A 534,619-nucleotide genomic window follows, 5' to 3' on the forward strand; every position below is an offset into this window, starting at 1 on the left:
AATTTCATTGTTCCATTTCAGGACGTATGACAATAAAACACTCTTGAAGTTGTCATCCAATTTGTTAATATTTATTTATAATTTGTAACTTTTTCACACAAAGGGTGTATGGAACAAGCTGCCAGAGGAGGTAGTTGAGGCTGGGACTATCCCATCGTTTAAGAAACAGTTAGACAGCTACATGGATATGACAGGTTTGGAGGGATATGGACCAAGCGCAGGCAGGTGGGACTAGTGTAGCTGGGACATTGTTGGCCGATGTGGGCAAGTTGGGCTGAAGGGTGTGGAGGACCACGCCCGGTCCACGCGAAAGTTCGAGCCCGACAAACGACGGTTCGATACCAAAGTGGCTCAGCCCGCCACAAGGGCCTGTTTCCACATTGTATCACTCTGTGACTCTATGACTCTATTTGCATCATCTTTAGCCACAGGTGATGTTCTGGAGCACTGCAGAGTAGCTAATGTTGTACCGTCATTTAAGAAGGGCCTCAAGGCCAAGCCAAATAGCTCCAGGCAGATGAGTCTAGTTTCAGTGTTGGATAAGCTGTGGGAGGGGATTCCAAGGGACAGAATCTACCAGCTTTTGAATTGGCCCAGACAGATTAGGGATAGTCACCTGTAACTCATTCTCACCGAGCACACAGCCAACAATGGCCTGTTTCCTTTATCATTGTTAATTTGTTTGCATTTCTTTCATTCATTTGTTCAATATCTCTCTACATCACCGTTTTTATCTCTCGTTTCCCTTTCCCCTGACTTTCAATCTGAAGAAAGGTCTCGACCCGAAACGTCGCCTACTCCTTTTCTCCAGAGATGCTCTCTGACCCACTGAGTTACTCCAGCTTTTTGTGTTTATCTTGAGTTCTTCCAGCAGTTTATTTTCTGCACCAGATTCCAGCATCTCCACTCTCTCGTGTGCAGCTTTACATTCCTGATTGTTTATTTCTATTGGAATTGATTACAGGCCTGCTTCCTCTAAAACCATCTCTATACTAAAACTCTTGTTTGTTCCTTTGTTCCTGAACTACAGCCAAAATGGTACACGATAGCGCGACAATTTTAGGCCCACCTTACTCACCGTCGTCCCTTTGGTGCTAATGGAAGAAGTTTCATTGAAATCGGTGTTATATTTTTTAAGTTATTCACATTTAAAAGTTTAAATCTATCTCCTAGGGAGGGAAGGGAGGATAAGGGGGGTTGAGGGGGGTGGAGTGGGAGAGGGAGGGGAGGTGGAGGGAGGGGAGAGGGAAGGGGGAGGGGGGAGGGGGGAGGGGGGAGGGGCGAGGAGAGGGTGCTACACCAATGCAGGAGAGGTTTGAGCCCTATGGGTCCACTTGGTCTAGTATTATTTAAAGGACCGACATTCATATTGTTTTAATATTCTTTCTGGATAAAGGCCTGGAATGTGCAGACATCGCCAAACTATATCCCCTGTTGGAGTGGGTTATTATTGTCCTGGGTCTGTAGTAAAGTATTAAATGTCTCATTTCCTGAGGTAACTTGAAACTGATTTAATGTTGCTGCACTCTAAGCCAAATTTCAATGGAACAACAGTATTTATTTTGAAATTGTGCAGTGAAACTTTCTGAACTTCACCACTGTGAAAGTAAGCAGTCTAATGGTCCGAATTAAGCTGTGCTTCATTGAGGACATAACTGGGAAAACTTCACTGAAAGTTAAGAAATCAATGCGCAAGAGGAATGATGTCGTGTTGAGATCACAAGCGGAAGCTATTGTTATATTTTTGGGTCACACTGTTAATGATTTGGCAGTGAGATCTTATTTCCATAATGGAAAAACCATCAAACTGTTCACAGACTGTCTGAGGTCAGTGAACCCAAAATAACTGACTTTAATTCATAACAAAAGGGAATCAACTCCCTTCCGCATTCAGATTCTTCACCACTGAGAGCCGGTGGATGTGGTGTACCTCGACTTTCAGAAAGCCTTTGACAAGGTTCCACATAGGAAATTAGTGGGCAAAAGTAGAGCACATGGTATTGGAGGTAGGGTACTGACATGGATAGAAAATTGGTTGACAGACAGACACTCCAAAGACGTACAGGTATGTAGGTTAATTGGCTGGGTAAATGTAAAAATTGTCCCTAGTGGGTGTAGGATAGTGTTAATGTACGGGGATCGCTGGGCGGCACGGACTTGGAGGGCCGAAAAGGCCTGTTTCCGGCTGTATATATATGATATGATATGATAAAGCAAAGAGTGGGGATAAATGGGTCCCTTTCAGAATGGCAGGCAGCAACTAGTGGGGTACCGCAAGGCTCGGTGCTGGGACCGCAGCTATTTACAATATACATTAATGACTTGGATGAAGGGATTAAAAGTACCATTAGCAAATTTGCAGATGATACAAAACTGGGTGGTAGTGTGAACTGTGAGGAAGATGCTATGAGGTTACAAGGTGACTTGGACAGGTTGTGTGAGTGGGCGGATGCATGGCAGATGCAGTTTAATGTGGATAAGTGTGAGGTTATCCACTTTGGTGATAAGAATAGGAAGGAACACTACCTTCTGCACTAGGCAACACTGTTAAAACTTTTGTACTTAATATAATTGTATTTATTTGTTTTTGCATTTATTGCATATATGTTTTTACGCACCGTCAGGATTGGCTATTTTTTAATTTCGTTGCACTCGTTGCAATGACAATAAATGAATATTATTATTATTATTATTATTATTATTATTATCTGAATGATGTCAAGTTAGGAACAGGGGACATACAACGAGATCTGGGTGTCCTTGTGCAGCAGTCACTGAAAGGAAGCATGCAGGTACAGCAGGCAGTGAAGAAAGCCAATGGAATGTTGGCCTTCATAACAAGAGAAGTTGAGTATAGGAGCAAAGATGTCCTTCTGCAGTTGTATGGGGCCCTAGTGAGACCACACCTGGAGTACTGTGTGCAGTTTTGGTCTCCAAATTTGAGGAAGGATACTCTTGCTATTGAGGGCGTGCAGCGTAGGTTTACTAGGTTAATTCCCGGAATAGTGGGACTGTCAAATGTTGAAAGACTGGAGCGACGAGGCTTGTATACACTGGAATTTAGAAGGATGAGAGGAGATCTTATCGAAACGTATAAGATTATTAAGGGGTTGGACACGTTAGAGGCAGGAAACATGTTCCCAATGTTAGGGGAGGTCAGAACAAGGGGCCACAGTTTAAGAATAAGGGGTAGGCCATTTAGAACTGGCTGACAGTTGAATCTTGTATTCAGCATTGTTGCCAATAATGTGTCCTCCTGACCTATTCGACACTTAAAGCAGAGTTTTCTGTAAATTCGCTTTGTACTTTGAGGAAAAACTTTTCCAGTCAGAGAGTTGTGAATCTGTGGAATTCTCTGCCTCAGAAGGCATTGGAGGCCAATTCTCTGAATGCATTCAAGAGAGAGCTGGATAGAGCTCTTAAGGATAGCGGAGTCAGGGGGTATGGGGAGAAGGCAGGAACGGGGTACTGATTGAGAATGATCAGCCATGATCACATTGAATGGCGGTGCTGGCTCGCAGGGCCGAATGGCCTCCACCTGCACCTATTGTCTATTGTCTATTGTCTATTGATCGAGCTGTTTTATTTTGTGCCTGCACCTATCTGAGTAAAGTCAGATATAAGGTATGGGTAAAGTTCAAGATTCCCTCATACAAACTCCAATTCGTAACAAAAGGGAATCAACACCTTTCTCCATTCAGATTCTTTATGAAAGATAACCGATCATCTATTAAATTATTGGTATTTTGGTATATTAACTAATTATTCTGCCACTTGGAGACTTGCCAGAGATTTAACTTCCAAATTTAATGGAGCAGTGGCTGTGAATGTGAATAGAAGGCCAACCTACAGTGGGATTTTCAGCTGTGTTCGTTGGCAATTTACTAGCCAGAATGATTGCAAGTAGGAGATGGAGGCTTATGTTTAAGTGGAGAATCTGGTTAACATAAATTCTGCAGGACCTTTAACAGTTTGATGTATGATGTGGAATACATCTCAATATCTCTCATTCCCCCAGTGCAAAGATGCATTCTCATCAGTGACAGACGAAACAACTAAACCGATGTTTCTCCATAATGACCCCCAGATACCTCAACGGAAAGGGAGTGTTTTGGCAATAAAAGATGTAGCTGAGTTATGTGCCTTTCTCAGCTATGCTCATGAAAATAATTACAGAGCATTTGTATTACCAGATCTTGCTGAAGCCTGCTATTATCTCACAGTTACAGCCAATCAAATAGACATCGGTCACAGCTTCTCACCCTGGGATCGGCCTTTTAATCTGCAACTGAAATGTTCATTATAAACAAATCAATAGCAAGCAAATCTCACCCAGGGCTTATTTCACCTGACCTTTATCAGACTGCTGACATGCTGTTTCTCTAAGCCCATGTTTAATGAGGGAAATCTCTGCAGATTTATTGTCCAAACACAGAAAAAAAGCTTGCACAAAGGCCTTCCTTGGGACAGATTGAGTGCTGAATTGAATGTCCGTAGAACATGGGCAGGAGAATCATCCCACCACAACCAGAGAGCAGTGCTGAACTACTACCTACCTCTTTGGTCACCCTTGGACTATCCTTGATCAGAGTTTGCTGGCTTTACCTTGCACTAAACGTTATTCCCTTATCATGTATCTATACACCGTAAATGGCTCGATTGCAATCATGTATTGTCTTTCTGCTGACTGGATCGCACGCAACAAAAGCTTTTCACTGTACCTCGTTACATGTGACAATAAACTAAACTGAATTAAACTGAAGTGCATTGCACAATTAACCAGTGGCAGCTGATGGTATTGCATGCAAGTGCTACCTTGGTACTGTCTGCTCCGTATACATATTCGGCATCAGACAGTACCAACTGCATTGTTTCCCTTTGTTTCTTAGGATGTAGATGACACTGGCAACGCCAGCATTTATTATCCATCCCCAACTACTCTTGGGAAGATGATGGGGAGACACCTTCTTGAACTGATGCAGCCCATTTGATGAAGCTATTTTAACACATTTATACCAAACGCTTAGACAATAAACAATAGACAATAGACAATAGGTGCAAACATAGAAACATAGAAACATAGAAACATAGAAAATAGGTGCAGGAGTAGGCCATTCGGCCCTTCGAGCCTGCACCGCCATTCAATATGATCATGGCTGATCATCCAACTCAGTATCCCATACCTGCCTTCTCTCCATACCCCCTGATCCCTTTAGCCACAAGGGCCACATCTAACTCCCTCTTAAATATAGCCAATGAACTGGCCTCAACTACCTTCTGTGGCAGAGAATTCCACAGATTCACCACTCTCTGTGTGAAAAAAAACTTTCTCATCTCGGTCCTAAAAGACTTCCCCCTTATCCTTAAACTGTGACCCCTTGTTCTGGACATCCCCAACATCGGGAACAATCTTCCTGCATCTAGCCTGTCCAACCCCTTAAGAATTTTGTAAGTTTCTATAAGATCCCCCCTCAATCTTCTAAATTAGAGGAGTGCAGGAGGAGGCCATTCGGCCATTCGGCCCTTCGAGCCAGCACCGCCATTCAATGTGATCATGGCTGATCATTCTCAATCAGTGCCCCGTTCCTGCCTTCTCCCCATACCCCCTGACTCCACTATCCTTAAGAGCTTCACTTGGTCAAACGTTGGGTTGATCAGCCTCCCTCCCCAGCAAGGTGTAATTGGGGAGGTTGGTTCAACAGGAATAACATAATGTTTTGTCAGCACCAGTTTATGCTGGTCCACGCATATCATGTTCATCAGTGATAGGAGAAGAATTAGGCCATTCGGCCCATCATATCTACTCCACCATTAAATCATGAATGATCTATTTCTCTTAACCCCCTTCTCCTGTCTTCTGCCCATAACACCGGACACCTGTACCAATGAAGAATCTATCTTTGCCTTAAAAATATCCATTGCCTTGGCCTCCACAACCTTCTGTGGCAATGAATTCCACAGATTCGCCATCCTATGACCAAATGAATTCCTCCTCATCTCCTTCCTAAAGGATCGTCCTTTAATTCTGAGGCTATGTCCTAGACTCTTCCAGTGGTCGAAACATCCTCTCCATATCCACTCTATCCAGGCCTTCTCAACGGAGATTAAAAAAAGAAGTGCAGATGCTATAAATCTAAAAGAGAAACACAAAATGATGGAAATAACCTGCAGGTCAGGCAGCACCTGTGGAAAGAGAAACAGAATTTGTGTTTCAGGTCTTGGACACTTTATCAGAACTGGGAAACAGTCTGTCTCATCCTTTTCCTTCTTTGATGTTTTATAGTATTTGTTAAATGTATGTTTTAGTGTTCTTTAGCTTGTTTTACATGGGGGTAGGGTGGGGGGGGTTGGGGGAAACTTAAAAAAAATCTCTTACCTCAACGGAGATGCGACCTTTTCCCTATGGTATCTCTGTCTGCACTGCGGCCTAACATCGAGGAGCTGGCAGCCTCTTGCTGGGGACAGACTTCGGGAGTTCCAACTGCGGGAGCCTGCAGGACCTAACATCGAGGAGCTGGTGGTCCCGGGTTAGGGACTGACTTCGGGAGCTCCAACCACGGGAGCCTGCAGGAATTAACATCGAGGAGATGGCAGTCCCTGATTAGGGACCGACTTCGGGAGCTCCAAGCCGCAGGACCTTCGACCGTCCCGATCGCGGGAGCTTCGATCGCCCCGACGAGGGTGCTTCGATTACACCAGCACGGGGGCTTCGATAGCCGGCTACGGGAACTTTGACTGTTCGACTCGGGAAGAAGAGGGAAGGAGATTAGACTTTATTGCCTTCCATCACAGTGAGGAATGTGGGGAATCCACTGTAGTGGATGTTTATGGTAACTTTTATGTTGTTGTGTGTCCTATTGCTTTTTTTCGTATGGTAATTCGAGTTTCACTGTACCTTATTTGGTACACGTGGCAATAAACAGACCTTGGAAACCTTTGGAAGAGAAAAACATTTTTTTTAAAGTTTCAGAGCAGGATGGTTAGGATAAAGGGAAAATCAGGTGTTGTCAGCTTACTCTTTGCAGATGATCTTTCTGGTTGATATGTAAATAGAGGGAGATTAATTAGAACAGAATAGACTGAAAAGGAGACAATCCTGGAATGATGTGATATTAAACATAGAGGTGCGGGAAGCACAAAATAAAAAAGAATGATGGAAATATTCAGCTGATCAGACAACATTGGTGCAAAGTGAATTTACAGAAAACTCTGATTTAAGTGTCGAATGGGTCAGGAGGACACATTATTGGCAACCATGCTGAATACAAGATACAATTGTCAGCTCCTTATGCCAGTTTACCCACTAAATAAAAATCAGATTCATTTCTGGTTTCTGGAGGGAGAGACAGATTGCATTGTGCAACAATCTTGCAATCTGTCCAGTGTGTGGGGACAGCTCTCCCAAATCTTTTCAATTTGTTTCTCTCTTCCAATCTCACCAGCCCCCAGATTTTTGTAAGGAGGATCTTTCAAGGTTGACTGGGCTCAGTTTTTAGCCAGCGATCCCCGTACATTAACACTATCCTATACCCACTAGGGATAATTTTTTTAAAACATCTACCAAGCCAATTAACCTTCAAGCCTGTACGTCTTTGGAATCTGGGTGGAAACCAAAGATCTCGGAGAAAACCAAAGATGTCGGAGAAAACCCACGCAGGTCACGGGGAGAACGTACAAACTCCGCACTGACAGCACCTGTAGTCGGGATCGAACCCTGGGCTCCAGCACTGTATGCACTGTAAGACAGCAACTCTACCGCTGCGCCATCGTGACCGATTTTCCCTTAAACTAATTCAGGTTGATGTTGCTGTCATCGATTCAGTTTTATTCTTTTCCTGTTTATATTTAATACTAATGGTGCTTGTGGCTTACTAGGTTGACTGAGAGAAATGCAGAATTGTGGTTGCAGTCACTTCAACCATGATTTTATTGAACAATGAGCAGGCTTGAGGGGTGAGGTGGCCCACTCCTGCTCCCAATCTGCATCTAAAAGAGAGACATAGACAGTCAGAACCTTTTTTCCCCACGGCATTGACATGTCTAAGATGAGAGGGAATAACTTTAAGCTAAGAGGGGCAAAGTTTAAAGAAGATATGCAGGGCAAGATTTATGGGGTGGATGTCTGGAACATGCTGCCAGAGGGGATGGTGGAGGCAGATATGATAGTAGTGTTAAAGGTGCTTTTAGATAGGCACAAAGATATGAAGGGAATGGGGGGGATATGAATCCAATGCGGGCAAATGAGATTGGTTTATCTTGGCACTATGTTCAGCACAGACAGTGTGGGCCGAAGGGCCGATCCCTATGCTATGTTTTATCAACTAATATTACAGGTTACGGGGCAGCACGGTGGCGTAGGGGTAGAGTTGCTGCCTTACAGCGCTTACAACGCCAAAGACCCAGGTTCGATCCTGACTATGGGTGCTATCTTTACGGAGTTTGTACATTTTCCCCGTGATTGCGTGAGATATTCGGTCTCCTCCCACACTCCAGACATACAGGTTTGTAGGTTCATTGGCTTGGTATAAATGCAAATTCTCACTGGTGTGTGTAGGATAGTGTTAATGTTATTGGGATCGCTGGTCGGTGAGGACTCGATGGGTCGAAGGGCCTGTTTCCGTGCAGTATCTCTAAACTAAACTAAACTAAACTAAACTAAACTAAACTAAACTAAACTAAACTAAACTAAACTCAGGTTACCATTATTTAATTAGAACTGACCAGTTCTCACACAAACTGGAAGGACGGATAGTCTGATGCGATTGTTGTTCATTATCTCAAGTATTTAGACCTGGGCAACATAACATGCCCTGACAGAGGATGAAATGTTGCTTCCTGTGATTCAATAGTTCAATAGTGCTTTATTAGTCACGTGTGCAACTGCACAGTGAAATGCTTTTTGCACATATTACACCTGTGGGAACCACCATTTCCGGCACCATTATTCAAAGTCCAAAGTCCGTTCGGCCCGGAGACATTGAGCTTCATGAAAACAATATGGTGGGCAGACAAGGAGGTCAGACCAAGAGTGGAATGAATGGAGGATTAAAATGGCAAGCGACTGGACCTCAGGAATCAGCCTTGTGGACCGATGATAGGTCTCCATCTGAAACATTGTCTCTGTTTCTCGCTGTACATGCTGCCTGATGTGTTGACTATCGTCAGTACTTCAATGTTTTCATTTCTGATTTAGAGCATCTCCAGTTTATCACTTTGTGAGCCTCAGATAAAGGGCGTGAGATTTATTCTGGTAAATAACAAGGCACACCAGCATGCAGTGCTTACATCATATATCTACGGCACTCTATAACTGCATTATTTACTTACACATTATAGATAAAACTGGTATATAAACTTTCTTTATATGGATAAAGTCATCACAGATAATTGAAGATAAACACAAAAAGCTGGAATAACTCGACGGGTCAGGCAGCATCTCTGGAGAAAAGGGAAAGATGACGTTTCGGGTCGAGACGTTTCTTCAGACTGAGGGTCAGGGGAAAGGGAAAAGAGAAATATAGACGGTGGTATAGAGAGATACATGGAACAAATGAATGAATGGTATGCAAAAAAGTAACAATGATAAAGGAAACAAGCTGTGGGCTAGGTGAAAGTGAGTTACAGACAATGAAACTCACCAGGACGACAGTGAAACTAGTGCAATGACTAGGGTGGGGGATGGACGGAGGGAAGGGGAAAGCAAGGGTTACTTGAAGTTAGAGAGGTCAATATTCATACCGTTGGGTTGCAAGCTGCCCAAGCAAAATATGACGTGCTGTTCTTCCAATTTGCCTTTGTTTTCATTGATTTGTTAAAGTTGAGTTTAGTGTCACACGCACAAGTAACGTACAGGTAGAATGAAAATGTTGCTTGCAGCAGCAACGCAGGAAGATAGACTCAGACACATAAAAACATAAATTATACATAAATAAGACAATCCTGCAAGATAATAGAAAGAAAAAAAGAATGTGCAAAATAAAATGTAACTTTAATGCAAAACAGAATTAGAAAAAAACAGAGGTGGTCTGTGGTTTTCCATTGTCGAGGTAGGATGAGGGTTGTGTGGGTTATTTCAAGAACCTGATAGCTCTAGGATAGTACCTTTTCCTGAACCTGACAGTGTGCAGCGTAAATCTTCTGCACCTCCTGCCCGATAGTGCCAGTGTGATGAAGGCTGAACTCGGATGGTGGACGATAAATCAAGTATCTCCACTGTTTTGAGGCATCACCATCGTGGATTCCCACTACCTGAGGCAGTGCCAAATATAGATGCTGTCGATGGTGGGGTGGGTTGTGTATGTGCCAGTGATGGACCGGGCCGAGTCCACCAGCCTCTTCCATTTCAAGACGTGGGAATTGCCGTACCAGGCCGTGATGCAGTCGGTCAAGATACCTTCTACAGCAGTCAACACCTTCTCAGACTGCTCACCAGGACAATTTCACTGAAGCCCTATTTCTAAATCTCCATGGTCTGGCCACTCATGTGGCAATTGAGTATAGGAATGGAGTCCTCTGTATGAATTGATGGTGAAATACATCCGACTGTCCTTGGCTATGTCCAGCTGTGTGTAAGCGTGGAACAAATACATTTTCATGAAAACATTCTGCACACTGTTTACCACTGTCCCAGTGGGTGTAAATGGACACTGGCCAAAGTGTCATATGACACAGAATAAGACCCTTCAGCCTATCCTGTTCATGCCAATATTACTAGTCATTGACTGATTGAAAATTACCTTGTAATTATTACACGTTCTTGCATTTGATAGCAGCATACAGGATGGGGCCAGGACCTTCATACACTAGGCTGTCCAAGGAACTAGGAATTAGCCATGGTTTGCAGTAGACACGTTTAACAATGTAATGTATCTGGTGATTCCTGTGTCGGTTGTTTTGAAGAGGGCATTGTATCTATATCCACATTGTTGCACCTGTCTGAAACCTGAATGTCTCTCAGTTTCACTTCTCATCGAGTCTCATCCAGTTTCACTTCTGCAGCCAGATCTTGCCTCACACACATTCACCATGTTCAATCTAGCCACAACTACTGGCGACTCTGGGCCATTGAATCTGTCCCAGAACCTTCAAAACTCCTGAACAAGTATTGAAGCAGAACACCACTCATTTCTAAGGGAAGGTGACTGAAGTACACGTCATTGGCTTCGCTCCCCACAATGGAACTACCTGCATCAATAGACAATAGGTGCAGGAGAAGGCCATTCGGCCCTTCGAGCCAGCACCGCCATTCAATGTGATCATGGCTGATCATTCTCAATCAGTACCCCGTTCCTGCCTTCTCCCCATACCCCCTGACTCCGCTATCCTTAAGAGCTCTATCTAGCTCTCTCTTGAATGCATTCAGAGAATTGGCCTCCACTGCCTTCTGAGGCAGAGAATTCCACAGATTCACAACTCTCTGACTGAAAAAGTTTTTCCTCATCTCAGTTCTAAATGGCCTACCCCTTATTCTTAAACTGTGGCTCCTTGTTCTGGACTCCCCCAACATTGGGAACATGTTTCCTGCCTCTAACGTGTCCAACCCCTTAATAATCTTATACGTTTCGATAAGATCCCCTCTCATCCTTCTAAATTTCAGTGTGTACAAGCCTAGTCGCTCCAGTCTTTCAACATATGACTGTCCCGCCATTCCGGGAATTAACCTAGTAAACCTACGCTGCACGCCCTCAATAACAAGAATATCCTTCCTCAAATTTGGAGACCAAAACTGCACACAGTACTCCAGGTGCGGTCTCACTAGGGCCCTGTACAACTGCATCCTTGTGCATTCACATCACCAATACATCAGGATCACAATCTTTGAAGCCTATTTAGCCAATTTTTGGATTAGATAATACAGAAAACAAACTATGTGGCATCTTTAGTGAGTGGGGTATTGTGTGGATTCTATCTTTGTGAGCTCTGTGTCGCTGTTGCATTAGGAATCAGAACTATTACCCGATTTACAAGCCATGTCAATGTGCCCTATCTTCCGATGTGAACAGCACTTGAACTATTTCAAAGAATAACTAAATGGTGAATGATATCCATTATGTCTATAACCCTGACTTATGACTCAGTCTGAAGAAGGGTCTCGACCCGAAACGTCACCCATTCCTTCTCTCCTGAGATGCTGCCTGACCTGCTGAGTTACTCCAGCATTTTGTGAATAAATACCTTTGATTTGTACCAGCATCTGCAGTTATTTTCTTACAATGACTTATGAAATGTGCAGTGGTATGATGCTCACCTTAACTTTGTGATTAAAACTTGTGAGAGTTATCATTTGATTCAAGACTATCATTACACTTGCGGCTGGCTAAGGATATTTTCTGCCATTATTGGCTTCCATGAGCATGGAAACCAAGATGCCAAATTGAATGTGAGACATGTTGTGCATAGCCACTTAGAATCGATTCTTTCACCCCTTAGATCTCATCTAATCTGTCTCTCACTGTGCAGAGATTGTCTAACATTGCAGTCCCCAGATACGTTTTTAACAGGATAACATAATCAATAATTTTGTTTTCATTTTTAGTTTAGTTTAGATCAGAGATACATAGTGCAGAAATGGGCCCTTTGGCTCAACGAGTCCGCGCCGACCGGCGATCCCCGCACACTAACACTATCCTACACACACTAGGGACAATTTACAATTATACCAAGTCAGTTAACCTACAAACCTGTACGTCTTTCGAGTGTGGGAGAAAACTGGAATTCCTGGAGAAAACCCACGCAGGGAGAACATACAAACTCTGTCCAGCCAAGCACCCGTAGTCAGGATCAAACCCGAGACTCTGGCGCTGTAAGGCGGTAACTTTACCAAGTCTATTTTTTAATTGTATGTTGTAAATTTATTGAACTCTGCTATCAAAAAACAACTTTATGCTTGAACTCTTCTGCCTTCTGAACAACTGCTACAAATGAGATCTTCTCAGCTGACTTTTGGTGTTCTTAAAGTGTTGAGCGTGGGTGAAGGTTTTGGGCTGACTTCTGTGAGTCGTTCATTCATTGCCTCTTTCATTCGGTTGCTGCAGCATTCAGTGTCTACATAGTCTTGGTGCTGCCACCTTATCTCATGGTTATCATGCAACACATTTTCATTCTCCCCACGGGGGCTGTAAAACGCTCACAAGCCTCGAAGTGTATTCCCAGTTGTCTATGAAGCCCATTTGTGCATGAGCCGCAATTTGCTTCCTTTTCCACACACCAACAGTGTCACTTCCACGGGCACCCTGGGGGGTTTCCAGGAACGTTGGGCACCGCGAGGGGATTGGACGCATCCTGGATAGGGATTGTAATACAGTTGCATTATAGTTCCATTTGGTATATTTGTTTGTATTGTATTCTGGTAGTGGGTTCTGTTTTGATTTATTGCATTGTAAATATTGTTTTTAAATAAATGAAAAAAAACCCCAGTATCACTGGACTCAAGGGTTCTGTGCATTTAGACAATAGACAATAGACAATAGGTGCAGGAGGAGGCCATTCGACCCTTCGAGCCAGCACCACCATTCAATGTGATCATGGCTGATCATTCTCAATCAGTACCCCGTTCCTGCCTTCTCCCCATACCCCCTGACTCCGCTATCCTTAAGAGCTCTATCTAGCTCTCTCTTGAATGTATTCAGAGACTTGGCCTCCACTGCCTTCTGAGGCAGTGAATTCCACAGATTTACAACCCTCTGACTGAAAAAGTTTTTCCTCATCTCCGTTCTAAATGGCCTAACCCTTAATGTTAAACTGTGGCCCCTTGTTCTGGACTCCCCCAACATTGGGAACATGTTTCCTGCCTCTAAAGTGTCCAACCCCTTAAAAATCTTATATGTTTCGATAAGATCCCCTCTCATCCTTCTAAATTCCAGTGTATACAAGCCTAGCCGCTCCAGTCTTTCAACATACGACAGTCCCGCCATTCCGGGAATTAACCTTGTGAACCTACGCTGCACGCCCTCAATAGCAAGAATATCCTTCCTCAAATTTGGAGACTAAAACTGCACACAGTACTCCAGGGTGCGATGTACTTGCGCCTTGTATGCCCCAAACGTGTTGCTGAGCAACAGTATGCAACTTGCTTTAATGTTATTTTCAATTCAGTAGGTTCAACTTTAAGAGTGACTCCTCCTGTGCCAGCACAATTGATGCAGCATTGATTTCTGCTCTGTTTCTCTCTGAGCTGATCCTTCAGTTTGTGGGCAAAGACACTCACAGAACTGACACTTGGGTCTTAACATTCAGCAGCACTTTCTGCCACTTCCAATCTCCCAACATTGGAGCAATCTTTTACAAATGCAAGACCAATCTTTTTATTCTCAACAACTTTTCCTTCCCATGGCGATGTGCTTTGGAATTTAGGTTCATACCGGACCCCACTTAAAGAGTTTAAGTTGAGTATTTTATTGATTATTTTAGGTGGGACATGGAACACGGAACTGCAGGCCCCTTGGCCCACAGTGATTGTGCAGAACAGACTGAAGAGGGTCTCCACGGGAAATGTCACCTATTCCTTTTCTCCAGAAATGCTGTCTGACCCGCTGAGTTACTCCAGCCTTTTGTGTCTATCCTCCACGTACATAGCTATGCTGACAGTCCACAATGAATTAATTCTCCACCAAATGGGTGTAAATCCTAACCTGGAAAATCCTTTCCAATGGCTTCTCTACCACTGGCGTGATGCTCGCTGCCCTCCCGGCAGGCTGCAGTGGCAGACGCCTCCCAGCAGGTGGCGGAGAAGCCAAGGCTGGAGCCTCGCGGGTCGACGGAGTCCACGGAACCTGGGTCAATGGAGCTCGCGGCCGCCCCCTGGGTCGACGGAGCCCGTGGCTGGGTCCTGGGCCGACTGTCACTGTGGCGTCAGGACAGGGCCTGGGGGCGATAGTGGAGAGGTCGGTGCGGCGGTCGACGATGGTGCAGACAGAAGGACGATGACGGACATGTGGAAGAGAGGACGCCGCTGCCGGGGAAGAAACAAAGGAGGACCTGGCGTGGGGGGGGGCACTGTGAGGGAGGGGGAGGAGGGTGGGGGAGGGAGGGGACAGAACAAAGGGGCGACCTGCTGCCAAAGATGTAGGTTAATTGGCTTAGGTTTGTATAATTGGAATCAATGTAAATTGTCCCGAGTGTGTGTGGAATAGTGTTAGTGTACGGGGATCGCTGGTCGGCGTGGACTCGGTGGGCCGAAGGGCCTGTGGCGACTATTTACATACCTTGGGGATGCAAGCCAAGAATCTCACTGTGACTTGGCCCCTGGGGAAATAAAGCATTAATTAATCCATTCATTAATTCATTCTTTCATTCATTCTATTTTCTCTACTTCCCACCTTAAACAAAAAGACAACATTAGCAACTCTCCTGCTTCTGACATTCACAAATTCGATTTTGCAAAGAGGAAGTCCGATAGTTATTTTGACAGTCATTTTTCAAGTGGTAATTATTTGCTTTTCTCAACTGTGTGGGTTTGCAATATTACCTCCCATGTGCCTCATTTCTGATGACACAGAAGAAGGCCATTCGGCCCATCAATCCAGTCTGTCTCCTGGACACCTTCCAATGATTTGCACTGTTCACTCTTTATTTTATTGCACCCTTGCAACCTATTCCCTCACACACACACAAGCCCATTAATCTCCTTTCATGCTTTTGCCACATCTACATGAGGGGCAATTTATAGCAGCCAATCAACCTACCAGCTCATCTTTGGGAAACCAGAGCACCTGAAGGAATTTGTAAGGGGTTTACAGAGAGCATTGAGTTTAGAGTTGAACCTGCTGCCAAGAGCCTCGAGTCAAGTGTTGAGAGTCAAGAGTGTTTAGTTAACGGCAGCGGCTGACTAGCAGTCTGTCCGTCTTTTTTTTCCCTTTTTTTGTTGTGTGTCGGTGTTGGGATGGTTTTTATATATATTTTTTGGTTGTGTATGTGTGGGAGGGGGTGGTGGTGTGGGTGTGTTGGGGGGGGGGGGGGGGAACTTTTCTCTTCCTCACGGCACGGGGTGCGGCTCGGCTGCGGGGCCTAACATCGCCCGGTGCGGCTTGGCCGCTGGACATTACATCCCGGTGCGGCTTGGCCGCTGGACTTTACATCCCGGTGCGGCTTGGCCGCTGGACTTAACAGTGCCCGGTGCAGCTCGGCTGCGGGGCTTAACATCGCCCGGTGCAGCTCGGCTGCGGGCTTTTCATCGCTGGTGCGGCTCGGCTGCGGACTTGACATCGCCCGGTGTGGCTCGACCACGGGACCTAGCTGCGCAAGGCTTGGTCGCGGGCCTTTCATCGCCCAGTTCGGGGACTGTGCGGGTCGGTCGGGGACGAGCTGTCTGTCCGTGGGCGTGGGGAAGAGAGTGGAAGTTTGTTGCCTCCATCACAGTGAGGGGGTGTTTGGAGTCACTGTGATGGACGTTTGTGTTGGGGTCATGTGTCTTGTGTTCTTTTTTTTTTTCTATGACTGCTATGTAGTTTCGTTCGGTACTTCGGTACCGAACGACAAATAAAGCTCTGTTATACCTGTTATATGTAATGAAAACAGAACAAATTAATTCTTACTTGCGGCAGCTTAACAGGCCTGTAAACACAATATTCACAGATAAAATATAATAATCAAGAAAACAATTTGATGGCTCAATAAATGGATACTAAGAAGCCATTAAAGTGCGTAAACTAAGGTGCATTGTGCAACAAGCGACACAGTCCGTACACGGTAGCGCAGCGGTAGAGTTGCTGCTTTACAGCGAATGCAGCGCCGGAGACACAGGTTCGATCCTGACTACGGGTGCTGCACTGTAAGGAGTTTGTACGTTCTCCCCGTGACCTGCGTGGGTTTTCTCCGAGATCTTCGGTTTCCTCCCACACTCCAAAGACGTACAGGTATGTAGGTTAATTGGCTGGGTAAATGTAAAAATTGTCCCTAGTGGGTGTAGGATAGTGTTAATGTACGGGGATCACTGGGCGGCACGGACTTGGAGGGCCGAAAAGGCCTGTTTCCGGCTGTAGATATATGATATGATATGATAAGTGCATTATTGCTGAGGTTGTATAAGAAAATAACTGCAGATGCTGGTACAAATCGAAGGTATTTATTCACAAAATGCTGGAGTAACTCAGCGGGTCAGGCAGCATCTCAGGAGAGAAGGAATGGGTGACGTTTCGGGTCGAGACCCTTCTTCAGTCTGAAGAAGGGTCTCGACCCGAAACGTCACCCATTCCGGCGGGACTGTCATATGTTGAAAGACTGGAGCGACTAGGCTTGTATACACTGGCATTTAGAAGGATGAGAGGACATCTTATCGAAACGTATAGGATTATTAAGGGGTTGGACACGTTAGAGGCAGGAAACATGTTCCCAATGTTGGGGGAGTCCAGAACAAGGGGCCACAGTTTAAGAATAAGGGGTAGGCCATTTAGTACTGAGATGAAGAAAAACGTTTTCAGTCATAGAGTTGTGAATCTGTCGAATTCTCTGCCTCAGAAGGCAGTGGAGGCCAATTCTCCGAATGCATTCAAGAGAGAGCTAGATGGAGCTCTTAAGGATAGCGGAGTCAGGGGGTATGGGGAAAAGGCAGGAACGGGGTACTGATTGAGAATGATCAGCCATGATCACATTGAATGGCGGTGCTGGCTCGAAGGGCCAAATGGCCTCCTCCTGCACCTATTGTCTATTGTCTATTGTTTGATGGACCTTGGAGGGGTATGGACTATGTGCATTCAGATGAGGGTTGGCATCATCTGTTCAGTTTAGTTTGGTTTATTGTCACGTGTACTGAGGTACAGTGAAAAGCTTTTTTTTTATCGCCATGCTAACCAATCAGTGGAAAGACTGCACATGATTACAATCGAGCTGTCCACAGTGTGCAGATACAGGATAAAGGGAATAACGTTTAGTGCAAGATAAACTCTGATTAATGATAGTCCACGGGTCTCCATTGAGGTATTTGGGAGGCCAGGACAGCTCTCCTGTTGGTGATAGGATGGTTAGGGAGCTGGAGGAGAGGTGGGGGTGATAGATGATGAAACAGCGGGAGGATACAGGTGGGGAGGGGGTGATTGGCCGATGGGGGGATAAAGTTCAGATCAGTTCAGTTTCGTTTATTGTCACGTGTACCGAGGAACAGTGAAAAGCTTTGTTGCATGCTATCCATTCAGCAGAAAGACAATACATGATTACGATCGAGCCATTTACAGCGTATAGACACATGAGAAGGGAATAACGCTTCGTGCAAGGTAAGGCAAGCAAAGTCCGATTAAGGATTGTCTATAGATAATACCTATAATCCTACCACATTATAGGTAGATAATGTGCTAGGATGATACAGTTGCCTGATAATAGCTGGTAAGAAACTGGGAGAGGGGAGAAGAGGGAGTGGCCAGGGTGCGACTTGTCCTTGATCGTGCTGCTGGCCTTGCCGAGGCAGCGTGAGGTACAAATGGAGTCAATGGAAGGGATGTTGGTTTGTGTGATGGTCTGGGCTGCGTCCACAATTTGTTGCAATTTCTTGCGGTCTTGGATGGAGCTGTTCCCGAACCAAGCAGTGATGCATCCTGACAAAATGCTTTCTGTGGCGCATCTGTAGAAGTTGGTGAATGTTGTAGAGGACACGCCAAACTTCCTAAGCCTACTAAGGAAGTTAAGACGTCGGTGTACTTTCTTGATCGTTGCTTCAATATGTGTGGTCCAGGAGAAGTTGCTGGTGACATTAGGTGACATTAGGTATTTGAAGCTTTCAACCATCTCTACTTTGGTATCGTCAATGCAAGCATTGCAATGCATGTTACAGCTTCACTTCCCAAAGTCCATCACTATCTCCTTTGTCTTGCTGACATTGAGAAAAAGGTTGTTGTCTCCACACCGGAACACGAGGTTCTCAATCTCCTTCCTATACTCCGTCTCCGTCTCATATCCGGCCCACATTGGTGGTGCTGTCTGTGAATTTGAAAACTGAATGCGATTTGTACATGGATGCACAGTCGTGGGTGTACGAGGAGTGAAGAAGGGGGCTGAGAACGCATCCTTGCGGAGCACCCTTTGTTGAGGATAATCGCAGAGGATGATTTTTCCCCTATCCTCACTGATTGGGGTCTGTTGGTCAGGAAGTCAAGGATCCAGTTGTAGGGATGAGTGCTGACACCAAGTCCCGCTGGTTTGGTTATAAGCTTGGATGGTTATAATGGTATTAAAGGCAGAGCTGTAATCTATGGACAGGAGTCTGACGTAGGTGTCTCTCTTCTCCAGGTGTTCTAGGGATGAGTGTCGGGCTAGGGCGAAGGCATCGTCCGTGGACCTGTGGTGGCGGTAGGTGAACTGCAGTGCGTCAAAGCTGCTGGGTAGACTGGATTTAATGTGTTCCATAACTAGCCTCTCAAAACATTTCATGATAGTGGATGTCAAGACCACTGGCCGGTAGTTATTTAGGCTCATCTTCAGCACAGACAATGTGGGCTGATGTGCCTGTCCCAATGCTGTACTATACTATGTTCTATACTAAACATACATATATAATCAGCGTCAAGAAACACTGAGGCGATTCACTCTTGGCCTGAATTTAAAATGACAGAGACAGAAGGAACAATTTAAACACCAACCAAGACTCATTGAAACAAATATAAATGGCATCAAGTTGAGGAGGGGACAATGGTCCTGCTAAAGTGGCTTTGCAGAGCCTGGGGTGCATTCCACATGGAAACTGTCACGTGCAGAATCTTTGCATCTACCTGTGTGATACTCTGAAGGAGGAAATGTGTTCAGCTGGTTCATGTGGTCTTCTGGAACTTGATTTAGAATTACGGGCAATGGGCGGCCACGGTGGCGCAGCGGTAGAGTTGCTGCCTTACAGCACCTGCCGCGCCGGAGACCCGGGTTCGATCCCGATTACGGGTGCTGTCTGTACGGAGTTTGTACGTTCTCCCCGTGACCGCGCGGGTTTTCTCCGAGATCGTCGGATTCCTCCCACACTCCAAAGATGTACAGGTTTGTGTGGTGTTAATAATAATAATAATAATAATAATAATAATAATATTCATTTATTGTCATTGCAACGAGTACAACGAAATTAAAAAATAGCCAATCCTGACGGTGCGTACAAACATATATGCAATAAATGCAAAAACAAATAAATACATAAATACAATTAAATACAATTATATTAAGTACAAGATTTTTTAACAGTGTTGCCTAGTGCAAAGGTAGTGTTCAGTTCTCATATGGCCCTGGGGTAAAAACTGTTCTTAAGTCTGTTTGTTCGGGATTTGATCGACCTGAAACGTCGATCAGAGGGCAGATGAACAAACAGACGGTGGCCGGGGTGGGATGGATCTTTTATTATTTTGCCTGCTCTACTGAGGCAGCGTAGTCTGAACAGGTGCTCCAGGGAGGGCAGTGAGCAGCCGATGATCTTCTGGGCCGTCGTGATGACCCTCTGAAGGGCCTTCCTGTCCTTTTCTGAGCAGCTGGCATACCATGTGGTTATACAGTATGCCAGCACACTCTCGATGGAGCAGCGATAGAAGGACAACATGAGCTTCTCCTGCAGGTTGGTTTTCCTGAGGATCCTCAGGAAGTGGAGTCTCTGCTGTGCCTTCTTTACTGTGGTGATGGTGTTGGTAGACCAGGTAAGATCCTCTGCGATGTGCGTACCCAGGAACCTGAAAGCTGGTACCCTTTCCACACAGACCCCATTGATGTAGAGTGGGTCGTAATCTCCACTGGTTTTTCTAAAGTCAATTATAAGTTCCTTTGTTTTGGAGGAGTTCAGGACCAGATTGTTCACTGAACACCATGCTGCCAGCCTTTGGATTTCATCCCTATAGGCTGTCTCATCTCCTTCTGAGATGAGTCCAACCACAGTCGTGTCATCCGCGAATGTGTGGGGATCGCTGGTCGATGCGGAATCTGTGGGCCGAAAGGCCTGTTTCCGTGCTGTATCTTTAAACTAAACTAAACTAAACTAAACCAGTACAGAGTAAAGCGCAATTCAGCCCATGAGGTTTACCTCTTCTCCACAACTTTGATGGTGAGCTGAGTCTTTCAAACATTCGTGCAAGGAAAATATTGATGGCTTAATTTTAACCGTCATTCTCAGTGACAAGTGAACTGACAGTGGCCAGGTTTATTATCTACTTAAAACTCAACCCCTGTATGTTACTTCCAGCATGAGGTAATCAGATGCTGTGGAAGGAACTGCAGATGCTGGTTTTACACCGAAGATGGACATAAAATGTTGGCGTAACTCAGCGGGGCAGGCAGCATCTCTGGATAGAAGGCATGCGTAACTTTTCGGGCCGAGACCCTTCTTCAGGCCTATCTTCAGTGAGGTAATCAGATACTGCAGTGAACCAGGGCAGTGGTATTTGGGTTTATTTGGGTTTCTCAGCCTCAACAGGGAGCCTGGGCAGTAAAACCCTGATGACACTTGATTGATGCAAGGAGACGGCTCAATCAAATGAGAAGAGCAAAATCACAATAAAATCGCCTTTGGTTTTCAATTATAAAAGGTTAGCAGCCTATTGGCCAAGGGCTATGGATTAACCATTGCATGTTGAGTGATGACATTTATGCTGATTCACTGTGCTTATTTCTTCTGAATCTTTTCTGGCCGTAAGCAGAGAGGTCAAGGAGCACATCAGTAAACTAATGCATTGTTTTTGCCCTACCTCTTGGATTGAATTACTGAGCGATCCTGGAGAGACCGGTAGAACCTCACAGTAACGAGTACAAAATCCAAGTTTTGAGTGTCCTGTGTCAGATCCATTTAGTTTAATTTAGTTTCGTTTAGAGGTACAGCGCAGAAACAGGCCCTTTAGCCCAGCGAGTCAGCACCAACCAGCGATCCCTGCACATTAACACCACCCTACACACGCTAGGGACAGTTTTACACTCATACTAAGCCAATTAGCCTGGACGTCTTTGGAGTGTGGGAGGAAACCGAAGATCTTGGAGAAAACCAGGCAGGTCACGGGGAGAACGTACAAACTCCGTACGGACAGCCCCCGTAGTCGGGATCAAACCTGCGTCTCTGGCGCTGTAAGGCAGTAGCTCGACCGCTACAGCACCGTGCCACCCCACTTAGAGTGGGAACACAATCTAAGTGTTTATGATGATGGGATAATAATTAGCTCAATGTCCCCCTATCTGGGGAAACTCTTCCTTCTCCCCCCTTCCACAAGTAGTCACCACAGACGTCACTCTCACCTAAAGCCCAGCTGTTTCAGTTTCAGTTCAGTTTACTTTATTGTCACGTGTACCAATGTACAATGAAAAGCTTTTGTTGTGTGCTATCCAGTCAACGGAAAGACATTTACAGCGTATCGAGCCATTTACAGCGTATCGAGCCATTTACAGCGTATCGAGCCATTTACAGCGTATCGAGCCATTTACATTGTGTAGATACATGATAAGGCAATGACGTTTTGGAAACAAAGAAACATAGAAAATAGGTGCAGGAGTAGGCCATTCGACCCTTTGAGCCAGCACCGCCATTCAATATGATCATGGCTGATCATCCGAAATCAGTACCCTGTTCCTGCTTATTCCCCATATCCCTTGATTCCGCTAGCACAAAGAGCTAAATCTAACTCTCTCAAGATCGCGGGTGTATAAGGAGTGAAGAAGGGGGCCGAGAACGCATCATTGTTGAGGATTATCACTGAGGATGATTTGTCATATTGCCTCACTGTTTGGGGGTCTCTTGGTCAGTACGTTGTGGATCCAGTTGCAGAGATTAGTGCTGACGCCATGTTCCACACGGTTGGTGATAAGCCTAGATGGTACAATGATATTAAAGGCATGGAGGTTGTCTATGAATAGGATTCTGGTGTAGGTGTCTCTCTTATCCAGGTGTTCCAGGACTGAGTATAGGGCCATCATCCGTGAACCTGGCGGGCAAACTGCACTGGGTAGACTGGACTTGTCATGTGACGGTGATCAATAATCAATGATCCAACAACGTTATGGTGCTGTCAGATTGGAAATTATTCACATTAATGTCAGACATGGTTTGACAGAATCAGTCTGACAAGGCAGCATCACAAGTCAGGTCCCTAGTGCGAGAAAGGAGAAAGGGGGAAAGATTGGGCATCCAATGTTTTTAAAGTAAAGTGGCATGTACAATTTAGAGAGAAAGACAGTCATAAGGTCATAAGGTCATGAATAGGAGTAGAATTAGGCCATTCGGCCCATCAAGTCTAATCTGCCATTCATTCATGGCTGATCTATCTCTCCCTCCTAACCCCATTCTCCTGCCTTCTCCCCATAACCTCTGACACCTGTGCTAATCAAGAATCTATCTATCTCTGCCTTCAAAAATATCCACTGACTTGGCCTCCACAGCAAAGAATTCCACAGATTCACCACCCTCTGACGAAATAAATGTCTCCTCATCTCCTTCCTAAAAGAACGTCCTTTAATTCTGAGGCAATGACCTCTAGTCATAGACTCTCCCACTAGTGGAAACATACTCTCCACATCCACTCTATCCAAGCCTTTCACTATTCAGTATGTTTCAATGAGGTCCCCTCTCATTCTTCTAAACTCCAGGGAGCACAGGCCTAGTGCCGACAAACGCTCATCACAGGTTAACCTACTCATTCCTGGGAATCATTCTCCCAAGGATTGATTACTTGAAGCAGTGCACACGTGGAAAGCAATTCTCCAAAGCGATTCAATTCTTTATTAATTATCCTGGACAAGCAATTAACGCTTACTTATTTTCACACTTGACTGAGGCATCTCAATTGACTCGGAACAGCCAGATGATCAAGGCCGGTAGGTAATCATTGATCAGCTTCAACCTTGTCTTTCGACAGACCTTCACTGTTTGAGGGAGCAGTGATGACAAGCTTGCTTGTGAACCGTTATGTGGAACTGACAATACGCAGGTTCAATTAACAACATGGTTTGACGTTTCACTTGCACATCTGGCAGTCTTTCATCAGTTCCTGACCTGATTATGTATTCCTTCAGTGTTGGTTGAAACAAAACAGATAGCTGGCCATTGCCATAAACCAGTGATACATATTTCAGGACCTCAGGCAACTCCAGGTGCACTTTGTGCTGTAAGCTTGAGGAGTACAAATGTAGAGTCATAGATGTATGTTCCACAGCATAGAAACAGGTCAACTAACCCATGCCGACCAATGTATCGTCCTGAGCATATTTCTGCATTTGAGTCTGAAGAAGGGTCCCGACCTGGTATGTCACCTATCCATGTCCCGCGGTGATGTTGCTTGGCCTACTGGGTTACTCCAGAACATTGTGTTTTCTTTTGTAAACCAGCATCTGCAGTTCTTTGTGTCTCCATTTTCTTGCATTTGTCCCCTATCCTTCCAAAATCAAGTCAAGTCAAATTGAATTTATTGTCATATGTATAAATATGGTACATATATGGACAAAGAAAAATCTTGCTTGCAAAGCAGAGCAGGTACAGGGATGCAGGCAAACACATAAAATAAATTATATGTACATTACACGTAAAATTTCTAAAAGATAGAAAACTGTGCAAAAAGCAAGACATTAGTGCAAAAACACAATTAGAAAAATAAACAAGTTCATGGTAGTGCAAGATGTGAACTGTAGTCTACTATTGTCAATGTAGGAATAAGGTTGTGCATGTTGGTTCAACAACCCGAAGCTGTTTTTGAACCTGGTTGTGTTGGACTTCTATATCTCCTTCCCAATAGAAGCAATGAGAACATAGAACACACGGGCGGCACGGTCGTGCAGCGGTAGAGTTGCCGCCTTACAGCGAATGCAGCGCCGTAGACTCAGGTTCGATCCTGACTATGGGCGCCGTCTGTACGGAGTTTGTACGTTCTCCCCGTGACCTGCGTGGGTTTTCTACGAGATCTTCGGTTTCCTCCCACACTCCAAAGGCGTACAGGTATGTAGGTTAATTGACTGGGTAAATGTAAAAAAACTGTCCCTAGTGTGTGTGGGATAGTGTTAATGTGCGGGGATCGCTGGGCGGCGAGGACTCTGTGGGCCGAAGGGCCTGCTTCCGCGCTTTTTCTCTAAAGAAAAAACTGAAAAAAAACACAGGAACAGGCCCTTCGGCCCACAGATCCTTGCAGAAAACTACTGGATACAGACCTCCAGCCTGAATGTTGTCCTCCCACCACAATCCTCTGCTCTTCCACCGGTAAGCCAATTCTGAATCTATATGGTCAGGTCACTATTAATCCCGTGCATCTTAATCTTCTGGATCAGCCCACCATGGGGCCTTACTAAAATCCATAGAGACCCCGATCTCCTGCCCTACCCTCATCAATTACCTTCATCACTTGCTTGAAAAACGTGATCAAGTTAGCAAGACACAACTGGCCACGTGCTGACCTAATTCATACATTCTCTTCCAAATGGGAGTAAATCCTATTCCTTTACAAAACCTATCCTGTCATTGACAGGAGGCTCACTGACCTGTAATTCCCTGGATTCAACTTTCCTTTTTAAGAAGAGGGCATTAGTTGGGATCCTTGATGATAGGTACCACTGTCTTGAGGCTGCACCTCATGTAGATGCTTTTGATGGAGGGGAGGGCTGTGCCTGTTATGTGGCGAGCTGAATGCCCTATCCATGTACCTGTCTAAATGTTGATAATAAAACACCTCTTCATATCATATCATTCCAGAACCAGGGGCCACATTTTAAGAATAAGGGGTAGGCCATATAGAACAGAGACGAGGAAAAACTTTTTCAGTCAGAGAGTTGTAAATCTGTGGAACTCTCTGCCTCAGAAGGCAGTGGAGGCCAATTTTCTGAATGCATTCAGGAGAGAGCTAGATAGAGCTCTTAAGGATAGCGGAGTCAGGGGGTATGGGGAGAAGGCAAGAACGGGGTACTGATTGAGAATGATCAGCCATGATCTCATTGAATGGTGGTCCTGGCTCGAAGGGCTGAATGGCCTACTCCTGCACCTATTGCCTATTGTCTATTGTCTATCAATAATGGACTTACACATTTGAAATTGTTTTTTCAATTGATTTCACAAATGCCATTCAGCTAAATGATGCAAATTGAAGAGAACAGATGGAAGTTCTTGAAGAACGGTTAGGATGGGTGTAAAATAGCTGGGATTGGAGCTGGGGGTATGTGTGGGGTTGTATATAAGTCTATAAGCCTATGCTTATAGAATCATACACAAAGTGCTGGAGTAACTCAGCGGGTCAGGCAACTTCAATGGTGAACATAGAAAGGCAATGCTTTGATTCGAGACCCTTTTTCAGACTGACCTAGTCATAAGGTTATAGGAATAGGAGTAGAATTAGGCCATTCGACCCATCAAGTCTACTCCGCCATTCAATTTTGGCTGATCTATCTCTCCCTCCTAACCCCATTCTCCTGCCTTCTCCCCATATCCTCTGACACCTGTCCAAATCAAGAATCTATCTCTGCCTTAAAAATATCCACTGACTTGGCCTTCACAGCCCTCTGTGGCAAAGAATTCCACAGATTCACCACCCACTGACCAAAGAAATTTAGAAACATAGAAACATAGAAAATAGGTGCAGGAGTAGGCCATTCGGCCCTTTGAGCCAGCACCGCCATTCAATATGATCATGGCTGATCACCCAGAATCAGTACCCCGTTCCTACTTGCTCCCCATACCCCTTGATTCCATTATCCCAAAGAATTATATCCAACTCTTTCTTGAAAATATCCAATGAATTGGCCTCCACTGCCCACAGATTTGCAACTTTCTGGCTGAAAAAGTTTTTCCTCATCATGGTCCTAAATGGCCTACCCCTTATTCTTAAACTGTGACCCCTGGTTCAGGACCCTCCCATGGGGAGCATTTTTCCTGCATCTAGCCTGTCCAATCCCTTAAGAATTTTATATGTTTCTGTAAGATCCCCTCTCATCCTTCTAAATTCCAGGGAATACAAGCCCGGTCGACCCATTCTTTCATCATCTGTCAGTCCCGCCATCCCGGGAATTGACCTGGTGAACCCATGCTGCACTCCCTCAAAAGCAAGAATGGCCTTCCTCAAATTAGGAGACCAAAACTGCACACAATACTCCAGGTGCGGTCTCACCAGGGCCCTGTACAACTGCAGTAGGACCTCCTTGCTCCTTGCTCCTCTACTCAAATCCTCTCGCTATGAAGGCCAACATGCCATTAGCTTTCTTCATTGCCTGCTGTACCTGCGGGCTTACTTTCAGTGACTGATGTACAAGGACACCCAGGTCTCGCTGCACCTCCCCTTTTCCTAATCTAACGCCATTCAGATAATAATCTGCCTTTTTGGTAATAAATCTAACTTCCAGTCAGAAGTAAGTTTGGATGAGGTCACACAATGAGACCCCAACCCTCCCCCTCATTCCTTCACCCCTCCACCTGTTACCCCTGCACTCGGATCTCAGGCGCAATTTTACACAAATAATCCCTCTTCACATGTAAGACATATAATGGCCGCCCTTCAGGCAGGTTTGACGATGATGGGGTGAGGATAAGTGGGACAGGAGGTATTGACTTTGTGAGAGAGATATTGGGAGCCTTGGGTGGTGTCTGCTTTGTTCAATAACATCCAGCTGTGGAACTTATCCTTGCCTTTCGTATTATACTGAATAACAAGCCACGCTTTCTCTTCAATAAACCAATGGAAGATTTTTTTCATTCACTGGAAATCAACATTCATTTCCATTCACTATAGATTTCTTTTCATCATGTAATAATTCAGTTCCACTCATTAATAAATATATATGTTTATTCCAGTTCTCGGGTAAACAAATATGACTTTCATATATATTTGTTTGTGCGTCAGTAAATATTAATTTCTGTCCATTAATCAATCTGTTTGTGTTCACTTCCATATATCAATGAATAATTATACATTCATTTCCATTCATTACTGAATCCATTAGCATTTACTACATCCACTAATAAGTCAGACCCTGTAATGAATGATGACTTCCAAATGAGAAGAAAGTGTTGAAGAGACCATGGGATAAATGTGAACTGTTTCCAATCTCTGCTCTGCATTAATGAGCTAGTTTGCATTCACTTCTATTTTCAGCAACTTGAATACTGTGTCTAAGGTTGGGTCTTGGGAATTCACTATTTACAATTCAAAAGCAATGTAATGAAGAAGCACGCCACAGAATATTTTAATTGAGCTTGGTCATGGGAGGATGGAAGGACACGCTGAACTTTTAATTGTTTACAGTGAATTAATTGCAAAGTGGAAGAGTAAAAGTGGGAAGATGCTTTATACAGGATTATAGAAACATAGAAACATAGAAACATAGAAAATAGGTGCAGGAGTAGGCCATTCGGCCCTTCGAGCCTGCACCACCATTCAATATGATCATGGCTGATCATCCAGCTCAGTAACCTGTACCTGCCTTCTCTCCATACCCCCTGATCCCTTTAGCCACAAGGGCCACATCTAACTCCTCTTAAATATAGCCAATGAACTGGCCTCAACTACCTTCTGTGGCAGAGAATTCCACAGACTCACCACTCTCTGTGTGAAGAAATGTTTTCTCATCTCGGTCCTAAAAGACTTCCCCCTTATCCTTAAGCTGTGACCCCTGGTTCTGGACTTCCCCAACATCGGGAACAATCTTCCCGCATCTAGCCTCTCCAACCCCTTAAGAATTTTATATGTTTCAATAAGATCCCCCCTCAGTCTTCTAAATTCCAGCGAGTACAAGCCCAGTCTATCCAGTCTTTCTTCATATGAAAGTCCTGCCATCCCAGGGATCAATCTGGTGAACCTTCTCTGTACTCCCTCTAAGGCTAGAATGTCTTTCCTCAGATTAGGAGACCAAAACTATACACAATACTCCAGGTGCGGTCTCACCAAGGCCCTGTACAACTGCAGCAGAACCTCCCTGCTCCTATACTCAAATCCTCTTGCTATGAATACTAACATACCATTCGCTAACATACAATATTATCTTGGAACTTGCTGTGGAGAGACGCAAAGTTTCTTTTACTTGAGGTTGTTAAGATTGCTGTCTGATTGGCATATTTTACAATGTTGCTAAAAAGAGTACCGTGTCTGTTTCAGCAGTTAATAAGCTGGAAAATTGACACATATGATGAATGGGGGTAATTAGGTTTAGTTATCCTACCTTCAGAAAATCCTTCGGACACCGAGCACTGATTAAATGGACGAGTTTACTTCCAATGTTGGTTCTAAGCAGTTGATAATAACGGACAATCCATTTTACCCTTCAGATGTGTCCTTTGCTGTAAATTGTAAGTTATCATGGATACGTGACTGTATTTCTTAACATTTCCTGGGGGCTAAATTAGGAGTATTATCCACCCATATCTCCAGTTTCCCCTCTCCCCTGACTCTCAGTCTGAAGAAGGGTCTCGACCCGAAACGTCACCCATTCCTTCTCTCCAGGTATGCTGCCCGTCCCGCTGAGTTACTCCGGCATTTTGTGTCTATCTTCGGTGTAAACCAGCATCTGCAGTTCCTTCCTACTCAGGATCAACTAGTCTCCAGGTGTCACAGTGCTACACTGGGCTTAAATTCTGGGCTCTGGATGCACATGGACTGTTCAAATAGGAAGTGTTTGCAGGATGTCATGTTGAAAAGAGTGTTTATATACCAATTTATATTGATGAATGGTTTCCGACCTAAAATGTTACAGACTTTTTTTCTTCCACATCTTCCACTCGACCTTCTGGGTGTTTCCAATATTTTCTATTTTTATTAACAATTCAGAAGTTCATATTCAAGACATCTCTCTGCCTTAACCTGACTGAGTGAGATAGAAGATAAACAGAGTGAGGAACCTGTACTTCCTTCCACTCCACTATCTTGCGGAGTGGTACAAGTCATATTTCAAATTACTTTTTTTTTTAGTTTGCCTTGACAACTGCTTGTACATTTAAAGCTATCTTATAATTGGCTATCTGCTCTGCAGGAGGTTGACTAATTGGTTTTGAAACACTTCTTCCATCATCTTTCATCAGACATGGATTAAATGGCATTGCAATAACAAAGGTTTAAAACTGGCTGGGAGACTGCATAGAGACTGTACACAACGTGACAAGTTGCTAGAAGTTAGTGGGGAAGGGAGAGTAGGAAGAGGCACAATATTGACTTGGTCACTCTTTGGAGACAACATCGGAAGAAAAATTACAAGCCAACAAACTACCCTGGCACGTGGCGGCAGGGTGGAGCAGCGCTAGAGTTGCTGCCTTACAGCGCCAGAGATCCGGGTTCGATCCTGACTACAGGTACTTGTCTGTACGGAGTTTGTACGTTCTCCCCTTGACCTGCATGGGTTTTATCATATCATAACATATATCTACAGCCGGAAACAGGCCTTTTCGGCCCTCCAAGTCCGTGCCGCCCAGTGATCCCCGTACATTAACACTATCCTACACCCACTAGGGACAATTTTTACATTTACCCAGCCAATTAACCTACATACCTGTACGTCTTTGGAGTGTGGGAGGAAACCGAAGATCTCGGAGAAAACCCACGCAGGTCACGGGGAGAACGTACAAACTCCTTACAGTGCAGCACCCGTAGTCAGGATCGAACCTGTGTCTCTGAGATCTTTGGTTTCCTCCCACACTCCAAAGACGTACAGGTTTGTAGGTTAATTGGCTTGGTATAAATGTAAATTGTCCCTAGTGTGTGCAGGATAGTGTTATTGTGCAGGGATTGCTGGTCGGTGCAGATTCAGTGGACCAAAGGGCCTGTTTCTGCGCTGTATCCCTAAACTAATAAACTAAACTAAACTTACAATGTCTTTAGTAATCAGATATTTTAAGTGCTGATCATCTGATTAACTCCTCTTGATGGGTAATTCCATGTATTCACTTCCTTTACTAGGATGGCATCTTGGGCTGAGAATGGAATAAATGTCATGGCAAAAATCTTGCTTCTTTACTGTATACAATATTTACCATAAATCATAAACAACTTTATAAAATGTCATAAGATAGACACAGAAAGCTGAAGTAACTCAGCGGGACAGGCAGCATCTCTGGAGAGAAGGAATGGGTGACGTTTCAGGTCGAGACCCTTGTTAAAATGTCATATTCTGCTGATTGAAACATGCAGGAAGATGCAAAGCACATCTGGGAAAGTAAGCTTGGCATTTACAGGGAGGCGTTGGGCTTCATTGGCACTTAGCATGAGCTCCACCACAACATGGAACCCCTTAGCTCAGAACATTCCTCACACTAGACCAACTCTGGTTCAGTAGGAAAGAAGGGCATGCCAAGAGCAGAGCCAAATAATTCTAAATGCAACACCGACGTGTCAAAACTAAACACAAGGAACATACTAAACCTCAGAACTGTAGGCAAAGCCCACATTCAATTGGTCACAGCTGTGCTGTTCCTTTACTCTCAGTTGAGCACAGTCATCAGCAATCAGGGCGGCACCGTGGCACAGCAGTAGAGCCACTGCCTTACAGCGCCAGAGACCCGGGTTCGATCCTGACCATGGGTGCTGCCTGTACGGAGTTTACATGTTCTAACCGTGATCTGCGTGTTTTCTCTGAGATCTTCGGTTTCCTCCCACACTCCAGAGATGTACTGGTTTGTAGGTTAGTTGGCTTGGTGTAAGTGTAAACGGTCCCTAGTGTGTCAGACAGTGTAAGTGTGCGGGGATCTCTGGTCGGCATGGACCCGGTGGGCCGAAGGGCCTGCTTCCGCGCTGCATTTATAAACTAAACAAAACGAAACTAAATAGCTCATGAGAAAAAGAGACTTCACGACCATTACCATCTTTAATAATGGCAAGCTCCATGTGTGGATGCAGAGGGTAAGGCCCAAGTTTTTAACAACCATATTTAGTTAGAAGAGCTTACAATTGAAAACAACCTCCAGTCAGTTTCATTCAGTCCATGCGCTTTTAGGAAACATTTGTTGGAAGCAGCATCTATTGAGCCCAGTATCAGTCTGGTTGAAGTGATGAAGAGCTGTTTTCCTGGATCCATCATAACTTTAGCCAAATTACTTCAGTACAACTGTTGCTCTAGCATTTACCCAGTAAAGTGGAAAATTGTTTTGCACATCTTAGCCAAAAACTTAGCAAATCCAGTAGTGTGTTTCCCTATCAGACTGTTCTCATTCATCAACCGAATGACACCAACCAACAAATTGTGTGTCAATATATGTCAGTTTTGTGGATGAATTGGCCTGTGTACATTGCCTCTAGTGTGTAGCAAGTGGGTGAGAAAATAGGATAACAGAACTAGTGTGAACAGGTGATCGATGGTCAGCATGGACATGGTGGACTGAAGGGTCTCAACCCGAAACGTCACACATTCCTTCTTTCCAGAGGTGCTGCCTGTCCCGCTGAGTTGCTCCAGCTTTTTGTGTCTATCTTTGGTGGACTGACGGGGCTGTTTCCATGTTGCATCTCTAAACTAAACTAATGTTCCCTCGGTTTATATCAGGGCTACTTTGCATCACAGCCTTGGCGTGAGGAGCTATGTTATGGGAGTTAAATGAGTGTCAGGCATAGGCAGCAATATCCTTGCAGTTCGGGAATGTAAGCAGAATTTTAAAAATGGGATCAAAGTCAGATCGTTATAAACAGGTAGTTGGTGGGCAGTGTGGACTCAGTGGGCTGTAGATGCTATTGAGGGCGTGCAGCGTAGGTTTACTAGGTTAATTCCCGGAATGGCGGGACTATCATATGTTGAAAGACTGGAGCGACTAGGCTTGTATACACTGGAATTTAGAAGGATGAGAGGAGATCTTATCAAAACGTATAAGATTATTAAGGGGTTGGATAGGTTAGAGGCAGGAAACATGTTCCCAATGTTGGGGGAAGTCCAGAACAAGGGGCCACAGTTTAAGAATAAGGGGTAGGCCATTTATAACTGAGATGAGGAAACACTTTTTCAGTCAGAGAGTTGTGAATCTGTGGAATTCTCTGCCTCAGAAGGCAGTGGAGGCCAATTCTCTGAATGCATTCAAGAGAGAGCTCTTAAGGATAGCGGAGTCAGGGGGTATGGGGAGAAGGCAGGAACGGGGTACTGATTGAGAATGATCAGCCATGATCACATTGAATGGTGGTGCTGGCTCGAAGGGCCGAATGGCCTCCTCCTGCACCTATTGTCTATTGTCTATTGTCTATTACTCTCCATGACTCTGTAGCTCTAATTTAAACTGTGAGTACTGAGTAACAGGACAGCTTGGTAGATGGGTGATAGCAGTGTGATGATTTGGACAGTGAATGGATGCTGCTGGAGGTGCAGTGGTATTGTGGCATTTATCTCACTGATCTTTCCGAGTTCAGTCGGATCTTCCCGTATTCATTAAAGCAACATTCCTGGTATTAACTTCTGTTGCTTCCTCTGCCGGTGACCTCCTGATTATATGTTTGAAGTGGCTCCTGACATATGGATATAAGGTATCTCTCTTCTCTCTGCTTGGCATCAAGACATCTAATGCACTGTCAGAAAACCTTTGTGTGTGCTCTCTTCGATGTTCATCAAAGCCAGTTTGTGGCTTTTGCCAAAATGCTCCAGGCACCAAAGAAACAAAGGTCTGAGCAAGTGGTGGGTAAGAAAGCAAATTAATTCATACTCAGTGCAAGCCAGCATCCGAGGAAATGAAATCAGCCTTAGGAGTTGCTGATCAAAGGCTTTCTCATTTGACAGATTCACCTTTGAAATGTCTATCACTGATGATGGCAGTCACAATGAGACATGGGTGATAAAGTTATACAGCACTGAAAAACAGCTCTTTGGCCCAGAACATCCATGTAAATCAAGATGGCTTCCTGAGCTTACCCTATTTACCCACAATGGGCCCATATCCCTCTTAATCTTTCCTATCCATTAACCTATCCAAATGTCTTTTAAACATTGCAATTATACCCTCCTCTACCATTTGTTTTGGCAGCTTGTTCTACTAACACACCACCCTCTGTTCTACTAACTCACCACCCTCTGTGTGAGAAACATGCTTCTCAGGTCCCCTTTAAATCTTTCACCTATCACCTCAAACCTCTACCTGTAGTTTTGGACTCGCCTATTCTGAGATAAAGACTGCCTGCCCACCTCCCGGTCGGTCTTTATGTCACTCATAATTTTATATAATTTAGTTTATAATTTTATAAACCTTTATAAGTTTGTTCACCAGCCTCCTATACTCCAGAGAAAACAATCCCATCCCATCTAGTTTCACTTTACCACTCAAGCCCCCCCTGCAACATGGCTTTCCCCACTTTCCCAGTTGATCCTTCTTCTTCTTGCGTTTGAGGCAGCAGAAATGACGTAACGCCCTCCAGGCGCTGTAGCCAGTGCAATGTGCTGTTGTCGAGGGCCGTGAGGTCTACCCCTCCACCAGGGGGACGGAGGACAGTGCAGTCGAACATGCCGTGCTGCACTGTTTGCTGGTCTGCTCCACACACGCAGGCTGCTGATGGACGCAACCCCCAACGATGCATGTTGGCGTTGAGCCGGCCGACCCCTGTGCGGAGCCGGTTCAGGGCGGCCCACTCTTTGCGGGGCGTGTCCAAGCCGGGTGGGGCTGTGGTGTTCGGTGCGACAGTGATCCCAGTTGATCCAGATCACTGTCAATATCATGCCGCCAACATCCAAATCATTAGTATATGCATCAGTATATAAACACAACATGCTGCTGAGACATTAACCCTACATGGACCACCACTGCTGCGTTCAGCTACTGGCTAAAGGGCAACTGGCTAAGCATAGGTTGCACTGGCTCCACTCCCAATTATGTTTAGATGCTGTATGCAATGCTTTGTACTACTGTGGGCTAAATATATACACAACTACCCTCAATTAGAGGTTATCTAATTGAATAAACCCATTCTTAAAACGATTGACTCACTAACAATTTTTTTTAGATTTAGAGATACAGCGCAGAAACAGGCCCTTCGGCCCACCGGGTCCGCGCCGCCCAGCGATCCCCGCACACTAACACTATCCTACACCCACTAGGGACAATTTTTACATTTTGCCCAGCCAATTAACCTACATACCTGCACGTCTTTGGAGTGTGGGAGGAAACCAAAGATCTCGGAGAAAACCCACGCAGGTCACGGGGAGAACGTACAAACTCCGTACAGACGGCCGGCGCCCGTAGTCAGGATCGAACCTGAGTCTCCGGCGCTGCATTCGCTGTAAGGCAGCAACTCTACCGCTGCGCCACCGTGCCGCAAATATGAGACTCGAGCTATCTGAGATATGGTCCAAATCACTGAAAATGATTGATTTTGTGGGATTATGATATATTTTTTTTAAGTACCTGACAAGATTTTATTTATTGGTTCTTCAATGCTTCTTCATTGTCACATATGTACAGCACGGTGACATTATTTTGCACAACCCTCGAATACACAGTCACCATATTTTGGTGGCTTTTACAAAAAAAAGAAAAAGTTCAAAGTCCAATGTGCTGGTCGTACTGGTGCGCCCCGATGCAGGTGAACCCAGGTAAAGCCTTGGGCTGTGGCAGGTCCCAGTTCGGAATTTCAAGTCATTCCAATCAATCTTCAAAACAGAACCTTATTTTTCTAAAGGTTGATGCCGAACTATATACATACATAGAAGGTTCTGGACACAAAACGTCACCCATTCTTTCTCTCCAGAGATGCCCCCTGTCCTGCTGAGTTACTCCAGCGTTTTGTGTCTCTCTTCAGTTTAAACCAGCACCTGCAGCTCCTTCCTGTACATATGTGTAAGCCATTCTTATTCTTTATTGACGTGGCAAATTTACTGCTGCGATATTCCCTGTCCTCTGTGAGCCTCTTGTTGAATGGCCAGTAGAATGTGAGAAGGTATCACAAAATGCTGGAGTAACTCAGCAGGTCAGGCAGCATCTAAGAGAGAAGGAATGGGTGACGTTTCGGGTCGAGACCCTTTTTCAGACTGGAGTCACCCATTCCTTCTCTCCTAGATGCTGCCTGACCTGCTGAGTTACTCCAGCATTTTGTGATACCTTCCATTTGTACCAGCATCTGCAGTTATTTTCCTACTAGTGGAATGTGAGAGTTCAGCCTAGCCTGTTAGGAACTTGCTGTCTAGGTGGGACATTGGAAGGCCTATCCATTTCAAACACATGGGCTTCATTGCGAAAGAGTGGAGGGGGCTGGTGTGGGAGGGGTAAGACCAGGGGAAGGTGGGTGCCTAAAGCTTCATTGCAATATGGGGGGGTGGGGGGCAGATTAGTAGAAGGTGATCAGGAACGACAGCTCACGGGTTTGGGATGAACAATCAAGTTCCACCAATTCCATGGAAACAATAGCAATCTCTGCTTCACCATGAATTCATATTGTCAATGTCATATCCAATTTATGATATATTTTTTAACCACAGAAACTTTATTTTATGAATCATCTTCTGAAATAACCTTTAAAAATCAATAAAGATAATATTCAGTTCATTACCTTAAATGGCCAGTTCTGCAAATCCATTGTTATGTTCAGCAAAAACTGGAATAATGTGTCGCAGGCCCTTATTGATTTGGGATTATTGTTCATAAATAAACTCCTTTGAATACTTCTTAATGCAATTTTGATTGTAAATGTCAAGTTAATGGATTGATCAATTCCTAGATCACATTATATTATCCTTGCATCAGCATCCTTTTATTTTCCAATCAGCCAGCAATACTTTTACATGTAACGAACTGGGAAATAAGTCCTTGGTAGTCCCCTCATTTTTGCTCTCATTGCCTTAGGTATTCCTGGTTTGATATGTGCCCCTGGCTCTACCCACCCCACCCCCCCCCACCACACCCCCCACACCCCCTCACCCCCCACGCCTCCATCCACCCAACCAAAGAATAGTCCTCACGTTTCATTGGCCTCCTGCCCACTTTAATCACTAATTTCCTACTCTAACCTTAATTGTTAGCGTTCCAAATGTAATTCCTGTGTTTTTCCGTTCCAACAATATAATGATTAAAGAACATTTAAAAGACTTTGAGGCATTAAATATCTTGATGCTTCGGCAACTTTTATGCTGTTGCAAGCAGTAATTTCATTGTTGTGTTGTCTGTACAGGTGACTCTTGACGCCAGACTCTTGAACTGATAATTAGTTAAATGTTTGCTTTCACAAGAATTGGCAAGGCGCTAACTATGAAAATAAGAAATGGATCTTCTTGATATGTTTCTCTGTCTTAAGGGGGATTTAGATCCATTTTCAAGTTATAATTTTTTTCTTCCACAAAGCTTGGACAATCATTTTACAGGAGAAATAGCACACATAGAACATAGAACACTACGGCATAGGAACAGGTTCTTCGGCCCACAATATCCCCTGAACATGATGTCAAGCTAAACTAATCACCTTTGCCTGTACCTGATGCATATCCTCCACTCCTTGCATATCCATGTGCTTACCTACAAGGCTCTTAAATCCCCCGATAATATCTGCCTCTACCACCACCCACATACGGGTGGCGCTGTTTCTGCTTCTCAGCTCCAATGACCTTGGTTCATTCCTGACCTTTGGTGTTGCCTATGTCTAGTCTTCACATCCTCCGTGTGACCACGTGGGTTTCTCTCGGTGCTCCGGATTCTTCCGATATCTCGAAGGCATGCGGCTTTGCTGGTTATGTAGCTATTCTGTGACTCGATGATCTAATTTACCCCCCATTGTGAAGGCGACTGGTGGAATTGTGCGTATATGGGGAGAGCAGGTCACAGGGTAAATTGGCGGAACGATGGGATTGCTCGGTGTGTAAGCATCAACTTAATGGGATGAGTGGTCTCCTTTTGTGTCATTAGGAAATATGGAGTACAGGAAATTGGACGTTTCCGGGGGCTATCTGCATACGAACATCCCATAAGTTAGTTTGCACTCTCCATATCTTAACGCCAACATAGTTCACCAGTAATCAGTTGAAAGGACCTAGACAATTACAGGAGAATGAATTAAAATTACAGAATAATGAAAGGCATCGATAGAAAGGATGTTTCCACTGCTGGGAGAGTCTAGGACCAGAGGTCACAGCCTCAGAATTAAAGGGATCTCTTTTCGAAAGGGAGGAATAATTTCTTTAGTCAGAGGGTAGTTAATCCGTGGAACTCATTTGCCACACTGTGAATATTTTTAAGGCAGAGATAGACAAATTCTTGATTAGAACGGGTGTCAAGGGTTGTGGGGAGAAGGCAGGAAAATGGGATTAGGAGGCGGAGATCAGCCATGATTGAATGGCGGAATGGATTCGATGGATCCAATGGCCTAATTCTACTCCTATAACTTGTGAACAATTAATAATCTCTCACTTCCTCTTTTGTGAGACTACGAGCACTATTTGTAACACGGCACTGAAATGGTTTGCTTTCACCGCTTTCACTGGTCTGAGGCTCTCTTTGGTATGTCTTGCGAAAACATGAATTTTAACATTGGCGTTGAACAAATGAGTGATGTTTCTCAAACCCGCTGACGACTGGAGCCATCCCACCCCAGGCCCTTCTAATAGTGGGAAAGAACTGCAGATGCTGGGTTAAATCGAAGGCAGACATAAAATGCTGGAGTGACTCAACGGGACAGGCAGCATCTTTGGAGACGAGGAATGGGTGACGTTTTGGGTTGAGGCCCTTCTTCAGACTGATCAGGCTGCCCGTCCCGCTGAGTTACTCCAGTATTTTTTGTGTCTACCTACTTATGGTGGTCTTCCTGATAAATAGGAATAGGGGGCCGCTTTCTCCCCACATCATACTCCACCTCATGCCAACGCAAGGATCGAAGGTCGACTTGCATTTTATAGTCTGTCACTGTACCAGGAAAAGGTTGGCCCTCATCAGCAACACCAAAACCAATTTATGTTCCAGACCACCCATCGTCAGCAAACGTATTAACAGATTCCACAAGGAGTCGAGGCAGCAGCAGCGAACCGAGGCAATTAATTAGCAGTCTTCCCTCATTGTTGTCATCTGTCTCCTTTCAAGGGCGTTCTTGTATCCATTTACAGGTTGATTCCTCTCTGAGACGAACACACAATAAATTGTCCAAAGCTGAGTTCAAATAAATGTAGCCCTATGAAGAACTGCGCAGAGCCATTTTAGCAGCAGTTTCTGGATATAAACCATCGTTCAAATGACCAATCTCACAATGCCGTTGTTGGCAGACACAAGAGGCACTAGTGCTATCTGCCATCCAATGTAATGCATCGAAAAAGGATGGAAGTCCATTTTCTAGGGTTCACATTCGGTGAATGTAATCCGGTCTAGCATTTCCTGGCTTGGGAAGTCAATCCTTAACCATACTCCCAAATGAGAAGTTTCCCATCGGGAAAACACGTCCCGGTAAATGCAATTTCAATGTAAATGCTTCTTTACCGAAGGAAATTGCAAAGGAAATGTTCAACGCGTTTGTAAAACGAGCAGCAGAAAAACATTTTGGGGAATCATAAGGGGTTGGAGAGGCTAGATGCGGGAAGATTTTTCCCGATGTTGGGGGAGTCCAGAACCAGGGGTCACAGCTTAAGGATAAGGGGGAAGTCTTTTAGGACCGAGATGAGAAAACATTTCTTCACACAGAGAGTGGTGAGTCTGTGGAATTCTCTGCCACAGAAGGTAGTTGAGGCCAGTTCATTGGCTATATTTAAGAGGGAGTTAGATGTGGCCCTTTTTGCTAAAGGGATCAGGGGGTATGGAGAGAAGGCAGGTACAGGCTACTGAGCTGAATGATCAGCCATGATCATATTGAATGGCGGTGCAGGCTCGAAGGGCCGAATGGCCTACTCCTGCACCTATTTTCTATGTTTCTATGTTTCTATGAATCGAGTATCTCTCGGAGAATGGAAATAGTAGGTTCTGACTGCCGGGAGTCCCACTGCAAAGTCATCTCCAATTATATTCAGCAGAATAACTGGTGCAACCTGGTGCCGGTGCTGTTCTTCACTTTGTGCGGACTGTTAGTGTGCTTGCTGACAACGGAAGGACTGGACAATAAATCCGTTTCTGCACTGCTAATGAGGCCCAGCCTTTTCCTAGCACCGAGGGAGAAGGTAACTCTTCACAAAATGAATGTTGCCTTCCAAACAACTGCGCAAACACACAAACACTCAGCTTCTTCACGATCCATCTCCACCACTAATAACTTCCATGGATTATTGCTTATACTGTGAGAACTGCTCTCACCATTCTTTATTGCCACAACTCTCAAATACAGAGACATTGATTTTTTTTTTAAAGGCAATCCATATGGTCTATCTCTGACTTTTCCCTTTATTTGTTCAATTTCAGGACATAGTTTAATGAAAAATATTCACTTAAATGCACCTGGAGTCTCACCGTGATCTTGATCACAGGAATCCTGCTTCCTGTAAGGATGTCCTAGTTATCTGATCTCTTTCACACCTCTTCTAATTGATGCTAGATAGCACCAGGAAACCACAGAAGATTGATAACGCATGTAGAAAGGAACTGAAATGATGGTGTAGAAGATGCAGAGAAATAGAAAGTATGATCCCCCCCCACCCCCCATGCCAGTTCTCCGACTGGTTCTCCTGTCCTCCTGATTAAATCTTATTGATTGTATGCCACTTGGCCACCTTCCCCTCAGTTAACAATGAGCCGTTCTACATTTCCTTAACACCATCTGCTTTGATCTGTTGTTTTCACACCTTACCCTTCTTTATCTCTAGACTCCCTCTCCCCTGACTCTCAGTCTGAAGAAGGATCACGACCCGAAACGTCACCCATTCCTTGTGGATTTGCCAAGAGAGTCTGGAGAGGTTTGCAGGGGTCCCTGTCACGATTTATTCTGAGCAGCTCCGTCACAGAGGACTCTGTGATCTACGGACTGTTCCCAGGGACGCATTTGGAGACCGACATCGAATGCTGCTGGAAGGTCATTGACTCGGTGAAAGACGCTCTTTGGTCTGCCCGAGCTTTGTTGACCTCCCAGCGGAGCGAGACGTCCGTTGGGGAATGTTGCCGACTGGCCCGCTGCAGACTGCAGGAGTACGTGCTGAGGGACACACTGAAGCTCAGTGCAGCCAATGCCAAGGCTCTGTGGGGGAGGACCACAGTCTAGGGTCCTTCTGCTGCTGGACATGGGGGGCTGGGTTTGGTGGAGACACCCCTCAAACAAGGGATTCTGTGTAAAATTGGAAATGAATATCTGCATTGAATGTGTAACCTCCGGAAATGTCGGATGGAGTTGTTGAAAAGAAGATGTTTTGTAAATATTTATTACTTATATAAAGTATTTTTTGATATTTAAAAAATTCCTTCTCTCCAGAGATGCTGCCTGTCCTGCTGAGTTACTCCAGCATTTTGTGCTTATCTTAAATTGATAATACAGCTGGCCATTTGTCCCACTGTACCTGTGCTGTTTGAGAAAGATTTACCTGGCCTAATCCATCGGTCCTGCAGGTCACATGTCTTCAGGTACTATTTAAATGGAAAGAAGCTCGCTACCTCAACCCTCTTTCAAGATTCAAGATTCAAGAGATTCAAGATAGCTTTATTGTCATCCAAATTGGACGAAATTCAGTCACCCACAGTCCAACAACAAAAGCATCAAAATAGGCATTAAAATTACACAACCCCCAAAACACACAAAAGAAACATCCATCAAGAAAACATCCATCACAGTGAGTCTCCTCCAGTCCTCTCCTCACTGTGGTGGAAGGCCACAATGTCTTTTCCCTTCTCCTGCTGTCTTTTCCTGCAGTCAGGTTGTTGTGGTTGCAGGCCGCGCCGGACGGTCCGCAGCGGGCCGAGCCTAAGGCGAGTCGCAGCCGCTCCCGCAGCCTCCGAAGACGGCCGGCTCCGCCGATGATAAGTCCGATCCGGGGCGGGCGAACACGCTGCTGCTGCACGTCGGGGCGGTCGTGGATCCCCGTGACTGCCAGATCCTACCACTCTTTGGGTGAAAAATCATTCATCATCTCTCTAATCCTTCTGTAGGTTACTTTAACTTTATTTTCACTCATTCTAGATCCCTCTTATAGGTCCCTCTTATTTACTCTGTCCGAGCCTCTCGGTTATATCTCACCTCATCCTCTGTTGTTGCAAAGTAAACAACAATAATTTATCTAATCTTTCCCCTTTGTTACAAGCTTTCAGTGCTGGCAACATCTTTGTAAACCTCTGCTCTCCCTACAGTGTAATGTGGTGATGGCAGGGAAATCATATGAACGACAACGTATACTTTTGGAAAGTCAACTAGGCACAAATTGGAAAAGCCTGTTTGTGTCATCAGTTACAAACAGAAGCTGCACTGTGCCAGTGCACACTGTGATTGATCTCTTGATGAATGCATGTTTGTAGCCCAACAGCAGCGGTTGGTGCAGTATCAACAAGACAAGATGACCCTCTCATCCTTCATAAACCTGGAAAGAATTGCATGGCATTTATAGCACTAAAGTAGGCCGTTCATTTGGACAATATGCACTGTTGTTAAGCCCCACCTCGGTCATGGCTGACCACGGGTGATGCATCCTGGTTGTTGGCTGCTTGCTCCAAACCTCGGCTGGAGCAGCGTCGATGTGTGGGTCAGATGCAAGCCTGGGCGATGTCATATGAAGGACAGGCTGTTGCCCGTGCAGCACGTCCCCCCTCTCCACGTTGCTGATCGATCCAAAGGAACAGCAGAGCCGTTACAGTTTGGCACCAGCGCCATCGCAGGAGCTTCCAGAACGAGGTTGTAGACAATGACAAACTGTTTGAGGGACTCCGACTCCGGATTGTTCTTGAGGTTTACTCCTGGTGCCTTTTCCGTGACTGGATATGGCCACAAGGCAGTGGAGGTTCTAGATCAGAGTTTTCCCTCTCCTAGATGGACTGTCTGACGAGCCTCATCTGCCTGAGACTCGTGTGGGCGGGAGCGTCTACCTTCCTATCTATAGCACCTGCCCACTGCAGCTCTCATCCATCCGCCTTCCCAGCCGCTGCGACGCTCCACTAAAGTCAGCCATCATCCTCAGCCTGTTTCAGACGTTGAGGTCTTGGTTGGATCGCTCTTTGTCAGGGACCTCCCCCTCGACCTTACCGCCATGGGTGACCCTACCAGGAGCGTAGCTCCAGACGGCATCGCTCTCAGGATCTCAGGACCACACAAGCTTCTCCACCACGACAAGGCGACAATCCGCGGAGAAGACTGTTGCTTACACAAAAAGACACAAAGTACTGGAGTCTCTGGCAATGTAAGCACTGTAAGCACTGTACGCACTGTACGCACTGTAAGGCAGCACCTCTACCACTGGACCACTGTGCCACGGTTGTTGGTTTCGGGTGAATATTCGTTAACAATCTCCCGGTGGCCGAGCACTTCAACACCCCCTCCCATTCCCAGTCTGACCTTTCTGTCATGTGCCTCCTCCAGTGCCATAGTGAGGCCCACTGGAAATTGGAGGAGCAGCACCTCATATTTTGCCTGGGCAGTTTGCAGCCCAGTGGTATGAACATCGACTTCTCCAACTTTAGATAGTTCCTCTGTCCCTCTCTTCCCCTCCTCCTTCCCAGATCTCCCTCTATCTTCCTGTCTCCACCTTTATCCTTCCTTTGTCCCGCCCCCCCTGACATCAGTCTGAAGAAGGGTCTCGACCCGAAACGTCACCCATTCCTTCTCTCCCGAGATGCTGCCTGACCTGCTGAGTTACTCCAGCATTTTGTGAATAAATACCTTCGATTTGTACCAGCATCTGCAGTTATTTTCTTATACTATAAGTACTGACAGATGTTGATCTGGAAGAACTAGGCCAAATGAAATGAAGCAAAGAGGCTTGGTTAATCTTGAACAATGACCAAAATATTTCTTTCACATTACAATTGAAACAAAGAGCTGTGGAATAGAGAAGCCCCTTGAAAAGAACAGATGCACAAAGTATGCACCAAGAATAGCAACGATGGCAGAGTTGTATTCAATTAACTGAAGCACTGGAGGGGCATTGCAACCATCCATCCCACAATTGAATTGTCTTGACTTTGCGTTTGGTTCTAACTAGGTTAAATCTCATAAGGCAGTCGGCCGTTTTCAGCTGTGGCATTCCATATATCACCGTATTATGAAGAAAAATGAGCCAACACAACAAAGAAAGAAAGTAACGGCACTTTAGGTGGGAGATTGCAGGGCCATGCATTTGCAATGTATATTTTATACACAATCAGGCAGACACACATAGCTGACTTATATTTTTTATCAAATAATGCTACTTTTACTGTACTTTTCTGTTTGTGAGTCCTTTATCTCCCTCTCTTTCACACAAAAACACACACACACATGCTCACATACGTACATGCACATGCCCACACACATTCACACATGTACATGTACACACATGCACACACACACACTCACACACGTACACGCACATGCACACACATGCACACACATGCTCACAAACGTACATGCACATGCCCACACACATTCACACATGTACACGCACATACACACACATGCACACACATACATGCTCACACATGCCCACACACACACTCACACACATACACGCACATGCACACATGTGCACACATACATTCACACACGTACATGCACATGCCCACACACATTCACACACACACACACACATGTACACGCACATGCACACACACTCCCACACATACATGCACATGCACACACATGCACACACATGCGCTCACACATACACGCAGATGCACACACATGCTCATGTACAGGCACATACACACACACACACACTCACACGCATACATGCATATGCACACACACACACATGCTCCCACACATACGTGCACATGCACACACATAAGCTCACACACGTTTACGCACATACACACACATGCACATTCACATACACACGCATTGCACAGACATTCTATAGATATTTTGGAACTGTCGATTAGTCCTTTTTCTTTCACACAAAAACACACACATGCTCACACACATACACGTACCTGCACATACACGCACATGCTCACACACGTACATCACATGCACACGCATGCTCATACACACATGCTCACACACGTACATACACACACGTACATACACACACACACATACACACACACACACACACACACACACACACACACACACACACACACACACACACACACACACACACACACACACACACACACACACACACATTGCACAGATATTCTATGGATATTTTGGAACTGTTGATTTTTACTTATTTCGCTGGGTGGCACTTGATCAAAGTGGCAAGTCCTGAACAAGCTCAGCCAATGCCTGATCCTAAGACTCCATGTGCAAGTCTACAAGTCCATAGGTTTCAAAGAGATTGTCTTTCAGACATTCAAAAACTATCAATCCTTAATGTAAAGAATAAAAAACTGAAAGTGCTAGAAATCTGAAATTAAAACAAAAAATACTGGAAGCACCCAGCAGGTCAGGTAGCATCTGTGGAAATAAAGTAATGTCACAGATCTGAGCACCCATCCTATGCTCAGCATTGATGGGTAGTAAAACTGTGGTGGTTGGTCATTGGCTTTCAATTCAACCCAAGGAGTTGAGCCTGTTAGTTCAAGATGGAGCTATCCTTCTTTGAGTGGGACTTAGGTGTTCAGCCTGGATCCACTCTTGGAGTTGAAGCCTCTGGCTGCGGGACTCTCCAAGGAAGAGCAGGTTGTGAGGTCAGGCTGCAAGTCAACTTCACAAAAAGAAAAATAGACTTGAAGAAATATTATCTTGTTTGACACAAAGGTGGGTGGTATTGTAGACAATGAAGATGGTTGTCAAAAATTGCAGCAGGATCTTGATCGGTTGGGCAGGTGGGCTGAGGAGTGGTTGATAAATTTAACGCAGAGAAGTGCGTGATGTTGCATTTTAGGAAATCGAACAAGGGCGGGACCCACACAGTAATGAGTTGTAGAGCAGAGGGATCTAGGAGTGCAGGTACATAGTCCCTTGAAAGTAGTGTCATAGGTAGACAGGGTGGTCAAGAAGACTTTCGGCACGTTGGCCGTCGGTATAGAAGTTGGGAGGTCATGTTCCAGTTGTATAAGACTTTGGGGAGGCCACATTCAGAGTATTGCGTTGTTGGTGACTGTGTTATGGGAGAGATGTTGACAGGCTGGAACAGGTACAATACAATACAATACAATACAATACAATACAATACAATACAACATATCTTTATTGTCATTGTACAGGGGTACAACGAGATTGGGAATGCGCCTTCCATACGATGCAATAAATGAATTAGCTAGTCAGTATTAATTTAAACAACCCAATGAAACAAATTGTAACAGTTTTAAAACAGAATAAAGTGCAAGTAGATCTGTGCCGGATCACTGTGCGTTGTGGCCATCCGGCTCAGCAGGACCGGTTCATAGCAGCTATGACCCTGGGGATGAAGCTGTTCCTGAGTCTGGAGGTGCGGGCGTAGAAGGCCTTGTATCGTCTGCCCGATGGTAGAAGTTCGAACAGACTGTTGCAGGGGTGTGAAGAGTCTTTGTGGATGCTGGTGGCTTTTCTGAGACATCGTGTGTTGTAGATGCCCTCCAAGGCTGGTAGCTGTGTTCCGATGGTCCTCTGAGCTCTATGGACTACCCGCTGAAGAGCTTTCCTCTCTGCCTCCGTGCAGCTGAGGTACCACACAGGGATGCCATGTGTTAGGATGCTCTCTATGGTGCAGCGGTAGAAGGTCGTCAGCAGCTGTTGGGGTAGACCAGACTTCTTCAGTGTTCTCAGGTAGAACAGTCGTTGCTGTGCCTTCTTGACCAGCGCAGCAATGTTATTGGACCATGTTAGGTCCTCCGAAATGTGAGTGCCCAGAAACTTGAAGCTGGACAATGTTTGCGAGGATGTTGCTAGGACTCGAGGGCCGGAACTATAGGGAGAGGTTGAAAAACTTAGGACTTTATTCCTTGGAGCGGAGGAGGATGAGGGGTGATTTTATAGAGGTGTACAAGATCATGAGAGGAATAGATAGCATAAATGCACCGTCTTTTGCCCAGAGTCGGGGAATCGAGAACCAGAGGACATAGGTTTAAGGTGAGAGAGGAAAGATTTAATAGTTACCTGAGGGGTAATTGTTTTTCACAAAGGGTGGTGGGTGTGTAGAACGAGCTGCTGGAGGACGTAGTTGAGGCAGGTACTATCACAATGTTTAAGAGACATTTGGACAGGTACAGGGATAGGATAGTTTTAGAGAGATATGGGCCAAGTGCGGGCAGGTGGGACTAGTGTAGATGGGGCATGTTGGTCGGCATGAGCAAGTTGGGCTGAAGGAACTGTTTCCACGCTCTATGACTACGACTCTACCTCCATTACAACACTCAGAGTGCTGCACACAAATTTATAGTGCTTTGGTTTACACTGAAGTCATAAAACTGTGACAAAGCTATTGTGAAGCTCTCATGAAGCTTTTGCTTTAAATTATAAATGGGTTGGAGTCGAAGAAGGTAATAGACAGAATAAACAATGTAATTAAGGATAGCATGACAGAAAATCTTGAGAATTTTTTAGCTGACCTGCAAAACCTCCTTGGATTGGCCTTGGTTAGGCCATCTCTGATAAACCTGAAGGGAGTTTTTGGAAGGTGTGATGTTGACAGGGGAATATTACTGTCAATTACTTACGTGAATTGATTTGATAACATTTCCACAGGCCATTGGGTAAAATTGAATCTCGGGGAATTAATATCAACTTATTGATCTGGCTGGCAAATTGAGTCAAAAGTCGAAATTGTGTGCAGGCATGAACGGCAGGTCCATGATTGATGATGTTGCAAGGGGGAGCTGTGAGGGGGGGCATAACCACTCACCTGTGAACGACTATAAAGGGCATGACTATATATACCTGTCATCAGAAGCAGTGTTGGTGGAAGCACCAGCTCACAATGTGACAAGGGGTTGGGCAAAATGGTTGGACATGGATGACTTCAGGTGTAAAATGTCCACAAATCAACCATTGGTGGAAAATGAGAGGCTGCAGGGTTCCAAATAGATTTGGGAGTTTAAGCACATATAGTTCTAATGTCACGTCAAGTTCACAATCAAAAGGGCTAATTCTGATCTGGAATCTGAGGCATAAATCCTGCAGATATACAAAGGGCAGGTGTCATCCCGCCTGGAATAGTGTCTGAGTTTAGTTTAGTTTAGCTTAGAAATACAGCATGGAAACAGGCCCTTCAGCCCCACCGAATCCGCACCGACCAGCGATCCCCGCATTTGCATTTCACCGCGGGACATAGTTTTAAGAATTAGCACTATCCTTCGCAGAAACAATGTCATGATGTTGAAGGGCATCGACATGCAAAGAATTGTAAAAATGTGAAACTTCTGCAAATGATAATTCATGCACGTCAAATGTTACTTTTAGAATTAGGCTTGGTAGACTTCTAAGTTAGTCATCTGGATTAAGGGAGACCTACCCAGTCCATGCCGATCATCAATCACCCGTTAACACCAGCTCTATGACATCCCATTTTTGCATCCACTGCCTAAACACAAGGGACAATGTACAGAGACTAATTAACCTCCAAACCCTTCTTTGGAATGTGGGAGGGAACCGGAGCGCCTGGTGGAACCCATGTGACCACAGGGAGAATGTGCAAACTCTATACATATAGAGAGCATCCAAGATCAAAGATGAACCAGGGTCTCTGACACCGTGAAGCAGCAGCAGCTCTACCAGCTGCACCATTGTGCCACTCTGAATGTAATGTGACTCTTAATTGTATGGCAACACCTACTTTTGATCTTATGCCCTGTTTGATAACGAGCCATTTTTCTTCCTGGAAACCCTGGAAGGGTCACCATTGACCAGAAGTTTATCTCTCAGTTGTAACAAGTCAGAAGGAGGCCATTTGGGCCATCAGTTCAAGGTCTCTGCACCTCACAGGGGAGCACCCCATTAGTTCCATTTCCCTTATTTCCCTGTACTTCTGCAAATTGATTTCTCTTACACATGTGGCGGCTTGTTGGCACAGCTGTCGATCTACTGCCTGACAGCGCCAGAGACCCGGGTTTGATCCTGACTACAGGTGCTGTCTGTACGGAGTTTGTAAGTTCCCCCCGTGACCTGCATGAGTTTTCTCCGAGATCTTCCGTTTCCTCCCACACTCCAAAGACGTACAGGTTTTAGGTTGATTGGCTTGGTGTAAATATAAATTTGTCCCTAGCGCGTGTAGGATAGTGTTAATTTGTGGGGATCGCTGGTCAGCGTGGACTCGATGGGCCAAAGGGCCTGTGTCCACGATCTTTTGGAAGAAAAATGGCTCATTATTAAACAGGGTATAATATCAACAATAAGTGAAGCCGTATAATATCTATCAATTCCCCTTTGATTCCTTTTGTCTTCAGCATACACTAATGGGTAATCTACCACCAACAATCGACCATCAGGACACTTGTGAGGTTTGGGAGGAAACCTACACAGTCGTTGTGAAAATGCACAAACTCTCAACAAACAGCATCTCAGGCGAGGATCGAACCAGGGTCCCTGGAGCAGTGAGGCAGCCACAATAATTACTGCTCCATTGTTCTGTAACTTAAATGAATCAGATCCGCATGGCCTATTGTCATCTGACAACTAAAGATCAGTCTGAAGAAGGGTCTCGACCTGAAACGTCACCCATTCCTTCTCTCCAGAGGTGCTGCCTGTCCCGCTGAGTTACTCCAGCATTTTGTGTCCATCTTCGATTTAAACCAGCATCTGCAGTTCCTTCACACACAACGTCATCTAACAACTTGTTTGCTTTCTGCATCTGACAGCAAATGGCATCAGAATTGGACATGCAGGCTTTTATCTGCACATTAATTCAGTGACTAATGATTTGATAATATTGTAATAAAAATGATTAGGTTTTTAGCCAGACAACTAATTTCGTGTCTTTATGAACCAGACATACAATTGTTATTCAGGACATGCATTTGGGTGAAGCTAATCTTTAGAGCATACCTATAGACTTACTATGGAATAAGTTACTGCCATTTCTTAATTAGTTCCTGTTTATAAAGCATGAGTGATTTGCAGCTTAAATATGCACAAGCTGTGCATTCGACTATGGACTTCTACTTCACAGAGCTTCTGCTTGGGTTATTTTGGGGAGAGTGAAAATCAAGATAATGACACCTAGATCCAAATCATGATCAAACTAATCAGATGAGAGTCTCTCTGTTAGCTGTCTTTTACATCAAAAGACTTAGAGACCCCTGAATTTAGCACTAAAGAGTGAATTACTACATCATGGAACATACCTAATTCAATACTTACAGGGGCTTGAGTTGAATGTCAGAGGTGCTTCTTTGAGGTTATGATTAGGCATATGTTTGGTAGAATATTTTACTCAACGTCTGTAATATTTTGTTGAGCCTGAGGAATGTGGCTGAGATGTCAGGTGCCGAAAGCAAAGCAGAGTGTGAGGAATGGGAGCTGTGGAGTTCCTCCAGCACTTTGTGCTTTGCTCAAGATTCCAGCATCTGCAGTTTCTTGTGCCTCTCAAAACAATCTGATCTTGGCCATAGACACAATTGCTTATTAGTTTTTAAAAACTCTTCACATCCCCTATGCACAAAATGATCTGCGTCAACCTTGATAATATTCATTGACAGCATTTTCACAGCAATCTGGAGCAGAGAATTCCAAAGATTTACAAGCCTCTGAGGGAAGAAATTCTTCAGTTTAGTTTGGTTTAGGGATACAGCGCGGAAACAGGCCCTTTGGCCCACTGAGTCCGCACCGACCAGCGATCCCCGCACATTAACACTAACCTACACACACTGGGACAAATTTACATTTATACCAAACCAATTGACCTACAAACACAGGTCAGGGGGAGAACATACAATCTCCGTGCAGACAGCAACCGTAGTCAGCATCGAACCCAGGTCTCTGGCGCTGTAAAGCAGTAGCTCTTCTGCTACGCCACCATGCCACCCCATCTCACCATCTTTATTTTTGAAACTATGCCCAGTTTCAGACTCCCCAACGAGGGGAAATCATCGCCTCATTATTTGCACTGTCTACCCCTCTCGGAATTTCATATCTTCAATGAGATCACCTCTCATTCTTTAAACTTCAAAGAACAGAGGTCCAATCAACTCGTCATTTATAAAACAACCCCTGCATCCTAGGAATCAGCCTTATGAATCTTCTCTTAATTGTCTCCAAGGCAAATGTACCCATCCTTACAAAAGGAGTCCAAATTGTAGCCTGGCTAACACAATGTATTGTTGAAACAAGACATCCTTAATTTTGTACAAAACACAATGAGCTCGAGGAACTAAATGGACCAGGCAGCATTTGTGGAGGAAATAGACAGACAACATTTTGGGTCAGAATCCTTCTTCAGACATGAATTCACCCTTATCTCCCCTAATTTTGTACACAATTTCCTTTGGAATATATTGGCAACATCCCATATGCCTTCCCAATTATATTTTGGACCTGCATGTTACATTTAGGTTAACTCCGTACTCTAGAGTTCTGTTGTGTCTGACTCTCTGAAAACATTCTGATTTACCCTTCTTCCTATCAAAGTAGATCAGCTCACTTTAGACTTTTAACTTTAGAGATACAGCATGGAAACAGGCCCTTTGGCCCATTGAGTCCGTGTCGACCAGCAATCACCCCGTACACTTGCATTATCCTACACAAAAGGGACAATTTACAATTTTACCAAAGCCAATTAACCTCCAAACCTGTACTTGTGAGAGGAAGCAGGAGCACCCGGAGAAAACCCACGTGGTCTCAGGGACAACGTACAAACTCCATACAGCGGCGGTAGAGTTGCTGCCTCACAGAGTCAGAGACCCAGGTTCGATCCTGACTGTGGGTGCTGTCTGTATGGAGTTTGTACGTTCTCCCCATGACCTGCATGAGTTTCTCTGGGAAGCTCCAGTTTCTTCCCACACTCCAAATACGTACAGGCTTGCAGGTTAATTGGCCTGGTATGAATGTAAAATTGTCCCTGGTGTGTGTAGGATAGATAGTGTTAGTGGTCGCTGGTCGACGCGGACTTGGTAGGCTGAAAGGCCTATTTCTGCGCTGTATCCCTAAACTAAACAAAACTATAAAAGCACCTGTAGTCAGGATGGGACCCCAGGTCTCCACCCCCTGTCCCACTGTGCCACCCCGCTCACACCTCTCGTGTTTTGCCCGCTTAGTAAGCCTATCTGTCTCTCATTACAAACTCTTTGCATCTTCGTCACAACTGGTTTGTCCACTTAACTTTCTTTTTTTCTACAAAGTTAGCTGCAATACATCACGATTATGGATGGTTGATTTCCCAGCACTGATGTCTTTAGTTTACCACTAACTCGAGTCCCAATGTGAAAACTATCTATTTATCCCAAATCTTTGTTTTCTATTACTAAGCTGATCCTTTATTCATGTTAACATATTACCTTAATTGTTATGAGCTCTTGTGTTATGCATTCATATTTGATATGACACCTTACTAATTGCTTCTGGAAATCCAAATAATTACATCTATTGTTCCTTCTTTATCCACCAGCTTCTCTGTCCAGGAGAGAAACCAAATAAATTTGTCAAATGCAATTTCCCATTCATAAAACCTGACTTGCCCTAATTGTATTGTGATTTTCTCAATGCCTGTTATTACTCCCGGAATAATGGGTGGCAGCAATTTGCCAGTGATACATTTCAAGCTAGCTGGCCTCCAGTTTTCAGCTTTCTGTCCTCAGTCCATTCTTAAATAGAGGCTTTCAAATCGACCAAAACCTTTGAAATAACGTAGGAAAAAAATAGGTGCAGAAGTAGGCCATTCGGCCCTTCGAGCCAGCACTGGCATTCAATGTGATCATGGCGATCATCCAAAATCAGTACCCCCATTCCTGCTTTTTCCCCATAACCCTTGATTCCGTTAGCCCTAAATATATTGTAATCTTGGGTAGACAATAGACAATAGACAATAGAAAATAGACAATAGGTGCAGGAGGAGGCCATTCGGCCCTTCGAGCCAGCACTGCCATTCAATGTGATCATGGCTGATCATTCTCAATCAGTACCCCGTTCCTGCCTTCTCCCCATACCCACTGACTCCACTATCCTTAAGAGCTCTATCTAGCTCTCTCTTGAATGCATTCAGAGAATTGGCCTCCACTGCCTTCTGAGGCAGAGAATTCCACAGATTCACAACTCTTTGACTGAAAAAGTTTTTCCTCATCTCAGTTCAAAATGGCCTATCCCTTTTTCTTAAACTGTGGCCCCTTGTTCTGGACTCCCCCAGCATTGGGAACATGTTTCCTGCCTCTAACGTGTCCAACCCCTTAATAATCTTATACGTTTCGATAAGATCTCCTCTCATCCTTCTAAATTCCAGTGTATACAAGCCTAATCGCTCCAGTCTTTCAACATATGACAGTCCCGCCATTCCGGGAATTAACGTAGTAAACCTACGCTGCACGCCCTCAATAGCAAGAATATCCTTCCTCAAATTTGGAGACCAAAACTGCACACAGTACTCCAGGTGCGGTCTCACTAGGGCCCTGTACAACTGCAGAAGAACCTCTTTGCTCCTATACTCAACTCCTCTTGTTATGAAGGCCAACATTCCATTGGCTTTCTTCACTGCCTGCTGTACCTGCATGCTTCCTTTCAGTGACTGATGCACTAGGACACCCAGATCTCTTTGTACATCCCCTGTTCCTAACTTGACACCATTCAGATAATACTCTGCCTTCCTGTTCTTACCACCAAAGTGGATAACCTCACACTTTTCCACATTAAACTGAATCTGCCATGCATCCGCCCACTCACACAACCTGTCCAAGTCACCCTGCAACCTCATAGCATCTTCCTCACAGTTCACACTACCACCCAGCTTTGTGTCATCTGCAAATTTGCTAATGGTACTTTTAATCCCTTCATCCAAGTCATTAATGTATATTGTAAATAGCTGCGGTCCCAGCACCGAGCCTTGCGGTGCCCAACTAGTTACTGCCTGCCATTCTCAAAGGGACCCATTTATCCCCACTCTTTGCTTTCTGTCTGTCAACCAATTTTCTATCCATGTCAGTACCCTACCTCCAATACCATGTGCTCTAATTTTACCCACTAATCTCATATGTGGAACCTTGTCAAAGGCTTTCTGAAAGTCAAGGTACACCACATCCACTGGCTCTCCCCAGTCAATTTTCCTAGTTACATCCTCAAAGAATTCCAGAAGATTAGTCAAGCATGATTTCCGCTTCGTAAATCCATGCAGACTTGGAACAATCCTGTTACTACTATCCAAATGCTCCGCAATTTCGTCGTTTATAATTGACTCCAGCATCTTCCCCACCACTGATGTCAGACTAACTGGTCTATAATTTCCCGTTTTCTCTCTCCCTCCTTTCTTAAAAAGTGGGACAACATTAGCCACCCTCCAATCCACAGGAACTGATCCTGAATCTATAGAACATTGGAAAATGATCACCAATGTGTCCACAATTTCTAGTGCCACCTCCTTAAGTACTCTGGGATGCAGACCATCAGGCCCTGGGGATTTATCAGCCTTCAGTCCCATCAGTCTACCCAACACCATTTCCTGCCTAATGTGGATTTCCTTCAGTTCCTCCGTCACCCTAGGATCTCTGGCCACTAGAACATCTGGGAGATTGCTTGTATCTTCCTTAGTGAAGACAGATCCAAAGTACTGGTTCAACTCGTCTGCCATTTCCATGTTCCCCATAATAAATTCCCCCGCTTCTGTCTTCAAGGGACCCACATTTGCCTTGACTATTTTCTTCCTCTTTACATACCTAAAAAAGCTTTGTACTTTGGGAGATCACAACGATTAATTCCCAATCTTTGTAGGTGACTTCTCTTGAGAACTGAGAATGCAGATGATCAGGTCTAGGGGACTTGGCAGCTTTTAGTCCCATTAGTTTGCCCAGTACCCGCCCTCTAGAGTCATGTGCTCAGTGCGAGATCTTTAGGGGCCTTTAGGGGGGAAGGTAGGGAGATGGCAGATGGTTGGAAATCTTTTTCCTCATGGTCACTTGAAGCTGAATTAATTCATTTGATATCGATAGATTCTAGTTAACCAGGAATATTGAGGGATTATGAGGAAAAAAAAAACTGGTATTTATGTACTTATAACAGTATAACAGAGCTTTATTTGTCATTCGGTACCGAAGTACCGAACGAAACTACATAGCAGTCATAGAAAAAAAGAACACAAGACACATGACCCCAACACAAACGTCCATCACAGTGACTCCAAACACCCCCGCACTGTGATGGAGGCAACAAAACTTCCACTCTCTTCCCCACGCCCACGGACAGACAGCTCGTCCCCGACCGACCCGCACAGTCCCCGCAAGGGGATGGAAGTCCCCGCGGCCGAATCGCACCGGGCGCTGAAACGTCTCGCGGCCGAACCGGGCGATTGAAGGCCCCGCGACCAAGCCTTGCGCAGCTAAGTCCCGTGGCCGAGCCGCATCAGCAATGTAAAGTCCCGTGGCCGAGCCGCACCGGGCGATGTTAAGTCCCGCGGGCGAGCCGCACCAGCGATGAAAAGTCCCGCGGCTGAGCTGCACCGGGCGATGTAAAGTCCCGCGGCCGAGCCGCACCGGGCGATGTTAAGTCCCGTGGCCGAGCTGCACCGGGCACCGTTAAGTCCAGCGGCCAAGCCGCACCAGCGATGTAAAGTCCCGCGGTCGAACCGCACCGGGCGATGAAAATTCCCGCGGCCGAGCCGCACCGGGCACCGTTAAGTCCAGCGGCCAAGCCGCACAGGGCGATGTATTGTCCAGCGGCCGAGCCGCACCGGGCACTGTTAAGTCCAGCGGCCAAGCCGCACCGGGCGATGTAAAGTCCAGTGGCCGAGCCGCACCGGGTGATGTTAGGCCCCGCAGCCGAGCCGCACCCCGTGCCGTGAGGAAGAGAAAAGTTTCCCCCAACCCCCCACTACCCCCCCACCCACACCACCACCCCCCACACCTACACAACCAAAAAAAAATACAAAAACCATCCCAACACCTACCATCTGGAAGACCAGGACCTTCCTGGACCTGTGGTTTTCGCTGGAAATGACCGAGTGGACGCGCCACTCAAAAACGCGAAAAATACACTCATTTAATGGGTTGCCTCCCACACAACAAAAAAAAGGAAAAAAGACGAACAGACTGCATGCGAGCTGCAGCCGTTAGGCGCCGCCACTTCCGCCAACATTCTGCCATAATGTCTGAGCTGCAGACAAGTTTGTTCCCATTGCCTTTATGATAAGTACCGAAATGCTTCCAAATCAAGCGGCACTTAAAATAAACAATTTGGAAAAATTAAAACGAGCTCAGAGACTATGCTTTCCCTTTATAATTTGTTGAGTAAGCAAGCTGTGATTTTTCCCCATTTAATGACTTATTCCAGCAGGTCTCTGGAAATTATCTAAATTGCAGAAACGATGAAGGCTTTGCATCATTATGCCTTCAGCTGCACAAAATATTTCCACAGGGACAATGAGACCAGCCTTCGTGAACATTTGAACATTTTATTCAAATAAATACATTAGACATCAGTGATAAAGCCATTTAGACGACGGCTTTTAGTTTTGGGACAAATAGATTGAGTCCAGAATGGATTAGTGTACACGAGGCAATTTTGTGTTTGTGCTGCAGTATGACTTGTACAACTGGCAACTCTTGCTCCCTTAATACATCTAGGAGCTAATGAAAGCTAAAGAGTCAGAAACGTCTGGTAATCTGCTGTAAGAACCTGATTGGAAATGAATGTGTGCCATCTAAACAACAATATCTTGAATTTAAACAGCACCTTTGATGCAAAATATAAGAGGTTTTACAAATATAACTTGAAAGACATATGGGTGACCAAACGATTGTCCCATGAAGGAGGATCCTGGAGAAGGAGAGAGACAAAAAACTTGAAGAAGGGAATTTCGGACTTTGTTCCTGTGAAACTAGGCAGAACTGCAGGGGTACCAGGATTGAAGTTACACGAATACCTTGAAATTGGGGGTTGCAGAAATTTTAGATGGTGGCCAGCGAGACCATAGAGGGTGGGCAGCAGCAAAATAAGACATTTTGTGTAAAGTTCTTAAAATTGGAGCACTGGTATACAGGGATATAACATAGCTGATGGCCGATGTGGCCTTTATGTGAGTTTGAGTATATTAAGCAAGAGTTTGTTCACAGTGGGAACAACGGAGTCAGGGGCTATGGGGAGAAGGCAGGAACGGGGTACTGATTGAGAATGATCAGCCATAATCACATTGAATGGTGGTGCTGGCTCGAAGGGCCGAATGGCCTATTCCTGCACCTATTGTCTATTGTCTATTGTCTAACGTGAAAGAGTGACTAAACCATCCTAACAAATTACTGACAGGTTTGAGTTTGTACTACCAAACTGAATTTGTGAGCAATCACAGACACAGGCCACAAGAATTCAGATCGAAGGGAATGGATCTGATAGACAATAGACAATAGACAATAGGTGCAGGAGGAGGCCATTCGGCCCTTCGAGCCAGCACCGTTCCAGAAAGGGACAGGGCATACCAGTGGAACAATGTTATACAGGTTGAAGATAGACGCAAAAATCTGGAGTCATTCAACAGGTCAGACAGCATCTCTGGAGAAAAGGAATAGGTGACATTTCGGGTCGAGAACCGTCTTCAGACCGATTGAATCTGAAGAAAGGTCTAGACCTGAAACGTCACCACTTCTTTTTCTCCAGAGATGTTGTCTGACCTGCTGAGTTACTCCAGCTTTTTGTGTCCATCCTCCTCGGTTTAAACCTGCATCTGCAGTTCCTTACTACACAATGTTATTCAGTTTACTTGGCTCCTTAGCTATGCTGCAGTATGTTTGTCCACACTGCAGTGAGCCTGAATAATTCTAGGTCCAAGATTCTGTTCATTTTTCACCCTTAATTGAGTTTATTTTTATTTGTCTTTATTTTGCCGATGTCCAAATTGTTTTCCCTGCTGAAGTTTATTAACCATGACTGTACTTGGCATTTCAACAGTGATTATAAAATCTGAATAAGTGCACCGACTGAAGTGGTATAAAATGGTAAGGGAGCTTGCAATGTTTGCAGTTTATGCAAAATTCAATTTCTTATGGATTTTCCACCTGGAAACTAGGGTTTCCAATTAAAATGATGTAATTAACAGGCAAAGGCAAGTCACAATTTGATACTACGTTTAACTCAGAAAGTTACCTTTAGGGATGTAACAAGACTAATTGATGAGTTTGGTTCGCTTTTAACTCTGGGATAATACAGAAGAGGTGGCAACCCATGAACAGTTTGGCTGTGTGGGACATGGGATTAAGGTTGGGGTACGGTCACTGGAGGGACTGACTGTGATTAACAATTGAAACGCTGTTAGAATGGATCTCACTGCCTTAAAACAAAGTCAACAAATCAACTAGATCCTGGGAAATGGTGGGATCTTTGCAATCTTTACAGGGTACAATCTTTACCTCAATACCGTTAAAACGGGTAATGGCGAACACTCTGAGGGTTCAACTCCTCATGAGCTTTTAATACTCTAACTTCATTTCCTGTTATGCTTTTAATACTCTAACTTCAGTTCCTGTTATAAGCCTTTAATACTCTAACTTCAGTTCCTGTTATACTTTTAATACTCTAACTTCAGTTCCTGTTATAAGCCTTTAATACTCTAACTTCAGTTCCCGTTATACGCCTTTAATACTCTAACTTCAGTTCCTGTTATATGCTTTTAATACTCTAACTTCAGTTCCTGTTATGCTTTTAATACTCTAACTTCAGTTCCTGTTATGCTTTTAATACTCCAACTTCAGTTCCTGTTATAAGCTTTTAATACTAACTTCAGTTCCTGTTATGCTTTTAATACTCTAACTTCAGTTCCTGTTATAAGCTTTTAATACTCTAACCAGTTCCTGTTATGCTTTTAATACTCTAACTTCAGTTCCTGTTATAAGCCTTTAATACTCTAACTTCAGTTCCTGTTATAAGCCTTTAATACTCTAACTTCAGTTCCTGTTATATGCTTTTAATACTCTAACTTCAGTTCCTGTTAAGCTTTTAATACTCTAACTTCAGTTCCTGTTATAAGCTTTTAATACTCTAACTTCAGTTCCTGTTATAAGCCTTTAATATTCTAACTTCTCATCGCAGTCAAACCCAATCTACTTTGTGGTTTGAACTGATCTCATTCACCAGCAAAATTATTTTCTGTGTCAGGGTGTTCAACTTCAGCTGCACGGTAAATATTCCGAGATGTTTCTTCGTTTAGCGCACATATGTACTTCAAATGATAAAATATTCATCCTTAAACCTTACATTGAGATCTCACAGGTCAAAATGTTTCAGCACCAACCCCCACTTTGTCTGATCTAGACTGTTTCTCATGGATGGAGCTGGCTGGTGGCTGCCAAACAAAACACTTGTTGATTTAATGCAAGGAGAGTAGATATGTATTATGTGTCAAAACACATGTGTAAACATGTATTGCCTATCTGCTGACTGCTTAGCACGCAACAAAAAGCTTTTCACTATACCTCGAAATGTGACAATAACCTAAACTGATATACTAGAACGTGAATTATTCTTAAGGTAGACACAAAATGCTGGGACAAGCAGCATTTCTGGAGAGAAGGAATGGATGACGTTTCGGGTCGAGGCCCTTCTTCAGACTGAGAGTCTGGGGAGAGAGAAAATGATCGTGACCCTTCTTCAGACTGATTCTTGATTTTCACTATGAGCAAGATTTGCAAAACATTTTAAAGATGCTTTATTTCTTGAAGCACGTCTCCTGAAATGCTGCCAAGCATAGCTCTATCAAGAAGATTGTTCAACAAAGCAACTATCTTTTTACATTCAGAGACAACCTGAATTACTGAGGACATGAATTTTATGTTACCTACCATCTTCTGGCACCCAAATCCTTCTGACAAAGGTGCTGCATTCAAGACCCCTTTCAGTTAGTTACGGCATAAAGTCCCTTTGCAGAAGCTTCACTGTGAAACTTTAGCTGTGAAGCTACTGCAGTACTTAAGATGCACTGCAATGTTGAAGTGCCGTCTCGTGGGTACGATATTGGTACTGATATTGGTTCATTATAGTCACCTGTAGCAAGATACAGTGAAAACCTTTGTGAGCTATTCAGCCAAACGATGTTATACATGGGTATAATCAAGCTGTACACACATTCAGCAGGTAGTGCAAAGAGAACAATAGCAGACTGCAGAATAAAATGTAACAGCGTCATAGCTTAAAGCTACAAGAAGCTGCAGATAAAACAAATTACAAGGGCCACAATGAGGTAGGTTGAGAACTTGGGACAACACTCTTAGCTGATGTGAGGACTGTTCATGAGTCTGATATCAGTGGGGAAGAAGCTGATCCCGAGTCTGGTGGTGCGTGGTTACAAGCCTTTGTATTTTCTGCCCTACGGGAGAGGGAAGAAGTTGGAATGGCTGGGCTGCCCGAGCAGCTGCGGCTCACCTGCCGTCCGTTTGTCTGTTGAGTTTTTTGTTTTTTGTCTTAATTGTAGTGTTTAGATGTGATGTTGTGGCGGCTCCCAAGGGTCGGGCCCCACCCAGGGGCCTGCGAGCTTCCGATAACCAGGCGGCCCGCGGCCGGAGCCTCTGAAGGTGAGTCTTTATGCCTCTATCGACGCGCCACAATGTAGTGTTTTTTGTGGTTGTGTACTATGTGTGTGGGGGGAGGGGGGGAGACTGTAAAATTGTCTATTCCGAACGGAGACGTGACCTTTTTTTCTGGGTGGTGTCTCCGTTCACGCTGCGGCCTACCATCGGCCAAACACCTGGAGTTGGCGGCCTCCACCTGGGACCACCTGGGCTCTGGTTCACAGAGCTCGCGGACCGGACTTACCATCTGCGGAGCTAGCTGCCTTCGGAGGCTGTGGTGGCGCCGCGGGAGCGGCTGCGACTCGCCTTCAGAGGCTTCGGCCGCGGGCCGCGTGGATATCGGAAGCTCGCAGGCCCCTGGGTGGGGGCCGACATCGGGAGCTCCGGCAGTGGCAGCATCTTTGCCCGCCCCGAATCGCGGGGCTTGGGTCGGCCTGCCGCGGACCTTTCATCGTCCGGCGCGGCCTGAATAGGCCGCGGGATTTCACTCTGCCCGGCGAGGGCTTCAATGTCGGGAGCCATGACCGCCCCGATGTACAGCGGCAGCATCTTCGCCCGCCCCAAGTCGCGGGGCTTGGGTCGGCCCGCTGCGGACCTTTCACCGTCTGGCGCGGCCTGGAACGTGGCAACTTCAACAGCCTGACCGTGGGAGAAGACGGCAGGGGAAGAGAAAAGACATTCTGGCCTTCCATCACAGTGAGGAGGGGACTGGAGGAGATTCACTGTGATGGATGTTTCTTTTTGTTTGGTGTTGGTTTATGATTGTGTGTGTTATTGCTTATTTTTATTGCTTATTTTTATTGCTCTTATTGTTGGACTGTGGGTAATCTTTCATTTCACTGCGCATTTATGTGTATGTGACAAATAAAATTGACTATTGACTATTGAAATGATAAATAGACATTGATAAGTCTAAAGCAAATGTTACTGATCCACTGGCAATATTTCACGGAAACGTTAAGAAATAATCCCTTATTCAACATCCTATAATAAAATTAATGCTACAGTTTGGATGCTGCCAACGTCTGAGTATGCACTTTATAACATTGTTCATCATCCCGAGTTCATGAAAGTTTTCGTATAAATGCAAGTATTTTTATCACTGGAAGAAACAGTTTTAATGTTTCAGGAGGATGACCTATTTTCAGGTCCAGGGGAAGTATAAAGACAAGCATGCTTTAAGTTGAAGGGAAGAGGTGGAAAGAACAAAAGTACTTTAATTCCCTCTGTAACCACTAATCCTCCCTCCCCTTTTGTTATCTTACTCCTCCAGTTCTGATAAAATATCGTTTTGATATTTAATTTACAGAGTTGAGTATAGGAGCAAAGAGGTCCTTCTACAGTTGTACCGGGCCCTGGTGAGACCGCACCTGGAGTACTGTGTGCAGTTTTGGTCTCCAAATTTGAGGAAGGATATTCTTGCTATTGAGGGCGTGCAGCGTAGGTTCACTAGGTTAATTCCCGGAATGGCGGGACTGTCGTATGTTGAAAGGCTGAAGCAATTAGGCTTGTATACACTGGAATTTAGAAGGATGAGGGGGGATCTTATTGAAACATATAAGATAATTAGGGGATTGGACACATTAGAGGCAGGAAACATGTTCCCAATGTTGGGGGAGTCCAGAACAAGGGGCCACAGTTTAAGAATAAGGGGTAGGCCACTTAGAACGGAGATGAGGAAGAACTTTTTCAGTCAGAGAGTGGGGAAGGTGTGGAATTCTCTGCCTCAGAAGGCAGTGGAGGCCAGTTCGTTGGATGCTTTCAAGAGAGAGCTGGATAGAGCTCTTAAGGATAGCGGAGTGAGGGGGTAAGGGGAGAAGGCAGGAACGGGGTACTGATTGAGAATGATCAGTCATGATCGCATTGAATGGCGGTGCTGGCTCGAAGGGCTGAATGGCCTCCTCCTGCACCTATTGTCTATTGTGTATTGAGTGTGGGAAAGGCCTGGATGCACTGGCTATTCTCTGCAGTCTTTGAGGAAGTGCAGCTGTTGGCTGGACCCACTGTTCTGTGTTCAACACTACCATGAGCAGAGTCATAGAGTCATAGATTCATAACGTCATAGAGACAGTCATACAGCACGGAAACAGATCTTCGGCACAACTTGCCCATGCAAGTTGCATGGTGCAACTTGCCCATGCAAGTAGGCGGCACGGTGGCGCAGCAGTAGAGTTGCTGCCTTACAGCGAATGCAGCGCCTGAGACTCAGGTTCGATCCTGACTACGGGCGCCGTCTGTACGGAGTTTGTACGTTCTCCCCGTGACCTGCGTGGGTTTTCTCCGAGATCTTCGGTTTCCTCCCACACTCCAAAGCCGTACAGGTATGTAGGTTAATTGACTAGGTAAAATGTAAAAATTGTCCCTAGTGTGTGTAGGATAGTGTTAACGTGCGGGGATCGCTGGGTGGCGCGGACTCGGTGGGCCGAAGGGCCTGTTTCCACGCTGTATCTCTAAATCTAAATCTAAATATCTAAATCATGCCAACCAAGGTGCCCCATCTACACTAGTCCCACCCATCAACATTTGTCACGTATCCCTCTAAACCTTTCCTATCCATGTACCTGTCCAAATTTATTTTAAATGGTGTTATAATACCAGCCTCAGCACCCTTTCTAGCAGCTCATTCCATATACCCACTACCCTCTGTGTGATAAAGTTACCCTCATGTTCCTATTGAATGTTTCCCCTCTCACCTTAAACCTATGTCCCCTGGATCTTGATTCTCCTACTCTGGGTAAAATACATTTACCAGATCTATTCCACTCATGGTCTTCCACACCCCCTCACCCTCCTCCTAGCAAAGTGTGGAGTCATGCATTCTGGTAGCAGGAATAAAGGTGTAGACTATTTTCTAAATGGGGTGAGAATCCAGAAATCGGAGGTGCAAAGGGACTTGGGAGTGCTGGTGCAGGATTCCCAAAAAGTTAATCTACAAGTCGAATTAGTAGTAATCAAAGCAAACTCAATGCTGGCATTTATTTCAAAGGGCTTGTGTACAAAAACAGGGATGTAAGGCCACATTTGGAATATTGTGAGCAATTTTAGGCACTATATCTGAGGAAGGATGTGCTGGTTCTGGAGAGGGTCCAGAGGAGGTTTACAAGAATGATCCCAGGAATGAGTGGGTTAACCGATGATGTCGGTTTCTCAGCACTGGGCCTGTACTCGCTGGAGTTTAGAAGAATGAGGGGGGACCTCATTGAAACATACAGAATAGTGAAAGCTTTGGATAGAGTGGATGTGGAGAGGATGTTTCCACTAGTGGGAGAGTCTATGACTAGAGGTCATTGCCTCAGAATTAAAGGACGTTCTTTTAGGAAGGAAGTGAGGAGAAATTTCTTTAGTCAGAGGGTGGAGAATCTGTGGAATTCGTTGCCACAGAAGGCTGTGGAGGCCAAGTCAGTGGATATTTTAAAGGCAGAGATAGATAGATTCTTGATTAGTACAGGTGTCAGGGGTTATGGAGAGAAGGCAGGAGAATGGGATTGGGAGGGAGAGATAGATGAGCCATGATTGAACGGCGTAGACTTGATGGGCCGAATGGCCTAATTCTACTCCTATCCCTTATAGCCTTATGACCTTATGGCCTACACTCCAAGGAATAGACAATAGACAATAGGTGCAGGAGGAGTCCATTTGGCCCTTCGAGCCAGCACCGCCATTCAATGTGATCATGCCTGATCATTCTCAATCAGTACCCCGTTCCTGCCTTCTCCCCATACCCCCTGACTCCGCTATCCTTAAGAGCTCTATCTAGCTCTCTCTTGAATGCATTCAGAGAATTGGCCTCCACTGCCTTCTGAGGCAGAGAATTCCACAGATTCACAATTCTCTGACTGAAAAAGTTTTTCCTCACCTCAGTTCTAAATGGACTACCTCTTATTCTTAAACCGTGGCCCCTTGTTCTGGACTCCCCCAACATTGGGAACATGTTTCCTGCCTCTAACGTGTCCAACCCCTTAATAATCTTATACGTTTCGAATAAGATTAAAGAATAAGAATAAAGTGGTAGCCTGCTCAACCTCTCCCATACCCTGGAGTCCTGGCAACATTCTCCCAGGACTTTGACCCAGAAATGACTGGCGGTCTATTTCCCAGTCAGGATGGTGTTCAACCTGGATGGAACCTGCAGGTGGTGGCACTTCCATGCATCTGTTGCTCTTTTTCCTCTGGGTGGTGGATTCATGAGCTTGTTGAAGAAGCCTCATGAGTTTCTGACGTTTACTTTGGTACCTAATGCAAGAATGGATCGCCTGTATCAGAGGGAGTGCAGATTGTTCAGGGTGCTGGATGAAATGTCATTCAAGCCATTGTTATTTCATCTGTGCATCATTACACTCAATGACCGAGGAATTCAATCACCTAGCATATGATTGTTTACGGGATTGAATTGGAGTGTAAAATTGATCGCCAATGTGACTTTTGGTCGATGATGGAGGAGATGCCCATCGCACACATTACAGCACCTTTTGTCTTCATGCAATATATGGTTGGTACTTTCCCTCTGAAAATGATTTGCATGCAGACGAATACCTTACAAAGTGTGCCATGCACAGGCAAACAGGTCTGTTGACAGTAACATTACTGCTGTCAAAAGCTGAGCAGGTTGGTATTTCTTATGTACCAGAGAGAAGAAGAGGTTTGAGAATCAAACGTAATTCGTCAGTGACATACAAGGTGGAAGGTGACCAAGGATATTTACAAATACACAATGAACTTTGGCAGGGGCTAGATTTTCCCTTATGAAGCAGTTTGTATTTTTTTTCTGTGGAATGTGTCATTAGTTTAGTTTAGTTTCGAGATACAGCGCGGAAACAGGCCCTTCCGCCCACCGAGTCCGCACCGACCAGCGATCCCCGCACATTAACACCATCCTACGCACACTAGAGCCAATTTACACAAGTACCAAGCCAATTAATCTACAAACCTGTACGTCTTTGAAGTGGGAGGGGAAACCGAAGATCTCACAGTAAACCCACGTGGTCTTGGGGAGAATGAACAAACTCTGTACAGACAGCACCCGTAGACAGGATCGAACTGTCGTCTCAAGTGCTGCAAGCGCTGTAAGGCAGCAACTCTATCGCTGCGCCACCTTCTACTTCACATACTGTTTTATTTTCATGGTGGAGACAGGTATGGCAGCCATGTTGTAAATGTGAAGCAAAGGTACTTTGGTGATTGGGACCAAGTGGAGATTTTACCTGAGATGGTGAGCGAACTCTCTGTTTTTCAAATAGTGTTGAGGGCCCTTCCCCTGGACCGCTGTTATTGTTCACTTTCCCCAGTGCAGAGATAGACAGGTGAAGCATGAGTGGGAAAGTGAAATATTGAACTCTGTGATTTTGCTCTGTCGTGGAAGAGTTGAAAGGTACAATGGATCTGTTGATAAAGTCTACACTCCAGAATTTAGATCATTTGGAAGGTGCGGCACGGTGGCGCAGCGGTAGAGTGCTATCTTACAGCGCCAGAGACCCGGGTTCGATCCTGACCACGGGTCCTGTCTGTTCTCAGTGTGACCGTGTGGGTTTTCTCTGGGTGCTCCGGTTTCCTCCCATATTCCAAACACGTGCAGGTTTGTAGATTAATAGGCTTCTGTAAATTGCCCCTAGTGTGCAGTTTAGTTTAGGGCTACAGCCCAGAGCAGGTCCTTCAGCCCACCGAGTCCACATGACCAGTGATCCCCACCCATTAACACGATCCTGTTTCCACACTGCATCTCCAAAAGCTAAAGAACACTGTGTTTAAATAAGGCCTTTTACTATTTCAAACATGTCGTTGTTTTAGAGGTTTACTAGACCAAGTGGACCCATTGGGCCCAAACCTCTCCTACATTGGTGCAGCACCCTCTCCTCCCTCCCCCACTCCCCACTCCCTCCTCCCCTCTTCCCCCCTCCTCCCTCCTCCCTCTCCCTCTCCCCCCAGCTCCCCCCTCCCTTCCCCCCTTCCTCCCCCCTCCTTCCTTCCCCCTTCTCTCTCTCTCCTCCCTCCCCCTTCCCTCCCCCCAGCTCCCTCCCTCCCCACAGCTCCCTACCCTCCCCCTTTCCCCATTCCTCCCTTCCCCCCCCACTCCATCCCCCTCAAGACCCCTTATCTTCCCTCTTCCCCCCTCCCTCCAACCCCGTCCCTCCCTCCCTCCCCCCTCCCTCCCTAGGAGATAGATTTAAACTTTAAAATGTGAATAACTTTAAAAATATAACACCGATTTCAATGAAACTTCTTTCATTAGCACCAAAGGGACGACGGTGAGTAAGGTGGGCCTAACATTGTCGCGCTATCGTGTACTGTTTAGGCTGTAGTTCAGGAACAAACAAACAAACAAACGAGAGTTTTAGTATGTAGATGGCTGTGAGTTGTAATCTATCATCATATCATATCTATACAGCCGGAAACAGGCCTATTCGGCCCTCCAAGTCCGTGCCGCCCAGCGATCCCCGTACATTAACACTATCCTACACCCACTAGGGCCAATTTTTACATTTACCCAGCCAATTAACCTACATACCTGTACGTCTTTGGAGTGTGGGAGGAAACCGAAGATCTCGGAGAAAACCCACGCAGGTCACGGGGAGAACGTACAAACTCCTTACAGTGCAGCACCCGTAGTCAGGATCGAACCTGAGTCTCCGGCGCTGCATTCGCTGTAAAGCAGCAACTCTACCGCTGCGCTTCATTCCACTGAACTGAATTGAATGGGATAAAAGCAAATGTGGATGTGGAAAATGGAACTCCTGATCCCAGCGAGAGAAAGGATATATTGTGGCGGATCAGGCCACTCCTTGGGTCAGCCCCCTCATTACGTGACGGACAGGCGTAAAGGGTTAAAAGCCAGCCCACGGGGAGGCGTGGCTCATCCCTAGGTGGACTACGCTGTGGGCAGGAGCTCACAGCCTAATAAAGAACCTTACTGAAAACTGCCTGGCGTCTTGCCTTTTCTCTGGCCTCCGCCAGGCCACTACATTATTAATTTAGTTTAGCTTATTGTCACGTGTACTGAGGTACAGTGATAAGCTTTTGTTGTCTGCTATTCTGGTCAGCGGAAAGACAATACATGATTACAAGCGAGTCATTTACAGCGTCTAGATACATGATAGGGGAATAACGATTAGTGTGAGGTAAAGCCAGCAAAGTCCAATCAAGAATAGTCTGAGGGTCACCAATGAGGTAGATAGTAGTTCAGCTCTGCTCTCCGGTTGTGGTAGGATGGTTCAGTTGCCTGATAACAGCTGGGAAGAAACTGTCCCTGAATCTGGAGGTGTGATTTTTCACACTTCTTTCTGTACCTTTTCCCTGTTGGGAGAGGGGAGAATAGGGAGTGGCCAGGGTGCGACTCATCCTGGTCCTGCCAGCATCCACGAAGAACATCCATGACACCACCTCTGACTTCCCATTGAGAGCCTGCAGGTGTGGTAGTGCACATTGTCATTCTCCTGAAGTACAGCCATTGCCATATTTACACCTTAGTAATTGTTCAAAAAGCATCAGAATTTTTCCTGATTTGCAGAAGTAAAGGCGGCATGCAGAACTAATTCTCCGAGGGGATAAATACTTCCTTGATGCTATCAGCTTTGTAGTGTATCCTACTCATTAGCGAAGGTGGCAGATACCAAACAGATTAAGTGCTGTTTGTAAATTCCAGTCAAGAACACACATTGAGAGTACTAACTAAATTTGAAGAATCCGCTCTTAATAATGCTTAGCTGAATATGTTCTTACAGAACATATGTCTGTATAATATATACCAAACTTCTCCAATCTATCACAATCCTTATTATCTCATTAGTTCCTCTGTGCAGAGAGAAAATATTAAGCATGATAAATACCCAGCTCAGGACAAAGGCCATGTTAAGATACTTGTTGCTTAGATACCGCCAAGATTGGCATGCATACTTACAGATTTATAATAATCCTTCTGGAGCAGAGACAAAGGCTAATAACAATTAAATGGAGCAAACATCTAAGAAATGTTATCCGTATAATTGGTACAATCAGACTAAAGTGATGTTAAAGTTTAAGTAGAAGGTAGGCACAAAATGCTGGAGTAACTCAGCGGGTCAGGCAGCATCTCGGGAGAGAAGGAATGGGTGATGTTTCTGGTCGAGACCCGCCTTGTGTCTACCTTCGATTTAAACCAGCATCTGCAGTTTTTTTCCTACACATTATAGTTTAAGAATGCGCTCTTGCGAAGGGAGGAGGGGGGAGGGGGGAAGCAGAGGGGGGAAAGGGGAGTGAGGGAAAGGGGGGAGGGGGGAAACGGGAGGCGGGAGGGAGGAGGGGAGAGGGGAGGCAGAGTGGGGGTGGAGAGGGTGCTGCACCAATGCCCAACGGGTCCACTTGGTCTAGTCTCCTTTCTAAAAACGCTTCCTCCAATAGGCTTGGAGAAAATATGATAACAATATTTATTACCTCCATTGCAATAAGTCTGTTGGAAATAAATTAATATGTGCCTAGTCCCAAAGATAACACATTTGCAAGGGCCTTGGGCTGCATTAGATATGGGCAAGGTGCACATTCAGTTTAGTTTAGTTTAGTTTAATGAGGTACATGCTCACCAGTCAGTGGAAAAACAATACATGATTACAATTGAGCCATTTACAGGGTGTAGATACATGATAAGAGAATAGCGTTTAGTGCAAGGTAAAGCTAATAAAGTCTGATCAAAGATAGTCCGAGAGTCACCAATGAGGTAGATAGTAGTTCAGGACTGCTCTCCAGTTGTGATGAGATGATTCAGTTACCTGATAACAGCTGGGAGGAAACTGTCCCTGAATCTGGAGGTGTGCGTTTTCACACTTCTCTACCTTTTGCCTGATGGGAGAGGGGAGAAGAGGGAGTGGCCGGGGTGCGACTGGTCCTTGATGATGCTGCTGGCCTTGCCTAGACAACGTGAGGTATAAATGGAGTCAATGGAAGGGAGGTTGGTTTGTGCGATGGTCTGGGCTGTGTCCACAATTCGCGGCAACTGTTTGCAGAGTTGGAAATTTCAGGGGTGAATGTCAAAGTCTGATCTCCCGGTGGCCGAGCACTTCAACTCCCCCTCCCATTCCCAGTCTGACCTTTCTGTCATGGGCCTCCTCCAGTGCCATAGTGAGGCCCACTGGAAATTGGAGGAACAGCACCTCATATTTCGCCTGGGCAGTTTGCAGCCCAGCGGTATGAACATCGACTTCTCCAACTTTAGATAGTTCCTCTGTCCCTCTCTTCCCCTCCTCCTTCCCAGATCTCCCTCTATCTTCCTGTCTCCACCTATATCCTTCCTTTGTCCCGCCCTTCCTGACATCAGTCTGAAGAAGGGTCTCGACCCGAAACGTCACCCATTCCTTCTCTCCCGAGATGCTGCCTGACCTGCTGAGTTACTCCAGCATTTTGTGAATAAATCGATTTGTACCAGCATCTGCAGTTAGGTCTGTGACTGGCAAGCAAGTGTCAAGTTATAGGCAGATGCGTAACACTCATCTCACATTGTGCCTCACCCCACAGTGAGGATCTCACCCCACATTGTTTCATTAGATTTGTAGAATGATAGAGTCTCACAGAGTGTGTGCCATCACTGCTGGCAACATACTAACCCTACGCTAACCTTGTTTGATTTTCTCCACCTTCCCATCAGTTCCCTGAAGGTCCAACCACCCGCCTTCACACTGCGGGCACTGGAGAGTGGAGAATGAGCCGACTGACTGCAGGGGGTGTGGGGCGAAGCAAGAGAGTCCCGGAGGAAATCCTTGCGATCACAGGGAGAGTGCACAAACCGCACACAGTCAACACTGGAGACCGGGATCATTCCCGTCCACTGGCACTATCACTGGGGCGGCACGCTGGCGCAGCGGTAGAGTTGCTGCCTTACAGCGAATGCAGCGCTGGAGACTCAGGTTCGATCCTGACTACGGGCGCCGTCTGTACGGAGTTTGTACGTTCTCCCCGTGACCTGCGTGGGTTTTCTCCGAGATCTTCGGTTTCCTCCCACACTCCAAAGACGTACAGGTATGTAGGTTAATTGGCTGGGCAAATGTAAAAAAATGTCCCTAGTGGGTGTAGGACAGTGTTAATGTGCGGGGATCGCTGGGCGGCGCGGACCCGGTGGGCCGAAGGGGCTGTTTCTGCGCTGTATCTCTAAAATCTAAAAAAAAATCAAACAGCAGCTCCATTAACTGAGTAATTGTGCTGCCCTCTGCAACTGTGACATTTACTAACGTATAACATAACATAACATAATAGAACTTTATTGTCATTCGGTATAAATACCGAACGAAATTTCAGCAGTCACAAGACACAGCAAAAAAGAAAAGAACACAGGACACACGACCCCAACACCAACATCCATCACAGTGACTCCAAACACCCCCTCACTGTGATGGATGTTGGTGTTGGGGTCGTGTGTCCTGTGTTCGTGTTGGGGTCGTGTGTCCACTCTCTTCCCCCCCGCGCCCACGGACAGGCAGCTCGACCCCTACCGAGGCAACCGACACGCACAGCCCCCGTAAGGGGATGGAAGGCCCCGCGGCCGAGCCACACCGGGCACTGAAACGTCCCGCGGCCGAGCCGCGCCGGCGATGTTAAGTCCAGCGGCCGAGCCGCACCGGGCACTGAAACGTCCCGCAGCCGAGCCGCGCCGGCGATGTTAAGTCCAGCGGCCGAGCCGCACCGGGAACCGAAACGTCCCGCAGCCGAGCCGCGCCGGCGATGTTAACTCCAGCGGCCGAGCCGCACCGGGCACCGAAACGTCCCGCAGCCGAGCCGCGCCGGCGATGTTAAGTCCAGCGGCCGAGCCGCACCGGGCGATGGAAGGCCCCGCGGCCGAGCCGCACCGAGTACTGAACCGTCCCGCGGCCATACCGGGCGATGGAAGGCCCCGCGGCCGAGCCGCGCCGGGCACTGTTAGGTCCCGCGGCCGAGCCACGCCGGCGATGTTAAGTCCAGCGGTCGAGCTGGAAGGCCCCGCGGGCGATGGAAGGCCCCGCGGCCGAGCTGCGCCCCGGGGAAGAGACCCAATAAAAGAAAGGTTTCCCCCACCCCACCCCACCCCACCCCCCACACCTCCCCACACCCCCCACACATACACAGCCAAAAACAGAAACAAAAACCATCCCAACACCGACACACACAAAAAAAAGACAAACAGACTGCCAGAGAGCCGCAACCGTTAGGCACAGCCACACATGACACGTATCAAATAATACTTTAATTCCCAAACCCCTCCCATGTTATTTCTACTAAATGATCGGTTATTAGAGAGAGGACCCGCAGTAATTTACAAATTCAGATGCTCCCTTCCACTCGATTGCGGCAACAAGTCTCAGCTGAAGCCTCCTGAAGAATCTCATCTGCTTGCACCGTCCAACCCCACTAACTCAGAAAGAAGGTATCACAAAATGCTGGAGTAACTCAGCGGGTCAGGCGGCATCTCAGGAGAGAAGGAATGGGTGACGTTTCGGGTCGAGACCCTTCTTCAAACGGAGTTATTTTCTTCAGACAATTATTTTCCTACACAACTCAGAAAGATGTCACCTTTTTATTGCAACTCCACCTTCTGCATTTGCATTGACTTGCATCAGTAATTCCAGAGGATTTTGTGGGGCTGATATTTTTTTCCAGACCAAGACTGAAGTTATCACTTCAATAGTCTTGGAGTTCCTCCAGCCCATGTAATTGATTGCACTCTACCGTCAAGAAAGCAACTGTTCGTATAAATCAAGTCTTACTACAGTTCCCAGAAGTGTGGATTGGTGGGATAGCAAAATAGCACTTAGCTGCTTGTGTGCAGTTTTTCCCCCATACCTGTACAAATGTAGAGTTGAGGAAAGAGCTGAGTAGTATTAAACTCACACTTGTTGGGAACAATAGTATCTTAATGGGTTAGTGTAAAGGTGCGGCTAGTTCAAGGGGCAAAATGGCTGACTCCTACTTTTTTTAAATTTTGATAAAAGACTTTTCATATTGCAAATTAGAGTTAGCACCATTGAACTCAATGGACAATCCAATTTGGCATATTTCTAAATTACAAATAAAGGCCTCCATAATTATCGCACCCTCTAATCAAGGCAACATCCTCGTAAATCTTCCCTGTACCCTTTCCAGCTTGACAATATTTTTCTGATAAGACGGTGCCCAGAACTGAACACGATACATAGCGTGATGTAGTGAGGAGGTTTGGGTTGAGAAGCACGAGGATCTGGGGGTGCGACACAGGACCGGGAAGATGCACGCCTTCTCCATGCCCACATGCACCTTCTTGCCTCCCTTTACCTGGCACGTTTACTGATCAGGGAAACCTAACCAGCAGCATTTAAAATAGAGACACAGTAAATTAAAGGTGTACAGTCTCTTTCAAAGGTTCTGCTGTCAGATCCACTGCTCGCTTGGATCTGCCCCACATGCTGTGATCAAACCAGAGGTGGGTTTTCAGGCAGAGGTGGTTTTCTGTTTGGTTCTGTATCCATCTCAGACATACTTAGTTTAGTTTAGTTTAGAGATACAGTGCGGAAACAGGCCCTTCGGCCCACCGGGTCCGCGCCGACCAGCGATCCCCGCACATTGGCACTATTCAACACACACCAGGGACAATTTTTACATTTACCAAGCCAATTAACCTACAAACCTGCACGTCTTTGGAGTGTGGGAGGAAACCGAAGATCTCGGAGAAAACCCACGCAGATCACGGGGAGAACGTACAAACTCCGTACAGACGGCAACCGAGGTCGGGATCGAACCCGGGTCTCCGGCGCTGTATTCGCTGTAAGGCAGCAACTCGACTGCTGTGCCACCGTGACCGCCCTACCTCCTAATACCATTCCTAATTTCTATCTTATCATTTCATGTCCTTATAAATTGAAGACTTTTCTCTCCATTGTTTCCACTCCCTCTTCTGAAGCATCGTTCCCAGGTGGTGGGATCACTTCAAGCTTCGTGCACTAAATGACAAGTATGCTCAGACATAGGAAGCAAGTCTTGATCATGGATAGTCAGAACATGCCACTTTTGAGCACTATTTGAATTCTGGGGGATCAATTCAGCATGTTCACATTTCATAACGACATAAAAGGAGGCTGTTTGGCCCATTGAGTCAATGTTGGCTTTTAAAGCAATTGCATCCATTTCACCCCCCCCCCGTGACTTATTTCCTCTCCCCCAGATTGTCCTACCATATAACTACTTAGGGTTTAACTTACAAATGGTCACCAAACCCAACAACATGTCTTTGGGGTGTGGGGGGTCGGAAATCAGAGCACCCTGGGGAAATCCTTGTGGTCACGATGAGAACGTGCAAACTCTATACAGACAGCACCGGTCAGGATCAAGCCAGGGCTACCTGAGCTGTGGGACAGCAGTACTACCTGATGCAAGTCGCTCGAATCGGCAAAGGGCAGCAGGCTGGCGTTGTCCTTGGGAGGTTTAGTCAACTGGGACAATTGTTGCCTGGTGGAGAGGGTGCAGCCACAGGAGGTGGTAATGGTGGGCTATTGCTAGGTCAGATTACCCTGGTGGTCTCCACTGGAATGCACTATCTCCCAAGACCTGGGATCCACAATACTAATTCAAGGTGTACATTTGCTGAGGCTTTCTCTTTTCATCATCCACGAAGGCTTGACAAGGCAAAAGCTATTCTACACTATCTCCTGCCCCCCTCCAACAGGGGCACCTTTGATCGATTGCTAGAACGGGCGACTACAAATGCACGGAGTTATCTGTTCGCTGTGAGATAACTGGATTAATGTGAGCTGCTTTTACCCGAAGCAGTACTGCGAAATTCTGATAAAGAAAAGATGCATTTCCAAACGATATAAATGTTTTATGAGGCTGTATCAGCAGCCAGTGTGTAAAGTAATTATCACCAAGACAACAGAACACAGAGGCCTTGTTCCATCAATCAGGACAGGCTTGCTGGTGAGCAAGCTGAAGGCCACTTCTCTCTTGCCTGCGGCAACCTCAAACCTTAATAAAGTCATGTAATTTTAGATTCAGAAGCTTTGAGGCATGCTCCAAGAAATAAAGTGCAGGTTCTTCTAGGCTCAGAGTGGATACTTAAAATGAGTGCAAAGCTAGGACAAACCACTGAAGCTGGCTCAGTTTGCATCTCAGATCCTTCCAGCATGTTGAATTCATAGAAACATAGAAAAATAAGTGCAGGAATAGGCCATTCGACCCTTTGAGCCAGCACCACCATTCAACATGATCATGGCCGATCATCTAAAATCAGTATCTCATTCCTGCTTTTTCCCCATATCCCTTGATTCCTTTGGACCTAAGAGCTAAATCTAACTCTCTCTTGAAAACATCCAGTGAATTGGCCTCCACTGCCTTCTGTGGCAGAGAATTCCACAGGTTCACAACTCCCTAGTGAAGAAGTTTTTCCTCATTGAATGCAGCGCCGGAGACTCAGGTTCGATCCTGACTATGGGCACCGTCTGTACGGAGTTTGTACGTTCTCCCCATGACCTGCGTGGGTTTTCTCCGAGATCTTCGGTTTCCTCCCACACTCCAAAGATGTACAGGTATGTAGGTTAATTGACTGGGTAAATGTAAAAATTGTCCCTAGTGTGTGTAGGATAGTGTTAATGTGCGGGGATCGCTGGGCGGCACGGACTCGGTGGGCCGAAGGGCCTGTTTCTGCGCTGTGTCTCTAAATCTGAATCTAAAAATCTAAAAATCTCAGTCCTAAATGGCCTACCCCTTATTCTTAAACTGTGACCCCTGGTTCTGGACTCCCCCAACAACGGGAACATTTTTTCCTGCGTCTAGCCTGTCTAATTCTTTAAGAACTTTATATGTTTCTATAAGATCTCCTCTCATCCTTCTTAATTCCAGTGAATACAAGCCCAGTTAACCCATTCTTTCATCATATGTCAGTCCCGCCATCCCAGGAATTAATCTGGAAACCCTATGCTGCTCTCCCTAAATAGCAATAATGTCCTTCCTCAAATTAGGAGACCAAAATTGCACACAATATTCCAGGTGCAGTCTCACCAGGGCCCTGTACAACTGCAGTAGGGCCTCCTTGCTCCTAAACTCAAATCCTCTCGCAATGAAGGCCAACATGCCATTGGCTTTCTTCACTGCCTGCTGTACCTGCATGCTTACTTTCAGTGACTGATGTACAAGCACACCCAGGTCTCGTTGCACCTCCCCTTTTCCTAGTCTGACACCATTGAGATAATAATCTGCCTTCCTGTTCTTGCCACCAAAGTGAATAACCTCATATTTATCCACATTATACTGCATCTGCCCACTCATCCACCTATCCACCCTGCAACCTCGTAGCATCCTCATCGCAGCTCACACTGTCACATTTAATTCCCACAGCTAAATCGTAAATATATATTGTAAATAACTGGGGTCCCAGCACCGAACCTTGAAGCACCCCACTAGTCACTGCCTGCCATTCTGGAAAGGACTCGTTAATTCCAACTCTTTGCTTCCTGTCTGCCAACCAGTTCTCTATCCATGTCAATACCCTACCCCCAATACCACGTGCTCTAATTTTGCACACTAAACTCTTGTGTGGGACCTAGTCAAATTCTTTGGCCTTTTGCAATAAGCCAGATTTTCAGCGCTCTCTGCACCATGGCCGGTTCACCCCTTTGGCGGCGCTGCCGTAGCAGCTGCGGCTTACCTGCGGTCCATTTGTCTTTGTGTTTTTGTTGTTTTTTTGTCTTAATTGTAGTTGTGATGTGGTGTTTTTGTGTTTGTGTACTGTGTGTGTATGTGGGGAGGGAGGGGGGGAACTGTAAAATTGTAAATATGTGTCCCTTCCGAACGGAGACCCGACCTTTGTTTTCTGGGTGTTGTCTCCGTTCCTGCTTCGGCCTACCATCGGCCCAACTCCTGGAGCTGGCGGCTTCCAGGGCTCCGGTTCGCTGAGCCCGCGGACCGGACTTACCATCAGCGGAGCCGGCCGTCTTCGGAGGCTGCGGGAGCGGCTGCGACTCGCCTTAGGCTCGGGCCGCGTGGATGCCGACATCGGGAGCTCCGGCAGCGGCAGCGGGTTCGCCCGCCCCGGGTCGCGGGGCTTGGGTCGCGGACATTTCACCGTCCGGCGCGGCCTAAGATATGCCGCGGGATATTTCTCTGCTGGGCGGGGGCTTCAATGTCGGGAGCCACGACCGCCCCGACGTGCAGCAACAGCGGCAGCAGCAGCGTGTTCGCCCGCCCCGGATCGGACTTATCATCGGCGGAGCCGGCCGTCTTCGGAGGCTGCGGGAGCGGCTGCGACTCGCCTTAGGCTCGGGCCGCTGCGGACCGTCCGGCGCGGCCTGCAACCACAACAACCTGACTGCGGGAGAAGACGGCAGGAGAAGGGAAAGACATTGTGGCCTTCCATCACAGTGAGGAGAGGACTGGAGGAGACTCACTGTGATGGATGTTTCTTTGATGGATGTTTCTTTTTTTGTGTGTTTTTGGGGTTGTGTAATTTTAATGCCTATTTAATGCTTTTATTGTTGGACTGTGTTTTTGGGGTTTTTGGGGTTGTGTAATTTTAGTGCCTATTTAATGCTTTTATTGTTGGACTGTGGGTGACTGAATTTCGTCCAATATTGGATGACAAATAAAGCTATCTTGAATCTTGAATCTTGAATCTTGATCATTACTGCCTCCACAGTGATGCAGAATGGAAAGCTGAGCGAAGCAATGCCCAGCATTCAATGTGTAGGAAAGAACTGCGGATGCTGGTTTAAATCAAAGATGGACACAAAATGCTGGAGTAACCTAGCGGGACAGGCAGCACCTCTGGAGAGAAGGAATGGATGACATTTTGGGTCGAGACACTTCTTCAGACTCTGTTTGAACCCTTTCCCCCATCATGTTGTTGATCATGCTGACCTACTGTTGTGTTATCAATACTTAAGCTGATAAGGTGAAATTTTGTCGCTGATATCTAAATAAATCTTGAGCAAAACACCAAATTCTGTTGGAACTCAACGGGTCGTGCAGCATCCGTGAGGGAAGTGACAAGCAACGTTTCAGGTCGGGAACCTTCCTCAGACCTGTTCATTCCCTACACAGATGCCGACTGACACATGGTGTTCCTCCAATACTGTGTAGCGTTGCTCAAGATTGTAGCATCTGTAGTTCCTTGTGTCTCTGTAAATAAATCCTATTAATTTCCATTCGTCTTGCTGCTTTAACAATGGGCAGATAAGAAACGAAAGAGAAGCTGGAGTAATGGTTAGCATAAGTGTTGGGCATGAGGCATCAGAGAACAGGAGAATGGCCTGGTTTTGCCAATGGACCATGGATTTGTGGAGCTGAAGTCTGCAGGGTGATTTTGGATGGATACATGTGCATGCAATTGGGAAATAGGATTTACTGTGTTAATAAAACCTGGCTATTCCAAGGTGAGATAGGACCCTCCAGGACACCAGAATCCTAGTTCACCTGCAAAATTCCATCAGAAGGGTTGCATGGAAGGAGCCATCTAATGTCACGCATGATTGACAAAAAATGCTGGAGTAACTCAGCGGGACAGGCAACATCTCTGGATAGAAGACCCCTGTCATCTTCTCCTAAGTAACTATGATCTATTCTACATTTTCCTTGACCTCCATCTCCTTTGCTGTCTCCTTTACACACCTTGCACTTCCTTGTCTCTGAGTCTCCCTCTCCCCTGACTCTCAGTCTGAAGAAGGGTCTCGACCCGAAATGTCACCCATTCCTTCTCTCCACAGATGCTGCCAGTCCGGCTGAGTTACTCCAGCATTTTGTGCCTTTCTTCGGTGTAAACCTGCCTCTGCAGTTCCTTCCTGCACATAGTACGACTCATGGGTCACTGGTCGTAGGTGTTGTTTGGTCCAAATTCCCAAGCAAATAAAAAGCAACCCAAGAGTGATTGTTATCACTGTTCACTCACAGGGACATTGATTTTCAATTGTTTCACGCCAACAAAAATTGAGTTAAACAATTGAGTTCCTCTGCAGGCATTGTTTTCAGTCGGGATTGGTGATAACGATCGGTAGGTGTTAGAGGGAACAACTCTTGGCTTTTCCGGTGAGAGGCGTTAACTGCTGACAGACTTGAAGAAGAAGTCGCTGAGAATTTATTTTGTAAAGCTCATTAGTTGTTGCTGAAAGCCACACAATAAAACCATTTGCTGTCAATCCCAGCCTCCTGCCAATGGTAGACCCTGTGTAAACCCTTCAGATCTGCAGCACATCACTGGACTGCAGTCCTAGTCTGAGGTTGCCACGGCAATGGTGACCCGGCCCCCGATCCTGCACGTCGGCATTAGACCCACAATATACAGGCAGGTGCTGCCATTGCTTAGAACGCCATCCAATTGCTGGCCCTGTCAATAAACACACGTATGAACACAAAGGGCTGAGATGAAGTTAACAACACACTGACAAAAAGCAACCCCTGCAGATAAAACTTAAAGGTCGACCGAGCTTCAGCGGGTCAGAGAAACATTAATTATGAGAAGTCATGCTTGGCTTCTGTCAATACAGTTTTGCCAATGGATACATGCTCACCTTGTAAAATAGATGAGTTCTCGGTCGAAGGATCTATAAATGACTAAAATCTGAGCAATTACATTAATGTCTTCTGACTTCTGCCACTATCGCAGTTTTCCTTGAGGATTTGGCATTCACAGACTATTCCTTCCTTAACTCCCCAGCGATTTCTTACAAGTAACTGCTCATGACAATCTTGATATCATGTAGACCCTCTATTGACGCATCTTGTACTGTGTTATAAAACCCAACAACAGATTATTAAATCCACTCATCACTTCCTAATTGCATCATTAAGTTCTTGATCTTTGCCTATTGTGTCTCACTTTGCCATTTTAGTTAGTGCTTTAAAATACCTTTCCTGTGTGTCCTACCATTATTCTTTTAGCTGTTAGCTACATTGTTAACCTATCCTTATTATGAATAACTCATATTCTGCAGAGCCTTCCCGATGCTGCTGCCTGACCTGTTGAGTATTCCCAACATTTTCCGTGTGCTATTCGACTGGAAGTGTGAACCCATTATAAATATTGAAATTGAGCACTTGGAATATAATTCAAAATCATGAGATTTTAACTTTAAAAGTGGCATCAGGCAGTTGATACAGATTCCAGATCAGGGAGGGGGGAGGGAGATGAAGTCCTTTTTACTCAGGGTCGGGAAGGAAGGGGGACTGCAAAGCTTTAAAGGAACAGTTGCACATAACAGTTGTCAATAGATAGTGGGCACGGTGGAGCAGCGGTACAGTTGCTGCCTTACAGTGAATGCAGCGCCGGAGACCTGGGTTCGATCATGACTACGGGCGCCGTCTGTACGGAGTTTGTACGTTCTCCCCGTGACCTGCGTGTGTTTTCTCTGAGATCTTCGGATTCCTCCCACACTCCAGGTTTGTAGGTTAATTGGCTTGGTAAATGTAAAAATTGTCCCTAGTGGGTGTAGGATAGTGTTAATGTGTAGGGATCGCTGGTAGGCCGAAGGGCCTGTTTCCGCGCTGTATCTCTAAACTAAACTTAACGAAATTTTAAATATTGAGATCACTCAACCATGAAGATACTGCAACAGTCTGTTCGAACTCCTTCCATCGGACAGACGATACAAGGCCTTCTACGCCCGCACCTCCAGACTCAGGAACAGCTTCATCCCCAGGGCCATAGCTGCTATGAACCGGTCCTGCTGAGCCGGATGGCCACAACGCATAGATCAACTTGCACTTTACCCTGTCTAAAAACTGTTACAATTGTTTCGTTTCGTTGGGTTGCTGTTAATTACTTAAATTATTGCATCGTATGGGAGGCGCATTCCCAATCTCGTTGTACCCCTGGGTACAATGACAATAAAGATATATTGTATTGTATTGTATTGTATTGTACATGGGGTATGAATATTGATTTCTCAAACTTCATGTAACCCCTGCATTCCCTCTCTCTCCATCCCTCCTCCACCCGTCACACCAGCTTTTTGTTCTCACCTGGCAAACAGTTACCATTGGCTTGTTTCCTTTATCATTATTACTTTTTTTGCATATCTTTCATTCATTTCTTCTATATCTCTCTACATCATCGTCTATAACCCTCATTTCCCTTTCCCGTGACTTTCAGTCTGAAGAAAGGTCTCAACCTGAAACGTCACCCATTCCTTCTCTACAAAGATGCTGCCTGTCCCCCTGAGTCACTCCAGCATTTTGTGTCCATCTTCTAGTATCCCCCTTCCTGACCCTGAGTCTGAAGGAGGGTCTCGACCCGTAACGTCACCCATTCCTTCTCCGACCCGCTGAGTTACTCCAGCGTTCGATGTCTATCTTCCACCCACATGGCCTGCAGATGCATGTGTATTCTTTTAGAGAGAGAAACAGGGCAATATTGAGAGATTTCAAACTCTTTTAGATGGTGTTAGGGAATATGTCTCAAATGCAGAGACCTTCTTGATCAATTCCCTCAGTGGTTAAATTTCTAGCTTCTGAGAAAAGTGCTCCATTTTCAGTGACTAATGACCATGTTCATTTTAAATTCTTGCTTGAGCAATTGAACACACTTGTTTCTGACAGGCTCTGGCCAGTTAAAATTACATTGACAGGTGATTAAATTGTAGTTTGTGCACAGTAAAATTGCAAACAAGATATTAAACGCTCTGCTTCACTCTGACAAGATGAGAGAAGCAGCTTGTCTTTAACTCCTTTATAAAAAACCATTGAAACATCTCTGAACTCGAGCAACATCAAGTACTTTGTATCTGTCTTCACCAAGGAGTAGGACAGGGAGGAGAGTGAGATCAGTGTGGGGAATACAGATATCAGACTCCAGGAGACTGCGAAGAAGCCGGGCAGTGGCGGCGGAGCGCGCAGTCAGTGCCTGGATCACTGGGGTCCGCAGTCAAACTCTGGGTCGGCGCCGCGGAGGTCGAGGATGAGCCATGAGGGGGCCAGAGGATGTTCCACCGGGAGCAAAGGAGGACCCGTTGTGGGGGGGGGGTAAAGAACAAAGGAGGACCTGGACATGGGGAACAGCCCTGGTGTGGAGGGAGGGTGGGGAGAACAAAGGAGTACCTGAAGCGGGATACTTTGTAACTTCGTCAGCGCCCTTTATGTGGCGACTCTTTGCATACCTTGGGCATGGAAAATAAAGAATTTCACTGAGACTTGTCACGTGACAATAAAGTATTCATTCATTCATTCATTCATTCATTCATTCATTCATTCATTCAAATATGCATGGCAGTTTGAGATTAGTAAGGAGAAGGTATTGGGAGGTCTTGAAGAGCTTGAAGGTAGATAAATCCCCAGGACCTGATGGGATTTATCCCAGGTTATCGAGAGAGGCAGGAGGGGAGATTGCAGGAACCTTGACAAAGATCTTTGCCTCTTCTCCAGCCATAGGTGAGGTCCTTAGAGGAGTGGCGAGCAGCTAATGTTGTTCCTTTACAATGTTGTACCAGGGAATTGCAGGCTGGTAAAGCTCACGTCAGTGGTGGGGAAACTATTGGAGAGAATTCTTTGGGATTCTTTGGGAGTGAAAAACTTTTTCACTCAGAGAGTTGTAAATCTGTGGAATTCTCTGCCTCAGAAGGCAGTGGAGGCCAATTCTCTGAATGCATTCAAGAGAGAGCTGGATAGGGCTCTTAAGGATAGCAGAGTCAGGGGGTATGGGGAGAAGGCAGGAACGGGGTACTGATTGAGAATGATCAGCCTTGATCACATTGAATGGCTGGCTAGAAAGGCCGAATGGCCTACTCCTGCACCTATTGTCTATTGTCTATTGGGATAGGATTTACTTGCATTTGGAGGAGAATGGGATAATTAGGAGCGGTCTGCATGCCATGGCTTTGTGCATGGCCGCACAACAGCTCATGTCTTACATGACTGAGCTTTTTGAGGAGATGACTAAGGTGATCGATGAGGGCAGGGTGGCGGAAGTTGTCTAATGGATTTTAGTGAGAAATTTGGAAAAGTACCCCATGATAGGCTGATCCAGAAGATAAAGAAGCACAGGATTAATAGTGACTTGGTCGTATGGATTCGGAACGGCCTTACTGTTCGAAATCAGAGTTTTGTGGTGGAAGGACAATATTTAGACTGGAGGTCTGTGACCAGTGGAGTTCCTCAGGGATCTGTGCTGGGACCGCTGCTGATTTTGATATATATTGATTTGGACGTAAACAGGTTGGTTTGTAAGAGTTGCAGATGACACCAAGATTACTGGGATAGTGAACTGCCAGGAAGGCTGTCAAAGTGTACAGAGGGATATAGATAAGCTGCAGAAGTGGGTGGAGAAACGGCAGATGCATTTTAATCTGAGCAAGCGTGCACTTTGGGGATTTAAATATAAGGGGGAAAAAATGCAATTATTAGCATGTCCCTTAACAACATTGATGTACAGAGCGATCTTGAGGTTCAAGTCCATAACTCCCCCAAAGTAGCAACACAAGTAGATAGGGTGGTGAAGAAGGCAGATGGTATGTTTGCTTTCATAGGTCGGGTCATAGTGAGGCCCACCGGGAATTGGAGGAACAGCACCTCATATTTCGCTTGGGCAGCTTGCAGCCCAGCGGTATGAACATTGACTTCTCCAACTTTAGATAGTTCCTCTGTCCCTCTCTTCCCCTCCCCTTCCCAGTTCTCCCTCTATCTTCCTGTCTCCACCTATATCCTTCCTTTGTCCCGCTCCCCTCTGACATCAGTCTGAAGAAGGGTCTCGACCCGAAACGTCACCCATTCCTTCTCTCCTGAGATGCTGCCTGACCTTCTGAGTTACTCCAGCATTTTGTGAATAAACACCATCGATTTGTACCAGCATCTGCAGTTATTTTCTAACACTTCTCTGAAGATAAGGCTGGCATTCCAGTGCAGACAACCAGAGGTGTTATATTTCGATCTGTCCTCTCAGCAAGTGTATCTCTCTGCAGGCATTGTGTTAAGGAAGGACAATAGAGTTGTCCTCACGGGCTGGTCAGCATTTCTCCCTCGAGCAACATTGTAAAATCAGATTACCTAGTTATCTTCACAGTGACTGTTGTGTGAGTCTACAGAGTACAAATGCCTGCTATGTTTCTTACTTAACAACAGTGACTATAATTCTAAAACACTTAGGCGATGGTGAAGCGGTTTTACAGTGTTCCAAGGTTTTGAATTGGCTATTAAATGTAACCTTTCCTTTCCTTATTGAAGTGGAGACATATTTACAAAGAGGTGTACCTTGTAGTATACATCAGTGGCCTGCACTCTGAGTTGTGAAATGACATCAATAGATAACATTAGCAGAAAATGATAGAAAACATGATTTGTCTTTTTTGAAATCTGATTTAATTTAATGTCAAGTGACACTGATTTTTTTGTTTTCAGGCTTCTGGAAAAAAGAAAGAATTGCAGTCAGCGAAGCTGAATACACCAGAGCAGACCAGATGTGATAGAAATAGATCTTAACTTGTTCACTGACTGAGGATATTTTGCCTCTCAAGTAACACTGTATTTCTCCAGTTACTAACGACCGAGACACATCTCCCCCAATGTGTTATGTGTAGGAAGGAACTGCAGATGCTGGTTTAAACTGAAGATGGGCACAAAGTGCTGGAGTAACTCAGCGGGCCAGGCAGCGTCTCCAGAGAGAAGGAATGGGAGATGTTTCAGGGTCGAGACGCCAAGGTATTGGTCCCCATTAAAATGGTCTAGCTCTCTTATTCTCCTGTTGCAATGAAGAAAAACCAATCGAGGTGACTGGAATTGATATGGTTAATACCTGGCTTAGCCATTCGCTACTAAATCTGGATGGCTCTTATAAAGTTACTAATGGTCTCGCTCCCATTTGGCAAATTGTTCTCCATGGCAGAATCATGTTGCAGTACATAAATAATTCCAAGGCCCTCTTCTTTAAGGACACCATCTTATTAATTCCCTTTCTCTGTTGCCATTCAAAAAAATGTGACGAGTTCATTGATATTTTTGTTTGAGATGACTGAGGGTTAGTTAGACCCTTTTATCTAGCTGGCTTCCAGCTTGAGCCCGCCAGACCAGGTCCTCTCAGCATCCACCTCACTCTAGCCTATAAGTTCATAAACTCATGTTAACGTCTAATTTCTCTCTTGTTCCTCCTCATCCTTCATCCTAGCACAGTTTGTTCACGCATTACATCTGCTATCCACTGACCCTAGTCCAACTAAAAGGCAGATGACCCAATTGTGGCGCCACCTAGGGGTCAAGCCACTTACTGATCGAACCTTCGTCACCCAGAACTGGATGATCACATGACAGGGAGATGACAGTTGACAGTTGGAGATGAGAAGGTCTGCTCGAGCCCTCGAGTAAACAGACGTGTGGTGCTCCTCTCAACAGCAACTAGCACCTAACTGTTCTCCTAACTAAGCGCGCGTGTGTTCAACCACTGTTTTGTTAATAAAACCCGTTTGATTCTCAACTCTTGGTTTACTACATAATGTTCCTTCTTGGCTCCCACATAAGCTGAGACTGTTAATGATATCTCTCCATGGACCAGCCTCCATCACATTCACATCTGCTGTCATCATCCCTCTCCTAAGCATTTATTATTGCTATTGTTATTATCTACGTATTACTAAACCTCTCATGTTTGTTTGTTCCCGAAAGACAGGCAAAACTGTACATGATAGTGCAACAACTTTAGGCCCACCTTACTCACCATTGGCCTGCGGTTCAAATGGTTGTTATATATCTGGTTATTCACTTTTTAAACTTTAATAAATCACTTTAAAAACTTTAATAAATCCCTTTCCCACTTGCCTATCCCGTGAGCCGTGCCTACACAGTAATTCCTCCATGTTCGACGTCGCAATGGGAACCCAACGGATCCACGCCTGTGCAGTTGGTCAAATACTTACGTCACAATGGTAAGATGGCCGCCAGATCCATGCGTACGCAGTTGGGGGAGGGTTGCCATTTTGCGATCGCCATTTGATTGGCTCTACCATCTCCCCCCCACGTGGGATCTGGCGTGTCCTGATTGGCTCCTGCCGCTCCCCCCCACGTGGGGTCGATTGATTGGCTCCGACCTCCCCCTTGACGTCCGATTGGTCGCTGTTCCGGGTCCCACGTGGGGGGAGCGCCGCCGCCGCTCTGATTGGTCACCGGCTCTTCCCGCTCAAAGCGCGCTGGTTGTCCGCCGGGTCTTCTTCCAGCTCATAGCAACGGCCGTCGCCATCGAGCTGCCGCTGCAGGAGAGGTTTGCACCCAACGGGTCCACCGGCCGCTCTGACTGCCACGATGGCCACCTGGGGCCAGGGTGAGTGGCTCCCTCTCCCCTTTCCTCTCCCTCCTTGCCCGCCCCCAGCCCCGGGGGAAACTCCCCGGCCAGCAACGGGTCCACGGGTCATCGGTTGGGGGAGGTTTGCCGGGCCCGCAGGAGAGGTTTGGACCCAATGGGTTCATGGTCTTCTAGTCATTATTATTATTAAGCAACTACTGCCTGTGTACAACCCAATTTCCATGTCTTTGAATATCCTGATACTGTATTTACCAAGCCCATGCCCATCATAAGAAATACTGATGAGTCCATTGCAAGTAACTGCAGAACTACCATGTCATTATAAAAACCCACCTGGTCACTAATGTCCTTCGAGGGGGATATATGCCACCCTTATCTGCTCAAGTCCGTGTGCGACTGCTACTGTGGTTACCTCTGGCTGCCTATTCGGTTGGGAAGCAAAGAAGAATGGATGGACATACTGCCATGGCTGCTGATGACCACATTATCTGAAGGGTCAGTCTAAAGAAGAGTCTTGACCTGAAACGTCACCCATTCCTCTCTCTCCTAGATGCTGCCTGACCTGCTGAGTTACTCCAGCATTTTGTGATACCTTCACATTATCTGAAGGAGTAAATGCTTGAAGTTTCTCCAATGAGCTTACAGGTGACTGAGATAATTCCTGCTGATGTCCCAAATGTTATCGTATGTGCAGAGGACACCTGCCGACTACACCTTTCTCCCTCGATACCTGTCCACCGATATCCAGCTGGACACGGCTACATTAATTGGATTTAATTTTTATTCCCTTGCAACGAGCATTACGGGGGATGCTCGCAATGACTCACCTTCTCACAGCCATCGTGTCACTTCAGCTGTCGCTGGCATTTGATCTTAGCTCCTTCCTGGTCCCCATTGCCAGCAATCTCCTTGGAACACGCTCTGCAGTTACTACACGCACTCTGAAGACTGTCATTAATAGTCCTGTTAATGTATCCTCTGTTTCTATCGAAGAAAGACACAAAACGCTTGAGTAACTTGGCGGGACAGGCAGCATCTCTGGAGAGGAGAAATGGGTGACGTTTCAGGTCGAGACCCTTCCTCAGATATTGTGCTTCTGGTATTCAGTAGCAGACGAACAGAATTTTCTTGTTATGAAACACTAGAAAGGTTTAGCCATGATCCATACTGTAACCAAATTCCCTCTCTATCAACTCTATATCTTTCTCTGGCCTGAAGCTAAACTAGACTGTTTACATAACAGGTACCACATTTAATGCTGAGAGACGCTCGAGCCCCATATCTGCATGTCTAAAGCACAAGATTACCATGTTGCAAATCTCCAATAAAATAAAACGTTTTGGAGATACTCAGGTAGCATCTGTGGAGAAAGAAATTGAGTTATCATTTCATTATCTGTTTCCCTGTGTGAAGCAAAACACTTTTTTATTTTTTATTTTATGTGTTTGCGTCTTTCCCACAACAGCCGATTTCTTCTCATCTCAGCTCAACTGTGTCACCTCTTTTCTACATCTATCTTCCTTCTCTTTCCACCTACTGCCTTCAATAAGTGAAGAGGAATGAACATCAGGAAAAGAAAATAGTCTGAGGCAACGCATTTGCAAAGTTCACCCTTCTGCAAAGTGTATGATTCAGCAACAAAATCAATACATTCTGTTCAGGTCGCCATAGATGCTTGCAAATACCATTTTTTATTAGATTCAGCAAATATCTGCAGCAAAATGTACTTCAATTAGAGCTGAGGGGGCAGAGGTCTTATGTACCTGGGACTCATCCATATTGACAGCATGTTCAGAAAAAGTTGGTGGTTGTCGGAGAAATGAACGAATGGAATTTGATAAATCATGTACTGTAAGTGTAGATGGGGGAAAATGCTTCAAGGCAAATCCTTATGTCTGTATTGAGATTTATCTCTTGGAAATCTGTTGGTGATTACTCACAATTATTTTGCCAAGAAAATGTGCGCATTGCTGAGAATGTCAGACTGCACAGAAGAAGGCCGTTTGGTCCATCAAACCGGTAGTGTTGAGGAAGGAACTGCAGATGCTGGTTTACAACGAAGATAGACACAAAATGCTGGAGTAACTCAGCAGGTCAGGCAGCATCTCTGGATAAGAAGGAGTGGGTAGCGTTTCGGGTCGAGACCTGTCTTTAGTCAGGCGAAGACTGAAGAAGGGTCTCGACCCATAAATGTCACCAATTCCTTCTATCCAGAGATGCTGCCTATTCCGCTGAGTTACTCCAGCATTTTGTGTCCATCTTCCGTCAAACCAGTCAGTGCTGGCTAACCAATTAGTCCTGGTTCCCTTTTCTGTCTCCGTGTCGTGGAAATACTCACTTTTCAAATGTATATCCAAACATAAATTATTACAATGAATGATATCAAAGTATCACCCATTGATCTTGTCACAATGGCACTGTAGTTGAAGACATCAAAGGCCCCTTGTGCCCTGTAAAGGGGCTTAAAGCGCTTGGCATTTAACATGTTGCAAACCCTAATGCCAAAAGTGAACGTTTTCCTCTCACATGAAACTGGGTTGTGTAGGAAAATAACTGCAGGAGCTTGTACAAATCGAAGGTATCACAAAATGCTGGAGTAAATGCTGGAGTCTGAAGAAGGGTCTCGACCCGAAACGTCACCCATTCCTTCTCTCCTGAGATGCTGCCTGACCCGCTGAGTTACTCCAGCATTTTGTGAATAAATACCTTAATTATTTCCCAAATGAGTTTCAAAGTTGCTGCAGGGTGAGGAGAAATCCGCAGATTTACAAATCTTGGTGGTACAAGCTGACAAAGGGCTCAAAAGTCAGATGGTTTACATCCTTTGTTTACATCTTACTTGATGAATGTGAAAAGAGAAACAGTTTCCAGGGACAGGGGGAATGGTAACTAACCGACACAGATTTAAGATACGTGGCAAAAGAATCAGAGGGCAATGCGACAATGTTGTAATCGGGTGTTGACTCTGTTACCTGTATAGGGTATCAACTGACATGCCGAAATAAAGACTTAAACCCATGTTTAGAACAACTGAAACATTATTAACACTCGAGGTACATGTGTGCAAACTATTGATTTCTACTCCTTTGCTTTACTATTCCAACTTATCAGTTCTTAAACTAAATCACAAGCCCATGACTTGGACTCAGATATTACCCGTATGAATGAATTGACCAGATTCACTTCGTCGATAGTGGGTAGCCCTCTCTGACTTTCAATCGCAGGTTCCTCCTCCTTACTATCATTGTTCCCAGAGATGTCAATGCCGAAATCTTGGACCGCCCGTCTTTTTATACAAATTTTCCCTTCAATCTCCTAAAGGAAGCCTTTGTTCTAACCCAAGGCTCTCACAAGTCTGAAGTCAATCATTTCAATTTGTCACTCATCCAAGTATTGAATAAACAAAACACATCTTCATTCCGTAACAGGCTAGAGTTCTTAATTATGTTGCCTGTCATTTTCATCATACAGTTCCTTTGCAAAATGGTGTTCCCAGTCACCTTATCTTCTCAAGGCCACACTACATGACCATGAGGTTACCTTCAACTCTTCTTTCACCACATATCAATCACGTGACCATTTCCAGTGCTTCTTTGTTCTCCTGGACCCAGCGTTTCTCTCTATCTCTCCCTAGCTGGTAACATACTTCCTGTGGTGTAATTAAAGTAAAGGGGGAGATGTGATGTATATGTAATGTAAATGCCAGTGCCCCCTTGAGGCCAAGAGCAGAAGCTGGCCAATGGGCTTGTGCCTTGTGACTGAGGTCAGGTGACCTTCTAGGGCCAATGGGCTTGTGCCTTGTGACTGAGGTTAGAGGACCTTCTAGAAGTTTCCTGGTGAAGGATCAGTAATAAAATCTTCTTACAAGATGTCGGGCGTATATTCATTGTGCTAGCCACAACAGGGTCTTACAGAGGACATTACACTTCCCAAGCTTGTCAGGATACTTCACATCCAGTCTCTGGCTACACGGGGGAGAAAATTCAGTGACAATTAGTAAAATGTAGTTGGATGTGCACTTGCAAAGAGACCTCCACATGTGTTTGAAAATACATTATAATTGAAGTTTATACTCCCAAGACTACATTATGAAATATGGACATTTAGAAATGTTCTTTTTACATGTTTCTGAGACAGATTTTGCAGTAAAGGTAGTGGTGCATGTATGATTCACCTATTATACATTTTAAAAATGGCTAAAGATGTATTGAGGAATAGATGTGCTGTGACTTGTGAATAGCCAGCACATTTAAGGCACTCTGAATTAGTTTGCAAAAATGGCGACTTGCTCTTAACCTCCTAATTTCCATGCAAACGTCACATTTGCATTTTAATTGCTCATTAAACCCACCGCAGAATGTTCAGTCTACCAGTGTTAGTACTGTTAAACAATATAATATTTGTTAATGACTGCCAATCAACCATTCCAACAAAAAGTTAGGTTAATGTTTCAAATTGGCTTGGATGCGTATGGTTCCTTTAACAGTCAGTATCCAACAGCTTGCCAGTTAGAATAAAGGTTTGTTATGGAGATTGTGATTCATGGAATTATTGGCTGAGCTTTTATCAGAAGAGGTGCTGCTGTTGGTTCGATCGTAATCAGGCATTATCTTTCCATTGACTGGTTAGTATGCAACAAAAGCTTTTCACTGTACCTCAGTACACATAACAATTAACTAAACTAAACTAAACTAAACTAAACTAAACTAAACTAAACTAAACTAAATTAAATTGTTGTTGGAAAAATATAATAGATGTTCCCTTGTTATCAGTCTTCAACATTGGTCTTCAATCTTGAAAATGGGTACAACATGAGTTGTCCTTTGTGCTTCAAATCACAAGGTGAATATGGGAGGTGGTTGCCCATGTTCTCTTTCCCCGATCTCAGAGTATTCTCTCCTAATACAGGCTTTGTGGTCGACACAACAAAAAATAAGTGGATGAAAAGCTGCTGATGTGAGAGATGGTTGCTTGGACCAGGATCTTCAGGTCATTCCAGTAAGGATTGGAGATGCAAATGTTATTTCACCGCACTAGTTTCGAGGATTAATCTGTTTGACAGTAGAGACGTTTAGGGGCACTTTCTAATTGCAACCCAAAGCTGCTAATAATGTTTCAGAGGCAATCGAAGCCCTCAATCAGCTGTTCACACTATTGGTAACTACAGATGTGAACTTTCTCTGCAGCATGGATAGACACAAAATGCTGGAGTAACTCAGAGGGACAGGCAGCATCTGTGGAGAGAAGAAATGGGTGACGTTTTGGGTCGAGACCCTTCTTCAGACCCTTTCTTGTTTCTCTGCAGCATATTATCTACCATGAACAGCAAGCATGTTCTATTAGCATTAGCATGCATGATATATGGAGTGGATTCTCCACCTTATAAATACTATATGGTTGTGATATGGATGATGGATTAGTGTTTGTGCTACTCTTTCAGTTGGTCACAGATACGGGAATTACAGTCGTGGTAATAATGGGAATTTATAACAAACTATATGCTTCACCATTACAATAAGCCATTGACGCAAATAGAGAGCTATTGAGGGTTAGGATCGCAGATCATATCTGAATGATTCAAAGCCAGGGAAATATCACCTACAATAATCTGCAAAGAAGTGGCATTGGTCAGTTTTTCAAATGTTCAATGCGTTTGCAAATGACTGACTCGGTAATTAGAGAGATTACTACTAATCATTGAGAAATGAACACTCAATGCAAGAATTATCTGATGACTTTTCCAATTATTTATTTGTTAAATGGAATAGCTCTTCCCCAAAGGAGATTTTATTTGCATTACCTTAAAATTATCTCAGTTATGTACAAAGTTACCCTTTCAAAACGTTGGATATTTTTGGCTCATTTCATTTAACCATGCATCACAAACAAATTACAAACTGTTTATAAGGCTGGCGGCAGGAATACTTTGCATCGGTGATAGACACACAAAAGGTGGAGTAACTCAGCGGAACGAACAGGCAGCATCTGTGGAGAGAAGGAATGGATGACACTTCAGGTCGAGGCCATTTCTTGTCTAAGGAAGTGTCTCGACCCGAAATGTCACCCATTCCTTCTCTCCAGCCTGCCCCTGAGTTACTCCAGCATTTTGTGTCTATCTTTGGTTTAAACCAGCACCTGCAGTTCCTTGCTACACATACTTTGTATCGGTGCTTTAGAGACAACTCACTGAAAGGAAAATCAGGAAATAATTGGAGAAAACATTTTGTTGCTGTTTAACATATCAGGCAGTGTGTGAAAGTGTGGTGATGATTTAACTCAGAATTTTGCCCCAGTACCATGAATACAGAAAAGACCCTGGGCTTTTAACATGAAATGGGAGGTGGGTTCACAACGTGCCAAGCATCTGTGTCTTTCTGAAGTTGGTACAGGAAACATGGAAAATGTGTTATCTGTTTATTGTCATGGCTTCATCGTTCTATCCGCACTGATTATCCCACTGCTTACCCAAACACTTACCCGTCACCTCCAACGGGACCCCACCACTGGCCACATCTTCCCATCTCCTCCCCTTTCTGCTTTCCGCAGAGACCATTCCTTCTGTAACTCCCTGGTCAACTCGTCCCTTCCTACCCAAACCACCCCATCCCCGGGCACTTTCCCCAGCAACCGCAGGAGATGCAACACCTGCCCATTTACCTCCCCCCTCAACTCCATCCAAGGACCCAAACAGTCTTTCCAGGTGAGACAGAGGTTCACCTGCACCTCCTCCTACCTCATCTATTGTATCTGCTGCTCTAGATGTCAACTTCTCTACATCGGTGAGACCAAATGCAGGCTTGGCGATCGTTTTGCTCAACACCTTCGCTCAGTCAGCCTTAACCAACCTGATCTCCTGGTGGCTGAGCACTTCAACTCCCCCTCCCACTCCCAGTCTGACCTTTCTGTCATGGGCCTCCTCCAGTGCCATAGTGAGGCCCACTGGAAATTGGAGGAACAGCACCTCATATTTCGCTTGGGCAGCTTGCAGCCCAGTGGTATGAACATTGACTTCTGACATCAGTCTGAAGAAGGGTCTCGACCCGAAACATCACCCATTCCCTCTCTCCTAGATGCTGCCTGATCTGCTGAGTTACTCCAGCATTTTGGGTTACATGGGATCCAGTTCGGTGAGTGGCACCTCCTGACGTCTTGCCCAAGTATCATAAGGTGATAAGTGATAGGAGCAGAAATAGGCCATTCTGCCAATCAAGTCTACCCCACCATTCAATCTTTGCTGATTTATCACTCCCGCCTAACCCCATTCTCCTGCCTTGAATTGAATTGAATATCTTTATTTGTCATTCAAAACAAGTTTGAACGAAATTTAGTTACCATGCAGTCACAACACCTCTTCCCATAACCCCTGACACCTGTACTTATCAAGAATCTATCTATCTCTGTCTTGAAAATATTCATGAAATTGGCCTCCACAGTCGTCTGTGGCAAAGAATTCCACAGATTCACCACCCTCACACTAAAGAAATTCCTCCTCATCTCCTTCCTAAAGGAACGTCCTTTAATTCTGAGGCTATGACCTCTAGTCCTAGACTCCCCCACTAGTGGAAACATCCTCACATCCACTCTATCCATGCCTTTCACTATAATTTTGAGCTGCCTGATGCCTTGCCCAGGTGTCTATTTTGGTGAACTGATCCTTGAGGTAATGGAAGTGATTCCAGTGGTGACTGCAGTTTCACACAACAGGAAAAAATGTAGTTTTCTGAGTCTTTGCTGTTTAGATGGATAAGTCCAGGCCAGGCTGTGAGCAAGAGAATTAAAAAAAGCCACACACTTCACATGTGAGTTTTGCTGCTGACGTCTGTGATGTAGACTTTCCCATATATCCATGATGAGATTTGAGCCTATTTTTTCTGCATTAATCCATAACACAAACAAAACACGCTGGAAAAACATAGTAGACAGCAGAACAGACAGCGTCTGTGGAAAAATGAGTGCATTATTTCAGTTTTCATCAAAATCATTTTGATTAAGATAAGTTCCATTTTGAGTGTTATTTTCAAAAGTCAACTTTCCCTCCATCGAGGCTGTCTGACGGACATCACCAGCAGTTTCTGCTTAAGTTTCAGATTTCCAATTTTTTTTTTTTAACTGAGGTGAGAAAAAACTTTTTCATCCAGAGAGATGTGGATTTGTGGAATTCTCTGCCAGTGGAGGCCAATTCACTGGATGAATTTAAAAGAGAGTTAGATAGAGCTCTAGGGGCTAGTGGAATCAAGGGATATGGGGAGAAGGCAGGCACGGGTTACTGATTGTGGATGATCAGCCATGATCACAATGAATGGCGGTGTTGGCTTGAAGGGTCTAATGGCCTCCTCCTGCACCTATTTTCTATGTCTATGTTTCTATGTAATGGTTAGGTGCTGGATTCCTTGTCTGGTAACATCAGTATACAGATAACCTGCCCACAATGTGGGATTTTTTACTACAAGAGGCTATGTCATTTGTTATTGTTTTTTTCTGAACATGGATGCAGCACTTTATTACACGTAAAGTATTTAATTTGTCACAGCATTATTTGGGTATCCTGAGGTTGAGAAAGGTTCTTCATAGTATTTTCTCTTCCTATTTAAGAAAGTTAAATGATTTTGGGTATGAAGGAACTGCAGATGCTGGTTTAAACTGAAGATAGACACAAAATACTGGAGTAACTCAGCGGGTCAGGTAGTGTAAAATGACGTCCCTTGTACGCAGAGTCTTTTACTGAATATCTTTATTAATTGCACTACACACATTACGCCCTAGCTGTCCGTGGTCATCACCGGAACTAGAGAGCGAGCTGGAGGTGGGGAAGCTACAATTATACAAGAGACCATGGGGAGTGGTTAGTAGTGGTGAGGTCACTATGTTAAAGGAACATGCACTGATCTACATCCTTCCTCTTGGAAACAAGAGCGACCACGGCTCATACGCTAGACTTAAACTATAAGCAGGGAGCAGATAGAATGCAGCACAACACAGACTACTCGTACCCACCGTACCGGACAGGCGGCTTGACCAGTCGCCCAGAGCGGGTGCGCAACCCCCCATCCCCTTCGGCCGAAGGAAGAGCAGGGACGGGTGCGGGTACCGAGGCAGGGGAACCAGGGGAAGGAGGAGAACGGGGCGGCGATACCCGCAAACGCGCAGGCGAAGGAGGTGAAGGGGGCTGGGGCGTGCCGGGCACAGACAGCCGAGACGGCGAAGGTTGGGGCACGCGAGGATGGACGGGAGCAGGAGGCACATCAGGCACCGGGGACTGGACGGGAGGTGAATACGGGACCGCGGGAGGCGGTGCAGGCTCGTTGACCAGCATCAGGTGCTGGCGGGTACGACGGTACACGGTGCCCTCGTAATTAACCAGGTACGACCGTGGAGAGTCAGCATTGCCGACGACCACGGCCAGCCGGTGGTGACCCGAGGCGGACTCCATCCGGACAACCTGGCCAGCGAACAGAGGGGGAAGGGGACGGGACGATTTGTCAAAGGAGCGCTTCTGAATGACTTGCTTTTCGATGATGCGCTCCTTGACAGCGGCAGGGCTGCGAGCCGTTGGTTTCAGGGATTGCTGGGAGACGGGGATGGGGGGTCTAGTGGTGCGGGACATGAGGCGCTGGGCAGGGGAACCGAGCGCGGGGTCCCGGGAGATGTTGCGGAGGTTGAGGAGGGCAAGGTACAAATCAGAACTGGCAAGCCGACAACGTTCCATCAGTTCCTTCGCGCTGCGGACAGCGCGCTCTGCAAGTCCATTGCTTTGCGGGTACTCGGGGCTGCTGGTGATGTGGCGAAAGTTCCACAGGGTGGCGAAAGCGGCAAACTCCGCGCTGGTAAACTGGCTCCCGTTGTCGGACTGGAGAGATACCGGGGAACCAAAGGTAGAGAAGTGGCGGCGAAGCTTCCCGATGACGGCAGCAGACGTGAGGGACGGCAGCAGGTCCACCTCGAACCAGCTGGAGTAGGAGTCCACCAGGACCAGGTAGTGTTTGCCACGCCACTCGAAAATGTCGGCGGCAACAGCCATCCACGGCAACTCGGGAGCCGGCTGCTGCAGGAGAGGCTGGCGCTGCTGATGAGGTAGTAGGCGGTTGCAGGCAGCGCAGGCGGATACCCTGTCCCGGATGTCCTGAACCATGCCAGGCCAGTAAAATTGTGCTTGGGCCTGGGATAAAGTGGCCTCCACCCCGGGGTGTCCGTTGTGGGCAGTCTGAAAGTAGTGATCTCGCAGCGCGGCCGGCACCACGACCTTGTGACCCTTCACCACCACGCCCGCGTGCAGCACCAGTTCATCCCGAACCAGGAAGTAGGGCACGGCACCAGCCGGCAGGGAAGACCGTCGGTCAGGCCAGCCACGGCGGATGACGCTCTCAAGCTGTTGAAGGTTCGGATCAGCGGCAGTGTGTGTGACCAGGGACTGCATCTGCCAAGATGGAACGATGTTGACGTTCAACACCATCAGGTCAGCCGATTCGTACGGATGGCGGGAAATGGAAGGTAGTGGGGCACGGGACAAAGTGTCTGCCACGAACATCTCCTTGCCCTTGCGGTACACGATATCGAAGGTAAAGCGCTGAAGCTGCAGCATCATCCGCTGCAAACGGGACGAGGCTGCGTGGATGGGCTTTTTCAAAATAGAGACCAGCGGTTGGTGGTCAGTTTCGATGGTGAAGGTGTTGCCCAGAACGTAGTCTTTGAATTTGGAGCACGCGAATACCACGGCAAGGAGCTCTTTTTCAATCTGGGCGTAGCCCTGTTCAGCAGGGGTCATTGTGCGAGAGGCATAGGAGACGGGCAGCTGCCGGTCGTCATAGAGCTGCAGGCAGGCAGCACCAAGGCCGAACCGAGATGCATCGCAGGTGAGGACGATTGGCCTGTTCAGGTCGAAAAACTGCAAAGTGGGGGTCCGTGCGAGTCTGGACTTCAGGGCCACGAAGGTCGACTGGTGGTGCGGGAGCCAGACCCAGGCATTGTCCTTCTTGATCAGCTCCCTCAGGGGGGCACTCAGTTCGCTGAGGTCGGGTATGAACTTGCCTAAGTAGTTGACCATGCCCAGAAAGCGCTGCAGGCCGGGCACGTCAGTGGGGGCGGGCATTTCGGTGATCGCCGCCGTCTTCTCGGGGTCTGGTTTCAGGCCCCCCGCCGTGAAAACATGGCCAACGTAGGTGACTTCCTCAACGCGGAATCGACACTTCCGTTGATTAAGTTTGAGATTGATCTCACGAGCCCTGTCCAGGACTTGGCGGAGGTGTCGGTCGTGCTCAGCGACGTCCCTCCCGTACACCAGGATGTCATCCACAATGATGGCGCACGGCAACCCGGCAAACAGCTGCTCCATTGTACGCTGGAAAACCTCGCTTGCTGAGTTGATCCCAAAAGGCATGCGGAGGAAACGGAACCTGCCAAAAGGTGTGCTGAAGGTGGTGAGGAAGGAGGACCGTGCATCCAAAGGGATCTGCCAAAAGGAGCTCTTGGCATCTAGGACCGAGAAAACTGTGGCTGGACCGACCTGTGCCGCGACGTCCTCCACCGTCCGCATGGGGTAGTGCGGGCGCTTGATAGCCAGGTTCAGGTCTTTTGGGTTGATGCAGATCCTGATCTCGCTCGCATCTTTCTTGGCAGCGACCACCATGGTGCAGACCCACTGGGTGGGGGCACTCACCTCCTTGAGGATGCCCATGTCCACCATGCCACGTAGTGTGGACTCCACGCGGCCCTTCATGGCAAAAGACACACGGTGGGCCGGTCTAACCACCGGGTTGACTCCCGGGTCAACAACGATCTTGTAGGCACAGGGCAGTTTCCCCAGGACGTCATCAAATCGGTCGGGATACTCGATCAGGGGGTCCATGGGGGCCTGCACCAGGTGGATGTCGCGGTGGAATGAAACCAAGCCAAAGTCCTGGCATGCACGGGCGCCCAGCAGGGTGACATTGTCAGATGCTAGCAGGAGGAACGTGAGGGGCCGAGAGGTCTCCAGAACAGTACAGATAACCGTTGCCTTCCCCACGGCAACCAGAACACCTCCCCCATAGGCATGAAGGCGGGAGTTGTCAGGAGTAATCCTCTCCCCCGAGCTTATCTGCTCGAAGAGGCCAACAGACATAACATTTGCAAAAGCACCAGTATCGACCTTCGCAGGGAAGGAGTGTCCATTGACAGTAACATGCACGGAAGGATCCGTTATCAACGCAGGTGCACCCAAAAGCGAAAACACTGTATCTGGATCGGGGAGTTCCTCGTGTTGGTACAGGGAACCGGTTGCGCTATCACTGTTCGCAAGGTTGTTTAGACTCCTTCTAGGAGCAGGGACAGGTCTCCCACGAGAACGACAAGCTGCAGAAAAGTGGTTCAGTTTCCCGCAGGAATTACAAGTTTTGCCCTGCGCTGGGCAAACGTTAAACTGGTGTGACGAGAAGTTGCAGTTTGGGCATCGGCGAGGGGTGACCGTAGTGGGCGCGGAGGGGGCGACCCTGGCCTGCGGGGCATTTAGCCGCCGGCGGCCGGCGAAATTTATGTCATGGGACGCCGGCCGAGATACTGAGGCAACAGCAGAGGCCATGCGTGCGGCATGCACGGCGTCCTTTAGCGACAGGTCAGGCTTCATCAGGAGCTCGTCACGCAGCTTTGAGTTTAGGAGGCCGTTGACCAGGACGTCCCTGATCATCTCGTCGGGTGTGATCGCCTCAAGGCGGCACCGCCGAGCCATATGCCTCAAAGAAGCAATGAAGGCGTCAACGTGCTCCCCTGGAGTCTGACGACGCGTGAAAAAGTTAAAACGCTCAAGAATGTTATTGGTGGGTATATCACACAGGGCAGTGAACTTGGCCATGAGACATACCGGGTCGTTGCGGTCCTCCGGAGGGACGAAATCGAACGAAGCATAGCGTTCCATTGCCTCCGGACCAGCCAGATTGAGGAGCAGGTGAGCCCGTACTGCAGAAGTTGCATCAGGATGGGCAATCGCGATATAGTGTTCGTAGTCCCGCTGGAAGACAGTCCAGCGGTGCACTATGTCCCCATCAAAAACGAGCGTGTCCGGACGACGACACGAGGGAGCCATAGCAAAGTGGAAGGAGGGGACACAACTGGGAGGAACAAATAATAAAATAAAAACCGATAAACAGGAGACGCAAGTCTACCGCTCTGACACCATGTAAAATGACGTCCCTCGTACGCAGTCTTTTACTGAATATCTTTATTAATTGCACTACACACATTACGCCCTAGCTGTCCGTGGTCATCACCGGAACTAGAGAGCGAGCTGGAGGTGGGGAAGCTACAATTATACAAGAGACCATGGGGAGTGGTTAGTAGTGGTGAGGTCACTATGTTAAAGGAACATGCACTGATCTACAGGTAGCATCTCTGGAGAGAAGGAATGGGTGTCGTTTCGGGTTGAGACCCTTCTTCAAACTAACATCAGGGGGAGGGAGATACATAGATGAGGAAGCGTGAAGGTGTGTAAACAGGGCAAAGGGAATGAAGGTCAAGGCTGTTAGCTGGGAGAAGGTAACAACCTGTTTTTCCAGCGTGTTTTGTTTGTGTTATGCAGATTAATGCAGAGAAGCTGGATAGAGCTCTTAAGGATAGCGGAGTGAGGGGGTATGGGGAGAAGGCAGGAACGGGGTACTGATTGAGAGTGATCAGCCATGATCGCATTGAATGGCGGTGCTGGCTCGAAGGGCTGAATGGCCTACTCCTGCACCTATTGTCTATTGTCTATTGTCTATTGTCTAACAAAGCAAACAGAGATAAAATGTAGCAGAAGACAGTAAGACTGGTCGGATAACTGGGAAGAGGGAGGGATGGAGAGAGAGGGAAAGCCAGAGTTACTTGAAGTTAGAGAAGTAGATGATTTTGGGTGTGAGTGTATAACACTGAGGTGTACAAGACTTATCATATCATATCATATATATACAGCCGGAAACAGGCCTTTTCGGCCCTCCAAGTCCGTGCCGCCCAGCGATCCCCGTACATTAACACTATCCTACACCCACTAGGGACAATTTTTACATTTACCCAGCCAATTAACCTACAAACCTGTACGTCTTTGGAGTGTGGGAGGAAACCGAAGATCTCGGAGAAAACCCACGCAGGTCACGGGGAGAACGTACAAACTCCTTACAGTGCAGCACCCGTAGTCAGGATCGAACCTGAGTCTCCGGCGCTGCATTCGCTGTAAAGCAGCAACTCTACCGCTGCGCTACCGTGCCGCCCTTATCACCTGTATGAGACAAGGTGGACTTAATAAGTCAGTGCATTGTTTGCTGTTTGTCCTATATTTATCTCACATTAAACCCAAGATGTTACGGACCCACAAGCAGATTGCCATTGGTCTATCACTATTGTCCCAGTATTCATAAGACAACAGGATGCACAAAATTGTGTAGGAAGGAACCGCAAATGCTGGTTTACACTGAAGATAGAATTAAAACACTGGAGTAACTCAGCGGGACAGGCAGCATCTCTGGATAGAAGGAATGGATGACGTTTCGGGTTGAGAACAAAATTGCCAGTTTCCAAATCTGGGCTCGTCAGTGGTCTATATTAAGCAAGATTAGCTCTTTTAAGTTGGATCCAAATTGGTTTGCACAAAATAATAAGCATTGAATCCTTTGAGAAAAAAAACAATTGCGATAAAGCTGTTGTAATCTGTTGCATACGGATTGAATGTAGAAACACCTTAATGTTTGAAATATAGTTTCATTACGCTCATAGATTTCCACACTAATTCCCAACAATCTGCCACAGTTTGCCCAATCAAACTTAGATTCACTGGCAGATAAACGTATGCCTGGGAATAATTTTTCCTATTCTCAGGTGAATTTATTCAAATAACTGGGAGTCAAATGGTGGGGAGGCTCACATTTAATTGAGGCGTGATCGCTTCCCCTTCACAGGCGATGGCAAACTAATTTCCTGCACAAATCTCCAAGTACAAAAGAATCATTTATGCAGTCACTTACAACAATCCTTTCACAGCGCCGGCCCCGTGGCTGTTTGCTTAATGAAGTACCTGGGGAACAACTTAGATTGTATTGAAAATGCATGGTAATTTCAGAATTTCAGTACGGTAGTGTGTTTGTCGACAAGTGAATCTCAAAGTGGTGCATATCCCTCGTTGTTACCTCAGCACAGCAGTAGCAATCTTAAATGTGTTGGAAAATCACAAGTTTAAACTAGTCAAGGTTTCAGGTTCACTGTATAAGCTCAAACTGCAAGCTCACTTCGTTTTTAGTTCAGTTTAGTTTAGAGATACAGCCCGGAAACAAAGCCCTTCGGCCCACCGAGTCCGCGCCGCCCAGCGATCCCCGCACATTAACACTATCCCACACACACTGGGGACAATTTCCAATTTTACCAAGCCAATTAGCCTACAAACCTGTATGTCTTTGGATTGTGGGATGAAACCGGAACACCCGGAGAAAGCCCACGCAGGTCACGGGGAGGACATACACAAAGTCAGCACCTATAGTCAGGATCGAACCCGGGTACTGGCGCTGTACGGCAGCAACTCTATCGCTGCGCCATCGAGCTGCCCGTAAATATTTTCTCATTTCTAACTTCTAATTTCCTTTTCCTCTCTACTTCCTGAAACTCAGACTTTGGTTTAACATCATACCCAAATGGAACGGTTTCCCAGATCGAGTTTGACCCAGTACAGATTACACACATAACTCTTTTCCTATCTATTCTTCCCTTCTTCTTCCAAGGTTGGCCCAAGGGGCTGAAGATATCTTGTTTCTGTGGGCTTTAGACTATTACTTTTAGAATTTAGACATACAGCGTGGAAACAAGACCTTCGGCCCACCGAGTCTGTGCAGGTCAGCGATCACCCCGCACACTAGTCCTATGTTACACACTTTACAATTTACACGGGACAATTTACAGAAGCGAATTAACCTACAAACCTGCACGTCTTTGGAATCAGGGAGGAGACTGGAGCACCCAGAAAAAAGACCCATGTGGTCACAGGGAGAACATACAAACTCCGTTCAGACAGCAACCTTGGGCAGGATTGAACCCGGGTCTCTAGCGCTGTGAAGCAGCAACTATACTGCGTGCCGCCTCAGTGGGCTCAGATGAGGTCAGATCTAAGATCTATAGTCTTCAGGTGGCATTCTCCTTCTATCTATATACTAAAAATCTCATTTGTTTGTTTGTTTGTTCCTAAACTCCAGCCAAAACGGTACACGACAGCGCACCAATTTTAGGCCCACCTTACTCACCGTCGTCCCTTTGGTGCTAATGGAAGACGTTTCATTGAAATCGGTGTTATATTTTTATACGTTATTCACATTTTCAAGTTTAAATCTACACAGGAGAATGGATGGGAATGGAGTGTGGGGGAGGGGAAGGGGGGAGGGGAAGGGGGAGGGGAAGGGGGAGGGGAAGGGGGGAGGGGAAGGGGAGGGGAAGGGGGAGGGGAAGGGGGGAGGGGAAGAGGAGGGGATGTTTCCAAAGACGGTGTAATCTCTTAGCCAGGCGCTAGTTTCACAAAAAAAGTCGCAGCTGCGGCTTGCCTGCAGTCCGTCTGTCTTTTGAGTTTTTTGTTGTTTTTGTCTGAATTGTAGTTTTAATATGGTGTAGTGTTTGTATGTTATGTGGGGGGGAGGGGGTGGGAGGGAACGGGAACTGTAAAATTCTCTCTCCCGAACGGAGACGCGACCTTTGTTTCTGTGTCGTGTCTCCGTTCCCGTTCCCACCTACCACCGGCCATGCACCTGGGACCACCTGGGGCTCTGGTTCGCAGAGCCCGCGGCCCGGACTCACCACCTGCGGCGCTGGCTGCCTGCGGATGCTGCGGGAGCAGCTGCGACTCGTCTCCGGAGGCTCCGGCGTGGGCCACGTGGACGTCTGAAGCCCGCAGGCCCCTGGATGGGGGCCGACATCGGGAGCTCCGACAGCGGCAGCGACAGCGTCTTCGCCCGCCCCGAATCGCGTGGCTTGGGTCGGCCCGCCGCGGACCTTTCACCGTCCGGCGCGGCCTGGAATAGGCCGTGGACCTTTCACCGTCCAGCGGGGGCTTCAATGTCAGGAGCCCCGACCGCCCCGACGTGGCAACTCCAACAGCCTGACCGCGGGAGAAGATGGCAGGGAAGAGAAAAATACATTTTTGGCCTTCCATCACAGTGAGGAGGGACTGGAGGAGACTCACTGTGATGGATGTTTCTTTTTGTTTGGTGTTAGTTGTGATTGTATGTGTTATTACATTTTTATTGATTATTCTTATTGGTCTTATTGTTCAACTGCTGGTAATGTTTCATTTCACTACACATTTATGTGTATGTGACAAATAAACGACTATTGACTATTGACTGTATCGACCTGACTCGGCATTGTCGTGGTCATTGTCGTGGTCATTGTCGTGGTCATTGTCGTGGTCATTGTCGTGGTCATTGTCGTAGGGTAAAAGAAAATTTTGGTGATCTGCTACGACTTTGACAGTCGCCTTAAAAATATGGTAACTCGGACAAGCCCTTTGCATGAGTCACTGAGTCACTCAGATTGGGAAAGTGCAGGATCAATATCTGCTATTTAAAAGTTATTCCCCTGTTCACTTGCATGTGATCCTTGAACCAATGGTGATGATATGAAGATGTGGGTAATTTGAAACATAGTCGGTGGACAGTCAGACTACAAAAAGCTTGTGTCTTTTCATAGGAACTCCAAATTGTCATTTTTGTCTGCAAACGTGGGATGTTTTGTTGGAAGTTGAACCCAGTGCTCGCAGATCTGTTATAGCCACTATCAGAGACTAAGTTTCAGACTACAAGAGTTGAGAATAGAACCATCTGAAGGCCAGCATTGTCAATCACTGCATGTTTATGCCTTGACGTCGATGGTAGAATAATGTTAATAAAAGGAAAGGGCTTGCCTTTCTGTGGAGTCTATTCTGATTTCAGAATATCCCAAATCCTAATGCAGACAATGAAGGTTATTAAAATATAGTAATATGGGAATGCAGCTGTTATTTTGTACACACTGCAAAGTCCCACAGACACCAATGTGTGTTAATGTGATAGTCTGTTTTATTAACACTAATTTCAGATTAACGTAGACCGTTGCAAAAGGCAGGGCTCTCCTGCTCTTCATCAAACTTCCAGCTGAGATGGCAGATTTGTCCTCCGCTTAATAGGCAGAACTGCACTCTCTCAGTTACACCCCAGCGGTATGAACATTGGCTTCTCTAACATCAAGTAGCCCTTGCTTTCCCTCACACTCCACCCCTCCCCTTCCCAGTTCTCCGACCAGTCTGACTGTCTACGACTACATTTTATGTCTGAAGAAGGGTCTCGACCCGAAACGTCACCCATTCCTTCTCTCCAGAGATGCTGCCTGACCCGCTGAGTTACTCCAGCACTTTGTGTCTACCTTCGATTTAAACCAGCATTTGGAGTTTTTTTTCCTACGCATTTTATCTCTGTACCGCCCACTCCCCTGACATCAGTCTGAAGAAGGGTCTCGGCCCGAAACATCACCCATTCCTTTTCTCCAGAGATGCTACCTATCCCGTTGAGTTATTCCAGCATTTTGTGTCTACCTCAAAAGACTCAGCCTGGAGTTGTGTACATGCAACTGGAGTGGGTTCAACCCACAGCCACTCTGTCTCAGGTGAAGAGTGCTACCCACTGAACAATAATTGGATGTTCATTTTTTTCTCCCAAATTTTCATAAAAGCATCTCATTTAGAATCCTTCAGCCATTTCACTTACTATAGAATACAGCACCAAACTTTAAAAATGCAGGAGGAAATTATTTGCCATTGCTAGGTTGAGACACTTGAGGTCTCCCAGACATAGAAACCCACACAACTTGCAATACTGAAACCATTTCAACAGCCATTGCAATTACCTTAAACGTAGCCTCTGGAAACGCTCTCATTTCACTCCTGCCATCAGGAAGAAGGTGTAGGAGTCCGAAAACAGTAACGTCTAGGTTCAGGAATAGCATCTTTCCACCAACCATCAGGCTATTAAACACTACGAACTTCAACTAAACTCCAAACTATGTACTACCTGGGTGGCATCAGGGACTTTGGGCTTTGTTTTGTTTCTGCACGATATTGGATTTTCTATTTTATTGAACTTTATTTATCTTTTGTTTGTTTGTTGTGTTCCTGGTGCAGCAAATAATAATTTATTTGTTCCATCTTGGGACATATGACAATAAAACACTCTTGACTCTTGACTCAACTAAGGCAGACCTGAGATTCACTCTATACTTCTTGCAGCAGTGGACACCAGTCAAAACCATAAGCATTAAAGTCTACTGTCACACCTCACCTGGGATTGAGGATGTGTTTTTTTAGATTTTTAGAGTCCGCGCCGCCCAGCGGTCCCCGCACATTAACACTATCCTACACACACTAGGGACAATTTTTTCATTTACCCAGTGAATTAACCTACATACCCGTACGTCTTTGGAGTGTGGGAGGAAACCGAAGATCTCGGAGAAAACCCACACAGGTCACGGGGAGAACGTACAAAACTCCGTACAGACGGCGCCCGTAGTCAGGATCGAACCTGAGTCTCCGGAACCTGAGTCTCCAGCATTCGCTGTAAGGCAGCAACTCTACTGCTGCGCCACCGTGCCGGTATTTATTCTGGATCCATCTCCCACTATATGGTACATGCTCCCATGATTTTGGTCTGGGGTTGGGTGGGAGGTGGGATTGTTGGTAGCAGTGGAGGGTGATGAGGGGAAGATGGCTTTCTGGGCAACTCATAAATCCACTGCCAACAACATCCACTCAAAATCCTTTCCCCTTCCCAGGAGAGTCACAAATATCAGGATAATATTCCAGTTTTAGAGCATTGACACGAAAACAACAAGATTGGTCAAATGCATTTTGATAATTTAACATTAAACATGGATAGCCCGTGTTCAAAGAAACTCAGGAACCATGAGCTAAAGATCATCAAGTTCCACTTTGTTCACTCTCCATCGTTTCACTGCACAATGCCAAGAGTCTAAGAAGAGTAATGACCCTTCCAGTGAGTCTGTGAAAGACACAATCATAAGATGGTAACACCACCACAGAGGTAGAGAAGGACACAAAGTGCTGGAGTTACTCAGCAGACCCTCAGACCCAGTCTGAAGATAGGTCTCGAACTGAAACATCGTTCCACGATATTTCACTCAATACTTCTCAACCCATCCACGTTCTCCAGGGATACTGTCTGATCTGCCGCTTTACTCCAGCACTTTGTGCCCTTTTGTGTATTCACCAGCATCAGCAGTTCCTTGTTTCTACAGGGACGGTGATCTGTAGGCCAACGGTTGCCATTAGCTCTCAAATCTATCACATGGCTGCCTGGAAATTTCATATACTTGTTTTATCAGGGAAATTCAATATTGATTTTGTTCCAGGGTGAAATATGATAATGATCATTTCCAAGGTGTTAGAAACATAGACATAGAAACATAGAAAATAGGTGCAGGAGTAGGCCATTCGGCCCTTCGAGCCTGCACCGCCATTCAATATGATCATGGCTGATCATCCAACTCAGTATCCCGTACCTGCCTTCTCTCCATACCCCCTGATCCCTTTAGCCACAAGGGCCACATCTAACTCCCTCTTAAATATAGCCAATGAACTGGCCTCAACTACCTTCTGTGGCAGAGAATTCCACAGATTCACCACTCTCTGTGTGAAAAAAACGTACTCATCTCGGTTCTAAAAGACTCCCCCCTTATCCTTAAACTGTGACCCCTTGTTCTGGACTTCCCCAACATCGGGAACAATCTTCCTGCATCTAGCCTGTCCAACCCCTTAAGAATTTTGTACGTTTCTATAAGATCCCCCCTCAGTCTTCTAAATTCCAGCGAGTACAAGCCGAGTCTATCCAGTCTTTCTTCATATGAAAGTCCTGCCATCCCAGCAATCAATCTGGTGAACCTTCTCTGTACTCCCTCTATGGCAAGAATGTCTTTCCTCAGATTAGGAGACCAAAACTGTACGCAATACTCCAGGTGTGGTCTCACCAATGCCCTGTACAACTGCAGCAGAACCTCCCTGCTCCTATACTGCACCGTTTGGGAAATTCAACCTCACACTTCCAGTTGTTTGTTGCCTTTGTGAACCCAATATGGTTTTTGCATCGGTGAGCTAACAAGCCCCAATGGGTCCATTCAAATGTTATTCATTGCATGAATGTTATTCAATGCATGAAATTAATCTAATCTACATTTGAATGAATCAATGATGACAATTTCAACTATCTCCCATGGGAGTCTGCTTCAAGGATAATCAGTAATTAAAATATTGCTTTTGCATGAAGAGGGACTAAGCACTGTTGGTGATGGGAAACATACTGGGGAAAACCAGGGGCTCTGAAAATATACCTGCTGTGCAGGGAGATATAGGTAGAGAGACAGAGGAATGGGTGTGCTGAGCTTAACCATGCCTTTTCTTTGTTGACTCCACTCCCTTGGTGTTTGACTACCTCCAATATAATATTCACAATACATTTGAGTTTTGTCCACAAAGGCTTTGGTGATATTCAGAGACTGTTGATTAAAACAAAATCAAGAGCAAAGATCCAAGATTACAGATATCCATATAAACAAATCAAAGGTATTTATTCACAAAATGCTGGAGTAACTCAGCGGGTCAGGCAGCATCTCAGGAGAGAAGGAATGGGTGACGGCTCGGGTCGAGACCCTTCTGCAGACACGAAACGTCACCCATTCCTTCTCTCCAGAGATGCTGCCTGTCCCGCTGAGTTACTCCAGCATTTTGTGTCTACCTTCAATTTAAACCAGCATCTGCAGTTCTTTCCCACAAATGGTTGAAGTGAAACCTCATTATGAGTACATCCTCATTCTAACCCCTGTTACTGTGTTTAACCATCTGGAATGCAATTGAAACATGTCTTTGCAACTTATTGAAATTGTATCAAATAGTTAACAAGGATGCCGGTCAGGATGAGGGTAACTTCATTTCAACCCGACTTTGAACAGATCAATGAAGGGATCTATTATATTATGTGTAAACTTCTTTCTATACTGGAATTAAATTAAGGTCCTAATTCCTCAGGTGAGGTATGGAGAGGGAAGTGGAGAGTTGTAAATCTGTGGAATTCACTGCCTCAGAAGGCAGTGGAGGCCAATTCTCTGAATGCATTCAAGAGAGAGCTAGATAGAGCTCTTAAGGATAGCGGAGTCAGGGGAGAAGGCAGGAACGGGGTACTGATTGAGAATGATCAGCCATGATCACATTGAATGGTGGTGCTGGCTCGAAGGGCCGAATGGCCTACTCCTGCACCTGTTGTCTATTGTCTATTGTCTATGGTCTACCTCAACATTGGATCAATGAGGAAATGCAATTTGAGCTGTAAATGAGTGTGGGTTGAGAGTTCACATTCGAATTAAATCCTCTCAGGCATGAGGTCATCGTGGTCAGGAAAAGTTCACCTGATCACTTGACAGATATCATACTTCAGTGGCTCAATCCCCAAGAGTGAACTGATTAGTCAACAGAAGTTGTATCTCATTGAATCAATAGTGGGTTGAATTCCTAAATCACCTTGAATATGTAAGAATTGTTATGGCTGTTATCAGGCAACTGAACCATCATACCACAACCAGAGAGCAGTCCTGACCTTCTATCTACCTCATTGGTGACCCTCGGACTATTGTGGCACGGTGGCGCAGCGGTAGAGTTGCTGCCTTACAGCAAATGCAGCGCCGGAGACTCAGGTTCGATCCTGACTACGGGCGCCGTCTGTACGGAGTTTGTACGTTCTCCCCGTGACCTGCGTGGGTTTTCTCCGAGATCTTCGGTTTCCTCCCACAATCCAAAGACGTACAGGTATGTAGGTTAATTGGCTGGGCAAATGTAAAAATTGTCCCTAGTGGGTGTAGGATAGTGTTAGTGTGCGGGGATCGCTGGGCGGCGCGGACCTGGTGGGCCTGTTTCTGCGCTGTATCTCTAAATCTAAAAAATCTAAAATCTTTGATTGGACTTTGCTAGCTTTACCTTGGCCTGAACGTTAGTCCCTTATCATGTATCTATACACTGTAAATGGCCCGATTGTAGTCATGTATTGTCTCTCCGCTGACTGGATAGCACGTAAAAAAAGATTTTCACTGTACCACAGTACACATGACAATAAACTAAACTGAACTGAACTAAAGAAACAAAAATTATGCAGTCAAAGGGAAAGGTGTTTGAGCATTGGTTTTCATAATAAGGGGACTGTAATCTGTTGACCTCAAGAATAGGTATGTTATGGAAGAATAAGGAAGTCATCATTTATTAATTCCTTAGCAGAACATTTGCACGACTGTTAATAATTCAATTACTGGCCCATTGAAGTGTAGGTCGGCAGGGAACACACCAGTTTTATGCGACACTATCTTATTTCCTTGTAATAACTGCAATATCCTCTCTGTCTTTTGTTACCGGCCGCTGTCTATTGAATTCCGAATGTGGTCGCTGTGGTCATTTTTAAAGTGCTGCGATGACCTTATTTGTCAGTGATGCCCGCATCCCACAGACGAATGAAAGAATATGAAATGTATCAGCTGTGCCTCACACAGAGTAGAACTCCTGCCTCGGAGCCCAAAGCTTGCGGATTCAGGCTCCAGCTCAGAGACTCGAGCACGCAACCTGAGCTGACAGTGCAGTCTCGTGGAGATGGAGCATAGTGACGTTTCACACTGGAGATGTAGGTTAATTTGACTGGGTAAATGTAAAAAAAAAAAAAATTGTCCCTAGTGTGTGTAGGATAGTGTTAATGTGCGGGGATCGCTGGGCGGCGCGGACTTGGTGGGCCGAAAAGGCCTGTTTCCACGCTGTATATATATGATATGATATGATTATGAACCAGGCCATCTCTTGCGAATGTAAGAGACCTAACAGTACTTATTCTGACGAGTCGAAGGAGACAACAATGATCCCAGGAATGACTGGGTTAACCTATGATGAGCGTTTGTCGGCATGGGGCCTGTACTCACTGGAGTTTAGAAGAATGAGGGGGGACCTCATTGAAACATACAGAATAGTGAAAGCTTTGGATAGAGTGGATGTGGAGAGGATGTTTCCACTAGTGGGAGAGTCTAGGACTAGAGGCCACAGCCTCAGAATTAAAGGATGTTATTTTAGGAAGGAGATGAGGAGACATTTCTTTAGTCAGAGAGTGGTGAATCTTTGCCACAGAAGCTGGGGAGGCTGTCAGTGGATACTTTTAAGGCAGAGATAGATAGATTCTTAATTAGTGCGGGTGTCAGAGGTTATGGGGAGAAGGCAGGAGAATGGGGTTAGGAGGGAGAGATAGATCAGCCATGATTGAATGGCAGAGTAGACTTGATGGGCCGAGTGGCCTAATTCTGCTCCTATTCCTTATGACTTCTACTCACGTCTCGGGCCACCATTCAGCTTTCAACCAACACCACCAAAATTATTAATTGCTGTTTGTCAAAGTGGTGTTTAGAGGACCTGACAATTCACAAATCTGATGTGCCCACAGTAATTATTACAATTTGAAAAGCTGCTTAATTGTGTGGAATAAAATTGGAGCCTTAAATCACAGCTTTCAAGATGCAGCTATGACATCAGAAATTCAGGTAATCAGTAATTCAGGATTTTGCTGGGAATGAAGGGCCATGGATCATGTGCAGGCAGATGAGATTAGTTCAGCTTGTTGTCATGTTCAGCACACTGTGGGCCAATCCCTCTGCTGGGCAGTTCTATGATCACAGTGAATGGAGGTGCTGGCACGAAGGGCCGAATGGCCTATTGTCCATTGTCTATTGTCTATTGTCTATGTTCTATGATTTTTAAGTGCTCTGTTTGCCTCTCATATTTCCAGCACCAACAGTTGCTTTTGTCTGAAGAAGGGTCTTGACCCGAAACGTCACCTATTCCTTTTTTCCAGAGATGCTGCCTGAGTTACTTCCAGCATTTTGTGTCTATCCTCGGTTTAAACCATCATCTGCAGTTCCTTCCCACACATTTCGTCTGCTTTTTCCTTAATTTTCTTTCAATTGTTTCTGTTACTTTCACATTGGTTCACCTTCGTGATTTATTTCACTGTCAAGTATCGTTTGATTTCACCAACTTCTTTGACCATTTTGTCCCAAATAGCTCCTGCTCTTCGTCATATCACAGTCAAAGACTGTCGTTTTTATTTTCTTCCCACCAACTCACCCCAGTCCCAACACTCCACGGCGACACGGTGGCGCAGCGGTAGAGTTGCTGCCTTACAGCGATTGCAGCGCCGGAGACTCAGGTTCGATCCTGACCAAGGGCGCCGTCTGTATGGAGTTTGTACGTTCTCCCCGTGACCTGCGTGGGTTTTCTCCGAGATCTTCGGTTTCCTCCCACACTCCAAAGACGTACGGGCTTGTAGGTTAATTGGCTGGGCAAATGTAAAAATTGTCCCAAGTTTGTGTAGGATAGTGTTAGTGTGCGGGGATCGCTGGGCGGCGCGGACCCGGTGGGACGAAGGGCCTGCTTCCGCGCTGTATATCTGAATCTAAATCTAGAACTGACCTTATAATGAGAAGGCAGCAACAGGTTTTCAGTTCAGTTTAGTTTAGTATCTCGTGTACCCGGGTACAGTGATAAGCTTTTATTGCGTGCTAACCAGCCAGCGGAAAGGCAATAGTTGATTACAATCGAGCCGTCCACAGGGTACGGTTACATGATGAGTGAATAAGGGAACTGTTCAAGACTCTATGCTGAGGAATCTGGTGGCCAGGACAAAGAGTCACCAACAACCGCCTCGGAAGGTAAAGACCTCGGCAGGAACGAGGTCCTTTTTCACGATGCAACTATTTTTAGCTAGTTTTATATCCTAGGTTTGTAAATTTTGGATTCCACTAACCCCCTCTTTGCAACTGGTTTTAAACATCGGTTAGTGGTTCCTCCGATTTCATCTCCTCCTGCGCATTTGAAACAGTGAACATTGCATACTGCCTTGGCTTCTTGAACTGACCTTTGAACTAACTCACCAACGATTTAGGTAAAAAACGGGATGAGGTCCTACAAGGTGAATTTAGAGAGCTAGGAAATAAACTAAAAAGTAGGACCTCAAAGGTAATAATCTCTGGATTACTACCAGTGCCACGTGCTAGTCAGAGTAGGAATAGGAGGATATTTCATATTAATACGTGGCTTGAAAAATGGTGCAAGGGGGAGGGATTCAAATTTTTAGGACATTGGAACCAGTTCTGGGAGAGGTGGGACCAGTACAAACAGGACGGTCTGCACCTGAGCTGGAATGGAACCAATGTCCTAGGGGGAGTGTTTGCTAGTGCTGTCGGGGAGGATTTAAACTAATGTGGCAGGGGGATGGGAGCTGGAGCAGAGAGACAGAGGGGTGTAAAATGAGGGTAGAAGCAACAGGTAGCAAGGTGAAAAGTAAAAGTGGCAGGCAGACAAATCCAGGGCAAAAATCAAAAAGGGCCACTTTTCAACATAATCGTACAAGGGGTAAGAGAGTTGTAAAAACAAGCCTGAAGGCTTTGTGTCTCAATGCAAGGAGTATACGTAATAAGGTGGATGAATTAAATGTGGAGATAGTTATTAATGATTATGATATAGTTGGGATTATGGAGACATGGCTCCAGGGTGACCAAGGCTGGGAGCTCAACATCCAGGGATATTCTATATTCAGGCGGGATAGACAGAAAGGAAAAGGAGGTGGGGTAGCGTTACTGGTTAGAGAGGAGATTAAAGCAGTGGAAAGGAAGGACATTAGCTTGGAGGAAGTAGAATCGATATGGGTAGAGCTACGAAACACTAAGGGGCAGAAAACGCTAGTGGGAGTTGTGTACAGGCCACCTAACAGCAGTAGGGAGGTTGGGGATGGCATCAAGCAGGAAATTAGAAATGCATGCACTAAAGGCGCAGCAGTTATAATGGGTGACTTCAATCTACATATAGATTGGGTGAACCAAACTGGCAGGGGTGCTGAGGAAGAGGATTTCTTGGAATGTTTGAGAGATGGTTTTCTAAACCAACATGTCGAGGAACCAACGAGAGAACAGGCCATTCTAGACTGGGTATTGAGTAATGAGGAAGGGTTAGTTAGCAGTCTTGTTGTGCGAGGCCCCTTGGGCAAGAGTGATCATAATATGGTAGAGTTCTTCATTAGGATGGAGAGTGACAAAGTCGATACAGAAACAAGTGTTCTGAACTTAAAGAAAGGTAACTTTGAGGGTATGAGGCGTGAATTGTCCAAGATAGACTGGCGATTGATGCTGAAAGGGTTGACGGTGGACATGCAATGGAAGGCATTTAAAGGTCGCATGGATGAACTACAACTAGTGTTCATCCCAGTTTGGCAAAAGAACAAACCAGGAAAGGTAGTGCATCCGTGGCTAACAAGGGAAATCAAGGATAGTATTAAAACAAAAGATGAAGCATACAGATTAGCCAGAAAAAGTAGCATACCAGAGGACTGGGAGAAATTCAGAGTCCAGCAGAGGAGGACAAAGGGCTTAATTAGGAAAGGGAAAATAGATTATGAGGGAAAACTGGCAAGGAACATAAAAACAGACTGCAAAAGCTTTTATAGATATGTCAAGAGAAAAAGATTAGTTAAGGCAAATGTAGGTCCCTTGCAGTCGGAAACAGGTGAATTGATCATAGGGAACAAGGAGATGGCAGACCAATTGAACAAATACTTTGGTTCTGTCTTCACTAAGGAAGACATAAACCGTCTGCCGGAAATAGCGGGGGACCGGGGGTCTAAAGAGATGGAGGAACTGAGGGAAATCCAGGTTAGTCGGGAAGTGCGGTTAGGTAAATTAAATGGATTAAAGGCAGATAAATCCCCAGGGCCAGATAGGCTGCATCCCAGAGTGCTTAAGGAAGTAGCCTCAGAAATAGTGGATGCATTAGTGATAATTTTTCAAAACTCTTTAGATTCTGGAGTAGTTCCTGAGGACTGGAGGGTAGCAAATGTAATCCCACTTTTTAAAAAGGGAGGGAGAGAGAAAACGGGGAATTATAGACCAGTTAGCCTAACATCGGTAGTGGGGAAAATGCTAGAGTCAGTTATTAAAGATTTGATAGCATTACATTTGGAAAGTGGAGAAATCATCGGACAAAGTCAGCATGGATTTACCAAAGGCAAATCATGTCTGACGAATCTTATAGAATTTTTCGAGGATGTAACTAGTAGAGTGGATAAGGGAGAACCAGTCGATGTGTTATATCTGGACTTTCAGAAGGCCTTCGACAAGGTTCCACATAGGAGATTGGTGTACAAACTTAAAGCACACGGTATTGAGGGTTCAGTGTTGAGGTGGATAGAAAATTGGTTGGCGGACAGGAAGCAAAGAGTAGGAATAAACGGGTCCTTTTCGGAATGGCAGGCAGTGACTAGTGGGGTACCGCAAGGCTCAGTGCTGGGACCCCAGTTATTTACAGTGTATATTAATGATTTGGACGAGGGAATTGAATGCAACATCTCTAAGTTTGCGGATGACACGAAGCTGGGTGGCAGTGTTAGCTGCAAGGAGGATGCTAGGAGGCTGCAGAGTGACTTGGATAGATTAGGCGAGTGGGCAAATGCATGGCAGATGCAATATAATGTGGATAAATGTGAGGTTATCCACTTTGGCGGCAAGAACAGGAAAGCAGAGTATTACCTGAATGGTGACCGATTGGGAGAAGGGGAGATGCAACGTGACCTGGGTGTCATGGTGCACCAGTCATTGAAAGCAAGCATGCAGGTGCAGCAGGCAGTGAAGAAAGCGAATGGTATGTTGGCATTCATAGCAAGAGGATTTGAGTTTAGGAGCAGGGAGGTTCTGCTGCAGTTGTACAGGGCCTTGGTGAGACCGCACCTGGAGTATTGTGTGCAGTTTTGGTCTCCTAACCTGAGGAAAGATGTTCTTGCCTTAGAGGGAGTACAGAGAAGGTTCACCAGATTGATCCCTGGGATGGCGGGACTTACATATGAGGAAAGACTAGATAGACTGGGCTTGTACTCGCTGGAATTTAGAAGACTGAGGGGGGATCTTATAGAAACATATAAAATTCTTAAGGGGTTGGAGAGGCTAGATGCGGGAAAATTGTTCCCGATGTTGGGGGAGTCCAGAACCAGGGGTCACAGCTTAAGGATAAGGGGGAAGTCTTTTAGGACCGAGATGAGAAAACATTTCTTCACACAGAGAGTGGTGAGTCTGTGGAATTCTCTGCCACAGAAGGTAGTTGAGGCCAGTTCATTGGCTATATTTAAGAGGGAGTTAGATGTGGCCCTTGTGGCTAAAGGGATCAGGGGGTATGGAGAGAAGGCAGGTACAGGCTACTGAGCTGAATGATCAGCCATGATCATATTGAATGGCGGTGCAGGCTCGAAGGGCCGAATGGCCTACTCCTGCACCTATTTTCTATGTTTCTATGTTTCTATGTTTTACACCTGACATTGCCCAAGGGCATGGAAACACACGCCATGGGGATAGATGCAACTGACTTAGGCGTGCTGGCTTGTTAAACCTTGGGCTGCAAGCCAAACCTGGGCTGAGAACTAATGTTATTGATCAATGGGAGATGCAAGTTGCAAGAGCTCACACACTGGAACTGCTCCTGGTACAGTTTCTCGATTCACTATTCTGCGCTGTTGTTGCCCAAATCCTACGGGGTTGGTAAACCAGCAGGACGAAGCAAAGATCAGGCAGAAGAGAGAAGAAAGCAACTGGCATGTGGGATGTAATATATACAGTAAATAAATGCATATGATGTACCTCCTCCATATCTCCGCTGCACATGCCCGTCCCAACTTATGTTCAGACAATACCCTTGGGCTCACTGTATGGGCGTTTCCATTCAATAATGTTTTTATATTTTTAAGACATGATTCTTGCTCCCAAAGCCCACTGAGGCTGCCCTCTCACCAGCCAACGTGTGAGAGGAAACAACAGTGCAGCACACGGAAAGGACACTTCGATTGTCCCAGTCCCAGGCTTGTGTGGGATTAAGCCTGGGTTGGCTTAGCCCAGGGTTGTGTCTGACACCAAGATGGTGCCAGGGACAAATACCCTGGGATGTGGGCGAGTGGCCGGTGACTCTAAAAGGCCTTGGCACTGAACAGTAGGAAGGGGGTTGGCAAGGGTTTGGAGAGGAGCCGCGATGTTGTTCGCCTATCAGTAGTGAAGGGGAAAAGTCAGGAGTCGTGCGCTCTGAAACGAAACGATGGAATTCTTACTGGCAGCAGCACAACAGATATGTAAACATTGTACTGTGTAAACACCACAATAAACACCAAAGTCCAGTATATGCATACATACCAGTGTATATTACATATACATATTGTGTGTGTGTGTCTGTGTGTGTGTGTGATATATGGTTGAGGTTGCAGAGGGATGTGCAAAGACCCAGTTCCGTGAGTTTGGTAACTGGCTTTAAAAAAAATAAAAAAATTTAATCAAAAATATTTATTCAAATATTAAAATAATATATACAATACAATAAAACCAAAACAGAACCCACCACCAGAATACTATACAAACAAATATACCAATTGAAACTATTATACAATTATATTACAATCCCCATCCAGGATACATCCAATCCCTCGTGGTGCCCAGCGGTTGGTAACTGGCTTGGAGGGGATGATGGTGTTGAATGCTGAGCTGTAGTCTGTAAAGAACAGCCTGATGCATGTGTTTCTATTATCCAAGTGGTGCAGTGCAGAGTGGAGAGCCAGTGAGATCGTATTCTTTATTGATCTGTTGTGTAGAAGGCAAATTGTCGTGGGTGGAGGCTCTTCATATCATATCATATCATATATATACAGCCGGAAACAGGCCTTTTCGGCCCTCCATGTCCGTGCCGCCCAGTGATCCCCGCACATTAACACTATCCTACACCCACTAGGGACAATTTTTTTAAATTAAAAAAAAATATATATATATATTTTTATTTTTATTTTATTATTTTATTTTTTTAAAAACATTTTACCCAGCCAATTAACCTACATACCTGTACGTCTTTGGAGTGTGGGAGGAAACCGAAGATCTCGGAGAAAACCCACGCAGGTCACGGGGAGAACATACAAACTCCATACAGTGCAGCACCCGTAGTCAGGATCGAACCTGAGTCTCTGGTGCTGCATTCGCTGTAAAGCAGCAACTCTACCACTGCGCTACCGTGCCGTACTTGTTGAGGAGGAGTTGATATGCGCCATAACCAACATGTCACAACAGTTCATCACCACAGACGTTAGTCGGTTGTCATTGAGGCACGTCACCTTACCCTTCTTGGGGTATCACAAAATGCTGGAGTAACTCAGCGGGTCAGGCAGCATCTCTGGAGAGAAGGAATGACCGAAGAAGGGTCTCGACCCCAAACGTCACCCACTCCTTCTCCCCAGAAAAGCTGCCTGACCCGTTGAGTTACTCCAGCATTTTGTGATACCTTCGATTTGTACCAGCATCTGCTGTTATTTTCTTACTCTCCTTGGGCACCGGTAATGGTGATGCCCTTTTAAAGCAGTTTTGAATCTCAGATCTCAGTAATGAGAGATTGAAGACATCTGCAAAAGCTCCAGCCAGTTGGTCTGAACAGGATTCAAGATGCGATCAGGTATACCATCAGGTACAGACGCTTTCCGAGGGTTCACCTCCCTGAAGGATCTTCTGACTCTGTGACTGAGATTGTGATACCATCGGGAGCTATGGGGGCTGAGGAAGGCACATCAGTGTTCTCCCGATCCAAGTGTGTGTAGAATGCATTGAGTTTGTCTGAGAGTAATGCTAGGCTGACCCCTGTTTTTTGTCTTGTATGAGGTGATGGTTTGCAACAGTGGCCACAGCTGCTGAACGTCTGTCTCATCCTCCAGTTTAGAGTTAAGATTAGAATTGGACATCAGGACTATGGGGTGGTTGGTATAGATGGTGCTACTCATTGGGTAGTCGACACTTCCTGGGAAGGTGTGGAGAAGGACTATATAAGAAGCAAATGCAGATACTGGTTTAAACCGAAGATGGACAAAAAAAGCTGGAGTAACTCAGCGGGACAGGCAGCATCTCTGGAGAAAAAGAATGGGTGGCTTTTCGGGTCAAGACCCTTCTCATGTCTGAAATAGGGTCTCGACCCGACAAATCACCCATTCCTCTCCAGAGAGGCTGCCTGTCCCGCTGAGTTACTCCAGCTTTTTGTGTCTATCTTAGAGAAGGGGTGGTGGGAAGTGAGCCAGAAAGACAGCTGGTTGAATATACAGGATGAATATATTACTTAAAGGGACCCCTCAAAGTTAGGTTCACAATGCAAGATGCCGGGACCTGCTTAGTGAGGTACCCTTTAATGAACACTGAAACAGGTCTCATCAGCATTGTGGATACCTGTTTCTGCTTGAAAGACTCACATCATTCCATAGAGCATGCAAGCATAATCTAAAGTAACAGGTGGGTTCAGGATATGTATTATTTGGCAATGGCTGCCTCCACACATATCTGAGCTCTTGTAAACTGAAGGAAAACTGTGGACTAACGATGATTTGGTATCTGGATAATATGAATTATTTAACTAGTTTTCAAGTGGGAACATGGTTGTGATGAATGATTCTACTCCAGGCTGAGCGATCTACAGATTGCTACAGGGTCTGGTCACTTAACTATTGAGCGAAGGTATGAACATCGACTTCTCCAACTTTAGATAGTTCCTCTGTCCCTCTCTTCCCCTCCTCCTTCCCAGATCTCCCTCTATCTTCCTGTCTCCACCTATATCCTTCCTTTGTCCCGCCCCCCTGACATCAGTCTGAAGAAGGGTCTCGACCTGAAACGTCACCCATTCCTTCTCTCCCGAGATGCTGCCTGACCTGCTGAGTTACTCCAGCATTTAGTGAAATAAATACCTTCGATTTGTACCAGCATCTGCAGTTATTTTCTTATACTACTTAAGTACTGAGCATGCACTTGCCTTGTAGTGCATTATTTGACAAAAACACAGAGTGAATGCTCTGGGCTAGTTTTGCCCAGTTGTAAAGCTGTTCCATGGCACCAACCAAAATTCCACCAATCTTCACTGAATGAAATGAATCATTTGGCCGGGTAGGCTGTATGGAGGAGCCCTATAAAACAAAGTTTCTGTTTAGTTTAGTTTTTAGTTTAGTTTAGATTTAGAGATACAGCACAGAAACAAGCCCTTCGGCCCACCGAGTCCCCGCATTCCAGCGATCACCGCATATTAACACTATCCTGCACACGCTAGGGATAATTGTTTTTACATTTATACAGAATTTAATCAGAATCAGAATTACCTTTATTGTCATCCAAAAGACTTGTTTTTTTTTGGATGCCTGTAAAGGTAATTCTGATTCTGATTCTGATTAACCTACACACCTGTACGTCTTTGGAGTGTGGGAGGAAACCGAAGATCTCGGAGAAAACCCACGCAGGTCACGGGGAGAACGTACAAACTCCGTACAGACAAGCACCCGTAGTCGGGATCGATCCCGGGTCTCTGGCGCTGTGAAGCAGCAGCTCTACCGTTATGTTACCACACCATCCTTGTTCTTGGCAAGTATTACCTCTGATCATGTCAAGGTGACAATGGGAGCTTCAAAACATGGGGAGGTACTGTACTGCAAAATGCAGAGATTAATAAATCTGCCCTTTCCTATGCATACGACTACATATTTTCAGACTGATGAAGGGCCCCGACCCAAAGTGCCATCTGTCCATATCCTCCACAGATGCTGTCTGGTCCAGTGCGTTCCGCCAGCTGTTAGCTTTTGCTCAAGGTGGCAGCCTATGCAGTCTTTTGCTCTGCCAGGTTAATTACTTAATCACTCCTGTGTGGCTCACTATCATATCGTCACTGCACATCATCGTCTGCACAATAAAACATTCCAAGGTTCTTTCATGGAGTTATCACGTAATGAGCAAAAGTAAATAGTCAAGAATATAAATTATACTACAGCCTGAAATATCCAAGTTAAAGTGATGTGGAGAAACACCACCATTAACCCACCCCGCCACCACACTCTGATGTCCTGGATTGCCTTTCGTACTTGCATCAAAATATTGATCTTAAGTAAAGTCAAGTCAATTTTATTTGTCACATACACATACACGATGTGCAGTGAAATGAAAGTGGCAATGCCTGCGAATTGTGCAAAAAAAGAATTACAGTTACAGCATATATATTAAAGTTAATACAGAAAAGACAAAATTTAGTCCCTGGAGTTATAATAGTTAAAACTCCAGGGTTTTGGTTATAGTTAGAGACCCTTCCCACAGAAGTGATTAGCTGATCTAACCAGCGAACATCCTCATGATGATGTCAAAATAGGAAGAGACGAGACAATTATGTGGCACAGTGCACAAAGGTAAAGTTCCTACCTTAGAGCGCCAGAGATCAGAGTTCGATCCTGACTACGGGTGCTGTCTGTCCGGAGTTTATACATTCTCACCGTGACCACGTGGGTTTTCTCCAGTTGCCCCGGTTTCCTCCCACATTCCAAATACGTGCAGGTTTGAAGGTTAATTGGCTCTGTAAATTGTCTCTAGTGTGTAGGATAGAATTAGTGTTCACGATAGAACTAGTTAGTGTGCTGGTGATCACCGGTCGGTGTGGACTCGGTGGGCCAAAGGGCCTATTTCCACACTGTATTGCTAAACTAAACTAAACCGACTAAATGAATTGGAGCTAATTGACTGCAAAAGCAGATAAGTAGGAAGGAAAATTCAATTGAACGGAACAAAGTTGGAAGGAAAATAATAGTACTTAGATATCACATTTGTAACTATGGCCAAGATACAAATAAGCCATGATATGTCGATGGAAAATTGAGAGTGGAGGAGGAAAATTGATTTGAAATTTTGTAAGCCGGTAAAAGACTACGATGAAAAGATGTGTTAACTTGGATAAAATAAAGATCAAAAGAAATGAGATAGCTTTAAACAGTAACCAAAAATCCATAAAATTCATTTATTACAGTGCTGATGATGTGGGAAATAAACTGGAAACGTAAGAGGAATTCTATAAGCCACCAGCATCTACAAGGACTACACACACCCATGCCACTATCTGTTTGAACTACTTCCATCTGGCAGATGTTACAAAGCCTTCAACGCCCGCACCTCCAGACTAAGAAACAGCTTTATTCCTAGAGCTGTAGCTGCTCTGAATCGGACCTGCTGAGAGCCCGCCATCATCTGTCTCTGCCCCCAGGGTCATCTGGCACAACTGACCCTGTATGAACCTTTTTTGCACTTTACCTTGTTTCCTTTTTTTCCCTTCCTTTTAATAGATAGACAATAGACAATAGGTGTAGGAGGAGGCCATTTGGCCCTTCGAGCCAGCACCGCCATTCAATGCGATCATGGCTGATCATTCTCAATCAGTACCTCGTTCCTGCCTTCTCCCCATACCCCCTGACTCCGCTATCCTTAAGAGCTCTATCCAGCTCTCTCTTGAATGCATTCAGGGAATTGGCCTCCACTGCCTTCTGAGGCAGAGAATGCCACAGATTCACAACTCTGACTGAAAAAGTTTTTCCTCATCTTAGTTTTAAATGGCCTACCCCTTATTCTTAAACTGTGGCCCCTTGTTCTGGACTCCCCCAACATTGGGAACATGTTTCCTGCCTCAAACGTGTCCAACCCCTTAATAATCTTATACGTTTCGATAAGATCTCCTCTCATCCTTCTAAATTCCAGTTTGTTTTCGCTGTGTTTTATTTATTTTATAGCATCGAAATGGAAGTGGCATTCTTAATCTTGTTGTACTTGTACAATGACAATAAAGATATTGTATTGTATTGTATTGTATTGTATCGATGTTCAGAGCAGTAACAAAACCCTGTCTGCTAACTGGGGCAGGAGGGGGAGTTATCAGGTTCTGTTATTTATAGGGAGAACTGAACTTGTACAAATGGAGGAGGGGTGAACATAGGAAAGCGCGTGGAGTGGACAAAACAAAAGCCAAGATTGGATCAATATTGTTGGAGATCAAAGATAAACAGCGCTGTAACATTAGCAAGGCAGAACAATGTGCCTCCGATATTGTGAGGAAACTGGAAGAGGTTAGAGATGTGGAAAGGAGATTTCAATTATCTCTTCATTGATCGGGACAGGAAGCAAGTAAATAAATGCAAGGGAATTCTAACGAAGGGTGGGGCACATATTCTTAATGTGTGTTACCAAGTGAGATGAACCCCCTGAGCGAGAATTATGCAGGAGAGGCAGAAATGTCAAGAGTCGAGAGTGTTTCATTGTTCTATATGCGACCTTTGTGGGAACATTGCTTCACTGTTTACAAAAGGGAAGCGAAGGTCCGACATTGCTTTAAGGTGAATGAGAGGTGGGGGATGAGGGGGAGGGGGTCGGTTCACAGGTTCACAGGAAGACGCTGGCTGAAGGGCCACAGCAGCCTGGGGCTTGCCTGGAACGGGCACCGCTCACAAGACCAAAAACATGGGCTGGACTTTGAAAATGGGGCGAAAACATGCCGCCACTTGCTTGCGAGATCAGGAGACTATTTCTGTACAATTTGCCCATCGGAGATGTGCTTAGGTCTGGCAATACTCTACTGGACTGTAAGGAAATAATTTCTCTTCGTGTTTGCATTTTGCACTTGTGACAATAAAAGCACCAATTGAACCGTTGTAGACATGATCTCCCATGTACAAAACCATGTTGACTATACATAATCCCCATGCCTATCCAAATGCATATATATCCTATTCGTGAGGGTCTGAAGAAGGGTCTCAACCCGAAACGTCATCCATTCCTTCTCTCCAGAGATGCTGCCTGTCTCACTGAGTTACTCCAGTATTTTGTGTCTTTCTTCGGTGTAAACCATCATCTGCAGTTTCTTCCTACACGAAGTACATCATATGATATGATACGATAAGATAAAACTTTATTCATCCCCTGAGGGAAATTGGTCTGCCGACAGTCACAACACACAAAGTACACAAAAACTTGAAATTAAAAGTGAAAACAAAAATAAAAAGGCAAGCGACTGTTGGCTGGCTGCCGTGTGGACAGCAAACACACAAACAAACAGACACAGACTTATCCACTGGACAGAGGATTCTAAACTAGAGTGCCCCCCCCCCCCCCCCCCCCCCCCCGCACACCGGGTCACCCTTTGTTCTCCCACCGTCCCTCACTGTGGTCTCCCCACGCTGGGTCCCCATTGTGTTCCCCTCCCCCCTCATGCTCATTGACCGCGAGGCCCCACCACCACCGAGACTCCCGAAGGGCCTGTTTTACATGGTGTCTCTCTAAAAGAAAATGTTTGCATTCTAAGGACCTGAGATTTCAGTGTTGTAATCCTTGTCTCCTCCTTTGCGTTCAAGGGCAACAGTCATGAAGGGGAACAATCTGCATTCCTCAACCCCTGAACTATCTTCTTAATTACATTGAAGAACATACACATGGTAAATGTCAGACAAACTTCCTGGCAACCATTGTTTCTCATGCATGATGTATTAGTGACCGTAGTGTAATAGAAATAGTAGATGGGAAGGTGGAATGATCTCTTCTAGAATGTGGGATGCCAAGGAGACTTCCAATATCCCCGAGCACAATATCTGGCATTCTCTGCCACAGAAGTCTGCGGAGGCCAATTCACTGGATGTATTCAAGAGAGAGTTAGATAGATGCTCTTAGAGCTAATGAAATTAAGGGACTATGGGGAGAAAGCAGGAACAGGGTACAGAATTTGGAGGATCAGCCATGATCATATTGAATGGCGGTGCTGGCTTGAAGGGCCGAATGGCTTACTCCTGCACCTATTTTCTGTTTCAATGTTCCTACCTGTGGGAGGTTGTTGGAGCTGCAGTTACCTACACACCACATTAGGGAACTGGAGTGGCAGCTAGATGACCTTGGGGTCACCCAAGGACGAGAGAGTGTCATAGGTAGGTGGTAGAGTGAGGTACAGTGAAGAGGTCACTGAAGGTGCAGGCAGAGAGTAGATGGGTGACCATTGAAAAAAGGGCATAGGCAGAGAGTGCAAGAATCCCCTGCTTCCATTTCCCTTGAAAACAGGTATTACCGTTTGGATATGGTTTTTTTATTCTTTATTTTTTTTTAAATTATGAATCAAAAATATTTATTCAAATATTAAATTACTATATACAATACAATAAAACCCAAAACAGAGCCCACTACCGTAATACAAGGCAAACAATAAACTATTATACAACTGTCTTACACTCCTTGTCAAGGATGCATTCAAGGTGCCCAGCGATCCCGGAAATCCCCCAGGATGCCCGTGGACAGCACGTAGTCCCTCTCTAACCCCACCCGGGAGCGGACGTAACCCCGGAAAAGGGGCAGTCAGCCGGCTCGGGCAGAGCCCTCTTCCGCCTGGTGCCGTGACTCGCGGATGGCCAGCTTGGCCAGGCCCAGGAGCAAACCCAACCAGGACATCTTCAGCCCCCCGTTTGGATATGTTGGGGGGGAGGGGGACGACCGGTCAGGGTAGAGCAGCAGCAGCAGACAGGCCAATGGTGCCGAGCCTGGTTCTGAGGCACGGCAGCAAAGGGTGAAGTCAGGCACAGGCAGGAGATTGTGTAGCAGCAAACAAGACTCCAGGATGTGTAGGAAGGAACCGAAGATGCAGGTTTAAACTGAAGACAGCCACAAAATGTTGGAGTAACTCAGCGGGACAGGCAGCATCTCTGGAGAGGAGGAATAGGTGATGTTTTGGGTCCTGACAACTTCTTCAGACTCCAGGATGGTGTGTTATCTCCCTGGGTCCTTGGGTCCGGAATATCTCTGAACAGCTGCAGCACATTCTCAAGGGAGAGGAGGTGCAGCATGATAAATGTCAGATGGAATGTAATCCGAGCAAGTGTGAGGGTTGCACTTTGTGAGGTCGAATGTTAGGAAAAGGTATATGGTTGACACCAAGACCCTTCAGTTAGAATAGGATCTCGGGGAACAGGTCCATAGCTCTTTGAACATGGCAGTGCACAAGCAGATAGAGTGGTTATAAAGGCGTATGGTAGGCTCACCTTCGTTGGTCAGGGTATTGAGTATAAGAGTCAGGAAGTCATGATGCAGCTTTATCAACCCGGGTCTCTGGCGCTGTCAGGCAGCAACCCTACCACTGCGCCACCATGCCACCATTCTTATCAGGTTTTGGTCCATGAGGCTTCCAACGACTGCACCAGAAACATACTCTATGGGCTGAGAGTACATTGATGAAGGTATTATAGGAATTTTAATTTATTATTCCTTTTATTATTATTATGTTCATGACGTGGGGAGGGTTCCTAGGAATGGATGAAGTGCCCTTTGGATCTGAGTAGATGCGAATGTACAGCTCAAGTCACAAAACTACTGCAGTGGTGCATGGCAGTGGTCCATGTGAACCACAACACTAATGCCACCTGCCAATCTCATGCATCACACACGCCATGGAAGTCACTGCATCCGTTCCAATACTCAGCTTGATCAGACATTACTTCTCAGTGCAGAGCAGCTAACGGCTTCTAGCTGCATTTGAAGAATTCATCTTAGGACTTCTGCAACCAAACGTTAATTTATGGCGGTGCTGGCTCGAAGGGCCAAATGGCTTCCTCCTGCGCCTATTTTCTATGTTTCTATGTTTCTATGGGTATTCTGTTTCTATGTTTCTATGGCGGCACGGTGGCGCAGCGGTAGAGTTGCTGCCTTACAGAGAATGCAGCGCCGGAGACTCAGGTTCGATCCTGACTACGGGCGCCGTCTGTATGGAGTTTGTACGTTCTCCCCGTGACCTGCGTGGGTTTTCTCCGAGATCTTCGGTTTCTTCCCACACTCCAAAGACGTACAGGTTTGTAGATTAATTGACTGGGTAAATGTAAAAATTGTCCCTAGTGTGTGTAGGATAGTGTTAATGTGCGGGGATCGCTGGGCGGCACGGACTCGGTGGGCCGAAGGGCCTGTTTTCGCGCTGTATCTCTAAATCTAAATTTGCAGGGAGCCCACATGGTCTATTGAGCCAAGTCTCTTGCGTTAATACTGAATCTGACATGCCTATGGAGAGTGATAATAATCTGATTATAGAGCAATATATCACAATGCCAGCTGTGAAATACATTTGCCTGACACACCCAAAACCCAAGGTCTTACTGTGAAATCAGCTGCAAAGATTGGAATGGGAAGAAATCATTCAAATAGCCTGAATGAGCTGTGTTATATTCATTCTCCAAGCTTCCGACATTTCAGCTTTATTCACCAGCTGTTCAATCTGAATCTTTCCACCTGTAATTGATATATTTGATCAGACGTTTCGACATCTTGTTCTCTCCATTCCTCTTCATTCTCAGCATTTGTATGAAGAGGTCCTTTCAGCTTCCTTCATTAATCCAACATAATGAATCCAACAAAACCCAGTGGGTTTTCTCCGAGACGTACAGGTATGTAGGTTAATTGGCTGGGTGTAAATGTAAAAATTGTCCCTAGTGTGTGTAAGATAGTGTTAATGTGCGGGGATCGCTGGGCGGTGCGGACTTGGTGGGCCGAAAAGGCCTGTTTCCACGCTGTATATATATGATATGATATGATATGATCTTCGGTTTCCTCCCACACTCCAAAGACGTGCAGGTATGTAGGTAAATTTGCCTGTTAAAAGTCACCTAGTGGGAGTAGGATAGTATTAATATGCAGATGTCACTGATTGGCGCAGACCCATTAGGGCTGAAGGGCCTGTTTCCGCGCTGTATCTCTAAATTAAATCATTTTATACACTAAATGTCGTGTGATAGATAGTCTCTTTTACATTTCCCTTCGCGTCTGAAGGAAGTGATGGCACGGGAGTAAACTGTTGCGCCCCAAAAATGATGCCATCCAGGGCCACCCGTGATTATAGACTTTATTCTATGAGGGTCTTCCTTGGTTTGGTGAGCATTGATCTCCAAGACTCTTCCGTATATTTAATCTCCTTCAATGGGTGCGACTCTTATTTGGGTATAAATCAAACTGTATCCAAACTGTGGGGACACAAGAGCCTGCAGATGCTGGAGCAACCAGCCATCCGTTGAAGGAACTCTGTGGGCCGAGCAGCAGGGCGGCACGGTGGCGCAGCGGTAGAGTCTTACAGCGAATGCAGCGCCGGAGACTCAGGTTCGATCCTGAGAATGGGTGCTGTACTGTACGGAGTTTGCACGTTCTCCCCGTGACCTGCGTGGGTTTTCTCCGAGATCTTCGGTTTCCTCCCACACTCCAAAGACGTACAGGTTTTGTAGGTTAATTGGCTGGGCAAATGTAAAAAATTGTCCCTAGTGGGTGTAGGATAGCGTTAATGTGCGTGGATCGCTGGGCGGCGCGGACTCGGTGGGCCGAAGGGCCTGTTTCAAATGTAAAACAGTGCAACACCAATCTAGATTTGGCAGGGTATAAAAGGCTAAATGCAAGTCACAGTGGTGCAGTGGTAGAGTTGCTGCCTTACAGCACCAGCGACCTTGGTTCGATGCTGACTACGGGTGCGTTCTGTATGGAGTGTACGTTCTCCCTGTGACCACGTGGGTTTTCCCTGGGTGCTCTGGTTTCCTCCCACACTCCTAAGAAGTGCAGGTGTGTAGGTTAATTAACTTCTGTAAATTGTCGCTAGTGTGTAGGATAGCACTGGTGAAGGGTGATCGCTGGTCGGTGTGAGCTCGATGGGCCGAAGGGCTTTTTCCCATGCTGTATCCCTGAACTAAACAAAACTAATAGTAAATTACAACTATTGATGGTCAGCATGGATAGGGCAGGCTGAAGGGCCTTTTTATACACTGCTTGATTCTATGATTCTGCCAGGTTTGAGAAATCTGCCAATATGTTTTCACATTGCCCCTAGTTTTCATTTAATATTGCACATCCTACATAGTCACTGAAGGTCAAACTGAACCTTCACCTTCAATAATTCCTTGTGTGCAGAATAGATGCTTAAAGTGAACATTTGACAGTCTGGAGTTAATAAAGCTCTTCACCCATTAAAAACACACCTGAGAAAGGTATACCACTTGTTGAGAGTCATACCATCAACAATTCATTAACCTAGAGGGTCCTAGGGTAAATAAGAATATATTATGCTGTCCAAAACTAGCAGGAAGAGGAGTTTATTTATTCAACGTAAAGTCAATCACTTCCTGAAAAATATTTTATTATTCATTGCTCCTGGCCTCATTTTTATCAGCAAGTTTTATTAGTACTTTTTGACTGTCAGTCTTTCATTCCATCTCATGCAGTCACTTAAGATCTGCTATTTTAAGTGTCAATCTAAAATGGCAATGAACTATGACATACTTAAATTAAGTGCTTTTGGAAAAGGTGATGCAGGAACCAAATATTGTATTAGTGTCAGTCTCATGCCACTGCAGAGCACGAAAACAACTTCAGAACTTGCAGAATCCTGTGAATTTCAATAATATTTTCCCACGAGAATTTGCCCATGAAGTTGTCAATTTTTGGAAGCTCTTTATGGCAGCTTTTCATAATGCCCAAATATTACTTAGAGAATTTGATCATAAATCTGAATATAAGACTGTAAACACAGTGGGTCATTAATCCCAAGGCAGAGGCTAACTGGACTGAAACCGACAAGGCCATCATTAACGAATATAATTGTATGGATGATTCCTTCCATTTTGGGCTTTGATGTCTATTAAGTTCTGACAGATAAAACAGGGAATATTATTCATGCCTTGGAAATTCAAAAGCACAACAAAGAGAAAAATCGCTGCAGTCAAACATGCAAATATCAAAGTCAGGGCTTGCATAAGCGGCATTTATATTTCTCTGTTGATTCAGATTCTGAAAGCTGATTTTTAAAATTGTTGCTACCAAACTTTGTTTTCAACTAATGTTGCAAGAGCAGAATTATCAGCCTGGGTGGTAAATAGACATAGACATGGACTTGGAGAGACCCAGCATGCAAACAGGCTCTTCAGTCTGCTAAGTCCACACGTATTATCTATCTATATACTAAAACTCTCGTTTGTTTGTTTGTTTGTTCCTGAACTACAGCCAAAACGGTACACGATAGCGCAACAATTTTAGGCCCACCATCGTCCCTTTGGTGCTAATGGAAAACGTTTCATTGAAATTGGTGTTATATTTTTAAAGTTATTCACATTTTAAAGTTTAAATCTATCTCCTAGGGAGGGGGGGGGAGGATAAGGGGGTTGACGGGGATGGAGTGGGGGGGAGGGGGGAGGAGGGGGAGGGAGGAGGGAGGAAGGAGGAGGGAGGAGGGAGGAGGGAGGAGGGAGGAGGGAGGGAGGAGGGAGGAGGGAGGAGGGAGGAGGGAGGAAGGAGGAGGGAGGAGGAGGGAGGAGGAAGGAGGAGGGAGGAGGGAGGAGGGAGGAGGGAGGAGGGAGGAGGGAGGAGGGAGGGGGGAGGGGGAGGGAGGGGGAGGGAGGAGGGAAGAGGGAGTGAGGGAGGAGGGAGGAGGGAGGAGGGAGGAGGGAGGAGGGAGGAGGGAGGAGGGAGGAGGGAGGGGGAGGGGGAGGGAGGGAGGGTGGAGGGGGGAGAGAGGGGAGGGGGGGGAGGCGAGGGGGGGGGGGGAAGGAGAGGGTGCAGTACCAATGCAGGAGAGGTTTGGGCCCAACGGGTCCACTTGGTCTAGTTCACACTCATCCTACATGAAACCTCACCTTCTTGTCAACTCCTCTCAATTTATACCCCACACCTGCACACCTGTGTAGTTTAGTTTAGTTTAGAGACACAAAGCGGAAACAGGCCCTTCGGCCCACTGAATCCACACCGACCAGCATTCCCCCCATGCTAACAGTTACCTACACACACTAAGGACAATTAAAAATGTTAACCAAACCAATTAGGCTACAAACCTGTTCGTTTCTGGTGTATGGGTTGGAAACTGGAGATCCCAGAGGAAACTCATGCAGGTCACGGGGAGAATGCACAAACCCCTTACAGAGAGCACACATAGTCAGCATCGAACCCAGGTCTCTAGTGCTGTGAGGCAGCAACTCTACTGTTGCACCACCATGACTCTTCAATGTCATTTCCAGTGACCAATTAACCTACTAACCTGCACGTCTTTGGGATGTGGGATGAAATCGCAACACACAGGGAAAACCAGTGTAGTCACGGGAAAAAACGTGCAAACTCCACACAGACGGATGTCAGGGTTGAACCACTGGGATCTCTGGCGCTTTGAGGTTTAGCATTACGCTGCAATTGAATACGTGGCCAGATTGTACCGCTAGCTCATAGCCTCAACTCTCTGGTGGCACAAACCTGTTCCAGAAATGGAGGGTTGGCTGAGCGCTGGCCCTCCAATGGTGTATTCGGGAGGCAGAACAGATTCCATGCATCACAAAGTATCTGATCTTGAGACCATGCCCCACAGAGTGTTCCATGGCCTATCTTTGGAGCTGCTTACAAAAAGATGCCAATAATGATGTTTAAAATCGCCACCATTTTACCACCAGCACAGGTCCAACTTTTATGTTTTGGACACTGAGTAGGAATTGTTTACTGTTCTCACACCACCACTGACAAAACGCAAGGATGATTCAGTTCAGGACATCATTAATCATGATACCTGTTGCCAGGCTTCCACTGGTCACAGTGTAATCGTCTATTAAGCTTCATCTTTCTTGGAAAGAGTTTGCAATTTCCATATTTCAAAATTTTCCTCTGCCACAGACACATTCAACCAGTCTCTGCCGGCTTCGTTCAGCAATCCCATCAAATCCATTCTCCGACTTATTTCCCCATAGCCTTTCCTTTGACAAATATCCATTAATTCCTCTCAATTCCCTCAGCAGCCACCTGCACGAGTGGCCTATTCCTGCACCTATTTTTCTATGTTTCTCCGCTTCTATGTAATTTTCACTAGCTCATTAACTTAGCAATGAGCAGACCTTTGGGGGTGTGGGAGGAATCGGGGGGGAATGCACACCAGCACACATGGAGAACGTGCACACTCTGCACAGTCAGCATTAGAGGTCAGAAATGAACTTGTGTTATTGGACTTGTGGGACATCTCACTTCCTGATCTGATGTGCGTTGGAAACCAACTAAGTATATGCATGGGATTTCTCCGAGATCTTTGGTTTCCTCCCACACTCCAAGGACCTACAGGTCTGTAGGTTAATTGGCTTGATATAAAATGTGAAATTATCCCTCGTGTGTGTAGGGTCATGTTAGTGTGCGGGGATCCCTGGTCGGTACGGTCTTGTCGAGTTCGCGTTCGCGGTCAGTTGGTTGACAATAATCAGAGACGGCACAGACTTTACCTGTTAGTTTATTAGAGATCTCGTAGACAGGTTTCTAAAAGCACACACAGAGTTGCGGACTCCGGGGCCAGTGGAAACGTGTCAGACCAGCCCCTAGAATTAAGCCCCTTTATTCCCCAAAACCGCAGAATTCACAGTTATTTACAAGTATCACAACCAATCAATATTGGAATTAAGTCAGTTTTCCCTTATACGGCCGAGTGTTGGAACAAAGTCAGTTTTCCCTTATAAGGTCCTAACATGCTATTGTTCAAGGTTTAGTCGGCGTCTGTTTACTGTTTGTGTTCTTTATACATTGTGTTTTTCTCCTCTGAAGATGAGCTGGAACATTCTGCGGTTTGGGCTACTGATTACTACTAGCTTTAGCAAGTTCAGCATTTTTGTGATTACGTAGCCTCAAGCAGGTGAGAGAGAGAGAGAGACAGAGAGAGAGAGAGAGAGACCCTCAAGCATGTGCTTTAACCTAGCACACAATGCTGCAAAGCCCATGCGGAGTCCAGTGGCCGAAGCAAACAAAAAGGACAGATCTGGCTCTGCGTTCCTCATCTCCACAGTCTCGGTGGGCCGATGGGCCTGTTTCCGCACTGCATCTCTAAACTAAACTAAACTAAACTAATTTTGGAGATGTGGGAATGGATGCTTGCATCTATCCTCAGCACCAATTTAATTTGATGTTTCTCACCATATCACATCCCCCACCCCACTTCCACCAAGGTTGTGCTCTTTGTTTTAACTCTTGATCGATCATGTAAAAAGTTATGTGTTTTTCAGGATTCATGCATCAGATCATGGAATTAAACCAATCTTGTATTTGGTAAATGTTGCTTGCTTACTTTAATATCCATGCACATGCACATGGGAACGGGGTTCCAATTTAAAAATCCATTAAAGTTGGAAATAGTCAGTAGGTCAGTGGTTACTGACGTGGTGTGAGTAATGAGATCTTGCCAGGATGCGGCAGAAGTGCCCCTGTGACATTTGGCTGGGGATTGTATAATTTGATCCAGTTGAGTTATAACCTCCCAGCGTAACTATGAAGCTCTCCACATGGAGAATTTCAATGTGTAAGATGATTCATGCTCAGCCAAAGCACAATACTATCAGTGGCAAACCCAGAAGATATCCAGGGTTTTGAATCCCAAGTTGGAACGAAGCACAGTTGTATCAACCCCAAGCTGAGAAATGCTGAGTTGGCACAATGCAGACGCCATTATTCTCTATTATTCAAGCCTTACATTTCATATTACACAAATGACAACACAAAGTGAATGAAAGGATGAGCAGTTGTCCCAGTGAATGACTTGCTCACTAAACCGGTCATGAAGCAAGTCTGGCTCAAAGCTCTGCTGTAATGCCAAAGTATATCTTCAGTTCTAGCACTGACAGGGGCTCATGGAATTGATGGCTTTGCAGTAGCTTTGTGGTACTGCAGACTATAGTTACTTGAAATTATTAGCCTTGTGAGTCTGGGATGCTTTTACGATCTACAGTGCATCGGGATACTAGAGAAAATCTATTCCATTGATTATAATGTAACAAGTGTAATTTCATAGTCCAGGTTTTAACAGTGCAACGAGTCCACCTATACAGGAATAAACTGATAGATGTTTCCAATCCTTATTGAGCTGTCTGCTTTACAATCGGAAGAGACAATTAATCACAGTTTCCTGACTGGATTGCTTTCCAGGGGGCTTGATAGCAATTTGAGCAAAAACAAGGTTCCACTCTGTTACAATACAGCCTTGGTCAAACTATCTAATGACATTCCTTGTCAAAGTTGATGGATGAAAGTAACTAGGATAGGGGAAAGTAAGGAAAATGGGCATTTCACTAACTCAGAACAACTCACAGAAAAGTTTTTTTTGAAGTGTAGTCACTGTGGAAAAAGAGGAATTCAGTAGTAGCAGCAGAACGTTTGATTCAACATGTGTAGGAAGGATCTGAAGATGCTGGTTTCCCCAATGTGGACTCCTATATCGGCAAGACCAAGCGCAGACTGGGCGATTGTTTCGCTGAACACCTTTGGATTACGCAATCTCCCATTGCTAAACACTTTAACTCCCTTTCCCATTTCCATACTGACCTTTCTGCCCTGGGCCTCCTCTGCTGTCAGAATGAGGCCAAACGTAAATTGGAGAAGAGTACCTCATATTTTGCTTGGGCAGCTTACATCCCAGTGGTATGAATATTGATTTCTCTAACTTCAAGTAACCCTTACATTCGCTCTCTCACCGTTCCTCCCCCATCCTAGTCATTCTACTAGTTTCACTGTCGTGCTGCTTACTAGGTTAATTCCCGGGATGGCGGGACTATCATATGTTGAAAGACTGGAGCGACTAGGCTTGTATACACTGGAATTTAGAAGGATGAGAGGGGATCTTATCGAAAGGTATAAGATTATTAAGGGGTTGGACACGTTAGAGGCAGGAAACATGTTCCCAATGTTAGGGGAGTCCAGAACAAGGGGCCACAGTTTAAGAATAAGGGGTAGGCCATTTAGAACTGAGATGCGGAAAAACTTTTTCAGTCAGAGAGTTGTGAATCTGTGGAATTCTCTGCCTCAGAAGGCAGTGGAGGCCAATTCTCTGAATGCATTCAAGAGAGAGCTAGATAGAGCTCTTAAGGATAGCGGAGTCAGGGGGTATGGGGAGAAGGCAGGAATGGGGTACTGATTGAGAATGATCAGCCATGATCACATTGAATGGCGGTGCTGGCTCGAAGGGCCGAATGGCCTCCTCCTGCACCTATTGTCTATTGTCTATTGTCTATTGTCTATTGCTTAGATTCACTGTTTGTATCCACTCGTTATCATCTTCTCTACAGACACCAATGGACCATTGTGGGCTCCACCTTTCCTTGATCATCTGGCTGGCGTTGATTCGTTCCTTTCATGTCTTCCATTCATTTGTTCTTTGTGCCTTTTCAAATCTCTGGTTTCCCTCTCCCCCGACTCTCAGTCTAAAGAAGAGTCTCGACCCGAAACGCCATATATTCCTTTTCTCCAGGGATGCCGCCTGACCCGCTGAGTTACTCCAGCAATTTGTGCCTTTCGATTCGGTGTGAATGATGGCGTGAAATTAGCAGATGTTGCCTGCTGTACAACAAGCGAACATTTTTTGTTAATTGGATCTGTCTGTTCGGAGCGGTTCTCTAAAACGTTTCTGTCATCTGAGCAGTGAAATGCCGTAATCATGTTCCTGGCCTGACATTATCCAGGTGAGTGAGGGGGTGTGAAATGCACCAGTTTTACGATGAACTCATGCTATGGAAAAAAAGGATGGGCTTTATCACAAGCTGACATCTGCACCGTTAACACATCTGCTCTCTCAATTATTCCACTTTCACTCTCCCCTCATATATTTTGTGGATAAACACCACTGCCGTATGTTTTACATTCCGTTGCAAGATATGGGCGTCGCGTGGTTTTTTGCACAAATTCAATGACTCTTCTGCAGGAGATGTTGAACCGTCACTTATCTACACCGAAGGAGTGACACAGTAGCTCAGTGATATGAGTTAAGTGCAGACCTCCTCCGCTGCTTGTGCAGAATTATGTGAGCTCTTCCTGTGACAAGGTATCACAAAACGCTGGAGTAACTCAGCGGGTCAGGCAGCATCTCAAGAGAGAAGGAATGGGTGACGTTTCGGATGGAGACCCTTCTTCAGACTTTCTTCCTGTGACAAAGTAGATTTCCCACAGATGCTCTGATCCTCCCACGTTTTAAATGTGGACTTTGGTAGGTTCATAAATTCATAAGTTATGATGAGCAGGATTAGGCCATTTGGCCCATCAAGTCTACTCCGCCATTCCATCATGGCTGATCGTTCTTCCTCTCTCAACCCCATTCTCCTGCCTTCTCCCCATAACCCCTGACACCCGTACTAATCTAGAATCTGTCTCTGCCTTAAAAATATCCATTGACTTGGCCATCCACAGCTTTCCATGGCAATGAATTCCACAGTTTCACCACCCTCTGACTAAAGGTCAATTCCTCACTGTTAGTTAGTTCTAGTGTCTAGATGAGTGGTAGGATATAGGGAGAATTGTTTGGAGAACATCATGTGTTAGGGTGAGATTGGTGTAAATATAGGTGCTTGATGGTAGGTGCAGACTTGATTGGTCAAAGGGTCTGTTTAGGTGCTACTTTGCTCTGTAATTCTATGGTGGTTCATGTATTGGAAATAATCCATGGTGATGCTGGGTATGGATTTTCATGGTTCTGATTGTGCACCAGTGAACAGATGGTGATCCTTTCCAAGGTGGGATGGTGTGGCACCATCCAAGGAGGTAAACCTTGATGTGGTGGAGCTGCCATCATCTGCCTATCCTTCCTGATAGCAGAGATTGCCAATTTGGTTGATGTTCCCCATGGAGCGTTGTTAAGTTGCTACAGTGCAGCGTGTAAATGGTCCACACTTCAATGATGGCGGACTGATCATGGAGAGAGTGAATGAATGAAATGGAGTTGGCGTGCCAGAAAAGTGGGTTACCTTGCCCTGGGTAATGTCAAACTTGAACATTTATGCATCTGCACTTATCTGGGCAAGTGGACATCATCCTGTTGATCAGCTGAGTTATGTTTTATGCTCGTAGATAGTCTTTGAGGTTTAGGTTTTACTTTAGTTTAGAGATACAGCATGGTGGCACAGCGGTAGAGTTGCTGCCTTACAGCGAATGCAGCGCCGGAGACTCAGGTTCGATCCTGACTACGGGTGCTGCCTGTACGGAGTTTGTACATTCTCACTGTGACTTGCGTGGGTTTTCTCCAAGATCTTCGGTTGCCTCCCACACTCCAAAGACGTACAGGTTTGTAGGTTAATTGGCTTGGCAAATGTAAAAATTGTCCCTAGTGGGTGTAGGATAGTGTTAATGTGCGGGGATCGCTGGACGGCGCGACCCGGTGGGCCGAAGGGCCTGTTTCCGCGCTGTATCTTTAAATCTAAAAAAATCTAAATCTACAGCGCGGAAACAGGCCCTTCGACCCACCGTGTCCACACCGACCAGCGATCCCCGCACATTAACACTACCCTACAAAACACGAGGGACAATTTTTACACTATATCAAGCCAATTAACCCACAAACCTGTACGTCTTTGGAGTGTGGGAGGAAACCGAAGATCTCGGAGGAAACCCATGCAGTCATGGGGAGAAAGTACAAACTCCGTACAGACAGCACCCGTAGTCGGGATGGAACCCGGGTCTCAGATGCTGCAAGTGTGGTAAGGCAGCAACTCTACCGCTGTGCCACCGTGCGGCCCCTGGTGTTTGAGGTCTCATTGCTCATCATAGAATACGCCTTCTCTTGTATCCCTGTAATTGCGTACAGTATCTGCTTTAGTTGTGTTTTTGTTCAAGTAAGCTTAGTCACGTTTGTCCTGTAGTTAAATGTGGAAAAGGATCTCACAAAAATAGGATCAATAAAGAATGTCTTCATCCACTGTTTTACGTAGCATATAAAATTTAAAATAAGAATTGTGAATGTTTTTCTTTTATGGAATGGGATTACAGGAAGGGGGCATGGCTTTTATGGAAATTAAAAATGACTTGTTACTTAGGTGTAAGAACGACTCTGGAAAGAGAGAACATTTTGATGATAAATGGATGTCTGGCAGGAGTTACGTGACTCAGCCCAATCCTGTCCTGCTGGAGGAAAGATTTCTTTGTTGATTCTTTGAAGGCTCCAAAAGTCCATTATTTATTGATCTGAGACCCTAACGCTGTCCGGGCAAAACAATCCACATACAGCACTAGTTGAAAACTGTGCAAATAGTGAGATCATGTTCAACCAATGTCCACGAGAGAAAATGATAGGTTTTTGGTATTAAGGGAATTACAGGTAATGAGGCCATTGTAGAAAGAGGTGCTGAGATACAGACAAATCATTATCTTATTAAATTCAGGCGTGTGGGCATTAATGGTCTAATCCATCCTCTGTTTTTTTAATGTTCTTATGCTGATTATAAAATGAGTGTCAGTCTGGGGTGTAAGGGGTTTCTGCGCCGAGCTTTCGCCCGACCTAAGGTCCCCGTGCCTTGCTCTGATCCCTTGACCAGGCCGCGCACACTGGTTCCCCGTGAGTGGTTCGACCCACTCACCCCCTACGGTTCTAGACACTGGACTTAGATGCAGGAGCGTTTATAGTGCAGAAAATTCAACCAGACCAGATTTGAAGACCAGGGTTTAAATGGAAAAGGCTTTTATTGAGCGCTTGGGACTATTGTCCATGAATACATACAGTTCTATAAGACATATCTATAAGACACATACCGAATTACATGAATACTTTTGACTATGAATTCTAAAACGCACGGTTCTACAAGACATATACACGACTGACACGGGGAACGTACGACACATCGCAAAATTGACCAACACATATTCCTTTACACACCCACGTTTATTCAAACCACCCTCCCCTCTACACTAAACTATGTCCAGGATATGCAGGATCGGGGTACATGCTCACCATGGGGCTATTACTGGGGTTACTGGCTGTTCGTGCTGCTTCTCCGCTGCTTTCCGTGAGGGTCGTGCTTGTCCCCTGAGTTTCTTCCTTCCGTTTCTTGCGTTCCTTGCAGGTTTTCTTGCAGTATTTCTTCTCGAGTTGCGTGCCGGTTCCTCTCTCTTGCACTTCGCTTCTTCTTGCCTGTCTTTTCTTCCTCCTGCATCCGTTTGACTTCTTTCTTGCATGAGTTTAAAACCCAAAAGTCGTGGCCAGTTATACTATTCTGACCCGTCCTATCTCCCGCCAGATCTTGGGATCTCTTTGTTTAAAAGATATGTATTGAGTTTTCTCTCTGATCTGCGCTTATGTCCGGGGGTACCGGGGATGGCCAGACGGTGTTAATTGGTATTTCGTTGCGAGGTGATGGGTTTAACTGGTTTCCCATCACCTACCAGGTAGTGTTCTATGGGCTATTGTGCCCCCTTAACGAGATTAACTGTGTAGGTCGGCTTGGGGCATTGTGAGTATGCTGATGTCAGCGCCACAGTGTCTGGACTTCGACCTGGTTTCGCAGGTTTCTGCATGGCCAATACCCATCCATTGTTCTGGCCGTGGCTTTGCAGAAACCTAGAGACTGGGCTGTAAGGTTTTTACTTTTGTGGCTGGTCACGAGGTCCCGCGGCCATCTTAGGACCCACGGATTGTGACACCCCTTGGTAAGCTGACCGCAGCCTTTCTCCGCTATCAGCCCCAGTCTCCCGTTTAAAATGTCCAAACTGCAGCTCTTTGGTTTGGTGTTGATTGCAGAATGAAGGAAAACTTCTCAAATCTTACAGGCGATGAGATGTACTGTGTGGCAGTGCAGGAGGTGCTGATTGGAGATAGTTGCCTCTCAGTTGGTGTAATTGCTTCAGATGAGTTCAGCAAGTAATGAGGTAATTAGATTTCTGCATTTGTAAAAATAGGACACCATTTGCCCAGCAGCTTCAGGACTTCTTACAGGTACAAGACTGACAACTGGGCCAAATGGTCCTGCTTTGCTCCTTGACTCCTAAAGCTCAAAGTGCAGCACAATGGCATGCCTAACTCCCAGTAGAGTTGGCGAAATGTGGAGGAAGGAACTACAGATGCTGGAATTCTCTGCCACAGAAGGTAGTTGAGGCCAGTTCATTGGCTATATTTAAGAGGGAGTTAGATGTGGCCCTTGTGGCTAAAGGGATCAGGGGGTATGGAGAGAAGGCAGGTACGGGATACTGAGTTGGATGATCATATTGAATGGCGGTGCAGGCTCGAAGGGCCGAATGGCCTACTCCTGCACCTATTTTCTATGTTTCTATGTTTACGCCAAAGACAGACACAAGATGCTGGAGTAACTCAGCGGGACAGGCAGCATCTCTGGATAGAAGGAATGGGTGACCTTTTGGGTCGAGACCCTTCTTCAGACTCTTGTGTGTATCTTCGGTCTAGCCCAGTAGAGCTGCTGCCACGTACTTCTAGTGACCCAGGTTCAGCCCCGACCACTGGCATTTGCTCCGTAGAGTTTGTACATTCTTACTGTGACCATGTGGGTTTCCCCCTGGTGCTCTGGTTTCCCTTCGCATACCCAAGAAGGGCTAGTTGGTCAGTTAATCGGCCATTGCAAATTGTCATATTTAGGTGAGTGGTAGAATTTGGGCATTGTTGTTGGAACGGTGGGGAGAATAAAGTGGGATTAGTTCACGATTAATGCAAAGAGGTGCTTGATGGTCAACACAGACTCAGCAGACTGAAGTACCTATTTCTGTGCTGCATTGTACCCTGACTCTGTGGCCTTTGAAAATAATAAGGTCACAAAGTCATACGGTCACAAGTCATAGGGGCAGAATTAGGCTATTCGGCCCATCTAGTCAGGCATTCAATTATGGCTGATCTATCTCTCCGTCCTAACCCCATTCTCCTGCCTTCTCTCCATAACCCTTAGGAATAAAAAAGATTATCAACCTTAAAGAGACATGGAATATCCACGTTATCCCAGAGGAAGTAGTAATAATGTCTTTCGAAAGGGATTAGGATAGGAATTTGGATGAAAAAAAGAACAAAGTGAAGTGCAAATGTTAGTAGACTTATCTACCCACCCCAGGGGCCATAACAAATCAATATGAAGGGCAGCAAAACTCTTTTCCATGTCACTTTGCATCCAATAATACATTGCTGTTAGCGCAAGCATTAACGGAATGATTTCTGTAATTTTATATATTTATACAAAGATTCCAGTGAAAGAACCATTAAAGCTTCATATAATTTGCCTTCAGTGCATGATCTCAGTTCTGAGTGTTTGCCTTACCACCAGTCTTATTTGTCTCGAAAGGAACTGCAGATGCTGGTTTAAACCGAAGATAGGCACAAAATGCTGGAGTAACTCAGCGGGACAGGCAGCATCTCCGGAGAGAAGGAATGGGTGACGTTTTGGGTCGAGACCTTTCTTCAGACTAGGGAGTCTGAACTAGTCTGCAGAAGGGTCTCGACCCGAAACGACACCCATTCCTTCTCTCCAGATATGCTGCCTGACCTGCTGAGTTACTCCAACATTTTGTGTCTATCACCGGTCTTATTTAGTTTGTTAGTTTCTGAGTGCCGTATGAAGTGATTACATTCATCGCATACAATGTCTTCATTAGTTTGTTTTTGATTTCCATTTTATAACCCTGGTTTCTCCCTAGTGAAATTATTAATATCCATTCAACAGTAATAACTCAATGGCTAAATGGACTGGGATTTAGTTTGAACTAAACAAGACCTGTTGTGCCTTTTTTTCAATAATTAAGTTTCACTCTGCATTTATAATTTGGAATATAGGACATTAACTTATTTTTTTGCCTACGTAAGCTGCAATCTTGGTGCAAGAAGAATCAGGGTTAAAGATTTAACTGGACAAATGTTCTAAGCACGTATCAGGATCCATTCAAGGAGCCGTAACAGGCCATTGAGAGAAAGCCGCATTTCTGCACCAGATAACACAGATCAATGTACAACACAACCAGCAATCAGAGCAGTGCCCATCGGAATTCACAGATTTGTCTTCAATGCCTCTTGTTAACAAAATCAATTAGTTACAAGAATAACATCAGAGAGAATGTAAAATTCTATCTTTAACAGATCGTCCACATTATTAGAAACATAGAAACGTAAAGAATAGGTGCCGGAGTAGGCCATTCGGCCCTTCGAGTCGGCACCGCCATTCAATATGACCATGGGTGATCATTCAAAATCAGTAGCCCGTTCCTGCTTTCTCCCCATATCCCTTGATTCCGTTAGGGATATTAGTATTAGGTGGAGGTCCATCGTCTCAGCAATGCACTCAGATCAATGATTTAAAGCATTGGTATATTCTCAGGAATATAGATCGTCAGATTTATAAAAATCCCCATCTAAATGATCGATTTTTAACTATTTAAAACATGCATGCTTATTTTACCTTGTAAACATAACATGATATTCTGTTTTCACATCCAGCCCTCCAGATGTAAACAGCAGAGATACAATTTCTTGTCTTTCTAGTCTAGTCACTGTGTTACCTTTCTGAGAACAGGAGCTTTTTCTCTGAAAATCAGCACCTGCTTTCACTCCAGATAATCCTTTAAGGCAGCACCTAGGGATTTTATTCTACATTAATAAGAAGAACGAACTAAATGAAGGTTTGCGTTTAAGTCAGAGGGAACAATTGTAAGAGATCAGAAAAAACTTAGAAAAGTGACATGTTAACTGACATGACCCATTGACGTCAGTATGCTGTTCTCAAAGCATGTATAATTAACGTTGAAAGATGTGAAGGAAGGAGCTGCAGATGCTGGTTTAAACCAAAGATAGACACAAAATGCTGGAGTAACTCAGCGGGACAGGCAGCATCTCTGGGGAGAAGGAATGGGTGATGTTTCAGGTCGAGACCTTTCTTTAGATAAAGATGTGATATTTACTTCATGTATGGGAAGATTCTTGCTAATGTGGGCGTGCAGCGTAGGTTTACTAGGTTCATTCCCGGAATGGCGGGACTGTCGTATGTTATCATATCATATCATATATATACAGCCGGAAACAGGCCTTTTCGGCCCTCCAAGTCCGTGCCGCCCAGCGATCCCCGTACATTAACACTATCCTACACCCACTAGGGACAATTTTTACATTTACCCAGCCAATTAACCTACATACCTGTACGTCTTTGGAGTGTGGGAGCAAACCGAAGATCTCGGAGAAAGCCCACGCAGGTCACGGGGAGAACGTACAAACTCCTTACAGTGCAGCACCCGTAGTCAGGATCGAACCTGAGTCTCCGGCGCTGCATTCGCTGTAAAGCAGCAACTCTACCGACTGGAGCGGCTAGGCTTGTATACACTGGAATTTAGAAGGATGAGAAGGGATTTTATCGAAACGTATAAGATTATTAAGGGGTTGGACACGTTAGAGGCAGGAAACATGTTCCCAATGTTGGGGGAGTCCAGAACCAGGGGCCACAGTTTAAGAATAAGGGGTAGGCCATTTAGAACGGAGATGAGGAAAAACTTCTTCAGTCAGAGAGTTGTAAATCTGTGGAATTCACTGCCTCAGAAGGCAGTGGAGGCCAATTCTCTGAATGCATTCAAGAGAAAACTAGATGGAGCTCTTAATGTTAGCGGAGTCAGGGGGTATGGGGAGAAGGCAGGAACAGGGTACTGATTGAGAATGATCAGCCATGATCACATTGAATGGTGGTGCTGGCTCGAAGGGCTGAATGGCCTACTCCTGCACCTATTGTCTATTGTCTATTGTCTAAGAACTGGTCTGTTCTTCCATTTGGTCTTTCAACGTAGGCAGCACTTCACTCTGTGGGAATCAAACTTTGCTCCAGTGAATGTACCCTCTGACCTCGGCTAAATATGCCTGGTGTCGGTGACCCATAGAGTCAAGAAAATAAGTTTTGTGAAGAGCTTGTGAATGCAAGGCTACACCTAAACAGGTACTTTTGATTAGAACGGATGTCAGGAGTTATGGGGGGAAGGCAGGAGAATGGGATTAGGAGGGAGAGATAGATCAGCAATGATTGAATAGTGGAACAGACTTGATGGGCCGAATAGCCTAAATCTGCTCCTATCACTTATGAATTTACGAAAATCTTTGGTAGATTAGGCATCAGCTGTGAAAAGAGAAAGGAATGTGGACTTTCCATGTTGACGACATTTTATCACATCTAGCTAGTTCTGACAAAAACTGTAAAGGCTGGTTTTCTAAAATGGTTGAATTTGCTGTTGACTGCTGAGGCCTGGCAAATACCTAATGGAAAATGACACATTGCTCAATAAACTTACGTTGAATCCTCATTTTCTCTTAAAGGTCGCTGCTATTCTTTTTCATTATGTTGGACTGTGGCTGATAATAAAAATTGCATGCCCCCATTATTTTTGACTGATTTTGTTTTGATTTTCGTTTTGAATATGCTGTCCATTAAACAGAAAGAAACAGCTGATTTGCATTCACCTCCCATTTTTCACGGCAGCAAGATGCCCAAATATTTTAATATTAAATCGTATTTTTCCTAAGATTTGTTGTATTTATTGTAAAGAAATGCTAATACAATAGCGAATGCAGACAGAGCCATCCCTGAGAGACAATGACCTGAAATGCCATCTGCCCATTCCCTCCACAGATGCTATCTGATCTTTTGAGTCCTTCAAGTATTTTGATGTTTGCTCAAGGTTCCAGCATCTGCAGTCCCTTGTGTCTCCAGTTATGGTCATTTAGAACGGAGATGAGGAAGAACTTTTTCAGTCAGAGAGTGGTGAAGGTGTGGAATTCTCTGCCTCAGAAGGCAGTGGAGGCCAGTTCGTTGGATGCTTTCAAGAGAGAGCTGGATAGAGCTCTTAAGGATAGCGGAGTGAGGGGGTATGGGGAGAAGGCAGGAACGGGGTACTGATTGAGAGTGATCAGCCATGATCGCATTGAATGGCGGTGCTGGCTCGAAGGGCTGAATGGCCTACTCCTGCACCTATTGTCTATTGTCTATTGTCTATAGATGTCCAGGAAAAATATTGGACAGAAGGGGCAGTGTGGTGGTACAGCGGCAGAGTTGCTGCCTCACGGCACCAGAGACCCGGGTTCAATCCTGACTACAGGTGGTGTCTGTGTAGAGTTTGCACGTTCTTGTGACAGGGTGGGTTTTCTTTGGGTGCTCCAGTTTCCTCCCGCACTCCAAGGACACACAGGTTTGTAGGTTAATTGACTTCTGTAAATTGTAAATTATCCCTGGTGTGTAGGAAAGTACTAGTGTACCGGTGGATCGCTGTTCAGTGGGGACCCGACGGGCCCGTTTCACACTGTGTCTCTGTTGTCTAAAGTCTAAAAGAAGGATTTCCCTGCTGGGATTTGTGAAACTGGATAAACGCAGAACCAATTAATGCAGAAACAAGATTGAAACCAACTCAACCATGGCAAAACGATGTGAAGAAGGGTCTCGACCCGAAACCGTCACCCATTCCTTCTCTCCAGAGATGCTGCCTGTCCTGGTGAGTTACTCCAGCTTTTTTGTGTCTACCTTCAGCATAAAAAGAATGTAAGCCAAGCCTTTTGTGGACATAATAATAATAATAATAATAATAATAATAATAAACATTTTTTTTATATAGCACTTTTCCAAGTGCTCAAAGCCGCTTTATAAAACGGTCAAGACATAAAAACAAACAGACGAACTGTCCTGACGGAGAAGCGGCGAACAAATAGCGCCAGCGTCCTCTCACGTCAGGGTCCGGCAGTAGACAATAAAGAACACAAGACACACAATTACAATTTTAACACAAACAGCCATCACAGTGATTGCTCCAGGCACACCCTCACTGTGATGGAAGGCAAAGAAAAAGTCTTATCTCCTCCTCATTCTTCTCCCGTGGTGCCACGAGGCGATCGAGGCTCCCGACTTTTGAAGCCCCCACCGGGCGATGGAAAGTCCCAGGGCCGAGCTGAGCCGAGCAGGCCGATGAAGCAGGCCGACATCTCCTGGTTGCTATTTTTAGAGAGCTTTCAGTGCAAGCTTGACAATGTACAGGGGTTGGTTATAATAGCTATTTAACGAGATTAAACTAGAAAATTAAGAAAGCCTTTCAGAACATCTTCCTCCATAAAAAAGAACACAGTTTTTGTGAGATGCTGGCTGCTACTAACTCTCTCCAGTCTAACGGTTTATACAGTGAAGTTCGTGAGATCACAACATGATGGAAAAAAGGGTCAGAGACACGTCATTGTTTAGTCTTTGGATAAATTAGAGACTTTATTCAGTGGTTTTTTTAAACTTTATAATTGCCATCATGAGCCTTGGATGTGGGGCAGGATTTGTAGTGTATAATTGGTCGCGTGTTGAACCAGCAAGAGTGTTAGTAACAAAAGGACATGGATTAAAAATAATTGGCAGAAAGGCCAGCAACAAGTATTTTTTTCTTAATTAATGACATTGTTATAGTATGGGATTTATTGATGGGTGGTAGAAACAGATTTAAAATGAAAGTTAATCCCTACTTAAAGGATAGGCATTTGCAACGCCATGGGATCAGGGCAGGAAGCACAACCAATAAACTCATTTAGCAAAACAACACAGACATGATTTTAGATTTAGAGATACAGCGCGGAAACAGGCCCTTCGGCCCACCGGGTCCGCACCGCCCAGCGATCCCCGCACATTAACACTATCCTACACACCCTAGGGGGAATTTTTACATTTGCCCAGCCAATTAACCTACATACCTGTACGTCTTTGGAGTGTGGGAGGAAACCGAAGATCTCGGAGAAAACCCACGCAGGTCACGGGGAGAACGTACAAACTCCGTACAGACGGCGCCTGTAGTCAGGATCGAACCTGAGTCTCCGGCGCTGCATTCGCTGTAAGGCAGCAACTCTACCGCTGCGCCACCGTGCCGCAAAATGATGAACCAAATAGTCCCTTCCTTCTTTACAAGATTTAAGATTTTATGATTCTATGACCGATATGGTTCCTAGTTAGTTATCTGAGACTCTTCGGTGCTCGTAACAGGAGCTGGTATCTGATTATCACACTGAAAGCATGTTGGATAAGACCTAGGTGCAGGTTGATGGAGATTGTTCGGCTGAGTATCAAGTTGAGTCCGAGGGCTCTACCTTCTGAAGAACCTTCACCTCGGTGACTGAGGTTAGAATGCCCTCAGTAGCTGTGAGGGCACGAGAGCAGATTAATGTTCTCCTTTCAGAAGTGAGCGTAGAATGCTCGTCCCAGACCGTTGGGGGAGTCCAGAACAAGGGGCCACAGTTTAAGAATAAGGGGTAGGCCATTTAGAACTGAGATGAGGAAAAACCTTTTCAGTCAGAGAGTTGTGAATCTGTGGAATTCTCTGCCTCAGAAGGCAGTGGAGGCCAATTCTCTGGATGTTTTCAAGAGAGAGCTAGATACAGCTCTTAAGGATAGCGGAGTCAGGGGGTATGGGGAGAAGGCAGGAACGGGGTACTGATTGAGAATGTCCAGCCATGATCACATTGAATGGCGGTGCTGGCTCGAAGGGCCGAATGGCCTACTCCTGCATCTATTGTCTATTGTCTATTGTCTATTGTCTATTGTCTATTGTCTATTGTCTATTGTCTATTGTCTATTGTCTATTGTCTATTGTTTGATGGACCTTGACGGTCGACTGAGCTGCCACTTGGTTTCAACTTGTGGGAAGTGTTGGCATACTATCTCTGCCACAGCTGCCACTCATCCACCTCAGCCTCAAGTTTAAAGCAAAAGTGGGTGTTGACTGTTGGGTTTGTTCTCATTACTGTGAGAAGTTTGTGTGTATGAAATGCTGCTAGACTAACCGAGGAGATTAGCAAATTGGGGTAAATGATACATGCTGTAGCCGTAATGCACTGGGCGGAAGAAAGACTGAACGACCAGGGGGACAGGGTGTCAATCGAATGGATGTTTTATCCTGAAGATGTCACATTTCCTGAACGCTGCACGTAGCCACGATGAGGATGATGATGATACATTCTTGTCACTTGTACCTGGCGAGGTGCAGTGAAATTCTTTGTTGTTTGCATACAAAGTGCACAAAAGTGTCGCCTCAACGATGCCGTCAAAGTTACAAACAGTACTCATCCCTTCTTCGCCCCCTTCCCCCCCAACTCCAGGTCCCCCTTTGTTTCTCAATGACCCCCCACGGTCGGGTTCCCCATTGTTCTTGGCGACCCCCCACTCCAGGTCGCCCTTTGTTTCTCGGTGGCCCCCCCACTCCGGGTCCCCCTTTGTTCTCGGTGCCCCCCCACGCTGAGTCCCCCTTTGCTCTTGGAGACCCCCCCAGGCCAGGTCCCCCTTTGTTCTCCGTGGCCCCCCCTGTCTGGTCCCCCTTTGTTCTCGGTGCCCCCCCTTGTCGGGTCCCCCATTGTTCTCGGTGCCCCCCCACTCCGGGTCCCCATTGTTCTCGGTGGCCCCCCCTGTCTGGTCCCCATTGTTCTCGGTGACCCCCCACTCCGGGTCCCCCATTGTTCTCGGTGGCCCCCCCACGTCGGGTCCCCCATTGTTCTCGGTGCCCCCCCACTCCGGGTCCCCCATTGTTCTCGGTGCCCCCCCCGTTTGGTTCCCCTTTGTTCTCGGTGCCCCCCCCCCCGTCGGGTCCCCCTTTGTTCTCGGTGCCCCGCCCACGCTGGGTCCCCAATTGTTCTCAGTGCCCCGCCCATGTCGGGCCCCCCTTTGTTCTCAGTGCCCCCCCCCGTCTGGTCCCCCATTGTTCTCGGTGCCCCGCCCACGCTGGGTCCCCCATTGTTCTCGGTGCCTCCCCCCGTCTGGTCCCCCTTTGTTCTCGGTGCCCCCCCACGCCAGGTTCCCCTCTGTTTCTCGGTGCCCCCCCCCCACTCCGGGTCCCCCTCTGTTTCTCGGTGCCCCCCCCACGTCGGGTCCGCCTTTGTTCTTGGCAACGCGGCCCCATCCATCTTGGCCCAACCTCATCCTCGAGCCAACCCAACCTTGCTATCTATTGTTAGTGGGATCACTTCGCTCCGTCTTTTCCAAGATGGCTTTACTATTTATCATCCACAGAATCCTATTTTGCTGATGGGGACCTTATTCTTAAATGTGCTTCATTCTCAAAACGCCCAAGCACATGTGTATTCCCAGCACTGTCATCCCATGTTCTTTTCCATGGTGAATACAAATGCAAAGTACTCGTTTAGTCCCTAGCTTCCATCCACTGACTCCAAGCATAAATCCCCTCCCTTATCTTTGAATAGTCCCCCGATTACCCTCTTCATGCACATACGAAACATCCTGACCTTTGTTACTTTTAGTGCTTTGCCAAGTGGTTCTCAGCATGCAGCAACACTGATTATCAGTGGAGGGAGCACAGTCGCAGTTAACCAGCAAGAGGTTCCCTTGTCTGTAACCCACCTTATTGCCGTCTTTGGTGGGTGTATCAGTGGCTGGGGCAGGATGATCCAATGTTAGCCAATTTGTTTTATTTAATTTGATTTCTAAAACCTCTCACTGAAAAAATGTTTTTTTGTTTTCTCTCTTGGTGCTCACAAATTGATGGCCTTGTCATTTCTCTCTATCTTGCTCTCAGGAGAACAAATAAATAGCTCAACAATCTATATAATCCCATGATGGCCCCTCAGGCAGCTTCACGAAGACCTAATACACTCTCTGATTTCAGATAACTTATCAATTCTGACCACTTAATCTTATTGCAAAGGCTAAACTACTGTGCTACCGCGTTGGTGACCCTCGGAGTATCCTTGATCGGACTCTGCGGGCTTTAACTTGCACTAAATGTTACTCCCTTAACATGTATCTATGAATGGAAGTGGCGGTGCTGCCCTGCAGCTGTGGCTCGCCGGCAGTCTGTTTGTCTTTCTTCTTTCTTTGTATATTTGTTGGCGTTAGATGTATGTAATAGCCTATTTTTAGCTGTGTATATGTGGGGGGTGGGGGGTGGGGTGGGGTGGGGGAAACCTTTATTAAAATCTCTTTCTCAATGGAGATGCGACCCTTTTCCATTCACGCTACGGCCTAACACCGTGGAGTTGGCGGCCTCCAGCTGGGATCGACCTTGAAGGCTCCGGTCGCAGGCCCTGGTCTGACCATCTCCGAGCTGGCCGACTTTCGGAGGCTGTGGTGGCGCTGTGATTTGGCTGAGACTCTACCTTTGGAGGCTTCGGCCGCGGGCTCTGTGGACCGCAACGTCGGGAGCTCGCTGGTCCCTGGCTGGCGACCGGCTTTCGGGAGCTCCAGCCGTAGCAGCTTCGACCGCCCCGAATTTGGCCAGGGAAAATCGGAAGTGTCGGTATTACAGTATAGCAAAGGGGATTACAGAGGCATGAGGCGGGAGCTGGCCAAAATTGACTGGAAGGAGGCCCTAGCAGGGAAGACGGTAGAACAGCAATGGCAGGTATTCCTGGGAATAATGCAGAGGTTGCAGGATCAATTTATTCCAAAGAGGTGGAAAGACTCTAAGGGGAGTAAGAGACACCTGTGGCTGACAAGGGAAGTCAGGGACAGCATAAAAATTAAGGAGAGGAAGTATAACATGGCAAAGAAGAGTGGGAAGGCAGAGGATTGGGACTCTTTTAAAGAGCAACAAAAGTTAACTAAAAAGGCAATACGGGGAGAAAAGATGAGGTACGAGGGTAAACTAGCCAATAATATAAAGGAGGATAGCAAAAGTTTTTTTAGGTACGTGAAGAGGAAAAAAATAGTCAAGGCAAATGTGGGTCCCTTGAAGACAGAAGCAGGGGAATTTATTATGGGGAACAAAGAAATGGCAGACGAATTAAACCGTTACTTTGGATCTGTCTTCACTGAGGAAGATACACACAATCTCTCAAATGTTCTAGGGGCCGGAGAACCTAGGGTGATGGAGGAACTGAAGGAAATCCACATTAGGCAGGAAATGGTTTTGGGTAGACTGATGGGACTGAAGGCTGATAAATCCCCAGGGCCTGATGGTCTGCATCCCAGAGTACTTAAGGAGGCGGCTCTAGAAATAGTGGAAGCATTGGAGATCATTTTTCAATGTTCTATAGATTCAGGATCAGTTCCTGTGGATTGGAGGATAGCAAATGTTATCCCACTTTTTAAGAAAGGAGGGAGAGAGAAAACGGGTAATTATAGACCAGTTAGTCTGACATCAGTGGTGGGGAAGATGCTGGAGTCAATTATAAAAGACGAAATTGCTGAGCATTTGGATAGCAGTAACGGGATCATTCCGAGTCAGCATGGATTTACGAAGGGGAAATCATGCTTGACAAATCTACTGGAATTTTTTGAGGATGTAACTAGGAAAATTGACAAGGGAGAGTCAGTGGATGTGGTGTACCTCGACTTTCAGAAAGCCTTCGACAAGGTCCCACATAGGAGATTAGTGGGCAAAATTAGGGCACATGGTATTGGGGGTAGGGTACTGACATGGATAGAAAATTGGTTGACAGACAGAAAGCAAAGAGTGGGGATAAATGGGTCCCTTTCGGAATGGCAGGCAGTGACCAGTGGGGTACCGCAAGGTTCGGTGCTGGGACCCCAGCTATTTACGATATACATTAATGACTTAGACGAAGGGATTAAAAGTACCATTAGCAAATTTGCAGATGATACTAAGTTGGGGGGTAGTGTGAATTGTGAGGAAGATGCAATAAGGCTGCAGGGTGACTTGGACAGGTTGTGTGAGTGGGCGGATACATGGCAGATGCAGTTTAATGTAGATAAGTGTGAGGTTATTCACTTTGGAAGTAAGAATAGAAAGGCAGATTATTATCTGAATGGTGTCAAGTTAGGAGGAGGGGGAGTTCAACGAGCTCTGGGTGTCCTAGTGCATCAGTCAATGAAAGGAAGCATGCAGGTACAGCAGGCAGTGAAGAAAGCCAATGGAATGTTGGCCTTCGTAACAAGAGGAGTTGAGTATAGGAGCAAAGAGGTCCTTCTACAGTTGTACCGGGCCCTGGTGAGACCGCACCTGGAGTACTGTGTGCAGTTTTGGTCTCCAAATTTGAGGAAGGATATTCTTGATATGGAGGGCGTGCAGCGTAGGATCACTAGGTTAATTCCCGGAATGGCGGGACTGTCGTATGTTGAAAGGCTGGAGCGATTGGGCTTGTATACACTGGAATTTAGAAGGATGAGGGGGGATCTTATTGAAACATATAAGATAATTAGGGGATTGGACACATTAGAGGCAGATAACATGTTCCCAATGTTGGGGGAGTCCAGAACAAGGGGCCACAGTTTAAGAATAAGGGGTAGGCCATTTAGAACGGAGATGAGGAAGAACTTTTTCAGTCAGAGGGTGGTGAAGGTGTGGAATTCTCTGCCTCAGAAGGCAGTGGAGGCCAGTTCGTTGGATGCTTTCAAGAGAGAGCTGGATAGAGCTCTTAAGGATAGCGGAGTGAGGGGTATGGGGAGAAGGCAGGAACGGGGTACTGATTGAGAGTGATCAGCCATGATCGCATTGAATGGTGGTGCTGGCTCGAAGGGCTGAATGGCCTACTCCTGCACCTATTGTCTATTGTCTATTGTCTATTGAATCGCGAGGTTCGATCGACCCGTTGGCAGGACCCTCATTGCCCTTCCATCGCCCGGTGGAGGCTCAAGATTTCCATCGCCCTGAGGCTCGGACACGGGATTTACATCGCCTGGCGCAGCTCGGACACAGGACCTTCATCGCCCTGCGAGTCTCGGCCATGGGACCTTCATCGCCCTGTGGCTCAGCCATAGGATCTTCCTCGCCCGGCGGGGGCTTCAAAAATCGGGAGCCTCGATCGCCTCGATCGCCTCGATCGCCTCGAAGCAGCAGTTTGACTGTCTGAACGCGGGGAGAAGAACAGAGGAGGAGATAAGACATTGTTTGCCTCCCATTACAGTGAGGGGTGCCTGGTGGAATCACTGTCTATGTTAAACTTATGTAATTGTGTTTCTTGTGCTCTTTACTGTCATGACTGCATGGCAACGACATTTCATTCAAATTTATTTTTGAATGACAATGAAGGCAATTTGTATTTGTATTTGTATACACTGTAAACAGCTCGGTTGTGATCATGTTTTGTCTTTCTGCTGACTGGATAACAGGGAACAAAAAAAATTCACTGTACCTCGTTAAGCGTGACAATAACTAAACTAAACTGAACCGTTTTAATACAATGGCCCGATTTTGTGTTCATCGTTCCATTAAATATCAATTTACATATAATTTTATTTGGTTATATTTGTTGCTTAAGAGATCCTTCATAAACTAATTGTGCACCTGCACTCTGCCAGTACCAAGTTTCAAGTCCATTGCTTTGTCCATGTTTTGGCTCCAGGGTGAATCAGGCCTACTAAAGTGCAAGAATAACAGCCCTGTATCATGAAGCTCACCATCCCACTGCATCCTATAAATGACAGGTGACGAAGGAATTAATTTGTCAGCTGAGAGGGCAGAAAGACAATGCAGTTCCTCTGAACTTTCCCAGCGTGCTTGATGACTGGAGTGATGTGACAGGGCAATAACTTCTCACTGCTGACAATGCAGCTCACTGGGTTCTGACTGTATAGTTTAGATACACAGATACAGCATGGAAACAGGCCCTGCAGCCCACCGAGTCCACACTGACCAATGATCGCCTGTACACTAAGATGTGCAGGAAGGAACTGCAGATGCTAGTTTAAACCGAAGATGGACACAAAATGGTGGAGTAACTCAGCGGGTCAGACAGCATCTCTGGAGAAAAGGAATAGGTGACGTTTTGGGTCTGAAGAAAGGTTTCATCCCGAAAAGTCACCTATTCCTTTTCTCCAGAAATGCTGTCCGACCCGCTGAGTTACTCCAGTTTTTAGTGTCTATCACTTGTACACCAGTTCTGTCTTACACACTAGGAACAATTTGCAGAAGCCAATTAACCTACAAACCTGCGCGCCTTTGGAACGGGTGAACGAGTGATCAATGGTCGACGTGAACTTGGTGGGCTGAAGGGCCTGTTTCCATACTGTCCCACTAAACTAAACTAAACTAAACAAACTAAACTAAACTAAACATCACTGGAATTACCATATAGTATAAGAAAATAACTGCAGATGCTGATACAAATCGAAAGTATTTATTCACAAAATGCTGGAGTAACTCAACAGGTCAGGCAGCATCTCAGGAGAGAAGGAATGGGTGACGTTTCGGGTCGAGACCCTTCTTCAGACTGAAGAAGAGTCTCGACCCGAAACGTCACCCATTCCTTCTCTCCTGAGATGCTGCCTGACCTGCTGAGTTACTCCAGCATTTTGTGAATAAATCCCTACTGGAATTACCATTCGTGCACCAGTTCTTTCAGGACAAGAGGCCTTTGTCCAGCCCCTCTGCTCAACAGTGAATCCAGCAACAGAGAGGGAGATCAGATGAGAAGGCGTCTGAACTCTGACATGGTCTCCGACCTCTGCATTGCTCGGTCATTCATTGAGGTGAGCTGAACAACGAATGATTGCTAACCTTTGGCTCCCCAATGAGATGATGACTGTCAGTTTTGCTCGATCCAGCCCAATGATGCAAATGCTGATAATTTTTAACGCAATAATAATAATCAATGGCGTTGAAAAGTGTTAATGCACACAGATTACACTACTCTAAGGTTAAGCTGCATAAAATCTTTCCTGATCTCTCACCTTTGTGTAATAGATGCAAGACCGCTGAGGGTACACTCGCTCACCACTTTTGGACTTGTCCAAAACTTCACAACTTTTGGTGTCTTTTATTTCAATGGTACTCCACTGTTTTAAACGTCACTTTAACTCCGGACCCTGAAACTGCTCTATTCGGGTATTCCACAACGCTTGAGAAGCTAGACCATAATGCTCGCACAATCTTGGTTTATGGTATGGTAATTGCCAACAGATGTATTTTGAAACTATGGAAATCAGACTCTGCTCCTCAGTTTGAGACTTGGTTAAGAGAATTAATGGGCATATTACACGTAGAGAGGTTGAGATATGAATTGTCTGGCAACCCTCAAAAGTTCTTCAACATATGGAACCCAGTGCTGCAGCATATTAAGGACAAGTAAAACTATCCCCTCAATGCCACAGGCTTTTGTACCTTCTTTGAATCCAGCAGTGAAAATACTGAAATATTTGACTTGTGAAAATTACCTTGCCTCATGTTTTTGTGCTTTTGTCTTTTTTTGTTACATTGTAGTTATGTTTTTTTAAAATGTATTTTTATTTATTTATTTGTTTGTTTTTGTTTGTTTGTTTTCATGATTATGTAGGGAAGGGGAGGGATGGGGTTTACTGTTGTTGTTATATGCATTGTAATCAATTATAAAATTAAAAAAATTAAGAGAAAAGTGTTAATGCACACAGGTCCAGTGGGAGACAGGTGTGGAAGGAATAAAACTGTCATTAATATATTGGATTTTTCATGATTTACAGGTAGCTGGAACATTTGGTCTGATTCCATGTGCACTTTATTAGGCCAGAATTAAGGATTGCAATGAATTTAAAGGCAGGGGTCCCAAAAGATTAGAAAATAATGAATGTTTCTTCATTGCTCAAAAGGAAAGGTCGGAAAAATGATCCCGGAAATTGCTTTTCTGTAAGATTGATAGCAGGAGGATGGGACATGTTGGAATCTATTATGAACGATACGCAGAAAAGTAGCTATTTAGGTTTCACGGCCAACAAATTAATTGGCCTTTTTGAGAAGGTACAAGTCCACGACTGCATTCTACCTCTGTACCGCCCTCTCCCCTGACATCAGCCTGAAGAAGGGTCTCGACCCGAAACGTCACCCATTCCTTCTCTCCCGAGATGCTGCCTGACCCGCTGAGTTACTCCAGCATTTTGTGTCTACCTTACGTATTTAGGCTTCTCGTGTCCGCTACTGCCTCCCATGCTCTCCTGAAGCTCCAGGCTCTGCCGCATTGCCTTGCCATGGCTACAGACACAATCGGATTGAGTAGAAAAATGCCAGTTGCTCACTTGTGAATCTCAATCCGATGAATATTTTTGAACAATTGAAAATGTGTGGGCGTGCATGTGTGGGCGTGCATGTGTGGTCATGCATGTGTGTACGTGCATGTGTAGGTGTGCATGTGTGGTCGTGCATGTGTGGGCATACATGTGTGGGTGCATGTGTGGGCATGCATGTGTGGGCATGCATGTGTGGGCATGCATGTGTGGGCGTGCATGTGTGGGCATGCATGTGTGGGCGTGCATGTCTGGGCGTGCACATGTGGGTGTGCACGTGTGGGTGTGCACGTGTGGGTGTGCATATGTGGGCGTGCATGTGTGGGTGTGCACGTGTGGGTGTGCAAGCATGTGTCCAAGCATGTGTCCCCAAAATTGGAGCAGGTACGCAGTTGGCATGCCATGTTGGCAAAGATGCCAGTGTGTGCACGATGATGCAAACTGAAAGAGGGCAAATAGGTAGCGATACCAATGATGTTGACTGACGTTATCTTGAAACTCGACAATTGAATTCATCTCTCCTATTTCTCCTATTTTTCTCATGTACATTTCTCATGGCAAATGAAGCCATTCGGCCCATCGAGTCTATATGTTAGTTTTCAGATCAATCCCATTCCCTTCATTTATTTCTCTGTGAGCTGTTACCTTCTGCGTGCTCTCCCCCACCTGATGCTCCTGCCACCCACTCATACCTGATTCTCCTGCCACCCACTCATGCCAGGGCAGTTACAGTCACCAATTAATACATCGGCACACCTTTGGCACGTCTGAGGAAACATCAATTCAAGTTCAGGTTCAAGTTCAAAACACTTTATTTGTCCCCTTGGGGCAATTTACAAAGGCACGTAGAGTTCTACAAAAACTACTGGGGTGGGGGGGGATTAGCAGGGTGCACAGTGGGACAGGGGTGGTTGGGAGTTAAGGAGCTGAACAGCCTTGGGGACAAAGGTTGCCTTTCTCCTCCGTGTCCCACAGCCTGGGCAGCGAAGCCGGAATCCTGAGGGGAGCCACTCAAACGCAGAGAACAGGACGTGTGAGGGGTTGCGTAAAACCCTGCCAGCTGACCTTAACATCTGCTGGTCGCAGAGGGTGGAGAGAGAGGGCTCTGACAGGGGGTCCAATAATTTTGGAACAGACTGTGACTGTGCTCTGCAGGCGGTTTCTGTCCTGGAGGCTGACGAAGTGGAACCAGCAGGTGAAGGAGAACGTGATGACGCTCTCAATGAAGGAGGAGTAAAACGTCATGAGGATGTCCTTGCCGACCCCTAAGGAGTTGAGCTTCCTCAGGAGATACTGCCGCTGCTGGCATTTCCTGAGGACACCCTCTGTGTTGGAGGCAAATTTCAGCCGGTTGTGGAAGACTGCGCCCAGGTACTTGTATTCCTCAACAATCTCCACAGGCTTCCCGTGGATAATGGTGATGACTGCCGCAAGCCAGTTCCCTCCGCTTGTCGGAGAAGGTCACTACCATCTCCTTGGACTTGTTTGCGTTTAGTGCCAGACAGGAGCTGTCGCACCAATCACATCAATGGGAACCCCTCGCAATTAGATGGAGAAAATCTAGTCTCCATGCAAACCCCCAATGTCAGCATCAAACCTGGATTCCTGGAGAAATACAAGAAGAGTGGCATGGGAATAAATGGCTCTTTTCTGGGGTGGCAGGCACCAAGTGATGGGGTCTCACAAGAATCAATGTTGCCCTCTCAGCCGTTCGAAGTCTTGGATAAGGAAATCAAACGGAAAGGTAGAGGAGCAAAGATGCCCTTCTGCAGTTGTACAGGGCTCTCTCTCTCTTGACTGCTCTCAAGTCAGAGGAGAACAGTTATTGTGGACCTTGCCCATCTCCTGTGGCTCCGCACAGAGTTGACCACTTTGATTCCTGAGGGGTCCCACTCTCTCTCTCTTTGGTTGCCCGTTTTCCCTTTAGGTACTTACAAAGTCTCTTGGGATTATTCTTAATGCTATCTGCCAGAGCGATCTCCTGTCCTCTTTTCGCTAGTCTGATTTCCTTTTTTAGTTTTTTCCTTAGTTCCTGAAACTCCTCCGGGGATACACTTGATCCCAGCTGCCCTACACCTGTCCCATGCCTCCTCCTTACTCTTGATCAAAGCCTCCATTTCCCTCGTTATCCAAGCTGTCTATACCTGTGCACAATGTGCAAATTGTACTTCAATTCAATGTTGAAGTGCTTCAGAATGGATATATTTCTGTCTTTTGAATCTATAAACATGTTTAGATTAGGTTTATTTGCAAAGATAGACACAAAATGCAGGTCAGGCAACATCTCTGGAGAAAATGGATGGTTGACACTTTGGGTCTGGACCCTTCTTTATCTCTGGAACAACCAGCATCGAGCTGACATTATGAAAAGCATTGAATTTTGAGATTAAGGCCAACAATTTTTAGAGATTGTCCTTTTACCTGTTAATTCTCAAAGCAAAACTATTTCAGTTTCAGTTTAGTTTATTGTCACGTGTAGCGAGGTACAGTGAAAAGCTTTTATTGCGTGCTAACCAGTCACAGAAAGACAATACATGATTACAATCAAGTCATTCATAGTGTACAGATACATGATAAGGGAAAAACGTTTAGGGCAAGATAAAGCCAGTAAAGTCTGATCAAAGATAGTACGAGGGTCGTCAATGAGGTAGATAGTAGTTCAGGACTGCTCTCTGGTTGTGGTAGGATGATGCAGTTGCCTGATAACAGCTGGGAGGAAACTGTCCCTGAATCTGGAGGTTTTCATACCTCTATAGAGGGAGTGGCCATGGTGTGACTCGTCCTTGGTTATGCTGCTGGCCTTGCTGAGGCAGCGTGAGGTATAAATGGAGTCAATGGATGGGAGGTTGGTTTGTGTGATGGTCTGGGCTGCGTCCACAATTGACTGCATCCACAAAGTCAAGGAAATTCCGAAGTTGCCTTGTATGTATACAAATATGTAAACATACAAGGCAAATTCCTTGTATGTATACATATTTGGCTAATAAAATCAATTCAATTCAATTCAATTCAATTCAAAGTTGAATAGGGAAGTGAAGTCTCTGGAATAGGATCAGTAGATCAGAGGGATAATTGGTGTCCAAAGGATGAAGACCCCCCCCCCCCAACATTATTGGAGCCTTGATTACACATTGTAGTAGTTTTTGAATTGATAATCATGTACTGTTGCATAGTGCTACTGGATCAAAATTCAGAAGTAGCATCTTTGGAGCTCCTTCTTTCAGTTCAAGATCGTGTGGTGACACAGCAGGTGGTGAAAGAGAGTTCAAAAATTCTGCAGTGAAAAATACAACCTCATCCATGTCTGTCACACTGCCAATAGAGTTGTATTGTGCAGGTTGTCAGAGATGCCATGAAAGGAGGTCTTTATTCTTGGCCTGGAGTACATCAAAGAGTTTTGAGTGGCTTTTTGGAAAAACAGCTTACACAGATCATGAAATGATGTAACAATCCAGTCCCAGTTTTCCCTCAAAATCATTCCTATTGCGTTTTCTTGTTTAATTTCTCCATTTCCTAATTTGAGTAAATTTGGTGCAAACTCTCACACAGATGTATCTGTCCAATGCCCTTGCATATTGGATTTCAAGTGTAATTGTTGATAATTTCCCCAAGTATATACTGCCTTAATCCAGGCTTTTCAATTCATCTGCTTTAGTACCTCATGGAATTACTGGTCGCATTTGTCGAAAATCTCCAGCTGGCACCAAAGTAACACAATAACACCTCTCACTAATGGATTGCTGCATCTAAGATCTTGCAACATTGCAATCTAGGGCTTCAATGCCTGCTTTGTGAGTCATCCTACATTCACCCCAAACAATAAGTTTATAATCTTTTATAATTTTTTTCTTTGCAGTTCTCCGACCAATATTATCTTGTTGGAGTCTTCACAATGATCAAATTTGAAAAGAATTTAAAAGTCAAATGTTTCCTGGCAACAAAAATGTTATGTTTGAATATGAGCTGAAAGTAAATCAATAAGGAAAGTTTTTCTTGTTCTACCGGAGACTAAAAAAAGACTGATTCCTATGTCACTGCAAATGGTCTCTGTATTCGTATCTGAGGCTTTTCTTTGATATCTCACTCAACTTCATTCTTCCTTTTAGAGATATTCTTTTAATTGGTTTAAGCCATAGCTGGTTTCCTCAACACACAAATTCTCAGTTTTTCTTTGTGGTTCAAGTAGAGTAAATCATTTAGTATTTAAATCAGGTCCACTCTGATAGCGGTCCTAAAGTTGACATATACTTGATCATTCCTGTTGTGTCTTCATGTTTGCTTCAAAGCGACTCAAGTTAGGAAATCTCTGCGTTTCGAAATTTGTGTGCGTTTGTAGCAAACTCTCTTGCCCAATCTCTTGGATCATCTTGTGAATCAAAGGCAAAATCACAAGTTTCCACATATTTATTCTCATCAAAAGAAATGTAATTCTGTCTTCTTTTGGTGTACTTAGTATTTTTAAAACACAAATGTCCTATTTGTGAAATTGGCCAAATGCATGTTACAGAATCTTGCATTACAATGAGACCTGTGGAGTTTGTAAGCAGAGAGACGTGAAGATCTGGCAGCTCTTTGTCACTGCTGCACTGATTGCTGGAAAAGTGGATCAGATCTTCAATGAACTCAGCCTCAACAATGTCAGAGCAGCTTCATATAAGCTTGCCATGGCGGTGAGGAAAAAGACCCGAAACGTCACCTATTCCTTTTCTCCAGAGATGAATCCTGACCCGAAGACAGACACAAAAAACTGGAGTAACTCAACGGGTCGGACAGCATTCTCTGGAGAAAAGGAACAGGTGACGTTTCGGGTTGAGACCCTTCTTCAGACTCGTAGATGACGTTTCGGGTCGAGACCCTTCTTCAGAGACACTGAGTTACTCCAGGTTTTTATGTCTATCTTTGGTGTTAACCAGCATCTGCAGTTCCTTCCTTTAACACAATGACACATTGTGGCAGACAAGCGTATCAGTAAAATCTCAGATTTATATAATAATTATATATTTTTAAGTTTCAAAACAAAAATTCGGACTCGACTCAAAACATTTTTTAAAGTATCTCCAGATTAGAAACTTCATAACAAAGACGCAAAACTCTCTAGGTCTGCCAACTCAAAAAAATGACACATTGTGATGTCATTAGATGCATGAGTGAGGCCAGGTGATCATTAGCCAAACGTAGGTGTATTGTCCACAGAACAGCCTGGTGGGCTAGATGCTTGATGAATATGATTTGACCCCAAAAAATGATTGCTGGCACAATTTCTCCTGGGTAAAAATCTTTACAGGGTGAAATGAACAGATAAATGAATCCAATTCCAAAGCTATCCTGTACCTTTCATGAGGAAAGAACAATTTCGTGAGGCTCTTATAGGAGAGTGTACTTTGCTGTGCATATGTATCTCAGAGATAGCTGGATCATGGTGATTCTCTGATTAGTTGTGCATATGTATCTCAGAGATAGCTGGATCATGGTGATTCTCTGATCAGTTCCCTGTGGTGAGAAGGCTCCAAGCTAGTAGAAGGACTGTGTGCAGTTTTGGTCTCCCAATTTGAGGAAGGATATTCTTGCTATTGAGGGCGTGCAGCGTAGGTTCACTAGGTTAATTCCCGGAATGGCGGGACTGTCGTATGTTGAAAGGCTGGAGCAATTAGGCTTGTATACACTGGAATATAGAAGGATGAGGGGGGATCTTATTGAAACATATAAGATAATTAGGGGATTGGACACATTAGAGGCAGGAAACATGTTCCCAATGTTGGGGGAGTCGAGAACAAGGGGCCACAGTTTAAGAATAAGGGGTCGGCCATTTAGAACGGAAATGAGGAAGAACTTTTTCAGTCAGAGAGTGGTGAAGGTGTGGAATTCTCTGCCTCAGAAGGCAGTGGAGGCCAGTTCGTTGGATGCTTTCAAGAGAGAGCTGGATAGAGCTCTTAAGGATAGCGGAGTGAGGGGGTATGGGGAGAAGGCAGGAACGGGGTACTGATTGAGAGTGATCAGCCATGATCGCATTGAATGGCGGTGCTGGCTCGAAGGGCTGAATGGCCTACTCCTACACCTATTGTCTATTGTCTATTGTCTATTGTCATTAGATGCATGAGTGAGGCCAGGTGATCATTAGCCAAACGTAGGTGTATTGTCCACAGAACTGCCTGGTGGGCTAGATGCTTGATGAATATGATTCGACCCCAAAAAATTATTGCTGGCACAATTTCTCCTGGGTAAAATCTTTACAGGGTGAAAACAGATAAAGGAATCCAATTCCAAAGCTATCCTGTACCTTTCATGAGGAAATAACAATTTCGTGAGGCTCTTATAGGAGAGTGTACTTTGCTGTGCATATGTATCTGAGAGATAGCTGGATCATGGTGATTCTCTGATCAGTTCCCTCTGGTGAGAAGGCTCCAAGCTAGTAGAAGGACCATCAAAGATTGCTCTTTGCATGTCATTGCCGCAGAACTAGAAAAATAAATTGATGTCATTTGTCAATCCTCCAATACGATATTTATAGAACCTTATTTATTCCAGGTGGGAAATTGGTCTGCCAACAGTCATAAAACACAACAAGACACATGAAACATGAAATTAAAGTGATGAGTGGAAAGTCCAGGATTGGGGATGTTCAATGATTAGGGGGAAGGGAGGGGGGGGTACGGGGGGGGGGGGGGGGGGGGTGAAGGGGAGTCACTCTACCCCATGACAGAAGGGGGAGGAGTTTTACAGTTTGACAGCCACAGGGAAAAAGGATTTCCTGTGGCGTTCTGTCCTGCATCTTGGTGGAACCAGTCTGTTGCTGAAGGTGCTCCTCAGGTTGACCAGTGTGTCATGGAGGGGGTGAGCTGTATTGTCCAAGATGCTCCGCAGTTTAAGGAGCATCCTCCCCTCCAAGACCACCTCCCATGAATCCACCTCCACCCCCAGGGTGTTCTCCAGCCTTCCTGATGAGCTTGTTCATTCCGTTGCCGTCCGCGGCCTTCATCCTGCTACCCTAGCACAAGACAGCGAAGAAGATACCACTGGCCACCATCGATTCAGAAGTAACATGTTGTGTAAGAAAATAACTGCAGATGCTGGTACAAATCGAAGGTATTTATTCACAAAATGCTGGAGTAACTCAGCAGGTCGGGCAGCATCTCAGGAAAGAAGGAATGGGCGACGTTTCGGGTCGAGACCCTTCTTCAGTCTGAAGAAGGGTCTCGATCCGAAAAGTCGCCCATTCCAACTAACCTACAGCTAAACATTCATCATGTTGATGAAGTTGTAACCCGAGCTCCATACAGGACTATCGTGGAGCTCCTTGCTGATATATCGCTGGGTTTTGCCAGGATCACAGAGCTCTAGACCTCATTCTTGGTCCAAGAATGGACAAATTATCTGACTGAATTTCAAATGCACGATGAAAGCAACAGTCTTTGACATCGAGAGGAGACGGACAAGACTGCAGATTATGGAACCTGGAGAGAAAGAAAAATTCAACTGTTGGATGAACTCAGTGGGTTAGGCAGCATCTGTGAAGGAAAATGGACGGTCAATGTATCAGTCCAAGGCAAGGGTCTTGACCAGAACCGCCGAATGTACATTTCCCACCATGAGATAGACGATAGACAATAGACAATAGAGATGCTGCCTGACCTGCTGAGTTCATCCAACAGTTTGTTTTATTGTTTTGATATCAAGGCATCTTTTGAACAAAAGTGCCTTGAAGAAAGGTAGCCAAAACTGATCGACGGAAATCAAAAGGAAAACTGTTCACTCCCTGCAGTCACACCTCACAGAATGGAAGGTAGCTGTGTGTGTGTGGGAGGGTGAAGGTCAATCACCCCAGCCATAGGGAATCTGAATAGGAATTCCTCAGATGAGTGTCCAAGACCCTGGCCTCCTTCTACTTGGTGGGTGACATCCCTTCCCTCGTAGGGTCAGAGGTGGGACTGCTCACTGATGTTTGCAATCTTCAATTGCTTTCAGAATTCCTCAGGAAGACCGAGACTGAATCGTGAAGGGATTCGAGCAAGGGGATTCTGGGATTGATGAGCAGGCTGGCTTTTCGGAGGATCGATGAACTATGAATCAATTGGCGAAATGGGAGGTTCAGAAGGACAAGAGTTATAAAATAAAAACAGAAAATGCTGCGAAAACTCAGCTGATGAGGTAGCAACTGGAAGGAGAAATAGAGGCGACTAGACCAAGTGGACCTGTTGAGCCCAAACCTCTCCTGCAGGGGTGCAGCACCCTCTCCTCTCCCCTCCCCTCCCCTCTCCCCTCCCCTCCCCTCCCCTCCCCTCACCTCCCCTCCCCTCCTCCCTCCCGTCCCACTCCCTCCTCGCCCCTCCCCTCCACCCCCTCCATCCCCCTCCCTCCTCCCCCTCCCTTGAACCCCCTCAACTCCCCTCTTCCCCTCCCCCTTCCACTCCCCCTCCCCCTCTCTTGACCGCCCTCAACTCCCCCCCTTCCCCCCCTTCCCCTCCCCCTCCCCTTCCCTACCCCCCTCCTTCCCCTCCCCCATTCCCCTCCCCACTCCAACGCCCTCATCCTCCCTCTCCCTCCCTCCCTCCCTCCCCCCCTCCCTCCCTAGGAGATAGATTTAAAGTTTAAAATGTGAATAACAAAAAATATAACACCGATTTCAATGAAACGTCTTCCATTAGCACCAAAGGGACGATGGTGAGTAAGGTGGGCCTAAAATTGTCGCGCTATCGTGTACCGTTTTGGCTGTAGTTCAGGAACAAACAAACAAACGAACGAGAGTTTTAGTATATAGATGTTTCAGGCCATAGGTCCTTCGCTCACATTGGAAATGCTACAAAAAAGTAAGTTCGTTTTAAATCGCAGAGAGGGTGTGGATTGACGGATGTGACAAGGAAATATCTCTGATATGATGAAGGTTGTTGTGATGAGAAGCTAGCTCGCCAGGCATCTGGTTAATAGGATAATGTGGGAAGCTTACATGTGAACACTTCACTTTTGTATCCGGTACAGCTTAATCAGGAAAAAGTCTCAGTACAATTTGCTCTGCGTGAAGTCAGAATTGGACTTCATTGTGCTCAAAACTGGGTGCCTTGCGATCCATATTTTAGATGACTTGAATGATTTCCTCAAAACATTATAGAATTAATTCCAGAAGTATGCATAAAATTATGTTGTGCATATGCCCACATTGTAAATCCTTGCCTTATTTAATTGCAATTATTATACCATAGCAGTTCTATATTAAACCCCAGGGACCTTGCGGCATTATTAGTCTTCGTTGATGTTGATGTTGATGTTGTTTTGATCTGATTTTTAATGAATTGAAATGTCCAGAATTTGTACTGAATTCTAATAACCCAGCGAACTCAGACAATTAAAACAAAAAGCAAATCTTTCTCATTAACTATGAGGCCAGGTGAAATGTTTGCCATTTCATTTTCTCCAGTGAACATGAGCATGTATATTTTGCAAGTAAAAGTTATGCTCATTTGTGGCTGGTGCTGTGTTGGGCTGATGCTCTCCAGGGCATTGAAATTGTTGCCTGCTTCCCTCAACACCGTTACGCAATGTCATTCAAACATGTCGACATTATCAAACAGGACAGAATGCCAGTTTACATCAGTGTAATGACAGGCCACCGCGGTGTGCTGTGTGCATTTTCGTAGCTTTGAGCGATCGGTTTAAGCTAACGGAACACAGATTCCAAACTAATCTCTGTGTTACGGGCAATGGAATGCATAGTTACCCGGGAGGGTCTTAAAGTGCTGAAAGGAAGAGAGAATTTCCAATCCCTGAAGTTGACGTTGTTGATTCGTATCAGGCTGAGGGCAGAGAACTCGTTGGAGTTTGAGCCAGCATTTCCACAGAGCCATGATACTCACTGAGGCAGTGGCTGGGAACAAGAGGATCCCCATTTCTGAAGCTCTTCTCATTGACCTGAATGGCGATGCTATCAAGGTCTGTGGGCCAAGCATTTCCCAGCCAATAGTTCTTGCAATCTACATTTCTCAGTGGGTGCACCATGATGAAATGAACTATTACGTACAAAATCCCATCACCAAATGTACTGATTCATTGCCGTAATAAGGAGAAGGACTCAACCCGAAATCCAGGTAGTAAACATTGTGAAGAATTTAATATCATTTGAGAATTTTATGTCACGAACTTACAAAGGTGTACTGATTCATGAACTGCTTGAGATCAATTACAACTTTGGCTCCAGAATTTGTTTTCCTTAACTATCGACCCACCATTGAAAGTCATCCAGCCTTCCTACCTGCCGAACAAATTCATTTGTTTTCCATTTTGAGTTGCCTTATTACATACGGCAACATGTAAATACAGTGGATTCACGGACGTGTGCTTCGTTTCAGTGTGTGGTGTGATCCGGGTACTCGCTGGAATTTAGAAGATTGAGGGGGGATCTTATAGAAACTTACAAAATTCTTAAGGGGTTGGACAAACTAGATGCAGGAAGATTGTTCCCGATGTTGGGGAAGTCCAGAACAAGGGGTCACAGTTTAAGGATAAGGGGGAAGTATTTTAGGACCGAGATGAGAAAGTTTTTTTTCACACAGAGTGGTGAATCTGTGGAATTCTCTGCCACAGAAGGTAGTTGAGACCAGTTCATTGGCTATATTTAAGAGGTAGTTAGATGTGGCCCTTGTGGCTAAAGGGATCAGGGGGTATGGAGAGAAGGCAGGTACGGGATACCGAGTTGGATGATCAGCCATGATCATATTGAATGGCGTTGCAGGCTCGAAGGGCCGAATGGCCTACTCCTGCACCTATTTTCTATGTTTCTATGATCCACAATGTGTGATTGATTGAATTCTAGTCAGCCCGTTCGTTCAAGCAAAGCCACTGAATGATGGGCAGGAGGGTGAACCTCACCTCTGCTAGCCCTGGGTTGAGGTTGCACTGAGAGACGTAGCTGACACCCAGTTGGAATATCAACTAGATTCTGATATCCGGAACGAAGCGTTTGATGGCATTGGGTTTGTACTCACTGGAGTTTAGAAGGATGAGGGGGGACCTCATTGAAACTTACCGAATAGTGAAAGGCTTGGATAGAGTGGATGTGGGATATTTCCACTAGTGGGAGAATCTAGGACTGGAGGCCATAGCTTCAGAATTAAAGAACCCTTTAGGAAGGAGATGAGGAGAAATTTCTTTAGTCAGATGGTGGTGGTGAATCTGTGGAATTCATTTCCAGAAGGCTGTGGAGGCCATCAATGGATATATTTAAGGCAGAGATAGTTAGATTCTTGATTATTACAGGGGTTACATGGATAGGACAGGTTTGGAGGGATATGGACCAAATGTGGGCAGGTGGGTCTAGTGTAGCTAGGACATGTTGGCTGGTGTGGGCAAGTTGGGTGGAAGTGCCTGTTACCACACTGTATCACTCTATGACTCTACGACTCTATGAAACCGTGGCAGCTCAAGCAACCGTGAGGCACAGTCCTGGATGAACTTAATGCGTTCCATGCTCGCTTCTAAATGGAGAACATTCATCGGCACTCTTGTGCTCTCATAGCTCCTGAAGACATTTTAACCTCAGTCACCAAGGCTAACGTCAGAAGGTTAGCACAGTTGTCAGGGATTATGGGGAGAAGGCAAAAGAATGGAGTTGAGAGGGAGAGATAGATCAGCCGTGCTTGAATGGTGGTGTAGACTTGATGGGCTGAATGGCCTAATTCTGCTCCTATCACTAACGACCTTGCGACCTTAGGCTATCCAATGAGAAAAATAATCTGTACTTCCTCATGCAACACTAAAATATTATACCAAAGTCAAAGACTGTGAGTTCCAAGGAAAACAAAAATATAGAGAGAATCCTCTTTTGGAAAGAAGATCATCTTTAACTAGTTTCTTGGAATTTTTTCTTTTTTCGAGCTATTTACCAGAATCCCATTGATATAATTATATTCTTTTCTTAACGTGTCTTATGTTGTAGTTTAAAGAAAAATATTTGTTAAATCTTTTTCTTTCGTGGTTCTTTAGAACAAATCAGAATATGAGTTATCGTAACCACTAATTAAATACAACATTTATATTGTTTTTGCAAATGGCCTGTCATTATAGTGTCAGACTACACTACAACTAGGAAACAGGTTACTACGAGTAAAGTCATTCCAGGGCCAAGCAGTGTGGTGTAGTCAACGAAAACTTGCATGCATGTGAAAGGTAGAACATCGTAGATCTTGCAGTGTGAAGCCGCTGCTCATAGAGCCGGCATGCTTGCTGGACTACGCTGTTCCAAACAGAGCACAAACGGGGGCGGCACGGTGGCGCAGCGGTAGAATTGCTGCCTTACAGCGAATGCAGCGCCGGAGACTCAGGTTCGATCCTGACTACGGGCGCCGTCTGTACGGAGTTTGTACGTTCTCCCCGTGACCTGCGTGGGTTTTCTCCGAGATCTTCGGTTTCCTCCCACACTCCAAAGACGTACAGGTTTGTAGGTTAATTGACTGGGTAAATGTAAAAATTGTCCCTAGTGGGTGTAGGATAGTGTTAATGTGTGGGGATCGCTGGGCGGCGTGGACTCGGTGGGCCGAAGGGCCTGTTTCCGCGCTGTATCTCTAAATCTAAAAAAAATCTAAATCTAAAATCATTCGGAGAACCCAATATCAAATCATTGTGACCTCCAAATAGTTGGATACCTCATCATCAGAATTTTAATGTATATCATCAATAGTTAACAATGAGATTTTCTCCAAAATGTTACAATGTATGTGAAATGATAATAGATATTAAGATACGACAACATTTAAAGCTATCTTTAATATGCAATTAAAAATGCGGGCATAATTTATCTAATTTCCTTTATAATTGTATCGAACCGAGAGATAATTTTCATAAGGTACTAGACCAAGTGGACCCGTTGGGCCCAAACCTGCATTGGTGCAGCACCCTCTCCTCCCCCATTGCCCCTCCCCCTCCCCCTCCCCCTCCCCCTCCCCCTCCCCCCTACCTCCTCCCCCCTCCCTTCCCCCTCCCTCCTCCCCTCCCCCTCCCCCTCCCCTCCCCATTTCCCTCGCCCCCACTCCATCCCCCTCAAACCCCCTTATCCTCCCACTTCCCCCCCTCCCTCCACCCTCCTCCCTCCCTCCCTCCCCTGGAGATAGATTTAAACTTTAAAATGTGAATATCTTTAAAAAATATAACACCGATTTCAATTAAACTTCTTCCATTAGCACCAAAGGGACGACGGTGAGTAAGGTGGGCCTAACATTGTCGCGCTATCGTGTACCGCTTTGGCTGTAGTTCAGGAACAAACAAACAAACAAATGAGAGTTTTAGTATATAGATGTTTTCTATAGCACCGTTGTTAATCTGAAATGCCATGTTTCTTCCTCTTTTAATACCCCAGAGATACCCCTCTAATGGCTCTATGATAAATTTTGTTACATCAAAGGGTGTGGTAATGGCTTGATATGTTAAAATGCTATCTCACATTGCTGAATCAACTCTTGTTCAATGTCCAACATGTCCAACACTTGTCCTCTGTGTAATTCATGAGGTCCACCTCAGGTGAGTGAAGATAAAACCAATTACCTTTGTTTACATGTCAGTATTTCAGCATCAGGTCATGCTTGTCTCCCAACGTAATCGATCCCTCTGATCCTCGGAGTTCATACTGAAGGATGACTGAGACTGCCTTATCTTGCCTTCTTGGTCCTAATGCATCAGGAGTGGATGGGTTGTCAGCTGCATTTCTTTTAAAGTGAAACTAATCTTTGCGAGTGCACAGTTTCCAAGATAAAGTTGTCAATTAGTATTCTTAATTACGTTCTCCTCATGTTCTTCACAAGCAGTTTGTGCATTCACCCACGCATCTTCCAATCAGCCAGATAATGATCCTTGACAAGAGTTGCACAAATTGAAAAGGCGGCCATGACTCAAAAGTGCACGGGAGATGTCAGGTCAAGTTACAGCGCAATGCGCAGGGATTCATCCGTGGCAGTAACAGTGGGCCCATGTGGTTTTACTCACCTTTCTGACAATGATCCGTTCTACATTTGCCTTGATCTCCATCCCCCTGGTCCTGTTTTCACACCTTACACTTCCTTATCTATGTACCGCCCACTCCCCCGACATCAGACTGAAGAAGGGTCTCGACCCAAGACGTCACCCATTCCATCTCTCCAGAGACGCTGCCTGTCCCGCTGAGTTACTCCAGCATATTGTGTCTATCTTTGGTTTTACACACCTCTCGACATTCCACTCCAGTCGATCTTTTCCACGCTAGTTATAAGGACAGTTCTTTAGGTATTTTTAACCTGCTGTTACGTTCATTGTGGGATGAACGTCTGGATAGACACAACAGATAAGCCCCCCTACAGTGTTTACATCAGACTGATATCGCGCTTTCTATCGCAATAAGTTAAACTTACAAAGCAGAGGCAGGGCTTTTCATTGCTTCAAATATACCTTGCTGCTGTGAATAATTGGCAGGATTTGACCAATGGTTCCACAGAGAACTCTCAGTCCATCCTTGCCAGCAGCGCAGCTCTGATTTCTCCACCGCCTGTTCAAATGCGGAAACCAAAGATGTGCTGGAGGTCATATATTTGTTCACTGGACCTTGAGAAACCCACTGAGCCCAGCAACATAAGGAAGGTTGGCTCGCTGCACTTAGCATTGGGCACCATCAAACAGTGTGGTGGCAGAGTCTGAATAGTTTTAAGTGAGACGCAGATAGATTCTTGGCCAGTGCAGGGGCAAAATATTTCCATGGATAGGCTGGATTGCAGAGATGAGCTTAAAATCGGATTTGGCTGAATGTTCGAGCAGTTTCGAAAGGCCGAATGGTCTATTTCTGCTCCTAATTAGTACATTATTGTCTATTCGCTCCTGAATGGGGTCAACAAACCTTGAGTTAAAGGGAAATTGCAGGCTAGAGTTTTAATAATTTTGCTATATTTTGTTTAAGTATCTATTAAGTCTATGACTTTGTTTATTTCAATCACAAAGAGCATTTTAAGTGTCTATCAGAGAAATTAAAAGTTGTTCAAAGGTTTGTGATAAATTTGAAAGGCCATTTAGATATTGTGGAGGCAGGGTATTTTAGAAAATAGACAATAGGTGCAGGAGGAGGCCATTCGGCCCTTCGAGCCAGCACCGCCATTCAATGTGATCATGGCTGATCATTCTCAATCAGTACCCCGTTCCTGTCTTCTCCCCATACCTCCTGACTCCACTATCCTTAAGAGCTCTATCTAGCTCTCTCTTGAATGCATTCAGAGAATTGGCCTCCACTGCCTTCTGAGGCAGAGAATTCCACAGATTCACAACTCTCTGACTGAAAAAGTTTTTCCTCATCTCAGTTCTAAATGGCCTACCCCTTATTCTTAAACTGTGACCCCTTGTTCTGGACTCCCCCAACATAGGGAACATGTTTCCTGCCTCTAACATGTCCAACCCCTTAATAATCTTATACGTTTCGATAAGATCCCCTCTCATCCTTCTAAATTCCAGTGTATACAAGCCTAGTCGCTTCAGTCTTTCAACATATGACAGTCCCGCCATTCTGGGAATTAACCTAGTAAACCTACGCTGCACGCCCTCAATAGGAAGAATATCCTTCCTCAAATTTGGAGACCAAAACTGCACACAGTACTCCAGGTGCCGTCTCACTAGGGCCCTGTACAACTGCAGAAGGACCTCTTGGCTCCTATACTCAACTCCTCTTGTTGTGAAGGCCAACATTCCATTGGCTTTCTTCACTGCCTGCTGTACCTGCATGCTTCCTTTCAGTGACTGATGCACTAGGACACCTAGATCTCGTTGTACGTCCCCTTTTCCTAACTTGATCAGGATTTGTTACCTGAGACTTAGTGATCACTCAAGAGTCATTTGTTTGCCTTTGTTGGTTCAGAAGGTCAGCCCAGTTGGCTCTCCTTGTTAAGTTTAGTTTAGAAATACAGCGCGGAAACAAGCCCTTCGGCCCACTGAGTCTGCACCGATCAGCAAACCCCGCACGTTAACATTATCCTGCACACGCAGTAGGGACAATTTTTACACATACCAAACAAACCAATTAACCGACAAATCTGTGTGTCTTTGGAGTGTGGGAGGAAAACAAAGATCTCAGAGAAAACCCTCGCGGTCACGGGGAGAACGTGCAAACTCCGCACAAAACAGCAGATGTGGTCGGGATTGAACCCGGGCCTCCGGCGCTACAAGCGCTGTAAGGCAGCACCTCTACCGCTGCGCCACCGCGGTTATTCCTGCTTTTTGATTTCTGGGACAAGAAAAAGGAATAGCGTTCTTTATGCACACTGTGGAACGTTGCAAGGATCTGTGGCTTCAGCTACTTTATAGTCATTCACAAAATGCTGGTGTATCTCAGCAAGTCAGGCAGCATCTACGGGAGAGATGTTGCCTGACCTGCTGAGTTACTCCAGCATTTTGTGAATAAATACCTTCGATTTGTACCAGCATCTGCAGTTATTTTCTTATACTACTTTATAGTCATTATCACCTTCACAGCTATTTTCACTTAAGTACATACACCATACTTCGTTAAGTTCAGGACGATGAATTGCTCTGTTAGAAGGCCAGCAGAGCCCTTTTCCCTTGTCCCCCTTCTCTTCACATGGCTTGTCTCTGCTTGGTCTCGCAGTCATGCTTCACCCTAATGACAGACAAAAGCTTTCACATCAGTAGCCAGCTCTGGTCCGCTGCTTCCTGGAATTTGAATCTGCATTGGAAAGCAGCGGACACTTGTAAACTTGTGACCACAGCCGTACGAAATCATCCAGCAACTAATCTGTGAGAAGATCTAATCGACCTGACATGTTCGCTTACACTGAATCTGGTCTGTTGTTCTGAGTCTATTCTATTTAGCCTGATTGTCCTGCCACACAACATGGCAGAAGGGTGTCCTTGATGTGAAAATAGATCTTCACATCGGCTCCAGTGGGATTTGAAGGCTTGTCTCTGGAATCTAGGTATGGATAACCTCTCCAGTAATTTAACCACTGCTTTACCAGTTTAGTTTTGGGATGCACAACTGCAACAGCTCCATAAATCCTGTGAAGTGTTGAGAATTTGGTTCTAGTTGTCACAGCTGAAATGTTTCTTTCCCTGAACGGTGTCAAGATTCCTCAATGGAAATTAGGTGTGATGTGTGAGGCAGCCGAGCGTCCCATGTTCACCGGCTTGTGGTTGTCAAAGCTGGCTTCACAGCTCACTGAATGCCAGTGAATTATAACGGGACAGAGCAGGAGACTACTGACCCTACTGCAATGATCCCTTTACTCTGGTGTCCAGAAAGAGTGGTTCTTGCACATTCAACACCCCAGTGCTGTGGGAAGGTGTTGACACAGATCGCACTGCCTGCTGAGAATGTTGGCCTTCGTAACAACAGGAGTTGAGTATAGGAGCAAAGAGGTCCTTCTGCAGTTGTACAGGGCCCTAGTGAGACCGCACCTGGAGTACTGTGTGCAGTTGTGGTCTCCAAATTTGAGGAAGGATATTCTTGCTATTGAGGGTGTGCAGCGTAGGTTTACTAGGTTAATTCCCAGAATGGCGGGACTGTCATATGTTGAAAGACTGGAGCGACTAGGCTTGTATACATTGGAATTTAGAAGGATGAGAGGAGATCTTATCGAAACATATAAGATAATTAGGGGATTGGACACATTAGAGGCAGATAACATGTTCCCAATGTTGGGGGAGTCCAGAACAAGGGGCCACAGTTTGAGAATAAGGGGTAGGCCATTTAGAACGGAGATGAGGAAGAACTTTTTCAGTCAGAGGGTGGTGAAGGTGTGGAATTCTCTGCCTCAGAAGGCAGTGGAGGCCAGTTCGTTGGATGCTTTCAAGAGAGAGCTGGATAGAGCTCTTAAGGATAGCGGAGTGAGGGGGTATGGGGAGAAGGCAGGAACGGGGTACTGATTGATAGTGATCAGCCATGATCGCATTGAATGGCGGTGCTGGCTCGAAGGGCTGAATGGCCTACTCCTGCACCTATTGTCTATTGTCTATTGTCTATTGTCTATTGTCTATTGTCAGAAGGCAGTGGAGGCCAATTCTCTGAATGCATTCAAGAGAGAGCTAGATAGAGCTCTTAAGGATAGCGGAGTCAGGGGGTATGGGGAGAAGGCAGGAACGGGGTACTGATTGAGAATGATCAGCCATGATCACATTGAATGGTGGTGCTGCCTCGAAGGGCCGAATGGCCTCCTCCTGCACTTATCTTCTATGTTTCTATGTTTCTATGTTTCTATGAGACTGATGAAATTCGATGTCTCCAATGACACTCACAAACCTCTACGGATGCGCCACAGAGATCATCCTGTTGCATTGCTTCACTGCTGGGTTTGGGAACAGTTCTCCCCAAGATCGTAAGAAATAGCAGGGAGTTGTAGATGTTGCTCAGTCCATCACGCAGACCAGACTTCCCACCATTGATTCCATCTACGCTTCACGCTGCCTCAGGAAAGCAGCCAACATAATCAAAGACTTGTCACGTTCCGGCTGTGCTAGTCTTCACTGCCGTCTGGCAGAGGGTTCAGAAGCTTGAAAGTGTGCGCAACCCAACTTAGAAACAGCGTTATTTTTTCCCCTCTGTCTTCGGGCGTCTGAATGGTCTTTTCATAAGCTAGGGTACTGTCCAATTCACCCCTACCCCATTGTGGACATTGGACTTTGTCTGTGGTACTGATGGTCAACAAAGCTGAGAACTATATTCTGAACTATGTCTCTTCCCCTTTGCTCTATTCATTGAACTTGACTTGATTGTACTTACGTACGGTATATCTGATCCATGTGGATAGCATGCAAAACAAAGCTTGTCACTGTACCTCAGTACATGTGACAATAATAAACCTAAACTAAATAAAGGCATTTAATGAAACATTCTTAATGCTGATTATTGTAAAATGAATCATGGCGAGTAGTGAATGATCATTTGGTCTACTGAAGCCAGATCAGCTTCTTTGTTTCAATGAGTCCCGTTTCCTACTCTTTCCCTGTAATCATTTTGTTGAAAACATTTACATAATTCTCTTTTGAAGAAAACAGCCAAGGCTGATTAGGAAGATGCAATTGAAGAACAAACACTTGTATTCATTTTATTTAAAATACAGACCAAAACATTCATATTACAAATACAATCGTTGCTTCAGTACAAAATTCTCAATTTCTTTCATAAATGGCCATAAATGGATTGGCTTCTAAAAGTGTCAGCACACAAGATTCACACAAGCCAAGTGGTTCAGAGATGAAAATGCAATAACGCTACATTACTCTAGAACTAAATCAACAACAGAAATGCTAATTTAAATGGCAGATCAAAACAGCAATAGAAACAGTGCACAATTTACAGTTTGGAAAACACTTCTCACTCTTCTATATAATCTCCCAGGTGTCCGGATTGGGAGACTCATCCATTCATTCGCACACGTACTCATTCTGCACCTACACCAGAGAGACATTTCTGTGGACTAGATATCATAGAAAGACCTTTATTACTGAGCAGGAACATATTTAGTGAAAGCAACAGGTGGATTCTCAAGAGCAATGTCTGGAATAACACTGGAAGCAGATTCGTACCGTACACTACAGCTTCCAACCAAGTATAACGTCTAATTAGAAACCAGGGAAAGCTAAAGAAGGCTACTACATGAGTGAGAGTATGTGATGCAGATCAACTTAACTCATTTACCCAATCTATTATTAAAGATATATGTTTGGAAGCGTTTTTTTAAATGTGATTACAGTGATATGTGTAGTCAAAGAACCTCAGCTTCTAATACCAATTAATCCAAAAACAATGAAGATATTAATGCTCATATTTCTTATACTACTTTTCACAATATTTATGTTTTCATTTATTACAGCAACCTTAAGATTTGCAGCTCATTATAACTTGCTACCAATGAGTCTGATGTTGAAGAAGGGTCTCAACCCGAAACGTCACCCATTCCTTCTCTCCCGAGATGCTGCCTGACCTGCTGAGTTACTCCAGCATTTTGTGAATAAATACCTTCGATTTGTACCAGCATCTGCAGTTATTTTCTTATACTAGTCTGATGTTCAGTTTGGCCTTAATAATGTTGAATGGTGCCATTTTGAGTTTAATTATGGTCCATTTAACTCACCGGCCTTGTAGGTTGGTGACGCAACTTACTAATGCAGTGTGGGGCCTTACGGAAATTGAAATCTGGGTGCAATTGCTGAACCCTGACTGATTTTGAACTGGGATCTTCTGACAACTTTAAATGTCGCCTGTTTATGAAAAACCTGCCAAACCACTCCTACAAGCACTCCAAAGAAAGTTAAGGCCTCCGCTGTTGGGAACTCCAACCTTTTCCTCTTTAAACCCATTCCTTGCCATGCATCTGGAAATGGCGGGCACAAATTTGGGCTCCCTCCTCCCTCCACACCATGTTCGACTATTGTGAGTAGGAATTAGACCAGCAGCATTGAAATAAAGTACCTCAGGTCTTTCTCCTTGCATGTTATTCATCTTGTATTTTGTACTAGCCCATTCAAAATCAGTCCTGGCTTGAAAACAACTCCAGATAAGTTACAATTGTTGGCTGGCAGTGATTGGAACTTTTGACCACAAGCTCTCCTCATTCATTCAAAACAATGTGTGTTTTCTTTTACATTCACTATTTTTGAATTTGAAATTTCTACTGTTCGTACAAGGAATTTAAATGAATAATAATAAAAAATAAAAAATGTTCTTGGCAAAATAATTCAGTATATTCACTGAATTATCTTTTTTCTTAGTCTTTACCTTGCTTAAAAATGATTAGATAATCAACTAGTACATGTAAGAAATCTGGTTGGCTTTAAATGAGCTTGTCCTAAAACATAAAAGTCAGCTTGATTGCGTAAAGTTTCTTTTATTACAGTTAATGTCGGAGGGATTTGTCGATGTTGGAGAGGGTCCAGAGGAGGTTTATGAGAGGTTTATGATCGGGTTAATGTATGATGAGCGTTTGAGGCCTGTACTTGGGCCTGTAATTGGGCCTGGAGTTTAGAGGAATGAGGGGGAACCTCATTGAAACTTACCAAATAGTGAAAGGCCTGGATAGAGTGGATGTGGAGAGAATGTTTCCACTAGTGGGAGAGTCTAGGCATAGCCTTCGACTAAAATAACGTACCTTTAGAAAGTAGATGAGGAGGAATATCTTTACTCAGAGATGAAATTCTTGGCCACAGATGTCTGTGGAGGCTAAGTGATTGAGTATTTTTAAGTTGGCAGATTGGCAGATTCTTCGTTAATAAGGGTGTCAAGGGAGAAGGCAGAAGAACGGGGCTCAGAGTATCTTATGAACTTATGAACATTTGCAGATGAGTGAAGCCAGCTTACAATGAATTAATACCTGGGCCATATGTATCAGTGCTGTGAGAATGGTGGGCACCAGTATGTAAATGAAATGGCAGATTTGTTGTATTAACCGGCATTAGGCGATATTTCTGTGCACTTGCAGCAAGATACTAATTACATGACGCATTGGTTTCTTAGTGTAGTGCTGTTTGCAGCAGGGTGCGATGCACTGTGTATTGTGACACATTCCTCCCGTGACCACCATTAAAATTTTCTGTGACTTGTGCCACAGTCGACCTTCTGTCGGTTCGGACCAGATGGGATAGCCTTCGTTGCCCTCGCGCATCGATGAGCCTTGGGCGCCCAACGCCCTGTCGCCGGTTTGTGGTTTGTCCCTCCTTGGACCACTGTCGGTAGGTACTCACCACTGCTGACCGGGAGCACCCCACAAGCCTTGCCGTTTCAGAGATGATCTAACCCAGTCGTCTGACCAAAGTCGCTCAGGTCTTTACTCCTGCCCATTTCTCTTGCATCCAACACATCAACTTCAAGAACTGACTGTTCACTTGCTGCCTAATATATCGCACCCCTTGACAGGTGCCATTGTAACAAGAGAATCAATGTTATTCACTTCGCCTGTCAGTGGTCATAATGTTTTGGCAGATCGGCGTATGAAAATGAGTGACTTGTGAGGTGCGACTCTTCGAGTCACCGTGCATTGAGAGCACTGCATCCTCAGCATATAACACACTGAAAGGCCCCATTACCTAATTCCTCTCATTCAGCAAGTTCCACCATGTTGTTGACCCAACCCTTGTCAGCAACAACCCTTAATCACTCTCCAACCATGCTTCCACCTGCTCCTCCCACTCCTTCATCCCTTCAGGAGAGAAATCACTGTATCCTCTTCTCAAAATCACTTGCTATCTCTGTTATCAATTGAGACCCTGACTCAATGAATGCTCGACCAATGTCCACTCCTACTCTGAATGGAATGCATGACATGAAGCTGCAATCCAACGCCCAACCCTGACTGAATCCCTGCCTTGATTCCCAACCTTTAACCATCAGGCTTCTCTTTTGAATGATCTTCCGGCCCTTTGCCTGTTCTTGTGTAAGACCTTTCCTCGCAAGGTCTATGTGCCCCCCAACAATAGACCTTGGGCACTGCTGAATACTCTGCAGTTGCCCCACAAACAAACTAATCGTTGCTTCACTGATCGACCAGCTTTTAACAATCCTCCCCCAGTACCATAACATTGTTATTGTCTTAAGAATGAATGAGCATTTGTGCCCACTCTGCCATAAGTGATCTGCTGTCAGTACACGGAAATATCGCCAAAGCTGGTTAATGCAACAAACCTGCCATTTCATTCTGAGCATAATGTCTTGCCGACCTCTGCCGTTTCTGGCCTTGGTTTACCATCTACTATCAAGGCCTTGAAATATCTTCTTCCTCAGCTGGTTGGAAGAGTTGGTTGGGACAGCTTGATGGGTTCTGAAATATCTCCAACTTTTTCAAAAGGCTAGCACGAGAGGCTGATTGGACTTCTTCTGTTGTATTTTGTTATATTATTATGTAATAATTTAGTGGTAATAATTCAGGGGCACAATGTTCATTGATGGTCTTAGGTATGCACTGGCCCACCATCGTTTAACAGGCAACCAGTTTAAACTAACCACTCAGAGGGCACTTGAAATTAAATATTATTTTCAATCACACTTCAGTGGGCTTTCCCTTCCACTTGCATCTTGCCCCTAAAGTATATGTTTGGACATTAAGTGAATCTATGGACATGGGGTTGATGCAATAAAATGGCACGGAGATAAAATATCAGCCATGTTATTTATTATTGAACGATAGAGCGATCTTAAAATGACTAATTTTTCCTACAAAGGTTCATATCTGTGTTATGGGTGCAGTTAATTTTCTCGTTCAGTTATAGGTTCATTAGTTCATAAATGATAGAGCAGGATTAAGTTATTCATCCCATCAGGTCTACACAGCCATTCAATAATGGCTGATCTATCTCTCCCTCCCAACCCCATTCTCCTGCCTTCTCCTCATAATCCCTGACACCCGTATTAATCAAGACTCTATCTATCTCTGCCTTAAAAATATCCACTGATTTGGCCTCCACAGCCTTCTGTGGCAAAGAATTCCACAGATTCACCACCCTCTGACTAAAGAAATTCCTCCTTATTTCCTTTCTAAAGGAATGTCCTTTAATTCCGAGACTGTGATCTCTGTCACAGTTACTAATATTTTAAATTTTAGATTTAGAGATACAGCGCAGAAACAGGCCCTTCGGCCCACCGGGTCCACGCCGCCCAGCGATCCCCGCACATTAACACTATCCTACACCCACTAGGGACAATTTTTACATTTGCCCAGTCAATTAACCTACAAACCTGTACGTCTTTGGAGTGTGGGAGGAAACCGAAGATCTCGGAGAAAACCCACGCAGGTCACGGGGAGAACGTACAAACTCCATACAGACGGCGCCCGTAGTCAAGATCGAACCTGAGTCTCCGGCGCTGCATTCGCTGTAAGGCAGCAACTCTACCGCTGCGCCACCGTGCCGCTCTCAAGCGGTGCATTGCATTGCTGTGCATTGTGTTTTTTATTCCCTTTGTTACAGTTTTGCTCATTTTGAACTCAACCGATTAAACCTGGCTTATGTTTATTTTAGATGCACACTTGTTAGAAGACCCTTTTCAATTGGGGGGCTGAAGTGAACACTAGGGGCTGAAGTGAAGTGAAAATAGCTCAGGCCCTGCCTGAGTAGAGGTTGTTTACCAAAATGGAACAAATACATTAATAAAAATTTAGGGCGGCACAGTGGTGCGAATAGCAGAGTCACTCCCTCTTTGCAACAGGGACTCGGTTCAATTGTGGCTTTGGGTGTTGTCCGTGTAGAGTTTGTACATTCTCGCTGTAGCCACAGATGGTTTCCTCTGGGTTCCCCGGTTTCCTCCCACATTCCAAAGACAGACAGGTTGGTAGGTTAATTGGCCACCTTAAAATGCCCTGCGTAGATGAATGGTAGAATCTGCGGGTAATTGGTGACAATGCGGGGAGAATAAAAATGAGACTGTAGACAATAGACAATAGGTGCAGGAGGAGGCCATTCGGCCCTTCGAGCCAGCACCGCCATTCAATGTGATCATGGCTGATCATTCTCAATCAGTACCCCGTTCCTGCCTTCTCCCCATACCCCCTGACTCCGCTATCCTTAAGAGCTCTATCTAGCTCTCTCTTGAATGCATTCAGAGAATTGGCCTCCACTGCCTTCTGAGGCAGAGAATTCCACAGATTCACAACTCTCTGACTGAAAAGGTTTTTCCTCATCTCCGTTCTAAATGGCCTACCCCTTATTCTTAAACTGTGGCCCCTTGTTCTGAACTCCCCCAACATTGGGAACATGTTTCCTGCCTCTAACGTGTCCAACCCCTTAATAATGGGGTTGTAAATGGGTGGTGTTTGGTTGGGGATGGAGTCAGTGGCCGAAGGACCCATCTCTGTGCTGCATCTCTCTACGAACCAAAGCTATATTATTTGAAAAAAGTTGGTGGAACCTGAAGTTATATTTGCTGTTAATTCTGTTAATGAGAAGTTGTTATCAAATGCTGCTGGAATCTTTGGACAGGTTTGTCGAAACATGATTATTCCCCTTAGAGTACGTTTAATACATTTAATATGGGTGTTCAGATTCTGAGAGGTTAGTTGGTGAGAAGATGGTTCCACTGGCAGAAAAGCAAGTAACAAATGTAAAGGATTTACAAGATTTAAAAAGCAGGATTGGATGTTAATTTATTCCTACCAGTGAACTTCTATAAGCTGGAATGTACGTATTGAAAGGATGGTAAAATATAATTTCATTTCAATGTTCAAAAGAAAAATAGATAATCACAAGAATAAAAGGCTGGGAATTATGACTAACTTGATGTTGGTTTAAAAGAGAAAACACAGGCAGAGAGGATCAAGAACTTCTTCTGTGCTGCATAATTCAGTGATTAAAGGACTAGTTCTAATACTTACAGTAAGACAAAGGCAGTGCAAGTGAAGTAGTCAGGCAGTCCTAGGGATACTCCCAATCCATAATCTTCTTCATAGAGTCAGAGAGTCATAGTGTGGAAACAAGCCCTTTGACCCCACTTGCCCACGCCGACAAACATGGCGCATCAACACTAGTCCCACATTCCTGTGTTTGGTCCATTTGCCTCTAAATCTATCCTATCCATGTAGCTGCCTCAATTACCTCCTCTCTACTCGTTCCATACACCCACCACCCTTTGAGTGAAAACATTACCCCTCATTTCTTTCCCCCCTCACCTTAAACCTATGCCCTCTGTTTCTCGATTCCTCTCCACCGGGTAAAAGACTTTGTGCAATTTACCTGATCTATTCCTCTCATGATTTTATACACCTCGATACGATGATCCCTCATCCTCCTGTGAACCAAGGAATAATGGCCAATCCTGCTCAAATTATTGCTCAGGCCCTCAAGTCCTGCCAACATCCTCACCCTTTCCAGCTTGACACTATCATTCATAACATGGTGATCAAAACTGAACAGAATACTCAAAATATTGCCTCACCAATGTGTTATATAACTGTGACATGACTTCCCAATTTCTATACTCAATACTCTGACTGATGAAGGCCAATGTGCCAAAAGCCTTTTTGGCCTTGTTCTCACCTTCCACCCTATAATCCCCCTCGTTCTCACCTTCCATCCCATAATCCCCCTCGTTCTCACCTTCCACCCCATCATCCCCCTCGTTCTCACCTTCCACCCCATCAGCCAGCGTATCCAACAAATCATCCGCCAACATTTCCATCACCTCCAACGGGACCCCACCACTGGCCACATCTTCCCATCCCCTCCCCTTTCTGCGTTCCGCAGAGACCGTTCCCTCCGTAACTCCCTGGTCCACTCGTCCCTTCCTACCCAAACCACCCCAACCCCGGGCACTTTCCCCTGCAACCGCAGGAGATGCAACACCTGTCCCTTTACCTACCCCCTCAACTCCATCCAAAGACCCAAACAGTCTTTCCAGGTGAGACAGAGGTTCATCTGCACCTCCTCCAACCTCATCTATTGTATCTGCTGCTCCAGATGTCAACTTCTTTATATCGACGAAACCAAACGCAGGCTCGGCGATCATTTCGCTCAACACATTCACTCAGTCCGCCTTAACCAACCTGATCTCCCGGTGGCTGAGCATTTCAACTCCCCCTCCCACTCCCAGCCTGACCTTTCTGTCATGGGCCTCCTCCAGTGCCATAGTGAGGCCCAGTGGAAATTGGAGGAACAGCACCTCATATTTCGCTTGGGCAACTTGCAGCCCAGCATTATGACCATTGACTTCTCCAACTTTCGATAATTCCTCTGTCGCTCTCTTCCCCTCCCCCTTCCCAGTTCTCCCTCTATCTTCCTGTCTCTACCTATATCCTTCCTTTGTCCTGCCCCCCTGACATCAGTCTGAAGAAGGGTCTCGATCCGAAACATCACCCATTCCTTCTCTCCTGAGATGCTGCCTGACCTGCTGAGTTACTCCAACATTTTGTGAAATAAATACCTTCGATTTGTACCAGCATCTGCAGTTATTTTCTTACCCGATCCACCTGTGTCGCCACTTTCATGGAAATATGTATCTGCAGTCCCTCTGCTCTACAACAACCCCCCAGAGCCCGACCCTTCACTGTGTAGGTCCTGCCCATGTCAGAATTCCCAAGATGCAACATCTCACATTTACCAGTATTAAATTCCATTAACCATTCCTCACCTCACCTGCCCAACCGATTAACAATTAATAGACAATAGACAATAGGTGCAGGAGGAGGCCATTCGGCCCTTCGAGCCAGCACCGCCATTCAATGTGATCATGGCTGATCATTCTCAATCAGTACCCCGTTCCTGCCCTCTCCCCATACCCCGACTGCGCTATCCTTAAGAGCTCTAACTAGCTCTCTTGAATACATTCAGATAATTGGCCTACACTGCCTTCTGAGGCAGAGAATTCCACAGATTCACAACTCTCTGACTGAAAAAGTTTTTCCTCATCTCAGTTCTAAATGGCCTACCCCTTATTCTTAAACTGTGGCCCCTTGTTCTGGACTCCCCCAACATTGGGAACATGTTTCCTGCCTCTAACGTGTCCAACCCCTTAATAATCTTAATGCTGCAATTTATGACATCATCTTCACTATCTACAATACCACCTGCTTTTGTGTCATCAAACTCGCTATCATGCCATGCACATTCTCATCCAAACTATTGATATAGATGACAAACAGCAATGGGCCCAGCACTGAACCCTAAGGCACACCACCACTCTCAGGCCTCTAAAGTGAAAAACCGCCTTCCACCGCCACTCTCTGCTTCTTTCCATTAAACCAATTTTCTATTCATTCAGTTAGCTCTCTTTGGATCCTGTGTAATCTTCATGGCAACTACTTAAATGGCAACTACTTAAACATAAACAAACTCAAGGGCATCAATATGGTTAATGACAAAAGCCTTCTAAAATGTGTCCAAGGTAAATGTTAAAAGTTCCATAGATAGACACAAAAAGCTGGAGGAACTCAGCGGAACAGGCAGCATCTCTGGGGAGAAGGAATGGGTCAGAAGAAGGGTCTTAACCCGAAACGTCACCCATTCCTTCTCTCCAGGGATGCTGCCTGTCCTGTTGAGTTGCTCCAGCTTTTTGTATCCATCTTCGGTTTAAACCAGCATCTGCAGTTCCTTCCGACACATTAAAAATTCCATACCTTGTTTAGTTTAGTTTAGTTTAGTTCAGTTTAAACCTACACTAGGGAAACAAGCCCTTTGGCCCATTGAGTCCATGCTGACCATCCATCCCCATACACTCGTTCTATCCTAGACACGAGGGAAAAATTACACAATCTAATTGACCTTCAAATCTGCACATCTTTGAAATGTGGAAGGAAACCGGAACACCTGGAGGAAAATCCAGTCACAGGGAGAACGTGCAAACTCCGTACAGACAACACCCGTAGTCAGGATGGAACCCGGGTCTCTGGCGCTGTAAGGTGGCAACTCTACCGCTGCGCCACCGTGCCGCACAGTAATACAATTATTGTGAGCTGAGTGTGATAGAGATATAAAACATAAATAAATAATTTAAGAATAAGCTATCCCACCCACTGACCATGATCTGTTATTCAATATAATCATGGCTGATCCATTATCTCAATTCCAGATTTCCACTCTCAATGCGTTGCTCATGAATCCTTTTACGTCCAGATGTCTATCTCCTTCTCAAAAGTATTCAGTGATTTGGCCTTCACACAGCTGTGCTGTAGAGAATTCCACCACCCTCATAGACTCATAGAGTCATACATTACAAGTCATAGAGTCAGAGTCATACAGCACAAGTCTTATCGAAACGTATAAGATTATTAATGGGTTGGACACGTTGGAGGCAGGAAACGTTCCCAATGTTGGGGGAGTCCAGAAATAGGGGCCACAGTTTAAGAATAAGGGGTAGGCCATTTAGAACTGAGATGAGGAAAAACTTTTTCAGTCAGAGAGTTGTGAATCTGTGGAATTCTCTGCCTCAGAAGGCAGTGGAGGCCAATTCTCTGAATGCATTCAAGAGAGAGCTAGATAGAGCTCTTAAGGATAGCGGAGTCAGGGGGTATGGGGAGAAGGCAGAAACGGGGTACTGATTGAGAATGAACAGCCATGATCTCATTGAATGGCGGTGCTGGCTCGAAGGGCCTCCTGCACATATTGTCTATTGTCTATTGTCTATAACACAAGTCATAGAGTCATACAGCACAAGTCATAGTCAGAGTCATACAGCACAGAAACAAATCCTTCAGTCATGCCTGTCCATGTCGACCTAGGTGTCCCATCTACACTTGTCCCACCTGCCTGTGTTCGGCCCATATCCCTGTAAACCTATCCTATCCATGTGCCTGTCCAAATGTCTTTTAAATTTTGCTATAGTTGTGACTCAACTACCTCCTCCGGCAGCTCATTCCATATACCAACCACCTTCTGTGTGGAAAAAGTTGCCCCTCAGATTCCTATTAAATCTTTTCCCTCCTATTAAACGTTTCTCCTGGTCTCAATCCTAACCATGCAACTCTGTATCCTGAGATCATCACCTTCCTTTCTACATTCCCCAGCCAAGGAAACACCTGTATGTTTTAGTGGGACCTCCTCACGTTGTTATTATTCTGGTGAAAACATATCTAATAATGCATTTTTTTCCCGTCTATTCACAGCAAATACAAAATAAATCTATGTCCTTGTCTCAATGCTGATTTAGTCATGGCCAGGAGAGTTTGAAGATGCAAACGCAATGGGAATTTTTAAAATGTGTAATGAAATAAAGGAAATTTAAAGCCCCATTGACATTTCACATTACCTCCCCTTGATTAAATTAAACCTTTTAACAATTATGATAAAAAGCTAGAAAGAAAGGTGCATTATTGCCATTTTCATTTGTAATTTGTACATCCTTTAATCATTAAGAGCATGTCATTTGGGTTCAGATGTGCAATGAAATATACTTTTAATTAAGGACTGTCCCAGGATCTTAATGAACAAAGAGCTCTGTTGTGATGGAGATGATATAATCTTTACCAGTCTAATTACGCTTGTAACCATAGATGGGCAAGTAAGGTGACCTGTGACAAATGAGTCATTTAACAATGATGATAGACACAGAATGGTGGAGTAACTCAGCAGGACAGGCAGCATCTCTGGAGAGAAGGGATGGGTGATGTTTTGGGTCGAGACCCTTCTTCAGACCCTTCTTTCAGTCTCGACCTGAAATGTCACCCACTCCTTCTCCCCAGAGATGCTGCCTGTCCCGCTGAGTTACTCCAGCATTTTGTGTCTATCTTTGGTGTAAACCAGCACCTGCAGTTCCTCTCTAATCATTCAACAATGACTTTCACATATCTGACTGAGTGTTGTTCTCCATGCAGTAGCACCTGTAGGAAGAGTGGCTAACCGCGTCCATGCTAACAGCGCTGAGTGCCTTCTCTGATGCCTGTATCACAATGCTGAACAATAAGAATAACAACAAGAAGTAACCCCACATCTGTACTGAACTAGTCATATAGAGAGGTTGCCTCAGTGCGGTACCCACAATCCCAGCCACCAAATCATAACATTCAAGCCATTGATAAAGTGCTAAAAGTAAAGTCCATCCCAATCTTAATGGTTGGAACAAGTATTTTTTTTAACCTTTTCCACTTAAGTATAGATTCATAACCAAACATAGACAAAAACTTCTTGTATTATTACAATGCGGAGATTAACCGTAACATCATAATATTCTATTGGAGGAACATTGACAATTATCCAAAGGAAACCATCTCATGAAGAAGAAATGTGGAGTGGAGGGGGCAGGGATCCCAATGACAGACCGGAAGCTTAATGGTTACATTGTTAGTTTAGCCAGCTCACTGAGTAACTAAACTAACTTTCATTGTGGTATTTGTTTGCAATAACAACCTGGAAATGGTTTGAAGGATGGAGAGTGGGTGCATCTTTATAACGGTACAGGTCTGAGTCCCAGTGGAACCGACACAAGAGAGCACAAGTTCAAGGCAATGTATCAGAATGATATGGTTAACAACACATCCTTCACATCATTGCCCACTGTTATTGTTTGTTACTTTTGGCTATAAAAGATATGAGTCCATACTGAGTAACGTTTAGCCAGTAGATCAGTAGATAGACATCCTGCGGTATTGAGGATTTCAATGAGGTGTCTCAAGAATCAGCCTTTGGTCTAGAAACTCAAATCTTCATGGAAAGCTATGATTGCAATCTGGGAGAAAACTGAACACTAAATGGTGAGAATCCAGTAAAATTCCAAATGCTCAAATCTCTTCAGTGAATATTGGATTTCTCAATTTTTTTCAACAGTTTCATTTGTTGAAATAGCAATTAATGCAAAAGTAGTTGAACGTTAGGATCTTGAAGGAATGGCTTGGTTGGTAGAAGAAACATAAAAGACCACAAACTATTAAAGCTTTCTCTCTTTGGTTCTGTCCCACTGCGCTCATTATCCTGAAATTCGAGTTCACGGTTCGACGGCTTCTTTGGGCACACTTCCCCTCGCATGGACCACTTTTGTTGGTTGTTCAGAGTCTATTACCAAAGCAATATCTATGTGGCAGCATGCACCAATTTTAAGATAGCTCAGTGTGAAAGAAAGCAATGGACAAGGCAACTTTCATACCACTATTGATAAAGTGTAAATTTAGAATTTCCGCATCTGACAAGATTAATAAATTAATCCTGCAAGGACTAACTCAGCCGTCCTTACTGTTTGGTGTATCTTAAAAACATCTTCTGAATATTATAAGGATGAATCCTTAATGGGAATACTTGTTCAATTAACACCCAGTAGGATATTTGAAAGCACGGTAGCGCAGCGGTAGAGTTGCTGCTTTACAGCGAATGCAGCGCCGGAGACTCAGGTTCGATCCTGACTACGGGTGCTGCACTGTAAGGAGTTTGTACGTTCTCCCCGTGACCTGCGTGGGTTTTCTCCGAGATCTTCGGTTTCCTCCCACACTCCAAAGACGTACAGGTATGTAGGTTAATTGGCTGGGTAAATGTAAAAATTGTCCCTAGTGGGTGTAGGATAGTGTTAATGTACGGGGATCACTGGGCGGCACGGACTTGGAGGGCCGAAAAGGCCTGTTTCCGGCTGTATATATATGATATGATATGATTAAAGTACCATTAGCATCAATTTTCCTTTTTAAATTATTGATTGTGCTAAGTCCTAAAATATTGATATTGTGCACTTTACTTCAACAATTAGAACATGAATGAATTAGTGGAAGACATAATCAAACTAAGCAGCTTGTTTATAGTCTTTGTACTCATGTAAATTTAACAAACAGAATGTATGTGCAAGTCTGGAATCAGTATTTATGCCTTCTATTTGTTTCAGATGGATTAGCTGTCAATATGATTTGGCTTTGAAAGGTAAAGATGAAAAGCTGTTTAATTATTTACTTTAAACATATTTTGAACGTGGCCATTTTTTTAATCAAGGAGAGTGATATTTTTTGACAGAGAATAGACCATACTGACCTAGATACTCTTCAATGGTCACAAAAGAACATGAAAGCAATATTGTGAAAGGGGACCTTCGCTAGTTTACTGCAATGCCCCACAGGGGCAAGGCCTGAAACATTGTACGTGACAGATTACATTATACACTCGCAAAAATGATCAAAGGCCAAAGGAAGCCAACTGGGGAATGGATCACAGGGAGGGGCAGGGCAAATAGTTTGGATGGAGAAGGAGGCGAGGGCAGAAATGACACGCAAAGAGGGAGCGGAGACAAGGAATTTAACCTTCAGATTGAATTCCTTGAGAACCTCGCTGACAGAAGATGGATGCTTCTGATTCTCTGGCTGTTGTTCAGCTGAGACTTGTCCCTTTTGGAGTCAAGCCTCATCTCTTCAGTTAGAGTGACCTGGTCCTCACAGGGACCAGGGAAGCACAGGCCGATACTGAACAAATGACACCATTCCATGTCGCTAACTCTGCTGTCGAGCCCCATCATGTACACAGAGAGAACTATGAAAACATCCTTCAAACCATAAGATCGGCACTCAAATTTTGATAAACTAGCTTTAGACTAAATTATTTTAGGTAACACATAAAAATAATGAACTATATGAAGGAAGTGCTTGCTCTGTTGAATCCTGTATTTTATATCAATAATTAGTACTCTATCTTAAGTGCGTAACAATTCCATGCGATGTGACTGATTATAATGCAGACATTTGTATTCGGCCCATTCCATTGGCCTCTGAGCAAGAAGAGTTGAGTTAACCTCACTTTTACCACTCTGGGCACAGCTGCAATTGCTTGCCAAATGTATGAACTGAGACAAACTTACAACATGTCCGCATGGAGTTTGCACGTTCTCCCTGAGACCACATGGGTTACCTCCAGGTGCTCCAGTTTCCTCGCACAACCTGAAGATGTGCAGGCTAGTGGGTTAATTGGCCTCTATAAAATTGCCCCTAGTGTGTCGGGAGTGGATGTGAACGGAGGACAACATAGAACGAGTGCAAACTCGATGGTCAGCATGGGCCGAAGGACTTGTTTCCACCCTGCATCTTTCAATCTATGAATCAATGTGGTAATAATGTGTAGGCTCACTGAAGATTCATCAATTAATGCAAGATGATGAGGACCAATAATTAAAACCCAATTAAACACCACAGTACACTTCATTCATGGTTGCCAATAATTTGTATAAGGTGCCTATTTTGGATTAGGTTTCTATTCTAATTTACTACATCTCATTGCATGTAGTACGATCCAATTTACAGCAATTAATTCTCAGGCAAATATAAAAGAAGCTTCACCATGTTGAAGCAGGTTTTACAAAAGCACTTAATCAGTACACGGAAAATACTTTTAATCCAGCTCGGTCGATTCAGACCGTAATAGTGCACACAAATGCAAAACCAATACCCCCTTCCTGCTCTTTGCACTTCCCATTGATCCTGTTTTCCAGTGGCAGTTTATCCACAAGACTTAAAACTCAGCTGTCTCAAGGCATGATCTCGGTCAATGCTACCAGGCGTTCCTCCTCATTGAAGATAGACACAAAAAGCTGGCGTAACTCAGCGGGACAGGCAGCATCTCAGGAGCGAAGGAATGGGTGACGTTTCAGCCTGAAGGAGGGTCTCGACCCGAAACGTCACCCATTCCTTCTCTCCAAGAGATGCTGCCTGTCCTGCTGAGTTACTCCAGCTTTCTGTGTCTATCCTCAGTTTAAACCAGCATCTGCGTTGCAGTTCCTTCCTACAAATTCCTCCTCATTGACCAGTCTCATCCATTGAATGATGCACAGCAGGGTTTCCCACCTTATTTAGAGACAGTGGGGGGGGGGGGGGGGGGGGGGGGGCAAAGGTGAGGAGGACCATACAAACCCTGAAGAAGCTCTCCTTCAATTACGTACAGGTATGTAGGTTAATTGGCTGGGTAAAGGTAAAAAATGTCCCTAGTGGGTGTAGGATAGTGTTAATGTGCGGGGATCGCTGGGCGGCACGGACTTGGTGGGCCGAAAAGGCCTGTTTCCGGCTGTATATATATGATATGATATGATATGATATTAACTGATGTGACAATTATTTCAGGACATGTCGCCATGTCTTATTCAATGGTGGCCAATTCTTCATCAATATCAGTAGAGTGAGTCTTTTCTGCTTTCTTTGATTCTGTATGGAAAGCATCATCTTTTAAGCATGTCTTTGCTTAAGGTGCAGTGATTATTTCTTAAATCCCAGATGTTTTTTTCCAGAAAGGAAAAACAATAAAACTTAAATCGCATGACCAATATTTTGATAGCCTGAGGTTGCTGAACTATTTTTGAGTTTTGATCTCGTGACAAGTCTTTTGCTTAGTCTCTTTTAGAACTGAGAAACTGTAATGGATGCAGAAGAAGAAGAAAAAAAACATTAATGCAAGTTTTAACCCAGGCCAGCATCATATTAGAGGCAGCTAACTCTTATTTGTGAATTAGTTTCGGCTGCTGATACAGATGAGCTTAATTTCCATTTGCGACCATTTGGTTCAAATTCCTCCCTCTGGCTTAGAACACAGTGTCCCTTGAGCCTCCTCCTTATTTACACCACTATGATAACCCTGTCTCCTTCATACACAACTTCTGAAAGTCCCCCAAATTTTGGAATTGCCTGCTATCCAAGTAGGGGCAATTTATTTCCATGAAACTTGTGTCATTTTGCTGGGTACACTGCAGTTTTCCAGTGAGGAAAGAGACTGAACTACTAACATTACATTATGTTCAGAACATCAAAGGATCCACAGAATCTCCCTGCACTGGAATTCATGGTGTCGATGGAGGTTTAGGAGATGGACAAGAGCTTTGGCTGTCAAAGCTGGCGGTGCGGCCTTGCCACTGAAAGGAAAAGATAGAAGATGCTCGTGTTACACTCTCGCCGAACAACAAACTGCATTTCATATCAAGAATTTAACAGAGAAAATTATCTCAATTCAAAATGTCAAAGATGAATGGAAAACGGATGTTGAAACAGGACTGAGATTAACAGAAGTAGCTAAAGACATATTGATTTCAAAGGAAGAGGAACATTTCAAGGAAGCAATGTAAGACAGGGGGGGTGCTGGTTTACGTGATAGTGAAGCAAAATGAGGTAAATTAGGTAATTAGATGAAGTGAGACTGGAAGGTGGGATGTGGGACTGCAAGTCACTCATGAGCTAGCGATGAGTGGCCAATAGGGACTTAAAGTTAAGGACATATTGGAGGGCTGATTGCCTAGTGCTTGCTAAAGATGTGATGGGAAATCAGGAGCACTTGAGGCTAAGGACAGCAGTCTCCAGGTCTAAATTGATTCTGCAAAAGGTGGGTCTGACACTGGAAGGATGTGTGTGGGGTAGCTGATTCTGTGGTGGAGTTGATGATATGTTTGGGGCTTCAGCTGTGAAATGCCTGAGGGGGTGTAATGGAGGTGTAATGGAAGGGTAATTGGGTTTTGTTATCGATGCTCAGTGGTGGAGTTGCTGCCTTACAGTGCCAGCTGGCCCGGGTTCGATCCTGACTACGGGCGCTGTCCGTACAAAGTCTGCACGTTCTCTCCGTAACCTGCGTGGGTTTTCTCCGCGATCTTCTGTATCCTCCCACACTCCAAAGACGTACAGGTTTGTAGGTTAATTGGCTTGGTATAAGTGGAAATTGCCCCCAGTGGGTGTAGGGTAGTGTTAATGTGCAGGGATGGCTGGTCGGTGCAGACTCGGTGGGCCGGGGGGCCTGTTTCCGCGCTGTATCTCTAAACTAAACTAAAGGAAAATGTATGGAATCACAAACACGGCTCAAGGATTTAAGGTTCCAAACTACGTAGCCATTGGTGAAATAAGGATGGAGTCATCGTTGATAAATCATAATTTGAAGTTTGATCTCAATATTTTACAAATCATTGATGGACAAGCAATTTGAATACAAACAATGGTGTAATTCAAAATAAGACATTTTCATGACAATAATGGACAAATATCAAGAACATACGTATCTGTCTTCATTTTGTGGCATTCATCTTAAATTGACACTCAACACTCTGGCACTAAACACCACAGTCAAGTAGACAGTGAGAGCCCATGTCGTCTGAACTCCCACCATTCGTGAGTAAGAGGGTCAGTGTCAGAATGCTCGTGGCAATGAGACAAGGAATACACACATGTTCCCGCTGCTGTACCTCAGATAATGCAGAACACAGATCGCTGTCACCCGCACATCCCCAGCCCTCTAGAACCTCTTAAATAGCCCAAAACTGCAAATTAGATGAACATATCTTTATTTCCTAATGTCATCCCAGGGTCATAGTCCCCAATTTTCCTTCCAGTGGTCATTGTCATTCAATTAAGACTGGAGTTTCTATTTCACTGAGCTCCCCTGACAGATTCATTTGGGCCCGGGACTTCCACTCCCTGACCCATTCTAGATCTGGCTTGGCTGACTGTTGTGACGGCGGATTTGTTAGCGAAACAAGGGGCGATCTCCTACATTCTCCACACCGCGGAGCAGGGTCTGAAGCTGCCGCAGCATTCGAGTAAAGTGACCGAAAAGCTTAAAGGAGCAAAGAAAACGTTAAAGATTTTGAAGCAAGTGTCGAAAGGATAAGGTGTAAAGAAGGGAGTCTCCCGAAGTGTTTCAGGTGAGTGCAAGAGCTCTCTGGAACACAGAGTCAGGGAAGGAAAGGTACCAACAGAGTTGGAGGAGACAGTTTTGGCAGCTCGTGCCACCTCCACAGAGCCCCGTAGGTTAACACTACGATGGACCATTTTACCATGGTATCCATGATAACTGTAATGTCCAGGTTCAGGAATAGCTTCTTCCCTACAGCCATTTAGCTATTGAACACTACAACCTCAAATCAGCTCTGAACTGCATAGACTATTATTGTTATTATTGCACTTTTATTGTTTTTTGTGCGTATATATATATATATATATATATACGCACGCATAAATGAGAGAGAAAATGTTCAGTGTGTGTATATATAAACATACTCACAGATACACACACACACACATATATATATATATATATATATATATATATATATATGTGTGTATCTGTGAGTATGTGTATATGTACACACACTGAACTTTTTCTCTCTCGTTTATTATATTATTTACAGTGCACTGTGTTTACATATTCTGCTGTGCTGCTGCAAGTAACAATTTCATTGTTCTATCTGGGACATGTGACAATAAAACACTCTGGACTCTCTTGATGCACAAAGGCTGTCACTGTGTCAACACATTTCTTAATTCCGCCCGTCTTGCCTTCACAGTGTTGAGCACCACCTCCAACTTACCATCAGTGGGCAGGAGGGACCACTATAACCTTCACAACCGCTTCCTTCCCCTGAGAGTGTGCCTTCACCCACAGCCTAAGACAAAGGGAAGTGGTAAAAGCCTCATGATATACACTTGCTCAATTCCTGTGCTGATTACCATTAAGGAATGCCTCCTGGCACCTGGCTAACAATACACACAGCAAAGGGCTGCCACAATGTCTACAAGGTAGAACCAATGTCAGAGAACACTGCAAATGTGCCCACAGATTTCACTTCATACAAGAAGGGAAGCAGAGAACTCTCGGGTGGGTAAACAGAAGGAATGTAAGACACAGAGGAAGGAAGGGTGGCAACAGGCAGAAGGTGATAATTCATTTATCTTATTCTCATCGCTTCTGAAGGACAAACACAATTTTCCATTGCTAAACAGTTTGAATGAACATCTGGATGTGGTCACATTCCTCTCTATGAAGGAACCCCTCTCAATATAGCCCTCATATCAATGCACAGAGCACCGGCTCTGTAATCTACTGGATTATTCACATTTAGTAAATTTGGGGGACACTACCTCTTTTTTCACAGAGGTTCATGTTATGCAAATGATGGATTAAGAAACTATCAATACTAATACAGCAGGCAGTGAAGAAAGTAATGGCATGTTGGCCTTCATAACAAGAGGAGTTGAGTATAGGAGCAAAGAGGTCCTTCTGCAGTTGTACAGGGCCCTAGTGAGACTGCACCTGGAGTACTGTGTGCAGTTTTGGTCTCCAAATTTGAGGAAGGCTATTGAGGGAGTGCAGCGTAGGTTCACAAGGTTAATTCACGGGATAGTGGGACTGACGTATGTTGATAGAATGGAGTGACTGGGCATGTATACACTGGAACTTAGGAGGGGATCTTATTGAAACGTATAAGATTATTAAGAGATTGGACAGGCTAGAAGCAGGAAACATGTTCTCGATGTTGGGGGACATGTCCAGAACCAGGGGCCACAGTTTAAGAATAAGGGTTAGGCCATTTAGAACGGAGATGAGGAATAACTTTTTCACTCAGAGAGTTGTGAATCTGTGGAATTCTCTGCCTCAGAAGGCAGTGGAGGCCAATTCTCTGGATGCTTTCAAGAGAGAGGTAGATAGAGCTCTTAAGGATAGCGGAGTCAAGGGATATGAGGAGAAGTCAAGAACGGGGTACTGATTGTGGATAATCAGCCATGATCACAGTGAATGGCGGTGCTGTGCCAAATGGCCTATTCCTGCATCTATTGTCTATTGTCTATTGTCTAACTAAATATTTAGGTTCCTGCTGGATGTGAAATAGCCACCTTGCAGTTTAAATCCCCCCTTTACCATCTTCTGTGGTGAGTCTTCAAACGTGATTAGCATGAGGATCTTGGCCTTCTATTCGAGTCTCATAATCAACTCCTTACAACTGCCACCAATTGTCCTCCTCCCCCTTTAGCAGCGGCAACAAGGAAATCCTCAGGTGGTGGGTTGTGGAGTTCACAAGTCTCAGAAGAGAGGACAGGGTCAATTCTGAAGCTTGACCTGCTACGAGGAGCTGGAAGTGAAAGGTCAGATGTTGTGCTTCCCAGGAGGTGTGCTCCATCAATGATTTCTCTGATCAGGTGTTTCTACGCGGCACGGTAGTGCAGCGGTAGAGTTGCTGCTTTACAGCGAATGCAGCGCCGGAGACTCAGTTTCGATCCTGACTACCGGTGCTGCACTATAAGGAGTTTGTACGTTCTCCCCGTGACCTGCGTGGGTTTTCTCCGAGATCTTCGGTTTCCTCCCACACTCCAAAGACGTACAGGTATGTAGGTTAATTGGCTGGGTAAATGTAAAAATTGTCCCTAGTGGGTGTAGGATAGTGTTAATGTACGGGGACCGCTGGGCGGCACGGACTTGGTGGGCCGAAAAGGCCTGTTTCCGGCTGTATATATATGATATGATATGATAATATGATGTTTGTGAATAAACCTGCCACTCCACAGATGGGTTATTCAGAGTAATTCGTTCAGTATGTCTACTTCGATGCCAACCACGTGTTTATTCTGCAGTATCCAAAGAAGAATTGAAGAGTCAGATTATCCAGCATAGCACCCGAAGTACGGGAGTGGAGAGCACTGTCATGTGTTCATTCCAAGCATCGAGCACGCATGTACCTGTACATCAGTGTGTGTGTGTGTGTGTGTGTGTGCGTTCACATCTCTGTTTGTGGATATGCACAGGCACATGTGCATTTGTATGCACATGTAAGAGTGCGTGCAGGTGTATATGTGTGTGTTTACATGTGTGTGTGTGTGTGTGTGTGCATTTTAGCACGCATGTGTGTGGGTGTGTGTGTGTGAGTTTTAATGGCCTCCCAACAATCAATAGCCAGCATGCCAGGCACGGGGTTTCCTTAAAGATGGCAAGGTCACATTTGAACCCAAACAGCAATGAGAGAAGGACAACAGTCCCAAGAGGCTCAAGGTCACGTGTCTTCATTCAGGTAAACGTCCGGTAACCTTGAATTGATGTCTTATCACATTTGATTTCAGACTGGCTTTATTGAAGCAGGATTTGCAGCATCCAAAAGCAAACTGGATATACAGACACTCCCCAACTTACATACGGGTTATGTCCTGTGGACCCTTGCTTGTCGGATATTATGTAAAACAGGAAGGGAAATGCTACTTTGCATGGGTAAATTTACTATTCGACACAGAGACCATGTGGGAGCTCCAGCGTGGAGACCACGTGGGAGCTCCAGCGTGGAGACCACGTGGGAGCTCCAGCATGGAGACCATGTGGGAGCTCCAGCGTGGAGACCACGTGGGATCTCCAGCGTGGAGACCACGTGGGAGCTGCAATGTGGAGACCACGTGGGAACTCCAACTTGAAGACTGTGTGAGACTAATGTGAAGACTACATGGGAGCTCTGACGCGGAGACACATGAGAGCTCTGACGTGGAGACCACACAAGAGCTCTGACATGGAGACCACATGGAGCTCTGACATGGAGACACATGAAGCTCTGATGTCGAAATCAATCGGGAGCTCCCATGCCGACACTATGTGGGCGTCAATAGGTTGAAAGAATTTCTTACGTGAGGGTGAGTTTACCTAAGACTTCCATTACGTAAGTCTGCCTGTATTGTTGAATATGATGAAGGAGCAGGTGAAATGGAACTAATACAAATGTTCTTTCAGCCAACTGAGATAGATACGATGGCCTGAATCACCTCACTCCGTGGTTTTATTATCCCAGTAAAGAGCTGTTAAGGGCAAGCTGTCGAGGAGACCCACTCCAGATTCACTCAAATATCTTACCAGGAATATCCTACAGTGACCTATAAGACCACAGACATAGTTCAGGATTGAACAGGTCTTGTAAACATGAAGATGTATGAAGGCCTTTCATCCACAAGGCACGACCACTACTTAACGCACAGAGCAGGTGCATTGGGCAGCAGGGGGTTGTTGGGGTGATCGGTGAGGTAGCAAGAATGGGAGAATGTTGCTGGAGGTTCAGTAAGGATGGATAATGAATGGGGAGGAGTGGTAGTGAGAGGGGAATGATCACAGGAGGACAGTTGTAGTGCAATTTAGCACGATTTGTGAGACCATTGGCTACTGGGGCTGAAGTAAAGGTCCAATGTCAGTCCTAGGTTGTCAGGACGCTCTGTGGGCATTAGCAGAATATAGAACGTAGAAGTGTACTGCAGAGGAACAAGCCCTTTGTTCCACAATGTCAGTGCTGAACATGATGCCCAGTTAATCTAATCTCCTCTACATCCAGGTTATCCAATGCCTCCCATTCTCCGCATATACATGTATAAGCACTATACATGTGCTTATCCAAAACTCTCTTAAACGCCTCCACCACCACCCCTGACTGCACATCGCACTTTGCACTTCTTATCTTAATGCCCTCTAATCTGTAAGTTTTCCATCCTAAGATAAAGGTTCTGACTGCCTACTCTATCTTGGCCAGATAAGGGGATATTAAAAGGTAAGGTCTCCTTCAACAGAAGCAGTCCACGACCATCAAGTTGAGGTAATGCGCAAGGTTTGCATTATTTGTGGGCTTTCTGTGAAGAGAACAAATTTGCACAAGGGACACCATGTGGCACAATGGTGGTTCTCACTTCATGGCCTTGCATGTACATTCATTACATGGAGTAATTGGAAAGAAGTCCAGAAATGCACAAAAGGCTTACAGTGCATAATGGAAATTCGGCATCATGAATGTTAGTCATGACATCTTTACACTTTAAATGTTCAAGTATATAAAAGGTGATTGCAAACTCTTTCCAACTAAACAAATGGGGAGAAGAGGTAGGCTCTTATTGATTGGCGTGATGGGTGATACATTTCTACTTTGTTTTAATACAAATAAGATGTTGCAGTTGTAGCAGCAGAGTGGGCCTGAACAGTATCATTAGAGATCAGGGTGCATATTTAAAGTGGAGCTGCTGATTTGAAGGGAGTCCTTTCCATCAGAAAGGTGGCTGGATCAGGGTAGAAGTAAGTTTTCTCCACTGCCTGGGTTTCTATCAAGTGGCACGGTGGCACAGCGGTAGAGTTGCTGCCTTACAGCGAATGCAACGCCGGAGACCCGGGTTCAATCCCGACCACGGGTGCTGTCTGTATGGAGTTTGTACGTTCTCCCCGTGACCTGCGAGATCTTCGGTTTCCTCCCACACTCCAAAGACGTAGGTTAATTGGCTTGGAAAATGTAAAAATTGTCCCTAGTGGGTGTAGGATAGTGTTGATGTGCGCGGACCAGGTGAGCCGAAAGGGCCTGTTTTCACGTTGTATCTCTAAAACTAATACTAAAAAAACTGAAAACTAAATGTGGGATAGCAGATTAAATTTAAACCCTAAAAGAAGACTTGACTGAGAGCAAATCCAATTAATGTCTGGATACACTGTACAGAATTTCCTAAGTAATGTAGATGTGCTTAGTTGTAGTTAAACATTTAAAAAAACTTTGTAGAGGCTTAAAATGTTGCTGATGCTGGAAACTTGAGCAAAATACAAAATGGTGGAGGACCTCAGTGGGTCAGGCAGCATCTGTAGAGGGAAATGAACAGACGATTCTTCAGGGCAGGACAGTTCATCAGAAGTGTCCCAACCCCACGTCACCTATTCATTCCCTCCACAGATGCTGCCTGACCTACTGAGTTCCTCCAGCAGTTTGTTTAATAGATTTTATGGACAGTCTTGTGTGCTTTGTGTTTATTGGAAGGGTTTATTCCACTTTAAAATAATCAGTTGAAAATTAGAGTTTTAGATTTCATAGAGTCATACAGTGTGAAAATAGGCCCTTCGGCCCAACTTACCCATGCCAACCAACATGTCCCGCCTACATTAGTCCCATCCACCTACGTTTGGCCCAACTCCTGTTAAACCTGTCCTATCCATGTACCTGTCTAAATGTTCTTAAACATCCCGATAGTACCTGCTCCAACTACCTCCTCTGGCAGCTCGTTCCATACACCCACCACCCTTTGTGTGAAAAGGTTACCTCTCGGGTTCCTATTAAATCATTCTCCCCTCACCTTAAACCTATGTCCTTTAGTTCTTAATTCCTCTACTCTGGGTAAGAGACTTTGTACATTTACCCGATCTATTTCCCTCATGATTTTGTACGCCTCTATAAAATCACCCCTCATCCGCCTGTTCTCCAAGGAATAAACCCCTAGCCTGCTCAACCTCTCCCTATAGCTCTGGCCCTCGATTTTTTGCAAAATCTTCTCTGCACTCTTTCCAGCTTGACAATTGATTTCCTATAACACTGTGTTCAAAACCGAACACAATACTCCAATTGTGGCCTCACCAATGTCTTAGATAACTGCAACTTGACCTCCTAAATCAGCACTACTCTGACTGATGAAGGCCAATGTGTCGAACGCCTTTTTGACTACCCTATCCACCTTTGATGCCATGCTGAAGGAATCACGGCACTTTCAAGGAATTCATGTCTATTTTAAAATAAAGAACCATTGCATTTGTCTTAATTATGGCCAGATTAACAGAAATAAAATGGATTCATTATTTCATATTTTGCGAATAGCGATTAGGCATTAATACTCTAATTAATTTAGAAGATTACCTTTGCTAATACCTTTGCTAATGAAACGCAAACGTATATCAAAAATAATGCAGTTAACTTCCATTTTTGCAATGAATGCCTGAAGGTTCCATGGGAATTATACAGAATTAACAGCATCCTCACCCCACCCCATCTGTCCCACATCTTGTTATTATTTACCATCAAATGAGTCTGAATATGCTCACTCTTCTCCCAGATCTACGTGTTCCTTTTAACTTTTGGACAACTACCAAAACAATTCTTCAATGCTGACATGATCTCTTCTCTAATGATGAATTTGAATAGTGAATTCCATAATCTCACAATCAATTTTGAAAGGGAAACGTTTCTCCTGGTTCTCTCTTAGATTATTCCCAGTTAATAAGGCAGCTACTTCCCTTCATTTTAGCCTCTTAAGTAATTGAATATAGGAATCCACTGGAAAGGAATGAACTCAGAAATATATTATATCGCAGTATTTGACGGGGTAATATTGTTGAACCATCTACCGATGCTGAATCAGATTTATATTTCCCTTCTGGAAATGGAATGAATCCAAAGTCATGTTGCAAGGTCCACAAAAAGCGATGCTCCCCACTTCCAACCAATGTCAGGTGTGAATTTGTCTTAAGATGGAATATCTATTCATACCCAGCCATTTCTTTCTATACAATTGAGGTGGTGTTTTACAGCAGAATGAGTCACATTGCCTTTCACAGTTCACGTTTGCTACAACCAACTTTACTGAGGAGTGAAGATAACTCCTTCCTCCACTGTCAGAGTGAGGCCCAACGCCAATTGGAGGAACAGCACTTCGTATTTCTTGGGCAGCCTACAACACAGCAGTATGAATATTGATTTCTCTAAGCTCAAGTAACCCTTGCATTTCCTCTATCCCGCCCCTCCCCCAACCTACTCATCTGACTAGTTTCACTGTCGGTCTCATTAGTTTTACCGTTTGTATCCACTCATTATCCACTTGCTTTCCCCCTTTCTCTGTCACTCCCCATCCTGGTTCTCCAACTAGTTCTACTGCCCTCTTGATTAAATATTACTGATTGTATGCTGCTTTGTCCCTATTGCCTCAGCTAACAATTAACCATTCTAAATGTCCTTGTCACCCGCGTTGATCTGGCATTTTCACACCTTACCTTTCTATATCTCTGGACTTCCTCTCCCCTGACTCTCAGTCTGAAGAAGGGTCACGACTTGTAACGTCACCCGTTCCTTCTCTCCAGAGATGCTAACTGTCCCACTGAGTCACTCCAGCATTTTGTGTCTATCTCCGGTGTAAACCAGCATCTGCAGTTCCTTCAGAAAATGCTGGAGTAACTCAGCAGGTCAGGCAGCATCTCGGGAGAGAAGGAATGGGTGACGTTTCGGGTCGAGACCCTTCTTCAGACTGATGTCAGGGGGGGCGGGACAAAGGAAGGATATAGGTGGAGACAGGAAGATAGAGGGAGATCTGGGAAGGAGGAGGGGAAGAGAGGGTCAGAGGAACTATCTAAAGTTCCTCTGCAGTTCCTTCCTATACATAGATAATGACCTAATTCTTCTAAAATATGACGGTTTAAAATAAGCAGGAAGGAAGACAGGTTGAAGCAGAATGTAGCAGATGCTGGACATGCTTTTCACAACTGAAGAGAATCAATCAGATGATAAGGAGCTTGATAATTTTGAGGTCACAAGGATAAAGAGATAATTGGAAGTGGAGAAGAATCTCAACTTAGTAGGAAATGGGTCACCTTGTGCAACAGGATACATGTGCCTCAGTCAGATGAAAGTACATCTCAGTGGTAAATCAAGTAACATCGGGAGAAGGGCGTTTATGACGTGGTGCGAATTTGGAAACTAAAAGAGGGTGAGAAGTGGATCATGTTCCCTGTTCGGTAGTGACGGCAGGTCAAAAAATGAAGCCTCAAGATATGGAAATAGACATGAAAGAATTATAGCTGATCGAACAGAATACTAATTATTACCTTCCACACTGCAGCAGGTCACTGGCAGAGATCAAGCAAACAGTTATAAAATGGAACGTTTTCAACAGGCAGCTTCCAGCCTCAGTGGTGAATGTGAGGATTAAACCCAACTACACTGATTTGGAACTTACACGGAATTGCTCCCTTTGCCTGGTGGGCTTATTAAAACTCAATAGAATTCACTAGCACTCCACCATTAGGATCAACAATAAACATAGAAACATTTACAGTAAGGCTGCATAAAGGCTAGTGACTGAGTATTGCAGAAGCACCAACTATCATTGGCATGCATGTATTATCCATTAACTACGAAGAAGCCTAATGTTCCTTTACCTCCACCAGTGGGTGCCAATGGGCAATTGGTTTGCGTGGGTAAGCCAACATCTCATTCCAGTGGTCCCTCCCCAGGCCTTCAGCGTTGATGCCCACACGACAAATTCCGATGATCTCATTATGTCCAACGCTGACCAAAGTGAAGAGAAAACAATGCCCATTAACAAATGTCCCTTTACACACTCTCCATAACCCCCAATAGCAAGAATAGAATGGAGATAACTCATGGCAGAAAGGCAATGCCTGCCATATAGAAACATAGAAACATAGAAAATAGGTGCAGGAGCAGGCCATTCGGCCCTTCGAGCCAGCACCGCCGTTCATTGTGATCATGGCTGATCATCTACAATCAATAACCCATGCCTGCCTTCTCTCCATATCCCTTGATTCCACTAGTCCCCTAGAGCTCTATCTAACTCTCTTTTAAATTCATCCAGTGAATTTGCCTCCATTGCCTTGTGTGGCAGAGAATTCCACAAATTCACAACTCTCTGTGTGAAAAAGTTTTTTTCTCATCTCAGTTTTAAATGGCCTCCCCTTTATTCTTAGACTGTGGCCCCTGGTTCTGGACATAATATCTGACAACAATCTAGACATTATGTTCCGATTGCTTCCCAATGTGAAATTAGTCTCCCAATGTTAAAACCTAGGAAGGACAATGGTTCACTCAGATTCAACTTCTTTGTAATATTTAGTTCTCAGTCTCTGTCCCCTTGCGACCACATCCCAATAATGACAATTATTTCAAATATGTTTGTTGCTCTTTGAACAATTAACTTTCCTATCTTTATTTGAATGTTTTGGGAATTTAGATATAAACATAGCACAAAAAGTAAGGAAATTTGTGTTTGGTAGATTATTTCTTTGTTGTAACAATGCTTCTTGGCAATAAATCTTATACCGTTGGAAAGCCTGTTTATTTCCCTTTTAAATGGTGCCACATTTGTAAGGAACATGCATTTGTGGGATGAGCAGCAGAGCTGAGTATATGGGTTGCGCCCATGAAAAATTTGCCAAATCTTCTCTGCCAATGCCAAACAGCTTATTCTGCCATTGACTCTTGTTCGGTGTTGTTTGGTGGATTGGATGATTGAAGTCTGAAGAAACAAGACATATTGGCAATTTAACAATTTATTCATTTAATAAACAGGAGCCACAGTAGCGTGTGGAAGAACCATACACAGCCATAACAGCCTGGCACCTCCTCCTCATGCTGGTCACCAGCCTGGTCACACACTGTTGTGGGATGGCATCCCATTCTTGTCAGCACCTGGGGGTACCAGAAGCTCAAAACAAGAGTCAATAGCAACAGCAGAATAAGCTGTTTGGCATTGGCAGAGAAGATTTGGCAAATTTTTCATGGGCGCAACCCATATACTCAGCTCTGCTGCTCATCCCACAAATGCATGTTCCTTACAAATGTGGCACCATTTAAAAGGGAAATAAACAGGCTTTCCAACGGTATAAGATTTATTGCCAAGAAGCATTGTTACAACAAAGAAATAATCTACCAAACACAAATTTCCTTACTTTTTGTGCTATGTTTATATATAACATATAATTTTATTTTTTACTGTTTTCCACTGTCCTATTTGGTTGTGAACATTCTATCAGCGTTACTAACGCTGTGACCATCTGTCATGTTACCAAAGGATGATCTTTAATACTGTTGAAGTTCTGGCAGGTTGTGGTTACAATAACCGGTACGGACAATCGATGGTCAAACAAGGGTGTCCACTCTGGTGAAACAGCATGGATCCAATTACACGTGGTACATCAACATGTCCTTTGACTATTAATTGATTATAAAGATAGCTATATCATAAAAACACTATACTATCGAAATGAGGTTCGCCACATTGCCACTCTGCTCAAAGCCTTCACTTTTATCTTTGGACATCTTCCTCCCTCGTAGTAGTTTAATCTGTGGCCACGGATTCTGTAATTCCCCAAACCTTTTACTCCTGATAACGTCCATCCTAGCAATCCCAGTGCCCTAAAGAATTGAATTCTTTACCACCACGCGATCTTTCACCTGGTCGTTTAGGCCTTTACTCTTTTTGGCCCTATGCTATTTTGGGCATGGGAAGGGGTATGATCCACAGGTAATAATCTTAAAATTCTACATTTATTATTTAATTATTTGAATGCATGGTGCATTTTCAACAAAATAGATGAGCTGATTGCACAGTCAGCAAGTTATAAATGTAATGCAACTGCCCATTGTTACTTTCACTGTAAAATAATCATTCCAAACTAAGATTGGTACTTCTGCTCCAGAGTACCCCTCTCGTGCCAAACATGACAGAATAAAAGCTTACGTAGGTGATTTTCAGTTCGATATCGCCTCAGAATTGCCTCTGGGGCTTTGCAGTGGAATCCCACATGCAGTGGAGCCAGTGAGCACTGGGAAGGCTCCATTACTCCATTATTTGAGGGCAGTATGATGGCACAGCGGTAGAGTTGCTGCCTTACAGTGCCAGAGAACCGGGTTCGATACTGACGACAGGAGCTGTCTGTATGGAGTTTGAGGATGTAACAAGTAGAATGGATAAGAGAGAGCCAGTGGATGTGGTGCATCTGGACTTTCAAAAAGCCTTTGACAAGGTCCCACACAAGAGATTAGTGTGCAAAATTAGAGCACATGGTATTGGGGGTAGGGTATTGACATGGATAGAGAACTGGTTGGCAGACAGGAAGCAAAGAGTAAGAATTAACGGGTCCTTTTCAGAATGGCAGGCAGTGACTAGTGGGGTGCTGCCAGACTCGGTGCTGGGACCCCAGTTATTTACAATATACGTATATTAACGATTTAGACGAAGGAATTAAATGTGATATCTCCAAGTTCGCAGATGACACAAAGCTGGGTGGCAGTGTGAGCTGTGATGAGGATGCTATGAGGCTGGAGGGTGATTTGAATAGGTTAGGTGAGTGGGTGGATGCATGGCAGATGCAGTATAATGTGGATAAATGTGAGGTTATCCACTTTTGTGGCAATAACAGGAAGGCAGATTATTATCTGAATGGTGTCAGATTAGGAAAAGGGGAGGTGCAACGAGACCTGGGTGGGCTTGTACACCAATCACTGAAAATAACCATGCAGGTACAGCAGGCAGTGAAGAAAGCTAATGGCACGTTGGCCTTCATTGTGAGAGGATTTGAGATTAGGAGCAAGGAGGTCCTATTGCAGTTGTACAGGGCCCTGGTGAGACCACACCTGGAGTATTGTGTGCAATTTTGGTCTCCTAATTTGAGGAAGAACATTATTGCTATTGAGGGAGTGCAGCATAGGTTCACCAGGTTAATTCCCAGGATGGCGGGACTGACATATGATGAAAGAATGGGTCGACTGGGCTTGTATTCATTGGAATTTAGATGAGAGGGAATCTTATAGAAACATATAAAATTCCTAAAGGATTGGACAGGATGGATGCAGAAAAAATGTTCCCGCTGTTGGGGGAGACCAGAACCAGGGGTCGCAGTTTAAGAATAAGGGGTAGGCCATTTAGGACTGAGATGAGGAAAAACCTCTTCACCCAGAGAGTTGTGAATCTGTGGAATTCTCTGATTCAGAAGGCAGTGGAGGCCAATTAACGAGATGTTTTCAAGAGAGTTAGATTTAGCTCTTTGGGCTAAAGGAATCAAGGGATATGGGGTAAAGGCAGGAACGGAGTATTGATTTTAGATGATCAGCCATGATCATAATGAATGGCGGTGCTGGCTCGAAAGGCCGAATGGCCTACTCCTGCACCTATTTTGCTATGTTTCTTGGTTTCCCCTTGACCTGCGCGGGTTTTCCCCGAGATCTTTTGGTTTCCTCCCACTCTCCAAAGACGTACGGATTTGTAGGTTAATAGTCTTGGTATATATGTAAATTGTCCCTAGAGTGTGTCGGGTAGTGTTAATGTGCGGGGATTGGTGGTCGGTGCGGACTCGGTGGGCAGAAGGGCCTGTTTCCGCGTTGCATGGCTAAAGAGGTAGTTTAAACTAAACGTACTCACCGGTCGTAGTCCATGACGGAGATCAGCAAGCTGACCTGGTCCATGTTCTCAGGAGGAATGTCGAAGATAATCGCCTCATTGTAAGTAGGGTTCAGCGTGTTTTTCTTTATGGTTGTTTTCTTCTTTTTTAGTCGTCGTCCTTCACATAGCAAAGAAACTTTAACGTATGGATCTAGAAAAGAAAGCACAGATTTTATATAAGGTGCCTGCATTATAGATGGAGGGGGGAAAAAAACTGCAGATGCTGGTTTAAATCGAAGGTAGACACAAAATGCTGGAGTAACTCAGCGGGTCAGGCAGCATCTCGGGAGAGAAGGAATGGGTGACGTTTCGGGTCGAGACCCTTCTTCAGACTGATGTCAGGGGAGGGGGTGTTACAAAGATAGTGTCCCTGGATGGAGGGAGATGGATTGTAAAGAACCGAATCAAAATTGTTGATTCTTCCTGCAACTCAGTACAAAGATAATAATTTTATTTCCATTTTGGTATTGAGAAGAAGCACAGTTTCTTTATTAGACACATTTGCTCTCTCTGCAACAGGGATATTTTATCTGTTTCAGTAGCAAATTGTACTCCCTGTGATAAGAGGAATTAGCAGAGTCAGCTTGTTGTCTCCCCCAGTTTTCAGGTCAATCCAATTATTTGCCAGAAATCTGCAGCAAAGCATGTGGTGAACTCCACACTCTTTAGACCATAGACACTGGAGATTCAGTGCGGACACAGGTCCTTTGGACAACCAAGTCCGCGCAAACCAGCGTTCACCCTGCAAACTAACACTATCCTACACACTAGGGACAATATTACCAATTAACAATAGACAATAGACAATAGGTGCAGGAGGAGGCCATTCGGCCTTTCGGGTTGTCGAGTTCGCGTTCGCGGTCAGTTGGATGACAATAATCAGAGACGGCACAGACTTTACCTCTTAGTTTATTAGAGATCTCGTAGACAGGTTTCTAAAAGCACACACAGAGTTGCGGACTCCGGGGCCAGTGGAAACGTGTCAGACCAGCCCCTAGAATTAAGCCCCCTTTATTCCCCAAAACCGCAGAATTCACAGTTATTTACAAGTATCACAACCAATCAATATTGGAATTAAGTCAGTTTTCCCTTATACGGGCGAGTGTTGGAACAAAGTTAATTTTCCCTTATAAGGTCCTAACATGCTATTGTTCAAGGTTTAGTCGGCGTCTGTTTACTGTTTGTGTTCTTTATACATTGTGTTTTTCTCCTCTGAAGACGAGCTGGAACATTCTGCGGTTTGGGCTACTGATTACTACTAGCTTTAGCAAGTTCAGCATTTTTGTGATTACGTAGCCTCAAGCAGGTGTGAGAGAGAGAGAGAGAGCCTCAAGCATGTGCTTTAACCTAGCACACAATGCTGCAAAGCCCATGCGGAGTCCAGTGGCCGAAGCAAACAAAAGGGACAGATCTGGCTCTGCGTTCCTCATCTCCACAGGGTCAGCACCGCCATTCAATGTGATCATGGCTGATCATTCACAATCAGTACCCCGTTCCTGCCTTCTCCCCATACCCCCTGACTCCGCTACCTTTAAGAGCTCTATCTAGCTCTCTCTACAACCTGTACGTCTTTGGAGAGTGGGAGCACCCAGAGAAGACACACGCGATCACAGAGAGAACGTACAAACTCCGTACAGACAGCAGCCCTAGTCAGGATCGAACCCAGGTCTCTGGCGCTGTAAGGCAGCAACTCTACTGCTGGGCCACTGTGCTGCCCATTTCTGCCTGGAAGCAAAGCTCTGCGCTGTGAGTCTTGTAACATTGCTCAGGAGAGCAACTTGATACGATGAACCCTGTGAGTCTTCACTGATAGCATGTGTCACACAAGAATCTAATGGGAAGGAGACTCTGCTAGTTTCAGTAACCTTCTCGTGGTACAGGAGCTGAGGGGTGGTCTTGCAGAGGTGTGTACAAGATGATGAGGGGAATAAATAGGGTAAATGCGCAGTCTTTTATCCAGAGTTGGGGAATCAAGAACCAGAGAACATAGGCTTAAAGTGATAGGAGAAAGATGCCCCTTCTAAGCTAGTTGCCCTCGATTGACCCACATGCCTCTAAACTTTTCCTATCCATGTTCCCGTCCAAGTGTCTTTTAAATACTGTCATAGTACCTGCCTCAACTACTGCCTCTGGCTGCTCATTCCATATTCCCGCCACCTCTATGCTACTCCTCAGGTTTCTATTAAATCTTTCTCCTCTCCATTTATTGAATTTTTAGAAAAGTAAATGGGTTTGACACAGGACTAAAATAAAAATTTTAAATTAAAAGTTAAAACTTGAGTTTAGGGTTAAAACTGTGGTTATTGTCTCCCGGATCTACCCCCTTTAATTTTTATAGTTATAACTCTTTTTTTTAATCTCTCTTCCCAATAGTTTATAGTTTTTTTTTTTCCATTTTTTTTTCATTCTTCTTTATTTTTATTTTCTTTAAAAATTAAAAAATTGAAGCTATGTAAGAACTTTGTAGCAAATTTGTCTTTTATTTCTATCTGTACATATGCTTTTCAAAAAAAAAAAAAAAAAAAAAATCTTTCTCCTCTCATTTTAAACCTATGTCCTCTGATTCTTGATTCCCCCTCCCTTGGTAAAATACTTTGTGCATTTATCCTATATATTCCCCTCATGAATATATGCTTATATATGAATATATGAATATATATGAATATATGAATATATGAATATATATATATATATATATATATATATATATATTCATATATAAAATCACCCTCAGCCTCCTGGTCTCCAAAAGAATAAAGTCCTGGCCTGGGTAATGTTCCCCTCAAGGTCAGGTCCTGGAATCCTTGAAAAGTCCTTGTAACATTTTTCGGCACCCTTTCTAGCTTAATGGCATCCTTCCTAAGTGTAACATAATGTCCCAAATGCTAAACTCAATATCCTGACTAATGAAGGCCAATGTGCCAACGGCCTTCTTTACCACCCCATCTACCTTTTACACCACCTTCAGAAATATATGTATCTCTACTCCTCGGTATCTCTACTCCTAGATCCCTCTGCTCTGCAACACATCCCAGGACCCTCCCATTTACTGCAATGGTACTGCCCTGGTTTGACTTCCCAAAATACAACTCCTCATTTGTACTAAACTCCATTAGCCATTCCACTGCCCTCTTGTCCAGCTGATCGAGATCCTGCTATAATTTCCAATAACCATCTTCACCGCCTACGATACCACCTACTTTAGTGTTGTCTGCAAACTTGCCTTCCATGTTGACATCCAAATCATTCATATAAACCACATACAGCAATGGGCCTAGCACTGATCCCTGAGGTCCCTTGTACGACACGGTGGTGTAGCGGTAGAGCTACTGCCTTACAGCTCCAAAGACCTGGGTTTGGTCCTGTCTACAGGTGGTTGTCTGTACGGAGTTTGTACGCTTTCCCCGTGACTTGCGTGGGTTTTCTCCATTTTTTTTTTAGATTTAGAGATACAGCGCAGAAACAGGCCCTTAGGCCCACTGGGTCCGCGCCGCCCAGCAATCCCCACACATTAACACTATCCTACACCCACTAGGGGCAATTAACCTACATACCTGTGCGTCTTTGGAGTGTGGGAGGAAACCGAAGATCTCGGAGAAAACCCTCGCAGGTCACGGGGAGAACGTACAAACTCCGTACAGACGGCGCCCGTAGTCAGGATAGAACCTGAGTCTCCGGCGCCTAATTCGCTGTAAGGCAGCAACTCTACCGCTGCGCCACCGTGCCGCCCCTTCGGTTTCCTCCCACACTCCAAAGATGTACAGGTTTGTAGGTTAATTGGCTTGGTATAAATGTCAATTGTCCCTAGTGTGTGTAGGGTAGTGTTAAAGTGCGGGGATCGCTGGTCGGTGCGGACTCGGTGAGCAGAAGGGACTGTTTCCACGCTGTATCGCTAAACTAAAAAAAGGTACACCACTCGTATCAGGCCTCCAGTCTGACAAACAACTTTCCACCACAACCCACTGCTTCCTTTCATGAATAGAAGCCAAGCTTCTCTCCAAGATCAATTTTTACAAGCTTTATTTCTGAGGCACAAAAGGAAAAGCAAGCTATTTTTATTATCTGTCTGATGAGACCAAAACGTAATTCCAATTCTCGTCCCGCAGCTACATATTTTGGGGCTAATAGCTCTTTAACAAACACAGTTAATGACAGTATAAACAATTCACGGTCATTATCTCTAACCTACCCACCGAATAGTCATTACTCATGTGTGCCCTTTCCATCCTGTCAAGTTAATTTCCCCAGACAAAACTGCAAGTTAATTTAATGTTTTGTAACAACAATAGAAATTACACCAGACAAAGCTGTCAAAGCATGGTGGATGTGGGGAATTTTTGATATTGTTATTTTAATCAAATTTGATCTCATCAGGAAGGCTGGCTCCGTGTTGGGGGTGGAGGTGGACTCATGGGAGGTGGTCTTGGAGGGGAGGATGCTCCTCAAACTGCAGAGTATCCTGGACAATACAACTCGCCCCCTCCATGACACACTGGTCAACCTGAGTACCTTCAGCAACAGACTGGTTCCACCAAGATGCAGCACAGAACGCCACAGGAGATCCTTCTTCCCTGTGGCTATCAAACTGTACAACTCCTCCCTCTTCGGTCGTGGGGTAGACTGACTCCCCCCTCCTCCCCAAATCTTTGCACATCCCCAATCCTTTCCACTCATCACATTAATTTCATGTTTCATGTATCTTGTGTTTTATGACTGTTGGCAGATCAATTTCCCTCCTGGGATAGATAAAGTTCTATCGTATCGTATCATATCATATCATATCATATCATATCATATCATATCATATCATATCATATCATATCATATCATATCATATCATATCATATCATATCATATGCACGGTAGCGCAGTGGTAGAGTTGCTGCTTTACAGCGAATGCAGCGCCGGAGACTCAGGTTCGATCCCGACTACGGGTGCTGCACTGTAAGGAGTTTGTACGTTCTCCCCGTGACCTGCGTGGGTTTTCTCCGAGATCTTCGGTTTCCTCCCACACTCCAAAGACGTACAGGTATGTAGGTTAATTGACTGGGTAAATGTAAAAAAATCGTCCCTAGTGGGTGTAGGATAGTGTTAATGTGCGGGGATCGCTGGACGGCGCGGACTTGGTGGGCTGAAAAGGCCTGTTTCCGCGCTGTATATATATGATATGATATGATATGATATGATATGATATCATATCGTATCGTATCATATCATATCATATCATATCGTATCATATCATATCGTATCGTATCGTATCGTATCGTATCGTATCGTATCGTACTGTATCGTATCGTATCGTATCGTTATCTTATTGAGGTGCAGTGGGGAGGATAAACCTTTTGTCCACTTTTGCCACCCAATGCTAAATTTAACACTGTTTTAATAATGATAAATTGTAGTTGTTGAACTTTTAACCGCATTTGCTTACAGTTGAAACTTGTTGCTCTTGGGAAATGCAAATAGGTTCAATTATTTTAGATTTTTTTAAACATATTCCACTTTTGCTACCACCAACACACTGTCTTTCCTGATGGAGCTGTTGTCTCACGGTTCCAAAAACCTAGGTTCAATCTTGGCCTTCAGTGTTGGATGCACAAGATTTGTTCTTCCTTTGCCGAGGTGGATTTTCCACAGCGGCTCATTCCATCTCACAACCTGGAGGTTGCTAGGTTAATCATCCACGATCAGTTGGGTGTGTGAATGGTAGAATCTGGGGGGATTTATATAGAACATAGAACAGTGTATCATGGGAACAGGCCCTGTGGCCCATAATATCCATGCGAACATGATGCCAAATTAACTCAATTTCTGTGCCTGCACGTTTCATATCACTCCTTTCTACGCATTTGTCTATTGAGTGAGTGGGCAGATGCATGGCAGATGCAGTATAATGTAGATGAATGTGAGGTTATCCACTTTGGCGACAAAAATAAGGAGGCAGATTATTATCTCAATGGTGTCAGATTAGGTAAAGGGGAAGTGCAGCGAGACCTTGGTGTCCTTGTACACCAGTCACTGAAAGTAAGCGTGCAGGTACAGCAGGCAGTGAAGAAAGTTAATGGCATGTTGGCCTTCATAACGAGAGGATTTGAGTACAGGAGCATCGAAGTCCTTCTGCAGTTGTATAGGGCCCTGGTGAGACTACATCTGGAGTATTGTGTGCAGTTTTGGTCTCCAAATTTGAGGAAGGACGTCCTTGCCATTGAGGCAGTGCAGCGTAGGTTCACGAGGTTAATCCCTGGGATGGAGGGACTGTCATATGAGGAAAAATTGGAAAGACTGGGCTTGTATTCACTGGAGTTTAGAAGAATGAAAGGAGATCTCATAGAGACGTATAAAATTATAAAAGGACTAGACAAGCTAGATGCAGGAAAAATGTTCCCAATGTTGGGGGAGTCCAGAACCAGGGGCCACAGTTTAAGAATAAAGGGGAGGCCATTTAAAACTTAAGTGAGAAGAAACTTTTTCACCCAGAGAGTTGTGAATTTGTGGAATTCTCTACCACAGAAGTCAGTGGAGGCCAATTCACCGGATGAATTTAAAAGAGAGTTAGATAGAGCTCTAGGGGCTAGTGGAATCAAGGGATATGGGGAGAAGGCAGGCATGGGTTACTGATTGTGGATGATCAGCCATGATCACAATGAATGGCGGTGCTGGCACGAAGGGCTGAATGGCCTCCTCCTGCACTTATTTTTTCTGTTTCGATGTTTCTATGTTTCTATTTAAAAGCATCTTAAATGCCGCTGTCACATCTGCCTCCACGACCACATCTGGCAGGGCGTTCCAAGCATCCACCACTCTCCGTGAGCTAAGCTTGTCCTGCACATCTCCTTTAAACTTTGCCCCACTCGCCTTAAAGCTATGCCCTCGAGTTTTTGACATTTTTTGCGCTGGGAGAAAAGTTCTGACTGTCTACCATTTCTACCACGTTGCCTGCCTCTATAATTTTATATACTTTGTGCAGGACCCTCCCTTGACCTCCGACGCTCCAGAGAAAGCAATCCAAGTTTGTCCTAAAAGTTGATTGGAAAGTTGTATGAAGAGAAACCAGAGAGAATGAGTGGAGTAATGGGATCGCTCTATGAACTGGCATAGACTTGATGGGTCGAAATAGCCTCTTACTGTGATGTAAGGAAAGAAAGAAAGAAATATATAAAGATGTATTTGCATTTAGTTCATGCCATTTGCTGTCTCAAAATGTGTCCTGTGTTGTTATCCAGGGTTATACACTCATCAATATGCTGAATCATTGACTCATTCTATCAACCTTCTGACTGCCACTGACTCATGCCTGACACCCATGCATTACAATGCGATACAATATGATAGAACTTTATTTATCCCAGAAGGGAAATTGATCTGCCAACAGTCATAAAACACTAAATACATGAAACATAAAATTAATTTATTTCACAAAATGCTGGGGTAACTCAGGCTGAAGAAGGGTCTCGACCCGAAACGTCACCCATTCCTTCTCTCCTGAGATGCTGCCTGACCTGCTGAGTTACTCCAGCATTTTGTGAAATAAATACCTTCGATTTGTACCAGCATCTGCAGTTATTTTCTTAAACATAAAATTAAAGTGACTCGTGGAAAGGATTGGGGATGTGCAAAGATTGGGGGGTGGGGGGTGGGGTGAATTGGAGACAGTGTACCGCACGACAGAAGAGGGAGGAGTCGTACAGTTTGATAGCCACAGGGAAGAAGGATCTCCTGTGGCGTTCTGTGCTGCATCTTGGTGGAACCAGTCTGTTGCTGAAGGTGCTCCTCAGGTTGACCAGTGTGTCATGGAGGGGGTGAGCTGTATTGTCCAGGATGCCCCACGGTTTGAGGAGCACCCCTCCCCCTCCAAGACCAGCCTTCCAGTGTAATAATAACACTGGTATTTGCACTGAGTAAGTTCACGATAAAGCACATTCTTTATTTGTTTCCTGGCATGTCACACGTGATTCCCCAATTTCAACTTACGACTGCAACCATCAGTCAATGGTTGAGTGGCACTGAACGCCCCCTAATCTGCTCATAGTCAGGAGATCATCTCTTGTGTCCAGGCTGATGATAACAGAGCTCTTTTTCTTCCAAAGACTCTGTGTGTGTGTGTGTGTGAGTGTGTGTGTGTGTGTGTGTGTGTGTGTGTGTGTGTGTGTGTGTGTGTGTGTGTGCGTGTGCGCGTGTGTGTGTGTGTGTGTGTGTGTGTGTGTGTGTGTGTCTGCATGGTCTGTGTGCATGCACATGTGTCCATGCAGTTGCGTGTATGTGCACGCACGTCCATGTGCGTGTGAGTGTGAGCGTGTGTGTGTCTATGTGAGTGTGCATGGTCAGTGTGTGTGCATATGTGTGGATTTGTGCAAATGCAGGTGCGTGTATGTGCACAAGTGTCCACGTGCATGTGTGTGTGTGTGTGCAAGTGTGCATGTGTAAAGACAAAAAGACAATAGACTGGGAGATGAGGAATTAAGGAGAGAAGAGTTGTGAAATGTGAAGCCTGAGGAAGGGATATAGATGGAAGGAATGGGGGGGGGGCGGGATCTCATCTATGACCAATGTATATGGCCAAGCCCCATATACATCCATCCACTCTTAATCTACTTCTCATCTGTCTCCCAGTTTAAAAGGTCTTGGTTCAAATACGTACAAGAATATAGATATCGTTCATACCCACATCAGGGAAAAAAATAATCCTAAAGAAATGCATTTTGAGTGAAAAGCAGTAGAAATCACCACAACGTTCTTTGAAAAGGTCTAATGTTGGTGGGTGAAGGGATGATAGGTCTAACAGCTGGGGAGGGAGGTGGTTAGATTCTGCATGTAAGAATTTCATTGCTCTGTTTCGGGACATATGACTATATGACTCTTGGTTAGTGAGATCTGATGATGGCAGACCCAGCAACCAGGCTGATTTGTCCTGGTTGCTAACTATTTTAACCCACCTTCCCTTTCCAATCCTGACCTTTCTGTCCCGGGCCCCCTCCATTGCCAGAGTGAGGGCCCACACAACCTGGAGGACCAGCACCTTGTATACAGCTTACAACCCAGTGCGATGAACATTGGATTTTCCAATTTTAGGCACTTAACCAACACCCCACCACCCCCCCTCCCCCACCCCGCCACCCCACCAGCTCTCCCCACCCCTCTCTTTTCCGGATGCGGACCCATTTCTCCAATAGACAATAGACAATAGGTGCAGGAGGAGGCCATTCGGCCCTTCGAGCCAGTACCGCCATTCAATGTGATCATGGCTGATCATTCTCAATCAGTATCCCGTTCCTGCCTTCTCCCCATACCCCCTGACTCCGCTATCCTTAAGAGCTCTATCTAGCTCTCTCTTGAATGCATTTAGAGAATTGGCCTCCACTGCCTTCTGAGGCAGAGAATTCCACAGATTCACAACTCTCTGACTGAAAAAAGTTTTTCCTCATCTCTGTTCTAAATGGCCTACCCCTTATTCTTAAACTGTGGCCCCTGGTTCTGGACTCCCCCAACATTGGGAACATGTTTCCTGCCTCTAACGTGTCCAACCCCTTAATAATCTTATACGTTTTGATAAGATCCCCTCTCATCCTTCTAAATTCCAGTGTATACAAGCCTGGTCACTCCAGTCTTTCAACATATGACAGTCCCGCCATTCCGGAAAATAAACCTAGTAAACCTTCGCTGCACGCCAACAATCCCATCCCTCTTTTCCCTTCCCCCCCAAACATCACCTCTCCGTGTTATCTTCTTCTGCCTGACCTGTTGAGTTACTCCAGTACTTTGTGCATTTTTTACTTGGGCTGTCTATTGTTTCAAGTTGCTTCCTCTATTCAAAGCTGTATGATGTGATATTTAAACCTTCATATCCAGCTACCTACTGGACCTCATTGGCCCATCTATCTACCTACTGTAGGTAGCTGGGCCAATGTGGAATAATTTATTTGGGGAGAGGAATGTCCAAAAGATTCTGATTGAAATGTGGTTTAGTTTAGTTTAGTTTAGTTTAGAGATACAGCACGGAAAAAGGCCCTTTGGCCCACTGAGTCCGCGCCGACCAGCGATCCCCGTACACTAACACCATCCTACACATTCTAGGGACAATTTACATGTATACTCAGCCAATTAACCTACAAACCTGTACGTCTTTGGAGTGTGGGAGGAAACCAAAGATCACAGGGAGAATGTGTAAGCTCCATACAGGCAGCACCCATAGTCGGGATCGAACCCGGGTCTCCGGTGCTGCAAGTGCTGTAAGGCAGCAACTCTACCACTGTGCCACCGTGCCACACCGTGGTGCAGAGAAGAGGAACAGAGAGCAGCAGGAAAATTGTTCTGGGACTGACGTCAATGAGTGATTCACTCGGCAAAGTCTGAATTTACAGCAGGGCGGGTTTCCACAACTGACAAACGCCTGCACAGATGCTTTCCAACATGTCCCACGCCAACTAAATTGGGAGTGAAGTGTCAGCTTTTATCCCCATTGCATGAGACAGGATTCAACCAGTGACACACTGTATGTACGCAGGGCGGAGGTGTTGAAGATGCGCGCCTGATTGTGTGACGCATCTACCCAGAGGAAATGCATGGCTTCCCACCCCCCTGCTGAGAGGACTTGAGCTTGATTTGTTCCAACCCGTGTCGTTTGTGAAATTAAAGCCTCAGGCTTGTGCATATAAATAAAGCAGCAGGCAAGGCAAAAAGGGACACCACTAAACTCCGGAAAAAAGCTCAATGCCAACCAGTTGTTGAGTGGATGTTGCAGGAATGGCCTTGACCCTGGACCACTTGGCTTTCTTTACCCATGTTGCACACCTCCATTCCAGGACAATTGCAGATGCTAATTGCCACCCCAACAATTTCTACCGTTTGGAGAGCAATTCATCAGGGCATCTTGAGAAGTAGTTTAGTAAAGCAAGTTAAAGCAAGTACCACAAAATGCTGGAGTAATTCAGCAGGTCAGGCAGCATGTCAGGAGAGAAGGAATGGGTTTATTCACAAAATGCTGGAGTAACTCAGCAGGTCAGGTAGCATCTCGGGAGAGAAGGAATGGGTGACGTTTCGGGTCGAGACCCTTCTTCAGACTGATGTCAGGAGGGCGGGACAAAGGAAGGATATAGGTGGAGACAGGAAGATAGAGGGAGATCTGGGAAGGAGGAGGGGAAGGGAGGGACAGAGGAACTATCTAAAGTTGGAGAAGGCGATGTTCATACCACTGGGCTGCAAACTGCCCAGGCGAAATATGAGGTGCTGTTCCTCCAATTTCCGGTGGGCCTCACTATGGCACTGGAGGAGGCCCATGGCAGAAAGGTCAGACTGGGAATGGGAGGGGGAGTTGAAGTGCTCGGCCACCGGGAGATCAGTTTGGTTAATGCGGACCGAGCGCAGTGCTGGAGTAACTCAGCAGGTCAGGCAGCATCTCGGGAGAGAAGGAATGGGTGATGTTTCGGGTCGGGACCCTTTTTCAGTCTGAAGAAGGGTCTCGACACGAAACGTCGCCCATTCCTTCTCTCCTGAGATGCTGCCTGATCTGCTGAGTTACTCCAGCGTTTTGTGATACCTTCGATTTGTACCAGCATGTGCAGTTATTTTCCTACACTATAAAGCAAGTTATGTGGCAAGCTGGTGCCACATTAGTTTAGTTTAGCTTATTGTCACGTGCACTGAGGTACAGCGAAAAGCTTTTGTTGCGTGCTCTCCAGGCAGCGGAAAGACAATCCATGATTACAATCGAGCCGTTTACAATGATTGGACACATGATAAGGGAATAAAGTATGAGGAAAAGCCTCAACCCCTAACAGCTGGAAAAATAAGGCCAGCAATGACTTGGGTACAGTCATCTGCATTGGAATGCATTATACATGTCGTTTACTGTTATTATATTCTAATATGTTCACCAATCAAAGGATGCTTTTGTAATAATAAAGTTAATATTTAGCAAGTAAAATGACTATCTTCAGAGCCATTCAGTTCATGATCGATTAATCGGAGAAATACTGAAAGTAAGTGGTGAATGTTTGGAATAAACCAGAAAGAATGGCATACATAATCACCGAATCCCTCAGTATCTGTAAAGGGAAAGGAAAGGTCCTGTCATTGTTAGATTTATAACCAGTCCTCGAAAGGACGGAGAGATCTTGGAATACCACCTGATCTTCCCATTTCTATGTGTAGGAAAAACTGCAGATGCTGGTTTCAATCGAAGATAGACACAAAATGCTGGAGTAACTCAGCAGGACAGGTAGCATCTCTGGGTGATGTTTCAGGTCGAGACCCTTCTTCAATCTGAAATGCATTCATTCAAGGAGTCTGAAGAAGGGTCTCGATCCGAAACGTCTCCTATTCCTTCTCTCCAGAGATGCTGCCTGTCCCGCTGAGTTACTCCAGCATTTTGTGTCCATCTTCTCTTTCCATTTTCTCACCTGATGCACCATTAACTTTTTTCTTCCTCTCTACAGACGATTTCAATTGAGCTGTTCGATGTTTTCACTATTTTCTGTTTTTATTCGAATCGGGTTCTAACTTTTTCTTTCAGATTGTGTGCTGATAGATGCAGAGTTAGTGGGAAGCAACTCACCAGAGTATCCAGTAATGTCCATAGCTTTGAGATTCCTGCATTTGATGACGGTCTGTGTCAGACGGCCAGCAGTGGGCAGGTAGCAGAGAGAGAACATGATTTCCCCCAGGTCCACACTTTCCTTTAAATAACAGAGGAAAATCACATCAGGTCATGCATTTATAAAACCAGGACCAGAGAGCCCACACAGAGAAAGCAAGCCATGTCACGCAAGCAAAGCATACGACTGACCGATTGATTGTCACAATGTATGTCTCCTCGAAATAATGGTCAGTCCAGGCACAATGGATGTTTTAACTTTTGTACCTTCAGGTAATGACCTATTGACTAGCTGCAACTAAACATACTCAAGCAACATGTTCACATGCCATTGTGTGTGTGTGTGTGTGTGTGAGGGGGGGAGGGAGGGGGCGGTGGGGGGGGTTGCACAGTGGCATAGTGGTAGAGTTGCTGCCTTACTGTGCCAGACACCCGGGTTCGATCCTGACTATGGTTGCTGTCTGTACGGAGTTTGTACGTTCTCCCTGTGTCACTGCGCGAGTTTTCTTTGGGTGCTCCGGTTTCCTCCCACACTCCAAAGACGTACAGGTTTGTAGGCTAATTTTAGATTTTTTTAGATTTTAGGGATACAGCGCGGAAACAGGCCCTTCGGCCCACCGAGTCCGTGCCGCCCAGCGATCCCCGCACACTAACACTATCCTATACACACTAGGGACAATTTTTACATTTACCCAGTCAATTAACCTACATACCTGTACGTCTTTGGAGTGTGGGAGGAAACCGAAGATCTCGGAGAAAACCCACGCAGTTCACGGGGAGAAAGTACAAACTCCGTACAGACGGCGCCCGTAGTTAGGATCGAACCTGAGTTTCAGGCGCTGCATTCGCTGTAAGGCAGCAACTCTACCACTGTGCCACCGTGCCGCCCGATTGGCTTCAGTACAATTGTAAATTGTCCCTAGTGTGGAGGATAGTGCTAGTATATGGAGTAATCGCTGGTCAGGGTAGGCCAAAGGGCCTGTTTGCGCGCTGTATCTCTAAAGTTTAAAGTAAAGTCTAACGTCTAAAGTGTACCAAAATGTCAGCTCTGGGTAAGTCCCGGGGAAGAGCTTAAGTTGTGAGTCAGTCATGGGAACATGGAACCGAACCAAACGCAAGATGGTTAAAGCCAATCAAGTTGAATGAAAGGCTATCTTTTCTTTAGCCTTCTCCACTCTTTTTCCTTAATGCCCCACTGTTATTTACATGCTCCACCTTCTCCACCACTATCTACCTCTTTGGTGACCCTCAGTTTATCCATGACCAGACTTTGCTGGCTTTACCTTGCACTAAACGTTATTCCCTTATCATGTATCTATACTCTGTAAATGGCCCAATTGTAATCGTGTATTGTCTTTCTGCTGACTGGATCGCACGCCACAAAAGCTTTTCACTGTACCTCGGTACACGTGACAATAAACTAAACTGATATAACCAAACGGAATTGTCCAGCCAACAGGATACGAGGTGAATGCTGGGTGGTCACCCATCTTAATATTACTGAAAAGCAAAAATACTATGGAAATAAATATCACACAAGAGTTCACACTAGTAGGTGATAAGTAAATCTGTAGAGTTTACAGATTTAATTGAATTATTATTGAAGGGTAAATGTAACTCGGCTCATTAGCTCAAAACATCCCAGATTATTTGGCAGCTAATGGTGTAACGTTGAATTATGTGATGTTGGCAAAAAGGTCCTTAATTGTGTGCACAGCAAGATCACACTAAGACCAATGTGATCAATGACAACTTCTTCTGCTCCAGAGCTGGAATGATTAAAAAAAAAGAGACAAAGTGCTGGAGCACCTTAGCGGGTCAGTCAGCATTGCTGGAGAACGTGGGTAGGTGGCGTTTGACTGATTGTGTGGTGGGGGGGGGGGGGGGGGGGGATATGGGGATAGAAAGGTGGGGCAGAACAAAGCATGGTAGGTAATCAACGAACACAGGTGGGAGGGTAGGGGGGGGGGGGGAGGGGTTATAGGCAGAAGGATAGACAAAGGCCAGAGATAAAAACAGAAGGTGTGAGACAGAGAGTGAAGAGTTGCGAACTGTGAAGCAAGAGGAAGGAATGCAGCTGCAGGGTTGGTGGGGGGGGGGAGAGAAATAGATGCCAGTCCAATTAGGGCCCGGGGGGAGGGGGGAGGGGGGAGTGAAGGGTTGTGGGGGAGAAAGTGGAGGGGAAGGGTTGTTCGACGCTACTTAAAATTGGAGAATTGGGTGTTGATACGTTGGGCTGTAAGCTACCCAAGCAGAGAATGGTAAAAGTTGGCTAGGACACAAACTGAATACACTTGCTCAGCTAAACATGTTGGCGCAGTAGTCTCTAGACTCATGACCAGGGACAGGTTGATGTAAGAAAATAACTGCAGATGCCGGTACAAATCGAAGGTATTTATTTCACAAAATGCTGGAGTAACTCAGCAGGTAAGGCAGCATCTCAGGAGAGAAGGAATGGGTGACGTTTCGGGTCGAGACCCTTCTTCAGGGACAGGTTGATGGTCGGAATAGGAGAAATATGATTTTGATATGTTGGTTCACCAGCAGTGGGCTGTGTGGAGTTCTCTCTCCCCTCAGCATGCCAGTTTCACCCACATCTCAAGGACGTGTGGGTTGGTAGATTCATTGGATTGGCTTCGTTCTGTGGATGACTGGCAGAATCAGAGGGAAGTTTGATGGGAATGGGGAGAGAATAGGTTTCAGAGAAAAGTTATTAGGGTAATGGGATTGCTCTGTAAGCCAGCATGGATGTGATGGGTCGAAGTGGCCTCCTCTGTGTCATAAGCAGAGTCATAGAAAGTGGAACCAGGCCCTTCAGTGCCCCAGCTACACCAGTCCCACCTGCCTGCATTTCCCACTAACACTGTCCTATCCATGTACCTGTCCAAATGTTTCTTAAACGTTGCGATACTATCTACCTCAACTACCTCTTCCGGCAGCTCGTTCCATACATACACCACCCTCTGTGTGAAAAAGTTATCTCTCGGGTTCCTACTGAATCTTTCCCCCCTCAAATCCTCTGGTTTTCGGTATCCCTGCTCTGGGCCAGAAACTCTGTGCGTCTATCCGATCTATTCCTCTCATGATTATGTACACCTTTATAAAATCATTCCATATCCTCCTGCGCTCCAAGGAATAGAGTCCTAGCCGGCTCGACCTCTCACTATAGCTCAGGCCCTCGAGTCCTGGCAACATCCTCGTAAGCCTTCTCTGTATCCTTTCCAGTTTGACAACATCTTTCCTATAACATGGTGCCCAGAACTGAACACAATACTCTAAATGCAGCCACGCCAATGCCTTATATAACTGCAACATGATCTCCCAAGTTCTATATTCAATAGACACAAAATGCTGCAGTAACTCAGCGGGACAGGCAGCATCTCTGGAGAGAAGGATTGGGTGACATTTCGGGTCGAGACCCTTCTTCAGATTGAATTCTATACTCAATACTCTGACTGATGAAGGCCAATGTGCCAAAAGCCCAGAGGACATAGGTTCAAGGTGAAGGGGAAAAGATTTAACAGGAATCTGAGGGGTAGCTTTTTCACAAAAAGGGTGGTGGATGTATGGAACAAGCAGCCAGAGGAGGTAGTTGAGGCAGGGACTATCCCAACATTTAAGAAGTAGTTAGACAGGCACATGGATAGGACAGGTTTGGAGCAACATGGGCGAAATGTGGGCAGGTGGGACTAGTGTGGCTGGGACATGTTGGCCGGTGTGGGCAAGTTGGGCCGTAGGGCCTGTTTCTACATTGTATCACTCTATGACTCTATGACCATGCTATATACCTGTGGTGCCACTTTCAACTAACTATGTACCTGCACTCTTGAATCCCTCTGCTCTACAACATTCCCCAGAGCCGCACCATTTACCATGTTGGTCCTGCCCATGATAGTCTTCCCAAAATACAACACCTCACATTTCTCTGTTTTAAATTCCATCAACCATTCCTCAGCCCACCTGCCCAAACAATCCAGATCCTGCTGCAAATGTTGACAACCATCTTCGCTATCTACCACACCCCCCCACTAGAGTGCCATCTGCAAACTTGGGTAGCTGCAGTACTGTTGTGTAGTATCAGCCAAGACTGTTTGCTCAGATATATGCTTTACAATCTTGCACTCATTCCATTCTGACCCAGAGACCAGAGTTCTTCACCACTCGATCTGAATACAGAGTGCCAGGGGGTTAGTGGGGAAGTAGATTCAGCTGCAGGTGAGCTGGCTGTGCTGAAGGGGTAAGCAGATGACTGTGACATCACAGGCAGACGTGTAGCCCAGTTACCCGCGTCATCAGCTTCCATCATCACCATCACCTCTGACCTAGACGCCACCTCAACAATTTCTCAGCTCAAGTTAAACAGTCCCATGTAGGGCTCAGTCCATGACTGTTAAAGGCATTTGCTCTACTCACTGCGCTACTGAGCTACTAAGACAGTTTCTCTCCCTGCTGTCGATGTCTCAACAAGTAGTTCGGCGCTGGAAATAGTAAAAAAAGGGAAGGGATCTACTCAAGAGCAACCACCTTCGTCAAGTGACACTGCCACCAGGGATACCTCGTGCTTCAACGTTGAGTCCAGCCAGCTCTGGAGCAGCACACACTGGATCTCAAATGTCAAGCACCTGCTGATACTCACACAGTCAGCTGCAGAAGATGTGCGGCCTGCCTAGGTAACTATAACTGCTACTGCAGCATCGCCCGAAGTGCAAGGAAACAAGCTGATCTCCACCATGTAAAGAATGGACACACAATGCTGGAGTAACTCAGCGGGACAGGCAGCATCTCTGGATGGAAGGAATGGGTGACGTTTCGGGTCAGACTGAAGAAGGGTCTCGATCCGAAACGTCTCCCTTTCGGAGATTCTGCCTGTTCCGCTGAGTTACTCCAGCATTCTGTGTCTATCTTCGGTGTAAACCAGCACCTGTAGTCCTTCGTACACATGTAAAAATGGAGACTCTTCCAAGCCATCTGCATGTGATTAGTTAATATTTGTGTGGTAACATATGCAGTTTTATCACTCTGCACCAGAGATTCTTTGGGCTCAGCCTTAGGACAATTTTAAACACGATCAAGTGATTGGGCGGAACATTGTGTTCAGCTGGTAGAGCTGCTGCCTCAGGTTGCCAGAGACCCCAGTTCAGGTGCTGCCTGTGTGGAGTTTGCACGTTCTCCGTATGACCGCGTGGGTCTTTTGTGCGTCCCGGATTCCCCCCACATCCCAAAGATGTGCGGGTTTGTCGGTTAATTGGCCTCTGTAAATCGCCCCTAATGTGTGTGGAGTGGATGTGAAAGTGGGATAACGCGAGCGATGGTGTGACAGGGGTGATCAATGGTCGACGTGGGGATTCAGTTGGCAGATGTGCCTGTTTCCATGTTGTATCTTTTAATCAATCAGTCAAGAGGTTTAAAGATAGAGAATAGAGGGAAGGATGGTTGCAAATAATAGTTCAAAACAAATTAAAGGAAAGGATATAGTAATAATCATATCTGTAAATGTGAATGAAACACTAAAAGATGAAAAGCCATTACATCAGGAGTGACAACTAAAAGTAGTGTGAATAAAACGTTGGGACAGGAGACATTTTGGAAAGGGTGCCAAATATGCCAGGGTAAATTCAATTAGAAGGGTAAAACCATATAATGTACTAGTTTAGTTTAGTTTAGTTTAGAGATGCAGCGCGGAAACAGGCCCTTCAGCCCACCGAATCCGCATCAATAGACAATAGACAATAGGTGCAGGAGGAGGCCATTCGGCCCTTCGAGCCAGCATCGTCATTCAATGTGATCATGGCTGATTATTCTCAATCAGTACCCCGTTCCTGCCTTCTCCCCATACCCCCTGACTCCGCTATCCTTAAGAGCTCTATCCAGCTCTCTCTTGAATGCATTCAGAGAATTGGCCTCTGAGGCAGAGAATTCCACAGATTCACAACTCTCTGACTGAAAAAGTTTTTCCTCATCTCAGTTCTAAATGGCCTACCCCTTATTCTTAAACTGTGGCCCCTCGACCAGCGATCCCAGCGCAGTAACACTATCACACACACACCAGGGACAATTTCACATTTATACCAAGCCAATTAACCTACAAACCTGTACGTCTTTGGAGTGTGGGAAGAAACCGAAGATCTTGGAGAGAGCCCATGTGGGTCACGGGGAGAACAGCACCCGTGGTCGGGATCGTACCCGGGTCCCTGGCGCTGAAAGCGTTGTAAGGCAGCAACTCTACCGCTGCGCCACCGTGCCGCCCATATTAGTTTGTCCATGACTGGGATACTGGGTGCAATTCGGGTGACCACACAATGGGAAGGATGTGATTACACTGGAGCGAAGGTAGAGACACTGGAGGGAATGTCATGTGGAATGAAACACCTCAGCTATATGAATATCCTTTGTTGGAACAGAAAAAGACTGATCCTGGATGATGCATTCAAAACTATGCAGGACATAGATGATGAGAAACATTACTCCTTACCAGACGTGTCTTTTATCAGTGGACATAGATTTCAGGGAAGAACTGCAACACTTTTCTATACACAATTTGGCGGCTGCATTATTTTATGCCACTAAAATTGACGGTGCTTCAAGGACTTGATAGCGGTTTTTAAATTTTTAAGAGGGACGGACAGAGTTGACATGGATAGGCTTTTCCCTTTGAGAGTGGGGAAGATTCCAACAAGGGGACATAACTTCAGAATGAAGGGACAAAAGTTTAGGGGTAACATGAGGGGTAACTTCTTTACTCAGAGGGTGGTGGCTGTGTGGAATGAGCTTCCGGTGGAAGTGGTGGAGGCTGGCTCGATTTTATTATTTAAGAGTAAATTGGATAGGTATATGGATGGGAGGGGATTGGAGGGTTATGGTCTGAGAGCAGGTAGATGAGACTAGGTCAGAGAAAGTGGTCGGCGTGGACTGGTAGGGGCGAACGGGCCTGTTTCCGTGCTGTAATTGTTATATGGTTATATGGTTCTATGATTCTTCATTAGCCATAGTCCAGTTTTGGATTGTGAAGTATAGCGTATAAATGTAATGTTTTCTTTGAGAATATTGTATGCTCTTGAGGATTCGCTCTTGTACAACGAGAGTGAATTATTTCACTGTGTAACTGTGCAGTGACCCTCTGTCGAAGACCTATCGATACCACTGGGAAGTGAAGAGAGTCTTCCTCTGTTTGATCACCATCAGATCATCGGCTCCTTGTGTCTCTCATGCCTCTTATTTTCTAGTCTGAATGGAAATGAGTCATTCAGTCATAGACACACAGCAAGGAAGCAAACCCGTCAGCCCATCTCCCGTTCTCACTTGTTCTATCACCCTGCATGCCTTCTGGATGTGGGAGAGTGCCCAGAGGAGCCCCACACAGTCACAGGTAGAACATACAAGCTCACCACAGCCTGCATCGCAGATTGGTATTTTGCACATTTTTGCACATCCCCAATCCTGGACTTTCCATTCGTCACTTTAATTTCATGTTTCATAGAAACATAGAAACATAGAAAATAGGTGCAGGAGTAGGCCATTCGGCCCTTCGAGCCTGCACCGCCATTCAATATGATCATGGCTGATCATTCAGCTCAGTAGCCTGTACCTGCCTTCTCTCCATACCCCCTGATCCCTTTAGCAAAAAGGGCCACATCTAACTCCCTCTTAAATATAGCCAATGAACTGGCCTCAACTACCTTCTGTGGCAGAGAATTCCACAGACTCACCACTCTCTGTGAAGAAATGTTTTCTCATTCTTGTGTTTTATGACTGTTGGCAGACCAATTTATTTCCTGGGATGAATAAAGTTCTATCGTATCGTATCGCATCGCATCGTATCGCGTCGTATCGTATCGTATCGCATCGTATGGTATGGTATGGTATGGTATGGTATGGTATGGTATGGTATGGTATGGTATGGTATGGTATGGTATGGTATGGTATGGTATCGTATCGTATCGTAGTGTTAAACCCAGGCTCTGGGAGCTATAAAGCAGCAACTCTACTTGCGGCACCACTCTATCACTGGAAGGAGGTTGAGGTCTGCCTTTTGGGCAACTCTACAGTTTAGATCATCTCACCAACATTCCAGTCGCAAAGAAACAAAAACATATTTCCAAACCATTTAAATTTAATGAAAAAAAAAGTGGAATCGTTTAAAATGCAATTGCCAAAGACTCCTTTCTGACTAATGTTACCTCTGGTTAGAGGGCGAGTGCTTATTTTGACAGTGAGATTGTTTGAATTAGGAACCTGACAGAGTTTGGGCCAAAACATCCGATCCAAATTCTGGCTGCTCAACCTGATGTCCACTCACAAATTGGAATAGTGCAAGCCAACGTGCCAATTCTTATTGCCCAGTTTTGTTCCACTATTTTTCCCAGTTAGCTCGACATGGATGGTACTCACATTAATATTGCCCCGTTGGATTTGTCTGACTTTATTCTCTGTAAACCGTGCTTTTCAAGATAAGGAATGGAATATTCCTAAGAAAAAAGTGCTGGGGTAAATCAGTGGTCCGGTAGCATCTCTGGAAAACATGGGCTGGTGACGTTTCGGGTCAGGGCCCTCCTTCAGACTAATTGTAGTTGTGGGATGCGAAAGTGGTGAAAAGAGGCGGTGGTTTGAGAAAGCCTTGCATGTGATAGCTGGATATAGGTGAGAGGGGAGGGGGGTGGGGGGGGGGGGGCATTGGCATAAGGCTATAAGATAAGGAGTAAATAGTGAAGCCGGAGGAAGGAATATTGGTGGAAGGGGATGGGGAGAGGGGAATGTGGGGACGGGAGAAATGGATGCACATTTACGGTAAGGCACAGGGATAAGAAGGGGCAAAGGGGAGTGGGGGAGGGGTGGGCTGTTACGCCAAACTGGAGAACTCAACATTCCTTCTGCAGATAGACACAAAATGCAGGAGTAACTCAATTTGACAGGCAGCATCTCTGGAGAGAAGGAATGGGTGACGTTTCGGGTCGAGACCCTTCTGCTACGTGACCCACTGATTTATTCCAGCACTTTTTCTCCTCAGGAAGTTCTATTCCTTCTCTTGAAAACCCCCAGTTTGCAGAGAATAAAGTCAGACTGGGCAATATTAATCTCATTACCATTCAAGTCCAGCTAACTTGGACCAGTCTGAAGAACATCACCCTTTCCTTCTCTCCAGAGATGCTGCCTGTCCCGCTGACTCACCCCAGCATTTTGTGTCTATCTTTGGTGTAAACCAGCATCTGCAGTTCCTTCCTACACATTCCTTATGCAGACATGTCGTACCAGCTAATGATGTTTGTCATCATTCAGTCATCTCGCCCTAAGCTTTCCTCACAACACTCATGCCTGCACAACTTGTGTCTGCTATTCTGCCTTCCACATGTCAATTGTATGCCCACACAAAAAAACAGTCCTACTGATGATTAGAAGATAGTGATATAGCTGTTGCTTCTAGGGGTGCCAACTATCTCACTCCCAAATACGGGACAAAGTGACGTCACGCGCCCCACGTGACCTCACCTAGTCAGCGGCCATGCGCTCCCGCTTCACCAATGGCGGCCGCCCGGGCCAGGAGGTGGGTTGCTACGCAACCTCCGTTAGGCGACGCCCAGGCCTCCGGACCTAGACTGTCCGGAGGCGAAATGTCGGAACCCTACAGCGTCGGGGCCTACAGTGTCGGGGCCTACAGTGTCGGGGCCTACAGCGTCCGGGCCTACAAGGCCTAATACGGGACAAGGGCGCTCCCGTACAGGACGAACCAATTTAGTCCAAAATACGGGATGTCCCGACTAATATGGGACAGTTGGCAACCCTAGTGGTGGAGAGAGGGTCTGTTGAATGATTACTGCATGGCAACAAGCTGTTAAAGCGCTTGGTAAATATTTCCAGAATGTTTAATGCCATTTTATCCTCAGAGTCCCAGGGTGGGGTGTGGAGAACTGCAAACAAATGCCCACAAATCTGCTAACCGCTCCAATGCACTGAACAAAACAAAGAGATTACTTATATAATTAAGGGTAGATTCAACGGGCCAGAAGACATGGTGCAATGATGAGTAAATTCAGCTGGAGGATCACTGGCTGGAGGATCACTGGCTGGAGGATCACTGGCTGGAGGATCACTGGCTGGAGGATCACTGGCTGGAGGATCACTGGCTGGAGGATCACTGGCTGGAGGATCACTGGCTGGAGGATCACTGGCTGGAGGATCACTGGCTGGAGGATCACTGGCTGGAGGATCACTGGCTGGAGGATCACTGGCTGGAGGATCACTGGCTGGAGGATCACTGGCTGGAGGATCACTGGCTGGAGGATCACTGGCTGGAGGATCACTGGCTGGAGGATCACTGGCTGGAGGATCACTGGCTGGAGGATCACTGGCTGGAGGATCACTGGCTGGAGGATCACTGGCTGGAGGATCACTGGCTGGAGGATCACTGGCTGGAGGATCACTGGCTGGAGGATCACTGGCTGGAGGATCACTGGCTGGAGGATCACTGGCTGGAGGATCACTGGCTGGAGGATCACTGGCTGGAGGATCACTGGCTGGAGGATCACTGGCTGGAGGATCACTGGCTGGAGGATCACTGGCTGGAGGATCACTGGCTTATATAAAGGTGATAGATATGTGCTCAATAAAAGCTGACAGATCACGTTAACTAACAGTAATTTGCTGACTAAACCAGGTGATTTAGCCTCATAATCCTGGCAGCTAATTTTGCTCCTATTCCCACACACAGCGGACCATTACGGTAGCATTTTCTTTCTGTAATCTCTCCCACTTGCTCAATCGCATCTTCGTAGTTGATAAACATTAGCTTCTGGGTAAATATTTAAAGCCTGGGATTTTAACCTCATGGTGGGATTCTGCACGGTGATGTGTGTGTGCTTGCGTGCATGAGAGCTTGTGTGTGCTTGCATGCATGAGAGCGTGTGTATGTGTGTGTGCCTGCGTGCATGTTAGCGTATGTGTGTGTGTGTGTGTGTGTGTATGTGTGTGCTTGCATGCATGAGAGCGTGTGTATGTGTGTGTGCCTGCGTGCATGTGAGCGTGTGTGCGTGTGTGTGTGTGTACTTGCGTGCATGTGAGCGTGTGTGTGTGTGTGCGTGCATGTGAGCGTGTGTGTGTGTACTTGTGTGCATGTGAGCGCGTGCGTGTGTGTGTGTATGTACTTGCATGCATGTGGGCATGTGTGTGTGTGTGCACGTGCATGTGCGTGTGTGTGTGTGTACATGCGTGCATGTGAGGGTGTGTGTGTACTTGCGTGCATGTGAGTGCACGTGTGTACTTGCGTGCATGTGAGCGTGTGTGTGTGTGTGTGTATGTACTTGCATGCATGTGGGCATGTGTGTGTATGTACTTGCGTGCATGTGAGTGTGTGTGTGCGCATGTACTTGCGTGCATGAGGGCGTGTGTGGATGTGTACTTGCCTGCATGTGAGCCTGTGTGTGTGTACGTGTGCATGTGAGCATGTGTGTGTGTGTGTGTGTACGTGTGCATGTGAGCCTGTGTGTGTGTACGTGTGCATGTGAGCATGTGTGTGTGTGTGTGTGTACGTGTGCATGTGAGCATGTGTGTGTGTGTGTGTGTACGTGTGCATGTGAGCATGTGTGTGTGTGTGTGTGTACGTGTGCATGTGAGCCTGTGTGTGTGTACGTGTGCATGTGAGCATGTGTGTGTGTGTGTGTGTACGTGTGCATGTGAGCATGTGTGTGTGTGTGTGTGTACGTGTGCATGTGAGCATGTGTGTGTGTGTGTGTGTACGTGTGCATGTGAGCATGTGTGTGTGTGTGTGTGTGTGTACGTGAGCCTGTGTGTGTGTGTGTGTACGTGTGCATGTGAGCATGTGTGTGTGTGTGTGTGTACGTGTGCATGTGAGCATGTGTGTGTGTGTGTGTGTGTACGTGTGCATGTGAGCATGTGTGTGTGTACGTGTGCATGTGAGCATGTGTGTGTGTGTGTGTGTACGTGTGCATGTGAGCATGTGTGTGTGTACGTGTGCATGTGAGCCTGTGTGTGTGTGTGTGTGTGTACGTGTGCATGTGAGCATGTGTGTGTGTGTGTGTGTACGTGTGCATGTGAGCATGTGTGTGTGTGTGTGTACGTGTGCATGTGAGCATGTGTGTGTGGATAAGGGGAAGGGAGAGATGAGTGGGGATAGACAAACCAAACCGGTCATGAATTATTCTTAGTCCGTGAGGCACTAATTAGGCAGGAAATGGTGTTGGGTAGACTGATGGGACTGAAGGCTGATAAATCCCCAGGGCCTGATGGTCTGCATCCCAGGGTACTTAAGGAAGTGGCTCTAGAAATCGTGGACACATTGGTGATCATTTTTCAATGTTCTATAGATTCAGGATCAGTTCCTGTGGATTGGAGGGTAGCCAATGTTATTCCCCTTTTTAAGAAAGGAGGGAGGGAGAAAACAGGAAATTATAGACCAGTTAGTCTGACATCAGTGGTGGGGAAGATGCTAGAGTCAATTATAAAAGACGAAATTGCGGAGCATTTGGATAGCAGTAACAGGATTGTTCCGAGTCAGCATGGATTTACGAAGGGGAAATCATGCTTGACTAATCCTCTGGAATTTTTTGAGGATGTACTAGGAAAATGGACAGAGGAGAGCCAGTGGATGTAGTGTACCTTGACGTTCAGAAAGCCTTCGACAAGTTCCCTCATAGGAGATTAGTGAGCAAAATTAGAGCACAAGGTTTTGGGGGTAGGGTACTGACATGGATAGAAAATTGGTTGGCAGACAGAAAGCAAAGAGTGGGGATAAATGGGTCCCTTTCAGAATGGCAGGCAGTGACTAGTGGGGTACCGCAAGACTCGGTGCTGGGACCGCAGCTATTTACAATATACATTAATGACTTGGATGAAGGGATTAAAAGTAACATTAGAAAATTTGCAGATGATACAAAGCTGGGTGGCAGTGTGAACTGTGAGGAAGATGTTATGAGGTTGCAGGGTGACTTGGACAGGTTGTGTGAGTGGGCGGATGCATGGCAGATGCAGTTTAATGTGGATAAGTATGAGGTTATCCACTTTGGTGGTAAAAATAGGAAGGCAGATTATTATCTGACTGTTGTCAAGTTAGGAAAAGTCCCGTACAACGAGATCTGGGTGTCCTAGTGCGTCAGTCACTGAAAGGAAGCATGCAGGTACAGCAGGCAGTGAAGAAAGCCAATGGAATGTTGGCCTTCATAACAAGAGGAGTTTATAGGAGCAAAGAGGTCCTTCTGCAGTTGTACAGAGCCCTAGTGAGACCGCACTTGGAGTACTGTGTGCAGTTTTGGTCTCCAAATTTGAGGAAGGATATTCTTGCTATTGAGGGCGTGCAGCGTAGGTTTACTAGGTTAATTTCCGGAATGGCGGGACTGTCATATGTTGAAAGACTGGAGCGACTAGGCTTGTATACCTTGGAATTTAGAAGGATGAGAGGGGATCTTATCGAAACATATAAGATTATTAACGGGTTGGACACGTTAGAGGCAGGAAACATGTTCCCAATGTGGGGGGAGTCCAGAACCAGGGGCCACAGTTTAAGAATAAGGGGTAGGCCATTTAGAACGGAGATGAGGAAAAACTTTTTCAGTCGGAGAGTTGTAAATCTGTGGAATTCTCTGCCTCAGAAGGCAGTGGAGGCCAATTCTCTGAATGCATTCAAGAGAGAGCTAGATAGAGCTCTTAAGGATAGCGGAGTCAGGGGGTATGGGGAGAAGGCAGGAACGGGGTACTGATTGAGAATGATCAGCCATGATCATATTGAATGGCGATGCTGGCTCGAAGGGCTGAATGGCCTCTTCCTGCACCTATTGTCTATTGTCTATTGTCTAAATGCACCTTCCAAGGATTACAAGGATGATTTACTTTGCATGTCCTATTCCTACCATGCAGAGATATGTTCCAGGATTACGTATCATTCTTAGTGTGCTGGAACTGAAGACCAGCCATCCCTCCAGGTGATTCTTCCTGAATAAGTCAACTCCACTTTGGGTGGTGCAGCTGTAAAGATGCTGCCTTACAGCGCCAGAGACCCGTGTTCGATTCTGACTACGAGTGCTGTCTTTATGGGGTTTGTACGTTCTCCCCGTGACTTGCGTGGGTTTTCTCCGGGATCCCCACATTCCAAAACGTACAGGTTGAGGCTAATTGGCTTGGTAAAATTGTAAATTGTCTCGAGTGTGTGTAGGATAGTGTTGATGTGCGGGGATCGCTGGTCAAGGCAGACTCTGTGGGCTGAAGAGTCTGTTCCTGTGCTGTATCTCTAAACTAAACTAAACTAAACACAACAGCCAAGAATTTCAACACCCAAAAGTCCAGAGTTGTACAAACAAAAATCATGTAAACCAATTTTTCATGATAGTGAGAGTGGCAATGGTAGCCAAAATAGCAGTTGCCATCAACAAGGTTGGCCATCAGTAAGAATGTATGTAGGGAGTATTGATGAAAGGGCTGAACGCTGGATCAGAGCAAGTGGGTCACACATGGTCAGTGTGGTCTTGTGTGATGGAGGACCTGTCTCCCCGCTGTATCTCTCTGTGTCTCATTCCTTCCGAACACTCCCAAAACGAGTTTGCGTATGATTGTAGTGCGATGACTTAGATCATCGCACTACAATGACCTAAGGACTTAGGACTACAATGACCTTAGGACTTACTTCCTGGTCAGAACCTTTTTAAAAAATGAAGCAACCTATCCAGGAAATTCAATCCGCTCACACCAGCTATTGCTGAAGCAAAGTGGAGATGGAGCCAGCTAACACTATTTAGGACTGGGAGCAAATTGCATACTTTCTTTGTTTAGGGCTCATCAAAGATTGAAAAAGATTTGGTGACATTACTAACGCAATATTAATGTAAGAAAATAACTGCAGATGCTGGTACAAATCGACGGTATATATTCACAAAATACTGGAGTAACTCAGCAGGTCAGGCAGCATCTCGGGAGAGAAGGAATGGGTGACGTTTCGGGTCTCGACCCTGAAGAAGAGTCGAGACCCGAAACGTCACCCATTCCTTCTCTCCTGAGATGCTGCCTGACCTGCTGAGTTACTCCAGCATTTTGTGAATGCAATATTAATGGATCAATGGTGCAGATGATTCTCAACACCTCCGACTCCTGGTTAAATCGGCAGTGGGTAAACGGTCTCCATCTAAAGTGATGCAGGAGAGGAAAATGAAATGGGATCTTTCCTAATCTTTCTCTTCAACTCTCGGTGAGTTTATGTGAGAAGCCTGTGGAATCTGAAGCATTCGGACGAATTGGAAGTTGGGAATGATGTCCCAGACTGCTCTGGGTGCTGGTTTGCTGCAATGCTGAGTCCTCAGACCTGCAGTTTTTATGATGTAAAAGATTATTCTTCGACAACTAAAATATAAATTCATGGTGGTCATCTTAATTGAATATTGATGTCACCTGACAATGGGCATGTGAGCACAATCTAAACAAACAACATTCTCGCTGTCAAGTCCTGGGCAAAACTTTCTGCATAAGGAAAGCATAATGCAATGTGGTTTTAAAAGATTGTTGCCTGTTACTTTAGAGGCAATGTTTAGTTTCGTTTTAGTTTAGAGATACAGCGCAGAAACAGGCCCTTCGGCCCACCGAGTCTTCATCGACCAGACCAGCAACCCCTGCACATTAACACTCATTACACCTACAGCAGGGACAATTATTTTTTCATTTACACCAAGCCAAGTAACCTACACACCTGTACGTCTTTGGAGTGTGGGAGGAAACCGAAGATCTCGGAGAAAACCCACGCAGGTCACGGGGAGAACGTACAAACTCTGTACAGACAGCACCCGTAGTCGGGATCGAACCCAGGTCTCTGGCGCTGCAAGCTCTGTCAGGCAGCAATTCTACCGCTGCGCCATCGAGCCACCCAATGCTCCAGAGAAATTGAGAAAATAAATTATACAAAAGATGCGGAAAAATAAGGCTGAATTTATTCACGCAATTTCAATAGAACCTTGGTGCTTTGCTGTCGAAAATTGGGGTCACCCAGAGCAGAAGAAGTTTGCACCGATTTTTCTGTTCATAAGTTGGGAAATTTGCTTCCTCATTTTCTCATGGGCTCTTTGTTTCCCCTAAACCTATCAATCCAAAGTAAATCTCCCCCTGTTGATGTCGCCATCTGAGTTTCGAACTGACTGCTCTATAAAATGACTTCTTAGTTAAAGGCAGTGCACTGTGACCTCATTTTCCTGAAAGCGTGCTCTTTAAAGGGCCAATGTCAAACTTCATTCTTTGTTCTCAATGAGATCGGCAATCTCTCCTGCTGTTTCCGACACAGCCTGCGATTGCTTTGTCGCTGGAGGTCAGTGCCACTGTTTATCTCACGTCCTGTCCTTGGCAACATGTCCTCTGTGCCACATCTCACGGGGCTGTTGCTTACAGCCGCTTCAGAGATGTCATTAAAACCCCCATTACCAAGGGTGGAGGGGAAGACTTCATCTATTTTTTTCTTCCTCCCACAGTAGTGGGATGAGCAGATCGTCCTACGTGTGTCGCAGTCAATCAGAGACCATGCCCATGTCTTACAGAGACTTGAAATACAAACAGTAAATGCCAGCAATACTCAGCAGGCCAGGCCACACCCGTGGGAAGTGAAACAGAGTTAATGGTTCATTTTTGAAGCCTGTGGTTCTGGAGGTCCCTGGGGCGTTTTTTGCACTAAGAAAAATGTCCTTTGCAAGCGCTGTTCTTCACCAGTCTGTCCAGGTGCCTCTAACTCCTGGGAACACCCTCCCATCCACCTCCCCCCACTGCAGCATCCATCCACTCTGCAGCAACTCTCGACGATGGCTGGAAGAGTGCTGCTGGAGTCGTGGAATGCCCCTTGAAAAGCTGGCTGCAAAGGTTCACGAGATTGATCCCTGGGATGGCGGGACTGCCATATGAGGAAAGATTGAAAAGACAAGGCTTGTATTCACTGGAGTTTAGAAGGATGAAAGGGGATCTTATAGAGACGTATAAAATTATAAAAGGACTGGACAAACTAGATGCAGGACAAATGTTCCCAGTGTTGGGGGAGTCCAGAACCAGGGGCCATTTAAAACTGAGGTAAGAAGGAACTTTTTCACCCAGAGAGTTGTGAATTTGTGGAATTCTCTGCCACAGAGGGCAGTGGAGGCCAATTCACTGGATGAATTTAAGAGAGAGTTAGATAGAGCTCTAGAGGCTAGTGGAATCAAGGGATATGGGGAGAAGGCAGGCACGGGTTACTGATTGTGGATGATCAGCCATGATCACAATGAATGGTGGTGCTGGCTTGAAGGGCCGAATGGCCTCCTGCACCTATTTTCCATGTTTCTAAAGCTTCCACCTCCTGAGTTAACTACTGAGAACTGCAGGGAATCGCAGAACATAGATATGACAAACCAAAAAGAACGCACATAGGTTTCTGTTCTGCATTACACGTAGACACCAAACAAGGTCTGTGCTTAGATGGATGCCTATGAACCACATAAACTTGTGCATGGATGCTCTGTGGATCTTTATTGATGTGCTGCTTTTATACAGTTAGAGAGATGAAAACAATACCAAAAGAGTGTAGCGTAGAAGACATTTCTGGGCCTCAAAGTTAGAGAATACAAGACCTGCAAATTTTAGTTTGACTGATGTTTCATTACTGATAATAAAATAATGCACATGTTGACTATGTGTGCTATGGCTAACATATTACCATCACTGAGTCAAGAATTGCATTTGATGTCTTTCATGTTCTGTGTATTTGATTTAGAGAAAATAAATGAAGGCCTTTGATAAGATTAAATTCAGGTTACGTTAAGATCCATAGCCTTCTCTTTTTTTTTAACTGAAATATAAAGTAAGATGGACAAAAAATATTTATTGCATGGAATTAGTCATGAGTAACATATTCACAAGCAATAAAATCCACCTTAGATTCACAGAAACTGAACTACTGAAGGAAGGATCCAGAGTCCATGGGATGGAGGCAATAGTGGAGGACACACAGTTTGGAGAGGCAATGTCAGAACAGCCCCAGGACTTCAGAGCAACACTAGATGAAGACTGGAGCATTGATACCATATTGGAAATGGCCCGGAATGCCAAGGCAGCACTAAATGATGCCTGTGCCACTGACACCAACCTGGTAGATGTTTGGAGCACTAAGGCAGCAATAGAAAAGGCTTGGGATATTGAGACGATATTGGAAGGGACCGTGGGCACCACAGAAAGACTAGGGAAGATCTGGGATGTTGATCCATCATGTGATGGGACTTTGGCCACCAAGATGAGCTGCCAAAGGCCATGGGACATTGGGACAGAACTGAAAGGGACCGTGGGCACCACAGAAAGACCAGGAACGACCTGCGATGTTGAGCCAACATATGATGGGACTTTGGCCACCAAGATGATCTGTGAAAGGCCATGGGATGCTGGGACAGAACTGAAAGGGACTGTGGGCACCACAGAAAGACCAGGAACGACCTGCGATGTTGAGCCAACATGTGATGGGACTTTGGCCACCAAGATAATCTGCGGAAGGCCATGGGACGCTGGGACAGAACTGAAAGGGACCGTGAACACCACAGAAAGACTTGGAACGACCTGGGATGTTGAGCCAACATATGATGGGACTTTGGCCACTACGATGAGACATGAAAGGACAGGGGATATGGGGACAAAATCTGAAGGGACCATGGGCACCACAGAAAGGGTAGAAAATACCTGGAATGTTGAGCCACCACATGACGGGACTTTGGCCACCACGATGAGTCATGAAAGAGGATGGGATTTTGGGTCAACATCAAAAGGGACTATGGGCACTACAGAAAGACTAGAAAAAACGTGGGATGTTGAGCAGGCACCGGAAGGGACCTTGGCCACCAAAGCATCATTGGAGAATACCCGCAGTAATGATGGTTCAATAGAAGACATCTTGGCGACAAGGGAAAGACTAGAAAAGGCCTGGGATATTGAAATAAGATTGGGAATGGCCTGGAAGAACGAGGCAAGGGTTGCAGAGGGCTGGAGCGCTGATGCATATTTGGAAGAGCCCTGGAGGAACGAAGCCTGGACAAAGCAAGCAATGCTGGCAGGGTCTTGGAAAAAGGCAGCCATGCTGGTGGAGGCTTGGAACACCAAGGTAGAACTAGTAGGCGGCTGGACCACCACGGCAACCCTGGCAGAGAGTTGGAGAACAGATACAGCCATGAAAGAGACCTGGGACAGGGAGAAACCAGCAGAGGATACCCAGGGTACAAAGTCAGCACTGGAAGATCCTCGCAGCATGGAGGCAACGTTTGCGGAAGCCTGGAGCACCGAGACATCTCCCGGAGCAGAGTGGGGACATGCGACCACCCCGGAAGAGGTGTGGGACAGGAAAGCACCGCAGGAAGAAGCCTCAGAAGCAGAGTCCTGGAACAGGGAGCCCGTGCCGCAAGAGCCTGCGTCCATTGAGGAAACGTGGTCGGAGGTCTGGAGCAGTCAGGCCCCATTCAGCGCAGCATGGGAGACGGAGGCACAACAGGACGAGGGCTGGCACACATGGGCAGCAACAGCAGATACCTGGGACATTGGGTCGTCAGGGAGCGAGTCCTGGGATTGTGAGACCATGGTGGAGGAGGACAGATGTACAAAGGAACTGTCCTGGGACTCCAAAGAACATCTGAAAGAAGCTTGGGACGCCGGGGTGACGATGACCGAGACGTTAGATGCAGAGGAAGCACCGGAAGAAACTTGGAGAGCAGAGGCAACGCAAGACCATTTCTGGGGCCGTGTGAAAACGCAGGAATGGCCCGGTGCAAGTGATGGAACACCAGAGGGGCACCGCAGTATCGAGGCCATGCTGGCAGAGGCCTGGAGAAGAGTAGCAGTCGTGACAGACGCCTGGAGGAAACAAACGGCGTTAACAGAGGCCTGGAGAGCAAAGGCAATATCGGCAGAAGCCTGGAGAAGAAGGTTGCTGCTCGCAGAGGCCAGGAGGGCGGAGGAAGAACAGGCAGCAGACTGGACCCGAGAGGAAATAGTCACGGAGACCTGGAGCACCGAGGTGAGAGGGGAAGAGGCCACAGTCGTGCAGTCAGAGGTCTGGGAAACAGACCAGACGTTTCAGAAGTGGCAGACGTCCAGAGTATGGAGGCAGCAAAAGCAGCGGCCGAGAGTACAGAGAATGTACAAGCAGACAGCTGAACCCCCGAGACCACACTGGCAGCGCCCGGCCGCATGGAGACAATACTGGGAGCGGTCTGCAGTGCAACGAAGGCAGTGGCAGAGGCCTGAAACAGCGGGACAATACTGGCAGACGCAGCAGGTGCACGAGGCGGAACAGCTGAAGTCTGTAACCTGTCGAAATGAAAAGATCTGTCGGATGAGGCAGTGAATGTTTAAAATTATTGTTTAAAACATTGATGGTGTTTCATGGCAGCTTCATTTCGAGAGAGGGTGTATGTGACCATTCTCTAGGCATTTACAATATTACAAAGGTGCCTGCAACATGTTGCCCACTAAGACAGAGGGAACTCTGATCTCAGCTGGCCAAAGCCTTCTGCTGGAAATTTGCTCCACACAATCCTCCCTGCTACGACAGGGAGTGAAATAAACATGCTCCTCTCACTCCTAGTTTCACTCAAGACTTTCTCCTATTATACCCCTGTGTTCTAGCTTGACATTAAGAGACTAAGTGTAATAATCTCCACCATCATGTCAATGTAGATAAATGTCAGGTTATCCACTTTGGCGGCAAAAACAAGGAGGCAGATTATTATCTCAATGGTGTCAGGTTAGGTAAGGGGGAAGCGCAGCGAGACCTGGGTGTCCTTGTACACCAGTCACTGAAAGTTGGCGTGCAGGTACAGCAGGCAGTGAAGAAAGCTAATGGCATGTTGGCCTTCATAACGAGAGGATTTCAGTATAGGAGTATTAAGACCACATCTGGAGTACTGTGTACAGTTTTGGTCTCCTAATTTGAGGAAGGACATCCTTGTAATTGAGGCAGTGCAGCGTAGGTTCATGAGATTGATCCCTGGGATGGTGGGATTGTCATATGAGGAAAGATTGAAAAGACTAGGCTTGTATTCATTGGAGTTTAGAAGGATGAGAGGGGATCTTTTAGAGACATATAAAATTATAAAAGGACTGGACAAGCTAGATGCAGGAAAAATGTTCCCAATGTCCAGAAGCAGGGGCCACAGTCTAAGAATAAAGGGGAGGCCATTTAAAGCTGAGGTGAGAAGGAACTTTTTTACCCAGAGAGTTGTGAATTTGTGGAATTCTCTGCCACAGAGGGCAGCGGAGGCCAAATCATTGGATGAATTTAAGAGAGAGTTAGATAGAGCTCTGGGGGCTAGTGGAATCAAGGGATATGGGGAGAAGTTGGACACAGGTTACTGATTGTGGATGACCTGCCATGATCACAATGAATGGCGGTGCTGGCTCGAAGGGCCGAATGGGCTCCTCCTGCACCTATTGTTTATGTTTCTATGTTTCTATTAAGCTGGTAACGATGTAAACAAAGATTCACAAGGATGTTACTGGGATTGGAAAGCTTGAGTTATAAGAAAAGAGTGAATAGACTGGGAATTTACCCCTGGAGCATAGGAACCTGAGGGGTTACAGTATAGTAGATAAAATATCAGTCTTTTTTCCCAGAGTAGGAAAATCTAAAACTAGAGGGCATAGATTTAATGGCAGAAGGGAAAGATTCAATGGGACCCGAGGGGCAACATTTTCCGCATAGTGGGTGGTGGACAAAGATACTAGAGGAGCAAGATAGACCACTCGACCCTAAAAACCGTAGTATGTCACGAGGCCTTTTTAGTAGGCAGAAACTTGCAGAAACATTTAAAAAGAAAGATAACAAAAATCTGTGAATTGATAGATGAGATATATTCTGCATTTTAATGGTATCATCACACATACTGTTCCCCCAAAACACTGATTACACTGCGAGAGGCAGAGCGAACGACGGGTCTCGCTTACTAAAATGGCGGACGTTACGCTCCTTTGCCTACTACACTTCAGTATAGGCGATTTCAAGGCAGTGGTCCATCTTGTTCCTCTAGTATCTTTGGTGGTGGGTAAATGGAATGAGCTACCAGAGCAGGTGGGAGAAGCAGATATAATGACTGCCTTTGAAAGACATTTGGAGAAGTATATGGATGGAAGATGATAAGAGAGATATGGGCTGAATGCAGGCAAATGGAACTAGCTCAGGTAGACACCTTGGATGGCATCGAAAGGATGGGCCAAAGGGCCTGTTTCCATGTTGACTCCAGAACGTCACAGCAAATGAGTCTCCTTGCATTTACAAAGAAACAAATAGAAAAAAAATATATGAGAGGTATAGATAAGGTGAACAATACCTTTTTTTCCCTCCAAGGTGGAAATATGAAAGACTCGAGGGCTTGCTTTAAGGTTCGAGGGGGAAAGTTTCTAAGAGATCGGCACAGCAGGCTTTTAACACAGCGAGTGGTAGGTGCCAGGGGGTAGTAATGGAAGGAGATATGATACTGGCATTTAAAAGCCTTTTAAATAGGCAGATGGATATGCAGGGAATGGAGGGACAGGGAGAGGAGATGAGTTTAACGGCATCATGGTGGGCACACACATTGTGGGCTGAACGGCCTGTGCCTCTGCTGTACTGCACTATCATCAATATTCTAGGATTTGCTCCCCTAAGGACATTATAGGGCCAGATGGATTTTTATGACAATCCGTCGGGACAACTTGTACATGGAAGATAATGTCTTAATACTTGATGGGGTTTTTTTGAGGAGGTGATAAATGTGATTTATAGGTGTAGACTGTTGAATGTTGGCTATATGGATTTTAATCATTCGTTTGGACTGGTGGACTGATCCAGAAGATTAATATGTACGGGTTTCACAATGACTTGGACGTGTGGATTGAGAACTGGCTTACTGGTAGCAGACAGGGGGATGTGGTTGAAGGACACATTCAGGCTGGAGGTCTGTGATCAGTCTGCAGGTTTCTCTGTTTTTTGTGAAAACAAAATATCAATGATTTTGACATTAATCTAGACGACTTGGCTCATGGGTTAGCAGGTGACACCAAGATTGCTGGAGTTGTGATCTGTGAGAAAGGCCGTCAAAATATACAATGGGGTACAGATCAGCTACAGAAGTAGGTGGATAAATGGCAGATGGAGCTTCATACATGTGTGAAATGTTGTATGAATGTCGACGGACAATTTACAATTAGTTGCAAGGCATTTAATGGCATTGGTGTTACAGAGGGATCTTGGGGTCCAGGTACATAATTGCCTGAAATTGGCAACACAAGTAGATAGGGTGGTGAGAAAATTACATGGTTTGTTTGTCTTCATTGGTCGGGGCAATGAGTACATGAGCCAGGAAGTCATGATTTAGCTTTATAAGATGCTGATTAGACTGCATTTGGAGTTCCAGTTGCCCCAATAGAGAAAGGATGTGGAGGCTTTGGAGAGGGTACAGGGGAACATTTCCAGCATGAAGCCTGGACGAGAACCTATTAACTATAAGGAGAGGTTCTGGTTGATTACTGCGCAAACACTTCGTAAGTGGTTGTCTCGCGCAGGTCGGAGGTTGGACAGACTTGGACTGCTTTCTCCAGAACGCTGGAGGGTGAGGGAAGAAGCATATACAATTATGAGAGGCATGGGTAGGCAGTCGGAGCCTTTTTTACAAGGGTGGTATACATCAAAGGCAAGGGGGCATAGCTTTAAGGTTTGAGGGGCAAAGTTTAAAGGAGATGTGCAGGGCAAGTATTTACACAGAGATGGTGGATGGCTGGAACATGCTGCCAGGGGCAGAGGTCGAGGCAGATATGAGGGTGTGCTGAAAAGGTTTTTCGATAGACACATGGATATGCAGGGAATGGAGGGATGTGGATCATGTTGAATGGAGGGATGTGGATCATGTTGAATGGAGGGATGTGGATCATATGAGGAAAGACTGGATAGACTGGGCTTGTACTCGCTGGAATTTAGAAGACTGAGGGGGGATCTTATAGAAACATATAAAATTCTTAAGGGGTTGGAGAGGCTAGATGCGGGAAGATTGTTCCCGATGTTGGGGGAGTCCAGAACCAGGGGTCACAGCTTAAGGATAAGGGGGAAGTCTTTTAGGACCGAGATGAGAAAACATTTCTTCGCACAGAGAGTGGTGAGTCTGTGGGATTCTCTGCCACAGAAGGTAGTTGAGGCCAGTTCATTGGCTATATTTAAGAGGGAGTTAGATGTGGCCCTTTTTGCTAAAGGGATCAGGGGGTATGGAGAGAAGGCAGGTACAGGCTACTGAGCTGGATGATCAGCCATGATCATATTGAATGGCGGTGCAGGCTCGAAGGGCCGAATGGTCTACTCCTGCACCTATTTTCTATGTTTCTATCTTTCTATGTGCAATCAGGTGTGATTGACCTATCTTGGCATCATGTTTGGCACAGACATTGAGGCCCTGGTCCCTGTACTGAAACCTCAGTGCATATTCCCTTTTAGTCTTTGCTTTATGTTTTGCTTTGGAAACATTATAAAAGAAAGGCTGAAGGCTCATTTTGGTCTGGACTATTTTTAACCAATAATATATTCTCTGGAGACATTCATGGATGGATAGGCTTTATCTTCTTAAGGCTATAAATGTTCTTTGTGGTCTTCAACTACAGCAGTGCATACCTGTGTAAAGAAGACAGGATGTGTGCTTGTGAATGTCGCTATTAACGCTCAGGGGGTGGTAAGTCTGTGGGATTCTTTGCCGCAGAAGGTTTTGGAGGCAAGTCTGTGGATATTTTTAAAGCAGAGATAGATAGATTCTTGATTAGTACGGGGTGTCAGGGGTTATGGGGAGAAGGTAGGAGAATGGTAGAAAGATAGATCACCCATGAATGAATGGCGGAGTAGATTTGATGGGCCGAATGGCCTAATTCTGCTCTTAACACTTATGACCTTACCTTTTAACAACCTCTTAAAATGGCACAGTGTCCCGCAACAGAAATAGAAATAAACATTTCCCTTTTTTTCCAACCTGTATTCTCATCCAAAATTCCCAGATTAGGGAATGAACGTTGGCACAGCTCGTGGAGCTGCAGCCTTTAAGCTCCAGTCACCTGGGTTTTCCAACCTGTCCTTTGCTGCTGGCTGTGAGGAGTTTGCATGTTCCTCTTGTGACTGCATGGCTTTCCTCTAGCAAATCCTGTTTCCTACCACATGCCAAAGATGTGCAGAGTGGTTGATTAAAAGATCACTGAAAGTAGGCGAGTGATAGAATATGGGGGGGGGGGGGGCGGAGGGGGGAGGGGGGGGGGAGGGGGGAGATGAAGGGAATGAAAGCATAACTTGGGCCAGGATAGGATTAGTGTACAAATGGGTGTTTGATGGTTGGTGTGGACTTGGTAAGTTGGTGGGCCCATATCTCCCTATGAGTCTGGGTGTGACACTTACACATGCACAATTACACTGGGAATGACCCTACTCTGTGTTGCTGCCTCAAAGCTCCAGAGACCTCGGGCGATGTCTGTGTGGAGCTCACATGATCCCTCCATAACTGCACGGGATTCCTCCCACATCGCAAAATGGGTTGGTAGTTCGATTGATAAATCACCCCTTAAGGGCAAAAAGAATCAAAAGAAGGTGGTGACGGGCATGTGTGAGTGAACATTGCCCGCAGGGCTACAAGGAAGTAACAACGGGGGGGGAATGGAACCGATCGCCATTCTACAGGTGACTGCTGGGAACCTCTGCTCTGAACAAAGTAACTAACAGAACATCTTCACGTGTGAGTTCACCAACTCATTGTCAATTTATGCTGCATCGGCATTTAAATGAGCAACGCAGTACCATTCATACACACTGTATTATAAGAAGATAACTGCAGATGCTGGTACAAATCGAAGAGACCCTTCTCGACCCAAAACGTCACCCATTCCTTCTCTCCCGAGATGCTGCCTGACCTGCTGAGTTACTCCAGCATTTTGTGGATACACACTGTATTGATTCACTCCTATAATCGATTGGAATTCTGTTAGCTACTTGCTTTTTCTTCCCATTCTGAACATCTGAGAAGTTACTGCGAGCCAGTGAAAGAAGAATAACATATTTAAAGGGGTTAATTAGACCTTGATGTAAGCGCATAATCGATAGGTTAAATGTAAATCGAAGATAGACACAAAATGGTGGAGTAACTCAGCGGGACGGCAACATCTCTGGAGAGAAGGAATGGGTGACGTTTCGGGTCGAGACCCTTCTTCAAACTCTATAAACTTCATTTAATGTATTGAATTGTTTATAATTCACAAAGCACTGTCTGGCAAAACTGGAGCAGCCACAAAGGGTGCGGGGATGGGTTACCTCACCCTCTGCTAGTGACCATTTCAGGTCTGAAGAAGGGTCTCGACCCGAAACGTCACCCATTCCTTCTCTCCCAAGATGCTGCCTAATCCGTTGAGTTACTCCAGCATTTTGTGTCTACCTTCGATTTAAACCAGCATCTGCAGTTTTTTTTCCCTACCATTTCAGCCTCTTCAAGTTTGGGATGGTCAGCACCATTGTCCATGTTGGCTGGACGTGGGGCAATGGAGCCTGGCACTGGCAGCTAGATGATTGGTGCTGGATGGGGAGCTGTGGCGGGACAGGATCGAATCTCACTGGCCTGAGAAAGGACAGAGCACAACACGGATGTGTTGGGAGGGAGAGCGGGGAACCTAGTTTATGGCAATCAGATCTTTTCAGGGCAGGCGGCCATGGAGGGATTGGAGAAAGTGTTGCACTGATGCATGGCGGGGGAGAGGTAACAACCGGAGGGGTTCCAATTGTAACCCGCTGAGTTACTCCAGCATTTCGTGCTTGTTTCTTCTGTCACAATAGACCAACAGCTGGATGGTGGAGGTGAAAACGTAGCTTGTGAATTTGGGAGTAAAGATAATTAACAGTGAGAAACCACAGGGATTTGAGTTAATGGAGAAAAGCAAAAGTTAATCAATTAGACTGGAATATCTGAAAATTGGAGTCAACTGTGGAACAACTATGGAAAATTACCCCAAAATAAAGACTGGAATAAAGACAGAGTTGTGGAAATTAGAGTGCAGGTTCTGGAAATGAGAATGCGTCCGTAGAAAGAGAAACAGAGTTAACGTTTCAGGTGACTGACCCTTCCAAAAATGTGAGAAGACAAACTTGTTTTAAGTTGTGGAGACGCGGAGAATTGGGGAGATGATGGCCGAAGACCAATGTTGCCCTCGGTGACAACATCTTCTCAAGGACATCTAGATAATTGATGAATTATGGCAATTAGAGAGAAGAATAAACACAAAAACATGCTAGAACTGCGACGTTGACATAGTTGCTGGACATCTGAAACCGAAAGAGAATGCTGGTAACTCTCATTAGAAAGAGGAAATAAGTCAAGTCAAGTCAATTTATTTGTATAGCACATTTAAAAACAACCCACGTTGACCAAAGTGCTGCACATCTGACTAGGAAAAAAAATAAGGGTGGAGAGACCTGTGTAGGAAGGAACTGCAGATGTTGGTTCACATCGAAGATAGACCCAAAATGCTGGAGTAACTCAGCGGGACAGACGGCATCTCTGGAGAGAAGAAATGGGATGAAACCCTTCTGTGAGTCAAGGGAAAGGGAGACAATAGACAATAGGTGCAGGAGGAGGCCATTCGGCCCTTCGAGCCAGCACCGCCATTCAATGTGATCATGGCTGATCATTCTCAATCAGTACCCCGTTCCTACCTTCTCCCCACACCCCCTGACTCCGCTATCCTTAAGAGCTCTATCTAGCTCTCTCTTGAATGCATTCCGAGAATTGGCCTCCACTGCCTTCTGAGGCAGAGAATTCCACAGATTCACAACGCCAAGACTGAAAAGGTTTTCCTCATCTCAGTTCTAAATGGCCTACGAGTGAGATGGGGAATGAAAGTGACAGGTTACTGAAGGTTCAAGGCCGGCCCTGTGGACTGAACAGATGTGGTTTACAAAGTGGCCACTTTTGCTTGCACCATTGCCCGGTCCGCTCTCCTTTTCCACCAAATCAAGAAACGGAACCCTTCAGTGAGGAAGTTGCATGCTTTCGTTGTGCTACATGGAACCAAACACCGTCACACTGAGGGCCACCTCTGCTTCCAATCCTGGAGTAAATCACATTCTACATTGCGCTGCGACCTCACACATAAAAACCCCACTCCTGACTGTCATTTTCACCCCAAGAAAGGAAAGCTCTTCAGCGGGTAGTCCATAGAGCTCAGAGAACCATCGGAACACAGCTACCAGACTTGGAGGGCATCTACAATACACGACGCCTCAGAAAAGCCACCAGCATCCACAAAGACTCTTCACACCCCTGCAACAGTCTGTTCGAACTCCTTCCATCGGGCAGACGATACAAGGCCTTCTACGCCCGCACCACCAGACTCAGGAACAGGTTAATCCCCAGGGCCATAGCTGCTATGAACCGGTCCTGCTGAGCCGGATGGTCACATCGCACAGTGATCCGGCACAGATCTACTTGCACTTTATTCTGTCTCAAAACTGTTACAATTGTTTCGTTGGGTTGTTGTTGGTTAAATTAATTAAATTATTGCATCGTATTGGAGGCGCATTCCCAATCTCGTTGTAAACCCTGTACAATGACAATAAAGATATATTGTATTGTATTGTAAGTCTAATATGCTGAGCCCTGAATTTACTGATCACCTACGATGGCACCAACCACAATGCCATAGAGTCATGGAGTCATAGAGTCATGGAGTCATAGAGTCATGCCGCATGGAAACAGGCCCTTTGGCCCAACTTGCCCACACCGGCCAGCTTCACTAGTCCCACCTGCCTGCATTTGGCCCATAGGGCCTCTGAACCTTTCTCCCACACCAGCCCTAGTTATCTCCAACCCTCTGATCCTTTCCCAGAGCCTCTGACAAATTGCAAATTATCTAGTGATTGGCCCATTATTCCAATCTATAATCTGGTACACTCTTCTCACAAAGCCCTGGACTTGATGGAACAGACAAACCAGTTAACCACCGGCTACTGTCGAATACTTATTAGTTACGGTTCATTCCGAGAGGTTGACAATAAAGTTATTAGCTTATTAGGGAAACAACCTAATTTTCGGTGCAAGCCTTTCACCAGAATTGTTAAGCAAGAAATAGACAATCCTATCAATACGATCAGAATAAGAGAGTCTCAGGAAATGCACTCTGGGACACCGCATCAGATCATCCACGGCCGAGACATTGAAGATATAAAAAGATTGGAGAAAACAAGAATGCATGTCTCTAATGAGAATTGCATATTTAGCAAAGGAAGAAAGATTGGAGTAAGGAGAGGAAGGGAACTTCAACTAGTGAGCCACTGTTGGCTCAGGTTTACAATCACAGACACAAATCACTCACGGAAGCCAAGCTTGGTCTTCACCCTGTAGGGGAAACCATACTTCACATTCTATTCCCACTTTATCTTTAAAGCAGACATTGTAAACCTCAGGCAATTCCTTTTTCACTTGAATATCCTACACCTGATGATCTGAAGTTGAATTTCATGAACTATGCTCATTTTTTAAACTATTTCAAATTAATTGCGAATCCCATCAGTTTCACAACGATTTGTGCTTCTTAAATATTCGTCTCTTCTTTTAGCCTTTTATCCAAATTCTTATTTTCCCAAGAGATGCAATGTCTTCAGTGTCTGTTTCACTGATATTTTCAGTTTTTATTTCACAGTCCCTTTTCTGATCATAACAACATTTTGTCCCCTTCCATTGTGTTTGCATTTGGCAGAGGTGGAAGTAACTTCAGTAGAAAGCATATCCACAGGCATTTGGACCTGTATATTCTGTATTTTTCTTTGTCCACCAACATGTCCAGCACACTCTCTATACTTATTGTCACTACTGAATACCATATAACATATAACAACTACAGCACGGAAACAGGCCCGTTCGGCCCTACCAGTCCACGCCGACCACTCTCCCTGACCTAGTCTCATCTACCTGCACTCAGACCATAACCCTCTAATCCCCTCTTATCCATATACCTATCCAATTTACTCTTAAATAATAAAATCGAGCCAGCCTCCACCACTTCCACCGGAAGCCCATTCCATACAGCCACCACCCTCTGAGTAAAGAAGTTACCCCTCATGTTACCCCTAAACTTTTGTCCCTCAATTCTGAAGCTATGTCCCCTTGTTGGAATCTTCCCCACTCTCAAAGGGAAAAGCCTACCCACGTCAACTCTGTCCGTCCCTCTCAAAATTTAAAAAACCTCTATCAAGTCCCCCCTCAACCTTCTACGCTCCAAAGAATAAAGACCCAACCTGCTCAGCCTCTCTCTGTAGCTTAAGTGCTGAAACCCAGGCAACATTCTAATAAATCTCCTCTGTACCCTCTCCATTTTGTCGACAACCTTCCTATAATTTGGCGACCAGAACTGCACACCATACTCCAGATTCGGCCTCACCAATGCCCTGTACAATTTTAACATTACATCCCAACTTCTATACTCGATGCTCTGATTTATAAAGGCAAGCATACCAAACGCCTTCTTCACCACCCTATCCACATGAGATTCCACCTTCAGGGAACAATGCACAGTTATTCCCAGATCCCTCTGTTCCACTGCATTCCTCAATTCCCTACCATTTACCCTGTACGTCCTATTTTGATTTGTCCTACCAAAATGCAGCACCTCACACTTATCAGCATTAAACTCCATCTGCCATCTTTCAGCCCACCCTTCCAAAAGGCCCAAGTCTCTCTGTAGACTTTGAAACTCTACTTCATTATTAACTACACCACCTATCTTAGTATCATCTGCATATTTACTAATCCAATTTGCCACACCATCATGCGCTGAAATAACCTGATTCAGGTTCAGAAAAGCAGATGTTGGAAACCTGAAAACAAAACCCAGAAAATAGAGTCATAGAGTCATAGTCATACAGCGTGGAAATAGGCCCTTCGGCCCAACTTGCCCATTCCGACCAATGTATCCCATCCACACTAGTCCCATCTGCCTATGTTTGACACACATCCCTCTAGAAACATAGAAACATAGATAGAAATAAAAAATAGGTGCAGGAGGAGGCCATTTGGCCCTTCGAGCCATTCATTGTGATCATGGCTGATCATCCGCAATCAGTAACCTGTGCCTGCCTTCTCCCCATATCTCTTGATTCCGCTAGCCCCTGGAGCTCTATCTAACTCTCTTTTAAATTCATCCAGTGAATTGACCTCTACTGCTTTCTGTGGCAGATACCTCTCTGGGTGAAAAAGCTTTTTATCTAAACCTATCCCATCCATGTACCTGTCCAAATATTTCTCTAAACTTTGCGATAGTGCCTGCCTCAACTACCTCCACTGGCAACCCGTTCCATACACCTGCCACCCTTTGTGTGAAAAAGTGACCCTTCAGGTCCCTATTAAATCGTTCCCCCCTCACCTTAAAGCCATGTCCTCTGGTTCTCAAGTCACCTACTCTGGGCAGGAGACTCTGTACATCTACTCGATCTATTCCTCTTTGTACACCTCTACAAGATCATCGTTCATCCTCCTGTGCTCAAGGAATAGAGTCCTAGCCTGTTCAACCTCTGCCTATAGCTCACGCCCTGGCAACATCCTCATAAATCTTCTCTATACCCTTTCCAGCTTGACAACATCTTTCCTATAACACTGTGCCCAAAACTGAACACAATACTCTACATGTGACCTCACCAACATCTTATATAACTGCAACATGACCACCCAACTTCTATACTCAATGCTCTGACTGATGAAGGCCAATGTGTCAAAAGCTTTTCTAACATATCTACTTGTGATGCCACTTTCAAGGATGTTCATTCAAAATGTTGAATAAAAGGTCATGCAACATCTGAGGAAAGAGTAAAGATTCAATGTTTGGGGCCTGTACTCTTCATCAGAACTGGGAACACGGGATGTTTATAAAGAGGGATGATGGGGAGGTATTTGTCATATAAAGTGAGTACTTGTGTTAGGATGAGATGAGTAGGAAGGAAGTACAGATGCTGGTTAACACCTAAGATAGACACAAAATGCTGGAGTAACTCAACGGGACAGGCAGCATCTCTGGAGAGAAGGAATGGGTGACGTTTCGGGTCGAGACCCATCAGAGCCTGACCAAGTCTGAAGAAGGGTCTCGACCTGAAACATCACCCATTCCTTCTCTCCAGAGATGCTGTCTGTCCCGCTGAGTTACCCCAGCATTTCGTGTCTATTTTAGGATGAGTTGAAATGGCCTAATGGAAGCAGTTATTGGCACATTAAGCTACTAGTCATGTATAATGAATTGTTCATTGTAAAGTAAAAGAAAATAACTGCAGATGCTGGTACAAATCAAAGGTATTTATTCACAAAATGCTGGAGTAACTCAGCAGGTCAGGCAGCATCTCAGGAGAGAAGGAATGGGTGATGTTTTGGGTCGAGACCCTTCTTCAAACTGATGTCAGCTCCCCCTGACATCAGTCTGAAGAAGGGTCTCGACCCGAAACGTCACCTATTCCTTCCCTCCTGAGATGCTGCCTGACCTGTTCATTGTAAAGTGATGGGATTTGCCTGATATGTTTGATTTCTGAATGTAGGTTAAGAGAAAAAACAAAGAATGACAAAAAAATCCTGAAAAAACTCAATATTAAAGATGAATTTTGAAGTTGTTTTGCTGCCTAACTCTAATGCCCTTCAACAAATTATTGATTGCAAACCTAAATATATATATTAAAAAAAAGAGAAAATGTTATTAGGACAGGTCAGTCAATATTTGTGGAGCAAAAAAAAATGAAGTTAACATTTCTGGATGTTGACCTTTTGTACGAACTGGAAAAAAAGGTATTGGGAAAAAAAAGTGAACGACTTGTAGCAAACAGAAATGAAGGAGTAATTCACAGATTTGAGCAATAATCTGATGACATCAAATGAAATCCCATCATGGCCATGGAGAATTGGAATTCAGTTAAGTAAATTGGGAACAAAAAAGTAATATAGATGACGATGACCATGAAATTACATGATTGTCATAAAAATCAATAGGGCGGCACGGTGGCGCAGCGGTAGAGTTGCTGCCTTACTGCGAATGCAGCACCGGAGACTCAGGTTCGATCCTGACTACGGGCGCAGTCTGTACGGAGTTTGTACGTTCTCCCCGAGACCTGCGTGGGTTTTCTCCGAGATCTTCGGTTTCCTCCCACACTCCAAAGACGTACAGGTTTGTAGGTTAATTGACTGGGTAAATGTCAAAATTGTCCTTAGTGTGTGTAGGATAGTGTTAGTCTGCGGGGATCGCTGGGCGGCGCGGACTCGGTGGGCCGAAGGGCCTGTTTCTGCGCTGTATCTCTAAATGTAAAAATCTAAAATCTAAATCGATCTGGCTTCCTAATGCCCTTGGAAGAGCAATTCCTAGAACATAGAAAACACTGAACAGTACAGCACAGGAACAGGCCCTTCGGCCCACAATGTCTGTGCTGAACATTATGCCCAGTTAAACTAATCTCTGCTGCCTGCACTTGATCCATAGCCCTCCATTCCCCGCATACACATGTGCCGATCTAAAAGCTTCTTAAATGCCGCAATCATAACTGCTTCCACCACCAGCAGGCTCCAGGCCTCTTACCACTCTCTTTGTAAAGCACCTTGCCATCCATATCTCCGTTAAACTTTCCCTCTTTTACCTCAATGCCCTCTGGTCTTTCACATTTTCACCGTGAGAAAACGGTTCAGACTGTCCACCCTTTCTATGCCTCGAATAATTTTTATATATTTCTATCATGTCTCCCGTCAATCTCCAATGCTCCAGAGAAAACATTCTCAGTATTGGCAGCTTCCTCTTTTTCCTAGTCCTCTAATGCAGGCAGCATCCTGGTAAACCTCCTCCACACCCTCCCCAAAGCCTTCACATCCATCCCATAATGGGGTGGTCAGAACTGCATACAACACTCCAAATGCAGCCGTACCAAAGTTTTATAAAGCTGTAACATGATTTCCTGACTCAAAGCACTGGAGTAACTCGGCAGGTCGGGCAGCCTAACCCACTCAATTACTCCAGTGATGCTGCCCGGTCTGCTGAGTTACTCCAGCACTTTGTGTCGTTTTTTTGTAAACCAGCACTGCAGTTCTTTTTGACTCCATGTCATTGTGACTGTGGTACTCAATGCCCTGACCAGTCTGAAGAAGGGTCTTGACCCGAAACGTCACCCGCTCCTTCTCGCCAGAGAGGCTGCCTGTCCCGCTGAGTTCCTCCAGCATTCTGTGTCTATCCCTGACCAATGAAGCCAGTATCTCCTGTACCTTCTTTACCACGCTATCTACTTGTGTTGAAACGATCGGGGAGCTATGAATTTGCATCTCAAGATCCTTCTGTCTATCAATGATGTGGAGGACATTACAAGAATGATCTTCAATTATGATGTCTTAAATGTGACTCCAAACCACAGCAAAACCAATTGAAATGTAACACACGACTGAATAATCCACTCAATTTCGTCAACCATGCTGACAAAACATAACAGCATGGAGCTGAATTTACCACCCACCAGAGACCAGGCAGTAACCTCGGGCAGCATACAGGATGTCCACCTTCATTGGTCTTCTACAGTGCCCTGCATCCACAACTGTGTTCGAGCCCAAATTCGGAAGTAATAGCCTGACATGGTCACGTTTACTGAGTTATATTTTTCAAAGCCCCAAACTCTTCAGTTCCCAATCTTATCTCACCAACAGAGCTGACCGCTAGAGTGGTGACACAGCGAAGTATAGTCAGAGAGTTGTAAATCTGTGGAATTCTCTGCCTCAGAAGGCAGTGGAGGCCAGTTCTCTGAATGCATTCAAGAGAGAGCTAGATAGAGCTCTTAAGGACAGTGGAGTCAGGGGGTATGGGGAGAAGGCAGGAACGGGGTACTGATTGAGAATGATCAGCCATGATCACATTGAATGGTGGTGCTGGCTCGAAGGGCCGAATGGCCTACTCCTGCACCTATTGTGTATTGTCTATTGTCTATAACTCAGCATTGCCTCTGACACCTGTAGATATAAACCATATGAAAGGGCAGCAGAAGGAGGTGGTCCAATGTCCCATGTGTGCTGCAGCAATGAATCGGTCATGGGCAATCTGTTCTATTGCTTCAGTTCCATTTTCCGAGCAGTCCCTCGCCATTCTTGAATATTCCTGAAGCTTAAAAATCTAGTTTAGCCGTAATGACTTATAAGAAAATAACTGCAGATGCTGGTACAAATCGAAGGTATTTATTCACAGAATGCTGGAGTAACTCAGCAGGTCAGGCAGCATCTCAGGAGAGAAGGAATGGGTGACGTTTCGGGTCGAGACCCTTCTTCAGACTGGACGTAATGACTTGGTATCCACCGGTCTCCAGGATAAAAAATCTAATCATCGCAACCTTCAGAGAATAGATTCCTTCTCATTCCATTCTGAATTGAATTGAATTGAATACTTTGTCACCTGTGACAAGACACAATGAAATTCTTCCCTTGCTCACCCAAGGTATGCAAGTAGTCGCCACATGGAGGGGGTTTACAGAGTACCCCCGCACCAGGTCCCCCTTTGTTCCCCCTCCTCCCCTACCTCACGGCGGTGCCCCCACTCCGGGTCCTCCTTTTTTTTCTTCCCCCGGCAGCAGCGTCCTCACTTCCACGTGTCCGTCCTCGTCCGTCGGTCGGCTCCATCATCGACCGCCGCACTGACCTCTCCACTATCACTGCTGGGCCCTCTCCACGACGCCGACCCACTCCCCAGCCGCGGGTTCCGCAGACTCTGGGGCCGCTGGCCGCGAGCTTCGTCGACCCGCGAGGCGCCACCTCTGACCCGCGAGGCTTTGGCGTCGGCTTCTCAGCGGCACTTCTGGAAGGCGTCCATTCTAACTGATGATCTATTATTCTGACACTAGGTCAATTATTTATAGATTCTTCACCAGAGGTCTCTGCCCTCACAGTATCTATCCTGTCATAACCCAACTAACCATCTCTAAAATCAAATCAATCCCACATTAAGCTTAAATTTATTAATAATAAGACAACTTTGTCTTCCAATCTTTGTAAACCTTCTTTGCAGTGCCTCTAGGTCAACTGTGGTCTTCTGTCAAAATGGAGATCAGAGGTTCTGGATTTTGGAGAGTTTTGGAAGATGATGAACAATCTAACCACAATCCTTTCTTCATTCACACTGCAGAAGGATCCCAACCTGAAATGTCGTCTGCCCATTTTCCTCCATTGATGCTTGACCCGTTCAGATCCTCCAGAAGTTTGTTTTTCACTCATGATTGCAGCATCTGCAGAGTCTTGTGTCTCCACAGCCTCTCGTGTTTGGCCTGTGGGTCTGCAGTTCCTTTTATTCCTCCCTCCCTCCTCTTCTTCAATAGCACCGTTACATTCATTGTTTCCCAATCGGTTGGAAGGTTTTTCAAGAATCTCGTGATTTTGGAAGATAACATCCATTGTATCCACATCCAATGTAACCACCATGTCTGCATCCACTTTCTTTAGGAGACTCAAGTTTTAGGTATCAGTTCTTCATTAAATCCGCTGGGTTAGTGCTACTTTGGTAGGTTTTCGTAGGTTTGGGGCTGTAGGCGTCCAAAGGGTGCCGTGACTTTCTGGACCGCTGGAGCGGAGTGCGGCTGTCAGTAAGACCCGGCATGGAGAGTGACCGGATGGAAGGCCTGGCGCGGAGCTCAGCCTGCAGGGGGTAGAGAATGAGCCGCCCACGCTCGGAGGACCCCGGGAACTGTGAACTGGAACGAAGGAACCCGCCGAGCCAACGCTGCTCGTCCCCCAAAGACCAGAGATCGGGAGAATGGAGCCGGCAACTATGACGGACGTAACGGGAGAGGAGAGAGGCCGAAGCCGCCTGGAGCTAAGGGGGATCCAGGAGGGGGCGCCGAGAGCAACAGGACAGGAGAGAGGCCGGAGCCGATTGACCGGGGGGGGGGGGCGATAACTAAGGGGGATCCAGCAGGGGGCGCCGAGAGCAACAGGAGAGGAGAGAGGCCGGAGCCGAGTGACCGGGGGGCCGAGATCGGCGGGAGAGGATAGAGGCCGGAGCCACCTAGAGCTAAGGGGGATCCAGCAGGGGGCGCCGAGAGCAACGGGAGAGGAGAGAGGCCGGAGCGGAGTGACCGGGGGGGGGGGGGGGGGGGGGCGAGAGCTAAGGGGGATCCAGCAGGGGGCGCCGAGAGCAAAGCGGTACCAAGCCAGCAGGCCGCCGAGAATGAAGAGGGACGCAGTGGGGAGTCTCCAAGAACAAAGAAGGAACCAGCAGGGGGCCGCCGAGAACTAAGAGGGACCCGGTGGGGGAGATACCGGGAATGTAAGGGGACCCAGCAGGAGGCCGGCAGGCCGCCGAGAACTAAGAGGGACCTGGCGGGGAGTGGCCAAGAACTACGAGGGGCCCAGCGGGTGGTGGGGGGGTGGGGGAACCACCGAGAATGTCGGGGGCCGCCCGTGGTCATGTGTGGTGGCAGGCCTCGTTCACCGCTGCGAGAAGATCAGACTGTACGAAGAACTTTTGAAACTTGGTCAAAACTTTTGAAACGTTTGAAACATGAACTCTTAAGGGCCTGTCCCACTCAGGCGATTTTTTAGGCGACTGCCGGCGACTGTCAAAGTCGTAGCAAATCGCCAAAATTTTCTTTTATCCGACGACAATGACCACGACAATGCCGAGTCAGGTCGAGATTACACCATTTTCGGAAATATCGCGAAATTCCCACACTGTCAATGCTGCTCCGGCGTCCTAATTTTCGCTGAAATTACTGACAAGTCGGTAAGTACTTGAGAGTTTTGAAATATAACATCTTGCCCGGGTTAATTGAAAGCCAAGCTTCACGGTAACAAGGCATAAACCGGATTGACTTCCAGTTTACTAATAGCAGTATTAAGAAATTTAATTTAAAAAGTGGTTAAATGGATTTTTGTGAAAAGTGTGTGGGCATTCTTTGAAAATGTACGGGAGATGCATATCTGGTTTCTGGGTTGCATATCTGGGTTGGGAGCCTACTTTAAATGTAATCGCTGATGGCCATAACTTCTCGAAAATTCCCACGCTTACCTGACCGTCAAACTGTCGCCTCCAATCTACTTGTCAAATGTCCTGACGGTAAATAAATTGGTTAAACACAAGTATTTTATGGTATCTGGAACTTACTTTACTTATTTTAATGTTATGTGCTTTTAAATGCGTCTAAGAGAACCTAGCAAACCTGGGGACAGCTTGCGACAGCGCCCGCAATAAGCAACGATACCTGGCGACAAGCCAGCTGTTGCCGAGAAATTTCACTCCGGATGATTTCTCAGCGACGTGCTGAGATCCACTACGATTCTTGGAAGACTCCTCACGATCATGCCCGCGACACCCCGGCAAACTGTCGGCGACAGCCTAGCCTTAAAATCGCCTAAGTGGGACAGGCCCATTTGTGTACTGTTTAGGTGAAGTCCGCTGCATGATTTTACAAGATTGTAGGCAAAAAGAAATAGATTCACTGTACCTAAGTCAATGTGACAATAAACTGTCATTGAATTTTCAGATGAGACGATGGTGACAAGCATGTATTTAACGTCTCTGCCGTTGTCTTACTTTCCATGATTAATTCCTCTGACTCAGCCTCTGAGTGAGAAACGCTTACATTTGCCGCCCTCTTCCATCTGTATTTTTAGATTTTTTAGATTTAGAGATACAGCGCGGAAACAGGCCCTTCGGCCCACCGGGTCCGCGCCGCCCAGCGATCCCCGCACATTAACACTATCCTACACCCTAGGGACAATTTTTACATTTGCCCAGCCAATTAACCTACATACCTGTACGTCTTTGGAGTGTGGGAGGAAACCGAAGATCTCGGAGAAAACCCACGCAGGTCACGGGGAGAACGTACAAACTCCATACAGATGGCGCCCGTAGTCAGGATCGAACCTGAGTCTCCGGCGCTGTATTCACTGTATTAGAAGTTACTTCTCTGCATTAGAAGTTACTGTAATCTGTTTTAATGCTTTTAGTGACATATGCTCCGATTTTAGTTTCTCCTGCCTTATTTACCTCCTTTTCTCATCCTTTGTTAATCTTCATAATTATTCTCCCAATCTTTAAGTCTACCACTGAAGCCTAGTCTTTACAAATGTACGAGGCTTTCCTTTCAATCTGAAACCATTATTAGTTTATTTAATTAGCACAGAAGGAACACTATTACAATGGGATCTTTACCTCCCATTGAAATGTATTAGCAATGCCAATTATAAAATATTTCCTAAAATGGCTACCATGTCTGACATATTGTCACAGCTTTTAATTGAATGATTTTAATCTTTTTTCCAACAGTCATGTAATTGCCTTTTTGTGTGCTTTAGACTCTAATTGCCAATAGAATAATAACCTTCCAGATTTTGATGAGTGTACTGTCACATGAGGCTCACTGATTAAAGAAGATATATACAGTAACGGAAAATTTAACAATAGATGCAGCAGAGTAGTGCAAGATTACAGTGCAAAATATGAGTCGGGCCGAAGAACATTAAAGGAATAACAAAATGAGAGTTCAGAGTAAGTGTGCGCATGGCAGCACCTCTGGGAATGAGGCGTGAAAGAGGTGGAGACTGGCGGAAGTGGGGAAGAGGCTGTTCTTATGTCCGGTCATCAATAGACAATAGACAATAGGTGCAGTAGGAGGCCATTCAGTCCTTCGAGCCAGCACCGCCATTCAATGTGATCATGGCTGATCATTTTCAATCAGTACCCCGTTCCTGCCTTCTCCCCATACCCCCTGACTCCACTATCCATAAGAGCTCTATCTAGCTCTCTCTTGAATGTATTCAGAGAATTGGCCTCCACTGCCTTCTGAGGCAGAGAATGCCACAGATTCACAACTCTCTGACTGAAAAGGTTTTTCCACATCTCTGTTCTAAATGGCCTACCCCTTATTCTTAAACTGTGGCCCCTTGTTCTGGACTCCCCCAACATTGGGAACATGTTTCAGTCAGAGAGTTGCAAATCTGGGGAATTCTTTGCCTCAGAAGGCAGTGGAGGCCAATTCTCTGGATGCTTTCAAGAGAGAGCTAGATAGAGCTCTTAAAGATAGCCGAGCCAGGGGGGTATGGGGAGAAGGCAGGAACGGGGTACTGATTGAGAATGATCAGCCATGATCACATTGAATGACGGTGCTGGCTCGAAGGGCCGAATGGCCTACTCCTGCACCTATTGTCTATTGTCTATCTACATCAATGATTTGGATCAGAACATACGTGGCATGATTAGCAAGTCTGTAAATAACACAAAAGTGGGGTGGGATTGTAGATAGTGGATGTGGTTGTCACAAGTTGCAGCAGGATCTGGATTGTTTGGGCAGGTGGGCTGAGGAATGGTTGATGGAATTTAATACAGAGAAATGTGAGGTGTTGCATTTTGGGAAAACTAACACTGGCAGGACCTACACAATGAATGTTAGGGCCTTTGGGGAGTGTTACAGAGCAGAGGGATCTAGGAGTGCAGGTACATAGTTCATTGAAAATTGCACCACAGGTAGGCAGAGTAGTCAAAAAGGCTTTTAGCACATTGGCTTTTATCAGTCCGATATTGAGTATAGTAGTTAGGGGCACATGTTGCATTTATATAAGACGTTGGTGAGGCCGCATTTAGAGTACTGTGTTCAGTTCTGGGCACCATGTTTTAGAAAAGATGTTGTCAAGCTGGAAATGATGCAGAGAAGATTTAAGAGGATGTTACCAGGACTCGAGGGTATATGCCATAGGGAGAGGTTGAGCAGGCTAGGACTCTATTCCTTGGAGCGCAGGAGGATGAGGGGAGATCTCATAGAGGTGTAAAAATCAAGAGAGAAATAGATCGGGGTCGCCTCACAGAGTCTCTTGCCCAGAGGAGGGGAATTGAGAACTTGAGAACGTAGGTTTAAGGTGATAGGGAAAAGATTTAATAGAAACCTGAGAGGTAACTTTCACACAAAGGGTGTTGGGTCAATGGAATGAGATGCCGGAGGGGGTAGTTGAGCTAGGTACTATTGCAATGTTTAAGAAACATTTAGACAAGTACATGGATAGGACAGGTTTAGAGGGATATGAATGAATGAATGAATGAATGAATGAATGAATGAATGAATGAATAAGTTTATTGGCCAAGTATGTGCACATACAAGGAATGTGCCTTGGTGCTCCGCTCACAAATGACAACACAAACATACAGTTAACAATTAAGAATAAAGCATAAACACATCAAAACATAAGGATACACCATTACTGTCTAAACATGTGGGTGAAAATAAACCAGAGCAAAAAAAAGACTACAGACTTTGGTTATTGAGTAGAACTATCATTCGTGAAAAAAGCTGTTTTTATGTCTGGCTGTGGCTGCTTTGACAGTCCGGAGTCGCCTTCCAGGGGGAAGTGCTTCGAAGAGTATGTGGCCAGGGTGAGAGGGGTCAGAGATGATCTTGCCCGCTCGCTTCCTGGCCCTTGCAGTGTACAGTTCGTCAATGGGGGGAAGGTTGCAGCCAACACCCTTCTCAGCTGTGCGAACGATCCGTTGCAGCCTCCGGATGTCGTGCTTGGTGGCTGAGCCAAACCAGACCATGATGGAGAAGGTGAGGACGGACTCAATGATAGCAGTATAGAATTGGACCATCATTGCCTGTGGCAGATTGTGTTTCTTCAGTTGCCGCAGGAAGTACATCCTCTGTTGGGCCTTTTTGACTGTGGAGTCGATGGTGGCCCCCCATTTAAGGTCCCTGGAGATGATGGTTCCAAGGAACTTAAATGACTCCACAGATGTGACTATGGTGTTGTTGATGGTGAGTGGGGGGAGGGGAGGGGGATCTCTTCGAAAAGATATGGGTCAAATGCAGGCAGGCGGAACTAGTTGAGACATGTTAGTCAGTGTGGGCAAGTTGGGCCGAAGGGCCCGTTTCCACACTGTATGACTCCATAACTCTATGACTAGATGCAGCTGTAGAAGTGGCACACCGGTAGAGTTGCTACCTTACAGCGAATGCAGCACTGGAGACCCGGGTTCAAGCCCGACTACGGGCGCTGTCTGTATGGAGTTTGCCCGTGACCTGCTTGGGGTTTCTCCGAGATCTTCAGTTTCCTCCCACACTCCAAAGACGTACAGGTTTGTAGGTTAATTGGCTTGGTAAAATGTAAAAATTGTCCCTAGTGGGTATAGGATAGTGTTAATATGCGGGGATCGCTGGGCGGCGCGGACCCGGTGGGCCGAAGGGCCTGTTTCCGCGCTGTATTTGTAAACTAAAGTAAGTTCAAGAGAATATTTGTAGAAATGCTTGATCTTCTCAGAAAGTTAATATATTGATGCACTTTCTTGATCACTGTATCAGTGTGAACGGACCCGGTAATATGAATGCCGAGGAACTTGAAGCTGTTGACCATCTCTGCAATAGCTCCACTGATGAGGACAGCATTATGCACATCCCCTTGCTTGCTTAGGTCGACAACCAACTTTCCCATCGAGCTGATGTCAAGGGCGAGGTTTAAGTTACGACCATCCAACGTCACCCGTTCCTTCTCTCCAGAGATGCTGCCTGACCCGCTGAGTTATTCCAGCATTTTGTGTCTACACTTGGTTCTCTGTCTGTTTCCTGTACTTTGTCATATCATTGTTGCAGAACCCACCCACAAAAATCATACAATGTTGGCATTATACTTGGCCATATGCAAGGATGAGTTCTCAGTCCACTTCTTCACTCCTCGTACACCCACGACTGTGCAGCCACGTACACATCTGATTCAGTTTTCAAATTCACAGATGACACCACCACTGTGGGCCGGATATCAAATAATGATGAGACGGACTATAGGAAGGAGATGGAGAACCTCGTATGCAAGACAGCAAGACAAAGGAGATGGTGACCGACTTCAGGAAGTGATCACATACCCCAGCTTGCATCGACGGTGCCGAAGTAGAGATGGTTGAAAACTTCAAATTCCTTGGAGTTAATGTCGCCAATAACTTCTCCTGGACCACCCATATCGAAGCAACGACCAAGAAAGCACACCTACTTCCTTAGAAGGCTTAGGAAGTTCGGCGGGTCCCCTACAACACTCACCAACTTCTACCAATGCACCGTAGAAAGCACTTTAACAGGATGCATCACAGTTTTGTTTGGGACCAGCTCCATCCATGACCGCAAGAAATTGCAGTGAATTGGAGATGCAGCCCAGACCATCACACAAACCAACCTCCCTTCTACTGACTCAATTTAGACAATATACAATAGACAATAGGTGTAGGAGAAGGCCATTCGGCCCTTCGAGCCTATACGCACCGCCATTCAATGTGATCATGGCTGATCATTCTCAATCAGTACCCCGTTCCTGCCTTCTCCTCTTACCCCCTGACTCCTCTATCTTTAAGGTGCAGTAGTAGGCCATTCGGCCCTTTGAACCATTCAATATGATCATGGCTGATCATCCAAAGTCAGTACCCCGTTCCTGCTTTCTCCCCATATCCCTTGATTCCGTTAGCCCTAAGAGCTACATCGAACTCTCTAACTGGAATGCCCCCTTCTTCCCCAGCACTAACACCTTGTTAATGCTGGACTAACTAAAAGGCTGACCTTCCTACATTGACGTCACTACATTTTTGGGTCCCATATCTGTCACATCCTTCAGGCATTGATAGCTGTCCAACATCACCCAATATACTAGGTGTGCGTGCCATCTGGATCTCTGGCTGTATAAACATCTCCCCGCACTTCCCGTAAAAATAGACATCGGAGTGGGCTAATTTTTAACCCCTTCCCTCCACCCCCCCCTTTTTCTTTGGTCTTCAAGTCCAACTCCACCCCGACAACCTTGAGTTTCTCAAGATGCAGCCCTTCCATTCATCCTTCTGATCAACAACTCCCATATCCTGCAGATGCATTTCACCAGCACTGCCATCTCTAATTAAAATATATATTTAATTGATTTAGATTTCCAATGACTTGGGTTTTTTTTACAAGCTGCATTGGTTTTCTAAAGTTATATACTCTATTTTGCTTTTATTGATCAATTGGTCTTTTATGTTTTACAGCAGCATTGTTTAATAAGCAAAGTTTAAATAATTGTTCCTGAAGGTGATGTTATCCCCAAATATTGAAGACACACGATGTAAATTAACTTCGAAAAGTATCTAAACTAAGCTTACCTGATATCTATAAGCAGATCTAATATCTAAACTGTGCTTAACCAATATCATGTCTGAACTATGTTTTAGAATAAGATCATTCCGTGTCCCAAATTCCCAATAATACCTGGAGTCTGTTAAGGCTGTGATCTGTTTAACCGGCATTTTTTGCGACTCTTCTTTTGATTTCACGGCATCAGTGAACTGCTGCTTACTCATCATTCTCCTCCCTCATCTGATGCCTTGGCTCTCTTTCACAGTAAACTGCATTCAGAGGTAGCGTTGGAATCAGTGAGGGCAATGAATGGGGGAACCTCAGTTTCTATCAGCAGCAGTATCTCAGTAGGATTACTTGAAGGCAGTGGAGGCCAATTCTCTGAATGCATTCAAGAGAGAGCTAGATAGAGCTCTTAAGGATAGCGGAGTCAGGGGGTATGGGGAGAAGGCAGGAACGGGGTACTGATTGAGAATGATCAGCCATGATCACATTGAATGGCGGTGCTGGCTCGAAGGGCCGAATGACCTCCTCCTGCACCTATTGTCTATTGTCTATTGTCTATTGTCTTTATGAGCAGCATGGCTGGGTCTTGGAAGACACAGCTAACAGACAGGGCGAGTGCTACTGTATGTGGTGGCGGAACCAAATCTACTTGACCCCATTCACGTCAATAGCAGTGGCATCGGTCCGTGATGTTCTTGGTAGGAGTGGCCGCCACCAGGATTCTTGTGGAGATGAAAGTCTACCTTGGCCTGGAAGATTATTGAGCTTATAACTGACCTTCGTATGCCTTTTTGACTCGTCCTATCACGCACATTCCCTTGATTTCACATTAGCAAATATGCAGATGACACAAAGCTGGGTGGCAGTGTGAACTGTGAGGAAGATGCTATGAGGTTGCAGGGTGACTTGGGCAGATTGTGTGAGTGGGCGGATGCATGGCAGATGCATTGTGGATAAGTGTGAGGTTATCCACTTTGGTGGTAAGAATAGGAAGGCAGAGTATTATCTGAATGGTGTCAAGTTAGGAAAAGGGGACGTCAACGAGATCTGGGTGTCCTAGTGCATCAGTCACTGAAAGGAAGCATGCAGGTACAGCAGGCAGTGAAGAAAGCCAATGGAATGTTGGCCTTCATAACAAGAGGAGTTGAGTATAGGAGCAAAGAGGTCCTTCTGCAGTTGTATGGGGAGAAGGCTGGAACTGATTGAGAATGATCAGCCATGATCACATTGAATGGTGGTGCTGGCTCGAAGGGCCAAATGGCTACTCCTGCACCTATTGTCTATTGTCTATTGTCTATTGACCCATTTCCTGCTGAACACAAGCTTGCTTCCCTTTCCCAGTTCCAAAGATGGTTGCAGGCAACTGTTTCTCATCCCCCAGATGTTGCCTGGCTTGCTGAAAATGTTCTGGTAGTTTTTGCTTTTGCTAAACTGAACGTTGTGGGTATTCAGCTTGCCAACATTTTCATGAATCTCAAGCCCCCCCCCCCCCCCCCCCCCATCTCACTGCATAACACACCCATTCCTTATGGTTGAAACATCCATCTTGGAAAATGACCTTTTCTATTAATAAATCTGCTTTCCACTTGAACATGGATGGGAAATACAGTGTTTAGAGGGATATGGCGAAAAGTGGGAACACAGCAAGCTCTGATAGACATCTTGGTAAACATGGATAAGTTGGGCTGAAGGGTTTGTTTCCTTGGTGTATGACTCAAAATAGAAAGGAACTGGAGATGCTGGTTTATACCAAAGATAGACACAGAGTGCTGGAGAAACTCAGCGGGCCAGGCAGCATCTCTGGAGAAAAAGGATGGGTGACATTCTGGGTTGGGACCCTTCTTCAGACAGGTCCCGACCCAAAACTTCTTCAGTCCGAGCATTATACAGCATGGAAATAGGCCCTTCCGGCCAACTTGCCCACGCTGACCAATACGCCCCATCTACACTAGTCCCTCCTACCTGCGTTTGGCCCATATCCTTCTAAACCATCCTATTCATATACCTGTCCATATGTTTTTTAAACATTGTGATAATACCTGCCTCAACTACATCCTCTGGCAGGTCGTTCCACATACCTATCACTCTTTGTGAAAAACAAGTTGCCCCTTAGGCTCTTACTAAATCTTTCCCCCCTCAGTTTAAACCTGTGTCCTCTGGTTCTTGATACAGCCCCTCAAGTCCTGGCAACATCCTTGTAAATCTTCTCTGCCCCCTTTCCAGCTCAACAACTTTCCTATAACAGGGTGACCAAAGCAGAACACAGTGCTCCAAGTGTGTAGGAAAGAACTGTAGATGCTGGTCTAAATCGAAGGGAGACACAAAATGCTGGAGGAGCTCAGCGGGACAGGCAGCATCTCTGGACAGAAGGAGTGGGTGACGTATCGGGTCTGAAGAAGAGTCCCGACCCGAAACGTCACCCATTCCTTCTCTCCAGAGATGCTGCCTGTCCCACTGAGTTACTGTGTCGACCTACAATGCTCTAAGTACTGAGCACGATACTCTAAATGTGCAATGCCTGCCTTGAAGTATTTATTTAATTTAATCAATGTCCTTCGTCACCAAACTCCGTGTTTTGTTGTACTTTCAGAACCGGCAAATGACGAAACTATGCTGTGCTTTCACGAGGGTGGAATACATCCCCAGGGGTGGGGCAGGTTGAATTGTAGCATTCAATGAGGAGCTAGAGAAGTAGCTTCATGGAGCGGGTTTGCAGGGCCCCAGGGAGGCAGTAGGAGATTGGACCAAACTGGGTTGTTCTAGAGCAGAGCCAGCAGAGACTTAGACTCAGCAGATCGAATATCATCCTGTGCTATAACAATTTTACAACGCAGTGATAGACAATAGACAATAGACAATAGACAATAGGTGCAGGAGTAGGCCATTCAGCCCTTCGAGCCAGCACCGCCATTCAATGCGATCATGGCTGATCACTCTCAATCAGTACCCCGTTCCTGCCTTCTCCCCATACCCCCTCACTCCGCTATCCTTAAGAGCTCTATCCAGCTCTGATTGTGGTTGACAACAAGGCTTCAGAGCCATTGATTTTACACAAGGACTGAAGCGTTGGCAATCTCATTGTTGTTGAGTGCCTAGCAGTTTAAAGGACCGCTGAAAATCCAGGAACCTGGACATTAATCAGGGGAATGAGTTCAAATCCTACCAAGGCTGCTGAAGAAATGAAATACAAACAATTAAATAAATCTGGAAAATTAAAAAAAAACCATAATAGTTTACTATAATATCTTTGGATTACCATCAAATCTGATTTACTAATGTCCTTTAGTAAAGAAGATCTGCCACCCTTACTGAGTCCGCCATATTTGTGACTCCAACCACATCACTGATTGATTCTTCATTGCTTCTTCTGCTCAAGGGTCATAGATACAGACAATAGGTAAATGCTAGCAATTGGCAATGAGGGTCACATCCACGGAATGAATTAAAAATAAAAGATTGAAGTGTAACCACATTGCATTTAACTACTTGGCGATTTCACCATGTAGTTCAACAAGAGATTGTAGCAAACTTGCAAAAGCATTCTAAGTCAGCCCTGCATGGGATGGGTGCATGACAGTTTTATGCAAGAACCATGCACTTGGCGGCACGCAGCGCAAGAGCTACTGCCTTACAGCGCCAGAGGCCCAGGTTCGATGCTGACTACGGCTGCTAGACTGCACGGAGTTTGTACGTTCTCCTCATGACCTGCTTGGGTTTTCTCTGAGATCTTGGCTTTCCTCCAAAAACGTACAGGTTTGTAGGTTAATTGGCTTGGTATGAAAGTAAAATTGTCCCTGGTGTGCGTAGGGTAGTGTTAAAGTGCGGGGATCGCTGGTCGGTGTGGAGTCGGTGGGCTGAAGGGCCTGTTTCCGTGCTGTATCTCTGAACTAAACTAAACTAAACTAAACTAGAGCTCTCCAACAGTGAGACTCAGATGAACGTGAGATATAGTAGGCCTTATACATTTAGGCCCACACACAAGAGCTTTTCATCTAAAAGTTCCCACTATTGTATTTCTTGCAAGGAGTTTAGATTGAGTTGAAGGAATGAGTTGAAAGAGCTGTGATATAGAGGAACCAATGGATTAGAGAGGATCAGAAGAGGAAGAGTGGATAAGGATGTAGAGAGGGTGATAGATGGAACGGGAAGGATTGTGTTGGTTCAACAGGATTATCCCTGATTGGACTGATCCAGGATGGGGAGGAATCTGCCTACAGAGGGGAAGTGACACAGCTGGCGTCCTGGTGCCATCGCAACAACCTGGAGCTCAATGCTCTCAAGCCAGTGGAACTAATTGTGGACTTTCGAAGAGATCCCCCTCCCCTCCTCCCACTCACCATCAACAACACCATAGTCACATCTGTGGAGGCATTTAAGATCCTTGGAACCATCATCTCCAGGGACCTTAAATGGGGGGCCACCATCGACTCCACAGTCAAAAAGACCCAACAGAGGATGTACTTCCTGCGGCAACTGAAGAAACACAATCTGCCACAGGCAATGATGGTCCAATTCTATACTGCTATCATTGAGCCCGTCCTCATCTTCTCCATCGTGGTCTGGTTTGGCTCAGTCACCAAGCACGACATCCGGAGGCTGCAACGGATCGTTCGCACAGCTGAGAAGGTTGTTGGCTGCAACCTTCCCCCCATTGACGAACTGTACACTGCAAGGGCCAGGATGTGAGCGGGCAAGATTATCTCTGACCCCTCTCACCCCGGCCACAAACTCTTTGAAGCACTTCCCTCTGGAAGGCGACTCTGGACTGTCAAAGCAGCCACAGCCAGACATAAAAACAGCTTTTTTCCACGAATGATAGTTCTACTCAATACCCAAAGTCTGTAGTCTCTTTTTTGCTCTGGTTTATTTTCACCCACATGTTTAGACCGTAATGGTGTATCCTTATTGTTTTGATGTGTTTATGCTTTATTCTTAATTGTTAACTGTATGTTTGTGTTGTCATTTGTGAGCGGAGCACCAAGGCACATTCCTTGTATGTGCACATACTTGGCCAATAAACGTATTCATTCATTCATTCATTCATTCATTCATTCATTCATTCATTCATGTAGCTCTGAGGTAAAAATCACAGATGACTTCAGATAACCCTTGCTACTCTTTACATCAGAAATGAGACGTGCTAATGAAATGTCAATGCTAATGTTAGCTCATTTTTTTTTGTTTTCTTAAATGATGCTAGATTTGTTCAGTATTTCTGGTTTTCACTTTAATTCCAACTTTCCAGCATAATTGGCATCCTGTAGATGCATCATTATTTTTTCTCTCTATCCCTCCCTCTGTCCTGATTTATTTCCCAATTACATATTATCTAGCTATATCATACATCATTAACAAACATTCACCCCAGCCTCTCTCAGTTGTGTCAGCAAGTTTTTCTTGATCTCTGCCATATAATAGGCACCCTTATCCACGCTTCCTCTTTCAACTTGAAACACGCATAATTTTAAACTTTTGTTAAGTCTATGGAAAGTTCATCAACCTGAAACGTTAACTCCACTTCCCTCTCCACAGATGCTGCCTGACCTTGTGGGTATTTACAGCATTTTCGGTTTCTTTTGGTGTCTTATTAATAATTCGTTTGTTCTTGTTTCTTAGCACCATATAGTTTTCCAGGACTCAAAAACACAATTTTAAATGCTTCCTATTGCTATGTTATTGCCTGTATCTATCTATATACTAAAACTCTTGTTTGTTTGTTTGTTTGTTTGTTACTGAACTACAGCCAAAACGGTACACGATAGCGCGACAATTTTAGGCCCACCTTACTCACCGTTGTCCTTTTGGTGCTAATGGAAGAAGTTTCATTGAAATCGGTGTTATATTTTTAAAGTTATTTACACTTTAAAGTTTAAATCTATCTCCTAGGGAGGGGAGGGGAGGTGGGAGGGGGGGCGGAGGGAGGATGAAGTGGGGGGAGGGGAAGGGGAGGGGAAGGAGGAGGGGGAGAAGAGGGGGGAGGATGGAGGCGGAAGGAGGGGAGGGGGTGGGGGGAGCGGGAGGGGGAGGGGGAAGGGGGGATGGGGAGGGGGATGGGGAGGGGGGAGAGGAGGGGGAAGGGGAAGAGGGGAGAGGGTGCTGCACCAATGCAGGAGAGGTTTGGGCCCAATGGGTCCACTTGGTCTAGTATATTATATTCCTCCTAGATTTTGTTTCCCTCTCTTCCCCTCTCCAAGTTCATAACAATATAGAGAGAAAACACTAAAAAAACATGTAATTTCTGGAGAAAGTTAGAAATCAAAGTGATTTTGTTACAGAAAAAGGTGGGATGAATAAATCAAAGGAAATGTCAATGAGAGGGTGCACTAATAATGCCAGCTGAAAGCTTGATAATTGGTGCTGATCTCTTTGGAGGAATTGTAATTAAAAGGAGACTGAGAAGAAATATAAAATGGTGAAACAATGAAATGCTAAACACTCCAGCTGCCAGAATTCTGAAATAAAAGAGAATGCTTGAGCTCGTCTACTCTGATCTAAACGCGAAAGACTGGTGTTTGAAATTCTCTTTCTCGCCTCTTTTCCAGCTTTCTCCTCTCTACTCCAATCAGTCTAGAGAAGGGTCCCGACCCAAAGCATCCTCTGTCCATCCCCTCCCCAAATACTGCCTGACCCATTGAGTTACTCCAGCACTATATGTTTGGCAGAGTAATTGAAATTGTTGAATACAACGCTGAGGATTGGAAAATGTTCAACGGGAAGATGAGTTGTCAGTGAGCTTTGTTAGAATAGCATCTTCGGTTTTTTTTTAGATTTCTCACATGGGTATTTTTTGTTTTTGCAGTAGAGTGAAACCTACTTCAGGTAAAATTATCTTATAGCGGTGTATAAAATCATGAGAGGAATAGATTGGGTAAACGCAAAGAGTCTCTTGCCCAGAATGGGGGAATCAAGAACCAGAGGACATAGATTTAAGGTGAGGGGAAAGATTTATTAGGAACTTAAGGCGTGACAATTTCACGCAAAGTGTGGTGGGTGTATGGAACGATACACGATACTGTATCGAGGCCTAGTTGAGGCAGGTACTATCACAACGTTTAAGAAATATTTAGACAGGTACATGGATAGGACAGGTTCAGAGGGATATGGGCCAAATGCAGGCAGGTGGGACTAGTGTAGATGGGACATGTTGTGGGCAAGTTGGGTCAAAGGCCTGTTTCCACGCTGTAAGACTCTATGACTCTAAAAGAGTGTTGGTGATTTTGTTCACACTCAGAAGATTAAACTCAGTTAATCTGGAATAAACAGAATAGTAACGGAAGTAATTGCAAACTGTTTTGTGTATGTGACATATGAAGGCATGTTGGCTTTCATAACGAGAGGATTTAAGTATAGGAGTAAAGACGTCCTTCTGCAGTTGTATAGGGCCCTGGTGAGGCCACATCTGGAATATTGTGTGCAGTTTTGGTGTCCTAATTTGAGGAAGGACGTCCTTGCTATTGAGGCAGTGCAGCGTAGGTTCACGAGGTTAATCCCCGGGATGGCGGGACTGTCATATGAGGAAAGATTGGAAAGACTGGGCTTGTATTCACTGGAGTTTAGAAGGATGAGAGGGGATCTGATGGAGACGTATAAAATTATGAAAGGACTGGACAAGCTAGATGCAGGAAAAATGTTCCCCATATTGGGGGAGTCCAGAACCAGGGGCCACAGTCGAAGAATAAAGGAGAGACCATTTAAAACTGAGGTGCAAACAAAACATTTTCACCCAGAGAGTTGTGAATTTGTTGAGTTCTCTGCCACAGAGGGCAGTGGAGGCCAATTCACTGGATGAATTTAAAATAGAGTTAGATAGAGCTCTAGGGGCTAGTGGAATCAAGGGATATGGGGAGAAGGCAGGCACGGGTTACTGATTGTGGATGATCAGCCATGATCACAATGAATGGCGGTGCTGGCACGAAGGGCCAAATGGCCTCCTCCTGCACTTATATTCTATTTTTCTCTGTTTCTATATAGTTTCAACAGAGTAAGCGTTATTTCCCTGGACATTGTAATTATGATACCGTTTTGTGAAGTGTTACCAATATTAATGTTTAGTGGTGTAATGTCTGGACTTCCTGCAGAGGTTATTTCAACAATATTAAAAGCATGCTGGCTCTAAAATTCGGCCGCAGTTGGGCAGATGCCAATAATGGAACACTGGGTAGCTGGATGTGTTCGGCTGGACTTGAAGACAAGCTTTCCAAGTGGGCTAATGAATGATTCACTCGGTTTTAGTTTAGTTTAGAGATACCACGCTGAAACTGGCCCCTTGGCCCACTGATTCCGCACCCTCCGGCGATCCCCGCACGTTAACACTACCCGACACACACGAGGGACAATTTACACTTATAGCAAGCCAATTAACCTACAAAGCTGTACGTCTTTGGAGTGTGGGAGGAAACCGAAGATCTCTGAGAAAACCCACGGGATTGAACCCGGGTCTCTGACACTGTAAGGCAGCAACTTTACCGCTGCGCCACCGTGCCGCACTGATTCTTGATGCTGTCCTGTGTACTCGAGATGCTGAAGTTCCTCAGCCATGGGGAGCAAATTTGCTTACAGAGAACTTTAATCCTGCTCTGGCTGTCCAATCCAGCATGGCCCCATTAATTTGTCTGTGGTCACTGACCTGGCTAAAAACAAAAGGGAGACTAAGTAAGTTCAATTAATTTATATGGATTTAATGTGGGTTTGTTAGCTTAGTATAATTTCTTTTATAGTTGGCATTTGTTTTGTTAATGAAAATAAATTGCGACTGTTTCTAAATGGCTCTGACCATCAGAGAAACCATAGAAAATTGCCTTTGAGACTGGCCTCCTTTCCCCACTCAGATGGCTATCAAGTCTGTCCGTGGATGAGGCCCAGGGTGACCACACCTGCAAAACTGGAAGGATATAAGGAGGTGAATGGCTGGGGAGGAACACAAGGCATGGGCTGTCTAACTTGATCCAGCCCATTGCAAGCAAACTAACGCTAAATAAATGCAAATACGCTCATTGGCCATTATTTTCAGTACAAGAGTCAGAACATCCTCATCAGCTTTGTACCAGCTTTGTACCAGCTTACTCCTCGTGGGTTAGTGTAGCTCTTTAATGCCCTTAAGTTGTTAAAGGAAGCAAACTATGCTGTAGGCTGTACTATGACTGAAAGACCTGGATAGAGTGGATATGGAGAGGAAGTTTCCACTTGTGGGAGAGTCTGGGACCAGAGGTCATGCTTCAGATTTAAAGGGCGTTCCTTTTGGAAGGAGATGAGGAGGAATTTCTTTAGTCAGTGGCTGGTGAATCTATGGAATGCAATGTCACAGACAACTGTGGAGGACAAGTCAATGGATATTTTTAAGGCAGAGATACTGTAGCTAGATTCTCGATTAGAATGGGTGTTATGGTGAGAAGGCAGGAGAATGGGGTTAGGAGGGAGAGATGGATCAGCCTTAATTGAATGGCAGAGTAGACTTGATGGGCCGAATGGCCTAATTCTGCTTCGATCACTTGTGAACTCATGAACTGCTGCTTAAGTGTCGCCCACTAATAAGCACCAATTTTGCGAGTGTTGGAGGAAACATATCTAATTTGAGCCAGATGAAAGCCCTGCCTTGCGTTGCTAACAGCGTGAGCTGCTGACACTAATTCACGCTTCAGGGTACAACTAAAAACAATGTGGCATTTCAAACTTGAAAAAGACACAACAGCTCCTAATTTGCAGCATCTGCAGATTTTCTTCTTATATTTAATGCAACATTAATGTTCGTTGATGTCACCAATAGAAGATATTACAAGTTAAATCTTATTTTTCACACTTGCTTCTGCATAGAAAGAAGCCATTTCAGCCCATCAAAACCATACCTGATCCCAGGGTAATTCCATTCCTGCACTAAATTTCCTGGCAACCTATTCTCCTCACATTCCAACCTATTCCTGGTATGCCAATTAATAAACATAACCATTACATGGCTAGCAAACAATATAATGGTGTTTATGGTGTCTTATCTATCGGCGAGACCAAGTGCAGGCTCGGCGATCGTTTCGCTGAACACCTCTGCTCAGTCTGCCTAGGCCAACGCGATTTCCCAGTTGCTAAACACTTTAACTCCCCCTTCCATTCCCCTACTGACCTTCCTGTCCAGGGCCTCCTCCACTGTCAGAGTGAGGCCCAACACAAATTGGAGGAACAGCTCCTCATATTTTGCTTGGGCAGCCTACAACCCAGCGGTATGAATATTAAGGTAGACACAAAATGCTGGAGTAACCCAGCGGGACAGGCAGCATCTCTGGAGAGGAGGAACGGGTGATATTTTGGGTCGAGACCTTTCTACAGACGGGTCTGAGTATTAATTTCTCCAACTTCAAATAACCCAACTCCAGGGAGGGTGGGTGAGGGTTATTTTTGTTGTTATATATAAAAAAACAAAATGGAGGGGAATGTAATGCATTCAATTTTTAAAAAATTAAAAAATGATTAAAATGAATAAATAAATAAATTAAATTAAATTAAAAAAATAAAATAAAATAAACTTCAAATAACCCTTGCTTTCCCTCTCTCTCCATCCCTCCCTCACCCTAGTTCTCCGACTAGTTTCACTGTCCTCCTGATTAATTTTACTCCATTTGTTTGCCTCGTTGTCATCTTCCCCCCAGCTACATTTCCTTGATCAGCATCTGCTTTGATCTGTCGTTTTTCACACCTTTCCCTTCCATATCTGTAGTCTCCCCCTCCCCTGACTCTCAGTCTGAAGAAGGGTCTCGACCCGAAACGTCACCTGTTCCTTTTCTCCAGAGATGCTGCCTGACCCGCCGAGTTACTCCAGCATTTTGTGTCTATCTTCAAAATAATTGTGTTTCATTTTTTTAGGGGTGCTGGTATGCAATACTGGTGCTTACCATCACTAAAAAAGCGTTGTGCGTTCACCATGCTGCCTTGTGAAATCTAAATACGGTTATTTTCTGTCAACACAATTTCAACTCTAATTTTTGGTGCATTTGACTTCAGGGTTTTCTTCACTGCGACTTTGTTTCATCATTATATCGAAAAATGGAATTGATGTATTGTTTCAATTAATATCTTCAGATGTTGCGTTTGGCTCATCATAGAGTCACAGAGTCATAGAGGGTGGAAATAGGCCCTTCGGCCCAACGTGCCCACACCGGCCAACATGTCCCATCTACACTAATCCCACCTGCCCGCGTTTGGTCCATATCCCTCTAAACCTGTCCTATATTTTGTATTCTGTATTCTGTATTCTATATTCTATATTCTATGTTCTATATTCTACATTATATACTGTGCTTTCTCATTTTAGGCAGAGTGGATAGGTGTAAAAGGCACAGACACATGAGGCACCAAAAACGTACTTAGGACTATATCTTAACAGAAGTGAACCAAGTAGCTACCATACTCATCCAAATTGCTAGAAATGCAGGGACACACTGACTCAAGACTGAGACCACAATGAAATATTTGCTGGGAAACGTTGAGCAGAACCACAGCCTCTTCAGCATTCCTGATCTGGAGATGTTATTCAACAGACGTGGGCTTATTCATGTTGAAGTGACAAATTTGTTCCAAACTTCTATCTGTGATAAGAAGTAGGGAGTAATATTCCAACAGGTCTTTTTGTGATTGCTAAGCTGTTTACAATGGTAATACATAGGGCTCAGTGTTAATTCCCTTGCCCCTTGTGGTGCATATCAAATGATGTCGATTCCACTGCATCAAGTATAATTCAGGAATTTGAAGATGTCAGAAATAGTCACCAACATTTGGTGTACAATATCAACGGACAAGTGGAATCTCTTTGGATGAAATGAGAGGAATATTGTTTAGGAGTGTCATAAAAGTCAGGGAATACACAATACAGGCTAAGATACTGAGAAATGTAAAGGGGCAGAGTGGTCATAGGAGGTATTTGCACTTTGCTGAAGTGGTAGGACACAGAGCAGTGATTAAGTAGGACAGTGGGATACTTTCCTTTATAACCTGACATCATTAGCAGTAGGGAGGGCAGTGAGCAATTGCAATCTGGAAATTACAGGACCTGTCCCCATTGTCCGAGGCTTGATTTTTTAGATTTAGATTTAGAGATACAGCGCGGAAACAGGCCCTTCGGCCCACCGAGTCCGCGCCGCCCAGCGATCCCCGCACATTAACACTATCCTACACACGCTAGGGACAATTTTTACATTTTACCCAGTCAATTAACCTACATACCTGTACGTCTTTGGAGTGTGGGAGGAAACCGAAGATCTCGGAGAAAACCCACGCAGATCACGGGGAGAACGTACAAACTCCGTACAGACGGCGCCCGTAGTCAGGATCGAACCTGAGTCTCCGGCGCTGCATTCGCTGTAAGGCAGCAACTCTACCGCTGCGCCACCGCAAGGTTTGGACGCTGTAGCCGATCCGGCTAATACACATTGCAGCACAGTGGCACAGCTGGTAGAGCTGCTCCCCCTGGCTGGCACCAGACACCTGGCTTCCATCCTGACCTCGGCTGCTGTGCACATTCTCCCGTGACTCCATGGGTTGCCTCCGGGCGCTCTGCTTTCCTCCCACATCCCAAAGCCATGCAGGTTTTTAAGTTAATTGGCATCTGTAAATTGCCACCAGTGTGCACAGAGTGGATGAGAAGGTGGGATAACATAGAACTAGTGTGAATAGGGGATTGATGGTCAGCGTGGACTTGGTGGTTGAATGGCCTGTTTTCATGCTGTATCACTAAACGAAGCTAAGCTAAACTAAACTCAACTAAACTCATGCAGCAGCGCTCTGGTTAAATCAATGAAAGGGAAACGGAAACCTGTGAATTGTAGTCATTGCCTGACATGTCCCTGAAAGCATTGATGAAGTTCTGTATCTCCTTCGAAATCCCCAAGGTAATTAAGCTTCTTTGGTCCAGTGCACATCAGTGCATTACTGAGGAATACTGTCTTTGTCTTTCAGACGAACCTTTAAACTGTGAACTCATCTGCCCTCTCAAGCAGAGACTAAAGATCCCATGGCATTATTTGATGTAGCACAGCAGACTTCTCCTGCTGCGATAGCCTGTTGTTTTTTCATGAGATGTGAATATTTCTGGCAAAACCAAAATTCATTGCCTGTCCCTGATGGTCGTGGCGAGCAACCTTCATGATCTGCTGCAGGTTCTTGCAGTGAGGTTTATTCCAGTGCTGTGGGACAGAGTGTTTCAGGATTTAAAACCAGTCACAATGAAGGGTCAGTGGTATATTGTCAAGCCAGAATAGTATGTGCTTTGGATAGGAACTTAGAGGTAAAAATTGTCCTTCAGAATAAAGGTTATAGGTTTGGGAGGTGCAATCAAATGAAGTCTTCACAAGTTGTTGACACGTATGATCGCTGGGCGGCGCGGACTTGGTGGGCCGAAAAGGCCTGTTTCCGCGCTGTATATATATGATATGATATGATATGATGTGTTTACTCTGGCAACACCACTGAATGTCATCCAGAAACTTACAACGTCTGAGGAAGGGTCTCAACAGGAAAAACGTCACCCACTCCTTCTCTCCAGAGATATGCTGCCTGTCCCGCTGAGTTACTCCAGCTTTTAGTGTCTATCTTTGGTTTAAACCAGCATTTGCAGTTCTTTCCTATGCAACTTACAATTCATACCCCCAACATCTTTAATATATGTCACAAATAGCAGAAGTCCCAGTACTTCCAATCAGAAAATCATCCTTCCACCATTCTCACTCTCTTGTCACTAGGCCAACTTTGGATCCAATTAGCCAGCTTGCCAGGGAGTTGATGCATCTTAACCATCTAGACAAGGCTACCATGCAAGACCTTGTCATTTGCCTCACTAAAAAGTCTATATAGACACCACCCTCTGCTCTGTCTTCATAAATTTCCTTTGTTACCACTGCAAAAAACTCAACCTAATTAGTGAGGTAGGATTTCTCCTGCACAAAGTCATGCTGACTATTTATAATCAATCCCTATCTTTTCAAATGTACGTAAATCCAGTCCCAAAGAATTTCATTCATTAGTTTCCCTGATGTAAGGTGCATCGGATTGTAGTTGCTTGGTTTATCTTTGCTGCTCTTCGTAAATAAAGGAACAAAATTAACCATTCTCCAATGTTCTGGTAGCTCACCTGTGGCTAAGGAAGTTGCAAAAATTAATGTCAGGGCTCTAACAATTTCCCCCCTTCTTCCTCCAGCATAGATCTCATCCTGCCACCAGGATTTATCCACCCAGACATCTAACACCTTCACTTTCTTAATCCTGACGTATTCCAGACTATCACCATACCCCTCCCTGAACTCACTATTCTCCATTCCCTTCTCCTTGGTGAATAGAGATGAGAAATATTCAATTTAGAATCTCACCCACACCCCTTGGGGGGCATATTCTTTTGCAAGCCACCCTCTTGCTTCTTGGGATGCATGTGCTATTACATATAACAACTACAGCATGGAAACAGGCCTGTCCGGCCCTACCAGTCCACGCCGACCATTCTCCCTGACCTAGTCTCATCTACCTGCACTCAGACCATAACCCTCCAATCCCCTCCTATCCATATACCTATCCAATTTTACTCTTGTACACTTAAACAATAATCTATGATTCTCCTCAATCTAACCTGCCACATATCAAGGATATTTCACGGGAGCCTCTTATAGCCTGCCTAATTTATTTCTTAATGTGTAGGAAGGAACTGCAGATGTTGGTTTAAACTGAAGATGGACACAAAATGCTGGAGTAACTCAGCGGGACAGGCAGCATCTCTGGAGAGAAGGAATGGGTGACGTTTCGGGTTGAGACCAAAGAAGGGTCTCGACCCGAAACGCCACCCATTCCTTCTCTCCAGTGAGGCTGCCTGTCCCGCTGAGTTACTCCAGCATTTTGTGTCTATCTTTAATTTATTTCTAAAGTACTCTCAAGAGAGAATTAATTTCTCAAGGGACTTGCTGAGGAATTGTGAATGCAACTGATACTGTGAAATATTTGGCAAATAATCCCATTTTGTCAAATCATTGAAGTAGCAGTCAGGGAGAATTGGGCCTAGGACACAGGCTTGAGGAACCCTCCGCAACATCCAGGGAATGATTGATTTCAACTAAGAAAAGCTTAGCCCCATCAATCCGCTACCATCCTTTATGAGGTCGTAAGGTCTGACTGCAGTCAGAACAGAGATTTTCTCTTGATTTTTACAGCCTTTAATTCCACCAAGACTCCTTGGTGTAACAGTCCCGACCCAAAGGTCATCTGTCCGTGTTCTCCAGAGATGCTGCTTGATCCGCTGAGGTACTCCAGCACTTTGTGTCTTTCCTTACTGTAACAGTTGGTCAAGTGCTTGTTGGTCAAGGACTAAGGCACAAGGTTTTATCTTGCCTCCGCAATTCAGTTTCTTTATTCATGCATGGACCAAAGTATAATGTTAGGAGCTAAGTAGTCCCGGCGAAGTTCAAACTGAGCATTAATGGGGAGGTTCTTTGGAAGTGCCATCGGCGACACTTTGCATCATTATGTAGAGTACTGAGTATGATAGTTTGCCATTTGTTTGTATTGGATTTGTATACACTTTAACCACCAGGCTTTATAAATAAACTCATGACTCATTGCGGGCAAATGATTATGTAGGATATTTACAACACAGAAGAAATGATCAGTCCCATTGTGATCAGGCTCACCAATAAAAATCTAACCCATCTGATCACGCCTTCCATCGTGTGACACAGCGCTGTGGGTCGCAGTGCACATCCAAGGGGTCTTGGTGGAACAGCGAGTAAGTCCATTTGAATTTATTACCAGGCACACAAGTAGAATGAGGTACAGGTACAATGAAAAACCTGCTTGCAGCATCATCAGAGGCATGTGGACTTGGACAACCATGGTTGTACACCACGATACCATGGTCGTGCGGTCTCATGTCTTGCGGGATCGAGTGTGTTTCACGGGTCTGATGTGCGAGCCACACACACGGGAGCAGTGGGGGCACATGAAGGCCGCTGTGGGGGGGGGGTTAGGGTTGCAGCTTTCCTCCGGTCTCTGACACTAACGGGTCGGCTTCGGCGATTGTCTTCGAAACTGCTGGCGGCCTTCGACACCACACAGGACATACATTCCGCAGTGTAACAAAAACGGAGAGAACGGTCGGAGTAAGGTTGTGCAGGTCGGTTCAAGAACCTGAAGGGTTGTAGGAAAGTAGACACACAAAACTCAGCGGGTCAGGCAGCGTCTCTGGGGAGAAGGAATAGGTGGCGTTTCGGGTTGAGACGCATCTTCAGACCAGGTTGCCAGAAATAGTTGATCGTGAACTTGGTGATGTGGGACTTTCAGCTTCTGTACATCCTGCCCAACAGAAGCAGAAAAAAGAAAGGACGACTTGGATGTGGGATCCTCCTTGAAGCAGCACATCATGTAGATGCTTCCAATGGTGGTGAGGGCTGAATGCATGGTGGAGCAGCCTGGGTCGACCTCTCTCTCTGCACCCTCTTGCATTCCTGTGCATTGGATGTACCTTTTGAATTTCTTACCATACACACAAGTCGGATGAGGTACAGATTCAATGAAATACTTGCTTGCAGCAGCATGTAGACTTGGACAACACAGAGAACATACATGAAGCAACCAGTCCGTATGCATCATGGCCTGGTTAGTGCTGTTGTCTCTCAGTTCCGAGGATCCAAATTTGATCCTGATTCAGGTGCATTCTTAGTGAATGCCTGTGTTTCCACAAAGTGCTCTGGTTTCTTCTTACACCCCAAAAACTATGCAAGCTATTCTGCCTCTTGGGAAGGTTCTGTCATATTTTCTCTACCCTCCCATCATCCCGCTCCTTCATTCCTTACCAACAGTCTTCTGCTGGTAACTGCAAGAAAACTAGTTGTGTTGTGCTATGAGTCTTTAAGGGTAACTCCCTGAGGTGAGAGGTCCAAGAAAATATTCGAACAACATTCTAACAGGGCAGCAAGGTGGCGCAGCGGTAGAGTTGCTGCCTTGCAGCGCCAGAGAACCGGGTTCGAACCCGAGTATGGGTGCCGTCTGTACAGAGTTTGTCCATTCTCTCCGTGACCTGCATAGGTTTTCTCCAAGATCCTCGGTTTCCTCCCACACTCCAACAACGCACAGGTTTGTAGGTTAATTGGCTTGGGTTTGCATACTTGGTAGAAGTTTACATTGTCCCTAGTGTGTGTAGGATAATGTTAATGTGCGGGGATCGCTGGTCGATGTGGTCTCGGTTGGCCGAAGGGCCGGTTTCCACGCTGTATCACTGAACTAAACTTAGGAAATCTGATTCTTAATGCCTAGTGTTCCGGAAACAGGGCGGTTTTCCAAATATTTTTCGGCTTTCAGTGTTAGGGAGATTGTTAAGATGTTTCGACTCTGGAAAAACTGAGCAAAATGGTTCCTAAACTGTAAATGGACACAAAATGCTGGAGTAAATCAACGGGTCAGGCAGCATCTCTGGTGACGTTTCGAGTCGTGACCCTTCTTCAGACCGAGAGTCTGGGGAGAGGGCAACTAGAGGAATGAAAAGGTACAACGAACAAATGAAAAGAACAAATCAAAACCAGCAACGATGGTCAAAGAAAGGTGGAGCCCACAATGGTTCATTGTTGGCTGTGGTAAAGGTGATAACGAGGAGATACGAACAGTGAAACTGTAAAATGGTAAAGCAAATGAAAAGAGTAACTGTAGATGAGCCACAGAAGCATCAGAAGAATACACAACCACCATGTTGCTCGTGACGTTCACAATCTGTTGACATTCTATGTAGACAATGAAATCAATTATCCAATTTAACTTGTAATTTTGAACAATGGGAGAGGGTTCAAATTGGTCAGAAAAATTAAACCCTTAGAAATCATTGAACATTAAGCCCAGCCCCTTCCTCTGATTAATGTAATTATTGATTTGCAAATTGAAGAGTTTCAAACCAGACCCGACAGCGTAGTTGTAGTTCTAACACAACTGCTCTAAATGGAAGCAACATCTATCAGATATGTAGTTGAATCCATAGAAGGAGACATTTAACTTTTAAAAACTGCTCAAGATGCACAAGTTGGCGGCGCGGCGGTAGAATCGTTGCCTTACAGCGTCAATGACCTGGGTTAGATCCTGACTACGGGTGCTGTCTGTACAGAGTTTGTACGTTCTCCCCGTGACCTGCATGGGTATTCTCCAGGATCTTCGGTTTCCTCCCACATTCCAAGGACTTCCAGGTTTGTAGTTTAATTGGTTTTGGTGATAGTGTGAATGGTCCCTGGTGCGTGTAGGACAGGGTAAGTGTGTGAGGATCGCAGGTCGGCACAGACTCGGTGGGCCGAAGGGCCTGTTTCCCTACTGTATCTTTGAACTACACTGAAGTAAAGTTAAAACAGCCAAGGTTAAAGATTACCGTGATGGTCTTGCAGTAGAATGCCTCTCCGAACATGCTGTCTCATGAAGGATCTTTGACCTGAGACATCAACTTCTCTCTGTAGATCTAACGTGACATGATGAGTCTTTCACTTTATGCAATGCCCTGTACATTACAGATAGAAGTCTACGTGTAATATATCTGCTTGAGTCCTGTGAAATGTAGGACCTCAACAGAACCTGGAAGGTCCGTTGAGTGGAGATCTTGCTGGCAAGTCTCTGGCCGATGGTGCTTGACCCTGTGAGGCTCTAAAGGGATTGCTGCGGGGCATTTCACAAAGGGTAGGTTTCACTTGTTTTACATTGTGGTGTCAAGAAGATCGTGGATCTACATTAAAAATAACAGGCCCCAGCAGGACTCCCACGCTGTCTGAAGACAAAATGTTAAGCTTAGCTCTGCCAGGGTGGGCTAATGACTTGGCCCCTCTCCAGTGAACAGTGACCTGACCTTTACGTGGTGGATCAGCAGAACATGGGATTGGAGCCAGAAAGGAAGAGGTGACATCAGGTTCCTCTCTCACTACAAGGAAATACAGTGACCGAGACATCCTGATGTCATCTCACATTAAAGTTTCACTCATTTCCAAAACGTTCCTCTCTTTTAGTGATCTCACCCAAAACTCCCAGTTCCTCAACACAGGCTACTTCGATGTGGTGAGAAGCAGAAATTCTGACTGGCATTTTTTGTTTCCTGCTTATCTATTGAAACCAGGATTCGATATCCTTTACCAATGGAGATCGAAACCCTCGGCAAAGAATAAATCTCCACTAGTGGACAAGGCAAAGGTGACCGAACGGCTGTGCAAAAATTGCATGAGGTTTCTTACCTTTCCCCTGTTTAGCAGTGCTTCTGATGCACAGGTAGGATTAGTGAACAGGCTCAAGTGCTTCGAGAGCTCGGAACATTCTACTGTCTCTGCAACAGAATCCACAGCACTCTCTCCAACCCCTTTCCATGGCCTTCTCCCCTCCCCCTCCCCCTCATTAACCCCATCATTTACAAGAATGATCCCAGGAATAAGTAGGTTAACCTATGATGAGCGTTTGTCAGCACTGGGCCTGTACTCGCTGGAGTTTAGAAGAATGAAGTGGGACCTCATTGAAACGTACAAAATAGCAAAAGGCTTGGGTAGAGCAGATGTGGAGAGGATATTTCCACTAGTGGGAGAGTCTAGGACTAGAAGTCATTGCCTCAGAATAAAAGGATGTTCTTTTAAGGAGAAGAGGAAACATTTCTTTAGTCAGAGGGTGGTGAATCTGTGGAATTCTTTGCCACAGAAGCCTGTAGAGGCAAAGTCAGTGGATATTTCTAAGGCAGAGATAGATAGATTTTTGATTGGAACAGGTGTCAGAGGCTATGGGGAGAATGGGAGGTAGGGATAGATCAGCCATGATTGAATGGTGGAGTAGACTAGATGGGCCGAGTGGCCTAATTCCATTTCTATCATTTATGACCTTATGATCCTCTTCCTCACCACCTTGATTCACACCTGAACTTGCTCCACAATCTCCACCATGGGCAAAGGCAGATGGTCATGGAGAAAAGGCATTTGTCGCATTTGCTGGGCCAAGCCAACTTTAATGTGTACAGTGCCCTGGGCACAACACTCCCCGTGAGCTTAATTGTTTTAGTTTGACACTCATGTCTTGTTTTATGCGCAGTCTTTTCCTTTTGTACAATCCATGCCAACCATCATACACTCGCTTACACTAGTTCTATGATATCCCACTTGGGACATTTAGACAATAGACAACAGACAATAGGTGCAGGAGTAGGCCATTCTGCCCTTCGAGCCAGCACCGCCATTCAATGTGATCATGGCTGATCACATTTACAAACCCACACATCTTTGGGATGTGGGAGGAAAGCAGAGCACCCAAAGGAGACCCACTCAGTCACAGGGAGAGCATGCAAACTCCACACAGACAGCACCCGAGGTTAAGATCAAACACAGGTCTGTGGCACTGTGAAGCAGCAACTCGACCAGCTGCACCACTGTGCTGCCCCACGTCCTGTACGATTTATATGCAATTAATGTATAATTTATGTTTTTTAGCTTCTCTCCTTGTGCTGCTGCGAGTGAGATTTTAATTATGCCTGTACTCCGCTGTGCTTCATATGATCGTGAACTTGCCTTGACTTGACTTGGTAGAATATCACAGCCGTGAAGATTTGCACATATCCAGCAAATGTTTCCAGCTCCATAATGCTTAAACTCGCTAATGACGAGCCCGAAACAGATTTTGCTCATCTCTTAATTACTCTGCGTAGAGCAATACTGTGCCCATTGCTAGGCACATAATTGGTGTCTCTTGGGGAACACAAATCCTTTATCAATGAGATATTTGTTCACCATGGTACTTTTATTTCAGGGGGAAAAAAATCATCTGGTTTATAATGCGAATTATATTATAACAATAATACCAAAGCCAAAATATTTCTGTAGTGTTAATTTGCAAACTCACAGGTCAAAGAAACAATGTTTTTGTACAAAGAACAAAAGTGAATTTACAGAAAACTCTGCTTTAAGTGTTGGATGGGTCAATAGACAATAGACAATAGGTGCAGGAGGAGGCCATTCGGCCCTTCGAGCCAGCACCGCCATTCAATGTGATCATGGCTGATCATTCTCAATCAGTACCCCGTTCCTGCCTTCTCCCCATACCCCCTGACTCCGCTATCCTTAAGAGCTTTATCCAGCTCTTAGCTGGACACATCATTGGCAACAATGCTGAATACAAGATTCATCAGTCAGCTCCTTATGCCAGTTTACCCAGTAAACAATAGTCAGATTCATTTCTGATCATTTCTGAGAATAATCATTTTTAACAACTCTGTTTGGTCAGCTCTCAGATTGTCCCATCCTCAGTGAGACCACACGCACCACCTCACCCATGGCCCTGCTGTTGGAGCTCAGGGTCTCTGCTACTCTCACGATCACCCCTGATCTCTGTCACATAGATCACACAACATAGAACGGCACAGCGCAGGAACAGGCCCTTTGGCCCACACTCTCTGTGCTGAACATGATGACAAGATCATCTCTCATCTACCTGCAGGGGTCAAGGAAAGAGCGTTCACGCCGCGGCCTTGTTTCCACCAATCTCCACTATGCACAAGAAGCACAAGAAGCCATTGTATGCAGATGCCGAGAAGTGTGCTCAGCTCTGGTTGAACAATTTCTAATCTCGTGATGTGGACGTGATAAGAAGATCTACTTGCACATACTCCATATCCCTCCACTCCCTGCATATCCATATGCCTATCCAAAAGTCCCCTAAATGCCACTATCATACCTGCCTCCACCACCACCCTTGGCAGCATGTACCAGCCACTCACCATTGTTGTTCATGTTATTCTTTTACCAAAACATGTTATCCATTGAGTCACAGAGTCATACATTGTGGAAACTGGCCCTTCGACCCAACTTGCCCACACCGACCAACATGTCCCATCTACACTAGTCCCACTCGCCTGCATTTATCCCTCTAAACCTGTCCTATCCATGTACCTGCCTAATAGCTTCTTAAACATTGCGATAGTCCCTTGCCTCAACTCCCTCCAACTAACAGCTCGTTCCATACACCCACCACCCTTTGTGTGAAACAGTTAACCCTCAGACTCTGATAAAATCTTTCCCCCTTCACCTTAAACGTATGACCTCTGGTTCTCGATATCCCCCACTCTGGGCAAGAGACTCTGGGCATCTACCTGATTTATTCCTCTCATGATTTTGTACACTTTTATTCTTTTTCCAAAACATTGTTGAATACCATAGAAATAAAAGCTTGACTTGCCAGTGCCAGATGTATATTTGATGACAAACATCTTTCTACATGTGGAATGCTTCTTGCTGGTGAATTCTGCAACCCGAACCACAATGATTATATCCCAGGAGGTACAGAATGTAAAATATCTGCATCTACGGGATTTGTTTGGTTGCTTCTAAGAAGATGTTGGAGAGTATAAATGGAAGCATTATTGTTTAATTGTTCAGATTATCTCACGCATAGAAAAATGTAGACTTGCTTCCATTAGCTTCGAAAAGTTGGCTTTAATCAATCCATTAGCCCATCAGTGTTTCCATGGTACCATTTCTATTATACCACTAATTACCCATGAGATGGCATTTTGCTATCACAGAGTACAGTTCATATATTTCACATTTTCTCTCAGCCCTATCCTCCTATAAAAGAATTTACAACATTGAACCTTAAAACAATGCTTAATAAAGGAGTACTTAATAAAGAAAGCCGTGATATTTGCTATAATACATCAATGGGTCAGGCAGCATCTCTGGAGAAAAGGAATATGTGACATCTCGTAAGATCGATACAAAATGCCGGAGTAACTCAGTGGGACAGGCTTCATCTCTGGAGAGAAGGAATGGGTGGATTTCCTGGTCGAGACCCGTCTTCAGACATTTCCTGTTCCTTTTCTCCAGAGATGCTGCCTGACCCACAGGGTTGCTCCAGCATTTTGTGTCTACCTTCAATGAATTTCTCGTGGTGAGTTGGCCCAATGGCAAATCTTGAGCTCTAGTTCTAAAACAGGGGTGGGGTTGAATGGAAAGGAATTGAAAGCAAATGGACTTTATATCTGTGACGGTGCAGGTCATGTTTTCGATGTACAGCACTGTGTTTTCTTTCTAAACCATTGCCGAAATGCTGAACCAAACAGAATACACCATAAATAAGCAGCAGTTCAGGCAATGTTTGCAGAAAGAAGTAGGAGTTAACATTTTAGATCAATCGTCTTTGAATTCATCTTTGCTTTTGAAAATGGGTGGCAGTGGTCAAGTCAAGTCAAATTTATTTGTCACATACACATACTCGATGTGCAGTGAAATGAAAGTGGCAATGCCTGCGGATTGTGCACAAAAAAAATTACAGTTACAGCATATAAATAAAGTTAATAAGTTACTAAACATAGCACAAAAAGTGTCGACAAAAATTTAGTCTCTGGGGTTATAAAAGTTGACAGTCCTGATGGCCTGTGGGAAGAAGCTCCGTCTCATCCTCTCCGTTTTCACAGCGTGACAGCGGAGGCGTTTGCCTGACCGTAGCAGCTGGAACAGTCCGTTACTGGGACACCACAGCTACGCTTATCCAGGCCAACGCTGCTGGGGAAAAAGGCCTTCATGGTCAGGTCATTAACCCTGCACTTACAACTGGGACTTGAAAATGGCATCTAATCTGACGACTCTACACTGCCTCAGTGGTACCACTGTACATTTGTACTGTATCTGAGATGCTTACCTAAGGATGTATCTGAGTGCTTATGTTTAGTGATACTTGTACTGAACTGTGTACAAAAATGTATTTCACTGTACCTCAGCTGCACGTGACAATAAAGTAAAGTCCCGACCCGAAACGTCACCCATTCCTTCTCTCCCGAGATGCTGCCTGACCTGCTGAGTTACTCCAGCATTTTGTGAATAAATACCTTCGATTTGTACCAGCATCTGCAGTTATCTTCTTATACTACTGGATTGGGGAAAGTGGATTGCAGCTTAATGGATCTGGGCATTAATAGATAATTTTGGGAAAACATACGGTCAGCTGCCAATTGGAGCAAACAAACTTATAAATACAGTGGCTTTAGGCTCCAGCAATGAGCTCCAATGCAACAATATCGTCTCTTCGGATTCTTTATTGCAAGAAACAACATGTTTTGAATGGGGATACTATCTAGCTGTCACCATCAATCATTCCAGACCACAAGATTTCCACTCTGTGCAATGTTCTTTTAAATATTTAGGTCAAGCAAATTTAATGACCTTTGAGTTATGACGATGGAACAAAGCCAGTGGAAATCTGTGATATAATCTCTGATTTAGTTTTTGTTCAAAACTCAAAGCTTTACTACAAAAAAAATGGAAACATCAATTTGAGCATGGCTGCATGTTAAATTGGCACAATAACATTCAAACCAAACACCAGGGGGGATAAGATGGGGATGGTAGATAGCCATTAGAAATCAAAAAATAATTTCCATCTCTTTTGATGAAAATGCGAACTCACTTACATTGAAGCCCATTCTACAGAGATGAGGTCAGACACAGGCAGAATGGTGGAGAACAGAATTTTGTATGATGTACCAAGTTTAGCTTGCAACTTATTGCACTGTTACTTAAAGACACAAACTGCCCAAGCCACTGCCACTGCCAACTATTGTTCTTTATGTTTTTTTTCTTTTTGTTTTCTTTGTACTTACTTCCACCCACTCCCTGCTCTCTAGCAACACCGCCAGTTACCATTCCCCATCCACCTGCTTCAGGTCAGCACACTAACAAGCCCACATCTTCTCATCATCTCACAGTCACTGTGACTTCATCTCCCCTCAATCTTGACTGCATTCCTTTCCCCAGCCCATTCCCTCGACCATGTTTGCTCTCAGCAGTGGCAGGGGATGCCGTCTGACACGGGTGTCAGAGGTTATGGGGAGAAGGCAGGAGAATGGAGTTCGGAGGGAGAGATAGACCAGCCACGATTGGATGGAGGAGTAGACTTGATGGACCGAATGGCCTGATTCCGCTCTTATGATGAGGTGTAAATGGATTGGCTGCTGTGCAAATCTCTCTCACAAGGTGCAATCAATGGTTCAATGGTACATCATTGTCACATGTACCTAGACACAGTGAAAATCTTTGTTTTGCCTACAATCCAGTAAACTCATACCATACATAAGCACAATCCTAAGCAAGAACACAGTGCAGCATGTGTAGCATAAGGATAGTGAACTTCACTGAGGCAGTGCACCAACAGTTGACCCGCTTCCAGCGCCTTCTTGTGGCCTTCATGTTTTAAGTGTTTAAAAGTAAGGTTTTATTTTGCCCTTGTGGCCTATTGTCCTGGCGATGGCACTGGGTTGCTCTGGTGATGATGTCAGTGTCCTCCATTGCCGCCCCTCCGCTCCATGCTACTGCAGGCCTTGTCCGATCCACATGCTCACAGACCCCTTCGGGGGTCTCCAGTTTTGCCAGGTCAAGGTGATCACTGGCTACTGCAGGGCCTCCTGCAGCCCATTCCACAGATAATAGACAATAGACAATAGGTGCCATTCGGCCCTTCGAGCCAGCACCGCCATTCAATGTGATCATGGCTGATCATTCACAATCAGTACCCCGTTCCTGCCTTCTCCCTATACCCCCTGACTCCGCTATCCTTAAGAGCTCTATCTAGCTCTCTCTTGAATGCATTCAGAGAATTAGCCTCCACTGCCTTCTGAGGCAGAGAATTCCACAGATTCACAACTCTCTGACTGAAAAAGTTTTTCCTCATCTCCGTTCTAAATAGCCTACCCCTTATTCTTAAACTGTGTCCCCTTGTTCTGGACTCCCCCAACATTGGGAACATGTTTCCTGCCTCTAGCGTGTCCAATCCCTTAATAATCTTATATGTTCAATAAGATCCCCTCTCATCCTTCTAAATTCCAGTGTGTACAAGCCTAGTCGCTCCAGTCTTTCAACGTACGACAGTCCTGCCATTCCAGGAATTAACCTCGTGAACCTACGCTGCACCCCCTCAATATGTCCTTCCTCAAATTTGGAGGAATGTCCATCCTCAAATCTGGAGACCAAAATTGCACACAGTACTCCAGGTGCAGTCTCGCTAGGGCCCTGTACAACTGCAGAAGGGCCTCTTTGCCCCTGTACTCATCTCCTCTTGTCACAAAGGCCAGCATGCCATTGGCTTTCATGCCATTAGATACATCGTCCCGCGAGCACAGAGTCCTCTCGTCTTCCGCAGCCACCTTTCAGCCTCGGTGCCTCCTGCAGCCTACCTCAGTGCCCTCAGATGCATGAGGCCAACCCACAGCCCACCCACTGGCACTTAGCCTCTCCTCTCTCCACCGCCACCACCACCTGCTTGGACCTTAAGAAGTTCATTACCTGGGATGGTTGCACAAAACTGGCACAAGCCCAATCCAATGCCACTTGTATGGAGCCAGAGTGAGGACATTGCAAGGAACTGCTGCAGGTGTTGATCCGCAAAACAATGACAAGTGTTGGGTCAGGCAGCTTCTCAGGAGAACATGGATAGATGCTGTTTCGGTTAAGCACCCTTCTTCAGACTTTTTAACAAAGCTTTTTTGTGATGGCCTCTTCAACGAAGCCTTTTTCAAGCATGTCATTATTCTAGTTCAGCATGTTCTCCAACTGTTATGAAACATTTGATGGCATTTAAGTATAAAAGCAAAAGGCTTGGAGCACAACCCTTGACATTTCCAGAGCCTGATCTAACAATGGAGATAGGCTCCAGACTCCCACTCAGCCGATGTGATATTGTCTCTTGAATCTGCTCTCTATTGTACAATCAGCCCATTGTTAGAACAAAGCGTTAGGTTAGAATGTCTTTGTCGATGCTTCAAAGCTTTAGCTTAGCACCATCTGGAAAAAGTAGTGTTTAGATTTCAGCGGAAGAGTAAAAAGATCAATGTATTAGCAATGGCAAGGCATACTGTGCAGGAGACACAGTGGTATTCTTCTATCAGTCCTGGAAAGTGATGGCTGAAGAAGAGAAGTGCTGTGCGGGAGAATAGGAAAGGGGACAACATTTTAATGAGGCCCCACCGAGAGATACAGCTATGTAGTAAATGATGTTGGGTGGGATTAGAGAGTTACTCAGTTCCATTAAACTGTTCCACACCAGCAAAACTGGTTGCTCCTTTCCCAGATGGAGGTGCAGGTGCTTGGCCATCTGAGCTTGGCTGTGGGTCAAGTCAAGTCAAGTTTATTTGTCACATACACATACACGACGTGCAGTGAAATGAAAGTGGCAATGCCTGCGGATTGTGCAACAAAAAAAAAAAGAATTACAGTTACAGCATATAAATCAAAGTTAATACAGAGAAGACAAAATTTAGTCCCTGGAGTTATAAAAGTTAACAGTCCTGATGGCCTGTGGGAAGAAACTCCGTCTCATCCTTTCCGTTTTCACAGCGTGACAGCGGAGGCGTTTGTCTGACCGTAGCATCTGGAACAGTCCGTTACTGGGGTGGCAGGGGTCCCTCATAATCTTGCTTGCTCTCGATCTACACCTCTTGATGTATAGGTCCTGCAGGGGGGCGAGTGTAGTTCCCATGGTGCGTTCTGCCGAGCGCACTACTCTCCGCAGGGCCTTCCTGTCCTGGGCAGAGCTGTTCCAAGCAGTTACGGAGTCACACAGCATGGACACAGGCCCTTGGCATTCCACATTCTCTTCAACTGGACCTCCCTCCTCCACCACACCCCTTCCAGATTCCACCACCCACCTACACACTAAAGGCAATGTACAGTGACCAATTGACTGACAAATGTGTATGACTTTGAAATGTGGGAGAAAACCCAAAATAAATCCATGCAGTCACAGGAAGAATGTGCAAACTCTACACCGGCACAACATTGAGGGTCAGGATTGGACCCAAGCCGCTGGCTCCACAGGGACAGGAGCATTGATGGTAGCGCAGATACAACGAATCGAGCCAATAATGATCTTGAAGGCAGCCTCATACACTCAACGAACCGTGGCATGGTGATACTCCAGCAGCTTGCCACCACCTCCCACATGCCTCACTGCCGAAACAAACCATCTCATGCCAAACCTCTAGCTGAGTGCTTCATTAATTTGCTTTACCAAGAGATGGACATAAATAGATAAATATCTCCCATTGCTTGTTTCTTGGTTATGTCCCGCCCCATTCTCCCTTCTTTAACATTGGTACATTGAGTCTTGTTGCAGATTGGGGTAAATATAGATCAGGTGTCACACAAAACTGTCCGTAACAGAGAGGGGTGCTATTTGTGTTGAAGGCTTTAAAGGCTTTACCTTCACTCCCGCAAATATTTCTCAATGAACCTTTGTTGATCATTTCCGCAGTAAAGTATTTATTTCTGTTTCAGTTGGTATTTTGGGCAGCATGCCTCTTTTAAAGAGTTAAATTAAAGGGGCAGCACGGTGGCACGGCGGTAGAGTTGCTGCCTTACAGCACTTACAGCAACGGAGACCCGGGTGCCATCCCGACCACGGGCGCTGTCCGTACGGAGTTTGTACGTTCTCCCCATGATCACATGGGTTTTCTCGGAGATCTTCAGTTTCCTCCCACACTCCAAAGACGTACAGGTTTGTAGGTTAATTGGCTTGGCATAAATGTAAATTGTCCCGAGTGCGTGTAGGATAGTGTTCGTGTGCGAAGATCGCTGTTCGGTGCGGACCCGATGGGCCGAAAGGCCTGTATCTCTAAACTAAACTGAACTAAATTCCTATTTAAACTTGATATAATGGAAACTGTGGTCAAGAGTCTTCACCACTTTTAATGTCATCTCTAGGTGTTAATGATTATTTCAATCAGATCCTGGAAGTTCAGTTATTGTGAAATTGCCACTGAGGCAGGGATTCATCAGAAGTAGGTACCGTTCTGGAATCCACATCCAACATTGCTGGCCAGCTCCTTCTATACCCCAGAATCAGCACAGATCATCAGTGTTTCCAGGGTCATTGCAATAAAACATTTCTCTACACTATCGATCTGGAATGGAAAGAGTTCCACTGACTGCTACTGTTGGTGAAGAACAAATCCTTAATACTATTGCACATTGCAGCAGCATTATTGCACCTATTTTATTGATATCAGAGGGAATCTCTCTTGGGTCAGTTCTACAAGACATACATAATTACCTTTGACCAGTCTTGGTTGCGTTTCCACAACATTTATCCTTGGCCTGGCATGGGATTCATGGAACTACAGACACTCAGAGTGGCAGCTTCATTTGTCTATTTTACGACCAGATCTTTATTGGCTTCAACATCATCATTCCACTGCTGTGTTCAGTATTGATCTCTAATTGCTGAGCACGATCTTTTTACCTATTGGTATTCTTTCAAAACGGAGGAATGCTATTTGCTCGAAAAGAGTGGCCAGCATTGTTTAATTTAGTTTAGTTTAGTTTAGAGATGCAGCGTGGAAACAGGCCCTTCGGCCCACCGGGTCCACACCGACCAGCGCACCCAATATCATCCTACACACAAAGTGCTGGAGTAACTCAGCAGGTCGGGCAGCATCTCGGGAGAGAAGGAATGGATGACGTTTCGGGACCCGAAACGTCACCCATTCCTTCTCTCCCGAGATTCTGCCCGACCTGCTGAGTTACTCCAGCACTTTGTGAATAAATACCTTCGATTTGTACCAGCATCTGCAGTTATTTTCTTATATTATATCTCATCCTACACACAGTAGGGCCAATTTACACTTATACCAAGCAAATTAACCTGCAAACCTATGCATCTTTGGAGTGTTGGAGGAAACCAAAGATCTCAGAGAAAACCCACGCAGGTCACGGGGAGAATGAACAAACTCCGTACAGATGGCACCCGTCGTCAGGATGGAACCGGGGTCTCTGGCGCTGTGAGGCAGTAACGCGACCGTTACGCCACCCTTGGTTAGATAATGTGAGAGCGGATGGCACAGTCACTTTCCTGAGCTGCTACTGGTTGTAAAGGGTAGTGCCCAGCTTCCTTTCTTTTGCAATTGGCAATTGCTAGTCCATGGCTTTCACTAAGATTTAACTGCAGCAGTGGGATGAAGTATAACGCCATTTGGGAAGAGCGGCGAGCAGCCTGAAAATTACTTTTTCTGGGAAGCATCCAGACAAGGGGAACAAATGTTATGACTTCTGCACAAGATTCAGAAACCGAACAGGTGATTAGAATATGGTTAACATTATAAATATTTAAAGTGGACTGTCACAGCACTTGGCTTTCTCCCAATATTCTTAATTAGTTTTTGCAATAAAGCAGACCTCATTGTCTATACTGTTGCACAGAATGGCAAAGACTCAGACTGCGCTACAATCAAACACTGCAGCACCAATGCAGACCATTCTTTGTAATGCAGGTATTTGTTTGACGGTCACATCGGTAGTCAAAACCTTGAAGTCATAGAATCTCTTCTTGCACATTGTCCAGGTGCGTGCAGACTCACAACCTCTGTATTCCCTCAGATAGACACAGAATGCTGGAGTATCTCAGCGAGACAGGCAGCGTCTCTGGAGGAAAGGAATGGGTGACGTTTCGGGCCGAGACCCTTCTTCAGGCTGATGTACCGAAGATAGACACAAAATGTTGGAGTAACTCAGCGGGACAGGCAGTGTCTCTGGAGAGAAGGAATGGGTGACGTTTCGGGTCGAGACCCTTCTTCCGACTGATGAATTCAGACAGACTGTATTCCCTTACCACCACCATCTCTGGGATCCCCTGCTCCAGTGCACATTAATCCTGAGCTCCACCCCATCCACCAAATGTTAAAATCCAAACACAGGAGGTGCTGGGTGGGAGATCACTGCTTCATCCACTGCAGAGCCTCCAGCCGGTCGGTCCCTGCGGTCATCCTGGTGCTTAGAGAACACTTCTCACAGTGCCTGGGTGCACAGGGACAGGAAGCGTTGATGACTGTGCTGGGGTGGGTTGCAGATGCAACATATTGAGCCAACAATGATCTTGAAGGCAGCCTCCCACACTCAAAATGCAGGTAGACACCGTTAACAAGATCACAGTGGGACACAGCATCAGCAGCAATGTCCACCTGGTCTCTGCACAGCAAGGGTTCACTGCTTCTATTTAGATACACCATTTCCAGGCATATGTCTTACACCTGTGAGAGAAAGGAACTTGTGATGTTTCCAGGAAAACTATTGTGATCTTTATAATAAATTAACGACCTGCATAGAGTGGATGTGAAGTGGATGTTTCCTCTCAAGGGAGAGTCTCGGACCAGAGGTCATAGCCTCAGAATTAAAGGACGTTCCTTTAGGAAGAAGGGATTTCTTAAGTCAGAGGGCGGTGAATCTGTGGAATTCACTGCCATAGAGAGCTGTGGTGGCCGTCAGTGGATATTTTAAAGGCAGAAATGGATAGATTCTTGATCAGTACGGGTGTCAGGGGTTATGGGGAGAAGGCAGGAGAATGGGGTTAGGAGGGATAGATAGATCAGCCATGATTGAATGGTGGAGTGGACTTGATGGGCCGAATGGCCTACTTTTGCTCCTATCACCTATGAACTTATAAAGCCTCGGTTATTTAAGAAAATGGGACTGCCTCTGAATACTCCACTCCGATACAAAAACTACAAATGCTTGGGTTGTTCAATTTCAAAGTTGGAAAACTGTAGCTCATTTTAAAATGTGAAACAGCTCACATGATGGCCTCAGTTAGCTAAGGCTATACTTATGCTGCAGCCCAGATTGGCAGCTGCTTCATGATGTGTGATTAGCAGCGTGTACTGTCCAGCCCACTCCAGCCACTGCAACCATCAGCCCTGGGACTGAGTTCTATGTTCTGCATTGCTCCTTAGTATTTTTAAAGATACATTGCGGAAACAGGCCCTTTGGCCCACCGAGTCCGCACCGACCAGCGATCCCTGCACATTAACACTATCCTACGCACACTAGGGACAATTTACACATACACAGAGCCAATTCACCTACAAACCTGTATGTCTTCGGAGTGTGGGAGGAAACCGAAGATCTCGTAGAAACCCCACGTGGTCATGGGGAGAACGTACAAACGCCATACAGACAGCACCCGTAGTCAGGATCGAACCTGAACCTCCATCGCTGCAAGTACTGTAAGGCGGAAACTCTACCGCTGCGCCACCAGGCTGCTCCTGATCATTAACATATAAATGTTTATAGATCCCATTTGATAGTGAGTGTCCCATGAGTGGATTGAAATAAACATTGCAGATTTATGAAGTGAAAGTGGTTCAATTGACATTCAACTGACATAAAAACACAAAGTGCCGGAGAAACTCAGCAGGTCAGGCAGTATCTGTGGACGGAAAGGACAGGCAACATTTCGGCTTGGGACATTTCTACAGATTAATTAGAGTAGGGGGGAGAAAGCTGGACAAGAGAGATGGGGGTGGGACAAAGCACGCCAAGTGATAGGTGGATATCTGTGAGGAGGGTTTAAATGACAAAGGCGGGTGGTAAAGATGGAGACAAAAATGTATTAGGTTGGGAGAGGAGAGGAGGAGTGAAATGTAAAGCTAAAGGAAGTGATGTGATTCGAAGGGGGTGGGGAAGTGGAAAGAGGGGGAAAATGTAAGTGGGGGACTTGAGGATGGGTGATGAGAGATTGTTGGAGGGGAATGTTGCTGGGTGACCAGGGCGGTGAGAGATGGTGGGAACAATGGGAGGGGTCCAGGGTGGAGGTGCACCTTTGTAATTGTGTTTGGCGCTGTAAAATATTCCATATATTCTATATATTTAGTTTAGTTTAGAGATACAGCGCAGAAACAGGCCCTTTCGGTCCACCGGGTCCACGCCGACCAGCGATCCCCACACATTAACACAATCCTATACCCACTCGGACGACTTTTTTAACATTTACCAAGCCAACTAACCTACAAACCTGTACATCTTTGTAGTGTGGGAGGAAACCGAAGATCTCGGACAAAACCCACGCAGGTCACGGGAGAGAACGTACAAATTCCGTACAGATGGGGCCCAAAGTCGGGTTCGAACCCGGGTATGGACGGTGGCGCAGCAGTAGAGTTGCTGCCTTACAGCGAATGCAGCGCCGGAGACTCAGGTTCGATCCTGACTACGGGTGCTTTTCTGTACGGAGTTTGTACGTTCTCCCCGTGACCTGCGTGGGTTTTCTCCAAGATCTTCAGTTTCCTCCCACACTCCAAAGACGTACAGGTATGTAGGTTAATTTGGCTGGGCAAATGTAAAAAAAAATTAAAAATTGTCCCTAGTGGGTGTTAATGTGCGGGGATCGCTGGGCGGCGTGGACACGGTGGGCCGAAGGGCCTGTATCTCTAAATCTAAAAAAAATCTAAATCATTCGCTGTAAGGCAGCAACTCTACCGCTGCGCCACCATATGTTGGAATATGTTGGAATAGTTATAAGCGTGAGACATGAGCCAGTCGCAAGTAAAATCATTGATGTCTGGGTCAACGCTATTGGTCTCCCCTGACAGGCTACAACACAGAAAGTGGTCACTGGGTCGGTGCCAATTTCCGCAGGAAAATTAAACTGGTCCCTTTACCTTTTCCTTACTTCCCTTCACAAGTGCAACGTATTCACTATTAGATATGCCCATCAAGTCTTCTTTGGTTCTTTTGCAACTTACCTGTACTAATGGGTAATTCATAACTGTCAATAACCTGCCAGAATATCTTTGCGATACAGGAGGAATCTGGAGAGTCCAACAGAAATTCACATGGTCTTGAAGAGAATTTGGAAACTCCACACAGACGGAACCCAAAGTCAAGCTTTTGTTTGGAGCCGGAGCCCAGTCAAGCAAACAAGAAAAAAAAAATCTTCACACAGAGAGTGGTGAGTCTGTGCAATTCTCTGCCACAGAAGGTAGTTGAGGCCAGTTCATTGGCTATATTTAAGAGGGAGTTAGATGTGGCCCTTGTGGCTAAAGGTATCAGGGGGTATGGAGAGAAGGCAGGTACAGGTTACTGAGCTGGATGATCAGCCATGATCATATTGAATGGCGGTGCAGGCTCGAAGGGCCGAATGACCTACTCCTGCACCTATTTTCTATGTTTCTATGTTTCTAAGCTTGAAACTGGGTCAATAGACAATAGATAATTGGTGCAGAAGGAGGCCATTCGGCCCTTCTGTCCAGCACCACCATTCAATGTGATCGTGGCATTGAATGTAATCAGTACCCTGTTCCTGCCCTCTCCCCATACCCCCTGACTCCGCTATCATTGAGTCCTTTGAACAGTGAGGCATCAACTCCATTATAAACAAAGAACTTTCTAATATTTCAGTTCTCAACCACATCCCCATGTTTACTTCCTATTTGCCAAACTATTGTGGTCTGTGGCCATTAAAGTGGTCAACTGTCATTCCAGTCTATGTACTTTTGGGCCAAACACAGATAACAATCAATCAGGACATCGAGAGTGTGTGAAAGATGCTTTATAAATGCAATTTCTTTCTTTTCTTTACTCCAACACTAAGTTGTCTTTATGCCTATAAAATCATCTGCTGCAGTCAATGAACACAAATCAGCTCCTTAATTTACAAGATAATACCCCTTCAACATGAAAATCACAAGGAATGTTCAACTCTGCTCTGTTGAACAAGAAAATACGGAAGTCAGAAATCTCTTTAAAAGCAGCCCATGATGGGAATTCTGGAAGAATGAATAATAGACACTCTGATCATCAATTTGTGGAAAATGTTCTACCTTAATAGCTTTCTGCCAAGTTGTTCACTGTATCTCAAAACAGTGATAAGCATGACAAATTGGTATGGTGGGAAACATCAAATATATGCTTTGATATATAAAATGTTAACATTTCATGTGCACCTTCCCAATCGCTCTCCAGAGGGATGCAAAACCATCTCAAAAGGCAAAGGACATTCTGTTGGCCAACTAGATTTGGCACTCAAGGTATGTTAAACAGCTGACTTGATTCTCACATGATTAGATTAGTTTCTATACCTGTAATGTGTTTGTAATGTTAACGTGGCTGTGTTAGATTTCAGTTAGAAAGTGTTTCCAATCCTTTTTAACGTGTTATTTATTCCACTAGAGTAAGCAAATATGTCACTGCTTCGTGAATTGATTATTCACATCCAGAATGATATACATATTAATAAACAACTACTTCAGAATGTATGCTGCCTCGGGCTCTGGGGATGGCTTTCAAGGGACCAAAGAGAGAAATGGCACTCGAGAAAATGATTTCGCTTTCAAAATCAGAATAAGCACCTGTTGGAACAATTATATGTTATGGACCACTTCCAATCAAGGGGGGGCAAGTGTGACTGCGGAAATACAATTTATCACAGCACAAATACTTGTTATTTTTGCCTGCATTTAGAAAATGAGCAAATCCCTTTTCAGGCATGTCGAAGAATCAGTTCATGGTGAACTGATAAATTTTGTTTTTGTGGCCCACTGCTGGGAGATTCATGAACCCATCAGGCACAATGCCTCCGTGGTCTTATGAAGCCAGCCATGTACTGTCATTGACAAGCACGCATCCATATAAATTCATGGCAGAGAAAAACAATGTCAGCCCATCATACCCTTGTAAGCCACAAATGCAGGAGCCCTGCAGGTTACTCGAGGCTGATGCTGTTACTGGTTCTGCTTCTTTAAGCTTACGCTCATGCCTCTGTGATAAACAAATATATATCCTGATCCAACAGTGGCCAATTAACTTGCCAACCGGCATCTTTGGGATTTGGGAGGAAACTTGCAAGACAGTAAGAGAAGAATGTGAAAGCTGCGTATGTCTAAGAGATCCATGGAGCTGTGCAGCACAGGAACAGGACCTTCAGCCCAGTGTGTCCATGCCGACAAAGTCACCACACCGAGCCAGCCCCACCTACATGCACTTGGCCCAAATCTTTCCTATTCACGTATCGGTCCATGTGTCTTTGAAAATCATAAGTGTATCCACCTCCACCAGTTCCTTTGGCAGCTCATTTCATGTACCAGCTACACCCTGCGTGAAAACGTTGCCCTCGAGTTATTTTCTTAAACCTAGTTTTTGGCTCCCCTAAGCTGGGGAAAAGACTGTGGGCATTGACTTTACTATGACCCTCATGATTGTACAAGCCTCTATACAGTCTCCCCTCAGCCTCCTATGCTTCAGGGAAAGAAAATCCAACATATCCAGTCTCTCAATATAACTCAAACCCTCCAGACCTTGTAACATCCATGGAAGTCTTTTTTGCACCGCTTCCAGTTCAATGGCATGCTTCCTATAGCAACACTGCCAGAAGTGTACACAGTACTCCAAATGCTGCCTTATCAATGTCTTGTATAGCTGCGATCTGATGTCCCAGCTCCTGTACTGTACAGTCTGAAGAAGGGTCTCGACCCGAAATGTCGCCTATTCCTTTTCTCCAGGGATGCTGCCTGATCCGCTGAGTTACTTCAGCTTTTTGTGTTTTTCTCCTGTTCTCAACACTATGACTGATGAAAGAAAGCTTGCCAAATGCTTTCTTCAACAAAGATGGACACAATGTGCTGGAGTAACTCAGCGGGACAGGCAGCATCTCTGAAGGGAAGGAATGGGTGACGTTTCGGGTCGAGACCCTTCTTCAGATTGAGTGTCAGGGGAGAGGGAGAAATAGAGACATGGAAGGGCAAGGTGTGAAAGCGACAGATCAAAGGGGATGCGGCTCAAGGAAAATGTACTTTGGTTCATTGTTAGCTGAAGGGAAGGTGACAACAATGTATACAATCAGTAAACAATCAGGAGCACAGTGAAACTAGTCGGAGAACTAGGATGGGGGAGGGAAAGCAAGGGTTACTTCAAGTTAAAGAAATCAACACGCTTATCAAAGCTGCCCAAGCAGAATATGAGGTACTGTTTCACCAATTTGCGTTGGGCCTCACTCTGACATTGGTGGAGGCCCAGGACTAAAAGGCCAGTATGGGGATGGGAGGGGTAGTTAAAGTATTTAGCAATCAGGAGATGACATAGCTCTAGGTGGACTGACCCAGTCTACCTATGTCACCATTTTCATAGAACTATATTCTGCAATATTACCCTGGGCCCTAAACACTTTAGCTGATAGGCCCAGATGATCAAGATCCAGCTAAAATCTTATTTTCACACAAGAGTTACTCTTGATTCATTTGAAGTGACTTTTGTTTTATAAAAAGCTATCTCTGAATTTAAAAGAAGTTTGACAATTAGAAACTTGGTGAAAAAATTTTCAGGTAATGATTTTGTTGAGTTTAGTTTAGAGATACAGCGGGGAAACAAGCCCTTCAACCCAGCACTGAGTCTGCACCGACCAGCGATCCCCGCACATTAACACTATCCTCCACTAGGGACAATTTTTACATATCTACCAAGGCACTTGACCTACAATTTGGAGTGTGGGAGGAAACTGAAGTTCTCGGAGCAAACTCACGCGGTCACGGGGAGAACGTACAAGCTCGTACAGACAGCACCCGTCGGCAGGAGGGAACCAGGGCCTCTCGTGGCAGCTACTCTACCACTGTGCTGCCTCCTTTTCCAAATATAAAAAAATAATTTCAGGATGGAGGCCGTTGGATGTGCTTATTATAGTTCACAATGTGAAAATGAGCAGCCAGCTTCAAAATGGTTCCCTATTCCAACCTCCTTTTCCTCCTTTGCAGCAGGGGCATCCAATTGTATGTCCATTTCCCACAGAATATGCCAGTCCCGTTCAGGATGCATAGCTGTGGATCTGGGTGGTGATTAAATTCTGCCTGCGTTCCCACAACAAATCACCAAACAAAGTTTGTGGAAGTAAATGACAGCTTAAACATTGCTATGATTTTAATAGACAATAGACAATAGGTGCAGGAGTAGGTCATTCGGCCCTTCGAGCCAGCACCACCATTCAATGTGATCATGGCTGATCATTCTCAATCAGTACCCCGTTCCTGCCTTCTCCCCATACCCCCTGACTCTGCTTAAGAGCTCTATCCAGCTCTCTCTTGAATGCATTCAGAGAATTGGCCTCCACTGCCTTCTAAGGCAGAGAATTCTTAATAATCTTATATGTTTCGTTAAGATCCCCTCTCATCCTTCTAAATTCCAGTGTAGTCGCTCCAGTCTTTCAACATACGATAGTCCCGCCATTCCGGGATTTAAACTAGTAAACCTAGGTTCTTGCCCTCAATAGCAAGAATATCCTTCCTCAAATTTGGAGACCAAAACTGCACACAGTACTCCAGGTGCGGTCTCACTAGGGCCCTGTACAACTGCAGAAGGACCTCTTTGCTCCTATACTCAACTCCTCTTGTTATGAAGGCCAACATTCCATTGGCTTTCTTCACTGCCTGCTGTACCTGCATGCTTCCTTTCAGTGACTGATGCACCAGGACACCCAGATCTCGTTGTACGTCCCCTTTTCGTAACTTGACACCATTCAGATAATTTTAACCCATTTGCACTGATACTCCATGAACTTACCAAACCCTTCAAACTCACACCTCTTCACTCTGCCCCTATCGGCGTGCCACTGAGATGAGTGTGCATAAGCACCGCAGATGCATTGGGTGAAATGCCTTTGCCATCTCTATAGTTAATCTCAGATTCTACCTTTTTGTGCCTCACATTCAAATTTACACACCAGGAATTTTTATCCCAATAGGACCCAAGTAGATTGTTCTAAAAGGTTCATCCTACTATACCATTCACCAAGCAAGAGCAATACCCATAACAAATATACATGCCTGACTAGTGGCAGGGTAACCTCTTGTCGGGGCTAGCACTGCCTGTTGGAGCTGCCAGCATTAAGGACACTTCTGCAAACAGTATCTTCCTGTGGAATTGTGCTCTTGAAACAAACCTCAGGTTCTTTGTCCTACAAGAGTAGTTGGACAGCACAGAGTTGTTGCCTTACCGCACCAGAGACCTGGGTTCGATCCTGACTGTGGGTGCTGTCTGTATGGAGTTTGCATGTTCTCATTGTGCTCCGGTTTCCTTGCGCATCCCATAGACGTGCAGGGTTGTAGGCTAATTGGGTTCTGTAAATTGTCCTGAGTGTGTGCAGGACAGAACTGGCATGTGGGTGATCGCTGGTCAGCACGGACTCGGTCTAGAGCCTGAAGGGCCTGTTTCCACGCTGTATCTCTAAATTAAACTAAATTAAGTGGCATGTAAAAGTCCGAACCACAAGGGATCATGAGGATGTGGGCCATGCTATCTGATAAAATCCGGCTTGTCGATGCAGGAAGCAACAGTGGCCATAGCAGTGGTAATGAGATACTGAATGTAAAAATCTATCATGTCAGTCGACAACCTACCCAATGGGAGATTCAACATTTCAGAACCAACAACACATACAGACATAAGTTCATAAGCTCATAAGTGATAGGAGCAGAATTATGCTGTTCGGCCCATCAAGTTTATTCCCCCATTCAATCATGGCTGATCTATCTTCCCTTCTTAACCCCATTCTCCTGCTTTCTCCCCATAACCCCTGACATGCATAGTAACTGAGAATCTATCTATCCCTGCCTTAAAAATATCCATTGATTTGGCCTCCACAGCCTTCTGTGACAATGAATTTCACATACGCTAAATTTGTATCTGACGATTCTAACATAGGATTAAATAGATTTATACTACCACCTATACGTGGGTTTTCTCCGAGATCTTTGGTTTCCTCCCATGCTCCAAAGACGTATAGGTTTGTAGGTAAATTGGCTTGGTCTAAATGTAAATTGTCTCTAGTGTGTGTAAGATAGTGTAAGTGTGCGGGGATCGCTGGTCGGCGCGGTCCCGGTGGGCCGAAGGGCCTGTTTCTGCGTTGTATCTCTAAACTAAACTAAATTATAAAAATGAACAATTGTTAGAAACTTGAGTGGCTGCAACCCAGCTGAGCCAGATCTCCTTCTCCAATGAATGCTGGAAGCAGATCTTCTGCCAGCAACAAGGTTTTTCAATTAAAGTGCACAGTCACATAGCAATTCTCAGCATTGCTCCATTGAGTTGCAGCACCCCAAAATATTGTCATTTCTCAAATTTCAAGAGAGCAAATGATCCAAATTTTGGCAGCACGCTTTGTCTTTCTGCTGACTGGTTAGCACGCAACAAAAGTTATTCACTGCACCGCAGTACACTTGTATACACTGGAATTTAGAAGGATGAGAGGAGATCTTATCAAAACGTATAAGATTATTAAGGGGTTGGATATGTTAGAGGCAGGAAACATGTTCCCAATGTTGGGGGAGTCCAGAACCAGGGGCCACAGTTTAAGAATAAGGGGTAGGCCATATAGAACTGAGATGAGGAAAAACTTTTTCAGTCAGAGAGTTGTGAATCTGTGGAATTCTCTGCCGCAGAAGGCAGTGGAGGCCAATTCTCTGAATGCATTCAAGAGAGAGCTAGATAGAGCTCTTAAGGATAGCGGAGTCAGGGGGTATGGGGAGAAGGCAGGAACGGGGTACTGATTGAGAATGATCAGCCATGATCACATTGAATGGCGGTGCTGGCTCGAAGGGCCGAATGGCCTCCTCCTGCACCTATTGTCTATTGTCTATTGTCTATTGTAAAGTAAACTGAACTAAACTAAACTAAAGTAGTTTGTAGACATTGGAACCATACCCAGAGAGCTAGGAGCAGTTTGCAAATATGGTGACACTAACTGCCAGAAAATACCTCCCAAACAAACAATGTACCGTGACTTGGAGATAAGATCGATCAACTGTCTCTGCATGGATTCAACTGTTATCTTACAGATCAGGTAAGGATCTGCAGCCTGCCAGTGAGCCAGACGGGCTTTTACAAAACCCTGTAGTTTTGCAGTCACCGTTATTGAAGGCAAGCTTTCCTTTAATTCCAGATTAGTGGCTGCTGTAGTGGAATTTGAACTCAAACTGTTGGATTAGTAGGTCAGACCAGCGGATTACTGCCTCAGTAATTTAACCGATGCACAATCACCAAATCCCAATGGCTTTAAAGCTGGTTTTGAGGACTGTACTTTTGGCAAAAGGCAGGTATGAATGGCAAATTCTTGCATATTATTGTGATTCTGGCTGGCAGTGCAGGACAGGTAACACCATTGGTCAATTGTAGATTCTTTTATGTTTCTGATATAAAGATCACTAAACTTTGGTGATCAATGCAATCCCTTATCACCTGAAATTATTTATCCCAGATAAAATAGTTTACATCAGTTTAGTCTCGATATACAGCGTGGAAACAGGCCCTTTGGCCCACCGGGTCCGTGCCGACCAGCGATCCCCACACATTAACACTATCCTACACATTAACACTATCCTACACAATTAACCTACAAACCTGTACGTCTTTGGAGAGTGGGAGAAAACCGGAACACCCGGAGAAAACCCACACAGGTCACGGAGAGAACGCACAAACTCCCTCCAGACAGCACTGGCAGTCAGGATCGAACCCGGGTCTCTGGCGCTGTAAGGCAGCAACTCTACCGCTGCCCAACCGCGCCGCCCGGCTAAAGTTGTGGAATGTACGCATCGCTCGGAGGCACAATGGGTCGGCAGTGGAGGCACCCCGGGACGTGGAAGCACAGCGGTGGCAGTCCGAGGTGAGAGGCGGTGCGTCCATAGCTCGATGTCTAGGTGTCCGAGTGGTCGATCCAGCGGGGTCAGCTGCCGCTGGAGGCCCTGAGGCAGCCTGGGTGACCAGTATATTGGGAGTGAGCCCTCGTGGCTGAACTCACTGAACAACCGCGGCTGATACGGAGCGACTGAGCAGTGTTGGGGGACATCAGCACAATGTCTGACCAGGCCATCTCCAACTCTAACCCAATGCTGTTGCCAGGACAACGGGCCTTCATGGACAAGCTAAGATTCTAATCTTTGGGCCTGAAGAGTGCAAGACGGCACCTGAAAAGTTGTGAGTCTCGTGGACTGACTCAGTGTGGTCAACTGATTTACACTCTTGTACTTAGTATGATGTGCCTAATGTATAGTAAGATTGTCACTGAACTTTATGCAAAAAAAATGTCACTATACTTGAGTACATGTGACCATAAAGTACCACTAAACCTCATTAAAGTGATGAGATGATCACAATTTTGCTTATTGACTGAATCAGGAAAAGAAGTTTCATCTTTCTGCCAATAATGACCAATCTATTCTGAAACCAATAATTATTTATATTCATTCATAAATTTCATGCATTATTTTCATAGTATCATTAGTCCCATTTTATGTACGGTAAACTAATCAATAACAAGTTCTGCACGGTGGAACGGCGGTCGAGTTGCTGCCTTACAGCCCTTGCTGCACTAGAGGCCCGGGTTCGATCCCGACTCAAGTCAAGTCAAGTCAAGTCAACTTTATTTGTCACAAACACATACTCGATGTGCAGTGAAATGAAAGTGGCAATGCCTGCGGGTTGTGCACAAAAATAATTACAGTTACAGCATATAAATAAAGTTAATAAGTTACTAAACATAGCACAAAAAGTGTCGACAAAAATTTAGTCTCTGGGGTTATCAAAGTTGACAGTCCTGATGGCCTGTGGGAAGAAGCTCCGTCTCATCCTCTCCGTTTTCACAGCATGACAGCGGAGGCGTTTGCCTGACCGTAGCATCTGGAACAGTCCGTTACTGGGGTGGCAGGGGTCCCTCATGATCTTGCTTGCTCTGGATCTGCACCTCCTGATGTATAGGTCCTGCAGGGGGACGAGTGTAGTTCCCATGGTGCGTTCTGCCGAACGCACTACTCTCTGCAGGGCCATCCTGTCCTGGGCAGAGCTGTTCCCAAACCAGACTGTAATGTTGCCGGACAGGATGCTCTCTACAGCCCCAGAGTAGAAGCAATGAAGGATCCTCAGCGACACTCTGAATTTCCTCAGTTGTCTAAGGTGGTAAAGGCGCTGCTTAGCCTTACCCACCAGTGCGGCAATGTGCGTTGCCCACGTCAGATCCTCTGCGATGCGGACTCCCAAGTATTTGAAACTGCTCACCCTATCCACAATAGACCCATTTATCTCCAGTGGCGTGTACGTCCTTGGATGTTTAGCCCTTCTGAAGTCCACAATCAGCTCCTTTGTTTTAGTGACATTCAAGAGGAGGCTATTGTCCTGACACCAGAGTGCCAGATCAGCCACCTCCTCCCGGTAGGCCTTCTCATCGTTGTTGGAGATCCGGCCCACCACCACAGTGTCATCAGCAAACTTGATGATGGAGTTTGAGCTGAACCTGTCTGTACGGAGTCGTACGTTCTCCCCATGACCGCAAGGGTTTTCTCTGAGATTTTCGGCTTCCTCGCACACTCCAAAGACGTGCAGGTTTGTAAGTTAATTGGCTTGGTATGAGTGGAAATTGTGTCTGGTATGTGTAGTGTTAATGTGCAGGGATCGCCGGTCAGTACGGACTTTGTGGGCCGAAGGGCCTGTTTCCGCGCTGTATCTCTAAACGTTAATGTACGGGAATCGCTGGGCTGCGCGGACTTGGTGGGCCGAAAAGGCCTGTTTCCGCGCTGTATATATATATGATATATATATGATATATGAATGCTTTCCAAATATAAAGCTGTAGTTTAAGATATCACATAGTCTTCAACTGCATTGAAGTTGGTCCACCTCCAAGTTGACTCTTAATAATAAATAACTGAAATTGAAATAGCAGAACTTTACTGCAATTCAACAACCTACAAATTTGAACTTTTACATGCTGAACATTATGTTTCCACAAGCTGACGGTAAGTTGCAGATTGTAGTCAAAAGCATTCAAAAGTTGATGCTGATGGGCAAATAATGACTGAATGGTCATCATTTCATGATGTTACCTTTACTAGAAGAGTATAAGATGGAGGATTATGCAGATATTGGTCATCATTGCTTGGTTCTTTCTTGTTCTGGGGATGATGTGGGTGATATATAAAATTATAAAAGGACTGGACAAGCTAGATGCAAGGAAAACGTTCCCAATGTTGGGGGAGTCCAGAACTAGGGGCCACAGTCTTAGAATAAAGGGGAGGCCTTTTAAAGCTGAGGTGAGGGAAAACTTTTTCACCCAGAGAGTTGTGAATTTGTGGAATTCTCTGCCACAGAGGGCAGTGGAAGCCAAATCACTGGATGGATTTAAGAGAGAGTTAGATAGAGCTCTAGAGGCTAGTGGAATCAAGGGATATGGGGAGAAGATTGGGGACGATCAGCCATGACCACAATGAATGGCGGTGCTGGCTCGAAGGGCCGAATGGCCTCCTCCTCCACCTATTTTCTATGTTTCTATGCTTCTATGTTTCTATGATATGACGTTATAAGAAATTATGTGAAAGAGTTTAATAAAATAGAAAACTGATGTACAGTTGGAGGAAAACTGCTGATGTAATAATCCTTTGGAAATCACTCCACATCCAGGGATACAGCAGTGGCACAGTGGCACAACGGTAGAGTTGCTGCATTACAGTGCCAGAACCCCGGGTTCCACCCTGACATCGGGTGCTGTCTGTACAGAGTTTGCATGTTCCCCTTGTGACTGCGTGGGTTTCCTCCGGGTGCTCTGGTTTCCTCCCACATCCCAAAGACGTGCGGGTTAATTGGCCCTCTGTAATTTGTTCCTACTGTGTCAGATAGAACGGATGATTGATGGTGGGCCGAAGGGCCTGTTTCCACGCTATATCTCTAAACTAAACTAAACTATAGCGGTCTGCTTCCGATCACTTTCTGATCGGGGTGATTACAAGCGAAATATCAACTTGCAGGCTTTGACACGCCTTGATCTTGAAGTTATGTCGCTGAATTATTTTATTCTGTATTATAACCATGAAGCTGCCGTGGGGATATTGCTTTATCGAGGCTACTGATAATGAGCAGAGCAACCTAGAAAGCAAGCAAGTAGTGGAACTAAATTATTTAAATCTGCTGCTGACCAAGAATGGCGTTTGATTGCCATAAAAAATGTCTGGTTTATTAATTTCTACAGAGCAGCATTCTCTTCCTGTCACTGACCCCAATCTCAAACCAGTTCCTTCACGGCAGTTTAAAAACTCAATCACTGGGACGTATCACCACTGCCTTTCCTAGCACTAAACATGGGCAGCACAGGGTGACCCAGTGGCACAGCAGGTAGAGCAGCTCCAGAGACCCAGGTTCAATCCTGACCTTGGTGCTGTCTGTGTGGAGTTTGCACGTTCTACCTGTGAGTGTCCTCTGGGTGCTCCGGCTTCTTCTCACATCCCAAAGATGAGTGGGTTCGTAGATTGATTGGCCTCTGGAGATTGCTCCTAGTGTGGAAGGCGTGGAGGTGAAAGTGGCATAACATGGAACTAGTGTGAATGGGTGATCAATAGTCAGCATTGACTTGTTGGGCTGATGGGCCTGTTTCCACGTTGCATCCTTCAATTCAATTTTTTAAATATAAACGTGCAGTCCACATCCAGAGCAAGACTCACCTCAATCCAAAAGCAGCACCTCTGGCAAGGCTGCCGACTCTCAGCATAGCACTGGAAATCAATGGGAATTGTTGATAACAAAGCAGAAGAAATTAAATAATTCTTACTGAGCCACCCCATGGGTTTTTAGAGTTCCAAGGTTTGTTCTCAAGCCGATAGGTTTGAATCCATTTCCAAGTGTTGCAGCCTCTAAATGTTGCCTGTGTTATGTCTCTAATTAATTCCTGGATACCAGGTGGCTCTCATTGTCTGCTCGCTGTGAAACACTGGGTTCCAGCATAGGCACAGCCACGAGGTTATTCTGAAGAAGGGTCTCAACCCGAAACGTCACCTATTCCAGATCAAACTCAGATCCTGGGGGGACAGGGCTTTCTCCATCGCTGCTCCCACCCTATGGAACTCACTACCCCAAACCGTCAGAGACTCCTCCTCACTCACCACATTCAAAACATCACTGAAGTCTCACCTGTTCAGTACTGCCTTCAACCACTGAAGGTCACCTCACCTTCTGTCTCCTTTCTCTGTTCGTTTACTTATTTATCTATTTATTCACTTCCCTATGTTCTTTAAATCCCTGTAAAGCGTCTTTGAGTGTATGAAAAGCGCTATATAAATGTAATGCATTATTATTATTATTATTATTCCTTTTCTCCAGAGATGTTGTCTGACCGGCTGAGTTACTCCAGCTTTTTGTGACCATCTTCGGTTATTGAGACTGTCGGACTCAGTTTAGTCAATAGTCAATAGTCAATAGTCGTTTATTTGTCACATACACATAAATGTGCAGTGAAATGAAACATTACCAGCAGTTAAACAATAAGACCAATAAGAATAATCAATAAAAATGCAATAACACATACAATCACAAACTAACACCAAACAAAATGAAACATCCATCACAGTGAGTCTCCTCCAGTCCCTCCTCACTGTGATGGAAGGCCAAAAATGTATTTTTCTCTTCCCTGCCGTCTTCTCCCGCGGTCAGGCTGTTGGAGTTGCCACATCGGGGCGGTCGGGGCTCCCGACATTGAAGCCCCCGATGGACGGTGAAAGGTCCACGGCCTATTCCAGGCCGCGCCGGACGGTGAAAGGTCCGCGGCGGGCCGACCCAAGCCCCGCGATTCGGGGCGGGCGAACACGCTGCCTCTGCCGCTGCCGGAGCTCCCGATGTCGGCCCCCACCCAGGGGCCTGCGGGCTTCCGACATCCACGCGGCCCGCGCCGGAGCCTCCGGAGACGAATCGCAGCCGCTCCCGCAGCATCCGCAGGCAGCCAGCGCCGCAGGTGGTGAGTCCGCGCCGCGGGCTCTGCGAACCAGAGCCCCAGGTGGTCCCAGGTGCATGGCCGGTGGTAGGCCGCAACGGGAACGGAGGCACGACACAGAACAAAGGTCGCGTCTCCATTCGGGAGAGAGAATTTTACAGTTCCCGTTCCCTCCCCACCCCCCCCCCCCCCCAAACATAACATACAAACATTACACCATATTAAAACTACAATTCATACAAAAACAACAAAAAACACAAAAGACAGACGGACTGCAGGCAAGCCGCAGCTGTGACGGCAGCGCTGGCTCCTCCAACACAGGACCTCTGCTAACTCAGCAGACAATCACTAAATCCAAAATGCTCATTTCTGTGAGACCCTTCTTCAGACCCAAGGTCTCGACCCGAAACGTCACCCGTTCCTCCTTTTCTCCAGAGATGCTGTCTGACCCGCTGAGTTACTCCAGCTTTTTGTGTCTGTGTCCGGTTTAAACCAGCACCTGCGGTTCCTTCCTACACTTGCTCATTTCTGCCGCAGGATACAGAAATGTCTTTCCCAAGAGATGGATGGGCTTGTTGGAATGCCAACCAATGCTTGCAGATGAGTGGATGCGAACTCTCTTGCAGGGTTGCTGTGGTCTTGCAACGGCACAATCCCAATCTCTGCATGGTGTGACTCTTTGCGCGTGCCACCCATTAATGTTCACGTTGCAGAAGGTGGAATGAATGGTGTGTTCAGACCACACAATACCCATTGTGCAGAACTCCTCATGGAGCATCAGTCCCGGGAGGCATTCGATTTAACTATAATGTTATTATGTTTTCATCGTAATTGACCTTGGGTCATAAGGTCAGAAGGGATTGGAGCAGAATTAGGCCATTCGGCCCATTAAGTCTACTCCACCATTCAATCAAGGCTGAACTATCTCTCCCTCCTAACCCCATTCTCCTGTCTCCTCCCCATAACTCCTGACACCCATACTAATCAAGAATCTATCCATCTCTGCCTTAAAAATATCCATTAACGGCCTTTATTCACAAAATGCTGGAGTAACTCAGCAGGTCAGGCAGCATCTCGGGAGAGAAGGAATGGGTGACGTTTCGGGTCGAGACCCTTCTTCAGACTGAAGAAGGGTCTCGACCCGAAATATCACCCATTCCTTCTCTCCCGAGATGCTGCCTGACCTGTTGAGTTACTCCAGCATTTTGTGAATAAATACCTTCGATTTGTACCAGCATCTGCAGTTATTTTCTTATACTATCCATTGACGGCCTCCACAGCCTTCTGTGCCTAAGAACGCAAGCAAAACATTGTTGGTAGCTCGACCTATATCTCTTGTATGCTGCGATAAATTTCTCACCGATGTAACATACTCAGTATAAGCCGAATGAATCAATGTGCCTTCTGCAGTGGCAGTCATCCAAGCTCTGGTAGAGTCTCAATGACCAATGAGCGAAACAAGATGGACCTGTCATGGACTCAAGTTCTTCTTCATAACCCTTCCTGAACACTGAACCTTTTGCATTCCAGGCTTAGCAAGCCAGCTTGTCTGGAAGCAGCAAGGTATTTAATTTTCAAGCAAATGTCAGTAAAATAAGGTACACTACCAGAGCATGTTCATGTGCATGGCTGGTCAGCATTATCTGGATGGGTAATTCACGGTACCGTTTTCAAATGTGTACTAGTTCCCAGCATATCAAAACCAATGAAGGACTACCAAACCATGCATATCATTTCCAGCACTCTGCATTTAAGATACCACTCTTTATTTTCAAATACCTACAGGCTTTTAACCTTTTTGCTCCCATTCTAAGTATATATTAAAGTGCACAACTTGTGTTTGCGCAGATGTAATTGGGGGTTGTTTTATAATCGTTTTAACTATTGGCCCATGTTTCATATCATATCATATATATATATACAGCCGGAAACAGGCCTTTTCGGCCCTCCAAGTCCGTGCCGCCCAGTGATCCCCGTACATTAACACTATCCTACACCCACTAGGGACAATTTTTTTTTAACATTTACCCAGCCAATTAACCTACATACCTGTACGTCTTTGGAGTGTGGGAGGAAACCGAAGATCTCGGAGAAAACCCACGCAGGTCACGGGGAGAACGTACAAACTCCTTACAGTGCAGCACCCGTAGTCAGGATCGAACCTGTGTCTCCGGCGCTGCATTCGCTGTAAAGCAGCAACTCTACCGCTGTGCTACCGTGCCGCCCACGTTTCTGTTGCATTGTGCCAAATGGACAACGAGCAACGTGGTAATGCAATCACTTCATGTCTGCCGTTACACCTTTGGTGCATCTGTGCTGGTTTGTTTTGAACCTGAGCATCAAACGCAGAGACAGGTGTGTGGGGGGAAAAAAGACACAAAGTGCTGGAGTAAGTCAGCGGGTCAGGCAGCATCTCTGGAGAGCATGGATAGGTGATGTCTCAGGTAGGGACCCTTCTTCAGGTGTGGGGAGTGGCTGAGCTGGGTCAGCACTTGCTGGGGCTGTCAGCACCCCCTGTTGGCAAGTGGAGGGAGGTTCTTATCGGGACCACGAGGGCAAGTTTGGAGCAAACTGCTCCTGCATTTGCATTCATTGCAATAATCGTTCTGGAACCAGGTGCCCTGCGAGCTGCCTTGACAACACCATGTGTTATCTGGACTCGCTTATGATTACAAACCTTTACTGAGGCGTGAGGCAGCTGAAAACGACCAGATTTACTCGCACCTAACACTTACAGCTCAGGCAAACAACAGCTTCTGTTTACCTAGCCTATCAAAATTGTAAAATGTTTTGCAAGGTATTTCAGAGAGTGTGATCAAACATTAGCAATCTGTGACTTTTCCAAAACAGACTGTAGAGCACAAATGTGCAGGTGTAAATCTGTTAACACCAATGATACCGTGACTGAAATGTAATGTCTTTACATAAATAAATCTACAGTGTGACTCTGAACATTTCATTCAAGGGGATTTCTGTCTGCCTAATGATGTGAGTAAACTGTTGTACATTACATTTCAAGACTATTATTGCCTTGATGTTTCACTGCTTGCATTAGGCTGATGTGAAATGGATAATGCATGGTCTGTGGTGTGCCAGAACAGTGCTAGCTAGGGTCACCAGCCAACTCCACTGAGATTCTCTAGTGATGATTACAGCCCAGCAAGCAATCACCAACCAAATAGTAAGTTTAAACATTTTAACCTAGAGAATGGATAGATTAGTGCCCATGGGCAGCACGGTGGCACAGCAGTAGAGTTGCTGCCTTACAACGCCAGAGACCTGGGTTCAATTCTGACTACGGGTGCTGTCTGTACGGACTTTGTACGTTCTCCACGTGACCGCGTGGGTTTTCTCCAAGATTTTTAAAATTTAGATACGGCGCGGAAACAGGCCCTTCGGCCCACTGGGTCCGCACCGCCCAGCGATCCCCGCACATTAGCACTATCCTACACCCACTAGGGACAATTTTTATTTTTTTTACATTTGCCCAGCCAATTAACCTACATAGCTGTATTGGAGTGTGGGAGGAAACTGAAGATCTCGGAGAAAACACACGCAGGTCACGGGGAGAACGTACAAACTCCGTACAGACGGCGCCTATAGTCAGGATCGAACACAAGTCTCCGGCGCTGCATTCGCTGTAAGGCAGCAACTCTACCGCTGCGCCACCATGCCGCCCTATCTTCGGTTTCCTCCCGCATTCCATAGATGTACAGATTTGCCGGTTAATTGGCTTGGTATAAAAGTAAATTCTCTCTGGTGTGTGTAGGAGAGTGTTGGTGTGCGGGGATCGCTGATTGGGGCAGACTCGGTGGACCGAAGGGCCTGATTCCGCGATGTATTTCTAAACAAAACTTTTCATGTGCAAACTACTCAGGAATATAATGTTGCGCTGGTTAGATTGCACTAAAGAACATTTCGAGGCAAAAGTTCCGTGCATCAGGAAATTAGCCTGGACACTTCTGCTCACAGTTTACCTTCATGTATCAGTTGTCTTTACGGCACCAGACACACATATCACAATGACGCAAGCTTTCACTGGCTGTAGAAAAAGAACTGCAGATGCTGGTTTACCACAAAGATAGACACAGCAGGACAGGCAGCATCTCTGGAGAAAAGGAATGGGTGACGTTTTGGTTCGAGACCCTTTAGTCTGAGAGTTAGGGGAGAGAGAGACAGAAATATGGAAGGGTGAGGTGTGAAAACACAGATCAAAGGGGACGGAGATCAAGGAAAGGTGGAATGGCACCAAGTTAGCTGAGGGGAATGTGGGTGTTTCCTCCCTTAACTGTACAAGCTGGAACCTTTGGGTGCAACCCACAACCTCTTATGGATAATCACTAAAAATAGGACCACTTCACAGTGCAATCATAAAAGAGTCATCAATTAAAGGGTCTCCATTAAGATCTTGCGGGCAACATCAGCCAGCCTCAGTTTTCATTGCTCAGAATATTTCAAACCGTATCACAGGTTTCAGTCTTTATTGTTGAGCACATTAGAGTCAATGCTGTGATCTTTGTCTTGCTGATCATCCAGTACCTTTGGAGACGTGCCCCCCCCCCCCCCCCCCCCACCCCATGATATGAGGGTGACTTTCATAAGTTCATAAGGTCGTAAGTGACAGGAGCAGAATTAGGCCATTTGGCCCATCAAGTCTACTCCGCCATTCAATCATGGCTGATCTATCTCTCTCTCCGAACCCCATTCACCTGCCTTCTCCCCGTAACCCCTGACACCCATACTCATCAAGAATCTATTTATCTCTGCCTTAAAAATATCCACTGGCGTGGCCTCCACAGACTTCGGTGGCAATGAATTCCACAGATTCACCACCCTCTGACTAAAGAATTTTGGAGCAAGCCTTCACACAGGGAATAGCCACAAGGAACAGAGACTGCTGTCTGACCCGTCCCCTGTGTTTCACCTCATCTGCAAAGTAGCCTTTCTGCACCTCTCCTGTAGTTGTTGGGGCAAGAGGTGTTTCACAGCCTGGTGCCGTTACTGGTGATGAGCATGACAAAGATGCAGTAGTTGTGAGCTTTTCTAATGAGGATGGCATCGGGTCCCATTTTAATGCACAATGTTGAGTGTAGTCTAACAGAGCATTGTTTCTAAGGCACTTCTGCAGGGGATCTGGTTAGGTGTTGGTTCTATGTGCAGCGTGGTTAGTGCACCCAAAAAGGATGGAATTTGAAGGTATTTATTTTTAAAATACCGCAGTCAAAAGAATATATGCCTGCAAGCTGTCTTTCGCTGTTAATCCTCACACCGAGGGCACTGCCAAGCACGGGTCCAGCCTGTAGTTTAACCCAGCATTGGGCAACTGGATGGAACTACAACAATACCAAATCTTCACTGCGATTATCCAGATTAGGCTTCAAGACCAAACAGGTGCTCATAAATCCATAAATGATAGGAGCAGAATGAGGCCATTCGGCCTATCAAGTCTACCCCGCCATTCAATCATGGCTGATCTGTCTCTCCCTCCTAACCCCATTCTTCTGCCTTCAATGCCCTTAATGCCCTTTCAATTTGAAAAAGGGGAGACTTTCCCTGTGCTCATTTAATGCTTCAGAAACGCTCCAAAGTAATTTCTTAGCTACTGAAGCTGACTGGATCCCACACTACCGAAGGTACTCATTCCTCAAGAGGTGTTGAAGTAATAAGAGACAAGGGCATTGATCGGAGAGTCAATCTCCTCACTGGTTCTGTGTGTTTACAAATACACGGAGTTTGCAAAGCATAACCAAATATTAATCAAAATGTTTGCCAATTGACAACGTCAGTGGGAATGACAGGAAACTAACAGCATGGTCAACATTTAATATTGGATGTCCTGATCACAACTAGATTGCCCCATGTTGTTTTAGACCAGAAATTCAGCAGCAGGTGTGATGAGAAGGAGTTGAATTAAAATGTTGAAGCCAGGTGCTCAGCCCGAATCCCACGTCCCATGTAAATGCCCATTAAGGCATTGATACCTGCCTCCGCATCAATGATCATGTTCTACTTGGGTTCTCAGTGCAATTCCATTGATAAGGACAGTAAAGAAGAGAAAAGCAACTTTTCAGTCTAAAACTTCAAACTACAGATTTTAATTTTTTCAATATTTCAGGCCTTCATTTTAGGTAAGAACACCTGTTGTCAGAACAGAGTGATATTTTCCTGGGAATTGGATCCCGAAGATTGGGTTGCAGCACGATTTTCCAATTTAATGAGAAATGCGTGTAATAAAATGCAATTGTCACACTACCTGATACCTGCAAGTTTCTATCTGGATCCTCTGTGCAAAAATACACGGAAGTGCTCGGACAGTGTCCGCAGAATGCCTCAGACCTCCGCTGTCACCTGACGTCCAGCAAGACTCATGCATGTGGGTGCTTGAACGTGAAGTCCCAGGTGAGTCCCAGCCCCCACACTGGCAACCTGCTTCACGTACATGTCCTGTTACTTCTATACATATCATACAGTCTCTTTGGCTCACTCACTCACTCACTCACTCACTCACTCACTCACTCACTCACTCACTCACTCACTCACTCACTCACTCACTCACTCACTCACTCACTCACTCACTCACTCTCACTCACTCACTCACTCACTCACTCACTCACTCACTCACTCACTCACTCACAATTACCCTTCTCCTTCTGTCTCCACCTCCAGCAAAAGCAGTACCCCCCACACTAGCTGGGGAAACTCCACATTGATGATTTTCCCTTTGTTCCAAATAAACCAACCCCTTCCAACTCAACTACTGCCCCTCCAATGCAAAAAAAACCCCCAGCTCCTCTAGGCTCCAGTAAGCTCTACATTGCTCTGCCTACTTTGGTCTTTGCACTATCATGGTTTTCTTGCCGAGAATAACTGATAATTTGTTGTATATTAATTGATGTTATTGGGTTACATGTGCCTGTAAAGCTGAGGCAAGTGAGAATTTCATTTCTGGTGCAAATGACAAATAAATACTCTAGATTCTCCCTGACCTCTGATCCCCTTCCTCCCAACAACCTCCGGTAGCTGACCCCTGCCCACTGACCCACTGAGTCCACAGCCCCAACTCCCAGGAGTTGAAAGGTCCTTCACCATGCAACGTTGACTCGGTTGTGCTTTTTACCTTGAATCTCCCAGTGACAGCCCAAAATATATTGTCTCTGCACGATGCCTTTAGAGATACCATTTACTTTTCAGGCTTGGGTTTGACACTACTCAAAAACATTGGGGTGCTTGCAAAGGCAAATGAAACCAGGCAGGATGTTAAATGAGCAGTCAGTTTGTAATCACCTGTGTTGTGCCATTTCTATCTTCATCTTTTATCTCAAGCACTGCACACAAGTGGCTCAGAAACTGATACCTCCCCCAAGCTGGAGGCAAGGTATTAATCAGCTGATACCTCACCAAACCACAGGCAAGGTTAACCATGTCAGGAGACGTTACTTCTGCATGCAGCATGGAAGGCGAGCCTCTGATACTCACAGTTGTGGCGTACTGGATGTCCTTCCAGATGGACGTCTCTCTGGAGAGATCTGATGCTTCAAACAGGTTCTCTAAAATCACCTCCCCAATCATGTCATGTCTAGAAAACCTGTCAAAGTCATACACGCTCAAGTGTAGTTTCCTGTTGTTGAGTTCGTCGTATGACACAGGAAACTGGAAACTCTCATCAAAGGTGGGATTGAGAGTTTTCCTGTGCACCCGGGTCTGGAACTTCCTTTTCCGATCGGGCAGAAGATAGATTTTTACATAGGGGTCCGAGCTCCCGCAAATGTCCTTTGCCGGCAAATCAAAACCCTTAAGGATTGTGACAATCAGCATCTCATTCTCATAGTCGTACTTTAGCGTGAAGTTGATTTTGCCGCAGGACTTCCCAGCATCCTTTTTTGTGTCTTCAGAGTCCATGGACTTCTGCTTGTAGAGCTCAGGTTTGATCCGCCCAATGCTTGTGGCTTGTTCCTTGTATGGAAAGGAGTCGGTGCTGAAGTCAACACTCGACACATGCATCTGCCTCGGTAAGTGTCGCTTAAAAGAGCTGTGCCTAGAGCGGACAATCAAAAATAAAAACAACTCATTGGTGAAAGAAAGAGTAAAGGAATTGTACTTATATCACAGCTTTCACAATCGCAAGGATTACACGGGCAATGACAATAGACAATAGACAATAGACAATACACAATAGGTGCAGGAGGAGGCCATTCGGCCCTTCGGGCCAGCACCGCCATTCAATGTGATCATGGCTGATCATTCTCAATCAGTACCCCGTTCCCACCTTCTCCCCACACACCCTGACTCCGCTATCCATAAGAGCTCCATCTAGCTCTCTCTTGAATGCATTCAGAGAATTGGCCTCCACTGCCTTCTGAGGCAGAGAATTCCACAGATTCACAACTCTCTGACTGAAAAAGTTTTTCCTCATCTCAGTTCTAAATGGCCTACCCCTTATTCTTAAACAGTGGCCCCTTGGTCTGGACTCCCCCAACATTGGGAACATGTTTCCTGCCTCTAACGTGTCCAACCCCTTAATAATCTTATCCTCCTCTCATCCTTCTAAATTCCAGTGTATATTCCAATGAAGATAGATTTTCATCCATCTGCCAGGGCAATGGACCTTTGAGGCCAAAGATAAGCCTCTGCATTTTTAAGAACTTCAGACCTTGAATGATGCAAGCTGGTGCCAGAATCATGGTGACACTTGCATACTGCCTGAGTGAAATCTACTATTGTGTAGGAAGGAACTGCAGATGCTTGTTTACACTGAAGATAAACACAACATGCCGGAGTAACTCAGCGGGACAGGCAGTATCACTAGAGAGAAGGAATGGGTGATGTTTCGGGTCGAGGCGTGTCGGGTGGGGTCTGGAGAAGGGTCTCTCCAGAGATGCTGCCTGTCCCGCTGAGTTACCCCAGCATTTTGTATAATTTTGTACTATTCATACACTCCTGTGCGATTGTACTTATGCACAGTAAGACCTGAGTGAATTGTATGTCAAACAAAATAATTTCACTAGATTTAGATTTAGATTTAGAGATACAGCGCAGAAACAGGCCCTTCGGCCCACCAAGTCCGCACCGCCCAGCGATCCCCGCACACTAACACTATCCTATACCCACTAGGGACAATTTTTTTACATTTGCCAAGCAAATTAACCTACAAACCTGTACGTCTTTGGAGTGTGGGGGGAAACTGAAGATCTCGGAGAAAACCCACGCAGGTCACGGGGAGAACGTACAAACTCCGTACAGTACAGCACCCGTAGTCAGGATCGAACCTGAGTCTCCGGCGCTGCATTCGCTGTAAGGCAGCAACTCTACCGCTGCGCCATCGTATGTGTGCAATAACGTACTATCGCACCATTGAACCATTGAACCAATTTTGAAGAAAATTTCCCATCATCTTCTTGGGAACCCAGCAAAAAACACCAGCACACAATGTCTCACAAACGGCAAAGTGTAAATAATCAGTAAATGGATTTTCCTGGTGCTGGCTCAGAGAGAAATATTGGCTCGGAAACTGGGGAGGGTTTCTTGGACGTCTTTGAGGTAATGCCCATGGATCTTTGAGAGGATAACATCTCATCTGAGAAACAGTATGGTATGGATTTCCCCACCTCTGCCTGCACTAAACATAGAAACATAGAAACATAGAAAATAGGTGCAGGAGAAGGCCATTGAGCCTGCACCGCCATTTAATATGATCATGGCTGATCATCCAACTCAGTATCCCGTACCTGCCTTCTCTCCATACCCCCTGATCCCTTTAGCCACAAGGGCCACATCTAACTCCCTCTTAAATATATCCAATGAACTGGCCTCAACTACCTTCTGTGGCAGAGAATTCCACAGATTCACCACTCTGTGTGAAAAAAAACGCTCTCATCTCAGTCTTAAAAGACTTCCCCCTTATCCTTAAACTGTGACCCCTTGTTCTGGAGAAATTGGAGGCCACTCACGTTTGAATTTATTTTTGCAATCGACATCAATGGAAACAAATTTTGGTGAGGTTTTGTAACATAACCCTGGAACAATAATGCATATTTAATGGATGCAAATGACAAAATATATATAACCCAGCAACTCCAACAGCAACTCTAACAGCAACTCTAAAAGTTCCCACTGCCCTGCATCGGGATATCAATCTTGTCTATTTCCTCAACTTTACACTTTAGACTTTAGAGATACAGCGTGGAAACAAGCCCTTCGGCCCACCGAGTCCATGCTGGTCAGCGACAACCCAGTATACCTCCTCTGCCCAACACACTAAGGAAAATTTACAATTTACACGCACCATTTAACCTGCAAACCTGGACATTTTTGAAGTGAGGGAGGAAACTGGAACACCCAGAGAAATCTCGCACGGTCAGAGGGAGAATGCACAAACTCCAAACGGACAGCACCGGTAGTCAGGATTGAACCTGGGTCTAAAGCATCAGCTCTACCACTGCAGCACTGTGCCACTGTCTACAACTAGACTTAAACTCACAAACTACTGACTCAAAGCCAAACACTCCACTCCTCAGTTACTGCTGATGCCGAAAGTGACATATTGTGGCATGTTTTTAGACAATTTAATTGCAATGCTCACCACATCAGGGAAGCAGATGTGGGCAATGCATCAGTCTGACCGAATGAAACATTCATGCAACCACTCAGTGTTAGCCATCACAAAATATTCAGCAACTGCGGCCTTTCCTCCTCTCTGAAATCAGACCAACATGGGATACCAGTCTACCCCAACAGCTGCTGACGACCTTCTACCGCTGCACCCTAGAGAGCATCCTAACACATGGCATCCCTGTGTGGTATCTCAGCTGCACGGAGACAGAGAGGAAAGCTCTTCAGCGGGTAGTCCATAGAGCTCAGAGGACCATCGGAACACAGCTACCAGACTTGGAGGGCATCTACAACACACGATGCCTCAGAAAAGCCACCAGCATTCATAAAGACTCCTCACATCCCTGCAACAGTCTGTTCGAACTTCTACCATCGGGCAGACGATACAAGGCCTTCTACGCCCGCACCTCCAGACTCAGGAACAGCTTCATCCCCAGGGCCATAGCTGCTATGAACCGGTCCTGCTGAGCCGGATGGTCACATCGCACAGTGATCCGGCACAGATCTACTTGCACTTTATTCTGTTTTAATTTGTTTCATTGGGTTGTTTAAATTAATACTGACTAGCTAATTAAATTATTGCATCGTATGGGAGGCGCATTCCCAATCTCGTTGTACCCCTGTACAATGACAATAAAGACATATTGTATTGTATCGTATTGTAAATAGTTCAACATTTAAATTCATATCCTTATGTTTAAATTTCTCCTTGACTATTCCTCTTTCCCTGTTCTATCCATCAACTCCACTTCCCTTACAAAATCCCTGTGCCCTGACAATTCAGGTCATGCTAACATAGAGAGATACAATAGACAATAGACAATAGACAATAGGTGCAGGAGTAGGCCATTCAGCCCTTCGAGCCAGCATCGCCATTCAATGCGATCATGGCTGATCACTCTCAATCAGTACCCCGTTCCTGTCTTCTCCCCATACCCCCTCACTCCGCTATCCTTAAGAGCTCTATCCAGTTCTCTCTTGAAAGCATCCAACGAACTGGCCTCCACTGCCTTCTGAGGCAGAGAATTCCACACCTTCACCACTCTCTGACTGAAAAAGTTCTTCCTCATCTCCGTTCTAAATGGCCTACCCCTTATTCTTAAACTGTGGCCCCTTGTTCTGGACTCCCCCAACATTGGGAACATGTTTCCTGCCTCTAATGTGTCCAATCCCCTAATTATCTTATATGTTTCAATAAGATCCCCCCTCATCCTTCTAAATTCCAGTGTATACAGCTTGGAACAGGCCCATCGGCACATCGTCTCTGTGCTGGAAATCAACCACCGATTTATACAAATCCTACAATAATCCCACTTTCTGATCAACTCTCCCCAGACTCGGGGTTTGTAGATTAATTGGCCTTTATCAACTGGCCCCCGTGTGTAGGGAGAGCATGAGAAAGTGGGCTAACATAGATCTAATGTGTATGGGTGATGGATGGACGGCGTGGACTCGTTGGGCTGAAGGGCCTGTTTCCATGCTGTATCTCACAACTAAAGCTAAACTAAACTCTGTCACTCTTGTACCCCAGTTTCTCACGCATCTCCGATTTTCACCAAACCACTATTGTCAGCTGGGTCACACCCATTCAACCTCTTTAGATGACTATTTCCGACACAACTATTTCCTTCAAGGATGTGTTAGCTTTAAACTTAGCTTGTAGATCAAACGTTTGGCCAGACATCTTGTTTGATGGTTTAAAATCAAATTTCCTTTGAGCGTGTTCCTTGCAAAACATTTGGGAATATTCAGTGGGCTATTTCTGTTCCATCATTATAAGTTGTCGTTGCTGAATTAACCTACAGAAACGTTTCTGGCGGCGTTGAGTCTATCGGTAAGCAAGCAGAAGTCAATTCGATAATATGTCACAAAACGTAATCTGAGGGATGTCATTAAGTGGCTGAAAGCTGCAGCCTTTGTAAAGAAAGATGACTTGTGCAGCAGGGCAAACCAATTTCTCTCCTTCTACATTCATGAATCATTCATTCTAAAAACACTGCAGGATAAAACGAGAGTGGTCAATGGTAAACAATGTTTGCTGCACCTTGTCATATTGAAGCATCTTAAATCTCTGTGTGCATAAATTACTTCTTAAGTCCACGAAATTTGACTTAGACATCATGGGCCGCAGCGGTAGAGTTGCTGCCTTACTGCGACAGAGACACGAGTTTGATCCTGACTACGGGCACTGCCTGCGTGGAGTTTGTACGTTCTCCCCGTGACCTCGGTTTCCCCCCACACTCCAAAGACGTACAGGTTTGCAGGTTAATTGGCCTGGTTAAGTTGTAAATTGTCCCTGGTGTGTGTAGGATGGTGTTGGTGTGCCTGATCCCATGTGCCTGAATCTTGGGAGGCACGGTGGCACAGCGGTAGAGTTGCTGAACCAAAGGAGACCTGGCGTGGATACTTTGTGACTTTGTGAGCGCCCTTTATGTGGCGGCTATTTGCATACCCTGGGGATGGAAGCAAAGAATTTCACTGTGACTTGCCACACGTGACAATAAAGTTTTCAATTCAATTCTATTCAGTTCATAAACAAAAAGGTGCAATATGGTCATATAATCATACTGGGGAGGCAGCTGTACGACCTGCAGGATTTTGCTGGTCCTTTGAAAGTGTAATCCAGTTAGTCCAACCCCTCTGCACTCAGTCTGAAGAAGGGTCTCGATCCAAAATGTCACCTATCCTGTTTTTCCCGAGATGCTGCCTGACCCGCTGAGTTAATCCAGCTTTTTGCCTCCATCCTCCACAGTTCCTTGTCCTATATATTTTTTTCAAGCATTCATCAACATTTTTTCCGAAAGGTTACATTTAAACGGCCTCCCCCCCCACATTATGATAGTGCATGACTACGCTGCACAGATGCAGCCAAACCTTGCATTCTCTGATCACTGCAGAAAGAGTTTCCCACAATGTATCGTAACCGAACGTCACAAGTTCACAAATTCAACAAGTTATAGGAGTAGAATTAGGCCATTCGGCCCATCGAGTCGACTCCGCCATTCAATCATGGCCGATCTCGGCCTTCTTATCACATTTTCCTGCCTTCTCCCCAAAACCCTTGACGCCCGTTCTAATCAACAATTTGTCTATCTCTGCCTTAAAAATATCCACTGATTAACTTGGCCCTTTTATATTACATTGCGGACTGAGAATATGCAGCAGTAAGCAGAGAGACTGAGTCTCACATGTAGAAATTGGAACAGGCAAGTCCAGTAGGACAAGTAGGCAGAGAGAGGCAGGAGGAGACGCTGCAGAGGGCCCTCGGACATGAGGGGGTTTATGTCACTACAGGGGAGCCTCACAGTTAAGATGGATGAGCTGAGAGCATGGATCAGCAGATGGGATTATGATATTGTTGAAATCATCAGAAAATGGTTGAGATAAGGCGGGGGTTGGCCGCTCAATGTTCCAGTGAAAAGGCGTTTCAGGTGTGACAGAGGGGGATGCCAAATGGCCTCCTCCTGCACCTGTTTTCCATGTTTCTAGGAGAGCGGGGGATATTGCACTGTCTGTTAGGTAGTACTCAGGGAAGACATCCCAGTGGGATCGGTCGAGGCGAAATGGATAGAATTGAGGAATGAGGCAGAGGCAGTCACTTTGATGGGGTTATGCAGTTGGACTCCTAATAATCCACTGAAATTAGAAAAAACAAATATGTCGGCAGATCACAGAAGGGTGAAAAGCAATAGGGCTGTAAAAGGGACTTCCATCAAGTCCCACATGGTAGATGGTCCAGAGCACTGAGGCACATGGGATCCAAAACTGACTGAGTGATAGAACTGATCTCCGGTTTCCTCCCACAGTCTAAAGACATAAAGGTTTGTGGGTCAGTTGGCTTGGTAAAATTATAAATTGTCCCCAGCTTGTGTAGGATAGATTTGATTTGATTTAGAGATACAGGCCCTTCGGCCCACCGAGTCCGCACCGCCCAGCAATCCCCGCACATTAACACTATCTATCCTACACACACTAGGGACAATTTTTTTACATTTTACCCAGTCAATTAACCTACATACCTGTACGTCTTTGGAGTGTGGGAGGAAACCGAAGATCTCGGAGAAAACCCACGCAGGTCACGGGGAGAACGTACAAACTCCGTATAGACGGCGCCCGTAGTCAGGATCGAACCTGAGTCTCCGGCGCTGCATTCGCTGTAAGGCAGCAACTCTACCACTGCGCCACCGTGCCGCCCAGGATAGCATTAGTTTGCGGGGATTGCTGTTCGGCGCGGGCTCGGTGGCGAGCTTCCGCACTGTATCTCTGAACTCAACTAAACTTAACGACAATTGATCACTGAAGTACACTCAGAAAATGAAATTAAAAGGAAATGAAGTTTTAAATGTTTACAAAAGTTCAATGTGAGCCATTGGGCACATACATACTCCATATGCCTCCTTGTCATGGAGAGTGATTTTATACATCAATTCTACCCCTTTATTGTTAATCTCTGTTAATCTGTAGGAATTGATTCTCTCAATGTTTTGTGTTGAATCCCAGACACACACATTCTCTTTGTTTGTCGTTGTGAATGACCTTTTATTCTTTATTTGCAAGCTCCAGGAATGATTCTTGAAGCTATAACTATAGGTCGCATTGTGCAGTTAGCTATCATGGAAAGCCTGTCTTTCAACAAATGCATGATGTACTCACTGCACATGCCCCGGATTATTGTGGACATCAAATTGAGGCCACAGTCTAAGCATGCACTTAACAACGTGTGCTAAAAATAGTCCCTGGCAGCTTGGGTGATAACAAATAGAATGGGCCTGTCATCTTGATTTCCACTCTATTGAAATCAAGGTATGGCTGAAATTCACTGATTGGAACTCATAACGTCATGAGTTCATAAATGATAGGAGAGGAATTAGGCCATTTCGCCCATCAAGTCTACTCTGCCATTCAATCATGGCTGATCAATCTCTCCCTCCCAACCCCATTCTCCTGCCTTCTCCCCATAACCCCTGACACCCGTACTAATCAAGAATCTATCTATCTCTGCCTTAAAATTATCCATTGGCTTGACCCCCACAGCCACCTGTGGCAAAGAATTCCACAGATTCACCACCCTCTGACTAAAGAAATTGTGGAGGAAAGAAACCTTCACACAGGGAATAGCCACAAGGAACAGAGACTGCTGTCTGACCCGTCCCCTGTGTTTCACCTCATCTGCAAAGTAGCCTTTCTGCACCTCCTCATCTCCTTCTTAAAGGAACGCCCTTTAATTCTGAGGCTATTACTTCTAGTCCTAGACTCTCCCACTAGTGGAAACATCCTCTCCACATCCACTCTATCCAAGACTTTCACTATTCGGTACGTTTCAATGAGGTCCCCCCCTCATCCTTCTAAACTCCAGCGAGTACAGGCCCAGTGCCCACAAACGCTCATCATAGGTTTATTCACAAAATGCTGGAGTAACTCAGCAGGTCTGAAGAAGGGTCTCGACCCGAAACGTCACCCATTCCTTCTCTCCCGAGATGCTGCCTGACCTGCTGAGTTACTCCAGCATTTTGTGAATAAATCGATTTGTACCAGCATCTGCAGTTATTTTCTTATATTACTCATCATAGGTTAACCCACTCATTCCTGGGATCAGCTCAACTCACAGCTCACCAGTCCCATTGATCCTAATCTACCTGCTCCAGTCATGAAGGACCTATCTTGCTGGAGTTGAAGACTGCTTAGGCCTCTGTCAATGTAAGTGTGTCATCTGGGTAAGTGAGAAACAACCTTGCCCGTTGTAATTGTTAGGAGTTGGGCAGATGTGTGAAGGCTTGCAAATACTTCTGGACATCAGAAACATTGAGATCCACATCAAAACTAAAATAATTACAATTTTAAAACTTGTGAAAAATATTAAAGGTGAAGGCCAGCTAAAGAATTCAAATAATTAAAAAGGGCATTGCAATGGCAAGGTGGGCACAGTGGTGCAGCAGGTAGAGCTGCTGCCTCACAGCGCCAGAGACCCATGTTGAATCCTGACATCGGGTGCTGTCTGTGTGGAGTTTGCACTCTTTCCCTGTGACCACGTGGGTTTCCTCCGGGTTCCCTGTTTCCTTCCCACAACACAATGATTTGCAGATTTGTAGGTTAATTGGCTTCTGTAAATTGTAGGGAGTGGAGGAGAAAGTGGGATAACATACGGCAGGGTGATCGATGGTTGGCATGGACTCAGTGGGCTGAAGGGCCTGTTTCGATGCTGCATCTCTAAACTCTAAACCCTCTAAAAACGTTAAAATCAATGCAAATAATCAAAAGAAATGCAACTCGTTTTCCTTGGTTTCTTTTCTCACAGCCACACATTTGCTGCTCAGCTGAAAGGGCTTGGAAATCTGAAATCAAGTCAGAATCCAGAAGCAGGATCTTCACCTTAAGAGCCAACTCCTGCCTTATCTTCGGATTCTATGTGGCGTCCAGGGATGGAGTGGCTTTCTACATGGAGGTGCAGCATCTGTTTCTAGATGGCTTTACATGCGTACGTGAGTTGGGCAACTGAGCCATGAGTCACCTGTCACCACAGACTCCATGTTGCTCAGGGGTTTGACACGCAACAGATTGAGTTTCAGAGGAGCGGTCACGGTAGCGCAGCGGTAGAGTTGCTGCCTTACAGCGAATGCAGCACCGGGAGGCCCAGGTTCGATCCTGACTACTGGCGCCGTCTGTACGGAGTTTGTACGTTCTCCCTGTGACCTGCGTGGGTTTTCTCCGAGATCTTCGGTTTCCTCCCACACTCCAAAGACGTGCAGGTTTGTAGGTAAATTGGCTTGGTAAATGTACAATGTGAAAATTGTCCCTAGTGGGTGTAGGATAGTGTTAATGTGCGGGGATCACTGGTCGGCGCGGACCCGATGGGCCGAAGGGCCTGTTTCCGCGCTGTATCTCTCAACTAAACTAAGAGAGCCTGAGAACCATTACCTCCAGGTTCAAGTACAGCATCTTCTCATTAATCTGCAGGCTCTGAAACCACCCCGCCCAACCCTAACCACAACCGCACCTCAGCAACTAACTACCATGGAATTTGGTATCACAAAATGCTGGAGTAACTCAGCGGGTCACGCATTCCCTTTCTCCCGAGATGCTGCCTGACCCGCTGAGTTACTCCAGCACTTTTAGCACTTTTAACTCCAGCTGAGTTACTCCAGCACTTACTCCAGACTCATTGTTCCCGGATAAAAACCATTCCCACTATGTCCTTCCTGTGTCCCTCGTGATGTTATAAACCTCTATAAGGTCACCCCCTCAGCCTCCGACATCCCAGTGTGAATAAACCTAGGCTATTCAGCCTGTGCGTATAACAACAATCTTCCATTCCAGGCAACGTCCTGGTTAATCTCTCTGCACAGCCTTCTGGTAGCTTGGTGACCAGAACTGTACACCATATTCTTAGGGCACAACTCTTTTATTTATTGCCTTGGCCCGCAAAGGCAAGCTTATCAAATGTCTACTTCACTACCTTATCCATTGGCGTTGCTATTTTTGGAAAGCTGTGGACTTGCACCCCAAGGGACAGCTTGCTAGAAGGCAGGGCTGAAGATGTCCTGGTTGGGTTGCTCCTGGGCCTGGCCAAGCTGGCCATCTGTGACCCACGGGGCCAGATGGAAGAGGGCTCTGCCTGAGCCAGCTGCGTGCCCTTTTACTGGGGTTACGTCCGCGCCCGGGTGGTGTTGGTGAGCGACTGAGCGCTGTCCATGGGCACCCTGGGGGATTTCCGGGACCGCTGGGCACCGCGAGGGATTGGATGCATCCTGGATAGGGATTGGAATATAGTTGTGTCCTGGAACAGATAGTTTCATTTGGTATTCTGGTGGTGGGTTCTGTTTGGTTTTATTGTTTAAAAAAAAGGGACAGCTTGCTGTTAGAAACATAGAAAACAGGTGCAGGAGTAGGCCATTCGGCCCTTCGAGCCTGCACCGCCATTCAATATGATCATGGCCGATCATCCAGCTCAGTAGCCTGTACCTGCCTTCTCTCCATACCCCCTGATCCCTTTAGCAAAAAGGGCCACATCTAACTCCCTCTTAAATATAGCCAATGAACTGGCCTCAACTACCTTCTGTGGCAGAGAATTCCACAGACTCACCACTCTCTGTGTGAAGAAATGTTTTCTCATCTCGGTCCTAAAAGACTTCCCCCTTATCCTTAAGCTGTGACCCCTGGTTCTGGACTCCCCCAACATCGGGAACAATCTTCCCGCATCTAGCCTCTCCAACCCCTTAAGAATTTTATATGTTTCTATAACCAATGTTGCCAATGAACCTACCTTTTGGAATTTATGTTACATGCAACCAAGGCAGTTGAAATCAAATTCCTTAATCTAGAATCTCAAAGGATAAACTCAAGTATCCATTATCTTTGAGCACCAGAGTGAACAGCCTGGCTGGAGTTGTCATGCTGCCCTGCTGGGACATGCTTCTTTTTAAACTGAGCATTAGGAGTAACTCCAAAAAAGAGACTGCAACCTACACTCTGGTTCTTATGTAAAAAGTGTACTCCGCAAGGAATCTTGCAGGAGAGGAGCGGCACGGTGGCGCAGTGGTAGAGTTGCTGCCTAACAGCGCCAGAGACCTGGGTTCCTTCCTGACTACGGGTGCTGCCTTTACAGAGTTTGTACATCCTCCCTGTGACCGCATGTGTTTTCTCCAGATTCCCTCCCACACTCTGAAGGCGTACAGGTTTGTTGGTTAATTGGCTTTGGAAAAATTGTAAAACTGCCCCTAGTTTGTAGGATGGTGTTAGTGTACAACTGGCACTCTTGGTGAGCCGAAAGGGCCTGTTTCCACGCTGTACCTCTTAAGTCTAAAAGATTTTCAAAGGCAAAGTAATTGTCATAAACTACTTGCATGCCACTCCCAGGGACTGTGCATATGATTTTAGCACCAGCAAAATAGATGGTGCATTGGACACCAACTTAAAGTGCTCAGTGCTGTGTGACACGAGCCCTCCAAGATCTCAAACCAAAAGCCTCGACTAAAGATGTGGCCCCTACAGATCACGATGTTGGGGCAAATCTGTTGGGATGTTGTTTGTTTTTGGTTTTGCAGAGCACAGCATGAATGCTTGGCAAAGATCTGTTTACACTTCAGCGACTCCTGACAACAGCCTGATGTTTTAGTAATAATTGTCTCCATCCTTTCACAACTGAGCAATGAATCACAAGAAACTAAAAAGTGGACCATCAACAGGATGTAACGGAGAGCAGACAGGACGGGAGGGAAGCACACGAGGCAGGCTACCATCATTTACGTCACTCAGGTTGCGATGATTTTCTTACAGATTTAATCCATACTTTGCTATTTGCATCATCTCAGTGATAAGTCCATCCAGAAAGCATAGTGTGTATTTCAATGCAAGTCAGTATATTTCCCGGAATATAAAATCAGTAATACATCACTCTCAAAAATGTCCGTTTTATTTCCTAGTCTGAATTTGGGCGGCACGGTGGCGCAGCGGTAGAGTTGCTGCCTTACAGCGAATGCAGCGCCAGAGACTCAGGTTCGATCCTGACTACGGGCGCCGTCTGTACGGAGTTTGTACGTTTCTCCCCGTGACCTGCATGGGTCTTCTCCGAGATCTTCGGCTTCCTCCCACACTCCAAAGACATACGGGTATGTAGGTTAACTGACTGGGTAAATGTAAAAATTGTCCCTAGTGTGTGTAGGATAGTGTTAACGTGTGGGGATCGCTGGGCGGCGCGGACTTGGTGGGCCGAAAGGCCTGTTTCCGCGCTGTATCTCTAAAAAAAATATTTGGAAATTACGCACTTGTGCATCTGATGCAATTTCTTTATCAACTTGCATTGTTCACTGGGCAGTGTTCAGTGCAGTGGGGAAGGTGGGAAATGAGGCACATTTGTCTGGCTATGACTCTAGAGCTCTATCCAACGAATGGCTGATCGTCCCCAATCAATACCCCGTGCCTGCCTTCTCCCCATATCCCTTGATTCCACTAGCCCCTAGAGCACTATCCAAGGAATGGCAGATTGAGACAGTTAGATCGATGCAAGGGAGCGTTGGATTGAAACCTCATTACTTGGTCCTTGTTCTCTGGCTCCCATCTCCCTCATTCTTTCAATGTTTCAGGGCGGCACAGAGGCTGCTCCCTGACAGCACCAGAGAGCCGAGTGCAATCCTGACTACTGGAGCTGTCTGTATAGTTTGTATGTTCGTATTGTGACCACGTGGGTTTTCTCTGGGGGCTCTGGTTTGCCCCCACACTACAGAGTCGTACAGGTTTGTAGGTTAATTGGCTTCGGTAAAATTGTATATTGTCCCTAGTTTGTTGGATAGTGTTCATGTAGGGGGTGATCGTGGTGGGCACGGACTTAGTGGGCCAAAGGGCCTGTTTCCGTGCTGTATCTCTGAAGTCTAAAGTACCAACATCCCCACTGCTTGAGGCGATTAGGATGGAGGTAGACACAAAATGCTGGAGTAACTCAGCGGGACAGGCAGTACCTCTGGAGAGAAATATAGAAACATAGAAAATAGGTGCAGGAGGAGGCCATTCAGCCCTTCGAGCCAGCACCACCATTCATTGTGATCATGGCTGATCGTCCCCAATCAATACCCCGTGTCTGCCTTCTCCCCATATCCCTTGATTCCACTAGCCCCCAGAGCTCTATCTAAGGAACGGGTGACGTTTCGGGTCGAGACCCTTCTTCAGACTGATGTCAGGGGAGTGGGCATTACAGAGATAAAAGGTAGTCAGAGACTGTAAGACTGGTGGGAGAACTGGGAAGGGGGAGGGGATGGAGAGAGAGGGAATGCAAGGGCTACTTGAAGTTAGAGAAGTCAATGTTCAAACCGCTGGGGTGTAAGCTACCCAAGCGAAATATGAGGTGCTGTTCCTCCAATTTGTGCTGGTCCTCACTCTATCAATGGAGGAGGCCCGGGACAGAAAGGTCAGACTGGGAATGGGAGGGGGAGTTAAAGTGTTGAGCAACCGGGAGATCAGGCAGGTTAAGGTGGACTGAGCGAAGGTGTTCAGCAAAAACGATCGCCGAGCCTGAGCTTGGTCTCGCCGACATAAAGTCCACACCTGGATGGAGGTACATCATTGGGACTGAGGAGTGGTGGGATCAGAACCTTTGTTTGGGGGATTAAACCGCATTGTTCTTAGGGTATAAAGAGGAGGGGAATTAGGAGCAATAGCTCGCCAGGTTTGGTGGACCATGTACTCAGGGCTCCGCACGTTGTGAGACATTGATCTGAGACATCACTGGGGATTTAATTTAGATGGGAGTTACGGGGTGATGGTTTTAGTTCAGGAGGTTACGGGGGTGATGGTTTTATGAGCTGAGCCCAAGATTAGTTACCCTGCAGATCTCACAATTCACAGTGGCTATCGGCAATCTTCCCAGAGAAGCCAGCCACCGCATCCCCTGTAATGTCCACAACAAAGAACTGCAGATGCTGGATTTCAAAAAAAAGATGCAAAGTGATAATAGTCAGCTGGACCAAACCTCTGGAATCCCAATTTCATGACAGCTCAGTTCAGGTCAGTTTAGTTTATTGTCGCATGTACCAAGCAAGGTACAGTAAAAAGCTTTTGTTGTGTGCCAACCAGACAGCGGAAAGACAAATAGATGATTACAATCGAGCCATTCACAGTGTGCAAGAAATGTTGCAGTAGGAGTAGAGATTTAAGAGTGTGGAGTGAATGTAATATGTGATTTAGAAGGATGAGAGGAGATCTTATCGAAACGTATAAGGTTATTAAGGGGTTGGACATGTTAGAGGCAGGAAACATGTTCCCAATGTTGGGGGAGTCCAGAACAAGGAGCCACAGTTTAAGAATAAGGGGTAGGGCATATAGAACTGAGATGAGGAAAAGCGTTTTCAGTCAGAGAGTTGTGAATCTGTGGAATTCTCTGCCTCAGAAGGCAGTGGAGGCCAATTCTCTGAATACATTCAAGAGAGAGCGAGATAGAGCTCTTAAGGATAGTGGAGTCAGGGGGTATGGGGAGAAGGCAGTAACGGGGTACTGATTGAGAATGATCAGCCATGATCACATTGAATGGCGGTGCTGGCTCGAAGGGCCGAATGGCCTCCTCCTGCACCTATTGTCTATTGTCTAAGTGCTGAGGTAACTCAACAGGTCAGGTAACCCTCCTTCGTCCCTTGTAATGTCAAGTTAACGTGTCTTTTGGTGTGTCTTAAAAAGTCTGGACTCTGTATGTGTCAAACCGCTATGAGACACAGTTGGTTGAGACAAAGAGACGAAGAAAAATGTATCCAAGTTGACTGAGAGTTGGCCCATTTTCAGATGAAGGTGGGCAAATGGCTTGTCCACCATGATATCTCGTAATCCCAGGACAGCCCAGCAGTGTCCTATGTGGAAAGTGGCTAATCTTCAGCCTCAACCAGAAGAGAGTGGGCCCATTCCAACATGCCCACTGTTGGAAAGTACCACCTGCCTCTCTTGTCTCAAGGCCAGGCCCAGAAGTCAGCCTGTGGTGAAACTGTATCAGCGTCTTACAACCATTGCTCTTAGAAACAGAGGAAATAGGTGCAGGAGGAGGCCATTCGGCCCTTCGAGTCAGCTCCGCCATCCTTGTGATCATGGCTGATCATCCACAATCAGTAACCCGCGGTTGCCTTCTCCCCATACCCCTTGATTCCACTAGCCCCTAGAGCTCTGTCTAACTCTCTTTTAAATTCATCCAGTGAATTGGCCTCCACTGCCCTCTGTGGCAGAGAATCCTCCAAATTCACAACTCTCTGGGTGCAGGAGTGGAGGGAAGGTATGGTGTGATGGGCAGATATCATAAGGAAGATAATCAGCCCACCAACAGACAATTCTCCCAACAGAGAAATCCCTTCAGTGCCATCCCCATCCTTTCATTTCTCTGTACCCCCTGCAACTCACTCTCTCTGATATCCTCATCAAATCCTCTGATTCTTTTGCGCCTCAATTATGCTAATTTACAACAGTCAATCAACAAACCAGTGAGTAGGATGCACAAGGAAACCGGAACAGCCCAGTGAAAAGTGATGTGGTCACAGAGAGACCATGGACACTCCACACTAATAGCACCCCAAGCTGGTCTCAAACCTGGGTGAAGCTGTACCACGGACTGCTGCAGAACACACCAATAGACAATAGACAATAGACAATAGGTGCAGGAGGAGGCCATTCGGCCCTTCGAGCCAGCACCGCCATTCAATGTGATCATGGCTGATCATTCTCAATCAGTACCCCGTTCCTGCCTTCTCCCCATACCCCCTGACTCCGCTATCCTTCAGAGCTCTATCCAGCTCTCTCTTGAATGCATTCAGAGAATTGGCCTCCACTGCCTTCTGAGGCAGAGAATTCCACAGAGGGTATCTGTGGAATCACTGCACCAGAGGCCAGGTTCAATCCTGACCTTGGTGGTGTCCAAAGATACTAGAGGAGCAAGATGAACCACTCCACTGAAATCGCCTATACTGAAGTGTAGTACGCAAAGGAGCGGAACGTCCACCATTTTAGTAAGCAAAACCCACCGTTCGCTCTGCCTCTCGCAGTGTAATCAGTGTTTTGGGGGAACAGTATGTGCCAGGCGGGCATGGTTTGGGATAATGGGTCCCACCAGCCATGGGTCAGTGGTTCCGAGGGTGGGTAGGAGATTGGTGGGAGCAAGAGACATTGCCCCTGCTGCTCCCCCGGGCTCTCCAGTTTTACCAGCATGTCATCCCAAAAGTGTCCACCAACAGGAGTCCCAGGCCAGTGTGCCCTAAGTTCCCTCACAACAGCGCATAAACAGGGTCGCACGGGGAATGATGTCATCACACGCACCAATCAATAATCACACCCGTGGATTTGACACCTGAGACATAATTACTCTGAAACGGGTATTAATTGTGCTTCACAAATGGAAGGAAAATGGATTTTCAATTGTACCTTGCTGAAAATAGCCAGCGTTATGCAACTGAGTTTATAAACAGTCAAAGTCTATACAGTTGTTTGCACTGTGGCCCAGCCATTGGAGCCACTGCCTCACTGCACCAGAGACCAGGTTCAATCCTGACCTTGGTGTTGTCCAAAGATACTAGAGGAGCAAGATGGACCACTCCGTTGAAATCGCCTATATTGAAGTGTAGTACGCAAAGGAGCGTAACGTCCGCCATTTTAGTAAGCAAACCCCGCCGTTCGCTCTGCCTCTCGCAGTGTAATCAGTGTTTTGGGGGAACAGTATGTGTGATGAAACCATAAAAATGCAGAATATATCTCATCTATCAACTCACAGATTTTTGTTATTTTTCTTTTTCAATGTTTCTGCAAGTTTCTGCCTACTAAAATGGCGCCGTGACGCTCTACGGTTTTTAGGGTCGAGTGGTCTATCTTGCTCCTCTAGTATCTTTGGTGTTGTCTGTGTGGAGTTTGCATTTTCTCCCTATGACCACATGGGCTTCCTCCAGATGCTCCACTTTCTTCTCACCTCCGCCTAGGTAGGTTAATTGACCCCAAATGTGTAGGTGAGTGGGAGAATTTGGGGTGAGTTGGTGAGAATATGGGGAGAATTTTTAAAGAACGAGGATTAATGTCCGGTTGGTGTAAAATGGATAGTTAAATGTCTAGAGTGAATGAAATGGGCCCAAAGGCCTATTTCCTTGCTGCATCTCTCTTTGTCATTATGATCACTCATTGCTGTTCTATGATGAGACCAAAGGGGGCACTGTTGATGATGCAGTTGATCCTGGCTAGTTTTGGAGCAAGAGTAGTCTTGACAATACTTCTTTTTAAAACAATAATGGTTGAGGTAGCAGATGAAAGAAAATATCAATCTGATGTTTTATGCTTTAGGGCATCTCTGAAACTGGGACATTCGCCCCCGCCTTTAAAACTCGGAGTGCATCCAGGGAGAAATATTGTCACAAATATATAACCCGCTTAGCCACAGCAAGTTTGAAGAATTTGAAACACATGCTTTTTGTTCTTAGGCTTCATTTTGTGTCTTTCAAAAATAACCCAAAGCAAACTGCACAACAATAGACAATAAACAATAGGTGCAGGAGGAGGCCATTCGGCCCTTCGAGCCAGCACCGCCATTCAATGTGATCATGGCTGATCATTCTCAATCAGTACCCCGTTCCTGCCCTCTCCCCATACCCCCTGACTCCGCTATCCTTAAGAGCTCTATCCAGCTCTCTCTTGAATGCATTCAGAGAATTGGCCTCCACTGCCTTCTGAGGCAGAGAATTCCACAGATTCACAACTCTCTGACTGAAAACGCTTTTCCTCATCTTAGTTCTAAATGGCCTACCCCTTATTCTTAAACTGTGGCCCCTTGTCCTGGACTCCCCCAACATTGGGAAAATGTTTCCTGCCTCTAACGTGTCTAACCCCTTAATAATCTTATACATTTCGATAAGATCTCCTCTCATCCTTCTAAATTCCAGTGTATACAAGCCTAGTCGCCCAGTCTTTCAACATATGATAGTCCCGCCATTCCGGGAATTAACCTAGTAAACCTATGCTGCACGCCCTTAATAGCACACCCCACTCAATAACAACATTCCCCTCCAACAGGTTAGTCAGTAAAGCATTACCACAGTCCATCGAGGTGGTGGCACGATGGTGCAGCGGTAGAGTCGCTGCCATGTCCTGACCACGGGTGCTGACTGTGTGGAGTTTCTACGTTCTCCCCGTGACCTGCGCGGGTTTTCTCCCCGTGCTCCGGTTTTCCATTCCTCACTCCAGAGACGTACAGGTTTGTGTGCTAATTGGCTTGGTGATATTGTAAATTTAGATTTTTTAGATTTTTTTTTAGATTTAGGGACACAGCGCAGAAACAGGCCCTTCGGCCCACCGGGTCCATGCCGTCCAGCGATCCCCGCACACTAACACTATCCTACACATACTAGGGACAATTTTTACATTAGCCCAGCCAATTAACCTACATATCTGTACGTCTTTGGAGTGTGGGAGGAAACCGAAGATCTTGGAGAAAACCCACGCAGGTCACGGGGAGAAGGTACAAACTCCGTACAGACGGCGCCCGTAGTCAGGATCGAACCTGAGTCTCCGGCGCTGCATTCGCTGTAAGGCAGCAACTCTACCGCTGCGCCACCGTGCCGCAGTAGAGTCCCTAGTCCCTAGTGTGTGCAGGATAGTGCTAGTATACCAGGATCGCTGGTTGGGCCGGACCTGGTGGGCCGAAGGGCCTGTTTCCGCGCTGTAACTAAACTTAAAACTGGACTACTTCATGGGATAAATCTCCCTTCCCCAGCTCGTCATCTGCTGTTACTTTGTGAACACTAATTTGTCTGACAACATGCACAATATTGCTCCCGAACTATAACACAGTAGGTTTATTAAACCACTGGGTTCCGCGTACCTTCGGAATTTATGTGACACGCCCTGCACGATGACTAAGGAAGTTATACTTCAAGGAGGAAATCCAGAGGGGATATATTTTGTTGAAAGAGTTATTTAATTTTTTTAAAGCCCTGTAATAATAAAGAAGAAAGACACCATCACTTGCCCCAGAATTTTTGGCCAACTCCCCATCATAAGTAACTTGGTAGTGGGTACCATCAAACGAGCAGACAAACCTAGAAATTCTCTCTTCATTGGGTGTAATGGGTGTGACCGTGGGGAATAGGAACAGGCCATTCAGCCCCAGGTGGCTGCTGCACCATTCAGTTGGGCAATGGCCGACCATGGTAATGGCGATGATATTCCAACAAATGCCTCAGTTCTTTGCCAACCAACGCACGTTTTCACAGCACCCAAGGACGAGAGATGGGACTTTTTAGTTTTGAAGAGTCACCTCATAGAAACAGGCCCTTTCAGCCCACCGAGTCCATGCCCACCATTGATCACACTTTTGCTCGAGTTTCATATTGTCCCCTTTCACGTCCACTCCCTACACATGTGGGGGGGGGGGGGGGCAATTTACAGAGGGTAATTGGTTAACAAACCGATATTTCTTTGGGATGTGGGAGGAAACGGGAGCACCCAGAGGAAACCCACATGGTCAGAGGGAGAGCGTGCAGACTCCGGCACAGACGGAGCCGTTCGAGCCCAGGTCTCGGGCGCTGTGCTGCGACATCGTGCCCCATGTGTGGGGGGGGGGGAGACTGTTCTCACAAGGTGGGGTGGAGATGGAGACCAGAGGCCGGGGCAGCGAGGTGCCGGAGGTGAGGCAAGTTGAAGAGGTAGTGGGTGGGGAAACGGTTCATCGTCATTGGCAGGGAATGAATCAGGGTGGGAAATAGTGTGTCAAGTGGGAAGACAGGAAGTTGAGAACGTGTCGGGAGGGAGTTGGATGGGAGAATGCCGGGCGATCAGTACGATGTGGAGTTAGAGATGGTGAAGGGATGGGGCAGTGCGGGGCAACCTGTGGAGACACAAACCTGCACTGTGAAGGCCTGAGAGAACCCAGCAATGGTCGCTCAGAGAACATCCTTTCAACGTCCCCTCATTATGTTTCAAAAGGGCCGCAGGACAGGGAATGGCCACATCCTGTGGACCACTAACAGGGATATGAATCGAGAGCATGAAGGTGAACTGCACCTGCAGATGCCCGGTGGCATGGTGCCCAAGCAACGATTAGTGTTGAATTTATAGACAGCCAAATCACTTGATTTACATCAAGCGAGTTGAAAGCTGCCCTCACCCAAAGGCTTGACGTCCCTTTCAAACCGGAATCAAGTCAAATCAGGTCAGGCATGTCAAGTTCAGTGTCATACGCACAAGCACAAAGGGGCATGGACACAGTGGAAATCTTAATTTCAGTAACGATGCTCATTAAACAGTCATTAACCAGGTACCTCCAAGACCAAAGAGTTGGAGTAACTAAGTGGGACAGGCAGCATCTCTCTCTCTCTCGAAATGGGTAACGTTTCGAGTCGAGACCCTTCTTCAGATCTCCTCTCCAGAGATGCTGCCTGTCCCGCTGAGTTACTCCACCATTTTGTGTCTATCCGGTTTAAACCAGCATCTGCAGTTCCTTCCCCCACATATCCCCAAGACCGTGGGCGGGAGACTGACCTGGAAGACGAGGCCGGCTCAGTTGTCTGCCTCTGTATTCTCGTGTGGCGCAGGATGTGATCCTTCATTGACATCTGGACGTCGGCGGGAATGTCGGGAGACGTGTGGCTGATCTTCATGGCCGCTTCCAGGAAGCTCATGGACGGGGACTCCTTGGGCTTGTCCGTCATCTCCTTGGTATGGCCAGCGGCCGCGGCGTTAACCGTGTCCCGGAGAACGGAGGTGTTAGAGAGAACCTTGTCCTTCCAGGGCAACCAGCAGAGTTTCCAGAACACAAAGAGAAAGACTGCCACCAGACCCAGTCCACACAGTATGAGGATCACAGCAAGCAAGCTGACCGAGATATCTGTAAACACAATGGGGGAGGTTTGAAGACATAGGACGTGGCACAGACAAAGGACAAATGGGGAGAAAAAAGAGAGAACACCGGTGAACAAACTGATTCACATTTCACTAATCCATGAGAAATAGTTTTAAGGCCATACGGCATTGAGACAGGTCGTTAGTGATAGCGGAGTCAGTGGGTATGGGGAGAGGGCAGGAACGGGGTAGTGATTGTGGATGATCAGCCATGATCACATTGAATGGCGGTGCTGGCTCGAAGGGTCGAATGGCCTCCTCCTGCACCTATTGTCTTTTGTCTATTGTTTGGCCCACTGTGTTTGTGCTGTCCATCATTTACTTACCCATACTAATCCCCTTTTCCAGCACCCTGCACACAACTTTCAACATCATGGTACTTCAAGCGTTCATCTAAGTACTTAAATACTGATTGTGAATGATCAGCCATGATCACATTGAATGGTGGTGCTGGTTCGAAGGGCCGAATGGCCTCCTCCTGCACCTATTGTCTATTGTCCATTGTCTATTGTCTTAAATACTGTGAGGTTATGTGGCTCTAGTAGGCAGTGCTTTGCAGATTTCAACCGCCCTCTTGAAGATACTTCTTCCTCAAGTCCCCTCTGCATCTCTTGCCTCTTACGTTAAACCTGTGCCCTCTGGTCACAGAACCTAGGGGGAAATTTCTTATTATTTATGGCCCTCTCAATCTCTGCACTACTTCTGCGCCCAGGATGAGGTTCTCCATACTAGATCATCGGAGATGTCCTCATTCCATCGGAAACGGGGCTTCCCCTCTTCCATTATAGATGAGGCTCTCACTAGGGTCTCCTCGATATCCCACAACTGCACTCTTGCTCCCCCTCCCCCCATTCTCAACAAGGACAGAGTCCCCCTTGTCCTTACCTTCCACCCCATCAGCTGTCGCTTACCGCATATAATCCTCCAACACGTTTGTCACCTCCAATGGGATCCCACTACTGGCCACATCTTCCCACCTCCACCCATTTCTGCTTTCCGCAGAAACCGTTCCTTCTGCAACTCCCTGGTCCACTCGTCCTTTCCCACCCAAACCACCCCCTCCCCCGGTACTTTCCCCTGCAACCGCAGGAGATGCAACACCTGTCCCTTTACCTCCCCCCTCGACTCCATCCAAGGACCCCGACAGTCTTTTCAGGTGAGACAGAGGTTTACTTGCACCTCCTCCATCCTCATCTACTGTATCCACTGTTCCAGGTGTCAACTTCTGTACATCGGCGAGACCAAGCACAGGCTCGATGATCGTTTCACTGGACACCTCCTCTCAGTCTGCCTTAACCTACCTGATCTCCCAGTTGCCCAGCAGTATGAACATTGACTTCTCTAACTTCAAATAGCTTTGCTTTCCCTCTCTCTCCATCCCCCCCCTTCCCAGTTCTCCCACCAGTCTTACTGTCTCCGACTACATTCTATCTCTGTCCCTGACATCAGTCTGAAGAAGGGTCTCGACCCGAAGCGTCACCCATTCCTTCTCTCCAGAGATGCTGCCTGTCCGGCTGAGTTACTCCAGCATTTTGTGTCTACCTCTGCACTACTTAATGGCTCCTCTTGCGAAGCCAAGTCCATTTCAGTTCAATTAGTTGCTTCTGTTTGCATCCTGTAACTGAAGGCTGTGTTCCATTTCTTCATTGTTTCAATAAACACAAATAAACAAATGAATTTTGGTGTGCAAATCACAGTTTCGACTTGTTTCTATGTGCAAAGCCTTAACCAAATGACAGACCTGGCCTTGTAGAAATTGAAGATAGACACAAAAAGCTGGAATAACAGCGGGTTAGACAGCATCTCTGGAGAAAAGGAATAGGTGACGTTTCGAGTCGAGACCCTGTTCAGAAATTGACCTTAGGATTGGCTGCACAGGAGAATCACAGGCATAGTTTACTGACTTGGGCTCACCTGTGTAGCTGTGATTTTGAGCATGCTCTTCCATCAGCTTGAACATCATGGCTGATCATTCTCAATCAGTACCCCGTTCCTGCCTTCTCCCCATACCCCCTGACACCGCTATCTTTAAGAGCTCTATCTAGCTCTCTCTTGAAAGCATCCAGAGAATTGGCCTCCACTGCCTTCTGAGGCAGAGAATTCCACAGATTCACAACTCTCTGACTGAAAAAGTTTATCCTCATCTCAGTTCTAAATGGCCTACCCCTTATTCTTAAACTGTGGCCCCTTGTTCTGGACTCCCCCAACATTGGGAACATGTTTCCTGCCTCTCACGTGTCCAACCCTTTAATAATCTTATACGTTTCGATAAGATCTCCTCTCATCCTTCTAAATTCCAGTGTATACAAGCCTAGTCGCTCCAGTCTTTCAACATATGACAGTCCTTCTCTCCAGAGATGCTGCCTGTGCCGCTGAGTTACTCCAGCATTTTGTGTTTCCCTTCGATTTAAACCAGCAGCTGCAGTTCTTTCCTACACAAAGTTACAAGTACCCGTTTTTATTTGCCCCAATTGCCCCCCCCTCCACCCTCCTCAGTTCTTGGCAGTCCCCCCAAGTCTGGCCCCCTCAAGTGATCAAGGAATGACTTGGTGCTTCTGAGGTTAATTTCAGAGCAATAGCTGAACTTAATGGAAACAAAACTACCAGGAGAGATGGAAAATGAGTGTCATTCTTATCGATTGTTTCACCCTGTGACACAAAGTGAACAAGGACCGAGCCTGTTATGTTCAGCATCAGTGTATCACTCGATAAACACATCACATCGACTCAACACCAAATAAAACTCTACGCATGAAAGCACGGTCTCTTTGACACCTACGCTGTCCAGTGGGTCAGAACAGAGGAAATTCAATCACATTATGCTTTTTGTTTGCACTGTGCTGATGAGAATTTGAGTGAAATGCAATAATGACCATTTCTCAGTTCTGGAGTAACTTAACGGGTCAGGTTGCATCTCTGGAAGATATCGATAGATGACCTTTCAGACCAGGACCCTTCTGTAGTCTGAAGAAGAGTATGATGTAAGGAAGGCAAACACAATGCTAGCATTCATTTTAAGAGGACTAGAATACAAAAACAGGGATGTGACAAGAGGACAACTCATAACAAGAGGAGTTGAGTATAGGAGCAAAGAGGTCCTTCTGCAGTTGTACAGGGCCCTAGTGAGACCGCACCTGGAGTACTGTGTGCAGTTTTGGTCTCTAAATTTGAGGAAGGATATTCTTGCTATTGAGGGCGTCCCGTCTATTGGCGGGACTGTCATATGTTGAAAGACTGGAGCGACTAGGCTTGTATACACTGGAATTTAGAAGGATGAGAGGAGATCTTATCGAAATGTATAAGATTATTAAGGGGTTGGACACGTTAGAGGCAGGAAACATGTTCCCAATGTTGGGGGAGTCCAGAACAAGGGGCCACAGTTTAAGAATAAGGGGTAGGCCATTTAGAACTGAGATGAGGAAAAACTTTTTCAGTCAGAGAGTTGTGAATCTGTGGAATTCTCTGCCTCAGAAGGCAGTGGAGGCCAATTCTCTGAATGCATTCAAGAGAGAGCTAGATAGAGCTCTTAAGGATAGCGGAGTCAGTGGGTATGGGGAGAAGGCAGGAACGGGGTACTGATTGAGAATGATCAGCCATGATCACATTGAATGGCGGTGCTGGCTCAAAGGGCCGAATGGCCTCCTCCTGCACCTATTGTCTATTGTCTATTGTGATGCTGAGCCTCTATAGGTTGCTGGTCAGGCCGCATTTGGAAATATTGTGAGCAATTTCCCCCCTATCTGTTTCCACTAGTGGGAGAGTCTAGAACCAGAGGTCATAGCCTCAGAATAAAAGGACTTTCCTTTAGGAAGGAGATGAGGTCGAGTTTCTTTAGTCAGGGGGTGGTGAATCTGTGAAATTCATTGCCACAGAAGACTGTGGAGGCCAAGTCACTGGATATTTTTAAGGCAGAGATAGATAGATTCTTGATTAACAGGGGTGTCAGGGGTTGTGGGGAGAAGGCAGGAGAATGGGGTTAGGAGGGAGAGATAGATCAGTCATGATTGAATGGCGGAGTAGACTTGATGGGCCGAATGGCCTAATTCTGCTCCTATCACTTATGAACTTATGAACTACAGTTCGAAGAATGGTCCTGATCTGAAACATCACCTATCCATGTCTTCCAGAGATGCTGAATGAGTTACTCTAGATTAACTCTGAATGTGAGTCCCGACCGACCCAAAACATCGCCAATCCATGTCTTCCAGATTTGCTGCCTGACCCTTGAAGCCCCTCCAGATCGACTCTAAAGGTGGGTCCCGACCCGAAACATCGCCTATCCATGCCTTACATAGATGTTGCCTGATCCGCTGATTTACATCAACACTACTTATTTGTTATCCAGTATCTGCAGTTCCATGTGTTGATATTTGATCGACTACTTCCCCGAGGCATGTCACTTTTACAAGAGGGCCGCAGGAAGATGTCATCTCCAGTTAGGAGAATTAGAGTGAAAGTTACACTCAGTTATTCCACGAATAACAGTCTATGGACACTCTGAAAGCCATATCTGATCACTGGAGCACTGGTTTGGGATCTGTGTTGAGCTACCTGTAAGTCCCTTACTTGCCATCTTCTTGGTCAACAAATTTGGCCCAGAACCTTAGTTTGCTGGCCCCCTACTGTTCCAATAATTCTGATGCCATCATCCTGATTCCCCCGAGACCTCTGAAGGAGCCCTCTGCTGCCACTTTCCACCATCATCCACCCAGACCTTGACAATCACTGCCTCCCCCAACCTCAGAAGGCAGTGGAGGCCAATTCTCTGAATGCATTCAAGAGAGAGATAGATAGAGCTCTTAAGGATAGCGGAGTCAGGGGGTATGGGGAGAAGGCAGGAACAGGGTACTGATTGAGAATGATCAGCCATGATCACATTGAATGGTAGTGCTGGCTCAAAGGGCCGAATGGCCTACTCCTGCACCTATTGTCTAATGTCTAAAAGGGAGGCCACGGTGGCGTAGTGGTAGAGTTGCTGCCTTACAGCGCTTACAGCGCCAGAGACCCGGGTTCGATCCTGACTATGGGTGCTGTCTGTACGGACTTTGTACGTTCTCTCTGTGACCACATGGGTTTTCTCCGAGATCTTCAGTTTCCACCCACACTACAAAGACGCACAGGTTTGTAAGTTAATTGGCTTGGTGTATGTGTCAAATTGTCCCTAGTGTGTGTAGGATGGTGTTAATGTGCGGGGATCGCTGGTCGGTGCGGACTCGGTGGGCCAGAGGGCCTGTTTCCGCGCTTTATCTCTAAACTAAACTAAACTAAACTTTGACGACTTCTGGCAGTGATCACAAACAACGCCAACACACAGGCCCTGATTGTCCTCTTCCAGCACAATCCTAACACATTCCCTGATGTCTACAACACCCCACCCAACACTGACCACAACAGTCCCCCTTTCTCAATCACAACACAGGTCTGACACACCTCAACTGCAGGTCCTGACAACACCAGGCCACCCCATTCACAACAGGATCCCTGGTCATCCTCCAGCCACCAATCTGAGCACAGATCCTAAATATTCTCCACAATACCAACCAAACCAGTCCCTCAAAATTGCCCTTTAAGAATACGATATATTTCAATAAAATCTTTTATTTCTTTAAGTTGAAAATAATACAGCACGTGTCTCTTCCTAGTCACCAAACGTATCATCTCTGGAACTAGTCCTGTGAATCTTTGCTTCGTTTTTTTCAATGGCACGTACATCCTTTCTTAGATATACAGATGAAAACAGAATACTCCGGATGCAGTTTAGCCTAGGCCCTGTACAATTGTGATAAGACTACCTTGTTCAAACCCGCTCACAATATTGCTCCCGGATCCCGGCTCGTTGGACCCAGCGGACAGCCGAGCTGGAAGGGGGAGGCTTTCGTAGACCAGAGACTGGTGGGACGGAGACCATGAGGGGCGAGGAGCGAAGCGGGTAGGAGAGGAGAGGAAATCGGGATGGGCCTATCATGCCCTCGCGCTCGGCTGCGGGAGGGACCCGCGGGGAACAAAGGTGGACGGGCAAGGAGAGGGGCGTGGTGTCCAAGGCAGGAGATGGCTGGAGCCCAGTAACAGCCTGGGACCTGGCTGGAACAGGCACGGCTCACAACAAAACTGGATGTCGACTTGGAAAATGGTGGCAAAACATGGCGGCCGGCTCAGTACACCATGTGTATTCGCTATGCAAGGATTGAGGATAAGGCAATAATCTACTGTTTGTAAGGAAAATAAATTCACTGTGTTAGCACTTTGCACAATAAAAGCACCATTACCATTACTATCTTAATCTCTTACTGTGCCTTCAGTGTTTTGTGTACAAGTACCATTGGGTCCTACTGAACATTAACAGTGTCCATTCTTACACCATTTAATAGATACATCATGCACCAAAATGGATAACTTCACATTATTTCACATTATATTCCAACCGCCAGGTTTCCAAAATGCACTCAGTTCCGATCCAGATTCAGATTAGATTAGTTTGCTGCCAATATGCAGCAGGCTGCTATGAAATTCCCTGCTCATATCAAGCTCATCGAATAAGTACCAAAATCGAAAATACAAAATAGTTTTTTTTTTCTAATTGGTTCCTAATTAACTGAGTAAGGCTTCTCATGAAGTTATTTCTTGCCTTTTTGATTCATCCAGTCTGAATGAAGATTGTTTCCCGTTATTATTATATTGTCCCTGTTACGTATACCTCCATTCCCTCATTTATGTCATTGCCCACTCCTATAAAGTAAATCCTATCTGTCCTCTCTACCCTTTGCTGTTTCTTAGCTCAATCTACATTGCGGTTCGTGCCAACCTTGATGCCAAAGGAGACATTTCTTTGTACATGACATTGACCTGGGGGTTCAATCACTCAGCACATTCAAAACAGCACATGCAGGTTGAACACCGATTTTCGGGAAACTGATGGTCCCACCACCCTGGTAACCCAGACAGAATCACCATAGCAAAGGTGGCGACTCTGGGGGAGAAGGGGGAGGGTGGCAGTGGGGGGAGGAGGGGGCAACGGTGGGAGAGGAGAGGGTGGGAGGAGGAGAGGGTGGGGGGAGGAGAGGCTGGGGGGGGAGGAGAGGGGTGCAGTGGGGGAGGACAGGGTGGGGGGGGGAGGAGAGGGTGGAGGGGAGAAGAGGCTGGGGGGAGGAGAGGGTGCGGTGGAGGGAGGGGAGTAGTAGAAGGGAGGAGGAGTAGGGGAGTGGAGGGGGGGAGGTGGAAGGTGGGGAGGAGGGTGGAAGGGGAGGGGGGAGGGGGAAATGGAGAGGGGAGGAGGAGGGGGGAGGAGGAGGGGGAAGAGGAGGGGGAAGTGGAGGGGGGTGGAAAGGGGAGGAGGAGGGGGAAAGAGGAGGTGGGAAGACGAGGTGGGGAGGTGAGGAGGGGGAGGGGGGAAGGAGGGGGGAGGAGGAGGTGGGAAGACAAGGTGAGAAGAGAAGGTGAGAGGAGGGGGAAGTGGAGGGGGGAGGGGGGAGAAGAGGGGGGGGGGAAGACGAGGTGGGAAGAGGAGAGGGGGAGAGGAGGGGACGGAGGAGGGGACGGAGGAGGGGACGGAGGAGGGGGGCAATATCTCTAAGCTAAACTATAGACTAAACTAAGCAGGTTTGATGAACTAAATAGCCTACTCCTGCTACTACTTCAGAATAAAGAGCAAAATAAAACAAGTATAAAACATGCATGAGAAAAGAGAAGATGGGAAATAAGAAGACAAGGAGATACATATTTTATTAGAAAAATTCTTCCTTGCTCAATTGACATTTTAACCTGTGCACTTTAATGTGAAAGATGAGATAGGATTAACTCCAAAATTAAAACTGACACAGAGAAGAATGTTGAAAGATCCCTATAGATTGAATAATGTGTTGCTGCAAAAATTTACTCCATTACATTAAGATGGCATTTCAGATGTAAAGGAAAACAAACCTTCATTAATTATTTGCCACTTCCATTAATTCTTTTTGAAGCAACACTCCAAACAAAGTAATGGGACTCCCTTTGCCAAATTGAGGTATTGTAAGTTAATGGTAGCTTTCACCACTGTTATTGTACTGCTCTCTCCCTAGTGACAGCACTTTGTTACACTGCACTCAAGGACTCCAGGCAATTGGCCTTCGTCGGAAGCCAAACCCACACATTGCCAGTGTTGAAGTCAGGAATCAGGAATACAACATGAACTGACCCGAAGGCAAAACACAACAGAGACTCTGTCAGGTACTTCTGAGGTCAGTCAAGGGGTGTGTGTGGTGCAGGATTCTAAACAATGGAGATGATTCTGGGCTCATTTTCAGGTCCCGATCTCGGCACTTCAGAGACAGGGTACATGTGAAGCAAGGGGAGAATCAAGACACCGTTCCCTCTACAGATGAGAAATTATCCTTGAGCTCCAGCAGTTACGGTTGATTTGCCTCATGGACAACGAGTGTGGCTGGCTCGCCTCGCTGATGTGGTCCTCAGGAGGTTTGGGGCTGAAGCTAGAGAAAGCTGGGGGGGGGGGGGGGGGGGGACAATATGTTGATTTTTACATCTCTAATGTGGTAGACTACTAGACTAGAGTAAGTGGACACCACTAGTCTTGGAATTTAGAAGATTGAGGGGGGATCTTATAGAAACTTACAAAATCCTTAAGGGGTTGGACAGGCTAGATGCAGGAAGATTGTTCCCGATGTTGGGGAAGTCCAGAACAAGGGGTCACAGTTTAAGGATAAGGGGGAAGTCTTTTAGGACCGAGATGAGAAAGGTTTTTTTCACGCAGAGTGGTGAATCTGTGGAATTCTCTGCCACAGAAGGTAGTTGAGGCCAGTCCATTGGCTATATTTAAGAGGGAGTTAGATGTGGCCCTTGTGGCTAAAGGGATCAGGGGGTATGGAGAGAAGGCAGGTACAGGATACTGAGTTGGATGATCAGCCATGATCATATTGAATGGCGGTGCAGGCTTGAAGGGCCGAATGGCCTACTCCTGCACCTATTTTCTATCTTTCTATGTTTCTATGGGACTGAATATGCTGCCTGCTCCACTCTTTAGTTCTGTCCATTTTTGTCAATAAGATCCTCTGAATTGACTAGTCCACCCTAATGGACTGGCCCCAACCTGGCAGCTAATTTGCACGGCTCACACAATGCCTCAGAAATGAATCAAGCACGGGTCCTTTATAAAAACAAAAGATGGAATGCATATGAATTTCTGTCCAAGACTATTACCACAGCCTCTTTGGGAAGTGGAACAGCTCTGTGCCAGTAGCACCATCAATACACTCTTAACTACTCTTTTGTGGCCATCCAACATCAGTTCCTCTGTTCACACAACTTGCACATTTTATTTTATATGGCACAGCAGAAACACTTAATAAAAAAATGTTCAGAAAAGGCAGAAATGGGCCATTCATTCGGGTGATTTGAGAGACAACGGTAAAACACGTTCTGAATGTAAAGAGCAGAACACATTGTAGACAAGCCCACAGAAAATATTCACAATGGATCATCACCAACATTCACCATGCTTTTGCACAGGGCTTCGATGTACATCACTGCCTCATAACCCTCTCAAAACCAAGTTATTTAATTTGACAATAGCAAAAAGGCAATCAGCATTGCCAACCGGGGACTGACAGCTGAAACAAAGGCTGCTGGATTTTTAATTTATTCTAAAATCACAATGAAGCGAGCAGAAGTTGCCATCATTCACTGCAAAGTTCATTGAGGATTCATTTGGAAATTGGAAGATAACTCACATGATGGAAGAAAGGGGCTGGCTCTCTGACAATGGAACCTTAGCAGGCCATCCACTCTCAGAGACTCCTTCCTGATTCAACAAAAACAATGACAAACATTCACCTTAACTCCTTGTACGCCAACTTTAGTTTCAGCCTCTGTTTCTACTCTTCGATCTCTTGAGGATGGTGGTGTTACACTGAAAGGCTGCACATTTATATTCCTCAATGGTTAAGTATGGAAATCCACCCAAAGTAGCAAACACAATAGTTCCCTCTCCGCTGACTCTCAGTCTGAAGAAGGGTCTCGACCTGAAACGTCACCCATTCCTTCTCTCCAGAGATGCTGCCTGTGTTACTCCAGCATTTTGTGTCTATCTTCGGTGCAAACCAGCACCTGCAGTTCCTTCCTACACAATAGTTGATTGATCGTCTGAGGGAGACAAAATGAGGTTTACAACACTCCTGCTGTCATTCATAAAGTAGAATGAGAGATATCACAAACATAACCAGGCTTAGCCCACTCCTTCAATAGTCAATGCCCACCAAACATTGATCCAAACCAACTCGAAGCAATCGTTCAATTCTCAAAGCACAAGAGTTATCATTAGCCCGAGGGAATGTCACACTTATGCTGTGAATGATGTTCTTGGACGTCGGAAAGCTGAAAGAGAGTGCGCCCAAAACTTCCTCAGAACTGCCTCCCTATAGCTTTGCTGAAAGTGCACCAGAATCTTTCAACACAAGCTCAGGTGAAAGTGAAGTCTTGCAACCCTGGCAATTTCAGGGAAATTCCTGGCTGAGGGCTGATAACGTATCTTAAGCGCAGAGCAAAAAGGTATTGCAGCCAAACGCAGAAATCTGCAAAGCAAATTGTAATGCCTTGTCCTGATTGCCGCTCGGACTCCTGCTCTGGATTGGTGTGACAATAGATAAACTCAAGCTGTGGAGAGGGTTCATTCTTAATAAAGGAATCCTTTGCAGATATGGTGAATTGACGATTCCGGTTTGCATATCGCTGGGTTAATTAGTCCGCTCTTTCTCCTGATGGGGATATGAATAAAAGCAGAACAATCAATTCACAATCCACTACAAAACCCGTTTTGCTCTTTCATTTCTAAAGCAGGATTGTTTTTCCTTCCACAGATGTTGCCTGGCCTCATCAGGTTCTCCAGCATTTTCTGTTTTTAATTCATTTCCAAAGTAGCTTGCCGGGATGTGGCGAATGAGCAAAAAAGTTGGTCAATACCAGACTGGATTGCAATTTAGTGGTCAGTACAACCCACGTCCCTCCTTTTCAGTATTTCACCATGTGTTTATTGTGTGATGAATCTATCAACTTCTTCTTAATATAAGACACTTGCATATTCCATTAAGGTTCAGTGTCACGACCGACCCTGACATCTCTTCCCTAATGAACTGCAATAGGCGTTGATCTTCCTAGTATCTGGCAGTGAAAGTATTACTCCAGCACTTTGTGTCTTTCTCTGTTAACACATTTGCTAGTATTTTGCCACCAAAGTCCAGATTGTCCATCAGTGATAAGTCAGTGATATCACTGACAGGTCAGTGATAGAGATAGGTCAGGCTACCATAGATAACCTACAGCTCTCTGAACTACAAACTGGGCAACAGTAAAGTTGCAGCCTTACAGCGCCAGAGACCCGAGTTTGATTCTGACAACAGGTGCTGCCTGTGTAGACAATAGACAATATACAATAGGTGCAGGAGGCCATTCGGCCCTTCGAGCCAGCACTGCCATTCAATGTGATCATGGCTGATCATTCTCAATCAGTACCCCGTTCTGAAGAAGGGTCTCGACCCGAAACGTCACCCATTCCTTCTCTCCCGAGATGCTGCCTGACCTGCTGAGTTACTCCAGCATTTTGTGAATAATACCCCGTTCCTGCCTTCTCCCCATACCCCCTGACTCCGCTATCCTTAAGAGCTCTCTCTTTAATGCATTCAGAGAATTGGCCTCCACTGCCTTCTGAGGCAGAGAATTCCACACCTTCACCACTCTCTGACTGAAAAACTTTTTCCTCATCTCAGTTCTAAATGGCCTACCCCTTATTCTTAAACTGTGGCCCCTTGTTCTGGACTCCCCCAACATTGGGAATATGTTTCCTGCCTCTAACGTGTCCAACCCCTTAATAATCTTATACGTTTCGATAAGATCTCCTCTCATCCTTCTAAATTCCAGTGTATACAAGCATAGTCGCTCCAGTCTTTCAACATACGACAGTCCCGCCATTCCGGGAATTAACCTAGTAAACCTACGCTGCACGCCCTCACTAGCAAGAATATCCTTCCTCAAATTTGGAGACCAAAACTGCACACAGTACTCCAGGTGCGGTCTCACTAGGGCCTTGTACAACTGCAGAAGGACCTCTTTGCTCCTATACTCAACTCCTCTTGTTATGATGGTGTTTGTACCTTCTCCCCGTGACCTGTGTGGGTTTTCTCCGGGATCTCCGGTTTCCCCTCACACTCCAACGATGTACAGGTTTGTAGGTTAATTGGCTTGGTATAATTGTAAATTGATCCTAGTGTGTGTAGGATAGTGTTAGTGAGCGGGGATTGCTGGTCAGCGCGGACCTGGTGGGCCGAAGGGCCCGTTTCTGTGCTGTATAAAAACTAAAAACTAAACCTAAAACTACAGGCTATTAAAGGCTACAGTTAATTATCATAGTCATAGAGTCATACAGTATGGAACCAGGCCCTTCTGCCCAACATGCCCATGGCAAACACATGTCCCATCTACACTGATCCCTCTTGCCTGCGTTTGGCCCTTATTCTTCTAAATCTATCCTATCCACGTACCTGTCTAAATGTTTCTTAAAACTTTGCCTCAACTACTTTCTCTGGCAGCTCGTTCCATACACCCACCACCCTTTGTGTAAAAACATCATCCCTCAGGTTCCGATTGTAATCTTTTCCCCATCCTTAACTTGAAAGTTTTAGACACAATCAAAGCCTCCAGGAGTTTGATGCTTTGAGATCCATCGCATCATTTTGTCACCCAGCTGAGAAATCTTGTGAAGATTTACAAAGACAAAAACTGCTTTTGCAACAAGGCCCTCTGACTGTTATTTCATACGACTCAAACCTGTCCAACTTAAACCCATGCGGTTTGGTAATAATGAATTGAAAACGTTTGGGGCTTTTTAAACTTCAATATATTAAGTTTACTAGTTATCCAGCATGAATCCGAACTCACAGGGCAGAATCAATTACTTCTGACCTGTCCAATTGATTTTATACCTATCATAACAGGCAAGTAAATCCAGACCAAAATGTAAATGCAATGAATTCCACCGTAATGACAAGACTTCATTTAATTTACCCTCAGATGTTCAAGGACATCGATTGTTATGAAAATAAAAGCATTTATCATGGTTTAAAACAACAGCTTGTGAACTAATTGTTAGTGGGTTGCTTTCAATTTTGTCCTCGTCTGGTGCTACTTAATGCAAGTAGCCAAGTGCCACAGAGCTGCCTGTGAGTTCAGAGTGCACCAGGTTTTGTATAATACCTTCTATCCAGCATTATTATCACCTCAGTAGTTCAATAGTGCTTTTTTTGTCACATGTGCAACTGCACAGTGAAATTCTTTTTGCCTGTATTACACGTGTGGGCGCCACCATGTTTTGGCGCCATTATTCAAAGTCCAAAGTCTGGTCGGCCCGCGTGCTCGATGTACTGAAGCAGTTCCCGCAAACCAACGTTCCTCTCCTCGTTACAGAAACATAGAAAATAGGTGCAGGAGTAGGCCATTCAATATAGACAATAGACAATAGGTGCAGGAGTAGGCCATTCAATATAATCATGGCTGATCATCCAAAATCAGTACTCCGTTCCTGCTTTCTCCCCATATCCCTTGATTCCGTCAGCCCTAAGAACTATATCTAATTCTCTCTTGAAAACATCCAGCGAATTGGCCCCCACTGCCTTCTGTGGCAGAGAATTCCACAGATTCACGACTCTCTGGATGAAAACAATTTTCCTCATCTCAGCCCTAAATGGCCTACCCCTTATTCTTAAATTGTGACCCCTAGTTCTGGATTCCCCCAACATGGGGAACATTTTTCCTACATCTAGCCTGTCCAATCCATTAAAAAATTATATATTTCTATAAGATCCCCTCTCATCCTTCTAAATTCCAGTGAATATAAGCCCAGTCGATCCATATGTCAGTGGTGCCATCCCGGGAATTAACCTGGTGAACCTCAATGTACCTAGTTACATGAATTGTTATGTTCCTTTCTCCGTCTGATAAATTATCCAGACACACTGGAATAGATAAAAGGTGTTGCATAGATTTCTGTTCACAAGATTAATGAAAACAATGACCCCGCTGAAGGAGTATTGGAAATTGCAACGCAAACTGTTTGGACTTGCAAGTGTATCTCTACACTCGGAACAATTAGTATTATTGGGATTGTATAAAACCCTCAAAAATGTTTCAAGGTCCACTCTCGTGATTTGGAAGAAAACCCATGTGGCAAAGGAACCCGTTATTCTCCAACAGTTATTCTGATATGATAGAGAAAGCAGAGATGGATGTGCTTTCCAATTACTCTCCTGTTTTGGACCATACTGATACATATAGAATTTTCAGCAACATCAGCTACTAATTGGATTAATTGGCCTCATGCCGAAGGTAAACATGATTTTATTTATTTTCTTCTTTTGAAGGTAAGTGGTTTAAACATGCTTCCACATCATTATAAGCAGGAGGTTAATTACTGCAGTGACCCCACTGTGGCATGGCTGAAGTAACTTCAAATTCCATGATTTTTAAAAAATGGTAATAGACATAACTATAATCTATTTCTCAAAGAAGAACTGCAACATCAATGTTCTAAAGACTCCCTCTGACGCACCATAGTGAGAGACATAAAGCATTGTTCATTCATCATTGCTGGGGATGGAGTAGGAGTTTCCTCGCCACTAATGACCATGCCATTCCAAAGCACTGACATCGTTCTTCTTTATGAGATTTGCATGAAGAAGAAATGTCTGTCTTTAATGAGCTCAGCTTGTCGGACTCTTTCCATCGCTTACTGATGACCTCGGACATTGTCAGACCAATCCACAAATCTGAATGTTACTTTCTATACCCATTGCTCTCTTGCATCCACTGTAAGTCTCATCTTCTTTCTGCTGCAACATGTCCTGGTTTACTCCTGGGCAACCATAGACCCATGGTTAGAAGAGGCATAGACAGGAGAGGCGGTGAAAACCTATCTTCCAGCTTGGAAATATCACAGACTAGAGGGCGTTGCAATTTGGTGAGAGGGGCATTGTTTTAAGGAGAAGTGCAGGGCAAATATTTTACATTGGTAAATGTTGGTCGAGCATGTATTCCCAGCAATGATGAATGAACAATGCTTTATATCCCAGGATATGGTGAGTGAGAGGGAGGCTTTAGAACATTGATGTTTTGATGTTACAGTTCTTCTTTGAGAAATAGATTATAGTTATGTCTATTAACAAGTTTTTAAAATAACAGGGCAATCATGGAATTTGAAATTACTTCAGCCGTGTCATTTCCACTGCAGTAATTAACCTCCTGCTTATAATGATGTGGAAGCATGTTTAAACTACTTACCTTAAAAACAAGAAAATAAATAAAATCATGTTTACCTTCGGCATGAGGCCAATTAACCCAATTAGTAGCTGATATTGCTGAAAACTCCATAGTTATCAGTGTGGTCCAAAACAGGAGAGTGGTGGTGAACACATGGAACATGTTGCCAGAGATGGTGGTGGAGGCAGACCAACAGTGGCATTCAAGAGGCAGGCAGGTAGGTAGGTAGGTAGGAAGGCAGGTAGGTAGGCAGGTAGGTAGGCAGGCAGGTAGGCAGGCAGGCAGGCAGGCAGGCAGGTAGGCAGGTAGGTAGGTAGGCAGGTAGGTAGGTAGGTAGGGAGGTAGGGAGGTAGGGAGGGAGGGAGGGAGGGAGGTAGGTAGGGAGGGAGGTAGGTAGGGAGGTAGGTAGGGAGGGAGGTAGGTAGGTAGGTAGGGTGGTCGGTAGGGAGGTAGGTAGGTAGGGAGGTAGGGCGGTCGGTAGGGAGGTAGAGAGGTCGGTAGGGAGGTAGGGCGGTCGGTAGGGAGGTCGGTAGATCGGTCGGTAGGCAGGTAGGTAGGTAGGTAGGTAGTAGGAGGGTAGGTAGGTAGGTAGGTAGGTAGGTAGGTAGGTAGGTAGGTAGGTAGGTAGGTAGGTAGGTAGGTAGGTAGGTAGGTAGGTAGGTAGGTAGGCGGGTAGGCGGGTAGGCGGGCAGGCGGGCAGGCGGGCAGGCGGGCAGGGAATGGAGGGAGCTGGATCATGTGCAGGCAGATGAGATTTGTTTAATTTGGCATTGTTCGGTGTGGATATTGTGGGCCCTGGGCCCTGTTGCGATGCTGTACTGTTCTACTTTCTGTAGTTCTCATTGCAGTGGTGCTGTGGAAGCATTAGTTAGACAGATCTTTTTATTAGCTTGTTGCTCTTTGATTTGTAAAGTTTCATTCATCTTATTATCAAAGGAAAATATTGTAGTCTGTCCAGTGCTAAGACACTGAACTGCTATATTTTTTCATCTTATGGCTCAAACAATATTAGTGAACTGTCTAAAATTAATGAGCCATATACAGAACTAAGATAAGCTGAAGCAAAAAAAACATACAGCTGAAGGAACTCAAAAGGCCGAGCAGCATCTGTGGTGGCAAAGCGATAGTCAATGGTAAATGTAAAATGTAGATAGCAGAGTCAAGGGATATGGGGAGAAGGTAGGAACGGGGTACTGATTGTGAATGATCAGCCATAATCACATTGAATGACGGTGCTGGCTCGAAGGGCCGAATGGCCTACTCCTGCACCTATTGTCTATTGTCTATTGTCTAAAATTCAGTGCAAACATTGGGCAACTGCCATTTGATGAATAAAGTTGAAATTGAAAGCCTTGTGATCAAATGTCACATGAATAAATCGTCAGATAAACGCTAAGCCAGAGTCAACAATCATTAGTACTTTAACGAAGGGTCTCGACCCGAAACGTCACCCATTCCTTCTCCCCAGAGATGCTGCCTGTCCCGCTGAGTTACCCCAGCATTTTGTGTCTGCCTTTCATTAGTTCTGTAACAACAGATTGAGAAGTGTTCATGGTAGATAGTAATGTGAATATCCCAGAGAGAGTGTGGAAGATACAACCTTCCCAGGAGAAGAGGGCAGGAGAGACATTAGCAAAGGAATAAATATGTGAATTTAGAAGAACTACATTAGACTGCATTATTAACACCAAACTGTTGCCTTAATTCAAGATTAGCGACCATAAATATAAGATAATCATTGCTAAATATAGTAAATAACTCGGAATACATTTCTTTATCTGAACATCTTGAGGACAGGACCTTCTGACAAGAATTGCGCAATTGTCGTTAAGGAAAGACTTGTACATGTGGGAGGTAGAGAGGAATAATGACATTGACTTCATCCGACAAAGTAAAGTAAGAAGAGGCTCACTTGGTTCATGAACACTGATAGTCTAGGGCCAAAGATAGACACAAAACGTTGGAGTAACTCACAGAGAAAGGCAGCATCTCTGGAGAGAAGGAATGGGTGACGTTTCAGGTCGAAGCCCTTCTTCAGATCCAAAACGTCACCCTTTCCTTCTCTCCCGAGATGCTGCCTGTCCCACTGAATCACTCCAGCATTTTGTGTCTTTCTTTGGTTTAACCTAGCATTGGCAGTTCCTTCCTACACATAGGTCTTGGGCCAACCGGGGTGTGTCTGCTTCTTTTATTTTCTGTCTAATTGCATTTTGCAACAAGATTTCATTGCATCTTGCGGGGGCATTAAAGCTTAGCAATGAAACCGAGGTTAGGTTAAGTCCAATCTTCCAAAGCCCATAATTTCAAGATGGTTTTAACGGAGAGAGGGGAAGACTGCAGTAAACTATTCGCTGATTGTGGGGAAAAGTGGCAGGGTCCATGGTGAGGGATGAACTATCTGGAGGGAATTACTTACGCAGTTAGAACGCTTTATCGAAGGTTGGCTTTGTATAAATAACCTGTTTTAAACTTTGGTAGTTGTTGACTAAGCATTAAAAGAGTTGAAATTAGAATTGCCTTGGGAGTTGATGCATTTTGAGAGGAAATTTCATTACGTTGAGCTTAAATTGAAGAATAGTGAATTTGAATGGAAGAAATCTGGTTGGAAGGGAAGTAGTGAGGAAATGCCACAACAGAGATATCCATAGATCCATAGATCCCATAGGTGACATGGGCCCCAGCAATCATTGCTGGGATACCATTTTCTCACTGTATTGAATTGGGAATGATCACAGGTTTCTGCAGCATCGTTATTGTAAGGGATAGACGTTCTGGAGAAAAGGGAGGAATCTGGTGACCCTAATTATTATCATCAATATACTTAAGCAGTCTGCAATGACATATTAATGTCAGACACTTGAATCTCATGTGACCTCTGTTGTACAAAGTAGTGAATAGAATGACTGATGGACAGTGTGCCACAAACACATTTGACCAGAATAACCCAGGCCCCTGTGAATCATAAGTTGGGAAACAAGAAGTGCAAAACATACTTAGATTCGTAAAGGAGTTGGCGGGACATTGGCAGAAGCTGTTTAATGCAGCAAAGCGTGAAATAGTTCACAATGGAGTTAAAAACAACAAATCAAGTGATAATCTAATTGGAAAAGCATTACATGGATTGGTGAGCAAAGATTTTAATGATTGAATTATATAATACAGCAGAAGATGGTCACAAATACAAAATATCGCCAGAAAGATTAATTGGACAGTAAAGTGCACCAGAAGACGATTAAAATGTAAAAGCAAAAATTCCCTTTTGATGACTCACTTTAAGAAGGATTTACTGGTTTTGTTTTCCATAGTGACTAAGGGGATGAGGGGAGAGATTGAATGGGGGAAATAGGTCACTTTCTCTGAAGATAGGAGTTAGAAAACGAGCTCTTGAAGTTTTGCAAAAGCGGTTAAATTTAGTTTAATTTAGTTGAGGGATACATCGTGGAAACAGGCCCTTCGGCCCACTGAGTCCGTCCCGACCAGCGATCCCCGCACACTTACACTATCCTACACACACTAGGGGACAATTTACAATTTTACCAAGCCAATTAACCTACAAACATGCACGTCTTCAGAGTGTGGGAGGAAACCAGAGCTCCTGGAGAAAACCCACACAAGTCACGGGGAGAACGTACAAACTCCTTACAGACAGCACCCACAGTCAGGATTAAACCCGTGTCTCTGGTGCTGTAAGGCAGCAACTCTACCGCTGCGCCACCGTACCGCCCTTACGATGGGAATCGCAATCAAAAGCCAAATAAATGGAAAATGGGAATTCACCAAAATGAGTTTAGGGCATATTCAAAAAAATAAACACAACTCAAAGTAAAGTGAAATGGAAGGAGATTTGCCTGCAATATGTAGCTCTAGATTATGATGATTATTATTATTATTATTATTATTATTATTATTATTATTATTATTATTATTATTATTATTATTATTATTATTATTATTATTATTATTATTATTATTATTATTATGATGATGATGATGATGATGATGATGATGATGATGATGATGATGATGATGATGATGATGATGATGATTATTATTATTATTATTATTATTATTATTATTATTAATTTTTTTATTGTCATTCAAAACTATACACCAGACAAGTGCATATTTGAACGAAATTCCATTGCATCTGGCTCTCAATGTAACACAGAATAATAAAATCGATAAATTAAATAAATAAGTAACTCGCACATAAAAAAAGAGAAATAACTGAGTTAATTCCCTTTTGATGACTCACTTTAAGAATGATTTACTGGTTTTGTTTTCCATAGTTATACCCATAGGCGGATAATTGGGAGTTCAAGCGTCTGATGGCTCGGGGGAAGAAGCTATTGCAGAGCCTGGCTGTTCTGCTCCGTGTGGTGCAGTACCTTTGACCAGAGGGCAGCAGGGTGAACAGTCCATGATGGAGATGGGTGGGGTCTTTGATAATGTTGTTGGTCTTGGTCAAGCAGCATTTGTGTGCAATGTCCTGGATGGAAGGAAGTGAAGTCCCGATGGTTTTCTCAGCCGTCCTCACCACTCTCTGCACGGACTTCCAGTCTGAGGCTTTGCAGCCCCCAGACCAGACAGAGATGCAGTTGGTCAGTATGCTCTCTACGATGCCCCTGTAGAAAGTGGTGAGGATGGGATGGGGGAGGTGTGCTCTTCACATCCGGCCCAGAAAGTGCAAACGCTGCTGGGCTCTCTTGACTAGAGATGCAGTGTTTAGGGACCAGGTCAGGCTGTGTGTTATCTGCACCCCCAGGAACCTAGTGCTACTGACTAACTCCACAGCGGTGTCACTGATGTGGAGTCGTGTGTGACTGCCCCCGTTTCTCCTGGGGGGGGGGGGGGTATGTGGGGGGGGGGGGGAAATCTTTCTTTTTTAGGTCTCTTCCGTGGGGCCTTCCATCGCCCGGTGCGACTCGGCCACGGGACTGAACAGCGCCCGGTGCGGCTCAGCCGCGGGGCCTTCCATCGCCTGGTGCGGCTCGGCCGCGGGACTGAACAGTGCCCGGTGCGGCTCGGCCGCGGGGCCTTCCATTGCCCGGTGCGGCTCGGCCAAGGGACTGAACAGTGCCCGGTGCGGCTCGGCTGCGGGGCCTTCCATCGCCCGGCGCGGCTCGGCCACGGGACTGAACAGCGCCCGGTGCGGCTCGGCCGCGGGGCCTTCCATCGCCTGGTGCAGCTCGGCCGCGGGGCCTTCCATCGCCCGGTGCGGCTCAGCCGCGGGACTGAACAGCGCCCGGTGCGGCTCGGCCGCGTGGACTTTCCATCTCCTTGCGGGGGCTGTGCGGGTCGGTCGCCTCGGTAGGGGTTGAGTTGTCTGTACGTGGGAGGGGCATGGGGGAAGAGAGAGGGGAAGTTTTTGGCCTCCATCACAGTGAGGGGGTGTTTGGAGTCACTGTGATGGATGTTTATGTTGGGGTTGTGTTTTTGTACTGCTGACTAAGTAATCTCGTTCCGTAAGGAATGACAAATAAAGCTATTTTGGATTTTGGATTTTTTGGATTTTGGAAAGTCGGAATTTTATCTGCTTCTATAAGTTTCTCTGGCAACTCACTCCAGATACAGACCACGATCTCAATGAAAATGTTGCCTTTGTGGGCCCTCTTAAATCTCTCCTCTCTCACTTTGAGCCTCTGCCTCTAGTTTTATAATCCTCTACCTAGGGGAAAAGATTGTGAGCATTCACTTTTCCCCTGTCTCTCACGACCTTGTACAACATACTATCCACCTGACTCGCCACTTTCAGGGAACCTTGCCTCTGTACTCCCTAACCTCACTGTTCTACAACACTCTCCCGGGCTCAACCGTTTCTTGTGTAAGCCCTGCCCTGGTTTGACATACCACACCTCACATTTGTCACAGTTATATTTTCCACTTGCAATTCCTTGGCCCACCTTCCCAACTGTCCTAGATCCTGATGTAAGCTTAGATATCCTTCCTCACTGCCCACTATACCACCAACCTTGGTGCCATCTGCAAATTCGCTAACAATGGTAACTGTAGTGCCACCCAAATCGCCAATGTAGCTTAGAAACAACAGTGGACCCAGCAATGATCCCATGGCACTCCACTGGTCTCAGGCCTCCAAATTGAGAACCAACCCTCCACAATACATCTTTGACTCCTTCCCCCAAGCCACTTTTGAATGCAATTGTATAGTTCACCTAAGATTTCAGTGAGGAGCAGGTGGCATCCCCAGGCTTGCGATATGCCAGAGTTCCTGGCACCTCAAGAATGCAAAAAGCCATTGACAGCAGTCATGTGGTCATTAGGCCTCCGAGCAATAAGCCAGACCTTCTCATTAACAGGATAAAAGTTCATTGTTATCAACACCGTACACTAATGGTCATGGAAGGAAATGCAGAAGGCGCAAAAATCTCTTAAAATGCTCTGCACACATCCACCAGCTCAGATCACAAAACGCCAATGAAATTATTCCTGCTCCAATTACTTTAAGACATGTTATACAATCTTTACATTTCCTGATGTGGAATAAACTCAGATCTCTGCTGAACTCAGATCTTTGTTGCCTCCATCACAGTGAGGGGGTGTTTGGAGTCACTGTGATGGACGTTTGTGTTGGGGTCATGTGTCTTGTGTTCTTTTTTGTGTGTGACTGCTATGTAGTTTCGTTCGGTACCTTGGTACCGAATGACAAATAAAGCTCTGTTGAACTGTTGAACTGTTGAACCTTTTCTAGGATGTACATTCTATAGGGTGTGAACACTGGTAGGCAGCTCACTGAACTATTTTGTGAGAGTGTAATGTTTCTTTCTGAAGATAGACGCAAAAAGCTGGAGTAACTTAACAGGACAGGCAGCATCTCTGGAGAGAAGGAATGGGTGGTTTTTCGGGTCGAGACCCTTCTTCAGACTGGTAGACTCAGACTACAGCTTTTTGTGTCTATCAGTTTACACCAGCATCTGCAGTTCCTTCCTTCACATAATGTTTCTTTCTGCTCTCCTGCATTGTGTGTGGAGGAGACGGCTGTAGTCATCACCTGTGTAGGAAGGAACTGCAGATGCTTGTTTACACCAAAGGTAGGCACAAACTGCTGGAGTAACTCAGTGGGACAGGAAGTAATGTTCCCAATGTTCCCAATGTTGGGGGAGTCCAGAACAAGGGGCCACAGTTTAAGAATAAGGGGTAGGCCATTTAGAACTGAGATGGGGAAAAACTTTTTCAGTCAGAGAGTTGTGAATCTGTGGAATTCTCTGCCTCAGAAGGCAGTGGAGGCCAATTCTCTGAATGCACTCAAGAGAGAGCTAGATAGAGCTCTTAAGGATAGCGGAGTCAGGGGGTATGGGGAGAAGGTAGGAACGGGGTACTGATTGAGAATGATCAGCCATGATCACATTGAATGGTGTTGCTGGTTCGAAGGGCCAAATGGCCTCCTCCTGCACCTATTGTCTATTGTCTATTGTCTATTGTCTATTGTATCTCCGAATAGAAGGAATGGGTGTTGTTTCGGGTCGAGACCTGAAACGTCATCCATCCAGAGATGCTGCATGTCCCACTGAGTTACTCCAATATTTTGCGTTTATCTTGGTAGTCATCTCCTGAATGGATCTTCTTGATGGTTCTCCTGCACCCACCCCTCCCTCTGGCATGTGGCATCTTCCTCCTGCAATGTGCCTCATTAACGAGGACATGCAGGCATCCATAAACTGCAGATTCAAAGAATCTGAAATAAAAATGGAAAATGTTGGAAACACACAGCAGGTCAGGTAGCATCTGTGGAAAGAGAAACATTTAAAACATTTCTGGACCCAATAAAGGGTTTTGGATCGAACCATTATTGCTTCTCTTTCTACACAAGCTGTCAGACCTGTTGAGGGCTGCCAGCATTTTTAAAAATTTCATTACTCTTATTTTACATTTTATATTTTCTGTACATTTCACCGTTCTAAAAAAAAACGTAATTGTCTCGTATAGTTAAGCATCTTGGAACTTTTTATTTAATGGAGAAGTTAACTAGAAACTTAACAGCAGTGTCATAAGATGATGTTAGTGAGTAGGTTGCAAGGAGCCTTGATTTTAAAAGTCTACAGACCAGAGGAGGGGAAGATTGAGAAGGGAAAGGAATTTGAAGGGCCTCCTGCGAGAGTTGGTGTGGGAGGTGTTACAATTACCTTTGATTTCAAGACGATAAAGGAAGAAAACATCTGTTCTAAAACATCATTGAAAAACAGAGTAGGCTGGCACAGAAATAACACAGCAGTGCTGATACATAATTAAGGAAGAGTGGGGACTCACAGAGAGGGAGGGAACTGCATGTAAGAATCCGACTAATGTCTTGTTCAGTCAGCTCAGTTCAGTCCAATGTAATTTATTGTCACGTGTACCGAGGTACAGTGAAAAGCCTTTGTTGCGTGCTAACCGGTCAGCGGAAAGTCAATGACATGATTACAATCGAGCTATTTACAGTGTATAGATACATGATAAGGGAATAATGTTTAGTGCAAGGTAAAGCCAGCAAAGTCCGATCATGGATAGTCCGAGGGTCACCAAAGAGGTAGATAGTAGTTCAGCACTGCTCTCTGGTTGTGGCAGGATGATTCAGTTGCCTGATAACAGCTGGGAAAAATTTGCCCAACAGAATTTGCAAGACCTTTCCATTGGTCCACCTCTTCACTTGGAGAGGACATTTGAATTGTTCATTTTTCCTTGTGTGGTTAGAGAAGCCACAGACTAGAAGGTGATAATGAATAATCAAAGTATACCTGATGTATATTTAATACTGCAGACAAAACCTTCAGCACTGTTCCTTTCATTTCTGATTAGACAGAACACTCTGACGTAGAAACATTTAGTATAATCCATGTAACTAGATGACAGATATGGAAAAAGAGACAGATTTAGATTCAGATTAGTTTACTGCCATAAACACCAAGGTGTAACAAAATTTCTTGTTCGCGTGTAACTCATAGAATGCACAATATATTCAATTAGATTAGTTGAGGCCAGTTCATTGGCTATATTTAAGAGGGAGTTAGATGTGGCCCTTGTGGCTAAAGGGATCAGGGGGTATGGAGAGAAGGCAGGTACAGGTTACTGAGCTGGATGATCAGCCATGATCATATTGAATGGCGGTGCAGGCTCAAAGGGCCGAATGGCCTACTCCTGCACCTATTTTCTATGTTTCTATGTTTCTAGATAGGTGAGCTCCTGTTAAAACAATTCTTTTTATCTCCCTTCGAACCATTTTCGGGAGCTAACTTTGAAGTATGAACAAGTTTAGTATAGTTTAGTTTAGAGATACAGCGTGGAAACAGGCCCTTCGGCCCACCGAGTCCACACATCAACACTATCCTACACACACCAAGGACAATTTTACTTTTGCACCAAACCAATTAACCTCCAAACCTGTACGTCTTTGGAGAGTGGGAGGAAATCAAAGATCTCGGAGAAAACCCATGCAGGTCACGGGGAGAAGGTACAATTCCATACAGACCCGTACTCAGGATCGAACCCGGGTTAAACTAGGATGAAGCCACGCATGCTTGTTCCCATGGAAATGCAGTATTCCTGAAACCATTAATTAACAGGAACATTATATTTGCTCCACACGTCTGACTCTAGCTTGTGGTCTATTTTTTTATGTTGCTGGGCAAAAACTTTCGCAATTATATTGTAGTTGCAGCACAGCTCGATCCAGTACCATTTGTGCCAATCAACAATCACAGATTGTGCCAATTACAGAGATCAAGTGTCAAGTGTCAATAGTGTATAATTGTCATGGGCACTGGGAATGGAACATTGTGGGTAGACACAAAATGCTGGAGTAACTCAGCGGGTCAGGCAGCATCTCGGGAGAGAAGGAATGGGTGACGTTTCGGGTCGAGACCCTTGGGTCTTTGCACCAACCTTGTCACTCTTCAAGTCACAGCTCGACAGCTTGGACATGGTGGATCATCTCACCAAACTTGTCCACATAAAAATCTAAATGACCTTTTTGCCACCAGTACCCACGCGAGCAAAACCTGCACCAGATAGCCCAGCTGTTGGCAGGTTGTGCAGCAGAAAACAGAAACAGAAACAGAAACAGATTGTGAATCCACACTGTGTATTCAAGCCCACAGCCGTCTCTCATCTGCCGCTCATTCTCTTCACATCGTGACACCAATAGTTCACCCTTCCATCTGTAGGTTTTTGTATCTAATACTCTCTCATCCTTTGATGGTAGTTTTACTTGTTATATTTTTCTTAAATTACTTTTTCCGGGGCTGCGGATCATGAGCAGATTCAGGATTTACTGCCCGTTCTTGGGACTGAGTGACAGACCTTTCTCGTGAAAATGCAGCTAATGATTCGGGGCATGCTCTGCCAACGATTGATGTAACCAAGTGAATAATTCATAGGCCAATTGAGCTGTTGTGGACGAGGATCACATATAGATCGGACGAGGTCGCTGGTATAAGTGGCCGATCGATATTATCTTATTGTCACAATCCTTTGAGACCAACACGCCCTTGTCAGCATCACTTCACATGCACTTTCCAGGAGAGGTCAACATATATCAGCAGGATCCTCGAAACTAGACATAGAACAAAGCCAATGTGGACTTTCTGTTACCTCAGTATATCCCCAATCCACCAATCACACCTGGAACGTTTGTATTTTGCTGGCCCCTCAGTCCAGGGGCTCCAACAACCACAACAAAACTACATTTATATATCACCTTCAAGATTCAAGATAGAAATCTTGACTGCTCAGTATATGTATGGGGTGGGAGCTGCTTTATGTCCTTGTCATCCACCCTGGGTAGTTCTACGGAACTGGCAAAATCTGCAGCAAAGCATCAACTCTGGTTCTCTGAAGCACCAATTGCCACTTTTGATTGTTGTAGTTGACATACGAAAGAAGAATTGTGTGTGTAAAGCTTTATTAACAAGATATGAAAGACAAAGGAATACTTGTTTACTTTTTACGCTTGAAACTGTAGATTCGCCCCTCCCCATTTGGAGGTCTTTGTGTTCCTTTATGTTTAATCCTCTTCTGCAACGGAAACTCTTCAGCCAATGGAGGAGGCATTTGCCAATTCTTGCCATCAGTCCCCATGTGGACAAACAAAACATGGGCATAGATTTAAAGTTAAAGGTTGACTGATCGAAGGGGGACTGAAGAATTTGTGTATGACCCAGGGAGTGGAGGAATTCATCGTGGGTAAGAGTGATGGCGACAGCAACCCTTACCACATTTAAATGGCATCTACTTGAAGAACTGTGAACTGCAGAGCAATGGAGCAGGTACTGGAAGATGGGACGTAGACACACAATGCTGGAGTAACTCAGCGGGACAGGCAGCATCTCGGGAGAGAAGGAATGGGTGACGATTTGGGTCGAGGCCCTTCATCAGATTATTGAGGGCGTGCAGCGTAGGTTCACTAGGTTAATTCCCGGAATGGCGGGACTGTCGTATGTTGAAAGGCTGGAGCAATTAGGCTTGTATACACTGGAATTTAGAAGGATGAGGGGGGATCTTATTGAAACATATAGGATAATTAGGGGATTGGACACATTAGAGGCAGGAAACATGTTCCCAATGTTGGGGGAGTCCAGAACAAGGGGCCACAGTTTAAGAATAAGGGGTAGGCCATTTAGAACGGAGATGAGGAAGAACTTTTTCAGTCAGAGAGTGGTGAAGGTGTGGAATTCTCTGCCTCAGAAGGCAGTGGAGGCCAGTTCGTTGGATGCTTTCAAGAGAGAGCTGGATAGAGCTCTTAAGGATAGCGGAGTGAGGGGGTATGGGGAGAAGGCAGGAACCGGGTACTGATTGAGAGTGATCAGCCATGATCGCATTGAATGGCAGTGCTGGCTCGAAGGGCTGAATGGCCTACTCCTGCACCTATTGTCTATTGTCTATTGTCTATGAAATGGGAGAAGCTTGAGCGACTTAATTGTTGGATCGAGTGGATTGAATGGTCTCCTGCACTGACATGAATATTCTATGATTCTGTTATCAGTTGGCCCCACATCCACATTTCCAGATCCAATGTATTTTCTACCTCAGAGTATTTTAAATATTCCTGAAGTACACGACCTAACTGTGTAACTATACTCTTTTCTGTAAAACTGTGACTGAGATGGTAGGTACAGTGTGTGCATGCTCTGTTAAGCAAAACAGTTCAAGATAACATCTGAGAAAATGAATTGCAAGATTTTACTGGCTATAAAACAGCATGGTGTATCACCCAAGATGGACACAAAATGCTGGCGTAACTCAGCGGGACAGGCAGCATCTCTGGAGAGAAGGAACGGGTGACGTTTCGGGCCGAGACCCTTCTTCAGCCTAGTGTATCACCCAGTTTTTTTCGGAGTCTTGTAAACTAGGCAATCATTGCAAGGTTTCTAAAGCTAGTTTTCTGGAGTAAACTACATTGAGTTCTCTGCCTTTTATGCTGGACTGATGAATGGATTTGAGATTCTCAATGCCAGCCTGAATATGCCTTCTTCAGTTTGAGTGGTCAGGGGCCAGTGATTTCCATTGTATCAGAGGGCATGTTACAGTTTATCAGGAGGTCTTTAAGAACATTCACGAATCACTTGGTTTAGTTTAGTTTAGTTTAGTTGAGTTTAGAGATACAGCGAGGAAACAGGCCCTTTGGCCCATCGAGTCTGCACCGACCAACAATCCCCACACATTAACATTACCCTACACACACTAGGGACAATTTTACATTTATACCAAGCCAATTAACCTACAAACCTGTACGTCTTTGGAGTGTGGGAGCAAACCGAAGATCTTGGAGAAAACCCACGCAGGTCACGGGGAGAACGTACTAACTCCGTACAGACAGCACCCGAAGTCAGGATCGAACCCTGAGCAAATATGGACCCCATATCTGAGGAAGGATGTGCTGGCTCTGGAGAGGGTCCAGAGGAAGTTTACAAGAATGATCCCAGGAATGAGTGGGTTAGCACATGATGAGCGTTTGACAGCACGAGGCCTCTGCTCACTGGAGTTTAGAAGACTGAGGGGGAGCGTCATTGAAACTTACAGAATAATGAAAGGCATAGAGAGAATGGATGTGGAAAGGATGTTTCCACAGGTGGGAGAGTCTAGGACCAGAGGTCATAGCCTCACAATTAAAGGACGCTCGTTTAGAAAGGAGGTGAGGAGGAACCTCTTTAGTTCAGAGGGTCAGTGGAAATGAGTCAGTGGAACTCATTGCAACAGAGGGCTGTTGAGGCCAAGTCAGTGGATATTTTTAAGGCAGAGATAGACAAATTCTTGATTAGAACGGGTGACAAGGGTTATGGGGAGAAGGCAGGAAAATGGGATTAGGAGGCAGAGATCAGCCATGATTGAATGGCAGAGTAGACTCGATGGACCGAATGGCATAATTCTACTCCTACAACTTGTGAACTTGTGAACCCAGGTCTCACTGTCGTTGTAAGGCAGTAGCTCTACCGCTAGACAACAGTGCCGCCCTTCCTCTGTGCACACGTAGTCATGTGCAGTGATTGTTGTTGTTCGTCCTTCGGGTTCGAAGATGACCATGACTTCACTTTCAGTTGGAGGATTGGTGACTGTGGGTCCGGAAGTGACTGGTGAGGCCAATCCGGGCCCGGAAGGCACGCCCACACGTAAGACACACGTGGATGGGTGCTACAGTGGAAGTGGAGGTAGCCCGGGCCTTGCGCGCGGTGCGTTTCCTCTGGGCCTCTGCAGTGCGTCTGTTCTCTGCTGCACGGGCTCCTGTGGTGAGTTTGCTACGCCAGGTTGGACGGTCCAGAGCAAGAGACTCCCAAGTGCTGAGGTTGATGTCCAAGTCTTTGAGGGACACTTTGAGGCAGTCCTTAAACCGTTTCTTCTGTCCTCCTACTGAGCGCTTGCCCTGACACAGTTCTCCATACAGAAGCTGTTTTGGCAGTCGACTCTCGGGCATTCTGACGACATGGCCTGCCCATCTGGCTTGGGCTTTCCGTAGGAGGGTGTGGACGCTGGGGATTCCGGCCCGTTCCAAGACATCTGTGTCGGGAATTTTGTCCTGCCACCTGATGTGAAGGAGTCTGCGTAGGCAGCTCAAGTGAAAGTGGTTGAGCAGTTTGGCATGTCTGCTGCCGACAGTCCAAGTCTCACTGGCATAGAGAAGAGTGGTGAGCAGTGATAAGCCATCTAGTATTTCATTGTCCATTTCTTGATCCTCCTTTGCTGGTGCTAAAATGGTGCCAATCCTCAACCCTGCCCCACTCTGCAGTACTGGTGCTTGCGACAATGGAGCAGTCTTGACTCGAGTAACCAGCACAGCTTGGGATGTGGGAGGAAAGAAGAGCACCCGGAGAAAAATCATGCAGGCACACGGAGAATGTACAAATTACACACAGGCATCACTGGAGAACAGAGTTGGAGCTTGGCTGCTGGAGCTGTCAGCCAGCTGCAATAGCTGCAGGCATTATTGTTTAATTGTTTAGGCAGACAATTAAAAAATATTACAATCTCCCCATAAAAACCCACTGAGTTTAGACCAAGTGCAAATATGGAGCTTGAGCCTGATAGAGCTTTGTTCGACAAACAGACAACGATAAAACAGAAACAAAAGAAGACTACAAAGAATGGAAATCTGGAATAAAAAACAGAAATGCAGTGTTTCACTTGTTTCTTGCTCAGTTTACTGTGCTAGATTTGGTGCTTACAAGGTGGTCTCTCCACATTATTGAACCATGGAGACAACAGTGGGCAGAATTACTTTACAGAACACTGTTCAGTCCACCAGTGCTTACAGTTTGTGGAAGAAAATATTAATATTCTTCCTTACTTAATTTTGATTGGAATTGAACAAGGTAACGAAAGGGTACTTGGATGTGACAATTGGCATCTCTCGTTGACCAGGTGCAGAAGAGGTTCGTGGGAATCGGCAAAGTAAGATTAGACGTATCACCTCTTGCCTAGGAATGTGTTGAAGAGTGGATGGTAAATGTAAACATGAAAAAGTGGACGGAGATAAGGAAGCTTGTTTCTCTCAGCAATGTGTTGCAGGTGTCCACCATCCGTGCCCCCTATCGCTAGTAGCGTAGATACGTTGCAGTAAATAGGGGCTTATGATTGGCTCCGAGAGGGGATGGTGGAGCGGGCCACCTAAAAGTTGAGATAGAATAATGTCAAGATGCCCTTGTGTTGTGTTTGACTTGTATTAACCATCTGTCGTTGAATAAGATTGACATAAACAAAAAGTATGTTATGACTAATGAAATAATTGGTACCAATAGACAATAGACAATAGACAATAGGTGCAGGTGTAGGCCATTCGGCCCTTCGAGCAAGCACCGCCATTCAATGTGATCATGGCTGACCATTCTCAATCATTACCCCGTTCCTGCCTTCTCCCCATACCCCCTGACTCCTACTACCCATGTAGTAGGTAGTATATGTTTGTATAGTTGTATCTAACAAAAAACAAAAGTTGGTTATTGCACAGTACAACTGTCGACTAATTCTGCTGTGAAGTCAGAGAACTGGTGAGCAGTTAGCTGCCGCCATCTCTCCTGGATATCATGCAATAAAGTCTCTTGAAGCAAACCTGTGAAGTGTCCGCTTTTCATTTCCCTTTAATTTCCCTCTAAATTAATTTCTTCCACAGAATTTGGCGTAGTTGGCAGGATCCAAAATGTAACGGGATTCGAACGAATGCAAGTGGGAAATAAAAGGGAATGGTAAAATAGTCCTAACTGAAAGGGGGACAGGAGGGGTTCCCAGAGAGGAGGGAGAGCCCCTGGGTAAACCCCCAGCTTATCCGGCTGGTGACTCATGCTGAGCCAAGAGGCCTGTGGGGTGAGGCCAAATTGGGGAGAAGATAAATTCACTCACGCTGGGCGTAGAAGATAAATTGAAGCAGGTGCCGTAAAGCGCGTTATAGAAATTGAAAGGTGACTTCGAGTAAAACCAATGCGCGCAAACTGTGAATAGAATATTGTAAGAAATTGTTCGCGGAAACCTAGCTTTTGTTTTACAGACTTGTGAAAAGAATATGGGAGGCAACAGCAGTCGATCGGAGAAATCTGATCCTACTGATAGAGGGAGACCTGAGGATGCGAAACAGGTGGTCCAGGGGTGAAAGATGCAGGTAAGAGAGAACGTTGCCAAGGTGATAAAAAAAGACCAAAAGGCGCAAAAGACCATTGTTCCACCGGGATCGCCGGCAGATGTGGTAATAACATAGAACGGAGATGACCAATGTGTGGTACGTTTTTGTGGCAATCGAGCTGATGGATCAAATGGAGATTGGGCGGATGGGGGAAGTTATATGCTACCTCTATGTTACTCATCTCTAAAAAAAGAAATGGTTTGGCGAGATGGGAGAACAATGAATATTTGCAGTGGTGGTGTTATTAGTTGTAGTTGGAGTGCTGTAACATATCTGTAAGATTGATAGAAACAATAAAGAAATGAGCGGGAATGGTGAAAAGACATCAGCCCCTCGAGGAGGAGAAAGCAGGTGTGAAGCACAAAGAGGGAGATGAGTCCCTCACTCACTGGTTGGCCCATAGAGGAAAGGAAGCTATAATGGGGGGAACAAGAAAACACAGGGGAGGTGGTGCGACGTTCCCAAACGACGAGACCATCCCGGATTTCATAGCCCGATTTCGGAGTGAGTGGGAGGAACATGCTGCGCTGCCCCTGGCTGACAATGGGCCTCTGGCTGTTCAAACTTGAGTAAATTGTTTGATGCCTCAAGCTTTTAAATTGGTCTGTACGGAGTTTGTACGTTCTCCCCGTGACCTGCGTGGGTTTTTTCCGAGGTCTTCGGTTTCCTCCCACACTCCAAAGACGTACAGGTTTGTAGGTTAATTGGCTGGGCAAATGTAAAAATTGTCCCTGGTGGGTGTAGGATAGTGTTAGTGTGCGGGGATCGCTGGGCGGCGCGGACCCGGTGGGCCGAAGGGCCAGTTTCCACGCTGTATCTCTAAATCTAAATCTAAAAATCTAAATCTAGAATGGCGAAATGAGCCGTGGGGACATGTGATAGCGGAGACATGTGACAACATGGAGAGGGCGGGCTTACTTGCCCAAGCGACAGAGCCGAAAGCCAGCGTTGCATGGGGAGGGGGGGCTGGGGAGGAGGAGGAGGGTGCAGGGGCAGGAGCCGAGGAAGGGGACAGTGGCAAGGAAAAGATGGTGGAGGTGTGGCAGGACGGAGCATTGGGCTGGAGATTGCAGATGTTCCCCACATGCCCTCTTACCATTCAGTAATCCTAATCCATCAGCACAGGGATGCTGCAGAGGTAATCAGGCGGCTGTGATCAGATTGTCCTAATCAATGCAAGAAGAACCCTTGGCTGCAGTCGAGATAGGTGACTGCCATTTTGAGATAGTCGAGATAGGTGGCTGCCATTTAGACCTTCTGGTCGACACCGGAGCCACTATGTCTGTCTTCTGTGCCCCTCTCTGTGGACATCCCCGTCAGTCATCCAAATATTAATACTATTGTGATTGCCGGTGTCCCCATGATAGAACCTTTATCAGACCCCGCTTGTGTGCAGGTAAATGGCAAGCCCCTCACTGATACTTTTATAATCTCTAGAACAGCCCCTCTCCCGTTGCTGGGAAGACAGGCTCTGTGTAAACTGGGAGCGGTCTCGCACTGTACGGCAGACCGCATGTTTATGGAACCCCCTCCAATGCAGACCACAAATCAATTGCTAGATTTAATTAAGGAGGAAGAACAAGGGCAAAAGATGCCCATCCTATATTGTTGGCAATTGAGTACAACAGGGAATATTAGTGAAAAAGCAAAGTCCGTGTTACACTCCTATTCCGCCAATCCCGAAAGTGGGAAGACATAATGAATGGCATTTTGTCCAGGACTTGAGAGCTATTAACAAAGTAGTGATCCCTATCACCCCCTTAGTATCAAAGGGGTTCATGACCGGGGTCCTGGCTCAAGAACTTGAAGAGGGAAAGAGACCGGTAGCCTATTATCCCATGGCTTTACCAGCTGTAGTAAACGGCATGCCAGCCCGCTTGCAAGCTGTAGCGACAACTGCTACAATGACAGAAAAATCAATCGCCATCGTTCTTGATCAGCCGTGTGTAGTGACTGTTCCTCATGCAGTGATGTTATTATTGAACTCTGCAGCCACACAGCATTTCACAGCCGCTAGAAGACCAGGACATGAAGTTATTCTTTTATCACATCCCAACTGTACTTATCAGCAATCGCCTGCTGTAAACCCAGCCACCTCTGTACCACTGCCAGAAGGATGTGACCATGATTGTCTATTGCTTGTCAAAGCAACTGCCACTCCCCGGCTGGACTTAGAGTCATTTGATTAATAATCCTGACCTGGTCCTATTTTACTGTAGACACAAAATGCTGGAGTAACTCAGCGGGTCAGGCAGCATCTCGGGAGAGAAGGAATGGGTGACGTTTCGGGTCGAGACCCTTCTTCAGACTGATGGCCCTTCACACCGACCAAGCAATGATAGGTTATTAGCAGGATGTGCGGTGGTCACACCACACTAAGTGCTGGAGGCATAGGCTTTACCATCCGCAACGTCTGCTCGGGCAGCTGAGCTGTACGCCCTGACTCGTGCCTGCATAGTGGCACAAGATCAAAGTGCCAATACCTACACCGATTCTCGCTATGCGTTTGGGGTTGTACATGACTTTGGGCAGTTATGGGGAGAAATAGAGGATTGAGTACAACAGGGAGTATTGTACAACAGGGAGTACAACAGGATTTATCACGGCAACAGGAAAGGCTATTAAGCATGATAAACTGGTCTTAAATTTACTGGATACTATGCAGTTGCCACAGCAAATTGCAGCTATTAAATGCCAGGCTCATACATCATCAGACGATGGTGTATCAAAGGGAAACAGACCAGCTGATTATGTAGCCACACAGATTGCCCACAGGCAAAGCCCACAGTTACAAGCGGCGAAAATTAAGTCTGCAGCAGAAGGAAAGCTCCCGGTTAGCGTTGATGTACCCCAGTTAGAGGATGCCCAGAGCCTAGCATCACTCCAGGTAAAGAATAACAGGGCGCTATCAAGACCCCATTGTCTGGGCCCACCCTGATGGTCAGGTAGATTGCCCCAGGAGCCTAGTTTTGCCCCTGTCTCGCCTATCCCATGGACAGGCTCACATGGGAAAAAGGGGGGGGGGGGGGGGGGTGGCACACGCATTGTCCCAGCAATGGTATGCACCAGGTACATCAGTCATGATTGATAAGGTTGCAAGAACATGCCTGGCGTGTCAACAAAATAATAGAGGGAAGATGCCTGCACAATTTGATCACCTACCACAACCTGAAATGCCTTTTGAGAATGTGCAAATTGATTTTGTGCATATGCCCGCAGCAAAGGGTTTGAAGTACATTCTGTTCATAGTTGATATGTTCTCCAGATGGGTGGAAGCACATCCCACAAGGAGGGATGATGCAACGATGGTGGTCAATATTTTAATGAAAAAAATAATACCTATATTTGGGCTACCCATGGGAATAAACAATGACAGAGGAACTCATTTCACCAGTAAATTAAGTGTAAGAAAATAACTGCAGATGCTGGTACAAATCGAAGGTATTTATTCACAAAATGCTGGAGTAACTCAGCAGGTCAGGCAGTATCTCAGGAGAGAAGGAATGGGTGACGTTTCGGGTCGAGACCCTTCTTCAGGCTGATGTCACGGGGGCGGGACAAATGAAGGATACCAGTAAATTAGTTCAGAACTTGTCGAAGGCTCTTGGGTTCCAGTGGAAATCACACAAACCATATCAACCATAGTCCCCAGGGATGGTAGAAAGAGTAAATGGGAAGATAAAAGCTACCTTGGCCAAAGTATGCCAGCAAAATAGTTTGTTGTGGCCAGAAGCCATGCCCAAAGTGATGTATGCCCTGAGAAATCAGAAATATAGAAACATGGGCCTAACACCTCACGAGATATTGTTGGGGTGACCTATAACAACAGGAACCTGACCCCCGATGACTCCTGAGAAGGTAGCCCTGATATGGAACGATGAAAAATCCTTAAGATATGGTCAAGCCATATGTGAAACCGTTGGTAAAATTTATGAGAAAGTCAAGCAGGCACAGGTCCCTCCGGCAGAAAGAAATATGCACCCGTTTAAACCAGGAGATCAGGTTTATGTGCGAGCAATAAGCAAAGATTCTTCCTCTATTAGATGGAAAGGACCATATTTGGTGCTGCTAACAACACGAACGGCAGTGAAAGTAAAAGAAAAGCCCGATTGGGTACATGCCACCAGATGTAAACTGCATCACCCAGACAGAACACTCCAGGAGAAGGAAACGAAAGAAGGGCCGAATGGCCTACTCCTGCACCTATTGTCTATTGTCTAAGAACCGTAAAACTTTGTAGTGATAAAAAAAACAGTGTCAAAATGTAGACATGTTCTTTATTTAACTATCTTTGCAGTATTAAATACTTATGAATATATTAACATTATATGGGATCATAGAGGATAGGAGGGTGTAGAGAGGCATCTAGAAAGCTACAAGAAACAGGAGGAAGGTAGAAGTTGGAGTATGAAAGTCAACTAACAACTTTCACACAGAGCCCAGTGAACTCGCAGCTGAAAGAACAACAGGATGTTGCGTTTGAGCCCATATCCCTACGCATGCAGAAGAAAGGATCCCTTTGCGAGCTCAAGGATGGGTTCCAACCAAAATTATAATCGGACATGTGTGCCTCCACTTTTGCAACCGATTAATGAGAGAAAATATTACAATCCTTTCTTACTATAATATAAGTGTTTATTTCACAAAATGCTGGAGTAACTCAGCAGGTCAGGCAGCATCTCAGGAGAGAAGGAATGGGTGACGTTTCGGGTCGAGACCCTTCTTCAGTCTGAAGAAGGGTGACGTTTCGGGTCGAGACCCTTCTTCAGTCTGAAGAAGGGTCTCGACCCAAAACGTCACCCATTCCTTCTCTCCGGAGATGCCGCCTGACCAGCTGAGTTACTCCAGCATTTTGTGAAATAAATACCTTCGATTTGTACCGGCATCTGCAGTTATTTTCTTACATAATATAAGTGTTGATCATCAAGATCAACAAGGAGGGAACTGTGGAAGAAAATATTAATATCCTTTCTTACTTCATTTTGATTGGAATTGAACAAGGTAACGAAAGGGTGCTTGGATGTGACAATCGGCATCTCTCGTTGACCAGGTGCAGAAGAGGTTCGTGGGAATCGGCAAAGTAAGATTAGACGTATCACCTCTTGCCTAGGAATATGTTGAAGGGTGAATGGTAAATGTAAACATGAAATAGTAGACGGAGATAAGGAAGCTTGTTTCTCTCAGCAATGTGCTACAGTAGACCCCATACCGCTAGTAGATACGTTGCAGTAAATAGGGGCTTATGATTGGCTCAGAGAAGGAATGGTGGCGCGGGCTGCCTAAAAGATGAGATAGAATAATGTCAAGATGCCCTTGTGTTGTGTTTGACTTGTATTAACCATCTGTTGTTGAATACAGTCGACATAAACAAAAAGTATGTTATGACGAATGAAATAATTGGAGCCCATGTAATAGAGAGTATATTTTCGTATTGTTGTATCTCACAAAAAACAAAAGTTGTTTATTGCACAGTATAACTGTCAGCTAATTCTGCTGTGAAGTCAGAGAACTGGTGAGCAGTTAGCTGCCGCCAACTCTCCTTGATATCATGCAACAAAGTCTCTTGAAGCAAACCTGTGAAGTCTCGGCTTTTCATTTCCCTTTAATTTCCCTCTAAATTAATTTCTTCCACACTGTCGATTGCCACATTAGTTCTCCACCTCATATAACGGAACGGTGGAAATGGCTTAAGGGAATGACTGCTGGACCTATGTCCTGCCCAATCGACAGCGATTTGTGGTTTGTACTGCGGGTAGCCATTCTGTCTAATCCACATGTCTGAGTGGCATCACACAAGGTACAGAATCCCTTTGATTTAAAACCCAGCAATTAACCAGGGTTATTAGTGTCAGAATTGAAAACGCCTCCCGCACAAACCTCATAAAATTTAATTATACACCAGTTCCATCATGGGCTGCCCCATAATAATCCAGAATTCACAAAGGACCAGCTGTGTGCATTATTCTGAGTTGAGGGCAATCAGAGTTTGTCATCCAGTTAATTGCCCAACAGCAACATGCTATGACCAAATGTGTAGGAAGGAGACGCTGGTTTAAACTGAAGATAGACACAAAGAGCTGGAGTAACTCAGCGGGACAGGCAGCATCTCTGGAGAAAAGGAATAGGTGACGTTTCGGGTCGAAACCCTTGAACAAGGGTCACCTATTCTTTTTCTCCAGAGACGCTGTCTGACCCACCGAGTTACTCCAGCTTTTTGTGTCCATCTTCACGTGCTTTGATCATGTGGAATAAGTGAAACATACTGACGACTGAAGTGGATAAAGATGAGTGACTCACTGAGATGTAGTAGGTTGCATTTGGGATTTAGCTTTTGTTTTAATTGCACGAGTTACACCCTTAACATCCACAACTGGGGGCGCTTTGGTAAACCACGCACTGAATAATTGGGGGGGGATAAAGGAAAGTTAAAAATAATTCACGACTGGTTTGTTTTGTATCATTGATGAACATCTAAAGGCATCCAGCCTAACACAGACATTATTGATCTCTAGAGAAATAAAGGATAACAGGCAGCAGGCACTGATTATATTTGCTAATACAAGGTAATGGTCTGGGGAATGTAAAATCCCACAAATTGCTACATTCAGTGCCTATTGCGTGTTCTAGTGCTTAAATTTTAAAGTTTTGTATGAAAGGCTTCATAACAGTGAAAGTATGGATGCGCATAAGTAACATTAAATTGCATGGAAATAATCACACCGATTTTCCTTGATGATGCTTCCATTAATTGGGCAGTTTAAATCCCAGTTGACAAGACTCAACCACTATATTTTTTAAAGCTCATATGCTCATATTCTGTGGAATTCTCTGCCTCAGAAGGCAGTGGAGGCCAATTCTCTGAATGCATTCAAGAGAGAGCTAGAGAGAGCTCTTAAGGATAGCGGAGTCAGGGGGTATGGGGAGAAGGCAGGAACGGGGTACTGATTGAGAATGATTAGCCATGATCACGTTGAATGGCGGTGCTGGCTCGAAGGGCCGAATGGCCTCCTCCTCCACCTATTGTCTATTGTCTATTGTCTGAAATGGTTAAATGGCCATTTGTTTAGTTGCACATTTTGGTAATGAGCACTGTCTGAGAGGTAAGGTGCCCCATTAGAACTTCATATACATGAACAGTAATAGGCCACTTGTCTCCTTCAGTCAGCTTTGCCATTCAGTAAGATCACGATTGTTCAGATCTCTGGCTCAGCTTCACTTTCCTGTGTGTAAACAATGCTCTGCCTTGAATATATTCAGTGATGTAGCCTCCATAATTTCCTGGAAATTTCTAAAGGTTCACAACCAAACTGAACGAAGGGCCTTTTCATCGCCATCTTAAAGGGAAACACAGGAACATCTCTGACAGGATGAGAAGGCAGGAAAATGGGGTTGAGCCTTAACATCTGTGGTGGGAAAGTTACCAGAGAGTATTCTGAGGGATAAGATACACGTGCATTTAGATGGACATGGGGTGATTAGATATATTCTACATGGTTTTGTACGTGGGAGGTCATGTCTCACAAATCTGATCGAGTTTATTGAAGATGTGACGGAAAAGGTTGATGAGGGCAGAGCTATCGATGTGGTATATATGGATTTCAGCAAAGCATTCAACAAGGTTCCACACGATAGGCTGCTCTGGGAGGGATCAGTGCATGGGATCCAAGGAGAGATAGTTGAATAGATAGAAAATTGGCTTCATGGAAGGAAGCAGAGGGTGATGGTGGAAGGTTGCTTTTCAGACTGGAGGCCTGTGACTAGTAGCGTGCCTCAGGGTTCGGTGCGGGGCCCATTGATGTTTGTCATCTATATCAATGATTTGGATGAGAACGTACATGATGTGATTAGCAAGTTTGCAGATGACACAAATGTGGGTGGTATTGTAGATGGTGGAGATGGTTGTCAAAAAGTGCAGCAGTATCTTGATCGGTTGGGCAGGTGGGCTGAGCAATGGTTGATGGAATTTAATACAGAGAAATGTGAGGTGTTGCATTTGGGGAAGTCTAACATGGGCATCACCAAATGATAGGGCTCCGGGGAAACATGTAGATAGGTGTGGTCAGAATTGGTGTTCATCAGTCAGAGTACTGAGTATAGAAGTTGGGGGGGCCATGTTGCAGTTATGTAAGATATTAGCGAGGCCCATGGCTCTATGAGAGGGAAAGATCAGCCATGATTGAATGGCTGTGTAGACTTGATGGGCCAAATGGCTTACTGATGTTCCTATGACTTCTGAACTGACTCCTGAGCATGACAACAAGGTGCTGGAGTAACAGCAGGCCTGGCAGCATCTGGAGAGGGGAATGGATGGTGATGTCTTTTGATGGGAAACCTCTTCATACTGATTGTAGCAGCGGGAAGAAAGCTGAAGAATTAGTGGGGGCAGGACCAGGCACGGCGAGTGATAGGTGGTCAAGTTGAGGGAGGTGGACAAAGGTTAGAGATGTAAAGGAGATAAAAGGATGTCAGATAAAGAGAGAAGAGGAGTGAAGTGTAACTTCTAGACATTCTAGCCTTAGAGGGAGTACAGAGAAGGCTCACCAGATTGATCCCTGGGATGGCAGGACTTTCATATGAAGAAAGACTGGATAGACTAGGCTTGTACTCGCTGGAATTTAGAAGACTGAGGGGGGATCTTATAGAAACATAAAATTCTTAAGGGGTTAGAGAGGCTAGATGTGGAAAGATTGTTCCCGATGTTGGGGAAGTCCAGAATCAGGGGTCACAGCTTAAGGATAAGGGGGAAGTCTTTTAGGACCGAGATGAGAAAACATTTCTTCACACAGAGAGTGGTGAATCTGTGGAATTCTCTGCCACAGAAGGTAGTTGAGGCCAGTTCATTGGCTATATTTAAGAGGGAGTTAGATGTGGCCCTTGTGGCTAAAGGGATCAGGGGGTATGGAGAGAAGGCAGGTACAGGTTACTGAGCTGGATGATCAGCCATGATCATATTGAATGGCGGTGCAGGCTCGAAGGGCCGAATGGCCTACTCCTGCACCTATTTTCTATGTTTCTATGTCTATGTTTCTAACACCAGAAGGAGGGACATAGGTGGAAGGGGCGGGGGAGGAAGGGAAGGCGGGGGGGGAGTGGGGGGGGGGGTGATAGTAGGAGAGATGGGTGCGTACTGGGGGGGGGAGAGGGGGAAAAAGGGAGGTTTTACCGAAGATTAAAGAATTCAATGTTCATATCGTCGGGTTGTTAACATAGAAACATAAAAACATAGAAACATAGAAAATAGGTGCAGGAGTAGGCCATTCGGCCCTTCGAGCCAGCACTGCCATTCATTGTGATCGTGGCTGATCATCTATAATCAGTAACCTGTGCCTGCCTTCTCCCCATATCCCTTGATTCCACTAGGCCCTAGGTTGTATAGTTGTTATAAGCTATCCAACTGTAAAATAAAGTGCTGTTCCTCCAGCTTGTGTGTGGCTTCACTCAGGCAATGGAGGAGACCCAGGACAGAAAGATCAGTATCAAACGAGAAGGGGAGTTATAATGGTTAGCAATCGGGATTTACTCCAGATTACAGCATTTGCAGTTTCTTGTGTCTCCCTGATTCCATTGGATTTTTTCTAAGTCCTTCCTTGTACTTTGTTCCTGGGGTTTGCTGCAGGATTGTATAAAGGGTTATTTATAGGTGTTTGCTCATGAAGTTCAATAGTGAATAATGAGTAATCGGAGGAGAGAAAAAAAGCCCAAGACTTTGGGGAGAACCTGCTGTTTAATCAAGTGTGAGGTGGTGCACTTTGGGAGGTTGAATGTGAAGGGAAAGCATATTTTAGTTTTTAGTTTAGATTAGAGATACAGCATGGAAACAGGCCCTGCGGCCCACCGAGTCCACGCCGACCAGCGATCCCCGTACTGTAACGCTATCCTACACATAGTAGGGTCAATTTTACACTTATACCAGGCCAATTAACCTACAAACCTGTACGTCTTTGGAGTGTGGGAGGAAACTGGGGATCTCGGAGAAAACCCACGCTGGTCACGGGGAGAACGTACAAACTCCGTACAGACAAGCACCCGTAGTCGGGATCAAACCCGGATCTCTGGCAGCAACGCTACTGCTGCACCACCCAATGCAATTCATGGCAAGACCCTTCAAGGCATTAAAGAACATAAAGATCTTGGGATCCAAGTCCATGGCACCTTGAAAATGCAACAGAGTAGATAGAGTGGTGAAGAAGGCATAAGGAATGCTTGCCCTCATCAGTTGGGGCATTGAATATAAGAGTCAGGAAGTCATGTTGCAGTTTCATAAGACTTTGGTTAGGCTGCATTTGGAGTATTGCGTGCACCTCTGATTGCCTCATTAAATGAGGGATGTGGAGGTTTGGAAAAGCATGCAGAAGAGGGATTTAGATCACATGCAGGCAGAGGAGATTAGTTTAAACTGGCATCATGTTTAACATGGAGATTGTGGGCCAAAGAGCCTGTTCCTGTACTGTACAGTTGTGGCGGCTCCCAAGGGTCGGGCCATACCAGTACCGACCCCTCGGCACGGGAATGGACCGGTCCAGGGGGGCGGCCCTTTGCTACGGATATAAAGGACAAGATTTTGGGCGCGAAGTCATTCCAGCAGACTTGACCGGTCTGATAACTGTGTAATAAAACCAAACCTCCCGAAATACCCGGCTCCTCGACTTTATTTCGGGCCTCTTTCGACGCGCCACACAGTTCTATTTGCTATGTACTATGAAACAGTGGGGAGGTAGCACCAATTTTCCAAGTCTCTGCACAGACGCAATGTGAATGTAACCTTTTTTTGTATTATATTTATAAACTAAGGAAGCGTTCAGTAAAATCTTAGCATGCTTGGAAAATTGGGCTAAGAAGTAATAATGATGTCATAGTGCTCCCATTACCTCTGTAATGTCCATGATTCAATATATCCAACCGAGCTATTTAATTGCCTGCTCTTTGGCCAATTTCTGTTAAAGTCAGAGACTGTGTTTTCTATTTGTTTTCTATTTGCCGTTCGTCTCCTTTTAAACCCAACATGGCAGCTAGCCACCAATACATTGGGATTTACAATTCAGCATATAGAATCTTAGAGCAGGGAATGGGCCAGTTTGTTCTATGGTGCTTGTGCATGCTCTTTGAAAGGGCTACTTAATTAATTCCATCCTCCCACTCCTTCTATATAACATGGTGGTTTCCTTCAACAATATGTCTAATCTATATACTAAAACTCTCGTTTGTTTGTTTGTTTGTTCCTGAACTACGAGGGGGGATGAGAGGGTGCTGCACCAATGCAGGAGAGGTTTGGGCCAATTGGTCCCCTTGGTCTAATTCCTCTATAAATGTTATTGTGTCCATCGTTCTCTCAGTCAGTCCATTACTAAATCTCATTTAATGTGCAGTCAATAATTTACCTGCTCTCATTGATGGTTTTAAATTCACCATTTACATGCTTTAAACTCTAAGTTAAATGCTTTACCTTTTACCGTTTACATGTTTTAATCCCCTGTCTATATGTATTGTATTGTATTGCACCATCTAATTGTATTGTACTGTACCGTATTGTACTGCACTGTCATCCCCTGTCTATATGTATTGTATTGTATTGCACCGTCTAATTGTATTGTACTGTACCGTATTGTACTACACTGTCATCCCCTGTCTATACGTTTTGAATTTGTATTGCACTCTGTTTCATCCCATTAGTGGCATGATCTGTAAGGAGTGGAATGACAAATAAATGAAATAAATAAAATAAAATAAATAAATAAGTACAAATTGTCAGATTGAATAACTGCAATCCTATTGTCACCATTTCATGAGTATTTGGAATCGTGGTTATGCTCGATTCACCGATGCTGAGCTCCCCCACTGCCTGATGCACTGTAATTAAGACACGTCACCGATCTGACCAGAGCAACATATTCTTGCTGCAATACGTCCTGGAATTGTTATGTTTTCTTGAATGAACTTTGAGTTTGAGTTTATTGGGTGTAATTGCTACTTAACGTGCTCTGTGATCCCCACAAAATAACTGTTTTATGCAATCCGCATTCAACGTATAAATAGTTCAAAACAAATGTAGTTTGTAAAGTCTATGTTAGTTCAGCTGATAACTTTAACCTCTTGTGCACTTTGCGGGCACTTTTCCTTGAGGTTACTGTCACTGCAAAAGCCAGGCTGGTAACTTCTACATTTAGGAAGGATTCACTCATTTCATCTCTGGGTCAATGGATCTTTGAACCCAAGATATCTATCCCATGAGCCTCTGGTATATTCAAGATGCTTGCTAAATAAAAACACAACATTCTGGAAATGCTTAGAAAGCTCTGCAGCGGCTGGGCAGGAAGGAACAAACTTGATGCTTCAGTTCGATCGTCAGAATTAGGACAAGTTTGAAGCTGCAGAAGAGGAGATACAATGCATCCAATGCGTCATGACATCATGGCCAATCTTGCTCAGACTCCATTTGCAAATTTGCAGATGTCACCACCATATTGGGCTGGATTTTGGACACAGGTGAGATGGAACACAGAAAGGATACAGCATGGTGTCAAGACAATGACATTTCTCCCAATTACAGCTAAAATAAGGAGCTGCTAATCGACTTCAGGAAGCGGCATGCACGTTTGTGGAGGTAAAGGCAGAGTGGACGTTTTGGGCTGAGACCCTGCATCAGGACCCTTGAGGAACTCAGTGGTCAAAGATGCTGCTTGATCCACACTGAAGAAGGGTCTCGACCCGAAACGTCACCCATTCCTTCTCTCCAGAGATGCTGCCTGTCCCGCTGAGTTACTCCAGCATTTTGTGATACCTTCTGCTTGATCCACACAGTTCATCCAGCAGTCTGTTTCTTGCTCTACTTTACAGGGCGGCACGGTGGCGCAGCAGCAGAGTTGCTGTCTTACAGCTCCATCAATCCTGACTCTGGGTGCTGTCTATACGGTGTGCGTGCGTTCCCCCAGACACCTGTGTGGGTTTTCTCTGAGATCTCCGGTTTCTTCCCACACTCCAAAGAAGTCCAGGTTTGTAGGTTAATTGGCTTCTGTAAGTTGTAAATCGTCCCTGGTGTGTGTGGGATAGCGTTAATGTGCGGGGATCGCTGGTCGGCGCGGACTCGGTGGGCCGAAGGGCATGTTTCCGCGCCGTATCTCTAAACTAAACTAAGCTAATTCCAGCATCTGCAGTCTCTTGTGTCTCCACCATCCACCAGTGTGGCTGGTGGATGGAGGGGCTCTCAGAAATGTTAAGAAGTACCGAGAAATGGAGTTGGAGCAGCAGATCGTTTCTGATGCTGTCATTTCAAGAGATTGAAAATGTATGAAAGTCACGAAACTGCCTTTACAGTGCATAAGAAAATAACTGCAGATGCTGGTACAAATCGAAGGTATTTATTCACAAAATGCTGGAGTAACTCAGCAGGTCAGGCAGCATCACAGGAGAGAAGGAAAGGAGGAAAGGAAGTGCAGATTCGTTTATTGTCACGTGTACCGAGCGAGGTACAGTGAAAAGCTTTTGTTGCGTGCTAACCAGTCAGCGGAAAGACATTGCATGATTACAATCAAGCCATTTACAGTGTTTAGATACACTGATCGGCCAAAACATCATGACCACCTGCCTAATATGCTGTTGGTCCTCCGTGTGCCGCCAAAACAGCGCCAACCCACCGAAGCATGGACTCTACAATACCCCTGAGGGTGGCCTGTAGTATCTGGCACCAAAACATTAGCAGCGGATCAGGACTTGGATTAAATTCAGCATTTTAGGTATTTTGCTTTCTATCAGAATTAGCCAGTAGCTGTGGTGGGTGTATGGAACAAGCTGCCGAGGAGGTCGTTGAGGCAGAGACTATCCCAGCATTTAAGAAACAGTTAGACAGGTATTTCGATAGGACAGGTTTGGAGGGATATGGACTAAACTCGTGCACGTGGGACTAGTACAGCTGGGACATGTTGGCCGGGGTGGGCAAGTTAGGCCAAAGGGCCTGCTGTTTCCACACTTTAACACTCTATGACTGTGACTCCAGGTCAACCATGTGGGATAGAGACTCTATATCTCTCTCTCCACTGACGCTGTCTGATCTGCAGGGCATTTCTTATGATTCTAACCTGCATTTCACAGCTTTTACATGTTGCTTAGTCATGCTTTCATTTTTTTAACCTCTCCTTTTAACATATGAACCAGATAGCTTCACCAGCAGCCTTATTGCCTTGGTAACTCTGCCTCACCATATTGAACATATTCCTCTTTTCCTATCCATGTTTCTCCCATTCTTTAAGCTACTCAAAACCAACCTTTTTTTCTCTATTTCCCAGTTCTGAAGTGTGGGTTTTTGACGTGAAACATTAATGGGTGACGTTTCGGGTCGAGACCCTTCTTCAGACAAACGTCACCCATTCCTTCTCTCCAGAGACGCTGCCCGTCCCGCTGAGTTACTCCAACATTTTGTGTCTATCTTCGCGTTAAACCAGCATCTGCGGTTCCTTCCCTCACATGAAACATTAATGCTTTATTTCTGTCCATGGAAGCTGCCTGACATGCTGCGAACTTTCAGCATTTTCTGTTTTTTTATAATAAATTCACTTCACCACAGTTTTTTGGTTCATTGTAAATCAACATAACATTTACAATGTCAAAAAAAAACTAAATCTGCCTTTTGACTAAATATTCATATAAATAAGATTTTATTTAAATAAAGAAATCCCCTAAAGAGTTAACCTGATAAGACAGGGTTAATACATGTCATTTTGTTCTGATTGAAGGGGAAGTCTGATCATGGTAATTACAGGGCAAGAAAGTGAATGCAGGGAAGTTATTTTCTTTGCTGAGTTAAGGACAAATGTTGGAACACGATTATGAAAATTTAGAGGTATTCCATTCAGGAGGAATATCAGAGAGGACTTACTGATATGCCAATGGAATGTTGGCCTTCATAACAAGAGGAGTTGAGTATAGGAGCAAAGAGGTCCTTCTGCAGTTGTACAGGGCCCTAGTGAGACCGCACCTGGAGTGCTGTGTGCAGTTTTGGTCTCCAAATTTGAGGAAGGATATTCTTGCTATTGAGGGCATGCAGCGTAGGTTTACTAGGTTAAATCCCGGAATGGCGGGACTGTCAAATGTTGAAAGACTGGAGCGACTAGGCTTGTATACACTGGAATTTAGAAGGATGAGAGGAGATCTTATCGAAACGTATAAGATTATTAAGGGGTTGGACACGTTAGAGGCAGGAAACATGTTCCCAATGTTGGGGGAGTCCAGAACAAGGGGCCACAGTTTAAGAATAAGGGGTAGGCCATTTAGAACTGAGATGAGGAAAAACTTTTTCAGTCAGAGAGTTGTGAATCTGTGGAATTCTCTGCCTCAGAAGGCAGTGGAGGCCAATTCTCTGAATGCATTCAAGAGAGAGCTAGATGGAGCTCTTAAGGATAGCGGAGTCAGGGGGTATGGGGAGAAGGCAGGAACGGGGTACTGATTGAGAATGATTAGCCATGATCACATTGAATGGCGGTGCTGGCTCGAAGGGCCGAATGGCCTCCTCCTGCACCTATTGTCTATTGTCTATTGTCTACTGATGAAAAGTAATGGAAGCCCAGGCTGTGGTAATAGATAAAAGCAAAGATACTAGAGGAACAAGATGGACCACTCCGTTGAAATCACCTGTACTGAAGTGTAGTACGCAAAGGAGCCATTTTAGTAAGCAAAGCCCACCATTCGCTCTGCCTCTCGCAGTGTAGTCAGTGTTTTGGGGGAACAGTACGTTCTGCATTACAGTCTGGTACGGGAACTGTTCTGCCCACAGCCACAAATCACTACAGAGAGTGGTGAAGTGAAGACGGCACAGCACATCACTGGCAACTGTCTCCCGGCCATTCAGGACATTCTCTACCGGCGGTGCCTGTGGAAGGCACGCAGCATTATCAAGGACCACAGCCACCCAGCACGCAGGCTGTTCTCCTTGTTACCGTCAGGCAGATGATACAGGAGTATGGTTGCGCGTACCACCAGACTTAAGAACAGTTTCAACCATCAGGCCATCAGGCTTCTGAACTCATAAACACGTTTCACATCATATATGTTGATTATTTTTTAATACTGTCTTTTTAACTATTTTTAATATTGTCTTTTTACCTTACTAATGTCATTTTTTAATCTCATTTACCCTTGGAATATTACTGCTGAGGTGACCTGTTGTCTTGTCAAATACATTTCATTGTACCATTGACCCTGTGCCAACCTACATATGACAAATAAAATGTATTATTATTATTGTTATATTATGTCTGATGATACCATTAAAATGCAGAACATATCTCATCTATCAATTCATAGGTCTTTGTTATTTTTCTTTTAAAATGTTTCTGGAAGTTTCTGCCTACTAAAATGGCGCCGTGACGTACTACGGTTTTTAGGGTTGAGTGGTCTATCTTGTTCCTCTAGTATCTTTGGATAAAAGTCTCCCAGCAACAGTGGAAAAGCAGCTATTAGCAGCGGCAGCTATGGACTTTGCCAAGAGCCTCTGCCCCTCTCAATAACGCTCCCATCGGGTAAAATCAGTGGAGCCTCGTGCAATTAGAAATTAAATAGCCTAGGATATGGAAATAGTGAGCAAATAGATCATCTAGCTGAAAAGCAGGGCAATTTCCCTGGCAAACAGGAACAATCAAAGGTAGTTTTTGCCTTATTTTCTCCCAGTTTACCTCCAATTTCTGCAGTGAGTCCCATGGGTGCTCCAGAGTTTGATCCACGCTGCACCAAAGCATCACCTCAGGTTATTCTTTGCTGCCGTTTCTAATCAGCAAGCATCTGCTTCCCATCATTCATGTGTGAGACCGCTTTGCTTCATGCAGCCAACCTGGGAACTCAAACTGCCTTTCATGATTGCACGCAGAGGTGTTTTCACTCTCATTTTTAGAGCCTTTGAGTGTACTTTGTGTAGATTAAATTTCAAAGAACTCTCGTGAAACAGCTACACTACCAACGCCAGCATTCATCAAGTGCCTTTTGCATTATAAAACATCCCCATGCACTCTGCGGAACAAAACCATCACGGCTTCTCAAAGCCGGTTATACAACAAGCTGGAATTGATCTTTTAAGATGCATGGAAAACTTTGGAGGTACACCAAATCTTTGCACTGAAGTTCGGGATTGTTCTCTTACCCTTCTAGTTTTCTCCCTCTTTTTTTCCTGCTGGGGTGCCATGCCATAAACTGAAGTATTCACTAACAAAGGAACAAAAGACTATAATAAACTAGTGCAGGCCATTCAAGTCTGCCCTGCCATTCATTAAGATCCTGGCAATTCCAAACTTGGCCACAAAATACTTTCCCACTCTTTCCCCAAGCCCCATGAATTCATGAAACTTCAAGTATCTGAAATCTCTGCCTTGAATTTTTGGACTCTGCCTCTGTAGCTCTCTGAAGTAAAGAATACTAAAGATTCATGACCCGCGGACAGAAGAAACTCCTCCTGAAGGAGGGGGATCATACTTGTGAAGGAAAAAAAACTGCAGATGCTGGTTTAAATCGAAGGTAGACTCAAAATGCTGGAGTAACTCAGCGGGTCAGGCAGCATCTCAGGAGAGAAGGAATGGGTGATGTTTCGGGTCGAGACCCTGCTTCAGACTGATATACTTGAACTGGAGAGGAACCAATATCCTGGCCGGTCGGTCTGCTGGTGTCACTCGGGTAGGTTTAAACTAGATCAGTAAGGGGACAGGATCTAATACAGGACTGGGGCAGGTGCAGTTGGAAGTCAGTATGAAAGATAGAGTCATAGAGACATAGAGTGATACAATGTGGAATCAGGCCCTTCGGCCCAATTTGCCCACACCGGCCAGCAAGTCCCGACTCCACCAGTCCCACCTGCCTGCGTTTGGTCCATATCCCTCCAAACCTGTCCTCCAAATGCGGCAGATGATGAAAGGACAGGATGGGCATGAGCACGGCAGAAGGGAGAAAGGGTTTTTTAAAGCTTTAAATGTTTGAAGGCTCGTTTAAACATGGGGTGAGGGAAACCACATCCAAATCAGATCCCATTATCATCATCATCTTCAATGCGTGTGCAGATTCCAAAGGGTGACAGGATGGTAACACAGAGCAGGACATTGGGATTTAACCCTTGCAAGCACCAAATAATTTAGGAATGTGCAGAGTGATGAGAAAACGGAGCATAAATCCCGCACATCCTCTTCTTTTAGAATTTTATTTGCTCTAATTTTCAGGCTGGGGTTTGCATGGCCATTTTCTTCCCCAGAATCCCACCTAGTGCCCTTATTCAGATGGAGCTCTAGAGAGCAAATGTAAACAGTATGTCGACTCTAGATGGGGTATGAACAGAGTCGTTAAAACTGGCCATGAAATAACATGTGCACTCGCAGAACCAGCGCATAAGGGCCTTTTAGGGGCAGATTTAGATTTGTTTTAGATTTAGAGATACAGCACAGAAACAGGCCCTTCGGCCCACTGGGTCCGCGCCGCCCAGCACACTAACACTATCCTACACCCACTAGGGACAATTTTTACATTTGCCCAGCCAATTAACCTACAAACCTGTACGTCTTTGGAGTGTGGGAGGAAACCGAAGATCTCGGAGAAAACCCACGCAAGTCACGGGGAGAACGTACAAACTCCGTACAGACGGCGCCCGTAGTCAGGATCGAACCTGAGTCTCCGGCGCTGCATTCGCTGTAAGGCAGCAACTCTACCGCTGCGCCACCGCGCCGCCCTAGTCAGGAGGAAGAGTCTCGCCAAGGACTCTGACCCTCTCAATAGCACTCCCATCGGAAATAATCGATGAAGGCTGCCCTGATGAGGAATTAAATGTGGGTTTATGGATTAGGAGAGATGACTTCTTCTGCATGTTGTGTTATTTATAAATCAATTTTCAGGTTCGTTACTTGTCCTGGATCTGGTGTCACAGATATAAAACATTATTCCATTAGTGGTGAGCTCAGAATTGAAGGCAGTAAAAACTAGTCAGCAATAAATCCAGTAGAGAATTCAGGAGAGAATGCTTTACCCAAAAGATATTCAGAGCTTCCAACTCACTACCACGAAAAGTTGAAGCTCGTAGTGAATGAGGCAATAATGAGGATTCAGGATGGACACCAGAGGAAGAAAGGAACAGGCGGTCAAACATTGTTCGAGGAGGAGGCTTGTTTAGGGCGTATAGGCCACGGTGGCGCAGCGGTAGAGTTACTGCCTTACAGCGCTTACAGCTACCCTTACAGCGCTTACATAGACCCGGGTTCAATCCCGTCTACGGGTGCTGTCTGCACTGAGTGTATACAATCTCGCCATGACCACGTGGGTTTTCGGTTTTCCTTCCCACACTCCAAAGACGTACAGGTCTGTAGGATAATTGGCTTGCTTTAAATTGAAATGTAAATTGTCCCTAGCGTGTGTAGAATAGTGTTAATGTGCGGGGATCGCTGGTCGGCGCGGACCCAGTGGGCCAAAGGGCCCGTTTATGCGCTGAATCTCGAAACTAAACTAAAATATGCTGACAAGAACCAGCTCCAATTGTTGTGTTTTAGAACATAGAATCTAGAATAGTACAGCACAGGAACGGGACCTTTAGTCCACAATGTACAACAGTATGATGTCAAATCAAACTAATCTCTGCCTAAAGGTGATCCTATCAAGTAATCCCCTGCATATCCAGGTGCCCATCTAAAAGTATCTTAAATGCCACTATTGTACCTGCCTCCAGCACCACACCTGGCAGCACATTCCAGGCACCTACCACCTCGTATTCCATTTACACTATGTATGGAAAAACATGTTTTGCACAGAGAAAACCACCTCAATTTGTCTTCTAGCACAATCATTGAAAGTATCTGACAGCAAAACTGTATTTACATTCTGCCAACAAAAGGCAAAAAAGGGTTCTTCGAGCCACAAAACGATTGTGAATGCGGCTTCAAAGCTATACCAATATTTTTATATCTACAATTGCTTGACACTGGTTATCATTTTAGTGCAATACATTATCACAGAAGCTTCTCAGCTCTTGACGTATGAAGCAAATGCAATTTAATTCTTGAAACCAAAGTTATGAGAGTTACAGATATGGACAGGGAAGTGAAAAATGGCAGAGACAGAGATGAGCAAATGAAGGGCAAGGGAAGTTGGAAAGAGTGAGGGGCAGTGATGTTTAGCTTAGTTTAGAGTTCAAAGTTACAGTGTGGAAACAGGCTCTTTGGCCACCGGGTCCACGCTGACCAGACATCACCCGAATACTAGTTCTGTCCTACACACTGGGGACAATTTACAGAAGCCAATTAACCTACAAACCTGTACGTCTTCCGAATGTGGGTGGAAACTAGTGCACCCGGAGAAAACCCACGTGGTCACAGGGAGAATGTACAAAACTCCATACAGACCGCACTGTAGTCAGGATCTAACCCGGGTCTCTGGTGCTGTGAGGCAGCAACTCTACCGCTGCGCCACCCAATGTGTGTTCTCATTTACAAACATGTTTGTTCACACACTCACAGATATGTACATGCAAACCAGTTGCACGTGTTACCAAAGAGAATGTAATTTTAATTTTTTGCACATGTAAAACAGACAACATAGTAGCTTAAATGCATTGCACCACAATTCTGAAATGTTAATCCACTGAGCCCATTTTATGATGCTGATTACAGCATGCACATTGCACATTCAGAGCACGAAACCAGCGATCAATTCCTATCATAAAACCTGCAACTGAGGGGGTACCTCACTGAAACCTACCGAAGAATGAAAGGCTTGGATAGAGTGAATGTGGGGAGGATGTTTCCACTAGTGGGAGAGTCTAGGACCAGAGGTCGTAGCCTCAGAATTAAAGGACGTTCCTTTAGGAAGGAGATGAGGAGGAATTTCTTTCGTCAGGGGGTGGTGAATCTGTGGAATTCTTTGCCACAGAAGGCTGTGAAGGCCAAGTCAATGGATATTTTTAAGGCAGAGATAGATACATTCTTGATTAGTATGGGTGTCAGGGGTTATGAGGAGAAGGCAGGAGAATGGGGTTGGGTGGGAGAGATAGATCTGCCATGATTGAACGGCGGAGTAGACTTGATGGACCGAATGGCCTAGTTCTGCTCCTATCACTTATGACCTGGATTCACATCAAACCGAGCGAGTGCAGGTGCCGTTGTAACTACTCTGAATTATATTAATTGACTAATTGTGTTTTTGCAAAAAAAATACAACAGCTTGTCTTCAGCAGAACTGCTTTATCGGCTACCAAAAAACTGAACTCAATTCCATAACTTCCTGGTGGGATTTGAATACGACCTCTGGAACACACGGCCCCTTAATTACCAGCAACTAAAATTGATAGCTTCGAAATTGACAGGTTGAGAAGAAAAGCTGTTCCCAGATGCATGCATCGCCATGGCTATTATTGCCTGTGTGATACTGGCACTTGAGGAACCCCTGGTGCAAGCGGGCATCGACACGGGCAGCGAGACAAATATAAAGAGTGAAGGCTGCCATACAAGCGTGTCATTATGTCGGAAACACACGCTGGGATTCGTATTGCACACACCATTTATAGTCCTCACAGACTTCAGACAATGGCATAACGATATACAGATGGTCGGAGAAATCTACAGAATGTGTAGGATGGAACTGCGGGTGCTGGTTTATACTGAAACTAAACACAAGAAGCCGGAGAAACTCAGCGGGTCAGACAGCGTCTCTGGCGAGAAGGAACGTTTTGGGTTGAGACTCTTAAATCTACAGCAGGGAAATAATCTCCTCGGTCGGCCAGACCCATGCCGACCACGAACCACCATCCCGACATTCAACACGTTTTTTTATTTCCCCGACATTCTCATTAGCTCCCCCAGATTCTACCACTCACTGCCACTCCAGGGGTAATTTACAGAGGATAATTAACCAACAACAGTGAATTGGCCACAGTGAGGGAGTAGAGCTGATGTCACGGTGCCGGAGTCCCGGGTTCAATCCTGACCTCGCGTGCTGTTTGCGTGGAGTTTGCATGTTCTCCCGTGACCACACTGGTCTCCTCTTGGTGCTCACACTTCCCAAAGACGTGTGGGTTTGTTCGTTAATTGGCCTCGGCACATTGTCCCTAATGTGTAGGGAGTGAGATAACTTGCAAGTAGCGTGAATGGTCATGATTGACAGTCAGTGTGGACTTGGTGGGCTGAAGGGCCTGTTTCCATGCTGTATCTTTCAATTCAATTCAATTAACCTACATGTTTTGGGGTTATGGAGTAAACCTGAGCTCCCAGAGGAAGGCCACTCAGTCACAGGGAGAACATAGACAGCAACCAAGGTCTGGATTGAACCTGGGTCTCTGGCGCTGCACTTCTGTGCTGCATATTGTCACTGTATTGCTCCAATGGTTACATGAAAACCATGAATTACTGCGGAATTCCAGCACTTATTGTGGATTGAATATTTATTCAGGTTTTTTATTCAAGCTCCACCAAATTAATCTCAGCCGTGATCTGTATTTTTGCTCGTCTTCAATAGTCTCCATTCATGGCACCAACCTCTATGATAATATGTCTTTCTCTCCTTAATTCATGTCTGAATTAAGGTTACCTTGCCCTGTGATTAATGCACCCTGTCGATACCTTGTATACCAAGGAACTTTAGCATAGTGTTCCTGACAAACCTAAAGAGGGACACATGCAGCAACAATGTTATATAAGAAAATAACTGCAGATGCTGGTACAAATCGATTTATTCACAAAATGCTGGAGTAACTCAGCAGGTCAGGCAGCATCTCGGGAGAGAAGGAATGGGTGACGTTTCGGGTCGAGACCCTTCTTCAGACTGATGTCGGGGGTGGGACAAAGGAAGGATATAGGTGGAGACAGGAAGATAGAGGGAGATCTGGGAAGGAGGAGGGGAAGGGAGGGACAGAGGAGCTATCTGAAGTTGGAGAAGTCGACGTTCATACCACCGGGCCGCAAACTGCCCAGGCGGAATATGAGGAGCTGCTCCTCCAATTTCCGGCGGGCCTCACTATGGCACTGGAGGAGGCCCATGACAGAAAGGTCAGACTGGGAATGGGAGGGGGAGTTAAAGTGCTGGGCCACCGGGAGATCAGTTGCGTAATCAGCAACAATGTTAGATGTGCACTGTGGCATGAGCCTTGTGGACACAAAGTAGCCCTGGTTTCAGTCAAAGTCCAAAGAGCTCAGGTGCTTTGATCTAGGTCAACTCTAAAGAGTTTGCAAGTGTGTGTAAACACTATAAACAAGCAACATTTATAATCCACTGTCAGATGGAGGTTAAAACATATGCAGGATGAGCCACCCAGGAGCCAGGGAAAGGATGTGGAATCAGAGAGGTTAGGGGGTGAGGTGAGGCAGGGGGGGGGGGGGGATATCAACAGGGGAATTTAACAGCTTTGCAGGTGGGTGGTGGGGGTAGAGGATGAGATCGGGGTGAGAGAATGTGGAATGGGAGTGGAAGACATGCTTAGCTTTTTGCATGACCAGTCTGCCTAGAATCAAAATTATCCAAAATGCACATGAAGCTCATGACCATCACATCTGAATTATTTGTCAACTGTGAAATATCCAGCTCAGGGCTGGCGAGAAGCCTCCTCACCTCTTCACACGTGGAGAGGTATGTGGGAGAGAGGATGCAAACACCAGGAGAACATCAGACAGCTTGAGCTCTGACTGAACAAGTCATTGATTACACACTGTAAATGGCTCGATTGTAATCATGCTCTGCCTTTCCACTGTCTTGATAGCACGCAACATAAAGCTTTTCACTGTACCTCGGTACACGTGACAATAAACTAAACGGAACTAGTCTATATACTGAAACTCTCGTTTGTTCGTTTGTTTGTTCCTGAACTACAGCCAAAATGGTACATGATAGCGCGACAATTTTAGGCCCACCTTACTCACCGTCAACCTTTTGGTGCTAATTTCATTGAAATCGGTGTTATATTTTTAAAATTCACATTTTACTGTTTAAATCTATCTTCTGGTGGGGGGAGGGAGGGGGTAGGGAGGGGGAAGGAGGGAGGATAAGGGGGGATGGAGTGGGGGGGAGGGTAAGGGGGGAACGGGGGAGGGGATGGGGGGTGGGAGGGGGAGAGAGGGAGGGGAGGGAGGAGGGAGGGGAGGGGGGGAAAGGGGGGTGTGGGGAGGTGGGGGGAAGGGGGAAGGGGGAGAGAGGAGGGGGGGGAGAGTGCGCTGCACCAATGCAGGAGAGGTTTGGGCCCAACAGGTCCACTTGGTTTAGTTAGAAATAAAAACATCATCAGCCATGTCAATCTGACGCTCACAAACAAACAAGTTTAAAATGGGTGAACACACCATTTAGCCACACGAGAATCTGAAAGAATGTTGCAGTTAATTTTACCTTTTGGTTCTTTTATTATAAATTCTGCTATTTGGATTACTGGAAATATGAATCTAATACCCCATTGAAAGATGCTTTTGTTGCGCCATCATTTCTGCCGTATCCACTATGCATAAGATCAAATGAAGAATGATAAAAATAACATGAAATCAATCACTGATCTTACCCTCGTGTAGGAAGGAACTGCAGATAATGGTTTGACACAAAAAGCTGGAGTAACTCAGCGGGTCAGACAGCATATCTGGAGAAAAGAAAGAGGTGACGTTTCTGATCGAAACCCTTGAAGAAGGGTCTCGACCCGAAACATCACCTAGCCCTTTGCTCCAGAGATGCTGCCCGACCCGCTGAGTTACTCCAGCTTTTTGTATCTATCACTGATCTTACACTCAATATGGAGCAGCCTCCAGGGAATATTCTTACCGCACTGCAGTCAGTATACCTGGAAGCAGTAAAGATGTACTTGATTAAGGACCTACCTAAGTTATGGGATGAACCAAAGAATATCACAGGAATTGTAGAGACAATTTCATCCTGGACAAAAGGCTCTGACAACATTTCAGAAGGATGATTTTAATTTTATTATCTGCAATAATTTGGAAATATCACCAGTGTTTCTGGGGAGAAACAGATTTCATTACAGGACACCTTTTATGCAACATTTATATCAAACCATTAAATCATATCAGTGGAGCTTTTACCTGAGTAACTATTGTTTATTTCTGTACGTTGGCCTAGCAGTGGAGCTACTGCCTTACAGCGCCAGAGACCCGGGTTCCATCCCGACTACAGGGTGCTTGTCTGTACGGAGTTGGTACGTTCTCCCCGTGACCTGCATGGGTTTTCTCCAAGATCTTCGGTTTCCTCCCACACTCCAAGGACGTACGGGTTTGTTGGTTAATTGGCTTGGTGTAAATGTAAAAAATAGTCCCTAGTGTGTGTAGGGTAGTGTTAATTTGTGGGGATCGCTGGTCAGTGTGGACTCGGTGGGCCGAGGAGCCTATTTTCACGCTGCATCTTTAAACTAAACTAAAAAAAAGCATAATTTACTGTCTCCAGGCAGGTTTGTGACTGGTGTGCAGGGACATGGAGATTGGGGTTTGGTGGGCAGCTGCCCAGTCCCAGAAGCAACCAAGATGGGGGCCAGTGTGTGGCAGAGCCAAAGATCTCAGGTGGTCACGTGATCCAGCCCAATGTGGAAACACACGATCCTGAGGAATGTGGATTTTCCGCAATATCACTATCTAGGTTGGGTCTTACAAGTTCATAAATTCAAAAGACATAGGAACAGAATTAGGCCATTCAGCCCATCGATTCTACTCCACCATTCAATCATGGCTGATCTATCTTTCCCTCTCAACCACATTCTCCTGCCTTCTCCCTGTAATTTCTGACGCCCTTATTCATCAAGACAATATTTGATGGATTTGTAGATACCAGCTGAAAGCAAGTACCTTCTGGGCAAGAATGCCTTTACAGTAAAAACTCATCTACCACATCTTTTGTTATGAGATGTTTTGGGATGTGGTGGGAAGGTAGCGAAGTTGCAGGAGTACAATTCCAGAGACCTGGGACAATCCAGAGACACATCTTCAAGTATCCCATGAATGGGAATTGTTGAATTTAAATTCAGTGAATTAAAATCAACTGATTAAAAAGCTGGAGTAACTCAGCGGGTCAGACAGCATCTCTGGAGAAAAGGAATAGGTGACGTTTTGGGTCAAGACCCTTCAGACTTCTTCAGGGTCTGAAGAAGGGTCTTGACACGAAACGTCACCTATTCCTTTTCTCCAGAGATGCTGTCTGACCTGCTGAGTTACTCCAGCTTTGGTCTATCTATCTTTAGTTTAAACCAGCATCTGCAGTTCTTTTCTACACAAACTAATTATTAGTAGTTAATAATTAGTAGTTAACCTCAAGACCACATGGATGTCATTAAAAAAAACAACTGATTCACCAAAGTCTTTCCAGAAGGCAGGTTTCTTGTCCTTATCCATTCTGGCCTAGTCTTGACTTCGGATCCACCAGGTCAATGAATCTTAAATACCCTCTGAGATGATCAAGCAGGCTCGCAGTTCAAGGCCAATTAGTGATGGGTAATAAATGTTGACATTACCAGCAAGACATATTCCTTGAACAATATTTATTTTTTAATTGAGCTTTGTTTCATAACTGGAATAAAATAATTCTATTAGAGGGTCTTCGGTTTGAAGAATATCAGCTGTGGTAATACAATTTGTGGGTACATTTCAGCCAATATTTTTATTGCAGGAAGTATATTTTAATTAAAATCCTTTGTATCCATTTACAGATGTTTTGAGCTGTCTTGTCTTGTCTTGGTCTAGCAAATAGAATAATTAAGTATCCAAAATCTCAGGAAACAATATAGTCTGTAAGAACAATGGACTGTCTGCACTGTTCATTTGAAATACATAATTAGTAACTTTATGTTGGACCATTAAAGATTTTATAGTCTGGATTTAAGAGAAAGACAACATATCATTCAGCATCAGCAGTTTGGCCAGATGTGATCCATAAACATTTCAGAACAGCTTTTTACAAATCAGTAAAGACGTAAAACAGAATCATGCTCGTCTAATTTCTTTCTGTTTCCATGAAATGACCTATTTCAGCAACTGAGGTCATGGTATCCTGAGGCAGATTGTCAGGAGTCTCACATAAACAGTGAGAATATTATGAGTACATGTTCCTTTTAAGTTCTGGGTGGCATGATGGTACAGAGGTATAGATGCTGCCTTACAGCACAAGAGACCCTGGTTCGATCCCCACTAGGGTGCTGTCTGTACGGAGTTTGTACTTTCTCCCCGTGACGTGTGTGTGTGTTTTCTCCGGGATCTCCGGTTTCCTCTCACACTCCAAAGACGTACAGGTTTGCAGGTTAATTGGCTTGATATAAATGTTAAAATTGTCCCTGGTGTAAGATAGTGTTAATGTGCGGGGATCGCTGGTCGGTGCGGACTCGGTGGGTCGAAGGGCCTGTTCCACTCTGTATCTCTAAACTAAACTAAAATAAAATAAAGACGGACACAAAAAGCTGGAGTTAACGGGTCAGACAGCATCTCTGGAGAAAAGGAATCGGTGACGTTTCGGGTCGAGACCCTTCTTCAGACTGAACTAAACTGAACTCTGGGAGTCTCGCTCTCACTAATTTACTTGTCTTCATTTGTTGGTGAGTAAGCATGCGTGAGGGAGATACACTGAGAAGTGGAGCAACAACATCCTCTCATTCAACATGAACAGAACCAAGGAACTAATTACTGACTTCAGAACGGGGAAGTCGGGCAACTGTATGCCAGTTTTCACAGGAGGGTCAGTGATGGACAGAGTTAGCAGCTTCAAATTCCTGGGCTTTAGCATGTCAGACGACCTGTGCACAGCCCAGCACAGAGATTCAGTTCTTGATCAGATCTAAACAACTAATCCCTCCTCAGCAATGGCAAACTATGGACCACATCTTGCTCTGGGTCTGATGAAGGGTCTTGACCCAAAACATCACCCGTTCCTTCTCTTCAGAGATGCTGCCTGTCCCGGACTGAACCTCCACTGCTTACGTGGGTGGAGAATTCCAAAGATTCACGACCTTCTCGGTGAAGAGGTTTCTCCTCATTCAAAAAAAATAAACAGCCGGAAGACTCAGCAAGTCGTGCAGCATCAGTGGAGGCAAAGAAAGGAATGGTCGAAGTTTTTGGATTGAGATTTTGCATAAAGACTGGAGTGGGTGGGTGGGGGGGGGGGGTGGGGTTGTGGATGGGGGGAGAGGAAAGATGCACAGTGTTGTGGGAGAGGCGTTACAGGAGGTGCGATTTGATCGGCGGGGAGGGTATGATAACCAGATGGGATCAGGTGGGAGAGGGAGGAAGAGATGGAGAGGGGAGAACAAAGGGTGACAGGACATGTGTGGTGGTGGGAAAGGAAGGTCATCTGAAATTGGAAAATTCAAGGGACATACCATTGAGTGGTGGGCTCCCCAAACTGAACAGAAGGTGCTGTTTCTCTTCTTTGCAATTGACCTCACTATGGCTGTGGAGATTGCTGAGGGCAGGCAGGATAGGGTGCAAATGGGAAGGGGAGCTGAACATCCATGCAAACAGAAGCTTGGCATGGCTGGTGGAAAGAGAGCGTAGATGCTCGGTCTACAATGGGGCTGCCTTGTCTATGCTTGGATTCACTGATCTGGAAGAGGCCTCACAGTAGGCACCAGATGCAGTTGGAGGAGGTCCACAGAGGATAGTTTGAGCTTCCAGCTGCATGCTATTTCAATTCCCCTTCCCGATCCACCACCAATTTGTATGGCCTTAGCCTGCTCCACTGCCAGAATGAGGCCAGACACAAAATTAGGAGACCAGCTCCTCATATCCCCCTTGGTCAGCCTGCAATCCAATGGGGGTGAACATTGCACTTCCAATTCCAGGTACGCCACAGCCCTGTGTTCCTTCTCCACTCCCACCATTCCACCCAGGTCTCTCTCTCTCTCTGTTCACCTTTTCCAATCGTCCCCCCACCTCATTCATTCCCCTTCTCATCTAGTTCTCTCTCTGCTCTCCTGTCCTTCCCCTCCCACTCCACCTGTATACAGTGGCCATCTCTTCTCTTCCTCCCACTCTTTTTACCTCCACAGATGCTGCCTGACTCTTGTTACCTCCACAGACGCTGCTTGCTTGACCTGCTGAATTAGGAACTCGACCCGAAACGTCACCCACTCCTTCTCTCCAGGGATGCTGCCTGTCCCGCTGAGTTACTCCAGCATTTTGTGCCTATCTTCGGTTAAAACCAGCATCTGCAGTTCCTTCGTACACATGAAGTCCACGCATTGATCACCCATACATTAGTTCTATGTTATCCCAGTTTTGTATTCTACACACTAGGGACAATTTACAGAAGCCAATTAACCTACAAGGCTGCACTTCTTTGGAATGTGGGAGCAAAACAGACCACCGGGGAAAAACCCATGCAGTCACAGGGAGAACGTACAAACTTCGTATAGACAGCACCCGTAGTCAGGATTGATCTCGCTCGGATCACTGGTGATGTAAGGCAACAACTCTACCAGTGCCACCCTTGCCCCCAGCACGTTGGAAGTGCATTCATTGGAACTTTGAGGAACGCGGGGTAATCTTATTGAAACATATAAAATTCACAGGAGGCTTGACGGGATAATTGTTGGTCGGATGTTTCCTTTCAAAGAAAAGTTCAGAATTGGACTGAGATGAGGACAAAAATTCTTCCCTCAAAGGCTGAGATTTTGAATCAGCACGGGTAATCTCAGGTTATGGGGAAAAGGGCAGAAGTTGAACTTCAAAATTGCTGGATCAACAATGATTTTATTCAATGGCAGAGCAGACTCGAGAGGCCAAAAGAGTTCTCTTATGCTTTATAGCCTGTTCTAATCCTCTATCGTGCTATTGTAACCTGTCACTACATTACTCAATTTGCACTATCAGATATGATACCCATGGAAACAAGTAACATGGGGCACTAAATTTAATAATGCGATTTACCATGCCTAGTCGAGGCACTGTTTGAATCTAACATTTTCAAGTTATTGAATCAGCCCTAAATTAAAAATTCATTCAGGCAAAGCAAAGAAGGCAATGTCTTGACGGTTTAATCCTATTTTTTTCCCATTATATTTTGAACAATGATGAGGTTACAGCTTTAGTATTTAATTCAATAAGGCTTTGATTCTGAAAAGCGACTGCAACCTAGTCATAAAGAAACAACAGGAGGCTGGCATTAGAAAAGGATTTTATCAGAAGATTTTAGAGTCACCGTCCATAAAAACCTTGAGTTGAAAGAAGTGTACCCTGCTTTCAAAACGAGCAGTGAAAATAAAAAAGATTTTTAGATTTTAGATTTAGAGATACAGCGCGTAAACAGGCCCTTCGGCCCACTGAGTCCGTGCCGCCCAGCGATCCCCGCACATTAACACTATCCTACACACACTAGGGACATTTTTTACATTTACCCAGTCAATTAACCTACATACGTGTACGACTTTGGAGTGTGGGAGGAAACCGAAGATCTCGGAGAAAACCCACGCAGGTCACGGGGAGAACGTACAAACTCCGTACAGACGGCGCCCGTAGTCAGGATCGAACCTGAGTCTCCGGCGCTGCATTCGCTGTAAGGCAGCAACTCTACCGCTGCGCCACCGTGCCGCCCCTGATTGATTAAGGAAATTAAGGAAATGATTCAGGAAATCAATGTAAACGTTTTTTTAAATTTAAAAAAAAATTATTTTAAAAGTTACAAAAAATATTTAGAAGAGATATGAATGCAAAGAAAGGAGAACAAGTGAAATAAGAAACTAATAATGGAGAGGAGTTGAGGCAATATATTGAAGTGTAGAAAAGGTTCATATTTCTCTCTTCTTTCAGCAGATGCTTTACATTTGCAAGTTCACTGCAGGACTGAAGCTTGTGCTCAGCAACCTGTCGTGCTGAGCAAGTAACTCTTTGTTGGAGGATCCATGCTTCAGATTTAGTTTCATATAAAGGGTCGGAGGCTGGGCGAAATCGAGTAATTTTGTGAAACCCATCCAAATTATACGTGCCGGAGACTTGGTGCTTGGGAGGACCAGGCAGGGGTTGACAAGGAAGGAACTGCAGTTGCAGGTTCACACCGGAGATAGACACAAAATGCTGGAGTAACTCAGCGGGACAGGCAGCATCTCTGGAGAGAAGGAATGGGTAACTCTTCGGGCCGAGACCCTTCTTCAGACTGAGTCAGGGGAGAGGAAGTCGAGAGATACGGAAGGGTAAGGTGTGAAAACGACAGATCAAATCAGATGTTGAATGGTTCATTGATAGCCGAGGGGAAGGTGACAACGAGGCCTACAATCAGGAGGACAGTGAAACTAGTCAGTGAACTAGGATGAGGGAGGGACGGAGAGAGAGAGGAAGCAAGGGTTACTTGAAGTTAGAGAAATCAATATTCATACCGTTGGGTTGTAAGCTGCCCCAGTCCAATATGAGGTGCTGAACCTGTTGGATGTGTCATATTTTGGACTGAGAGCCACAGGATTGCTCGTTGTGGGCTGACCATCAGTTTACTGCCATGAAGATCTATTTAACCACCACCGATTAACCACTCCATCCTCAATCTGCCAAACCCTTGCCAATCTCTGGCACCAGATCTCCTCCTCACCCATCCCTGACCAGACCATCGCCACTGGCCCAGTCTGTATCCTGCCCCTTGCCCAAGCCTGGTCTCTTACAGCTGCCGGAAACTGTTCACAGAGGTTCCTGGATTAATCGTTCCAACAATGAATCACTGTCCAAATGCACAGCAGCTATCATGGAGAGAGATTAAAACAAATACTGACATATTCTTGCTTGTAATTTTGGCCTAGGGCAGCAGCACAGTGGCACAGCCTCACTGTTAGCCGTTGCTTCACAGTGCCAGAGACTTGGGTTCGACCCCCGACACTGGAATTTAGAAGGATGAGAGGAGATCTTATCGAAACGTTTAAGATTATTAAGGGGTTGGACACGTTAGAGGCAGGAAACATGTTCCCAATGTTGGGGGAGTCCAGAACAAGGGGCCACAGTTTAAGAATAAAGGGGTAGGCCATTTAGAACTGAGATGAGGAAAAACTTTTTCAGTCAGAGACTGTGAATCTGTGGAATTCTCTGCCTCAGAAGGCAGTGGAGGCCAATTCTCTGAATTCATTCAAGAGAGAGCTGGATAGAGCTCTTAAGGATAGCGGAGTCAGGGGGTATAGGGAGAAGGCAGGAATGGGGTACTGATTGTGAATGATCAGCCATGATCACATTGAATGGCGGTGCTGGCTCGAAGGGCCGAATGGCCTCCTCCTGCACCTATTGCCTATTGTCTATTGTCTATTGCCCTGAGTGCTACCTGTGTGGAGGTTGCACGTTCTCACTGCGACTGGCTAGGATCCCTTCAGACGCTCCGGTTTCCTCCCAAATTGCAAAGCCGTGCAGGTTAATTGGCACCTGTAAATTGACCCTAGAGTGCAGGGGGTGCACGAGAAAGTGGGACAACATAGAACTAGTGTGAAAGGATGATCGATGGTTGACGTGGACTCGATGGGCCAAAGGGCCTGTTTCCACGTTGTAGCTTTCAATGAATTAAACTTGCATTCTGGATATTTTTGCAGCCACTACCCTGCCCCACAGACTCACACACTCCTTTCATCTCTTTACCCTTTAAATGTCAGGGCACAGGTCTCCATTTTGCCATAGAGAAAAACTTGCTTGTGGGGAAAAATGCTGTATGTTCACACAGTAAAAATAAAATCTGGATGTCCTTCACCTAAGTGGAGGCCGAAGAATCTTTTTCTGTATAGCTTGACGCCTCGACTTCCTTTTTTCTATCTTAGCTGCCCAGAATTAAATATTATTCCCGTACTGAGACGCCTTTTAGTAGTAAGTTGTCTGAAACAATAGCCTGCATTCGTCACTTTGGTGCCAGCTAAAGTGTTTAGAAAAATAAAACAGGCCGCATATCCAGGAGCGTGAATTCAAAGTACACTGTGGCAGTCTAGTCTTACGTCAAAATCCTCGTGGTTTCTCTTCAAATTGTATGTAGATTGTTGTTTCTGCAGCTTATAATCATCTCGCCAGGGCCCACGCCCATCCATCCTATTGATCGCCATTGTAATTAATAAACGAACGAACATCACACATCCTCCTCCGTGACCTTTTCCCTCAGTTGCAAAAGTCAATCAGTTTAGAATTCATAGTTACCCTTTTTAAGCTGTGAAAACGTGTTCCCAGGACTGGGTTTTAACAACGTTAATGGCTGGCTTTCAAGCAATTGTGATATTTGCTTTAAGCTTCTATCCCGTGCCTTATAATAGAAACTGCCAGACGACATGATGGCTCTGGATTACGTATTTTATTTGCGTTTGCTTCAGTTTAGCACAGGGAAGAGCTTCACACGGGAATCTGAGGCTTATAAATGTTTAGGGTAGACACAAAATGCTGGAGCAACTCAGCGGGTCAGGCAGCATCTCGGGAGAGAAGGAATGGGTGACTTTTCGGGTCGAGATCCTTCTTCAGACCTGAAACGTCACCCATTCCTTCTCTCCCGAGATGCTGCCTGACCCGCTGAGTTGCTCCAGCATTTTGTGTCTACCTTCGATTTGAACCAACATCTGCGGTTATTTTCTTACATATAAATGTTTAAATATCTTTGCACCATCACCTTGCCCTTGCCCGATAAGATATGTTCTTCAGAGCTCTTTAATGGAATGTTAATTCTGTTGTGGAATTCTTGCAACTTTTGGCAAATTATTCTGCAACTGGGGCCTCTCTGTGTTGGCGGTGTAATTCTTCAAACCAGGTTCTAACCTTTCAGCTGAACCTTCCTGCCTCATCGGAACATAACAACTTCCGATGGCTTACCTCCTGCACGCTTGGCAGGATAGCAAGAAACGTTCATCATCAATAATAAATAAACCCGCAAGCAAAGAACCACTGCTTTAAAAACTATCTTGGAGTTTTAAAAATCCATCTGTTTAGTCCAGTGTCAGAGTTATGAATTCCTCCAGATTGAGTCTGAAGTAGGGTCCCGACCTGAAATGTCACCTATCCTTGTTCTCCAGGTATGCTACCTATCCAGGTATGTAGAGTTACTCCAGCACCTTGTGTCGTTTATTGTCAACCAGCATCTGTGTTCCTTGTGTCTACAATCCTCCAGGTTAATTGTCCATTTTGCAGCCTCGTCTCATGCTCATTGTCTGTCCATTCAAGCAAATAAGTGGGGGAAAAAACACGTCGAGGGGGAGTGCACGTTAGTATATTTTGTGCCACAACTTGATAAACAACTTGTTTTTTTTAAGTCAATAGACAATAGACAATAGGTGCAGGAGTAGGCCATTCAGCCCTTCGAGCCAGCACCGCCATTCAATGCGATCATGGCTGATCACTCTCAATCAGTACCCCGTTCCTGCCTTCTCCCCATACCCCCTCACTCCCCTATCCTTAAGAGCTCTATCCAGCTCTCTCTTGAAAGCATCCAACGAACTGGCCTCCACTGCCTTCTGAGGCAGAGAATTCCACACCTTCACCACTCTCTGACTGAAAAAGTTCTCCCTCATCTCCGTTCTAAATGGCCTACCCCTTATTCTTAAACTGTGGCCCCTTGTTCTGGACTCCCCCAACATTGGGAACATGTTTCCTGCCTCTAATGTGTCCAATCCCCTAATTATCTTATATGTTTCAATAAGATCCCCCCTCATCCTTCTAAATTCCAGTGTATACAAGCCCAATCGCTCCAGCCTTTCAACATACGACAGTCCCGCCATTCCTGTCTCATCAGCAGAATGGTTTGATCTCTCAAGTGTACCACCAACATAGATCTTTTTGTTTTCAATTCTAACTATCCATGACTGCTATCAGAAACAGGCAGAGCCTGAAAAAAAGAAAGAAAAATAATAAAAATCGAAGAATTGAAAAATTAATGTTTAACTAGAGAATAGATTTTGAACTGTTTTAATTTGGGAATAAAATGCTGAAAGCGTAAAAGTAGAGCTAGTTTTACACTATTGTTCATGTCTTTGCTGCAATGCCTTTAAGATTTTGATTTAATGACATCATTCTTTGTGATTATTGCTTAAAATGTATCAAGTGGAAATGGTCAGGCATTTTCTATGTGAATACTATTGCAGGTTTCTGGATGAGAAGTTGCTGTATGGAAGTTCATACATCATACATGAGGGGAATCTGGACAATTTAACATCGGTTACAATAGAAGGATCCTCCTTAAATGATTTCAAGCAGGCAGTGAATGGGCATCTATTTCCTTAAATGAGGGAGAGTCAAAAGCCCCGGTCCAGATCAGATTATTCAATAGACAATAGTCAATAGACAATAAATGCAGGAGGAGGCCATTCGGCCCTTTGAGCCAGCACCGCCATTCAATCTGATCATGGCTGATCATTCTCAATTAGTACCCTGTCCCTGCCTTCTCCCCATACCCCCTGACTCCGCTATCCTTAAGAGCTCTATCTAGCTCTCTCTTGAATGCATTCAGATAATTGGCCTCCACTGCCTTCTGAGGCACAGAATTCCACAGATTCACAACTCTCTGACTGAAAAAGTTTTTCCTCATCTCAGTTCTAAATGGCCTACCCCTTATTCTTAAACTGTGGCCCCTTGTTCTGGACCCCCCCAACATTGGGAACATGATTCCTGCAAGTAAGTTCATAAGTTACAGAAGCAGAATTAGGCCATTCGGCCCATCAAATCTACTCCGCCAATCAATCATGGCTGATCTATCACTCCCTCTCAACCTCGTTCTCCTGCCTTCTCCCCATAACCTCTGACACCCATACCAATCAAGAATATATCAATCTTCACCTTAAAATATTCATTGACTTGGCCTCCACAGCCATCTGTGGCAAACAAATTCCACAGATTCACCATCTTCTGACGAAAGATCGTCTCCTTTCTAAAGATACGTCCTTTTATTCTGAAGGTATGGCCTCTGATCCTAGACTCTCCCCCGAACGGAAACATCCACTCCGCATCCACTCCATCCAGGCCTTTCACTGTTCGGTAAGTTTCAATGAGGTCCCCCCTCATCATACTAAACTCCAGCGAGTACAGGCCCAGTGCCTTCAAACGCCCATCATATGTTAACCCATGAATATAGAGGAGTGGAAAGTACATAGAAGCAGCTTGAGGTTTTGCTGTGATGTCTACTCCATTACTGACATCCATGGTGCCGGCTTCCACACAAATAAGAACAACTCAGGCAACGTTAACGTACAGCTGGAACTATAAATGGGAGAGAAAGTAGGAAAGGCAACCAGTCAGGATCAAAAGAGGTCCGAATCAATCCAAAATGGAGTTCCACTCAAAAACCAGTAATTGGTTTGCACAACCCTGTTTTTTGGTCAATGCCAAGCGACAGAAAATCAATTGCAGGTAAAGGAAATACTGAAGACTATTTGGAGCCAAATCATGTCAGTTATGATGGTTGGCTGAAAAACCCACCATGGTCATTGGTGCAGCCCTGGTGTTTTAGTTTTAGAGATACAGTGTGGAAACAGGCCCTTTAGCCTGCTGAGTCCATGCCGACCAGCAATCCCCATACACAAGTACTATCCTACACACTAGGGACAATCTACAGCAGCCAAGTAATCTACAAACCTGCATGTCTTTGGGATGTGGGAGGAAACCGGAGCACCCGGAATGAATGAATGAATTCATTCATTCTTTCATCCATTCATTCATTCATTCATTCATTCATTCATTCATTCATTCATTCATATTGCCCTGGGAGTGGCCATCATAGTGCATTCTTGGTCATTGTAGTTTAAAGCTCTTGGCAGCAATCTACAGGCAAGTGAACACCTTACTTGCCATGTCTGCATCCCACGCACTGAAGGGCTCTCCCATCTCCTGTGCCCCCCCCCCCCCCCCCCATCCCCCTGGTCTCCTGCCACCAACCTTTCAGAACCCTCAATCTCCCACACCAAACCTACTGATCTGAAGACCCACCATGTTCTCCCCAAGATACCACCACTTCCCACCCATGATCCATCAATGTTCCTCTTCAACAATAATGCTGGGCACTCAAATCTCCTACCCTCCACTGCCTTGGCCCAATGTTGGCTGGCTTTTCTCCATGATCTCCATCATTGGTACCTCTGCCTGATTTCCATCGCCAGCCCTTCCTCCCTGATCATCATCAGCACCCTCTCCCTTGATTTTGATCACCAGATATCCTCCATGATCTCCATCACACGCTCCCTCTCCCGACCAGTCCTTATCTCCACAATCTCCATCACCAGACTCCCTCCTAATCTCCAACACAAGGCTCTCTCCTGTTGCACATCACCAGATTCCATCCTGAGCTCCATTGCCAAAATAGGACAACTCTCTTCTACTTTTTTTTAAATTACATCTGACACAATCTTTAGTCTTGTGACACAACGTTCTTTAAAATCCTCACAGATTCTCAACCAAACTCCACGATGCTTGTCAACCTAAACACTTGTTCAACCCCATTCTGTATTCACGTTGAGGCACGTGTTTAGAACTATTTCTCTCCTGTGCTAGAATGGGAAAACTGGGCATGTTTACAGTTGAGACTATCATTTTCTCAAAGTCTGGCCCCTGCCTTGAACTAAAGCACAGCAAATGCACATTTCCTTTTGTAATGCATTAAAAATATAAACTGAAAGCCACCAATTTCATCCCAAGTAAATATACAGCTTGTCGAGGAAGGAACTGCAGATGCTGGTTTACACTGAAGATAGACACAAAATGCTGGAGTAACAGCACGGGTCGGGCAGCATCTCTGGAGAAAAAGAATAGGTGACGTTTCAGGTCGAGAGCCTTCTTCAGACTGAGAGTCAGGGGAGAGGGAAACTAGAGGTATACAGCTTAACATTTGGATAGAAAATAGATATATTGCCAAATGATTTGATCTATTAAAGTCTTTGGATGGCAATTGACCAAATTAAATTTTGCACAAAACTTATTTACAGCCAAATCCTTTCAATATTAACTATCTATTCAACCACGGTACTCTTCTATGTGTTATTACAACCACCCTTTACACAATAAAATCAGTAGAGCAACACATTATATGGTATACTAAGGTGATCCAGAATCTTGTCAACCATTCCCTTCTGCATGGTTTGTTCCACGCTTGCATTTTACCTTTGCTGCAAATTTCAGATACAATTACCTCTGGGTTAACTGCCACTTGATCAGGCGACATACAATAGACAATAGACAATAGACAATAGACAATAGACAATAGACAATAGACAATAGACAATAGACAAAAGGTGCAGGAGGAGGCCATTCGGCCCTTCGAGCCAGCACCGCCATTCAATGTGATCATGGCTGATCATTCTCAATCAGTACCCTGTTCCTGCCTTCTCCCCATACCCCCTGACTCTGCTATCCTTAAGAGCTTTATCTAGCTCTCTCTTGAATGCATTCAGAGAATTGGCCTCCACTGCCTTCTGAGGCAGAGAATTCCACAGATTCACAACTCTCTGACTGAAAAGGTTTTTCCTCATCTCAGTTCTAAATGGCCTACCCCTTATTCTTAAACTGTGGCCCCTTGCTCTGGACTCCCCCAACATTGGGAACATGTTTCCTGCCTCTAACGTGTCCAACCCCTTAATAATCTTATACGTTTCGATAAGATCTCCCAATAATACAGCTCAACTGCACCCTCAAGCAAATTTCATCCCTGTACAAGTTTCTACAACCCACGATGGTCCAGATTATTGCCTGATCAGTCAGAGAGTTAAGTCTATTTAGGATAGATGCTGTCCTTTTTATAGCTGTGAATAGCGATCTGTGCCCAAATCTTACATTGAACTCCACAAAGCTGCAGAGGGACAAATCATCACTCACTCCTGGAAACGGACGACGGGCATTAAGGAGCACTGCCATCCATCACAGGGATGAATCAGGTTTTGATCGTTTCAATATATCACAACCCAAAGAGCATGTACTGGAACTATGTACGTATTCACCTAAAGAGGAAATAAGAACTTTGCAACAAAGTTGTCACACAGACAGAAAGAGAGAGGGATTCAAGAGTGTTTGATCGTTATATGTCCCAGATAGAACAATGACATTCTTACTTGTGGCTGCACAAAGCAGTACACTGTAAGCAATATAATAAACGAGAGAGAAATCAAGTTCAGTGTGTGTATATACCTGTATACAAATACTCACACTCACAAATACACGTTTATATATCGATCATATATATGTGTGTATATATAGTGTATGAAAATAACTGCAGATGCTGGTACAAATCGAAGGTATTTATTCATAAAATGCTGGAGTAACTCAGCAGGTCAGGCGGCATCTCTGGAGAGAAGGAATGGGTGATGTTTCGGGTCGAGACCCTTCTTCAGTCTGAAGAAGGGTCTCGACCCGAAACGTCACCCATTCCTTCTCTCCTGAGATGCTGCCTGACCTGCTGAGTTACTCCAGCATTTTGTATATATATATATATATATATTAAAAACACACACACTCATACATACGTACACACAAAATAACAAACAATAATTGTGAGTTGGTAGGAAAACAGTGTGAGTGTGAAGGAGGGTTAAAATTTCAAGACCTGGAGTTTTGGCGGGGGGATGGGAATACAAGCTGCATTTAATTAACATAGAAACATAGAAAATAGGTGCAGGAGCAGGCCATTCGGCCCTTCGAGCCTGCACCGCCATTCAATATGATCATGGCTGATCATCCAGCTATGTAACCTGTACCTGCATTCTCTCCATACCCCCTGATCCCTTTAGCCACAATGGCCACATCTAACTCCCTCTTAAATATAACCAATGAACTGGCCTCAACTACCCTCTGTGGCAGAGAATTCCACAGACTCACCACTCTCTGTGTGAAGAAATGTTTTCTCATCTCAGTCCTAAAAGACTTCCCCCTTATCCTTAAGCTGTGACCCCTGGTTCTGGACTCCCCCAACATCGGGAACAATCTTCCCGCATCTAGCCTCTCCAACCCCTTAAGAATTTTATATGTTTCAATAAGATCCCCCCTCAGTCTTCTAAATTCCTTCTAAACTGGAGAGGACAGGACACCATGCCTGTCTAGCCTTCACCCGATGTACTCATGCACAATATTGCACGCCATGTCATCAATCTCAAGTCTACTTCAGTGAGGAAGTTTGAAGGTGCTCAGACCTCAACATGCTCCAACAACATTCAGATTTTCCTCTGACAGACGTAACATGCGCCATAGTTTATCACCGTTGAAACTCATTGCAGAGGCTGGGATTCTATAACTTCACAAAGGTCATTTTAAAATGAGCCAAATGCAGTCTAAAATTAGAGAAATGAGACCTTTAGAGCAACCCAAATAGTAGACTGGGCACTGCTTAGGTCACCCCTGCCTTCTATGAAGCAACTCACTCTTCTATTGCACTGACCCAAAGTTGTTTCCCTTTTATTCCCCAGGCCCACCTACCAACTAAACCAAGACAGATTATACACTTACCCTCAGGGATTTGGCTTCTCTAACAGTGACAGCAAAATCATTTTGTAATTGCTTGTATCGGAGAAGCACTTGGTCTTTACCTTTCACTTCATGAAGGCTATGAATCTGCTCCACACTGTGGGAGGTGGGAAGAATGCGATGTCATCCATGGCTGAATACTGCAGAGTCAGAAGGTTTAGTTTAGTTTAGTTTAGTTTAGAGATACAGGGCAGAAACAGGCTCTTTGGCCCAAGGAGTCTGTGCCGACCAGCAAATCCCACACCCCAACACACTATCCTACACGCACTAGGGACGATTTACAATTTTACAAACCGAATTACCCCACAAACCTGCACGTCTTTGGAGAGTAGGAGGATACTCGGAGCTCCAGGAGAAAACCCACGCAGGTCACGGGGAGAACGTACAAACTCAGTACAGGCAGCACCCGTTGTCAGGATCGAACCAGGGTCTTTGGTGCTGTGAGGCAGCAACTCTACCGCTGCACCACCGTGCTGCCCAAGGATGTAAGTTCAATGCTGACTTAATAGACATTGGTGCAACAATCCATCAAAGGGCTAAGGATATGCTGCTCCATTAGTGGTGTGTTTTTATAGGGGCGATATTCTACTAAAGATCTTAGATGGATGCCAAAAAGCCCGTGACAATTTCTCGCTCAAGAAGCTAGTTTCCCCATTGGCTGAACCGATGTTCAACCTCGTTTTAAAAGAATCCATCATCTGTTTATTGTCCAATTTCTATTTACCTCAGCAAGTGCGTCAGCATGTGCTGAGATCACAAAAGGCCCAATTAAGTAGGATGCTTTCTTTCTTTTGAGTCCACCATTATTACTAACAAGAAGGCGACAGAAGTGTATTGTTCTTTTTTCCCACAGGTTACAAGACAATACCATGTTGATGAAACGTAGGTTTAGTTTAACTGAGCAATTATCTTTGGAAAGGGTGTCCTTGGATTGTGACTGTTGACTTCCAGGATAAGTAAATGCCATTCTTCGACACTTCGTGAGCTGCCCTTTCAACACCAATTACTGGAAGTTTACCAAGTAACTGATAATCCCTTATCTTCCTTTGCTTCTACTACTGTTGGTTAATAGTCATTCCTGCCTCTGCCTTTGAATGTATTACATGTTCAAATTGTACCGAACATCAGGTGAGAGAATGAAAAAATGTTTGAGGCTACAAAATCCAAAAAAGTTTTGTGATCAACAAGAAGTTTCAGGCATTATCCTAATAACAATGTCATTAACAGTTAAGAAATATTGCAATGGAAACAACACTATCTAGTTAACTTTACATTCGAGAAACAACATGGAAACAGGATCTTCGGCCCACCGAGTCCATGCCGACTGGCGATCACCCTGTACATTAACACTGTCCCACACACACTAGGGGCAATTCACAATTTTTACCGAAGCCAATTAACCTACAAACCTGAGGTATCACAAAATGCTGGAGTAACTCAGCAGGTCAGGCAGCATCTAGGAGAGAGGGAATGGTGACTTTTCGGGTTGAGACCTGATGCCATCAGTCTGAAGAAGGGTCTCAACCCGAAACGTCACCCATTCCCTCTCTCGTAGATGCTGCCTGACCTGCTGAGTTACTCCAGCATTTTGTGATACCATCGATTTGTACCAGCTTCTGCAGTTATTTTCCTACACAACCTACAAACCTGTACGTCTTTGGAGTGTGGGAGGAAACTGAAAAACCCACGTGGTCACCGGGAGAATTTACAAACTCCGTACCAACAACACCCCGCAGCCAGGATGGAGCGTGGGTCTCTGGTGCTGTGAGGCAGCAGCTCGACCACTACGCCACTGTGACGCCCACTAAGTCCAGGTAATCTTACCCGACGTTTTTCACATGTGAGACACACTAAAAGAGACAGCTGGCCCCGCTTGCATTCTGCCTCCTGAACACGATTGGACTGCTGCATGCCAGATGCTTTTGATGTGCTGAAATGGGTTGTGTTTCTTTTATCCAGCTGGTGTTGGGTGCTCAACTGGATTTTCAATTTCAAAAAATATATTTTATTCAAAATGTACAATAAATACAATCAGTGCATGTGTATTGCTACATCCATTGTCCACCATTCAATACGTTATCTTACAAGCAACAAAGCCATTTATTTCTTCTTTAGACAATATACCCTTGAAGCCAGACACAAAAAAGCTGGAGTAACTCAGCAGGACAGGCAGCATCTCTCAAGAGAAGGATTGGGTGAAGTTTTGGGTCAAGTCCCTTCTTCAGACTGGTTAGGGATAAGGGAAATGAGAGATATAGACGATGATGTGGAGAGATAAAGAACAATGAATGAAAGACATGCAAAAAAGTAACGATGGTAAAGGAAAGAGGTCATTCTAAGCTGTTTGTAGGGTGAAAATGAGAAGCTGGTGTGACTTGGGTGGGGGAGGGATGGAGAGAGAGGGAATGCTGGGGCTACCTGAAGTGAGAGAAATCAATAATCATACCACTGGGCTGCAAGCTGCCCAAGTGAAATATGAGATGAAGTGTTGAGGCAATGTCACACAGGGGCCAGTATTCAATAGTAATGGGACTCTAATCTGTGGTCTTTCCCCACAGAACCTTTGCAGTGAAAGGAAAGGAATGGAATGGAATACTTTATTGTCACAAGTGACAAGGCACAGTGAAGTTCTTTGCTTGCATATCCAACGTCTACATATAGCAGCCACCTAAGGCGCTGGCAAAGTTACAGAGCACGCCGGCTCCTCCTCTTGTTCTCTTCCCCCCCCCCACAGTGGTTCCCCCACACTGGGTCCCCATTGTCCATTGTTCTTCCCTCTCCCCATTGTCAAGTCAAGTCAAGCCAAGTCAATTTTATTTGTATAGCACATTTAAAAACAACCCACGTTGACCAAAGTGCTGTACATCAGTTCAGGTACTAAGAAACGAACATACAATGGCACACAAACATAACAGCACATACATAAACAGTTCACAGCACCTCCCCCAGAGGGCCTCAAATGCTAGGGAGTAGAAATAGGTTTTGAGCCTGGACTTAAAGGAGTCGATGGAGGGGGCAGTTCTGATGGGGAGAGGGATGCTGTTCCACAGTCTAGGAGCTGCAACCCCTGAGCTTAAGCCTAGACTGCGGGATAGTCAGTAGCCCCAAGTCGGCCGACCTGAGGGACCTGGAGATAGAGTGGTGGGTATGGAAGATTTTTGATATGGGGGGGCAAGCCCATTTAGGGCTTTATACGTGAATAGGAGGAGCTTGAAATTGATTCTGTACCGTACTGGGAGCCAGTGGAGAGAGGCCAGAATCGGGGTGATGTGGTCCCTTTTACGGGTTCCCGTCAGGAGTCTCGCTGTGGCGTTTTGGACCAATTGCAGGCGGGACAGGGATGATTGGTTGATCCCAGTGTATAGGGAGTTGCAATAGTCTAGACGGGAGGAAATGAATGCGTGGATGATTTGTTCAATGTCGTCAAATTGGAGGAATGGTTTGATTTTAGCTATGGTATGAAGCTAGAAGAAGCTGGCTTTCACCACAGCATTGACTTGCTTGTCAAACTTTAATGCAGAGTCAAATATCACGCCGAGGTTTTTGACATGCGGTTTGACTAGGGAGGATAGACTTCCAAGGCTGCCTGTTATCGTTTTGATGGAGTCGGGGGCGAATAGGATGACCTCAGACTTGCTCTCATTTAGTTGAAGGAAGTTCTGTGCCATCCAACATTTTAAGTCCTCAAGGCAGTGCATGAGGCTGATTAAATTTGACCGGTTGTTGGGTTTCAGGGGGAGATAAAGCTGTGTGTCATCCGCATACCAGTGGACAGAAATGCCGTGCCTTTGAATGATTTGGCCGAGGGGGAGCATGTATAGAGAGAAGAGAATGGGGCCTAGGATGGAGCCTTGTGGAACCCCGCAGGAGAGGCTAGCTGGGGAAGAGGAAAAATTGCCTATATTGATGGAGAAACTCCTATTTTTGAGTTAGGAAACGAACCAGCTCAGGGTAGTGCCATCTATGCCAACCCCGTACCGGAGACGGTCAATTAGGATGGTGTGGTCCACTGTACCGAACGCTGCGCTGAGGTCGAGAAAGAGCAGGATTGCACAGTCGCCGGTGTCGATGGCGAGAAGCAGGTCGTTGTGTACCTTCAACAAGGCAGACTCTGTGCTGTGGTGGGCCCTGAAACCTGACTGGAAACTTTCCAGGATGATATTTTGGTGTAGGTAAGGCAGTAATTGATTTAGAATTACCTTTTCAAGGACTTTTGGCAGGAATGACAGTTTGGAAATGGGTCTGTAGTTGCTAGGCAAGGTGGCGTCCAGGTCAGGTTTTTTCAGGAGGGGCTGGACCACCGCGTGCTTGAAACAGGTTGGAACAGTGCCAGTGGCCAGAGAACTGTTGATAATAGAGAGGATGCTGGGACCGGCTATTGCAATGACATCCTTCAGAAGGGCAGTGGAGACAGTGTCAAGGGGGCAGGTTGCAGGTTTCATAGTGGAGACAAGCTTTGCAAGGGAGGATAGAGTGACGGGTTGGAAACAGTCCAATTTAGATAAACAGAGCAGTGAGACAGCTAGGTCACGGGTGGGAGGGGAAATGTTCATTCTAATGTTCTCAACTTTGCTGGTGAAAAATTTAGAGAATTCTTCGCACTTAGCAGGGGACCCAACTAAGCTGGTACTGGGGGCGGGACATATGACAGAGGTAATAGTGCTAAATAGGACCTTGTCCCCATTGCCCATTGTTCTTCTCCTCCTCCCTCACGGTGGCCCTCCACGCTCTCATCGACGTCGACCACGGGTCGACCCGTGAGGCAGCACCGCCGCCGAGGCCCCTTCAGCTCGCACCTCCTTCAGCTCGTACGCCTGCACCATAGAATGTGCCGGTGGGCTCCATTCACGTGAGGACACCACCATTCATTGTATGCCCAACAGGTTTCAGATAGACCACAGGGCGTCTCTCACAATTGATGGTCTTCCAGCAGGTAAACAGTCTGTAGATCACATCTGCTCAGGGTGAAACTCCACAAGGACCATTGAATCCTTTCTAGACCTTCGTGGCAAACTATGACAAGATGGGCGACCATCTCATTCACAATGCAGCCACCTAGAGGGCAGTGTGCATTGGTAGTCATGCATTAAGGATCTAACTAGATGAGACCTTCTCATTGCTAACCGATCAAGGTCTTGGTGCTGGTTTGTGAGTTCCGGCTGTGGGATGTTTTCGTCTCTGACAGTCTTCTCGGTGAACCTCTCCACAGAATCCACTGCCACCTTGTCCCACAGACCTCTATCGCATTCTGCACGACCACCGTCTGATGGCAGTGTGGTCAAAGATGTTTTCTGCAGTAATTGTTCTGTAAAGGACAGTGGTGCAGCAAAGTCTAACTGAACGCAACATTGTTTACAAGCAAGACTACTTCCATCCTTTGGCACAAAGGGAGAATCTCATCAATGGTTCAAAGGTTTCAAAGGTATTTTATTGTCACATGTACCGATTAAGGTACAGTGAAATTCGATTTACCATACAGCCATACTAACAAAAGCAACAAGATACATGACTGCATAAAAGGTAACATAAACATCCACCACAGCGGATTCGCCACATTCCTCACTGTGATGGAAGGCAATAAAGTCTAATCTTCTTCCCTCTTTATTCTCCCGCGGTCGGGGGAGTTGAACCATCCGCAGTCGAGGCGATCAAAGCTCCCTCAGCCGGCGATCGAAGCTCCTGTGTCGGGGCGATTGAAGCTCCCGCGATCAGGGCGGTCGAAGCTCCTGCGGCCTGGATCTCCCGAAGTCGGTCCCTAACCAAAGACCGCCAGCTCCACAATGTTAAAGTCCGCAGGCTCCCGCGGTTGGAGCTCCCAAAGTCGATCCCCAGCAAGAGACCACCAGCTCCTCAATATTAGGCCGCAGTGCGGACGGAGATACGATACGGGAAAAAAAAATCACATCTCCGTCGAGGTAAGACATTTATAAAAAGTTTCCCCAACCCCGACCCCCCACATATAACAAAGCTAAAGAACACTAAAACATACATTTAACACATACTAAAAAAACAACAAAGAAGAATGGGACGAGATAGACTGTTGGCGAGGCAGCCAGTGTGGCACCACTCGTTCACCTACTGACACTTAGTGTTTGCGTACACTGTCTCACAGGGGTGGCGCAGCGGTAGAATTGCTGCCTTACGGCGCTTGCAGCGCCGGAGACCCGGGTTCAATCCCGACCACGGGTGCTGTTTGTACGCGCTTCCCGTAATTTTCGGTTCCCTCCCACACTCCAAAGACGTACAGGTATGTAGGTTAATTGGCTTGGTGTTGTGTAAATTGTCCCTAGTGTGTGTAGGATAGTGTTAATATGCTAGGATCGCTGGTTGGTGCGGACACGGTGGGCCGAAGGGCCTGTTTCAGTGCTGTATCTCGAAACCAAACTAAACTAATGCGAACACACACAAAAGTGGCTCACGATGAGAGCTATATTTTCCATCCCTTTCTCTTGTGATGTGCATCTCGACCCATCAGATGTGCTCCATCTTGGATCTCCCTCCGTGTGAAATGGAAGATGGCTCTGATGTCTACCACAGCTCAGGAGTGTAGTGAGGACCACACCTCTGCCGCGTACAGCAACACTAAATGTGCCTCGCATTCGATGGCCAAGTACTTAGAAACATAGAAACATAGAAAATAGGTGCAGGAGTAGGCCATTCGGCCCTTCGAGCCTGCACCGCCATTCAATATGATCATGGCTGATCATCCAACTCAGTAGCCCGTACCTGCCTTCTCTCCATACCCCCTGATCCCTTTAGCCACAAGGGCCACATCTAACTCCCTCTTAAATATAGCCAATGAACTGGCCTCAACTACTTTCTGTGGCAGAGAATTCCACAGATTCACCACTCTCTGTATGAAAAAAAACGTTCTCATCTCGGTCCTAAAAGACTTCCCCCTATCCTTAAACTGTGACCCCTTGCTCTGGACTTTCCCAACATCGGGAACAATCTTCCTGCATCTAGCCTGTCCAACCCCTTAAGAATTTTGTAAGTTTCTATAAGATCCCCCCTCAATCTTCTAAATTCCAGCGAGTACAAGCCGAATTCCAGCGAGTACAAGCCGAGGGGAAATGTCATTCCCACATTCCCAATTTCAGTTTTGACCTTGACTATCTGTGCCAGTGAATTCTTGCCACCTGCCGTCCAAACTCCTGCAAACCAGATTCCTAGCGCCCACAGGCGGCCAGACCAGACGGTAAATGGGGGACGGATGGTCGGTTGGACCGTGTCAATTAACATGGCACCACTTCCACGGTGAAGGGCTCTGGCTCCCGGGGCCTGTTGTTGACCAATTTGTGGGCAACCACTGGCAATCTGCCACGTGGAAAGGCCCTGGAGCTACGTTCAGTTAAAGGAAAATGGCTAATGTTAGGATGCGCTGTTAACACATAAGGCACACCTACCTGTTGGTGAGGATGGCTAGGAGGTGTCCCACCAGAGGGGCTCACATCTTTGCCTTTCCTCTTACTCGTTCCAACACTTGCAGAAGTCCTGTTCCTGCACTGAATATTGCAATTCTGTCATCATCAGCTACAGCCAAGCAACTTTACCTGAGAATGAGCAAGGTCTGTGGGACCCAAAAGAATTCAAACCGAGCTTGTGCAAGACTGCTTAAATCCAGCCATTAGTCATTTTTAATCAACATTCTCGAAAGGAAACCGTGGGCTGATAACTTGATGCCATTTGGTGTCTGATTTACATGGGGAAGGAGGCCAGAATAAGAAGCAAATCCACATGACCACGCATGCCCACACAACTCACATTGCGTGGTTTATCTTGGAATAAAAAAAATAAGCAGAGTCACAAGTGTCCAATGTTGATAATCAAGCCTCAATCAAGCCTCTCCTAAGGGTCACCGGCTGCTTAGAACGGGGAATTTCAATGTACTTCTGGATGAGATATTGTCTTCAAAACTAAAGACCTAAAATGATCAAATAGTATCAGATCCACATAAAATGTTCCACCGGTTGAAATAAATCCAAAGAAATCATAGAATTACAGCAAATGTATCACACAGAAAGAGATCATCTGCTCCATTATGGTTGAGTCATTTGGACAAGAGCCATCCGGCCTAATCCTGCCTTAATGTACTTGGACTGTGCCCTGCAGGCCACACCTTTTCAAGTACACACCAAAGTAGGTCAGAAGGCCAATAGGAGTAGAATTAGGCCATTCGGCCCATCGTCTACTATGCCATTCAATCATGGCTGATCTATCTCTCCCTCCTAAGCCCATTCTCCTGCCTTCTCCCCATAAGCTCTGACACCTGTACTAATCAAGAATCTATCTATCTTTGCCTTAAAAATATCCACTGAGTTGGCCTCTACAGCCTTCTGTGGCAAAGAATTCCACAGATTCACCACCTTCTGACTAAAGAAATTTCTCCTCATCTCCATCCCAAAAGAACGTCCTTTAATTCTGAGGCTCTGACCTCTGGTTCTAGACTCTCCCACTAATGGAAACATCCTCTCCACATCCACTCTATCCAAGCCTTTCACTATTCTGTATGTTTCAATGAGGTCCCCCCTCATTCTTCTAAACTCCAGCGAGTACAGGCCCAGTGCCCACAAACGCTCATCGTAGGTTAACCTACTCATTCCTGGGATCATGCTTGTACATAGCCTCTCTGTGTCCCCAGTGCATGGAACACAGGTTCACAGTCCCACAATGCTCCTTCTCCGCTTTGGAAAGTCATGAACCAGGAATATCCAGGAGTCAGTGTACTTATTCTCAAGAAGGCTTTGAGATCATCCTTGAATTTGGTCACCTGGTAAACTCTGCCCATAATGAGACTTGAAATAGTGTCCATTTGAGAACCTGGCATTGGGCACATCAGATCACAGTTCTCCCTGTTCTCACGTCAAAATATTCTATAAGTTTCGCCAGGTAAGAACTACTCTTAACAAATCCATACTGACTGCTCCTGATTCTCTATGTCTCTCTTAACACAATGGTCCTCATAATTAATTCTAATAACTTCCTGTTTTTAAACAGTGGTATAACATGAGCAGACCTCCAACGCTCTTAGAAATTGCAGAATAAATCAGAAATTACTGGAAATACTCAGCAGATCAACTAGTGCTTGCAGGGGAAGGTGAATACTCTTTGTAATGTTCATTCAGTTTCTTTCTCCGCTTGAGCTGAGCTATCTAGCACCTGCAGAATTTTTGCCATTGGAAACCGTTAAGAGTTAATTTCCCAAACCCTTCATTGGTATTTCGCTTTACTTTTACTTCCTACTTCTAAGAATTGAACAGTTGGATCGGAGATATTAAACCAAGGCATGAGGATTCATACACTGTCCTGGAGATGAACTGACAAATGCACTTTGCCAAAGAGGTACAAGGTTCCCACTTTGCTGGAAAATGGCAGTGCCCCACCTTTGAAACATATAAGTTTATTAAGGGATTGGACACGCTAGAGGCAGGAAACATGTTCCCAATGTCGGGGGGAGTCCAGAACCAGGGGCCACAGTTTAAGAATAAGGGGTAGGCCATTTAGAACGGAGATGAGGAAAAACTTTTTCACTCAGAGAGTTGTAAATCTGTGGAATTCTCAGCCTCAGAAAGCAGTGGAGGCCAATTCTCCGGATGCTTTCAAGAGAGAGTTAGATAGAGCTCTTAATGATAGCAGAGTATGGGGAGAGGGCAGGAACGGGGTACTGATTGTGGATGATCAGCTGTGATCACATTGAATGGCTCGAAGGGCCGAATGGCCTGCTCCTGCACCTATTGTCTATTGTCTATTTGCTAGTTTTGATGAGAGCAGACAACTTCCATCAGTTTTGCACGGGCCTGTGATGTTTACTGGGATGTACATGAGCAAAGGATTGGCGCAGTGCCAACAAAAAGAGACATCAGCAAGCCTCAGTTACTGCCTCGTAACACAAATGGCTAAATGGGACCAACTGGGCCAGAAGCTGAGCAGTTAAAACATGCTTAAATGTGGTGATTAAACTGTGCAAAGGCATGGAGAAACAAGAGTCCCCAGCTTCACCAGATGGCCAGTGGCACATTGTGAATTGGTCCCATGATGTTTGCCCCTTCTCAAATGCCTGGATATTTTTAGGTTTCGAGAAGATATACATTTCCCTTCAGGAACTGATAATGAATTTGTTTCCACCGACCTGCCCACGCATTCCAAAATATAGCAACTGAGAGTGTGTTAAAATCTGCCCTCAATACCCCACAATCTCAAGTAAAGCTGAGGGCTTTCCAAAGTGTTAATCAATAATTTCCTTAGTTCACATCGCAAAAACAGAAATCGGACGTCTATTACAAACTGACGTCTATTACAAACCCACTAACTCTCACAACTATCTAGACTACACTTCTTCCCACCCTGCTTCCTGCAAAGGCTCTATCCCCTACTCCCAATTCCTCTGTCTATGCCGCATCTGTGCCCAAGATGAGTTGCTCCATATCAGGACATCTGAGATGTCCTCATTTTTTAGGGAACGGGGGTTCCCCTCTCCCTCACTTGTGTCTCCTCAGTACCCAGCAGCTCCGCCCTTACTCCCCCTCCCCCTAGTCGCAACAGGGACAGAGTCCCCCTAGTCCTTACCTTTCACCCCATCAGCCCTCGCACACAACACATAATCCTCCAACATTTTTGCCACCTCCAACGGGATCCCACCACGAGCCACATCTTCCCATCTCCACCCCTTTCCACCTTCCGTAGAGACCGTTCCCTCCGCAACTCCCCGGTTAACTCATCCCTTCCCACCCAAACCACCCCCTCCCCAGGTGCCTTCCCCTGCAACCGCAGAAGATGCAACACCTGTCCCTCCCTCGGGAGGATCCTGACAGTCCTTTCAGCTTAGGCAGAGGTTCACTTGCACCTCCTCCAACCTCATCTACTGTATCTGTTGTTCAAGGTGTGGACTCTCATACATTGGTGAGACCAAATGTAGACGGGGCGATCGTTTCACTGAACACTTTCGCTCAGCCCGCCTGGACCTATCTGATCTCCCGGTCGCTAAACATTTTAACTCTGCTTCCCATTCTTACACAGACCTTTATGCCCTAAGCTTCCTCCATTGTCAGAGTGAGGCTAAACACAAATTGGAGAAAAACAGCATCTCATATTTCACTCGGGCAGCTTACAGCCCAGTGGTGTGAACATTGATTTCGCTAACTTCAAGTAACCCCAGCATTCCCTCTCTCTCTATCCCTCCCCCGCCCAAGTTGCACCAGCTTCTCATTCTCACCCAACAAACAGCTAACGATGGCCTGTTTCCTTTATCATCGTTATTTTTTTGCATTAATAGTTCTATATCTCTCCACATCATAATCGATATCTCTCGGATTCCATTTCCCGTGACTTTCAGTCTAAAGAAGGGTCTCAACCTGGAAACGTCACCCATTCCTTCTCTCCAGAGATGCTTCTTGTCCTATTGAGTTACTCCAGCATTTTGTGTCTATCAACAGAAGATTAGTGTTGTTATGGTGTTCTGAGGGCAACTGGCCTTTGAAAATAGGAAACCTCCAAATGTACTGCTTGTTCTCTCCATAGATGCTGCTTGACATTCTGTTTCTCCATCGCTCATGTTTTTTAAAGTTTAAGATTACAGATGCCTGGAATTTTTTTAACTTTATTCCCATAAAATGTGACACTGTGGCGCGTCGAAAGAGGCCCGAAATAAAGGGGAGGAGCCGGGTATTTCTGGACGTTCGGTTTTATTTCACAGTTATCAGACCGGTCAAGTCTGCTGGAATTACTTCGCGCCCAAAACCTCGTCCTTATATACGTAGCAAAGGACCGCCCCCCTGGACTGGTCCATTCCCGTGCCGAGGGGTTGGTAGTGGTATGGCCCGACCCTTGGGAGCTGCCACAACACTCCAGTAAAGTAGCAAAATACAAGCACACTCATTGACTGAGTAGTCAAAAGTTGCGTTTCTGCTTCAGTTCCTCTTGTTCATTATTGAAAGTTTATTGTTAATTTAAATGAATGAATGAATGAATAAGTTTATTGGCCAAGTATGTGCAGATACAAGGAATGTGCCTTGGTGCTCTGCTCACAAATGACAACACAAACATACAGTTAACAATTAAGAATAAAGCATAACCACATCAAATCAATAAGGATACACCATTACGGTCTAAACATGTGGGTGAAAATAAACCAGAGTAAAAAAGAGACTACAGACTTTGGTTATTGAGTGCTATCACTCGTGGGGAAAAAAAGCTGTTTTAAGTCTGCAGACTTGTCTGGCTGTGGCTGCTTTGACAGTCTGGAGTCACCTTCCAGAGGGAAGTGCTTCGAAGAGTTTGTGGCCAGGGTGAGAGGGATCAGAGATGATCTTGCCCGCTCGCTTCCTGGCCCTTGCAGTGTACAGTTCGTCAATGGGGGGAAGGTTGCAGCCAACAACCTTCTCAGCTGTGCGAACGATCCGTTGCAGCCTCCGCATGTCGTGCTTGGTGGCTGAGCCAAACCAGACCATGATGGAGAAGGTGAGGATGGAGTAGGTGTGAATTGCTGCTTGGGGTGGAGTGGGTGGGGACGGATCCATTCTTTGCAAACTGGAGTCAGTCTTTGAGTACATGTGAAGTGGTGATTGGGGGTGGGGGGAGGGGGTCCCAGGGTTATGTTTCAGTTTCTCGAACCTGCAGTAAAGCTCGTTCAGGTCGTTGGTCAGCTGACGATTGTCCAAGGAGCGTGGGGTTTTCCTCTTGTACCTGGTGATTTCTTGCAAGCCCTTCCAAACTGAAGAAGTGTCATTAGCTGAGAACTTCCCCCTCAGCAACCAGCAGCCAGGTCCACTACATGACCAGTATCAAGAAACCAGACACACACATTACGATCAGAATCCAGAACCAGGACCACACTAGGATCAGGATCCAGGGCCATGCTTCCTCTAGAGTCAGGATTAGGAACCAGGGATACATACTGAGATCACGATCAGGACCCAAGCCCACTGTTAGAACTGTGATCAAGGTTCACAGTGGAGACAGGATCTGAAACCAGCCCCACAGATTCAAATCTTGTCGTCATTTTCAAAGTTTCTGTTTTTAAAAAAAAATTTTTTTTTAGAGATACAGCGCGGAAACAGGCCCTTCGGCCCACCGCGTCCGCGCCACCCAGCGATCCCCGCACATTAACACTATCCTACACACACTAGGGACAATTTTTCTTTATTTTACATTTGCCCAGCCAATTAACCTACATACCTGTACGTCTTTGGAGTGTGGGAGGAAACCGAAGATCTCGGAGAAAACCCACGCAGGTCACGGGGAGAACGTACAAACTCCTTACAGTGCAGCACCCGTAGTCAGGATCGAACCTGAGTCTCCGGCGCTGCATTCGCTGTAAGGCAGCAACTCTACCGCTGCGCCACCGTGCCGCCCTTTCTCCTGAGAAAGATCGAGTTAAATTGACGAGTTAAATCGTCAATGGCATCCTGATGAAACGAATAAATTTTGATGATCTCCGATAATGCACATGTTGGATCTCTGCGGAATTTAAAATCATTTCAGCATTTATCGGAGTCATCAATTTTCATCATCCTCTCTTGCAGTCTTTTCACCTTTGGTCACGGCCACTCTCTGGGGCAGGTGAGCAGTCCACAGCCTTGCCACCTGCATTGCATCTGCAAGTGGAAAGGTTGGAGCGAACTTGCGGTTTTTCAGCTTTTTGTTCGTTAAAGTTCATTCCAAGCAGTGTTTCATGGAGTGAGCAGTACAATGAATATCAATAATAAATAAGCCTTGCCTTGCTTCTTATGCTGAGCTCCATCGTAATTAAGTGTTTTCTCTTGTAATGTATTCGCGAATTTGTTCTCCAAGTAAGGAGTCTGGATAATTAATTAAAATGTCGTCAAAAAGGTGACTTGGTGGAAAGGTGGTATTAAAACAATGTGTCCACAGTCTCTCATAAATAAGAAACTCATGCTGAAACATGTTCACCAGAAGCCCATCTGCCTGTCATGTGGACCAGCATCAGAATGAATCACTTTCGGCTGCCCATCTTTAGTTAATGATGTAACATCAAGCTGCTGCATAATTGTCTCAGAACGTAAACAACATCTACTGAATAATTTACATCAGGTGCAGTGGGCTTTCAAGTTGATCCAGCACTTTCCAGCCGCAGAACACATCCACCCTACAGGGAGAATGCTCACTTGCAAATGTGTGACAGACTACAATACGAACCCTTTTGTGGTGATATGTGTAGATATGCTTGTATGTAATAAATATCTGTGGGTGTGTGTGCGTGTTAATGTATCTGTGATGTGTGTGAGTAGGCAGTGTAGTATGTGTATACACACTATGTGTGTGTAAACACCGATCAGCCAAAACATTATGACTTGATGAGCCAAAGCATTATGATCACCTGCCTAATATGCTGTTGGTCCTCCGTGTGCAGCCCCATACGCAGCAGGGTGCGATGCACTGTGTATTGTGACACATTCCTCCCGTGACCACCATTAACATTTTCTGTGACTTGTGCCACAGTCGACCTTCTGTCGGTTCTGACCAGACAGGATAGCCTTCGTTGCCCTCGCGCATCGATGAGCCTTGGGCGCCCAACACCCTGTCGCCGGTTTGTGGTTTGTCCCTCCTCTGTGGTTTGTGGTTTGTCCCTCCTCGGACCACTGTCGGTAGGTACTCACCACTGCTGACCGGGAGCACCCCACAAGCCTTGGCATTTCAGACATGCTCTGACCCAGTCGTCTGGCCATAACAATTTGTCCCTTGTCAAAGTCGCTCAGGTCTTTACTCCTGCCCATTTCTCCTGCATCCAACGCATTGACTTCAAGAACTGACTGTTCACTTGCTGCCTAATATATCCCACCCCTTGACAGGTGCCATTGTAACAAGGTAACCAATGTTATTCACTTCGCTTGTCAGTGGTCATAATGTTTTGGCTGATTGGCGTATGTGTGCCATGCATTTGTATGTGTACATATAGCATGCGTTTGCACATGCATCTGTGATGTGTGTGTATGTAATGAGTCTGTGTATGTGGTGTATGTATAGAATGTATATGTGTGCGTGATATGCATGTGCATGTGTGTCTGTGTGTGTTAGTAATAGCACTGCTCGCTGGTTGTCAGAGTCTGAACCTTCTAACCTGGCCTGTTCTGTACCGGCCTTCCCTGTGGAGATCTGGGAAATGTTGGGACAAGCCCAGGTCATTGTATTGGCTCCCAGCAGCAATGTGCCTTCATGTAATACATTTCACATGTTGTTGCTGTGCATTCGATGAACCGTTCCATTGGTTAGGCTGTGACTTATGGTTAGGGGTTAACTCTCATACAGTAACAGGGATCTTTGTGCCCAATGCTTATACCACACAATCAATAACAGAGGAGACTGGTTATTCTTCCATTCGGTGTGCAAGTACTTGCCCCACCTTCCCATCAGCCAATTCTGAGTACACATCAAAACATCAAAGGAATGAAAGAATAAATTCCCGGATGGACACAAACTGAGGATGAAAATGTGACCACTCTTTTGAAGGTTCTCCTACTTTAGAGTTTGAATTTTAAGATATTAGGATTCCAGTGGGCCCACCAGTTGCTCTTTCATCTTTGGGCTTCTGTTTGTCGATTTTTGTGAGGAGAGAATCATCCTCAAGTCAACCCTGAGAAACCTGTAGGAATTTTGTATGTTTCAATGATATCTCCTCTCATTACCTTGAAGTCAAGAGAATATTGGACCAAGCAGCCAATCACTCCTCACTGGCCAACACACAACGATCCGCTGAATCAATCAGATGAATCAACAATTTATTCACAAAATGCTGGAGTAACTCAGCGGGTCAGGCAGCATCTCGGGAGAGAAGGAATGGGTGACGTTTCGGGTCGAGACCCTTCTTCAGACTGATGTCAGGGGGGCGGGACAAAGGAAGGATATAGGTGGAGACAGGAAGATAGAGGGAGATCTAGGAAGGAGGAGGGGAAGGGAGGGACAGAGGAGCTATCTAAAGTTGGAGAAGTCGACGTTCATACCAACGGGCTGCAAACTGCCCAGGCAAAATATGAGGTGCTGTTCCTCCAATTTCCGGAGGGCCTCACTATGGCACTGGAGGAAGCCCATGACAGAAAGGTCAGACTGGGAATGGGAGGGGGAGTTAAAGTGCTCGGCCACCGGGAGATCAGTTTTGTTAATGTGGACCGAGCGCAGGTGTTCAGCGAAGCGATCGGCGAGCCTCCGCTTGGTTTCGCCGATGTAAATAAGTTGACATCTAGAGCAGCGGATGCAATAGATGAGGTTGGAGGAGGTGCAGGTGAACCTTGGTCTCACCTGGAAAGACTGTTTGAGTCCTTGGATGGAGTTGAGGGGGGAGGTAAAGGGACAGGTGTTGCATCTCGTGCGGTTGCAGGGGAAAGTGCCCGGAGTTGGGGTGGTTTGGGTAGGAAGGGACGAGTGGACCAGGGAGTTACGGAGGGAACGGTCTCTGCGGAATGCAGAGAGGGGAGGGGGGGGGGGGATGGGAATCAACAATCTCCCTCCCTTAGTGTAATGGTGTCACTCATGTTATGTGTCATGCTTTTGTAGTTACTCCCCTTTAACTTTTGAGTTACCACTGCTTGTCAGATTCGGGTTAGTGTAAGTGGAACGTGCAGGCGTGAGGTCGTGCTTGCTATGTAATTAATAAAGTCTTTGGATCATTATCCAGGTGTAAGGCTTCTGTTATTATACGGTCAGCACAACAATAATTGCTTCAACACTCTTGACAGATTTGCATCGTGCTCGTTGACCGTGTTGACTGACTGCCTCGTTTGAAATCTGTTACTGCGTGATCGAGTAACCTTGCGATGTAACTGCGTGATCGAGTAACCTTGCGACAAAAGCACCCGCTTCTTTCACATCCGGTACCTGAGATCCCGTGGAATAATTGCTTCAACTGTGGAGGCGACATGTGAACCTCCACAGTTGAAGCAATTATTCCACGGGAGCACAGGTACCGGATGTGAAAGAAGCGGTTGCTTTCGTTGGTGAGGAGCCAAACTGTTACACACTGTGCAGGTTGCCCACTCCATATTCATCGCCTGTTCCACAGTTTGCTGCTTCGTCTCCAGCGACGTTGATTCAGTCTCCCTCGCCTGTGGAATCACCTGCTCTCTCCCCGGATAAGAAGAATAGGGATGGTCTCTGTCGTACACGTGCTGGTCGTGTTTGCAGGCCGGTTGTGAAGTTTCCGGACTATGTTTAACTTTCCTCCAGTTTGTCACCGATTGTTATACATGACGTGCTTAGTTTATGGGTCTGTATCGTTGTTGAATCTTTAAGAGAGGCCGATGTAGATTAATCTAATGGTGTCACTCATGTTATGTGTCATGCTTTTGTAGTTACGCCCCTTTAGCTTTTGAGTGACCACTGCCTGCCAATGATAATGCATCCATATCGCTTGATCCTTGGATCATTTCCCCCCTAATTCCTTTTCCTTCACAAACTTACAAACATTCTCTGCAATCTCGCACGACCACCTCCCAAATGCTATCACTCGGTCACCAATTCAACTCATCCTCCATTTAGTATAAGAAAATAACTGCAGATGCTGGTACAAATCGATTTATTCACAAAATGCTGGAGTAACTCAGCAGGTCAGGCAGCATCTCGGGAGAGAAGGAATGGGTGACGTTTCGGGTCGAGACCCTTCTTCAGTCTGAGATGCTGCCTGACCTGCTGAGTTACTCCAGCATTTTGTGAATAAATCATCCTCCATTTATGTCTCTAACCCCGAGATCATTGCTCTGACCCTTAATTCCTGAACAACGACAATTCCACCATTGTTATAAAACCAACGTAACATCCCGCAACTCGAGATCCTTTTCCCACAGCTTCACCCCGAGCCAGTTTACCCTTCCCCCCCCCATCTCAAGTCCAGAAACAATAATGTGATCTCCACTATTGTGGTTAGATTCCTATGCCTGCCTTTAACCCTGCAAGAACTACTTGATTGTATTCTCGTTATAATATGCCTGCTGAGAGGCTTTGCATAACCCCAATGCCATCTGACCACAGAGCGATGAGTTCATGTTCATCTTTGAACACGATCATTTGGCCACAGTTTCAACTTATAAATGAAAAATATTGCAGAATGTTGGAAGTCTGTAACAGAGGCAGAAAAATGCTGGACAGGCTCACAGGGTCAAGGAGGATCCTTGGTGAAAGAAGGAGTGAAAGAATTATTCCAGGTCGATAACCTTCCTTAGGTTCTGTTGAGAACACGTGGGAGGCACGGTGGCGCAGCAGTAGAGTTGCTGCCGAACAGCGCCAGAGTCCCTGGTTCGATCCTAACCAGGGTGCTTGTCTGTACGGAGTTTGTACGTTCTCTACGTGAATGTTCTCTGGGATTTTCTCTGGGATCACCGGTTTCCTCCCACACTCCCAAGACGTACAGGTTAGCAGGTTAATTGGCTTGGCATGATTGTAAAATGTTCCCTAATGTGTAGGTTAAGTGCGTGGGGATCGCTGGTCGGCACGGACTCGGCGGGCCAAAGGGGCACGTTTCCGCACTGTATTTCTCAACTAAACTCAACTAATCTAAACATGGCCTGAAAGATGAATTCAGTTTCTTTCCTCTAAGGGTGTTGCCTGGCCTGACACAGTTACGGAAATGGTTCTCCAGCCTCTTGCTTTCCCTTCTTGGTCATAACTCCTGTAAACTAGGCGAGCTGATATTCAGACTGAGCACTAGTGAAGCTAGATTGTGCCCGGCCGCAGACAGTGCTACTTCAGTCCTTCTGACCGACATCACATTCACCGGGACGTCTGCACCTTCTTGTGTCGTTTAATCTTTCAGAATGTGAACTCGGTCTCCAGTTTGTTGGAAACCAACCTCCTCGCCCTAGCGTGGCCTGGTTTATGCTGCCATTGTGAGTCTTAGTGAAACAATCTGTCCTCCGTGGCTGATAATCAACAAAATAGCTGTACATGATGAATCCAAAATAGTGACTGTGAAAAGCGTGCCATATTATTAAAAAACCGCAGATGCTGGAAGACTGAAATGAAAACAAAAGATGACGGGAATGCTCAGCAGGTCAGGCGACGTCCGTGGAGAAAGAAACAGAGTTCATATTTGAGGTCCACGATCCTTCGTCAGAATTGTGTAATGAATTGATTCCGTTTTTTCACCCTTTGGTTTTGCCTTTTTCTGAGAGGGTGCAGAATTCAAGACCATGGTTGGGAATAGTGCAGCACTAAGGAACTTCTGCACCAGTGTCCTCAAGGTACAATGATTGGCTCCAGAATCACTTTCTTTTCAAATGTGGAGAGGGTGTCCCAATGACTTCATTTTGTCATGGTCTCTTGATGACGCCCATGGTCAAATCATACCTTGGTGTCAAGGGACACCCAACTTCATTGTAGGCAGCATATGTGGGCAGTTTGTGAAGGAAAAGGAATTAGGGGGAAATGATCCAAGGAGAAAAGCGATGTGGATGTATTATCATTGAAGATTGTCGATTCATCTGATTGATCCAGGGAATAGTTGTGTGTTGGCCAGTGAGGAGAGATTGGCTGGTTGGTCCAATATTCTCTTGGCTTCAAGGTAATGAGAGGAGATATCATCGAAACATACAAAATTCCTACTTGGGTAACTTTTCCACCATGTTGGAGAGATGATATGATATATGTCAGGGTTGGAATTGGTTGGAGGGCAAGTCTTCAGCCCACGGTCAGGATGCTTCAGGTCCCAGACCTTTGATGGGTCCAAGAATCTCACCTATCATGCAGAGTGACTTGAATTGGCTGACGAAGGGTCTCGACCCGAAACGTCACCCATTCCTTCTCTCCAGAGATGCTGCCTGGCCCGCTGAGTTAATCCAGCATCATGAAACAGTATTCAGCCAAATCAAAGATATTGAATTATTTAAGGTATTTATTCAAAAAATGCTGGAATAACTCAGCAGGTCAGGCAGCATCTCGGGAGATAAGGAATGGGTGACGTTTCGGGTCGAGACCCTTCTTCAGACTGAAGAAGAGTTTCGACCCGAAACGTCACCCATTCCTTCTCTCCCGAGATGCTGCCTGACCTGCTGAGTTGCTCCAGCATTTTGTGAATACATACCTTCGATTTGTACCAGCATCTGCAGTTATCTTCTTATACATATTGAATTATTTAATTGAATTCTGCACCCTCTCGTACAAGCCAAAACCAAAAGGTGAAAAAACGAAATCAATTCATTACACAATTCTGAGAAAGGATCATTGCCATCACCATTTACAACCCAGTCAGTCCCTCGTCTCTTCCTCCCATGTCAGGGAGAAGATACAAAAACTTGATCGCACACACCAGCACATTCAGGTGTGTAGGAAGGAACTGCAGATACTGGTTTACATCCAATGGAGACACAAAATGCTGGAGCAACTCAGACAGACAGCACCTTTGGATAGATGGAATGGGTGACTTTGTTTGGGGAACAGCTTCTGCCCTGCTGTTATCAGACTACTGAATGGTCTTCACACAAGCAAAGGGATTTGACCTGATTTTCCAACATACCTCATTGCGGCCCTTTTATAATTTATTTCCACGTTATGACTGTAACGCTATAAAGCAGTAACAATCTATTCCTCACTCTGTTATTTTCCTCTTTGCACCACCTGCTACACTTGTAGATGTGTTGATTGTGCTCATGTATAGTGTGATTTGACGTGATGGCAGGCAAGGTTTTTCACTGTATCTCGGTACAATAATAAGCCATTACCAATACCACTGAGGGCTGGGATGTTTATGGAGACTTCTCCCGCTCCCATTTACTCTTTAATTATTCACCATGATTTGTGATGAAGGCGCATGACTGCAGAGCTATGATCGGAACTGCGGGATCTGTGGGATCAGTTCGTTTCGCCCTTACACACTACAAGCAACCATAAGCTTTGTCATTCAGCTTGCTTGTTATCCTAAGTGGTAGCTTCTTCAGGCTGGTACCTCATTTTTAAGTGGGTTTGATGCTCCTGCCAGCATTCTGGTAGTAGAAGAGCGTAGGATATTCCGCCCTGGGGGATATATGTTATGCTGGAATACAATCTTGCTGCTGTTGACGGTCCACAATGCCTGATGGGTGACCAGTACTGAAGTAGCTCGATCTGTTCTGCATATATCGGCACAGGGGCGGCACGGTGGCGCAGCGGTAGAGTTGCTGCCTTACAGCGCTTGCAGCTCCGGAGACGCGGGTTCCATCCCGACTACAGGTGCGGTCTGTACGGAGTTTGTCCGTTCTCCCCGTGACCACATGGGTTTTCCCCCAGATCTTCGGTTTCCTCCCACACTCCAAAGACCTACAGGTTTGTAGGTTAATTGGCTTGGTGTAAGTGTAAATTGTCCTTAGTGCGTGGAGGATAGTGTTAATGTGCGGGATGATCGATGGTTGGCGCGGACATGATGGGCCGAAGAGCCTGTTTCCGCACGGTATCTCTAAACTAAAACTAATATCCGATAGCAGAGTCAATGCATTGATGGAGACTGATGTCAATGTGAAGACTGGCACTTGTTATGTCCACAGCTAACAACGCCCTCCATGGACAGATACACCTGCAGCAGGTGGGAAGGTGACGATACGGCAACTGTCTGTTTCCACCCACATCTCCATCACTGGAAATGACAGCTGACACCCATCTCGTTTCAGTCTCAACCAGCTTCATCAGTCGACCTAGTCTTGGTGTAGGAAGGAACTACAGATGCTGGTTTAAACAAAGGTAGGCACTGTCTGAAGAAGGGTCTCAACCTGAAGGGTCACCTATTCCTTTTCTCCAAGCATCGCAGAACAAGAGAAGAAAGACAGAGCAACAGGAACTAGAAAAACCAAGTAAAACAGTTGGACTCAGAAGATCCTGCCGACCCATCCTTAGGAAAACATAACAAAGTAGCTGCACTTAAATACAAATTAAACCAGATACTCTCAGCAAGAATCAGCAGGGCATTTCAATTTACCAATCAAACATACTTTGAATTCGTCGATAAATCCCATAAACTTTTAGCAAGACAACTTCGCAAATTAGAAAATGACCGTACGATACATAAAATTAGATCGGAAAAAGGAGAACTACTTTCACTGCCCAAAGATATCAACGAAAGATTTCAACAATTTTACCAAACCCTTTACTCATCTCAAACAACAGCCGACTCAGTGATGATGCAGACTTTTCTGGATAAGTGCAATCTTCCAACCCTCAGTGAGACTGAACGTAACGAGTTGGGTTCAGAGATAACAGTAAAGGGCATTTCGGAGACTATTAAATCATTGAAAAATTGAAAAACTCCTGGCCCAGACGGGATCAATAATGAATTTTACAAAAAATTTAACGATATAATTTCCCCACGTCTACAATGCCTGTATATCCAAGTGTTCAAGGAGCAGATGCTACCGCACACTCTAGCAGAATCAATTATTACATTAATTCTGAGAAAAGATAAGAATCTAGAAGAGCCGGGATCGTTCAGAGCAATCGCCCTTTGAAATACCGATCAGAAGATCCTAGCCAAGACTCGTAGGGCTGGGTGAGTGGGCTCATGGGTGGGGCATCGGGTATATCTCCCATTCTTTCTTTTTTCTTTTTTATTTCTCTTTTCCTTCTTTCTCTCTCTTTTCAACTAAATGCCCTTTTTGAAAAGTGTTAAAAGTGAAGCTGTTCATAAAGCTACAAAATTTTCATCGGAATCAGAATCAGAATTGCCTTTATTGTCATCCAAAAAACTAGTCTTTTGGACGAGATTTCGTCACCCACAGTCCAACAGTAAGAGCAATAAAATAAGCAATAACACAACCACAAACCAACACAAAACAACAACAAAAAAGAAACATCCATCACAGTGAGTCTCCTCCAGTCACCTCCTCACTGTGATGGAAGGCCAGAATGTCATCTCTCTTCCCCTGCCGTCTTCTCCCGCGGTCAGGCTGTTGAACTTGCCAGGCCGCGCCGGACGGTGAAAGGTCCGCGGCGGGCCGACCCAAGCCCCGCGATCCGGGGCAGGCAAAGACGCTGCCGCTGCCGCTGCACGTCGGGGCGGTCGTGGCTCCCGACATTGAAGCCCCCGCCGAGCAGAGAAAAGTCCCGCGGCCTATTTCAGGCCGCCCCGGACAGTGAAAGGTCCTCGGTGGGCCGAACCAAGCCCCGCGATCCGGGGTGGGCGAAGACGCTGCCGCTGCTGGAGCTCCCGATGTCGGCATCCACGCGGCCCGTGCCGAAGCCTCCGAAGCCTCATGTTTTTTTCACGCACATGTTTCCAATAAAATATAAATAATAATTTTTTTTTTTAAAAGATCATCAGCCTGAAACATAAATTCTCTTTCCCTCGCCACAGACTTGTGGAGCATATTTTGTTTCTTTTTAATGTCAGGTTCCTTCCAATCCATTGGATGCCTTCTAAAAACTTGGCTGGATAGCAAGGTAATTTTTACCAACAATAAAACTATTACATTGGTGTACACTTTAGATATACAGCATGGAAATAGGCCCATCGTCCCACCGAATTCATCCCAACCATTGATTTTGTTCACGGTAGTTCTATGTTATCTCATTTTCTCATCCACTCCCAACATGCCAGGAGAAATCTCCAGAGGCCAGTTAACCTACAAGCCCACACATCTTTGGGATATGGGCAGAAACCGGGACGCCCGGAGGAAACCCACGCAGTCACATGTAGAACGTGCAAACTCAGCACTTGCAGCACCCAAGGCCAGGATCGAACCTGGGTCTCCGGCGCTATGAGGCAGCAGCTCTACAGCTGCTTCGCTTGAGATCAATCAAGACATTTGGGAAGAATGGAAAGGTCTTTGGACTCTGTGAGCTGTCAGAAGACAGTCAGGGTGGTCTAAAGTTGAACTTTAGTTGCCAATGCTGGCGGCTCAACCCCTCCCCCCCACTTCACAGAAAGGCACGAGCTGGAGTTTAGAAGGATGAGAGGGGATCTTATGGAAACATATAAAATTATAAAAGGACTGGACAAGCTAGATGCAGGAAAAATGTTCCCAATGTTGGGCGAGTCCAGAATCAGGGGCCACAGTCTTAGACTAAAGGCCATTTAAAACTAAGTTGAGAAAAATACTTTTTCACCCAGAGAGTTGTGAATTTGTGGATTTCTCTGCCACAGAGGGCAGTGGAGGCCAAATCACTGGATGGATTTAAGAGAGAGTTAGATAGAGCTCTTGAGGCTAGTGGAATCAAGGGATATGGGGAGAAGGCAGGCACGGGTTATTGATTGGGGACGATCAGCCATGATCACAATGAATGGCGGTGCTGGCTCGAAGGGCCGAATGGCCTCCTCCTGCACCTATTTTCTATGTTTCTGTGTTTCTATGGTGAGGCGTTGAGTTGTTGCTGTAATGCAGTGACACAGGGTTACTGTGGCCCCACAGAGCCATCCCCAGAAGTCCAGCACATTCTAAACCTTGGTTAAAAGCAGCTCTGGCCACCTTAACAAAAGAACATTTTGAAATTGGTTTGTTAATTACTTGTCCAAATTAAGCCCCAGAAAAAATATGACTACACACAAAAATTACAAGAAAAGTTCAGATCAGAAATAGCCGCATGTAAAATAGCCGCATAAAATTACACACCATTTGCATGGAGTTAATTAATTGCTGCCTAATTTGTCCAATTATATAAACAGAGAAATTTCCATTTTCCCTGGAGCCATTTAATGCAAATTATTATTCTGATGGGATTTAATTATCAGACAAAAATTAAATTCAGGTGTGTTTTGAGCTTTCTGCACATCCAATGAATGCATTCGAGATGATGCAATGCAAGGTTCATAACATCACCTGGATCTCAGCTGCACGGAGGCAGAGAGGAGAGCACTTCAGCGGGTAGTCCATAGAGCTCAGAAGACTATCAGAACACAGCTACCATCCTTGGAGGGCATCTACAACACACGATGCCTCAGAAAAGCCACCAGCATTCACAAAGACTCTTCACACCCCTGCAACAGTCTGTTCAAAATTCTACCATCAGGCAGACGCTACAAGGCCTTCTACGCCTGCACCTCCAGACTCAGGAACAGCTTCATCCCCAGGGCCATAGCTGCTATGAACTGGTCCGGCTGAGCCGGATGGTGACATCGCACAGCGAACCGGCACAGACCTACTTGAACTTTACTCCGTTTTAAAACTGTTTCTAATTTTGTTTCGCTGGGTTGTCTAAATTTATACTGATTAGCTAATTAATTTATTGCATCGTATGAGAGGCGCATTCCCAATCTCGTTGTACCCCTGTACAATGACAATAAAGATATATTGTATTGTATTGTGTTGTATTGTATCTGGCTGGCTTGCTTCAATGATTGTAAACTTGCATTTTCATTTGGACTCGGCCTGCTTCCTGCCTTTTCAGAGTAATAGTATTAACGTGAACTTTTTCATAGTTTAATTTGAGCCTCGGGCCCTGTAGGGTTTGCTGAACTTTATGAATTCTCAGTGAAAGCAACTCCTTTTCAAAAGCTAAAAGAAAGATTCTGGTTATGTGCAGGCTGTTCCATTCCCCCCTCACAGCAAAATTCATCCCAATAGATTTATCTCAATTTATGTTGAACAACATGTAGCAACATAAAAGTGTTTTTGGTGTAAATATTGTGCCTTGGAGGAGGATACTTAGCTCGGATTAATTGGAACCATTGCTTGTGGTTGTGACTATGCTCAGCTGGACAGTTACATTGGAAGACATTTGTGATCTTAAACTCCTGCTTTAACTACGTGACTGTGATTCTGTTCACCAGAACATAAGGAATGCAATTAACCACATCCAAGTGTTACTTATTATTATTTAGACTGCCACATCATTGCCAAACAGATGTGTCATTTAAATGGTGCTATGCAGCCTCCCCCAATATCACCCTCCCACCAAAGTTCTTTAAAAATATATTCTCCAAGGATTATCGCCATCTCTGAGAATCCTCTCTGGTTATCCTTCAGGAAGTGCGGGTGGCCTGATTTCTCGGGCACGTGGAGGAAATGCAGATGGGTAAAGAGTTCCGGGATTTTGGACTCAGTGGTAATGGAGCAATAAATGTCTAAGTCAAGATCACGCATTTGTGGAAGGTAAGTTTGGAGGTGAGGATGTTTCATGCATCTACTGTTTTTGTCTATCTTTCCAGATGGCGAGTTTACTCAGTACTGCTAAAGAACTCTCACGTAGAATAGTGAACAACAATTACCCAACTTCTGTAAGAAACATCTATACGAAAGTATAATAATATAACAAAAAATGTACCACTGTAACTGCAATGCTACTAAGATCATTAATTCAGTGCAGGGAATTTACATAAATCATCTCAGTTTTATCCTTGCAACTTAGACACCAAATTAGTGGAATGAATTATTGCCTGTATTTCACTGCCAGCCATTTGTTGCCCTAAATGCTTCTTCCTTGTTTTATATCATTTTGTAGAAGAAGAACCTATTGGTGATATGAACTTATTATGAAATGGTTGCACCTCCAGCACAACCTAAAACAATAATGTGCAGAAAAGAACTGCAGATGCTGGTTTAAACCGAAGATAGACACAAAGAGCTGGAGTAACTCAGCGGGTCTGACAGCATCTCTAGAGAAAAGGAATAGGTGATGTTTCGGGTCAAGTCCCTTCTTCGGTTGGTTATAAGATTCCGATATACATTCCTGGGATTTTTGTGTAGATTCACATCCGAAGCAGCACCTTCTGGCTACAGTCATGATATGAATGTTATTAAATAGACATGGGTTTTCTAGTGAATACAATGCTTTAAAGGGCAATAGGGGCGCAGTGGAGAGAGGGTGGGCCATTTAGCTCTCCAGGTAGACACAGTTGTTCTGATGCCCTGGATAAGCACGTCTGTAGCATGTGCCACCCATTGATCCAACACGTGCTTGAGGAGCAGCTAGACACCATGCAAGGCATGCAAGAGGCATAGAGCTGAATGGAGCACCTATTCCAGGAGGTGCCCCCACTCCCTGAGCTGTAAAGAATACAGGATGCCCATTGAGGAAAATAAGGAATGGCAAGTAGGGAGAGTGGCAATGTTTCAGTACCGAATAACATCAAGGGTGGCAACTGTTCAGAGGGATGAAAATTGCCAATTCAAGCACATCAGTTACAGAGGTAAATGTAGCATAATAATTATTAACGGTTTGATAGTCCCGGGTTAGAAGGTAATTCTGCAACAGACAATGTAACCCTGGCGAGATGTTTTTGTGCATCTCTGGTGACAGCGACTTGAATCACCATCAGTGGATGTGGATATGTTGAGGAGTCACGCTGCCTTGAATTATGAAAGAGAGGGAGGCCGTCCAGCCCAAGTCTCCACGCTTTCACTCATCGAGCCTGGATCTTGATGATCGCACCACATCAGTCCGAAGAAGGGTCTCGAACCCGAAACGTCACCCATTCCTTCTCACCTGAGATGCTGCCTGACCTGCTGAGTTACTTCAGCAGTTTGTGAAATAAATACCTTCGATTTGTACCAGCATCTGCAGTTATTTTCTTGCACCACATGAGGACCCCATTCACATAATGGAGGCAATGACCATGAGTTGGACTGTTGCAGGCAGCTTCAGGATCTCAAGAGGAAATTAAAGAGGAGGAACTCAAAGATAAGGGCTGGACTACTCACAGGGTGTGTGCACTGGATGTTCAGGAAGACCAAGGTTAGATGTTCTCTTCCATTCTGGGCTCTTACTCATCACTAATTTTAATTATCTGACCGCTGGAATGGCGGGACTGTCATATGTTGAAAGACTGGAGCGACTAGGCTTGTATACACTGGAATTTAGAAGGATGAGAGGAGATCTTATCGAAACGTATAAGATTATTAAGGGGTTGGACACATTAGAGGCAGGAAACATGTTCCCAATGTTGGGGGAGTCCAGAACAAGGGGCCACAGTTTAAGAATAAGGGGTAGGCCATTTAGAACTGAGATGAGGAAAAACCTTTTCAGTTAGAGAGTTGTGAATCTGTGGAATTCTCTGCCTCAGAAGGCGGTGGAGGCCAATTCTCTGAATGCATTCAAAAGAGAGCTAGATAGAGCTCTTAAGGATAGCGGAGTCAGGGGGTACGGGGAGAAGGCAGGAACGGGGTACTGATTGAGAATGATCAGCCATGATCACATTGAATGGCGGTGCTGGCTCGAAGGGCCGAATGGCCTCCTCCTGCACCTATTGTCTATTGTCTATTGGTGACTATATCCAGGCCTTTAGCTCTGAAATTCTCTCCCTGAATCTCCCCAACATTCAATCTCCCGTGTACCCTCTATGTGTTGTTTAAATCCTGCTTCTTTGATAAAATCTTTGGGCATTTCAACCACTTTCTAATTGTCTCATTCTTTTGGTGAATTTCTATAGCACACCCTTTCTGGCGTGGACTCTCGATTCGGTGGTGACCCTAGTTTCTCTCCACTGATCTCATTTTTTGATGCCACGTTGGAAAGCTTTGCACCACTGTCCCATTTCCCCCTTCATTTAATCTATCAATGTCCCATTGCAAAACTCTGCTGCCATCCGCACCACCTATGTGGAACATACCCTGGCAGCACAGTTGGCTTGGAGTAAATTCAAGCCGACTCCAAAGGAAAGGGTGCGTAATCTTAGCTGGCCCTTCAGCGCTAATGGAGCAGCAACTTTTAAACGTGGACACCATCTGTTCTCTCAAATGAACACGATGATTTTGGGATTATTTTGACAAAGAACAAGAGAGCGTGTTGGTACCCTGTCCATCGTTAAATCTCAACCATCATCGTTTCATTGGATCTCTTTGATACTTCTTGAGCCATCTTGTGCACAGATTGTCTGCCGCATCCACTTAATTCTTGCAGGTACACGACCTGATCGTGCTCTCCAGGACATCCTGAAAACGTAAAATGCAGCTTCTTTCTTTCTGAAAACTTGTTGGAATAGTGTTCCTTTTTCCTTTATTTTCCACGAGTAATAGTTCTACTCAATAACCAAATTCTGTAGTCTATTTTTTCCTCTGGTTTATTTTCACCCACATGTTTAGACCATAATGTTGTATCCTTATTGTTTTGATGTGTTTATGCTTTATTCTTAATTGTTAACTGTATGCTTGTGTTGTCATTTGTGAGCGGAGCACCAAGGCACATTCCTTGTAAATGCATAAACTTGGCCGATAAACGTATTAATTAATTAATTCATTCATTCATTCATTCATTCATTCATTCATTCATTCATTCATACGAGTGTATCAAGTCTATGTTCGCTTACAAAGCAATAGAAACATAGAAACATAGAAAATAGGTGCAGGAGTAGGCCATTCGGCCCTTCGAGCCTGCATCGCCATTCAATATGATCATGGCTGATCATCCAGCTCAGTAACCTGTACCTGCCTTCTCTCCATACCCCCTGATCCCTTTAGTCACAAGGGCCACATCTAACTCCCTCTTAAATATAGCCAATAGCTAGGGAATCCCATTCCCTAGAACCTATTCCCCCTCATTCTCATCAATCACTGCTAGATTTAACCTGTCACTGACAAACGAGGGGCAAATTACTGTGGCCAAATCACTTACCAATCCGCGCGTATTTGGGATGCGAGAAAAAGAATCAGGGCAATCAGGCAAAACCCAACCACTCAGAGGGAGAACGTACAAACACTACACCAGACAGCTTGGGGGATTAGATTTACTTAGAGTTTTTTAATCTTTGGAATGCGAGGGGAAACCAGAGCCACCCGGAGAAAACCCATGTGGTCACAGGTAGACCAGAAACACTCCATACAGAGAGCACCTGTAATCAGGATCAAACCCAGGGCCCTGGTGCTGTTGGGCAGCAACTCTATCGCTGCATCACCCTGCCACCCTGTCTTTTGTATCATTTCTCATTCTCAATTTATCTGTACATTCTAAAGTGCTTTTTTTTTTAAAGTTAAGAACTCATTGAGCACACATACCTTACATCTGGAAAGTGGCTGTGTGAGTAAGATCATGATAAACCTGTAGCTGTTCAGTATGAAGTGTCTTACCTTGCTACAATTCTCAGGGTAAAGATGTCCTTCCTAAATTCTTCATGAGTTTTCTTCTCACAATCCTATAGTTCAATATTTTATGTCTTAATCAATTTATCACCACAGTAGACCAAACATACATCAGACTGAATGTACAATGTAAATTGTAGAGATTCAAACCTCATCTACAACTTTGAGATTATTTTCTGTGTACCGACAGAATGTTTGAAGTATAATGGATTAAAATTAATCATCTTAATTAATGCCATGGCATGCCCATCGTAAGACATTTATCTATCTTCTTCATTCCTTATTATGTCAAAATGGAAATTACTCTTACTGTTTGACCCTTTCATCTATTTTTTCTATTGATTATAGAACTTTGGGAAATTCTTCCATTGTCCTGCTGTGGTCTGAAGACTTTTGATACCTGTGCTTGACATCACTTTGATGCTGCCTCTTAATGTAGCTCCTCACTTGGAAACATATCATCAGTCCTTCAGCATTAGAGTCATAGAGTATCATAGGTACAGCGTGGAAACAAGCCCTTCGGCACAACTTGTCCACACCGGCCAATAGGTCCCAGCTACACTAGTCCCAGCATTTGGCCCATCTCCCTCTCTACCTGTCCTATCCATGTACCTGTCTAACGTTGGGATGCTGGATCCAAATCCTGGAATTCCCTGCCAGATGTCCCAGTGAGCGAACCTTCACCTGAAGACTCCAGCTGTTCAAGAAGATGGCTCCTCACCATCTTTGCAGGGGCAGTGAGGGATGGCCAATAGACACTAGTAATGGCTGGATCCTCACAACAATGAGTTGTTTTACAATATGCGGGCTTGTATTTTATTCGCACTGTATCTCAGTGAGGAAAGTTAGTGCCGAGGAAGTTCATTCAAAGCATCCTTACTCACCCTCATTATATCATTGCTACGAATGCTCCCAACTCCTGGTTGGGTTATGCAGTAGCACAGCAGGTGGAACTGCTGCCTCACAGCCTCAGTGACCTTGGTTTGACGATAATGTGGCACAGTCGTGCAGCGGTAGAGTTGCTGCCTGACAGCGCCAGGGACTCTGGTTCAATCCCTCTGACCAGGTTCGATTTGTACATTCTCCCTGTGACTGCATGGGTTTTGTTCGGGTGCTCCGGTTTCCTCCCACATTCCAAAGACATGCAGGCTTGTAGGTGATCTGTTCTACATTTTCCTTGATCTCCATTCCCTTTTTCCTATTTTCACACTCCACTTCCTTATCTATGTATCTTCCTCTCCCCTGACTCTCAGTCTGAAGAAGGGTCTGGAACCGAAACGTCACCTATTCCTTTTTTCCAGAGATGCAGTCTGACCCGCTGAGTTACTCCAGCTTTTTGTGTCTATCTTTTGTGGCAGTGTTAACTGGTCAATGGGGTCCACTTGAAACTGAGAGTCAGGGGAGGGGGGAGCGAGAGATATGGAAGGGTAAGGTGCGAAAACAAGCCTCTTTATTTTTGCTAAGATGCAGGCATCAAGAGTCCTGTGAAAACCTGCAGGGAATTGGCATATGGAGGAGAGTTCCTAATCATCCTCCCTTTGGATGTCATTGTATATAGGTTTGCAGAGTATTGTAGAACAGAGATACCTAGGACTATGGCAGATAGTTCCTTGAAGGTGGTAACTGTTAGACTGGTTGGCAAAAGAAGCATACAGTGCACTTGTGGTGGTGCTGGCTCGGACCGAATGGCCTACTCCTGCACCTATTGTCTATTGTCTATCATTTGGGGCATTGAGTACAAGAGTAGGGGTGGGTTGCTGCAGCTATCTAAGAGGGAGTGTAGTCATGATTGCCAGGACATGAGTTACAAGGGAAGGCAAGATAGGCTTGGCCTGTTTACCCAGGAGAGAAGAAGGCTGAGGCGTGATCTTGCAGATGTTTATAAAATACTGAAGGGCGGACAAGTCTTTTTCTCAGGAAGAGGAAATCTAAAACTAGAGAACATCGGTCTAGGATAAGAGGGGAAAGATTTAGATGAGATCTGAAAGGCCATGGGAAGTGGTAGAGACAGGAAAAGTTGGTAGAGACAGTATTTAAAAGACATTTAGATAGGGATGTTGTCCAAAAGCAGGAAATGCTCAGGTAGTGCGAATGGTCAGCATGGACAGATTGGGCCGAAGGACCTGTTTCCGAGCTGCTTGACTCTATGACTCGATGCCCAGGTTCTGCCTTGCATTAGTAGACAAGATGGCCTGACAATGTAAATTGATAATTATGAGCAAGTTATCAATTTTCACTCTACTCTTCATTGAAACCAAATCATGTAATGCATAAAATCACACTATGGTGTAATCTAATTTCCAGGCAAGGTGATTCATCACATTTCCATTCAGCCCCACAGTGCAAGGACATCATTCACTCTTTACAATATAATAGATTGTACCTATGTTTCCAATACCTCTTAAACTGATTCTAAATATTCCTGCTGAAACCGTTGCTATTCACACTGGCAATGAACTGGTGGTGTTTCATACACACCCACTTATTTCATTAACATTCATTGTGGTCTTTTCCCATGATGCGTCCTTTGTAGCATCGATTTACATAATCTATTTACATTTTGACTGTCTGTTTGCCCAGTGGTGTTGGCCTTCATGCCATATGCAAATACATGGAAATCTGCCTGGTCTCCAGTTGCAGGTCTTTGCCTCAGTATTCACAATGAGTTTACAATGCTCAAAGGTGGTAAGGCAGGTAGGCCGCAGGGTTGCCAAGCTCAGGAGAGGGATGTTGATGGAAGTGGTGGAAAGGAGGAGGTTTCGACTCGTTGGTGAGGGGAGCAATCCAGGGCCATTGCTGTCACAGAAAATGGTGCCAAACAGCTTCTTGAATCACTGTGGACTTCAGCTGGAAATCCCGCCAAAGTGGAGGGTAAAGTGTTCCAGCATTTTGACCAAAGCCTCGTGCGCTCAGGAGAGAAAACATGACCAAACGTGGGCTGAGGGGGAGGAATCTGGGGGGCAGTTGCTGGGAATGTGGGAAGAATTGAGTAGGATTAGCGCGAATGGATTCTTGATGGTCGGCATGGACTCGGTGAATTGTTTCCATGCTGCATGACTTTAATGGAGGGTGGGGATGGGTGAGTCCGTGACTGCTCGATAGAAGCAGTGGGAATATATATCCAAGAGAGGCCCGTGGCAGTATTTAAATCTCAAAGCTGAGTGCAATGCTACAAAAAGTCTAAGGACCTCAGACAAGTTAACAAGAATGTCTTCAAATGCCATATTTGACCAGATCTAAAAAAGTAATACAAAAACCAATACCAACAACAGTCTTAGTTCAAGTCTCTGCATCCAAAACGCCCCATACATATATATATTTATATATACACACACACACATCCTTCTACATATATATAGACACAAATATATATATACTTATATATACACACACATCCTTATATATATATATATATATATATATATATAAGGATGTGTGTGTGTGTATGTATACATCATACATCAGTTCTATCGGTGCATTACCCATCACATGCTTCACCACACACTCACACACCTACTACTCTCACAAACTTCACACCCACAACATGTACCACACACGCACAACCATTCGGCCATGATAAAGACATCACTTTAACATATTGCTCAACATCCAATGACATAACCCCCTCTCACCGACAAAACGATGGTGTGTAAAACCGCCGGAAGCAGGAACTAATGAGCGGGGATCAGGTATGACTGCGTTCTGATGCTCTTACGGTTTCAGTGTGGTCCATTATTGGGGATTTGATTGCAGAAGACCATTACTGCAACATGCACTGCACACAGCACCTCTATGGGGACAGCTTCGAGGCAGAAGCCGTGCACTGAGGCAGAAGCTGGGATTGCAGACCGTGAGGAAAGCTGTTAAAGTATACAGTGGGATATAGATCAGCTGCAGAAGTGGCCTGCAGCTCCAGGGACTTCCATCTAATCAAGTGTGAGGTGTTGCACTTTGAGAGGTGAGATGTCAGGGGGAAATATACAAATAATTGCATGACCCTTATATGTATTTGATGTACAGAGGGATCTTGGAATCCAAGTCCATAACTCACTGAAAATGGCAACACAAGGACAATAGACAATAGACAATAGGTGCAGGAGGAGGCCATTCGGCCCTTCGAGCCAGCACCGCCATTCAATGTGATCATGGCTGATCATTCTCAATCAGTACCCCGTTCCTGCCTTCTTCCCATACCCCCTGACTCCGCTATCCTTAAGAGCTCTATCTAGCTCTCTCTTGAATGCATTCAGAGAATTGGCCTCCACTGCCTTCTGAGGCAAAGAATTCCACAGATTCACAACTCTCTGACTGAAAAAGTTTTTCCTCATCTCAGTTCTAAATGGCCTACCCCTTATTCTTAAACTGTGGCCCCTTGTTCTGGACTCCCCCAACATTGGGAACATGTTTCCTGCCTCTAACCTGTCCTAAGGAGATAGAGTGGTAAAGAAGGCATGTGGTATGTTTGCTCTGATAGGTTGGGGCACTGAGTATTAGAATCAGGAAGTCATCAAGCAGCTTGAGAGGACTTCGATTTGGGCCGCAGTTCTCGTCGTCGGAATACAGGGAGAATGTGGAGGCTTTGGAAAGGGTGCGGAGGAGGTTTCCAGAATTATCCTGGATTAGGGGGTATTCGCTACAGGGAGAGATTGGACAGACTTGGATGGTTTTCTATGGAACGCCAGAGGTTTCAGTGAGACCTGGTAGAAGTACATAAAATTATTCTGTCCTTGACTGCAACCAATTGGTTTGACCGGAAACCTTGGAGTGAGTTAAAGGTTTTCATCAGCTGCTTTTTTTTTTAGATTTAGATTCCACAGCGCGGAAACAGGCCCTTTCGGCCCACCAAGTCCGCGCCGCCCAGTGATCCCCGCACACTAACACTATCCTACACACACCAGGGACAATTTTTACATTTACCCAGTCAATTAACCTGCAAACCTGCACGTCTTTGGAGTGTGGGAGAAAACCGAAGATCTCGGAGAAAACCCACGCAGGTCACGGGGAGAACGTACAAACTCCGTACAGACGGCGCCCGTAGTCAGGATCGAACCTGAGTCTCCGGCGCTGCATTCGCTGTAAGGCAGCAACTCTACCGCTGCGCCAACATGCCTGCTGTATGACATTAAATATCCTTCTTTATCTTGAACCAAGTGTGAGAAGAAACCACCTGAATTATAGAGATACCAAACTAAACTGTGCAATGCAGTTGCAGTTGGTACAGCTGTCATTCCAGGGGCCCAGGCTCAGTCCTGGACGCCAATGGTGTCTGTGTGGAATTTATCCCTGGGGCCACGTGGGTATCCTTTGGGTTCTCTGGTTTCATCCCACATCATGAAAATGTGCAGGTCATTTGGGGTTAACTGCCCAGTCGTGTGTGGGTGACTGATAGAATCTGCAGAAAAGTTAATAGGAATTAAAAAGAGGGTCGCACTTATGTAAAAATGGGTGTTTGATGGACTTTTCTATGTGTGATTTCTGTGCTGTATCTCGCTAGTGCTTGGGTTCACATCTAAGCAAATAATGACACTTTCAACTCTTCCAGTGAAGAGTCAGTCGAAGTGAATTTGGGCGCTATGTTATATACCATCAAGGAATATCTTCTGTGCCGTATGACTCTAAATTAAACAACAAATTACCTTTAGGTAGATGATGATCTGTACAGCAATGACGTTGGGATTACCATGTGCTCAGGCATGAGGGGGTTAAGGAATCATATGTCGTGAAGATTGAAGCTCTCTGTAGCCCTGCATTCGTTCCTGCAATCTCTGTCTAGTTACCTTTTGAAAATGACAAATGAAATTTCTTCCACCACAGCGGTTACCAGGATGGCATTTATCACATTTTTCTTCAAAAATGTGGACAGATACCAAGTTACAATGCTATCAGGACACAAGTACAACCTTGCTCAACCTAACCGCCATTTCATCAGAGAAAGTGTGAAGTTTAATTGCAAACAGAGGTGGATTTTATTTTTTCTGACAAGCTGAATAAAATGCAGGTTTACAGGGAGGAACACGGCATTTGTCATTGAAGGTTTACAGTGGGGGGGAATTAACTCCCATTCATTCATTTCAAAACATTTTCCTGTCTTCTGCTTCAGCATCTCTGCCAACTGCAGTTATGTTAAAAGACTCCCCGGTTGTACTTGCAGGAAGAATTACAAGGCATGTCCTGTAAGGTACGCAGCCAAGTGAACATCTAAACGAGCTGCTGCAGAATGCCCACTGTTTCATGTTTCTCAGAGATTTTTCTTCAGAGGATAGAACACTGTAAAAGGTAGAGAATAAATAACATCTGAGACGAATGTGACCAGATACATTCTTAGAGGTGAATGCTTTGGAGGCAACCCGAATATGCCACGCTCTGGGAGAAGATATTGGCAGTAACAAACAGGCAGATATTTCAGTGGAAGCAATTAAATTATAAGGTAGAATTGGAGGCCGAAGATGCTGTGGATGTTGGAAACTGGCACAATGGCACAGCAGTAGACCTGCTGCCTTATAGCGCCAGAGAATCTGGTTCAATCCTGTCCATGGGTACTGTCTATATCTATGGGCGCTGTATCTCTAAATCGAAATCTAAATATCTATATGGAGTCTGTATGTTCTCCCTGTGACTGCATGGGTTTTATCCCACACTCCAAAGACGTACAAGTTTGAAGGGACTCGGTGGGCTGAAGGGCCTGTTTCCACGCTGCATCTCTAAAATCTACAGTCTAAAGTCTACAGTAAGAAAGGTGGGCAGCAGGAAGAGCTCAACAGGTTAGGCAACATCTGTGAAGGGAAATGGACAGTGGACACTTCAGGTTGAAACTTTTCATCTATAGTGGAAAACAGACATGTAGTGCCTTGGAAATGTTTACAAGCATACATAACACACAATGACAATGTACTGCAGAGAACTATGCACCAACAACGAGGTGAATGACCAGCAAAACCATAATCGTGTCAATGTTTGAGGGAAAGGAATCAGTTGACTTCCTGCCTTTCTTTGAATATTCAGAAAATCTTAAATCATCTTAAATCTTGATCATTGGAAGAAGTACCATAGTGCTTGGGTTAACATCTAAGCAAATAATGACACTTCGAACTCCTTCAGTGAAGAGTCAGTCTAAGTGAATTTGGGCACTAAGTTATATATCATCAAGAAATATATTGTTATTTGATATTTTGCCAAATTCTGCTCAGATTAAACTGACCTTAATTATTGGCACTGCCCCAAATGCTTCTCTTCATAACTTAAATGTAGACTGCTCGGGAAGATCATTTGACAGCTAAGAAATGAAGAAGGGTCTCGACCCGAAACGTCACCCATTCCTTCTCTCCAGAGATGCTGCCTGTCCCGCTGAGTTACTCCAGCATTTTGTGTCTATCTTCGGTACAAACCAGCGTCTGCAGTTCCTCCCTACACAGATGAATTAGTGATTGATTTGAAGGGACGTCTGACTGGGAGGTGGACGATCGTCACAAGATTCAACCAAGTCGGAATGTCACCGCACAAAACTGCGGCACGGTGGCGCAGCGGTAGAGTTGCTGCCTTACAGTGAACGCAGCGCCTGAGACTCAGGTTCGATCCTGACTACGGGCGCTGTCTGTACGGAGTTTGTACGTTCTCCCCATGACCTGCATGGGTTTTCTCCGAGATCTTCGGTTTCCTCCCACACTCCAAAGACGTACAGGTTTGTAGGTTAATTGACTGGGTAAATGTAAAAATTGTCCCTAGTGTGTGTAGGATAGTGTTAATGTGCGGGGATCGCTGGGCGGCGTGGACTCGGTGGGCCGAAGGGCCTGTTACCGCGCTGTATCTCTAAATCTAAAAAAAAATCTAAAAAACTGATGGAAAGCCAATGGAGAATGTGAAACGGTTCACATGTTTCATCTGTAAACCACTACCTGGACAGTAAGCTCAAAATGAATGGCACATTTGCTCAACAAATTAAACAATGATATAAATCTTAATTTCAATTAAAATGTTAAGAAAGGTTCACCCTCAGTGTGGGACACACTCCTCAAATTGGGCTGCATGCAGAACTATGTCTTGCATCTTATGCTTGCTTCATAATGGCATTCAAGGTACCATCCTACATAACAGCTCCCAAACAAGGCAGTCTCAGTGCAGACTGATGCAAGCCTGCATCATTGTTCCAACACCTCCTCCCTGCTTTCTTGCCGTATGTTTTCTGCACCTCCAACAAGTTTCCCTCTGGAACAGAAGTATTCTATAATACTAACGGGGAACTGTTTAACCTACATTGTGTGTGGGAAGGAACTGCAGATGCTGGTTTACACTGAAGATAGACACAAAATGCAGGGGTAACAGCAGGGCAGGCAGCATCTCTGGATAGAAGAGATCATCTTGGGTGACGTTTCGGGTCGAGACCGTTCTTCAGACTTAGTAGGAATGGATGACGTTTTGGGTCGAGATCCTTACATTATCTCCACTTCAGAACCAAAGTTAACCCTTGCTCACTATTTAAGCTGTGGTATGCAGATAATACTTGACTATATTCACATTTGGAGATTGATCTCCGTCTTTACTGACATGTTTGAGTGTATGATCTTACAGTTAATATAGAAACATAGAAATAGAAACATAGAAAATAGGTGCAGGAGTAGGCCATTTGGCCTTTCGAGCCTGCACCGCCATTCAATATGATCATGGCTGATCATCCAGCCTTCTCTCCATACCCCCTGATCCCTTTAGCAAAAAGGGCCACATCTACCTCCCTCTTAAATATAGCCAATGAACTGGCCTCAACTACCTTCTGTGGCAGAGAATTCCACAGACTCACCACTCTCTGTGTGAAGAAATGTTTTCTCATCTCGGTCCTAAAAGACTTCCCCCTTATCCTTAAGCTGTGACCCTTGGTTCTGGACTCCCCCAACATCGGGAACAATCTTCCCGCATCTAGCCTCTCCAACCCCTTAAGAATTTTATATTTTTCTATAAGATCCCCCCTCAGTCTTCTAAATTCCAGCGAGTACAAGCCCAGTCTATCCAGTCTTTCCTCATATGCAAGTCCCGCCATCCCAGGGATTAATCTGGTGAACCTTCTCTGTACTACCTCTAAGGCAAGAACGTCTTTCCTCAGGTTAGGAGACCAAAACTGCACACAATACTCCAGGTGCGGTCCCACCAAGGCCCTGTACAACTGCAGCAGAACCTCCCTGCTCCTAAACTCAAATCCTCTTGCTATGAATGCCAACATACCATTCGCTTTCTTCACTGCCTGCTGCACCTGCATGCTTGCTTTCAATAACTGGTGCACCATGACACCCAGGTCACGTTGCATCTCCCCTTCTCCCAATCGTTCACCATTCAGGTAATACTCTGCTTTCCTGTTCTTGCCGCCAAAGTGGATAACCTCACATTTATCCACATTATATTGCATCTGCCATGCATTTGCCCACTCGCCTAATCTATCCAAGTCACTCTGCAGCCTCCTAGCATCCTCCTCGCAGCTAACACTGCCACCCAGCTTCGTGTCATCCGCAAACTTAGAGATGTTGCATTCAATTCCCTCGTCCAAATCATTAATATACACTGTAAATAACTGGGGTCCCAGCACTGAGCCTTGCGGTACCCCACTAGTCACTGCCTGCCATTCCGAAAAGGACCCGTTTATTCCTACTCTTTGCTTCCTGTCCGCCAACCAATTTTCTATCCACCTCAAAACTGAGCCCTCAATACCGTGTGCTTTAAGTTTGTACACCAATCTCCTATGTGGGACCTTGTCGAAGGCCTTCTGAAAGTCCAGATATAACACATCGACTGGTTCTCCCTTATCCACTCTACTAGTTACATCCTCGAAAAATTCTATAAGATTCGTCAGACATGATTTGCCTTTGGTAAATCCATGCTGCCTTTGTCCGATGATTTCACCACTTTCCAAATGTGATGCTATCACATCTTTAATAACTGACTCTAGCATTTTCCCCACTACCGATGTTAGGCTAACTGGTCTATAATTCCCCGTTTTCTCTCTCCCTCCCTTTTTAAAAAGTGGGGTTACATTAGCTACCCTCCAGTCCTCAGGAACTACTCCAGAATCTAAAGAGTTTTGAAAAATTATCACTAATGCATCCACTATTTCTGAGGCTACTTCCTTAAGCACTCTTGGATGCAGCCTATCTGGCCCTGGGGATTTATCTGCCTTTAATCCATTTAATTTGCCTAACACCACTTCCCGACTAACCTGGATTTCCCTCAGTTCCTCCATCTCATTAGACCACCGGCCCCCCGCTATTTCCGGCAGACGGTTTATGTCTTCCTTAGTGAAGACAGAACCAAAGTATTTGTTCAATTGGTCTGCCATCTCCTTGTTCCCTATGATCAATTCATCTGTTTCCGACTGCAAGGGACCTACATTTGCCTTAACTAATCTTTTTCTCTTGACATATCTATAAAAGCTTTTGCAGTCTGTTTTTATGTTCCTTGACAGTTTTCCCTCATAGTCTATTTTCCCTTTCCTAATTAAGCCCTTTGTCCTCCTCTGCTGGACTCTGAATTTCTCCCAATCCTCTGGTATGCTACTTTTTCTGGCTAATCTGTATGCTTCATCTTTTGTTTTAATACTATCCTTGATTTCCCTTGTTAGCCACGGATGCACTACCTTTCCTGGTTTGTTCTTTTGCCAAACTGGGATGAACACTTGTTGTAGTTCATCCATGCGACCTTTAAATGCCTTCCATTGCATGTCCACCGTCAACCCTTTCAGCATCAATCGCCAGTCTATCTTGCACAATTCACGCCTCATACCCTCAAAGTTACCTTTCTTTAAGTTCAGAACACTTGTTTCTGTATCGACTTTGTCACTCTCCATCCTAATGAAGAACTCTACCATATTATGATCACTCTTGCCCAAGGGGCCTCGCACAACAAGACTGCTAACTAACCCTTCCTCATTACTCAATACCCAGTCTAGAATGGCCTGTTCTCTCGTTGGTTCCTCGACATGTTGGTTTAGAAAACCATCTCTCAAACATTCCAAGAAATCCTCTTCCTCAGCACCCCTGCCAGTTTGGTTCACCCAATCTATATGTAGATTGAAGTCACCCATTATAACTGCTGCGCCTTTAGTGCATGCATTTCTAATTTCCTGCTTGATGCCATCCCCAACCTCACTACTGCTGTTAGGTGGCCTGTACACAACTCCCACTAGCGTGTTCTGCCCCTTAGTGTTTCGCAGCTCTACCCATATCGATTCCACTTCCTCCAAGCTAATGTCCTTCCTTTTCACTGCTTTAATCTCCTCTCTAACCAGTAACGCTACCCCACCTCCTTTTCCTTTCTGTCTATCCCGCCTGAATATAGAATATCCCTGGATGTTGAGCTCCCAGCCTTGGTCACCCTGGAGCCATGTCTCCATAATCCCAACTATATCATAATCATTAATAACTATCTCCACATTTAATTCATCCACCTTATTACGTATACTCCTTGCATTGAGACACAAAGCCTTCAGGCTTGTTTTTACAACTCTCTTACCCCTTATACAATTATGTTGAAAAGTGGCCCTTTTTGATTTTTGCCCTGGATTTGTCTGCCTGCCACTTTTACTTTTCACCTTGCTACCTGTTGCTTCTACCCTCACTTTATACCCCTCTGTCTCTCTGCTCCTGCTCCCATCCCCCTGCCACATTAGTTTAAATCCTCCCCCGACAGCACTAGCAAACACTCCCCCTAGGACATTGGTTCCATTCCAGCTCAGGTGCAGACCGTCCTGTTTGTACTGGTCCCACCTCTCCCAGAACTGGTTCCAATGTCCTAGAAATTTGAATCCCTCAAATCCCTTGCACCATTTTTCAAGCCACGTATTCATCTGAAATATCCTCCTATTCCTACTCTGACTAGCACGTGGCACTGGTAGTAATCCAGAGATTATTACCTTTGAGGTCCTACTTTTTAGTTTATCTCCTAGCTCTCTAAATTCACCTTGTAGGACCTCATCCCATTTTCTACCTAAATCGTTGGTGCCAACGTGCACCACGACAACTGGCTGCTCACCCTCCCCCTTCAGAATGTCCTGCAGCCGCTCAGAGATATCCCTGACCTTTGCACCAGGGAGGCAACATACCATCCTGGAGTCTCGTTTGCAGCCGCAGAAACGCCTATCTATTCCCCTTACAATTGAATCCCCTATCACTATAGCCCTTCCACTCTTTTTCCTCCCCTCTTTTGTCGCAGAGCCACCAACGGTGCCATGAACTTGGCTGCTGCTGCCTTCCCCTGATGAGCCATCTCCCCCAACAGTATCCAAAATGGCATATCTGTTGAGGAGGGAGATGACCGCAGGGGACTCCTGCACTACCTGCCTACTGCTACGTTGGCTAGTGGCCACCCGTTTCCTTTCTGTCCGCTTATCTTTTACCTGCGGTGTGGCCAACTCACTGTACGTGCTATTCACGACCTTCTCAGCCTCGTGGATGGTCCAGAATGAGTCCAACCGCAGCTCCAACCGTTCAATGCGGTTTGCCAGGAGCTGCAGCTGGACACACATCCTGCACACGTAGTCATCAGGGACACCGACAATATCCCTGATCTCCCACATGTTGCAGGATGAGCATTCCACGGGGCCGATCTCATCTGACATGTCTTACCCCCAAATTAAATCAAATCCCTCTTAATCCTTTAAACTGTACCTTTACTAAAAAGCACTGAACCCTTAACTCACTGAACCCTTAACTAAAAGTACGAACAAAAAGCAGAATTCCTGTAGTCCGCTTCCACCAATCAGCGGCTTCCTCCAGAACACTTCTTTTGAAGTGTGAGAGAACATTTTAATCCTGCTCCAACCGCCTCCAACCGCTTCTGGGCCTCTGGGTGAACAAAGCCTCGCGCTGGGTTTTTAAACCTACCGCCCGGACGCTGCTCCAACCGCCTCCAACCGCTCCTGGGCCTCTGGAAAACAAAGGCCCTCTACCAATCTGGACCACTATACCCCCTACAATAAAGGTCCACAGTGAAAAGATGAGACCAGGTGAGACAGAGGTTCACCTGAACCTTCTCCAACCTCATCTATTGCATCCGCTGCTCCAGATGTCAACTTATTTACATCGGCGAAACCAAACGCAGGCTCGGCGCTCGGTCCGCGTTAACCAATCTGATCTCCCGGTGGCTGAGCACTTAAACTCCCCCTTCCAGTCTGACCTTTCTGTCATGGGCCTCCTCCAGTGCCATAGTGAGTCCCAGCGGAAATTGGAGGAACAGCACCTCATATTTCGCCTGGGCAGCTCGCAGCCCAGTGGTATGAACATTGACTTCTCCAACTTTAGATAGTTCCTCTGTCCCTCTCTTCCCCTCCCCCTTCCCAGATCTCCCTCTATCTTCCTGTCTCCACCTATATCCTTCCTTTGTCCCGCCCCCCTGACATCAGTCTGAAGAATGGTCTCGACCCAAAACGTCACCCATTCCTTCTCTCCTGAGATGCGGCCTGACCTGCTGAGTTACTCCAGCATTTTGTGAATAAATACCAGTGAAAAAATAGATCATTTCCCATAACTCAACAAAGACAGACATCGTTGATGAAATTTACTGTATCCTTCATCAGAGACCGCACAAATGTCATGGTCTATTGGGAGACAGTAATCCCTTTTATGTATCATTACCACATTACAGGGATATGAGGAACAACCTGAGATTGTGAAAAGTGATTTATTACTGTAAGTCTTTCCTTTAAAAAAAATACAAAATTGACCTCATTTATGAATAGATACCATCTATTTACTCTAGGTACAAATTCTGCACCTGATGAGATGATGTTTGGCACCAGTTCCTGCCACTAAAATCATTGAAGGGAAAAGAAATCAATTAAGTTTCGAAAGCTTCATGAGGTTTCCATCGGATGCAACAGAAGGCTGATACTCGCTGGCTGTCAGACCTCCAGAAGATGCATAATGAGGGTAACATTGCAAATGTCACCCGATCGTAAGCCAGAGCTCCACGCTGCAACTGAAGGAAGGCAGCAGATGTACCTTGGTGTTCTGCATCCACACAAACACCCTGCAGCTGATCAATGTGGCACAGGCAAAAGCGAGCACCAGCTTATTTCATTCCCTGCAATATTTTTGGAGATAGAGAAGATATTCTGGTCTGTTGACCTTTCTGTGAAAAGTACAGAACTAATCCAATTGAATCACATCAGTGAAAAAGCATGAGACTATCAATTGTTTACAAGCTCACTGGCTGGCACGCTGGCTCAAACTCTCCCAAAGCACTCCCGGCAAATATCAAGAGTTAATTTGATGGAACCTGCCCATGTAGCTGCGTCTGATTATCTTAGACAGCGCTCAGTGTCCTCAGACCTCACAATGTTTGAGGCTATGGATGGTGCACAGAACTGTACAGCAATGTGTGGGTCGGCATGCTTTGGAGAATAGTATCAGCCAAAACCATATGGCAATATCATCGACAGTGCAAGCAAAATGAGGAGAAATAAAAATGCAGATGTCTAATCAGCTTATTGTTGTCACACGGGGCTCTTTTCCAACGGTGTTAAGAGCACCAGGGCGCAGTGTTTTGGATGAAACAAATGAAGACATAGGAAGAGGCAGACCTCCGCACCACTGCCTCGCTAATCTCAGATGTGCTGCAACAGGAAAGTATCGTGGAGAGAGCAGATGGCTGCCTGAAGAGAGAGCTGTCCATGGGGGTCTCCTGCACCACACCTCCCAGAACCTGCCTGCCTGTTACGGTGGTCACAGAGGTCAATGCTCAAGCAGATCATTTTTAGTTTAGTTTAGTTCAGTTTGGAGATACAGCGCAGAAACAGGCCGTTTAGCCCGCCCAGTCTGCGCCGACCAGCAATCCCCGCATGTGGGGCGGCACGGTGGCGCAGCGGTAGAGTTTGCTGCCTTACAGCGAATGCAGCGCCAAACACCCGGGTTCGATCCTGACTACGGGCGCCGTCTGTACGGAGTTTGTACGTTCTCCCCGTGACCTGCGTGGGTTTTCTCCGAGATCTTCGGTTTCCTCCCACACTCCAAAGACGTACGTACAGGTATGTAGGTTAATTGGCTGGGCAAATGTAAAAATTGCACCTAGTGGGTGTTGGATAGTGTTAGTGTGCGGGGATCGCTGGGCGGCGCGGACCCGGTGGGCCGAAGGGCCTGTTTCTGCGCTGTATTTCTAAATCTAAAATCTAAAATCTAAATTAACACCACCCTGACACACGCTCGGGGCAATTCTACATTTGCCCAGCCAATTAACCTGCAAACCTGTACGTCTTTGGTGTATGGAGGGAAACCAAAGATCTCGGCGAAACCTCACGCAGGTCACGGGGAGAACGTACAAACTCCGTACAGATAAGCACCCGTGGTCAGGATCGAACCGGGATCTCTGGCGCTGTAAGGCAGTAGCTCTAGCATGGTTAGGAAAAAGGACAAAATTGGAATTAAAGGCCTTTTCAGGAACCTGAATGTCTGTGCAGGAAAAATTGAGCATAACCTCAATGACTTTTTAATCAGTTTCACCTCAGGGCTATTGTTAAAATTTAAGTCTAGGGACGGCTAACACTGTGAATAAAACATTCCCAGAAACATTAGATGTCCGAACTGGCACTAGGACAATGATTCTTATTTATAGAAGTTTGTATAATGTAATTAGAACAATTGTTTTCTAATATCACTCAATAGAGAGCTCCTCAGATAGCTGCTCAGTTATATAAACTATAATATTTATATACAAAAGCATAATTACCATCAAACAGAATATAAAGTCATTCAAAGTTGGAGGCAATTGCTACCTCTTTTACAATAACAACTGTTGAAGGGCGCATTTTAAAATTCTATGACAGTCATTTAGCAGAATAAACAATGACTCTGAACGAGACACAAAGACAGAGAGGCTGACGAAAGGTCTCAAGCCGAAACGTCACCCATTCCTTCTCTCTGGCGATGCTGCCTGTCCCGCTGAGTTACTCCAGCATTTCGTGTCTATCTACGATGGAAACAACCATCTGCAGTTCTTTCCTACACTTGACTCTGAACTACTGCACAAGATTCTTCAAGATTGGAGTTGTGAGACCAAACATATCATGATCCGGACTTGAATGTTCTATTAAATAGGTGTTCTTATAGATACATAGATACATAGATATACAGCAAATAGTTGCAGGAGGAGGCCATTCGGCCCTTCGAGCCAGCACCGCCATTCAATGTGATCATTGCTGATCATCCACAATCAGTACCCCGTTCCTGCCTTCTCCCCATATCCCTTGATTCCGCTAGCCCTAAGAGCTCTATCTAACTCTCTTTTGAATGCATCCAGTGATTCGGCCGGCCTCCACTGCCTTTTGGGGCAGAGAATTCTACAGATTCACAACTCTCTGGGTGAAACGTTTTTCCTCATCTCCGCTCTAAATGGCCTAGCCCTTATTCTTAAACTGTGGCCCCTGGTTCAGGACTCCCCCAACTTCGGGAAAACCTGTTTCCTGCACCTAGCATGTCCAATCCCTTCATAATTGTATATGTTTCTACAAGATTCCCTCTCATCCTTCTAAATTCCAGTGTATACAAGCCCAGTCGCTCCATTCTTTCATCACATGACAGTTCTTATTGAGGGTCAAGCTTCCAATGGACTCTCCTTAACCTGATCAAAGCGTGATGTCAAGACATAAAGTTCTTTTGGGTTGACAGAGCAGGTTTGGGAGTTTTTTTTTTCCTATCCTGAGGTCTTAAAATGAAGATCATTAATGATCATTTCTAAATGAAATTTTGAAGAACAATACATTCAGTGCATTTGGGAATCATTGCTAAATATTGATACATCTAAGTTTGCTGCTGAGACAATAGACAATAGACAATGGGTGCAGGAGGAGGCTATTCGGCCCTTCGAGCCAGCACCACCATTCAATGTGATCATGGCTGATCATTCTCAATCAGTACCCCGTTCCTGCCTTCTCCCCGAACCCCCTGACTCCGCTATCCTTAAGAGCTCTATCTAGCTCTCTCTTGAATGCATTCAGAGAATTGGTCTCCACTGCCTTCTGAGGCAGAGAATTCCACAGATTCACAACTCTCTGACTGAAAAGGTTTTTCCTCATCTCAGTTCTAAATGGCCTACCCCTTATTCTTAAACTGTGGCCCCTTGTTCTGGACTCCCCCAACATTGGGAACATGTTTCCTGCCTCTAACCTGTCCAATCCCTTAATAATCTTATACGTTTCGATAAGATCCCCTCTCATCCTTCTAAATTCCAGTGTAAACAAGAGCTGAGTGTTTGTGTGGGCTGTGTGGTGGGTGTAGAGTGAGATGAGGGTTACAGACCTTTATTGTTATTGTAAGGAGAAACATTTGCCTCCAGATGTGAATGCCTTGATATTTTATTTGATGATGAGTATGCTTTTCTATATAAATACTCCAGACAATATAATTGAACAACTATCTTAGGAGCTCTTTATTGAGTGATATTTGAAAACAATATGTATAATTAGGCTACATGAAAATCCACTTAATGACAATTGCTGTTCTAGTGCTTATTCAGACATGGGAATGTTTTAGTTTAGTTTAGTTTAGAGATACAGCACGGAAACAGGCCATTCGGCCCACTGAGTTCACCGACAATCACCCGTACAGTAGTTCTATCCTGCACACTAGAGCCAATTTACATAGGAAAATAACTGCAGATGCTGGTGCAAATCGAAGGTATCACAAAATGGTGGAGTAACTCAGCAGGTCAGACAGCATCTCTGGAGAGAAGGAATGGGTGACGTTTCGGGTCGAGACCCTTCTTCAGACTGATGTCGGGGGGGGGGGGGGGCGGGACAAAGAAAGGGTCAAGGGTAGGGTTAGGGTTACCCTACCCTAGGGTGGAACCTGACTGACTCCTAAAAATCGACAGAAGGGCAAGTGAAAAGGCGAACAGATTTGGACAAGGGTGATGAGACCATGGGCCAGACTAAAGTGGCAGTATATGGCGAAAAGGAATCTCCAGGGGGAGATCATTAAGCGCGAGAGGGCATTTTGGCCTATTGTCCGACAAATCGCAACCTAACCCTAACCCTAACTCACCCATTCCTTCTCTCCAGAGATGCTGCCTGTCCCGCTGAGTTACTCCAGCATTTCGTGATAGTCAATTTACATGTCAATCAACCTGCAAACCTGCACGTCTTGGGAATGTGGGTGGAGACCGGAGCAGGGAGAAGGTACAAACAGCACCCGCGCAGACAGCACCCGTGGTCAGGAATGAACCCGGGGTCTCAGTGCTGTAAGGCAGCAACTCTACCGCTGTCACTGGTCCTCTCCTTAAATGGCTGGACATGGCAGATGGAATAAAACGTAGAAAGTTGAGAGCCCATCCAATTTGGATGGAAAAATGTAAAAATAAGCAGAGTATTCTTTCAAATCAATCAAGGAGGCAAACAGATTACTGGCTTTTATTGTAAGAAATTTGAATGCAGCCCAGGTCCACCGAACTTAAAGAAGAGTGTGAAGTTCCACCCGTTTATTCCCCAGGATACTGGGGAGAATGGAGAGAGAGAGGGCAAGCAAGGGTTACTTGAAGTTAGAGAAATCAATATCCATACTGCTGGGCTGTAAGCTGCCCAAGCCAAATATGAGGTGCTGTTCCTCCAATTTTCATTTGGCCTCACTCTGACAGTGAAGGGGGCCCAGGACATAAAGGTCAGTATAGGAATGGGAAGGGGAGCTAAAATGTTTGGCAGCGGGGAGATTGCATAGGCCAAGGCAGACTGAGCAAAGGTGTTGCCTGACTCGCTCAGTTACACCAACAGTTTGTGCTGTATTGTAGTCGGTTTCTGGTTTAGTGCCGTGGTAATGCATCCTGACCATGACACACGCTAACACTGTGTCAAGCTCACAGACGGGCTAAGGACTCACAATGCATTAGCATGGTAGTTATAACAACTGATTAAAAAACATTCAAAGTGCTGTTAAGCTTCTGCCAAATCACTCTCCATATGGTCTGCACAGCCTTGATTGAACCTTTCAGTTTCCTAACCAGGCAGATTTCTGTAATCCAATGGAAAATCTTTTTTCCCCTCCACTGTAAGTTGGCAAGCATTTCATGTCGATTCGTCTTTGGCCAGGTGATGACTGAATGACTGATGTGCACTGAATGTGTCAGATTACCACTCATCACATGGACTGGAATCCTCATGTCTGCTCCGATCCACCCCTACTGAACTGCAAGCCACAATTTTGCCAGTGCAAGGATATAATCCTCCCGGGTACAAAACGCTGTACAAAAGTATTATAGCAGCAGATGCCAGAAATGTTTTATGTGCATTTTGCATCACTGGAAAATGCACATAAAACAGGATGTATATTGAAATATATCAGCAGGATACATCAGCAGGATGTATATTGAAATATTATTTCTAGTAGCACAGCATGCTTTTATCAATTATCTGAACATCACCCTGCTCAGGTTGTATATAATAACTGCAAAGTAAATACATCCTAATCAATGAGAGGAATAGATCGAGTAGATGCACAGAGTCTCTTGCCCAGAGTAGATGAATCGGGGACCAGAGGACATGGGTTTAAGGTGAAGGGGAAAAGATGTAATAGGTATCTCAGAGGTAACTTTTTCACACAAAGGGTGGTGGGTGTATGGAACTAGCTGCCAGAGGAGGTAGTTGAGAAAGGGACTATCCCAACGTTTAAGAAACAGTTGGACTGGTACATGATAGGACAGGGTTGGAGGGATATAGACCAAATGCGGGCAGGTGAGACTAGTGTAGCTGGGACATGTTGGCTGGTGTGGGCAAGTTGGGCCAAAGGGCCTGTTTCCACGCTGTATCGCTCGATGACTCTATGACTCTATAATCAATATCACAACTGGTTTTGTGGAACTAGTTTACAGTCTCCAATGGGGAAAGGATAATTCAGTACTCAGCTCAAATGGCAGGTTTTGTAAGCCAATATCTCTTGCATGTAATAATGATTGATGTGCTTATATTAAATTATTAACTGTAACATGCCTTGATCATTTTGAGAAGACTCACTTCACAGCTAAATGCTTAACTGCATTCCAACATTCAGTTGTGAGTTGGGCAGAGTTGGGCCCCGATCACTTGCTTGTGCTGATTTAACTAACTTCAGATAGGATGATTGTTGGGATGATGCAACTGTGGAAGTAACTTTGAAAGAGAAACAAACGAGAAAGGAAGATAGCAAAGGAAATGTGTAGGAAGGAACTGCAGATGCTGGTTTACACCGAAGATAGACCCATGTAGCTTGGGCAATTTCACAGGGAATACCTCAGATTATGCTCGGAATCAAGACTGATATGTCCTTATCTTAATAACACTTAATGTCTACATGTGTGTAGTATTGTCATCTGGGCAAGATGCACAAGGGGTGTAATATCATCATGTATGGCAAGGGAGCAGAAGATTGAATTGAGATGGAAGATTTGACCAATTGATTGAATTGTCTTAGATCCCTCAGGTGCCACAGTTTAAGAATAAGGGGTAGCCATTTAGAACTGAGATGAGGAAAAACTTTTTCAGTCAGAGAGTTGTGAATCTGTGGAATTCTCTGCCTCAGAAGGCAGTGGAGGCCAATTCTCTGAATGCATTCAAGAGAGAGCTAGATAGAGCTCTTAAGGATAGTGGAGTCAGGGGGTATGAGGAGAAGGCAGGAACAGGGTACTGATTGAGAATGATCAGCCATGATCACATTGAATGGTGGTGCTGGCTCGAAGGGGCGAATGGCCTCCTCCTGCACCTATTGTCTATTGTCTATCCCTGTTTTAGATCCCACTTTTGGAGAGGGATTCAAACATCTTATCCACATTTGATGAGGGTTACAGATACTTCTATCACCGAGTAAAAATTCCTTTGTAAAGGCCCTGTCCCAGTTAGGCGTTTTTAAGGCGACTGTCATAGTCGTAGCAGGTCGCTGAAAAAAACGGTGACTGGACCCCCCCCTACGACAACCATGTCTATGACAAGCTACAACAACCTACCAGCTAGTCGACGTCAAGCTACGGCAAGCTACCGACAACCGGCGACCCAATCGTCGCAAGTAGAACGTCCACCTACGACCGCACCTACGACCACACCTACCACCACAGAGGAGACAACCTATGACAACCGAAGTCAACCTACGTCCACCCGCGACAAGCTACGACCCTGAAGACTGAAGACAACTGAAGACAATTCACATTTCACCCACTTTCCCTATAAAAGGGGGAGTATGGTTGGGTTTCCAAGCATCCTGCATCATGACTATTTGAAAGTGATGCCATGAGACACTACTCTGAAATACAATAACTTCATACATCAATTTTCCGTCAAAATGTCAAGAATTTCCTTTACTGATATTCAAACAACATTTTTTAAAAGGTTGATAAGAACATACAAAAATATTGTAATAAACTTCAATAAATTTCAATAATCTTCAAACTTCAAACTTTAAAATTCAAACTTTAAACAGAATGCAAGTGCAGAAACGTACAAAACCCAATATCATTTATGGACACATTACACTGATGGGTGATCAGATCAAGTCCACACTTGGAATTCGCTGATGTCAGCACCGGCGACAACCTTATTCACCCGACGACCACCTGGCGACAACCTACAACAGCGCCCCCGTCAGGAGACGTCAAGCTACGCTCATTGGCGTCAAACCAACACTCGCCAACATTTTTTAAGCCTTCGCAAAATCCAGCAGCGATCAGAAAAACGTTACGACTCTTTGGAGACGACTCACGACCGTGCCCGCGACACCCTGGCAACCGTGTGGCGACCTGTAGTCGCCTAAAAAATCGCCGGACTGGGCAAGGGCCTTAAGACTCCCTCTTCTCTCAGACAGTGTGAGAATTAAACAACCGAAGCAACATTCGCAAGAGTTTCATTGCAACTTTTCAATTTCCGATTCCAGCTCAACATTATATTTTTTTAAAGGAAGTGATCACAGCGGAAAATGAATGTGCAATTATAAAGGGCTTAGTTCTGCAGGGATGCCATCCACATGGGTTCAGATCGAATCTGCTAAGACTCATTCAGCATGCAGGCAGAAGAGACCCATTCCCATCAGTCTAGTCTAGATTTTAACCTGTGCTCTAGAGATAAAGAGACGGTGTTTAAACTAGATCTTTCGCACTACGTCAATCCTGTGTGAACTGCTGTGGATGAACGCAGGGACTCAGGGAATATTAAACTGGAAATTAAACATTCATACCCGGATTTTAAACAGCTCAATAGATTCATATTTAATTCCTTCATTATTTTGATGGTAATGTTAATTTATTTAAAATAAATATGCTATTACCTCAGTGGAAGCATTAAATGCATTAAAGATTTGTTTGCTAATATCAGAGAGTGTATTTTAAATTCCACAGTAATAACATCACCAACATGTGATGTTATTACTGTATTTTGTATAATCCAGAAAGTCACAAAACACCAACTGGCCTCGGGATCAGTCCTGATGACATTCATCGTTGTGCTATTTAAATGATCAGCCATTTGAAATTGGTGATGGGCATCAATGGTTGGAGTGGAAATAATCGCCTTGGTTTTGATGGGATGATGGGCTGAAATGGGTGATTGTTGCATTGAACCAGTGAAGAATGAGCTACAATTATATGAAATAGATGATCATCTTAAAGAGACACCTTCGCTCAGTCCGCCTTAACCAACCTGATCTCCCGGTGGTTCAGCACTTCCTCCTCCCACTCCCAGTCCGACCTTTCTGTCACGGGCCTCCTCCATTGTCATAGTGAGGCCCAGCGCAAATTGGAGGAACAGCACCTCATATTTCGCTTGGGCAGTTTACACCCCAGCGGTATGAACATTAACTTCTCCAACTTCACATAGTTCCTCTGTCCCTCTCTTTCCCCTTCCCCTTCCCAGTTCTCCCACTGTCTTCCTTTCTCCTACTACATCCGATCTTTGTCCCACCCCCTCCCCTGTCATCAGTCTGAAGAAGGGTCTCGACCCGAAACGTCACCCATTCCTTCTCTCCTGAGATGCTGCCTGACCCGCTGAGTTACTCCAGGCTTTCATGTCTACCTTCAATTTGAACCAGCATCTGCAGTTATTTTCCTACACACCTTAAAGAGACCACTCTGTGTAGTTCTGGATGTGGTGAAAGCACACGTTGAAAACCATAATAGGATTGAGCAAAGTCAACATGGACTTATGAAATGGAAATTATTTTTCAATAAATCTGCTGGGGTTCTTTGATGATTTGACTAATGGAACAAATAAGTGGATGTGGGTTTGCTGTGAGTGGAGAGATTGAATTGAATGGGAAGTATTTTCCAGAAGTTAGAAGAAAGAGAGGCAAGTTCATCGGAAATATCAACGGGCTTGATGGGGAAAATGGTTCCCCCAGACTGAGCAATCTGGGAGTAGGAATCTGCTTCAGAGTGAAGGATAGGTGGTTTAGGAACAAGATGTGGGGGGAAAAGTCTTCATTCCAAGGTTGGTGAATTTTGGGATTGGTTTGGTTTAGTTAAGAGATCCAAGATGGAGCACATCTGATGGGTCGAGATGCACATCACAAGAGAAAGGGATGTAAAACATAGCTCTCATCGTGAGCCACTTTTGTGTGTGTTTGCATTAGTTTAGTTTGGTTTAGAGATACAGCACGGAAACAGGCCCTTCGGCCCACCGGGTCGGCACCGACCAGCGATCCTCGCAAATTAACAGTATCCTACACACACTAGGGACCATTTACACTTATACCAAGCCAATTAACCTACAAACCTGCACGTCTTTGGAGTGTGGGAGGAAACCGAAGATCTCAGAGAAAACCCGCGCGGTCACGGGGAGAACGTACAAACTCCGTACAGACAGCACCTGCAGTCGGGATCGAACCCTGCGCAGCAAGCGCTGTAAGGCGACAACACCGTGCCTTGGAGGGCTGTGGTGACTCAGTCGTAATGCTCATTCAAAATAAAGACCAATATATTTCTAGGAATCAAGAGACATGAAGATGATGCTGGAGAATGGCATTGAGATAGAAGATCGATCAGCCATGATTTTGGTGAATGGTACCGCAGGCTGAATGGTTTTCATCTGCTCCTGGTCCTTGTCACAATGTCACATCAGGTGTACTCATTTATTTTACTCCCTCTGCAAGCTGATAAATAGATTAGATGCCAGTTTCCTAACCTTCATCTAACATGCAAAAGCTGTCCTATAAAGCCTGCTAAAATCCTTCGCGATAATGAATCTTTAAAAGTAATGGGAAATGACAAATTATATATATTACGAGGTTGAATTTGTAAAGGAATGATGCTTATTGCATGAATAAATAATAACCTACCTTGACAGTGAATGTACTTTGGGATGGGGGCAGGGACAACATTGTTCGAAACTGAAATCTAAGAGTTTTATTTTTCTCTGTTGAAAAGATGTTAAGAACTTTCGCATTATTCAAACTGCGGCCTAACATCGAGGAGTTGCCGGCCTTTCCTGGAGACCGGCCCGGCGCTTCATGCCGCGGGTACGGCGCGGATTTTAACATCGTGGAGCTGCGATCCTTTGCCAAGGATCGACTGTGGAGAGCTCCAACCGCGGGGCCTGTGGACTTTAACATCGTGAAGCCCTCAGTCTCTGGTAAGAAGAGGCCGACTCGGGAGCTCCATGTCGCGGAGAGAGTTTCAATCCATCCCGACGTGGGGAATTTCGATCATCCCGACGCGAGGGCCTCGGACAGTCGGCAGCGGCGACTGTGGACGGTTCAACAGCCCCGACCGCGGGTGAACAAAGAGGAAGATGCTTGAACTTTATTACTTTCCATCACAGTGAGGAATGTGGAATCCGCTATGGTGGATGTTTATGTTACATTTTATTTTATGTGGCTGTGTGTCTTGTTGCTTTTTACTTAGTATGGCAACTCAAATTTCACGGTGCCTTAATTGGTACATGTGACAATAAATTGATCTTGAAATCTTGAAGAACACATTAACACTAATCCTACACTGATCACACTTATTCTCCCCTCATTCCCATCAAATCCCCACCAGATTCTGCCATTATACTCACTGGAGACCATTCACAACAGCCAATAAACTTACCAATCTGCGTGTCATTGAGATGTGGGAGGAAGCTGAAAAACCTGAGGGAAGCTCACACAGTCGCAGAGAGAACCCACACATTCTACATGGACAGCAACGGAAGTCAAGATTGACAGCAGCTTATTGCAGCAGAGAGGCACAGCTCTACTAGCTGTTCCACCTACATCATCTTACCTGATGTTACAGTCTCCTGCAGAAACACATTGTTACATTATGGAAGGCAGAGTATTATCTGAATGGTGTGAAGTTAGGAAAAGGGGACGTACAACGAGATCTGGGTGTCCTAGTGCATCAGTCACTGAAAGGAAGCATGCATGTACAGCAGGCAGTGAAGAAAGCCAATGGAACGTTGGCCTTCATAACAAGAGGAGTTGAGTATAGGAGCAAAGAGGTCCTTCTGCAGTTGTACAGGGCCCTAGTGAGACCGCACCTGGAGTACTGTGTGCAGTTTTGGTCTCCAAATTTGAGGAAGGATATTCTTGCTATTGAGGGCGTGCAGCGTAGTTTAACTAGGTTAATTCCCGGAATGGCGGGACTGTCATATGTTGAAAGCCTGGAGCGACTAGGCTTGTATACACTGGAATTTAGAAGGATGAGAGGAGATCTTATCGAAAAGTATAAGATTATTAAGGGGTTGGACACGTTAGAGGCAGGAAACATGTTCCCAATGTTGGGGGAGTCCAGAACAAGGGGCCACAGTTTAAGAATAAGGGGTAGGCCATTTAGAACTGAGATGAGGAAAAACTTTTTCAGTCAGAGAGTTGTGAATCTGTGGAATTCTCTGCCTCAGAAGGCAGTGAAGGCCAGTTCTCTTAATGCATTCAAGAGAGAGCTGGATAGAGCTCTTAAGGATAGCGGAGTCACTGGGTATGGGGAGAAGGCAGGAACGGGGCACTGATTGAGAATGATCAGCCATGATCACATTGAATGGCGGTGCTGGCTCGAAGGGCCGAATGGCCTCCTCCTGCACCTATTGTCTATTGTCTATTGTCTATCGCGATTCTCCGGCAGTTTGTTCTTTCCAAGACGTCCCAACTGTTGTAAGTCGTGAAGAAGGTGAGAGCAGCTGCTGTGGCAGCAGTAATCTGCATGTCCAGCTGTGATCCACCAGGATCTTACTGGGTTGTTAATAACAGCTCCTGTTGCTTCCATCAACATCATATCTGGGCCTTCCTTGTGACTGCGGAACTCCAAACAACATAAGAAACAGAAGCAGGATTAACCCTATCAGCGTTGGAAAGAACTGCAGATGCTGGACATAAAATGCTGAAGTAACTCAGCGGGACAGGCAGCATCTCTGGAGAGAAGGAATGGGTGACGTTTCGGGTCGAGACCCTTCCTCAGACTGATGTCAGGGGAGTGGGCGGGACAGAGATAAAATGTAGTCAGAGACAGTAAGACTGGTCGGAGAACTGGGAAGGGGGAGGGGATGAGGAGAGTGGGAAAGCAAGGGAAGTCAATGTTCGTATCGCTGGGGTGTAAGCTACCCAAGCGTTAACCCTATCAGTACCTTGTGTCTGCTTTGCCATTCAGTACAATCACGCCTGATCTTTCCTGCACCAACCCCGTATCCCTTGATATCTGATGCAATAGAAATGGAATTTGGCACAATCACAATACAACAGCCATACAAGGGAGTGGGTGCTGTTTTTAAGGGAGCGTGAGGGAGCTCTAATGATAGCAGTGGGACCATCAAAAGGGCAAAAATATGGGATTCAATCAAAAGGGAATCTAGATGTAGGGTCGTAGAGAAGGTGCTACAAGGTAATGATGAACTTTGCTTCAGTCCGTTTTAGCTCATGTAGCCCAGATGTGTAAACGGAACTAATTATGGCTTTTATGATTAATATAAAGCAGTTTTATTGTGAACACATTATGAAACTAGCTAATAACTTCACTTAATGGAATATAAATAGCACAAGCATAAAACAAGTAGCATACTTTGTTTTTTACTTTTTTGCAGAGCCAGAATCATATTAATATTTTTCATTGCTCTGCTGCCTGGATTCTGGTGACACATGCACAGAACTGGGTCTGTGGGGATTGATTGAGGACACCTATTATACAGCCCATTGCTCTTGCCAAATGTAGATTGAAACATAACTAATTAATATGGTAGATTTAAGTCCAATTGATGTAAATAATTTTAAGCCTTCCACATCTAAAACTCTGTCCATTAATCCTGCCAAATATTTAAAGAGAGGAAATCAGAGTCAGTCACAACGAGGCAGTGGATTTGATTTGCTGTTCTCCTTATTAGTTTGGCTTGGAGATACAGCGCAGAAACATGCCCTTCGGCCCATCGAGTCCACACCGACCAGCAATCCATGCACATTAACACTATGATACCCTCGGGACAATTTTTACATTTATACCAAGCCAATTAACTTCTAAACAGCTGTAACAAAACTTGGTCTTGCACCCAATAGAGCAAAGGCACAGGTGATGAAGATCCACTCCAAAACCAGCAACCCTATCCTCATGCACAGCACTGCCCTGGAGGAGGTAGAAACATTCAGATACCTAGACAGTGTTGTGGACACCATCGGAGGTGCAGATGCAGACATTAAAAGCAGAATCAATAAGGCTAGGGTAGTGTTTAACATGCTCAGGAAGATCTGGAGCTCAAAACACATCTCAATCAACACCAAAATACGCATCTTTAACTCAAATGTGAAGCAGGTTATATTGTATTTGATCGGAGATTCATTGCATTGAGCGTTTTCATCAAATGATAAATAATCAGAAAAAGAGTGGCACATCCACACATTATCCCTTTGTCTCGAGGAGTATTGAAATAGACAATAGACAATAGACAATAGGTGCAGGAGGAGGTCATTCGGCCCTTCGAGCCAGCACCGCCATTCAATGTGATCATGGCTGATCATTCTCAATCAGTACCCCGTTCCTGCCTTCTCCCCATAACCCCTGACTCCGCTATCCTTAAGAGCTCTATCCAGCTCTCTCTTGAATGCATTCAGAGAATTGGCCTCCACTGCCTTCTGAGGCAGAGAATTCCACAGATTCACAACTCTCTGACTGAAAAAGTTTTTCCTCATCTCAGTTCTAAATGCCCTACCCCTTATTCTTAAACTGCGGCCCCTTGTTCAGGACTCCCCCAACATTGGGAACATGTTTCCTGCCTCTAATGTGTCCAACCCCTTAATAATCTTATATGTTTCGATAAGATCTCCTCTCATCCTTCTAAATTCCAGTGTATACAAGCCTAGTCGCTCCAGTCTTTCAACATATGAAAGTCCCGCCATTCCGGGAATTAACCCAGTAAACCTACGCTGCACGCCCTCAATAGCAAGAATATCCTTCCTCAAATTTGGAGACCAAAACTGCACACAGTATTCCAGGTGCGGTCTCACTAGGGCCCTGTACAATTGCAGAAGGACCTCTTTGCTCGTGTACTCAACTCCTCTTGTTATGAAGGCCAACATTCCATTGGCTTTCTACACTGCCTGCTGTACCTGCATGCTTCCTTTCAATGACTGATACACTAGGACACCCAGATCTCGTTGTACGTCCCCTGTTCCTAACTTGACACCATTCAGATAATACTCTGCCTTCCTATTCTTACCACCAAAGTGGATAACCTCACACTTATCCACATTAAACTGCATCTGCCATGCATCCGCCCACTCACACAACCTGTCCAGGTCACCCTGCAACCTCATAGCATCTTCCTCACAGTTCACATTACCACCCAGCGTTGTATCATCTGCAAATTTGCTAATGGTACTTTTAATCCCTTCATCCAAGTCATTAATGTATATTTTAAATAGCTGCGGTCCCAGCACCGAGCCTTGCGGTACTCCACTAGTTACTGCCTGCCATTCTGAAAGGGACCCATTTATCCCCACTCTTTGCTTTCTGTCAGTCAACCAATTTTCTATCCATGTCAGTACCATACCTCCAATACCATGTGCTCTAATTTTGCCCACTAATCTCCTATGTGGAACCTTGTCAAAGGCTTTCTGAAAGTCAAGGTACACCACATCCACTGGCTCTCCCCTATCAATTTTCCTGGTTACATCCTCAAAGAATTCCAGAAGATTAGTCAAGCATGATTTCCCCTTCGTAAATCCATGCTGACTCGGAACAATCCTGTTACTACTATCCAAATGCTCCGCAATTTCGTCTTTTATAATTGACTCCAGCATCTTCCCCACCACTGATGTCAGACTAACTGGTCTATAATTTCCCGTTTTCTCTCTCCCTCCTTTCTTAAAAAGTGGGACAACATTAACTACCCTCCAATCCACAGGAACTGATCCTGAATCTATAGAACATTGGAAAATGATCACCAATGCGTCCACAATTCCTAGCGCCACCTCCTTAAGTACTCTGGGATGCAGACCATCAGGCCCTGGGGATTTATCAGCCTTCTGTCCCATCAGTCTACCCAACACCGTTTCCTGCCTAATGTGGATTTCCTTCAGTTCCTCCGTCACCCTAGGATCTCTGCCCACTAGAACATCTGGGAGATTGTGTGTATCTTCCTTAGTGAAGACAGATCCAAAGTACCGGTTCAACTCGCCTGCCATTTCCTTGTTTCTCATAATAAATTCCCCCGCTTCTGTCTTCAAGGGACCCACATTTGCCTTGACTATTTTTTTCCTCTTTACATACCTAAAAAAGCTTTTACTATCCTCCTTTATATTATTGGCTAGTTTACCCTCGTACCTCATCTTTTCCCCCCCCTATTGCCTTCTTAGTCATCTTCTGTTGCTCTTTAAAAGAGTCCCAATCCTTTGGCTTCCCACTCTTCTTTGCTTTGTTGTACTTCTGCTCTTTTATTTTTATGTTGTCCTTGACTTCCCTTGTCAGCCACGGGTGTCTCTTACTCCCCTTGGAATCTTTCCTCCTCTTTGGGATAAATTGATCCTGCAACTTCTGCATTATTCCCAGGAATACCTGCCATTGCTGTTCCACCGTCTTCCCTGCGAGGGCCTCCTTCCAGTCAATTCTGGCCAGCTCCTGCCTCATGCCTCTGTAATCCCCTTTGCTGTACTGTAATACTGACACTTCCGATTTACCCTTCTCCCTCTCAATTTGTAGAGTAAAACTTATCATATTGTGATCACTGCATCCTAATGGCTCTTTTACCTCGAGTCCCCTTATCAGATCAGGTTCATTACACAACACTAAATCCAGAATTGCCTTCTCCTAGTAGGCTCCAGTACAAGCTGTTCTAAGAATCCATCTCGGAGACACTCCACAAACTCTCTTTCCTGGGGTCCATTACCAACCTGATTTTCCCAGTTTACCTGCATGTTGAAATCTCCCATAACCACCGTAGCATTACATTTGCGACATGCCAATTTTAGCTCCTGATTCAACTTGCACCCTATGTCGAGGCTACTGTTTGAGGGCCTATAGATAACTCCCATTAGGGTCTTTTTACCCTTACAGTTCCTCATTTCTACCCATACTGATTCTACATCTCCTGGATTCTATGTCACCCCTTGCAAGGGAGTGAATATCATAAATTGATAGGTATAAACTTTAACACAGCACAAACCCATTGCTCATGTTATATTTTCATCACATTTGCTTACTGCATGTTTTTATCAGTAGTCTCTACATGAAATGTGTTTGCTTGATGGAATAACTAAACTTCCGATAACCCAAAAGTAGATTTCCATGGCAGGGTGTCATGGTGGCACAGCAAGTAAAGTTACTGCCTCACACTCTAATGGCCAGGGTTCGACCCAGACTTCCCGTGCTATCTGTGTGCAGTTTCTGTGTTCTCCCATTGACAACGTGGGTGCCCTCTGGGTGCACCTGTTTCCTCCTGCATCCCAGACAAATGTGGCTTGGTAGATTAATCTGCCACTGTAAACTGTCCCGAGTATATAGGTGAGTGATGAGGAGACGATGGGATTGTGGGAAGAATGAAATGTGTTAGTATTAAGATTTAGAAGAATGACGGGGGACCTCATTGAAACATACCGAATAGTGAAAGGCCTGGATAGAGTGGATGAGGAGAAGATGTTTCCACTAGGAAGAGAATCTAGGACCAGAGGTCATAGCCTCAGAATTAAAGGACGTTCCGTTAGGGAGAATACGAGGAGGAATTTCTTTAGTCAGAGGGTGGTGAATCTGTGGAATTCTTTGCCACAGGTGGCTGTGGAGGCCAAGTCAATGGATATTTTTAAGGCAGAGATAGATAGATTCTTGATTAGTATGGGTGTCAGGGGTTATGGGGAGAAGGCTGGAGAATGGGGTTAAGAGGGAGAGATAGATCAGTCATGATTGAATGGCGGAGTAGACTTTTGATGGGCCGAATGGCCTAATTCTGCTCCAATCACTTATGACCCTATGATTAGTATGTGGGTGGTTGACCTGTTTTTATGCTGTATCCCTCCATGACTCTGTGACCTGAATCAAGTAGACATTGGTTGAGTAGGTCAAGTATGCAAGGTTGTCTTGAAGGCAATGAACATTGGAGAAAGACTGGAGCGACTAGGCTTGTATACACTGGAATTTAGAAGGATGAGAGGGAATCTTATCGAAACATTGGACACGTTAGAGGCAGGAAACATGTTCCCAATGTTGGGGGAGTTCAGAACGAGGGGCCACAGTTTGAGAATAATGGGTGGGCCATTTAGAACAGAGATGAGGAAAAACTTATTCAGTCAGAAGGCAGTGGAGGCCAGTTCTGTGAATGCATTCAAGAGAGAGCTAGATAGAGCTCTTAAGGATAGCAGAGTCAGGGGTTATGGGGAGAAGGCAGGAACAGGGTACCGATTGAGAATGAAGACAGCCATGATCACATTGAATGGTGGTGCTGGCTCGAAGGGCCGAATGGCCTACTCCTGCACCTCTATTGTCTATTGTCTAACATGCCCAACAGGGGAGAGTCCAACTTTGACCTCCAATGGTTTCACCATCAGCAGGTCCTGACCCCTCAACATCCTAGGAGTCACCGTTGACTGGAAACTTATTTGGACCAGTCTCATAACTAGTGTGCCCACAAAAGCAGATCAGAGACTGGTGAGAATCCTGACTACCCCCTTTCCTCCATTTCCCCTTTCATTGTCAATGGGGATTTACATTGTGGAATTCTAGACCTGGTCCCTGGTGGAAGAGGTTTCACAAGATTGAGGGGAGATTGAGGGGGGATCTTATAGAAACTTAGAAAATTCTTAAGGGGTTGGACAGGCTAGATGCAGGAAGATTGTTCCCGTTGTTGGGGAAGTCCAGAACAAGGGGTCACAGTTTAAGGATAAGGGGGAAGTCGTTTAGGACCGAGATGAGAACTTTTTTTTCACACAGAGTGGTGAATCTGTGGAATTCTCTGCCACAGAGGGTAGTTGAGGCCAGTTCATTGGCTATATTTAAGAGGGAGTTAGATGTGGCCCTTGTGGCTAAAGGGATCAGGGGGTATGGAGAGAAGGCAGGTATGGGATACTGAGTTGGATGATCAGCCTTGATCATATTGAATGGCGGTGCAGGCTCGAAGGATCGAATGGCCTACTCCTGCACCTATTTTCTATGTCTATGTAAGCCTGATGTGGGATTTCAAAAGGACAACTCATTATCACCCTCACAAGGGCAATTCAGAGTGGAAAGCAAATATTGGTCTTGCCAGTAGACACAAAATGCTGGAGTAACTCAGCGGGCCAGGCAGCATCTCAGGAGAGAAGCAATGACTTGCCAGTAATGCCCTTATACCAGAACCTGAGTTTTAACACACTCAATTGTTTATGGAAGGTTTTTAAATGTTTTGAAATTGATTTCCCATCATTAGTAAGTGATAGTCACTAAAAGATGGCCATCTGAGATGTCGGAAGCAATCCATGTGATCATGATCTTGTAGTCTGGGCAGCTTGGCGGAGGATATTTGTCTTCCTGACATTTATTGGACAATTCAGATTATTTGCTGAGGAAATTAACAATGGTTTGGAGCTTGGCTTTGGAGTCTCACGCATAACTCAGTGACTGAGATATCGACGACCAATTCACAAGTGGGCCAGCTCAGGCCTCAGCAGCCAGGCAAGAAAATAAGTAAATGCCTCGCACCCAGCTACAAGTTCATGGACTCCAGAGGAGAAGTATTCTCGGCCTTCTGAATGCGTGGGAAACATGGGCAACTTACTGTGGGAGCATCAGAGAAGTATTATGAATGTTGCTTATGCAAAGTCCTCCAAATCCATTGGCAGGGTAAGAGAACCCATGGCAGAATTCTTTCCCAGATCTATGTCAAAACTCTAATTGCTCTCAACCAGTCCATGTCATCTACATGTGCGATGCTGGTCTCTTGAAACAAGTATTCTTTCCCTAAGTGGGATGGCACGGTGGTGCAGTGGTACAGCTGCTGCCTTACAGTGCCAGAGACCCGGGTTCGATCATGACTACAGGTGCGACAGGTGAGGAACAGCACCTCATATTTCGCCTGGGCAGTTTGCAGCCCAGTGGTATGAACATCGACTTCTCCAACTTTAGATTGTTCCTCTGTCCCTCTCTTCCCCTCCTCCTTCCCAGATCTCCCTCTATCTTCCTGTTTCCACCTATATCCTTCCTTTGTCCCGCCCCCCTGACATCAGTCTGAAGAAGGGTCTCGACCCGAAACGTCACCCATTCCTTCTCTCCCGAGATGCTGCCTGACCTGCTGAGTTACTCTAGCATTTTGTGAATAAATACCTTCGATTTGTACCAGCATCTGCAGTTATTTTCTTATATTATGACTACAGGTGCTTGTCTGTACGGAGTTTGTACGTTCTCCCCCTGACCTGCGTGGGTTTTCTCAGAGATCTTTTGGTTTCCTCCCACGCTCCAAAGACCGACAGGTTTGTCGGTTATTTTGCTCGGTATAAATGTAATTATCCCTAGTGCATGTAGGATCGTGTTAATGTGCGGGGATCGCTGGTCGGTGCGGACTTGGTGGGCCGAAGGGCCTGATTCCGCACTGTGTCTCTAAACTAAACTAACCTGAACTCTATCATGTCAAGCAAATTCCAGGAGATGGAGAAAATGCGTCAAAAATACCCTTTAAGTTTCCCTGAAAAAAATGTGGCCATGACACTACCGTTGTAAACCTGTGGACTTCTCTGCCTCAGAAGGCAGTGGAGGCCAATTCTCTGGATGCTTTCAAGAGAGAGTTAGATAGAGCTCTTAATGACAGCGGAGTCAGGGGGTATGGGGAGAGGGCAGGAACGGGGCACTGATTGTGGATGATCAGCCATGATCACATTGAATGGCGGTGCTGGCTCGAAGGGCCGAATGGCCTACTCCTGCACCTACTGTCTATTGTCTATTGATGGAGTTCCCTGGCTCCAGACCCCACAAACTGGCAGGGAAGCATTTGGGAAGATACCGAGGCCTTTGAGTCTCTTCAGTGGGCAAATATATAGAGGATCGACAGAACAGCCAAAGCAATCCACCCGCTCCTTTTTGTCCAGCATCATCTACCCTGCCCGTGGCAGAGTCTGTGGACGGCATGACTCATTGCCCACTGAAGTGGAGTGGAAGTGGAAGTGAATGATCCTCACTCCAGAGGAACAGCCCGTGAGGAAGCAGTATGAGAAACTGCATACGATGCTCTGCTGCCTTCGTTGCATTCACATCAAGGGAGTCAACTTCAAAGACAGGATGCAACCTGCTTGCACGTTGCGACACTGACTGGCAATGGGTTTCAAGGCACACGCTCAATAATGCAAATGAAATTGAGCAAAAACTTCAGGGGTTGGAGAGGCTAGATGCAGGAAGATTGTTCCCGATGTTGGGGAAGTCCAGAACAAAGGGTCACAGTTTAAGGATAAGGGGGAAGTCTTTTAGGACCGAGATGAGAAAAAAAAATGTCACAGAGAGTGGTGAATCTGTGGAATTCTCTGCCACAGAGGGTAGTTGAGGCCAGTTCATTGGCTATATTTAAGAGGGAGTTAGATGTGGCCCTTGTGGCTAAAGGGATCAGGGGGTATGGAGAGAAGGCAGATACAGGATACTGAGTTGGATGATCAGCCATGATCATATTGAATGGCGGTGCAGGCTCGAAGGGCCGAATGGCCTACTCCTGCACCTATTTTCTATGTTTCTATGTATCTGTCTACCAAGTTGTGGTATTTCTTTTAGCTTCAACAAATGGTCAGCCAAGGTTTCTAAGCTACCTTTGGGTGGAGAAACCATGTGCGTCATTAATTTCAGAAAGGGTGTCCCCTGTCACGAATGTTGTTAAAAACACAAGAGAAACTGCCATTTTTGATGAGGGGACGGATTGGCGATGTACACAGTGATTCTCCACAAGAAATCACCTCAATAACTCAAGGCATTCGACCAAATTCGCTTCATTAAAAATACAAGTTCTTCACGGCAGATTGTAATCTGTGCGCCTCAGATCAACAATCAATTTCAGGAAGATTTCTGTCACTTTGCTGGTTAGCCACACGGAAAAGAGAGATTTTAGGTTTAGATTTAGAGATACAGCGCGGAAACAGGCCCTTCGGCCCACCGAGTCCGCGCCGCCCAGCGATCCCCGCACATTAACACTATCCTACACCTACTAGGGACGATTTTTTTCATTTTACCCAGTCAATTAACTTACATACCTGTACGTCTTTGGAAATACCGAAGATCTCGGAGAAAACCCACGCAGGTCACGGGGAGAACGTACAAACTCCGTTTGAGAGGTGAATATCAGCCTTCCTGTCAGCTTCAGGTTGATTTGCATTTATAAATACTAAGGTTTTTCGCTGCAGCTATTTAGAACTGGCATTTCATGTTTTGAGCACCCTGTTAATGGCATGATTTATGATCACAACAAGAAAGGAAGGTAACATTCAAACGGTGAGGAATCAAGCCAGCAGTTAATAAATTCCTCTCAAAGGTTTTATTTTTAATTTATATTTTTAAATTGCTTTTCATACTCTCTCATTCAATTTCTAAAAATAGGATAAGATAAGATCCATTTGAACCCATATTTCACACATGGAAGATGAACAGCAAAAGATTTTGTTTGGGCACATTTCACAGTGTTCATCGACATTTCCAGTAAAATCCTACCCATTGTGAAATTGGACTGGGCACTTTAGTTCAGTTTGGAGATAGAGTGTGGAAAGCTGACCCAAGTTGACCCAAGTTTCCAGGACACATAGCGTTCAACAGTGAAGGGAGAGAAGGCAGAGTAGAAAAGGGGAAACAAAAATGTAAACTGACGGGATGATGCATGCCAACAAAAAGTAGGGGCAAACTAAAGTTTAAAAGGTAAGCTAACTTCTGTCTCCTCAGTTACCATTAACCTCCTCCAGTGTTCTGAAGCACTTTAATATCAAAACCATGATCTCAAGGGAACGTACTGCACTAAAAATCAAATACAATTCCAGATGAACAGATTATTCACAGGCAACACAGTGGGCAGTAATGTTCAGGTGCTTTGGTTGCAAGGCTTCTGGACCTCAACATTTGCCCACTTTTCCGACATATTTTAGTTTTGTTTAGAGATAGAAACATAGAAAATAGGTGCAGGAGTAGGCCATTCGGCCCTTCGAGCCTGCACCGCCATTCAATATGATCATGGCTGATCATCCAGCTCAGTAACCTGTACCTGCCTTCTCTCCATACCCCCTGATCCCTTTAGCCACAAGGGCCACATCCAACTCCCTCTTAAATATAGCCAATGAACTGGCCTCAACTACCTTCTGTGGCAGAGAATTCCACAGACTCACCACTCATCTCGGTCCTAAAAGAGTTCCCCCTTATCCTTAAGCTGTGACCATTGGTTCTGGACTTCCCCAACATCGGGAACAATCTTCCCGCATCTACCCTCTCCAACCCTTTAAGAATTTTAAATGTTTCTATAAGATCCCCCCTCAGTCTTCTAAATTCCAGCGAGTATAAGCGTAGTCTATCCAGTCTAGTACATCTTAGAAACAGGACCTTCGGCCAACCAAGGCCGCGCGCGCCCACCAGCGATCCCCATACACTAGCACCATCCTACGCACACTGGGGACAATTTCCAATCGTTACTGGAGATGATTAACCTGCAAAACCTGTACATCTTTGGAATGTGGAGGAAACCGGAGCACCCGGGGAAAACCCCATGCGGTCACGCGGAGAATGTACAAACTCCGTATGGACAGGATGGAACCTGGGTCTCTGGCGCGGTAAGGCAGCAACTCTACCGCACTGCCACCTTGCCATCCATAAACTTGTCATCATGTCGTTGGCTGCTGTTTATAACAGGCTAAATCTGCAAAGGCAATACAACAGGAATCTAACGCGCAGTATGTTTCAAATAAGGTTATACGGTCAGAGGTGATAGGAGCTGATTAGGCCAATCAAGTCTACTCCGCCATTCAATCATGGCTGATCTATCTCTCCCTCCCAACCCCATTCTCCTGCCTTCTCCCCATAACCCCTGACACCCGTAATAATCAAGAATCTATCTCTGCCTCAAAAGCATCTATTGACTTGACCTCCACTGCCATCTGTGGCAAAGAATTCCACAGATTCACCACACTCTGACTAAAGAAATTCCTCCTCATCTTCCTAAAGGAACGTCCTTTAATTGTGAGACTGTGCCCTCTGGTCCTAGACTCTCCCACTAGTGGAAACATCCTCTCCACATCCACTCTATCCAAGCCTTTCACTATTCGGTAAGTTTCAATGAGGTCCCCCCCCTCATCCGCCTAAACTCCAGCGAGTACAGGCCCAGTGCCATCAAATGCTCATCATATGTTCTTGATTAATTTGCAAAGCGTACCAGTAAGCTGAACACTTAATTTAAAGACTTGACTGCTATGAGATGTGTTGAACACAGCTATTATTGTCTGGGTCACAGCTGCATGGCGTGAGTATGAAAGTTGCCTAGCATAAGGGAATGAGCAATTCAGCTCCATATAAACCGATGATGGGAATGGCCAGAGAGATTGGGCCACACTGGGTCAAACCTCAGATTTAAAAATATTCGATTTACAAAAGCAAATCATATTCTATCTTGGATTTCAACATTGCAGTAGAAAGGTGGCGTTTTATGCTGCAGTGGTGATAGCAACTCTCAGCAGAATGGGATCACACAGACATTGCAGAACAACCTGCAGCACACTGAAGACACAGAGTGCTGGAGTAACTCGCTGAGTCAGGCAGCATCTCCGGAGAACAAAGATAGATGACCCTTCTTCAAACTTCAGACAGAAGGGTCCCGACCCGAAATGTCACCTATCCATGTTATCATATCATATCATATATATACAGCCGGAAACAGGCCTTTTCGGCCCTCCAAGTCCGTGCCGCCCAGCGATCCCCGCACATTAACACTATCCTACACCCACTAGGGACAATTTTTACATTTACCCAGCCAATTAACCTACATACCTGTACGTCTTTGGAGTGTGGGAGGAAACCGAAGATCTCGGAGAAAACCCACGCAGGTCACGGGGAGAACGTACAAACTCCTTACAGTGCAGCACCCGTAGTCAGGATCGAACCTGAGTCTCCGGCGCTGCATTCGCTGTAAAGCAGCAACTCTACTGCTGCGCTACCGTGCCGCTGTTCTCCAGAGATGCTGCCTAACCCGCTGAGTGACTCATCTGAGACACTCTGTGTCTTCTTTTTTTTTTCCCATTGGAACCTAATCAGATGTACAGCACTTTGGTCAACGTGGGTTGTTTTTAAATGTGCTATACAAATAAAATTGACTTGACTTGACTTGACTTGACTTCTTTTGTAAACCAGCATCACCTGTTCCTTGTTTCTACAGCAGTACACTAATACATTAATGCTTTTGAGTAAGCATAGGGCTTGGTACAGGAAGACTCCTATTCATTCAGTCACATGGGAAATGATTGATGCTTATTTTGCACCATCTTTTGTAAAATAAAATTATGCAGCAGAGCTCAGGAGGCCGTTAAAGACAAATAACTCTACAGGCAGAAACATGGTCCTGGTAGATTAGAGTTTATTAGGGGAGAAAGAACTGAATTATCCTTAATAATGATGGAAGTATTAATGTTGCAGGAATTACAATCTGAGCAACTTCAACCTTGCTCTTACAATTTGTCATTAATAGTCTTAAAATATATCATAGCACGGAGCACTTGTGTCCATCTCCCTGTCTCTGCACAAGAGTATATCCAATATTTAACTGAGGGACGTAATTATGAGAACTAATATACTCAAGTGCTACCCTCATACATCCACTCTGAGGACATTCTGATTTGATTTAAAAAATAATTGGAAAATATATATTTTTCACACACACACACACATATATATATATATATATATATATACATATAAGGTCATAAGTGATAGGAGTCTATGGCATCATTCAATCATGGCTGATCTATCTCCCCCTCTTAACCCCATTCTCCTGCCTTCTCCACATAGCATCTGGCACCTATACACCTGTGTGTGTGTGTGTGTGTGTGTGTGTGTGTGTGTGTGTGTGTGTATATATATATATGTGTGTGTGTGTATGTTTCTGTGTATATATATATATATATAGAAAATAGATGCAGGAGGAGGCCATTCGGCGCTTCGAGCCAGTACCGCTGTATATGTGTATATATAGTGCAATGTATATATTGTGCATATATATATATATCATACTCATGCTCACACACACACACACACACACAATTTTGCTATTTTTTGGCATTGGGCAATAAAGTTTTCTATTTCTGCTCTGCTTTTCAATTCCTTGGCGGTCCAAAAAACCTAAGGTCTACAACTCAGGCACTAAGTGTCTGTTGGCTATTGAGGTAGAAACCTGTGAGTAAATATAAATCTGCACATCTCAGAGTGCAAATGGATGCCACCAATCTCCCAAAGTAATGCTGCCTCATTTTTAGCACAGCCCTGAAAATCAAAGGATGAAATCTGTTCTTTGTAAAGTCCAGAGTACAGACTAGTTTAGTTGAGTTCAGAGACACAGCGTGGAAACAGGCCCTTCGGCCCACTGAGTCCGCACCAACCAGCGATCCCCGCACATTACCACTATCCCACACACACTGAGGACAATTTCCATTTGTACCAAGCCAATAAACCTACAAACCTAGACATCTTTGGAGTGTGGGTGGGTCTTTGGCACTCCACCACTGCTGTACTATTGAAGGACAAATGTGCAAGTCTGGAATTAAAATTGAACTAATTTTACAATAGAAATAAGCTAAATAATAAAAACCCCAATGTAGCAGAACTGTAATCCTACGGTAAATATTGGTCTTGAAACTTCCAATACTTCCAATTTCTCAACGATATATTCAAAGAAAGGTCAATTTCATTAGTGAGAAAGTGTCGTGATCAAATCCCTTGACAAGTGAAATGACTTGTCTAAAATGACTAGTCCTACTCAATCTCAATTTGTGGATAAATGTCACCAACAACTTGTCCTGGTGCAATCACTGCTCTGCGCTGGCCAAGAAAGCCCACCAACACCTCGACTTCCTCAGAAGACCAAGGACATTTGGAATGTCGCCAATAACTCATACCAATTTCTACAGGTGCACCATAGAAAGCAAACTATCAGGATACATCACAGCTTGGTAGATCAAATGCACTGCCCAGGAAATTAAGAGTTCGGCTTACTTTTACTCTAATCAAGAACACGTGATACATTGGTTCCATACTGTGCTTCACATTCTTGTTTTATTTCCAATGCAGATTCAGCCTGTGATAAACACTGCCCACGTAACAATGAAGAGAGTTGTGGATGAGTCCGTCAGGTAAACCCGCTCCCCCTCCCCCCCCCCCCCCCCCCCCCCCCGCCATCGTCTCCATCTACCTCAAAATAATCAAAGACACCCTAGCAAGTCCCTCTTCTCCCCTCTCCTGTCGGAAGGAAGATACGAAAACTTCAAAACACATACCATCAGATTCAGGAACAGTTTCTTCTCCTCTGTTATCAGCCTAGTGAACATACCTCTCATAAGCTAAGGGTGTAGTCCTGATCACCCACATGGTGGCCCTTGCCCATTTTATTTACAGTATCTCCACTCCTTCGGTAGCTGTAACACAAGATTATGCACTGTGTTTATTTTTTCCCTTTGCACTATCTGTTGTGCGTGCATATGGCTGACTGGACTGGAAGGCTTGCACTGTATCTCAGTTCATGTGCCAATAATTAACTTACCCCAATGCCAGTAGGGCAGCCATTCATTCCAGGAATCAATCAAGTAAACATATCATGCACCATTTCTAAAGTGCATTCTTCCTTTGAGGCAGGAAATAAAAATGCACATCGCTCTTCTGTTTTGGTCTGATCAAAACAGCTATTAAAAAAACCTTACACTTGGACACTAACGTCCTTTCAATTAATGTCAAGAACTACTTGACTTCCTAATTGGGCCCTGTCCCTTAATGGTAATTTACATGCACTGTTATCTATCTAGGTCATGCTGAAAACCAACGTTCATCTGCTTCAAAATCTAAATACGGCAGACAGTGGAAAGCTTAAATATGAGAAGCGGGTACTGGCAATAACCAGCATGTCATGCAGGATCTGTGGGGAAAGAAGCTGTCTACTGGGTCGGATTTAAGACTTTTCATCAGCACCGAAAGAAAAAGAGGATTTAGCGTGTAGCAGAAGTGAGGAATGGAGGGATGAACAAAGTGAAGGCTTGGGGAATGTTTTGTCCTTGTCTTTGCATGCACCATCATCCCTTTGCTTGCCTACATCTCACCTGTCTTTTCTTTATCACAATCTACTTCATTACTTCCTATGCATCCAAAACTGGTTTACCTCTTATGCTTTTTTATGAAAGATGACCGGCCAGAAATATAAAACCTGCATCTCCTGACCTCCGGTGCTATCTGTGTGCTGCTCTCCCTGTGACCAAGTGGGTTTATTCTGGGGGGTCTTGTTTCTTGCCACACTCCTACCATATGCAGGTTGTGCATTAATTGGCCTCTGGTGTGCAGGGAACGGATGCAAAAGTGGGACAACATAAAACCAGTGCGAATACGTGATCGATGGTCAGTGTGGACTCAGTGGGCCGAAGGGCCTGTCTTCATGCTGCGTCTCTAAACTAAACTAAACTAAACTAATCTAAAGGTAATGGCTCCTTTCCGTCCAATACTTTTTTGAGGAAAGTGTTCTGCTCATTCAGCAGTGGAACCTGGCCAAGTATTCCATCCATTCAGATACAGTGGCGGGGATTAGAGGAATTGGTGATATGAAGCAGAGTTTTATCAGCTTACCTGAAGAAAGTGATATCATGTTTTCAGATGAAAATGACTGAAAGACAGCACACGATGGAGAAGTAAAGGATCCTGGATAGATATTTGGGTGGCAGCAGGACCAGGGAAGAGTAGCCATGGCAACCGTCTCCGAAAGGATGGATGTGCTTATGTGCAACCAAAGAGTCCAAGTATGTTTCATATTCACTTTGAGCTTTATAACTGACTTGGATAAAGAGTTGTTTTCTTACTGTAGTCAGTCAGACTGGGGAGGATTCAAGTAAACCAAGTAGGGCGGCAAGGTGGGGCAGAGGTAGAGTTGCTGCCTTACAGCGAATGCAGCGCCGGAGACCCGGGTTCAATCCCGACTGTGGGTGCTGTCTGTACGGAGTTTGTACGTTCTCCCCGTGACCTGCGAGGGTTTTCTCCGAGATCTTCGGTTTCCGCCCACACTCCAAAGACGTACAGGTGTGTAGGTCAATTGGCTTGGTGTATGTGTAAATTGTCCCTAGTGTGTGTAAGATAGTGTTAATATGCGGGGATCGCTGGTTGGCACGGACCCGGTGGGCCGAAGGGCCTGTTTCCGCGCTGTATCTCTAAACTAAAGAAGTCAAGCACGGTCAGCATAAATAAGCGAGGCCACGCCATATTTGAGGTGAAAGGACAATTGATGATGGAGACCTTCATTTGCACAGCTAACCCCACTAATTTCCTTGTCCTTTGGAAGGTAGAGTGGCATATTTACTTTACAGCCTCAATCACCATACAACCATGGATGTGTAATAGCTATTAGACAAAACCCAGAGGACGCAGAATTAATGTGAATCAAAATTAATATGAATGTCAACGCATTCCCCAAAAATGTCAAAGCAAGTAGCTTCATTGGTAACTTCCAAAGGCAATTGGCTATTAAAAAAATTGAAATAGTGGCATTCCAATATTGCAAAGGGAGATTGCAATTAATCTTACAACAAATTTGCAGAAGCACAAAGTCTTGACGACCTTTCCTTTGTCCATATTTTTATGGATTGGAATTATAGGAGTAAACTGCTTCTGAAAAATGTATTCAACCTGGCAACGTCAGGGCGGCACAGTGACGCAGAGGTAAAGTTGCTGCCTTACAGCACTTGCAGCGCCAGAGACCCGGGTTCCAATCCCGACTACGTGTGCTGTCTGTATGGAGTGTGTACGCTCTCCCCGTGACCGCATGGGTTTTCTCCGAGATCTTCGGTTTCCTCCCACACTCCAAAGATGTACAGGTTTGTAGGTTAATTAGCTGGGTATACGTGTAAATTGCCCCGAGTGTGTGTCAGATAGTGTTAATGTGCGGTGATTGCTGTTTGGCACGGACTCAGTGGGCCAAAGGGCCTGTTTCCACGCTGTATCTCTAAACCAAACTAAACTAAACCCAGTGCAAAGACAACAAAGTTCATTGACCATTATCATTAGGCACACATTAGTTCCTTAATGGAAATGATCATTTCTACAGTAAGTGAATTTCAATGCAAGATTTTACATGTGAGTAGAGACAGGCATTTCCTGTGCTTGGTATCAGATCTTTTTATCAACATTGCTTTCAATTCCTGACTTACTGGGACAGTTTTCAAATTCTGTAAGAGCTGCTAGGAAAATAAGTGTGCAAGTCATAGAGTCATACAGTGTGGAAACAGGCCCTTCAGCCCAACCTGCCCACACCAACCAACATAACCCATCTACACTTGTCCTACTTGCTTGCATTTGGCCCATATTCCTCTAAACCTGTCCTATCTGTGTACCTGTCTAATTACTTTGTAAACGTTGCAATAGTCCCTGCTTCAATTACCTCCTCCGGCAGCTCGTTCCAAACACCCACAACCCTTTGCGTGAAAGAGTTACCCATCAGATTCCGATAAATTATTTTCCCCTTCACCAGAAACGTATGCCATCTGGTTCTCGACTCCCCTACTCTGGGCATCAACCCGATCTGTTCCTCCCGTGATTTTATTCCCCTCATCCTCTTGCCCTCCAGGGAATAGAGTCCCAGCCTGCTCAACCACTCCCTATAGCTCAGATCCTCGAGTCCTGGCAACATCCTTACAAATCTTTTTTGCATCTTTTCCAACTTGACAACAGTTTTCCTATAGTACGGTGCCCAGAGCTGAACACAATACTCCAAATGCGGCCTCTTATATAATGGCAACTCCCAACTTCTACACTCAGTACTTTGACTGGTGAAGGCCAATGTGCCAAAAGCCTTTTTGACCACCTCACCTACCTGTGACGCCTTCTTCAAGGAAATATGTACTATGTACCTGCACTCGAAGATCCTTCTGCTTTATAACACATCCCAGAGCCCGACCATTCATTGAGTAGGTCCTGCCCATGTTAGACTTTCCAAAGTGCAACATTTCTCTCAATTCTCACATTTCTCTCAATTAAATTCCATCAACCATTCCTCAGCCCACCTGGCAACCCATCGAGATCCTGCTACAATTTTTGACAACAATCTTCATTATCTGCAATACCACCCACTTTTGTATGATCAGCAAACTTGCTAATCATACCATGTACATTTTCATCCAAATCATTGATACAGATGACAAGCAGTAATGGGCCCAGCACCGAATCCTGAGGCACACCCCTAGTCACAGGCCTCCAACCAAGAGGATACCTTCCATTAACACCCTCTGCTTTCTTCCACAAAGCCAATTTTCTATCCATTGAGCTATCTCACCTTGGTTCCCATGTGAACTAACCTTTCACAGCAGCCTACCATGTTGAACCTTGTCAAATGCTTTGCTGAAATCCACATATACAACATTTTTGCCCTCATCAACATTTTTGGTCACACCTTCAAAAAACTCAATCAGATTCGTGAGACACGACCTCCCGCGTACAAAACCATGCTGACTACCCCTAATCAGCCCTTTTCCATCTAAATGCATGTGTGTCCTATCCCTCAGAATTCTCTCTGGTGGCTTTCCGACTACACATGTCAAGCTCACTGGCCTACAGTTCCCAGCCCTTTACCTGCAGCCGTTCTTGAACAGAAGCACAACATTTGGTGAGATTAATCACCATTCCCGCCCTTCCCCTGACTCTACTCTCCTTTGAAATCTTTTTACAGTTTTATAGTTTTCATTTCCTCTTAATGATCACCAATTTAAAATATTTAGGAAATTGAAGAAACTATATTTCTCTCTCCCTTGCTGTTGCCTGGCCTGGTTAATATTTCCCAGATATAATTTTTAGATTACCATCATTTGCAGCATTTTGTGTTTGATTAGATTATTGATTTATCCGCAAAAAGCAAAACGTATCATCCAGAACTGGGCCCCATTTTAAAGAATGAATGGATTGTTCTGAAGAACCCGCACCAGTAATCCTTCTCTCTTGATATGCTGCCTGACCTGCTGAGTTACTCCAGCATTTTGTGAATAAATACCAGTAATCTTTAATGTGTAAAACAGTAAATTACGTGTCTGACAAAAAATGAATTTTGCCCAAATTATTAGAAATTCAGTACGAACATCCATTATTCTAATTCAGCCGAAGTGTTAAGATCTACAGATTTGAACCGTTTTACCATTCTTCTAAAACTCCAAATATAAAAGAAACAAAGCAGGTTTTTAATCCACCAAAGTCTAAAATGAACTCGAGTAGGATAATAATTGTTGTTAAGTATTTTATTAGCGGCATTACTGGTGGAGATGTTTATTCAGGAGGATGTACGCATTACTGCTGGATCAGAACCTAATTGGGAGATGTGGTTTCCATCAATGTCTCAGGAAGTCCAACCAACATCTCTTTTGATCTTCAGCTAGACACAAAATGCTGGAGTAACTCAGCGGGTCAGGCAGCATCTCAGGAGAGAAGGAATGGGTGACGTTTCGGGTCGAGACCCTTCTTCAGACATCACCCATTCCTTCTCTCCTGAGTTGCTGCCTGACCCGCTGAGTTACTCCAGCATTTTTTGGTCTACCTTCGATTTAAACCAGCATCTGCAGTTTCTTTTCCTACAGATCATGCCGCTCCGCTGCGAATTCTCCTCAAGGTATGTCTACTTTGAAAAAGTTCTCCTCCTCTCTTCGACGAGAGTTCAGTAACATCGGTCTGAAGAAGGGTCTCGACCCGAAACGTCACCCATTCCTTCTCTCCCGAGATGCTGCCTGACCCGCTGAGTTACTCCAGCCTTTTGTGTCCACCTTCGATTTAAACCAGCATCTGCAGCATTTTTTTTTCCTTACACATCTTTTGGTCTTCAGTTCTCTCCACTCCTCGGCTCAAATATGGCAGTCTTGCCATTTCAACTCTGGCATTAACACAGTTGGTGAGATGGAGTATAAGAAAACAACTGCAGATGCCGGTACAAATCGAAGGTGTTTATTCACAAAATGCTGGAGTAACTCAGCAGGTCAGGCAGCAACTCAGGAGAGAAGGAATGGTGACGTTTCGGGTCGAGACCCTTCTTGAGAAGCATCCCACAGTAAAACAGTGCCCACAGCCTCTGTCGGCTCGCTACACGCACAAGCCCGATGCGTTCTGAGTGCAATATGGCCAGGTTCGCCAAGACAACCGGTCGGATAGGCGAGAGCACTGTAACACCTCAACATGCGCCTGGCAGCGAGTACTCTGCTCGTTGGGGCTTGTGCATGGCGCACAAGATCAATTCCATGCCAAGCCTTGCACTCGATGCTAAATTCAAAACAACATTCAGAAACGTGGAAACATTCGAGCGAATCCGACACGGGTCCTGAATGCACTGACACCCACCGTTCACGGCAAACCCGACAACCTAAAGGAAAGGTCAGAACAGGATGTCCCAAGGAAGAGGCAGGCAGGTGTCATTGTCCGCCGTTCTCCCTGCATCCGTCTGGAAGGACTTGCAGAACGCAAATACTGCTTGTAGCATTTGCGGAACCCTTCCACCTTATCCACAGATTTGAGGGAATCGCTGCCCCGGTGGGCATTTACAATTTAACCCTGAAAACAAAGCGGTGCGAAGAGTTCAGCCCGTCCCGAAACACTTGGTAGTTAATTCCCATCTGATGTGGGACCGGCCTCCGTTAGAAAAGAGGCCGCTTTATATTTGGAACCATAAACCTTGCCCTCTGGTGGGGCGTGTGTCGGCATCTGGCGAGACTCGCACCCGAATTCAGGTTGGATGAACATGTCATTTAACCTAAATATTCAACTTCTCCTCAAACCGAGATGTGACAAGCTGTGCAGAAAGGAACTGCAGGTGCTGCTTTAAACCAAAGACACGAAATGCTGGAGTAACTCAGCACCTCTGGCGAAAATGAAGAGGTGGCCCTTCTTCAGACGTGATAACGACTTGTCCCCGAGGGGCGATGCGTTTGGACAGATCGGAATACATGGATCATTCTGAATAACTGCGTGCAAGGGGAATGTAAAGTGCATGTTAAAAAGTACGACGAGTTTCAATTCGAACCCAAGTCATAGTTTCCCCTTGTTTTGAACGCCGCATCGTCCGGAGATTCAAGGCCTGCGAGCTTCTTCAGTTACTGGCAAAACACAGGCCCAGAATCCCAGCAAAAGGCGGAGATATAACTTGCAAACTAAAATTTGAGTCACTTCAGCAAGGTACCAATCCACGCCTCAGAAACGCCGTGTTAGAGCACACACATGATTACAACAAACATTTCAGCATCGATCGTGACCAAACATCTCAGCTAGGCATATATATGCAGGGGTAAAGAAAATGATATTTGACGATTCGATGTGGAGATTGCATTGGAAATACTGACCATCAACATTCTCCCCCCCACCTCCCTCCCTCGCCACCGCCAACCATAGCATTATGTTAGTTACACGCCGAGTTTTCGTGTCTGAAGATAGAGATCTGGATTTACAAATAACAATATCCCGAGATAAGTCCCGCATGGCTGACGGTCTGTGGGCGAGAGCTCGCTCTCTCCCTCTGGTCCACTGTCCACGCTGAGATTCAGCACTGGACAGCTCCAGAGCACAGTGGCACAGAAGCGGACCGCAACGCTGCAACAGCGCCGAATTTTACACCCTGAGCTTATTTTTTGTTGTTGTGTGGAGTATCGTATGGACCTTGTTGGTGAACGCACAGCACAATACTTGCACGTTTAGCCTGTGTCATCCGGATTTTGGCGGCGTGTACTGTGTGGTTTTAGCAGTTTCAGTTTAATGAGAGGCGATTCATTTGTTCCCCCAAGTTTGTTGAGACATGACACATAGAAACATAGAAACATAGAAAATAGGTGCAGAAGTAGGCCATTCGGCCCTTCGAGCCTGCACCGCCATTGAATATGATCATGGCTAATCATCCAACTCAGTATCCCGTACCTGCCTTCTCTCCATACCCCCTGATCCCTTTAACCACAAGGGCCACATCTAACTCCCTCTTAAATATAGCCAATGAACTGGCCTCAACTACCTTCTGTGGCAGAGAATTCCACAGATTCACCACTCTCTGTGTGAAAAAAAACTTTCTCATCTCGGTCCTAAAAGACTTCCCCCCTTATCCTTAAACTGTGACCCCTTGTTCTGGACTTCCCCAACATCGGGAACAATCTTCCTGCGTCTAGCCTGTCCAACCCCTTAAGCGACAACACTCGCATCCCCAGGAAACTGAAAAAAGGGTGAATCAACAGCTGCAGGGACAACTTTTCACCCGGGCGCAGCACTCACACAACTTGCGAACGCAACTTCATGCCCAACCAACTTAAAACATGACCACGCAGCCCCGCACTCGGGAGCCCCACGAGTAACTTAACTGCAATGTAGCGCGTACCAAAGTCAAGAGTAGGGATCAAGTCAAGTCGCGCCATACCAACCCGACAAGCTTTTACACGCAGCCGATCATCACTCCAGCAGCAATGTACACCGAATGTGGCACAAGGAGATTTGGTGGTTCAGACAGCTGGACCGCTCTCTCACACACACACACACACACACACACACACACACACACACCGGGTGAATCTATAAGTATCTTGTTCCAAAATGAGACGGCACCGCCAATTGTCATCCTTTCCGATCGAGCTTTCAATCTTTTCTACTCCTCTGTGCTAACAACATATTTTGTCTCTCTTTTTTTGTTTTTGTTGCAAAGTCAACCCACAAACAGACCTACCATCTAACGTCGGGTCTCGCCACAGTCTTCCTCCGGGCGGTTAATCGGTGAGAACCCTTATTGTTGGTAAAGGGGACCTCTCTCCGCCGTCAACAGTCAGGCGCCTCTCAAGCAGAGAGCTGAGAGCTCAATGCCTGACTCCTTCCTCCTGCACCGCCAATTTAAGTGGGCTGCCTGGTTTCTTCGCTTCTCAGATAATCTGTTGAGTGCCCTGGGTGAAACCGGTCACTGTTTCCCTCTAGTGCCAACAGGCTGCTAGAAAAACAACTTACAGTTACAGGCACCGCAAAACTGGCCTCGCTCTCCAACATTACGTTGAAGAATTGTTTACGTTTTGTGTTTCTAAACAGACAATTGTATATATTTACGCTTCTAACCGTCTGACACTTTTTGAGACTTGGAAAGAACATCGCATAGTATTTTGGATACCAACTTTACACTTTCTGAAAACAGCACTTCAGTTGGATATTTTACACCCTAAGCTTATTATTTTTTTTGTTTTTGTTTGTGTGGAGTATCTATCATATGGACCTTGTTGGCGAACGCACAGCACAATACTTGCACGTTTAGCCGGATTTTGGCGGCGTACTGTGTGGTTTTAGCAGTTTCAGTTTAATGAGAGGCAATTCATTTGTTCTCCAAGTTTGTTGAGACATGACACGACAAACATTTATGTTAAATGGCCGAAGGTGGCAGGTTTGCCACAACTTTACCTGGCTCGGTCACACTGGGACTCTGACCCGAGGAAGTGAACACAAACTCCAAGCACTTTTCATCCTCCAGAATGTTCTTGGTACACAATTCATTGACCAGTCCGATAGCTTTTTGACACAGGATCACGTGCTCCTCCTGGCTGGCACTCATTTCTTAAAAGGCATCCTTCCCCGGGCGGAGCAGACAAGAGGTTGTGTGTGATCTGCGAGGACTCGCTCACTCCACAGTCGTCCACATCTGTACTGGCGAGAGTCAACCAAACCCATGCGACAGCTCGCCTTTCATCCGAAGCCACATTCATCTCAACGCTTAGCAGTCCAGAGGCTATTTTGTGTGAGCCACTGGTTTCTCTAATCCTACGAGCTCTCTGATTTGCCGAGAGTGTTTGGGCAGATGTGATATTTTGTCTTTTTGCCGACGAGGCGTGGTCTCCCATAGAAAAAAAACCCATAGAAAATAGGTGCAGGAGGAGGCCGTTCGGCCCTTCGAGCCAGCAATGTCCCCCTTCAACAACCTCCTAAAAATCCAATTTGAATTTCTCGGCAAATGAAATCAGGCATCCGAAATACCAACTTTTCATTAAATAAAACGGCAGCTGTATTGATGTCACGATTTGGACCCATAGTTTGATTTCCATGAATCGTGCGCGCTTGTCTTTTTCGGTTGCAATACAATTATGGCCATTGATTAATAAAGGAACAGCGACTTCACGCAGAAGGGCTAACTCCACTCACTCGGACCTGCAACAACTTAACGATAGAGTGGCAGTGACATTCCTGCCATAGAGGGAGTACAGAGAAGGTTCACCAGATTGATTCCTGGGATGGCAGGACTTTCATATGAAGAAAGACTGGATAGACTCGACTTGTACTCGCTAGAATTTAGAAGATTGAGGGGGGATCTTATAGAAACTTACAAAATTCTTAAGGGGTTGGACAGGCTAGATGCAGGAAGATTGTTCCCGATGTTGGGGAAGTCCAGAACAAGGGGTCACAGTTTAAGGATAAGGGGGAAGTCTTTTAGGACCGAGATGAGAAAGTTTTTTTCACACAGAGAGTGGTGAATCTGTGGAATTCTCTGCCACAGAAGGTAGTTGAGGCCAGTTCATTGGCTATATTTAAGAGGGAGTTAGATGTGGCCCTTGTGGCTAAAGGGATCAGGGGGTATGGAGAGAAGGCAGGTACGGGATACTGAGTTGGATGATCAGCCATGATCATATTGAATGGCGGTGCAGGCTCGAAGGGCCGAATGGCCTACTCCTGCACCTATTTTCTATGTTTCTATGTTTCTATGTCAAGTCATAAATCATTATTCCATAAAGCCTACACACAAGACCAGATTAATATTGCTCAACGCTGCTACACGCTTCATTACTCTTGCGTGAGTCAAGACCAGTGCAATTCCCTAATGACTAACGCCATTGAAAGATGTTGGTGAACTAGTCTGGCTTTGATCCCTTGTAGACTGCACCCATCCCTCACTGCACATTGATACAGCCAGAGCGGGTTAACCCACCACAAACCACACAAAACAAAGAGATAGACCACAAAATGCTGGAGTCACTCAGCGGGTCAGGCAGCATCTCTGGAGAGAAGGAATGAATGGGTGACGTTTCAGGTCGAGACCCTTCAAAACAAAGAGTTCAAATGAATCGGCGAAACCGCTGCGTTAGTTTGGTTGCACTTTTATTTGGCTTAGTTTAGCTTAGTTTAGAGGTACTGCGTGGAAACAGGCCCTTCGGCCCACCGAGTATGCCCCGTACATTAGTTCGTACATTAGTTCTATCCTAGGCACGAGGGAATATCTTACATAAGGCAATTAACCTACGATCCTGTACGTCTTTGGAGTGTGGCACGCGGAGAAAACCCACGCTGTCACAGGGAGAACGTACAAACTCCGTCCAGACAGCACCAGTAGTCAGGATCGAACCCGGGTCTCTGGCGCTGAGGCAGCAACTCTACCGCTGCGCCACATAGAAACATAGAAAATAGGTGCAGGAGTAGGCCATTCGGCCCTTCGAGCCTGCACAGCCATTCCATATGATCATGGCTGATCATCCAGCTCAGTATCCTGTACCTGCCTTCTCTCCATACCCCTTGATCCCTTTAGCCACAAGGGCCACATCTAACTCCCTCTTAAATATAGCCAATGAACTGGCCTCAACTACCTTCTGTGGCAGAGAAGGCCACAGATTCACCACTCTCTGTGTGAAAAAAAACTTTCTCATCTCGGTCCTAAAAGACTTCCCCCTTATCCTTAAGCTGTGACCCCTTGTTCTGGACTTCCCCAACATCGGGAACAATCTTCCCGCATCTAGCCTCTCCAACCCCTTAAGAATTTTATATGTTTCTATAAGATCCAACTGCCACTGTCCGCAATCTCCGGAAACTGAATTAAAAACAATTAAACCCCATCTGTCAGAAGTAGTAGATATCGTTGTGCCATTATGTGGGATTATTTAATACATTTAATTTGACTGCACATTCAGATAAAAATCTGTCGCCCGGCACAGTTTAATTGTTTAATTATGCGGTTTTGATCTCTTTTAGATAATTTGTTCTGATCTGAACCTATTCCGGTTTCCTGGGTGGGTTCATTCATCAACTCACCCAGAGCACTTTTAATAAAATGTTATGGACGTGAAACATTAACTTTATTTTCAGCGCTTCATTAATTGTCCCAGCAGTTTGGAGGAGAGCAGAATGAGATCTACTGTACAGACAGAGAGCACGGTAACAGGTGACAGGGATTGGCCCAAGCAATAGACAATAGACCATAGACAATAGGTGCAGGAGGAGGCCATTCGGCCCTTCGAGCCAGCGCCACCATTCAATGTGATCATGGCTGATCATCCACAATCAGTACCCCGTTCCTGCCTTCTCCCCATACCCGCTGACTCCGCTATCCTTAAGAGCTCTATCTAGCTCTCTCTTGAATGCATTCAGAGAACTGGCCTCCACTGCCTTCTGAGGCAGAGAATTCCACAGATTCACAACTCTCTGACTGAAAAAGTTTTTCCTCGTCTCCGTTCTAAATGACCTACCCCTTATTCTTAACTTGTGGCCCCTGGTTCTGGACTCCCCCAACATTGGGAACATGTTTCCTGCCTCTAACGTGTCCAACCCCTTAATAATCTTATACGTTTCGATAAGATCCCCTCTCATCCTTCTAATTTCCAGGGTGCGCCCAGCATCTGTATGCAATCATCCTACATTCATCCATTTTTATTCTCCCTATATTCACATCAACCGCCTCCCGTATCCAAATCCTACCGTTCACCTGCAATATCAGGTCATTTACAGTGGCCAATTAACTGAACAACCAGCATCTCCAGTTCAGTTTATTGTCACGTGTACCGAGGTACAGTGAAAAGCTTTTGTGGCGTACTATCCAGTCAGCAGAAAGACAATACACAATTACAATTGAACCATTTACAGTGTACATGATAAAGGAATAACGTTTAGTGCAAGGTAAAGCCAGCAAAGTCCGATCAAGGATAGTCCGAGGGTCATCAAAGAGGTAGATAGTAGTTCAAACGCAGCTCACTAGTTGTGGTAGGATGATTCAGCTGCCTGATAACAGCTGGGAAGAAACTGTCCCTGAAAAGGGCGGCACGGTAGCGCAGCGGTAGAGTTGCTGCTTTACAGCGAATGCAGCGCCGGAGACTCAGGTTCGATCCTGACTACGGGTGCTGCACTGTATGGAGTTTGTACGTTCTCCCCGTGACCTGCGTGGGTTTTCTCCGAGATCTTCGGTTTCCTCCCACACTCCAAAGATGTACAGGTATGTAGGTTAATTGGCTGGGTAAATGTAAAAATTGTCCCTAGTGGGTGTAGGATAGTGTTAAATGTACGGGGATCACTGGGCGGCACGGACTTGGAGGGCCGAAAAGGCCTGTTTCCGGCTGTAGATATATATGATATGATAATCTGGAGGCGAGCGTTTTCACACTTCTGTACCTTTTGCCCGGTGGGAGAGGGGAGAAGAGGGAGTGGCCGGGGTGTGACTGGTCATTGATTATGCTGCTGGCACTAGGAGGGGTGTTGGTTTGTGTGATGGTCTGGGCTGTGTCCACAATACGCTGCAATTTATTGCGGTCTTGGATGGAGCTGTTCCCAAACTAAGCTGTGATGCATCCTGATAAAATGTTTTGTATTGGGATGCCTCTCGGAAGTGGCTAAGGACTGGGGGGGAACCCATGTTGTGACAGGGAGAACATGCAAACTCCACATCAGCAGGCTAGGTCAGCATTGAAGCTGGGACTTTGATGGTGATCTCTGACAAATGTAACTCTACTATTTAAGAAAGGACGGAGGGAGAACGTAGGGAACGCAAAAATCTACAATGAATGATTTAATAAAAGAACAGCAAGGAAAGATAATTGAATTGTGCAGAGCATGGAGTTATGCTGAACTAAAAAGGACACAAAGTGCTGGAGTATCTCAGCGACATCTCAGGTTCGGACCCTTCTAAGCGACATTTCAGCTTGGGACCCTTCTTCCTACTCCACCATTTGAAGAAGGGTCTCAACCCGAAACATTGCCTATCCATCTTCTTCAGATATGTTGCCTGGCCCGTAGAGATACTCCAGCACTTTGTGTCTTTATTTGTCATTAAACATCCGCATTTCCTTGCGTCTACCCCATGCTTAATTAATCTAGATTCATAGAGTCATAGAATGGGTTAGCATGGAAACAGGCCATTTGGTCCTCCAAATCCATGCTGACCAGCAGGTACCCATCTGTATTAATCCCACCTTCCAGCACTTGGCCCGAAGCCTTCTATGCCGAAATGCCTGTTTCCATGCTGTATCTCCAACGAAACTAAATTGTACAGGGCTTTGGAGAGAATGCATTTTAAGAGTACCTAAAGAAAGATATATTTGGCATATAGTTTAAGGGATAAGGTCATTACCCAATAACAGATGAGTGGAGTAGGCCCTGCATTGACTCGACTTAAGCACAATGAGAGTGACTCTTATTGAAATGTAAAAAGGAGATCAACATTTGGATTCAGGGAGGATGTTTAGCATGGCTGAGGAGTTTATAATCTGGGGTTACAGTTCCAGAGCAGGCCATATAAACTGATGGTATACATTAATTACTTCTGTGGTATTCACACTTCCCTTGCTTTATATCCAAACTAATGTAAGTTTGAAATTGGAACATTAACACTGTTGTATCATATCTATCCATAAAATATTATCTATCTTTACTGATAGCCAGTTACTGTTGACTGCTAGTGATGTTTTTTTTGCATAGGATTATCTATACTTTCAAGAATTATCTCTCCAATTCCATTTTCTGCTGCTTAGATTCCCCAATACTTGGCAAATGATCAAACAGAATCAAATGGCAGTAATATGCTACTGATAATAAATGAGCACTGCTCCACCTGGCTCAGCTATTTCATCTTGCGGACGGACTTTATCAATCTTCCTTCCCTTTGGAGTTTCTTTCTGGAATGCCAATAGTTTTAGCTTTTTTACTGATTGACTGATCCTTCGATTCCACCTTGCCATTTCCAATTCTAAACACGCTGAAGCTCTGCAGAAATACTTCTCTCTAAACTACCTTAAATTCAACATAGAAGACACAAGAGACCGCAGGCACTGGAGAATCGAGCAAGGCACAAAGTGTTGGGTCAGTCAGCCTCCGCGGAGGGAAATGGACAGATGATGTTTTGGGTTAGGACCCTTCCTCAAACTGATGGAGTGGTGGGGAGAAAGTGGGAAAAGAGAGGTAGGGTAGTTCAAAGTCTGGCAAGTGATAGGTGGATAGACACAAAATGCTGGAGTAACTCAGCTAGGACAGAAGGAACGGGTGACATTTCAGGTCAAGATCCTTTTGCATGCTTCATTTTGTATGCTTCGTTGTCACCTTCCCCGAGCTAACAGTGATCTATTCTACATTTTCCTTGAGCTTTGTCCCCTTTGATGCCTCACTTTCACACCTCACCCTTCCATATCTCTGTGCTTCCCTCTCCCCTGACTCTCAGGCTGAAGAAGGGTCTCGACCTGAAACGTCACCCATTCCTTCTCTCCAGAGATGCTGCCTGTCCCGCTGAGTTACTGCAGCATTTTGCCTCTGTTTTCGATGTAAACCAGCATCTGCAGTTCCTTCCTACACAAGTGATAAGGAGATTCAGGTGGGCGGGTGACTGACAGGTGGGTGGAGGTAGTGACAAAGGCCAGAGATTAAACAGAGACAAAGTCGAGGTAGGAAGAGGAGGAGTGAAATGTAAAGCCGGAGGGTAGGATTTGGGTGGAAGGGGACAGGGGAGGGTAAAGTCAGGGAATAAAAGGAAAATAGGGGACTTGGAGTACAGAGAGATGGAGGATGAATGGAGGAGGGTGAAGGAACAAGACAACACTGGTGATGGGAGAAATGAGTGTGCACCAGGGTGTAGGGGCAAAGGAAAGAAAAGTGGTGGGAGGGAGGTTCGGGGGTTTACTTGAAATTAGAAGATTCAATATTTATGTAATTAATTTGTAAGCTACCCAAGCAGAATCTGAAGTGCTGTTCTTCCAGTTTGCGTGTGGTCTCACTCTGGCAATGGATGAGGGGCAGGATGTAAAAGTTCGCATGGAATGGGAAGGGGAGGTAAAATGGTTGTCAACTGGGAGATCCAACAAGCCTCGGTGGACTGAGCACTTGTATCCAATGGAATAGGCCGGCACGGTGGCATAGTGTTGGATCCTGAGTACAGCTGCCGTCTGTACGGAGTTTGTACGTTCACCCCGTGACCTGCCTGGGTTTCCTACGAGATTCTTCAGTTTCCAACCCACACTCCAAAGATGTGCAGGTTTGTAGGTTAATTGGCTTGGTATGAATGTAAAATTGTCCCCGGTGTGTGTATGTACAGGGATTGCTGGGCGGTGCAGACTCGGTGGGCCGAAGGGCCTGTTTACGTGCTGTATCTCCAAATTAAACGAAGTGGTCATGCAGTCAATACTTGATCTCATCAGTGTGGAGGAGGCCACATCATGAGCACGTCTGCCAATTAGCCACTCCATCACCTGCACCCACTTATTTGCCCCACCCCCCACTTATCTTTACAGCTCTCTCCCCCAACCCACTCTATTCCATCATTCTCAAGAAGAATCCAATCCTAAGATGTTATCTGCCCTCCACAGATGCTGCCTGGCCCATTGAGTCCCTCTAGCGCTCTTTGTTTGCTTAAATTCGAGGTAGCTTTTTTGTCCGAGATGACTTAGTGGTGTCCAAATGTTACTCTATCATTGAGACCCATGCATTGAGCTGCATGGGTTCAAGCACTTCAATCCCCTCCCCCTCTAAAATTGCATTAAAACTCTCCTCCTTTCACACACCTCAACATGAATCTCTCTGACCAAATTCTTTCTCACTTGTCCAAATATCCTTTTAGGTAACTTTTTTAATATATATATATTTTTTTAAGAGATAACGCGCGGAAACAGGCCCTTCGGCCCACCGGGTCCGCGCCGCCCAGCGATCCCCGCACATTAACACTATCCTACACACACTAGGGACAATTTTTACATTTGCCCAGCCAATCAACCTACATACCTGTACGTCTGTGGAGTGTGGGAGGAAACCGAAGATCTCGGAGAAAACCCACGCAGGTCACGGGGAGAACGTACAAACTCCGTACAGACGGCGCCCGTAGTCAGGATCGAACCTGAGTCTCCGGCGCTGCATTCGCTGTAAGGCAGCAACTCTACCACTGCGCCACCGTGCCGCCCTAACTTCCAACTTGTTGGAATTTATTCTCTCGAGATGTTGCCTGAGCCATTGGGTTACTCCAGCATTTTGTGTCATTTTTTGGAAGCCAGCCTCTGCAGTTCCTTGTGTCTGGAATTTATTTGCTCATTTTATACCTGCAGGGTGATGTCAAATAAAGGTAACGTCATGAAAATGCACTTGTTCCTTCTCAACAGAATTATATTTTTAACAGCAGGTTTATCTTCTGTCTTCACATTTGTTTGCCCGATCATACTTATTCATTGAACACCACAAGCTGGAGTAACTCAGCGGGTCAGACAGCATCTCTGGAGAAAAGGAACAGGCAAAGATATTAGAGCAGAGCAAGATAGACCACTCGACCCTCAAAACCGTAGTATGTCACGGCGCCATTTTAGTAGGCAGAAACTTGCAGAAACATTTTAAAAGAAAAATAACAAAACTCTGTGAATTGATTGATGAGATGTATTCCCCATTTTTATGGTATCATCACACATACTGTTCCCCCAAAACACTGATCACACTGCGAGAGGCAGAGCGAACAGCGGGCTTTGCTTACTAAAATGGCGGACGTTACGCTCCTTTGCGTACTACACTTCAGTATTGGCTATTTCGATGGAGTGGTTCATCTTGCTCCTCGATTATCTTTGGGAATAGGTGACGTTTCGCGTCTGGACCCTTCAGTCTGAAATGTCGCCTGTTCCTTCTCTCCAGAGATGTTGGCTGACCCGCTGAGTTGCTCCAGCTTTGTGCGTCTATCTTCGGTTTAAACCAGCATCCGCAGCTCCTACTTACGCACACTTATTCATTATATGCATTTCCTATGCTGTCAGCTGCAGAGGAACTTATTCTAGTCTGCAACACACAATTTATTCAGCCACATTTACCTGCTCTGGGGTCACTGAGTCAAAGACATACAGCAAAGATACAGTCTCTTTGACCCATTAATTCCACATGGACCATCAAGCACCCATTCTCCTGGCAGAAAGTCTGCTTTAAATGCAACTCAATGTACTAATAGATTTTCAGTGACCTGTGTTCTATAATTTAGCAATTAGTATCATTACTCTTTCTCCTTAATGTTCCATTTTAGTAGACAGGTAATCAACCTACACTTTAATAAGCCAATAAACGAAGTTTTTATACAGAGGGGAAGAATTGTAGTCAACCGCACACCTTCCACACGCTGTGGAATTTAAACTCCTGAGTACGTGTTTCTTCCACCCCTTCCACACCCAGCAGCATTACTACTCCCCCTCACAGAGGGCTGTGGAGGCCAAGTCCGTGGATATTTGTAAGGCAGAGACGGATAGATTCTTGATTAGCATGGGTGTCAGGGGCTCGGCGGAGAAGGCAGGAGAATAGGGTTAGGAGGGAGAGATAGATCAGCCGTGATTGAATGGCGGAGTAGACTTGATGGGCCGAATAGCCTAATTCTGCTCCTATCACTTATGTAGTTATGAACCACGTCAAAACCCAGCCCCAAGGCGACTGCCGGCGACAGCCTAGTCGCCGGCAGTCGCCTTAAAATCGCCTAAGTGGGACAGGCCCTTTAGACATCATCTGAAATGGTTCTGGAGTGCGACGTTGGAAGAATGAAAGAAGGAGGCAGATGACGGTGAAAAGAGATTCTAAAAAAGTAAGCAGGTTTTAAAAGTTTGCTCTGCATTTAATGAAGTTATTATAGTTACACATGTAGTATTAATGTTGATGGGTTTAAGTCACAGTACAAATCTGATCCATTTACAGATTAACTATTCTGATTTGAATTTGTTGCACAAATCTCTTTCTTTTGCTTAATTTCCCTCATTTATTCTCCATTATTGATTCTCCTAATTTATTATTGAATTCCTGGTTTTAATTGCTGAATTTTTAGAATTGTAATAAGTTTAAAAGCACATGCTAATATTATTGCCAGAGGCATTTATCTTTGTTAAATTTTCCATTCCTTCAGCTTTACCTTGTTCTACTGACTGTCCACTCAATAATTTAAATGCTTTTTGTGCAGCAAAAAAGAAACTCAAAAATGTTCTTTAAAGGCCATGGTGAGAAATTCAATGATCATAAGCACCGGAAATCAATCATTGTGAAGATTATCTAAAAACAGTGGGCTTTCAATATTAATTCCTGTGTATTCGCTGGAATTTAGAAGATTGAGGGGGGATCTTATAGAAACTTACAAAATTCTTAAGGGGTTGGACAGGCTAGATGCAGGAAGATTGTTCCCGATCTTGGGGAAGTCCAGAACAAGGGGTCACAGTTTAAGGATAAGGGGAAGTCTTTTCGGACCGAGATGAGAAAGTTTTTTTTCACACAGAGAGTGGTGAATCTGTGGAATTTTCTGCCATAGAAGGTAGTTGAGGCCAATTCATTGGCTATATTTAAGAGGGAGTTAGATGTGGCCCTTGTGGCTAAAGGGATCAGGGGGTATGGAGAGAAGGCAGGTACGGGATACTGATGGATGATCAACCATGATCATATTGAATGGCGGTGCAGGCTCGAAGGGCCGAATGGCCTACTCCTGCACCTATTTTCTATGTTTCTATGTTTCTATTGGTGCAGACAAATGGAAAAGATTATGGTGCAATTCATTGTTCTTCATCCCTCTACATCATCGTCTATATCTCTCATTTCCCTTATCCCTAACCAGTCTGAAGAAGGGTCTCGACCCGAAACGTCACCCATTCTTTGTCTCCAGAGATGATGCCTGTCTCGCTGAGTTACTCCAGTTTCTTTGTGTCTGTCTTCGGTTTAAACCAGCGTCTGCAGTTCCTTCCTACACATGGTGCATTACAAATTGTTTGGTTCAAGATGACAATTATTTCAAGATTACCTTCGTTGCTTGGAAGCAACAAACCACCGTCAGAGCATTTGTAACAGAGTAACCACAAGAAAAGAACTAGCCTTCGAACTAATTTCCAAAGTAACTTGCAAGCAGTAATCTGTTTAAAAATTGTAAGACCAGCTACATCAATAAACACTACCATCTGTGAATGCTGTGCTGTGAAAACTGATATGTTCCTGAGACTTTCTCACATGCATTGGCCAAATGCACAACCAACAGGGATACATTAATTGGACTACAGTGAAACCCCAACAAGGACTATACTGAAACAAAGGTCAGACATCCCCTGATACTGAAGAAAAATAAAGTTCTAGCCATTAAACCCGGGCATCAGAGACCTTGAGTTAAGAGGTTTTGCATCATTGTGACATGGATGATGGGGCCCCCTTGTCAGCAGTGCCAAAAGATATCACGAGAGAGATAAAGGAATAAAGGTGTAGACTATTTTCAAAATGGGGAGAGAATCCTGAAATCGGAGGTGCAAAGGGACTTGGGGGTGCTGGTGCAGGATTCCCAAAAGGTTCATCTGCAAGTCAATAGACAAGAGACAATAGGTGCAGGAGTAGGTCATTCGGCCGGCCGAATCGGTAGTAAAGAAAGTAAACTCAATGATAGCATTTACTGGATTGATTGACTAAACTTCATTAATACCAACACCAAATTATAGGAAAGAAAACTGCAGATGCTGGTTTGAATCGAAGATAGACACAAAACGCTGGAGTAACTCAGCGGGACAGGCAGCATCTCTGGAGAGAAGGAATGGGTCTCGACCCGAAACGTCACCCATTCCTTCTCTCCAGAGATGCTGCCTGTCCCGCTGAGTTACTCCAGCGTTTTGTGTCGAACACCAAATAATAAATCAATACTAATAATTCCGATTGAAGCAAGACTATCACCAAAGTTGAGCCCACTTGGAATGCTGTCTGTGTGCGCAATATGCCTGCTCAGTGGATCAGTCCAACACTAACCTCAAACTAACTCAACTGAACATTAAACAAATGGGAAAGTGTGATAGAAATCAGCTCAGTGAACATGAAAGAATATTATAAAGAAGAATTGCAATAAGAGAACGCCTGACAGTGACAATATGCGGCTTAATTTTTAACCTTGTGGAGAGTGACTTTTTATTTTTGCTTGTCAGGAATAGTTCTCCACACAAAGTAAAAGGTAATGCTACGCGCTTTATTATAATACTGATTTTTCTGTCCTAGCTTTAATAGGGACCATGACATGGTTGGACCTGTGGGAACAAAAGCAGGTCCACTCAGGTTAAAAATAGATAGAAGCTTCATATTTTTCCCATTTCTTATTCATGAGCACTAATCCTTGCAGCTGCACAAAGGGTGAGGTAAAATCTCTTGCCTTGCGTGGTCTTCAGTTGAGCCTTGAGAAATATTCAGTTATTGAGGTTAGATGCTAACCACATGTCTTTGGATCTGCAGTTAATTATTCGATTAGGCAGAGAAAGGGCTTTAGACAGTTTTACAGTATCTTTAACTGGGACAAACTTGTCCTGCAGTAAGCATGCTTAATGCTATCCATTTGTTATTTTGCAAAGCATGTACTGAACTATTAATGCTAAATGCAAATTGGAGGAACAGCATCTCATCTTTCGCTTGGGCAGCTTACAGCCCAGTAGAATGAATATTGAGTAGGAGAGAACTGCTGGTTTAATCAAAGGTAGACACAAAATGCTGGAGTACCTCAGCGGGTCAGGCAGCATCTCTGGAGAGAAGAAATGGGTGAGACCCAGTAGTGGGTGAGACCCATCCTTGGGTCAAGACCCTTCTTCAGTCTGAAGAAAAAATACTCCAGCATTTTGTGTCTAGTATGAATATTGATTTCTCTCACTTCAGGTAGCCCCAGCATTCCCACTCTCTCTCTGTCCCTCCCCCACCCAAGTCACACCAGCTTCTCATTTTCACCCTACAAACAGCTAACAATGGCCTGTTTCCTTTATCATTGTTATTTTTTGCAAATCTTTTATTCATTGTTCTTTATCTCTCCACATCACCGTCTACAGTATATCTATCTCTCGTTTCCCTTATCCCGAACCAGTCTGAAGAAGGGTCTCGATCCAAAACGTCACCCATTCCTTCTCTCCAGAGATGCTGCCTGACCCGTTGAGTTACTCCAGCTTTTTGTGTCTATCTTCAGTTTAAACCAGCATCTGAAGATCCTTCTTACACTATTAATCCCCACATCCAGGCTTGTCTTTACGTGCATCTGACCACACAGAAATATGAGTAATGGTGATATGAAACCTCTTAATGGCAAAAAGCTGTTTGGTTTCCTAAACACATCCCTCCATATATCTATCACACAGAATCAAATCTATCATCAACTTTCATTCATCCTTTTCCCCGAGTTCTGCATTCAAGCCAATCACAAATTCATGTTATATAAATCATCCTGATCTGTCATCTTTCGGATCCCATTCCTTTTTCAGACACTATTAGATTGGTATCTGATGGTATCAGTCAAATCTAGCCATAATATCACTTTCCTTCCAATTCCATTCAATGTTGGCTCAGCCCCATTTGAAATCAATAAATGATATATCTGTTTGTGATTGTGGATATTAAAGCTTCATGGTATTTTGATTCGAGGAGTTTGCAAGATACTAGTCCAAATGTAACGGACATTTCAAATATTCATGAGTGAAAAGAACATTTTCAATATTCCATATTATTTTAGACACATTTAAATAGTTTTCCTTCCTGCCTCTGAGTTTACTCACGCTGGGTCTCAAAGATAGACACAAAATGCTGGAGTAACTCAGCGAGTCAGGCAGCATCTCTGGAGAGAAGGAATGGGTGACATTTCAGACTGAAGGGTCTAGACCCGAAACGTCACCTATTCCCAAAGATACTAGAGGAGCAAGATGAACCACTCCGTCGAGATCCTTCTTCAGACTGAGTATCAAATGGGTACTCAGGGAATCAAATGATACGCACACCTGCACCAACACCTCTACTCTGATTATGTAGACCACTCTTCAAATTATAACTCAAGATTCAACTCACAAACATTATTAATGAAGCCCTTCACTCTCCCAGGCATGTTTACATTCTCCACCTGGGTCACATTTATGAGGAAAATGTGAGCAAAGGTTATTCCAACACTTGTGATATATTTGGCAAGGTCCAAGATTTTAATTTCAGATCCTCAGTGTATCTGACGTGATGAAGCGTTGATGTACAATTAGATCCAAAGGCATTCAATACAGACCTCTCTGCCCTTTTTTGAAATTTCCCATCTCAAACAGGCCTTCCAACATGTAAGAACTGCCTCAGCTTTGATTAATGGGGTGTTGCCTGACTTGGCGCTGGGAATCGACATCAGGTGGGAGCTTGTTTAAACTGTATGAGGACCCCTTACAAGTCATTGGAGTCCCACAAACCCCTCACACTCGTTAAGTGACCCAGCACATCCAACTCTGAACATGAGCCCAACTTTCAGAAGGCCTTCGACAAGGTCCCACATAGGAGATTGGTGTACAAACTTAAAGTACACAGTATTGGGGGTTCAGTGTTGAGGTGGATAGAGAATTGGTTGGCGGACAGGAAGCAAAGAGTAGGAATAAACGGGTCCTTTTCGGAATGGCAGGCAGTGACTAGTGGGGTACCGCAAGGCTCAGTGCTGGGACCCCAGTTATTTACAAAATATATTGATGATTTGGACGAGGGAATTGAATGCAACATCTCTATGTTTGCGGATGACACGAAGCTGGGTGGCAGTGTTAGCTGCGAGGAGGATGCTAGGAGGCTGCAGAGTGACTTGGATAGATTAGGCGAGTGGGCAAATGCATGGCAGATGCAATATAATGTGGATAAATGTGAGGTTATCCACTTTGGCGGCAAGAACAGGAAAGCAGAGTATTACCTGAATGGTGGCCAATTAGGAAAAGGGGAGATGTAACGTGACCTGGGTGTCATGGCGCACCAGTCATTGAAAGCAAGCGTGCAGGTGCAGCAGGCAGTGAAGAAAGCGAATGGTATGTTGGCATTCATAGCAAGAGGATTTGAGTTTAGGAGCAGGGAGGTTCTGCTGCAGTTGTACAGGGCCTTGGTGAGACCGCACCTGGAGTATTGTGTGCAGTTTTGGTCTCCTAATCTGAGGAAAGACATTCTAGCCTTAGAGGGAGTACAGAGAAGGTTCACCAGATTGATCCCTGGGATGGCAGGACTTTCATATGAAGAAAGACTGGATAGACTAGGCTTATACTCGCTGGAATTTAGAAGACTGAGGGAAGATCTTATAGAAACATATAAAATTCTTAAGGCTAGATGCGGGAAGATTGTTCCCGATGCTGCGGAAGTCCAGAACCAGGGGTCACAGCTTAAGGATAAGGAGGAAGTCTTTTAGGACTGAGATGAGAAAACATTTCTTCACACAGAGAGTGGTGAGTCTGTGGAATTCTCTGCCACAGAAGGTAGTTGAGGCCAGTTCATTGGCTATATTTAAGAGGGAGTTAGATGTGGCCCTTGTGGCTAAAGGGATCAGGGGGTATGGAGAGAAGGCAGGTACAGGTTACTGAGTTGGATGATCAGCCATGATCATATTGAATGGCGGTGCAAGCTCGATGGGCCGAATGGCCTACTCCTGCACCTATTTTCTATGTTTCTATGTTTCTATGTGGCGCAGCAGTAGAGTTGCTGCCTCAGCGCTAGAGACCCGGGTTTGATCCTGATTACTGGTGCTGTCTGGATGGAGTTTGTATGTTCTCCCTGTGACAGCGTGGGTTTTCTCCGGGTGCCACACTCCAAAGACGTACAGGTTCATAGGTTAATTGCCTTATGTAAGATATTCCCTCGTGTGTAGGATAGAACTAATGTACGAACTAATGTACGGGGCATACTCGGTGGGCCGAAGGGCCTGTTTCCATGCTGTATCTCTATACTAAGCTAAACTCGGGTTCTATCCCAACAACGGGTGCTGACTGTACTATGGGGTTTGTACAATCTCCCTGTGACCACGTGGGTTTTCTCCAGGTGCTCCCACACTCAGTCCCAGCAGACTGTCTAAGTAGGGGACTGTTGAATAAAGATTATTTGTTAAATGAAATTGCAACCTCAGGTTGTAGCTGTAACTACAAAAGGATTTGTTTGGTAATGAGTCATTCGGTGACAGATTAACAGAAGAATAATTGAAGTCCGGCCAAGTTGAAGTCTTGAAATTGAGAACGTGTCCACATGTGGGAATACCGGGATTCATCCCCTGGAGAATCTCAACTCAAACAAAGACAGCAACATAACACCCTGTCACTAATGCATGAGGGGAGGAATAGAAGGTAAATCACTGCAATTTTCTCTTTGTAGTTGAACGGTGATTTTCAAAACCAGAATGCACATTACAAGGTGTAATGTTATTTACACTTAATGTTCAGTCCAAAAAGCAGGGCTGGGTTATTTTATGAAAAATGAACCAATAGACAATAGGTGCACGAGTAGGCCATTCGGCCCTTCGAGCCAGCACCACCATTCAATGTGATCATGGCTGACCATTCTCAATCAGTACCCCGTTCCTGCCTTCTCCCCATACCCCCTGACTCCGCTATCCACCAGTTACAGGCGCAGTGGTAGAGTTGCTGCCTTACAGCACTTGCAGCGCCACAGACCCAGGTTCGATCCCGACTACGGGTGCTTGTCTGTACGGAGTTTGTACGTTCTCCCCGTGACCTGCGTGGGGTTCCTCCGAGATCTTCGGTTTCCTCCCACACTCCAAAGACTCACAGGTTTGTCGGCTAATTGGCTTGGTATAAAATGGCCCTATGATAGTGTTATTGCGCAGGGATCACTGGTCGGTGCGGACGCGGTAGGCCGAAGGGCCTGTTTCCGCACTGTATCTCAAAACTAAACAAAACCACATCACCTCAGAGACAGAAATGCCAGACCAGCACTCAAACTCTAACATTAAAACAGAATTGAACTAACTTAACCAGGAAATTATGCTCTATAGGTATGCTGGCTGTGTAATAAAAATGAGCACTGTGGAGTATTGTGTCAATACAGTGCCAAAGTTTCATTTATCTGTTGATATTTGGTGCAGAATGATTGGACAATGTTTGCTTGAAATCAAATGCTCGGCGAGGAGTTGGCAGAAAAGTACAGGAGGTTTCTCGGTTAATAAGAGTGACCTTTGCTTACTTGTACAAGAATGGCTGGAGAGAATGATACTATTGAATCTGTGAGCTTCAGCATCAAGCATTGATGTGATCATCACAGGGGCTTATAGATCTCTCCTGAACACACTGTTCATGCAGAGTAATGTCATTTGCAGCGGCCAATATTTTAACCATTTTACCTGAAGTGTTTCGTTTACAATTGGTTATACTTGGAAGTCACATTTCTGATCAGTACCTCAAAACCTGTGGAATTCACAAAAGCAGCCCCAGTTGATGTGAGAGATTTCTCTCAACGAGTCAAGCCAATGGTAATTTGCTTGCAATGTTTCTCCTGGTGTTAAGCGGGGACAAGTGGGGAAATCTGGTCCAAGGGAAGCATATACTTGCAGTGCTCCCTATATCCTGGTCCAGGCATCTATCTGGAGTTTAGCTTTGTTTAGTTTAGAGATACAGTGTGGAAACAGGCCCTTCCACCCACCGGGTCCGCGCCGCCCAGCGATCCCCGCACACTAACACTATCCTACACCCACTGGGGAGAATTTTTACATTTACCAAGCCAATTAACCTACAAACCTGTACGTCTTTGGAAATCGAAGATTTCGGTGAAAACCCACGCAGGTCACGGGGAGAACGGTCAAACTCCGTACAGACAGCATCCGTAGTCGGGATCGAACCCGGGTCTCCGGCGCTGCATTCGCTGTAAGGCAGCAACTCTACCGCTGCACCACCGTGACCGCCTTAAATGTTCTTTCTGTGTTCCCCCTCTTCGGCCAGTATTCAGGGAATTGTCAGCTCCCTGACTATTGGCCAAAGAGGGGCAAGACAGAAAGAACACAGGCACGTGCAATGGTGGAATCAGGATCTGCCTGGCGAAGGGCAAAGACGGCAAAGAAATGGTTTGAGGTTCTAAGCTACGAGTGAACTTCAGCAGCTGTGACTGTTTCGGCAGTTTAAATATCTTTCATATAAATTCACTATCGTTGTTTAAATGAGGAGGGACTGTGACAGACTAGTTTGATGAAACCCATCAAGGGCGACAGTAATAAAATGGGGAAGAGTAACTTGATTTAAAATATGCCACTGAGGCAACAGCGAATGGAGGCAATGAAGAGATACACACCTCATCTTGTGGATGGGCATCATCTACATTTTTGCTTTGCGGGTGTGAAGCCAGAGCCAGGTCTGGTGATAGTTTTGCCCCATAGCACCACAGGCGTCTCTGGATCAGGGGTCATTGATTCAGGTGCATTCCACACACCAGGATGACAAGCGCAATACTGACGAAGAATTGCACTGGCAGTTTTGGTTTTTGTCGAATTGCGTTTTAAACTGAGGGCTCAGCTTCCAATGCAAAAGTCCTTGCAGATTTTGAGCCTTTTCATGAGCTCTTTGATAAAGAGTAAGGTTATCTACTTATGATTAACCAGCTATTTATGTTTTTGTCAGAACTTTATACGCATACATTTGATGTTGTAATTTATCTTCCTTCTGACTGTGACCAGTTAATTCATTCCAGTGATATGGTCAAAGGAAATATGCTGGCAAGGAACATTCCCAGCCTCACTTTAATGAAATATTATCATGAGATTGCTTCCTTTTATCAGAGCATATAGGTTTAATATTTCATCTGACTGATTGCACCTCCTGCAATGATTTGTCTCCTTTGATTAATTGCTCGTCTGTGGCAGGATTTGACCATGGCTTTCTTCAAGCAGGTGAAGATGACTGCTATGACTAAGGCAATTTATATTGCAGAATGAAATACAAAGCTTCCTCGTTCTAACGTGCTCCAAACGTATATTAACTTCTAGCTTCTTCTAGTGGTGTTTCTTTTATTCTGTGTTAATCATCCTTATTCCTTTTGGGCAAGTACGGGAATTTAACATCAGCTTGCTGCTCTTATTGGAGCTATTATTTAGAGTATGGCTAAGAGTGACCGAATTCTCTTATTTCTTATAAAATTGGTGTCAGCGGGATTAAAATGGCATCTCCTGGTGTGGAGAGATTGGGCAGCTATATTTCACATCTCTGCTACTGCTGAAAGAAGGCCCTGTACTTTTGTACAAAGAAAAATAAATCAACGCCTGGAATGTAGTGTTATAGCATGGGAGACGGGAGATGATTCTGGCCAGACTTTATTATTAAATCTGGTAGCTTGCATCTGCCTTGTTTAAGTGTACATTGTTTAATATACAGTAATAACCCAATTTAGCATAAGGAAAATGGAATGAAATGTTAATAATAAATATTAACAAAGTTTCATATTACAAGTATTAAAAATTCTACATATATTTTCAAACGCAAGTTATCGTATTTATTGTGATATGATACATTGGAAAAGCAACAACTGCAATGATAGATATATCAAAAGCTTTGCCTTTGAAATATCATTTAATAACACACTGTATTCACACCAGCTTACATCTTTTTTTCCACCAAAGCGTTGTGCAATGTAACTGTCAGGCAGCGAGCTGTGTTCTTTCATTTATGTGTTTAGATTAATTTTGTTTCTTTTCTTTCTCGTGTATTGGGCTTGTGGCCAGAAGTCAGAATTGGCCTCAGAGTCTGGGGTCATGGGGAATGAAACACAACTCGGAGCACATAAATGGAACAGTCCCTTCTGATTTATGGGCAAAATGTAAGTTATGGAATATCCAAATGCCAAATTTAGCAGCGGTTGAACAATAATAATGGACACAACCTGGTGACAAATTGCACTGCCCATCGACCAATCTCCACTGACACAGTGAGACCCAGCGCAAATCGCAGGAACCGCATCTCATATTTCGCTTGGGCAGCTTACACCCCAGAGGTATGAACATTGACTTCGCTAACTTCAAGTAACCCTTGCTTTCCTTCTATCTCCATCCCTCCACCTTCCCAGTTCTCTGACCAGTCTGACTGTCCCCCTGTTTACATTTTATCTCTGATTGCCATGTGGTCACCTTCTCCTTGCTAACAATGCTCTATTCTTGAGCTGCATCTCTTTTGATCTCTTACACTTCCTTACCCCTGTGTCTCCCTCTCCCCTGACTCAGTCTGAAGAAGGGTCTCGACCCGAAACGTCATCCATTCCTACTCTCCAGAGATGCTGTCTGTCCCGCTGAGTTACTCCAGCTTGTTGTGTCTATCTTTGCTGGTCCCTTGTTTTCAAATAGAAACCTGCCACTTGTTCTTAGTCTGGCCTTAATGTGTTCAGTTAACACTAAGTATGACTGGTTAATGCTAAATATGACCGGCTGCCTTTAAACGTCCACACAAGAAATTGCGGATGCTGGAATCTTGGAAGTGTATGGGCCAAAGTGAGGCAGGTGGGCCAAGTGTAGATGGGGCATCTTGCTTGGCGTGGGCAGATTAGACAATAGGTGCAGGAGTCGGCCATTCGGCCCTTCGAGCCAGCACCACCATTCAATGTGATCATGGCTGATCATTCTCAATCAGTACCCCGTTCCTGCCTTCTCCCCATACCCCCTGACTCCACTATCCTTAAGAGCTCTATCTAGCTCTCTCTTGAATGCATTCAGAGAATTGGCCTCCACTGCCTTCTGAGGCAGAGAATTCCACAGATTTACAACTCTCTGACTGAAAAAGTTTTTCCTCATCTCCGTTCTAAATGGCCTACCCCTTATTCTTAAACTGTGGCCCCTGGTTCTGGACTCCCCCAACATTGGGAACATGTTTCCTGCCTCGAACGTGTTCAACCCCTTAATAATCTTATACGTTTCGATAAGATCCCCTCTCATCCGTCTAAATTCCAGACTGATGCACTAGGACACCCAGATCTCGTTGTACGTCCCCTTTTCCTAACTTGACACCATTCAGATAATAATCTGCCTTCCTGTTCTTACCACCAAAGTGGATAACCTCACACTTATCCACATTAAACTGCATCTGCCATGCATCCGCCCACTCACACAACCTGTCCAAGTCACCCTGCACCTCATAGCATCTTCCTCACAGTTCACACTGCCACCCAGCTTTGTATCATCTGCAAATTTGCTAATGGTACTTTTAATCCCTTCATCCAAGTCATTAATGTATATTGTAAATAGCTGCGGTCCCAGCACCGAGCCTTGCGGTACCCCATAGGTCACTGCCTGCCCTTCTGAAAGGGACCCATTTATCCCCACTCTTTGCTTTCTGTCTGTCAACCAATTTTCTATCCATGTCAGTACCCTATCCCCAATACCATGTGCTCTAATTTTGCCCACTAATCTCCTATGTGGGACCTTGTCGAAGGCTTTCTGAAAGTCAAGGTACACTACATCCACCGGCTCTCCCCTGACAATTTTCCTGGTTACATTCTCAAAAAATTCCAGGCGATTAGTCTAGCATGATTTCCCCTTCGTAAATCTATGCTGACTCGGAACGATCCTGTTACTGCTATCCAAATGCTCCGCAATCTCATCTTTTATAATTGACTCCAGCATCTTCCCCACCACTGATGTCAGACTAACTGGTCTATAATTTCCTGTTTTCTCTCTCCCTCCTTTCTTAAAAAGTGGGATAACATTAGCTACCCTCCAATCCACAGGAACCGATCCTGAATCTATAGAACATTGGAAAATGATCACCAATGTGTCCACGATTTCTCGAGCCATCTCCTTAAGTACCCTGGGATGCAGACCACCAGGCCCTGGGGATTTATCAGCCTTCAGTCCCATCAGTCTACCCAACACCATTTCCTGCCTAATATGAATTTCCTTCAGTTCCTCCGTCACCCTAGGATCTCTGGCCACTACAACATCTGGGAGATTGTGTGTATCTTCTGACAACATTAACATGAAGATGGGCCAAAGGAGCTGTTTCCATGCTGTGTAGGAAAGAACTGCGGATGTTGGTTTAAATCAAAGGTAGACACAAAATGCTGGAGTAACTCAGTGGGTCAGGCAGCATCTCAGGAGAGAAGTAATGGGTGACGTTTTGGGTCAAGACCCTTCTTCAGACTGTTTGACTTTATGATTCTTGAGCATGAAACAATGAGAACCCAATGGGTCGGGCAGCATCTGTGAAGGGAGTAGACAGAATTTAGTAGCATTCATTTTGACCATTAAAATCAAACGTTGACACACGCGCTGTGCTATGAGAACACTTTCATTCATTCATTTAGAAAAGTGTTCTCATAGCGCAGCGCGTTTTTGATTTTAATGGTCAAAATGAATGCGATTAAATTCTGTGAATGACATGTCCTGAAAAAGTACTTAGAAATTCAATAAATTCCGACAGCTATTTTTTAAGAAATCAACAAAATCAACTTTATTCAAAATCAGCACTTCAAACAAATGCAAAATATACCTAGAAATTTCACTGGACGGACCTTGCTGTGGGTTTGTTCACGTGTGAGTTGTGCTTGTGACACCTCCACATAAGTGCAGGTTTTCGTTGGTTGTCTTGCTTCCCGTGGTCCCTGTTCTAGTGGACGTCCTAGGTAGCGAAGACTGAGTCGCCGGTTGTCGTCAGCTTGCCTTCGCCTGTGTGGAAGGTTGTCTTACCTTGTCACGGGCATTGTCGTGGTCATTGTCGTGGACATTGTCGCACGGTTATTTTTTTCAGTGGTCTGCTACGACTTTGACAGTCGCCGGCAGTTGCCAAAAAGATCGCCTAAGTGGGACAGGCCCTTTAATGAGCTGTAAGGGCAGCATGGTGGCGCAGCGGTAGAGTTGCTGCCTTACAGCACTAGGGACCCGATATGGGTACTGCCTGTACGGAGTTTGTACGTTCTCCCCGTGACCTCGTGGGTTTTCTCCGAGATCTTTGGTTTCCTCCCACGCTCCAAAGACATACAGGTTTGTGGGTTAATTGGCTTGGGATAAATGTAAATTGTCCCTAGTGTGTGTAGGACAGTGTTAATGTGCGGGGATCGCTGGTCGGTGCGGACTCGGTGGGCCGAAGGGCCTGTTTCCGTGCTGTACCTCTGTACTAAACTAAGCTATTGTCATATCAGAATCACCTTATCCAAGGACTCTTACTGTGGCAAGCCTTCTCCACCCAGGATAAAGAACAGTCAATAAATTGGCATCAGGCTTTTAGCAAAGGCCTCATTTTAAACCTGGAGTCAGATTTAGGGTGACACGGTGGTGCAGCGGTAGAGTTGCTGCCTCACAGAGACTCGGTTAGATCCTGGCTACGGGTGCTGTCTGTTGGGAGTTTGTAACGTTCTCCCTGTGACTGCGTGGGTTTTCTCCGGGAGCTCCGGTTTCCTCCCACATTCCAAAGACGTACAGGTTTGCAGGTTAATTGAATTTGGTAAAAATTGTCAAAATGGCCCCTAGTGTGTGGATGAGTGCTTGTGTACAGGGATCACCGGTTGACATGGACTCGGTCTGCCACAGGGCCTGTTTCCGCCCTGTATCTCTAAACTAATATGGAAGATGGCGCCCAAGCCTGGCGACCCTCTGCGTGCTGGTCCCAGAGGTGGATCTGCAATCATTCATTCGAATCGCTCCACTCTTTAAAACCTCTACTCCAACAATAACATTTCTTACTCTATTCCCTTTATCCTCCTCTATCTGTACACCATGAACGACTTGATTGTAATCACATGTAGTCTTTCCGCTGGCTGAATAGCACACAACGAAAAAAAACAAAAAGCTTTTTACTGTACCTCACTACATGTGACAATCAACTAAACGAGGCAATACCTCTAACTGGTTCCAAACAGATCCGCTTAAAACCTCCCGCAGTCTTTCAGGACATTGGCCTTTTATTAAGCACCAAAAAATTAGTTCCTCAACAGGAAGCAAACTACAGCGTTTCTGGAATTCCTGACTTCAAATTCAGCTGTGAGTGTAGACCTTGGAGAGTCACTCTGTTTTTCTCTCTCCACACAGGTTACAGTATCAGCTAAGTGTTTTTTGTTAATTGTCATCTGACCACAAAAGGGAAACTAAAATCCTGTGCTATTTACACAGTGAAGTCAACCCATTCTTTTTATGACTGAACCCATGAGATTATTGAAACGTATAAGATTATTAAGGGGTTGGACACGCTAGAGGCAGGAAACATGTTCCCAATGTTGGGGGAGTCCAGAACAAGGGGCCACAGTTTAAGAATAAGGGGTAGGCCATTTAGAACTGAGATGAGGAAAAACCTTTTCAGTCAGAGAGTTGTGAATCTGTGGAATTCTCTGCCTCAGAAGGCAGTGGAGGCCAATTCTCTGAATGCATTCAAGAGAGAGCTGGATAGAGCTCTTAAGGATAGCGGAGTCAGGGGGTATGGGGAGAAGGCAGGAACGGGGTACTGATTGAGAATGATCAGCCATGATCACATTGAATGGCAGTGCTGGCTCGAAGGGCTGAATGGCCTCCTCCTGCACCTATTGTCTATTGTCTATTGTCTAAGTAGGCATTCAAAGCACAGAATGAAGCCGATCAGTCCATTGCATCTCTGTTGTCTATAACCTAACTGCTCAACCTCCAATCGCACCCTTTGATTTTCATTTCTACCTCACCTACAGGAAGATGTGTAATAGGCGTGTCTATTTCAATAGTCAATAGTCGTTTATTTGTTACATACACATAAATGTGTAGTAAAATGAAACATTACCAGCAGTTGAACAATAAGACCAATAAGATTAATCAATAAAAATGCAATAACACATACAATCACAACTAACACCAAACAAAAAGAAACATCCATCACAGTGAGTCTCCTCCAGTCCCTCCTCACTGTGATGGAAGGCCAGAATGTCTTTTTCTCTTCCCTGCCGTCTTGTCCCGCGGTCAGGCTGTTGGAGTTGCCACGTCGGGGCGGTCGGGGCTCCCGATATTGAAGCCCCCGCTGGGCGGTGAAAAAAAATCCCGCGGCCTATTTCAGGCCACGCCGGATGGTGAAAGGTCCGTGGCGGGCCGACCCAAGCCCCGCGATTCGGGGCGGGCGGACACGTTGCCTCTGCCGCTGCCGGAGCTCCCGATGTCGGCCCCCATCCAGGGGCCTGCGGGCTTCCGACGTCCACGCGGCCCACGCCGGAGCCTCCGGAGACGAGTCGCAGCCGTTCCCGCAGCATTCGCAGGCAGCCAGCGCCGCAGGTGGTGAGTCCGGACCGCGGGCTCTGCGAACCAGAGACCCAGGTGGTCCCAGGTGCATGGCCGGTGGTAGGCCGCAACGGGAACGGAGACACGATACAGAACAAAGGTCGCGTCTCCGTTCTGGAGAGAGAATGTTACAGTTACAGTTCCCGTTCCCTCCCACCCCCCCCCCCCCCCCAAAACATAACATACAACACTACATCATATTAACACTACAATTGAGACAAAAACAACAAAAAACACAAAAGACAGACGGACTGCAGGCAAGCCGCAGCTGCGACGGCAGCGCTGTTAAACAGCAAGGATCTGTGTTCTGGGGGAAGTGGACACTTGCAACAAGTTAACACCACCACGAAAGATAGACGCAGAAAGCTGGAGTAACTCGGCGGGTCAGACAGCATCTCTGGAGAAAAGGAACAGGTGACGTTACGGGTCAAGACCCCATCTTCTCGACCCAAAACGCAACATATTCCTTTGTTCCAGAGGTGTCGTCTGACCCGCTGAGTTCCTCCAGCTGTTTGTGTCTATCTACGGTTTGAACCGTAGATCTGTAGTTCCTTCCTACACAACACTACCACGAGCTTGGTGCCCCCTCTCTGTTGTATAACACCAGCCAGTTTTCTCATGGTTCTTTTTTCTCCACTCAATATTCCATCCTAGAGACAAAAGCAGAACCAACCCAATTCACAGCAGCCCTGCAAAAATGATAAGTTGCAGTCATGTGGGCAAAGGAGTTGTAACAGTTCCTTTACAACTGATATTTCATCATCGTCGTTACAAAACTCTACAAGCCGAATGCATCAAGAAGATAAATGGCTTCAAAAATGTACATGAATTATTCCTTGCAGAAGAACATTCATCATGCAAATTGGAGAACATTTGAAAATGGCATACATTTCTGAAGCTGGTGTGTGCTTAATGGGATTGTAAAGAATGTGATTTTGATTGTGTTAGTTATAGCATTATTAGTATTTAATAGGAGGCTGTTGCAACTAAGTAATATTGATGAAACTTTGCATAAGAAATATATTAATGCTGGTATGTATTGCTATTTTTTGTTCATTTTATCCATTTAACAATGATATCAAGGTAAAGCAAGTTAACATTATTTTGTTCTGCAGCAAAAGATTTATACCATCTTTTAAAACTTTTAAGTTTCAGAGAAAAAAACATAAAGTTCTCGAGGAACTCAACAAGTCAGGCAGCATCTGGGGAGGGAATGTATGGACAATGCTTCAGGTCAAGTCCACGTCTTCAGACGTTTTTCCATCCAAAAAAGTGTCCCAACTTGAAGTCTGAAGAAGGGTCTCGGCCCGAAACGTCACCCATTCCTTCTCTCCTGAGATGCTGCCTGACCCGCTGAGTTACTCCGGCATTTTGTGATCCCAACTTGAAACATCATCTGTCCATCCCCTCCCAGATGGTTTAAACCACCATCTGCAGTTCGTTACTACACATTTTGTCTGCTTCCTGACCTGTTGAGTTCCTCCAGCGCTGTGTGTTTTGCTGAAGATTCCAGCATCTGCTATTTCTTGTGCCTTGATTTCAGAAAGATTAATTTTGGTCATCTTTAAAATAAGGAATGTGTTGGAAAATAACTGCAGATGCTGGTTCAAATTGAAGACAGGCACAAAATGCTGGAGTAACTCAGCGGATCAGGGCAGCATCTCAGGAGAGAAGGAATGGGTGACGTTTCGGGTCGAGACCCTTCTTCAGATAAATAAATAAATTTAAAAATAAGGAATGTGAACAGCGCAAAGCACATAAGTTACTGGTTTCCAGATCTATCTAGCTGCTCACTAACTACTAAGAGGACGGCACGGTGGCGCAGCAGTAGAGTTGCTGCTTGCAGCGCCAGAGACCCGGGTTTGATCCTGACTACGGGTGCTGTCCGTACAGAGTTTGTACGTTCTCCGTGAGTTTTCTCCGAGATCTTCGGTTTCCTCCCACACTCCAAAGACGTACAGGTTTGTAGCTTAATTGGCTTAGTATAAAAGTATAAATTGCTCCTAGTGTGTGTGGGATGGTGTTAATGTGGTCGGTGCGGACTCGGTAGGCCGAAGGGCCTGTTTCCGCACTGTAACTTTGTGCTCACCGGTGGAGATTTTAACCTAAATCTCCTTTCAGGCGGCTGGTGGCGACAGGCTGGGTCTTTGACACCCATATGTTCCTGCAGCTTTCCTCCCTGGCAGTTAAGGCGTCATTGTCTGTCTTCAATATATTAATTTGGAATCTACTCAAATCTATTTTCATTCCCACACCATGATTGCTTGAAAAATAGAGGTTCCATTTAATTACGTAGAGAGATGTTTTCACCCAAACCCACATGATCGTCATGTTAGAAAGATACAATGGAGGCTAGACCCTGACCTGCTCAACACTGGCAGAGAAATGACTGACCAACAGGTGTGATGCAGTGACCGTTTGACCAGCTCGTTGGCCATATTGGCACTTTTGGCCAGGAATATTTCAGGATTAATAGACAATTAGACAATAGACAATAGGTGCAGGAGGAGGCCATTCGGCCCTTCGAGCCAGCACCGCCATTCATTGTGATCATGGCTGATCATTCTCAATCAGTACCCCGTTCCTGCCTTCTCCCCGTACCCCCTGACTCCGCTACCCTTAAGAGCTCTATCCAGCTCTCTCTTGAATGCATTCAGAGAATTGGCCTCAACTGCCCTCTGAGGCAGAGAATTCCACAGATTCACAACTCTCTGACTGAAAAAGTTTTTCCACATCTCCGTTCTAAATGGCCTACCCCTTATTCTTAAACTGTGGCCCCTTGTTCTGGACTCCCCCAACATTGGGAACATGTTTCCTGCCCCTAACGTGTCCAACCCCTTAATAATCTTATACGTTTCGATAAGATCTCCTCTCATCCTTCTAAATTCTAGTGTATATAAGCCTAGATTAAATCAGACGCAAGCACAAAGTTCCAGGCCAACACTTCAGCGAAGTCATGAGAGCGCCGTAAAAACACGCACTTTCAGAAGACACTAAAAAGAACGGCTCCCTTTACTACCTCAGCGGGATATTAAAGATCCTGTGGCACCATTTTATGGGATTTAATCCATATTTTGGGGCCAACCTTTATTACCTCCAGTCTGAAATAAAGTGGAATTATGGTGGTTGTTACGTCACTGTTTGTGGGAGCACGTTTTTGTAGCAGAGCAGTGATTCCATTTCAAAGCTGCTCAGGGACTGCAAATGCTTGGTGGGCATTCTACAAAGGACATGATAAATGCTGAATAAGCAAAGGTCAATCTTTCTTACCGTTGTCAGCACTTGGAATTTGAATTAGCTGAAATGGAACAAGGTATTTGGATCTCACCCATTTTGTTAAGTTAAGCTCACACTACATAGTCACAAAATGCTGGAGTAACTCAGCAGGTCAGGCAGCATCTCAGGAGAGAAGGAATGGGTGACGTTTCAGGTCGAGACCCATCTTCAGACTGATGTCAGGGGGGCGGGACAAAGGAAGGGTCTCGACCCGAAACATGACCCATTCCTTCTCTCCTGAGATGCTGCCTGACCTGCTGAGTTACTGCAGCATTTTGTGAATAAATACCTTCGATTTGTACCAGCATCTGCTGTTATTTTCTTACACTATATAGTCAAGTCAAGTGACCAGCCAAGCAATGGGAAAGTGACCAAGCCAAGCAACATAGACCAAGTTTCTACCTTGAATGATGCTCTAAACCAAGGATGCATGGATCCTGATGGGAATCTCCCAACTGCTGTGCCTTTGCCAGATCGATCCTTGGAAAATAGAGTCAGACGCCAAAGGGGTTTACCATGGTAAATCTGCTGAAATCCGCACGGGGGCATTCATTTCAGTCTCTCTGCTCTCAGATACATGGCCCACGTACAGCATCGGCCATCTCCACTTTCCAATGGTCAATAGGCAGAGATTCACCCAGGGGAGTTGTTGCTCTGTGGAATTCTCTGCCACAGAAGACAGTGGGGGCCAATTCACTGGATGTTTTCAAGAGAGAGTTAGATTTAGTTCTTTGGGCTAATGGAATCAAGGGAATGGGGTACTGATTTTGGATGAACAGCCATGATTATATCGATTGGTTTTAAGGGCCGAATGGCCTATTCCTGCACCTATTTTCTGTGTTTCTCAAGGGGATGCACTGAGTGGTGGAAACATGTTTTCATGCCTCTTGTGGAGCTGGTCAATGTTGTGTGTGAGACATGGATCTGAGACCAGAGAGATTGAAATTAATGCCCCTGGGCATACTTCAACTGATTTTTTTAATAAAGGTTGCAGGTTGTAGATTTCTGCTCCAGTTGAAGTTGGTAAGGATAGTAGTGGGTGTGAGAGGAATGATGAAATCAGGGAAATGTCAGGAATGCCATTGTGGATAATAATAATAATAATAATAATAACAATAATAATATTTTTTTTTAAATCCTTTATTCGTACCAGACCGGGGAAATTTGCACTAGGCAGGAATTCACTCAAAAAATCAGTTTATAGACAATAGACAATAGGTGCAGGAGTAGGCCATTCGGCCCATTGAGCCAGCACCGCCATTCAATGTGATCATGGCTGATCATTCTCAATCAGTACCCCGTTCCTGCCTTCTCCCCATACCCCCTGACTCCGCTATCCTTAAGAGCTCTATCTAGCTCTCTGTTGAATGCATTCAGAGAATTGGCCTCCACTGCCTTCTGAGGCAGAGAATTCCACAGATTCACAACTCTCTGACTGAAAACGTTTTTCCTCATCTCAGATAAGATCCCCTTTCATCCTTCTAAATTCCAGTGTATACAAGCCCAGTCGCTCCAGTCTGTCAACATATGACAGTCCCGCCATTCTGGGAATTAACCTAGTAAACCTACGCTGCACGCCCTCAATAGCAAGAATATCCTTCCTCAAATTTGGAGACCAAAACTGCACACAGTACTCCAGGTGCGGTCTCACTAGGGCACTGTACAACTGTAGAAGGAGCTCTTTGCTCCTATACTCAACTCCTCTTGTTATGAAGGCCAACATTCCATTGGCTTTCTTCACTGCCTGCTGTACCTGCATGCTTCCTTTCAGTGACTGATGCACTAGGACACCCAGATCTCGTTGTACGTCCCCTTTTCCTAGCTTGACACCATTCAGATAATAATCTGCGTTCCTATTCCTACCACCAAAGTTTAGTTTAGAGATACAGTGCGGAATCAGGACCTTTGACACACCTGCCAACTAACGCTCCCCATGCATTAGCACTATCCTACACATGAGGGACAATTTACAATCTTTACTGAAACCAATTAACCACTTTGGAGTGTGGGATGAAAACGGAGAATCCGGGGAAAACCCATGCAGACATGGGAAGAACGTACAAACTCCGTACAGACAGCACCCATAGTCAGGATCGAACCCGGGGCTCATGCGCTGTAAGGCAGTAACTCTACCGCTGCGCCACCGTGCCGCACAAATGATCATTCTGGATTTATTCCAGGGTAACACAGATTATGAGTATTAAAAAAGTGTGTAAACTAAATCTAATTTCAGACAGATATATTTATCATATTGTTTGATGACATGCCACTGTCTTTTTCATCAATAAAAATTGATGTTTCCTTGAGTACAATCTGAGAAAATGTTCCTAGATTTAAATACCACGGTCAGGAAATCCGACTGGACAATTTCTAACAGAGAACTGTATTTGCATGGGTGAGTGGCTTTCCACGTACCACATTCATTTAATAACCTCACTCCAAGTATGGTGCTTAAGTAGACCATGACTGGAAAAGTCAAGATATGTGTGAGTTAGACACTCAACGCCCAAATGTACTTTGAATTAAGGTGACCAGGAAGGTGGACCTCTGCTCAGTGCTAGGAGCCGGCCTCAGGTCAGCATCCCTTATTATGCACCAACTCTTCTTTCTATCGACCCAGCCTGTGAGGCTCTCCCAACCTTCCTCCATCAACCATTCACCTGACCCAACCAACACAATGATCTATTCCTCCCCCTGTATTATTCACCTCCCCATTGCAGGCCCCTAACCCAACATAACCCCTCCCTTCATCCATGACACTCCAGTGTCTCAGCCAACCTCTCATTCATGATGAGCAAGTCCATAGCTCAATAAGCAATGATCACCTGGTGTCACTCTTCACTTGGTTTTGCCCACAGTTCTCACCAGCGACATAAAGGCATGGCCCTGGACCTAACAGGTATCCTTCCAACTTATTCTATCTCGCACAAGCTATCAACTCCCCTCTGATTCTTCTTGCCAAGCTGTAATATACTAGACAATAGACAATAGACAATAGACAATAGGTGCAGGAGTAGGCCATTCGGCCCTTCAAGCCAGCACCGCCATTCAATGTGATCATGGCTGATCATTCTCAATCAGTACCCCGTTCCTGCCTTCTCCCCATACCCACTAAGGTGCTGGACATCTTGCAGTGTGTTAGGTTGACATGGATTGATCATATATAACTCGCATGGACACCACGGTAAGGCACCAGTTGAGCTCTTACCTCAGGGTGCCCAGGTTCAATCCTGACCTGGAGCCGTGCGTGTGGCGGGGGTGCCTTGGGGAGCCGCACGTGTGGCGGGAGTTCCCGGGAAGCCGGGTGTGTGGCGGGAACGACCAGAACGACGACCAAAGACTGGAAAGTTCCCCGGTAGGCCTGGTGTGCCCCACAGGCCTCCCAGAGGACTGCGATGAAGCCAGGCGACAAGGCCTGTCTGGGCCGAAGCAGCCTCAGCGGTGGCGGCGATGGAAGCTTCGGTGGTGGCGGCGATGGGAGCTTCGGTGGTGGCGGCGATGGGAGCTTCGGTGGTGGCGGCGATGGCAGCCTTGGCGGCGGCGGCAGCGGGAGACTTGGCGGCGGTAGTTGGGGCCTCGAGGGCAGCAGCAGAATACTGTGGCCAAAGAACTCACCACCAGTTTAGCTCATTGTCACATGTACCGAGGTGCAGTGAAAAACTTTTGTTGCGTGCTAACCAGTCAGCGGAAACATTATACATGATTACAATCGAGTCATCCACAGTGTACAGCTACATGACAAAAGGAACAACGCCCAGTGCCTAACAAGGACTAGTAATGTCCGATTAAAAATAGTCCGAGAGTCACCAGAGAGGTAGATAATAGCTCAGGACTCCTCTCAAGTTGTTGATGGGATGGTTCAGTTGCTTGGGAAGAAACTGTCCCTGAATCTGGAGGTGTGCATTTTCACACTTCTGCACCTCTTGCCTGATCGGTTTGGTCGTCCTTGATTATGCTGGTGACACTGAAGTGGAAAGATGGAAATGAAATCTGTGACCATGTTATCAGATAACAGGGTGGAAGGCAAAAGTGAAGCTCTATTCAAGAACGGCAGCAGGAATACCCTAGGTATTTGCAAGCCTGTGAGACTAATGTCGGTGCCAGGGAAGTTATTGGAAAAAAAGTGCTGAGAGACACAGGATTAAACTACACTTGGAAAGGTGAGGATTAAACAGAGTTGGGCAGCATGACATTTTTAAGGTGAAATCCTAATAACTGAATCATTTTGAAGTGGTAACAAAATGGGGCTGTACAGTTTATGCAGACTACATGGAGATCGCCAAATTCTTTGACAAGGTTCCAAATGGGAAATGCATCCAAAGGTTAGAATCCTTGGAATCAAAGTTGGAAAATTAGATCCAACAATGGCTTAGTAACTGGAGACAGAGGGTGAGGTTGGAGGGTTGATTGGAAGCCAATGACTAACAGTGTACCGTAGAGATCTGTGCTAGAACCTTTAATGACGTGGATACAACTGTAGGAGATGCGATTGATAATTTTGTCGAGGACACAAACCTGGAGCTGGTTATTGATAGACCGCAGGATGACTTTGATCAGTTTGTAAGTCAGGCAGGTGGAATGTAATCTAGAAAAGTATCACAATGGTGCATTGTGAGTGTAGTAATATGGCCAGGACACACACAATGAATGGTTAAAAAGTCTACAGAGTATTCAGCAACTCAGGAAACTGTGTACAATTCCAGGGATCCCTGAAGGTGGCAGCACAGATGGAAAAGGTGGTGGAGAAGGCATTCAGGATATTACCTTCATTACCAGGGGGCAGAGAGTACCGGGAGGTTTGGTAGCACTTTATCTAATATTGGTTAGGCACAGCTGGTGTAGTGTGTATAGTTCAGATTGCCACTATAGGAAAGATATGATTGCACTGAAGATTGCACTGAGAAGTTTCACTGGGATATTGCACTGGGATGTGACATTTCAGTTATGAGGAGAGATTAATTAGTCTGTGTAGGAAGGAACAGCAGATGCTGGTATACACCGTAGACACAAAATGCTGGAGAAACTCAGCGGGTCAGGTAGCATCTCTGGAGAAAAGGTAAAGGTGATGTTTTGGCTTGGGACCCCTCTTCAGACTGAAGAAGTCAGACTGAAGACTTTAGACTGACGAAGGATCCCGACCCAAAACGTCACCCACTCACCCTCTCCAGAGGCGCTGCCTGCCCCATCGAGCCACTCCAGCACCTTGCATCCATCTAGGATTGTCACTGCACTATATGCAAAATGTAGGAGTAAGTCGACTCAACGAGAAAAACCTTTTTCACCCAGAGAGTTGTGAATTTGTGGAATTCTCTGCCACAGAAGGCTGTAGAGGCCAATTCACTGGATGAATTTAAAAGAGAGTTAGATAGAGCTCTAGGGGCTAGCGGAATCAAGGGATATGGGGAGAAGGCAGGCACGGGTTACTAATTGTAGATGATCAGCCATGATCACAATGAGTGGCGGTGCTGGCTCGAAGGGCCAAAGGGCCTCCTCCTGCACCTATTTTCTATGTTTCTAAGGAGGAAAGGTATCCGACTATCTCCTCCAACAATGCCCTCATAATTTAGTACTCCTCGATCATATCCTCCTCAACCTGAACTCCATAGAAAACAAACTCCTCTCAGCATCTCCGGAGAAAAGGAACAGGTGGCGTTTCGGATCGATACCTCTCTTCAGACTGAGAGTCAGGGGAGAGGGAAACTAGGGGTATGAAAAGGTCCAGAACAAATTGGCATCGGTACTGATGACTGAGGAAAGGTGGAGCCCACAATGGTCCATTGTTGTCAGTGGAAGAGGTATTTGTTTTCTATGGAGTTCAGGATATGATCGAGGAGTACAACATTATGAGGGCATTGTTAGAGGAGATAGTCGGATACCTTTCCTCCTACAAGAGATGTCTACAACTGAGGGCATAGGTTTAAGGTAAGGGAGAGTAAAAGATGCTCAGGAACAACTCTAGCTTTCACTCCGGTCTGCTTCGCTTCCGGAGACCGTTCCTCACCTTACATCAGCCTCAACGGTAAATCTGGACCCATCACCACAGAGCACAAGTTCCAGTGAATCAGTGAAGCTGCCGCATTTAGCAGTTTAATTTTATTTTTCAAAAGATGTAGCGGGGGTCCAAGGAAGGATTGTTATTTATTCAGGGACTGGTGGAATCAGGGGATGGCTGCTTGAGGAGGAGTTGGTGGACATAACTACTCTCCCTACGTTCAGAAGTGCGCGGATGTGCAGTTAAATGAGCAGAGGCCACAGCCTCGGAATTAAAGGACGTTCCTTGAGGAAGGAGATGAGGAGGAGTTTCTTTAGTCAGAGGGTGGTGAATCTGTGGAATTCATTGCCACAGAAGTCCATGGAAGCCATCAATAGATATTTTTAAGGCAGAGATAGATAGATTCTTGATTAGTACGGGTGTCAGGGTTTATGGGGAGAAGGCGGGAGAATGGGGTTAGGATCAGAGATAGATCAGCCGTGATTGAATGGTGGAGTAGACTTGATGGGCCGAATGGCCTAATTCTGCTCCCAACACTTATGAGCTTATGAACTTAAATCATCAAGACCTAGTAAGTAACCAACAAGCGCAGGTAAATGGGATTCATATGGCTAGATACTTAATGGATGGTAAGGGCGTGGTAGGCCTAAGAGCTTGTTTCTGTTGTGCAAGTCCACGAGTAAACACCAGAAACAGTGATGGGAGACGATGTGCAGACTCCAAACCAACAAACAGCCAATGAAACAGCCGGTAAGGATTAAACCCACATCCCTGGGGCTGTGAGACAGTGGTACTAACTGCTGCCCCACTGTGACTCCCTGCTGCTCCAATGTGCTGCCCTTAGACTGCATTGCAAACAGAGGGCTCACAGTCACAATGGTCATGGCTGCAGCTCACAGCAGCTGATTAAAATGCCTCTGCTGGTGTTGGGAAGATTCAAGGCCACATCATTTTGATCTAATTGTTTGAGCATACACTGGCTGTGTAGCTGGGCTTCAACTCATGGGGAAAGTTAAATCAAGCAGCAAATGTTAAAAATCTGAATTGAAACAGAAAGTCTCTAATTTCATGCTGCACCTTGAAACAGGGAGGGAATAATTAGATGAATCTTTCAGCTTCTGAGCCTTCAACTAAAAGGTTCCAAACTGTTCAGTCATTTTGAGTCGGGTGCAGATGCCGGTTTAAACCGAAGACAGGCACAAAAGACAGGAATAACTCAAGGGGTCAGGCAGCATCTCTGGAGAAAATGAACAGGCGACGTTTCGGGTCGAGATCCTTCTTCAGACTGAGAGTCAGGGGAAAGGGGAACAAGAGATATAGACGGTACTTAGGAGAACTGAATGGACGATATGCAAAAAGCAACGATAATCAAGGAAATGTGGGCCACACAATGGGCCGTTGCTGGCTGTGGGATTGGTGGCAACAAGTAGACAGACAGAGGAACTCAACAGGACCACAGTAAAACTAGTACAAGGACTAGAGGGTGTGAGAGGGATGGAGAGAGAGGGGATGCAAGGGTTACTTGAAGATAGAGAAATCAATATTCATACCGCTGGGTTGTAAGTTGAAACAGGAGATGCTGTTCATCCAATTTACGTTTGGCTTCACTCTGACAATGGAGGAGGCCCAGGACAGAAAGGTCAGTGTGGGAATGGGAAGTGCGGTTAAAGTGTCTGGCGACCGGGAGATCATGTAGGCCGAAGCGGACTGAGTGAATGTGTTCAGCGAAGCGATCGCTGAATCTGCGCTTGGTTTCGCCGATGTGTAAGAGTCCACACCTTGAACAGCGGATACAGTAGACGAGTACATTGTCCCTAGTGTGTGTAGGGTAGTGTTAATGTGTCGGGATCGTTGGTCGGTGTGGACTCGGCCTGTTTCCATGCTGTATCTCTGAAACTAAAACACTAACACTAAAAATCTTCCTGCCCTTTGTGTTATGATTCACTACTGATGTGGAATATGCTTCCTTTTAATGATGACTAAACTGAAAGGAATTAGTGCACTTCCAGCTCGTCTTAAACCCTCCAAGGGAGGAGGGCTGTCACAACATATTGAAGTGCGAAACATATATGATGGGCAGCAGGATTCAAGGGAAGTGCTGCTGGCAGTTTTTTGTCTGCAGTGCTGATATGTGAATCAGAAATGATTCGCAGCCTGCAGACGCCCAGGTTTTAAGAAAACACTTACATGCAGTTTGCTGCTTTGACGATCAAATGTGAGCTTGGCAAAGCCGTTAATCATATCAAACCTGTCTTTTATCTTCTGAGGCATCTGAAGGATGTCGACTGGACAAATCCAGGATAAGAAGCCCATAATACATAATGTAGTGCTGTGGACTGGGTGCAGGGTCGGAGATCACGAGAGGCATCGAAACTCAATTTCCAGCTACTCCACAAGCACGCTTTGCTTGCCCGCTAAAGGCCTTCCAAGACTACTTGTTCATCCTCCTTGGCATTGTATGTTCCCACAATGGTGCAGTTAGTAGAGCCACTATCTTTCTGTTACGGTGACCCCGATTCAGTCCTGCATGGAGTTTGCATGTTCTCCCCGTGACCATGCAAGTTTCCTTGCATATTCCAGTGTCCTCACAGGTCCCAGTGATGTACTGGGATATTTGGTTGATTGGCCATTGGAACTTGTACCTGGTGCATTAGGTCTGTGCTGGAATCTGGGGGGCGTAGATGGGGATGTGGGGAGCTATTGAGGGTGTGCAGCGTAGGTTTACTAGGTTAATTCCCGGAATGGCGGGACTGTCATATGTTGAAAGACTGGAGCGACTAGGCTCGTATACACTGGAATTTAGAAGGATGAGAGGGGATCTTATCAAAACGTATAAGATTATTAAGGGGTTGGACACATTAAAGGCAGGAAACATGTTCCCAATGTTGGGGGAGTCCAGAACCAGGGGCCACAGTTTAAGAATAAGGGGTAGGCCATTTAGAACAGAGATGAGGAAAAACTTTTTCAGTCAGAGAGTTGTGAATCTGTGGAATTCTCTGCCTCAGAGGGCAGTGGAGGCCAATTCTCTGAATACATTCAAGAGAGAGCTGGATAGAGCTCTTAACGATAGCGGAGTCAGGGGGTATGGGGAGAAGGCAGGATCGGGGTACTGATTGAGAATGATCAGCTATGATCACATTGAATGGCGGTGCTGGCTCGAAGGGCCGAATGGCCTACTCTTGCACCTATTGTGTATTGTCTATTGTCTATAACAAATTGCAGGGAGAAATAGTGGAGTGATGGCATTGCTCTGTCTACAGGCAAACTGGCTTCCTTCAATGTTATAACGAAACAAGGACTCACAACCCCACACCATCGAGGGACATGTCCACAGTAGAGGCAAAATACCACACATGGGCTAGATGATTCCTTGAGAAGGCCTGTTTCCTCTCCACACACACGTATTGGTCCAATTTGGTCAAATTTGCAACAGGAAGGATGTTGTTGAGCTGCAAAGGGTGCAGAGAAGATTGATGAAGACGTTGCTATGACTTGACCATCTGAGCTTTAGGGGGAGGTCGGGCATGCTAGGACTTTATTCCTTGGAATGCTGGGGGCTGAAGGGTGATCTTGTGGTGGTGTGCAAAAACCTTGAGGTGAAGTGAATGCACAGAGCCTTTGACCCAGGGTGGGGGAAACAAGAACCAGAGGACGTGGGTTTGTGAGAGAGGAAAAATGTCATTGGAACCCGAGAGGAAACGTTTTACACAAACGGTGGTGGGTATATAGAATGAGCTGCCAGAGGAGGCAGTTGAGGTCGATACTATAACAGCAGTTAAAATTTACTTGGACAGGTGAATGGGTAGGAAAGGTTTAGAACGATATGGACCAAATGCAGGCAAATGGGACTTGCTTAGTTGGAAAAATAACTGCAGATGCCGGTTTAAATCGAAGGTAGACACAAAATGCTGGGATAACTCAGCGGGTCAGGCAGCAACTCAGGAGAGAAGGAATGGGTGACTTTCGGGTCGAGACCCTTCTTCAGACTGATGTCATGGGAGGAGGCGGGACAAAGATAGGATGCAGTCAGAGACTACGGCATGAACAAGTTGGGCCGAAGGGCCTGTTTTCATACTGTTGTCTCTGAGAGTTTATAATTCAACAAGCACATCCCCCAAATATACATTTTTTTAATAAAAGAATAAAAGGCTGCAGATGCTGGAAATCTGAGACAGTGACAGAAAATGCTGGAAACACTCAGGAGGCCAGGCAGCATCTTGTGGAGAGAAAAGATAGACACAAAGAGCTGGGGTAACTCAGCGGGTCAGACAGCATCGCTGGAGAAAAGGAACAGGTGACGTTTTCAGGAGACTGAGAGTCAGTGGAAAAGGAAACGAGAGGTATAAACGGTGAAATAGATAGACATAGAACAAATGAATGAAAGAGGAGCAAAAACGTAACAATGATAATGGAAATCGGGCCACTGTTCGCTGTGGGCTGGGTGGAAACGAGTTATACAGACAATGAAACTCACCAGGACAACAGAAAAACAAGTACAGGGACCAGGGTGGGGTAGGGGCGGAGAGAGAAGGGATGTAAGGGTTACTTGAAGAAGTGGACCATGTTCCAGGTGACAACAAAAGATCATGGACCTTACATTGCAACGTCAGAGCAGTCTCCAGGACTTATCCTATGCTCTACGCACCCAGGGGGAAGTGCTGTTGACAATTACAATCTATCCTGGCTACCCTGTCATTGTGATCGTAACTGCCTCTAACTTGCCCGCTATTCCATGATGATGTCCTTCATCACTCTGAAACGCAAGCATCTTCTCTAACGATGCTGCCTGATCTCCTTGGAGTAGTATTTCCTGTTTTTATTGCGAGTGTTCTGTATTTGACGTACTTTGCCTTTGGGGTGTAAACTTCTATTGGATTTATCAAGTCTTTCTCTCTATTTGTTAAATGCCATAACGACTAAACTCTGCTGCCATTTTATATCAGGGGGAGACAAGGTTGGGAAAATAACCAAGACAGAAGGGACAAAAACAAAGTGCTGGAGGAACTCGCAACCCAGGCAGCATCTGTGGAGGAAATGGAAACAGTCTTCAGACTGAAGACGGGCACCCATCCAAAATGCTGTTTGCCCATTTCCCTCTGTAGCTGCTGCCTAACCCGCTGAGTTTCACTCGTACCACACTCATGCCGGGCCTTGGAGAGCTACCCAATTACTCCATGAGTTTACAATGTTTTCCATGCAAACCCAAATTGGATCTACTGTTGTAAGTTGCTGTTGATTTGCCACTTTTAGGGTGTGTTTTCCAGGTTCTGGAACCTGCCCTGTTCAATGGAAATATTTCTCCTCATCTCCCCACCTGCCAATTAAGTTGGTTTCCATGATTCTATTAAACAATTTATGGGAATTGGGGGAACGTTTTATCCCTTCGGAAATCTAGACTTGGACATCCTTCCTGAAGTGGAATCTCTGGAACTGAACTCACCAGCTATGGCCAAACTCTCGAGGTTTGCAGTAAGGAGAGATAATGTAGCCCATCTATTCTCTGCATGTAAAAAAAAAAGATACCTGCCTTAATTCCATTGTCCAGTCAGTACCTTGCGGCTTTATAGGAAGTGGCATGTCAATTGAATGTTCCAATTCTTCTTCCATTCAAAGAGGCCTTCTCTCGTTCAGACACTGAGTTTCATTAGGTAACTATCCCGAGAAAGAAATGTATCCTTATCTTCCTTTTTATTGTCCGTCTGGGAAGATCAAAGACAATTTTGCTCGATTTGCTCATTTGTTCTATATCTCTCTACATCACCGTCAATATCTTTCGTTTCCTTTTCCCCTGACTCTTAGTGTGAAGAAGGGTCTCGACCCAAAACAGCACCTATTCCTTTTCTCCAGAGATGCTGCCTGACCCGCTGAGTTACTCCGGCTTTTTGCGTCGATCTTCAATTTTATCCACTCTCTTTAGGTTTCTCACGTCACCAGAAAGACAAATCAAACCTGTCCAAACTTTCCTCACAGCTAAAATTTCAGATAAAAATAACCTACATTCTCTCATGTACCATCTTATCCACCCTGTAAGTGTAACACAAAGAATATACTGCACAGTTTATATCATTTTAACCTACCACCTCCTGCAGTCGTTACATTTTTTATCTGCATTCTCTCTGTAACTATGACACTCTAACACTATTCTGTCGTGTTGTATTTTTCCCTTCACACTGCCTGGTGCACTTGTGCATGGGTTGATTGTACCCACGTATAGTATGATTTAACTGAGTGGCAGGCAAACAAAGCATCGACTTCTCCAACTTTAGACAGTTCCTCTGTCCCTCTCTTCCCCTCCCCCTTCCCAGTTCTCCCTCTATCTTCCTGTCTCCACCTATATCCTTCCTTTGTCCCGCCCCCCCTGACATCAGTCTGAAGAAGGGTCTCGACCCGAAACGTCACCCATTCCTTCTCTCCTGAGATGCTGCTTGACCTGCTGAGTTACTCCAGCATTTTGTGAATAAATACCATCGATTTGTACCAGCATCTGCAGTTATTTTCTTATACTATAAGCATTTCACTGCCTCTCAGTACATGTGAAATAAAAACCCAACGTAACAGAGATACTCAGGAAGTCAGTCAGCCTCTCTGGAGGGAGAAACTGTGAATGGTTCAGTCTGATGACATCTCATTCGACCTTTCACTATCAGACTTGACTCTATTTTACTCTATCACCAACACAGGTGCCCACCCTGTCAAGTGTTTCCACCATTTTCTGCTTTCATCTGCATGTACAGATATGTTCTCCGCCCCCACCATTCATTCCCTATTCTGATATTTGCTAATGACAGCACAGGAATAGTTCATCCACCCATTGGTCCCCGGCAGCTCCCAGCGGAGTTATCCCCGTCAGGACCCGATTCCCTTCCCTTTTCTCCCGTGGCCCAGCGATTCATTCTCTCTCACGTTTCCATGAACCTGCCTTTGGTTCATTTGCCATGTTCCTGTGCAGTGGGTGATTTTTAGTATTCAGTCAGGGTATCACCACATGCAGGCATGTGGGAGGAAACTGCTGCATATACGGGCACCCAGAGGAAACCCACACAGTTACAGGAACAATGCGCAAACTCCACACAGACAGCAGGTTTGATCCCTTGTTCCCTGAAGCTCAGGGCTGTCAGACCACGTGCAGTACAACAATGCTCTTTGTGTATTTATGAAACATTATGTTAATATTCCTTTTCAATATTATCTTTGGCTTCTCAATATTGTTCTCAGTTTAATCTCTGGGCTCTCTGTGCTCATCTCGGTACTCTTATATATTCACCTCTTGGTATGTAGGAAGGAACTGTAGATGCTGGTTTAAACCAAAGAGAGACTCAAAAAGCTGAAGTAACTCAGCGGGACAGGCGGCATCACTGGACAATAGACTATAGACAATAGACAATAGGTGCAGGAGTAGGCCATTCAGCCCTTCGCGCCAGCACCGCCATTCAATGCGATCATGGCTGATCACTCTCAATCAGTACCCCGTTCCTGCCTTCTCCCCATACCCCCTCACTCCGTAATCCTTAAGAGCTCTATCCAGCTCTCTCTTGAAAGCATCCAACGAACTGGCATCCACTGCCTTCTGAGGCAGAGAATTCCACACCTTCACCACTCTGACTGAAAAAGTTCTTTCTCATCTCCTTCTAAATGGCCTACCCCTTATTCTTAAACTGTGGCCCCTTGTTCTGGACTCCCCCAACATTGGGAACATGTTTCCAGCCTCTAATGTGTCTAATCCCCTAATTATCTTATATGTTTCAATAAGATCCCCCCTCATCCTTCTAAATTCCAGTGTATACAAGCCCAATCGCTCCAGCCTTTCAACATACGACAGTCCCGCCATTCCGGGAATTAACCTAGTGAACCTACGCTGCACGCCCTCCATAGCAAGAATATCCTTCCTCAAATTTGGAGACCAAAACTGCACACAGTACTCCAGGTGCGGTCTCACCAGGGCCCAGTACAACTGTAGAAGGACCTCTTTGCTCCTATACTCAACTCCTCTTGTTATGAAGGCCAACATTCCATTGGCTTTCTTCACTGCCTGCTGTACCTGCATGCTTCCTTTCATTGACTGATGCACTAGGACACCCAGATCTCGTTGAACTCCCCGTCCTCCTAACTTGACACCATTCAGATAATAATCTGCCTTTCTATTCTTACTTCCAAAGTGAATAACCTCACACTTATCTACATTAAACTGCATCTGCCATGTATCCGCCCACTCACACAACCTGTCCAAGTCACCCTGCAGCCTTATTGCATCTTCCTCACAATTCACACTACCCCCCAGCTTAGTATCATCTGCAAATTTGCTAATGGTACTTTTAATCCCTTCGTCTAAGTCATTAATGTATATCGTAAATAGCTGGGGTCCCAGCACCGAACCTTGCGGTACCCCACTGGTCACTGCCTCCCATTCCGAAAGGGACCCATTTATCCCCACTCTTTGCTTTCTGTCTGTCAACCAATTTTCTATCCATGTCAGTACCCTACCCCCAATACCATGTGCCCTAATTTTGCCCACTAATCTCCTATGTGGGACATTGTCGAAGGCTTTCTGAAAGTCGAGGTACACCACATCCACTGACTCTCCCCTGTCAATTTTCCTAGTTACATCCTCAAAAACTTCCAGTAAATTTGTCAAGCATGATTTCCCCTTCGTAAATCCATGCTGACTCGGGATGATCCTGTTACTGCTATCCAAATGGAGAGAAGGAATAGGTGACGTTTCGGGTCGAGACAGTCTGAAGAAGGGTCTCGACCCGAAACGTCACCCATTCCTTCTCTCCAGAGATGCTGCCTGTCCCCCTGAGTTACTCCACCATTTTGTGCCTTGACCTCACAGTAGTATCTAAGGTTCTCATCATCGCCATTTAACCGTGCAAGGCTGTTGGGATCAATGGGAGGGGGGACCCAACCTAATATTCAGAGAGAGCATATCTAATCTTAATGCGTTTTGTTTAGTTTAGTTTAGTTTAAAGATACAGTGTGGAAACCGGCCCTTTGGCCCATTAAGTCTCCGCCAACCAGCGATCCCTGCACAATAGCACAATCCTACACACAAGGGACAATTTACAATCTTTACCTAAACAAGTACGTCTTTGGAGTGCGGGGGGAACCGGAGTTCCCAGGGCAAACCCACGCTGTCACGGGAAGAATGTGGAAAGTCCGTAAAGACGGCACCCGTAGTGAGAATCGAACTGGCTCTGAAAGGCAGTAATTGTACCGCTGCGCCACCTTAAGCATGTCACATCGTGCCTCTCTCCATTTTTAATCCCTCCCATTGCAGTGATAGTGACTAACTTTCAGCTTTTCTCCACCTGTGCTAGAACCTTTCAAGCTTAATATTGGCCTTTTCTCAAAGCTTCACAATTGTATAGACCCTTTAATGAGTGGTTAAGCAGTCCAGGAAATGAAAAACCAAACAAGACTTCAGCTTTTACAAATTGATAATTGGACTCTTTCAAAAACCAATCTGTATGAAACCATCTTCTTTTTGCTCCTCCTACTCAACAATTAAGGTCTCCACAGTATATGGAGGCACAAGAGAATGCATGCGCTACAATCAAGTCAATAGTCAATAGTCATTTATTTGTTACATACACATAAATGTGTAGTGAAATGAAACATTATCCGCAGTTGAAACACTAAGACCAATAAGAATAATCAATAAAAATGCAATAACACATACAATCATAAACTAACACCAAACAAAAGAAACATCCATCACAGTGAGTCTCCTCCAGTCCCTCCTCACTGTGATGGAAGGCCACAATGTCTTTTTTCTTCCCCTGCCGTCTTATCCCGAGGTCAGGCTGTTGAACTTGCCACGTCGGGGCGGTCGGGGCTCCCGACATTGGAGCGCCGCGCCGGACGGTGAAAGGTCCACGGCCTATTCCAGGCCTCGCCGGACGGTGAAAGGTCCACGGCGGACCGACCCAAGCCCCGCGATTCGGGGCGGGCGAACACGCTGCCTCTGCCGCTGCCTCTGCCGCTGCCGGAGCTCCCGATGTCGGCCCCCATCCAGGGGCCTGCGGGCTTCCGACGTCCACGCGGCCCGCGCCGGAGCCTCCGGAGACGAGTCGCAGCCGATCCCGCAGCATCCGAAGGCAGCCAGTGCCGCAGGTGGTGAGTCCGGGCCACGGGCTCTGTGAACCAGAGCCCCAGGTGGTCCCAGGTGCATGGCCGGTGGTAGGCCGCAACGGGAACGGAGACACGACACAGAAACAAAGGTCGTGTCTCCGTTCGGGAGAGATAATTTTTTACAGTTCCCGTTCCCTCCCACCCCCCCCCCCCCCCCCACATAACATACAAACACTACACCATATTAAAACTACAATTCATACAAAAAACACAAAAGACAGATGGACTGCAGGCAAGCCGCAGCTGCGACGGCAGCGCTGGCTCCCACCAAGAAACTCAGCGGGCCAGGCAACATCTAGGGGAGCAACGAACAGGCAATGTTTCAGGTCGGTACCTTTCTTTAGACTTAATAATTGACGCTGGTGCAGAGAAATGGACAAACAATGAGTCAGTGAAAAGTCTTCCTTGACTTTCATCTATCATCTGTACTTTAAAATGAACACGGAACCATCAATGAAGTTACTCCATTGAAACTCATAATTATCCTTCACATTACTTACCACTTTAAAACTTAATTCCTAAGTAATTTTGCTTTTAAATATGACCTGGATGATTTCTTCCAAGTTATTTAACAACGTTAACTGTTGAGGGAAAAATAATTGCCACTTATTTTGAAAAGAACAAGGACATCATTTTTACTGGCCCATTGAGTGTTCAGAAAATATGGTCAGAATTATTTGTACATGAGCCCATTATTGCTCATAATCTTTCCTTAATATCTCCAAAGCTTTCCTTCCTCTATTTTTCACATTCAGGCCTGTGGGGAAATATTGTGCAGCCGAGAAAATAGTAATTGTAATGTCTTTGTGAATGCATTGGCATGGTTTGGTTTATTAATATTATTATTATTATTATTATTATTATTGCCGTGTGAAATGAGATACAGTGAAAAACTTTGTTTAGCATGGAAGAACATCAGCTGCGGGAACACAAAATAAACAGAGTGCAGAATACAGTGTTACAGCTGCGGTGAAAGTGCAGGTAAAAAGTGCAGCAACAAGGTGGATTGGAAGATCACAAATTCATCACAAACATCTGAGAGGTGCATTCAAGAATCTATAACAGTGGGGAAGAAGCTGTTCTTCATTTTGATAGTTTGTGGTCTCAAACCTCTGCATTTTTTGCTTACAGGAGATGGGAGAGGAGAGAGTGACCAGGCATACATTGCCCGCCCTTCCCGAGACACGGATTCATACAGCAGTGAATCAGGCTTTTTAGTCCACTGAGGCAGCACCGATCTTCAGGCACACATTTACACAAATCCCATTTATTCTCCTCACATATCTATCAAGTTCTTCCCAGATTCCACCTCTCCTGCACAGTGGGTGAAATGTACAGTGGCCGATTAACCTTGCAATCTATTTATTCACAAAATGCTGGAGTAACTCAGCAAGTCAGGCAGCATCGCAATCTATGTGCCTTTGGGATGGAAGAGGAAACCAGAGGGTGCAGAGATACCAAAGGTAGTCATCAGACGAACGTGCAAACTCCACACAAACAGCACTCGGGGGATCAGGACTGAAGTTGGCCTGCTGAGCTGTGAGGCAGCAGGTTTACTAGCTGCACCATGGTGATGTTTGGAGTTAAGAGTGTTTTATTGACATACTAGACCAAGTGGACCCGTTGGGTCCAAACCTCTCCTGCATTGGTGCAGCACCCACTCCTCTCACACTCCCCCCTCCCCCAAAACCCCCCTCCCCTTCCCCCTAACTCCATCCCCCTCAACCTCCCTTATCCTCCCTCCCTTCCCCCGCCTCCCTCCCCCCTCCGTAGGAGATAGATTTAAACTTTAAAATGTGAATAACATTGAAAATATAACACCGATTTCAATGAAACTTCTTGCATTAGCACCAAAAGGATGATGGTGAGAAAGGTGGGCCTAGAATTGTGTACCGTTTTGGCTGTATTTCAGGAACAAACAAACAAATGATCGTTTTAGTATATAGATGTCCTGAAACGGAACAATTAAATTTTTACTTGCAGCAGCAGGAGTGTCCCTGGTGAGCAGCGCGGTGGGGTGTGTTAGACAATAGACAATAGCTGCAGGAGGAGGCCATTCGGCCCTTCGAGCCAGCTCCACCATTCAATGTGATCATGGCTGATCATTCTCAATCAGTACCCCGTTCCTGCCTTCTCCCCATACCCCCTGACTCCGCTATCCTTAAGAGCTCTATCCAGCTCTCTCTTGAAAGCATCCAACGAACTGGCCTCCACTGCCCTCTGAGGCAGAGAATTCCACATCTTCACCACTCTCTGACTGAAAAAGTTCTTCCTCATCTCCGTTCTAAATGGCCTACCCCTTATTCTTAAACTGCGGCCCCTGGTTCTGGACTCCCCCAACATTGGAAACAATGTTCCTGCCTCTAATGTGTCCAACCGCTTAATAATCTTATATGTTTCGATAAGATCCCCTCTCGTTCTTCTAAATTCCAGTGTATACAAGCCTAGCCGCTCCAGTCTTTCAACATACGACAGTCCCGCCATTCCGGGAATTAACCTAGTAAACCTACGCTGCACGCCCTCAATAGCAAGAATATCCTTCTTCAAATTTGGAGACCAAAACTGCACACAGTACTCCAGGTGTGGTCTCACTAGGGCCCTATACAATTGCAGAAGGACCTCTTTGCTCCTATACTCAACTCCTCTTGTTATGAAGGCCAAAATTCCATTGGCATTCTTCACTGCCTGCTGTACCTGCATGCTTCCTTTCAGTGACTGATGAAGTAGGACACCAAGATCTCGT

At 45.4% G+C, this 534,619-nt stretch overlaps 1 protein-coding gene across 1 annotated transcript; it reads right to left on the reverse strand.

Annotated features, from left to right (window-relative positions):
• Positions 1-188,122: 188,122 nt before the first annotated feature.
• On the reverse strand, positions 188,123-487,180 carry LOC144605260 (synaptotagmin-6-like). The gene is made up of 8 exons (XM_078420353.1): positions 487,038-487,180; positions 335,829-336,174; positions 314,724-315,282; positions 216,665-216,785; positions 204,094-204,265; positions 200,093-200,222; positions 191,721-191,795; positions 188,123-189,284 (listed from the first exon to the last, which is right to left on the reverse strand). Exons 2-8 carry the CDS (start codon positions 335,996-335,998, stop codon positions 189,213-189,215), a joined length of 1,299 nt encoding a protein of 432 aa, XP_078276479.1. The 5' UTR covers positions 335,999-336,174; positions 487,038-487,180; the 3' UTR covers positions 188,123-189,212.
• Between the last annotated feature and the right edge of the window lie 47,439 nt (positions 487,181-534,619).

The sequence above is a fragment of the Rhinoraja longicauda genome, chromosome 24 (genome assembly GCF_053455715.1).
Source record: "Rhinoraja longicauda isolate Sanriku21f chromosome 24, sRhiLon1.1, whole genome shotgun sequence".
NCBI lineage: Eukaryota > Metazoa > Chordata > Chondrichthyes > Rajiformes > Arhynchobatidae > Rhinoraja > Rhinoraja longicauda.

Excerpts from the sequence above, each read along its gene's own strand:
- LOC144605260 (XM_078420353.1), bottom strand. The coding sequence starts at position 335,998 with ATGACGGACAAGCCCAAGGAGTCCCCGTCCATGAGCTTCCTGGAAGCG. Across the intron at positions 315,283-335,828 it reads GAGCCGGCCTCGTCTTCCAG|GCACAGCTCTTTTAAGCGAC; the intron begins GTCAGTCTCCCG and ends TGTCCGCTCTAG. Across the intron at positions 216,786-314,723 it reads ACATCCAGTACGCCACAACT|GAAAGTGTGGACCTGGGGGA; the intron begins GTGAGTATCAGA and ends TGTTATTTAAAG.